Source organism: Phyllopteryx taeniolatus, chromosome 6, assembly GCF_024500385.1.
Source record: "Phyllopteryx taeniolatus isolate TA_2022b chromosome 6, UOR_Ptae_1.2, whole genome shotgun sequence".
Classification (NCBI taxonomy): Eukaryota; Metazoa; Chordata; class Actinopteri; order Syngnathiformes; family Syngnathidae; genus Phyllopteryx; species Phyllopteryx taeniolatus.
Window position 1 is genome coordinate 30,653,801 of NC_084507.1, and position 481,585 is coordinate 31,135,385.

General features: G+C 41.6%; 11 protein-coding genes and 2 long non-coding RNA genes across 42 annotated transcripts; 8 read left to right on the forward strand and 5 right to left on the reverse strand.

Annotated features, from left to right (window-relative positions):
* The first annotated feature begins 14,748 nt into the window (after nt 1-14,748).
* irx1a (iroquois homeobox 1a) lies at nt 14,749-18,852 on the forward strand. The gene is made up of 4 exons (XM_061777649.1): nt 14,749-15,627; nt 16,589-17,627; nt 17,962-18,037; nt 18,714-18,852. The coding sequence occupies exons 1-4, from the start codon at nt 14,851-14,853 to the stop codon at nt 18,787-18,789; spliced, it is 1,968 nt and encodes a 655-aa protein (XP_061633633.1). The 5' UTR covers nt 14,749-14,850; the 3' UTR covers nt 18,790-18,852.
* Nucleotides 18,853-165,601: 146,749 nt separating this feature from the next.
* LOC133480001 (A disintegrin and metalloproteinase with thrombospondin motifs 16) lies at nt 165,602-206,190 on the forward strand. 2 transcript variants are annotated; one of them, XM_061777614.1, is made up of 24 exons: nt 165,602-165,828; nt 165,959-166,046; nt 169,080-169,438; nt 175,055-175,439; nt 176,616-176,818; nt 178,161-178,244; nt 179,239-179,398; nt 180,470-180,575; nt 180,641-180,778; nt 185,989-186,142; nt 189,629-189,724; nt 191,625-191,773; nt 192,729-192,901; nt 193,219-193,349; nt 193,509-193,632; nt 193,776-194,020; nt 194,159-194,294; nt 196,262-196,388; nt 202,945-203,146; nt 203,834-204,028; nt 204,145-204,201; nt 204,306-204,506; nt 204,614-204,761; nt 205,239-206,190. In XM_061777614.1, the coding sequence occupies exons 1-24, from the start codon at nt 165,769-165,771 to the stop codon at nt 205,352-205,354; spliced, it is 3,837 nt and encodes a 1,278-aa protein (XP_061633598.1). In that variant the 5' UTR covers nt 165,602-165,768; the 3' UTR covers nt 205,355-206,190. The 2 variants fall into 2 exon arrangements, with proteins under 2 accessions (XP_061633598.1, XP_061633600.1); XM_061777616.1 differs by lacking the exons at nt 165,602-165,828; nt 165,959-166,046; nt 169,080-169,438 and having other exon boundaries at nt 175,124-175,443.
* Nucleotides 206,191-208,926: 2,736 nt separating this feature from the next.
* On the forward strand, nt 208,927-217,516 carry ice1 (KIAA0947-like (H. sapiens)). The gene is made up of 20 exons (XM_061776588.1): nt 208,927-209,160; nt 209,272-209,330; nt 209,549-209,660; nt 210,338-210,414; nt 210,502-210,539; nt 210,621-210,703; nt 210,795-210,871; nt 210,950-210,987; nt 211,089-211,171; nt 211,266-211,302; nt 211,392-211,448; nt 211,543-211,626; nt 211,728-212,035; nt 212,141-214,450; nt 215,104-215,266; nt 215,478-215,638; nt 215,886-216,076; nt 216,328-216,428; nt 216,527-216,625; nt 216,718-217,516. Exons 1-20 carry the CDS (start codon nt 209,071-209,073, stop codon nt 216,897-216,899), a joined length of 4,350 nt encoding a protein of 1,449 aa, XP_061632572.1. The 5' UTR covers nt 208,927-209,070; the 3' UTR covers nt 216,900-217,516.
* Nucleotides 217,517-218,691: 1,175 nt separating this feature from the next.
* On the forward strand, nt 218,692-232,700 carry LOC133479499 (terminal nucleotidyltransferase 4A-like). Its single transcript, XM_061776589.1, has 12 exons — nt 218,692-219,671; nt 221,795-221,918; nt 225,661-225,707; nt 226,090-226,210; nt 226,319-226,426; nt 226,523-226,651; nt 228,799-229,009; nt 229,170-229,296; nt 229,416-229,519; nt 229,746-229,930; nt 230,110-230,229; nt 230,505-232,700. Exons 1-12 carry the CDS (start codon nt 218,944-218,946, stop codon nt 230,892-230,894), a joined length of 2,394 nt encoding a protein of 797 aa, XP_061632573.1. The 5' UTR covers nt 218,692-218,943; the 3' UTR covers nt 230,895-232,700.
* A 10,343-nt stretch (nt 232,701-243,043) lies between these two features.
* Nucleotides 243,044-274,525, forward strand: adcy2a (adenylate cyclase 2a). Of its 5 annotated transcripts, XM_061775926.1 has the most exons (25): nt 243,048-243,648; nt 249,475-249,672; nt 255,132-255,293; nt 257,597-257,746; nt 258,934-259,082; nt 259,189-259,300; nt 259,717-259,844; nt 260,411-260,569; nt 260,942-261,074; nt 261,141-261,317; nt 261,408-261,451; nt 261,625-261,705; nt 261,822-261,891; nt 262,085-262,182; nt 262,255-262,339; nt 263,319-263,456; nt 264,752-264,862; nt 264,938-265,122; nt 266,672-266,756; nt 268,783-268,941; nt 269,791-269,937; nt 270,184-270,294; nt 270,379-270,493; nt 271,769-271,893; nt 273,510-274,525. In XM_061775926.1, exons 1-25 carry the CDS (start codon nt 243,121-243,123, stop codon nt 273,660-273,662), a joined length of 3,603 nt encoding a protein of 1,200 aa, XP_061631910.1. In that variant the 5' UTR covers nt 243,048-243,120; the 3' UTR covers nt 273,663-274,525. The 5 variants fall into 5 exon arrangements, with proteins under 5 accessions (XP_061631911.1, XP_061631909.1, XP_061631907.1 ...); XM_061775925.1 differs by having other exon boundaries at nt 243,046-243,648; nt 270,184-270,493; XM_061775923.1 differs by having other exon boundaries at nt 243,047-243,648; nt 264,752-264,873; nt 264,952-265,122; nt 270,184-270,493.
* Nucleotides 274,526-274,697: 172 nt separating this feature from the next.
* dnah5 (dynein, axonemal, heavy chain 5) lies at nt 274,698-343,887 on the reverse strand. Its single transcript, XM_061775932.1, has 88 exons — nt 343,234-343,887; nt 337,031-337,165; nt 336,819-336,903; nt 336,503-336,699; nt 335,770-335,988; nt 335,514-335,651; nt 335,026-335,202; nt 334,839-334,952; nt 334,584-334,691; nt 334,099-334,221; nt 333,787-334,002; nt 333,402-333,428; nt 333,136-333,243; nt 332,935-333,020; nt 332,523-332,730; nt 332,338-332,451; nt 332,055-332,261; nt 331,804-331,884; nt 331,362-331,452; nt 330,942-331,087; nt 330,317-330,494; nt 329,937-330,170; nt 329,611-329,807; nt 329,352-329,445; nt 329,077-329,219; nt 327,786-327,862; nt 327,551-327,675; nt 327,238-327,473; nt 326,564-326,782; nt 326,414-326,476; nt 326,078-326,316; nt 324,815-324,962; nt 324,648-324,740; nt 324,276-324,475; nt 323,999-324,152; nt 323,421-323,584; nt 323,162-323,318; nt 322,838-323,050; nt 322,240-322,464; nt 321,426-321,598; nt 319,818-319,888; nt 319,433-319,540; nt 319,115-319,302; nt 317,595-317,789; nt 316,974-317,108; nt 316,775-316,882; nt 315,837-315,990; nt 315,560-315,706; nt 313,825-314,066; nt 313,473-313,649; nt 312,650-312,854; nt 312,318-312,460; nt 311,106-311,240; nt 310,617-310,739; nt 310,318-310,531; nt 309,959-310,182; nt 309,496-309,694; nt 309,248-309,420; nt 308,858-308,988; nt 306,811-306,964; nt 304,661-304,928; nt 304,352-304,475; nt 303,974-304,081; nt 303,315-303,429; nt 302,772-302,948; nt 300,181-300,384; nt 298,404-298,583; nt 295,961-296,098; nt 295,491-295,626; nt 294,994-295,175; nt 294,694-294,828; nt 293,449-293,604; nt 292,989-293,171; nt 292,295-292,400; nt 291,874-292,011; nt 291,316-291,430; nt 289,281-289,471; nt 288,334-288,455; nt 286,340-286,489; nt 284,967-285,212; nt 284,606-284,825; nt 283,256-283,461; nt 281,351-281,554; nt 279,443-279,658; nt 278,440-278,652; nt 276,454-276,606; nt 275,207-275,438; nt 274,698-275,092 (listed from the first exon to the last, which is right to left on the reverse strand). Exons 1-88 carry the CDS (start codon nt 343,321-343,323, stop codon nt 274,941-274,943), a joined length of 13,998 nt encoding a protein of 4,665 aa, XP_061631916.1. The 5' UTR covers nt 343,324-343,887; the 3' UTR covers nt 274,698-274,940.
* Nucleotides 313,530-322,126, forward strand: LOC133479245 (uncharacterized). 2 transcript variants are annotated; one of them, XR_009788888.1, is made up of 5 exons: nt 313,567-313,661; nt 313,762-313,975; nt 314,710-315,047; nt 315,576-315,719; nt 319,203-322,126. It is a non-coding gene; the product is annotated as an uncharacterized LOC133479245 (long non-coding RNA). The 2 variants fall into 2 exon arrangements; XR_009788887.1 differs by lacking the exon at nt 313,762-313,975 and having other exon boundaries at nt 313,530-313,661.
* A 135-nt stretch (nt 343,888-344,022) lies between the features above and the next one.
* Nucleotides 344,023-429,444, forward strand: triob (trio Rho guanine nucleotide exchange factor b). 15 transcript variants are annotated; one of them, XM_061775906.1, is made up of 62 exons: nt 344,039-344,675; nt 353,833-353,886; nt 376,245-376,319; nt 377,338-377,452; nt 378,453-378,645; nt 379,862-379,966; nt 380,050-380,520; nt 381,608-381,730; nt 386,638-386,829; nt 387,550-387,681; nt 387,806-388,036; nt 388,771-388,893; nt 389,071-389,262; nt 391,509-391,678; nt 392,423-392,597; nt 395,306-395,501; nt 396,223-396,389; nt 397,679-397,798; nt 398,633-398,731; nt 398,824-398,916; nt 399,102-399,251; nt 399,383-399,497; nt 399,605-399,720; nt 400,438-400,560; nt 400,844-401,038; nt 401,446-401,561; nt 401,845-401,911; nt 402,776-402,885; nt 403,019-403,088; nt 403,586-403,675; nt 403,762-403,854; nt 403,960-404,071; nt 404,366-404,556; nt 404,645-404,746; nt 405,618-405,757; nt 405,940-406,039; nt 408,592-408,838; nt 415,364-415,650; nt 415,738-415,908; nt 417,090-417,185; nt 417,573-417,721; nt 417,803-417,902; nt 418,016-418,119; nt 418,205-418,274; nt 418,370-418,459; nt 418,522-418,647; nt 418,739-418,789; nt 418,892-418,969; nt 419,162-419,353; nt 419,480-419,657; nt 420,366-421,204; nt 422,571-422,824; nt 422,922-423,039; nt 423,138-423,165; nt 423,297-423,459; nt 423,713-423,834; nt 423,939-424,017; nt 424,193-424,393; nt 424,855-424,993; nt 425,076-425,262; nt 428,555-428,612; nt 429,261-429,444. In XM_061775906.1, exons 1-61 carry the CDS (start codon nt 344,606-344,608, stop codon nt 428,602-428,604), a joined length of 9,105 nt encoding a protein of 3,034 aa, XP_061631890.1. In that variant the 5' UTR covers nt 344,039-344,605; the 3' UTR covers nt 428,605-428,612; nt 429,261-429,444. The 15 variants fall into 15 exon arrangements, 10 of the variants coding, with proteins under 10 accessions (XP_061631894.1, XP_061631893.1, XP_061631892.1 ...); XM_061775901.1 differs by lacking the exons at nt 428,555-428,612; nt 429,261-429,444 and adding an exon at nt 426,101-428,299 and having other exon boundaries at nt 344,041-344,675; XM_061775911.1 differs by lacking the exons at nt 428,555-428,612; nt 429,261-429,444 and adding an exon at nt 426,101-428,299 and having other exon boundaries at nt 344,042-344,675; nt 417,836-417,902; nt 418,555-418,647.
* cobl (cordon-bleu WH2 repeat protein) lies at nt 429,113-481,288 on the forward strand. Of its 10 annotated transcripts, none has more exons than XM_061775913.1 (18): nt 440,991-441,108; nt 441,394-441,516; nt 448,254-448,424; nt 450,695-450,905; nt 452,068-452,296; nt 453,631-453,675; nt 454,397-454,485; nt 454,653-454,721; nt 456,964-457,149; nt 464,476-465,079; nt 470,545-470,694; nt 474,072-474,393; nt 475,205-475,296; nt 475,655-475,807; nt 476,177-477,861; nt 478,050-478,160; nt 478,671-478,946; nt 479,583-481,288. In XM_061775913.1, exons 2-18 carry the CDS (start codon nt 441,488-441,490, stop codon nt 479,661-479,663), a joined length of 4,503 nt encoding a protein of 1,500 aa, XP_061631897.1. In that variant the 5' UTR covers nt 440,991-441,108; nt 441,394-441,487; the 3' UTR covers nt 479,664-481,288. The 10 variants fall into 10 exon arrangements, with proteins under 10 accessions (XP_061631900.1, XP_061631897.1, XP_061631898.1 ...); XM_061775914.1 differs by having other exon boundaries at nt 441,012-441,133; XM_061775916.1 differs by lacking the exons at nt 440,991-441,108; nt 441,394-441,516 and adding an exon at nt 429,113-429,368.
* On the reverse strand, nt 429,825-432,696 carry cabz01093075.1. The gene is made up of 3 exons (XM_061775928.1): nt 432,502-432,696; nt 432,075-432,154; nt 429,825-431,259 (listed from the first exon to the last, which is right to left on the reverse strand). The coding sequence occupies exons 2-3, from the start codon at nt 432,143-432,145 to the stop codon at nt 430,185-430,187; spliced, it is 1,146 nt and encodes a 381-aa protein (XP_061631912.1). The 5' UTR covers nt 432,146-432,154; nt 432,502-432,696; the 3' UTR covers nt 429,825-430,184.
* si:cabz01093077.1 (C-C chemokine receptor type 8) lies at nt 433,094-437,240 on the reverse strand. Its single transcript, XM_061775931.1, has 4 exons — nt 437,088-437,240; nt 435,930-436,096; nt 435,644-435,816; nt 433,094-435,331 (listed from the first exon to the last, which is right to left on the reverse strand). The coding sequence occupies exons 1-4, from the start codon at nt 437,090-437,092 to the stop codon at nt 434,630-434,632; spliced, it is 1,047 nt and encodes a 348-aa protein (XP_061631915.1). The 5' UTR covers nt 437,093-437,240; the 3' UTR covers nt 433,094-434,629.
* LOC133479242 (C-C chemokine receptor type 1) lies at nt 438,224-442,846 on the reverse strand. The gene is made up of 4 exons (XM_061775929.1): nt 442,534-442,846; nt 439,597-440,096; nt 439,274-439,435; nt 438,224-439,209 (listed from the first exon to the last, which is right to left on the reverse strand). Exons 2-4 carry the CDS (start codon nt 439,601-439,603, stop codon nt 438,320-438,322), a joined length of 1,059 nt encoding a protein of 352 aa, XP_061631913.1. The 5' UTR covers nt 439,604-440,096; nt 442,534-442,846; the 3' UTR covers nt 438,224-438,319.
* LOC133479246 (uncharacterized) lies at nt 449,407-457,029 on the reverse strand. The gene is made up of 3 exons (XR_009788889.1): nt 456,895-457,029; nt 454,018-454,070; nt 449,407-450,859 (listed from the first exon to the last, which is right to left on the reverse strand). It is a non-coding gene; the product is annotated as an uncharacterized LOC133479246 (long non-coding RNA).
* Nucleotides 481,289-481,585: the final 297 nt, after the last annotated feature.

A 481,585-nucleotide genomic window follows, 5' to 3' on the forward strand; every position in this document is an offset into this window, starting at 1 on the left:
TTTGCATGTAAATGTGGTCAACTTTCATATCATCAAAATACACAAGTAACACCCAATCAGCAAGCCGGTAAGTCATCATCTTGTGTGTGTGTGTGTGTGTGTGCGTGTGTGTGTGTGAGAGCGAGGGGGAGAGAGAATGAGACAGTTTCTGCAGATCAATGAGTTTTATGTTAAGCAGCTGCAATAAGAATTTAGTAGACTTTCATAGAAAATGTTTCAAATGTTTCAAATGCTCTGTGTTTGGTGGAAAACATTCATTTGTAAGTTGCTTTAAAAATGTTTATGAGGCTTTTTGCACAGCACATCTGTGACATGCTCTCTGCGGTTGTTTGAGTGGATGCTCACAGTGCAAAACTTTTTGTACAGTTTCACACCAAAATCTTGTAAATACGTCACCTTTACCAGTAAGGAATCCAGGTAATTTATTTGTGTTTTAGATTAGTTGTAAAAAAACTGACTGTCTGATTTAAAAAAAGATAAAAGAAAAAATCTGAAACGCTATAATCTGAGGAATCACACGGTTAACAAACAGACTTTGTTAATGGGTGATATTTATCATTTCAGTTGTTATTGTCCAGAAATTTTATGACTTATTTGACCTGTAAAAGTACGGTAGAATGTGTTTGCTTTCGAAGGGCTATTCAATAATTAAAAAAAGGCATTACTGAGAACTCCCTTCACGTATGGTTCTGGGTTATACCAAGTATGTGTAAAAAGGGCTAAATTGGAATTTGTCCACCATTTCAAACTTCACATAGTTTCATGTAAGCCTTTTTATCCGTGCAGGTTTCCATATTACTAAGTGTGACGTTTCTATCCAGAGGGAGGGACTGTATCACACAGCCGAAGCATTGTCTGAGCATGTTGGGATGGGTAGATGTGGTGTGAGAAGGAGTTATGAGGAAAAGCAGAATTAGGGAGGTGGACGTGTGGCAGAAGAGAGGATCAAGGTCTGGTGAAAGGCATCACGAGAGAGGATGAGAGGGAGCGCGAACTGTGATGGTGAGCAAGTGGATGGGAATCAATTGGGGGAAAGGCAGGATTTGGAGGACAGAAGCAGGATACTGTAATTCATCACTATTTCATACGCTATTTAACCTCTGGAAGCCTAATTTACCTCGGGGCATTGCTGCTGTTTGATACAGGAAGTACAGCATTTCAAAGTATGTTTTGCCACTCACTGAACAGTGTTTTCAACCACAAAGAAAAAAAGACAAATTGAAGCCACGTCCTTTCATCAAATTAAAATAACGTCATCCTTGAAGCTAGAATAGTCTCTTAACCAACAGCACATATGGCAGTGTATGGACGGCAGAACAAAAATGATGGGCTTCAAGATAGACACAAAGAGAAAAAGGGTTGGGAATCCTTTCCTAAAGCGGCAAACCCTTTCCCATCATTATCCCATAAAATATCATTTGATTGGCTGCTCGGTGGCAGGCGCCTCAAGCGGCTGCAGCTCTGTCATTGAGCTAAAGGGGAGAAACGCACAGCCTCTCACTTTTTCTGTCAAACCTAGCTTGGCTGAAATGGAATCATTTTAAATACCATGACAGTGGAAGGTGGAAGGGGATGTGATGGGCCTAAGGGTATACATAGACCCCATATGCTAGTGACACTGATACAAGTGTAATTCTAGACTATTAGAGTGACACGGGCGATCCTCCTGAACCCTGGCCACACACACGCACAAACTCACTCAAAACCCTGAACACGAAGCAGCTCGAGAAGAAGGAGGACGTATGTGGAACACACTGTCATGCCATGAAAATGTAAGAAATTCTCGAACCTGGCCTTGCCTGATACCCTCCCCCCTTGAATATTTCATAATGCCAAAATGATTTATTAACTTGAGACAGGTACGGCGCAGTAGGGCAAGGTAAAACCCAACGAAAACAGCAGGGTAAGACCCATTGGGTGTAATATAGATCAAAAGAGAAAAAGGACAAGAACGATTTCTATTTAGTGATTTTTAACAATACAGTAGTCCAAAAAGTCTGAATCTGTTGAGGCACAAGTGGATCTTCCCTTATTTTATCTCAATGATGACTAAGATTGATGCAGCATTGATAAATCGTATAATAAACAACTTTGCCAACATGGATAGCATTCCTAGAAAACTAGAAAATGCCTGGTTGTGGTTGGCCACATTCTATCCCGCGGCCAACTTCCAATGGTTTATACTACAGTCAAGATTATGTACTATAAAAGTTGTTCAACAAAACAATTAGGTTCTACTAATAGGTTCTGCTAAGATTGATCAGTGCAACTGAACTAGTGTATTTCTAGACCCACTAATCACTGGTTTATCGTGGGGGTTAGCTTCTAGACCACTCCTGCAATAGATTAAATCCGCCAAGTAGTGATCACGTTTTTTGTATTTTTTGTACAGATATCCCCAGATTCTTATAAATTTTTCCCATTTTTTTCTATACCCTTAAACGTGTTTTAAACACTTAAACATCCAGTAATGCAAAGTAGTACTGTACACTATGTACCTTTTATTCCTATTTTAATTCAAATGTATTTATTTATTTATTTTTGAAAGTTTTAATGTTTTTGGCTAGGAAGCTTTTCTTTTTCCGCAAAAGAAATTACAGCATACATTCAAAATCCCGCGAAATTGTGAATTATGCACGATATGAATATGAAAAAAAATAAAACTAAATCTGCAATGCACTGGTTCCACAATAGGTGAACTGTGATATAGCGAGGGAACACTGTGCCATTTTTGTAATTTCAAGTACTGTTACAAAAATAATATAGAATCACACTAACACACACTATAGACACATTAAGGATTGTATTGTAATGCATTATCAAAAATACATTTAATGAAGTTCATAAAAATCTGTTGGGTGATAATCAACCCAGAATTGAATTCGTTTTTACGGCCCGTGATTGCCAGCGACACTGTTTGGCCAATAATGTCACAAATGTCATTGAGCAAGGATGGGCCTGGGCGGAAGAGGTGAAACTGGATTAGAGATGGAAATGGATTTATGGTTTCAAGCAAAGAACACAGGGAGAAAGAATAACACCATAAATACAACCACGAGTGAGTTCAAAACCTGTGAACAAATAAATGACACAGAAAGTGAGAATCATTGAAATGGAAGAGAGAAGTGGGGGCAGTGAAGCAGATAGGGCCCATGGGAGCCAGCGAGAGAACAAAAGCGGCCCTTCTGCTAATTGACTGCAGAATTAGCCCCATCGCCCCCAGTGGGACTGCGGCGGGGCTGTGGCAGATGGAGGCAGACTGGACACCAGAGCAGAAAAAAGGCCCACAAAACCTGTCGTGAAGCTGTCTGCAATTGCGGGTCACAACACTGCAGCAACACGTTCCGTGTTTAACAGGACATGGCCAAGCATGAAGAGAGCATGGAGATGGATGGGGATTAGAAGGGTCAAAAGATGAGCTTGGGGAAAACCAAATGAGGAAGGGCGAGAAGAAGTGAGAAGGGATCAGGGAGGCTATTAGAGTAGATGATAGTTATGATAGGTAAAGGTTGGTTGGCCAGATCATTTCATAGCTTTTATTATCCCACAACAAAATGCTCTCCATTTTAATATTTGGCAACAACAATCTATAATTGCGACTTTTCTTTCATGTCAAATGTCAGACGCTCACAAATGCACACTGCGTAACCAAATAGTTACTGTCTCTATGAAGTTCAATTACTTTTCTTTTTTTTAAGTTCCAAAAGGAACCGGGCCCTTTTTAGGGATTACTCTAAAGAATGGATTTACAGTTTCTTTGTTCATTTATAAACATAGTATGGAAATAAGAGCACTACAGACAGCACTCATAGGCTTTTTTTCTTTTTTGGGGAAATTCCAAAAAGGTGGGAAGTTAAAAAAAAAAAAAAAAAGGAAGCAGGAGGATGCTTTCTTTTCTGGGCTGCACCATGACTGTCAACGTAATCTGATATGACAAATTCACATACAGTGGATTAGCTGCTGCTGGTGAAAGCCAGAGCGGTTAATAATTGTTGATGTTGCTTTTATCCAGCAGGTCCCGAGTGTCCCTGACACAATGCTTTCTTACGCTGAGGATACGAGGAAAGGAAAGAAAGGAAAGGAGCGAAGGGGGAAGATTGGAAATGAATAGAAAGGAAAGGCAACAAATAAAAAATGGGCCATCGCTTTGTATGCTGTCATAATCTTTGATGTTCTCCGACTCTTGATGTCGGGGCTATGAAAAATGCTTAGCTCAATTTAAGCCCCTTGCAAAAAAGGCCTAACAACTGTAATTAAATCATTAAATTCTTGTCTACGCTTCACAGAGCATAGAGAAAATTAACTTCCCACCAACCTCATTTTCTACTTGAACATGAAATAATGATTTTTTTTTTTCCTTGAGCTCATATAATTACAAAGCTAACATCTGATAGAGTCAGCATCCAGGGGGGATTATCACATGCATGAGTATTAGACCTCATTACCAGCTTGACTGCAAAATTATTACATCTTGTAATTGGATGGTGAGATTTATACACAGATTGGCTGGGTTTCTGTAAGATTGTAATTACAAGCTTCATTGGTTTGCTACTTATCGGAACTTCACAGAGAAAACAACTGGTAAAATGAAATGAGCATTTCATTAACCTATCGCCTTATCAGGGGAAAAACCTGTGTAACGTTCATGTTTGCATTAACATAAATAGGATCATTCATTCTGCTGCCAGATAGCCTGGACTGGACCCTCTCTTTTCTGCAGGCAATGAGGGTGGCGGGGAGACGAGAGGAGGGGCGAACGGGGGACGAGGTTATGGGCAATATTCATTTATTTTCACAGCGTTTATTTAACCTTCATAATCCTGTGTCGATGTGGAATGAAGGAAAATGGACACAATGGGAGAGGAGGAAGAGGTGGAAAAGGAGGAAGGGGAGGGCGCGCAAAAGGGTGAGAGGAAAACGAGGGGGAAAATAATAAATTAGTTGTCTAACGTTACGAGGGATGAACTCAATATATCTATTACTTAAAGACTAACTGACTGTGAAAGTGCTCATTTCACGAGAGACAGGGCAGTGAGCTGGCGGCGGGTACTCACGGGGTTGTGAGGTGGCTGCTCTTACCCGCCCCTCCCTTTCCCCTTTTTCTCCCCATGCAGCCCACCTCTCTCTGTCTCCGCTTTGATGTTTCCCCTTTCAGTGTGAACAAACTCTGGCCATGTTTCCATCTTGCTCAAACACAACAGCGGGCGCAGATTGGATGCCCACCTAAATAACCTCCACACACAATGACACCGGAAGATCGATCTGGACTTTGATGGCCTCTCCGGCTACTCATACAAAAGGTGTGTGAATCTGTGAGTGTGTGCGTGCCGTGTGAGTCTGAGGACAGGCCGTTCATCGAGTCGAAAACAAATGCGGACAACAGGACGTGGCAGAAGGAACGGACAAAAGGCGTAACAAGAATGATGGAGGTGTGGGGAGGGGAAGCATATAACAGTTCAATTGGAATCCAAACACTATTTTTCTCTCCTTAACGACAGATTTCATGGTGAGGCCAAATGTTTGAGTGAAACAGCTGAGTGCTGCTGATGCAAGAGCATCGCGCTTGCCAGATCAGCTGGCCCCCTTCGGAGGTGAGCGTCGGTTGTTATTGAACGTCATTGTCCGCAGTGGGTTGCTTCTCAGCTGGGGTCACTGGTGCTTCGAAAATGGGCGTGATGGATAGTGTCACGCTGCAACCTGCCACTCACGCCCTCTGGCCAGCCACAACAAACTGTATACGTGGAATAATAAACAGGAGCTTTGTGGGTGCTAAAAGACATTAGTTCTAGATTTTCAGCATTGTCCGTTAAACAAACTCAAAATATATGAAAATGCTGGGATATAACTTGATTTAATAATTGAATAAATGCCAACACTATTTAAGTTCCATCAAGATATCTGTCTATAATCTATTATATTTGTATTATTATCTATTTTCTATACGGCCTATCCTCATTAGGGTCACGGGTGTGCTGGTGCCTGAGAAGCACGCTACACCCCGAACTGATCGGCAGCCAATCACAGGCTACCTTAGTTGATCAAGTTTTATCTTGACAACGTGTCACAAAAATTATTATTTTATCAAGTTTGCTAGCACTGTGAGCTCGTACGGCTGTATCTGGATTGGAGGCACAAACTCGAGTTGGAAGGGACGTGTCATGGCGGTGCCGTTTCAAAGCTGACACAGGTTCGTGTCTTAAGAGTATTTTAGCCATTTACAGTTTTGACACTTTATTGTTACAGGCTTGTACTGTATGTGAGACAGTTTCAATCGTGTGTGTGTGTGTGTGAGGTAATCCTAAATTATGTCTCTGAAGATCCCCCGTGTAATAACAGTCTCGCTCAGGTGATCATAGTGGCAGCAAACCCAAGAGCCCTGATGACATTGATAATGTGAACTCTACTATGTCAAACTGGTCCAACACACATCACAAACTGGAACATCTAACAGATATTGGTGAGATATGCTCAATGAGATGATTGCTTGGACGATTAACCGTCCGTAGTTTTTCTGTACCGCTTGTCCTCACTAGGGTCACGGGCGTGCTGGCACCTATCTCAGCTGACTCTGGGCGAGATGGGGGTTACACCCTGAACTGGTACCCGTCAAGGATTCAAGTTTAAAAAAAATAAATGAATAAACGAAGAGAGTACTTCATCGAAAAGTTTAGTGGGGGGGACAAACAACTCCAGTAAACAGAAACATCCAAGACTTACTTTTTATTTCTTTACATATTTTCAGTGTGTTTACTATTTTTAAGCGCAATCCAGTACTCCCTGAAGAAGCTAAAAGCAAGTCAATCTGATCAGTGATCAAGGTGAATGCAGTGATGTTGGCGTGAGAGGTTGAAGCATCCCACAGAGCGTGTCCAGAAACATGAAAACAGCAGGTTTCGACTACGAATATTTAGCACAAAGGCGCACCAAAGAGCAAAACAGCACAACACGATAACAGATGAAAGAAAGAAAGCTAATTAAAATTCCATTTGTCATGCTGTCTGTTGATCATTTTATCTATAGCCTTTACACCACTATCAAAGGGTGTAATTTCAAACGAATACTTCAGTGTGCAAACACATCTTTTCCCCAGGAAGTACCCTTCCTTAAAATTCAATTAGCACTGTTTAGAAATAAACATGGGAATTCTATCATCTTAATACGGATTTGCGTGCTCTCAGTTTTCTCCATACCGAGGAAGCAAATCTGAAATGGGAAAAGGAATGCTTTCAGTCCAACATTTGAGACCTCGTTCAGATTTAGCATAAAATTAAACACAGACAAAAGGAAGACGCTTATCTTTGTGTTCGATGTCTTTTCTGTACATCTTGCTCATTCACTGTACTTTGCATACATCTGCAGCTGAATTCTTCAAATGAGCACGTGCACTATTGACTGGGAGAATTAGGTTTGCTGCCTTGTGGCTGCTGAGAATTCAGCTGGTTGTTCATAAAAATGTTAAATACCATGTAATAGAATTATCTTTTGAATTGCCAAATTAGTTAATTAGCATCTACAGTCTTCACTGCGGAGAACACGTGCACGCAAAGTGTTTTTGCAACAGGTTTGAAAATAAATGTGCTTATAATTAGTAGAGTTGTGCTTATGTACAGTCGATCGGATTTTAAAAAAAAATAACAATAAGGCTTTTAAAAATGATGCTTTTCATCTTAATGGTCAAAGTTGTAAAATAAGTGTTTCGTACAACAATAGAGGTAAATTTATTTGAAATATTTTCCTGAGTATTTATTTATTTATTTATTTATTTTCATTTAGGAAAAACAAGAATGTTTAAAAGGCCAGAAAAATACTCACTGCAAACAATCACTGCATCGCTCTCTTTCTCTCTCTCTTGCTCTAATTTATATATATATATATATATTTTTTTTTTATTTTTTTTTTTTTTATGTCTCACGCTTTCTCTCTGTCTCCCTCTCTATCTCTCTCATTCCATCTTTCATTCTCTCCTTGGCTAGTCATAGCTATTCATTAGCTTCAGCCCCTATGGCAATGAGTCTTTAACCTCCATTAGATCTAATGTTGATATGTTTCCCCAGCAAAGAGCCAAAACAATTAACACCCCTTCTCACATTTCTCTCCCCTTGGCCCCTAACCACATCAAAACCTGGGCCCACCCGTTGATTACCCACCCCTGAGAATGCCCCTGGGAGAGAAAAAGTCAGATACTTGGCTGTTGTCTTTTGGATGGAAAGGACTAAAGAAGCCAGAATGAGTTAAAGGACACTCGTCCGCAATAATGAAGTGCGGTTGTTTCCGCAAAACTCTGCCCCAGTGTGGTTACAACTGCTATTCATCTCAGATACTTATCCACAATGAAGTAACCTCAAGGTTACCAAGAATTTTGTCATTTTTGTCATCTGCAGTAGCTTCGCACCAATGAATAAATACCCACAATTACCTCAAATTTAACAACTAGGTACACTAAACATCATGTACTGCTAATTACTCCTACAAAATCTATTTAATGAGAAGATTTCTCTTTAGCTCCCACAAAACAATATTTTGACAACACAAAGAAGAAATGAACTTCCTTACAAAAGGCTGTAAACAAATCTTAAGTGACATATTTCATTGATCAAAAGTCAAAGCATAAAAATTGAAGGAGTAGAAACAATTACAGGAGCCTCTGAACTGAAGGAGCCTCTGAACTGAAGTAGGACTTCATAAAGTGAGTTCCACACACTAGTGTTGGAAAACAATTGGAAACTATTGTCGAACATTATTATCGTAACACATAAAAGGACCTTAGTGTTAGCTGTAGACAAATTTAACACATTTAATACAATTTTCAATGCATGGACTTAGTTCTGAGAAATGTTAAGAATCGTGTAGGTGGGTTTTACAGAGAGTTCTTAAACTTAAAAGTCTTGATAATAACCAAGATATAACAATAGTTTAAATCATAGCAACTGTAGAACTGCATACACAACTACATACATGCAATAAAGAATTATTTTTGTTCAATTTTGTATTTTGATTGACTTGGTGTATGTTTTGAGGCAAAAGTTTAGTTTTGCAGCAAGAGTCTGGGGTTTTGTGAATGTAGTTTGAAAATCAAGTTTTGTGTTTTCCGATTAGAGAAAACAATGGAGGATTTCAAGAAATATGTCTTAGCAAACTGGGAAAAACTCTAAACTGTTTTAAAGTTTTCAAGATTTTCCTTGGCGCGGGTAAAACGGCTCACAGTGACACAGATGGGTGTCCAGCGTGAGTCGCCCCTGCCCTCACTGTCTTCTTTCCGTCAGTTGCTATCCGGCCAAAGTGCAAGTTACTTAGTTAGAATCACTTAGCCCATTTCTACCACTACAGCGTGCAGTTAGCTAGTTAGCTATGCCTACACCAAAAAATGAATGCAAAAATTTATGGAACAGCTTTGTGTTGTTATTAAAATTCACAAGTTTTATGTATTTTGTGACATTCAGGCTACCATAATATGTTGAAAGGTAAAGCATTGTGGGTATAGAGCTAGCAAGAACCATGTACTCCAATGTTTGTTAACTTAAACGGAAGTGGACCTACACACCGACATGACACCGACATGACACCAAGCGAGGCGGTGTCATTAGACGAGCCCGCTGCCCGTCTGTGGCATCCAGAGGCCTTTCAGGCCACAAGCTAGCTGCTGGCTAGCACCTCTTGTCCCGCCATGGAAAAGCCCGACTCGGTGGGAAATATTCCAGCCACCGGATATTTTTTGTGTCACAAATATATAGGGATGTGTCGACATATGCTAGATGTAAGAAAGTATTCGCTTATTAGTTGACGTTGGGAGGAGTGTGTTTTCTGCGCATTAAGCGCCCACTTGAAGCCTCAATTTAAATGCTTACCGTTTTTTTTAAAACATTCAAATTTGGCAGGCTTGTGAACACCACTCTTCTCGGACAAATAAGATTTTTTTTTGTTTGTTTCATTTTACAGTGACTTTGAATTTTGAATCAAAACTCAAGTATTCAAAATTCACTATATTTATATCTGTTCGTATTTTACAAATAGTTTATACATTTCACACGCTCTTGATGCTCTTTTGATTTTTTCAAACACTATCAAAAGTCAAAGCATAAAAATTGAAGAAGTAAAAACAATTACAGTAGCAAATCATTCAGGTTGAAGGAGCCTCGGAACTGAAGTAGGACTTCATAAAGTGAGTTCCACACACTTGACTATTGTTCGCCATTTAGTTGTCTGTGCAGTGATCCATTCTTTGGCTGATAACTGACCTTAACAGCCTTATCCACACAATACATTTTTCAGCTCCTTAGATATCCAATAGGATTTAGATCAGAATAGTCCAATGTTTTGTTTTTAGCTCTCCATGGATGTTTTTAGCCGTGCGTTTTGGGACTTCATCCTGCTGGAGGACCCTTGACCTGCAGCCGACACCAAGCTCTCTGACACTGCGCAGCGCATTTCACTTCAGGCTGCCTTGATAGTCTTGAGATTTCATTATATCCTGCATGGATTTTAACATCTAATAACAGATCCAGCGAACAGCACCAAAACATAACTGTGCCCCTCCATGTTGCACAGGTGGTACAGTGTTCTTGTCTTTTATGCTTATTTTTTTTCTGTCTGTAAAGAAAGAGCTGATATGACTTGCCGAAAGAAAAAAATACAGTTCATTTTTTAAATGAAAGGGTATCAACAATTGTACCTACATGTATATAATGTATGCAGATTTTTATCTGTTTAAGGAATTCCGCAAGGACCTCCAGGGACTTTTCCCCTTGATGCCCTAAGTCCCCTTTTGTCAAAATTCTTTTTTTTTATTTTAACGTGTGAGTGAAAGCTTGACTGTGGCCTTCAAGTTATACAATGTAATGTAACCCAGCTGGGAAAAAAACAGGCTAAGATAAAACTAATTAAATAATCAATAAAGTTGTCAGCGTTTCAATAGGCAAGTGGTTGAATGAAAGAAGGGAGGGGCTTTGGTGAGGAGAATGAGCGGAGTCCGCCTGAGTTCTGCCGATAGGAACCGAGGTGCGTCTTCAGCAAAAGCATTTCAGGCAAGTCCGTGTGTTTTTTCTTGTTTTTATTAGATGAGTGCGGCTGCACATTTTGAACATACTGGGAACAGTCAGTGCTCAACCCTGTTGGCATGACGCGCACGCACACACACACACACACACACACACACGCATATTGCTACAGTATGTTGTAAGGAAAATTATGTTCGTCGTCATAATTACAGTTTGGATACTAAGTGTTGACAGTAATTGTATTTTGAAACTGACTATTGTAAGCCAGTTCTACATTTCTCAATGGATTCAAACTCGGAAATAGCAGCCCGAATATGTATAATGTAAAAAATACATGACATTTTATGGGCATAAGCAACCAATCAGATTGCTGTGATGCTACATTACTGCTCACAGCCTGTTTGGGATTTCTCGTGGTATGTAGTGATTGCTATCATATGCGATGTTGCATTAACAAGTCTCCATTTATTTATTGATTTATTTGTTTATTTTTCTCAACATCCAAATGCTTGCAGCTTCTCGGGGAATTACAATTGTAATTAATAAGGAGTTGTTGCAGGGCCGCATAGCACTTCCAAACACTGCAAAGCATTTTGAAAATTGGCAATGATTTGTGCCCAGGGGGCAACAACAGCCATCCAAGTGTTTAGCTGTCAAGTGAAGACTTTCATGACCTTATGAGACCCAGAATAGGCCTCTTTTATGAGCCAGGAAATTCCTAGTTTCCTTACCTGTAGGTGTGGCGCCGTTGTCTGCGTATCGAATATCTGACTGTAACACCACTGCTTCTCCGACTCGCACCCACAGCTAAATCGTTTGGCCGCTGTGACCGCAGGTCGTGGGCTTGTTGGAACTAAGCGTGTAAGTATTTATGTGCAGCGCTAACGAGGGGACTGGCGGCTTGTGTTGTTCAAGTCATTTTCAGCTAATCTCCTCTCCTCAAGGGGGGAAGGACTTTTGGTTTCAACACTTAATTTGATCATCTACGTGAAAGGCACAAAAGGGACATTCTGCGGATTCTTAACCTTTCCTCAACTTTGGCACTCCCAGAGGCAGGAAAGGAGTATCTTTCACCGCAGTTATTAGTTCACAGAGACACCCTTGACCTCTGCGGTGGTAGCTCACCGTCAACATAACTGCTGTTATTGTAATACAGGTTCACTATGACTTGTATTGGAGTCATTCAAGTCTGTGTTTTTGCTCGCAGGTCGTATCTTGCAGCCTGAGTTCGAGCATTATTAGATCGACTGGGGAAAAAAATTAAATGAGCATCGGCAAACTTTGACTTTTTAAGAACATGACAGATGCCGTATACGCACGGTATACACTTTCAATAAATCACCGCTAATATTTTTGGTCTGCATTCTTTGCATGACAAACCACACACAATATAACAATTTATTTTCTTACAAAAGAAAATATGTTTTTTATTTAAATATGTCTAAAAGTTTGGAGGACAACATTTTACACCCTACGAAGATTAGTGATACAAGTCCTATAATATACCGCTGATACCTGTCATTTTTGTTATATTCTATACCGTTCAGTGACATGGTATATAACATGACATCGTCAAGAAGAGGTTTTATGTTGCTTGTCAGAGTGTGAGGGAATTGTCACTCCGCTCATTTGTTGCAAAATGATCAACTTTGGACAGTTTCGCAACAGTATGACAAATCACGTTGTAAGTAAATAGCAGACATGCAGCGTATTATTTATTACATTGTTTAAGTGAGACAAACTAACAGCTGATGCGTAGTATTCCATGCCGAGTACAGTAATAGAACAATTAGGATGACTTCCACAGTCACTGGATGTGGCCATTAAGGCATAACAGCTAATGAAGAGCCTCCTGTAGATTTACATGATAAAAATAGCAGATATGAGAAGCCGCAGGATTTTCTGCATTGTCACAGACTGGGCTGTAATCACATCTTTAACGTGTGCATAAAAAAAAAAGGAGATTTCATGGAGATAGTAGCTGGAGGAGTACTTTGATGAATCGCAATCTTAAAGAAACCGGATTTTCTGTAACCTGAATTTGCTCGTTAATGGGGGTTTTTCCTCAGTATTTTATCTAAGCCCTGTATTCAACGTCAGATGCTAAATGTTGTTGTTGATTATTATTATGATGATATTGTTATTATAATGTTGTTGTTTATATTAATACGTATTATTAAACATTGTAACTACAAATGTATACAAAGTGCATTCCATACTGTAATTTTGGCTGAACTCTAAACTACTTGACATTTCTTTTCTCTTTATCCCTTACGTGCCCCCCCCCCCATCACCCACCCACCTTCATATGTACCCCCCCCCCCCCCCCCCCCCCCCGCCACCACCCGCGAACGTTATCGCAATTGCCATTCCCCCTTCTTTCTGATGTGTTACCCAGATTACCATCAGTGCCCCTCAGATATTTTTTGAACAGATCCTCGGCGCTCTGCAATATCCACTCGGAGCCATCTGGTGCAGATCAGAATCTCCTGACTTCTTGGGCTTCAGTCGTTAACGGTATTAAGTCTTGATCGGGAATACCGCCTCTTTGACTTGGGAGATGGGTGTTATACGAATCAAATGTACTAATAAACAAAATATATATATAACTTTTGAAACGTGAACGCCCCCATCCTCTCCAAAGCTGGATGTGTCAGAAGAGGGCAGAAAAGGAAAGAAGAGGTTAGTATCCTGCACTTTGGATTTTTTTTTCCCCCCCATGTGATAAAAAATGGATAAACAGTTCAAGAGGGGGTGAAATCTACAACATATATATATATATATATATATATATATATATATATATATATATATATATATATTCCGTTTTCGTCAAATAAATGTCTTATGCATATAACATGCTCATATAATTGCAGGTGTAAAACAATATTTGACGGAGAAAACGTCCAAATATGTTGAAAATATACAGACATTTTTTTTTCTTTTCCTAATATAGTCTCGTAAACGTTGTTAAGCACATTGTGGGACTTGCGTGTCGACTTTGCAGCCCGGTGTCTCTGCATGTGTTTCAGTTTGTCCCTGCAGCTTTTCCTCATTCTCTTTTTTTTTTTTTTTTCAAGGCAGCGCGAGAAAAAAAATAAAAAAAGAAAAGAAAAAACGTGAAGTGGCTCTGCTGTTACAAAGGACAACAACAATCTGCTTTAAGTCCACAAAACACACCACACACACACACACACACACACACAGATGGAGAGACAGAGAGAGAGAGAGAGAGAGCAGGAAGAGGAAGAGGAGGTGTGTGGGGGATTTTAATTAAACCATTAAGAAATCAAAGAAGACTACAGCGGTGGTCAATTAAAAAATATAGCAAAAATAATAATAAATTACAAAATCACAGAATATTTTAGGTGAGCATGTGTGCGTTTTCCTTTAATTAAACAAAATTCCGTAGGTAAAAATATTGGGGGGAAAAAGCTGAATTATAGAACGCCTGGAGTTTTAAATGATTGGAAAGGAATAAAAACATATCTTGGGAAAATGAAAGTATTGAGTTAAACGTGGAATTAAAGCAAAAAAAAAAAAAAACAATCCCTAAAGAGGGCTCTGATTACAATTGAAATGTCTTCCAAATAAGTTCCTTCCTTCCTTCCTTCCTGTGACGAGTTTCCTCCCCTTGGTGTCCGACAGCTGTAAAATCGCGTCGACAGGTTGTCATACAACAATCAAAGCCGTCGTTGAATGCACTCTAAAGCTTGAAACATTTAACATACAATAAGTCCAAACGCGGCTGGAGCGACAGCGAGAGAGGGGAGAGGCGAGATAGACAGAGCGAGGAAAGAAAGAGAAAGGGCAGAGAGAGAGAGAAAGAGAGAGAGAGGGCGCGAGGCCTCAGCCAATGTGCGCCGACTCCATTTTCACGTTCCCCGTGCACATTGCTCCAAACGAGGAGGAGCTTGTCGGCTCAAGTCGAGGATGCCAATCAAAGCTTCAACTTCAAATTGTATCTGCGAGATCAGCCTGGAGACCTGAGGGCCACGCGCGTCAGTCTGCATGTGCGCGATCGGTGATCACATCGCATCCACGCGGACGCAGGAGACCGAGCGAGCTGACATTCAACACACTTTTCTTCTTCTCCTCCTTCTCCTTCTTCTCCTTCTTCTTCTTCTTCTTCCTCCTGCACTGCATGTCAGTAGCAGCTCTCACTTTGCCTTCAACACTTTCCCCCCTCCAACTCATCTGCTTTCTTTTTCTTCTTCATTTTTCCCCCCCAATTTTCGTGGCCACTTTCAATTTTTTTTTTTTTTTTTTTTTTTTTGAATTTTATATATATATATATTTTTTGGTTTGTTTGTTTGTTTTTGACGCGCAGTTTTGTGGACGTTCGGTGCAGATCGCGCGTGACCGGCGGCGGCGGACGATGTCTTTCCCCCAGCTAGGCTACCCGCAGTACTTAAGCGCCTCGCAGGCGGTCTACGGGAGCGACCGGGCGGGAGTGCTGACGCCTTCGTCCCGGGGAGGGAGCACCGAAATCGGAGGCAGTCCGTCGGCCACCGCGGCGGCTGCGGTCACGTCGGTGTTGGGCATGTACGCCAACCCGTACGCGGCGGCGGCGCACAACTACAGCGCCTTCTTACCGTACACCAGCGCGGATCTGGCTCTTTTCTCACAAATGGTAAGAAGTCGTGCAGCTTCGCGTGGACTTGGGGCGTGGGGGGGGGGGGTGGAAAAAAACAACAACATCAAAATAATACAATAAAATAACTCAACTTAAATGTTACGCATGAACTCAAGCCCCCCCCAAAAAACCAAATACATGCTCAATTCTTCCACACTGTTAGATTTGCGATTTCAACACTTTTTTTCCTCTTCTACGACGACTCTAGCAGTTTTAATAATCATTTTTGGAAAGGTTAAATAATTGACATGTGGTTACGAAACACATTATTTTTTTTTTAAATAACGTGACTTCGGTGTTTGTTGTTGTACGAATACTATAATAAAAAGGGGCTATTTTCAACTGTATATTTGTGTATATAATCGTGCAGCTGATCGAATTAAAGCAGGACAGTTATTGTAGGTGCGCGTAAAAATAATTGTTGTCAAGTTCTGATGGAAGTCAAGTCGACTTTTGACAAAACGTGATTTCGTGATGATCCACGCACAATGTGTCTTTTCGCTCGCGTGTGTGTTATGTTTTTTTGTTTTGTTTTTTACAGCAAAAATATTCAAACGAAAAGAAAAAAAAAACTCGTTATGTGCGAATTAATAGGTTGCATAACGAATGCGCGAAGGGAAAAACATTTTCGGTGATAAACACTTTTATAAAATGCCCGATTTGACGTATCTATTTGTCAAAGTACGATTTTAAAATAATAAAAATAAAAAATAAAACCTGCAAATATATTTTAATGACGAAGAGTAATTGCTGTATATTTTGTGTTGTGCTGTGACACACTTGAAAGAACTTTTGAAGTACTCGTGGAAGTTTGTTGTGTGCAATTTCAGGCAACATTCTTCCACTGCATTTCGGAAGTCTAATGTGTATTTATCCGCCCACGCAACTTGGATGATAACTGATAAATAATAATCATAATCATAATCATAATAACCGGGCCTGTGGTTGCTCTTTCAAGGGATCCCAGTATGACCTGAAGGACAGTCCCGGCGTCCACCCGGCCAGCTTTGCGGCTCACAGTTCTCCGGCCTTCTACCCGTACGGTCAGTTCCAGTACGGGGACCCGGCCAGGCCGAAGAACGCCACGCGGGAGAGCACCAGCACCCTGAAAGCTTGGCTCAACGAGCACCGGAAGAACCCTTACCCGACCAAAGGCGAGAAGATCATGCTGGCCATCATCACCAAGATGACCCTGACGCAGGTGTCCACCTGGTTCGCCAACGCCAGGAGGAGGCTGAAGAAGGAGAACAAGGTGACGTGGGGCAGGAGCAAAGAGGACGCGGAGGACGGCAATTTATTCGGCAGCGGGGACGAGACGGAGAAAAACGAGGATGAGGAGGAGATCGACTTGGAGAGCATAGATATCGACAAAATCGACGATAACGACGGCGATCGGAGTAATGATGATGACGACGATAAATCCACAGATGGGGGCGCGAGGGACGCGGGGGCAGAACTGGACGCCTTGGACAAAAGACGGGCCTTCGGCCTGCAGGGCCACGAGGCCCTGGACAAATCAAAAGGCTCCGTCTCTGTTCTCGCGGGCTGCAAGGACAACTCGGACGCCACCACGAGAGTTCTGTCTCCGGACCGAGCCGGAGGCTTCCCCTTGCCCTCCGGCAATAAGCCCAAAATATGGTCGTTAGCGGAAACCGCCACGACCCCCGACTCTGCGGCCCAGAAAGCCACGTCCCCTTCTGCTCCGGTGGCCCCCTCTCACCCTCAGATCCAGGCCCACCCCGCCTTCCTCCCCAGCCACGGACTGTACACTTGCCAGATTGGGAAGTTCCACAACTGGACCAACGGGGCTTTTCTGGGTCAGAACTCCCTGCTCAACGTGAGATCCTTTCTGGGGAACCACCACCACCACCACCACCACCAGAACCACCACCTGGCGGCCCCCCAGCAGCCGACGTCGGTGGTGGTGTCCCCGGTTGCAGCTGCGGCGGCCCTCAGTCAAGAGAGCAAGGCCTCGATGGACAGCCCCAAACACATAGGTGAGAGGGCCACAGCTTCAATCTCCCCCCCCCCCCCCCCACCCCCACCCAAAAAAAAAAAAAAAAAAAAATCAAATCCTTTCAATTCAACTCATTTCATCATGTACATCACGTGATTGCAATATGTCCAACTGACCTACACTCACCAGTGTGCAACTGATGATCCATTTAAAGACGTTTTTTTTTTTTTTTTTTTTTTTGTTCCAGCGTGTCTGACGGTAAACTCGTGCGTGGATGTTATTGTGTGAATAATGCCACTGACAATATTCAAGGAAAACAAAGCGAACAACTCTGGTGAGCAATTGATGATAATCGAGTGATTATTTCCTTTTAGAACACGAAAACGCTGTACGGTGTGATTCGCCCCCAACGCCGACCCTGAAGCCTTCTTTTCGGCCCCTTCATGACAGGTGAGACTCGTTTAAAAAAAAAAATATATATATATATATATATATATATATATATTTGCTGTGCAAATAAAAATAAGAATAAGCATGATTTGTATATTTGTTAAATAAAAGCTGTCTGATTAAACGTGCGGGCCAATTATGGATCGTGGCAAATACACAACACGGATAATTAGTGGGCCAATGAAGTGCAGGAATAAAAATAATAAAAAAATCAAAACAACGAAAAAGACGCTATAAAGTCAAGCAAATAAAGCACAATTTGCTTTGCGAGTGACAGGGGTCTTGACTCTCATCCCACAGCCCCTTTAATTCCTCCCCCTGCGGGGATAGTGTGGCTACTTATCAAGTCACCGAGTAAAACGGGCTCTGTCTGGGCTGTGCTTTCGCTAAAGACCCCTGGGAGTCCCGGAGCCCATGGGAGCGCTCTCGCAGAGAGAGGGAAGAAAAAGCTTTACCTCTGTTTCAAGTACAAAATGCAACCCCCCGCCCCCCCCCCCACACACACACGCATTCTCCTCCAGCAGGCTGGACAAATAATATTTGGATTCATTACAGCTGAGTTCGCACTTGGGTTTTCTTTTTTTTTGGGGGGGGGGGGGGGGGGTCATAGGAGAACTGCTTTGCCATAACATTATTATTATTATTATTAATGTAATTTTTTTTGTCTTGCCCCCAGATCATCCTTGCCTTCTAACGCCAGGAGTCCACAAGACGCGACACAACGGATCCTCACTGCTCTCTCTTCGGCTTGACTTTTTCTTTTCTTTTCTTTCTTTTTTTTGTGTGTGCTTGAAAAAAAAAGAACAAAGAAAAGACTTCACGACCCCCCCCCCCTAAAAAAAAGGACAATGAGAAATGATGAAGCAGCGTAGCATTCAGTCTTTGCAGTCGATACGGAGCAAATGGCGTTATTTGGTAATATCCTGTGGATGGGAAAAAAAAGAAATATGGATGAATACTTCCTCTGTTATTGTGCAGCCTATAATCGCGCCTATAATGTTAATCGATCGCTCTCAATTGTACCCAGACACACTGGGCCACTTTTGGTAGACTTTTTACTTTGTTATTATTATTATTATTATTATTATTATTATTATTATTATGTGTTTATGGTGTCCTTTCTTTAATGTAAATATCATGTGATTTAAATTTGTAAATAGGAAACGTTGAAGGAATTTGTCCAGATCGTATATTTTGCCTAATAAACTAAATATTGGAATTATAAGATAACAGAAAATCTTTTAATTATTATTACATATGCCTACTTTTTTTAAATTGTATTTTTATTTTTTATTTTTTTTTGGGGGGGTGCATGGAGAGAAAAAAAAATGTCAGTCTGTGAGCATGCTTAATGGTATTCAAGTTTTGGAGGAAAGCAGCGTGCACGGATGCATTGAGGTGCTAATAAGTGTCCAGATGGTTGCTGGTGACAGAAAATGGACAGGAGCAGCTGGGAAGGTCATTAAGTAATAATATGGGAACGCCCAGCCCAAACAAAATCAAATGGTTAAAATCTAATCTGTCAGAGGGAGAAGTCGATTCCAAGATAAATTATTAATATTTTTTTTTTTTTATCGGTGGGGGGGAGGAGCAGACTGACATTGTTGATGTTAGGAGCAGGGGGAGTGTTTGGGGATGCTGTCTGTCTGATTGTGATCGTTAGACTATAAATCAACTTTTGGGTACTACAAACGCATGCATTGGCTAACAATAATTGTCCAATTGAGTGAAAAGGGATTAATATTTTTCTTTTATTGTTTTCCTACATGAAAATCTTTTCAACGTTTTAGTTACCTGAATTGAGTTGGAGTAGTATTTTATGTGACAATCAGGGATTTATTTTTTTAAATAAAAAAACATCTTATATTTTAAAATTAGCAATTTATATTTATATTTATTTATATAAAAAAATAAGATGCAACGTAAACCGTTCCTGGGGATTAATGATTCTAGTCGGCAAAAACCAGGTCCGTTTTCCAATATCGCAGCGACCTCTGTAGGCAGAACGCGGAAACACTTTTTCAACATGATAAGTGAAAGAAATCCTGTGAAATGTAGGAAGAGCATTAACAACAAATTGTAGTCGTTACAATTGAACTTAAACTGAAAATAGCTTAACGTATTGTGTATAAAAATCCTCAAACAATATAGGTACCTCGGAAAAAAAAAATCACAATGTAAAAAAATCAATATTTGATTTCCAAAGTGTATTCTGAAGCCATTTCATGTGAGCTTCATATTTCAAGTCAGTTCTGGGCTTTCATTTTGATATTTTCCTTCCAACCAATGAAAAACAAAAATTCAGCATGATTTGATGTCAAAAGCACATCACTATCTATGCAGTACAATAACCAGTTGAAATCATGGTTATCTTGTTGATCAAAAGTGGGCAAAGTTATCCAGAACAAATAATGCCAAAATATAGATAATATAGTATGACAATAGGTTAGGTATGTACTAACTAACTAAACTAACTAACTAACTAACTAACTAACTAACTAACTAACTAACTAACTAACATGAATTATGATAATGTTAGTTATGTTTAGTTATAATTAACTAACAAACTAGCATTAGTTATAGATAAGTCATAATAATTTTGGAGGCGCTAAAATATGTAGTTGTTTGAAACATTCATGCAGAAGGATGGAAGCAGCTTTTTTTTGTGACTGTTTGCTAAAGTCAGCGGACTGGCTGAGAGGTGAAAAGGGCGATGGATGTCTGTGTACATAAATCTGCGTCACTTAAATGGCGATTGCTTTTTACACAGCCACGACCGAGTTGAAAAATGGACAAAAGGTCACTGAAGGTTGGGGGGGGAATCGGGGGTCATTCTGCTATTGTAGTTGCCTTAAAACAAATATATGCCCAAAACACTGCGTGCGACACGAATTGGAAATGTGTTTGTGCAAACAGGGAGAACAGAGAAGGTAATAAAATGTCAACGTAAATAGTCATTTTCACTTTACTTTAAAAAAAAAATATATATTATTATTATTTTTTTTTAACTATAAAAAGACAGCTTAGATGCTCCAAAGTATAGGACTCACTTTGTTCGTGTAATTTCAGCCGAGTCCAAATGAGACGAACACTAATGTCATGAGCAAACTCAATTTTGGCAGGTTGAGTTAATATGCATTGACGACAATATTCATTTGGTTCATATTGCGGCACAAAATGTAAATTGTGTAAATTTCACAATTGTGTCCCTCCCTTCTTGCTCCTTTAACACAACAACATCCTCTCATAAACTGGCGTATGAAGCCAAAATTAAATAACCTCTGTGTGTCCCATTTATTTCCTTTGTCGTCAAAGAGCCCTCAGGTTTGAGCAAATATGTTTCCTGCAGGCCATAATATATACAAAATTATTCATTTTGTAAAGGGATGTACGGCGGATTGTGTAATGCGTAATGAGTAGGGTCGGAGCTGATAATTAGGCTGTCACTTTCCGCCATTAGTTGCCTATACGCCCTGGGCCAAAATACATGCACGAATAAAGCAAATAAAGCACAGGAATTAAAAAAGATGAGGATCCAGAGATATGGATTTAAATAAATATTTATTTAAAACACTTTGGGATTATGAGCTGTAGACATGCATATAATTAACTCTCTATAATAGACTGAAAACTACTGCTTGACTGTATATCATTTGAGATGGGCATTGCAATGGCAAATGTGTTGAAAATATTTTAATTAGAGTAAATATCAACAAGGAATTGTATTTGGAATCGAATTGCCAATTATGACAAATATACAAGAGAACAAGCGCAGACGAGCAAACGAAGCCAACGGGCGAGCAGAGCCGCTTCTACTTCCACGTGAGGACTCACTGCTGAAACATGAGGGATGAAAACATGATATTGTTGCTCATCCAAAAACAATCATAACTTGTTGAGCTGAAAACAATTTTGCATTCTTGCACAGCCCCCCCCCACACCCCTCACCCCCTCTCCCATTTTGCCACTGTCCTTTGTTGGCGAACAAGGACCATCTCCCCCTGCAACTGAGACATGTCATAGTGTGGCAATCCATTCATTTTCGGGCTGAATTGTGTTCGTGACAGTGTGTGTGCGTGTAAGCGTGTGCGCATGTGTGTGTGTTTGTGAGAGGCAGGGAGACTGAAGGGGGTGGAAAGTTTATCACTGCCTTGTCTTTTTTGGCACCACCACAAACGTGACCCCTTGTTGTCCAACACAAATGTCTTTCCCTCATCCAAGCCCCCCTTCTCCACTTAAACATCTCGTTTGTCGATCCTCAAGGATGCCCGCCCATATCTTACCCCGCCCCCCCCCCCCCCCTTCTAATCCGTTTATCTGGTTTCACGAGTGCGCTACGAGTTGAAGGCCGACACAAAAGACGTCTCAACAACGAGCAACAAAAAGTTAGCTGCAGCCGCTACGGAACGGCGATCTACATCACGTTCTGGGTCAAGGGTCCTTTTGATGCATTTGTTCAAAATTACGAAAAGTCTTCAAAATGGTACCAAATGTTGATACTTCGTTGAGAACAACTCCTATTACATTTTCAACGTGGAAACTTGTAAATGCAACTAACTACATTCCCAAAGTCCTCTTCCCAACATTGGCAATAAGACGCTAACTGGTGCCGATGGCGGAGGTCGGAGAAAGGCGAGAGAATGTGCGAGGGCCTCTCGGCACGGCTACACTCAAACGCAAATAGAAACACGGAGCTGGTATTTGCCCAACTGCTCGTTCGACAACTCCATGACAACTCAGCAACCCATGTAGACCCCTGCTGACACAAAAGTCTGGCCTGGCATCTAGATACAGTACACCTGAAAACAAACACTGTCTGTAGCTCACGTTGTTGTGTGGTTATCTTTTATACGGCCACTCAAAGTGACGTTGTCATGTTTTGACCCAGCAAGAAAGACGCTACAAACCAAGGCAGAGAGACTAAAGTTTTCTCCGTCTCAGTTGAACATTCTTTCTGACTGCAAATCAAGAACACAACAAAACTTTTTTTTTTTTTTCCACTCTTCAATGATAAGAACAATATGCTTATTTGGTGCTCAGTCAATGCACCGTGCCAAATACTGCGGCATTAATTAGCTGGCCTAATATCCCAAATATTCTTCTCAAATCTGATGTAAAGTCGAAATAATCTATTTCAAGACCTCAGTTAAACATGGAGGTTCATTATAATCTCCTTGTTTGCTACGTTTGTTGATCAAAGCTGTTTGCTCGTGTCTGTTGTTTAAAAGGAGCACTGACAGTCCGACGTTCGCACGAGAACTCCCGTGTTCCGATTCGCACGATTCGGCTTGAGCTCCTGCTCCATTAATGACTCCACCGAGCAATTAAAGCGAGTCTGCTGCGAGTTCTCCTGCACGATCTGGATCGGCACTATATTTAGGGAAGCCAGAACGCATTGTCACACACGAACACAAACACAAACAACACACAAAAGCTGGGTGCAGGCACACAATGTTGTTCCATTGTTTTGGAGGATCAAAATTATTTTTGCCTTAATGCCTTCATTATCCATCAGTATGGATCATGTTCTTCAGGGGGGTTAGTAATGATGCAGATATTTATAGCCATTCATTGTCTCCCTGTAATTATACACTCATCAGAAGTGAAGTTTTTACGTTTGGCGTTTGTTTAAAAACATCAATTAGACAGACGGCATTGTTGTTTTGCGGTCGCTTTGAAGTCAATCCCCTCCCCAAACACATTTGGACAAAGTTTTATTCTCTGTGATTGTACTTCTCTTTATGAGGAGAGGGCTTGTTTCACAACGCTCCTTCAAGCTTGGATGGATTACTGATGCAGTTTGACATCGTTAATATGGCTATAGACATTTAATTCGTACATGTCATAAATAATGCACGCTTGTGACTCCAATCTATATCTTAGCTTTTAATGCTTCGGATTATGTCATCTAATTAGGTTAAATCAAGAGCTAACATTTTCACATTAATAAGTAAGGTGACAATGTGGGTGTTTTTAATCTATGACGAGGAAACCGGGAGCCCTGCGCCCCCTTTTCCACCCTGCGCAAACAGTTCCTCAGTGACAGATAATAAAGGCAGACTTTTTTCCCCTGCCTTCCTTTTCTGATGTTATGCCATTGTGGTTTGGGCTAATTCCTGGGGCTGTACAAAGTGGAGTGAAGCCATCTGAAGTATCATGCCACAGCTGCGGCTAAAGCGCAGGAATTTCCATTTCGTCGAGGATGCAGCTCCTGCTCAGAACATTCGCAGCACATGTGCTGTGCAGAAGGTGACATCGAACGCAGCGTAGCACATTTGTCCATATATAATGAAATGTTTTTTTCCTCAGACTCTCTACTCTGTTACTATCTTGCCTGCCACCCCCAATTTAGGGGTGTGCTGTTGTAATTTGCAATATATTTGTAATATACATACTTTTTCTTTTCACTTCTTCACAATCAGATTACAACTAAGCATCTTTAAATACCTAGATCAAAACTCCTATGTATAATTTTAATATTACCTAATTATTATTTACGTACTTTTGGCTCATTGTTATAATCTCATTAACCATGTACAGTAGCAAGAGAGTGTTTATAGTTGACAGGGGTGCCAAACGAATTTGATGTCCGAAGGGACGGACCACTAAAATCCTACCATAGTTAATATAATAATAAATAACAATAAGTTTTTCACTTTGTTTTAATGGAAAACAAAACAAGTACATTAGGAAAATCATGAGATTTATTGATGTTTTCACTGAAATTGACATCAACCTCCGATTTCTTGATAACATGTTGCTTCAGTTTAGCATAACGGACCACAGTGATGGATTTTAAGGCACAAAACTTTAAGTCACAGGTATTTGGAGCTGAAACATATAGTATTGCACTTTGAAATTAAATCAATTTATGAAAAAGACCTAGGAGTTACTACCATTCCATTTTCAACATGAGCATAATCATAAATTATTACACCACAATGTCTCAAATTAATCCTGCTGGGCGGATCGTTCCCCCTAGCGGACCAATTTTGGCCAGCGCGCCGTATGTTTGATTGGTCTAGTTTAAAACATAAAATGTACTCAAATAAAAAATAAAATTCCCTGACATTCAGAGCTGTTTAAATCAGTCCAACCATGTTATTTTAACCATGAAAGGAACGTTGAAAATCTAAATTACCACCACCTCGCCGAGAGGAAACCAGCGCCACATTCCGATGCCAGTTATGAATTATTTCTACTGCCAGGAAACTTAAGATGTATTACACCAAGCGTGCCCTTGCCCAGAGCAGACAATTACAATGTCAGATGCTGTCACCCGGTGTACCGTAGCTAGTGCATCCAATGCCGGGTCACCTGCCAGTGCTGAAAGAGAAGAAGAGTGGGACAAGAGCACAATGTGTTGGAAATATCACTTCACACGAGCCACAAGTGAACAGCCATGCGGGCTACGTCGCAGTGATACCATTTGCCTCTGCTTGAACCGGAGGCTCTTTCTTCACGCCTGACATTGCCCTGTACAGTACCCCGTGTAATGTTCGCCCTGTCACATGGTGCAGAATGCAGAAAGTTTCAACAGAAGCCAGCAATGTCAAATATTAACTGAGAAGCTATCCACCAGAACAGGTGGTTTGGCACTGGGACTACATGTCATGCAAATTCAGTGGGGCAAGGCCAACATTTATTCTCCCCTAAGGATCCAGTTTGTGATCTTCTGAGTAAATCATTGATGGGAAACTCTGCGTTGGTAGAAGAATGTTACAAGAACAAAGATTTATGATCAGCATGAAAATATACATTCAGAAAATGATCCAAATAGGTGGAGTAATGCCAGGGTTGAAAGAATTCACCACAAACGTTTCACACTTTGCTTTTTGCACTTAGTTGTCTACGCTTTGCACTCATTTATTTATAAGAAGTGGTGCCTTAAGATACAACTTTAATTTGTTACATGACACGCTTGTAACCATGAGCCTATCTCAAATCATCTTTACCCATTGAAATGAATAGAAATGCTGTTAATCTGTTCCACCGAAGGACTCAAATGTTTGCACTTGTGCTTTTTGATTAGGAAAACGAGCACAGTGTAATATTGTACTTTATAAAAACATAGTATCATAAAAAAAATTGCGTAGTTTGTGCATCATGAGGCGGCACGGTGGACGACTGGTTAGAGCGTCAGCCTCACAGTTCTGAGGACCCGGGTTCAATCCCCGGCCCCGCCTGTGTGGAGTTTGCATGTTCTCCCCGTGCCTGCGTGGGTTTTCTCCGGGCACTCCGGTTTCCTCCCACATCCCAAAAACATGCATTAATTGGAGACTCTAAATTGCCCGTAGGCATGACTGTGAGTGCGCATGGTTGTTGGTTTGTATGTGCCCTGCGATTGGCTGGCAACCAGTTCAGGGTGTACCCCGCCTCCTGCCCGATGACAGCTGGGATAGGCTCCAGCACGCCCGCGACCCTAGTGAGGAGAAGCGGCTCAGAAAATGGATGGATGGATGTGCATCATGATTAAATGCTGCAATACAATTCTATGTGCTGCTCCTTCTGGTGTGCCCGACTTGGCCACTCGGAGGCAGTACTGTATAATACAGTCATGCAGACGCAAATTAAGAAGTCTTCTTCTTTTACGACGACTTTAATTGATCCAGTAAAATGTTGTAATAGTACTCACTTTTCGTACAGGATAAATAATATAGGTCTCTATTTCTAAATGTGTTGCTTCAAAAAAATCGGCCGAACGACAGTTCGTATCTCGAAAAACCCTTCAGTCAGGTCTCTTGTATCTCAAGGCACCATTGCACTGATACAATTTGGCAGAGAATCAATCTTTTGGAATGGAAATACTGATGGCTAATGGATATGTCGCAGTTCAGATAAAGTCGGCACATTCATGTGGAAACAGCAAACACATATTGTTGACAAAATGTTTGTTTACAGTCTTTTGAATTTAACGGTGGTTGGATTAAAGTGCGTAAAATCACGCCACGTCCAAACTGCTCAGCCAATATATTCAAATAGGAACCCTCACAAAGGGCCGGTGGCCATACGTGATCTCAGACCTTTTGTTCTCAGTAGATATAAAATATGTATGAAGTGTGTTATTAAGACCATGTGAATGACAGGAACAAAGGCTTTCTTCCAGGGCAAATCATGTTCACATCAAAGTTTCAAAATACATTTCCACATCTTGAGTAAATGCCATCGCTTTCTCTCTGTGATCCGTCCGAGCACATCTGTGGCCAATGCTGTCTAATGTGGTCAGCTCAGCTTCTTCTTGCTTTCTTCAACAAGAACAATGCCAACAGACCCTTGACTGAGCGCGCAATGTAAACTACAGTAGTAGGGACACGCTTCTTTATTAATTAATCAATCAATTGGATGTTGAACTTGACTCTTTTAAATACATTATGGATTATGTTTGTTTCAACAATTCCAGTTCCAGAGTCAATTTATCATATGTCATCATCAAAAGAATACATGTACAGCTAAACATTTGAGCAAGTTTACGACTGTTAATATCAAAAGGCAAAAACAATAAAACACACCAATGAAGAAGGTGCAACGGAAGAAAAAGACAGTGTTTATGTTGATGCTCGAGAACACTATCGTCAATTTGTCACATGTCACATACTTACCTTGAAGTCGACTCACTCACACTCTTATTCTAATTCTAACTCTTACTGAAACCAGTCCTTGTTTTGGAATAAGGGTTAATAAAAAACTGCATAAAGCCTGACTGTCGTCCAAAGTCAGCTCTAGCTCAAGCGGTACAGTGTTTGACATTCATGGTTCCACTTTACTGACAAACATGACTAGCTTGGGCATGAACAGTTCAACATGTGTTTCGGTGAAAACCAGTCCCTGTTCAGGTCATTTTTGAAGATAATATTCAGCTTTGTATGTTGTGTTTGTATGTACAGTATTTGTCACCGCTGCACCAATAAAGATAAAACACACTTTGTTTTTGTTCGTCTAATGAAAACCATTTGACTTGCTGTCGTGATATTTACAGATACAAAGAGCTATTTTACAGAATTTCAAGCAGATGTTTGGTTTCCAACATCGGCCAACAAGAACATCTCTAAAAGTAACTTGATTCATGGAAAGCCAAAAAATTACTTGCAACCTAAAAGTGAGCAAAAATAATTCATCTCTCAGGAAGCTTATTGAAAACAGCGAACTGGCAATTTGCAGAAGGAATTTGTTTCGAGGTAACAAAGGACACATTGGTGTCACTGAGACAGTTTCACTGTATTTTGAATGCAAGGCAGCCTTCAAAATATTCTTCAAAATTCTTTCAATGCCAACTGTCAGTACGTGGCATGGGCACAGACAACTGGACTTATCTCAACATCCAAGTTCTCAGCAGGCCGTCCTCTGCATGCTATTGGCTTGCCCAGTGTTGCTTCTGGGTCAAGGGTGCAGTTGGAGAGGAGAGATTGCTAAATTGTTGGCCAGTGTCTCTGTCCAGCCTTGCTCACCTTGCCTTTCTCTCTCTCTGTCTCACACACACCTCTCACGAATCCTTCGCTTAAGTTGCGAAAGCGCTTGCTGAGAAAACCTTTATGGATTCCCGGGTCTGTCGGCCACACTTGGGCTACTTCAAAACCTGCCAGTGTAACAGCTGTCTTTGGGCTCGGCCCCGGATAAAGCACTTGGAAGTGGCACGGCTTCCACCATAGGGTGGGTCTTTATGAGCGGGCCTCCTGTGTGGCGGCCGCTGCTGGGGCTGTCAATTGGCTCGCTCTAAAGTGCTACATATCTGCCCTTCATCATTCAGACTCAGGCGGAGGCAGTGGGGAAACTCAAATGTTTATCCAAGACTCGCTCGTTTGTCCCCCGATGTCTGCAAAACCTTTTCTTACATAAAACTGGTGGGAGTATTTGGATTTCGTTCGAATTTGCGAAATCACAGCAAAGGAAGTTTGTCATATACAACTAAAAACTTACAGATGTTAGTAAAATGTCAATGATTGTGCTGTCTTGTAGTTTTGACCAAAGCACGAGTGGAGTCGAGAGAACTCACGAAAACAGCAACGCAGTCGAACAACACTTCATATTGAACTCAAGTGTTGACTTGGATGAATTTGCTTTATTGATAAAACTCACATCATTCAGTGACATTTTTGGCATGACTTGAAATAAACTTGCGAAAATGCAGTCATTTTGCTCGGAGATCGATGGAACGAAAACAATCGAGCTGGCTGAATCTCTACAACGGAAGTGCGTGGCAGTGAGTCAATAAAATTTCATTTTTACTTGTGCTTGGGAAAAAAAGGTTCATACATTTTCAGAATATATGCTGTAATACCAACCTCCGATGGTCTACTTAAAACGTAATGTAGTGCTTCACTTTCCATAAATGTATTCGTCAAAAATGTATTGAAATGTTAATATTGAACGTGTTGTTCAGTTTAGAGTGTCTACTTCTTTTTTTGCGTACAATATTAATTCCTTACATACTGTGCAAAATACCCACATTGAAACAAATCTGTGTTTGAGTACCTAAACAACCTAAAACAGACTTTCTGACTGAAGACTGACATCAAAAGCGAAGTGTTAAGGATGTGACAGGCTTTGCATTGGTATTCGTTGAAAGCTGGTTGCGTATCATTCTGGTGCCAGGTGAGTATTATATACGTATAGTCGATACAAAGAGGGCACAGGCAATAATCATTTGACAAGCTGCTAGTGCCACTGAATAGACCTTGAACAAAGAAAATTGCTTGACAAAGTAATGCACATAAACGTAATAAAAAGAAAAGTATTCATCATTTCAGGAGACAGCTTTTCAGTTGTAGTTAAAAAAAATGTTCATGGCACAACCAAATCAGTTATCCATCCATCCATTTCCAACAACGCTTGTCCTGGTTGGGGGCGCAGGGCACTGGAGCCTATCCCAGTCGACATCGGGCGAAAGGTGGACTACACCCCGAACTGGTCGGCAGTCAGTCGCAGGGCACATATAGACAACCGTTCGCATTTACATTCACACCGTCACTGAATGGAAACTGTACCGGCGCTGCCTGCACCAAAGTCAGGCGAGTGTACCACTACACCATCAGTGACTCACCAAATCAGTTATGTTGCAGTGAAAACAGATGTTCAACAAATCAACATGTTCACTTGTGTCCTGTGTTGTTATTCTGTTGTTTTTTATGATTAACTCCATGAAAGAAGTTGAAATGTTTTCATCACCATTTGTTGTTTGTTTGTGGGATGATGCAAAAACTCTTCTGATTCACAGACTTTGTGGACGAGTACCGTTTTTGAGAGAAGAGAGAACCTATTAAATTGTACACTTTACTGAAAACATTTTATTTGCAAAGCGTCCTTTTACTACTAGTAATAATACATGCCTTCTTATCATTGATTGATGTACAGTAGGAAGTGGGTATCAACGAAAGTGCACAGTTTGCTCCAGATCTAAATTCAGATTCAACCTGGAGGAGATCTGAGATTGAACTCGATCAGTATTCAAACTACATATAAAGAATGCTTCAGAATGATTGCTCAAAGTGCACTACCACCTGATAATTGTGTATGTTTTCCACTATCAGAAAGAACTTTTGAGGCACTGTAATGGGGGACAGGACTTGGGCCACAAATGCAGCTCATGAACCTATGCACTCAGCAGATATGGCACGCATATGACAAATTGATTTACACAAGCTACATCAACTTCCAGCCACTGCAACACATGAGGCACACATGAAAGACCTGCTAAAAGTCAGCTATCAGCACATACCAGCGGATGACATATATGGTGGCCGGCGCAATTCTCACAAATGTGTTGAGAGCATTGGAATACCTTGGACACGCAAATATCCAATGAATTATAGAAGTAAGACGAATCAGGAAAATATAAGGGAAGATGATAAAATAACAAGGAGAAAAGGAAGTGAAGGATGAAGGGAGGAGACCAGAGGGGGAAAAAAAAGTGACAGGAGCTTTCCAGCGCATGAGCTGCCCATAAGGTTGCCAGATGAGCTTCAGCTTAACCGCAGTCTTCCAAACTGAGACAAACATACGCCTCTATCTCCTGTATGCCTTCCACAGACGCCCCTAAACGACTGTAAACATTAATTCTGGAGAAAAGGGAGGCTTCCTGGGGGCCACTTCTGGATCACACTACCTCTGCACTGGTGTGAGATAATCACCAGCAGATAATGTTCGGTTTGTAAAGACATTTCCAAGGAGTGACTTCACTGCAGATCACGTAGGTTTTTTTAAATGAGGCTTGGCAAATGGGTACGAATACAAACCTGGAGCTAAATGTCAGATATTTATGCTTGTGGTTTTACTGGAGCTGACGGTGACATTCCTCAGTTTTGTGGGTGACGGAGATAATTAAAAGGTTGGAAAGGATTCATCATATCCCATTGCACTACATGAGCCAAAACAATTTAGTCATTTGGGAGTTGAATAATTTCTGTGGCCACTTTATTACAATTGCTATGACTCTGCTATAAATTAACCATCAGTAAGACTATGATACTGTCAGAAAGGTGACAGTTTAGGTGTACAGTTGAATTGATCAGGTTGGTGGAGATGTCCTGGAGTGCATTATATTGATGCAGCTTTCTAATGTTCCGTCTCTCAAATGCATTTACTATATGGTTAACATATACTATACAAACCACATGACAATAATGAAACTTTGTCATACAAACAGCAATGTCTTAATACATTGGTAAGAATGAGCACTAGTAGGACGAAGATGTGGACTGATTTCGTTCCCACTATTGTAGGTACTGTATTTGCTGAAATGATTTGAATTAACCACAATTTACCCAATCAATATATGTATCGCAGAAGTTATTTAAAGCTCCCGTATTTTGCCAAACCAACGTTTTCTAGTATTTGGGAAGTAATATTGTCTCCATGGTGCCGCAGTAAAAGTGACATATAAATTACAAGCTTCCACATATTCATGAGCTTTTATTTGTATATTTTTGCTAAGAAGCTTGAAATCAGGTCATTCGTATTTGTCGAGCTCATCAACGCCACTAGCGAAGATTTCCACCTATTTCGCCGCCCCCGAGCCTATCAACATAACAGTCACGTGTGCTCTCACAAGTAGTGAGGGATGGGCATTCTACACGGAGCTTTAAACTTTATTCTTAGTCAAATATGGACGAAGCGGATACAAAACTCGGTCCAACAGAAGTAGCTGTCAGAGGGGCCTTTTCTGAACACTAGTATAACTAAACCAAGGTGTTTTATTAAAAATGAAATTGACACTTTTATACTAAGTCCATGTTAGAGTCACTCTGTTGAGTTCTAACTAGCCAAAATATGGAACCTTTAAATCAGGGGTGTCAAACTCATTTTTGTGGCGGGCCACATCATTGTTATGGCTTCCCTCGGAGGGCCATTATGACAGAACCTATATACTTGTAAATGTATTATCACCTCATATATGTATACACAACAAATTGATGGTTTTGAAATCAGAAGCCAATCATTTTTTTTTGTCAACTACAGTATGATTAAATTTCTTTTAAAAGGGGTTTAGTAACACAAAATGCTTGCAATATCTCAACATTATTAAGTGAAGATAATTTGAAACATGAAATCGATGCACAGGATTGGCCCATAAAATGATGTGGTGGGCCGGATCTGGCCCCCGGGCTACGCGTTTGACACCTGTGCTTTAAATCCAAAATATGCGGGAGAACAAAGCGGGACTTGAATCTATCAAAGTCCTCGCAGTATTTTGCATCAACACAAAAGCAGCACATATGGCCGTCACATGACTGCATGTATGTATTTGCAGTTTGGTTGTTCGTCTTGCAAGACAAGATGACGTGTGTGGTTTGATGAGGGAAACATTAACTACGCGTCAAAGAAATGGCGGACTTACTTCCGACTCACAGTATTGTATTGTACGAAAATTCATACAAACATCTCATGTATGAAATATAACAAAATCTTGATCGTCTTTTTTAGAGCACAGTGAAAAATTGGATTCTTGCAATTTGTGAACAAGGACACCGAGATCAATCTGAAAGTCTATTTTATTTGTTCACTTACATTTTGTGCCTTCTCTTTTTTTGAAATGGCCTGAAGTAACGTTTCAGGTGTTTAAATTGTTTTTATGAGGAACTCCACATTGCTCTGTATCAGCTAATTATTTACTGATTTGACACCAACAATTCCAACCTCTCTGGGTTTACGTTAAAGAGGCCATGGCTCTCTGGTGTTTTTTTTTTTTTTTTACAGATGAATCATTGCATATGTCACATTGGGTATGTGTTTCCCTTTGTGCGTTTTTTTTCTGTCCCTTGACAAGCACCTTACTTTGTTTGAAGTCTCATTTATTTTACTTAGGTATCAGCTTCAGAATTGATTAGGCTCTGCTTTCAAACACCCCCACAACACTGTTGGTTTAGACATTTGGAGGCAAGTTCCTCCTTTCTCGAATCTAATTAAAGACATAGCACGTCTTGACATTATTACCATTTCCAAGGGAATACAAGAGGAAACAAAACATAAACACTCTGGACATGTGAAAGGAGGTATCCTATTCAAACTTTCAACTTCTCTCACTCTTTTTTCTAACATTGCTTGGAAATAGAAACCTGGAGTTTGTTTAGGTTTGTGTCCCCAGGGATTGATGACATTGGGCCACTATGTGTTTAATTGCTAAACTAGCCGAGTGTCCCAGCTGTTGAAGGTCTCCAAAGGTCTTTGCAGCAATAGTTTTGAAAATGCAACCCACAGAGCATCATCAGTATATTCTGACAATAGAGTGCAAGCCTTGAAGGATCTCTGTAAGTCAGACACGGAACTGAATGTGATGCGATTAGAGTCCTTACACACTGATTATTGAATTAAACAACCATCTAATTAGATTAAACTCTAGACTGTATGTGTGATACTGACCACATTCTCCTTTGTATTATTGTTGTTCCCAGTTTATATTACTTAGTGCACTGACTTATTGTGAGAGCCAAAACGTTCGTGGAGAATGAGATCAAGTTTAGTGCTGGAATATGTCACGTGTATTTACATGAACGTGAGGCACTTGTTATTAGGTCACGGTAAGTCATCTTGGAGGAGAGAATTAATATCATCAAGTGTTCAAGAATATCAACAACTGAAAAATTCAGATTGGAACAGCGGCCTATGTAAACAACATAATTATTTTGACAAACCTTTTGACACAATTAACTGAGAAACCTTGGACTGAGAAACTGAGAACATTTCCTCACCATTCACCGCTCTTCTACTTCTTCCCACAGCAAACTCCAAAGAAAAAAATCATGGAACATGCTTTGTGCACAGGAACAGAAAAGGGGGCATCTCCAAACTGTTCCCAAAATGTTCCAAGTATATACTGTTTTCTATGTGTCTATAAATATAAGAGGCCATCTATTTGTCTATAGAAAGAAGGCAAATAATAAAAAAGGAAGGCAAGGGAAGAAAAATATCACAGTAAATAAAATGGGGGCCGATAAAACTCCAAATGAAAACCAAGGGAATATAGTATCCAAGTGAAGAAGCCCAGAAATTGGCCTCCTGTTGGCAGTCAAGCTCATGAAGTCCAAAGAGAAACGCTTGAAGGCTCTCATCGGTGGCATTCTGCTGAAGAATCAGAGTAGCATTCATTGGAGCTTGCCACATCCAGCCTCTGTGGACAATCCTCGCTGGAGGCCCAGGGAGTCGGGGTCGTAGAAAGCTTGGGACAACTTAGCATGATGCACACACGCACAGCAAGAGAAAAGTCGGTCTGGTTTCCCACAGGGCAGAGCTGAAAGCTACACCATGTTCAGCTGGTACGACATGATGAAAGTCAACTGGAACACATTGTGCCGGACTGCCACCGAGGGGACATCGCCTTGTGGTGATCTTTTTTTTTTTTTTTTAAAGCCCAAGCCGTGTGTGTGTTTTATTTATTTATTTATTTATTTTTTGTGAGTAAGCTCCACATTGTCAAGCGAGGTTACAGGAAATACTGCAACTGTTACCATTTAGACTTTAATCGATTAAACAACTTAAGCTTGTGGAGCAACTGTTGGGCTGTGAGGCAGTTCTGTAATGCAACTTCTTGTAGTGTAAGGACGACGGGAGTCACGAGAGATTAGACGGGGGCAAGTTGCTGCAGTAATGCATTTATCTACCTACTGGCCCCCCAGAAAAGTAGTTTGATGTATAACATTTTTATTTTCAGTACCAAGATGAAAAATGGATGAGCCAACGATTGTAGCCCGGCTCATATATATATATATACAGACACACACACACACACACACACACACACACACACGCACGTTGGCCATTGGTGAAGTCAGCTCACAACATCCCTCACCCACAGCATGAATACACTTTGTCAACCATGTTTTAAGCAAGGTTTTGTGTGTTCGGGTCAAAGGCGACCTCTTGACTCGGGGAGTTTATACATGCTAATGAGGTTTGCACTCTAACCTCACAGCTAAGTGCATATGGCGTACACACACAGCCCCGCCCCCTTGTGTTTACGTGAGATCAGAATATCGATGATTGGACCAAGTGGGGAAGAGAGACGAACGTGAGAACACAGCACCCGATGGGATTCTGCTGATTATGTTTCACCTTTGCAAATTAAGAACAACAATGATATTTTTCTTTTGGGGTTAATTTTAGATTATAAATCACGGTCATGCTTAATGCAGGCAGAGCTCAACAATGGCAATTGTTTGAGTTAAAGGTCCAGTGTTTAGCAATAATTTGGAATTCATAAAATAAAAGTCATTCGACACGTGTTTTCCAATGTTTGGTATTCAAACACACAGCACAGTATGGGTTAAAGTTGAATCTTTGAAAACTCACTTTTTGCAGTGAAACTTCTCCATTTGCAAGGAAATCAAAGCCTCTTTGTGGGGCTGGCCTTAATCCTTTCTTCGGCATATGAAGGATGTACCTTTAAACTGGCTTTCACTCCTCTGATAACCATGCAAATTGCCGAGAGGTGGGATGCCATTTCATTGACATTGTTTGTTCGAATAACGTGGTGCAGGGGAAAGGTCCGGTCTCAGACATTCCACTTGAGCCCTCCCCTCTGTGAAGTTGCCTGACGAATTGTCACAAGCTTGTTGTTTGCCATTACTTTCTTGCATTTCTTCCTTCTGTTGGCCTAATTCAATCTTTTTGGGAGGTAATCTGGTTGAATCCTGAAAGGAGGTTTGGGGCAACTTGACTGCTTTTATTCTCTTCCTGTTTCTATCCCTCCGCTTTCTCTTTTCAACATAACGCTGTACAACAGACATTTGTATTTGGAACTTCTGTTCCAAAAATATCAACAACAAAAAAGACGCAAATTGTATTTTTTCCCTTTCCTCAAGATTCCATTTTTGTACTAAATACATATTTCAGACAACAAATTTAAAAAAGAACAAAGATACCACCAAAGTATTTAAGTTTTATTTATTCTATCAAAAGTCTGAAACTGTAAGTACCGTTTTGTTGTCTTTTTAAAAATATTAATGACATATCTAACATCAAAAATACTACTACCACCCTCGTCGAAGGGTATGAAGCTGAATGCAAAAAAAATATACAGTTTATTTAAAAGGTGCAATACAACGGTTTACGTGATGATTACAATAACAACTATGAAATAATCAACTAAAAGAATCTCCCCTGCGACAGACTTGTAGCGAGAATCATGCTACGTGACAATCCACCCTAAAGGGCATCAATCACACGTCACATTGTTAAAAAGATCCCGAAGTGTGCTCAGATCAGAGTAGGGCACGGCTAACAGCCATGTCCCTGTGGTAGCAGTGTGACTAAGAGTTTAATTTGGGAGCAGCCATCACTTCAAAGCCAGACGTGAGCATTTTCCTGCTTATTTGCACCCCCAATGGGGCCTTATACATTATAGTATAACCGTGCCTCGGTCCTCTACTTGTACACTAATGCCACCCCGATTGCCTAATTTCTCACCTCTGCAAGTTCTTCTATGGAAAAAGAAGAAGACAAATTAGGGAACAATTGAACATGATAGTTGATAGTTTTCTGTGTGGCGGCCACCATTCTCTGTAAAATGCATTTTTCTCCCTTCAATTTATGTTTTTTTTTTTTTTTTTTGTCAGAGTTCATCCTCAGGACACATCAGGAACCATTTGTGATTTGCAGGCAGTAAGCAGTCACCGTGGAAACCTCATGGCCTCCAGCTAATTAAAAACATTTAGACATTCAGAACAAACAGAAGAATCCGCAGTGGTTTGGATTGTTTGACAGTTCATGTGGCTTTGTGCATGTGGGTGTCACGCTTTACACTGAACTTATTATTGCGGTATATTAAAATAAAGTATGACTACTATATGAAGATACAATCGCTATGCATATCAATATTTTACTTTACAATGAAATTATAGATGCGAAAGATTTGTCAAATGTTTATTGTAGAGTGAAGCAGCAACTTTTTCAAACTGTCAAACCACACAACATACGTTATGTCCTGTTCCAAATTACAAACGTTAAAACTCTCTGTCATCTTTTGAGTAAAACGCTGATCATTTTGCATTTCAAAAGAGGCATTTGCTTATTCTGGAGCCATGTTTTTGTTAATAGAAACTCACTGTTACAACATATTGCCAATTTGTCACAAGCGAGCATGCGCCTTAACTCAAACAAAATGGTCAGTCAAGCAGGTTTGGCAACACGGGTGGCCCCATTCTGGTTTATCTCACTTGTGGACAAAATCTTTAATGATGACTAATAACTGACCTGGAATGTAAGAAGACATTAACACACTCGCAGCTCAGTATGTCTTTAAGCATCATTAATTGGAGCGACGATTCTGTGTACAAATGCCAAGGGCAATGCCCTGCCGTGTGTTTTCTATACATTCATGAAAATAAGAATAATACTGACAGCAAGCAGGATGAGTGATAATATTAAAGTCAACATTTGCAAATAAGAAGCTGAAGTGAGAGTAATTATTATAATACAGTAGATAGCAGTCAATTTTTCAGTTATATATAAATGTAGATGAGCTTAATTATTACCATCAGTTGACTTTGTCAGTTTTTCAATAACAACAATAATAGGTGTAAATATGAAATACAGTAATTAACAAAAGCCAAAGAGCTGCATGAATACTCGACATGACTGATTTTCCTTTTTATTATTATTATTAATTTTTTTTTCCCATATACATTTGACTTCATTTATATGCACACAGACCTATCAGTTGTGAAGTTCCAGATAAATTCACAAAAAGGGCATTATGTCAATAAATAGGTAGGCTAAAAGGTCCATGCCACTCTCTGTTGTGAAGGAAAGAATAGCCAAGTAGCACGGCTGTCCCGCCTGTCTGTCGTGAACAGCGGCAGCCCAAGTGAGACCACTCAGAGTCTCAGCAGGCTGCGGCTGTCAGGCTCTCCAGAGAGTCGACAGCATCCCCGATAAGACCACTTTCAAGGAGAACTGTTCTCCATTCCTCCCCTTTGAGAGGAAATCTGCTTAAAATACCACAACTGTCTTGTACATAGCCTTTGGTATCAGCCTTTGGCTGCTTTATGAAAATAAATAGGCTCAATAGAGTCAGCAGGTCCATTGAAACAGAAAGGTTGTTAGTGATTTCATCCCACTTAACATAACATATCAACTTTAAGGCATTTAACATGGAACATATGCATGATATAATGTGCCGAGATAAAAACAAACAAAGCGTTGTTAGTGAGGATAACATTCTGTATTCAATGGGGTGCCACACATTCTCTCACGGAAGCGTAAAACCAAATGAGATCCTGTACAAAAATTCCCTTTACAAAGATAATAAAGCACGCTTTTGATTGACTCTGCCTGAGGTACACATTTATTGTGTTTGTAATTTTCAGTGGTGAAGAACTGTGTCTGAAAATGAAGTGTCCACAGTGGGGTATGTGGATTGCACTTCTGCCTCAAAGTCAGTGTTTTTGGATTCAAATCTCTCCTGTGGCCTTTTTTGCAAGCTTACATGGCTTTTCTCTCGGTACTCTGGTGTCTTTCGGAATTTCCACGGAACGCTGTCTACTGCTGATGGGATAGGCTCCAGCTAACCTATTGTTGCCCTGAACAGAAAATGTGTTTGAAAATGAACGGAAACATTAGCACTGATCAAGAACAACATATATGTAACTAACTAAACTACTGTATTAGAATTATTCATCCATTTTCCATGTCACTTGTCCTCATTATGTCGCCGGGAGGCGGAAGCAGACTACACACTGGACTGGTTGCCAGTCAATCACTGTGTCACTGAGTGGGAACTGAAGCCAAGCTACCTGCCCAGAAGTCGGGCAAGTGACCAAGTGCCAGGGCTGGCAAACATTTCTTTTAGTGGGCCTCAAAATAGTTTTAGTTTCTCTCAAAGGGCCGTTATGACCGAAACCATATAAATGTTTAAACACACAAAGACACACACACACACACACACACACACAAATGATGCATACATAATTTGGAAATATATACATATACATATATATACAGTATCATATAAAGGGGTTTGGTAAAAAAAAAAAAAAAAAAAATCTTTGAATCTCTTAACGTTATTAAAAGTGAAGATAGTTTGCAATTATTTTTTAACAGATGTTAGCAAGAAACAAAGTAGTGATTTGCTTTCGCGAGCCCCCACATAAAATGATGTGGGGGCTCGCATCTGGCTCCCGGGCCTTGAGTTTGACCTGTGCACGATGTATGTATTTTTGTATTATTTTTCAATCCAGGGAAGGATGCCACTGAGGTAGCGCAAGCTTTATTTGTACCAACATGAGGCCTCTGTCATTCTCTCATCCCCCCGTGACCCAATTCCACAACTGTCTGTCAAAATTTTGCACCATTTCCAAATGGTGAAGAGCCTCCGTGAACTGACTCCTCTACAACGATCCACTGACATATTTTGTTAGTTTGTTTGTTTGTTTGTTTTGCCTGTCATATTTTGTCTGTTTTGCCGGGAGTGGCACAACTAATGCGACATTCCGACGAGGACACGTGGAGGTCAGCACCTCGGCAAAAACAATGACAGATGCAAAAAGCAAGATAAGAATTTTCCACGGCATCCGACTGTCAGCAACACGAGGGAAGCCCTCCGCAGGCACGAGGGGGATTGAGACGAGCAGAAGTAAAAGCCTGCAGAGTCGGTACCAGTGTCTATTTCGCTGCAAAAGAATTTGCCTGGGAGCTTGGCCTGACAGATTAGCCCAGCACGCAGATGGGCAGTGCATCTGTGAAACAAGAGTTACTTTTATGAGGTACGTAACACAAGCCCGGGGTAGCCGCGGCAAGACCAGGTAAGCGATCTCTTGATGAAAGTGAGGGCAGTGCTCCACCTTTCATGTTTTCATAGGTTTTATTTGGAGCTACGCACAGACAGGGCTGCAGACAGAAATGACAGACAATTAAGATTGCACAAAGGCAAGGGAAATTCAGTATCGGGCTACATGACCCCTGCTCGCCGGCAGTATTTCAATGCGTATGGCTTCCTTTTGTGATGAAATTCTTGCAGGAAATCTGGGTGAAAGACAGAGAGAGAAGGAAGTGGGAGAAAAGTGGAGCCCGCAGCTTAAGCAAGGGGTAAAACACGCACTTATATACACCTGGCAGCTTCCACCTAAACCCACCTTCATGCATCAAAGAGCCAAAGTAATGGACGGATGTGGGGATTAATGTGGAAATAAACCTTCGGCTTTCTACATATCAAAGACCAGATAAGCTTATGAAGTTGAATTCATATGTTTTATTCTGCTGAAGAAAAAAATAACTAAATAAATACGGTCATTTGTGATGATGGCCGGGCTGTCCCAGTGGAATGATAGCGCGATGATAACGATCCAGCACCAACACTTCAACTGAATCCATTTCCAAGGGGAAAGGAACAGGTTTGAGAAATATAAATTAACCTCCCTTCGCCGAGAGGGAGAAAAGGTGGAGGTACACCTATGAATGTCCACTGACAGGGATTTCTTCATCCCAATAACTAAGACATCTAGTTTGAGCTATAAAGGAATGATGCTACAGACAGTCAGTCTGTGGCTGAAGACAGAATAGATTTTTTTTTTTTTTGGGTGGGGGGGTTGAGAGGGATGTTTAAATCTGGGAATGGATTTTATATTTCCAGCAGAATATCAAGGGCGAGCAGGTGAGCTTTCGGGATTTTCGTTTTGCAGACACATAATCTTGATCTGCCAGTAAATGTGAATGAGGAAATAAAGTCAGATGGTGGTGTAATTGTGGCCATTTTTGGAGTGACTAAGAAAGAACTTGCCATAATGCTTTATTTTAAATTCACAGATTAACAACCTAAACCAATAACATACATGCTGAGTTTAGCACTTGGGACCACCACTATAATGTTATTGTTAAAATACATGCATACGTAACCTTATGGCTGGTAATGGCATATGTTTGCCCAAGTGCTTATTATTCAAGCATGTATCTTTTATTTGCTTTACACATTTTTCTTGTGAGTGTATGTACGGACAAAAATGGGGATTTAATTTTTTTTCAACATGGTATAAAAAAATATGGCTTTACCTTAACAGCACTAACTTGATCATATGTTTAAAATGGATTAAAATGATGAAATACAAACATAAAAAAATACTGCAATACAGAGTAACAAATAATAGCGATGAATAGCGTTTGCGGAAGATCACATATACGGAATTAAAATGTTATATTCTAGGAATATATTGTCTGTTAGCTCAGAGAACAATATTCCCACTGACTACATAGTTCTTTTTCAACTGATGCGATTCAATGAACTACTATGTACACATGCTTATTATTATGATTATTATTACTATTATTGTTTTCTTCAGGGAGCATTTTCATTGTAGAATTTTACCCGCGAGGTTTCTCAAGATTGTTCTTTTAATGAGGCCCTGAAAAAAAAGATACATTTTCCATCTGTGGCCTTTCTTGTTCTCATTCAGTTAATCAAATTACACGGCATCTTTAATCTTGCCTTATGAGCTACTTTATTACTGTAAATTCTTCAAACCCTACAGCAACGTGTGGGTGCGATTCAAAGGACGTCGTTAGGTAGAAAAAAAGGAAATTGTAGTCAGTATTTTTTAGGTTTTGATGAATTTTCCCCACAAATAGTACTTAAACGATGCTGAATGTTGAAAGCTGAATATAAGAGTAGAGAATAATAAGAAAGAAGAAGTGCAGGTTTAACAATCTGGAGAACATACAGCATTTTGATTTGAGCATTAACAGCATACAGATGGAGATAGCTCCTGCCCTATCGGGTGAAGTTATTAATGGACGCAACTGTTCTGCCAATCCGTTAATCGCAACCGTGCTGAACCGCATCATATATCACTCGTCCTTACACACACACACACAGCCAGCAAGCTAACCAATCAGTCAGGCCGCCGAGCACGGAGGCAAGCGGCCAACCACCAAATCAACCAGCTCATCGGGCTGCAAGGAATCAGCCAGTCACAGAGTCATTCCGCCACTTGCCTGTCCGCTGTCATCAAGGGTGACAAAGTCAACCTACTCGTCAGCAAGTCTGTCTGCCAGGCCAAACTATTCACACTTAATCCTTGGAGAAAAAAATATATATACAGCATGCAATCTGTACACCATAAACACAATGTGACACTCGATTTATCACCGCATTCTTGGCTTTGCAGCTGATATACTCAACTCTACAGTGGCCGAAATTTCACCTCCGCCCATTGCCATTAACATCCCCCTCTTCGGCTTACCAAAATACTTTCTTACAACTGCTGAATCTGTTAGTGATGAGTAGCATAGTGTTGGAGCTCTTGTCAAAGCCAAACTAAATCGCTCTAAAGTACAACCAAGTCTTGATATATGACATGGAACATTGGTATTAACAATGTTTCATTTTGGTAGCTAGATGAATGGTGCATCCAAAACGGGTGTGGGCATAGTCAGTTGCGTGTTCTCATAAAGTCACAAATTATTTTGGGGGATTAAGCAACATAAAAATTTTTGTATCCCTCATTTGTAATTTCAAGAAGTGATGCGACATTTGCCAAATGTAAGAAGACATTAGCTCATCATTTCCCAGGTGTAGTATTTTATTTCAAACACAGGTTGTTTAGGAAAACAGCAGCATTGTTCAAGTTGAAACCCCAGTCAATACATTTTGGATGGAGGTTACAGTTATGTGAGAACCTGGTGTCACCTCCAAACCTCGTCACAAAACAAATTGCGAACACGTGGGAGACATTCGCAGCTCTGGAATCTTTCTTGTGTTAGAAATCAAGCACTACATATTCTCTTGTTTGATAGTTTTTCCAAAATGTGAATGGAATCTTTTCCACTTCTGGATCATTTTATTGTAGTTCATCATTTTTCCACTTAACTCAGCTTCTTGACACTGAAATGCTTTTTATCTTTAACTAGAATTAGATCCGTCTCCTGTGGAGACATTTTCCAGTTACATGTGGAGTTTAAACATTGAGGTCAACGTGAAAATGTAAGCATAATTTAGGTTCTAAATGATGAATAACAATAATTTAAAGGTCCATTCAATTTAATATTGTGTGACTCTAACTCTTGCGTTCATTGCAGGATTTCTGGGTTAAAACATTCCCACGTCAGAGATTTTCCCAAGAGCAAAAGTTCTGTTCTCAATTTCGATCACAAAGGAAAACAACACAAGAGCAAATAAAACCAAGACATTTTAGAAACCACAAGGACAAATAGGGAATTGCGGCAACATATCACAAAACAAGAAAACAAATAACAAGGGGTAACTAATCACAAATTAGACGATCACGAAATGTAAAGAGTCGACTTAAATGGTCTGTAAAGCAGCTGAATCTAAGCAGTGTTTTGTTTTCATCCGAACACGCATAGCATAATCCCCGCAATTGGCACAAAGGCGGGGCTTTGGCGCCATCTCATGACATTTTAGGGTATCTCAGATAGCACAGAAACAACGACCAGGTGATATTTTCAGCAAATAACGGAGGATAGGTCCCCCCCCCAAAAAAAAATTTAAATCAGCGATAGCTGAATACGCAAGTCGCTAATACTGTATGTGATGAACACTGTACACATTTTAAGTTTTTGAAAAAGGTTTATATAAAATTTGAATGAGCCACTACTGAAAGAAATAAGTTTGATTGAAAAATATATATTTTTTCAATTAGATGTGTTGATTTGATATAAAGTTATTTACCATTCTATGGGGACCATACATGTTCATTTTACAATGTTGCCAATGCCACCTCAAGTCCACCCCTGATTAAACACTCGTCAATGTATTTGACCATTTTAATGAAAAAACAAAAAAAACAATCATTGCAGCTTGACCGCAAGTCACTCAGTTTGCCCATCCTGCTTTCTGCAACCGCACGAAAGAGGGGAATGACTGTCTGTTAAAAAGCTGGTCACATCCATCAGTCTGTCAGTAGCAGACAGTGACAGAGAGAGGATTAAGCAGTTTGCTGACCCCAGTGCTTCCAACAAGATCTCCATTGACATGGTGTAAATACACCATCTAGATTTGGTTACTGCCTCTTCTGAAGCTTGAAAAAAAAAAAAAAAAATGACAGAATAGACATTTTATCTAAGCAAGCAATGAGACGACGAGAAACTGAAGAACAAATGTTTTGTTTGTTGCTTAATGTTCTGTACAATAAAAACCGCAGATGAAATCAAAGTGTTGTGTGACTCGCCACACCTGGTCTGTAATGTCCTGCTTACGACACATTTTGCATCTGTGCGTCAGTCTGCAACTTGGTGTCCAAAATATACCTTGTTGACCCAAGATGTGTTTCCCACAATGTCATTCGAGAGCAGTACGGCATGAGTATCACTGTGCTGTTGATGTGACAAATATAGTCGAGCCATGAGAACGTAGCATAAAGGTCAGCCAGCGTAGAGCCGATAAGACGAGATGGACCCCTCGACCATCAAAATGCTTTCTGCATGGTAATGTGTTACCGAAGCAGTTGGCTCGCTAATTCTAAGCGATTCTTTTTGCCTCTGTGAAAACAAACACTTGAGACGTGATACTATATTAGACAATGTATGTTTATTTAACAGTTCCTAAGAGTCGGTAGGTCAGTTATTGTTTAAGTGACCTTTGCTGAGCTCATCCCCATGGCAAGAACAGGATGATGTACAGTGATGTATTATTTCACCTTTGTGTCTTTGTTGCAAATGATTGGGTGGTAGAGTACAGGAGCGAACAAATATTTATTGTCCCGTTAGTGATAAACCCACAAAAATAAATTTAAAGAAATGATTTTCTGGTGCTTTGTTTTATGTGTTTAAAAAAACATGATGGAATTGCTTTAGTTGATTATGCGGGAAAAGAAAGTGAGACATATGGCAACAAATATCAGGATGGAAATTAGTTAAGAATTCTAATATTTGTCACCGTAAACCAAGCAAGAATGTCTGATACAAAACTGGTAAATAAGGAAATTTCATAGCTTTAAAAAAACAACAAAAAAAAAAAAAACAACACCAACAAAAACCAGCTCTATATATCATTTCAGCGGGCTATGCAAAGTCAGGCTCTCATCTCATTTATTTCTCCTGCAGTTTGTTTGTACACATGATTAGATGGTCACCTGGCCCAGAGGATTAGAATGCTCCCCTGTTTACATTCTGCCCACAGCTTTTGAAATGATTCAATTTCCCTAATCTTGTTTAGCTTTAGAGTATGTGGCTTTGAGGCAATATGGCATCCTTTTAAAATTGAAGCTCTTTTGAGGACATTTGCATATCTAAATTTTGTACTGAAATTCATGACTACTTCTGCTTTGCTGCCCTCTGAAAACCCCAAAGTGGAAGAAGCATTGCTGGCTCAACCTGGAGGCGTAATACGTGTTTGATGTGTAGAGATAGTCACCTGCGTTTTCCTCTTACCGCTGTTTCTGAGGAATGCAGAACTCTCTTGATGTTAATGGGATAGTCTGCCATACAATTCACATCATCATAGGAGAGAAAGCTGCTGAATACATTCCTCACAAAATGGATAACATGAATGTTGTTCATGTTTCTATTCACATCCTGTGAAGGTACATTCTTAAAGTTTGAGCCATGTGTCTCCCTTTCTTGCTGTCCTCTACCTTCCTATAGTGGGAAATTATTTTCGTTGGCGAGCGTTTTCATTTCGAAAACGTGTCGCCAAGAATAACTTCTTGAAATTTTTTAATCCAATTAACTCAGTTTTTAATGAGATTGGAAGAAGAAAAACAAACACGCATCCGTTCCCTAGACTGGCTTGCACACACTCTGGCTCACTGCAATTACCTGCAACAGTTAATGTGCACTGATCTGTAAAATATATGTTGAACTGCTGAGAGGTTTTCCCTTCCAAGTGGTCCCCAATGAATTGAGTGTTAAGTCCTTATGGCTCCATGATGCACGAGACATTTGTTCGTCAGACTTAGCCAGCAGGGAAGCAACAACACACTAAATGGAAGCAGATTTCCTCTTCATTTGTGCAACTGTTTGATTTACAAAGAGCGGTTTCAACTAAGCGCTGTTTCTGTTTTGTGTTGTCGAGTAAATATACAGAATTTCACAAATAAGCCCCATAATCCACCGAATAACGTCATTTCTAATAAAAACGTAATACAGCACATACCACAAATCCCACGTTTGTATTTCTGTCAGTCACTTTATCTTTTGAAATCATTTATCGACATAAAAAAAAGCATTTCCTCAATATCTTAGCGATAACAAGCGCCTTAATATTCTAAAATGGTACATGTGCAAAGAGTGTAAACACAGTTTTTATCTGCAAGACTTTAGAGCTTCTATTCACATCACACGATATGATTATTGTTTCAAAAGCTTGAAAATATGTCATGAAAAAAAAAGAATTAATCTCTCCAATCCCCAAAGAGCATCTTGATCCAAGCATGAAGATTCCCAGTGTGACTTGAGTGAAAAAAAAAATATTAAAAAGGAAGAAATCATTTCTCTTTTTGCTGTAAGATAAACGTGATAAAGCGAAATGTCAGCAAAAATACTAAAGCTGTATGTCAGCAGAGCCGCTTGACAGACAGGGGCGAAAAGGTAAAAATGTTCTATCATGTCCGACAAGGTGTTCTTTTTGAGATTTAAAGATCACCGCACAACTTTAAACATGTTTGTCACTTTTTACCCTGACGCAGGTAACTATCATGAGCTTCACAAGAACTTTATCAGCTCAGGCTCAAGGTAGGGGAGGAGGGTGGTTAGTCCGTTCCATTTATCTTAGCCCGGTTCCCTTCAAAGGCAACAAATAAATTACAGTGTACATTTGATACAAATTGATTTCTTAACTCAAATAACAATGTTGTCCCCCCCGGTCAGGGCCATGTGTCACTCAGTCACCAGTCGGAGTGAAAGCCTCAATCTGTCTCTGTGATAGAAATAGGCCCGACACATCTCCACCAAGGAATGCTAATCACGCAGGCCTGGCCTGGTCCTTTGTGGGCAGCCCGTGATAAGGAAAATCAGTTTCCCCTCCTGTCAGACAGTGCGGCCTGCCCCCTGATCGCTGTCTGGGAGGAAACAAGACGGGAAGTTACTATCCCAGGCGTTATGTCGCCTCGTTGCACCTAATGGCGGAAGACTAAAGGGTGGGATGGTGCAAAAAGGTGTGAAAAAGGAGTCAGGAAAAGGATGGCGGAATGGGAGTGATGGATTGTTATTGGAGAGGTAAAGGAAGCCAAAGAAAAAATACATATGTATATTTGGAGCAAACGGGAGGGACGAGATATCCAGAGAAGGAGAAAAAACCTGGATGGACATTGCAGATCTGGGGTTTTCGGCGGGAGATGAGACAGAGCTGGAGCGAAGCCCAGTGAATACGTTGAAGACGATCTTATCAGCGACTGCGAGAAATGAGATATTGGCAGGAGCCGTTGAGTGCTCTCTCAGATGAGCAGGTTAATAGGGTTGGAAGGCAGGCCACAGGCTAATTGGATTTACTGTGGCTTGATAAACACCGGAAAGCCTTTTTTTATTTTTTTCCCCCAGCCAAAAATACAGGTCGACTTCACACTCCTGAAACCTACTTCTGTTCCTGCCTCCCTCAAACTGACCCCGTCCTCGCTCAACCTTGTTCCCAAAAGGCTGCACGAGGAACGTCTGACTGTGTAGTAGCGTGTGCGCATGTGTGTGTATGTCGATAGGTGGCATGTGTGTGAAAGAGAGACACAGTTTGCCATCTACTGATTTTAATCAAATACCTTTTAACCTGTCTGACCTCTAAGAGCAATCACACAAGGCGAGATCAGGCAGCTTCTCTCTTGTTCAGCATTAACTGAATGGAGGAAAGGCAACCTTACGATGAGAAGAATAAATGTTGCTTTCCACACATCACCATCTTAATTTTAGATTAAAACAGGTTTTAAATAGTCACTGTCGGGCGGAATCATCAGAGCTCCAAAACCACGATTTTTAAGGAAAGTCCCGAATGAGTTTCTGTGCCGCCTATATGGTGACGTCACAAATTGTCAATGTACAGCACGCACGCATCTGATGGAAAGCAGGTCTACTGCTTTCAAGCTTGGCCCAACATTTGGCACCTCCACGGCAATGTGCGAGAATTGATTCTCCACTCTGAGAAAAGGCGCACAATGCTCCATAAAATAAGTCCCAGTCGGTTCCGCTTCTGTTTGAGAGAGTCTTAACCCAAAACTGCACGTGTGGAAGGACACCGTTGCATGTTGAAAAGTGTCAACAATCGGCGCCTACAACGCTTCTAAAGCTAAACCATGTGTTTAATTTACTTGACAATACCCGCCATGGCGTACCCGCTTACAATGCTTGATGTTGAATTTTTGTTTATGTGCGCGTGTGCATGTGAGCGTGAGCATGCGAGCACATTTTCTGGCAATGCGAGCACGTTTCGGTACAAGAGATGGATTACTATATTAGTTGTTGACAGAAAATGTACAGTATTCAGAGCCTCTTAAATGTTTCAGTCTGTTATATTGCAGCCATTTGCTAAAATCATGTCTTATTCATTGCAGATTTATTAAAAAAGAAAAACTGAAATATCACACAGCCGTAAGTATTCAGACCCTTTTCTGTGACACTCATGTATTTAACTCGGGTGCTGTCCATTTCTTCTGATCATCCTTAAAATGGTTCAACACCTTCACTGGAGTCCAGCTGTGATTGATTATACTGATTGGACTTGATTAAGTCACCCCTGTCTATATAAGACCTTACAGCTCACAGTGCAGCATGTCAGAGCAAATGAGAATCATGAGGTCAAAGGAACTGCCTGAAGAGCTCAGAGACAGAATTGTGACAAGGCACAGATCTGGCCAAGGGGACAAAAACATTTCTGCTGCACTTAAGGTTCCTAAGAGCACAGTGGCCTCCATATTCCTGAAATGGAAGACGTTTGGGACGACCAGAACCCTTCCTAGAGCTTGCCGTCAGGCCAAACTGAGCAATCGGGGGAAAAGAGCCATGGTGAGAGAGGTAAAGAAGAACCCAAAGATCACTGTGGCTGAGCTCCAGAGATGGAGTCGGGAGATGGGAGAAAGTTCTAGAAAGTCAACCATCACTGCAGCCCTCCACCAGTCGGGGCTTTATGGCAGAGTGGCCCGATGGAAGCCTCTCCTCAGTGCAAGACACATGAAAGCCCGCATGGAGTTTGCTAAAAAACACCTGAAGGTCTCCAAGAGGGTGAGAAATAAGATTATCTGGTCTGATGAGACCAAGATAGAAGTTTTTGGCCTTAATTCTAAGCGGTATTTGTGGAGAAAACCAGGCACTGCTCGTCACCTGTCCAACACAGTCCCAACAGTGAAGCACGGTGGTGGCAGCATCATGCTGTGGGGGTGTTTTTCAGCTGCAGGGACAGGGAGACTGTTTGCGATCGAAGCAAAGATGAATATGGCCAAGTATAGGGATACCCTGGATGAAAACCAGAGTGCTCAGGACCTCAGACTGGGCCAAAGGTTCACCTTCCAACAAGACAATGACCCTAAGCACACCGCTAAAATAATGAAGGAGTGGCTTCAGAACAACTCCGTGACTGTTCTTTAATAGCTCAGCCAGAGCTCTGACTTAAATCCAATTGCGCATCTCTGGAGAGACCTGAAAATGGCTGCCCACCAATGTTCACCATCCACCCTGACAGAACTGGAGAGGATCTACAAGGAGGAATGGCAGAGGATCCCCAAATCCAGGTGTGAAAACCTTTGTTGCGTCATTCCCAAAAAGACTCATGGCTGTATTAGCTCAAAAGGGTGCTTCCACTAAATACTGAGCAAAGGCTCTGAATACTTATGGCTGTGTGATATTTCAGTTTTCTTTTGGAATAAATCTGCAAAAATTTCAACAAGGGGCGGCACGGTGGACGACTGGTTAGAGCGTCAGCCTCACAGTTCTGAGGACCCGGGTTCAATCCCCGGCCCCGCCTGTGTGGAGTTTGCATGTTCTCCCCGTGCCTGCGTGGGTTATCTCCGGGTACTCCGGTTTCCTCCCACATCCCAAAAACATGCATGAATTGGAGACTCTAAATTGCCCATAGGCATGACTGTGAGTGCGAATGGTTGTTTGTTCCTATGTGCCCTGCGATTGGCTGGCAACCAGTTCAGGGTGTACCCCGCCTCCTGCCCGATGACAGCTGGGATAGGCTCCAGCACGCCCGCGACCCTAGTGAGGAGAAGCGGCTCAGAAAATGGATGGATGGATGGATGGAAAATTTCAACAATAAAAATGTTTCTGTCAATATGGGATGCTGTGTGTACATTATTGAGGAGAAAAAATGAACTGAAATAATTTTAGCAAATGGCTGCAATATAACAAAGAGTGAAAAATTTAAGAGGGTCTGAATGCTTTCCATACCCACTGTAATATTATCAAACATGTATTCAGCACCCCTCACACCACGCGCTGACACAATGTGCCCATCCCGGATGTTTTCTGTGATGCCGACACGGTGCAAGAGGCTCGCCAGTCATTCACAGGGCACATAAACAACCGCATTCACATCATGGGCAAATTAGAGTGTTCAATTCACCTACAATCCATTTGATTGATTTTGTGGAACCTGAAGTATGTACACTGGGAAAACCCAAACAAGCACAGGGAGAAGCCTCCAGAAAGACAAGCTCCAGCTGAGATTTAAACCCAGAACCTCAGATTGAAGGGCAATTACTTGCATATATATTTCCATACAACTGAAACACATTTTCACTTTGAGGTGAAATTAAATGGGGTTAAAAAATTATGTTGGTTAGTCTAAGCATACAACAGGATTGATGCGCATGAGCACAAGACCCATGGATTAAATTCTAGTAATGATTATTAGACTTTAGACTACAATAATGTTTTGGCTAACAAGATACTATATTTCTGTGCACTAAAGAAAACTGAATTATTGTTTTAACTTTAGTTATCTATCGACAGTATCTTTTAACTCTGAAAGCGAAATATTAAAATGTATGTTAAAATCTTAATCAGACCGTATTTGACTTTTTCAAAATTGAATGAACACACCCAGATAATACGATTGGAAGGCAAATTTCTCTCACATATATACGCTTCCATCCTGTAAAGTTGGAGCATGGAGACTGACCTAAATAGGAAGCCGGGTGGGGGGCATCTTTGGACCAACAAGAAAATGAATTCATGCTACATCAGTTTAAAGATTTCAATATTATAAAGAATATGGATGAAAGGAAAACATGTTTAAGTGGTGGAAAATCTGTGAAGCTACTGTTCATGTTTTCAAATGTGACATGATGCCCCAGCAAATCCGCTCATCCACTTACCAAAACAGCCATTTTTTTTAAAACCCAAAACTGCATTTAATTGACATTTAAAATCGAATGAAAATATTCTGTCGTTAGTTCATGACAATAAATAATTACCCAGTGAACTCGGACTCCACCGAGGAGCTAAAGAAAACTATCATGTAAGCAGTCAGTCCTGTTCTAAAGTTGGAATTTTAAAAATTGATTTATCCTTTTTCATCCAAATAGGGCAATTGCGAACAGATTTCCATTTGCAATGCCAACCTGGCAGCAAACAGTCACGTAAAACAAAGCAAAAATTAAATAAAATATCTATACATAGGCAACAGAGTACAGCGTCATACAGTTTCATGCTTTCATAATACATTACATTACATCATAGCACATGGTGAATAAAAACAGCAGATAAAAGTCTGTCCCTATGTGAAAGTATATGCTTGTCAACATTATCATACCATGTTCTCATTTAAATGTTCACAAAAATGTGTTTCGCTGGGAAGAAAAAAAAAAGGTTGAGCAATATGTTTGGTTGCAAAGATATATGCATTAGCAAATAAAACAAAATAAGTTTTAGTTCCAAAGAGAATTGTATGCTCCCTGTATGAAATGCTATTGTTGCAGAGGATTGTTATGGTATTTTTGACCAGATAAACAAGCCACCAACATAAAAGTTTACCCGACAAATGATCCGATCGGATTGTTGACATGCAGAAAGCTATGCCCAGCAGGAAGCTCACTTCAAAGAGCACACTTCCCACTCTTGCGGTTAAAGGTTTTCCATAAATCCATCTGTCTTTGTTTGAGTGCAACAGCCAGCAGTGCTGCTGACTAACTCGCATTCTCACACTTCTTTTGTGTTCTATATGTTTGCCAATTGAGACTTATGTGGCGGAAATATTTGTAATATGTATTTACTTTCAATCTGAGAGCGAAGAGGAAAGTGTGCCCATTAAAATGTGTGTACAAGGCAAGCATATTGAGGTTCAAACGACAAACATTGATTTTTTTTTTTTTTTTTTTTTACAGAAATAGCATCCACTTTGAAACACCCTGGGGTGTCACAATGTCCTCATTTACATAAAAAGCCCAAACTGGTGAATAACTCCTCTGCATGCTTGTGGAAAGCCAGATTGGCTTAGTTACTGTGAACCCCGCACAAGACAAACCCAAGAAATATATATTTTTTCGAAATATAGAGGGGCGGGGAGTGGTGGTATGGTGACAGGGCTTCACTCAGCCTCTGGATATCCATTTGCAAAAGAGAAACATCAAGGCCATAGCCAGCTTTGGAAGCAGAAACTAAAACTGTGATTGATGTGCAAACGGATGCCGAACGTCAACAGTTGGACAAAATACATTAGGTAAAAGTTCACAAATTTGCAGATAAGCCTCGATGTAAACTCAGAGCGAACGCATGCTAAATGCCTTCAAGGACAGCCACGCTTCCGTACGTCCATTTTGGAATGGATGACTGTGCATCGTTTGCATTAGATGAACAAGGTCAATAACACAGTCGGCACACTGAAACAGCGTCTCAGAGGCTTATTGGAAAAAAAGCAGTTTTTAGTTTGCTTCAAGGACGCTTCTACATAAATCCAGTATTTACACTGCTAGAGAGAGAGATTGAAAAGAGAACAGTATGGACACAAAGAAGAAAACAGACTGTCCCCCCATGTCTTTATCCGAAGTATACTGGGTGACGACAAGGTTGGAAGGGGGCCTTTGGCACGGGTTATCTCACAGACTGAATTCATCAGCCCTTATAACTTCAGTTTGCCCATAAAGGATTTATGATTCTATGGATAATAATCTGCGGTATCCTCTTCCTGGGGAAAAAAAAAAGAACAACTGATGTCTGTTAAACAGCCTGAAGGCATTGACCTCTCCCATCTGATGGCTACAGAGGAGAAACACACATGCCCCATCAGAATATGTACACACTCCAGAGGTAGAGATGAAAAATACCTCCATGTCGTAGCCTTCCCACACCCTGGACATATTGTATTTGAAATGCTAACTATTGCCAGCATCACTTTTACAGTGGACTAAAAGAAAATGGTGGTCCCTGCCCTGCAAGGGGGGCAATTGGTGCAGGTAGACGTGTCGTCTCAGAACTGTGAGGTTAATTCCTTTCGTTTGGGTTTAGCATCGAAGGATGAATATGAGATTGCCAAGTATTTACATCTGGATCAGATACGCAACATAGACGACAACATTATTCATAAAAGAGCACCAGTTTCTAAGATGAGCAACGACAATGGAAAAGACAATTAAAACTGACAGCGACGGACACATTTCAGTTGTATATAACGTACAGTAATTTATTCCAAAACACTGGATGAGATGTTGATATCCTGTGCGAGCACATACAGAAAACGATGCCTTTGTCGGTCAATAGAGAGCAAACTTGCGGAAACCCTGGGGGCAAAGTTGAATTTCAGGACACATCATCATCACTAGTGCTCCGCTGGCTCACGGAGTGTTTCGGCATTTAACAGTATACACCCTAACCGGCCAGTACCGGTTCTGACAGGGCAACCACACCTTGACGGCCACTCCAAAAGTCTTCATGTCAGACCCGAGTAGTGGAGTCCCACTTTCTCTCACTGCGCTGTGGCGCACACACGCACGTCTGCTGACATTGCCTGATGGCGATCAGATGAATGATTGCACGACATTCACTTTTAATAAGACCCCACATCAGTATTATCATACAACATTATTTGACTGGCATCGTGGCCGGTGTGCCAATTTCGTGCGGAGTCCAAACGTGTCCAAATGGCAGCATATGCCAGCTTGTGTAACCTGTGCTTGTAACTCCGCTTCAAATGTGCAAGGTCACTGAGACAGCCGACCGAACGACACTCCATCCTGCGCCCCGGAAGCCTGACGACACCCACAAGTAATGCAGTCAACAAATGTAATGCATATGTTCCAAATAAAACGGACTTGTGCTCTGAGCGACCTGAACAACTATAAATCCAATGTATCTGGATGGGATAAAATTTCCATTCATCTTGAAAGTAGTGGTTACTCCTCAACAAGATGATAATTAAGAGACAAATATTTTTATTGGGATCAGGTGTTATAGTTTAAATAACAGCCACTAGATATATAGTATGCGGTTAAATAGACTTCTCATATTTTCTTTCCCTCTCTTTTTTGCAGTAGGTAGAACATAATTAGCACAGCAGGTTTTTGGGCCCACTAACTCTTCCGGGTTCGGTATCTGGCTCAGCATAAAATGAACAGAACACAAGTGCCTTATCTGGCACAGCCTGTGTTTTCGCAGCTGACCATGCCTTCTTTTCCCCTGACGATCATCTTACAGGCTGAGCTTGGATTCCTTTCCTTACACATCAGAATGAAGACATTCATCTTAAGGATGACATCTGTAGTGAATTTCTCTATAACCTTATAGCCATTAAGAACAGGAGTGGGCGAGCAAAGGGACAATAATGTCGGTGCATAGTGGATTATGACTTATAAAATGCTAAAACCCTGTAAAGTTCAAATTTGGTATTTCAAGCTAATATGGTTTGTGGTCCTCCAGAGGCGGACCTTAATCCATGGCATGTTATGTTCAAACACAGATGTGTAGTACATTTGAACTGGGCATAGGTTCCATATAACATCACGAATGTGCAGTTAACACTCCAATTTGTAAAGGGAGGCAGTGTCGGTTTACACTCCTCCGGAGAAAGAGAAAGGGGTTAAAGCCAGAAGTAACACAACATTTGATTGTGTTGGAACACATGCCGTGTTGAAATGCTTATTTAGGATTTTCAGTCATGGATACAGTGTGTATTGATTTCCATCTGTATTTTGAAATAAATCACACTTTTAATAGTTTTACATAAGGACATTTTAAACTGCGCAAACAAATTACGAATCTTCAGTTTATAAAGCTCTGTATACTATTTAAGGCTGCTGGATGACAAATTGTCAAACGAATGTTTTAGGAGAACCTGCTCTTGCTCCAAACCTACAGTATATTTGATTTGTACTGGCCTTGATGCATATCATGTGGATGATACACTTTGAAGAGAGCATCAGTCAGTTAATTTGAAAGAAAATTGTTGGGGCAGATACATCCCATTTTTCAGGGGAAAAAAAACAACAACCAAAAAGTAGAGAGGGGAATTCAAACCAGAATCTGCTGTGCTCAGGGATGGAGAGGCTGGTTTAGAAGAGAGATTAAGGCAATCCCTCACTGTGGAGCCAGCCTTTATAAGCAACACTATATAGCTAACTTCACACTTTTACAGATATATCATCACCTGCCGACCATCAACACCTTGCTGTGTATTCTGGCTCTCAAAAATATACTAACACTAACCTACTGTACTTGTATGCGCGCAGTCTTGTAATGTAATGGAGTACACATACTGTGGAATTTTTCACATCTCTACTTTACTTCTTTATTTACATTTCTGGCAAATTTCTCCCTTTTACTCCACTACATTTCCCAAGTAAAATGTATATCTTTACTCCGATACAGTCCCCGTAAACATCATTGTTCCCCTCGACCACAAAACAAAATCTGAAAGAAGTTGCTGTTGTTTGTTGTCATTATGACGGAACTGTGGCGCACAAAATGGAAAAAAAATGTAAAGAGTGAGCTGGATGTATGTGGATGGGGCCTGGGTTGTTCGCTGACTTTCATTTATTTCCCCTGCTGTCAGATAACCTGATGACATTGGGGACAGTGCCTCTGGATTGGCTGACCGGGTGGTGGTCTCCCATTTTTTAAGAAGGACCTAGACAACTTCCTTGTGGAGCTCCACCATCAATTAATTTGATCTCTGACAAAGTACCATGAAAGAGGACGGTCTGTTTTCTGTTTCTCAGGTAGATCTCCAGCATTAGGGTTGAATTCCCAGTAAAACCATCACATCCCAATTTATATAACAACAATTTCTGATCAGCGATGTCAAAGGCTGCACTGAAATCTAGTAGTACCGGTGCTATCGCATGTCTATTGTCCATTTCTCTGAGCCAGTCATCGACCATCAGAATGCTGCTCCCTGTAGGCATGTTGATTGTCTGTGTTCAGGTCATTAAATGAAAAGTAATACTGTAATTGTTTCAAAGCAATCTCTCCGGGATTTTACTCAGAGCAGGTAGCAAGCTTTTTGATGTGCTGTTAGAGCAACAGAATGATACAGTAGGATTCTTAGGTAGTGGAAGATTATTTGCTAATTTACAAGGTTGATGAAAGAAAAAATGTATTCTACACTCAAGTCAAAAACATGGAAAAGTGAAATAGCAATCAAGTTTGCTTGTAATTATCGACACCAGGTAAATCCTTACAATGCTAGAAACAACATAGCTAACTAACTTTAAATGACAACGATTTCACTGCCATAATTTGAACTTTTATTAGTGCATATGATTGTGTTATTTGTTTGGCTAAACTCATCTACTTTGTCTTTAAAATAATGATGACAACTTGTTTGCATAATTTCTTGGCTTGCGATAAACCTGCCAATCAAATTCGTAATGTGAACTATTAGCCATTTTCTTTGCCAGATCTCTTGTTCCATGCAGTCCATTAATTCATTCCAAGAAGATCCAACATTTCTAACTTATCTTTTCCTCACAGGTGCATGCTTATTACTTTTTCAAAACGTTGAATAACATTTTGTAATCATCTGGATCCTTTTCCGGCGGCACGGTGGGCGACTGGTTAGAGCGTCAGCCTCACAGTTCTGAAGACCCGGGTTCAATCCCCGGCGCCTCCTGTGTGGAGTTTGCATGTTCTCCCTGTGCCTGCGTGGGTTTTCTCCGGGCACTCCGGTTTCCTCCCACATCCCAAAAACATGCATGAATTGGAGACTCTAAATTGCCCGTAGGCATGACTGTGAGTGCGAATGGTTGTTTGTTCCTATGTGCCCTGCGATTGGCTGGCAACCAGTTCAGGGTGTACCCCGCCTCCTGCCCGATGACAGCTGGGAAAGGCTCCAGCATGCCCGCGACCCTAGTGAGGAGAAGCGGCTCAGAAAATGGATGGATGGATGGATCCTTTTCCTCTAACACCTTTTCCCAAAAAATATTTTTCCAACATCTTCAATAAAATGGTTTTGATTCAAGTGTTTATATGACCTTTTCCAAATAATTTTGGGTTCTGCTTTAGGAGGTTTTGTTTTCGTCGATATTATAAATTATAATCCCTACCAACCCACTGGCAGAGAAATAACTTTTGTGCAGTGCTTATTTGAATTAGAATGAGCAAATATGTGATCTATGCAGGTTGAAGTTCTAGACCGTTGTGTCGAATGAGTGACCCAATGAAGAAAATACTCTCGTGCCTGATCAAGTGTCGAAACCATGAAGTACAACTACATTTTATACTGTGGCCGGATTATCTCTGCTACCAAACATATGTTTTTTTTCCTCTCTCTCTCTGAAAAGTCATTGAATGTCCTTCAACAAACAAGATATGAGATAGTGGTGAAATCCAGAGTGAGACTGGACCTTCTGCACAGCTATCTTGAGATCTAATGCACACAGAATAATGTACACACAACCTTGATTATGCTTGCATCAGCGTCACATGAATTCCCAAAGACCACTCTGTTTTTCACCATCCATCCATCCATTTTCTGAGCCGCTTATCCTCACAAGGGTCGCGGGAGTGCTGGAGCCTATCCCAGCTATCATCGGGCAGGAGGCGGGGTACACCCTGAACCGGTTGCCAGCCAATCACAGGGCACACAGAAACAAACAACCATCCGCACTCACATTCACACCTACGGGCAATTTAGAGTCTTCAATTAACCTAACATGCATGTTTTTTGGGATGTGGGAGGAAACCGGAGGCACGGGGAGAACATGAAACTCCATACAGGCGGGGCCGGGGATTGAACCCCGGTCCTCAGAACTGTGAGGCAGCGCTCTAACCAGTCGCTCACCGTGCCGCTTGTTTTTCACCATTACAAAAATAAATAAAACAATGAAGACAGTGTGTTAGAATTGTAGCTATATTGTCTTTCATGTCATGTCAGTGTCCAAAAGTTAGATAAGGGATGTTGTGAAGATGTTTGACTCGGCAGTTCATTGCCTGGGGAGAGTCTCCAGGCAAAATCCATACTCGGAATCCAGGGCTGCCTTTAGATGCAAGCTGCTGAAATGATTAGTGCTGCTCAACTAGAAAGGCACAAAAGGCCTGTTGGCCGGACCTGAAAGTTTCAAAGTGAAAGCGTTACACCTTGTGTCTGTGTTAATTGATCACAGGTACATTATCTTGCCTGTTCAAGGCTTAATTTGCCCGCTGAATCAACACCTTATGTCGACGACTGCATTCATTTGTTGGTAGAAGAAAAGGGTCCACTGCAAGTTGAATTATTCCAGGCAATTGCACGTTGGAGACAATTTTCTGCCGCTTGTTATTTTGTTTTCTTGTTATGAGTTGTTTTTCATCCTATGGAATTGGAATGTTCCTTTGCAATATTAGGATTACTAAATTAGTAATTACTAAAATCCCCTGGTAGGTTAACCATGGATAAATCCTGCCTTTGACCAATAAAGCTTGCATGTAACGCCTTTGCATATTGCCTTTGTATCTTTGTAATAATTGGGCTGAACATGAACGTTGAAATTCAGCTCCATACCATTCCATTCTATGATTGTGTTTTTAATTGCCGTATATAACTATAAAAGGTTTTCAAGCAGAACTGCCCGAAAATATATTGTATCACATATGGAGGTATGTGTGTGATTTTTTTCTTCTTTTTTTTTTTAGGTCCGGTCATCCTGTGACAATGTGTTATGTCCTTACAAAGAAGGGATTCATTGGCTGACTGACACGGTTGGATTACTGCAGTCGACAACTCAAGATGCATTCGCTTTGAGATAAGCGTATTATCAACACCCTAGTGTCTCTGCAATGAGGGTGATTAGAAGACATAGTACAAATGCTTCCATTTTGATTTCAGAAACCGTACCTGCACCCATTTGTAGCTGTACAAATCTATCATAGGAGGGGATCAGCTAAGGGAAATGTGTATTTCATTTCACTTGCTGTCCCCATTCTTAATGGGTAGCCATCCAGAGAGAATGGAATGATTGATTTTGTCATCCTGAATGTGGCTAGATGAATGGAGGCTAAAGGAGGAGGTAGAAACAGTGTAGCGGGAGAACGAAGGGTTAAGATCTCTTCAGGCCTCTAGCGCCACAAAAACTAATGCCTGCAAAATAAATAAATAAATAAATAAATAAATAAATAAAGTGCATGTAAGTGCGGGAGCATGTTTGCGAATGAGTTTTACCCAGATTGTCAATATATGCGCATGTGCACATGGATGTTCATTTATATTTTGCTTCTTAGGTTACCCTGATGAAAATTTGATGGGAGGAGTGGGAGGCCGGCTGTAGTGTGGAAACGATAACTCCTGCTTACTGTAGCTGCCACTCTCAATCTCAGCATGACAGCTCTGTCCTAATTGAATGTGACTTTCAACGAGTTTGTATCACAGAAGGTAAAAATAAATAAATAAATAAATAAAATATTGGATGGGAAAAAGAAACACATATTAAGGAGCAAAAAGATGTGGAGACAGAATAAAGACTGTTAGAATATACTGCCAAAACATTTCAATCAATATTTAACACAGCTTGTCAAAAAATGTCTAATATATACTTTTTGCAAATTGACAGAACAATGCAGTTCTCTGAGCAACGCAAGCTTTTCTAAAGGCTGACTGATGTTCCGCTGCAAGCGTGACTCCGCTAATGGAGTGAGATACATCCTGGGATTTTTCTTTTTAATGATTAGATGCCGCTTCGAAGAAGGTGAAGAAAGGAAAGCAAACTGACAGTAAAGAGCTGCTTCACAGAATGGCTGATGCCTAGTTATCTGTCTGACACTATTAACTGTTTCCAACTTCTCACTGAATCTGAGGTAGTAATTTTTCTGTCACATTGTTTGCCTTGTAGCAACGCAATCAAGGGAATGTACTGTATTTCCTTTCTAAGTATCTCTCGGTGTAACTGTGACTGTAAAAGTATATTATGGCTTGATTGGAGATCATCCAAAGACATTTTCTTTTCTTTTTTTCAGCAGTATATGATTTTTCTTTCCAATAGTGTAATTGGGCTTCTTTAGAAATACCACAGAGCTCATAACTCTTCCAAACTAACTTCATTTCACCAGGCGGCTTTCCAAATTTTTGTGTTTTTAGCTGACGTTTTAGCCACGTCCTTGATTCCACTGCGTCTAAATAGCTGGATAAATGAATGCTATGTGCCAATAGTCTGAGCTCCCCAGTAGAGCTGGCCGTAATTGATGCACCTCCCGCGAGTTCACCCAAAGGATACGGAGTTGTGATCTAACCAAAATGTAACATATGCACTACATCATTTCCTCTCTGCAATGAGTTATACTTGACTTGCCAAAAACTGTCCTGAATGACTAAGTGATTATTCCGCAAGTCATGCGCAACTGCAAACCAAATGAGAAACATGCAGTCGAAAAGGCATCTCAATTAACTCATTTAAATTTTGAGCAGCATCCAAATGCCCAAAATGGGAGTTAAAAAAAAAAAGGCAATTCATGTTAAAATAGTCAACATTTACTGATTCAGGAACTAAGTGTTATGGGTAAATCTTACATGGTTTTAAGATAGAATTATAATAATAGGCTATTTTAATTGTCACAGAAAGTTATGTATTAAAAATGTTGCTTATATCATTATGGTCGTAGTCTGCAGTTCAGTGTAGAACTGCACTGCGACATATTGAGAGGTATCTTTATATGATTTATTGACACATCCATATTTCGGTTCCAGCTACATGCGAGGTATTTTTGATGCAGCAATTGGCTTGCGCAGGTGTCTCTAATGCCGTGGCTGCTGGATGACGTTTACAGTATGAAATTAATCTGTATAAACCAGTAGACTAGAAATGTAGAATTCTTAGTTAACATTTATCTGACCTCTTATCTGAGTGAAAATATGAATCCAACAAGAGTAAACGCTATGTTTTTGGCTCGGTATCTCTGCTAACATGATGGAGGCTAGCAGGCGCTAATCTTGTAAAGTCAACCTTTTAAAAGGGGAAAGCAGTCGATGTGGCTGAGAGAAAAAGGGTCCGGATGGACAGCTGTGTACAGGATTGTACGTGAGCAAGGAGCTGCCCCTGTCCATATCCAATGTAAGGTTATAGGAATATCATAATCCTTCCTCTGAGCTCCTTTGCTCGGAAGATGATGACTAAATTTCCAGTGTCTTATCACACACTACCAGACTGGAACTAGTACAAGGGGTTCTGAGGGAGGATCCCAGCATGAAAAGTGCTGGCGATGAGATGATCTGATTAGCGGTGGCTATTGGATTTGTTTGTGGCGGTTGCAATCGGAGCGAAGCAGGCGTTGTTCAAAATGCCCATGGAGATGCAAAGCCTCCACCGATCCTTTTACCCCCTTCCTAAAAAAGAATTCCTTTCTTGGGGGAGTGTAACATGGGGCACGTCTGCAGGGGTAGGTGGTGGGGGGGAACAAATTTAACACTTCAGGGGTTTGGAGCGAAAGGGGGTTTGTGTATTTTATCAGGTGGGTGGATGCTGGACTGCTTCATGCAGAGAGACAAGTGGGATTGACTGGCGGTATTCAGTGGGACGCAGAATGGTTGAGCGTCAAACGCTGCCCGCGAGGAAACGAGTCAGCGGCATCGGGCTCTTAAGAAAGCCTACCTGAGGCACAGCGAGACATAGCGGATTCAGGAGCTTCTCCAATAAAATACATGCCATGTGAGGGGCTGGATTGGGGAGGAGATGCCGAGCGGCTGTGAAGATGCCTCAGAGGAAGCAAGACAAATGGGCAGGCTGAAGGAGTGGGGCCTTCAGGGAAGCGGCACTTGGCCCATGTAAGCATGAGCCACCCAAACCCACGTAACGCAGCCCAAGAAAATGTGCCATTGTTCAATTAGACAGAAACCACATCCAAGTAAAAGATATATTCCATCGAGAAAATGCGCCTTTATGGTCTCAGCGACAGTATCAATCACTGTAATGACTGTGAAATAGATTCTTAATGATGACGAAGTAAATACATTTCAAGCTATTGAAGAATGGATGCCATTTCAGAGTAATTTATTGCAAGATTTGTTGAAAAAAAAAATAGCCTATGGAGGAAATATCATGAAGCACATTTTGAGGGAATACTGTACATACAAAGAAATACATAATACATTAGCTTCAGACATGGTAGTCAGGTCAAACTAGTGCACTTGTACAATTGTCATCGTTCAACTTCAACTCACTTTCGATGTAAAAAAAAAAAAAAGCAAAATCCAACATTCTGTCTCTCTTAACAATTGCATTCTTCCAGGCTACTTTCCCACGTTTAATTTTGTTAAGTGGCACAAACAGATGTCAATACCGGTCTGCACCACTTACCTTGAATACCTCATTTGGACGACGGACAAAGACGTGGCTTGCTTATATGACATAATACCGCAATGCACTTTGTACCCTTAAACTCAGTCATTTCAATGGAGAGAAAGCCACTGAGTCAGCTTGCCCAGACAATGTCGATAAGGTAATGGCACGGATCAATACCAAAGATTTGGGCCAGATCTTAATTAAAGAAACAACTGCTGATACAAATGATGTTTTCAATGTATTGATATTGCACGGGGGCAAAAGGGGGAGTTTGGCTGGAGCGCGGCAGTTGATCAATGTACTTAACATTAGCATTTCTTTTCATCATGTACAAAGATCACTTCATTCTCTCTCTCCTTCTCCCTCTGTCATTCTTTTTCTTCTCTCTTTCTCTCTCTCTCTCTCCAAGCACATTTGCTAAACAGTCTGAAGCAACCCGCTTCCCCTCCCCCACCTTACAAGGTGAACTTGAAGGTCTGTGTAGTTGTGCTTTTATGTGTACCACGTTCCTGTGGTCATTGTGTGTTAAACCGCAGGAAAATCAAAGAAACTGTTAAGAACAACAACAGGACTCAAGTGTATGAAAATCAATTGTCTTCCGCACAGAATAAATCTCCCTTTCAATTACACAATAGTAATCTCTGTATAAAGCTATGTCTCTCCTCAGTGTTTGGGTTAATGATGTCAAGTCATTGAAACAGGGATTTGTGGATTACTCATACAGAATTGTGTCTTTTCTTTGTTATGCCCCATCTGTGGTGTTAGAACAACAGAAGAACAGGTTAATTCAAAGTGTTTGTCATGAATCGGTGGGGTGGGTGGGTGAAATAAAACAATAACCTTATGTTGTAAATTCCATACGCAGAAACTCAAAACAAGACACAGAGACGTCTGTCCTGTCTTGGCTCCAAAAATATGATGCTACGGTCCCGTGTGAATGGTACAATAGTTATTAAAAGGGAAGTTGAATTGATGGATCCCATTAAAGAAAACACAAAGTCTCTGGAGACCTGGTAGCACAAACAGTCTAAAGTCAATAGGATGATTCCCCAGGTATCCCTGACCAGTACCCAGTTTAAAGAGACATCAATCTAGAATGTCAGTTCCCAGCTAATGAAGCTACAGCCGATCAATATTCAGGTTGCTACTACTGACTTAAATGAAGTAGTAATGCTTGGAAAGCTCTTACTATATGATGAGCTTTACACTTTGAAATGTTACATGAAAAACGACACAGTACAATGAAGTAAAAAAAATAAAATTAATTCTTGCCTCAATCTCAATAAAGTTATTAGCATTAGCATTATCTTGTACTCATAGCACAAACAAAGTCAAATTCTATATTTTCCATAGATTTTTCAATCATAATAACAATATGATAATGTATAACAATCTACAGTATATGGGTTAAAAAAAAACAGTAGCTATTATTGCAAACAATCGTCTTTCTATTTGGAAGTGAAACAAATGTTTTAATTACGGAGCCTGTTTGAAACTACTTGGAAACTATCATGAACATTGCAAATTTTGTTGTGTTTTTAAAGTGTTAAGTTTATATAAAACCTACATGATATGTTTGAATCTCGAGTCCAGCCCGACTGTGTTGAGTTTGCTTGTTTTGCGCTAGCTTGTGCGGGTTTTCTCATAGTAATCCAGATTCCTTCATAGGTTCATTGAAAGCATGAAACCGTCCATACATGCGAATGGTCGTTTGTCTTTGTGTACCGTGGGATTCACTGGCGACCACTCGAGGATAACCCGCCTCTCACTCAAAGTCTATAGTATATAAAAAAATATCCATCCATCCATCCATTTTTTTGTACCACTTATCCTCACAAGGGTCGCGGGGGTGCTGGAGCCTATCCCAGCTATCTTGGGGCGGGAGGCGGGGTACACCCTGAACTGGTCGCCAGCCAATCGCAGGGCACATAGACAACAACCATTATGCACACATCCACATTTAAGGGCAATTTAGAGTCACCAATCAACCTACCACACATGTTTTTGGGATGTGCGAGGAAACCGGAGTGCCCGGAGAAAAGCCACGCAGGCACGGGGAGAACATGCAAACTCCACACTGGTGAGGCCGGGATTTGAACCCTCGGCTGATGTGCTAACCAGTCGTCCACCTTGCCGCCGTAAATAAATATATACTATATAAATAAACAAGTGGCACGATGGACAACTGGTTAGAGCGTCTGCCTCAATACCCGGCCCCGCCTGTGTGGAGTTTTCATGTTCCCCCCGTGCCTGCGTGGGTTTTCTCTGGGCACTCCGTTTTCCTCCCACATCCCAAAAACATGCATGATAGGTTAATTGACGACTCTAAATTGCCCGTAGGTGTGAATGTGAGTGCGAATGGTTGTTTGTTTGTATGTGCGGCCTGCGATTGGCTGGCAACCAGTTCAGGGTGTACCCCGCCTCCTGCCCAATGATAGCTGGGATAGGCTCCAGCGCTCCCGTGACCCTTGTGAGGAGAAGCGGCTCAGAATATGGATGGATGGATAAATAAACAAACTGAATAAATATGATCCACTAATGCATTGATTATCCCTTTGTGTGTCCTGTATGTTTTTTATTCGGTCTTCCTTGAACATCTTAACTTCTTCTTTCATTTGATGCATCACATGTTCATGCTCGTGAAAGTTTGATCATTTACTTGTGAAAGTGAAAGGTGGAGTTTCCTTAAATCATGTAATAGGCTAGTGTTTGATGTAAAACATTTGGGAGGATAACAAAGGTACTTTATTTGTCAATGCACTCCATGGATGCTGTTAATTAAAAAAAAACATATTTCAAGCTACTCTACTTACAAAAAAACATTTGTGGCAGCTCTAAACTCTTTGGTTTTATCTATTTTATCAAAATGTAATAACAATCTGCAATACGTGATACTGGCAAGGCATAACTGAATACCGAGCCGTAATTTACAGCAAGAAGAAAATCTTCGGCCGTGAATGTCTATAGCCACAAAACAAGTTGATTTCATTATTTTGGCAAGAAACAATGTGATTAAAGCTTGTCTTATGCATGCATGCAGACAGCAGTGCGGTGGATGGAGTTACTGGGTAATAAAAGGGTGGTGTGTGTGGGGGGGTGGCTGAGGTGTGGTACCGGATTGACTGACACGCTAATACTGAAATAATTTCCACTTTCTCACCACCTCCCTCTCATAGGCAGGGAATTAGTATTATCATATCAAAGGCTTCCTTTAAAATGGGTATAAAAATCATTTAAACAGACAGTGGCAGTGATTATTCAAACTCGGTTATTTGCCAGCGTGTGCATGTAATATGACATCGTCTTCAAGACAACTTCATTTGCCGCTAAATTGCTGTCTGTCACCAGAATAAGTAAATTTGCTGCTGTTTTATCAGCAACATTGTGTCAAGTTATGGGGATACATCAAACGGTCAATCTGATCAACAGGAAATGAACACACAGTGAATAATGCAGTCAGTGAAAGGAGAGCGGATTGGTAGTGATGCGCCACCTTGATGTGCCTAATGTAAATGTCCCCACATTCTTTTTTTTTCTCCACAAAAAAAAAAAAAAAAGAGGAAAGAAGCTTTAATCTAAAATTCTGGCTTATCATCATGGCTTTATGACTGTATTTATTACCTTAGACCCAGGAGACCAGAAAATGTATCATGGTTAAAAACCTGAACGTGGAAAAGGAACATGAGGATGCCATCGGCAACAGTGACATCATTCTTTGTTGGATTCCATGAAAGGTTTGTTATTTAGCAAACGTTTCACTAAAGGGGAATTACGAGAAGGTTTGAACTTTTTGTATACATTACTTGAACAGGAAACAATAAAAAAATAAAAAAATACCTTGGTGTGGCTACTGTTCTTTGTCAAACTATACCTTCTGGAATGTAGCTTATATCTAATTATGAGCTCAGAGGAATCCCTTGACCACAACATTCCCACACAATTAGATTATTACTCACAAGAGTTGTGATACTATGTCCAAGACAAGGACAACGGACAGAAAAGGGGGTAGAGAGGCGCAGGGAAAAAAAAAAAAAGAAGACATAATAGGGTTTTGAGGTCTTTTGTGGAGCTGATATTGTCTCTTAGTTGGATGTTTGCCTTCGGGATAAAAAGAACTCCTCTGGAGTAACAATATACACCAAAATAAAGTATTGAGCTTGAAAGAAAAGGGGACAACAGCAATAACCGAACAATGGCGCACAATAGCAGGTATTTAACTGCCTCGGGAGAAGAAGGATGGGCTTACAGTCACGTCTTGCTGAATGATGCCCCACAAACTAAGGTCACAAAAAGCGTTTCCTGGCTTTTCAAAACATGCCAAGATTCATTATATTTTGAGGGGATCAGGCCAGAGATTCATGAAGAGTGCTTTAACCCCCCAATTAGTCAAAGTCCCTCTGAGGCGTCTTCTATCTTGTGTTGATACATGAGGCTATGGTGACAAACCCGCCCAGGGGTAAAGTGATTCAATTCCAAATAGAGTTCAAAGCACTCCTGTTAAATTTGGAACACAATACTGCAGTGCCGACGGTATTGGAACACCCTGAACACGTAGCGGTGGCCAGACTCTTTCAGAAGGCCTGAAAACCAAAGAAGGACACGGACGAGAAGGCCATCACGTCATCGCAGTTGTCAATGTTTAAGCGGCACCGAGGCTTGTGGGACCAATGATCAGACATGAGCGCTAAATCCTGAGCCAAAGTAACTTACTGTCACCAGCCAACTCGAAATAGGCTTTCTAAACTGACATACCATGTTGAATACTCCATACGCATAGGGAGAGGATAAAGTTCCAACGGTTCATATCCCAAGTTTAATCACACATCTTGTTCCCTTCTCGGTCTGTGGCCCCATAAAATTTACCCACTTTAGCAAAACACTAAGTCAATATGGCAGGATGTCATTATACTGCTCCTCTCACATACAATCAAATCAAACATACATGGTGCTTTAAGCTCTGGAATCAATTGCCCACTTGGATGTTGTAAGCAGATTTATATATAAATGTGAGACAGAAAAAGTAGCACCATACTGCGATTCGCCTACTCCTCTTTGTGTACGGTATCAGTTTAGGAACTTTAATTTCAAATCATTATCAAGTAAGACCTACATTTGTGGTACGTTGCAAGTCACTGTCCATGGCTGTAATCTCGAATCACAGTGATGAGCAATTTCAGGAAATTTGCGAAATAGGGTGTAAAATGTTGGACTTTGCATTGCTGACTAGGATTGCTCTCGAGATGACCTGCTATAACTTAAACCGTGATTACTGTAATTTGGAAAATCCCAACCAAATATCTACTTACTTTTAAACTGACATAAAAGACTGGAGAAGTAAAAAGCAGATAAGGCATGTGGGTGTTTTCAGAACAAAATTACCAACAAGGTTTACTGTCGTTTAGATATTGAGACTCCCATTTGCAACTACAATGAAATACACATACTGTATTTGCAGTATATTGCTACAGTTTCCTTTCTCTTCCGAATAAATACGAACATTAAGAAGAACTGACCAAAGTCTTGTCTTTTTTTTTCTTCTTCACAGTTTTGTAATAGAATTGTCAGGCAACAGACATTTTTTTTCCATTCTAAAGTACTTTGGTTATCTGTATCTCAAATGCTTTCTCCTCATCACCGAGAGACTTTTCTGTTCCAAGATGATAGGTGAGCGAAGAAGAAACATTGCCTGCAGCAAATAAAGAATGTGGTGCAAAGGGGAAATATAAAATATACAGTATATATAAATGTAAGGTGAAGTGGTGAAGAATGCGAGGAAGATAAATAAGACAGATACTTTGCTTCATTGTCCGTGGCACTCCGGGGTTATTTGAAGCACTTATTTATGCACTGTAAGCAGAACAATACCAGTGAGCAGAAATGATTAAATAGAGACTCTTCAAGCAATAGACATCTCAGTGTGCTGGCCATGGCTTGCCACTGGGCCAGCTTGATAAAAGCACTATGAGCTGATAGCTGATACAATTTGCCAGCCGTTTTCAATGGGCAAAGCTGGGAGGAAGGGGCCGAGGCTCCGTTCGTCTCTCACAGACAGCCTGTATAAGCCATAATAAAATCATTAGAATGTAAATGCTTTATTGCAAAATAAGAGCCTCAAGCTAGGGTGACATTATCTGCCGCCACCAGAATGAAAGCACCGATTAGCATTCCCCGATTCAATGATAGCAGCAACTTATCTTTATTAAAATTTCTCAAATCGAGTCTTCAGTTTTTTTTTTTTTTTTTTTTTTTTATGATTAAGTTTTAAGCAAATGTAATATCCAGTTCAGTTTGTGGATGAAATGGGTGATGGGAGGTGCGGAGGGAGCAAGATGCCCCAGAAATAATTAGTGCATGCATTTCTTCCCTACATGTGTTTCATAAGCAACAAATTGGATTTTGTATTTGCCGTGTCACTATCTAGTACATTTGCATTAGAATGTGTGGCTGAGTTTACAGAATAATTACTGAAAGTGTACACCTCTTTAAACATGTGTCTCATAAGAATTAAATTTGATTTGTTTGAATGTGACTATCATGCTGCCGGCAAATAATTGTTGCAGCATGAAGGTTACGATTGTGACAGGGTTTGGACGTTCATATTCATGACACACGCACACAGTTTCAGCAGAGTCTTTAAGCAGATCATTGCTTAGTGGACAGACAGTCAATTGTTATGCAAATAGCCTGAGTGCTGAGTATAGGCAATAATATGCAGAAGACCAAATGTCACACTTGGACTAAGAGAATGTGCGTGATGTAATAATGGCTGACTTAAATTTGGTTCTGTTGTATATATTTCCTTATTCAATGTTATTCCATGTGTTAAATGTCATTCTACAAATAAGTTAGCGCATTATAGGAGGAACTCTCATGAAACTGAATGGAGACAATTGTTTCTAAGACTGCTACAGAGGAAATAAATACTGCAACAAGCAAGTAGCAACCTCATTAGTGGCTGCCATCTTTGTGGAATTTTCTGAAAAAATAAATGGAATGAACACTTCAAACCCCTCTAAAATCCTTCATAACAGATAAATTCAGGGAAAACCAACAACAACTATTGATTACTAAAGTATGTGACCTATTGGATTCCCCACACTTCTCACGACTGTTTCATTTGTGCTATTTAAATGGTGTTGTTAGTGCAAGTGATGCCGTTTGAACCGTAATTTTGATGTGGCGACTTTGTACAAGCTTATTGGTCGATATTTTTCACTGAAACTCGTCAGCCAATTGGAGAAGAGGTTCCGCGAGTTGCAGATGAAAAGAAACGGTCGGGGAAATCTGTTGAGAAATAATCAAGTTACTCTAATTTGAAGGCAGTTTTTGACCAGATTTTTGCCAAAAGGCTTTTTTTCCCCCCCACACAATAAGACTCAATTTCTCTAGAACCCATCATCCGATTTTCAAAAAGTGAGCATTGCAGGCAGACTCAGTATTTTGACAGACTGTCATTTTTGGGAAATCTTGTCTGGTTGATATTTAATGTTCCTTGTTGACCCATTCAGATAAATTTTGTGTACGCATCCATTCATCCATTTTCTGAGCCACTTCTCCTCACAAGGGTCGCGGAAGTACCGGAGCCTATCCCAGCTATCTTCGGGCAGGAGGCGGGGTACACCCTGAACTGGTTGCCAGCCAATCGCAGGGCACATAGAAACAAACAACCATCTGGTGCCATTTTGATTTTTACACAATCCCAGTAAATCGTTTCGGATGTTTGAATACTTGGGGTTCAAAATGAGAGGGAAAAGAAAATGTTGTAAAATACTTTCAACTGCCAGAATAGTCATTTGAAGGCAACTTGAGAGTGACTCTCACATGGTCACGGAAAGTGTACTATATTGTAAGGTTAACTTTATGGTCGCTGGAATCTCTTTTCTTCTTGGAATTATGACGTATCCCAGCGCAGCCCTCAACAAAAACAGCCAACAGGATGCCTTCGACACTGAAAGACAACGTGTTGCTTTCAGTTGGAGTCATTGACAAGGTTCTTGCAGAATCATTGGAGATGTGCGCTTGGCTGCGACATTGTTAAAGCTCTGAGAAGATTTGCAATGTAGTTTATGTGCCCCCTTTAATCGCAATTAGGAGTCATATACTATATTTTGTGGAGAAAATTCAAAATCCTGGACATCTTATCTATTCACTGAGGACAAAAGAGGGGGCACAAATTGGTCAAAAACACAAAAAGAAACACTTACATTGAGCTCAAGGGGCTCAGGAGACCCAGTCTGATCGTTGCGCTTGAAGAATGGTTGTGGAGCTGGAGAGGACATACCAGTGAATAAATCACTGACACAATGCAGATATTCTGTCGAAGTGCAAAAATAAATGTTTGAGAGCGGTAGATGTCAGTTCACACAGTCTACGGATATACTATAATGCTGGGTCAGTAATTGAAATTTGTACTAATTATCTTTGAGTAGATAATATTAGATTATGGTCTGTGACCAAAAAAAATAAAAAATTAAAAAAAATTAAAAAAAAGATGGTCCATAATTAATTTGCTGGATAGGTGCTGGATGGCACTGCACCTGAATGCTCCGCTCTCACTTACCCCTTTGACTGCTTTGTGTTACTGAAATATGACGGCTCCATTTTTATCCTGTCACAATGACAACTGATGGGCTTATTTTCCTGTGGCCCCCAGGGATGATGAAATGGTAAGCAAACATTCTTTCTGAGGAGAAGAAAGGTGCTCCATCATAGCGGCCGGGGCGCTATGATGTGTGGCAATAACACAAGGTTATAGGATACAATACACTTGGCCTCCTCGTCACAGGGTCGACATTGTCGCTTCTTCTGCCTTCTTAACTGATGCCTTGTACGTGCTGACAAGTTTCAGGCTTCAAAATTTACGGTCTGGATTGTGTCTGATTGGGAGTTGTAGTTCAAAAAGATATTTAAAACATTTGCTGCAGTTTAGCAATATTTTGTTTTTGATGCTCTCACTGGCTTGTCCAGGTCTCCTTATCAATGTCTGCACAAAAATGGACCTGTATATAATGTCTTCAAGCGCCACGGTCATGAATAATTATCACATATATTTGACAAATGTCTTTAACCATGCTTCTATTCCATATAGTGCATTCTTAATGCATTTGAGTTTGTTTGTTTGTTTGTTTGTTTGTTTTTACCTCATGAATAAAAACAATCCAAATGTACCCAATCTGGGGACATGTGCTTTTTGTGGGACTCTGATTATGTCAATGCATGGAGAAAGTTGAGCTTATTTAATAAAAAATAAAAGGAAAAATTTAAAATATGACATGAATATTTCATAATGATTATCTCATCCAAATTTTTAACCAATATTTATGGACATTACCTGAAGATCAAACGACGTTGTTTTCTTTTTGTGTTTTGCAGTGGCAGCGCTATTTTCTGCAAATGTGTTTTTGTTTCTTCTTAAACTAAAAAAAACAACTCACCATACAAACTGGATTAAGATAAAGTTCTGACAGCTGCAATCCAACGTTATAACTGCTTCGTGTGTCATTTCTGAAGTTAAAGGCTTTATTATGAATAATAAACAGTGCCTCTGTTCGTAGAATGTTGCTGCCTGTCGGAACACCCACCTTGTCAAGGCACAGCCAGCCGTGGCATTTGTCTCCTTGCTGTAAAAAGAAATGACAGTGTAATGTGATTTACAGGCGATCGCTTCAGCTCAATTCAATTAAGACCCCAATAATCCATGATGAATGCACACCTACGCCAGTCATTAGGATTACAAACAAAATACGGGGCTTATCGTATCACGGCACCATGGAGTGAACACACCCTTTAATAAATGCGCTGATTCATTTAAGTCATTTATGTCACAGTCTGTAATGCATTCAATGTCTGCTGGCTGCTAATGACCAGTGAGTCTCTCAAGACAATCATTTCCCAAATCAGGGGACCACTGACAGGGTGCCTACCGTCGATACTGTGCAATGTTTAGCTTTGTTAATGTATCATATAACACTAATAACTATGGTGGGGGGTGGGGGGGTAGGATTAAAGTTGACTTATGGGTGAATTGTGGACAAGCCGATTTTAAAAATGTCAAAGTAGGAAATAAGGGCAGACACGGAATGTGCGGCCACTACATTTTGATCGGCAGTGTCATATTTGTAAGAGGGTTATGAACCGCAAAACAAGGGTTAAAGGGAAATTGACCCAGCAGTTGACGGGTGACTGATACATTGAGCTGAAGCTCTTTAATCTTGCCGCCGAGGTTACATGAAGCTTATATAACAAATTACAATGCCTACAGGGTAATATATCACCTGATGGATCTCCTTCAGCTTTTTCCCGTCTTCTCCCTTTCACATTTAGTCTGTGAGAGACCCACTGGAATATAAATTACAGGTACAGTGTTGTCTGAATATGATCAAGATGGACGAACTGTCAAGATGGGCTAAATTCTTTAGCACTAGTTAGAGTTTCACTTTGACTTGTTTTAATTGTATTGAACATAAGTTATGCGAGAGTAGACGGACAGTGACAATGAAAAATGTTTAGTGGTTAAAATTTAAACCAAGCTTGCAGTTGCAATCTTGCATGGATGACATATATTTATACATAACAGAAATGAAATGTATCGCTCACAGCAAGCTCTCTTCTTTCAAGCACTGAAGAAACAATATTGTGGTGTAGTACTGTATATTTTGTGAATTTAAATGTGAACTTGATGCTGAAAATATCTCTTCTTCAGTTCAAGTTACTCTGCCTTTACTCTCTCAATCAAATCGCAATCAAAATCCAAGGGCATAGTTCATCCATAGTTTATCAGGAGAAGATTCTAACTCCACAATGATGGCGATCACGTGGTCTGAAGAAAAAGACGGAGATCGCCTGAAACCAAATCCGCAAATGGATGTCGAGGCCATCTCCCTTACCCCCGTCTGTCAACAGCTTTTGAGAAGCCCAACTATAAAATAGTGAGGTGCACTAACAGTATCTGTCCATTTCAGGATACATATTGAGCGTACGTTGGGAGGCTCAGGTAAGAACTTCAGCATCAATCTGTCACTCGCTTCCCTCAAGGCGATAAGGGAATTCCAAAAGAGAGATAACGCTGGACATTCAACTTAATTCCAAAGGCAGAACTTTTCATCAGTGAGTCACATATTAGCTTTTGGAAAAACGTTGGGACCCACCATCAGCCCTCCACCTTTATTTGCGAGTATTCGGCCGTCACAATCTTAGCATGACATCACGAACGCTTGCAAATCGAGAGCAGACATGTCATTCCGAAAATTGATATTCTAATATGTTTTATTCATTTTCTATCATCATGTTGCTGCTCTTGAAATAAGACAGTGACCATTTTTAGTCATAACCCTTATGTGTTTAGCCAAATAGCACAAACTATGGATGACGTTTTGAGGTCAACCACATTCTTCTTCACACCTTGGAATTTTTTTATTACTTCAGTAAAAAGTAAAGTATGTATATGGTACTATAACATGTATTATAACTGTAAATTGTAAGTAGTTGTTATTTTTATATATTTTTTAATATATATATTTTCCATGTATTATATTTAATATACATTGAGGTTTCTATACTGATTTGCTACATTTTTTCTAATTATTCTTTTTTTTTTTTTACACAAAACAGATCATTATTTACTGGCACAATAGTGTGTCTAAATAATTATATATGCAAATAGGACATCCTATCTATGAACAAGATATAAGGTTATAAATATAGTATATAAATATTGCATCTCCTGGAGGGTAAGCCAGTTTTATGTCCATAAAATCTACTGATGCCTCTGTCTCTTATTATGATGTGGTGCAGTGTATGTCACCATATATATATATATATATATATATATATATATATATATATATATATTTATTTATTTATTTTATTTTATTTTTTGCTACGTTTGGTAAAAAACAGTTGGACAAAAAAAAAAGAAAGAAAAAAGCCACATACAATGCTGCATCTAAAAATCCAGCAGCGACCTCTACGTAACCATCCATTTCCATGGAACCTCATGGAAAAGAGGCAAAGAAAAAAAAATGACGTGTAAAAGGAGGCATTCCATAAAGAAAAAAAAAGCAATCGTCCTTACTCAGCTGGGTGAATGTGTAAGTGCTATTCTGGCTGTTTTTTTGGTTTTTTTTTTTGGACGGATCATATGGATCAATACAACATGGCACATTAAGGAGACCCCTACACCACACCTTGGGACGAGGAAAACAAGATTGGAGCCCCTTGCTGCATCATTACCACTATCCCTTTCTTTTGGTGATTAGTGGGCGTGTAGTGACAATAACAGCTAGACCAGTACCTCATCCCCTTGTTCAAGTTCATGACCAACCTAAAGTATTTTTTGATCCCAAATTTATTTGGCCTGTCTTTGTGGCACTTGTCAGCGTTCTTTCCACAGAGGGGATATTTACTGAACTCGTAAACCAGATACAAAATATGACTGTTGACCAGGGGTTTAATAACAGCTTTGTTAGTTTTCTTGCAGGGCTTTTAACAATCAAGATGTCCCCCTGCAAACAAAGACTTATAGGCAGGTGGAAAGGTGGGATAAAAGCAGTTAAAAGTGACAGCAGAAATATAGGGCTATGATTCAAGAGACATCAATCAGTCGGTACTGTCTTTAGAAATAAGGGACTGTTTTGCTCTTTAAAATTAAAAAGAAAAAGTTCATCTTTCGATTTTGTTCCAAGCTGTCTAATATTCTGATATGTATTTATCGTTTCAGTAAAATGGGCTACCCGGTCATCCTTAATCATGACTGTGTGCTTGTTGCGTCCTTTAAATTGTGTCACGTACAAAGGAGAAACAACACGATAACACTAAAATATGCTAAGTCCCGAAATTAGAAGGAGCACAAGGGTAGGGCTCTCTCACCATGAGGGTCACCCCTGTGACGGAGGCCACACTAATATATTTTCATATCTTTTCAACTGTGTTAAAAGCAGTTAGAGGCTGTAGCAGATAATTCAAGTGAAGGTTTTTTTTTTTTTTTTGTTGTCTATGTGGGCCACCAGAGAGACAATAGAGACCCATCGATTGGAAAGGGGCTCGACATCCTGGCTTCTTGTCAGCTGAATAAAAAGACCATTACCCCTTCAGCACTGAAGTGATATATACCACTGAGGAAAGAAAGAATTAGGACTTTTACCTCCCGTTCCATCAAGCAATATTCTCTCCTTTCTTTTCCTTCTTTGTTTTGTTTGCTGCAGTTTGTCCCTTAATCATGGCAATCTTTTCGACATTACACAGCTAAGTTTGGGAAACAATAGAAGGGAGGCTAATAACTTTTCCTGGGGCGGCAGTTTTCGTGCTAAGGGGAAGAAAAGGGAAGGATGGTGATGATAAAAGGACGGTGGCCTCGGTCAGAGGTCAGCTACTGTGATCTCATTGTCGCTTCTTTTGCGCTTTCAAGAAGAGACTTCTATATTTCATTACCCCAGGATGGAATTTAACCCTTTTTCCTACGTAAACATCTTCAAATATATAAAAGACTGATGACGTGTACGTGACAGAAAAGACAGTATTTATTAAACATTTACATTATTCTATATTTAGTGAGGCTACATTAGTAAAAGTTAAAGAAAACCGTGAGAAAAGTGAAGTGACTCTGAAAGGACCAATGTGTATTAGAACTGGTACTTTACATGTATAATAAGTCAGATGACACATATGTAGGTAGATTGTTTGTATGAGCTTCAGGTCACTGGATAATAATAATAATAATAATGTTTTGTTATCAATGCCTCCGGCCTTTTGCTGGTAAATTACTGTCTTAGTGTAAAGTTACAGGAAAGAGGTTAATATGCAGGTTAATATGAGAAGGTATTGTAAATCAATGGTGGTCTTCAAGTTCAAAGAACAAATCCCTGTATGTTGTACTTACACCTGGAGACAGAGTATAAGACCTCTTAAATATTGATCATGGTTTGGATTGAGGTTGATTTGCCTCCACCGTTCACCCTATTTCATCGCCAAATTTGATGAATACATTCCAATTTACTGAGAGATAGTATTCTTACAAAGAAGAGATCTATTTCAACGCCAAGATCGAAAGTTAGAAACCACAGCATAATTGATGGCCTCCCGGGGCAAAAGCTCTCATATTTATCACCAGCTGACCTTTCGTCTGATCTCATCCATCATAAATTAAAGTTGTACAGCAATGGCGTGGCCCTCACTCCTCGCTCAGCACAACCTTTTGTCCAGAGGTCCTCTCCATCGCTTCATTTGGAGCTGTTGGAAGGAGCAGCTTTAAAACCTGCAGTTCAGCACCTCTGCTGTTCAGGGCAGATGGTCATCACTGAAAGCATCCGTCAAACTCAGGCCCGCTCACCAGTAGCCCGCCGGCATGTGCTCGTCTTTCTCAGATCTTTTCCTCTCGTCTCTTCTACAGGGCCGTGAAAAAGTATTGGCCCCATTCCTGATTTCTGATTAGTTTGCACATTTGTCATACTTAAATATCTCACCTCATCAAACTAATATGACTATCTCATAAAGACAACTCAAGTAAATAGAAAAGACAATTTCCAAATGGTATTTTTATTTTATTAAGGGGAAACAAAATCCAAACCTATCTGGAACCCCAACCTAAAAACCGGTTGTGCCATCCTTGGCAGCAAAAACCGAAATCAAGCATTTACGATAACTGGTGGGTGGGTTGAATCAGCAAGAGCTCCCGGCGTCACAACTGACCAAAACAAATCATGCAAGTGACTTACTGTGATGACCTCTGATGGGAGAAGCCAAAATTCGCAATGGATGATGAGTCTTTGCATCGCTCTTCTTCACAGATTTGTTTTAACTTAAGTCATGTTGGAGGCTTTTCAATCATGAACTGCCCGTTTTAGGTCATAACACAGCATATAAATTGGATTAACTCTGAATTTTTAATTGGCCACTCCTAAACCCTTTTAATCTTCTTTTTTTTGTTTGTTTTTTGAGCCATTCAGAGTGGAATTGATGGTATGTTTCAGGTAATTGCCCTCCTGCACAAAGGCCTCTTTATACTCGCGCGGTCGCACAAGTCAACAACGCCCGCATTGCATCACAAGACCGACGAATTGCCCCGCGCAGCACCTCTGCGTAGCTGGCCGCGCACCCGACAAAAATAGTTGCTGCGCGTCGAACGCCGCGGAGATCATCTCTCGTGATTGGACCGTTTCAGTCACATGCTGTGATCACATACCAGCTTGCCCATTGGTTCCACATGCCATCTACGTCGCCACCTTCTTGATCGATTTTGCAGCATAATTAACGTATCATCTGGTCATCTAGGTTCATTTGTTCTGTCGCGGTCGCCATTGTTGTTGCTTTGTTCCTTGTTACTGAGAGGAAAGTAAAAACGGCTACCGGAAATGGCAAAACAAAAAATGCAGACGAAACTCCACCCGATGGTGTCCTAGCCAATACCAGCCGTAGAACTGCAGCACACTTTCAAAACATATAAACGTATAAAGGCAAACTACGCGTGGGACAGCCGCAGTGACGTCAGCGCAGTCGGCGTCCGCGCGACTATAAAGAAGCCTTAACTCAAGAGGACTTGAACTTGAGGACATGAACTGATGGCCCGACATTCACCTGCAAGATTTTCTGGTTGACAGCGGAATTCATTGTTCCATTAATCACAGCAGGTCATCCAGGTCCCAAAGTAACAAGCAGCCCCAGACCGTCACCCCTTCACCACCAAGTTTGACTGTTGGAAAAATGATGTTTGTTTTTTTTAATCAAATGATTAAATGACAATTCTTACCTGGGTAAACCAAGGAAATTATTCTTAATTACCATCCTCAAGTGGGTCTCGGCTATGCCGGAGCTTATCCCAGCTGACTTTGGGCGAGAGACCCTGGACTGGACGCCAGCCAATCGCAGGACACTCATTGACAAGCACCCTTTGACACTCATATTCACATCAAAGGACAATTTAGAGTCTTCAATTAATCATTAATGTTTTGGAATGTGGGAGGAAACTTGAGAAGTCAGAACAGGAAGTCCGCAGCCCGGATTCGAACCCACGAGGTCGAAACTGTAAGGTGATTGTGAAAACCAGTCGGCCGTGGTTTTGCGCCACATGATATACGCGTGGTATTTATCACAATCGTTAATTACAAATCTCTGGCAAGAATAAAAAAACAACATGAATGGGTTTATAGTCGTTCAATTGTCATTTTGTTTCTGCGATGTTCCAGCTCCAGGCAGATTCACATCTCCCACTTGCTCTCCAAGTACGATCCACCACCCCCTTACTGAAGGTGCATATTAATATTAATGACGCAGCGGTCATTAATGTTAAAATTGAGGTTTGGGGCCAAGCCCTTATGACTCTACTGTCGTGATTAACACAGAGCAATGGAATAATGTATCATTCACACAATATTAACAAGGTGAATTGGAAAAAGAAAATCCTCTGAGAAGAGGTCAGCAATTATGGGCTAATGTCTAAGCCAGCTATGGATTTTTAATAAGCAGGTCTAATGATGGGTAAAATCTGTATTGTATTGCGGAAGCAAAACATGCTTTTTAAACAACTTATCTGAGCAACCTGGGTCATAGCAAATCAGTCTTTCAGTGTTTTTCCACTCCTCTGTGCCCATTAGAAAACTCCAGAATAGTAAAAAAGCAAACAGATGGACATTTTATCGCATTTATCACCATTGAAAAAAAATATATTCAAGTCCCAAAAAATGCTTGAAACGTTTCACACAGACAGCCGTGTTTCTTCGGCGGTCACTTCTCTGTGTAGTCCACCAAAAGCTGCTCTTCAGCAGCCCCTGCAAAGCAGCAACTGAAGGAGCATTTCATGTTTATCCATTGTCATTCAGTGCATGACTACCCCACGCTCCCACCAGAGGCAGCCTACAAGTGACCCCTGAAAAGAGGGGGTCAGGAAGTAGGTCGTGCGGAATGGCCCGGCTGTTAGCTCCGGCACTCTTGACAGCTTTAAGTAGATCTCTTTTTAGCCATTTATTTGGAGAGTCTTGGGGTGGGGGGAGGGGGGAGAGAGAGAGAGTGCGGGAGTGGGCAGAACAAGAGCAGAGCTTGACTTCCTCCTGAAAGGGAAACTAAGACGATGATGCAGGGGTGAACTTTCACTGATCTAAGCTTTCAAAGTGGGTTTCTCAGCAATGGTGTGATCACATCTACAATGAACTCGTGCCTTTCAATACGGCACCGGCGAGGATGTCAATATTTTCTCCTTTTTCGTGAATAAGCGGATTTCTGCAGTATGTTTTTTTTTTTTTCTTTCCAGTGTCTCGGTCATTCCCAGCCTTTTGTGGTGGCTCATAACACTGATTATTTGCTGCTGAATTTGTCACAGAGTTACTGACTGAGTGAAGCGTCACGTGATTTCCGCACACACGCGCACACACACACACAGGAAATTAAGAGCTAATGTCTCTGACATTTGCTGCCATCGTGTTAACCATAATTTCTTGCGGGATCGTTTGGTTGCAGTCGTGTTATAGTAGATATTAGATATGTGTTATTTAAGCAAACATTTTCTTGTGTCAATGCATTAATGCTTCCCTTAAATAAAAGTGTGAAATAAAACAGTGATTTTAATATTAGTGTTATTACTGTGCACGTCCATGTTTGATGGTTTGAAACTGCTATGTGTATTACAATATTTTGCAGGTGATTTTCATAAAAATGCTGCTTTATTCCCTTCATTAAGTCTGTTGAAGTGCGTGCAAAAAATGCCGAAATATTAGCATGGAGGGAGAGCTTAAAAATGAAGCAGCAAATACTGCTCAGGTCACCGGACCTCGACAATAAACCTTGATCTGGCTTAAGGCTTTATTTACAGATATTTATTGTTGCAGTTCCCATTTGTTTAAATGATTACGTTTATGGAGCTCCTTCATCACATAGTACTTTATTTAGCCCCGTTGTGCCTGAATTTAGAGTCCATCCAATATTCACTGTCTAGTTGCGTATAACGAATTTTTATCTCTACTGCACCAGCAGACCGTAGATTAGCATTATAGAGTCCAACGTGAAGTGTCGTCGCTGCTTCCCTTGTCTCGAATTCGAACTGCAAAGGCAACCATCTGCTGAAATAATGAGCCTGACAACCCTGGTAAATGTGCTTTTTACTATCGTAATGGCGAACATATTGATCTTAATGGACGTAGCGTTGGCTTATTCTATCAGTCAGAGCGAAACAGTGGGGCACGGTGAACACCACTCCTCACTATCGAACAGATTTGTTGCTCGCAGGCAGCCCTCTTGGCCACTTCATTGATATCATTAGGTTCCCATTTATATTTTGCTGATTTACCACAGTTTCCAGATGTCAAGCATATAATAACACACTCACTGGGAACTTACACCTGACACTGTGAAAAGGCACTTTTTTTTTTTCTTTCCTTTGATTTTATCATATATTTAGTGCGGAGCGATGAATGTGTGGACTGTTGCTGAAATGTTTTTTTTAACATGTTTCTTTTTCCTTTGTTTAGTTGTTGTTGTTTATACTTACTAAATTGTTTGAAATGGATAACGACATTGTCCAACAATGATAAGCAAGCTCTAATTTTGTATTTTAAAATGAATTGAGTATAATATTGTTTTTGTTGGTGTTTTTGTTGATTTTAAATGCGTTTTCAATCAATTTGCTGCATCCATTTGTAAGCTTCAAATTGAAAGCACTCGTTTGAAGTGGTGGGAAAAGATTCATCACAAAGTCTCATTTGTAACATCATTGACATGACAATAATGACCCCTTGGCAGTACAGAGTAATGGGTGGCTCTGCCCTTTAACCCAAACCAATGAACACATTTGGTTTAGGCCAGCGCTCAGTGATTTATTTCTGACAATATGATGGCTTCTGAAGTCGTAGCACTGGACACATTGGGCATTGAATGAGACAATCATTAACTAAGCAGGACATGGTTCACGTTTAGTCTCGTTCCACTCTGTGAGGGTATTTAGAATTCACTCGCTTTCCAGATTGCTACTGGTTTATGGTCCAAATAATGTGTTCACAGAAGCTGAATGTTTAAAGATTATTTGAGTAACAATAAGGTATTGCACATTTTGCCCAAGGATGCGACCATTTTTTATTTACTGTGCACACGTCGATATTTAATGTCGTAGTACCACACTACCTTTGATCACTAAAAAGAGTACAGCTTGAGTTAGAGAATGCATTCATCTTCTAGTTAAAATAAATTCAGTGTATTTCATCAATATGTATTTTTTTCATTTTCTTGATCTATTTGTATGTAGCACACGTTTCACTGACATAGCTGATGAAATTGTGTCTGTGAAAAACAAGCAAATTCCACAAAGGTATTAGCTTAACCGCTAAGGCACCAGAGTACATCACACATCGGGCGACGCACCCGAACGCAACTGAATTGTCACACTGTCTGCACGACTGTTCGTTGTGAGAAATATCCATGGGGGGATGTGATTCAGCTTTAACATTAATATGGTCAGCAGATAGTAAATCTGTAGTCAGTAGCAAACAACAGTGATGGGGACTTGAGTGACTGCGACTCGCACGTGAGTCAACTCCAATTTATTATTATTTATTTTTAACCAAACGTACTTCGTTGTTAAGCACTTGTTTTGTTAGCGTTGCAATTAAAACAGTACTACATGCATGACATTCTCAATACGAGCTGAGATTTGTCCCTGGTGATCGCTGCACAAATTACACCTTTTAGCATATAGTCCCAGATTGGAAAAAAAGATTAGCAATATCATTTGCTCTGTCAAGGAGATGATGAACAATTAATGCATACAATTGTGTAAAAGCATAAAATACAACAAATACAACTGTTAAAGGCTTAAGAAACACATGGGCCACGCTTTGTTTAAAAATTGAAAGTCAAAAGATGGGGGAAAGAGGAAGGAATGGGGCGTCCAAAACAGAAGATATACAGAAGAAGAAAATGAATAGACCAAGGTAGGAAAAGAACAGAGAAAGGGAAGAGAGGGTGGGCTTTGCTATCTGTAAACAACACATCTATCACCCTTGGCCTCCTGTAAGGGCTATTGGGTCACCGGCTTGTTTGCACCGATCCCATCACTCACTCAGAGTCGACAGGCCGACCATTCCCAACCCACCACAGTGTGCTTTTCCAATGCAGTCAACAATGAGCAGGCCCTGGCACTGTCTGTTTAGCTAGGGGGGGATCTGTCGGGAAAAGTAAGACGAATGAGCTGTCCTGATTGACTATTTCCTTAGATACTGAATCAATGGGCTTATTATCACCAGCAATTACAGTACTAATACAAACAGATGCTTGGGGAAAGACATCTGCTTAGAGAGATGAGACAACCAGATATCCAGTCAATAGAGTGTAGAAAGCGCCGTTCATGGCCCTGAGCAGAGATATTTGTATTGTTGCGATACCCTGCAGCCAATATAAAGCAGTACACACAAACTTATGCAGCACGCTCAGAAAGAAAATTGCACATAATTAAACAGAAAACCATTCTTTAGAGACTTAGGCAGCATTTAAAGGAGTGAATGCATCATTATTAATACATTCAAAAACTGTATTTTTGCTAATCCACATTTTAATTTATTTATTTTTTTTTTTTTTCGGGTCACGATATGCGTTAGCCATCAGTCATAGCTTGCCCAATTGAATGTTTCCAACGGTGACAGCTCATGTAAGTACCTTACTATAACAAGGTCACTACAGAGCACATGGAAAAATGATAGCATTATTTGAATGAACATCGTTGTCTCTGCCAATAGGACAAATTAGCTCAACTATAACCAACAGGAGAAGTACTGTAGATTTGTGAGTAACTTTCCTATGAAACCTCAGACCTTAAAGTTAGCATTTAACTGAAATGTACCAAATTATCATGACCCTAACACAGGCATACTGTATCATTCTGCCACTTACTAACCACATTGCACACACACCTTTGAGGACTAATTGACTCCAATTGTGTTAAAGACATCACACCTTCTTCTTAGAATAACACTAAATAGGGTTGGGATGACTAAGCTATTCGTGTTAGTGAGTTAATATACAAAGATTCACTACCCAGTTTGGCTTTGTTGTTTTAGTACATTAGTTTTTAGTTATTAATTGTATTTACCATTTGTCTCATTTCATTATGGTGCAGAATGAATCCAAATAATTATATATTTGTTATTACATCAATGTATTATTGATTTGGGAAGGGTGGATTATTTTTTACATTTTTTTTTTACTGATGGTATTGGTTTCCCATTTTCAGATGACCCCTTTGTTCCCCCGACAATGGCTCGTTCAACCCGGCAGTAGCGACATATTACAGCCGGGGACCAAACATGGCTGCCATGTCATGTTTTGTTGAAAAAGAATGAGAGAGGGATGTGCTTCACTTCACTTCCTTATTATGATGTGATTCAGTCCAAAGATTTTGACACAGAGCCCCAACAGAGACACAATCATTTTTAACACTTGCCCCTCTCTCCTATTATCTGCTTCCAACAATAACCTAAGCTCCACATCTCTCCTCCCATTGCTGCCACACTGAAAACAGTCTATGGACTTTGGGAAGGGAGTGAGGCATATCATTGCAGCTCAGGCCACGCACACAGCAAGAGGGCCCATTCAGAAGGGGTTCTGATGGACGTGATGCCACTCCAAGAGGACATGCCTGACTTGCTAGTCCCTGACAACTGTCTGTGTCTGCCAGGTGGAGCATTGAGGGGCTGCACCGTTCCTTTTTTGTCACGGTCTGCTATGTTACCGTTTCCACACTGCGGGCCATTGCTATAAACCACCAAGACTTGCTCTCTTGCAAGCGCTACGCCTGAGCAAGTAACCTCAGGAAGGTAGCCGTGCAGAAAGGTCCATCCCTTTTCCCTCTAGCCACACCATTTCTCACATTTAATTAATAAATCTGATTTCTTCTGCTTCTGTGGCTGAGAGGAGGAACAAATATTGGCCCTAATGTCTTTTTTTTTTTTTTTTTTTTTTTGCTGTGTAGAACCGTTGATTGTTCTCCTGAAAGCTCACCGTGGACTTCCTTTTTGTTTCACATCACACATGAGACCGCAGCGCCGCACAGGCCCGAATATTTGTGCGCGCTTGGCCAATGTTTGGAGTTAATGAGTAGAGCAATTCAGCTGTGTTAGCACAGAATTTCCAAAAGAAGCGGAAATCTTTCTTTGAGCTGTTTCTCCGGGAACCGGGCCTGACCACCTGTTTCCCCTCCATTACTTACTTGAACAACGGACGTGACAATGAGAGTCCTCCTGCGTAACCACAAATACACAACAAAATAGTCGTCTTTGTTTAGAAGAAAAATAATAGCAATTCATGAATAAGATATGTAGGTAGGTACTCCCTCCATTAATCCTGTTGGGGAAATTCAGGATGAGGATAAGTCATGTTGATAAAAATGCACTTACAACAGTCCTCTCACTGATAGTAATAAATTCACCATTTCATTCTCCATCTGAATGTACACTGTAAGTACTGTGCTCCCTAAAATGACAGCAAGTCAGGAGAATAGACCATCAGGAAAATTAACCTCCTACTTATGTGGTGATACCACTCGAAAATCACCTAATTACAGTACATGATTATGTCATTAGGGACGCGCTGAGGAGGGGCTGCGCGCTTTTCAAAAGCTCCCTGCGAGCTTGTCTGTGAAATAAAAGACGCAAAGGACCTAAAAGGTAACTAATCCATTTAACTCCCATAGCTCCAGCTCAACATGCCTCAGTAGACAACACAGCAGTCCCACAGAACGGGCCGAGCAGCGAAAGAATGCCGGTGGATTGCTTTACAGCGCTCGGCCTTTGAAACATTAAATGACAAACGTACCATTCTTCTGAAGCATCAGGCAGGTTGGGAAAGTTCCATTCCGTGCGTCCCTTTTTCTGATTGTTGTGAGAAGTCGCTTTTGAAAACAGCAATTACGCAATAGGCTTATGTTAAGTTTGGGGACTTCGAGAGAAGGTTAAGCAATAATTGCATATCCATCACATCTGAGCTTATAGATAATGTACAGTATCATAATTAGTCAAATTGATCCAATAATAACATGCTAGTAAACTAACTAATAATGGTAGCTGTTAACTATATCATATTTTGTCTTGCTAAAGGGCAGGGCAGTTCCATATTGAGTCCCACCACGCGAGAGAAAAGCAATCACCACAAATGGAACAAATTTCACTGACATTCGACTTTGAGGTTGATACATTTCAATCACGATGTTAGTCGATATTTAATTCTCTAAATGCAACTAGTGGTTGTTTCGAAGCTTGGCTAATTGAGTAGAGCTAATTTATAACTGGTCAGACACAGCTGGGACCTGTGAGGAAAACAACATTATGGAGTTCATTATACACTACAGCAATACATCACCAGCATTGACTGGCTTTATGATATACAGTGTAATAAAATAGTGGTTGATAAATTTAATGGCGCTTGTTATTAATAGGGCTTTGATAGAGAAGGGGGAAATGTGTGCATTGTCGGTATTACAAGAAAAGCACAATTGTTTGAGGACAAAAGCGCAAAAATTAATGACTTATATGACTAACATTTATTTATTTGGACCAACAAATAATAAGAAGAATATAAATAATGTCATATTAAATCACTGTCCATGTTGATAGTACAGCAGGGCATTATTATGATATAGAGTGAAGTCAAGTCTCCACCCAAGCTCCCGTTTCGTGCACTGCAATAACTCACCATGGCTGTCCTTGTCAAACCACCTAGCCGGAAGATAAATATGTCATTCTTTATAGCTCCCATCAGAGTACTCAACAGATTAATTTGAGAATAAAAACAGGATTCCTGTGCCTAGTAAATCCATCAGGTATGACGAACAGACATTGAAAGTAAATGCACAACTCCTGACGGTTGACTTATCAGTAATTCTATTTGAAAAGGTCCCTCAGTGTACCCTGCATACATTTCGGAGGACAGAGACAATAATACTGTGTATAAAATCTTCATCAAAGGAGATCTGTGTTTAAGAAATGGCCATGACGTACTCATCTGGGAAAAGTTTGAACGCCACTCGTGTGTAGCTCTTAGCTATGATTAACCACAGCAACCTCAGGCCGCGGGGCGTCTGCAGGTGCGCTTCAGAGCCAAGCTCCAACAGACCGGTCGAACAGTGTGGCGTAGGCTATTTGGCATCAACGAGCGTTTGCTTTCTGCTCCATAGGGAGAGACTACATGACCTCATCCCTCACGCTTCATCTAAATCATAATTTTACTGTCCGCTGCCAGGTCGCGATTGCAAATGGGAATCTGTTCTCAATTGCCTTACTTGGCTAATGAAAGGTTAAATACAATAAATAAATGAAAAGAATACAATAAATGCACATTTCAACAAACTCCAAATGTCTAAATGTACTGAATAAATGAAGTCCTCAAGTATGTTTGCTTCAATTCACATAACATTTCTCATTAAGCTTGTTTGAATTAATTGACACATTGATGCAGAACAAAAGTAAAGATAAGAACTGATCCTAATTTGTGTCTTCAGAAATGGTGCTGTCAGAGGATTGGTGGGATTAAACCATTTTGCAAACTGGTTTATCCAAGCACTAAATGTTTCTCCATTGCTTTCCCAACTTTCTCTTTAGCACATTTTGACTTCCTTCGCCCTTGCTGTCATTTCTGGTCCCCTTTCAATCTCCTCACTCACACTCCCAATCTAATACTCTGAAAACTACTCCTTTTGCAGCTCATTCGTTCCACACAACTCTCTCACGCATTTGCCAGGCAACCTTAGTGACTGCCGAGCTGTAAAATGGCCATAGTCGAGAGAATGAGGAAGGGAGGGGTGGGTGCGGGGATGGCGGGTGACGGGAGGGAGAAAGAGTCTGAGGGAGAGGAGTTAGATTCTTGACAGCAGGGACTCCCATTATCTCTGTAATCTGGTGATAATTAGAATTAGTGCACGGGCACCCCCAAGGCGAGACTTTCAATGCCTCACAATGTCTCCATAGGACCTGGAGCTACTACTCTCTCTGCAAACACACACACGCACACACATGCACACACACTTGACCTCCTCCCTGTTTCTACACCTCAAACGCAGGCCTTCAAACCCTCTATTCTCAATTCCAACTATTAAGGCATTTCGAAAACCGCACACACACGCACACACACACTTCACAGAGCCTCAACCCGCAAATACACATGCGCACTTAGCCACAGCCTCAGCCCATACGCATCGGCAAGTCTCAGCATTCCCGGCTTCACTCACTCCCGCTTGCCCCTGGGTGGTGCACAGCTGAAGGTAACAGTGGGTCACTGGTGTTGCTCTTGAGGTGCTGAGCCTTCATTGCCCATTAATCTGCTACTAATTACAATGCTCAATAGACTCCTAAAAGAGATGTTAGCCTAATTATACTATCAGCCGGTGAGCTCTCTATTAAAGGGATTGATATCTGTACAGGGAGCAATGAAAACTTGAGGCAAGGCAGTGCCAGGGATGTAGTTCAGTTTTAGCAGCATCCTTGTCTGCACCGTAGGTTCATTTACTTCTCTCAATTTGGCAGCGCAGCACAGAATAAACCGTTTTTCTCACCCACAGATTTTGTAAAACAAGGGTTACATTCTCATTTCATCATGAAATTAAGATGAAGTGTACCACTACACCATCAGTGTGAACTTATTTGTTAATTAACCATGTTAACATGGATATTGAATTCAACAGCCGTCAATGGCAGTGAATGAGTTAATTACGCAAAATTCTGTCACGCTTATGGATAACATGAGAAAACACCAAGGTAACAAAATGATCCACCCCCCCCCCAAAAAAAAAATTCTTGCTCAAAGTGTGGTATGTGGCTACAGTCTTCAACAAGTGCAAGAAATGTTGTTTTAGTGTCAGTCATAGCCACTGTGACCCTTGTTACCTCGATACAAAAGTTCCCGTACCCCCCAGCCCAGCGTGCAGCTCATTCACTGAGCCTCAGTGCACATTCCAACCATTCACTTCCCCCGGAGACTCTCTATTCGCCCATTCCTCCCCTCACACCCGAGCACTTCCAGCTCTGCCGCTGTGTGTCGCATGTCCGATGGACAGAAAAGGAATAACAGCAAATGATGGAAACAAACTGAAATAGAGATCAGGCACAAATCTGTGTATGTTAACTTGTATAATTTCATTAAATGCTGTCATTTTAATTCAAATATTTTCAGTCTCATTTTTCTAATGAAATCTTAATTATCTTACTTGCTTCATTTGTTTACAAAAATAGCTGGCGGACAAAGAACACCGGCAAAATATATCCATTTTTATTTGGCTAAACCTGAAGAAATCAATAAAAAAAATACACTTTAAAAAATCACTTTTTTTTTTAACTATCAATGGACTTTCAAACAAAGGCATACAATTATAGATGGTCAAGAATACCAGTAATCATCTACCAAAATAAGAAAAAACAAGCTTGTGCTGTGTGCAATACAAAATCTAATGCAATCGATACAAAGGACATTTTTAAAGAGGACCATTAAAGTGGTTTTCAATGTCCGACAGACAATCAATGTACAATGTTTGAAGAATCAAGTGCTGACCTAAACTGAAGTATGTTCAAGGGAAGAGCAGGTTACCATTGATTGACTTCTTGATGAACATGATGGCTTGTATTTTTCCACGTGGCTTGCTTCTAATGGCCAAATTACATTTATTTCATGTATGCTGATGCATTAACCTCAGTGACACATGAATGAGGCGATAACCTCACATGCGCCATCTGCCAAGCAGAATCTCAGAATATTGACCAACCATCTAATGCACAGGTGTCAAACTGGTGGCCCGGGGGCCAGATCCGGCCCGCCACATCATTTTATTTGTTAGGCAAAAGCAAATCAAAATTGCTAATTGTGTTCCAGTGTAATAATGTTGAGATATTGCAATTGTTACCAATTGTTACCAATCCCGCTTTGAAAAAAAAATAATTGTTGTTAAAAACATGTTTTTATAGGCTTCTGATTTTACTAGTTATTCATCAATTTGTTGTGTATATCTCAATATATGGCGTGATAATTCCTTCATATGGGTTCACAATCATAACGGCCCTCCGAGGGAAGTCATAACTACGATGTGGCCCGTGACAAAAATGAGTTTGACAGCCTTGATCTAATGTATTGAAAAGAAAACTAATAAGAAAATCTGTTTAATTACCTTTACATTCTGTCACTCGAATAATTTGCGGTTAGCTTCATTTAGAGTTACAACACAGTGGCAAAATGAACCAATAACAATGTTTGTTTGTTTTTTCAATTTCGCATATAGTCACCAAAGACACTGATGCTGCAAATGTTTATTTATTTATTTATGTATGTATTACTTCAATCTGTGTACTGTCTCAGTAAACACAAAAATCATCATCCACTGATCAGCCATTCCTTTAGAAACACTTATTTCTGCTCTGTTTCAGTTTCTCCAGCGTTGTTGTTTGGAGATCAATAGGGACAGAGTCACCTTGGTTTGTAACCTCTCATTGGTGGGGTTATATATATGTGTGTGTGTGTGTGTGTGCTAGGTGTGAAGAGAGCCATGGGGATCAACTTTAGCTTGAGAGCCCCCTTTGCTCTTTTTTAACTTGATCAAAGGCAAATGTAGTTGAAGCTTATTAAGCACGTCCCTTTCAAATGTGCAGGATGAACACGCTTTTGTACTCAAGAGAGCACACATTTAAAAGCGGAGGCCACACAAACACAAGTGCATATATTTATTTCTAATGTTATTGAATAAAAATAAATACAACCACACACAGATGGACGGGTTCTAAAGAATCCTTTGAAATATTGATTGATCCACTCTAACAGGTTTATCAAAATCAGCAGCGTGACTTGTGCGCCTGTCTGAGCTTAAAAAAATACATTTGTAATTGAGCCAAAATGTTCTTCACTGGTTTTCAATTTCAGTTTAATACATAAGAAGATATATTTTGCTTTATTTGCAGGTTTTTTTTTTTCATATTCCTGGTGTTGTTGAAACTACAAATCAATTTTCTGTGAAATGTACAGTGTATACATCGCACTGCATACACAGACTATTCCGCAATAAACAATAACAATAATTGGATTTCACTACATGTTCTGATCCAATCTAGCGTTGTATCAAAATTCTTAAAGTCTTGCATTCGGTTTCATCAAGAGTGAAAGAGTATGCAGATGAAATCAAGTCTCGTGTATTGACTTAAAAGGTCCATTATGAATGGGAGAGAGGACATTACGTATTTGGGAAGCCAAGCAGTGAGTGACACGGTTAAAAGAGTTCTCCTCATGCCACTTAAAGCTGCCGTGTGTCGACTGTCTAGTGTCTGGTTTTCTCCACGCGTCGCTCAGTCCTCCAGAGGGACGAGTTGGAATAAACATATATAATCAGATAATTGGGCATTCACCACAATTCTCAGCGTGCACACACTTGCGCACGAGTGCGCACACATTCGGCTGCATGCCTGAGGCTGGAAAAGCCAATGAGTGTGTTTTATAGCAGATGTTTAAATAAGAAACTGAGTTTGCGGCCTTGAGTGTACTTTTGTGCATTGATGACAACCAGATTTGATTTAGAATTTTGGCATTCATTCAAAATTGAGTAACAACGTTTAAAAACCTTTTTGTGTGTCAGCTTAAATTAATAAAGAGTTGTATGTTGGGGTACACATTAAGAGAAATACTCAGTGTTGAAGACTAACTAATTACATTAAAAGGGATTAATTACAAAATGTATGTAATTGTAATCCATTACATTACTGCGAGGAAATGTGTAATTAAATTAGAGTTGCTTTTTGGTTACAATTTTAGTTACATTAGAGAAATACCCGCAAAAGCTCATATTTTTTTTTTCATACCACTTTCTCCTTCTCATGTCGACGCTTGTGATTGGCTCTCGCGGGTCATGTGCCATTTTGCAGTAGTATCAAACATGACATGTTTGTCCAAATATGGCCTTGATGCGCCATCCTGTGATGCAATCGAGGTTGTCTGAGATTTTGAAAAGGTTAGACTCATAGTTTTGAACACAAAAGACCAGGTTAATCTTTATAATTATAGACTTTTTTTTTTTTATGGAACATTGGCTCATCTACGTTGTCGTATGAGGCGATATTGTCAAAATTGTGCACATTTGTCATTTGGTCAATGATATGGTGGTTTTCCACATGCTGTACACTTTTTGTACTATGTATTTACATTTCATCATATTTTGTTATTATTTCATTAGTTGTGTAAAGAAGAAATATGTGGTTAATTCCAAAATAATGATTTATAGTTTGAATCCACTTTTTAGAGGGTCCTGCTGATGCATTCATTCAATATTAAGGAAAGTCATCAAAAGGTACTTAAATGTAATTATTTATATCACTATGAGAAAGTGACTGAAATAGTTACACTACTATTCCATTTTCCACAGGGTAGCTTTTAATTGTAACCAACTACATTTCCAAAGTCATCTTCCCAACACTGGAAATATTGAATGCGTGTAACAAGAGGCCTCCGCCTAGCCTGTCAAATCAATTAGCAGTCGTCATTAATGTGGTCCCCAAAGTGCCTGTGACCTGATAATCCAGCTTCATATTTGTATCAAATCAGCAGTGTATACCTGTCAGATACATTTTCATATCGTGTCCCATTTCTTATTCAGGATCTCTGTCAAACTTAGCAGCCTTACTCCTTCTCTTCACAATGAAAACAATCAGCCGGAAGGGATTCGCTTTTGACAGTTATGACAGAGCAAAGGCGGCCTTGCTTCCATTCAAGGTGGAATGACTGCACCCCCTAAAGGTTTGAGCTGGAATTTCACATCTGCCGTCCACCCCGCCTCCACTGCTGAGCTGGCCGACAGTCCCACTGGTAGCAAGTGTGCGGGGGGGGGGCTGAGACACAGGAGTGTTCTTGCCACCAACATCATCCCCTCTCCTCTTCACCAGCCTGCTCTTGTCGGTTGAGGTGCTTATGATCCATTTTCTCGCAGGTATGAGAAAGTTGCTCGCTCGGAGGAAGAAAGTAGTCAATCAATTCGACTGAAATAGCCCTGCTCCATTAGTAGGCTGTAACAGGAGCTGTGCCCTTGCTTGGAGGACTTTGGCTCAGGTGGGCGGACTCAGTCCCACAGTCTCTCTCTCTCTCTTTCTCTCTCGCTCGCTCTCTCTCTCTCGCTCTCTCTCTCTCGCTCTCTCTCTCCCCTCAACCACACAAAATATTGTCTAGTTAAGATATGTTTACATTCATTAAGGCGCCATGACAGATTGTGCCATTCGAAATGCTCATTTTTGTGAAATGTCCACATCGCTGTCTTGAAAAGTTAGCAAAGCAGCCTCGTTTGCTTGCCTGCCCATGTTGCCAGTCTCTAAAGACCTATAATTAACCGCCGTAGACTCTTACACCCCCGGCTTTGTGTCAATGAAAGCTGATACCTCAAAGCTTCTTTTGTTTTATCGGGTAAAATCATTTGGGAGCGGACCCTCGGTTTTCCACCTGGCGTGCACGCCTCTCTCAAGTGGAGATTATTACGAGGAACATCTGCTCAGGAGTATCCGGCGATGTCAGTTGGCATAGAACGATAGGTAGTGTGGATCATCTTCACTTAAGCGCTCCTACCGACTCTCTGCGACGTGGTCAGGACAAGAAGAGACCCCAAAAAGACATGGAAGTCTCACATCGTGAGTAATTTGGATGTGTCTAGGCAAAGAAACCCAGAAACTTTATTTAGAAGAGAATTATAAGCAGTTATTACTCCTACATATATATCCCCCAGATATATATATATATATATATATATATATATGGACAAACGACATCTAGGCAAAGTGCATCAAACATGAAACAACAATGACTATATCACTAGATAAATAGCATTGCTATAAAAATAGCGACGCTGTCGAAAAGTCTTGCTGTGTTCGACATTGTTGATGTTGCTGTCTTATCAAACTTGTTTATGTTGCTGTCTTATCAAAGGAAATGGATGGAGGGTTCATTCATCTCAAGCATGTGCCCGAAGAGCGGAAGCGTCCAAGATGTGTCCATGTGTGGCACACTTAGGCAAAAGTGTTGGCACACCCATTAAAGAAAAGAAAACACAATTTATTTATTTTTTTGGTGTGGTCTAACAAAATAATAAACACAATACATATAAAACACGAATTACACTGACCAGCACAAACATTTAGGTCTCATTGAGTTAAATTGTGTTGACTGCTTCAAAGCGTTGTGCAAAAAAAGTATTTATGCATTTTTGCATATTCCAGTCTCGTCGTTTTCAAGTTATTTCACTGATCATCGTGAGCTACCAACAATTTGCCTGTCCCGTGTGTACAAAAACAGAACAGTGTACCTTTCACCACATGCAGTGAAACATTGACGAGACTCGCTTATGCGCCAGGGGCTACTTTGCTTGTATCCGCCACAGGGAGCCTTGAATCTATGCAGAGTGAGATAAAATCTCAAAATTGTTGCACAAGTCTTATTGAGAGTTGCAGCAATCACTTTGATTGCCTCAAAACGTTTTGAGACGAAGTTTCACTGCTTCAAATAATCATGTTGGACCACAAAAAAAAGCCCTTTATTTTCATTAATTGATTCTCAGTAGGCGACTGTAATTTCCACTGGTTAATCGTTCTTTGACGGAAGGCTCCCAACAATTAAGCCTTTGTGTCTACATGCCGCTAAAGCGCCACAACCTCGTTCCCTTTCTCCACCTCTGCCTCGTCTGTCCTAACCCAAGCTCAGCTGGGCGTCACAGAAATTGTAGCCGTGCGTTACGCCGTGTCAGGTGCTATTAGAGGCAGTTAGGTGGCAGCTTCCATCACTCTCTGCCTCTTCGTGTCCACTCCAGGGGTGAGGTGGTGCAATTGCCTTACATGCACACACGCGCACACACGCCAGCGTGCTGTGACAGCGAGGCCTGATTGGCAGTGACACCACCATGTTGTGGAAGGACGGTACAGGAGGAGGGCGAGCGGGAGAAGGGGGGACCCAGGTGCTCGTGCAGCCGCTCCACGGGGTGTTATTCCCTCAAAAGATGAGCGGGGGAAATATGTGTGTGTCCCAGGTGTTAGCATGGCCCTGTCCTCAGGTGTTGGCTTGGGACATATTACATATGCTGTACAGTGACAGTGGCCCTGGATGGTTGAGCCTTGATTGATTGTGTCAAGGAAAAGGGGCAGCAAAACATAGTGAGAGAGTGAAGGATACACTTGGAAATCCCTCGACATTCTGGAGTTATTTTTTATATGACTGCTTTTTTTTTTTTTATAAGCCTGCTCGTAGCATTTCAACATCATTTGGTTGTAATTTGTATGTAAACAGATTTTAATTGTTCATTCATATTATGCATTGGTGGATGACAGTGTCTTTATTTTTACCATGTGCAAAATATTTGATCGTAAATTATACATATTCAAGGATTTTTACTTAACAGTTCACACTACCACCACAGGATCTACATGTGAATATGCAGCCAACACTGTAATAATAATAATAATAATAATAATAATAGAAAACTTGCTCATCCCTGCCCTGTGATGAAGAGAAGTGAAAGGTTGAAGAGAGGAGTGAGCCGTTTGACCCCCCGTGGAGTTGCCCTTGTCTTGTCTCTTGCAGTGTGTTGGAAAGTCATGGCTAGCTCGTAGTCAAGATGTCTCCCATTTGTTGCAGCTGTTTGGTTTTCTTATTTCCTCCATATGCTCTGTGTCTACACCTTCAACCTCCTACAGAATGCCATAAAAAAATAAAAATAAATTAAAAAAAACCCTGTCATTGGTCAAAAACCAAGATGGCGCCTACCCGTGTGGACGCCTCGGTTACGCGCTCTCTAGCATTGTTTTTGTTTTTGTGTTTTTCGTTCGTCTTTGGAGACATTACACGACTCACTTACACAAGGGGAGACTTGCTAACCATCAAGGAGGCTACTCCGGACTTTCTTTTACCAACTTTCGCAAATCCACTCAGTTTTTTCCCCCGAGTTACTCACCAGAGCAGCGACCGCGGTCTTTGGCGCATGGAGGCGAAGGCGACGCCACAGAGGGAAGCGAGCCGGCATCCAAGTGAAGCTCCGCAAGAGAGGATACAGATTGGCGTTTCTGTCGATCCACCTCGCGAATCTACGCTCCCTACCCAATAAAAGGGACGAGTTTCATCTTCTGATAAAGACTAGTAAAAACTTCGGACGTTCCGCCGCCATGTGCTTTACGGAGACTTGGCTTTGTCATGCTTCCCGGCTTCCATCTTCACCGGGCAGACCGCGACATGGAATCATTGGGGAAAAGAAAAGGCGGCGGGATATGCTTCTATATCAACGAAAAATGGTGTACGGACGTCATTTAGAGTCGCTGTTTTTGAACTGTAAGCCATTCTACTCGCCTCGTGAGTTCACATCATTCATTCTCGCCGGTGTCTACATTCCGCCTCATGTTAACACGAACGCCGCCCTGCTAATGCTCGCCGAACAAGTAAACAAAATTGAAAAAGAAAACCCGGACTCACCCCTCATTATTCTCGGGGACTTTAACAAAGCTAAACTGAACCACCAGTTTGTGTCCTCTCTCCAATGCTCTTCTCTCTCTACACGAACGACTGCACCTCAACGCACCTGGCTGTCAAACTCCTGAAGTTTGCAGATGACACCACTGTCATCAGCGTCATCAAAGACGGTGACGAGTCTGCATATTGACAGGAAGTGGAGGGGCTGGAGCTGTGGTGCGGCCGACAGAACCTGGAGCTGAAAACGCTCAAGACTGTAGAGATGATCGTGGACTTCATGAGGCATCCTTCGCCACAGCTCCCCCTCATGCTGTCCAGCTGCCTTGTGTCAACCGTCAAGACCTTCAAGTTCCTGGGAATTACAGTCTCTCAGGACTTGAAGTGGGCGATCAACATCAACTCCGTCCTCAAAAAGGCCCAGCAGAGAATGTACTTCCTGGGGCTTCTGAGGAAGCGCGGCCTGCCACGGGAGCTGCTGAGGCAGTTCTACACAGCGGTCATCGGATTGGTCCTGTGTTCTTCCATGACAGTCTGGTTTGGTGCTGCTACAAAAAAGAACAAACTCCGACTGCAACGGACAATCAAAACTGCTTAAAAGATTGTCGGTACCCCCCTACCCACCCTTGAGGACTTGCACGCTGCCAGAACTAAGACAAGGGCGTGCAAAATCCTCTCGGACCCTCCACATCCCGGTCACCAGCTCTTCCAGCTACTTCCCTCAGGTAGGCGCTACCAATCAATGCAAACTAGAACTAGCAGACATTCCAACAGCTTCTTCCCTCTTGCAATCAACTTCTTAAACAGCTAACCTCCAATTCCATTGCAACATGCTGGCAATTTTTTTGTCTTGAGTTTGTTGTCACATTTCTGTCGGGCCAATTATATATTACTCGTGCACTCGTCTCGCCACGATGCACTATTTGCATATCTGTTGTTGACCAATACTGGCCACTCATGCCAAAGTAGCATCTGCACCACTTGCACACTGACTGAGGAGTATCTGCAACATTGCACAATCAACATTGTCCCAGCTTATCGCGCTACTTGTCACTTTAAACTGCATACACTCCTTGAAGTCTCGGCGCCCTTTGCACAATGGTCATTGCACCGGAATATTGCTATATTAGTCATTCAAACTGCTCTAAGTGCTCGAGGACTCTGCATCTTTTTGCACAATTGTCAAAAGAAAACAAATTTGTACCGGCATTACCAGATAACGAGCAACCCTTTATTGCTCAGTGACTGTTTTACTCAATGTCTTTGTCTCCAAAGTGTTCTCTGTCAATTGACTGTCTGTTGTCGTACTAGAGCGGCTCCAACTACCGGAGACAAATTCCTTGTGTGTTTTTTTTGGGACATACTTGACAAATAAAGATGATTCTGATTCAATTCTATTTGTGGGGGGAAAAAACTACATCCATTACTTTTCATTTCATTTTCTGATGGGTATTGGACATAAACTGAAATAACTACAGTTTGTACTAGAAGGTTGAAAAACTTTGACTACTTAGTTAAGAGATTATCTCCCTGCTAACTGAACACAATCTTTGTAAAAAATATTTTCCCTGTAAACTGAGGGAAAAAATATTTTGCTGTGAATAGTGCAGTTGGTGCGTGTTTTACAGGTCACCAACAAATCTTTCTCACAGTAATACCGATACAAGTAATTGTCTTTCTACGGGCTATAGGGCCCCGAGGTCCTCTTGTTCAGTGAAAGCTTTGCTCATAAACTCCTGATTCTAAAATTTGATATTGCGGCGGGACCGCTATTGTTGCTGCTCCAAATGGCTGGCTATTATTGTGTTAGCAGCAAGGCTAAATCTCATGTTCTTCGCATTGTGCCTGCACCTAATTATGTTAGTCTTTTAAAAACACAAGATGTTTTGACAACACTCGGAGGGAAAAGATTCATTTTTCACTGATGAAAACTGAATAATGTCAAATTGGGACATGCGCGACTACAGTGACAGCAGTTTAGGATAAGAAGAAAAAAAGTTTTATTCTTAAACAATTGCATTTCTCCCCCGTCCACCTGATCAACCAGCTAGACTTTTCTAATCTTCATCCAAGATGATCAAAAACCAAAGGGGCTTCAGGCTCTCAAGCACTTTTCTGCTCTCCCAAATGGTCTTAACCACACAGGGGAAACGCCAACAAACAATAAGGACAATGTAACGGTAATCCTCACCGTAATTTTTGGAATCAGACAGTGTGGTTTGTCATTTCTTATTTAATTAGGTCCCACTAAAACACATTATGCCCTTTGCTTATGTTTCTTTGTTGCCTTTGGCTATCTGCCAAATGCAGTCAAAAAAAATCAGCGTTTCTTTCTTTGATGTATTTTCTGAGGCAATTGCATCAAAAAGCGGAAGATTACATATTTATCCAGGTATAAGTGAAACACTCCATCAAATATGCAATTATGTTTAGTGTATCTGTCGAGTTCATGATTTTGTTCCTCTCTCCTACGTAGTCTTTTTCCTTCAGTTCAAACCATGTTAATACTTAAGAAGCCATGTTTACTGAGGACAGGCAACAAAATAATTCGGCATATCCTGTCTTAAATTTATTTACAGTTCAGATGGTCCTTTCACCCATTGTGAAATGTGGCTGTGATGTGTGTTTATGATGTTGGTCCTCTTTGAAAGGGACAGACCTTATTAGTGTTTGTTTGTCCCCTGCCTTGAAAATCCCAGCAAATGACAAGGGAGTTCTTTTTTTTTTTTTACATTTGAACTGCACATGAAAGAACTTCTTGGTAATTAGCATCTAGCGATTAATGATCATCAGAATTGTGGCTTTTTCAGCTTTAATCAGATCACATACAGAAATTGCCCTGTACTTCTACATCACATAAGAAGGTGGATTTGTACATTTTTTTTAATTCATATGTGGTGGCAACTTCAAAACACAGTAAGGCTTTGCAAAATTAATGAAAACATGGTGCATTTTTGCCTTTTATCTAAAGCAAGGAAATAATTGTTGTACACATTGTTTTAAATATTGCATTATTACATAACGAATTGCATGATTTGGGATGATGATGCTCTAAAGCACTTTTTGACTTTACCCTCAGAGAGCTGAATGTTAATTAACTGAACTAAATAATAACACATTTCCAAAGACCTTAAATCAAACATAACCAAGTATTAACGATCAAAAAGAAAGAAAAAAAGAAAAAATGCATGCAAAGAAGATCAACACAATATACAAAGCCGCAACATTATGACCGCTTGCTTGTACAATGTAGTCATATTCAATTTAAGAGGTTAATCAAAACATACCGTAGCTTATTACTAGAGTGCTTAATTCAGCTCTTGTATTGGAAACCATTATATTTTGCAAGAAGTCATAATGTTGAGGTGGTCTAAGTAGACAATGCCAATATGCAGTAAATGGTTAACTAATCATTTGTATTGATCTCAGGCAACAAGCCGATCAATATTTCATAACGTAACGTCACTCCACATGTAGCTTCTCGGCAACAATCAAATTCTGGTAACGTTATTGCGGCTTCCATGCCTATTGGCTTTCTATCGGCTGAATGGATATTTCCAATTCTGTTCGGTGAGGAGTTTCTCACAGCGCATCCGATTAGATTGACAAACTATCCAATATGTTTGTTGTTTAAACCAATCTCAGAGGTCGTTCACATTCAAAGATCCAAAATAGACTCACTGTTGAGTGTCATTCAAATGCGGCAGTTCATTTTATTTGAACTCTAAGACAAATCTGTTTCCATGAGATTGTTGAGAGTAAGTAGTGTTTGAACACTGCTTCTGCACATTTATGAACTACAAAGCTTCCCCCCTAGCTTGGATTTATTGGAGGTGAAAGGTTCCAAATCCCTCTTTAGATGGGTTGATCTTCTGAGGCCCGTTATGCCGCTTCACTGTGACAGACTAGATGCTGAGAGGCGGTTGGGGCACAGCAGAGAGGAATTCAAAAAGAAAAATCAAACTCAACTTTAGCATTTCTTTGAATGTTCTATATTGCTCCTGAGTATGAAGGGGATTCAGTGGAATATTCTAAGGCATTGTTTTGCTTTGCTCCCCCCAACCCCTCACCCATCACCAATCAACTGTTTGGTAAAGCACTTCACGAAACCCAGAGATGATCAGTGTGAAACGTTAACATAGAATAGAAAGCTACACTTGTATATTGCAATATAATACAACCAATGTATTAACAATTTAGGAAGTCGGAGTGCAAAGAGACATGCAAACTTCACACCGGAAGAGCAGTGCTGAGATTCAAACCCAGAACCTTAGAACTGTGAGGCAGGTGTGCTAACCGCTCTTACACCCTTCTGCCTCATAGAACGGCAAATTAACGTGAATTAGTGACCTTTACAACCATCTGGTTAACTGTTTTATATATTTCATAAAGGATTATGTCAATACTGCCCGGTCCGCCACTTTGGAAGGACAGCGAGTGCATCTAATTGCAGCAAGGTAAGAGCGCTGAGGGCAACAGCTACTGTATGTCCCCATCGAGAAAGCTGAAATTGACTACTGGGAAACCAGGGACAGGACTCATCACCTCAAGCAGTTGATCAGAACACAAATAACAAATAATTGACTGGATGATGGACGACAAGATTAGATTCATGGGTCTAAACAAGGTCAAACATCACACTCTCACCTGCTAACCACAACAATGCTTCACACTACCCAATCAAAATAATGGTTATGTGCAGGATAATTCTTCCACCACAACCTTGGGGAGGTTGTTAAGGACTTGTGTGATATCCAATAGGTGTTGAGTTTAGAGACGAGCCTACGGGGTCAGAACACAAGGTCAAGAGAAACAATGAGTGTGATGCATCCGCTGGTGCTGGGGTTGCAGGGGGGAAAAAATAAAGTGTTCACATCTAGAGGAGGTTTCGATCATGTCTCGTTCCGCTTTCCACGACATAGTTCAGGTTGCGGGTCGGTTCAGGTGTTCAGTTTTTTTTTTTTTTTTTTGTCTACAAATGATATTTTACAGTCCTAAGTGCAGGTATCAGAGCACCATTTGTCAATTGTCACTTCATCGTGAACCTGACACTTCCATAGTTCATTTTCTATACAGCTTATCCTGTTCCGAGTTTAATATTTAAGTTCTCTGATGAAGTCTTTTACAAGTTTAGCATACGCATGTCGTGTCTTATGAATAATAAACTGGCCATTCTAGATGTTTCAAACATAATACCAGTATGAAGAAATGGAAAGTTTATGGTTCAAAAAATGTTAAGTGGTCTTAATATTCTATGCAAAAATCCCACTCATTTATCAATATTCACAATATATTTTGGAAATATATATAAAATGTGCAGGCAATTGCATCAAAATGTTGCCTTTGTGCACAATTACGTAAATGGGCACGTTGTCCTATTTTACTGTTCTTAACCACAAATTTAGAATTGTATGAGCTGAAACTCTGCAGTCAAGAATTCCATGTTTAATAAAAAATCTCTATTGCTTGAGCAAGCAAAACATATGCATGGGATCGAATAGAGCGAGAACAATCTCTACGGTTACCGATGTTGTGTTTATGAGTGACCAGTGAGGAGTTTACTGCAGACAGGTCATTAGTGAAGTAGCCACAGCACACACTTTGCATTTTGAGAATAATTTATTAATCAATTAATCTTTGAAAGAACATATGTTCCTAGAGTTGGACAAGCTGCAGACCCCAACTCCATTAATAATATGAGAATGTGAGGACTCGTTACCATATGGATTCTAAAACCAGATCCATTGAAATGACCAAAAAAAAAAAAAGAAAATGCAAATGCTCAGGCATCATTAAGCAGAGTGCTTGAAATAGCCACAAGGTAATCACAAAGCCGACCACAAATATTTCCACTTGACTTGAGCGATGCATTCATTCATAATGTCCAATGCCTTAAACTTGAGCATAAATTATGTCGAAGTCGTGATTTAGTTGTTTATCTACAGAGGTAAAGAGTACCAGCTTCTTCTGACAAATTACTTTTTAACTCCTTTGTGAAGATCTGAAATTGCTCGCCTAATTGTGCTTTAAGACTAAAGCACCAGTTATTAATCAAGTGTTGTCAAGGGAGCCATACACTCCCTGTATTTAAAGCAATAAATTACAGTATCCTATTCATATTTAGTCTAAGTAGGTCTTCATTGTAATTGTTATGTTATTAGGCTGAGGGCTTTTAGTCTGAATCTAAATAATTCAATTAAAAAGTGAAATATAGATCTGTCCTTGATAAACAAACAAGCCACAATATCATACGAGCCCAATTCCAATGGAGTTGGGACATTGTGTTAAACATAAATAAAAACAATACAATGATTTGCAAATCATGTTCAACCTATATTTAATTGAATACACTACAAGGACAAGATATTTAATGTTCTAACTGATAAACTTGATTGTTTTTAGCAAATAATCATTAACTTGGAATTTTATGGCTGCAACACGTTCCAAAAAAGCTGGGACAGGTGGCAAAAAAAGAATGAGAAAGTTGAGGAATGCTCATCAAACACGTGTTTGGAACATCCCACAGGTGAACAGGCTCATTGGGAACAGGTGGGTGCCATGATTGGGTAGAAAAGGAGTTTCCCTGAATTGCTCAGTCATTCACAAGCAAAGATGGGGCGAGGTTCACCTCTTTGTGAACAAGTGCGTAAGAAAATAGCCAAACAGTTTAAGGACATTGTTGCTCAGCGTACAATTGCAAGGAATTTAGGGATTTCATCATCTACGGTCCATAATATCATCCAAAGGTTCAGAGAATCTGGAGAAATCACTGCATGTAACCGGCAATGCCGAAAACCAACGTTGAATGCCCTTGACCTTTGATCCCTCAGGCGGCACTGCATCAAAAATCCGACATCATTGTGTAAAGGATATCACCACATAGGCTCAGGAACACTTCAGAAAACCAATGTCAGTAAATACATTTCGGCGCTACATCCGTAAGTGCAACTTGAAACTCTACTATGTAAAGCAAAAGCCATTTATCAACAACACCCTGAAACACCGCCGGCTTCTCTGGGCTCAAGCTCATTGAAGACGGATTGACGCACACTGTGGAAAAGTGTTCTGTGGTCCGACGAGTCCACATTTCAAAATGTTCTTGGAAATTGTGGACGTCATGTCCTGCGGGCCAAAGAGGAAAAGAACCATCCGGACTGTTATGGACCCAAAGTTCAAACGCCAGCATTTGTGATGGTATGGGGCTGTGTTAGTGCATGGGTAACTTACATATCTGTGAAGGCACCATTAATGCTGAAGGGAACATAGAGGTTTTGGACAAACATATGCTGCCATCCAAGCAACGTCTTTTTCATGGACACCCCTGCTTATTTCAGCAAGACGATGCCAAACCACATTTTGCACGTGTTACAACAGCGTGGCTTTGTAGTAAAAGAGTGCTTGTACTACACTGGCCTGCCTGCAGTCCAGACCTGTCTTCCATTGAAAATGCGTGGCGCATTATGAAGCGTAAAATACGACAACGGAGACCCCGGACTGTTGAACAGCTGAAGCTGTACATCAAGCAAGAATAGAAAAGAATTCCACCTACAAAGCTTCAACAATTAGTGTCCTCAGTTCCCAAACGTTTATTGAATGTTGTTCAAAGAAAAGGTGATGTAACACACTGTCCCAGCTTTTTTGGAACATTTTGCAGCCATAAAATTCTAAGTCAATGATTATTTGCTAAAAACAATCAAGTTCATCAGTTTGAACGTTAAATATCTTGTCTGTGTAGTGTATTCAATGAAATATAGGGTGAACATGATTTGCAAATAATTGTATTCTGTTTTTATTTATGTTTAACACGGCGTCCCAACTTTATTGGAATTGGGGTTGTAGAAATTCAGGGGGCGCTCTGGTTAAGAAACTCATTATTTTTGACCTTCTTTAAAAAGAATAGCTACTTCAGGAGAGTACAATTGTACTGGATTGTATTGTAGATGCCAGCATTTATGGAAGCAGCCCATCAATCCACTTATCCTTGTAGTGTTGGCTGGATAATTGTGGCGTCTGACACCAGTGGTGACGTTCCCTCACCATTGAGAAAATATACAATATATCCTTATGTTCTTCATCTTAGATCACTTGCTTTGTATATAATAATGATATAAAGGTGATACCGCTCCATCTCTCTTTTCCAGTGTTGAGTCAGAGGGAGATATTAAACTCCTTTACTTATCTTGGGGAGCATTAGTCATGATAAGAACTTGGTGCTCTCATCAAAAGGGAGCACATCTATCCAAAGTTAACTAAGAAATGAAAACTAACACATTGACCTTTCTGCAGAAAATCTGCTGGAATGGGATTAAAAGATGTTCATTAAGACATTGTTGCTTTTCTTTTATTGCTTAGTCATTGTTTAACATGCTTAGACATTGTTATTGTCAAGTTTCCTATATTATCCAGAAACAACAAAAAAGGTTATGTTCTGTTTCAAGCCCTGCTGCTTGTAAAACCTTCATTCATTTAGTAGTCAGTGGACACTTTGTTTATTTTTCAACTTTGGCTAAATGACCAAACTATCTTATAGAACGCCAGTTTGAGCAATGAGTATACTTGAACATATTACCTCACAGAAACTCACATATGGCATGGGTTCATATGGAGGTTAGGCCCTTTGAGTATGGCGTAAAAAAATACATAAATAAATAAAACACGCTCTTCTATACACCCTGAATCATACGTGAAAGAAAACATTTCTATCATTTTAATGGCTGCAAACCTGCAAAGCAATTTGTTGAAGGTCAGCAGAATATGTGATAAAAGTGTACTCTTGTTAAGCATCCATCAAAGGCTGATTTGGATTTTGAGCAAAGATGTAGTGACAAAAATACACAATGGGTTCAGGGAAATGAGTTTAGGCAGGGATATTGGTTTGGGTAATACAGTTAATAGCCCTCGGAACTGGGGGCTCTTTTAAGCAGATATGAGAAGCATAGCCGGCTGTCATATTCACCGATGAGAGTATGCATTAGAGCAAACTCTATTTAGTAAAAGACAATTCAATTAAGGACTATTCAGAAAGCCTGGATTATTTCCCCACGGGCATCTGCTCAACCCAGGCAATATTCAGATTTCATTGTATTTTCAAAGTGGAGAAATGTCAGCGGCTGGCTCCAGCACCGGTCGAGGGACCTGTATGGACATTTATATTTCAACAGTCAAATAAATGAAGACAGAATTTTCTCAATAGAACCCTAATGTACAGAAACAATATTGTACGGGTAGAGCATCAGCATTTATCTTCTGATACAAAGGCTGTATTTATGCTTGGCTATTTTTCACTGCAATAACGTGAATGAAGAATAAACAACACAGTGACAATGAATGGACAACTTATTCTGTAAAATTTCAAGCAGTTTAAATTTAAAGTTGAGTCAACTCTGATCAATAGCTCTGACAAGAGAAACTGGCCTTTTAGCAGTCCTGAATCCAAAAAATAACCCGAAAACTTACCAACGTTATCCAGACATCTTTTGCGAGACATCTATATACTGACCATGTGTGATAGATCTCCTATTACAAGGAATAATAAAAAAACAAAAAACAGTGTAGCTTTGTCATGAGTTTGTAGTCCACAAACTTGGTCAGTATATCAAGGCGTACTGCACATCAACTACACGTCGGCGTGGTACACATATCATGAGACTACACCTGTCTCTACATGAAACTGGAGACCCATGCCTGCATCCAGAATATCAACAATGTAACTACTATCTGTGAGCCGATAGCTGTAAATCCAGTCTCCTAAGGATATTGCATGAGAATCTGAGATGCCAGCAAATCATTTCACAGTTTGATAGTGATCTCATAAACCATATTTACTAGTGCTTCTAAATCTATTCAGTGTGGCTTGGATTCAGAGACCTGGAAGATTTCATGCAAAGCTATTTTATGAAAATCAGCCACACGTTTTTGTGGTATTTTTTTATTGGATCTAAATTCTGTTATTTTGTTTGTTTGTTTGTTTTGTTTTTCTTGACAGTTATTTGTCTTTTTAACATAAAACTGTCATGGTCTGTGTTTTTGTTTGGATTACACTGAGTTTTGTTTCCTGTCTTGTTTTCCTGTGTCCCATGTTTACGTATTGTCTTGCTTGTTAGGTTTGTGTTTCCACCTGTTCTCGTGAGGCCGGTTCCTTGTGTCTACCAATCGGCTCCCTCCAGGCACTTGTGTCTTTTCCAGGTGTGCCTCATTGTCTTGTCAGCTTGTATTCAGTTCCCTGGTTTCATTCAGTCTGTGTGTTATTGCTGTAGGCAAATGTCCCTTGTCATGTTATGTTGGTGAATTTATTCCTAGTTTTTCTTTGTTCCTTTGATTCCTGATTTTCTGGGACTTTGTTCATTGAATATTTCGATTTTTTCCACGATCCTTGTTTGACTTTTTGTTTTTGTGAATAAATATTTTTTGCATTCCCGCTTTGGCTCCCTGCATTTTGGTCCGCCACCTTTTTGCCTTAACACCACGAGAACCTGCAACTGTGACAACAAACATACCGACACATCTGAACATCAATTGGGAAAAAATCCCAAGAAATGTTTAATTTTTCGCAATCTGTACAAATGATGGCATGCTTCTGGAAAGCACCTCCGTGAATAAAAAGGGGCCAGCACTGCATTGGTAGAAAGAGAACCAGTCGTCCACCATGCCGCCTGTACGAGGTACCGTATGATCAAAATATGCTGGCTCTTCTATTCTTGCGATCTCTGACACCTCAGTGACAACGCATAGACACTGACTACATATCCATATATATATGGGTGGCACGGTGGACGACTGGTTAGCACATCTGCCTCACAGTTCTGAGGACCGGGGTTCAAATCCCGGCCCCACCTGTGTGGAGTTTGCATGTTCTCACCATGCCTGCGTGGGTTTTCTCCGGGTGCTGCGGTTTCCTCCCACATCCCAAAAACATGCGTGGGTAGGTTAATTGAAGACTCTAAATTGCCTGTAGATATGAATGTGAGTGTGAATGGTCTTTTGTTTATATGTGCCCTGCGATTGCCTGGGACCAGTTCAGGGTCTACCCTGCCTCTCGCCCAGCACGCCCGCGACCCTAGTGAGGATAAGCGGAACGGAAGATGAATGACTGAATATATATATTGACAATCAGTTTAGAATCTTCAAATAAGCTAACATGCATGCTGTTAGAATATGCCAGGAGGCCGGAGAAAACCCACACAAGCACAGGGAGAACATACAAGAAGGCCAGAGCCCGGATTCAAACCCCAACCTCAGAACTGTCGGATCCTATCAAGGTTAAGGGCATTCTACTCACAGATTGGTTGGTCACTACGTGCATGGACACTAACTTGTCAGAGGAGAAAAAGTAAGACGGTGCAGTTTTCCTTTTGCTCTCGCTACACTGGCTCTTGCTTCTCCGTGGCAAAGTTTGACTGAACCCTTTGTCTTGTGGAGACATGAACACAAAGTGAGAGAGGGAGAAAGCAGAGAAGTGGGTGTGGAGGGGACACAGCAGCGACCATATGTTCAATGTGACCCTCATTATTCTCAATTAGGGCAGCCATCCATGCAATGGTTTTGCTGATAACAGCCCATAACACTTTCACTGGAAAGAAGCACAGTATGGCATGATGGACAAGTTGGCCGGCAAGTGGAATTGAAGAAAACGTTTGTGTGTTTTTTTGTTTTATTGTTTTATTACAGTAACTACATTATGAATTGGACTGAACTTTGCCTGTTTTTTTTTTTTTAAAAAAGGACAATGTGACTATTTAGGGTCGTGTTGGGAAGGATGTTGTTCGAAACCATCCAATGTAGTTATTACTCATTGCTTGCGTTCCCACAAATGTTCACCAATAGTAATTAATTATTGAGGAAACAACTTGGAATGCGCAATATGGTTGACCGACAAAACAGTCACAACTTTTCAAATGTACTCCGACATACAGTATTAAACCAATAGCTCTAGCAAAAGGAGGATGCTATATTGTTTACCTCAACAATATCAACACATGAAGCAAGCAGATGCGGAATCTAAATTGAATGAGTTTTTCCTGGTGGCTGAGGTGTTCGCACATCAGCCTCACAGTTCTGACCTTGGCGGTTCGCATGTGGACACTGGCTTTCCTTTGTAAAGTTTGCATGTTATCCCTGTGCTTGGGTAGGTTTTCTTCAGAGACTTCGGGATCCTTCCAGGAACATGCATATTGGGTTCAATCAAGACTCTGAATAGTTCCGTGTCTGCCCTGGTGCGACGCTAATGAGGACTGAATAGAAAATGGATGGATGGATGACTTTTTTCCCTTGGTCTGCTTACCAAGCGTTTACTGTAACCTAAGGTAGTAGTGATATCACCCTGATTTCTACTTTTCAACTTCCCCATATGGAGGCATTGAGCAGTCTTATTGATTAAAACCAAACGAGACTCCACAGTACCACTCACTCACAGTAACTGGTGCTGATGCAAAACATTTGTGCGTGATCTCGTCCTCCTTTGACCGTTGTCTCCATCAGCCTACATCTTTGCTGCAGCTGGTGCCCATTCACAGAACTCCTTAGCATCAACGTCAGGAAGCCCAATTATCACTCCTCCACATGAATCTGGTAATCTCATCCAAAGTCAGAGGGTGTCAAGTGTGGTGGGTGCATGAGGGTGAGGGTGTCCCGATTCATCTGGAGCTCAAACACGACATAGCCTGTAGGTCATCTTGTCCTACTTTTGTTACATTATCAATCACAATCAATCACTTACAGATTTTTGACGCTTATGATAACAATTTGCACCATTAGAAGGATTAATGTGAGTGTGCTATCATTTCTGTTTTTGTGCAATCAAAAGTCAAGACTAAGTTACATCATTATTGCAGATGATTACAAAGGCATGTAATGTACTGCGTGTTACATAGAAGAGGATGACTTTGGTTTCTTTGAAATTCTGTATGATAAGCACAATGTCTTAAAAGGCTGGTTAATTATGGTGTTTGGTCGAGAAGACTGCAATTGCAATGTAGCTCTCCTGCATTTAAGCTTCCATTGGTTCTGGTTTTGCTAAATGCTTATTGTAAGGTTAATTTACAATAAACCCTAGCTTATTGTTTCGTTGCCTAACCTCAACCAATGCTACTTTGCCACACCACAGCCATTGCTATAATCAAGACTCCTGCCATACCGACAGTTCAAACCTCAAATGAAGTTGTGTTAAGTACATTTACTTAAACTGACACACTGTTTAGCTACTTTTCAGTGACAAATACCAGTAGCTATATATTAGTATTGCTCAAGTAATAAGTAGTGACTTACCCCTGAGATAGTGTGTTGATATTCCAGAAATCATATTGCATTTAAATAGTGGCTGTGAATGCAAAATGAGAATGCCATATGCACAGCTGCTATCCAGCCACAAGCACATTTCCCCGTGTACACCTGAAACACAACAAGGCCGTACAAGTTAGAAATTCATGAGTGTGCCACAACAAGTTCATGGCTTCGACCTCCAGGGTATTTGATCCATTGACACAAGAGTTTATTTTGTCAAAGCGATAGCTTGATATTCCCGCACTTAATTTAAGAGTGCAGTTAAATCACAGAAGCCATAATATGTCAGACGATCCCACCACTGGGGGTAAAAACAGAGTGAAAACGGAGGGGGGGGATGGAGGAAAAACAGTAAGTAATGAAAAAGCTATGATTGCTTTTCTGTCCCTCCAAATGACAGTTAGCACCTCAATGACCTGCTCGGGGCTGGGCCATCTAGAAATGACACGCTAAGGCACAACGTCATCTAACAGGGTAGTTACAAAAATCAATACAAAACCCATTTCAAAGATGCTGGGTCAGTATGTGTGTGTGTACGTGTATGTGTGTGTCTGCATGTGTGTGTCTGTATGTGTGTGACACGGGAAGAGAGGAAGTTGTGGTTACTGTTATGTTCATTTACTGAGTCGGCTGAACAAACTTTGAAGATATACACATTACCTTCGAAGCAAACGTTGAGAAGGCAAGGCATTAAGCACATTCACAGTCAATCGTTTCAGAAGACCAATCTTCTCCAGACAATGTCTTTCCCTGCATGTCAGATATGGCTTCATTCGAAACTCCCTAACGCTCCCCATTGTCACACCTTTAACCAGAAAAAAGAATGACTCTTTGTCCTGTGGAATCAATATGCAGCCTCTCTGACATTCGCAGAGAACACATGTAAACCAACCGGGCTAACTGTGCGACTATCTTGTCTTGTTGAGACACTGGCAAACATCACCATATATTATACCCTTTGAATTGTTGTCAATACTCAATCAATGTAAAGGGATGCAGGTCTAGCGGAGCACGGAGACACTAAGGAGTGTAAAACAGACAAATGGGCCGGGAGGACATCAATCCGAGGGGCATGTCAGAGCCCCTGATGAAATAGGACGGCATGTCCACGGCTTAAATTTATAGACGGTAACATGTGAGTGCTCAGTTCTCACCCCCCCAGCAGAGGGTCAATAGCCTCACGCCTCTGTCTAAATGGGATTCTTGTTAAGACAATTCATTCAATTACATTTCTCACTCCTTTGTACAAGAATGACTGCAGTATTTGTTGCTTCAAACCAAAACACCTCATCTATGACAAAATATTTGGATCAAGGATAAATTGATGTGTATTTTTTATTGTCCATGCACATCTCTCTTCACAAAGACTGTGTAGGAGCACAATGGGTGTGTATAGTGTTGCACAGTCTATCAAACGCCGTTAGATAATTGGGAGTCAATTTAAATTCATTAGTAACCTTCCTTTGCCTCGTTAGGTGTTGTTACCGGAAGTATGAAACAGTTTTTGACAGCTGTAATAGTTCGTGGCTGCCGTGTGACTGTTCGTTGAAAGTTATTGGAAACTTACTGGAATTTAGTGATCGCAACGAAGGATGTACAAAAAAATAAATGGATCGCATGTTCTACTGGCAAGTTTGTCTCGGACTCTCAATTCATCAATCGTGGTAAAAAACAGCGCATCAGTTATTAAACTCCGGTGCAGCATCTCAGTGGCTTAAATCATTGGCGAAGCCTCTACACACTGTATTTTACTCTTTACTTGAGGGAATAAAACTGTGGAAATAAATCTTATGGGATCACTGTGATGAAACCAGCAAATTATGAAGATGTGGGATTTTGGATGAGCACGGGGTGGAATTTATCCAACAAGAATATTTTATGGAAAAATAATCAAAGACAGCTTTTGCTTTCTGTCTGCTGCATTTGTTGTTCAAAAAAGCCGTAAATTGGAGAGCTGATCAGTGTTAGAGCAGTGTTGGCAGTTCAGTAAATTGTCTGTATTATAAAAAGGTCGACTCGAGCTGATGGAAAATAAGACAATCTAAAAGAAAACAACGGTACATCACCCAGTCACGTAACCCCGCGCACACAGACATGAACTGCATATGCACTCGGAGAATAAATGTAACGTTGTCACTTTCTTCAAATCCATCAATGTCAGAGAGACCGCTAGCAATTCCAAGTAATCGGGAAGCCACAAAGCAAAAATAAATTTTGGGCTTGACACGCTGTAAGAAAAGAATAGCAATCAGCAAATTTAATGCATTTCTGATGTATATTTAAGCCAGTGACACCAGGCCACAGATGTACATGTGTTGGGTTTCTATTTTGCAAAAGATATGGTTTGTGATAACCTATTATGGTATATCGTCAGCTTCTCCACTGCAATAGCAGAGGATAGGAAAAATTCTATCTCTTGCTTTATCTAGGAGAAGTAATATTGAAACAAATTATGGCTGGAATTGAAAAGTCACAAGCTTATTCTGTCTTGATCAAACCACTGCCAAGAATCTAAGTGCAGAAGTAGGGTATCCCTGTTATGCTTTTGATTGCATTACCATTACTGACATCCACTACACTCTCAGCGCCAAGCTTTAGTCCTAAAGCCATATTTACAAAAGTTTCAATACACAATGCACATGTAGTGTTCTACATAACTGAGTACAGCCCTTTGAAAAGTAGGAGTTTAATCCATTTCCCAGTGCACACAAGCAACTTCCAGAATTGTACAATCATTCGACTCACCAGTTGAATTATATATATATATATATATATATATATATATATAGTTTTTTTTCCCCCAAAAAAATATGAACTAAAGCTTTGCTCAACTTGTGTGGAGTTATTTTTTGAACATCTCTGGAACTATTTTGTTGAGGCTATACTGTGGAATGTGAAAGAAAATATTGTTTCCTAAAGGAAATCCAGGGCTCTACTTTCGCAGACAGCGGATCTGTAGCGGGGCACAAATGCCGGCAGATCCTGATTTTCGTCCAAGCGCAAAGCTCACTGTGCATTTGCCAATTTGGAAGACCAGTCTGCGCCAAGCTGGGCGTCCCAGCATAGTAAAGGTGTCTCCTTGAAGATGCGCCTGGCGGAGTGACAGTTTGGCGGCAGAAAGCCGGTCTAAACTTAGGCTCAGTGATTGTTCTTCTCAATGTCTTTATGTCTCCAAAGTGTTCTCTGTTAATTGACTGTCTGTTTTCGTACTAGAGCGGCTCCAACTACCGGAGACAAATTCCTTGTGTGTTTTTTGGACTTACTCAGCAAATAAAGATGATTCTGATTCTGATTTACACATACTTTTCCACACACACTTTTCCACACAAAGATGGTTGTGCCACGTTTAAAGGGAATGAGAGGAGCCCCTTTGATTGGCGGTGAATGAAGTTGGCTGTGAACACGCCCACAGTGACACTGACCACCCACTTTCTGATCGGCCAGGCTGTGCTGCTCCATGAAATTACCGACACCGATCTAACCCTCCCCTGGCGCAGAGTTGCGCCTTCCGCCCTGCCGAATTTAAGCCGGTCACAAAAATGTGGCCCTCAAGGATTTCTAACAAATCTGTTGAGGTGTATGATTTATGTTGAGCACTGTACAAATACCTTTTCAGGAGGTGTATATCAACATAGTTAAGAGGAAACAGTGTGTTCTTACAAGATTCTACACTTACAGTATATATTTTTCCATTTTCCAAGTACGCATATTTCAATACAAATCCTGATCAATTATTGTGAGAAGTTCCTGGATCCAACACTTGTAATGCTAAGCCTCTAGGACACATTACTGTGGAATCTTGAGTGTCACACCCATGCAGTCATACACTCAAGCGTTGGAAATACCATCTTACATGAGTTTAGCACTTCTTACACCTGTTTGTGTTTTTGGCTTTTCGCGACAGTTATTCCAAAAGAATTCCCATCCTGTCAGAGAGAGAATGAAGAAGATCAGGAGAAGACTAAAATACACGTACTGTATATCCTACTGAGGTTACTTGAGGACCCACAGTAATGTTTTACAGTTTAGATATGACACATATACTTCTTATTCTTAATATCGGAGAGTAAAGTTGAGGAATCCTTTCATGATTTTAGATATCTTCCTATTTAAATCGTAGATGGAGTTTTTTTGTTTGTTTTGCATTTGTCAATTAAGAATGTAAAAAAATTGTTGCATTGGTACATCTGTACTCACCTTCTTATTACACCTTTGACAACATGTGTCATCAACGTTAAAAGTGAGTGTTTTGCTTTTATGTTCTACAAGTAACAGTGGTTAAGTTATTGTATATGTATAAATGATGATAATGTTAAAATGATTGAAAAATAACATTGCTTGTACAATAACATTTTATAATGGCGGTAGACCCTGATGTAAGACATTTCTATTCCCATTATTTTCAGCGGGGAATATTGTGTTGCGTGTGATTGCGTACTCAATTTTGTTGCCAGCGGTTAGTTGTAACGTGTCTCAACCTTCAAAATATGGACTCTGCCACTCACACAATTAAAACTTGGTCAGATATGTGTGATCACATTTCCAGTACATAGCGTTTGACTTGATGGCAGTAGTTTCATTCCAGCAGCGGCAGCAGCAGCAGCAGCAATAAAAGAAAGAAGGTGTCTCATCTTGGTTTTATAGTAAAGTGTATTGAACCATCTGAGCACTGCTGTGCTCTATGGTGGCCCGGAGGCACTTATTCCTTTAGAAGTGATCAGTCGTGACACACAGGAGGTCTGCAGGGACCCAGTTAAAGATGTCTATTATCATATCAAATCACACACAAGTACTCTCATTATAATGGACACAACTCAAACAGAGGATAAAGGCTGCTCTACATAATGTATAATTTGAAAGTTTTGTGAATTTTTTTTTTTTGCATATGGTATGTATGATGAGAGCCAGTTAAAAGCTGATGTCAAAGAGAATAGCACTGGTGTGACATTAAAGGATCTCATAGAAGTCAGGAGATTATGGTTGGGTACAGTGACCTCTGACCTGGCTGTATCCCTCAAGGTGGCTGAGCTGCAGCAAAGTGGAGACAGAAGGGGAACAGAAGGGACCAGTCCCCCGTCCTTGCAGAGACCTCGTTAACGACTTCGAAGACCCATCAATATTTAATAACTCTGTGATTGAAATTTCAAATTCATCTCCTCAATGGAAAAATCACAAAAGCAAGAGATTGGGGGGAGGAGACAGCGCTGGGGAGCGATTTAGAGAGCTACTTTAAATAAAGACTAATTTAAGTGAGGCCATACTAAGTCAATGAAGGGCAAAATCGCTGAGCTCTCTTCGGGCAGTTACTACAAGTAAATCATCATACCAGATTGCTGATATGAAAACATGCTATTGCCTCAGTAGGGCCCAAAGAGTGCGAGAGACGTGTGAGTTCCTCCTCGTTCCTCCTTCTCCTCCGTCCATTCCTGAAACCATCCTCGAATGCATTTATCAACCCTTGTGACCTCTCCTGTTCATTTGACAGACTTGCGTCTGGGAACAAGAGATAGCTTTACTATTTCATGAGGGTAAGAGGTTTCTTGCCGGTGCCAGAGATTTCAGTGTCCAACAGTTCACCTGCTCGTCAGGAGATACATTGGGACGAGTGCCACTTGGCTAAAAAGGGAAATACACGTATATCACAAACTAAATCACAAGTATGCAGCTTTAACTAGTGATTGTATAGTGGAGGAACTGACAAAGAGACTTTGTTTCATCTTGGTTCGTTAACGTGTCCATCAGCATCATCACGTTCTTTCATCACAGTTTATCGGTATTAACGTATTGCAATGAAACATAAGGGTATTGCTTCTTGATGGAACACTGTCCTCTACCTCGGTGTATCAAAGCCCAATTTGGCGCGCGCACCCGTTGCTTACGTACAGCCAGTCCCTGCTCAGCTGTGTGTGCTTCACTGGAGGTCAAGATGATCATTCACGCCAAGGCCTAAGGGCACCCATAGACTCCCGCGTTTATGAGCACATAAAGAAAACCAAGTGCCAAGACGTGCCTGATTAGCTGCCCTAATATGCTATTTGTGACTAATTTCACAGGCGCTAAGTCACAGGTGATGGTCCAGGGCCGTAAATCTAACTCAGCCGCCTTTGACAGTGGATGCGTTCGTGTGCATGTGTGAGTGAGTCCTTCGGATGTGTGCGTGTGTGTGTGTCCTCTCCCGGAGAAAGCACTATGAGTCCCATGGTGAATATGCAGCGGCCATTAAGGTGAAAAGCAGGACATAAAAGTAATTGATGAAGATGACAAGTCAACTTGTGCTTATCTAGAGAAAGTGTGTGTGAGTGCGTGTGTTTTGTGTGACATGTTAGAAATAACAATGGCGTTGCGTGGTTTTGTTTTACTACAATCATTACTTTTGCCTCCAGCGCAGATAAACGTTTACTGCTGAAATTTGGCAGTGCTACATTCTTACGTTTTATGTGTTATACTGATTGACTAGTTCACACGGTGCAAATTTAGAAGAGTTAAAAGAAGTTAATGAGTGTCTTTTGCTTGTATTGGAGTGGAACAAACTGGTTTACACAGAGAGAAAGCAATTTTTGATCTTGCCCTACATACACTGATATATGCCCATGAAGTTGGAAAACAAATAGCTTTCAGACACAATCTACTATTGATTCCCATTTAACTGAATCAGTAATCATTTGATCATGTGTAGTAATTAAAAATGGGATAGTGAGGCTAGTGTGTGTGTACAGACAGACAAACCAACATGTCAGCATGACTAAAGTGAGCTGTTGCGCTACCACTGGTGGTGGTAGTGGTATTGCTATGCTAAGCGTGTGCATTGCTTGAGTGTAGGAGTTATGAGGGTTTTGTTGCATGGCGTGCATGTGTGCGCTTTAATGACCTTGATGCAAACTCGGATCCATCCTTCAAACTGACCTCTTCTCCTTCTGCTCCTGTAGTGTTTACCACCCATGATCTGTTCCCGGATGTGCAACCTCAAACACTTTGCGGCACACATACGCCTTTCAGCAGGATGATAGCGCTCACTTTGCAGCTATCACAGCTCCCGCGACAGAGAGCTGAATGATGATATGGTTGGAGGGACAAGTTGAACTATACAGCAACCCCTAGACAATATAACCAACTGTGGTGATAGATGTGGGGTCAGCACCAGTAAAGAATCAGAGTATTCAATGTGTGTGACAATGTAGATTTATGATTTCCACATAGAGGCCCATGAGTATTTCTAGAGATTTGTTGCCCTTTCACTAGAAGTATTTGACTAACAGAGGAATATATACAGTGATAAATTCAGTTTCCTTCTTTTTTTTTTTTTTTTTTTTTTGCATTCACATTTACACATTCTGATACAGTCCAAATCCACCTTGGGAAAGTTTGAAAAGTAAAGTCTTATAAACAACCTTACTCTCACAGAATTGGTTAAACAATAGTCCAAATAATATGCAAAGCTCTACGTCTGGTAAATCAGTGTAAAAACAAACGTCCCTGCAGCCAAAATACCTTAACCCTCCTTCCCTCTTTTGACATCATAAACAGCTAACTGACCCTCAGCAAAGACCTAACGCATCTTCATGCCTCATCATCAGAAACACCTCAGAAATGTTGACGTGTCATGCAGCATGAATATGGAGAGTCGGGACATTAAAAATTACAGGCTGTGCACTTGCAAATTATGACACCCCCTTACAAAAAGACTGACAAGCTAAGCGGTGAGACGCTGACCTCCTCTCAATGTCACTTTATCTGGATAACAAATATCCAAAGGTCAAAGTATGTACCTTAGGGGCTATTGAAAAGCCCTCCAACGCTGAGTGCCAATGTCTTTGATGAACTATTGCCTTTCATGTCCTCTGAGTCTGTGCTGCCACCTGCAGCTCTGGGTATGGACAAAAAAAAAAAAAACAGGGGAAATGAAAATACCAAAAGACAGCTTAAAATGAAAACTGCTGTTAAATGTAAGCGAATCTGAGGCAAAATTACTGCAACGTTGTCTAAAATATGACGATCTATAGTTGACTAACTTATATACATTACTTTCTAATGAAATTAAGTCATTGCATTATATTTTTAAGAAAGCAAAACAAATGAAATTTAGTACATTAGTCTGTCCCAAACCTCCGCTTTCTTTTTCCATTTACTGTTGCATAGGACAGGAAGATGTATGACCGCCAGCAGCAATTAAAATATTAGATATCAAAGTCGTGATGCCAGCTTCTTTGAAAGAAATGTGATCGCGAGCATGAGTAATGACGGTACATGTCTTGACGTAGCAAGACAAAAAAAAAAAAAAAAAAACATATTTCCACATAATGCTCACCCAAACACATGATGAACAGATGAACTTTGGGTTGACACTTGTACAGATGTGGTAAGGCCACAAGCCAAACTGTAATTAAAGCACTCACCCTGGGAAAAAAGGTGGAATCTTCTGTCATATTTTGACAAGGCTGCGGGCACCAGGCGAAGCAATATAGTTACATGCTTGGTGGCAGCAGGAAGAAGAATGACTGCGTGTTTGATTGCCTGATAGACAGATTGTATCTTGAAGCTACTCTCTTTTTAGATGATAGTGATCAAGTTCGTGCACCTATGATATATGAAAGTATATCAGTGTTATGGTAGAGTTCTAAATTATATGTTAGCATGATTCCCAGTGATAAATATTTCAGTTCGTAGACAATAGCCTTTGTTTCTTTTTTTTTTAAAACATGAAAAATATGCTTGTGCTCCACCCTCCATTTAATTAACTGAAAATGCTAGAAGTTTTGCTGGCAAACAATCCAATTGCAAAAAAAAATTTGAAATGCTGATGTCTGTATATCAACACAAGTTGATGATGAACATGTCCTCAAATATAATTTGACTTCACTTCGCTGCCATGGTGAAACCTGAGAAAGACACTGGGTATTCTCTGTCACAATCATTAAGTCAAGGTGCCATCAGCTTCAATCCAGACTCTCCTTCAAAATTTGAGAATGATACAGCCTAACATGTCTTGAACTTTGAGTCTGCCAGGGGGGTTGCGTGTTGGGGGCATTCCGTCTGCTTCGCCATTCGCCCATGGCGTTAAATATTGTAGGCATCTCGGAGCTGTGGAGACGCATTTGTTTGACAGCCTTGATGAAGGGGTTGTCTGTTAGAGATTCACTAATCCCAGCAGATGACAGGCCCAAGAGTGTCATGTAGGCAGTCACGAGTGACGGGGGCAGTTCCCTCCTGCCCTGGTTTGCAGGGTAATTGTGATAATACTGGGATGGAAAATTATAGCGGGATGAGTTAAAGAGATCAGTGTTCAATTTAAATGCATGGGGATGATACAGTTTGGAGAGTGCGGGTGGTCTTTAGTCAGTCTCATAGCTTAGTCCAAAATTTGATCATTGTCATCATTATCATCAATTTTTGTTCACATACTGAGAGCGAAGCGGCGAATGATCCAAACACATCTCCTTTTTTTTTCAGATGTCTGGGGATGGCTTGTGTATGCCGTGTCGTTTTAAAAAGCATTACAAAACCCAGCAAATGTAGTTTCTATTTGATGAACATAGCTGAGCAACCACAGATAGACTCTAAATTGGAAGTGGTAACAATGCTGGCATTTAAGTTTTCCGATATTGTTTCCTAATATTATTCAGTGTATGTTGGGTTACGGTTTCTCAAAAAAATTGGGTCGAACCATGGTAAAAAATGGAAATAATAATAATGGAAATAAATTACAAGCGTTAAATCCCATTACAAGAGTGAAACAACTCCAACTCAGGTAAAGCCATAACAGCCCAAGAAACTAACTTCAGCATGAATGACAGAAATAAAAAAAGAAATAAATAAAAAACCTTTCCTATTACTCCCTCTATGTGCGTCCGACATCGAGGTCAACCTAGCATATAATCGACAAACTTGGCAGTAATCTGTGGACTCTAAGAGAGGTCTGGGAGATTTATCAATCAACTGGCCACATTAAACGGATTTCCTAATGAAGTGAGGTCTTTACAGGGATTAATCCTCTACCACCTGCAAAGAGCCACCTGCTCAAACTGCCATAATTGGCATGGATGACACCGCCACCATCAGCAGAAAGAGGAGCGGCGCACGCAGAGAACGCGCTTGACTGGAATCAACAGAGAGGGAGGGAAAGGGGAAAACAAGTTGGAGAGAGGACAAAGAAGCCAGACATCGGGGTGTCAAAATCATGCAAATGATGACACTCAGTGTGTTGCAACAGCACAGCGATGGAGAAAAAAATAAGTCATATATAAATTATTATTATTTTTTTTTAAAAAGGATACAAGACATTGCCAGTTCTCGTATGACACTCGATGAGCACCCAGCCCATAGTTTGTGCCAGTCTTGCAGCATTCCAAGTCCTTGACAGCAGCTCCTCGCTACATCTTCCAGCAGTGTCAAATCTGCCTATGTGCTAATGAATGTGTCAGTGCCCCAGGTGTGTCATTGCTGCATGTGTTTCAATTCACCTCTGAAATTTAATGCCTGCTGTGCCAGCTTACCCGTCACACTCACCCACTATTATTTCAGCATACATTCACACCCCTCAAGGTAGACTGCAGACTGGCACCCTGATTTCAGAGATTCTGATTGCTTTCTATCTATATCTAGTTATTTAATGTTGGAGGATTTTCTAATTAATTTTTGATGTTGTGCTACCGAAGTGAGGTTCACGGTATTGTTTATGAGACACTTATTGCCAAGTAGTATCGACAAGCACAATTACATTTCTAAGTGATCAACACACTCATCACACAGTAAATAACACACTTTTGAAAACCAACTGCAGCATGAGCAGGCACTAGTACTTCTGTCAACAACAAAAACTTGGAGTGCACAATCTCGTTGGTTCTATGAACTCATAACTTTTTCCGAATGACTTAAATCCACAGAATGGACAAGGTAAATGAGAACTAAGTGGGACAAAACATGACAAGTGGAACATCAAGGTTAAGGTGTGTTATTTGGAGAACATAAACCCACATCAACATACACACAACACTGGGATTTACCGCTTCCATCTGCAAGATGTTTTTCATTTTCTCAAGTTGAGGTTCACTTTACTCAACTTATGTTGTCTGCTCTCTATTGAAAATGTTACTAGGTCCTTTAGAACTGTCAAAACTATCAATCATTGCAAAATATTTGCATTTTACAAAGCAAATTGAAATGTTGGCATGCTGACGTTGATTGGTCAAATTAATATGACGCAACCGACTCCAAACATGTATAGTACATAGCACTTATCCCAGTTAGGAATGGAACTGCAGTCTGCAGCACAATTTAAAGGGACATATTAAGGAAAATATGTTTTGTTTTTTATTTCCTGCATGCAAATTGTTGGGTCTCAGAAAGGCCTGCTGCTTTTGTATTTCTATTGTCCTATCGTGGCCACCATCGATTGGGGCTTGACACCAAACGTTGACATGGCACATAATAGAGTCTATACACGATAGAATGCCTCCCCTTTTCTGTCTTTTTTTTTTGCACCCCTAAAAATGTTACTCATTTCTAAAAGTTATATTGAACAGAGAAATAAACATGTTGCCAAACATGTTGGTGTTAAACCGTTTTGCGATCCTAGTCCACCATCGTCACGTTTGATGAGAGTGTGTCTGTGGTTCTGTCATTCTGGACTAATGATCCACTTTCCTGAGTCACAACTCCTGGGACGTAAAGATGATTTTTTTGGAGTCTGCCAGGCGGCAGAGTTTATTGGCACAGATAGAGTCACTCAGTTCTTATGGAGCCATATACCAACCTTGCCAAAAGAGGTGCTCGGCCGCTTGTACATGTACTATGTACTGTATACTGACCAATGCCCAAGACTTGCGTTAGTGGTCAGCCATATTGTCATTTACAAATATTCTAATAAAGAAGAAACATCATTGGCCAAGCCTTTTAGTTTTGCTTTACAAGGACAGTTAAGCTCAGCTTTGACTGAGCCCGTTAGAAATGTTATAATTCGCAAAATGAAGAAGAAGAAGAATCACCTTTTATTGTTATGAACATGCATGCATGCACATAAAATTTGTTCTCTGCATTTTACCCATCACAGTGAACACATACACATGTTAATGGAACACACTGGAGCAGGGGGCAGCTGAAGCGCCCGGGGAGCATTTCGGGGTATCAGTGTCTTGCTCAAGGACACCACAGCCGTGAGTCCTGGGGATGTTGGCGGATGGTCCGGTCAGGGTCTTGAACCTAGGACCCCCACGGTGGCAGGCGATGAGCTTAACCATTGGTCCACGGAGTAGATCAGGCAAAGTATTTTCAGTATCATGGTAGCTTAATCTCTATTCAATTTTGTTGTTGTTGAAGAAGAATTAAAGAACATATCGGAGTGTATTCTGAAGGACTGCTCTCTGAAACACAAACTCACGCAGGGATTCATCCACCTCAACTATTCAAGCTGTGTTGTGAGTGAAAGAAGAACCGTCTCTAATCCACTTCACGGATCGGTTTCACAGAGAGGGGAAAAAAACCCATTCTCCCTCCAAGCTAAAGCAATTCAGATCCGACACCTTGATGTCTCAAAGAGCACACTGCGAGCTCTTGTTTTCTGTTTTGACTGCTGGGATTCCTTGCCAGGCAGCACCACTGATTCCAGCTCACAGATAAAACTAATGCGGTTTTCATTCAAGTCCGTTTTAAACCAACTACTGAGTCATCGTAAGACAGGGCTGGTTTCACTATCGCCTATGACTATGTCAGCAATTAAGCTAGGATTTTGCTCAGGTTTAGTTCCCCCCCCCCCCAAAAAAAAACAAGAGATTCCTCTTACTAGTAGTTTCAGTTCTTGCATCATTACTTAAACATGAACAACTAGACAAGGTAGTTTCACACATGTACATAAAATGGCAAAAAGCACCAGAAAGTGTTTCAATTGGTGTTTGAATGCCTTGTTTAAACATGATGTACTGATAACCGATACAACATTGATGCGAAAAGTCAATTAGGATCCTATCGAAGTGTAACCAAATGTGCGAGAGACAAAATACTACAAAACAATTTCAATTTATAGGTAAGTCTGAAAACTATTCAGATTATTGTTCCCTACACCAATTACACTAATAGCGGCCTATGCAACGTGACACATTGTATAAATGTCCTAGAGTCATTAGGTGTGTAATTTGTGTTAGATGCTTTAGAGAACCATTGTCACAACACACCCTTATTCTTGTCAAAATGAGGTGTCATTAACATGAACACATTAATTTGCAACTAATAGTGCAATAATAGGAGGGTCATTATATGTATCAGTATAACTGGTACATGGCTTGATACCTGCTTGACATCTGAGAGACTTGTAAACACACCTACTTTAGCCATCTAACACACAAGACCTCGCTTTTGTCTTGCACCTGGTTGAGACACTGGAATTAGCAGCTGATTTAGACATCAAGGACGGAGACTTAATCTTTTAACAATAGCCCTTTATTTCCTAACAAAGGCGATGTTTTTTTTAAAAGACATCTCAGGCTGTACACCTCATTTCTCCTTTGACGAGATAGCTTAAGGTGACATTTGTTAGCCACATTCCTCAGACTGCTCAAACTGATGCTTTCAAATTCCCAACTGGAAACCGCAATTGGACGAGCTGTATGAAGCCATTCATTACTCTCCACAAAGTATTGTGTGTCAGATGGTCTGGTTTACTTTGTTAGGTGTTTGGACATGTTTTAAGTAAAAAGATCATGAAAAAACCGCTTAGGTTTTGCTCTAAGCTGCAGACCCTGTGGCTAAATGCTTCGTCTCCTTCATGACATCATGATAGAGGTCGAAGGTATCCAATAGAAAATAATTTCTTCGAAAAGAAAAACTTTTAGCCATAAAAAGCTGATGGCACCCTTTAGAAAAGAAATGTGTTTTCCTCTTAGCTTGTTTCTATCCAGAGGCCTAATAACTTGTGTGAACTAGAGCCAACCTCTCGGCCATAGGGTCAGCAGTGTACATAAATAACAGTTTGCCGAGAAACTGCCCCCTCCCACCTCGACTGATGTCAGGGCCTTCGATGGGATAGATAAAGTGAACATATGGGCTATAATACGCACCAAAATATAAAAACATAATCGGTAAACACATTTTATAAATAGACAAATGTTGTTTTTACAAGTGCTGTTGACAGCTAGACCCCACCATTTATCACTAATTTATATTCCCCTGGAGATACAGTGAATGTAACTTCTTCACTTAGACTTTGAAACTGTGGTGACAACTTTCACTCAGCACACTTTTCTTTACAGTGCAGAAGATAACACAGAGCACGTTTCCATTGTAAGGCAGATCCCAACTTGTGACTTTATAACAAAATATAATAAAGATACTAGTTTACTGAATTTCACTTACACAATACAGTATCACATAAATAATTCCATTTCCATGCTACAGTACAGTGGCAGTCAAGTTCTCATGCCATGTAATTTGGAGTTTGACCAAAATGTGTTGTAGTAAAGCTCTGTCCACTGTGACCTACACAAGTTCTCTGATGACGCCTCCACCATTGGCCTTGGTGATGATGATGATGATGATGATGATAATGATGATGATGATGATGGAAGGGAGCACAGAGATGTGACTCTGCACTGCACCTCCCCATCAACGGTGGGGAAGACAAAAGGAGCTGTTGGTGGACTTCATTCCAAACTTTATTCTTCACAGTGAGTTTTTTTTTTTTTTTGCGGTAGGCAGGCCCTCGATGTCAAAGAATTCTCCTCACGCTCCGAATCAGAGAGGCTCAGTTAGCGCTGACTTGAATCTTATGTAACTCTGGGCTTTTGACAGACATACACCTCTGTTGACTACAGATAGGTAATTTGTTTTGATCTGCGATTATACCCCTTGTGTTCCGTGGAAGATGTAATACACCCTCTTGTGAAGCTGTTAGGCAAATCCTCACAATGCGCAGAGAGGTGCCCGCAGGGGTCTCAAGTTTTCACCCACCTCCTCTGTCTCTTTCTTTTCATTCCATCTTCCCCTTTTCATCCCCTACGAGAGACAAAGCCTCCTGCCAAATACTGGAGCCCCCCAGGAGCTCATCATACACAAACCTCGAGCTCCTCTGAGAGCGAGGAGCGCTAGCGAAACGCGGGAAGGCAGAGGATATAGAACGACGGAGCAAAGATTAGGGCTTGTATAAAGGCGAAGAAAGTCAGAAGTATATTTTTCTGTGTGTTCTTTCAAAACCACGGGTCATTTTAATCATCCCACAAGCCTCCTTTGACTCTCCCCCTGCAATTTGCCTTAGCACTGCCTTTAGCAATCCCTGCCAGATCTACTAATTGTTGACTAAATGCGTTCATTCACGTCCGTTGATCAGCTCATTTGATTTGAAGCCGTGCACTACCTTCTCTTTACAATTCCCGTCCTCCATGCCCTCCAAGTACAGGAGATGGCGGGTGGGAGGTTGGAAGAGCGGATTATCTCTGAGAGCTGGTTATATTAATGCCAGTAATTATGTGTTTTGCTGACTTTTGATGTGCTCTGTTCCAACAAGTTAATAAGAGTGTGACTGCAAATAAAGAGAACTCTTTGTGTTGTCTTTGGGCTTTGGAAATTCCTGTACATTGGTGGGTGGGTGTGTTCTATCGAGGGGTACAATTAAAGGGGAGGGACATGAATGTCAGTGCACATATAATGGAATATTGTGATCAAGTTCTCCCTTTTATACTGCAGTTGGTCTCGGGTACACACCCTGGTCAAACGAGTCTGTTGGATCCTAAAAAGACGGCGGTAGCCATGGGTAGGGGTTTCACAGAAGGCATCGTTTCAACTCTACTTAATAGAAGTGGAAAGTGAGCTCCCCTCGCCGAGAAGAGCAAAGGTCTCTCTGCTCTCCCTGAGGAAAATACTGGCATGAAAAGGCGTTCTTTAATAGAAAGAAACGTGCTAATGAGGGAAATAAATAACTGGCTCCTGAAACGAGGAGAGGGGCGTTGAACAGGAACTGAAGATGAGGGAAAGAACAAATACCCGATTCAAAATTCAATAATGGTTATATGTGCACACAAACCGAATACATGTACACACACTGAGTGATTTCTAGCTGTCATTGCTAATGAGGAAGAGTGTCTGTGATGTAAAAACATTAGCTTGTGGATGGAAACGCAAGGTGAGAAAATGATATAGTATACCAAGAATTCCTACAATTATGTGTCTATGAGTGTGGAATTCGATTATCATACTTTTTCTTTTGAGATGCGCAAAGCTGAAACTGTCCTTTTGGTCAATCTTGAGCAGCGGTGTATTGTGTATTGACATTCTTTGGGCCAGAGTAAGTAAGCAGTGTTTCATTTTTACTAGCATGATATAAACAATACAGGCTTTTCAGTGGACACATTCAACCACAGTCTTTATATAAAAGTATGAAAAGAGGAGCATGTTGCCAGAGAAATCCATGGCTCTGCTTTTAACACACTGACCATCGCATTGTATTATTATACCATATCATTTGAAATGACTTTTTTTTTTCTTTCTTTGCAACTTTTGCAGTTTTTGGACAATCATTAAAAGCATAGGTACACACACTCACATACTGTACATAAAAAAACATGTAGACATAAAAGCATGTATACTTATATACACAATAAATATACGTATTCATACATACACAATATATGCAATGGATGTTTTCACACCCCTGGTTAAATTTCAGGTTTTGTGGTACAAAAAAAGGAGAAAAACATAAAACATTTTGCACCATTAATGTGACCTATAACCTGTACAACTCAACAGAAAAAAATGCTTTTTGAGAGTAGATGGGAGATTGTTGTCACATGTACTTGGCAGCTCCTTCAATGTTGCTGTTGTCCTCTTGGCAGCTTCGATGACCAGTTTTCTTCTCGTCTCTTCATCGATGACTTGGTAAGGTCACTGTTGTTTGTGCCATTTATTTTCTCGACTTGATGATGACTGTCTTCAGTGCGTTCCATGGTATATTTAATTTCTTGGAAATTCTTTTGAATTTCAATTCTTCTCTTGACTGATACCTTTGAACAATGAGATCCATCCCCCTGCTGCTCCGGAGGTTCCCTGCGGACCAAGGGTTCTGCTGTAAGGTGGGACTACAAAAATGTCAGGAAAAGCCTACTTGAACAGCTGAGATTCATCAGGTGTTTGTTAGAGGCACTTTAAATGGTGGCAGACGTATGCCGATTCCAATTTAACACGAGTTTGAAGGTGACTGGTTAATTCTGAACACAGGCACATCCCCAGTTAGAGGGTGTGCACACTTATGCAACCACATTATCTCAGTTATTTATTCTTACTGCCTCTCATTTTTTTCAGTTGACTTGTAAGCGTTATTGTCACATTAATTAGAGTAGAATAGTTTTGAAAAGATTTATTGCGGTCTAATTTTTTTATATTACAAAAACCTGGCCTTTGAAAAGAAAAACTTTTTATATCTACTGTATATGCTGACAAAGACTTGAGTCTTAGTGATGAGCCATATTGGCATCCACAAATATTATAATGGAACTATAAAGCAGATGCATGACTGGCCAATCTATTAGGTAGTGTTGTAACACTCGAGACCACAATTTGAAGTTCTTGGTTTTGGCGTCGGACTGCACTCCCAAAAGTCTTGGTCTTTTTTCGGTCTCTGAAGTGACTGTACATGAGATTTTCCATCGAGACAGGTCGAGACTAGCCCCGATCTGCTATTCCTCAACTTCATTAATGAGCTAATAAGGAGAAGCACTTGGTAAAAGAACAAATACTAAAACAATTTAACTGTTCAACCTTAGTTCTGGTCTCAGCCAAGTCTTGGTCTCAGATAGTGTGGTCATGAGCGCAACACTATTATTGGGTTCATAGAATTTTGCTTTTACAAAGACAGTAAAGCTCCGTTTTGATTGTGCCCATTGCAAACACTATAATTCACAATATACTTATTGTGGTTTGCAATTGTTTTCAACATCAAGGTTCTACCCATGTGAAAATACACTGCACTAGGGAGCTCTACAGCGGATATTGGTTTTAGAGTTTCTCTCTTTAACATTCCATATCAAAGACCGATCTTTGTGATGGCAGAGCACACCGTACTGAGATGGATTTAACACACATTAAAAATAAATCCCCAGAGTAAGCCGCTGCTTCTCTGGCAAACAAACAGAAGAAAGAGGCAATGTATGCGTGTATCAAGGGGCTGATCATCCCTGTGTATGTCAGAAACACGGGGTGTTTACATATCAAATAGGTTGACGCTTGCGATGACAAGCGTAGTAATTATCACTACACAGAAGCTTTAGAGCGCTCATGGATTATGGTTTGCTATTGCATTTACAGTATGTTTGTTCATCACTTCAAGTAACCTTGAAAAAATGACTGTATATAGTATTAGAAGATTTTAACATCAGTTTTGGAGGTAAGATAATGCAAATGCAGCCCATATAGGTTACAGTACTTGTAAAGTTAGTATAGTTGTATAATTCTTTTGTCCGTAAAGTACATATACAGTATCTTATGAAATATATGATTAGAGGGGGGGGGGGGGGGGGGGGGGGGAAGGAGACAGAGTGGCTAAGAAAAGAAGTATCAGGAACTTAACAAAAGGTTGACTCGTAGTAGCGGAAATATTCTATATAAAAACTGCTTAACACAAGTTCCAAGACTAAGACATTGCATTTCTGTCCTTCTGATTATCATATAATTCAGGATTATTTGACTGTAGACTGATACCCATTGCCCCCTTTGCTGTTCACCTTTTCCCGATACCACAGTGACTTTTAAGAATGCCACGTTCAACAGCAGATAATGATGTACCAGTCTCCTTAAATATGTAAAGTATAAGACTTCATAAAACCCAGCAGTGTGATTATGTCTTAAGTCTCACACTCCACTCCTGGATATGCGCTCCTACACGCTGATTCGTTTTAAATCTCTTCTCTTATCTACTGGAACAAGGGTAGAAAGTTCACGTGGAAATTACACAAATCAGTGCAATGGAAGTTTTGCGGGAGTGGAGCGCTCTCGGTCACACGTTCTCAATTTTTTTATGTAGAGATCTCAAAACATGAGGCGAATGTCACAGGGGTTAAAAGGCAATTAGCTGTTCGCCGCTATCAGAGCGTTAGTCAGAGTGATGAGAATGATGGTATGAAACTCATTAATATATGTCCGCACGTTGATATTGCTTTCATGAAGGATCAGACAAGAATAATGAGAAAACCTGTGACTGCTTTGCAGAGAACCAGTTTGGATGAACAGTGGACCGTTTTGATAAGCTGAACCCAATGATATGCATCTACATTCTGCTCTAAAGTGGTACCTTTTTCTTTTAATTGATGGTTACTGTGTTCCATGTTTTTTTTGGGTTTTTTTTTTTTTGCAAGTCAGTTAAAGCCACATATGAATATGTATATTGCAAGCATAAGGAAATACACATCCAAAAATAATAATTCCCCTTTTTTGGCACTAGCTTAGTCACTCGAGTAGACATACCTCATTATCTCTGGTTGGGAGAACTGCTGAAACTTTATCTTGAACAACAAACAGACAAACTGGGATGAGCCTCTCTTTAAATTTGAGGGTTTAAGAGAAAGCACAAACAAAAAGATGAGATAAGAGGGTGGATAGACAGGCAGCAAGTTGCAACAAAAGGGACGAAGACAGTGAGAAAGTGAGCGGGAAATGGCATAGCTAATGACATTGGTATCAGATTTATTCCAAAGAGATGGCAGCAGAAGGAGGCAGCAAGAAGGGCTGGATGATTTCTTCGCCCTGTCTTCCCCTTTCCCTGATTATGAAAGGAGACATGGCGTGAGGTCGAGGGTCAAGGCAAAAGGAGACAGCATTGTGTAGAAACTGTCACGCACCGCCACCTATTTTGACATGCACAGGCCCGTTTGTTGTCTGTCGAACATGCAAATTGGCGAGCCCGGGCTGTCATATAAAGGCAGTCAGTTATGCGCCGGTCGAGAAAATGAGAGACCACCTGTAACCAAGAGAATGGCGAGTGATAGACAAGCATTCAGTCGGCCCGCTCGTCATTTCCAGTGCCGCCATTCACCCATCATCCTCCCCCTTAGCGCCCCTCCCCCCCCCTTCTGCCACAAGCTATCATCAATCCCATCCCCGGTTGCAAAAATATAAATGTGAAAATCTCGTCTTAATATTCAGAAGCGGGCCGTAAGTAGAAGTAAAAATATTCAATGGAACACGAGTGAAAGGGATTGATTTCGACCCACTGAATAGGATCCAGCGTGTAGACAGCTGAGGGCCAGACCTGGATAATTAGTGGTCCACCGTCGAAACGTCACTCTTCCACATGGAGGGGGCAGGAGGGGCACCCCTTTAACACGGCCCTAATGGTTTGAATCCCAATGGAAGTCCACATTGAACAGAATTACTCGCAATAGAAGCGTTTGTCCAAATTGCCGACAAGGATTTAAACTTCTCGTTCAGTTTAACACGAGACAATTCATCGTGAAACCTTTCATGATCACGTGTTTAGTCAACTTGTTCAGAACATGTCCAATATAACCTTTTTCTTTTCAACTTCACAATAAGAATACATCATTGGGTCTTTCATTTTTAGCCCTTATTATAGTCAGCAAGGGCTACTATTTACAAATAAGAAAACCAAACCCTTTGCCCAGAAACACCACCTCTGAAGCTTAGTAACGCAGGCGCCATATGTTATTAGGTCATGTCTAATTTATTATCGCTATCTTTTGAAGGGAGAAGTTAAAAAGAATCAAGATATTCCCTAGATGCGTCATTTCTGCACGCAGCCACGAGAACAAAAGGATCACACACTGGACTCGCTTCATCCCGGTCAATTTAAGCAATACATCATAACCCATGGAGACATTAGATAATCACGTCTGTCCACTGTTGTCACTTTGCCCTACAAAACATTTTCCCTAAATTATCCATTAAAATTGAGGGATTAGGTCTCTTTCTGTTATTATATGGGGCAGAAATTGTCCTCATTATATGATTTAGTCCAGTCAAATATATTCAAATGCCACCTTTATAACCCCCGAGGTGCTTTGCATAAATTGAATAAATCCAACAGATACTCGGCAAGAATCAAACATATCAAAGGTTTCCTGTCTTTGAAGTGGGAGTCGACTCTAATTCCAAAACGGATTTTCATGATAAATAAATACATAATTTATGAATATGTGGTTGTAGTGGTAGGAGACGACGAAGAACAGGGGGGAAATATGAAAGCAACTCTAAAAATGCATGAAACATTTTAAGATGTGGAAATGTCAAGAGACGCAGAATGACACACAGAGTGCTGCCCGCCGACCAACCGGCTCACTGATAAACAAACTCATTAGCATATGTACATTGGAGCATAAATTGTGCTCGTTTGCCTAAACACAGTCTCAATCAGAATATTACACCACACTTGACTTGACGCATGTCGTGAAAGTCTGGAAACGTGTTGAAGGAAACGATGAAGATGGGAACGTTTCAATTAAACAATTTCCGAAAATGACACTGACAATCTCTGCAACCGACATACACACAAACTGGAATTTATGGAAATGGAAAATGAACAAACCAACGTGTTGATCAACTGTGAAGCACTTATCGCATTTCTGCACTACAACATAGTCACAATATCCCTGGATTTGAATGTATATATATATATATATATATATACAGGAGGAATTCTATTTACGTAGTTGATTTGGGATGAAGTCTGTTGGTTGGAAGGTGTTTTACTGTCAAATTTCACTTGGTTCTGAGGCTGTTTTGAGAGTATGATTTGGACTAAAAGCTATCTGGGGTATACTGTATGTATCAGCCACAGCTTGAAGGGAACTGGTAGCTCGTGCAGCGAACATTACGGTGAGAAAATAACAAATGCTGAATATGACATATCGATAGCAGCGCAATACAAGGCCAGAATTCATTTTTGAAGTCATGCAGGATTGCGAGCAGCGAGCACCGGAAAATATTCTTTGAATAATTACACATGGGCTTATCTTAATCAGAATGTGACTAGAGTCACTTCACAAAAGATGGGACATTATTGGATTTCCAAATATACCTGAGCAAATGTTCTGCAATGATTAATGTCCAACCTGTGCATTTTATTAACAAGATTCCCCCGACACACACACACACACACAGCCACTTCATGGCAGTTAAAATAGTCTGAGTAAATAATTGAAAGAAATGATGACTGTTCCTCCCATATGAAGGCCTGCGGTGCAAACAACAACAACAAATCGTCCAAGACTGCGTGTAGCATTTTGCTTGAAGCTCTTTGATAGCAATGTTGAACAAATGTCTATTTCTTATGAAAAGGAAAACTGTAAACTACATGACATATATTCCAACATTTAGAAATGGAGTTTGGAAAGATTAATCAATTAAGCCTTTGTGTAACAAACTACAAAGGATTGCCAACAGGGGTAAATAATGGAGGTTCTGCACCTACGCAAATGTTCATTTAACCTGTGCACTACAAGGTTACTTCTACTGGTGACGCCGCCAACACGCATTCTACACATAAGTGCACACACACACTGGCCTGAAGGAAGGATGATTTATGTGGGAAGATCCATCTTCATCATCTTGCCGCTCACCTTGGTCTCCATCAGTGTTAATTAAAGGAAGGTCAGTGTCACCCTCGCTGCTCCTCCATCCCCCCACCGCCCCTACCCATCCAACCCTCTTTTACATAATAAATCACTCCAGATACACAAAGGGAGCTGTTGACACAAACAGAATGCTCCCAGCTAACTAGCCAAGTGCAGTTCATTAGACTGAGGAGTCAATTCAAAGCATACCGTAAATAATACTGAATTTCACAGTGTAGCATCTTTGTCTGGCAATGAAAGAATAAAAAGAAAAATGCACGTTGTGCTGTTACAAAAATAATCCGTACTTTATACAATATGTGAAATCATCTCAAGACGTATATCTCATAGTCCACCCAATTAAAAAAGAAGATCATACAATGTCAATTTTCATGTTTCAAAAGTTTCATACCGAGATAAATTTCATTAAAGATTAGCTCGCCATCCATATCTGAAACAGCTAAAAATGGCGAGGAACTAATTTCATGTAATGAGATTGTTGAATTAATTTACAGTTGCTTTTGGAAATTTCCACAATTACAATTTTAGTTATATTTGGAAAATAGCCACAAAAGCTTGGATTTTTATTTTTATTTTTTATTTTTGTTTTATCACTTTCTCCTTCTAAACTCAACCCTTGTGATTGGCTCACTCTGGTCATGTGCCTTTCTGCTGTAGTCTCAAACATGACATATATTTCCAGATATGACCTTGACGCGCCAACTTGTGGATTTTGGAAAAGTTGGACTCATAATGTACAAGACAGTTACACTTTTGAACAGTTTCATTTTTTTAATTTTGGACTTTTTTATGGAACATTCACTATCTGGTTTGTCATATGAAGCGACATTGTCTATATTGTGCACATTTGTCATTAGGTCAACATGGTATAGTATGGTGGTTTTCAACATGTACGCATATAATACAACAAACAGTTTTTATTCAGTGCTTACATTTCATCTTGTTTTGTTCTCAGATTATTATTTGTGGAAAGAACAAGTATGTGTTGAATTCCAAAATGAACTATGGTTTCAATTCACTTTTTTTTTTTAGGAAAATCCAAGGGTCTTGTGGATGAAAATTAGGAAAATGAATCAAAATGTAATCAAATGTAATTAATTGTATGACATGGAGAAAGTGAATGAAATTGTTGCACTACTATTACATTTTCAACAGGGTACAGTATCTTGTAATCGAAACCAAATACATTTCCAAAGTCATCTTCCCAACACTGAAAATAAGTCTATGGAAACCATTATGCTAAGTTATGACAGTATGTCAACAGGTTTGTCTAAAATCATATGGATTGGAAACAATAAAAGCCCAAAGTAGTCATTATTCGGATCACTTGCTGCACATGGTTCCATTTTTATCGTCCCAGGACAGAATTAAACGTTGCGGCTCACACAGGAAGAAAGAAACATCCACTGGCACAACCGCACCGCCCACCCCGCGACAGCGCAGCGGTTTGTGTCACGGGGCTTTGGTCAGCCTCACATTGTGTAAATCATTACCTTCTTGGAATCATTTTTCTTCCCCCAAAGAAACAAGAAACATATGCTTTGTATTGTGCGCCATTTCCCTGGTTTTCTAGGTTACTCTCAGCCTTGCATAATGATGGCGATAGTAGCGCTCTTATCACAAACTAGCATTCATGGCCCTGCTGCTCTCGCCTCAGTCATCAAGCAACTGATGTAATCGAAGCAGGCCTTGTCTGTCGAGTAAGCCGTGCAGCTCAATAGCGTGTGCTCCCAACATTCTGGACCCATAGAGAGTCATGCTGCACAGCAGGAACGCAGCCTCGCTTTGTTGCTCTCAATACATTTCAATTCCACTAATTGTGCAGAATTCATGAGATGAGCTCTTGTGACAACATAGGCCTGTTTCATTATCTATTTGGTCGTGTGATCAAGGCAAAATATTTGTTTAGACTTTTTTTTTTTTTTTTTTTTTTTAAAAGACATTTGACCGAACCAATTACAATTTGTTGCATCCCTGGGGAAATCACTTGCGTGAAAAGTGGATTGTTGTATATTTGAAACTATGCATTCCACGTCAAAATGTAGGAAAGTTACAATAATCTTGTTTGAATCAACTTAATGTTAAAATAAAATCATGTGCTTGGGATCCATTATTCACTTTTTCTTCTACTGCTGTCTCTTTGTTAGTTTGCTATTTGTATGATTTCCTAAAGGACATCTTAAAGTACTGTGAATGAAAAATGTTTCAAATTGGGTGCGGGGGAGAAAAGTGTTTCATCCTCTAATCAGTAGTTGTTAGTCTAAGACAGCAGCCAGCATTTGACTTGTGTTTCGTGTTAATTACTACCCTGATTGAATAAAACTAGGACATGAACAAAGCCATTACCATCTCAAGTAACAAAAACAAACTATTGCTTCTTCCTTCTTTGTTTTTCTCCTCCATCTGATTAGCACTGGCCTTGCCCGAGTCCTTGTTGCCCCCTGACAAAGTCCTCAATGTCCTGCATATCTGCCTAAGTGACCAGCCAGGGGTCGAGGGTTACCAAGAGCTGCCACTTCCCCTGTCAGAGGAAACAAGCAGCGGATCGGTGAAAGGAGAGAGAAGGTGGGAGGAGTGGGGGGGGTGGGGGGGGGGGGGCAGGCGGGAGGGAATATTCAAAACAAATACAATGACACGAAGGAGCCTGGAATCCAGGTAGACACACACAAACACTCTCTTACACTCACACATGCACACATGGTGATGGTCGACGACAAGCGTGTTGGGAAACTGCTCGAAAGGCTTTCACAAAGCAACTTGAACCTTGAACATGTATGCTTTCAGCTAACTGCTAATAATTTCACTGCTGTTGGAAAAGTATTTCATTAGAGTGGCAAAAATGCAATTACACACACGAGACCCGTGCTAGTACGCACACTCATCGTGAGGCCTCAGGGAGAGTTTGTCATGGTCAAGTTAGCACTGCGAGGACTTCAGATCCACTTTGATTTGTTTACTTACTGTTATCATTAAGAGAGAACGGGAAAGAGAGAAAACCTAAAGAAACTCGTCGACCGATGAGTTTCGCAAATACTTGGGCATTGAGTGTCAAATGTGAGCAGAACCGCAGAGCAGTTACTTTGTTTAAAAAAAAAAAAATGACAAAGCCATAGCTGGATGGCTATAGCCACAAAACCACAGATTCTCTTGGTGGTTAGCAAAACACTACTTAGTGAGGCGACACTGTCATCTCTTTATTCAAAAAAGAGCCTGCGTGTGGTTGCATGAACATAAAATAACTATTATCAAGAAGCTCATGCATGTGCAGGCTGCCACAGCAAAAATGGTCTTTTGTGTGGCCGTAGGCCCTGACACATACAAACGAGACGAGAGTTAGAAAGGTTTTATTTTATGAGCATGTTTTTTTTTTTTTCAATCTATTGATCAGCACCTTGTTTTTCAATGGCTGGCCAGTCATTACATTATATTTGGTATTGTTACATATCCTTGTGCCGCCCATCATCCCGGGTCTTTATTTCAACTGAAGTTAAAGTGGGACAAAGCAAGAGCTAAGCCCAGAGTGGTGGGATTTAAAAAAAAAAAAAATTTTTAATTGCATGTTGGGGCAATTTACAAACTAGTAAGTAGGTAAGTAAGTAAAAAAAAAAAAAAAAGTCAAGTAATGTCGTATATGAGATGAACTACATTAGACATGCTGATGGAGTGTTTGTTAAACTATTATTCAAAAATACACAAACCTATCCAATGTCACCGAAGTAACAGAACAGCTTGCACAGTGTCACCGTATGCATTTAAGATTCAGTTTAATGTGCTCTTAGTGTTGTTTCCAATTGTAACATACAATTTTAGCTATTTTTAATTGCTCCTTATGTTTGTGTATGTGTGCCTTCTTTTGGAATGCCACAATGTAAAATAGTTTGACGTTCAGGTGAGTCATTTGCACACAAACAAAGCTACCATCATGTCTACACTCTTTGAAGGAGGCGTAGGCTACAATGTACAATTTTAAAAAGTATAACATTTAAAAGCTAACTCATGCAAATGTATTCCTTCACGGTGTCTTCCACATTATTAAACCAGAGAAAGGAATGCACTGGACTACAGTGTGTCCCAAAATACTGTGACTGCACTGCCCTCAAACGGCACAATGAGGTCAATGCATAAGAAGCTCATCCGAGCTTCCTTCATAGGTCCTCCAGGATATAGAAACATTAATTAAGGAGCCACCATGAGCAGCCAAGGAGCATAATGCACACACAAAACTCACTCACTCGCACGGTCTCACATACACACGCACGCACGCGCACACACTGGAGTGAGTCACAGTAATCCCACCCTTATTCTCCACAGCTTCTGATAACTGTGAAATTCACTCCCAGTGCACAAAGACATAGCCGCGGAGGAAAATAATTTCAGTAATAGAGCTAATGGGCTTAAGTGAGACTGGAGAGCAGCCAAAAGCAGCTGAGGAGAAGACTGGCTGGAAGAAAAAGATGGGAGTGAGTGGAAGAAAGGAGAAAAGCAGAGCATCTTTTGTTTGGTGATGAGATTGTCGAAGAAGAGACGGGAATGCTCCTTTTCTCCTCAACGTCAGGATCCAGTTGCTGATAACAGTCCCTCTGCTTGCACAATGGAAGGATTTGGGATGAGGCCTTATATAATTGATTAAGCAAAAATAATGATACAAAGCATGCAGAGCAATTACATTTCCTTTTGTGTGTAATTGCCATAGAGGGAGCAGATACATGATAAAATACAGACATAAGCACTCGTGTGTCTGCCAACTAAATCAAAATGGCACGAAGATAGATGGGAATACTTTCCCAAATGGGTAATTAAGGAAGGGACAAGAACAAAGGCTTATATTCGTCTGAACTTTCTCGACGAGAGCACTACAAGTATCTTATGTTTACGTTTGTGCAATTGTGTTATATTTAAAAAAAAAAAAAAAAAGGGAAAATGTCGCATTGCCATAATATAAACATGAACAATGTATACCATTTTGCCAGTTTATAAAGCAGATAATACTTTGTGTATCCGCTCTGTTCGTCTAGTCTTTACCTTCATCTATCAGACGTATGTGATGATGATGACGATGATGACGATGTATTATTAATATTGAGGAGTGACTAATTTGAGCAGGTCAGCAGAAAGTGTACTTTCAAAGCCTAAATCGTAACCCCTTACCAGTGCCATCCATCCATCCATTTTCTACCGCTTATCCGAGGTCGGGTCGCGGGGGCCGTAGCTTTTGGCAGGGACGCCCAGACTTCCCTCTCCCCAGCCACTTCGTCCAGCTCTTCATTTAACTGGGATACACGCGTCAAAGTGTCGGCTCCCCGGCCTGCGGGTTCTATTACTGTGTTGTATAACGGACAGCTGCGTATAGAGGAGGAACGACAACAATTTGTTCCAGACCAAGACATCCGGTCACAAAGTGGAGCCGAAAGCCTCAAAACTAAGGAACAGATAGAAAAGAATTATAACAAATGTCAATGAAAAATATCTTAATTGAAATGTATGCTTGTTTTTTTTTTAATCCTTAGATTTGGCTCCTACTGAAAATAAAAAAAAAAACAGAGGCAGCTTATTACTCATGATTCTGGCCCTTACGCCGGTAATCTTATCAAGTAGCCACCACAGTAACACAATATGGAATTGTTCCAACGTACGCCAACGCTGATAGATGTGGTACGCAAACGACTGTGAACATATCACGCAAGTTGCTGACTGAAACTGGTGCTAATTGAATTGCGTTTGCTTTCATTAGGTAGAGAGCCAGTGTCAAAAGGAGTCGGCCAGCAGCTGCTGACTCCTCCATCAGGAATGAAGCATCAACGAGTCCAAACGAGCCGCCTTTCCTTCCTCGTCCTCTCCTCTCCTTTCCACTCTCCCAACCAACCGTCCCGCTATTAAGTGAGGCGAGCGACAGAGATATGAATGTGATATTCCCTCTGGTATTTTTAACCGCCGTATTGAATTCGTATAAAACACTTAAGGGTCCTCAGTTTCTGCCTTTTGGGAGCCTCGGTCAGGGCTATCTGTTCAAGTCTCCAGAGAGAGAAATCACGTTTTCCTCTTACACTGTCATCGTATTTTGAGGCAAATGGGGATTTCTTAAGTAGCTTCCACGCCCACTCGTCACTCAGAAAAAAACGAATGAATTTGAGGGAAAAGTCTACAAAAATCCCTGCTGTATGCGTTCACCTCCTGATATTGGATACAAATCAATCAAACTTAATGACTTCAGTGTGATAAGCAGTGAAAGGTAGTGTGTCTTTGGGAAATTTCAATATTGAAATTGCATGTCGCCAGGAACTTAAAAAAGAAAAAAAGAAAATCCCAATAAAACTCAAAAGAGAAAAGATACGATTAAAGATTTGAGAATATCAGGCTGTAGGATGAATAATGTAGAAGGCTGAGAGACGACCACACCGATCTAACACAGCCTTATGAATTACTCTGTGATTTATTTCTGGGCTCAGGCTTTTTCCTCATGCTTGAGTGAGACTTATCACTTAACAATCAATTATTAACATGTGTCAGCATAAGGAGTGCTATTACAGGGATTGAGATGCATGTTGTACACTGGCCAAAACTGACAACACTTCTTGTACGTCTCGCTCTCCCGTCTGTTTGAAAAGCTCGATTTTGGGTGGAAACTGGAATTTCTGGCTCTCAGTCTGTGAATAATGCATCAGCTGCGATCCGCATTATACTAAAAAGGATGAGTAGGTAGGATGGTACATTAAAACGGTTCTCTACTCTACATGCTTGCTTCATCATTTTTTTTTTCCAGAATGGTTTGCAATGAAAAGAAATGCCAGTTGTTGTTGTTTTTTTGTTTTTTTTTTAACAAAAATGAAGAAAAGTTCCTCAGGATTGAAACAACATGTATATTAGTGTTGTTTCTGTTATCATCAAGAACAAAGTGTCGCGACATGTTACTGCATTTACACTCTACTGCTGCATTAAATCAGCATCCAAATGTATTACGCTACATCTGCTCATTAAGGTTAAACTTATGCCAATATTAATGAAGCAAGCAGATCAGTCAAGGATATCATCGCGGCACCCTCATGTCCATCAACAATGGTACAGATGTAAGCAGTGGTAAACCTGATGACCGTTAAACAAAAACACATTCATTATGCAGACAGATCATCACGGCCATAATGTGCCTATTTGCATAATCACAACCGCCTCTGTTTGTATGACCACATCTGATGAAAAGTCTTTATGTATTGATACGGTGAGCAAAAGAACAAGGGAATAAGTGATGGGGTCTTAATGGCTGTTTTGAATATGCAATGTGTGTCTGACCTCGATCGTCGGGCACGGAAGAGGAGACATGTATGATTTATAAGTCGTCTACAGATTGACTCCTGATTGACGAAAGCACAAGGGATCATTTACAGTATAGAAAGCATCCCTGCTGTTAGCAACTGCTTAGGGTCAAAAAGTAAGAAATTACTTTGCGTTGGCAGTTTTAACCAGGGGTGTCCAAACCTTTTCCGCGTACGGAAAAATTGAAGGATGCAAGGGCCACTTTGAAATTCTTAATTTATTAAACATCTAATCTCCCATTAATCTCCCATGCAATTTTATATTGTTTATAAATTGTATTTATTAAAAACAAAACTACTACATCACAGCTTTCTGTTAAAGGTGATTTTCGGGTGGCCCGCAGCCCTGTAAGCCACTAGAATAGATCTGCCTCTGCATTTTGTTGATGTCCACATTCAGAACCAAAACATTGTGCAATGTGTAGTAAGATTTTTTTTTTTTTTCTGGCTCATTCATTGGACCTTGACAAGGAGGAGCAAACAATTTGTGCATTTTTTTTAATTCACCGTAATGAAGATAAATGTTTTTACTATTTTAGTTGTAAATAGTTTCTTTGCATCTTGCATATCGTTAGCATAGCATAAAAACCTGAGTCGTTTTCAACTTGCTGTCACAATATCAATTAAAAACTACCAATGTGCTTGCTAAAAATGGTCTTTTCTTTAAAAGTATGTGTAGGTTCTCAGTCATCCAGGTCATGGTAATCCGCATAGGTTGAATTGAGGCAATTGAAAGGCTTAATTTTAAACCATTTTTTTAGTAGTAGTTATAATTATATTAGTGTTGAATTGGGGATATGGGTGCTGCAACTCCCCACCCACTTAAAAAAAAAAATCAGGATGTAAAATGTATTTTGAGTAAATGCCACGGGCCACTAAAAGAAATGGAAGGTGGGCCACATATGGCCCTCCCACCGTAGTTTGGACTCCCCTGGTTTAATCTGTTGGAAGTCCAGCTGTACAAGTTACTTTCGCCGCTTCTGTTAGATGCAATAGTTTGTTTCAGCATGTGCAGGATCCGATGTCATATTTGTGTGTGTGACTAGAAATCTAAGAGGAGAGAGGAGAAGGCAGGACCCTCACCTTTTTTCCCAAGAAGAGCAACGGCAATCTGGGTATGGGAGATAACAGAGTGAAAAATGTTGGAAGCAATCCACTCTGCCTTGGAGTAAGACCTTTACGATTTCACCACTTCATTAGGAAGTGGCTAATCTCTCCACTCGAGTGGCCTGATAAGGACTCGGCGCTAATGCAGGGGGAGTCAAAGTTCAAACAGCCTTCGATGTTTTGATGCTTAACTTACTAAAGTTGTTGTATGTTCATTAGACAGCTTTATCAGGAAATTCTCCTCTTACATTCCCCCAATAGCCGTCAAGATTGGCCGAGGTGGTGGTGGACTGGGGAGGGGACAAGGTGGTGAGCGGCACAGTCTGCTGATAACAGATAGCCAGGATAGCGCGCTCTTGTTGAAGGACGGATGGAGGGATGGAGTGGAGAGCAAAAGGAAGCAGAAGACCATCTTCACTCAGATCTCGATTAAGCCTTCAGCCCCGACTGGGGGGGGGGGGAGGGGGGGTAATAAAGGGCGTGTGCGTTCGTGCGTGCGTGCTTGTGTGTGCGGCCGTGTACTTATGCATGCGCATATGGGTGTCTGTGTACGATTTTGTGTGCCGTCCACATTTGCATGCATCTGCAAAGTCTTCTGTGTGTGTGTGTGTGTGTGTGTCTGTGTGTCTGTGTGTGTGTGTAAGGCATTGATGTCCATATGCAGTCACATCTCCATCCACGCGACAAGTGCCTGAGCCCCTCCACTCATCAATTTTGCATTGCCATTTAAAGAAGCCTATCAAAAGTTCCCCATCAGATTCACATCTGCCCTCGGCGCACATAAAAGGCCTGTTTATACTGATCCCATCTCCCTGAAATTGTTTTTCAAAGCGAAGATATTATTTTGTGCCTTCCTAGTATCAAAGGCTCGTCAGCGCTCCAGAGAGTTAACCACATATATCAAAGTAGTACAGGAGCAAGAAGACACAAACTGTGAGCTTCAAAAAAAAATATAGCACATTACGCCTGAACTACTTTGGGATGTTTGGATGCTCTTATTTTTGTTTACCCAGTCTGGATTATGTCACTTTGAGTCAGGCGACACCAGCGCAGCCTTTTAATTGGCTCTGACATGTTTCTCATTTCAGACAAACTTTAGCGATGTACAAACATGCTGTTCGCCCTTCACTGAGGAACATGTGAAAAATATAGATGACAAACTCCAGAGAGTAAGCCAATCAAAGGTTACAAAATGCTTAGACATAGTGAAGTCGAACGATGCGCTCGAGTGGTTGTACAGACCAACAAACGTTCAGTATCTCTGGGCACAGGTGCATTGAGCGTCTGTATAGTCAAGCAACCACGAAAACAACATTGCAATAGAGTCCGTCTCGCTCGTGGCTAATTTAAGTTGGACTTGATGTTCTGAGAATCGTAAATAAGGTTCTACAACTGTGTTCGGGGTGCGGCTTCCTCATGCAAATGCATATGCAATGTTGCTTTGTAGGGCTTGTGGACGTGTCGTCATGTCGCACTCCATCATGGATGTATCATGTCGTTTACTAGACTTGGAGGTTCCCCATCTGGGTGTTTCCTTTGTGTGTACATCTGTTCATTTCATGTTTTGTCCACCGAAGGTAAGTATGGTGAGAAGTTGCTGTGTTAGAGGATGCAGCACTTCGTCACGAGCTGACTGACACGGAGCGTCGCCCACCCAGCTCGAATCTCTTGAAGCATTTGAAGGTTTTTGTGCTTCTTTATTGAGAAAAGAAAGAAAGTTCCAAGTACTGGCCCTTTGATAAAGAAGGCAAGACTCACAATAGAATTCACACGTAGGAATGTATAAAAACGGCACACTCTTTTTCCATAGATACTGTCTTTATATAGAGAGGATTTGTTGCACAGGCATCCACGTATAGTAATAAAAAAAGTGATTGTGACTGTGTTTTACCTAGATATTTCCTACAGATTGAACTTCAGCATAGTAGTGTATAGATAACAAATGAGGGTGCCAGCTAGGTCACAAAATGCCACTGCGATAATCTTTTATCAGTGAGTCTAACTGAGCCAAGGCAAGAGAAATGTATCCCTGAGGGCAACGTGTCAACACCTTAGTTATCGGGACATATACTTAGCAGAGCCGGGCAACACTGATGTCTGCTCGGCCTCACCGCTCCACAATGGTGACATACCTAGGGCGGCCGAGAAGTATAAATAAGATGAAAAAAATGTAAAACACTTTCCCAAATTATCAGCCAGTGCAGGTATCTGCACTAGGAATTGTAGTATGTCTTGACAAATGCAGATTGATTGTAATTTATAAAGACGTTTTCAGCCTCAATATTGTGTTTTCCAACTGATCCCCCCACCCCCCATTTCATTTTAAGAGCAATGCAATCTCCCCCATTATTACTGTAATCTGCCAATTCACAGCTCCGTCTTAATCTGAATGTCAGTACAGTATAGTTATTGTGTTGATGGGTATGTCTTGTTTTGCAAGGTGCACATCCATGATGACAACATGACCAAAATATGTTCACTCGCATCGCCATGTATTGTGATGGTGTGGATGTTATTAGCAGAAAACGTACAGTTAGCAACCAAGAGTTTCTTTATTCAGCTATCTATGTTGTTATTACACTACACCGCAATCGTTGTTTTCCATCCAAAGGAGAACCCCGAGACCAAAGTGGTACGGCCCTCAAATTACCATTGACAGGACAGTCTCAGTTTATCTCCACGTCAGTTGAACCGGCGAAAAACAAACATTTTGTTTTTGTTTTTTTCCCCTCATTATTATTGTTTGTTTTATTTTGGTTCAGACAATCTTCAGATTTGTCCACACATACATGGAACCTTCCTAGTCTTCCTCTCTCTCAACATCACTTGCAGCCAAGTGGCATGATCTTTAAAAGTTCTCCTAATCAACGTGCAGCTGGAAGGCTAATCAAAGGGCCCTAAATAACTCCATCTCCCAACACAGGCCATAGGAGGATTAAAAATCCACTATCCAGAACTGGGTTTCTTCGATCTCGGGGATGCTAACGCATAATGGGAACTCCCCAAAGCCCGAGATCACAGCTGAGCTGTTGGGCACAGCGTGCCGAGGCCCCTCTTTAAATCCTAAAGAGATCCTATCAGCGGCAGATGAAAATAGATATTGCTCTCCCTGCGTCTGGCAGAGGATTACAGAGTCCAGTGTGGGTGTTAGTTCAAGGAGCAAAAAAATAAATAAATAAAATCAAAGTGCTCTCGTATATGGGAGGATGTTTTACATGGCTAAAAGTGATAAGAGTATCTTGAGATTAATGGTGACTGTAAAGGCAGTGCCACATTATGCAACATTTGTGTGCTTGGATGTTAAAGGAGGCGTGGGATTGTCTGGCGCGCAGTCCACGGTGGACCTCGTCTCTCAGCCGACATCAACAGGGAGAGAATTTGGTTGACCTGTGACCCTGAAAAGGAAAAGTGCTAGAAAATGGATGCATGGGTGGATGAATGGATGGATGTCAAAGGGACTACAGAAGAGTTGGGTGCAATTTCTGTGAAAATGTAACTCAATGGCATCGGCACGACTGCTTACAAGACCATCATTAAACGCTAACACTGTCCCTCATTTATGGACAGTGATATGATGAAATATGATATTATGACCTTGAATATTTGATGCTGAATTTAATTTTAAACGATACACAAATACTGCTGTTCAACGTAATGGTTAATATACAGTACATTGATAGGAAATCAAAATCATAATGCCACTGACGAATTAATGAGAGAATCGAGAATGTGTCACTTCATGGTTTCCTGACAATGACATAAACATGTTGTTGATTAAAAACTGAAGGGGAAGGTGACGTGAAACAGTTCAACCACAATCAAAGAAAGGTATAATTTGGAATGATGTATTTATGGTTTCCTTTGATTCAAGCGCAAATATTGTACATTGTAACTTTCGCTTCATGTTTGTGCAAATTGTGAAATGTTTTCCTTTCCTGTTGCCCTGTTTCCTCCCCCTTTGCCATGGTGACAGAACGTGTCTTCTTAGTTTGACATCAACACATCCAGCCAAATTTGAATATCATACAAATCATAAAGTATATAAAATGTGGCTTCAAAATTAAAATTCCCTTTCTTATGCCTTATACCAGGGCTGTGAAACTCATTTTACTGCGCGGGCCACAATATTTGTGGCTTAAAAATCTCTAAATAACAACTATTCTAAATTGTCCACATTATTTTTGTGCAAATAATTATTTTCAGCAAATATTCACATTTATTCACTATGATCTTGTTGTAAATTATGTTGCCAAAGCTATGAGCAACCTGAAACTTTGAACAAAAAATGATTTCAATAGTATTATGATCAGTGAGTGTGGAACATTCAGTTATGCATCCTTTGTAAATCTATGCATAAAAATACAAGTAGTAGCAGTGCATGAAAAAATCTAAATGGTTCCACCAAACCAACCTCTTATGAACTTAAGCTTTTGACTGAAATGTTCTAATATTCATCCGCACGGGCCGGATTGGACCACCTGACGGGCCGGTTCTGGCCCGCAGGCCATGTGTTTGACACCACCGCCCTGTACTAAACCCACATTTTAGCTGCGAAAATATATCTGCTTTTTCTGGTGGCTGGAACATAGCCCAACCGGGTTGCGGGGCTTTTCCACACCGTGACAACGAGGCGCTCGGATGTGGCCACGCCAGCACGAATCCCCTGTCCACACGCTGGCTGTCACGTCAGGAAAACTCAAACAGAATGATGCTAAATCTCCACAACTGAGTACTACGTAGCTCTCAGTCTTTGCACATTTTGCACAATTATCTTTAAACATGTATAATATATTGTGAAACAAATCAATGAATTGATAATGTAACATCTTTAAATTGTAAGCTGAGCATAGCCATCCGCACACGGTATTTTCTATTCTCACTTGACTTTTGTTTTAAAGAGATGTATAAAAAAATACATATATATTTACGTAACTGCACGACATTTAATGCTATTGTCATCAAACAATTTCACTTCCACACTCAGCATAAAACTGAACCATCAGTTCTTGGGCTTGACAGCGAGTACTGAAGCATCAATATTTTATAAGCATGAACCTGAATAGGAAAAAGAAGCAATTAGAAATGCATTTTGCATGACATTTGTGTACCCATATTTGTGTTATTGGCAATTTGACATCCTGGGAGACACAATGTGACAAGCAATCAGCCTGTCGGTCATTTCAGAGGAGACGAACGGTATGTTCTAACTAGACCAACGGCGATCTGACAAGGTTGTGTGCACCTGTCAGGTCCTGCTCTCATACACCTTTAACATGTTCATGCTTGGGCCTGGCAGGTCATTATAATAAATGAGCTGGCCTCAGTGGACAGCTAGGCCTCGTTCTTCATCTCTAATGGGAGAGAAGAAATCTGCAAACTACTATTTTACATTGACTGATGTCAAAGGCTCGAAGGAACTAGTTAAATGTGGACAATTACAACTGTGGGATTGGGGGAGCATCCGTATGCCCAACCACATGAAATGTCCCTGGTTATTTTAATAATTTAGAAAGCGGCTAATTTCTGCACCCTGACTGTGTCAAGACCCCGATGTCCTAAATGTGTCACTGCGAAGTTGGTCACAACAATTTTCAAAGTATTTGGGGGAGGTGAGCGTGAATAGTTGCACATAGGTGCCTTCAAATATTGCAGCTCTCAGAGGTGGTGAATTGCAGTTTAATTACAAAATGTGTGTAGTTGTAATTCATTCCACTACTGGGAGAAAATGTGTCATTAAATTACAGTCGCTTCAGGAAATTTCCATGATTACAACTGTAGTTACATTTGAAAAATCCTCACTGACGTTCAGATTACTTTTCCATATCACTTCCTCCTTCTAAAGCTGACGCTAGTGATTGGCTCTCTTTGGTCATGTGCCATTCGCCATAGTCTCGCACATGACATTTTTTCAAAAGATGTCCTTGAAGCGCCACCTCGTGGTGCAATCTTTTCGTTTGAGGTTTTGAAAAGGTCAGACATAAGAGACCATTGGCTTTTTCAAGAGTTTCATCTTTGCATTTTTTGAGTTTTATAGAACATTCAGTTATCTGGGTTGTCATATGAAGCAGCTGTCTAAATTGTATTCATTTCTTTTGTCATTAGGTCAACGTGGTATGGTATGGTGGTTTTCCACATGCTTTTATACATATTGCAATAAACATTTTTTATTATGTATTCACATCTCATCATGTATTGCTATCAGTTTATTATTTAGGTAATGAACAAATGTGTGGTTAATTCCAAAATAAGGATCTACTGTATGCTTTTAATCCACTTTGTCCAAGGAATGATCAAACAAGAGTCGATGTCGATGCATTCATTCAACAATAAGAAAAGTCAAATATAATTAGTTTGAGCACGTAATTGAAATCGTGACAGACAGTAATATTCCATTTTCACCAGGGTAACTTGTAATTGTTATCTTCCCGAGACTGATCACATACGATACGCCGCAGCAACAATATGCGGCATTGGATATGAATTGTATGCAATTGCCTCACCTCTTCTGGGGCACATTTTGCCCTCAGTGCTTACACAGCTCAACAACAGACCTACACGCGTACCTTGATGCTCACGTCTAAGGTTGTTAGACCCTCCACTCACATCTGATGTGGCTTAGCACAAGTGCAAATCTTTCCAAACCAGACCCCCGAGGACTCTATTTCATACTCACAGTCGCTACGCCGCTTCCTCTGCAATGTGCCTGACCTAGACGTCTGCACTCCTTTCATCCACATTCCCATGGAAACTCATTTAGTCTAGCACGAGGGAGAAGGCAGCCCTGGGTTCAATTGGCCGGATTTACACTTGAGATATTATTCATGACATTAGCTGCCATTCTGATCCCTCGCTCGGCGGTCCTCTCGCTCTCTTTCTCTCTCTCCTGCTCATTGTCTGGTGCCAGGATTCTCCAAATGTGTTAAAATTCATGGACTACTCGCCTCAATACATGCCTTATATTCAGTATTAAAGCTACCCATCCTGTATTATTGACAAGTAGAAATTGCATTCTTGAATGACAGGAGCAATAATTTCCATGACAAATTAAAGTGGTTGAATAAAACTACTGCACAGAAGAAAGTGTACTTGTATTTGTTTATAAATAAATGCGTGTCAGTGATTATAAGTATATGCAAATACTGACATTTCCATATCCCAGAATATGAAATACTTAATTAAGAATAATAGAATTGTATCAGCGTTTTAAGAAAATGGTGCATGTTGTCCTGCAATGTAACAGTGAAAAGCTTTTTTTCTGCGTGTGATAATCAAAACCATGGAACGTTAAAGCTAATTGTCCCTGCTACTGCAGATTTTATGGTCCTTAAGCACATTATATAATTGCTTGCCAGAGCCTCCTTCCTGTGGCGCAATGAAATGTTTATGCAAGAGTATGCATATCCAAAGAAATTTATCACGATTCACTGTTGAAGTCGAAACACATCTTCCACCCGTGATTTGTCATGTAGCACATGCGATTCTTTCTAATTGTCACAAGTCCTCGAACTGTCAGTGTCTGTGTAAGTTGTTTTTTTTCGGGGGGGTGGGGTGGGGTTTGATTGCTTCTTTATTAATTTGTTTTATTCCAGCAAATCAATTAGAATATGCTTCCACAAATAGCCTCAGGACAAATAATATAATAACATTAACAATCAAAAACAGAAATAAAAAAAATCAGAAATAACGTATCCTCTGGCTGACAATACCACTTTTGCTTCTTCTACATGCATGCGTGATGTGCAACACACACACACCTACACACACAGGTGTGTCTGTCTTGTGTCTGTTTGAGAGGAGGGGGTGTATCCATCATTCCCAGTCCATTTTTTGGAGATAATGACAGCAATTTCTTCTCTTCAGTGACTGATGACAGGCAGAACTAACCGCTAATGGCATGCCCACACCGGAGTGCACCACTTATGTTTTTTTCCCCTGACAAGGCTCAGGGGAAAGCTTCATTTTTTTTGACATTTGACCATGCAAATTCACTCCGCGAACATTATTCTGCATTTACATCCATCTCTCACCCCCACCTCCTTCTCTGACTCCACTCAGCCCGCCCCATCCTATCGTGTTCTCGCTCCCATTCCCTCCAAATCTCCTTTCGATCGGAGACAGTACAGACTGTCCTAATAAAAGCTCATGAGCAAAAGAAAAGGGAGAAGCAAGTTGCATTTTCAGACCCCAGCATTTGAATTGATGGGGCTTCTTCTTGGCTTCTTGGAGAAAAAATAAAGGCAGTTAAAGAAGAATTAAGATGCATGAGGTGCAATCCAGGTGAATATGCACTGACATGAGAAGTGAACATTTGGAAATGTCTTTGATGCATATTTACATCATATTTTTGAACAAAACAACACTTTTAGAGCATCTTGAGGAGGTACATGACAACTTCACGTATAAAAATTGAGTACAATTAGCTTTCGCAATGGCACAAAACAAGTTTTCTCACACCTTGGCACTGATCTCTTCTTTATAGGAAAGTCCCTTACCCAAAGTCTAAACTGTCAAATTAATGTTTTTGTTTTGTTTTTTCCCCCAAAAAATGAAAGACCAGTCTGACCTGGGATCCACATTGAATATTTCACTGGACAGAATTAATCTACAGTAACACAGTAGTAAAGTCATAATTACAATAATAAAAATTTGTATGAAAAACACTTGATAAATATGAAAGAATCCAATAAAAATCAGTAAGTACGGCATTAGCTGAGTGTGCCTTCTTGTGCTACGTGAGCACGTCTTCTTACGCCACCGCGCAAACTAATGCTTTGCGCGCCATTTGGAACTCCGAAACATACTTTGGTACCGTCCAGGACCCCCTGTCATTTTTTTTTTTTTTTTTTTTTTACGACCTGTTCGCTACCCACCAGTTGAGAATGGCTGGTTTAAAGCTTTTGTCTCAATGCGTTATTTGTTTTTCTCCGCCTGAGAACAGAGATACATTGTGTGTGTGTGTGCTCAGAGGGAAAGAGAGAGAGGGAGAAGTAGGAGGTTGATGGGTCTTGGTGGGTCAGCTCACCTGCTGAGGCTACAAGCACTCTGGGACAGCGAATGTTCGCTGAGCTGACAGGAGTATCCCCCCCAACTCCCATTCACAACCCTCCTGCCGTCTTCTTCCCCAGCCTTTTAGTTGGAGCCGAGATAGATTGCCCTTGTAACGGGGGCTAATAATGTGCCGTGAAAGGCTTTTTAATGGGGAGGACTTTGATAGCTTTACCAGGTGGGAAAAGGAGCCACCAAAGATGAAGACAACAATTATGCATGGCACGTGCATAAAGAATGGACACACACATCAAGCTCGCAAATAAATGCGCATTGTACCTGTCTGATTGTTTTACCAAATTATTACGGCTGGCAGCAATGATTTTTTTTTTCTCTTTCTTTTGGCCTGCTGCTTTTCTCCAAAAGCAGCCTGTAATGTGTCGAGAGGGAGAAAATGAGGATGGAGGAAAGAGCGAGAGTCAAAGAAAGCGAAAAGGAAGGCGGTCGACGGACTTGCTGACAACAAAGTAAAGCCCATTAGAGAGAAATAAAATAACAGAAAAGGAAGTGACAGCGAGATTGTTTCACACATCTTTACTGTCTTTAACTACTGTCAGCTCTGCTGGGTGACAGCAGCTGCCATCACACACACGCACACACACACGAGGATGAAGAAGAACACAATCTTGCAGATTCAACACAAGCATCGCACTCATGCAAAGAATCGTACTTCTACTACTAATTATGCACTTTCTGGCATGTGTAAATACACATCCAGTCAGTATAGACAGCACATCAAAACAACTCTGACATACAGTACAATATACAGTTCATATATAATGAACTGGTTCTGTCTTCATATATTACTGTATACTGTTTCTTGTTGACAACAAGAAACAAAAGAGGAGTCCTCCTGCTGCCGGCGGTTATAAAAAGGGGAAGACATTTCTTTTCAATAGTATTACAACGTTTGATCCATTTTAGATTTGTCAAATCAAAAGTCAGCATTATTTCCATGTTGGTTGGAGAGGAGAAGAAGAAACTTGGGCGAACCACTTCATCTGCTACTTCAATTGCTTTACAATGTCAGCGCAAGAGCCGCAGAAAGTTGCTAGCGGATGGAGATCGGATGGATCAATCACCCATCGTCTGTCACTCTTCCCACGTTATCATCTCGAGATAGTCAGGATATCAACCGGTGTGTGAAATATGAGATATCTTGCGATTCACGAAAAACGCGCAGGTTAATCAGGCACGTACACGGACATTTTGGGGGGGGGGGGGGGGGGGGCAGGTGCTCAAGCCAAAAAAGGGCACCCGTCCCCAAACTGAATCATAAAATTTAGAAAAAACAGTAGAATATATTTAATTTATGAATTCTGTTAACACAATAACACGGACAATAATACAACAACTACTAATAAATGCCAGGTTTTTGTGATATGCAAAGATGAGACCAAGACAAATCATTTAAAATCTAAATTCCACTATTACAGAGAGTAGAAATTGAGAGGGGAAGTAATAATTAAAAAAAAGACTGAGATAAAATGTTTGCAAAAGTGTGCAGACCCTCTTATAAATTGGGATGTGGCTGTGTTCAGAATTAAGCAATCACATTCAAACTCGTGTTAAATGACGGTCAGCACACACCTTCCACCATTTGAAGAGCTTCTGATTTACTGCAATTAAATTAAGGTGGGAGGATATGTTAAGTTACAAATAACTTAAAGCCCAGTCAAATATAAAAACACTTTGGGTGCAATTGATGGCAGAGATGGAATTTTTTTAATCTTTTGTCTTCATTCAAGGCTGCAGCAAACGGGCACGTGTTCATCCAAGGCAAAAAAAGCAGATGTTTGAGCACCACTTGGGGTCTATGTGTGCATGTGCCAGAGGTTAATTACAGGTTTCTAATTAAAAACTCATGACATACCCAGTAAAAACTGAATTCAATACAGTAACAATTGTAATTTAATAATAGTTAGACATGATTCCTTCGGTGCATGTGAACAACTTTATCCCAAAACAAACACGAAATTCATAGAATTGCACCGAGAAGCCTTGAAAAAAAGTAATTCAATTGCATATTCTGGAATGGTAGAACTGTAATCAAAACATTTGACACAACCAAATATTGAGCAACATTTTCACATTCCAGAGTCCGTGAACTGGGCTGGTTTTTGGATGTAACACCAGTGGCTCGTCAAGTCGAGGTCAGGAAATCGCATTCAAAGAAAGGTTGGCGTGGAAATCAAGCGGATGTCATGTAAAGCCACATTTCACTAATGTTCTTGGTCATTCAAATGCATGTTTTCAACAGAGATGAGGCTGACCTGTCAAGAAAAATGGACTTTAAATGATATAGACAGAATACTTGTAAGGCCAGGTCTCACTAATATATTGAAATATTCATGTGTACCTCCATCAACGCATGAGTGAGGGATATTCTAATAGATAGTTAATTATTCATACCCATAAATAAAACCTGCGTACCTAGATTACGACTAAAACTCCCTACAATGAGGGTTTATGAGGACAGGTCATTAAAATATGTATGGAAAAGGTTTTCTGTGGACCCATCATACCTGCACTCTTAAGTTTTACCCACAATCCCAGAAAAAAAAGAAAAAAAAAATATATATATATATAGCGAGAGAGAGCGGTAAAGAGTATGCTTATGGAATCACACACAATTCTGTATAGACAGTGAATGTATTCGAAATATCATTATCTCAATTTTCAGGAGACGTGGTGTCAGTTATAGTGTTTATGTTACTCAAATGTAATATTTTTAGACATTCTGAAAGTCATTATGTTAGGAAATGAATCTTTCTTGAGATATTTAAGCATGTTATTATGAAATTCATTTCTTAAATTGTATTATTTTCAACAAGAATGTTTATTTACTGAGAAAATATTTCATATATTATTATTATTATTATGTTGGATCTTAAAGCTGCAGTTGCTTTTAAAATTCTCGACAAAATGTTTTTTTCCCCTCCATCGTCACAAATGCAGTGAGAGGAGTAAAGTAATAAATAATGATATGATTTTAATTTTTTTTTTAAAACGTTGTGTTACAGTTTTAGTTTTAGTTACAAGCAAATGTTTAATTTAAAAAAAACTCTCACATCAAGAGAAACAAATGGAAAAATATTTTTTGTTTAGAATTTTTGGCGGCAAGAATTTAATTGTGTCTAACTAATTGAATTATATTATGGTGGCGCTTTAAGAGGTAGATAAAATGTGATTAACACTGAAATCAAAACTAAATTAAAAACAGTTTAGGGGGAAAAAAGAGAAAAACAGAAACAAATTAATATAAAGAACAAACATTTTACCATACTCTCACATTGTGTGGTAAAAATCAATAAATAAATAACATTAAGCGATAAAGAAGGGCAATTTCTGGGGGGAAAAAAATGAAGAGTGACATTTTTGGGTCCAAATGATAATCCTAAACTAACTAATATATCAAATTAGATAATATTTCGGTTCCAGAGGAAGACCTTCAAGAAGAAGAAGAAGAAGAAGAAGAAGAGGAAGAAGAGGGGGCCAGATGAATCTGCTGTGCCCTCCTGTGGCCACAGCTGTGAAAATTGCCCTGTTTATAATTCAACTCATTTGCACAGTTACACACTTTAAATTCAAAGATCATTTCTTTGAAAAGCCCATCGAATTTGGGAAAGACAACTATATGTCGTAATAAAACCTTCTCTGAGCTCAACGGCCACTGATGAGCACTTTGGCTCACAATTTGTGCTTGAGTTCATCTATTTGCAAAGATGTGCGAGGTGAGCGCTCAGCTCAGTGCGGCCTCGTCAAGTTTGACTGTCCAAAAACGTTGATTTGCCCAACAACCCGCCATTTCATTTCCTCCCTAAAAGCAGCAGGAGCCACTTGAAAATCAGTCAGTCAATCTGTCAGCCAGACTGCAAACCAGTTAACCTTTGTCACTGAATCTACCATTCAGTCTCACCAACAGCCCCCCTCACACTTTAGCACAGTTTAGACTCTTTAAGTAGCTCCGAATAGCACACATGACCTTTCTCAACTTCACCAAAGGAAGTGGCAATTTATTATTAACAAAGCGGAATGTATAAAAAGCAAACCATAATAGGAAAGGACTCCTCAGGTAAACAGGTAAATTGACATGTACACCCGTGCACAAACAAACACACACACACACACATCCACGGTACGGTCGACGACACGTGCCCATCTCATCTCTTCTGCCCTTGGAGAATCTAAATGCAAAATGTATGTGCATATTTTTTCATAGCAAGAGACATATTAGAATTTTTCTTGCAAATCCCCCATCTCGTCCCCATTCACCAGCTCCCATACGGAGGACATGAAAGTGTCAGAAGCGCATAATGCGAGAGGAATTAAAGGATTCCTTTGTGGCCCCGAGTACCAGGGGCCACCGTAATGACGACGGGGCTTAAATGTTTCGGGATTCTCCCTTTTACACAGCTCTGTCTCTGCTTGTCCAGCTCTTTTCCTTTTTCGTATTATTGAAGGTGTTTCTGTCGTTAAATATTCATAGGGTGCAGAAAGTAATGATGACGTGTTTGTTATCGAAAGGGGCACTTAGAATAGAGGAAATAGATTTTATGGGTGGGGGGGGGGGGGGGAGCCAGATTGTCAAGAGACAGCAAAGAGGAATATACAGTACCCTTGCATTTCTAAATGTTTGCCTTCATTAGCTGGATAGTTAAAACGCTTAGATATGGGAGAAGAGTGAACTTTTCTCGGTAATTCTCGCTTCTCGAATGAAGGATGTTGAGGTGGGAAAGAGGGCGAGGAGGGAATTGATTGAGAAACTCAAGCATGGGCTAAGAGGAAGGAATCCCATGTGACTTTTTGACTGGTGTTAGTGTCCTCATCGTCGAATTGCATTCTCACTGCAATTGTTACAGTTTTGCATGGAGAAGAATTTCTTTTTGTTTTGGATGAGACACACAAGCAGATGGTGTAGTTTTACACATTTACACATCATCAGGGTGAAAATGATAATGTTGGGGAAAATATATTTCTTTTCATTTTACATTATACATTCAAAATACATGATTAAGCGTGTTTTTATGGTTCATGAATTCTCATGTATACTTCTCTATTTTCACCGCCTGATTTTAAACGACTACGGGACAAGCCTATCCAATGATATGAATGTACTGTATGTTTCAGTATTTTTAATGTTCAAAACAAACAAAAGTTGCGAAAGAAAACATTTACTACAAATTTGCAAGTGAGGTCAAATGCCTAAAATGTTGTCCAAAGTAGTACCGGAAAATTTACACTAGAGGGAGACAAAAACTGCCAAATGTTAAATTAGAGCAGGTTTAGAAACTTGATTAAAAAAAAATATATATATATATATATTTAAAACAAATATTTTATTTGTCTAGAAGTAAAGAAAATGGAAAGGGAGGGACTCATGTAAAAAACGAAAATAATAAACTTCCGAATATGTGTGACCTCATCTTCAAAAGCAAGGTCAGGATTGTCTTTTTGGCTCAAGACTACAATTACCGAAAAACTGTCATTCTAAGCAGGGAACCCGAGCTTACAAAAAACATATACATAAAGCCATAGCATTGACAAATACAAACACAAAAGAACATATTTTTCATTTACAACAAAAACACGAATCATGAAGTGAATATCGAAATGTTTATTATTATTATTATTATTTATTGATTCATTTTGAAATGTATTTCATTTTAAGTTACTTGGGTGGATAGATAGATAGATAGATAGATAGATACATGTGGATACATGAATATTATATATAGTAGTTTATATAAACGGGGGGAATCTGCATGAAAAGATTTCAGTTTTGTGTTACGTGTGCAAAAGAAATGTCAGCATTGTCTATATGAGCGCGTTTCAGTAATAAGTGTGAGAGGTAATGCTGAATTACGTCGCTTAAGGGCCCCTCCAAAAAAACACCTTGGAAGCCTGTCCTCACAGTGTGAATCCACTTTGTTGTTTTTAGTGATAATTGAAAGAATGAGCTTCACAATTTGGTGCCCTGCTGAGTGATTTTTTTCTTTTTTCTTTTTTTTTTTTAAGCCTTGCGCAATCCACAAACGATTCCAGGAAAAAATGGAATCACAACCATTCTCCGAACTTTCATAAAGTGTGCAAGAATTTGAGAAAACGGTTTGACTGGCCTTTGTCACATTTTTCCACGAGCTTGAAGGTCATGTGGAGTTCAATGACAGTTGACACTCATTGTCAGGTGACCCTGAAAGCCACGCAAGGTCTCTGTCAATGTGGTGGTGCTTTCCACCAACATCAAGTTATGTGAGAAAATGGCTGCTCTTTTCACCAGCCTTGACAATGACCACGATACGTCACGATAGGTGACACAAGACTTTGATTTCACAAGAGTCTTTTTAGTCAAATCAGGACTTCTTCCGTTGCAAGACTTTACGGCCAACCAAAACTTTGATATTCAAAATACTTTTGAATAGCAAGACCCACAGCGGCTTCTTTGTGAGCTTAATTGCACGACGGACAGCAATAACCAGTTAACATTTCATGAAATGATCTTGTTTTATTATTTTCATGTTTTATATTTTATTTTATTTTATTTTATTAACTATCTTAACATAACATTGGATAAGCCGATGGATTTCACAACAATCTCGGATTCCAAAATAAGGACTGCAGCAACTCCAGGCCAATATGTGGCACAGCAGCCAACGCAACATTCCACGAAAAAAGGTCAACCAAAATGGGCTTGAGAACAACCTTTCGCAGAAACCTTCAAGCGCAGTAAAACACAGCAGCTCCTCGATGACGCTACATGGAAAGACAGCCAGCAACAATCAGAAGACGTAAAACAATAACAATGTCATCCTTCTTTTTTGTCACACTGACTGACGAAGTGATGGAAGCAGGTAAGAAGTCTTCAAGCGTGGCGGAGCACAGCAGCAACTGGAACGTGCACTTTGACAAGTTAACGCACGCCAAAGTTTATTCAAGTGTTTGTGTAGTAAAGTGAGGATTGGAGAGATAAAAATGTTGCAGCTGGGTGGGCTTCATGTTATTATCTTAAAAATGAAATGCTAAACGGAACTTGTGCTGCATGTCACTTGCCGCATTGGCCAGCAAAAATTACTTTTTATAAAGTAATCATTTTAGGCATCTATTAAAATGTAACAATTCACGAGTGGCCCCTGACACACAGAGTTAACTTAATACATTCCTGTTCACCTTTTCTCCCCCCGCCCCCACAAAAAAAAACAAAAAAAACCAGTGAGTTAAACTTAATTGCAGTGTAATACATGTCATCTCGTTTTATTTTATGTGCATGTTGTCAATAGCTTTTTTCCCACAGGGATGTTTTTTGTTTTGTTTGTTTTTTTCCCCTAGTGTGTCTTTCTGTGTTTGATGCTTCCAGACCAATATTTTCAGGTTGACTGACACAAACGCTGAGGCAACCACTGACACCTTCTGTAAACTTGCACCCTACGACCTTTGAACCTCCGAACCAAAATAGAGCTTTGTCCCCCCCGCAATACACGGCGCTCTAGCTGTCCGTGACGGTGACATAAGCTGACGCAGGTGGTGACCTATAATGCTTGTGTATTTGTTATTGTTGGTTTTCTATGTGTGTTTGTATTTGATAAATGACCCAAAGAAGTTCGAGGGCTGAATCAGCCACTGGAACGTGTCTGGGTGCCACATCGTAGTTATCACTGGGAACACATATACAAATCTACGATTGCCTCATATTATTGCATATACACAAACAAAATTGATGAATAACTATATTTGAAAGCTGTTAGTTTCACTATTATTCAGTTGATTTTGAAATGGGGATTGGTAACAAAAATTGTTTTTTTCCAATGTGTCAACATTATTAAAAGTGAAGACGATTTGCAATTTAGTTCTTTTAGCAAAAAATATGAAGTCGACGCACTTGATTTGCTTTCGCGGGGCGGATCTGGCTCCGTGGGCCTTGAGTTTGACACCCGTGGTCTAGCGTGTAGCCCGCCTCTCACTCGAAGTCAGCCGCGACGGGCTCCAGCACTCCTGTGAACCTCAACAGGCTGAGCAGGAGAAAATGGACGGACGTGATTAGCTCTACAGTCAATGCTGTTTTAAATCGTTTTAAGATTTGAAGGTTCTGGCTGCTTTTATTTATTTATTTTTTTTAAACTTCTGAAATGTAAATAAAATACATGAAAGTCATGATACACTTTTTCAATCCACATGTAGTTTGGTGGAAATACGACGGACGGATGGATGGAGTTTAATCAAAGGGTCGAGCACTTGTACCATTTCTTGCATCGCTCTGATTGCGCACAAAGGCAATGCCTTACATTGAACGTGTTACTTTTCCAAGACTTTGAGGTTCAAATATTAACCAACCTCTCACGGGGAAAGCTCTGCGAGGCCGTTTATCCCTATGAAAATGTTGCTGCTCAGCGTGTCCACAGCTAGACAAACTTGATGTAAAATAGGAAAGTTTTGAGACCGCATAAAGTCATCACTTCACACCATGGCAATAATGTAGCATGCACGTGGTTTTCCAGGAGGATGGATGCAAACCTTTGGTCGGCTTGTGCATGTGGAACAATGTGCGCCTCAGATGTTGCAGTCTTGAGAATTCTAATTTCATCAGGACCGTGTGGAAAAATACAAGCCGCAGTCAGAGGGGCTGTCTGTGCCATGCAGTATTTATGCATAAATGCTTGGGTGGTCTGTCAGGTTTTCATACTTGGACTTTCTTGGGACCTAAGGCAGTTGTTGCTCCTTTTGACTGAGTGAGTTTTGTCATTATTATGCACCAGTGGAGGAAATTCTCAGATGCGATTAAAGTGAAGGTGTCGCAACACTTCCATGCTCCTCTGCGGTTCAAATGTATCCTGCACCAATTGAAAAACAAGTATGCTGTCACATTGGTAATTGTAACCCAGTTTATTGCTGTCTGCCCAATATTAGATGCAGACTTGAATTGACAGATAATATACTTCTAAAAAGAATTAAATAACAGTTTAGGCCAATTCCAGTAAAACCAGAAGTATCGTGAGTCATTCTATAGTGTGGCACTATGCAATTAAAGCAGGAAATCTTGAAACGCTACATCCATCCATCCATTTTCTGTAACGCTTTATTGTCACAATGTCACGGTCTGTGTTTTGGTTTGGGTTGTGTTTAGTTTTGTATTTAGTTCCCTGGTTTCTTTCAGTTCTTGTCGGTTCATTGTCGTTGTCACATGACTTTTGCAGTACGTCTTTGTCTCTGCCGGTGCCATGTCATAGTCGCCAGTTGTCGCTTTCCACTTTCGCTTTGATTTCACCAGTCATGTCTTGTTTCTTGTTTTGGGTTCACTCAAGTGTTTCTTTGTTACTTTGTGTTTAGATTTTGGACTTTGTTAATTTAGCATTTAGACTTTTTCATCATCTTAGTTTTCCTTTGTTTTTGGAATGAAATATATATTTTTTATATACTCCTGCACTACTGCGTTGCCTCCCTGCTTCCCTCCATGTTTTTGCCTTGCCTCCCTCGCCTTCGACCAAACCCCAAACGTGACACGCAAGGGTCGCGGGCGTGCTGGCTATCCCAGCTATCTTCGGGCGAGAGGCGAGGTACACCCCGAACTGGTCGACAGCCAATCGCAGGGCACATATAAACAAACAACCATTCGCCCCTACGGACAATTTAAGAGTCTGTGAGGCGGATGTGCTAACCAGTCGTCCACCGTGCCGCTGAAACACTATAATGAAGTTTTTGTTTTTTTTATTTATGTATTTATTTGACCATTATTTATAGTTGAAAATATGTTTTTTTCCAGATCCAAACAGCTGCGGCGTTCGTTGTGTTTGATGTTCCAATGTATCTTGAAGGTTGCTGTAATTTGCATGGCATATATAAACATTGAAATATTCAGATTATGCATCTTGCATGTAACAGGTTTTGTAAATGTACAAAATGAACTTTTGCACATGGCCTACGAGTAACACGAGACAAGTGACTCTGTCCTTCACCGATTGCTGCGCCAGCACTAGAAGCTCAACGCCGCGTGATGGACTGTGGCTTCGAGAGTTGGCCAGACAAGCAAGCAACATCCTGCCACCGGTTATTCAGACATGTAAATATGTTTGGGTGCAGCCAAAGAAACCCTTTCCTGTTGACGTGTCAAACGGATTTGCTGCCTAAAATGATATCCGTTTGTTCCATCATCTGCATCCAGATGCAGCAACGGCCACCTTTAGTACACGTAACCTAGATTGGTGCAAGATCCCTGAAGAATGTTTACTTTATATCTTCTTCTTCTTCTTCCTCATGTTTCTGAAATTGGAAATGTTCTGCAAATGAAGCCCGCTTTTCTGGCAAAGTTACAAAGTGAGTGATTTGCCCTCAAATTCAAAGATCATTTACCAAGTCCATTGTATTGCCTTGAACACATTTGTTCAAACATTCTATGAAGCATTTCCTTTGTGTTTTAACCTAGCACAATAGTCAACAGAAATTCAGTGACACAGTGGGCAGCTCGATGGGTGCCCTGCTCGAGGGCACCATGGCCCTTCTCGCCCTTCTTGGGAACCAAACCTGGGGGCCTGCAGTCACAGGTCGCATTCTTAACCACTTGTCTAATTAAAATTCATCATTCATCCCTGAGAAACAGTTACTCTATTGAGGCAATGATGAAGGGGGGCATTATAAGTGGACTGCTTACACAATACAGAGGTGATGAACTTTAGCAGGCTCTTACTCCTGCAGAGTGTCATAAGACTGGCCACTTTGGTTTTAGGTTACACCCCTCCAGAGATGCTTTTTCTGCCCCAGTGATCACATAAAGCTGACGACCAATAATTAGCACAATTCTTCAGGCCCTCATTTTAAACTTGGGCTTACAAACCACATGTTGTGCTCCAGTTGGATGAGACAGGCATACTTTTGTTGAACTTTAAAATGTATTGTTTAATAGTTTGCCTAAGGTCAGTGAATCGCGTATACATCAATAGTGGAAGGGTGTGTAGTGTGTATGAAGATTAAAAAATTAGGAATGATTTCAATGTTCCATGTAGCTATCTAAACAGGTGATTTCTGTTACTGCTTGCCGTGTATTGTTTCATGCGACAGAGAATATACTCTTTATTTCTCATTTGAATGAGCCGAATCCAACTCCAAAGAAAAAGACAAAATTAATTGCCGTGTAAATTGCCGTCGAAATAATAACTCATTGAAACGTAATTAAGACCTCCCATATGTTAACGCTCACAGCAACCGCAGTGCGACAATGGCACCATAACATCAATAACCATTGGATATGTTGAATTTGACTCTTCTGCTTTGTCTTTTATTGTATCTTGTTTAGTCGAAGCTTTCAAAACGTGTAAAGCAGTAGCCTCAGGAACAACTGGTGCTTTGCTCAAGGACACTTCAACATTGGTCACGAGGGCTCAGGCTCAAACCCACAAGCATCAATCAGGTTGCTGTTTTCTGGTTAAGCCGCAACATATATTCAGCATAACATTCCATATTTGTGAGCTAGTAATGCAGCAATATGGTGCGTGCACAACCACTGCTGTGCTGTGTTCTTGTTCTGTCATTGGCACGCAAGGGCAGGAAAATATCATTTCATTGACTTTACACTTCTCTTCCTCTCACTCCTGTTTTTTGATATATTACAATTATGAGCCAAATCGAGCACACCTGTGGCCAGCGGCGGCTTCTGGCATGTGCAAGATGTTCGCCTGCATAGGGCAGAATTGAAAAATGTCATCCCCAACTATATATCACTTTATACCTAGTATATAACTATTTATTAAACTCCATCGACAAACCGCATAGATGTCAACCTTAAACCGTGTCATTGACTCACTTTGACCTGTCTTGCATGAAAGAGTAGAAAAAAATGGATTGATGGGACCTTAAAACTGAACCATAAACAGACTGACTGAATGTTGATCGAAATGCAGAAAAGTGACATTCTCTGAAAGTTCCACACCAATCACTTCATTACTTTTGTATGTTTCATTCTGTATGCTATGTTGAAGAAAACCTGAAGTGCAGTATACATTACTTCAATGCATACTGTAAAAATAGTCAACTTGAGCACATTAGCCCGACTTGAGTGCTCGCAGCGTGCGTTCAGTCGAGTCAGTGACGGCGTGAGTGAGCGTGAGAGAGAACTGTTGTCTGTGTCTGTATGCGCCCCGGGACGGACTGTTGACGAGTCCAGGGTGTCGTCTGTTGGGATAGGCTCCAGTACCCCTGCAACCCTAAACGTCATGCATAAGTACAGAAAATTTATCAGAATCAGAATCAGAATCAACATTATTTGCCAAGTATGTCCAAAAAACAAAAAAGGAATTTGTCTCCGGTAGTTGGAGCCGCTCGAGTACGACAACAGACAGTCAATTGACAGAGAACACTTTGGAGACAGAAAGACATTGACAAAAACATGAGCAATAAAGGGTTGCTAGTTATCTGGTAATGCCGGTACATTTTTTTTTTTTGACAATCGTGCAAAAGGATGCAAAGTCCTCTATCACTTTGAGCAGTTCGAATGACTAATATTGCAATAGTCCGGTGCAAAGGACGCCGAGACTTCAAGCGAGTAGTGCGATAATCTGGGACAATGTCGATTGTGCAAATGTTGGCCAGGCAATAACGCTTCCTGTACAGAGAACAATGTTATTTTCATTTGACGTAAATGCTTTTGGAAGATTTGAGGATCAGTTCTTGCCTTTCGGTGTTTCTGCAAAAGTTGCTGTTTGTTCTTGTACTAACACCACACATTTGGGATTCTGTTTTCAGTTTTCCAAACATGCATATAATCAAATTTATTTCCATCCATCCATCCATCTCGTTTTCCTAATCTGCGTTTGTAGAGCTTCTCAAGCTGGATGCTTCTTTTAATTATTAATTGAACAAACACAAACTGGTCCAGGAGTGACTAAAAGCCAGGCTTTTTCCACGTTTGCAAATATTTACATGAAAGATTCGTTCCGAGTAGCTAAATCCACGGCGTACGACGCACGTTTGAGGACGTTAAAGCCTTAAATTTACCGCAAAAGTTTCAATGCTCTGAGACAGCCATCCAGGCTTTGCACATTTGACCAAACTTGCAGTCATCCAACTTATTGGCAACAACCATCTCCCTTGGCTCCACTCTCATCCTCACCCTTCTCTCCCACCGCCCTTCGCTCTCGCTCCCTGTCAGTTCCCATCAACCTCCCTTCTGCGAAGCTCACTGAGGAATTTTACAGCTGCCGTCCGCTTTTGCATACAAAGACCAGCAATATGGCAGCGCGTACTGTACATCAGCAGGCTCCCACTCAAACGCAGCAGGCAAAGCGGGACACGACTGTAATTATATGTCACTTTTGAGAGCCTCGCACAGCAAATAAATCCCAATCGCACACATGCAGCCATTCAAGTCAGCGAGTGGAGGGAAAACCGTTAAAGAATCTAGATCAAATTGAAGTACCCCACTGTCAAGTATAAATTCACTTCCACTTTACAACATTATTGCAACTCAAACCCTTTGAGTCATTGTTACTACGCATGCCTTTCTTATTTTATGAAAGCATGAAATCAATTCGGCCTAATGTCTAATAAGAGGGAGCATCAGCGTGTGATGGAATGAAAGAAATTCCATTTGCGTCGCTAGATGAAAGACAGACAGGCAGGGAAATGGTCCATCTGATCGTCAAACAGGCGGGCAGGCAGACACGGAGGCATATGGCGGCCAAAGGGTCGAGAGGTCAGATGCATCACGGCAGCCATCCCAGCTCGCTATACGAGCTGTTTGTTTATGCTCAGCCTCTTCAAACAACTTGTATTCTTTTGATATATATCGGTGCGCTTTTTGACTTCTGTTGCGCGTTCCGTCTAGAAACGTTTGCAAACGTTCGAGCAACTGTCAAGCTCTGCGTTCAGTGCCCAAAATATTTGACCGCACTTAAGATATGATCGAAATGTTTTCCTGTGAGTACGTGTGTATATGTTCCTTTTGTGTATTCATTTCAGAGGAGAAGGCGTCATACAGCGTTTGGTTTGCAGAAGCTGCCACTCTGAGCCTCCGAACAGATGGTACGCATTAGCGTTTTTATCGTTGGTCTACCCAAGATTGGCCAACCGAAGAATAAATCTGGATCACGTTTATTGGTTGAAAACATATTAAGCTAACGTTGACAGTTACTTCGGTGAGAAGTGAACTCCAAGGACAAAATATGTCTTTGGTAGATTCTGTTCCGCCAGCAATTTCAAATCAGAAACTGATAGTATTGACGTTCTAATGTGAACTCTGCTATGTGTATCTTAAGGGCCGCTTGCTTTTGAGGGAAAATAATCAAAGTATAGATCAAGCAAAACGTTAAAAGGATGGAAAAGGATTTGAAAAGAAATACACAAAACTACAGAACGTGGGCTCACAGACGTTAACATTTGGTAAAATTGTTCAATCGAAGAAGAGCCAAAACGAAAACAAAAAAAAGCTCTACCTCTATAAATATAATATTGCTCAGTTTTGTTGCATACTGTCTGAGAGATGTTCATTTAGCAACGGAATTATTATTGGGAGTCTGATTTGCACTAACAACGGTCGTTTGAAAGGGTTTTTGATAACACGCCGGTGTTGCATGTAAATCGATTCTGTTGTGACCAGGGAGCCCATATTTGGGAGCCGACTTTCCACACCACCGACAATCCTTTGAAAGATCTCAAAAACAGATCCCGAGCAATCCGCCATCACACATCCCCTGCTGTGATTCTGCAGTCTCATGCTTGTCTTTGGGGAGGAATACGAAACAAGCACTCCGAATTCTCTGGCTCGCACGCCCTCCGGCACATCTGTGAGCACCCGTGGTGCGTTCAGGCGTGCTGGCAAGTTGCCAATCGGCATTACACACATCAACACAAATTTACATTTTCAAAGGTAAGATATGAAAATGGATTGTTGACACTGATAGGCAGATGTACATTTAACACCATGTTGTATTTGAAGTGCTGTCTCAGCGAGGGAAAAGCATGTGCATTTCTTTTGGGGGGTGTTTAAGCACCCCCTAAATTCAATTTTAGTACCCCTAAAATTTTTTATATTATTATGATTATTATTATTATTATTATTATTTTACTGCTGTGTTTTTGGTAGTTTTCTCCACAAAACAAAAATGCATACTCTTAACGTGTATGAGGAGGTTCTGCTGTATGAAAATGAGTTGACTCCCCCCAGATATTAAAATTGTTTGTTTTATCAATCAAATGCATTCATCCTTTGCTGTTGCTCAACATTTAAATAACCTTTGTCAGATTTGACGGTTGAGTCGCACTTTCCCCCACAAAGTGTTATGTTTGTCCTTCATAAATGTAGGAATTCATTTGTGTCAAAACAGTGAATGTCACATTGGTCTGGCTCGGAGTTCATCCCTAAAGCGCTGAATCGGCCTTGGGGTCCAATCTATTCCATTTCGGTGCATCTGAAGAGAGGTGTCCACTTTGAATTTAATTCGGCATTTTCTTTCATTTCTTGTCGAATCATATATGCGATTTGATGCTGATCCACGTTTGGAATGTTGGATTGTCCCACTGCAGATCTCTCGATTTGTGTCAGACAAGTTGTCATGAATAGAATATTGCGCAGGTGCACCCGATGCAATGTGCAAATTCCCCCCCCCCCCCCCCCCCCCCAATAAGAAGACACAATTTTTGTTTGCCTCATTAATAACTATACCATTGCTACATATGTGTGGCGTTGCCAATACTAAAGACGACAGATTGAAGGATGTCACGTGACTAAAGTGGGAGTCAAAGGGTCCCCGAGGATAGTGGAGAGAGAGAGAGAGAGAGAGAGAGAGAGAGAGAGAGAGAGAGAGTTCTAGCTCCTGGAAATGAAAGGGGGAACAAAGTGGCCCAAGAAGAGGAGGAGGTCTGCATATGAAGGAGCCGATGGTGGTCCATTCGTCCCTGCAGCTCCTTGTCACTCTTTGGCAACGCTAATTGAGTACAAGAATCGAACCGCATCCCTAATGATCAATTAAGGAGGGCCACGTTTGTTCCAGAGCCGCGCTGAGAGGATGTCTCAGTTCTGGACGCTGTTTGTTTTCCATTCGCTTTGCAGCCTCGCATCGAGTCAAGTAAGTCGCCGGTGTGATGCGCGCACGTGCGTGACAGTTTGGGAAAGTTGCCGTCGCGTCAAATGCAACGCGTCGCGTGCTGCACGCGCGTGCTTACGCGTGGAAAATATGTATTCACGCTTCTTTCCAGGGCGTTCCTTTGACTAATGCTGCAGCAAGTGTTGAATCCAGCGGCTCATCAGCTCTACTTCGTTCTCTTGGCTTACCTCAGCACACAGGTATTTTCCTATCAATCATTTTTGACTGACGTTTCGTTGGCACAGATTGCATGATGTACTGTTATTTCATTTTTTTTTCTTCTCCCTTCTCGCTGTTTGACTCGACTCACACATGTAGTGCCTCTCTTCACCGCTGCGGGGCATCGTACGCGGTTGTTTTGCACCCCCCGCTGTGTTCGCGTCTGCCACAGACTGCTCCCTTCATAGCGTCATCAACAATCAATTAAGGAGTCTAATTCGTTCGTGAGATGATTAGTTACTGCCGTGACGTCCCCCCCCCCCCCCCCCCCCCCCCCCAAGCCAAACGTTTGTGCTGAGGGGATTCACCGATTACAGAGCATTCATCTGTTTTTTTTGTTTTCCCGCAACAAATCAATGCGGTTTGCTGCATCAGCAACTGTTTTGGCCACGCAGCCATGCAGATTATTACATTTTCTTCTTCTTAATACTATTATTATTTTTTCATCACAGTTGGCATGATAAGCGGACACTGTGACAAATAAACCCTCCAAAACTAAACTCATCCCACGTGCATGTGGTCTCGTAACGTTTGGTGGTGGCAGATTATCTTGCCTGACGTTGTTCGAGATGTTTGGCCAGTAAATGATTCCTATGTGTCGAACATTGTTAAAGTAGATTGGAAAAGAGGTCACGTATGTCCAGCGTGTTGTCAAAACTAAGCCGAGGTAGCCACCGGTGAGACCTCATTATCAGCGGGCCGACTAATGGCGCTCAGGAGCTACTAAACCAACAAACTAACCACCGCAGGATCTCGTCACGTTCCGTAAGACAAGATATGTGCGTGCTTGTGTGCTCGGTTCCCGCGGACTTTGTTTGTATACTGTCAGACATGGGTCGCTGCAGATGGTTTTTCAGTCAAGGGTTGCGGGTTGGGGGGGTGGGGGACAAACAGGAGTGGACTTAAGCTTGTGTGTGTGTGTGTGTGTGTGTGTCGGGGGAAGGTGGATCAAGATAGTGTGCGCTTTGCCTAAGTGCCTTCATGTCCGCAAAGTAGACTCCTCAGACTTGGAAGTATTTGAGGGCTCCTTTGGGGGTCTCGGGGGTCAGATCACAGCGCTAAAAGACTTCCTGGCCTGGAGATGGGCTTGACAGCGCTACAAATATGCAGTGGAAGCAGTGCACGCTGCTGGAAATAAATGCAGCCATTAATAAGCGAGGATGTGCTTGATGTCAGCATCAAGATGCGCCACCGGCACGTCATACCGATGACACACTGTCTGCCTCTGAGTATGTTTCGGTCTCTGTGCTATGTTTACTCAATATTTGGCCTTCTTAAAACAGGTCAGAATATGCGGTCAGTAACTGAGACTGGCTTTTGTCGACCACAAGTTCAAGGTCGGTGCGATACTATTAGCTGATAACTCTACTGTGTATGTACGTTTCCTTTGGCATTACAGTTGCACCGTCCTCACATCATTCGCTCAGATATTTGCACGGAAGCGCCTTAAACGAAGAATTAAGCTCCAGGCTGGTTAATTACTCGTCAGCACAACTCTATGACAGTGTGTAGAGGAATAGAACGGTGTCTACATTTGGAAAAGTAGTTGTGTTGTGGCCCAAAAGGTTCACTTCACTTTTGGTTCAATTTTCATGGGCCATTAGAGACCATGTCTGTGACCATCTGCCTTTATGACCTGCAGTTACTTGACCCTAGCAAGGGTTAAAAAAAAAACTAGTCAAACATGATTCACCCTCTGCTTAAGTGGCTGGCTTGCAAATGGGCTCAAAACCTTCCTTTTTCTCGAAACTCTTTCTTGTTTTTGACAGCAAAACTAGGTGAGGCTTGACTGGGAGAATTTGTGGAGCACAGAAAGTATTTTAAGAAAATAAAACATAGACGATTGTATTTAAACAGCTAAATATACCGTGTAAATTGAATGGAGTGTTGTTTGTGGAAAAAAAACGGTTATCATGGCCTTTATGTTTATAATATTGCCTCTTCAGATTATTACATACACACACACAAAAAAAAGGATAACTAGATTTGAAATCAGAAGTTTATTCGATTAGTGTTCAATCCATTTTTAAAACGTTGGCTCCTGATATCGCAATGTTATTAAAATTGGAAACAATTTAGCCAAGGAGAACCGGAGTGGGCTAGCTCCATTTTTTTTGTCATTTTGCAGGAGAGTAATACAAAGTTTTCTGTCTACTGTTCAATAGGTGCCTCGCAAAGTTGAGTGCAACGGTCAGCAAGTCCAAATAGCTAACAAATCTGTAAATAGTTCGTGAACGATGATAAATAACATTTATTTTCAATACTAACATGCAGATGCACTGGCAAAAAAAAAAAAAGAAAAAAGTGCAAAGATTGGACTGCCCCGTAAATGTCAAAATTTGAACTAAACTGTGATTTAGACCAGTATTTACCTGAAAGACAGGCCTCCCGCTATTCCTTTCTGCAGTTCACTTAAAAATGACAAAAATGTAGTTCGCCCACTCTCGTTCCCAGTTACTTGATTTACAACTTTGGTACAGCTTTCACAGAGAAACATGAAATGGGCAAAGTAGATTGACATTAGCAGGCCACATAAAATGATGCGCCTGGCCAGATATGGCCCCCGTGCCGCATGTTTGACACCGGCGTCGAAGGCAAAAACATAAAATGCGAGAGCGAAGCATCAAACAAACAACCACCTGGACCAGGCCGTAGACTAAGCCGCTGACTCACACAACTAAACCAAACTCAGAGGCAAGGCTGTGATCACTGGCTCGTTGCTATCTGAACTCGTCAAGCACCTCGCTCGTAATTGGACGGACGGATGTTTGGACACACACCTGGGCCCAGCGTTAGCATATCGTTATCTGAAAGCAAGTGCTTTTCAAGTCGGTTGACTTTTTGTCATCTATTTCGCGGGGTTTTATATGAATACTGAATTCAAATTGTGTATGTTTTCATGCAGTTTAATTTTGACACATTTTTTTTTCCAGTTTTGTCATCATCACGTATTCTGAGTGGCGTTTTGTCGCATGTATGAGCGTTTCTGACACTCCTTCTCTCATCCCGACCAGAATATGAGATCGTATCCCCATATGAGGTCAGCCAGCGAGGTGTGTACATTTCGCACGAGATCGCCCACCATCAGCGCAGACGACGACGAAGATCGCCGTCTCCCGACGCGTCCGCTTCAAACGCTAACGGCAGCGGTGAAACGACTCACTTCCGGGTGAGCGGCTTGGGGCAGGACTTCCACATGGAGCTGCGCGAGGCCTCCCAGACCCTGATCGCACCTGGCTTCGCCATCCAGGTCCTGGGAAACAACGGCACCAAGAGCCTCAGGGCTTACCGGCGGGACCACCTCTGCTTTTACCAAGGGTCACTGAGGCTAAAGGTCAACTCGTCAGTGGCGCTGTCCACATGCGTGGGGATGGTGAGTCTGAACATGCCTGGAGTCAGATTACGGAATGAGAAGGTGGGAGGCAGGTCTCTGTGTGTGTGTTTTTTCAAAAAGAACATTGGCCATCATTTCAATTGATGTAGCAGGTGATTCATAGCCATATTTCTTCAATTTGTCTCCTGCTGGGACCACTGATAGTATAAACATTGCGTTAGATTTAGCATTAAACCAATGACAAAGGACATAAAAAGAAGGAATTGACCCATTTCAGAGCTTCAACACATTTCTACAAGTGCTGGATTCCTACACAGACAAGAAGTAAGACATACAATAGTTTGGGGGTTTTAAGATTTTTATGGGTTTTAAGGACGCGATTATTCGACGGAAACAAGAAACTGTTTTGCCTTGGTAGCAAAAAAAATACATCCACGGTCTCTCGAGTAAATTAACTCGTATTGAAAATCTGTGCGTTCAGAAATGTGTGTTGACGTTAGACAAGTGTGTGTTTGTGTTCAGATGGTGCATTTGCGGATTTATTGCGACAATGACAAATCCTCGCCTCTATACCCCTGTTTTGTTCTGTGGAAACAGTTGGCAGAATTTCATCTTTTCTTGGTGGTCCTATTTGCTGCATAAAAATAAAGAGGGAATGACAATAATTGATCTTAAGTGGAGCTGCTTCACCATAAAACCACAAGCTGCTATGCTAGTCCTCTTAGCATTCAGGAGAACAAAGGACTACATTAATACACATGTAATCCGCTCAGCATTGAACTGACATTCACAGTAGGCAGATCAATTCCACATTGTGTTTTTTTTTTTTTTTTTTCAAGTTCAAGTACAAAGCACAAGATATGTCATTCCGATTATTTCAAGACTGTGTGAGCAAGTCAGATCAGGATAACTTGTTGCTTGTTATTGATTTTATGTCAGTCAATTTCAATCAATTCCATTCTGGTATTTTGTCTATCGGCTGGTTTGTCTGAGAATGGCTCTCTTAAAAAAGATGCAGTCAAAAGGCAGATGCGGGAAATATGGTTTTCATGCTTGGGATGACTCTGCTGGGTAATCAATAATCCAGAAAGTGATCAACAAAGGACATCGTCGTTTTCCTATCTATTTATTGTATTCATTTCAAAAGCCAAAGATGAAATGATTTCTTTGCATTTTGTTGTGAAATGTTTGCCGTTCCTTCATGCAGTTTTGTTTTAAGACCATTTTGTCCGTGCAGCCAGCTGTGAACGTGTTACCCATAAAATGGCACAAAATGCAGGTCAATGGAATGAAGTGAATTTGAAAATACAAATTTTCACTTTGGTTATTGTCTGTCTGGTTACTGTTTACGCAGGCTCACCGATGGAGAAAGAAGGTGACCTGAGAGAACAGGGAGATTCTGAAATGGGCCCGATTGGTCAATATTACCTCCGGGGGGCATTTTGAAGTGCGGCGACATCTTTTTTAAATGGTGTTACCTTGCAAAGTCAATGCATACATTGTCTTGTGCCCTGCACACCCAAATAGAGTTTAGCTCAGCTGAGACTGAGGTGTTCAACCATAACAATGATCACAGGTAAAAGTGAATATCAGTTGAAATGAAAGAGCCAAGCAGATCCCATGTCTCAAATGGTCACCTGCCAATGGTGGGAAGGTGTGCAGCAACTGACATGTGGAAAGTCATTATTGTAGGTGTCCGCCTGATAATAATGTACGTTCATTTTCTTTTTTGGGAGTGTTGTTTTTTTTCCCCCAAAAAACATTTATTCAAAGAAGAGGGGCAGAGAGAGGGGAAAAAAACCCAAAAAAACATTTATACCACTGTCGTCGGTTGCAATGCACGACCTTCCTGTATTGTCAGTTTTGTCCTGAATATCATGGGAGCAAGTGTTCCACACATGGCAGCCTTCATTTCACACCGAACTGCTGATGTTAGACTTTCTTTGAAAGTTCATGTCTTTCTGCGGTTGTTTTTCATAAATCACTTTAGTCTTTGGGGTTGTTTTAATGATGCGAGTCTAGGATATTGTCTGACAGTTCTGTATTTCAACAGAAAGAAAATCAGGCAACTCCGACTGTGGAACCGAAAATGGAATATGGCACAATGTACGCGTGACCAAAGAACAACTATGCGATAAAAGCTGCACGTGTTGGAGTGCTTGCGATCACGACGGCCAACACATTGGCTTTTATTCTAAGCTCCTCATTTGCAAAATCACTTCCCTGTACTGCCACAATTCTTTTCTCATCTATTAACACGATTGCAGGATGAGGTAAATGGGTTAATAAGCTGTACTAATTGCAAAATGCTTCTTTTTTTTTTAAGAAGGCATCAATTATATTTTCCTCAAAACGTGCATAAAAGTCCCTTATGTTTTATTCCCCTCTGATTTCTATGGCACAACACTACTTTGTGCCAAGAGGAATCACTTGAAGGTGTTTGTGCTTTCCTCTTGTAAAAGGCTTGCTTCTTGCTTTAGGGCTTGCAGTGGTAGTAATGACAGAATGGTACGCATTCATCCAACTTCTGGGATTTCCAAGAATATTTAGAATGAGTGACACTCCATTGATGTGAGGCAGCTTTGAAAAGTGCAGGACCGCTTGCTACAGTAGCGTTTCGAAACGTGTAAGATCAATCCGTTGTTCTTAAACAGCGACTTTTGTAAGTCCTCAATGTGTTCCAATGTGTTTTCTCTTGTGAGCCAGCACATGACTGAGGTATGGCAACAAGAATCCTGTGGCTTCATTCCGCCTCTTGCGTTCACAAAGAACTATTAAAATAAATGTTCTACATAACTTTGTTGGATTAACATTGCTTGGAGGGGCATGTGTGCCAATTCTATTGTGGTGGGGTACCTACATGGTGTTGTTTTTTTGTTTTTTTGTTTTTTTTACTTTATGCCAGGAGGATAGGGGACTCCACACGTGGTCAGGTGCACCTTTTAGTGCACTTCCCCTTCTTAGTTCCGTTTTCAGCAACCCTCCCACCCCTTCCTGTTGCTGCTTGTCTGGATGCGTCTGACTCCATGGAGTCCAGCTGTTTGCGCCCTCCCAAGTAGTGTTTCAGGCATTTTATGACTGCTATTTGCACCTCGTAGAGTACAGAGTGTAATCTGATGACTTTGCTATTCAGGAGACTCAATGGAGTGACCGAATTTCTTAACAAAGGGATGTGGTAGTAGTGGATCCATGTTGTTTTGTGTAAGATCTTGTTTAAACTGAAAAGTCTGATCAGAAGACGAAAGGTTGCAATGGCTTGGTAAATTTGGTGATTACCGGTATCTGAAAATATTTCTCTGTGTTGGAAATTCAAACTTTTATTTAAACTGCATCAAGAGGAATGCATTATATTTCTTCGTTTTGCTGAATATGAGTACACGGATACAAAAAAAAAAAAAAAAACGCAGCTACTGCATCATTTTTTCAAATTAGACGCTTCTCGTCATTGTATGTTAGCTGCTCCTCTGAAGAGTTTTCAGAAGATGTAAATGTTGTAAACATCAACAGAGTATTTACTGCAATATGCCACTGTAATGAAGCATGCGTAGCAAAATTCCAGACTGAATTTCATGGGACGAAAATGTCAGCTTCCATCATTACTATTTCTCAAGTAATGACTGATCAAATGTCAAAGGGAATTATTATTATTATTTGTATATATTAAAATGTCTGCTCAATGCCGGCACGGTGGTCGACTGGTTAGCACATCTGGCTCACAGTTCTGAGGACCGGGGTTCAAATCTCGGCCCCACCTGTGTGGAGTTTGCATGTTCTCCCCGTGGCCGCGTGGCTTTTCTCCAGGTAATCCGGTTTCCTCCCACATCCCAAAAACGTGCATGCTAGGTTAATTGAAGACTCTAAATTGCCCATAGGTGTGAATGTGAGTGCGAATGGTTGTTTGTTTGTTTGTATGTGCCCTGCGACTGGCTGGCGGCCGGTTCGGGTTTTAGCCCGCCTCCCGCCCGAAGATAGCCGGGATCGGCTCCAGCACGCCCGCCACCCGCGTGATGAGAAGCGCTGAAAGAAAATGGATGTCTGATCATTGTAGATTTGATGTATTTTTTTTTCCAACCCAAAAGCATAACTGAGGACAGCTTGAATTAATTTTCATGGCAAATTAAAAGGGCCTGGAGTCAATGATTTTTAGATTTGTTGCTGATCGCTTTTTTGAAAAATAACCACGAGAGCAGTGGGAAAAGTTGCTTAAAATAGCGACAAATTGGCTAAGTTAGAAACACTGATGAAACACCGTTGATGTGTTCTGTCATTTTACAGCACCTAAAAGATAAGTTCTTGGCTGTATAAGAATGGTAATGGTAAATATGCCTGTAAATATCTTTATCTGTCTCTGGTATCATATATAATGTGAGACACTACTTATGATTATTATCTGAGGTGGCTAAACCTGTAAACAGGTCGCTAATCTCTATCGGCTCATGGTAGCAAAAGCGCATTGAAGACGTTCCTTTTCTTGTTCTGTATTGCTATTTGTTTTTCGTGTTGCGGAATGGGCAACGTTCCATGTGGGGCTACTGACATATAGCACATACATTTATATTGATGGTGATAGCATGTATTGCACGCTGTCAGCAGCAGCACCCGACACAACTGTGCTGGCCTGTAATAATAGAAGATTATTTTTATACCGTCACAGCCAGACGCTGAGGGTCAGTAAATGCTCATTTAATGAGAGGAGTCAGTGTCCAAATATACAGTAGCTATGCGCTGGCATAACTGACTGGTGACATCTACAAACACTTGTCGTGTGTATCCACACATAGTAACATGCATACTACGCATGCTAAAGTTTCTGCTGACCTGCAATACATACATACTGTGTAAACTATACATATACGCTGTAGGTCAGCTAACAACGTTCGGAAGGCTGTTCGTGTTTTAAAAAGAAATTCACTCACCCACAGATTGCAGTCATAAAAAGCACTACTTTCATTTCCTCTTCCTCCTACCAATTGCAAGTCATCTCAGTGTACCCCAAAATCAAACATGGCATACAATTTAAAGGATGTTTAATGACTTCATTTTGACTTGAAAGTGTGCATTATCCAGAGGTTATTTGAAGCAGTCGAGTCCCCTGAACTCAAGATACATTGCAGTGATAAGACGCATCCATCCTCACATCATTTTATCTGACAGCCTTATATAGATTTTGAGATATAAGGTCCAACCCTGAACGGCAAAACAGATTTCGAACATGATGAAACACAGCCAGTAATTGAGGTGTGCCAAGTTGAATCTTGACTAATTGCCCACAGAGACAGATAGAAAGCGTAGAGGAGAAGCTTTAAAAAATGAAATATTCTGCCTTCACAAAGCTAATAATGTATAGTTTTGATTGACACTTTCAGAGAAATGCTTTTTTTTTTTTTTTTGGGACAATATTCAGTTTATTATGGTTGTAGTTTGAGTAGGTGTTGAACTTTACTGTCCCTAACATGTGACTGATTGAGGTAACCAAAATATTTAAGACAGCTCTCAATATGATGCAGTACAGCTCTACACCATTAATATAGCAGCCGTAATAATGCGGCTGATGAATTTATGGCTTCATTGGAAAGAAATAAACACGGTCTCTGTTTGTTTCATGGGTGAGCGCCGAACCTTTTCGGATAACTCAACTTTGCATCTTGTCTCCAGTCAGGTTTGATCCGCACCGCCGACGCAGACTACTTCTTGAGGCCGGTGCCCCGCCACTTTGCGCAGAGAGAGAACTTCACAGCACCTTCCCATCACCAGCCACACATCCTCTACAAGAGCGACAGGGAGAGAGGTCAACACCATCGGGTGCTTCACAAGAGGTCACCCGATTCAGTCCCTCACAAATCACACTGGCGCTATGGCGCTGAAAGGCAAACCAGAATACAGACTGATGAAGAGGAGCAGGGACGGCAGCAAAGCGGTCATCCTAGCGACGCACGTGACGACCGGCAGGAGCATCACAGCAGAGGAAATGAGCACGACGGCCTTGACTACGCACACAAGGAGAAGCAGAGGCAGCACTTCTGCGGAAGACGGAAGAAATGTATGTAAGGGAAATTTCACATTCTATTGTGTGACAAAATAATGAAAAAATAAAAAGTACTCTGTTATTGTTACCAGTAACATGCACAAAAAGGCCCGCTTTAGAGTTGAGCCTGCAAAAAATCAAAGTGAGATTCATAAGACGTTCTTCAGCTTCCATCCATTTTCTATACCACTGAACGGTATTTTCTTGGTAACGTGCGCAACATGCGCCAGAGACGACGCTCGGTGCCAAGTACAAGTACTGTATGTCAATTGATTCTTTGGTTGAAATGACCTGTGAAAGGTTATGGGAAACATATGCAGCATATTGAGTTGAATATTCACTTCACAGCACGATCCATGTTTAGTCTCCGCTAATGATTTCAAGATCCTTTTAACGTTAGCTGCGTCGTAGAGGTCTGAACTGGTACCAGCAGCATTAACCTGCAGCAGTCTGTCCCAAGTGAAAACACGATTGCGTTTTCATTCCCTTGGATGACCTCAGTGAACACCTGCGCTGTGTTTGAGTCACAAATCCACATTGCTGGATCACCTGCTTACTGACTTCATAAGCAAACCTTGGGGCCAGAAAGTGGACGTTGATAACTACAATAACTGGAATCAATAAAGAGATTTTAGGGGCTAATGCAAAACATTTTATTGCTTGAAGCTGTAACTTTAACTTAATAGTCGATGCAATTGTGCTCATTTTATGTGATGAGGAACAAAATGAAATGGGTTGTTTGGTCCCAGATTGGGCACTTTGGGCTCTATTTTCGTAGCCGGCGCAATTGCGCTTCCGTGTAAAAACTGGAGCATTTTGATTTTCGCTGTGCGCGTTTGCCAAATTGCCAGACCTGACGAGGGTGTGCCCTTGGAGATACGCTTGGCGGAGTGAGATTTTGGGTTCAAAAAGTCCTGTCTGGGACCACGACTAACATTCGGCGCAGGTGATCTAAGGCAATTTTGGTGAAATTGATTGGGGGACATGCAGACAGACAGACACGCGAGCTCCTCGGACGTGTATGTAGTGGATGACAGACTTATGTCAACAACGGGCATCAAACCTTTTAATCATTGTACAAATCAATTCATTGATAGGATTGTAATTAACATTATCATTATTATCAGTTCCACTTGCTTTGATTTGCTAATGATTATGATGACTGTTTCTCTCAATATTTTATTTTCCCAGACATGCCGAAACCTCCAACGGAGCATCTCTCCCTGCTTCCCGATGAGTACACGTTCGTTCCCAGGAACAAGAGGGCAGTTATGGGAAAGAAGCCAAATAATCCGAAACTCAATGTTGAGACGCTGGTGGTGGTCGACAGGAAGATGATGGACAACCACGGCCGCGAGAACATCACGACTTACGTTCTCACAGTACTCAATATGGTGAGAAGAGACGCTGTTTTACAGTTGTGTCACACATTGATTCAATAGTAAATTTATCCAAATTGCTGTTGTAACCCCCTTAAAAGAACCACAACACAGCGCTCTACCGGTTGCAACTTTCAAGACTTTCAAAATTGTATTTCCCTAATTTTTGCGTATTTCTGCATTCACATGCAATTTCCTAGTGAATTTGACTTATTTTTTGAAAAATGCAATACAAGAAAAGTCTCATGCTAGCTTGTGTTTGTTTTACTGTTCGGTACAAGGTGACACTTGCGAACCCTTACTCCCTCTGTAATTTGCGGTTAAGTGACTGCCATTCTCTCTTATCAGAGAGAACCCATCTGAAAACATGACACTGATCTTGGGGTGAGCTCATGGCTGCGCAGCTCGTCACTCTCAGCTGATCTGAAAGAAAATTCCGTCACGCTCATTTCACTTCTTAATGACTGACTGACAAATCCAAAGATAAGCCATCTATTTTGAAAACATGGGTCCCACGTCCAAATCGGATCGGGTCGATCCCTGTCGCCTAAATGCACTATGGAGAAAAAAGAAAAAAACTGACCCTGACCACATCAGCTCCCCTGGGTATCTAAAACGTTTAATATTTTCTGAAAATTAAAGTATGTACAGTGAGGTGGTCCACCTCCATTTGTTAGACAGTTTTTTTTTTTTACTGTCCTTAATATCATTTTATTTTTATTTTTGGCTGTAGGATGAGACAAACAATGATTCCACGCAAACATAGTTTTGTAAAAAAAGAAAATAATAATAATCCTTTATTAGTCTTATAACACGTCTAAGTTTTATGTGAAAGTGAAAACAAAGTGATTCACTATAGCTATTTTGGAATTCGACAATCTGTCTTGTGTTTCGGGAGATCTCAACTTTAAGTAAGTGGTTTTGATTGTCTCTTTGACCTCTGAGTTTTCGCTTCAATTCGGTAACAAAACACAGCCCTGAGTCAAGACATGTGTCAGTGCAGGAAAAAAAAAAAAAAAAAAACACACACATAAAGACCATAAGGAAGGAATGTGAATTTCAAGATTAGATAAACACGGAGTGACAAGTACCTGTGGTATTTACTCAACCTGATTAAATGACAGAGTGAGCGAGGGCCCAAGATCAAGAGACCATTAAAGCTTTAACATGACAGTCATAACATTAGCAACACCTGCACAAGCTAATGCCTACAAAGTCTCATTTGACATGTAGGGTATTTTCTTTGATTTTTTTTCTACACTTGGACTGGCTTTTGCTTTAGTAACTGTCTGCGCTTGTTTAGTCATGTGGGCCAGTCACTCCCTCCGATATTTTATGTCATTGTGTCTGCCGGTAGGTGTCGAGTCTCTTCAAAGACGGTACCATAGGAGGGAGCATCAATATCGTCATAGTGGGACTTGTGCTTCTTGATGAAGACCAGGTGAGAACATTTATTTTTTTATTTTTTTTTTTTACTTTCAGCTGACATGACACGGCTTTTTTGACTTATATGGAGGGAAACATAACTAAGCCCAGTATATGTAATGTAAAACACGGTGTTTAACAAAGTTGTGTGTTGTTCTCACCTTTCTCGACTGCGCATTAGAACAATTTTAAATCGCCCATTTAAGAGTTTTTTTTTTTTTTTTTAAAGCAACAAAGGAGGTTTCAGTTTGCAATCATGTTCAGTATCATAGGACTTTTGTCTTCTTTCAAGGGCTGACCACGCGCTGGTAAAAAAAAAAAAAATGCAAAACAACATCACAAACAATTTATCCTTACTGTCTACAACAGTACAGATTCTCAAATCAGACTCACTGCCTGATTACAATTCAGTTGTATTTCACTTTCACATTCCATTTAATCTTTAAGAACTGCTTTCAAATATGCATATTTTTTGCACAATATATTTTAATTGACTGATTATTTAAGTATTTTTCGTTTTCTATATTGAAGCGCAGTGCTAATGTTAACTTCAGACTGCATGTTTGTGGCTTACCATAATATGATCTACTGATTAGTATTACAAATACTACGCTACTGTATTTAATGTTGGTCATGATGGACGTGCTAAACATTTTTGAGGTGGTACTTGAGAACCACTGCGCTACAACATTAGGGACACCTGCAGAATGTAATGAGATCCAAGAAAAGAATCTAGCTTTAAAAAGAGAACAATGCTCAGTTGTAGTTGACACTGTCAACAATTTACTTTTTTTTTTTTTTTTTGCATTAGTGTGGATGTACTTTATAGTGTTATAGAACTAAACTACATAATACTAAGAGATGTTTAAAATACAGGAATTTAGTTAGAATATTGAACTATACTCAAACCATTTCAATCAAAACTGGACAGTTTTAATTACTTCTATTCAAAATCTTTCTCTTCATGTACAGTAATTGCCCTCCCTCCCATGATTCCCCTTCTGTCTCAGGATGGTTTGGTGATCAGTCACCATGCAGACCACACACTGAACAGTTTCTGCCAGTGGCAGTCCACTCTCGGAGGTCGAGAGGGTCAGCGCCATGATCACGCCATTCTACTCACAGGATTTGACATCTGCTCGTGGAAGAATGAGCCATGTGACACTCTGGGTACGTCTTTGCCACGCTCATTGTACTCCTTAAACGTATACATTTAACTGCGAGGTACAAATACATCCATACTTTTTTTTTCAGTTCGCAATGAACGTAAAGGGAAGACCAAAAAAAATGAAAAACTGGAAATATGTCAGGAGAACGTCTTTTTATGTCACAACAATGTCATCTGTCCTCATCAATTATTTCATGCTCTTAAGCCACACGCTTTTATCCATTATTTATTTTTTTTTTCCTGTCTGGGAAGATGCCACTGTCCTTTGTCACACGGTGAGATACACAAAAACAGATGCTGGAAATATTTTCTGGTTTCTAAATCAATCAAAAAAGAAACAAGCTTCCACATAAAAAAAACTATAAACAGGACTTCCCTTCTTTAGAAACATAATTAGTGACAGACCTTTGCATAAATAGCACAATACTCAATATACCAAACCAATAATTTCCATCCATTAAGGTTATTGTTGATTTAGACCACACAACAGTGAGTCAAGAGTGAGTGGTGGCTAACAAAAATACCAAAACAACAACAACAGCTTTTTGGTGGTAATGACAAGCCAAACGCAATGTGGTTCTTCGCATTGCGAGAAAAACAGTTTAGTGTCGCCGAAACACTGCACACACACACACACACACACACACACACACACACACCTTTGAACTTTACTTCTCAGGGCCACTTTAGCCTCACTTTGAAGTCAAAACTCAAATCTGTGTGTGCGCACGTGCATGTGTGTGCCCGTCTTCATGACTCTTTATGTTGAAAACATTCATTCCTGATGGTACACGCCAGCATCTACAGTATATCTACACAGTGACTTAATGACCGTTGCATAAAACAAGATAATAAACAAACGCTAAATGGCAGTTCAAGTGTATGTATTTTTGTTACTATTCAAGTTGTTCTAGTTAGCTGGATTAAGTAAAACTATGTCAAAGAACAAAATGTGCAGCTTGTTCAAGGTCTGATCAGGTATTCTTTGCAATAATTCCATGATTTTCTTACTCTTTGGTTAGATGACAGCCAATTTACAGTTGTGGTATGAAAAAGTGTGACACTTTTTTCAGGTTTTGCCCCCATAAGTGGGATGTGCAGCAAGTACCGGAGCTGCACCATTAATGAGGACACAGGTCTCGGATTGGCATTCACCATTGCCCATGAATCTGGACATAAGTAAGGATTTCCAACTCCAACAGTTTTCTTCTACTATACAAATACTTGTTGTTTTGATTGTACAGTTTTGGAATGGTCCATGATGGCGAAGGGAACATTTGTAAGAAGTCAGAAGGGAACATCATGTCTCCCACATTAGCGGGTCACAACGGTATCTTCTCGTGGTCCGCATGCAGCCGCCAGTACCTCAGCCGCTTTCTCAGGTAAGAAAGCACATCTTCGTTCCCGTCGCTGCTCTACATTATTATTGTGTTAAATGCCACTGGCATAATTAATATAACACATAACCTACACCTTATTGTTGACATGTAAAATAGTGCATGGAAAGTCATACCATATTTTATTGTATTTATTTATTTTACCTTAATCTATCCAGGTAGGGCAACTGAGAAGAGATTTTGTTTTGCAATGCTGACTTGGTTGCAGAAAGCAAAGTAAAAACTAGGCAAAATAAAAGCAAATACAAATAAAATACCGCTAGATAAACAACAACCTGTACAGTGTGTACAAAGTTACATATTTACGTCAACATTACATTAAATCATAGCAAATAAAAGGTTCATAACAGGCAAAAAACAGCTGCAGCAATCATGTACAGTATCCCTCACTAACTTTTGAACAATGCTATTTGGATGAATGAGGTGAGTTTTATTATTTGTTGGGGAGCTTTCCAGTCATCTGTGGCAGAAAATTAGCTCGAACAAAAGTAGCGAAGACATTGAGAACGCAGAGGTTAAAAAAAAATAAATAAATAAAAATTCTGTAACGAACGGAGAGTGCGGGTTGTGGTATGCATGGTGAGCAGAGAACGAAGATGTAGGGCAGGGGTCTCGCCAGTGAGTGTTTTATAGCTAAACAAGAACCAGTGAACCGGGGAGTACAGATTACACTGCTGGGTGTTTAACGGAGCACGTGTGACAAAGTGGACGGCAGTTTGATTTAATATATGTTGTCGAGCTTGTGGAGGAGAGTTTTTGAGGCTGATCTATAGAGGAAATCTGCGTAAAATCAATCAATGGGAGGACAGATGTTTTAAAGAGAATTTAGAAGAATGTCTTTGTGAGGATTTTTTTCAGGGGAGAGAGCTTAATCTGCTTTTTTTTTTTTTTTTTTTTTACTTTAGACAGAAGAGTGTTGATGTGACTTTCGAATGTTAGTGAACTGTCAAGCCAGAGTCTGAGATATTTGTAGCAGGTCACGAATTGAACAGCAGAACCATGAAGAGATACAGTAGAATCTTGTCGGGGTCTTCTGTTGAAGATCATACATTGGGTTTTGTTTATGTTCAGGGATAACTGTAGACCGGAAAGAAGATTTTGAAGGTTATAAAATGCGTTTGAAGGGCAGTGTGGAGCGAGGAGCTAGAAGTATATATAATTATATATGTAAAAATATACTTTCAATACTATGCACGTGATGCACAAATGTAGCTAGGAATGCAGCTAAATTCATTCTTAGCATGAGAGTGAATGTCCACAAAGGCTGTAGTTGCGTGTGTGCTGCATGTTTGTGCAGTAACTTTTTCACGCATGCAGCCTGCTCAGCCAAGCAAGCAAGTATGCATCACGTGTGTGCGTGCGTTCGTCTGTCTGTCTGTCTGGCTATGTGAGTTTGAGAGCGAGAATGAATGTGCTTGAAACCAGATAGCTGCAGTACCAGTGTTCCTACTAAATTTACCAGTCTGTTAGCTGAACCGGCAGATCTTCTTACTCACAGTCGTGGAGAGTCAGTGTTTTTCCTCGCTCTGTTATTCAAGCAGAGTTGATGTCACCCTCGTTAGGTCCGTCAGCTTTATATTAAGCGCACGGCCATTACCAACGAAAGCCGCGTGGCTATGTGGATCTGTCCATCACTGATCCAGCCTGCGGTAATCCTCCTGTATGAAATAGCTGAATTTCTGTGTATTTTCTTAAATGTTTTATGAGATAAAAGTGTGTGTGTGTCGGGGGGGGGGGGGGGGGGTGCAATAGTCCAGTGCAATGACCATTGTGTAAAGGGCGCCGAGACTTCAGGCGAGTAGTACGATAATTTGGGACAATGTTGATTGTGCAAATGTTGCAGATACTCCTTAGTCAGTGTGCAAATGGAGCAGATGCTACTCTGGCATGAGTGGCCAGTATTGGTCAACAACACATATGCAAATAGTGCAGCATGGTGAGACTACTACAGTGAGTGCACGAGTAATATATAATTGGCTCGACAGAAATGTGACAAGACAAAAACGACAAAAAATTGCCAGCATGTTGCAATGGAATTGTAGGTTAGGTGTTTAAGAAGTTGATTGCAAGAGGGAAGAAGCTGTTGGAATGTCTGCAAGTTCTAGTTTGCATTGATCGGTTGCGCCTACCTGATGGAAGGAGCTGGAAGAGGTGGTGAAAGGGATGTGGAGGGTCCGAGAGGATTTTGCACACTCTTTTCGTAGTTCTGGCAGCGTGCAAGTCCTCAAGGGTAGCTATGGGGGTACCGACAATCCTTTAAGGAGTTTTGATTGTCCGTTGCAGTCGGAGTTTGTCCTTTTTTGTAGCAGCACCAAAGCAGACTGTGATGGAAGAACACAGGACCGATTCAATGACCGCTGTGTAGAACTGCCTTACCAGCTCCTGTGGCAGGCCGTGCTTCCTCAGAAGCTGCAGGAAGTACATCCTCTTTCTGAGGACGGAGTTGATGTTGATCGGCCATTTCAGGTCCTAAGAGACTGTAATTCCCAGGAACTTGAAGGTCTCGACGGTTGACACAAGGCAGCTGGACAGCGTGAGGGGCAGCTGTGGCGAAGGATGCCATCTGGAGTCCACGATCATCTCTACAGTCTTGAGCGAGTTCAGCTCCAGGTTGCGTAGCCCGCACCACAGCTCCAGCCACTCCACTTCCTGTCGAAATGAAGACTCGTCACAGTCTTTGATGACGCTGATGACAGTCGTGTCATCTGCAAAGCTCAGGGGTTTGAGAGCCAGGTGCGTTGAGGTGCTGTCGTTCGTGTAGAGAGAGAAGAGCAGCGGAGAGAGGACACAACCTTGGGGCGCCCCAGTGCTGACGCTGCGTGTGGATGAGGTGGCCACCCCCAGCCTCACCTGCTGTGTCCTGCCCGTCAGAAAGCTGTAAATCCACTGGCAGATGGCAGGTGAGATGCTGAACTGGAGAAGCTTGGAGGAAAGGAGTTCAGGGATGATGGTGTTGAACGCTGAGCTGAAGTCCACGACCAGGATCCTCGCGTAGGTCCCTGCACTGTTGAGGTGTTCTAGGATGAAGTGCAGTCCCATGTTGACTGCATCATCCGCAGACCTGTTTGCTCGATAGGCAAACTGCAGGTGGTCCAGCAGGGGGCCTGTGACGCTCTTGAGGTGGTCCAGCACGAGACGTTCATGACCACAGATGTCAAGGCAACAGGCCTGTAGTCATTTAGACCCGAGATTGCAGGTTTCTTGGGGACTGGAAGGATACATGCAGATGTTCTGTTACATTTTACATGTCTTCAGTAAAAAAAAAAAACAACAAAAAAAAACTTGGTCACATCTATTTGTTTGGGAGTTATTGAAGAAAACTGTTTGTCAATTTTAGTGACTAACTGTACATGAAGATGAAGACGAAGATTACATTTTACGACTGCAGTAATCCAAGTAATTTCCAAAGGTTTCCTTCAACTGCATCTAAATTGTGTTTCCTAGATATTTTGTATTTGGCAAACAGAGCCTCTTAAGTGGCTCCACCATTGTCAGTTCAAAGAAGCTTTGTGCAAGTCAGCCTCCACTCTGACCCTTCTTATCCTCGGTCACCTATGACCAAAACGTTTGTGCCAATACTTAGTCGTGTGTTAAATTGGCAGACAGCTTACATGGCAGACAGAATCTTCTTAAAGGAAACTTACAAATGTTGTTGTTGGCATGACAAGAGTTTTTTAGCGCATCAAAGGCCTAGTCATTCACAAAAGTTGCATTATCATCACTCAGCTCATCTGATGACATCCAGTATACGCTCACTGGACACTTCATTAGGAACACCAGCACAATCTAATTATATCAAATACAAGACTATAAAAATTGTGCCCTTTACTAATATGATAATGCCTGTGTGTAGTGACATTACCAGAGAGGTAAAAATGTAACAGCTTGTTTATTAATATACTTGCCGTGATCTATAACTGCACGCCATCCCAATGAGAAATCATTCTAATACTCTCATGTAGTTTACACCAAGGTATTAAAGACATCATTATTGTTTGTGATCTGACTAATATTGTAGAAATGCTTTAAGAAAATACGTGCCTGGATCATGTGTCATGCAAAAATGCAGTAATTGCCTTAAAATGCAGAATAAGGATGAACGTCTGCTCTCATCTGACCTGTTTGCCAGCAGGCCTTACTTGCTGCTGCGGTTTCTTTTTCACAAACTTTATTATGTGAGCTATGAAGGATAGCAAAAAACACACTACAAACATGCGTTTGTGCACATCCACGCACATGCAACCCGCTCGCACGCAAACATTAACATACACACGCTCATATTCCGTGCCCAAGCGATATGGCCACTGCATTTTGTCTTTTCATGCTCTTTCAAACTTATTTTTAAACTCAATTCCCCAGACAGCCGTGTTTAAGTTTTCCATATGAGAATCAGTGATATCACTTCATACTGGAAATCCCCAACTTTTCCGGATACAGGTGACATGGCTTTTTCACTCAAAATTGAGTGCTAATACATTTAAACAGAGGTCGAGTTTGGCAGAATGTCCTGTTCCCATGGCAACACAGTTGCGGTACTCGCTAAAGTGGGGAACAAGGGTAATATAAATCTTTTAAAGTATGTTTTTGCTGCACAAATTTGTACTTGTATAGCAGGAAGCGTTGTTGGGGTTTTTTTTTTCCATGTCCCTGCTGCTCATTGCTGTTTTACTCTCACCAACAACATTCCGTGAAGTTGTTATATTAAAAAGAATTGTTCAGACACTAAACTCTAAAGTTAGGTACGTTACATAACAAAAAACTACAATGTATTTTGTCTGCTTTTTTTACTTGAAATTTTTTAAATAATATATTATTGTATTATCTATCTATCCAGCTATAATCTCTAATATATGGTAAAAGTTGTCAACTGAAAGACATCTTAAAGAGCAGAAACATTGAACGATGGAATTCAGATTCTTCACATTGTTTTCCCAGTTGTATCATGGTTGACCATGTTTGTGTGGTCACTTTTTGCTAGCCATAATTCATGACATCATCTTCATCTTTCTCCCAAGGCCCGTAAAATATGCAGTACATCAGTCACATTCACTAAGCTGTTTCCTTGCCTATGACTGTTTATATATACCTATGAATTCTGCAATCACAATGCGTATTCTGTCTTAAATGTAAAATACCAACTTGAAAGAAACGGGAACAAGCGCTGATCTATTGGGCCCTCTTCTACTTTTCCCCAGCTCGGCCCAGGCTTTGTGCCTCTCAGATGAACCCAGTGCCGTGAAGGAGTATCGCTATCCCGAGAAGCTGCCGGGCGAGCTGTATGACGCGGACACACAGTGCAAATGGCAGTTTGGTGAGAAGGCCAAGCTCTGCACTCTTGATTTTAAGAAGGTACTTTTTTTTCTTTTTTTTTTCTTTTATTTGTAAGATTACGCAATCTGGGCATCACCTTGACGTAGCGGTTAGAACATCTTACTCGCGGTCGAGATGTTCTGGGTTCGAATCTCGGCTCGGGCCTTCCCATGCGGACTTTGAATGTTCTCCCTGTGCTTGTGTGGGTTACTCCAGCGACTCTGGCTTACTCGCAAATTCCCAAAACTTGGTTGCTAGGTTATATGACGACTCTAAATGTTCCTTAGTTGTGAATGTAAGTATGGGTTTGTGTAAATATACTCCATGATTGGCTGGTAACCAGTCCAAGGTTTATCCCAACTCTTGCGCAATGCAAGCTGTAACAGGCTTCAACTCACCCGTGTGGAGGAAAATGAAATGAATGGAATGAATACAAAATGGATGGAAGTTTAAAAACTCCTTGTAAAACCCAATTGGATACGAAATTGTCCATATTTGTGAATGTCAGTAGCCTGGTTTACATGGAGTCTAATATTCTGATTAGAATGCGCAGTGACGTGGTCATTTGCCCACTTAGAAATGCGATGGCTTCCAAACAGAGCACACAGAACTGGTCTTCAACGATGAGCTTCTTTTTTTTTTTTTTTTAATACAAACTCTCAAAGAACTAAACATTATCGCACACTTACACAGTAAGAAGAGCGCATCATCTGAAGGTTTTGCTATTCAAGGTTGGAAAACTCCGAAGTCCAACTCGTTCCCTCCATTCTTTGCTGCGGACCTTCCTTCACAGCTTTGTGGTCTTCGTGGGGTCTTGTGCAGAACAGGCAAACATCGCAAAGTACTAAGAAAGAGGCTTTCTTCTGTACGCCTTCAGAATCAAGCTGTTGCTTTAATAAAAGTCTAAAAACAATCCCAACTACTGTGCTCAATAGACGACTGACATCCATCTTGATAAATCACGATGTTTGCATGGAACTGAGCATATCACGATTCTTTAAAACTGCTGTTCTGAATAAAAGTAGTGGCGCGTGACACCAGATCAGAATAGATCACATCAAGTATAAACATCCGACCTAAGATCCTCAGTCGGAATGATTTTAATCATAATGAAAAAAAAAGTCAGTATGCAAACCCGGCTAGTGTGACTGCTTGTTCGGCGACGGCAATTGACTAGTGTCCGGTGACCGGTGACCAGGGTGTACTTGTCAGCCGGGGTAGGCTCCCGCTCACCCCTCACCCTAATGAGGACAAGCAGTATAGAAAATGGATGGATGAATCATGCAATGTGCTTCTGTACTTTAAAGTACGCAAGTATGATTGAGGGAATGAGGTCAAAGAAAAAAAAGAGAGGACGGAGGAAAAGATGGGTGAAACTCAATGGGAATCTCAGGCTTGCTCGCACTTTTCATGCTCGTTTGCACACGTCTCTCTTTTGCACGTACACACACACACACACACACACACACACACACACACAAAACAAAACAAACAGAATTCTAAAATGCTGCCCATGAAATGCTCACACTGGAGCAATGCCAATGGGAATCTCTCTTTGTTACGCTCCCATTGTCTGATTGCTGCTGATCTTGCTGTTTGACATCCATCAGGGTTCAGATTTGTTTATTTCTAAGTCGACTAAATCGGCGTTGTTGATTGTGCAGATGTACCTAATGAGGTGGCCAGTGTGTGAATGGACTGCTCGGGTGTCATTGCGGTTGCAACGACTGGACACAACAATAAATCGAACAACCCTTCCTAAAAAGTATGTCAGTAATGAAGGCACACTTTTGCCTGTGTGCACAGTAAACTCAGAAACAACAACTTTTCTAAAGTTATTAAAAACTGTGTTTTTAGTGAATCAGCAATAAGCAGGAAATGAGTGAGATTGGTAAGATTTGTGTGTGTGTGTGGCGGGGCTTGGGTGGGAGGGGTTGTGTTTTTTTGTTTTTTTTTAACAAGGTAAATGTAATCATTATCCCTCAGAGATGATTCATTTCCAACCTTTTCTCTACGAAGGGTTACATCTCACTGTAACCTCCTAAATGAAGTTGAACATACAGAATTTGTAGAGCATGTCGGAAGGGTTTGAAACAAGGTTTGCGACTTCCTTATTACATAAACAAATGTCATCCCCCTGTACATTTTTGTCTAAACACCTAAACATTACAACACCTCAGCCTTATTTCAGCAATGAACTATTTGTGCTCTCTCATGGTTTTGTTATTGTATCATCAGTTAGGCTTAAATAGATTTTCTCTGCTCATGCACCTGGTAGCATTGAAGTGCTTGAGCCCCGAGTCCCTCAGCAGCACTCGCAGTCTTGGCCTTTCGCAATCGTTGTCCCTCATTAAACAAAACATGACAAGAATCAGCCTCTCAGCTGCAATTTATTGCCCTGTGAGATCATGTGTTACCATTTTTGGAAGGCAATTCAAAATTCTCTATATGCTAAGAGAGTGTGGAGCTGAAAAAATTAAATTAAATAAAAAAAAAGAAACACCGCAGATCAGATATTGCAGAATGTTGTCAATGTGTATTATAATTAACTTGCATTCACTATCTGTTCACTCCCCGTATGTCTCACTTTCTCTCTTTGCTGTTTTTTAGGTTTTCTAGTCTTAAACAAGTAAAACAGCTTGTGAAATAGACCTTATGATAGACTCCAGGGTGATTCTTTTGGGGCAAGGCGCTGACTCCAAGGTGCCTGTCAGCATCTGTGCTGCCTTGTCAAACTCAGAGGGAGTCCTTCAGATAGTAAGAAAATGGAGTTGCTGAAAAGTAGCAGGCTGTGTTTTTCTGGCAACACGATCTGGGAAAGCACACAGTGCTCCCATCCGAATCTTTCAGACCACTGCTGAGAAACACGGCCGCTAGATCATGTGAACTGAGTTTGGCAGTTGTGCCCTATTATTCTTGTGACTGCAGATTATTATTTCTATTTTTTTTTCAGTGTATCTGTACGCATCAGTCCAAATGAAAATACACAAAAAGTGACCCTCTTACTTCAGTTGTTCTATTTCTGCCAACCTGTGTACAGCATTGTGTGCGAAAGAATCCGGCCTTCATCAGATGCCTCAAATGTCACTGATCGGTTGAGCGCAGACATCCGCCAAACTGTGACCAAAATCCGTACCGTATTTTTGCATCCATTTTCTGGTTGGCAGGCTACTTCCTGGTTAGTGGATGATGATAAGCATACGGCCAGAGCCATTATGATTGGGGGAGGGGGTTTTGAGGGTTCCACCGATGTCCCGGGTACGACCCAGGACACGCTGGAGAGTCTTGCGGCTGGTCCGGGAACGCCTCGGGATCCCCCGGAAGAGCTGGACGAAGCGGCTGGGGAGCGGGAAGTCTGACGCTGCTTGTTTTTTTGCATCTTTCTACAGACAAGGATGCGTTACCCTCCCATTGTGCATGGAAAGTACCGTTATTATGTAGGGCTGCTTGTCGTCACACTGCTAGCATTTGGAGAGGGAAGTAAAACACAACAGAAATGGGTCTTGTTTTTTCTTTTTCTTCCAGGATATCTGCAAGGCTCTCTGGTGCCACCGCATTGGGAGGAAGTGTGAGACCAAGTTCATGCCAGCGGCAGAAGGCTCTGCCTGCGGGCCTGATATGGTGACTTGACATTGATTTTTGAGTGTGTGTGAGAGTTTAATGGTTATTGGTGATACCTACAGTACAACATGCTTAGAATATTAAGTCAGCTACAGCGCAGCAGCACATTGTTGGCAGAAGGTCCCGTTTACGTCTGTTTTTAACTTCAATCTTTTGAGCAATCACATGTGCAAATGTTTGGCATGTTTAGCTTCTCTAATCATGTTTTGGAGGGGAAATGTAGTCCAATTGTGGCCAGTCAAGCCAACATGAAGTTATGTGTAGAAAAAAAACAAAGAAAAAGTTCTTTAAGTGTACATATCTGGTTCGGTGCTGCAGGCACGTGGCTCCATGGCAACATCTGAACAAATAAATATACTGTAACGTAGGGGGGGGGGGGGGGGGGGGATAAACAAAACAAAACACAACTGGATATTTCAAATTGGTATGTGTCGGATTTACTTTTTCAGTTTTGAAGGAAATTTTCCCTTCAAGGAACTAGTGGTGCCAAACATACCTTCCGTACTCGAAGGGATTGCATGTCATGCAAGAAAAAGTGTGAACACAAGGAGACGCTACAATGGAATGACATTATATGCTCAAAATAAGTGAGAAATCATGAATTAATTGTGGCTGAGCTCGACCCCATACTTCCCCAAGGACTTCAATTATTCATTTCACTTCCCAAAAAATGTGCGCAATTTTGTTGGATGGTTCAAGCTCCACAGAGGCACATTTAGATGAGTTTGGTGTGGAGGAACTTGAGAGCCCTGACACCACTACCACTTCTGCGCGCCATTGTCACTGAGCGCTGCACATGACGCCAAGCAAAAAAAAAAAAAAAAAAAAAATCATACAGGACTGACACTGCGCTTTTGCAAACTGCTAGCCAGATTGGAGATTTCAGTTCGAAGCAAAGAGAAATATTTCAACCTGCTTTACAATATTCGCAATGTCGATAGAATATGTTTTTATGATAGCGTTCGGGGAGCAGCCGCTTTGTTGCTGATGTATGAAAAATCTGCGAGTGGGATCTGGGCGAGAACGGGAAAACAGCTGCACTTGTGCCCGAGCTGCAGCAACATGGATCATCCCAAAAGGCAGTTTCCTGCAATGTCTGATGTCATCTTCACACAAAGAGAGCCAGTTCATGATAGAAACCGCCTGTGACATGAGGCTGAATTTCCGAATGTGTTCTCACATTATATTCAGGGATTTGGAGCAAGGTCATGCTCCTTTTGAAATATTAATTGGCTCATGAGTTGTTGTTTTTTTTGTTTTTTTAATGTATCAAATTCTACACACATCCATCAGTCATAGACAAACTTTTCACATGACATCTAATCTGCAATCTGTGCTTTGGCTGGCTGAATGGATGCCATGTGACAGCGCAGAGTGGTGGTAATTGTGAACCTCACTGAGGCCTGACCTCATGTCTACTTGATCATTTTAAGCGCAAGACTAAATGCATCTGTGACAAGTGTTGAAATAAAACAGGGTTCTTTCCTTTCAATTTTGGAGACAGAAGACCCCCAAAGTAGCACTCAATCTTGTATGTTTATTCTAGCAGGAAACTGTAAAGTATGCTTTGATTTATTCGTGCATGTTGTGCGGCATAGTTTCTACTTTCACTGCTTTTAAAGTATCAATATCTATTGAAGCAAATACTAATGGGAAATTATATCCGAAGACCATTTCCCATATTTGTATTATGAGTTAATTCCACTGCCGGTAGAGACAGTCAATAAGTCGCACAACATTTTCCTCGAATTAGAAACTGTGCTTCAGAACTTTTTACATCAGTTAAAGCATGTTTTGACCCCCTTTCATATTTCGTGGACGTTTGAAGCACTTATTTTAAAGCTGTGCATGTTTCTGATGGTGTGACGCCTCGTCATAACGCATAAATCATCTTCTCCAGTGGTGTCGAAGGGGTCAGTGTGTGAAACACGGCGATGAGGGCCCGAGGCCGCAGCACGGCCAGTGGTCGGCGTGGTCGGCTTGGTCTGTCTGCTCGCGAACCTGCCAGAGTGGAGTCGCCTCTCGGGATAGGCAGTGCAATAACCCCAGGTAGTGACAACGCAAGACGCAACGCACCTTTGTACGCCTTTACCTTGAATAAATTATCATTTTGGTGCAATTTCAGTGAAATTTGATTGTATTTGCGGCCCACTGATGATCTTTCACAGCAAACAAGGGTACAGTTTAATATTTGTGCTTTTGCAAAATAGCCAGTTTACCAACGAAGTGCAAAGCAACCACTACAAAATGTTCAAATGAGCGTAGTACATAATTGCAATGACCTTGGGCACGTATATTCTGTACATTTACAGTTGTTTTTTTTAGGTTTTGAGAAATTTTACATTCAAGATGATGACATTCGATCGATTGATTGCTGTGACCGCGGATTTAAATATAAACAAATCCGCAACACAGCAAACACATTTGGATCGCCGCCTCTCTGGCTTTTTAAGCGCAGTTGAAGGTTGCATGCTATTTGCTACCGTGTGGGTCACGTGACGTGTCGCATGCTCTTATCTGTTCACTTACTCCCTTGCTCATGAATCACTTTGGAATATTTGCTTAGCTAGTCGGCCACGGAGGCTCCTATCAAAAGCCGAGGCCTCCTCTTTATCGGGTCTTGCCAAGATTCTGACAAATGACGGGTTAGAGTGTAGACAGAGGCGTGCGGAGGAGGGGAAGGTAAGGTTGGAGAGAAGACAGCGATAGGCACAGATAGAGAGGCTTAGCAGGTGAGAAAATGCTGGGAGAAGAATGATTTAAGGAGATGAAAGCAGGACACATAAGAAGGGAGTTTGAGAGTAAAGAAAAGAGATAAGTGACAGTGATCTTACCGTATATACCGGAGGATGTAACTGAAGGATTATTCACCGGGAGGGGATACACACCTGTGAGTCAGAGCGGTCAAGGAGGCAAACGCTGACTTAGACATTGAAACTGCTGATCAGATGCTACTCAAGTATTGTAACAGTGTTCTTGATGTGAGATTGGATTCCTGTTGCAGACCGGCTTACGGAGGAAAGTTTTGCGAAGGCTCGCCCCGGTCGTACAAGCTGTGCAACACTCGAGATTGCCCCCACAACGCCGTCGATTACCGAGCGCAGCAATGTGCCGAGTTCAACAGCAAGCAGTTCCGAGGGTGGCGCTACACCTGGAGGCCCTACACAAGAGTGGACGGTAAGACCCGGTTGGAGTTGCGCACCACAGGGGACGAAAGTCTTGGGACACACCTCTACAGCAATTCATGAATCAGTGTGCCGTCATCTGACATTTGGAGCGATTTCTTTCAAAATCCACGCCATAGTGCATTTACTCCAAGTCAAATAGGCCATTGAGCAAAAGAATGTTGATGAGTCCCAATAATTTTGTCCATATCGTGTATGAAATTCATAAGAAAGAAAGAAAGAAAGAACAATTTTGAGCTCCTGATGGATGGCTTGTTCTATGAAACTGTGGTGGAAAAGCAAAAAGTCCAATTTCTCCCCTCCAACCAGATCAGGACGTATGCAAGCTTTACTGCTTCGCCGAAGGTTATGACTTCTTCTTTGCCCTGGCCAGCAAAGTCAAGGATGGAACACTTTGCTCACAGGACAGCTCTAATGTCTGTATTGACGGCCTGTGCGAGGTAATCCTTTTTTAATTTTGAATTGTACTGGTGATGTGTTGCCGTGTTTTGAATGCCAGCAGACAGTTGTCCTATTTCACAATTCAATTAAATGCATCAAATAAGTAAATGGAGTACATAATGAGGGAGGACTATGACAAAGACGGTTTTGCTCAACAGAGAGTGGGCTGTGACCGTGCGTTGGGGTCTTCGGCTGTGCTTGATGTTTGTGGAGTGTGTAAAGGAGACAACTCCGCCTGTAAGACCTTCAAAGGACAGTACACAAAGCAGCATCATACGAACCGTAGGTCATTTTTGGATCAAATGCTCTGGTTGATTATTATTATTATTATTTTGAATATGTAAACTCTTCATAATCTAGTCAATCTCTATGTTCCCTCTTTGTCGACACCTTCCAGACTTAAATTTTACTCGTCTTTCTGACAGAGTACTACAGCGTGATCACCATTCCAGCCGGGGCTCGGACCATTCGCGTTGTGGAACTGAATGCATCGAGCTCCTACTTGGCCGTCAGGGACACCCAGAGGCGTTACTACCTGAATGGACATTGGACGGTGGACTGGCCAGGCAGACATCCCATCGCGGGAGCCGTTTTTGAATATAAAAGGCCTTTCAACAGACCAGAGAGCCTCATATCAGCTGGACCCACTAATGAGACGCTGGTTATTGAGGTACTGGCTTGGTGCAATTCATTTAAACATGTGTTTATGCTCCACATATGACTTTTTATGCAGCAAATGTCAGCTGTTCTTTTTTTTTTTTTTTTTTTACTTCACTAAAAACTTTTTTTGTGTGTTACATTCTTTCAGATATTGTTGCAAGGTTTGAACCCGGGTGTACATTGGGAATACACTCTGATGAAAACTGATGAAGCAAGCGCTCAACTCAAACACAATTACACGTGGGCCATCATACGCTCCAAGTGCTCAGCGTCATGTGCCGGAGGTACATTTACATTTGCCAATTTTTTTGTCTTGAGTTTGTTGTCACATTTCTGTCGGGCCAATTATACATTATGAAGTAGTCTCGCCATGCTGCACTATTTGCATAGCTGTTGTTGACCAATACTGGCCACACATGCCAGAGTAACGTCTGCCCCACTTGCACACTGAATGAGGAGTATCTGCAACATTTGCACAATCGACATTGTCCCAGATTATCGCGCTACTTGTCACTTTAAACCGCATACACTCCTTGAAGTCTCGGCGCCCTTTGCACAATGCTCATTGCACCGGACTACTGCGAGATTAGTCATTCGAAGTGCTCTAAGTGCTAGAGGACTCTGCATCTTTTTGCACAATTGTCAAAAAAAAATTATTGTACCGGCATTACCAGATAACTAGCAACCCTTTATTGCTCAGTGACTGTTTGTTTTTGTCAATGTCTTTATGTCTCCAAAGTGTTCTCTGTCAATTGGCTGTCTGTTGTCGTACTAGAGCGGCTCCAACTACCGGAGACAAATTCCTTGTGTGTTTTTTCTGGAAATACTTGGCAAATAAAGATGATTCTGATTCTGATTCTGATTTTTGACATTACAAACATCAAAACGGTAATACAATGGACCCTCCCGCATTCTTGCGGCTCGGCACATGCAGATTCAACTATTTGCAGATTGTTTGTCTTTTTTTTTTTTTTTATTTGTTTCCAATTTTTTTTTTCTTTTTTTTTTTTCTTCTTGTGGGAGAACCAACCCCCAAAACACTTGTTTATCCCATCTTATTCAAGAATTTGGGGGATTTTTGCCTATAACCTCCCTCTTCCCCCTTCTGCTTAGTGTAGACACAGAGGCGCTGCCACACATCTTGACCAATCACATGCAATTTTAACAGAAAAAAAAAGACTGTCTACCAATCAGGAGCCGGCTCCCGTCGTTCACTTCAAACGGCTCTGAGACCAAGAGCGTTCGTGACCGACATTCGGAAGAAAACTTGAACGTTCTTCACAAGTATTTTCCTTTTTATGTCCTCTAAAATAAAACAATTCTGCCCATTGCATGAATGAATGCACCACTGCCAGTAATGTGGGCCGAGCCAAAGATGAAGAGGACAGTTTGAAGATGAAGGAAGAAACTCACACCCCTGTGACCTCTAATAAGGTCTTTGCAGGTTAATTGGAGAAGTCACCGTCCCCATCCCTACTTAGGGGACATTAGTTGCGCCTTGATGGGACACTGCGGTTCCTATTGCACACACACACACACACACACACACACACAAGTTTTGGCTTTTATCCCACAGTGGCCCACTAATAGCACACCACACCTACTCACATTTACACGCCTGCTCTAATGACTGAGGTAGGCTGATGATTTGAGGTTGGAGGTCAGCGTGCAACGTTGCGTACGTGTGCCGTGTATTTACTCATTCTAAACGTCTCAATGCAAAAGCTCGCATTTGTGTAGGTGCACTTGCTTGCTTTGATGAATGCGAGCAAGGCCTCCACAGTGGAGAGTTTCTATTGATGGATCCTGCAGGTTCAAGTTCCTCATCCTGGTCTGGTGCAGTCCGCCAGACCCACCTGCACCTCTAGAGCACTGGGTTGGGGTCCTCTGCCTTATTAAAAGTGTAGCTGACCTTTATGGGTTGACCTTGCTTCAGGACAAAAGCAAACGAGGGTACTTCCAAGGAAAATTAAATCAATTAACGCCAAAACTGGCAGATCTGTGGCTGGAGTAGCAGGACATATTCGACAATCTCTTGGTTGGTAACATTTTGTTATGAGCGTTAGTGGCTAATTATATTTGCATATACTTAGTGGGAAATGGGGCTTTAGAGTTGTATCGCATATTTGATGAAATGTTATTAACGTGATAGCGTCCTAGCAGGTCTTTTTGTACTGTCTTTTTGAACTGCATGTTTTCTACTCATTTATGGGACTTTGAATGATAATTATGGCAACATTTCCCCTCGCAGGCCGAATGAACACCCAGCCAGCATGTTACAAAGACTTGCGAGTGCAAGTGAACACATCGTACTGTAATCCCAGATCGAGGCCGGCGACTGGAATGATGCCGTGTAACACCCAACCATGCCCTGCCAGGTGAGTCCTGACACGTTTTGCGGCAGAACGAATGTTCACCGTTCATCCCGAAACTTGCAACAACGACAACTACTGTGTCTTCCTTTAGTCATAAGCTGCTTCTGCACTGTCTTCCCGGTAAATTGGATCATCAGAGGCGTAACAGTAGAACCAGGATTTATTTGTATTGGTACAAAAAAAAAAAAAAAAAAGCCACCTCAGTGAATGTGAGTGCGAACGGTTGTCCGTGTCTATATGTGCCCTGCGACTGACTGGCGACCAGTTCAGCGTGCAGTCCGCCTTTCCCCCGAAGTCAGCTGGGGTTTCTTTTATACATGGCATCGCACTTGGTGTTCGATGTGTAGGATGCAGAACGTTGCGTCCACGTGCGCCACTGGTTCCCAAGCTCCCGAGCTGACAGAAGCCTTTTGCATTTTCTCGCTGGTTTGTATGCGATGAAGTTACAACGGCAAGTCCTGGCTTTGCTTTTAACAACGAGGAAGACATATGATACAAGTGAAATATGTGAAGTTATGCAATATTTTTATTTTAACATGTTCATGTAAACTGTTCATGTTAATAATGCGAAGATCACGTTACCACTACTTTCAAGCAACTTGGTACCTTCACATTTGTGGCGATCTCCGTCCATCGCTGCGTCTTCTTTACCAGGTCGGACCTCAACTTTTGTGCTCGGGATGTTTTCCTCCATTTTCTTCATGTTGTTTTTCAATATTGAACGCACTGCGCCGTTGCGCTTCACATACACAATGAATGGGTTGGGCGATAAATGCATTGTGAAGAAGCCTTAACACATTTATAGATGTATTTTGGACTTTAGTCCACTCACCTTTTGTCCATTTTTTTTTCCTTCTTCTTCCCTCACACCTCTTAAATGCTTTGTGTATTCGGCTTCAACAATTGCCACGCATCTGCTCTATAAGTCGTGCAAAGTTAAAATAGAAAAAAGAAGTTGTTTATTGGTTGAGTAAATTCTTCCAAACCTCTCACACAATCTCCTAATAATAAAGAGAGGATGTCAAGCAGAGACGCTGTCTCCACCCTTTCCCAATCCAGCAAAACACCTGTTGTTTAATGACGCCATCTTTCCTTCCATATAAAGGAAAAATAATTTGTATTTTGGCTCAAACGTGCGTGTGAGGCACAGCGAGGAAGAGGAAGTTACAATTGGATGTTATGTTTATGTCTCAATCCGATTTAGTAGGATCCATCTCAAACTGTCAGAACTGGTTAGCTTCTGTGTTTGTTTGGAACGGAGGGAGGACCAAATCACATGTTGACCCAAGCTGACAACAAAACATTTGTCCTCTCCAGCTCCCAAGAGACATTCCTTTTCAATGTTGCTTCTGATATTTGAGTTTAATCACAATTCACTACTAGCTTTATTAGTTAATTAAAGAGAAAAAAAAAAAGTTGAACACTATCTGTTCTGGTCCACTGGTTGACCTGCACTGTTTTTTGAATGCATACATTACTTTTCCCATAGGAAATAATGGGAATAGTAGTCATGAGTTCCATTCCAGAGTCAACTTATTGCCATTATAAAACCTTTTTAACTGTGCAGGCGGACGTCAACTTTAGTTTGAAGTTCAGTTTTAAGTAAATAGTTTAATATTTTAACAGTCACACAAGTGTAAAAGTACGTCAGCCTCTGTTCATATTCAAATAATTACAACAACATCTTAACTTTAAAGACAAATGAAATGAATGACTTTAGAGGCATTTTTTGACCGGTTTGAGATGTACACAAAAGCACTTTAACAGCAAAATGTTGCAGAATTCTGTGAAATATGTCTGCCTAATATCCACCACGGGAAGTGTTTAGTGTCTTGTGGGGGTTTCGCACATGCACACTGATGCCCACCGTGTTGTAAAAGTGACCCAGATTCAAACATGCTTATTGTTCTGTATAGTTTTCGACTCCATTTGTCTATAAACGCCTATTTTTAATTTATCACGAAACCAGGAAAAAATCCAAAGTGGTTTATTCAAGGGATGTGAGTCAAGTTATGGACAACACACATGCACATAAAAAAACACACCATCACTGGAAAACTTCCGTCGTCTGTCAAGTGCAGTCTGCACAGTGTCCCGAAAACTTAGACGCAGAGGAGAAAGAAAACTCGGGAGAACACTAGCGCTAATGAGCAATTGGATTTTGTTGATGATGAACACGATTCGGGAAAATATTTTTCAATCCAAGACATTAAAAGAGATTCATGCGGTATTGCAAAATATCGAAGTCAACTATTTCAGAATGACTGGTGCAGAAATGGTGCGTGTGTTACTTCCAGGAAATTATTTTTTTTAAAAGGCACGCCAACCCGCTCCAATGAGTGAATTCAATGCAGATATATTAGACGTTCATCTCTAAAGAATAACAACGTAATTGATCTATCTTTGACAGCTGGTCAATTCCTGTGGGGCTCTTCTCGATGTACTTAGCTTAGCTGTGGTCTGCACGTTTAGCCAAATACTGCTGAAAAACTGGGCCTTTATAAGTGAGAGGATTTAACTGGAACACTGACCTGATCTTGCCTGTGGTTCTGTGAATTGTTTTTTGCCATATTGTGGTCAAGACAGTTCATGAAAAAATGTTGATGGAGAACATGAGCAAGACTAAACAATGGGCCTCTGATGTGGCAGGAATAGCTTCTCATGGGAATTTGATGACATTTAAGAACTAAATAATGTTTGATGAGGAATTATGTCCAGCAACATATTCTACATTTCAACCATGAAGTGTAAAGATATCGTAGCACGGGTCGGAAGACGCATCCTTGGAAAGTCCAACTTGATAACCACAGCATCGTAATGGCTGACATAGCGCACGTGATGTCCCTGAGAGCTCTAATGTATTATTGTCAGTCACGGTTGTAATGTTTTTGATACATGAATCATAACGAGCTTTAATATGTTGTTATTCCGACTGTTATAACTGGGATTCTTCTTCAGAAGCAGAGAGGAAATGGTTGCTGGATACTTTTCTGGGGGATCATAATGATCCGTGATAAAGAGAAGAGGGAAATCAGAAGACGTATTTCAAATGGCATGCTCTGGAAACTGGAGATATTGGTTGTTTCCATCCATACGGTTTTTCTTCAGTTGCTTCAGTTACTACTTTTATTCCGAAAAGGTCCTTTGGCACATTTTGGCTGAAAGCATAACATTATTGAGAATGGCAAGACCCTTTGATGGGATGGCATTCATGACCCCACCCAAAATCACAATATGCAACAGCTCACTCGGATCGTGGGGCCACTCTGACTTGAGATTTGCAAAGCTATTTGCTTTGCAATAACGTCCCATGTAATCTTTCATTAGTTTTGAATGATTATTATCGTAGACATTGGCAAAGATTGACTGTCGTAGCTCCTTATTGAAGTGGGATGGGGCATTTTAGACATTGAAATATGTCGCCAGTCTTCACCACAAAAGAACGCTTTTGGAATTAGTCATTCGGTCACCTCATTGCTAGCGTCGGACGAGTGCGCGTCCCGACGACTTTTCACTGCTCTGAAGAACTGAATGTCACGTGTGTATGAACAGTGTCGAAATAAACGAAGTTGACGAGATTAAACATAAATCATCTCCCATGACACTGTCTGAAATGACATGTATGACTTCTTTCATTCTGCGCCAAGTTAATTTTCTTTCTTTCGGGGTCGACAATCGAAAAGCAACGCATATAAACATACTTCATTGTTTGCAACAGATGCTTAAAAATCAACGATCTGTCACAATTTATCAAGGATATCTGAATATTAAGTGTTTTGGCATTCACATTATTGTTGCATTTCCGAGTGAATAAGAATAATACTTATTGACGCTATAATACTGTATATGTGTTTCCATTTTCTGCGCTTTAAATGTCCAGACGGTTCTTCCACTTGCTACTAATTTGTATCAGCGTCAGATGTTGGATTTCTGGCATGGGAACCAAACTGAAACATATCCCGCAGTGTACGCACATATGTTTCTGTGTTTTTTGCCTGAGCGTCTGAGAACTTTTCAAACTAGTCTTCATCAGCTGTCAGCCGAGACCCAAGCGTGCGTCGGATTGAGCAAAATGTGCATGTTCAAAAGGACGAGCTGGCCGATCCAGTCGCTCAAACCTGAAGCCTAAACGTTTAGAATTTAGAATTGGATGAAGTGGGAAGTACGCCAGTGATTCCCAGTGTGCCGTGACACATTATTACTTAATTTGTCTGAAAATGATGATTTATTCATTCAAAATAAATCGTTTATACCAACGATGTATTGTGACTGGCAGAACAAGGAAAGTGTTTGTTTGTTTGTTTGTTTGTTTGTTTGCATTATCTCTTATTTCTTCTTGCCCAGTTGAGGGGTTTTGACCAAGAATGTCGTCGATTTTTGTGAGCTGCGCGCTCGTTTTTTTTTTTTTGTCATGAAGACGTAACATAAATGCGCTTCAATTAGATTGCAGGCGGCCTGTGCATCCACCTGTTGCCATTCATACAACAGAATAATTCAAGGAATCCTGCAATTATATCAGCTTTTTGTTCATTTAAACGGGCCCAGATTTTACACTGAGAAAGGAAATGTGTTTGTAAATTGGGACGAGATCATTATTACTTCAGTTTTCCTACTTTTTGGTGACATTTTTATTTGGAGCTGTGCCGTGAGATTTTTCTCACGTGCCTTGGCTCAGTAAAGGTTGCGATCCAGTTTACTGGTTTACGTCATGGAAAAGGGTTTCTGGTGTCTGCTCGTTTTTGAGACAATGATATCATTCTGTTTTACAGCGTCACATGAACACACTTATTCAGTCTTATAAGCTATTTATAACACACTGTACAGTAAACGAATGGGGATTCACATAGCCACCCACGCATACACAGTAGTCAGAGATTACTTAATGCCCCTCGTGCATAGCTAGACTTTGTAAATCAATCCACAGTCGTGCTATATATTCACTGTGAAGCTGACCTACTCACGTTCCATTTTTTTTCTTCGTACATTCTACCTGCGAGGTGGCTATCAATCATAGTAATAAAGTCATATCTCTCTTGCAAGGTCAGCCAAATTGTGCTGAATTATATTTGTGAAAATTCCCAAAAAGCTCTTGGGTTTGACTTTGTAGGTTCTGCAGGCGCACCTAATGATAACGTGTAGTGATGAGAACATTTTAACAGGGAACGGATAGTGGGAAAGATGACAACGCGTGTGATGAAGGATTAAGATATTTGCTCTTTTGAGGCCACGAGGTGCAGCGCCAGCTGACGTTTAATGAGTCTCTGAACGAAGATTAAGTACTAAAAGGAAGCACGATGGTTTCACAATAAGCAAACATTGCATTTTAAGAGTTGTGACTGTAAAAGTCTAAACTTGTGCAGTGCATTTGTTGAGTAGCTTCAGTGACTGTAAATATCCGAGCCACATGTGGTGATGTTTACTTCTGGCAGAGATGAGACAAATAGAGTTTCAAAAAGCCGTGGCTTTCAGTTCCAGTCCAAATGCTCTGAGCTCGGATTGTTACGTCTTGCTCTGAAGCCAGTCAGCCACGAACAAATGTCTAACACCTTGGTGAGTTAAGCCTGGGGGCCATGTTGCATGCGGTGTGTCAGGTGTCAAAGATATAAGGAGACTTAGACTAGGGGAAGAAAAAAAATAAAATAATAATAATAATGGTTACAGTAGTGGATAATCTTTCGTGTCAGCGCTTGAGCGGTTTCCTTCGAACTTTCACAGGATTATTGTTCATTGTTGTGGTAACAAGGCGCAGGTTGGAATTTTGGCTCAGGCCTTTCTGTGTTATGTTAAGCGGTATACAAAATACATGGATGGATGGATTCGGAACTATTACTGACGCAAGATGGCCAAGGTAGCTGATGTAAAAATTCAAATGAGGAAGTGTGCTTTATTCTTCTGCAAGTCACAGTTTAATGGTGTTACGAATTGCATTGAATTGCGTCATTTTTTTAATGCACATATTTCAATATAAGTTATTTGAGGTAGCATTTTATATGTATATTTTGATAGATAGCTAGAGTATACACACTGTATATATATATATATATATATATATATATATATATATATATATATATATAAGTGACAACGATTCACACAGAGCTACAGAAACTACTGAACTGTCATTTGCGTAAAAGACGAGTACCATGTGCATGCACACCATCTGCTTATCTTTGTGCTCATTTTTTCTGTCATTGTGAAAAATATCCACTGTCAGAAACATTTTCAAAACGTTTAATTTTCAATTTCTAAAACGGCGTTCGTACTGTACAATCAAGCGGTCAAAATAGGTTTTCATTCCTTTGCAGTGAAAGACGCCCCCCCCCCCCCCCCCCCCCCTTGAGTTTTCGATAAGTCTTACCCAAAAATGTTGAACTGATGCTATAAAAGTCAACAAATGTATAAAACATCCCTTTATGAGGTTCTGTTTTCACTCTGCGCTTGAGAAGGGGTACCTTCATCACTGAAGCAAAATTGCGTAGTTATCACACCGTCATTTGATGAATTCCAGCCATGTGAATCAGGCCCTGTTGACTCAGCAGCCCATGTTGTGTTTTCCCAGCTGGTCTGTGGGGGCTTGGGGGGCATGCAGTCAGAGCTGCGGAGGAGGGGAGCAGACGCGGCAGGTCCGGTGCGTCCGGAGAAGTCCGAGCAAAGACGACACCCTCGCTGATTCTCACTGTTCACCGCTGAGCCCGGCCAGGAGCAGGGCCTGCGGCAGCCACGCTTGTCCAGCGGTTTGGACCACCGGCCCGTGGTCACAGGTGAGCACGTGTCATGACACAATGCTGGGCTTAAAGCGTTCAAGCATGCTAGGACGTCACTGCGTTTTATGACTATGAGCTCAATAGCTTTAAACTCAAAATGGGCCCGTTGAGAGCTACTCTATTCCGAACTCTGTCCAACCCCGACACGAAGTTCAGTCATCCCAAATATCTGCACGGCTCACCACAAGCTGTCTTCTTCTGCCGGTTCGCTTGGATATGGCAAAACTCTTTCAAGACATTGATAATGTTTGTGTCACATTACACGTACTTGGTATTATAATGGATATTATGGGGGTTGCAGTACCATCTCAAAGAATATATGGGGGAAATAAAAGTCGGTGAGGTCTTTCCTCGTTATGGTTGCTTTTTTTGTAATGCACCAACGATGCAGACTTTAAACTTAAAAGGCTATCCGACCCCGAATGATCCTTTGAATTTCCATTTTGCTTTGAATGTATCCAGCGCAACATTTGTACAGTTGGGCTTGAACAATAGCAAAACAAATACCGACTTTGAGAGCCAAAGAAACATTTTTAAATGTATTACTATTTAACTACTTTCAATCACTCAAGGGTTGATTCAGTTTAAACCCGTGATGTATATTTTTGTCGGACTCCTTGACCACACACATGCAAGTGGGCTATTTTTAACATGCATGATGGGTAATATTGTTTTCTTTTTCAGTGCTCTCGTAAGTGCGGTAACGGCTCGAGGAAGAGGACGGTTTTGTGTGCAAGACCCGAGACGGGTACTCAGTCGCGGACTCTGCAAGACAGTTTGTGCGCAGGCTTGCTGAAACCTGCTAGTCAAGAATCCTGCTTCATCAAACGCTGTCAGAAGCAACGCAAAGTCCAGTGGTTTGTCTCAACGTGGCAAGAGGTAATTTTTTTGGGAGCAGTTGCTGGACCGAATACTAAAATGCTCAAGAATTGTATTCGTTTTTGATGTATTTATCAACTCAAATTTATTTTCTGCTCCTTATTGTGGATTTTCAGTGCTCGGTAACCTGTGGCCGCGGGTATCAAGCACGTTTCATCAAGTGTGCTGAAAAGGTGTGAATTTGATATGAGTTTGTGACGCAAAATGAACAATAGACTTCACACTTTTTGTTTTAGCTTTTGACTGAATTTCCTACTTTGTGCTTCCCTGACTAAAGGACGCAGCCGGCAAATACCGAGAGCTTGCAGGCAAAAAGTGCCACCACATCCCCAGGCCCAAAGTGGATCTCCAGCGGCCGTGCACCTCGGCGGAGTGTCTCGTCCGGCCGACCCCGTCAGTGCAGCGGTGGAACGCGCATCATCATCATCCGCCGTTACCGCTCCCGAGACCTGAATGGCGCGCATCTCCGTGGTCCCGGGTAAGGAACAAAAATTACACCCCGAGCCTTGTCCCAAACACATTGGCCCAAATTTGGCTGAACCAGGTTTATGTCATTCATAGGACCAATCGTCTTTGTGTTAACAGTGTTCAGTGACGTGCGGAGGTGGGGTGCAGGCGAGGACAGTCCAATGCCTGGCACAGAGGAAACCTTTTTCTGGCTGCACCCTCCATCTAAAACCATCAATGTCCCAGGCTTGCAATACCAACTACTGCCCTCAACCTGACAAAAAGGGTACGCGACCTCGATGTGTATACTCACTGGCAGCAACATTTGGTACACTGGCACACGCCGATGAGATTCAAAATGTCAATGTTCATGATGGATTCGGCATTGAATAATGTTCAGTTTTGATTTACACACTCAGAGAGGTATTACTCGAACAATAACGTAAAATCGCAGAGGTGTCGAACTCTACAAACGGGTTTTTGTGGAGCATTTAGCTAGCCTCATATATACATAAATAAGGTTAACAAAATACTACAGCCACCTCTCAGTAGGATGTAGTGCATTTGTGCACTACTGAAAACAAATATCGCATTGTCAAATGAATTTGTTCTCATGTTGCTTCTCAATAAATTGAGCAAGTGAACTCAATTCAATATTTAATCGTTGCACGTATTTAAAGCATTACTTGGACGAACTCCAACTCATTTCTGACTCTGCTAATACACGGTTTCAGCTGGAGCATTTTCCACTTCTTCTCCACAGATCTGGCATGTCGGGATTCCTTCAACTGGTGTTATCTGGTGCCACAGCATGGCGTGTGCAACCACAAGTTTTATGGCAAGCAGTGCTGTCAGTCCTGTTCTAATTCAAACCTATAATCACCGGAGAGTGATTTGTCTGCGATGCAGGCGGGAAGGTACTGCAGTTAGATGGTCGAAAGACTGTACTTGATGCCCGTGCTTGAAAAGTTGCCTTGTCGCGTGCTCGTGCGAAGCACTGAAACGCTAAAGACATTTCAATGGAAGCTCCGGCGACCTGCCATGACCGAGTCTTTCCTTGCGATGCTGGACATCTGAAAACAAGAACTTCTTGCCGAGAGTGCTACACAGGAATGTGATCAAACAAAACCAAAAAAAAAGAAAAAAAAGAACAACTCAGCTCTTTGGAGGAATAAACTGGTAAACTCCCCACCAATAGAAAAGGAATCCCAGAAAATATCCTCGTCACGACTGACATCAGAAGGACAATACTACAATGCTTGATGAATAAGAGCTTTTGAAAAGGGACATATCGGAATCATATTACTGTAAAACTTGAAGAAAAAGTCCAAAGTGGATTTTGTATTAGCTGGATAAATACAATTATGATGCTCCGTATAGACAAGGTTAAAAACAAAACAAACCAAACAAAAAAAGAAACCTTGAATCAACTAGTTATACTAGTTGTACAGTACAATCAGCGGTGCTACAGTGTTGTTGTTTGTCACCACTGCAATGTGACATCCTCAAGTTTCATGAATGAACAAAATCATCGTTGACCCAGGCACAGTATCTTTGTTATTTATTGGCTTTACGATACAGCATTGCTGGAAGACTGTATTAATAAGCAGTATAACTGTGACCTTTTATTACGCTACCCTTAGCCCACTTATATTTTGTATTCTATGTCATAAGAAGCTGACAAACTGCTCCTTTTATATGAAAATAAAGTTATATTTCAATTGTTGTTTTTTTTTAAATGACTGTGATACCATCATGATTATTAACAACACTTCATGGAATGACAAACGATCAAAAACAGACGGCATATGTGGACATTTTAAGACGGATGGTAATCATTGTAGCTACTTGCTATTTGTACTTCCAATCCCACAGTAAATGAGAAAGTGTGAATGCATTAATACAGGTTCAATACTCTCTTATATTTTGGCTATGGACAAACTGACAGGTACTGACTTGTGCAATGTTACAGCAATGTTGACAATGTCAATAAAAATAACAAATAAATGTGTGTCATATCCTCATTTGTGTTCTTTCTGGAGTCCAGATTTGATTATTTATTGTTCACACTCAGTCTGACTAAAATTCTGAAAAGTCAAAATGCATGTTTGTGGGTTTCCCCCACATCATGACAGACAACTAGTGTTACTGTGGGAGATGCTTCCTTCTAATTAACCATTGCTTAAACATCTGTGGGTGCTGTGAAATAAATTTTATGGTGTTCAGAGACAGAATTAGGCTTTATTAATTCATGCCATCTGCTGAGAAATAAGACACACACACACACACACAGTCAAACTGAAATTTGTGGAATGTTCTGCCTGCACAACAGTCAAGTCAAAACTCGATTTAATTGTTTGTGGCAAGAGACGAGAACACATTTCAAAGTTGTATTTTATAGTAAAAAAAAAATCAAAAAGCAGTTTAAGATTACAAGCGGTAGACAGAGGGCTCAGGATAAAGTGTTTTTGTCGATGCAACGAGGGCTTTCAGGCAGCAACTTGCCGCAAACTGTCCAATGTGATCAAGATAAATCAGGTAAAAGACAAAGCATTACTGGAAGCATGTCTTACTTAGCCCTGTTCAAAACTTTGCTATCTCTGACTGCATCTGTTTAGAAAGATTAGCCCTCAGATGGTCCACTGAAAGACACAGTGATCTTTCCATCCCGATGCACCTACAGCCATCACGGCAACGTTGACTTGGATGGCAGCAACTGAAGACAACGGCCCACACCGGTCAACAGTGCTCATTTCATGCGACGAAACTAGCAAAGACAAATTCAGATTGCTCGTTCTCATGGTTAATCCCTGGTCGTATCAACGGCAACGAATGCGGTCGGATGACGAGTCATTCGAAGACAAATCATGGACTCACGGCACAGATTTAAAGCAAGGCACACAACAGGTTTACGACAACGCGTGATAATCTGATTGTGGCCTAATAGATGATCGAGGTGTGGGGAGAGTATTGACACACAAAGTAATAAGTCAAGGAAATAAGTCAATTATAATATGATTCATTATTTATTATTATTATTAAGTAAGTAAGATCAAGTATTGCTACTATTCACACACACACAAAACATTTTTAAAAAATGTACCAGCGACAAGCATACATTTTTTAGGGTGATTTCACATAATTCTTTGACATTCTCTGGTCTGGATGTGTTGGTTGAACCAATGCTCCTGTGCTCCCTGGTTAGGTTTGCGTTCACATAGTACAGTGGTTCTCAAAGTGTGGTACACGGCCTCCCCCTAGTGGTATGCAAAAAAGAATCACTGAATTTAATGTGCAAACTGTGCATAATCTCACAGCATCTTTTTTTTTTGTTTGTTTGTTCATCAATTACAGTAAATTTGTTAATTACATTTCCGTTGTATTTCATTTTTAAGTTCAACACATTTGCATTGAATATTTTAGTACTGTTTGTTATCAAACATTTATTTTTAGGTACCATTTTAATTCACTTTTTATGTGAAATAAATTTTAATTGAATCATTAATAAAGTCGTTTTTTAAAAATGTTCCTATATTTAAGGGCAGGGTTCACACTGTGCATAATGTTCCAATGACAAACAATAATATTCAATAAAACCTCTGCCTCGTTTTTGATAAACATTTCGGCGTATTACAGTGCTGTATTTTAATGTCGGTCGTGATGGGGGTACTTCGAGTATTTTTGGAGGTGTTACTTGGTGTAAAATGTTTGAGAACCACTGACATGGTCAAAACTGTGACTGCATGGCTGACAGGTTTTGATTGAGAAGCAGAAACTCGCGATTATTGGGAGCCGGACACGTTGAGGATGCAACAGCACCCTCTGCTGGTGATATTACAAAACGCAACGCGAGATAAAAATAAACAGTATCCGCTTTGCTCAAACCCCAACAAACAATCCTGCGTTTAGGATGCTGTGCCGTATCTACAACATGGTGTGTCTGAATGATAATGTAGTTGTTTTGACAGTTTAGGGTTTTATTTTATGAACTTCCTTTGTAAGTTGTTTTTATTTGATTTGGAAATGGGAGGGTCCTGAAGCTTGTTGACGACGCCAAACCATATCCAGTCGGGGGCGCTGTTGACATGTTTTTTTTCTAAACGGTTTATAGATATTAATGTTTCTAATACCTTTTAAGTCAACAGAATTTTACAAATTCAAGACAAATCGTAATATTTTGTTCAGTTATTATCAGTGGCTTTGGATGAGTAACGACTGGGACGCTTGTTCTGTTGTTATAGGTCATAAGAACTGCCTGAACAGAATTATTCCTGGTCTAAAAATAAAATCAAACAATGGATGCAAAAAAAAAACAAAAAAAACACAAATACAAATACAATTTTAATTAATTAAGTCATACGTTTGAATCAAACTTAGTCATGGTTTATACTTGAACGCAAGGTATGATATTATTACGCAGGCATTTCCGAAATTTCCTCAGCCGGGTCCTGACTGGGGTCCTTGGCAACGTGGAAGATGCGAAAATGTGTTTGTTTTGAACCTGTGTGCGTGGATATTCGAGCTCCCAAGACATGATCGCCGATCCGTGTAGAATAAGCTTTAGTTTGTAGCATCATTGTTTGTTTGTTAGTACCATGATGCCAGGGGACAACCAGCCCAAAACTGTGCCAATAGCCTCGGACGCGACGCCTGGGAACTGTCAGAATTGCTCCGTTTTGCACCAGGTCTGACACACATAAAAGACACATTCTTCATAGGCTCACTTTGTAATCAAAGCCAATTAGGATTATTTCAAATAATTATGCCCGTGGCTTAATCTTTGTCACTTTATACAGAGCTTAACGGAATACGTGTCGTCACTTCTGGCACTGAAACAGAAGATTGCAGTTTCTGGGTGAGTATTGATTCATATCCTTTTGACATCGTGACACTTCAAAACATAAAGGTCGTAGCGCTTCACGAAGGGTAGCGCGCGTTTTCAGAAGGCATTTTATCAAAAAGGACACAAAATTGGATCGAAGACAATGTGTAAACACAAATCAAAATGAGAAGCTATTGTATGTCAATTGCACATGTTCCATATTAATTGCATGTTTGGTCTGCCTTTTTCAGTGACGCGATCACTCTGCGACAACAGCACGAAGAGCTTCAGAGCCGATTGTTTACTTTGGAGAAAAAGACGGAGGATTACGAGTCTGTGCAAGCGGAGTTGGAAGACAAAAATGTACATGTCGTGTAGAATGAATATATTTTTTATATTCCTATTGCTGATAATGTGTCGACGTAATCAATGACAAATTGTTACTGGCCACAACATCGGCTGCCTTCATGATCCAACAAGCTGTCTTGTTTCAAACTTTACAAAGACAGAAATGCTCAGTTTTAGCTGACATTATCCAGTACTGTGTATTAGATTTATGTAAATTATGAATTATATTGACACAGTTTTGTTCATAAATAACGCGGCTGCTAAAATTTCTATATGTCAGCATGATTATTCGCTCATCTTAATTTTCTATGCCCGTGGCATATATTGACAGGTACAACATTGAAATGCTCTGCCATTAAACGGCAGAAGGTGTAATAAACCTGCGCTTCTACCTGTTGCCATTCATACAACCTAATACGTCATTGCTGACTGCCTTGTGTTCAACAAAACAGTCAATCGAGACAAGATCGTCATTATTTCAGTAATGTATTTCATGTAAAATAGCGCCTTGGCTCAATAAAGCTTGACTAACTGGCAGTGTAGGGACTAGTGTCAGTAACATCTGGGTGCGTGTCATTAAAATGTTCCTGAACAAATTTACTTTGACATATTTACTAGAATTCATTTTACCTTGGTTGAGAGCTGTCTTGCCTCAAATGTCTTACTGTATTTTCCAACTTGAATGATTGCAGCGGATTCTCCGGGACTACGGTCAGATCGCTGAAGAGGTTGAAAAGTTGAAGCACGAAAACAGTATTACACTGGCTGAGTAAGTTATCATTCGAACAAAAAACCGTGCCATTTATATGATCATGTTTTTAATGATCATTTTATTACTTTGTTTCCTATCCCTTAGGAATAGGAAGCTTGAAAACCAACTAAAGGGCATCAAAGGTGATTTGAAGTTATGCCACTTTATGATGAACAGTTTGTAAATATGTGCCATTTAAAACTGTTTGTCTTTAAAACGTTTAGAACTCTTGGAAACTCAGTCACTTGAGAATGCACAACTGAAACGGGGAACGGCCATGTTAGAAAATGATTTGCTGAACGTGCAAGTAAGTAAAAGTGCACTCTGAAAACCTTTGCTCCCCTCTGCTGTCAAACTGCATGTAGCATGTGAAATTTCAACTTGGCCTGTCTCTGCAGATATCTTTGAAGAAGTCGAAAGAAAATGCAGATAAAGTTGAAAAACTGATGGAGGATCAAGAAAGGATAACAAGCATGTACGAAGTTGGAACTTTTGAAATATATGTTTTTATTTGCCTTTAAGTTGCTTGAGCTAACACATGTTTGTCCAACAGAAAAGAAAAACTGGCAAGTAAAGTTGCACTGCTTGAAGGTATTTAAAATACAAATTACTATCTATTTCTATGTCTAAAAACAAAATTATTAATGTGCCTTGAATTTGGTGCATCAGTACATGTTTCCTCTCACTTTCAGAATCGGTTTCCCAAAGGAATAATCAAATATCACTGCTAAATAAGGAGAAGATGCTCCTGGAGAGAAACATTTTTGACTTCCAGGTGCAGTACAGCAAGTGACATTTATGATTGTTCAAAAAAGAAGGCAGGTGGAATATAACCTAGTTCATTGAAATGTTATGTTATGTATTCACAGGGAAGACTGATAAAACTGGAGAGAGAAAGAAACAAAGGTAAAAAAAAAAAAACTATTTTATATGCACGTGTAAGCAGTGAACAGTGCATACCCGTTGCAAACTAGCCTTGACTTTTTTCTACGCAGAATATAAGAGTATATCGACTCAGGCGAGACCACCTGCAGAACATAAAGTTGACAAAGGTGCGCTGTTGATGTCAATTAGTGTACAAATAATATGAACTCCCATTAACCTGACACAAGTTTTAAAAATTTCTTGTTGGTGCCGTTTTTACAGAAAAGGTTCGAATACTTCTAGAGCACTTGTGGGCTTGCGTGGAACCGCAACCCCAGCAGTCAGCCAACTTGTTGCATTTACATGGTGAGGGCTCATCAGTACACTCACCTCTGCAGCTTACAGCTATTTAATAATTGTCGTGTTTCTGTTTTTCAAGCACATACGCTATTTTCTTGTAATTTCAGAGCCCAACTCTCCGCAAAGGAAATGCATTCCACAGGGCGCTCAATCCCAGACTCCTGTCCATCAGATGAGTGAAATCCAAACATCCCTCACCCAGACAAGCTCACAGTTGAAAACATCTCCACGTGCACAGAAAACCAAGAAACAAGCATCTCAGCTAACAAAGAAAGCGGAAGAACCCTTGCAAACAAACAACAATCACTTGTACAAAGAAGTCAAACGAAAGGAGCTTTCTGACACTCCCAACATAGATGAGATATTGAAACGGTTCAAGCCTCTGCCTCCCTGTCTATCACCACTATTGGAATCTGTAAGACTTTATACATTTATTAAATTACAACACTTGCACACAGACAAAAAAGCACGTTATGCTTTCTTGATCATTGATCGGTAACATGTTTTCTCATTCATTCAGGAGAACAAAACAGAGTCCATGGAGACTGGGGAAAGAGAAACTGTCGCACCTGGTAATCACTGTCATGATGAAAAGCAGTTTCAGCACACGACAGAAAAGTCACCCCTTTCTCCAAAACCTCGGTCGACAACATCTGCGGACAGTATAGGATTGCATAATGTCAAAACACATGAAATGGAACGCACCGCTAATATACATGAATCAAGTGTCACCACAGAGCTAAAGGATGAAAGACCCAGCACGAATGGTGACGAAATGCAGATTGAGGAGAAAACTATGGAGCAGTTAGTATCATTTTCTACATCAGATACATCTGTTTCAGCTGAGGAAGCTCCGGCAACTACTGTTGAAACGGAGCTGTGCTGTACACAACCTCGCTCCAGTTGTGCTGCCAGTAGCATCCAAGAAACGGACCGCTGTAACCTTCCAGAGTCACAGGAACAAGCTCAAGAAGAGCCAATGAAAGATGAGTCTGCTATTACAGAAAATGATGTAAACAAAGTCTCTTCGGGCAAAATTCAGGCCACTCTTTGTGGGAAATCTCCCAAAGCTACGGTCGGTGAGGAAGTATTGGATGTGCAGTCAATTACTTTCTCAACTTGCATCAACTCTGTACAGGGCAAAGACGACTTAAATAAGGAACATGTGTCCGAAAAGAAAAACAACAATCTAGACTCAACTTGTTCGGTGCAGGAAAGTCAAGATTTTGTAGCCCTAAATCCCCCAAATAATGCAGAGGACTTAGAAATGCGAGATGATCACATGTATATATCAAGCTGTGACGTTCATTGTAGCACCACCATTACAGAAAGTGAAGAAAATAAGGGATTCTGTCTTCCAGAAAAACTAGAGCAAGAAGCCAAGGAAACTGCTGAAAGAACACCTCCTCCATCAGACCCGAGTAGCGTTCTACCTCCTGTGTCAACGATTAATATTGCTGATGAAACCGTTGCCGACCAGATTCGTGTTACGACAGCTCCACTGAGCGATCTTCCCAATGACAAGTTGAAGGAAGAAGAAAATGTGCATGTGCTATGCAGTCATTTGAGTCGTTCTTGCTCATTACCCAATGCGAACACAAATGTATCGGAAAACCACATAAAAGCAGGGGAAAAGTATCTCGCAGGGAACAACAAACACCTTTTGACGAACAAAACGCAGAAGATTCTTCAGAACAAAGGGGTTGTTGTCGAAGACTTGCCTCATGACAAGCCTTGTGATGAACCAACAGTCACCACTGTCGAACATACCGTTCTACACGGGAATGGGCAAGGTCAATCAGAGACCTCTGCTGAAGTACCTGACGACCAAAACCCCGATATGATCGAAAGCGGGGCATCCACGGCTGTCCCAGCGACAAGCGAAACTGCAGGATCACGTCGACCGTTGGAGTCCATAAGCGAAGTTCGCACTGAAATGGGTTCGCCGCTGCCGCCGCTCATCACTCCTCTGAAGACGCCTCCAAAAGCTGGCAAAGCGATCAATCCAAGGCACGCCATTGGAAAGCTCTCCTTTCCCTCCCCAATGGATAGACTGGCCTCTCCTTGCACTCAGGTCCAGACCCCTGTGACTCCCAACAGTCAGACAGTGTGTTCGTCTTCAACTCTCAGCAGTCCCCTTCCTCCAAACGGAGTCCCCTCGTCACCTCTTCAGTTTGGCTCTGCGACCCCGAAACATGCAGTGCCTGTCCCAGGTCGCCTGCCCGCTGCAGTGAACTCGTCGCCGGCCGCATCCTCTTGTCCATCTCAGGAAAACTCAATGAGGATTCTGGACCACATGTACCCAGAACTGTCTGCACGTGCCCGCACTTTGAGCATTCTTAGAGGGAACCTTAGCATCAGTTCTTCAGAAAGCGGAGCCTCACCCCCCACAACTGACAGTCAGGTTTCCAGTTTTACGACAGTCACTTCCACCGGAACCGCCTTCACCAAGACCGAGATGAGAGGAGAAAAACGACTCGCCACAGAGTTGCCTCAGCCTGCAAACAACAAATGTCTCAGATTAGATGGCTGCTCTGCAGTGGTCAGCCAAATAGTGCCTGCGTCCTTGACAAAAAGTGACAATGATTCAGCATTGCTTCAGACACCAGAGGTCAAACCGATGGAAAGTAAGGACACGGTTGTCTCAATGGAGATTGAAGAACCTGTTGAGAAAAATGTTCTAGGCCGCCTTTTGAGGAGGATTGAGCACCAGGCCTTTGATGTGTTGCCTGTGATCCAGAGCCACATACATGTTGGTAACCTGCCCACAAAGCCCGTGTTGAGAGATGAGGAGAAAGAAGTCATTTCGGAGATTTTTCAAAGCAGCTTGGTTTGTATATTTAGTCTATTATTGCTGTTTGATTGTATCCATATACAATGTCATCCATTAGACCCTTGAAATGCTATGTATGATTTAACACTTTGATTAATAATGCTTCCTGGTACGTCTCTAGTAGCAATCCTTAAATTGTAATTGATAGAATAAAAAAAATGACTTTTAGTTCTACAACTCATGAGTTACTCAAAAGTGCATACATTTTTCCAGCTATTTTTAACAGGGCTCTCTTTAGAAGAGTCATATAATATTATCCTTTGAAAGTTTCTTATCAAGACATGTTTTTGACATATTCAAAGTACACCATTACATACTATGTGAAGTCAAATTACGACCATTTTCACTGCGAAAATCTTAACTGGTGAATTCATCTTATTTATAGTGACGTCTTACTGTACTTATTTTAAGACAGTTTTGACTTGTTTCAATAGTTTCACCATGACAAAACGATCTTATGTTAAGAATCTTATCAAGTCAATTCATAATAGTTCCATTGGCAGATTTTTTTCCACTTATTTTAGGGACAAATGTCTTGTTTTTATTTATTAATGTTTTTTTTAATTTAAAAAAAATCCCCTTTTTTTTGGTTATTTTTTTCCAGTGTTGAGTGGTTGTGAACCAGTGTTTTGTTTTTTCTTCACCTGAAGGCAGATGAAATGAAGTTGGCCATCTTGAACAAACTCAAAAGCGAAACGAGGGACATGTGTGGAAAATATGCGCAGGCCCTCTGCAGAGTTTACACAGCCATTTGTCGACAGAAAAGAGACTTTGAAAAGGCTCACATCCTGGCTTACAGCTTGCTCGTTGAAGGTTGGTGGTACTCAACATATTATTTTATTATGATTCACTTCATTAAAAACAAAGGTTGTAGGCAATTGTGATGCGTTATGTTACTGTATATACTGCACGTGTACACACTTGTAATTGTAGATTACAACTCGATAATGAGGTGTAAAACATTTTTGGCACCACTGAAACAATTGGATCCATGCATTTTAATATCCTTTCTTTCCCGTTGCAGATTTTCCCAATGCTGCCAAGCTGATTTTGTTTATGGTGACAACATGGCCGAGTGTTTTGTCTCACAGCAGCCCTCTGTGCCAGGCCATACACACAGTCACTAAACTTAAAGCATCACAGGATCTCTCAAAGTGCCTCTCAGCATTCCTTGGATGGGAGAAGGTAGTAGAAGAAATTAAACCAGAGCTCAAAAAACAAAAAAAACTACAAAGACAGTACTGTAATGCTTGCTTTCGATTCTCAAAACATTGTTATATAGTTCTGTCTTGGCCTATTGAGGGAGTTTTATAAATACATTTTGTGTCTACAGGTTTTTTTTTACTTTCACTTTCTTTTAATCGTCTTGCTTGTCATTTTGTTTCATGTCAAATTGATGAGGCCTACTAGAGCCGAATCTCTGTCTTTTCAGGGCCCGCCCTGTGATATTGACCTTCTGCGCTCAAGGACACTGTCAGCGATACGCTCAGGTTCAAGGCTTTCTTTCTTGAAACACAGTCGCTATGGTGACGACCTGGGAACGACGGCCTGGGAACATGTCTTCACGCTGCATCTCCTCTGTGCACAAAAGTCATGGAAGTGGAGCTATGACCATATCTTGAGGTACGGAACACTTAAATTCACCATTTTCTAGTTGTACTCCACCAACTGTATTTCTAGTTAAAGATTTGAAACTATGATATTTGCACTTTGTTTCCGAAGTAAATTATTATTATTATTTCTCCATTGGCATGTGTTTTCCTTTAATACGGTGATTTATTTTGGACCCTGTTTTGATATTTTTGATTATTATTTTTTTTTTAATTCAGAATGGAGCAATGTGTTGTAAATGATGTGTGTGTGCTCTGTAACAGTAAAGAGTTGTGGCCACTGATGAACACCTGGGTTTCTCAGCCCCGAGACCAGCAAGTTCCCATCTCTGATGTGACAGTGGCAGCCGTCCTCCGGCTAATTGGTTAGTTGTTTTCGGGATTCACCATTTTTTCCACCATCAACAAGAGTGCAATTAAGTGTTATATTTTCTTCTTTTTTTTTTTTTCCTAATTTAAACAGGGCTTTTAGGTCAGATGGGAATCAAAGAGAAGAACATTTCTTCAGTGTTAACTGTGGCCAAAGTCATCAATGCCTTTGGTAGGCAGAGCCAGAGTGAAGGTATGAAACATTAGAGAAATTATTACCCAATGTCCCAACAAGCAAATAAAGCATAATGTGGTTGTAATTTCAAAATGTTTTTTCATGGCCAGGTGTACCGTGGGGAGTGCAGTTAGCAGCCGTGTACTGCATATTTGACCTGTCACCATGCAACCCCAAAGAAGCCCTAGAGGCACTTGCAGGATGGCGAGGAGAAGCGTCACAAAGTGTTCCCTCTGCAGTCACGAGCTACATTTTCCAGCTGGCCTCTATCTGCAGACAGGTCAAGAAATGACTTCTGGTTATTTACAACACACGATGGGCTTATTTCAAGATCTCCAGAATTTATTTCAAATTATTAAGGGAGCGGCACTTCTCCAATATACACTTTATAATGAGCCTCATTATATTCATTGACTCATATTAAAGGAGGCGGCCATTTAAGGTACCAACAGACTCTTTAATGCTCTTACTGGAGGAGCTTGAAAAGAGCACTAACTTCAGATAATGTTATGACTAGAGCCTGCTATGCAGGTTTACTAACTTAAAACCTGTAAGAGCTGTTTCAAGACGTTTTACTTCCATCTCCATCCTCCGCATGTTGTATTGATTTACGGTTTGCTATGTGCATTTCTACTCAGACAGGAACAAAGTGAGTGAAATGAAAGAAATATTTTTTATTGTTTTTGATTCAATAATCTTAATTGTTAACACCCTGTGTAACAGACACACAGCCATTAAGTTGTGCTGAGGGAATATTTTAGATGTTAATAATGTGTGTTTGTCTGACTGGCGCTCGGAAATGTATCATGTACATGTAAATTGTGTGTGTATGAAAAAGCCTACCACAGTAAAGTCTGTACAGTTTCAGAGATTATTTATTTTTACTATTAAAGTTCTATACAATCTGTGTTTTGATGTCCCAAGACTCATGTGTATAAGGACATTGTTTAGTCCATCGTGTGCACTGTGTAGTAGTTGTAAACATGAGTCAGTAGGATTGGAATAACTATATGTAACACTAATTGCCCCCCCCCCCCAAAAAAAAAAAAGGCAATAGAGGCTTTTAGCATTTTACTGTACAATCAAGCTATCGTATCTTGCACTGATTGCTGCAGAGAAATTTAACAGCGACCTAATCTGCTCTTTCGAACTAAAATCAACTACCTCGTTGGAAGCTATCATTTGTCAACCAATTACAGAAGGGAGATTTAAAAGTGGCAAAATAAAAAGAAAGTACAGGTTAGAAATGATAGTGCCGAGGCTAAGTTTATTAAATAAAGCCCCCCTAAGATCCATAAAAAGTGGAAGAACAATTTTTGACATCTGAATAAACAACTTCATACTTAATAGGTTACAGTGAGGATGATGTGCAGTGGATAATTCATTTACATGGATATTACATAAAAATTGTAATTGAAGCAAAACTTATAGAATTTGAATATAGGCATGGTCATACAGTATGAATAATGGGAATTAGGATGAATATTTTTCCAGTAGGGATTTTTTGAATTGTATTTTTGAAAAGTGACTATGATTTAATGTTAAGTTTTGGTGTTAGTTCATTCCACAATTGAGTTCCATTTATTGAAATGCTGTCATTTTGTATGAGTAATAATTAATTTCTTTGTGCAAGTTTGTGTGAGATGTGGGTGGCATTAACAACTGTAAAAAAAGGTTTTAAGTGCATCTTTTTGATTAAGGCCGTTTCTGGTGTGATACTTTATACTTTAGTTTTCAAAAGTTTAAAATGTGTCTGATCAAGTACAGTCATCCTAAAAAATTACTCACACCTACTTTTTCTGTGTCAATATTGCAAATGTTTACACCTGCTGACTGATTAACAGTTGATTTGCTTATTATTAAATACGATATAATTAGTTCAAGCGATATATTTCGAAAGTTTAAACCACTGCCATATACTGATTTTATCACGGACGTGTTCCTGTAACCAAGAAAATCACAGAAACGATAATCGCCATTGTAGGCAACTTCGTTGATTTGTTTTTTGAACTTCCGGTGCCGTGCACGGGCTTGACGCGTGCGGCGGCGCCGAGAGGTGTGTTTCAAGATTTAAATCCCCACGCATGCGCAGATGGCCGAGAGTGCTGCTGGGTGCGCCATTTTTGCTGGCTTCCATGGGGGAGCGGAGTTGGGCAGGAAAGCAAGCCGATTTTGAAAAAGCACACCAGTCTGCGGACATGAAGCACTTCGAGGATAACAAGTAACCCCGAGCGGTAGGTAAGAATTTGTTTGCTTGAGTGCCAAGTGTTCCATTTGCCGACTTGCTCGCAATTTTCCCGTTGAGAGGTTGTCGCTCCAAGTCGAGTGAGTCTCTAATGGATCCCAGGACCGCTTGGATCCAGCCGGAGCAGAAGGGACCTGCCAATTCGTTATGGATGCACATTTGGGAAACGTCTCAGGGTTTTGCCACCGACAACCGCGTTCAGTACCAGCGCAACATCGTAACGTTCAACGGCGAATACTGTAAAAGTGTCGCAGCAGCGGCGGCGGCAGCGGCGGCGGCGGCGTCGTCTCCGCCGCCGCAACAGCCGCCGCCGCCGCCGCTCGGTGCCGTGTTCGGGAAAGTGTCGAAGCGAGACGGCGGTGGAGAGAGGGGGAGCGCCCGGAGGAAGGGCTCCTTGTCGCCGTCGTCCTCCTCGCTCGACTCGGAGGCCGAGAGCTCGTCTCCGTCCGGCTCCTCTCTCCAGATAGACAATTTAAACGTCTCGGAGGAGGCGAGCAGGTTTCTACACTACGGCGAACACGAGCTGGACGACAGCGACGTGAGGCGGCGGCAACAGCCGCCGCCTGGTCCTCTGCCTCCCGCTGCCGCTGCCGCTCCTCCGCCTGTGCCTCTCCGCGCTGCTCCCCAACATTGTCGCAGCAGCACGCCACAATCCGCCGGCCACACCCCCGCCAGGATGAAGAACCAACACGGGAGCAAGCAGCACCATTACCCCGCGTCGGCCCGCAGGAGGTACCTGCACCGAGCAAACTCGTTCCACGGCTGCGACTCCTCCTGCAGTCTGTGGAAGACCAGGCGCTACAGCCCCGGGGTCAACGGGTAAGCTCCCTCACTTCATTATGTACTTGCTTTGTTTTGCACACATGTTGTTATTTTTGTTTGTTTGTTTGTTTGTCCCCCCCCCCCCCCCCCCAGCCCAGTACCGACTATCACTAGTCAAGGAGGCCGATAAAAGCTTACCTGTAAAAGCGGAATATAGCCGTCAAAATTTTGACTAGTACGAGCTCAAACACTTTGTTTAAATGCCTTTAAGCATATGTTTATTGAAGAGATTTTCAGATTTGCAACGTTAACAGTTGTATTTAAAAAATAGTAGAAAATACACATCTTTGTTTACAAAAGTGCAGGAGCTCCCGGCAGAATGTGTTAGAAAAGTCGATGAAAATGTCAACAAATAAATGGAAGATTAACATTACAGTTCAATTGAAACTTTGGAAAATTTGATTTACTGTAGAAAACTTAATGGAGCCACTTATCTTTGTTTTGAGGTCAAACACAAATGAAAAGTGTTGTGATTTCCCAAGGTAAGAATCCTCTTTTAAGTTGACTGAATATTTAGATAAATAAAGAGTTCCATGAAGTTTCAAGAGTTTTAAACACAGTAGATCGCATCAGCTGTCAGATTTAAAAATGAGAACGATTTGCCAATGCTGATCAAAATGCCAAATATCAGCTTTACTAATTGGCCTGGCCGATAATCGGTCTGTCCCTCCTTTGTTTATTTTAGTTTTGAGTTTATTTGGCCCAAATCTGAGAGTAGTTGAAGTTTGTTATATTTTACAAATTGAATTATTCTCACCTTTAATCTATACTGTCAAATATATTAATTTAGCATTTATTACAGGGTTGTCCAAACTATGACCCAGGACCATTTGTGGGCCGCTGTCTGTTTTCTTAGCGGCCTGCAGCACATAATCGAAATTGAATTTGACGTGGCCGCAATGCTATTTAAAGAGGGAAAAAAAGGTCACGGTTTCAGTGTGAAAATTGTGGCATGTGACTTCTGAAAAACTGACACCCACATCCCAGTGACCGTGATTACGACTACCACTATTAATACATTGGTTGTGTATGGATGTTTCCTCGATGTGCAAAAATGCAAAGAAACTATGTACCACTAAAATAGTAACAACATTTGTCTACATCGATATAACGCACTGCTGATTAAAGAGACTGCAATTTCAGAAGTTAAAATTGTTTCCTCCACTTTCTGCTCGTGTCAAGGTCTTATTTGTGAACCTGTGACATTGATGATCTTCACATGAACGCCGCTTTAAACATTGTCAGCTTACTACACAATGCTCTTGCTTTGGTTCTCAATATTGAGATCGACTCAGTGCAAGAGTGGATCTCGTCTAGTGTGATAAAGGGCCGCAAGCCTCACAAAAATCCTGAACTATTTGTTTCATCACCTTGAACATAAAGCTCCAGTGTAGCAGTTTTTCAAATGAAATGTAACATTGCTTGATGGATTGGTTCAAGCATTTTTAGTGAATTAAAGGTGCAGACTGTTAAAGTGGCCCTTACTTCTTGGGGGAAAAAAATGCATTTATTGTTTTGTATTGACTGCTGCTTATATTTTGGCTACTTTCTTTGACCAGAGAGGTACGACATTTAGGATTTAAAACTCCTCTCGGTATCGTGTAGTTTTTGCCATAGATACGGCAAGTCGTTAGAACATTTACTCGAGATCCTTAATCTGGCATCAGGTCAATGTACAAGTATATTTTTTTTGAACAAATTAGAGCAATGTTGGTGGCACGGTGGCCGACTGGTTGGCACATCTCCCTCACAGTTCAAATCCCGGCTCCGTCTGTGTGGAGTTTGCATGTTCTCACCGTGCCTGCGTGGGTTTTCTCCAGGTACACCGGTTTCCTCCCACGTCCCAAAAACACGCAGGGTAGGTTAATTGACGACTCTAAATTACCCGTAGGTATGACTGTGAGTGCGAATGGTTGTTTGTTTATATGTGCCCTGCGATTGGCTGGCAACCGGTTCAGGGTGTACCCCGCCTCTCGCCCGGAGATAGCTGGGATAGGCTCCAGCGCACCCACGACCCACGTGAGGATGAGCGGAACTGAAGATGAATGAATGAATGAAAGGAGCAATGCTTATTAGTTACATGGACTGTGTAATGAACCTGTTTCTTTGCTACCTTTTAGTCTCCATGAAGAGATAGTTGACTTTTTCAACTTCATGTCACCGCGTCCAGAGGAGGAGGCCATGAGAAGAAATGTTGTGAACAGGATCGAGAGCGTCATAAAGGAACTGTGGCCCACGGCTCGGGTGAGTGTAGGACAATGTTGCCCGAGCGCACAAATGCAAATTTACGTCTGGATAGGAACTGTAAGTTTGCAGTAAAAGATGATTAATGAACTGTTTTTGTCCATAATACATGATTCTGGGTTAAGCTGATTATTAAGTGGGAACAAGTGCATTGACCATGTTTGATACGTGTTATCAATAGCTAGAGTTTTAAGGACCACTCTTGATCAATGCCCTGAAGTTAAATTGCTTTTTTAAAGTTTAATAATGGGACTTCATAAATGGAGGCCACAAGCCAGTGCAAACTGTAGGCCGGTCCCAAGCCCGTATAAATGCAGAGGGTTGCATCAGGAAGGGCATCCGGCTTAAAACTTTGCCAAACAAATATGAGCGTTCATCCAAAGAATTCCATAACAGATCGGTCGTGGCACGGGTTAACAATGTCCGCCACCGGCGCCGTCAACCTGCAGGGCGCCGGTGGAAATTCAGCTACTGTGGGTCGAAGTCAACGAAGAAGAAGAGGTGGAAAACGGGTTCTTTGGCAGAAAGAGAAGAGGAAAGCACAGAGCCTAGAACTGAATGTGGGGACTTTGAATGTTGGGACTATGACAGGAAAATCTCGGGAGTTGGTTGACATGATGATTAGGAGAAAGGTTGATATATTGTGTGTCCAGGAGACCAGGTGGAAAGGCAGTAATGCTAGACGTTTAGGGGCAGGGTTTCAATTATTTTACCATGGTGTAGATGGGAAGAGAAATGGAGTTGGGTTATTTTAAAAGAAGAGTTGGCTAAGAAGGTCTTGAAGGTGAAAAGAATATCAGATCGAGTGATGAGGCTGAAACTTAAAATTGAGGGTGTTATGTATAATGTGATCAGTGGCTATTTCCCACAGGTAGGCTGTGACCTGGAGGTGAATTCTGGAAGGAGCTAGACGAAGTAGTTCTGAGCATCCCAGACAGAGAGTCGAGATTGGTGCAGATTGTAATGGACATGTTGGTGAAGGAAATAGGGGTGATGGGTAAGTACGGCATCCAGGAAAGGAACTTGGAGGGACAGATGGTGGTCGACTTTGCAAAAAGGATGCAAATGGCTGTAGAGAACACTTTTTTCCAGAAGAGGCAGGAACATAGGGTGACCTACAAGAGCGGAGGTAGAAGCACACAGGTGGATTACATCTTGTGCAGATGATGTAATCTGAAAGAGGTTACCGACTGAAAGGTAGTGGTAGGGGAGAGTGTGGCTAGACAGCATAGGATGGTGTTGTGTAAGATGACTCTGGTGGTGGGGAGGAAGATTAGGAAGACAAAGGCAGAGCAGAGAACCATGTGGTGGAAGCTGAGACAGGACGAGTGTTGTGCAGCTTTTTGGGAAGAGGTGAGACAGGCTCTCTGTGGATGGGAGGAGCTTCCAGAAGACTGGACCACTGCAGCCAAGGTGATCAGAGAGGGAGACAGGGGAGTACTTGGTGTATCTTCTGGCAGGAAAGGAGAGAAGGAGACTTGGTGGTGGAACCTCACAGTACAGGAAATCCTACAAGGAAAAAGATTAGCTAAGAAGAAGTGGGAAACAGAGAACCGAGGAGAGGCGAAAGAAATACATTGAGATGTGACATAGGGCAAAGGTAGAGGTGGCAAAGGCCAAACAAGAGGCATTCGATGACATGTTTGCCAGGTTGGACACTAAAGAAGGAGAAAAGGATCTATACAGGTTGGCCAGACAGAGATGGGATAGAGATGGGAAGAATGTGCAGCAGGTTAGGGTGATTAAGGATAGAGATGGAAATATGTGGACTGGTGCCAGTAGTGTGGTAGATAGATGGAAAGAATACTTCGATGAGTTGGTGAATGAGGAAAATGAGAGAGAAGGGAGAGTAGACACACACACACTGCCCACATCCAGAGGTGAAATAGTGAGTATATTGGTAGAAGGATGATGAGGATGGAGCTGCCAGGAAAGAGAGCTAGAGGAAGACCAAAGAGAAGGTTGATGGATGTCTTGAGGGAAGAAATGAGGGCAGTTGGTGTTCGAGTGGAGGATGCAGGAGATCGACTTACATGGAAAAGGATGACTCGCTGTGGCGACCCCTAAAGGAACAAGCCTAAAGGAAAAGAAGAAGAATAATGTGACTCCGTAACAAAACTGAGATAATGACGCTTCATTTTTTTTTTTTCATTAAACGGAAAATACTACATTAGAATTTGAATTACTGCTTCATTGTTTGGTCCATGCAGGGCTTTTGTGTTGAGACTTGGATGCTCCAGTGTCAAGTCTGTGCAAATTACAAAATCTTTTTTTCAATTACAAATGGTGACTATAGTTTATTATTTGGTGAGTTAGTGTGGCATAAAAATTGATCTTAGTGAAAAGAAATTATCCTGGAACATTTGAATGAACTTTATTTCATCGCCTACTGTTTTAAACGTTTAGTATTAAAGTACAGTATTACTTAAAGACCCTGTAAAGTGAAAATGTCTTGAAAAATTGACAAATTTAACAACACTGCCAAATTTGAATAAAAAAAAAAAAAAAAAAAGCCAAGTAGCTAAAATGAGGCTCAAGCTGTGAAAAATCAAGCCATTCTCTCAGCTCTCAGATGCCGCGGCTGCGTCTGCTGAATATGCTGAAACTACATCCCGCTTACCTGTCAATCAAATACCACGCTCCGACAGATGACATCACACATCCCAGCATTTGTTTTATGTGCTATCGTACAATATCAATGGGATTCAAATGCGCTGTAAATTCGAAAGGCTTGAAGCTGACACGTGCGCCATTCACCTGCTGCTTCTCCTGTCAGCACGGCATTGTAAACAAAACTAGTCAAGTGACGCCCGCAGCTCTATACAAGCTTTATGAAAACGACAGTAGCTTACACGAGTCACGTTCAAAATTATATCGTGACTGTGAATTATAATCACAAGCCGACTTACACTCATTTGTGGGGACATAATGTGACTACCGACCCGCCCGATGATAGCGGGACGGGGGGATGACATCCAGGGAGGCTGGCGCTTGGCTCTAGTAACATCTTATCCACGGATCCCTGTTGTCTCCAGTACAAATTGACAAAGATATCCGTCGTAATATGGTCACTGCGGAGGCATTGTTTGTTGATTTTTCTGCTCTCCGTCGAATTCCATCTACATTTTCGTCATCTCTTCATTTTTGGGAAATTTATATGGTGACACTGAGCTGTTCTGTAAATTGTGGCACGCGAGATGCCACACAGAAAAACTGTAATGCTTTCGTTTCACAATTCAGTACTGTACTACATTGTATATTGTTCTCAGTTTTTGCATGTTTTCAGTAATTGACTTCAAACGTATAATCTATTTTGGAACAAATGTCTGAATTTGCTAAATTTGAGCAGTCTGTACCTCTTCAAGTCTGTTTTCATACTAATATCAACCAGGTAAATCTGTCACTTTCAAGTTATGATAGGGACACAAAATAACTACCGGCTTCAGTGCAACTCAACTGATTTTCTGCTCATGAGCATGGTTAACCGTACCAAATAGGTGCGATGCCCCAGTGTCTTAGTGGGCGTCTTGCCACTCCATTTTAATTAGGCAACCCACACGCCGTCAGTGCTGATAATAGAAATATCTTCTGCTTCTTTGGCTTGCTATTATCAGCAAATGTGTGCTGGTTATGTAATGAGGCTGTGTAGATTAATCTCTTGGGATTTCCCCCCCCCCAAATTAATGTTTTCTGGTTGCGTCATGTTCAACTCAAATTAGGATTGTTTCAATGTGTTCTCTAGGTGGAGATATTTGGAAGCTTCAGCACAGGTCTCTATCTTCCAACCAGGTAGCTTTCCCTTTTGTCATTCATTTTCTGTCTGTGATGCTAGCGTTTTGAAAGTAAGGACAGAATTTGGGTATTGTTGATTGATGGCAAAATATCAACTTGCTGTCTGGCAAGACATTGTTTCAATGGAGAATTTTTGTTAGTTTTTTTTTTGTTTCGACTCAAGCTTAGCGACTGCTTGCCATTCAATCTGTTACCAAAGCATTTGAATAATATGCCTTGGTATTAAAAATGTGTTAAAGCGTAGTTGGGGTACACTTGGCACCCGCTTGTTCATTCTAAAGTCAAAAAATATACAGCAATAAATGAAGGATTTTGGCTTGGCTGTGCAACTTTTTTTTATTGTTAAATGAGGTCAAATGCATCTTGCTTGGGTTTTCAGTGACATTGACCTGGTGGTGTTTGGGAAGTGGGACCACCCCCCACTGCAGGAACTCGAGCAAGCACTGAAGAGACACAACGTGTCGGGCCCATATCCCATTAAAGTCCTCGACAAAGCTTCTGTGCGTCACTCGGATCTCGTTGGCATTTTGTTTGGTCGTTGGTTGCTTCAGTTGTTTAATTGCTGTGCTTGCTTGTACACTGATTCCAGCTGTCTCTTGGTCCCCCAGGTGCCCATCATCAAGCTCACGGACCATGAAACAGAGGTCAAAATTGACATCAGCTTTAATGTGGAGACTGCTGTCAAAGCAGCACAGTTCATTAAGAGCTACCTAAAGGTAAGATTTCATACCGCTGAACAATGTGCATTCCTATTTGTCATTTTTTTTTTTTTTTTTTTTTTTTTTCCCCCCTTGATGCATAATGTCTTGCAGAAATACACTGTTCTGCCGCCTCTGATCTTCGTTCTGAAGCAGTTCCTACTCCAGAGGGATCTGAATGAAGTTTTTACTGGAGGCATCAGCTCGTACAGTCTTATACTGATGGCTATCAGTTTCCTGCAGGTACACTTTTGTACATGATAAGAGCATAGCAATTCTTCAAGTGCGCAAAAAAAAAAAATGCCGAAGGATATTTGGAGTATCAGTCTGGAGTTTTGTTCTTCTTGTGATTGCATTACTTTTCTCTGGCTTGCTCTCGCATTCCAAATGTCAGGCATGTAAGACTAAGGGAATCTCTAAATTATCCATAGTGATGTGGATCTAAATAAGGCAGGCGAAACCCAGTGAAGATCTAAAAGACCAACACCTTTTCCTCCTAGACTTTTCAGCCTGTTTGTTTTGATGTTAAAAATTTTCTTTTTGCATTTAAAAATGATCTACTGTAAATCTTTTCAGCAGAATCTCTAAAGTCAGGAAAAAGTCTAACAAAGACTTTATTCCTTTGCAAAGTCAAAAAGCCTGAGTTCATCTTGCAAGAAGAACTGGGCCGAACATTTTATACTCTTCAGAGCGGGCATGGAGATCCCCAACATTGGCATGGAGATGCCCAGTGAGCGCGTCACCTTTCTTTTTTGGCTAGGGTCATATGTCCTTTTTTCAAGGGGTCCTGTTAAATCCACTTCATTGCCCACTACAGGGCTTCAAACTGCCCCCAAATTGTTGCACTTTGCCTCTAAAATATAAATATGAAATAGTGTGAGTCCATTTTTCATCTACTCATGCCTGTACAACCAGTAAAAATGCATTTTAAAAAAATAGTTATGCACAAATGAGTTGGTTTGCCACACCGTTTACACTGGCGACATGACGGCGAACAGAGAGGAGCTACTTTATTGAAGACGCGCTGTTTCGTCAGTGATTTGTAATTGGTTCGTGATTGCAACGTCAGCAAACAGTCCGCTGCAAAGCATGTTTAAGAAATCATTTCATCATGTGAAACTGAGACAAGGCAAAGAGAACAAATGTTTCTCTGTGTGTGACACACATGGAAAAGCTCCTGGAAACAAACTATGAGAGGAATTATTTTCACTTTTGTATAGTTTAAAAAAAAAAAAAAAAAAAAAAAAAAGAGCCAGCAGAAGGCAGTCGCAGAGTCAATTGCACTAAACATTGTCAAAATCCAATTTCTTGTTCAGACATTGTGAAAAGCTGTCATTTTTATCCACATACTGATCCACTTGATGAACTACGTACGAGCTGTCCTATAACTTATCCATATGAATTTATTCACCGGAGTTCTGTTTATTAGTACAGTACGTGTGTTTTATTTGCCAAGTCACAGTGTATCACTTTTTTTACCCGACCACTTCCGGCGGTGTAACTTCACAGTAGGAGCATCCAGAAGTTTACCAAACATTAGAGCAGCATGGAGTGAAGGCTCGAAATTCCTTTCGATCGCGAAGTGCTCCATCAGAACGGGTTTTCACTGGAGGGGGCATTGGAACGTTTGACCTTGTAAGTATAGGTTGCACGTGTTTTTAAAAGAATATCACTGGACTGAAAAAACATTGGTGACTAGTTGACTCCACTTTTATCACAGTGTCGACTTGAGAAAAATATGAAGTTGTGCATCTCCTATTAGTAATAATTCCCCACATGGTAGTGTATGACGAGGTATTCATACAGCGGCCATATGTTTCCCCACGGCCTGTCTTTGAGGGCATGCTGGAGTCGTGCTCAAGGCCATGCACCTCGCTATGACCTAGTTACATTGTTGCCTCAACTTGAGTAACTAGTCAAACACGTGTTTATGCTGGTGTTCCAAACATGAGTGGCTGTTCAACAAAGCCCAACTTACCCTCCCTAAACAGAGTGTTGACATGCATCTCTCTCTCTTGGGGTCAAAAATGTTCAGATACTTTTTTTTTTTTTTTTTTTTTTAAAGGAGTAATTATGACAGGAGGTGAAGGGCATTTGTAGTGAAAAATATAGGTACATATTTACAGAATGCAAAGAAAAATGAGACCACATTGCCTATGAATGGGTCTTTATCTGTATGTTTTATCTGATGAGAACAAGTGGCATCCATATATTTACGGATGGATGGACATTGCCATTGGGAATAAATTGTGCAGTTATTCTTTGAAAAAGTCATCATAGTCTGAAAATGTGTCTCTCTTCAAGCGACTCTTGTATTACTTTGCCTGCCGTGGGATGTGTTTAGTCATGTAGCTGTGGTCATTGCGTCTGTCTTCTGTATTGCTGATCAGCTGCACCCACGCATTGACACGCGGCGTGCTAACATCAACCTGGGCATTCTGCTGATTGAGTTCTTCGAGCTGTACGGGCGCGACTTCAACTATATGAAGATGGGCATTCGTGTGAATGGGGGGGCCTACCTATCCAAAGAGGAGATGCTCAAAGCGATGGGGAATGGGAACAGGCCATCTATGCTCTGCATAGAGGATCCAATACAGCCAGGTCAGGACTTTTTTTAAAACAAATTTGAATTCCCCCTCACCCCTGTCCGTCTTTTGTACTGTAGATTATACTCATTTTTCACACATTCCAACGTGGTGTTGTTATAACTTAGGTGACTGACTCCCCCCCAAGAGTTAATGTAATTATTTATTGTTGATAGGTAACGATGTAGGCCGAAGCTCATATGGAGTCTTGCAAGTCAAGCAAGTGTTTGACTTTGCCTACATGGTGCTGAGTCACGGTGTGTCTCCGCTCGCTCGGGCATACCCCAACAAAGAGTATGAAAGGTAGGAATCCCTTTGTGTGTGTGTGTGTGTGTGTGTGTGTGTGTGTGTTTGTATTTAGTAAAAAGTCCAATGACGCTGTTTTCCCAATTAATAATATTACCACGGTTCTTGTCTTGCAGTACTTTAGGTCGTATTATCAAAATTTGCCCAGAGGTTCTTGCCTACAGAGACTGGACTATTAAGACGTGGGGAGCTAAGCAGTATGCCAACCAGGAGAATCATGGTGTGTTTTTGTTAATTTAAAGAATTCATTATTAGTCTTGTATGGAAGAAAAAAAGCCTTTGAGTGAAGTTTGCATGGCCTTTGCAATGCAAAGGTTTATTTTTACAATATACTTCTGAGTTGTAAGGGCCCAGTGATGGTCACCGCAAAATAGTTTTTCTCACCAATTTATTTTTGAATTCCGAGTCTAACGTGATCCTAGCAGTGGTGTTTCGTTGGCTTCCAGATGTAGAGACGTGTGAGCAGGACCTCGCCAGACTGATGCTGGTTTCTGTGGAAGACCAGCGAGACACGGCCTCTCCCCTCAGCGCTGATTCGTCCTCGCCCTCCCCGGTCTTCCTCAACAGCCCTCAGCACCATTCTTCATCCTCCTCCCCCAGCTCAAACTCCTCCTCCTCTGGGAGTGACATTGTAAGGCCAAAGGATAGTTTGTCTTAAACATTGACTACATCAGTTAATCATTACTGTGCAGGAGTTTAGAAAATGTCAGAGCACAGCTATCATGTCCAATATTTGGTGCCCAATTTTATTTTTATATTTTTAACTCTCCCAACTCTTGAAAGTGAACATTTCCCTGTGTTTTTTTTTAGGAATCTGATCCTCCTCTAAGCACTAATGGAGTCCATCTCCAGTCCCTGAACCTGGCCTCAGTCCATTCTATAATGCAGATGGCTGCACATCCAGCAGGCTTTATCCACACCGCACCGCAGGTTGGCTTCACCACACCGTGATGATGTTCTAAAATCGCTCAAACTGTGATTATAAACAGATGCAGTGTATACTTTATCAGTCACGTGAAGGAAATCCACTATATGCTAACGAGCATGACTACGGTTTGATGACATGATTGTTTGAAGCCGCACATGCCAAAAAACAATTCTTTGTGGCTGGTGAAATACATGTTACGTATATCATTTATTTGTACAAATATAAATATGTTAACATGAACAAAGCCGAAACGTTGAATATTGTCTCTGTTTGCCAGTTCTACCATGAGAATCTGCCATCAGTCAGCATGGTGCACCGGCATATGGCACAAGCTGCAGTCTCCCCGCACTCCAACTCCACAAGCCCTCAACCCAGCCCCCTCCATCAACTCCAGCAACCCCGGATGGGAGGGCAACACCAGCACACGTACGCCATTCCGCCAGAGTCCCAGGGCTCATTTGAGCCCCGCAAATTTGGCTTCAAGCACAATCAAAGCAGCAGCCTCCGCGGCCAAAGTCACTCCCAAGGTAGTTTCAGTCCCCAACGGCGGTTTGTTCCTCAGGGCCACAATGCGGAACCAGGTTTGAGGAACCAGCAGCAGTACAACTGCAACACCTGGCGACGCAGAAAGAGGGAAAATCTCCCAGCTCTGAATCAGAGCAGATGAAGGATTGAAGCACTGATATGACCTACTGCTTTTAAAGCCCTTCTTTCTCTTGTCACTACAAACTGTCAGTTGCATAGCCAAGACGGTTTTCCGGTAGCTTGCACTGGAAGTCAATTCAGATTGTCTTCAATTGTTTCAAGTGACCAGTACTCAATTTCTGCTTCTGTTCTGCCAGCACGAAGCAAAGACCCGACCCTGGCAGGTGAAGGACCATGGTCTTGGGTCTTAACTGTACTTGAAGAGCCTCAAAACGTTTGGCCTTTGGAAACACTCCCTCCACACTGGAAGCACACCAGCACCAGAGTTGAGTTGACAACCCAGACTTGGTCCTCACCAGTGTCACTTCCATGAAAGCAAAGTCACGTGCCATAGTCGCCAACGGGTTCATCAAGCCTTATCCTCGGTCCCTCTCAGTTTTAACTCCCATTGGGCCTTTTGGATTGTTTTTTTTTCTTTTTTCTTTTTTTTTTTCTCTCTTGACTAATTTCTTACTCTGAATGCATCATTCCTTTTGCAACGCTCTTACAGCTCGGACTTTCAGTCCTGTTCGACTGAAGCGACGCACTACCTTCCTTTCTAGCTATGCAGCACAACGCTGACTCAATGTTTTCGGTGTGATGGCACAAAAACAGACCTTCTCAAGTGCTTAAACTGTGATGACTTGTTTGAATGTACCGAGTGGTGTTTGTGTGTTGGAACTGACGTTCGCTCGTGTTTGTCACTGAGGGATTTTTAATAATTTTTTTTTTCGTTCACATTGGCACTTTAATTTTGTTGCATTCATGTGCAGTAGAAGGTTGCTTTTTATTTAATTTATTTCACATTTTCGTTTTTCTTTTTAGCGTTTTGGTCCCCCTCACATCCACTATTTTTGTTTTATCCTCCTCAAGTCCTCATTGGCCTGTGCAATATCTGGATTTTTAAGGGCCTTGAATGAATGTGTTCCGCTTTCCAGCTGAAGGGGGCGCTGTGGTATAGCGACATGAGAAAAATGTGCCAAAAAAATCTCGACATTTACAGTTTCATCCACATTACAATCACTTTGAATTTTGCCAAGTTTGTTGAAATAAACCCCCCCCCCCCCACACACACACATGTAGTTCTCATTTTAAGTCTGTCACTTTTTGTTTGTTTTATTTTAGTCTATCCTTGAAGAGGATACGTTGGAAAGATGACTTTTTTTTTTTTTTTTTACAATTTGCTTCTTTTTGCCATTTCAAAAATGTCAATATTTGGTGCTACTTATAACCAGCAAAGTGCTTTTTTTTCTGCCTTTATCTGCTTTAATTCTGTAAAAGCAAAAGGTCCACTGCCTTCTTGGAAGACCAAATTCTCCCATACAGAGCCAGAACTTTAGTTCAATGTACTGCTAGATGTGCTTCATATCCATTAACACGGCATCATACATTGTATGAGGCCATCAATTTATTGTCTCCCTCTTCTACATGTTCAAAGTTCAAACCTACATAACCGAAAAGGAATCCTTATAATGGCTCGGGTATGGGATGTGACTTATTCAATGTTGCAAGAATTTGGTGGAGCCTTTGACAAAACAAAATCGAGCCAAGTTGTTTTCAGCATCCTGAGTACCAAACTGATGCGATGTACTGAAAATATTTTTGTGTTTTCAGTGCAGCTTTTCGTTAAGCTATCCAAGATAATCAGCGAGCGGTTACGTCTTTGTACACCAAACCAATCCCCATCTTATATCTGTAATTAAGGATGTGTAAATGACTGACTTATAGATGTATTCTTTTTTTAAGTCTTAAGTTTTTCTATTTTTTTAAATAAACATTTTAAACTCCATGTTTGTGGTTATTGTGTATTAGTATCTCTTGGATGTTGGTGCTTAACGACTAAGCAGTGATTGCGTGCTAATCTACGGTGTATATTGGAAGATAATGTGACTCATGTAACAGCAGTAAGACAATGGAAACTGTCTTCTTGATTCAGATTATAGCAAGTGTGGAGGAAAAAAACAAAAAAAACATCCCATTTTGTTTTCCTCAGCTTCTTCTAGCTCCACTGGGGCAAACCGTGACATTCCCAGGTCAGCTGAGAGACACTAGTCCTGGCAGAACGTTCTAGGTCTACCTCCAGGTTGAACAAGCTTGGAAAACGTCACCAGGGATGGAACCGAAAGGCATCCGCAGTGGATGCACGCGGCTCAGCCGAAGGGTCGGTCTAGCCACCCACTTGAGGAAATTACAGTATGTATCTGCGTCCTTGTCCTTTCGGTTACTGACCAAAACCTGTTAACCCTCGGGTAAAGATAGACTGGTTAATTGAGATGTTTGACTTTGGTGCAATCTCACAATCGCTGATTAGCAAAACCCAACAATACTTACTGGTACATCTCAAATTTGAATATGGTAGACAAGTTCATTTTGGTACTCATACATTATATAGATTTCATTAAATGTGGGAAAATACATTTTGGAGGGCAAATTCCAGCCTAATTTCAAAATGTGTTGATTTATTATTTTTGTTTTCTTTCTTGTTTGTTTGCTTGTTACTTAACCAAGTTTCTAGAGATGGTGATTTAGAGGTTTTTATTTGCTGTAATCAATCCAAATTATGCACATGTAAATATTTACAGAAGAATTATGAAATATTTCAGTGTGAGTGTGTAGTACATCCCTATGATGAGTTTCACTTTTTTTTTGGATTGAACTACCGAACTAAAGTAAGCTTTTGACAGCATTGTAATTGATTGCGATGTACCTGTGCGCTCTACTTGGTGATTTAAGAGACTTAATTCCCTCCGAAGCATGTCCTCATTCTGGCAGCCTCACACTCCGCTCTCGAATGAATTTCAAATACAATCACGATGAGAACAAATGCTTTTTTATTATTATTACATCAACTTCTGACATGTATACATTTTGAGCACGTTCAATTCGGCAGTGTCAATGGTGCCAAATATGCAACCTGCATCTTATCGGATAAAATTGCTATGACATTACAAGATTCAAACAGTGACTACTCAGCAAATTTCAATTTGGAAAGAAATGGCTCAGCAAATTAACGTGTAAATTAATGAAAAGTCTTTACGAACTAATTTTGGAAAATGGTATTTAAAAAAAAAAAAAAAAAAAAAAAAAGCCAGTATGTTGGGCAAAGATATGAACCCATACGAGTCGAGACGTAACATTATCTTTAATGAGAACAAGTCCCAAGTTCGGGAGCGCTTTTATTTATAGTCTGTTGTAATTCCTGTCGCACACAGGAGAGAGCACCGCTACACCATTTTATGTTGCTTTGGCTAACTCAGTTTAAATTGTCACCACTGAACAGGGAAAGGTCAATGTAAAAGTGCACTTCAATCAAATCTAACGTGTGCCGCTCAAATTGAACAGAATGCAAGGCCTCATTTTGTTGGATTTGATCCCAATGAAGAATAGAGTACACATTAGACCCATTTTACTCTCCTGACCCAAATGAGCTGACACATTGCTGCTTAGGGAAAGTTTGACTGGTTTACAGCAATAAACCTCCAGTGGAGTCACAGTGCGAGACTATCGCTTTTCGAAATATTAAATGTTACGAGCCGAGCTGAAGCATGTGGCTAGCACATCTACGTCACAGAGTTTCTGAGTTCAGCTCAGACCTTTCTCTGTAAAGTTTCTGCATTCTGGAAAGTGTTTGCATGTCGTTTTCTGCAGTTTTCTCCCACCTTCAAATGTTTGGTTAAATTTAACTCTGAATTGCCTTTAAGTCTGAATTTTAGTGTGAGTATTTGTCTGTATATGTGTGCCCTGAAATAATTATTGTTATGCATACAACAATACAGTAGAGAGAAAAAGGTTTCACAATGATAGATCAGTATACCGTGGACCAATTAAAGATCGTAAATGTGTTGCAATGTCGCAGACATATCAGCTGTAAGAGACATGCTGTGGCATTAATCATTATGTGGATGTAATTAATGTTGTTCAAATGAGAATGTCAGGACAAGGGAGACTTCAATCATGACTGCTGCTGCTATCAAGAGCGAATGAGTACTTCACTGCAAGTTCATTGGTTCTATGTACTTAAATGGTTGTTTCTGCTTCTACAAGGATACGATACTGTACATTTCAACCACTCCTGCCACTTGGCCACACAAATAATCATTCTAATTGAAACTTCGAAACTGATTTTTCTTTTTTTTAATCACGTCTTAAAGAATGAGGGGCCGACACAGCCTGCTCACTTTGACTCCAAGCTAAATGTTTTGAGGCCACATTAAGATGAGAGGACAGATTGTCAGGTTGTCTCGGGTTCATTTATTTCTTTTCTCATGTAGGCTGTGTTGTTGCATCAATGTCATGAGCGAGCAGCTCTGGCGAAATTCTGTTTGTCAACAAGAAATGGCGACAGGCTTTACGTGTGCTTGTTGTTCTCCCAACAAGTGCTGTGTTCAAAGGCCCCGCAGTGGAAATGATCGACGGGCTGTGTTGGTTGTGCTTTCAAGACACAGTTCTATCATTAAGCTATTTAGGACTTCAAGCCACCCACAATGGGACGTTGTGTGTGCAAGTCACACTTACAGATGTCGAGCTTGTTCTTGTTTTCGTTGCCATATATTTTACTCTACAGTGTATAGAATATCAGTAAATACTGCGATAATGCCAGGTTTTCCAATGCAATGACGGATTCCACAGCTTGCGTCTCCCCAGTAACTCCTGTGGCGGGTGTTTTTGTTGACTCTGTTTCTGCGAGAGATGCAGTGTGATGCATGCAGATATGAACTGCACCCGCTGGAGAAACATAAATAAACAGAATCATTTTTGAAAGTGTTGAGCAAAGCTAAGTAATATCATTTTGTTAAAAAAAAAAAAAAAAAAAAAAAAAAAAAAGAATTAGAAGAGTGGAGTGTATATGACTGCTTGTTTGTGCCCTGCGATTGGCTGGTGACCAGTTCAGGGTCCAGCATGCCCGCGACCCTTGTGAGGCTAAAGCAGTACAGAAAGTGGATGCATATATATTCTCACCTTATTAAAATAACGGCCCAAATGATTTTGTGACAAAAATGTGGTTTTATTTGCCTAAAGGTCTCTTCATAATGCGGGCCACCTTAATAAATAATCAATCATTGCCTCCTTTCTCAGTTAAACAGATTGTGAATTCTATCCCGGAAATGAAAATTAGTACTTGGTAAAAAAAAAAAAAGACAATTCTGAAAGGTGAAAATCTGATGTTTGCATGTTGTCATTTATATATAGTGGTTGGCTGAAATACTGCATATGCACAAAGGCAAAAACCTACATTAATACTCCACAGCGTTCCCATTATAGATCACCTGCCTACTGTTGATGCTTTGTACTGTATATTCCATCTTGGAAAATAGCCATCTCTGCCCGTCTCGTGTAATAACATCGCTAATGACCCATAGGCAGTAGTAGATTCTAATGCTTAATAAAATCTTTTTTTTTTTTTTTTTTTTTTTTTTTTTTTCCCCCTTGAACCATTTTACTTGAAACCATTCAAGTTGAGTGGCGCAAACCATCTCTAATTGCTTCCGTATTTGCTTTTTGCCTCTCGTGGCTTGATAGAGGGAAGCGCTTAAGCGAATCCATCTGCCAATCAGAGATAATGAATGAAATAAGTGTGTTGACAAACAGTGCATGATGAGACACAGCTTTGAGGCGTGGCCTTCAACAAGCAACAAAAATAAATCCGCTTGTTGCTGGGTGATTGCGTCTGACTACTCTACACAGTATGTACTTGTATAATGTTTTTTTGTTTTTGTTTGTTTCCTTAAAATCAGTCATCATTGATTAAACTTTAAGCATTAATGGACACTCTTTTTAATTATTTGCGCAACCCCGCTAGCAGAATCTCATGTTTTATCTGTTGTGTAACCTTTTTAAAATGACTGTTGTGACAAACGTTCTCACGATCTGGGCGGCGGGCAAGGTTGTCATGTGCAATATATACAATATGTATATACTGTGTATATATGCACAACAGTAAGGTCTATAAATATTGGGACATTGACTCAATGGTCATCTTTTTGGGCTGTAAACACGTCCACGATGGATATGAAATGACACGAAAAAGATATGCCTTAACTGCGGACTTTCTGCTGTAATTTGAGGGCATTTACTGTGCATCCAAATCAGCTGAACAGTGGGGGAATGACAGCAGTCTGTAGAAATGCTTCCCACTTTTTAAGGGACCAAAAGTAATGGGACAAATTAACAATCATAAATCAAACTTTCACTTTTTATTACTTGGTTGCAAATCCTTTGCAGTCAATTACAACCTGAAGTCTGGAGCGCATAGTAGTATACCGTTGTACCGCAGTATGTGAAAATGACTTTATTTGGACCCATTTTAGAGCCAGTCGAGCTTTGAGTGAGACAAAGCGGTACCGGGTGAGAGAGCGACAGTGCGGATGTTGCGTGCACGCCAGCATTAATGTTGGCTCCGCAGACGCTCCCTCATCGCTGAAGTGGAGGGACAAAGTTGATTAGCGCTGAGATCAAGCTATCGTTGAATTTTGCCCTCGAATAACCGACAGAGCTCCCTGTTCTGCAGGCGAGGATCTGGAGTGTCGAGCAGAACGAGCTCGGCTTTTAATCCTAAAAAGCAGACAAAGAGCAATACACGTTTGACGATTTTGACCCAAAAATATTCAATATAGCCGTTTTCAATGGCCAGTTACTAGAGAATGCACACATCGCCAGTATTACACGTTCAAGAATGCATTGCAATAACTGCTGCAATGTCATTCATGTACTGTAGTTGCCCGTCACTCCTTTGTTTGTAGTACAGTCACTCGTTAGCATTCTTGTCTCAGTTAGCGCTCACCATTTCCATCGAGCACGCGCACAGACAGACGCCGGGTGGCGCTCCAGCACTTGACCTTTTACACCTTGCATAAAAAAGCGACACACCCGGCCACAGCTGACAACGAACCGAGCAAGTTACATCATCAACATGAGTCTGAAGCCACTCGACGCTGTTTATGACAAAGAGACTCGTCAACTGGGTTCGCCGTCGCTGTCCTTCGTTCGCCGAGTTGATCTGGCTGAGCAGCGGCTTAGTTGCAGTACATTTCTAAATGGATGATGTTAGTTGCACTTTCAAGGGCCAAGATAAGACTCAAATGATTCCACTTGAGTGTAATTAGTTTGAATGAATTTAACTTTTAGTAAAATATTTGGTAAGAGAACACACGAGCGCCTCATGGCCCCCGAACAAGAGCTTTGAGGTACAGTGACCCTAGGGGTCAAAAGGCCAAGAAGAAAGGCATTGTGGGATCTGTTTGAGCTGTCACATTAACATGGTCAGCAAATCCAGTCATAACAATGTCTAATGTTTTACGAGTCTTTCTGTTAGCCTTTGTTGTCAGGCTTTGACTCTGGGCACAACACCTGCGATTGATTTTTTTTAATTCTTGTTTTATTTAACACTTATTAGTTCAGTCAGCATAAACCTGGTCTTTATTTGCTAAACATTAAATAATATATTTTCATTGTGAGTTGTTCTGGTGCAAACGGAACGTATCCCAATTGTAGCAATAGTGTTTTACTTACATTGGCGCAAGAGCTGTCAGGTAAAAAAAAAAAAATGGTTTAGTACTGGTTGACAGTTTAGGTTGAAATAGTTGAGCCGTCGCAGATGCTGGCAACCCCACGCTACGCCACTGCTACCGCAGATTGGCCTCTAACGCACGATGACAGCTGTCGCCATCGCTCACGCCGCTGCCGTAACGATTCTTTAAGCGTTAAAAGACACCTTTTGATGCTGCTTTGTATCTTTTTATCTTCGCATCTGTTTCCTGGTCATGAACGAAGTGCAGTAGGAAAATTATCCAATTAAAAGTTAGTCACTGCTCTCCTGAAAACTTTGCAGTGTTGTTTGATGGGTATGCGAATCTTCGCCCGGGAAAATGAATAATTCTGCGTCAATTTACTTGTCCCTCTCTCCCCCAGTAGCCCATCGGTGCGGGCTGTGTTCAGCTCAGTTGTCAAGGTGAAATACAGTCCCCAAGCCGCCTTTATTTCACACTATCGTGCATTTAATTTCATTCTAGAAGCCAATGACGTTGGATCGTTGTAATAAACAAGAGTGGCTGTCTCACGTATATCGTTTAGTGCTGGGGCCCACAGCTGCTGTACTTCATATTCCACACATATAACGTGGCAAGGTATGACTGTAACTTCTAAATGCAGTATTTCAGTTTGTCTGTCCACATCTGTCATAATAATTGATTTGGGGTGAAAATGTGTTGTTGTCTGGAATTCTAGTGGCCGTAGCCATTTTTGAAGTGAATCTTGCAAAAATGGACTATTGCAGGCTATGCCCTTTGGAGCTTCACAAACATAAAGGTCGGCCATAAAAACATTCTCACTGTATAGGGCCTCTGGTTCAAAACACTGTATTGGCCTGACTCAAGTTTCCTGTCCATGTAGGTGGTTTTATATACAGGATGATTGAAAAGTAACTCCCTATTTTAAAATACTGATCATTTATTCATATGTTGTAATATGTTTGTCCAATTCTTTTGTGCATGTTCCATGATGTAGGGAGCAAGTCTATTCTACCAAACCAACAACTTTGGAAGAACTTGAAGGACAAATATGAGAAGTTATGTCGGTTCATCGGTTCCCAGGCAAGGCGGCTTGAGAAACTGCTGGCTAATGCTGGCGCCCATATCCAATTTGAAATAAAACTCCATGCAATACACTTTTTTTCTCATGTTCAGAAATAAATGACAAGTACTTAAAAATTGGGAGTTACTTTTCAATCACCCGGTATAAGCGATATAAACAGGTTTCCAAGGAAACTAGCATGCTAGACCTTTGAAGTGCCTATCACAGCAGCGTGCTTAATGTCTCCTATATAATGAAGAGGAAGCAGCCATCGATCAATGATCTTTTGAACAATGTGTTTGTGGATGTAACACTAAAGTCATGATTTAAAAAAAAAAAAAAAACATTTATATATGTATGTAAACAGATTTGCAGAAAATTGTAATGGAGATGACGCAAATTACAGCTTCTCCCTCTTTAGGTCCAAGTAGAGGAAGGACGATTCCTCAGGCAGTGGGATGTATTATATTTTCCACCTGTAAAACAAAGTCAGAGGAAAAAGAGCAAAAAAATAAATTAAATAAAACAGAACTAAAGCAAATGACACATTCGCAATTTCTCACAAACTAACTCCAACACACGGCGCTGGAGTGCGGCGACCTGGCTCACCTCAGATGATGAAAATGTGGAACTCTGTACCCATCCCTCGCAGGGGAGAGAGATAAAGAAAGGACTAATAAAAAAAATGCCCACATTTTTTTTTTATTGGACTGAATTAATTTAATTTGATTGAGGTAATGATAATATGCAGATATAGATATAGTCTCGGCCACTATATTTTGGAGATGCAGTTAATAACAAGAGGATGAGACTAGAACCAGTCATGTCACTTTCCTCTCAACATACAGTGTGTTTCTACATCAAACAGCCAACCACTCCCTTTGAAGCCAACGACTACCTTTGACTCTTTCATCACCTGGCCTTCCCTCAAAAAGACACGTACCGAGTGAATGTCTCCTCCTTGTGGGTCACCACAATATCACAGAAATGAAAAAGTTAGACATCATGATCTTCTGGACCTTCAAGAAATGTTCTCAAACTTTACATTTACTGTAGTTGAATACCCCTGCTGCATAGCAATAAATCAATACAAGTGCGTGCCATTGCGAAGGTGAGTGTATGCATATACACTAAATGTGGGGTGTGTGCACTTAAAAGTTGGGAGAAGTCTCGTTTGTTTTCTTCACCTTTAGTTGACCCCATCTTCCATCAACATCTTCCAGCCGCTTCATTGCCGCTTGTCTTCGTGTGTGAATGAAGGCGAGCGCTTTACCTTCCTTGTCGACTTTCTGTCTTCTGTCCTTCCTGTCACCTGAGAACTGAAGGGGAACGAACCCCGCTGTAATTCCCAAATTAATTCAACTCAGCAGTCAACAATCATCCTGTGAGACTTTTCTATTACGAGCAGCTGGCAGCGTTGTAATTTCATATTTGTTTTCAGCACCACCAAAAATTGCCAAAAGATTCCTTGATCCATTGATGATTCATTGTTGCTCATTTGTGTTTCATAAAACAGAGTCGTTGTCCTCTCGCTGATGAACGCAAGGGAAACTATATAATAATTGTTAACACAAAGTCAGAGCTTTAGAAACTTTGTTTAGGCTTAGGTCGGACAAATAATTCCCTATTCGCAGTTCTGAGCGAGCGCGTAGATGACAAAAAACTGAGGGAATCAATATGCTATGTGAAGCTCTTGAATTAAAGTTTTATTAAGTCGTAAACTAGGAGAGCACGCTTCAGTGCACAAACATGGTTAGAGAAATCAATGTCCTTGTCTACAAAACAAGAGTCAAGTTTAGTTCCTTACTAGATTTGATTGGACTTTGGTCAGCTTGCAGCCCGACTTCACTCTGATTGCTGCTCGGCGACGTTCCATGTAGTAATGTTCGATACCGCCGACTTCCTTTCCACTCCGATACTCAGTAAACGAGTTACATTCAAGTTCTTCTATAGTTTCATTGTCATTACCCAACGTGAACAGTGAAGACTCCCAGAAGAATGAGGGAGTCCTCTACTGTAGAGGCAATACAGTTGTGTAGCGGTTAGCATGTCTGTGCTGTGGCCCTGAAGTGCAAAACAACAGCAAAACACTAAACGTAATGACAAATTAAAAACAACAACAACAAATACAATTTAAAAAAAATTAAAAAAGAAAATTAAAAAAACAACAGCAAATAACTAAAAATCAGCAAATAAAAAAAACCTAATCACAACAACAAATAACTAAACACAACAGCAAATGAAAAACGCAACATCAAATAACTAATCACAACAAGTCACTTTTTCTATTTGCTGTTTTTTTTCACTTGCCGTTGTGAGTTTTCATTTTCTGCTGTTTAGTTATTTGTTGTAGTGTTTGTTTTAACTTGCCGTTGTGCCACTTTTAAGCGAGTCGCCAATCAATCACTGTGCAACAATAGCTTAATTGCATGTTAAGTAAATAAATCAATCAATAAATGTGGCTTTTTAATTTCTTGCTGGTTTGTGGCTTGCTCTTCGCTACGCCACCGTTTCCATTTGGTCTGCTGGACAGTTGTTGTATGTTCTTCTTTTTCAGTTGCGTTGTGTGTGTGTGTGTGTGTGTCAATAAATACAGCAGCCGCGTGGCTGCAGTTTCCTCATCTGCAAGCCAACTCCTTTCTCTCTTCTTCTTTCTCCCTTCACTTCCTCATCTTAACCAGTTGAGGCAGACGAGCGGCCCCCGCTCGGGTCTGTTCGGGGTGCTCGCTCATGTGGGGTTGACTTGGTCTCTTCATATTTGAGGAGCGTGCTTCTAAATGCCTTGAAACAATTGTTGGAAATTGCCGCCATATTAATAATAATTACGCAACTTGAACTTCTGCCGGGTCAGAACATTTGCTAATTTGGATCACAATTTTGACATTAGTGCAAAAAAAAAAAAAAAACAAATTACATCTGCAGCTTCATCTTTGATATTTCTAATCCAATTTCTAGTAGTTTTTCACTTGTCCGGTTCACAAACAAACGCAATGGCAAACAACTTTGCGCAGTCCTCCACTTAGACTGAATCTTGTGATGAAGTTTCATGCATTGCTCCCAGAGACATTGATGGAAATGTTGGAATATGTCATATTCTTATCCAAAAAAAGGACAATGAGAATTGAGCAAATTGCATTGCCTCTTCTGTAAGCCCACAAAGTATTTGTCTAAATGTGCTGTAACCTAGTACAGCGAAGACCTCAATCGTTCAGTCGTGAAAAATCCTCAGCAAATTGTTCAACTTCTTCAGTACCCCCCCTTGCATTAAGCTGAGGATTTCCGTATGCATGATGAATTGAGGGGGGAAAGGGAAATGCGTACAATATGAAAACTGGAAGAATTGAAAAGACGGGTATGCATCTATTTGCCGATGATTGCAAAATGCGAACGTGCTTCACCCCTCCGAAAAATGTCATTGCAATCTGCTAAATTAGCAACTTTGACAGAGATACTCATGAAATGTTCTTTTGCTCCCCTTTCTGCTCCTGCACCTTATTCCACTTCCTACCCTCCCCCATATAGCTCCCCTCCCCTCCCCTCCCCTCCCCTCCCTCTTTCTCTCTCTGACTCTAAAGAGCGCTCAGTCTCAGCTCTCCTTTCACTTCCCGCTCCAACATGTTGGCAGGAGGAGGCGGAGGAGGATGCTGCGCTCAAACCTCGGTGCGTTCTTGCCACCTCGCCGGCCGGCGCGCGGTGCCTCTGACTCAGAGCCGCCTTTCACTTGTATCCGCCTGAAGGAATTAAGAAGGGAGGGGGGCCGCCGGGCCCCCCAGGTTCCGCAGGACATCAGGAGCGCTCGCACCAGGATCCCCAGGAGGAGCAGCAGCAGCAGGAGGAGAGTAGAACACAGCAACTGCCCCTCATCTGGAGTGGAAACTATCACCTCAGACATCACCGCCGCCTCCTCTGCTTTCCCTGACACTTCTCCCTTTTCCGCTCCAAGATCCATGTGGCAAGCGGCAATAAGGAGGAAGCGCTACCTCCTGGACCGGGATGGGGAGCCCGGTGAGGGAAAGAAGGGAGGTCAGCATGGGAGGAGCAGATCCCGGGACTGGTTGTACGAGTCGTACTACTGCATGAGCCAGCAGCATCCGCTGATTGTGTTCCTGCTGCTCATAGTGATGGGAGCGTGCTTGGCTCTGCTGACTGTGTTCTTTGCATCGGGACTGGTAAGTTCCACGCCGAGCACGCGTTATGCAAATGTCATAAAAACATACGCAGACTGTAAAGTCATCACATTCCTTTTCCCTTTTCAAGCCAACAGTATCAATGTGCAGTGCGGTTGCTTACTCTGCTGAAAATGTAATAGTAGTTAAACGATTTCAGTTCTTCTCCAACTAATATAACTGATTACATTTGATTACGTTTTGATTATTTTTCAGAATTTTTAATGAATGCACCAACAGGAGCCGTGGATGTTGTTCCTCGAAGAAAAGTGGACAAAAGCCATAGATCATTATTTTGGATGTAACCACATAGTTGCAATTTACACAAAAAAACTCAAAAGTAAAAAATAATTACAAAAAAACTTGTTTGCCGCGTTAAATGTGCACAGCATGTGGAAAACATGATACCATACCACGACGACCTAATGACAAATGTCAACAATTTAGCCAACATCGCTTCATATGACAACCCATAAGTGAATGTTCCATTAAAACAACCTCCATAATTATAATTATAAAGACGAAACAGTTCTTTTATGTGTCCGAAAGCGTACAACCTAATAGAGTGCACCACAAGGTTATAGGTCACATTTGGGAAAAATGTCATGTTTGAGACTACAGCAGCATGGCACATGACCAGGGAGAGCCAATCACAAGTGTCTGCTTTCAAAGGAGGAAGTGATTTGAAAAAAAAATCAAAAAAATCTGAGCTTTTGTGACAATTTTTCTCAATGGAGCTAAAATTGTAATGATGGAAATTTCCAAAATCAACTGTAGTTTAATGGCACATTTTCTCCCAATAATGCAATGGATTACAATTATATACATTTTGTAATTAAATGACATAATCTCATTATGTGTAATTGAGGAAGAAAAAAAACGACTTCAAGACAAAGGTTACCAGTAGGGACACACAAGAAGTATGTGACGCACACGCTTAATCGCAAAAAACCCTCCCAATCGCTCACGTAATGTATAGACACACATGCATGCCAACGGGATTACAACACGTCTACGCACGCACGCATGCACGCACGCACACATCCCTAGCATGTGGTCTACGTGGCAGCACTAATGTGAAGAGAGGGTGAGGTAAAAGTGAGGGGGAATAAGGGGCTTAGTTATTGTTTGAGCTCACGCTTGACCAAACTCCAGAAAGCGGAGGTGATTTCGAGCTCTCAATATTTTGACACGGTTATCTCCGCTCGGAGAGGCTGACAAATTCAATGCAGGGAAGAAGCAAAGACCCTCAGGGAAATAGAAAAGCAAACAGTATCCCGTCGAAAGCTAGGAAGTCTGTTTTCACCGACTGTGAAGTTCAGGGCGTGTTTATTGTCATTGAGACGTTTTCAGACTTTTCACCTCGATTTTGTCTCATTGGAGGATAGTTGCTTAAAAGATAAAACTACTTTTTTTGGGGGGCATTTTTGCACATTCTGTTATTCACTGAAGTGACATGAAATAACTTCAACAAATGACCGATTGGTTTTAGCAAGGCAAAAATGTAAAAAAAAAAACCCAAAAAACGACATTTTGAGGGATTCTATTCAACTGTTGAATAACACGTCTTCTTATTTGCACCAGAGTGCTTTTAACCGAAGTGTAATCTCATCGTTGAACTTATTTTACTAATCGAGGGCCTCTTGTGGTCTCTCCCTGATGAATCTGCTCTGGTGGCAGGATTATTTTAATACACTGTGAAAGAGCCTCACAGTCACTGGATATTGCAGATTTGCATAATATCGAAACATAACAAACACCCAAACACGAAATCAAATACGGGGAAACGATTTGCATCGTTTGGCCAATGCAAACAGATGCTGACATCAGCGACTTCCATTCACGATAATACGCATCCACCTTGAACATCATCACGTGCCGTCTTGTCCGATTAGTCAGCAAATTGCCTCCTGATAAGAAGAGACAACAACATTTGAACTCAAAGAATATTTTGTCCTTTGCTATACTAATGTACATAAGTAGGAAGAAGTTAAAAAAAACGAAATATAATAAATACTAAAAACTAAAACTAAATTTTAGTACAGATTAGACTTAGCTAATACAAACAGGATGCTATTGATACATAATATACTCTAGGTATTTCAGAATAACGGGTCCCTATAAGGAAGTCGCAAAAGTCCAGATAGCATAGCCAACTCTTTCGTCATCAAAGTTTTTGTTAATGCCTGATTTGTATCATTCTTTTTATAACACTCTTGTTTTCCAAATCTTTTGATGCAGAGTAAGGGTGCTACATGCTTTTAGTTCAATATCATAATCATCCCACAAGTGAATGCCTTTAACGGAGACTCCTCACTGTTTAATATTTGTTCCTTTTTTTTTTTTTTTTTTTTTTTTTTTTTTTTTTTTACTACTACGCTATGGCTTTTGTGAAGTGAAGTCGAGGCGGAAGGTTTAATGCTAACAAGGATGTTGCATATTTGCAATTTGTTCAATAAATATAGCCCAAATCAATTGTGCTCACAATGGATTTCTGGGCTGAGGAGTTCCCAAGCATCTGGAGTCTTCCTGCTCGACATCCTGCCTTTTTGCTCTGGCTCGGTGCTGGATTGGCGTGACCTTTTGCTCCAGCCTCGTTTCATTCTCCATCCTCCTCTATTTCTTTCTGTTCTCCATTCTGGGCCGCTGTCATCTTGCGCCTCCTCCTATTTCTGTTTCTCTTTCATTTGTATCCCAACGCCAACCCCCTTCCTGCGGGCTGGCTGACCTAAATCCTGTTCTGTTTGGGAGCTCAGCTCTGGGCGAGACAAACTCTCTCTTCAACCGCACGCATCCTCTCCTGTCCCACTGCATTGGCAGCATACAAGGGGGAAAGGCAGAGGGAAGGTGGGGGCGGGGCGGTGGAAGAAAAAGCAAAATGTCTTGCAACAGATGGAAAGCAGCAAGATGAAAATATATATGTGGCGACAGCATTTCAAATATTAACGATGCAGTGGAACCTCTTAGGTTGGACGCAATCTGTTCCTCCAGGAGAAATAATGTTGCCGTGATTTAATTTTTGCCACCATAAAACCTTAAAGTGCCACATTTCCACATTTTACATGAGCTGTCATGCTCATGTAAAAAAAAAAATAAGTTAGCAATGTTAATATTAACATTTTGAAACAATATAATAGTCAGTTTTTAATGTCTTAGCTGGCATGACGAATGACACACCTTTCATTTAAAATCAAAAGATACAATAAGTCCAAGTTTTGTCCTCTTCTACCATTGTTTTTCTGTTAACGCCCCTTATTGATTTTCTTTTGGCTAAGTGACGCAAAGAAGCCACAAAAAAAAAGAGAGAGTTAAATCCATGTGAGCTGAATTGAGATCTTTGTGAGGCGTAATGATGTACAGTCACCTCGCTAAATCGCGGTTCACGCTTTGCGGTCCCTCTGTTGTGTTTTTAAAAAATTATTCTTATAATATATATATAGATATATATATAAATATATATATATATATATATATATATAATTATAGTTTTTGATTTTAATTTATTTTGTAATTTTTTTTTCCGAACCAGTACCATATAGTACAGCTAGTCTCTCCTGGATGGAAACACGTTATTTTTTGTACTGTATGTGTTATTAATTTTGATATTTTTGTCATTTCTTTTTTATCCATTGTTCTCACACTCTCTCAATATATATATTCTGTGCATAAATGTATGTATTGTTTTAAAAGTGTGTTTGGAGACCCCAAAACAATTTCAAGTAAAAAAAAATAAAAATAAATAAATAATCATTAAAAATGTTCTTTTCATATTTCTGTAGGTATTGCTACATCGTGGATTTTCACTTATCGTGGGGGCGTTTACTGTATTGCAACATAATGGTGGTTTAAACTATAAAGTTTTGTTCATAAGGCAAATATTGTTTTCAAATATGTTGGTCTAATTGTGAACAATATGACCACAGTGGCATTTAACTTTGGAGTTTTTTTGTTTTTTTTTAATCCTAATTTCTGAACCTGCAATATAGCTTTGATTTACTCACGCGGCATTAAATAACGCAGGCCAAAGCTTTGTCATCGTGTGTGGTGTACAGCTCGCTCGGGATCGCCAACGTCCAGCTGTGTCAGCAAAACGAGTGTCTGTCCAAACAGAAAATGGAAAGTGGGCATCGACACGCATAAAAGGATAAAAGGAGCCAAACTTGTTTCTTTGTTTCGTTACCTATAGATGCGGCAAACACGTGGCACATCCGGCTAAATGTCACAATCCTTGAAGAAGAGGCACATATGGGCTGGGTCTCGTTCCACTGTGCCATCCTTTTGCTGCCACCCTGAAATAAAGTTCTGCAATTTTTATAAGAGCTTTCAGATCTAAGTGTATTTGAGGAAAGAAAAGCAAAGAAAAGCAGCTTCAAATCCATAATGGATGTATGTTTAACTTCTGTTCTTACTTGACATCCCTTCAGTTAAAAAAAAAAAAAAAAAGATTCAAAAATCCAAAAAGTCCATATAGACGGCTAATTTACGGCATACATTTATACTGTTCAATTATTTGTAAACTTGTTTTTATTTCTTAAATCTGTCTTTGCTCTTTAAGTCGGATCCTGAATCTTAGATCTGGTAAAGCGTCCCCAGGCCTGTTCTAAAAATAGCACACTGGTGTTGGGACATTGCGATTTCCTTGGAATGTTGTAGAAGTGATCGTTTGAAAATGTAAACACTTTCTTTATTCATAGAAATAAAGTGCAAATTGATATTTTCCCGTCCTACCTTGCTAAATCATTGTTAATAAATCTTTGAGAAATTGTTAACCGATCAGAGTGTTCGTTCATATATCATTCATTTCATTTTTGACACACAAGACCTTAGACCGTAGAAGAAGCTCCCATTTTCTCAAAAGTTGCTGACATCCCAAGCACGTCCACGTCCATCGAGTCGTGTGAAAAGACGAGGTCACTTCATTCGAAATGTGTTAAAAAAAAGCAACGCAAGTCCTTCGTCAAATCACAAATGAAAGTTGGTGACTTCGCTTGGAAAGTGAATTCATTTCATATGGATGACAACAAAATCTCTTTCCAATCTGTTTAGCCTTGGCATTTATATTGGGCAGATTGTGTTCTTTTCTCCCATGTTATGAGGCGACGTAGATTACACGGAGCAAATCAGATGAAAGCAGCGAAACGCTTCTTTTCATCGAAAGGCTATTAGGTGACTCACACATGCCGGCTTGTTGGTTTAGTGGGGAAATTGAAGAAAGAGGCTTCCAGCGGTCTGGCTGTCTGCTGTCCCCTTGAGATGCGTCCATTTTCCACACTTCTAACATGCCGTTTTCGTTACGTCTCCGAAACGTCCTCTTGATTGTTGTAATTGGAGACATTCTCCAAAAGCTTACATCAATGTCCATCCATCTTTACCTTTGTGTTTCCGATGCATCTTTGACCCATCACGGTGTGAATACTGTGTTGTTATAATATCGACTTGTTCCATATGAAGCACAATAGCGTGCATTGCACAGTTCGATATCAGGGGACGCTGTAATGACGGTTTATAGTCCTAAAGCATGGGGAAATGTTGAGTGAAGCTACCTTTGTCTTTACTTTTAAAGATACGAGCGACAACAATGTTCAGTATGATATTGATAGCACTTTTGGCTTGTACAACAGAGCCTCCCTGTAAATGCAAGCACAGCCTTGGAACAATTTCTACTCAAAGTACCACCGATGGGTATATTTAACTTTGAAGTACAATACGTTTGCATTGATTGCCTTAATTTCGATTTCACTTCCGTGAGCAATGCCACTGTTTCTGTGATGCAATCTGCTGGAGCCCTTTGCAGTCTCCTTTTTCTAATTCTTGTCTTTCCTATTCTAGAACGTTGAGGACCACGTGGCCTTTGTAATCACAGTGCCCACAGCGTTGGCCATCTTCCTGGCTGTATTTGTTTTGGTCTGCATCGAATCCATTTTCAAGAAGCTTCTTCGGGTTTTCTCCCTTGTCATCTGGGCCTGCTTGGTCGCTATGGGTTACCTTTTTATGTTTTCCGGCGGGATCGTCTGCCCGTGGGACCAGGTAAGCCCGAGAACAGTATTTTGTGGTCAATTGACTTCAAAGCATGTGAAGCATTCTGTGATTTATTCATAGATGGGATAAATAACTAAACATAGCTTCTGAGTTTGAAAATGAGGCCAACGTGAAAGTGCCTTGAATTCTTTTGAATTCCCTGCGGGGAGAATTGTCGGTTGCCAAAAGCCTTCTTCTGAAGAGGTTTGAGAAAAGTGAGGCTACTTCTCAATTCATCCACACTACCTCAGTATTCCAAGACTAACTTCATAACTTCACAAGTCTCGGTCATATATTCTTAACCCGCTTCTTCTCTATGTATTGTTTGACATAAAAGTACGGCGACCCCCCTCTCGGTTTCTTACATGGCAGACTATCTACTGTTTACCTTCTGTAACTATATCGAGGAAGTGTTCCGGACAAACACGGATGTTTGGATTGGGCATCTGGCCGACTCTCCGCTGATGCACGAAAGCCGCAATCGCCGTCATTTTCTTGACAAATTGTTCGGTCTTGTAATTTCTGATTTGAAAAGGATAAATGAGACTTGTATCCCTCCCACTCGCACTGTTGCAGTCAAACGCCGCACACTATTTTGGCATTTTTGGACGGTGGCTATCACTCGTACGTCTCTATTCAAACACTTTTAATTAGGCCCGGAACAAAAGCGTTGCGTCGACCTCCAACACGTTGAGCAGTACCAACACGTGATAACTATCTATAAATTTGTGACTATTTCAGCATTGGGGGGAAAGGAGGTGGGAGTTGTATATATGATATATATATATATATATATATATATATATTACTTATTTTATTTGACTACCTATGTTGAAAATATTGATAAGGTCTTTCACTGCTAATTTTTGGGTGCATTCTGCTCTGATCACAGATTGGTTTTAATGGCATGTAATTATATTGTTTTTTTGTGTGGCTACGACGCATTTGGATGTGGCAGCTGGATCAAATCCACACCCTGAAAGATGTTGTTTTGATGAAACTGTTGAATGGTTTTGCTTGTACAAGTAACACTCACTGATGGGGACGAATTTGTGACAAAGCAGCATTTTGAGGTGCGCACTGATTCGCACGTCATTCTATTCATCATTTCTTCCACTCACCGACAACATCAGGCCATTATGCCATCAGTGCACTCCGAGTGCAGCGAGCACCTTTATTAACATTTATGTGGCGAGATTACCTTGTTGACTCACGCACCTGACTTCAGCACCATTGCTCGCTAATTACCGTACATGCTTTTTTCCACTTACATTTGGAGCATCTTGAAATAAGCGAACAAATGCATCTTGCTTTCGATGATTTATTTGAGGTTAAGTTTCAGCTTCAAAGTCTATATTTTTTCAAAACACAGGCACACAGCTTTGCTCAAGTTTATGACAGACACGTGGTCTGCTGTCAGAATAAGAATTTTATTGAGGGAGATAACAAACTGCCCTATCAGTACAGTGAGCCGCCAGTTCAGAGAAACAGCACAGAGAAGCTCAAAGTTGCTTTTCCTGTCTTCAGTCTGCCAGGGTGGGTTTGTATACATTTCAGTCTCCATTTCCCAACCTCAAATCAATTGAATGCTTATCCACTGCCGACAAAGGCCGCTCTCTTTGCTAATGCTAGGGAGACGGGCTTATCTGCGCGGTCCAGCTTCTACCCCTTCGCTGAGGAACGCCTGGGCCCTCCCTCATCTCCTTTCCATCCTTCACCTGCCCTGTCCCTCACGCAGGAAATCATGTGTATACATCCAAACTGTTTCATTTTGTCTTCTTCTTCTTAGCATAAACAAAAAAAATACAATAAAAAAAAAAAAAAAAAAAAAAAAAAAATCAAGACAAATGGGCTGATCGAAGTTCTTTTTTCCCCCCGATTATTCCCGACACACGTTGTGGATGGCCACAACTGCTTAAGGCTCTGGGAGCCTTAAGCAGGCAAAAGAAATATTGCAACCCTTGTTTGTATGTCAACAATCAAAGATAATGGAATAGTGTGCGGCTCTCCATCAACATACAAGGACAAGACGTCCTTTGCGACACACCTAACCCCTCCAAAAAGTCCAATATGTCACTAGTGTTGCGTGAGTGTCACTGTGATGTTGGGAAAAAATTGTCCGCCTTCAGACTTGTAATACACCACAACTACGCTCGTGTTACTGGGCTTTGAATTGAATTGAATGAGGAAAAAAATACTTCATTTGTGGGATCAACAAAGATGAGTCAACTCAGTGACTTGGAGAGCTCAAGCCCTCGCAACACTTGGAGACATCTCTCTTTGGAAATGTGTGGAAGCTGGGAATTGAAAAAACAACAACAACAACAACAACAGCAACAGCGAAGGGGCGGTGACGCAAGTAATGGAGATTAGGGAAACAATAACGAGGATGGTGTTTCTTTGCATCTTCTGTGTTGAGCTCGTATGAACGGCGCGCGGTCGTGACTGTGGAAGCGTGCGTGTGAGTGCTTCACTGCCTTGAGCTTTTGTGAAGGTGCAAGTGCTGCATAAATTCACCCCATTAAGCAGTATAGCCCAGATTGATTGGAGAAGGTGCAAGCTAAGCACCTTAATAACGTGTGTTTTTAGTGTAATGCATGCAGTATGCAATTAAAGTGTCTTTTCTGACTGACGCAGCGCGCACATGCTTGCATTGTAAATCAAGCCTTAAAGCGGATCCCGTACAGACTGCGGCCCGAAAGCTCGATGTAATTGGACACTCCGTCTCCGTAATTTGTTTTATGAACCCGCCGTGGTATTATGGAGGATTTGATTCACAGGCTGGATGCAGCGCTGTTGCCTGGATCTTGAAAAAGCCTTAACAACATCATTGACAGCGAGAGGGCCCTCATGTGTTTGGAAGGAAGATTCGCACAATTCCGTGAGCGGGCGGGGATCTTTAACCTGCCATCCCTTCCATTATCTGCCACTTTCGAGAACCAGTTAGTGGCATCGGATTTACATTTTGGATAACAAACAAATTGTGTTGTGAGGCCAGATGTCTTTTTTTATGCATTGCAAAGCGAGTTAATGCATCTGTTTGCTTGAACGTTCTACTTAGCATTTATTTCTTCATTTACGGTAATTGAATGTTAGTTTTTCTTCGACTGTATGTTTTTTTTGCTTCTACATTACAGTGACTTGCACTGCTCTTTTTAATATTTTTCCACTCGAGCGTTTCAAGCTTTTCTGCTATATCGGAGAAGGAAAAAAAGGCTTGATTGAAAACCTGGAATCAGTTCTAGAATTTGCTTTTCTCCAAAAACACACCACAGACAATGCTGACCTGGAATCAAGACGACAGAAAAGAAATACTGTGTCCTCTTCCTACCAATCACGGCTTCTTGATTCTAAATGGATGAGCTGTCACTCGCGTTCTATCAAATGAAGAATATCATGCAAGGAAGCAATGGTAATATTCTTGATGTTTGAAAAGGGAAAGGGTCTACTGAGTGGCTGACTTTTCTGGACGCTTCCATTGGGAGACAGTTTGGTCACTCACTCCAATGTGTGGAAAGCGTTGTCATGTTGTTGTTGTTGTTGTTGTTGTTATCGTTGTTGTTGCTGTTGTTGTGGTCGTCATGGCACTGCGCGCCATGGTCAGATCCTTAAATTGACAAGAGCAGCATCCTGCAGGTTCATCATCTTGCCATCCATTCCTGTTTGTGGTGCTGGAGGCAAATCATTTATAATTCGAAGGTCTTTGTTGCCTTGATTACAGCGTAAAGAATATCGATGGAGGTGGCAAAATATGGTAGATGTCGCATGAATTATGGAATGACAGATTAAAAAAGTGCATTTATTGTCTGTGACTGTCACGTTTGCTGAGGTAGGGGTCACATTTCTTCGTCCTCTGCCTCAAATCTCATCTAAAGCCCTCCTACATGCCGTTTTGTATGCTCTTGCTGCGCTTGTGAGGGTTTTCTTCATGTACGCATTCAAGTAACATACATGCACGGAAGACCAAACAACACATCGTGAATGTTTGACTATATGCGGCTCGCGATTGGCTGGCGAGCAGTCCCGCCTCTCACCCAAAGTCAGCCGAAGTCGGCTCCAGCTCACCCGTGACCCTAATGGCCGTATGGATGGTCACATGTCTAGTTGGGTTAGTTAGAAAGGTTCATCTCCAACGCTTTTCCTCGCTCCATCAAACCGGCAACCGTTAACCGGAGACAAGTTAACTGGCACCTCGCTGCAGCCCGAGAGAACACTGACGTCTTTCTCTCACACACGCACCAGGAGGGAATATTAAAGAGCAGGGCAATGTGTGTTGGGAGCTCCACTAATGTAAAAATGCGACACGCTCCCCAGCTCCATTGGAGGTGCCAGGTTTGAGGGAAAAGCGCTGACTGTCCCCTTTGCTGCAGCCTGCAGTCAGGGGAGGTTAGGTAAGCCTTCAGGGCGACTGGTGTTTATGTGGGTCAACTTGTGCACAACACTGAAACATGCTTACTGGCCCACAGTATATAAATAGCCGTATACCAATGTGTTCATTTTCTTGTTGATGCCACACCACGGAGGATTTCTCCGACCAAATTCTGCCAGTGATCCTGTGAACTAACGTTTGCCTTTCAATTCTCGCCTCGTTTAGCTCGATCCACATTTGGTGTCCAAGCCATTCGAGATTAGCTTGCGCCTTTCCTCGTGAGCGGCGCATATATCCACTAGTGATAAGATCAATACGTCTGGTACATCTGATCTTTATGCTCTAAAATCGGTTCTCAAATCACAATATCGATACTTTCGATACTTCAGACATTGGAGCGGTAACGTCTGGTACGTCTTCGGCAGGAACATAACGTTGGTTGGTGGGAGCTACTTGTGGCAGAGCGTAAGGATGAGCCGCGCGTGGTGCTATTTGGGCTCCAAACGGCCAAGACGCGGTCTGGGATGTTTGTGGAAAACAGGGTTAGGAGTTGTGGTAACACAAGAAACACCTCAGGTTGAACCACAATGCGGGGTAAAGATGCGCTAAACAATGTTCCTGTTAGAGCTGTTCATATTAATGAATATGGTGATGAAAAAGGTAATGCAATAACAACAAACAGCTGCCTGAGTTCATCTTGGAGTAATAATATGCTGTGTATCACTGAGATCATCTCACATTGGGGGGGAGCATGGATTTTTATTCAGATAATATATACACCAGAAACGATGGGCAAAAAATAACATTTTTATCTCATTTGTTTCCTCCCTTGTAAAAAGGTGAATGAGGTTTGAATAGTAAGTTAAAAGCTCAAGTTAACATTGTATTACTCTTTCAACGTGTACTTCTTTGATTTAGCGACACTAAATACCATTGTTGTTTTTGCGGTGAACATTCACTTTTCCCTGTGATTGTCTTGAAATGTCTTCAATGCCTTCAAGCAAATTAAGGTTTTTTTTTTTGTTTGTTTGTTTTTCCTTGATGTTTTAGCAAACAGAATTTGTTTGCGGGTTTGACAAGAACACATCCTTCTCCGCAGGTGTCCTTCTTTTTGTTCATCGTTTTCGTGGTTTACACGATGCTGCCGTTCTCCATGCGGGAGGCCGTCATCGCCAGCGTTGTCACGTCTGCCTCGCACACGGCCGTGTTGAGCGTCTGCCTCGCTACGACGGCTGATCACATGGAACCTGTGGTATGGCAGGTAAGGCTTACAGTCGTGGAGGCGTGACAAAATTAACTAATTGGCAGCAGTCATTCTATCCCATTTAATATTCAACTTTTGCTTACGTAGGCACTGGCTGGAAATATTGTTTTTGTCCCTTTTTTGATAAGGCCACACAGTGTATGTCACATGACTTCATGTACTTTTCTTTTTCCAGATGCAACTTGAAATATGTCATTTAATTTATCTATGTTTAAATTTGCACGCACGCTTTACACTTTAGTTGTAGCAAACAACCAGTGGCGACCTTGAAACTAAAACCGATTTTGATAACAGATGCGTGTTCTAAAGAAACATTCAGAGTGTCATGAAATTTGTATGATTGGATTTTATTTCAACGTCCACCCTGATTTAGTTTCATTTATGTGTTGCAATTCTCATACTATTCGACTATTGTTGAATAGCAATACTTCCAGTCTGGAGTTGCAGTGATTCGTGGTACATTTTCATTTTGCAGGCCCATTGAATTGATACTAAGACGACTGAGATCATCTTAATCTGTAACATCAAATGTTTTCTCATTGGACTTTGTTTGTTTATTTCAGATATACAGTATCTTTTACTTTTTTTAATTGAAGAAAGGAAAACCTCACAATAGGTCCATATTGAAGTCCATTTAGCAAATAGAAAAATACAATTCAGCGTTGTCGTGCGTTGTATGTGTTCATTGGTGATGCAGTCAAATCCTTGATGGGTACAATATGACGAGTGCCAATAAATGCACAGCGCGTGGGCCCATTTTACAACCATGAATGGAAAACCTTCAAAGTTAAGAAAGTTACGGACTAGCATAGCAACATGTTAAATTCAAACTGGATAACAGGAGTGCCTGTGTTAGTTCTGTGCACATGCACAAATCCTCCTCGATGATTTTGCTGGCAAGATAACAGCGCAACAGTTTTGGCAGCCATCTTTAGGCCTGCGGTCGCCGATCCTTTCATCCCCGTAACATCCTCAATCGTCCCGATTACAATCGCTGCTTATCATGTCTTATAATGCGGGATTTATTTTAATCTGGAAAAGTAGCTCAGTGTATTTTCTAAAAATCTTTCTGCTTGTTTCGTAGTTTTGCTCTCGCGCCACAATTGAACTTTGAAACTGCTAAGTTTAGCATTTTGATACAATTCTGAAGATCGAAACAAGACATACGCTATCTTTTATAGCTACAGGCACCGTATATACGATGGTGTTAGTTTGTTATGTAACTGTCTCGATCTCTAACGAACTGACGATCATTTGAACCGAGAAGAGGGAGAAGGCTAAAGTAGATCTTGGACGAGAATACCAAACACATTCATTGGTTTTAGGTTTCTACGGCTGTGTAATACATATAGAAATGAAAAGTCTAACCAATGGATATTTTTAAATTCGATATAAATATAGCTAGACGTGGCGAAATGGAAATCTCAGATGTGTGTACCTTATTAAAAACAAACGCATCACCGCATTTAACAGGTCGTTAAATGTTTATGATTTTTAAGAGGACAGCGACAATATTGATGTTTGACACTGATAATGTTTTATAAGGGTCCAACAATACATAGATGCATAACATCGCATAATCATTATTTAGTCTCACTATTGCATATAATGTGTGGAATTTCTTTGTCGTGTCCAAAAATGCCTGACAAGATGATTGGAAATTCAAGGTTGGACTGCTCTTAAATTCATTTCGCACTTTAGTTTAAAGGACAGTATGGTACGTGTCAGGTTAATAATCAGAAGATGCCCCAAAAGCTTTGTGTCTTGCTCACATTTGGAAGGAATAAAGGTAGCAAAGCAAGCAGACGTTGTCAAGGTGTTTGGGCTTTTGTTCTCGCGTCGACAGAAACCTCAACATAAATTAGACCCGACGAGTCTCGCAACACAAAGGTGTCGAAGAGAGACTATGGCGCTCTTTGTTGCTCAGACACTGCTGACCTATTTGAAAAGTGAAGGTTTCTTCTAAATCAACATTTCTTTGTGTTGTGGATAAACCCGCTCAAGACAGTAAGGGGACAAGCTCGTCGTGAGCTCATTCATAATGTCACAAAGAAAATATTCATGGGACCGCTTGTCTATGGTTACGACCTCATCGCGATGGAGACGCAGTTGCTATGGCTTGATGAATTTATTTAGTTACTTTTATTTGTCTTGAACTTGAATGTGTCCGTTTCTGCTGCTTTTATGAATCAGAGTTCCCAGGAAGCATTCTTGGAACTTTGAATCAACTTGAAACTTTGTGTTGCTAACACACAAGCTACGAACAAATGCTGACATTTGCTTATGTCCTGAATTTTCAGATTTTGGCCAATATCATCATTTTCATGTGTGGCAACATGGCGGGGGCGTACCACAAACACCTGATGGAGTTGGCACTCAAGCAGACTTATCAGGACACCTGCAACTGCATCAAATCTCCCATTAAACTGGAATTTGAAAAGAGACAGCAGGTAACGGCGTCAATAAGTCAAAAGGTAAACGGCCGCTGAGGCGACAAAAAAAAAACTAGGGTCCACACATGAGGAGTCGACATCCCGTACGTCTTGCCAGATCCTGTGTTTTACAGCAGGGCGCCCAGTCTAGTCTAGTCCAGTCCAGTCTCAGTTTCACACCGCCGCTGCTCACAATTATTTGTTTGCTACACCTGTTGTCTTTAGTCAGCTTGCTTCCCTTTATTGTTAATATGGAAAATGCTTGTCTTCGTGATATTTCAGGGAGTAGAGGCGGCCCCTTTCGTACCACGTGTATGCATTTCCCAAAATAGTGTGAGAATTTTCTTGCTGGATATTTGCCCATGCAAATGCGGCCGCCATCTTCTACTGCGCACAGTGTGGCGTGCAAAGAGGTTAAGGTGTGAGAGAGCAAGGTGTTGATTAAAGTTTGGACTGCTGCTGTGTGGAGCCGTAAATGTTTGGTGTTTCATTTTTTTTTTTTTTTTTTTTTTCTTTGGGGCGCTGCTGGGGTCTTGAGTAATTTACAAATATAGAAAGTATTATGAGTGCTGAGTGCACTCATAATGGATGCTGTTTGCTTTGTGCTTTCATCCAAAGTACCAAACAGTGAGCGTGTACGTTGTACATTCGGAATCAGCAGTCCATGTGAGTCAACATCATTTCAAAAGTTCTGTTTGCTGCGCAGCCACCACGGGCCTCTCCTTTATGCCGCAGTTTTTAGCGACTGTAACAATGGCACAATGCAACGTTGGCCTAATCATTTTTTTATTTATTTATTTTTTTTTCCTGCAGCTAACAATGAAATGATGACCTTTGCCGTCATTTCTTTCATGAATCACTTCGTTGATCCGGATGTCAAGCTGAAACACAATATTGTATGACTATTAAATCAGCGCTGCTGTAAGGTGAAAAAAAGACTCTACCCAAATATCACATAAATGAACTTTAACTCGGAGAGCGCAGAAATTGCTCATTTCCCGTCGATATTAATATTTGGTCTGAAAATGTCATCTTGCTTTTATTATGCTATTATTAATTGATGTCGTGAAATTGCTAACAAACCTTGGGCAATAGGTGAGAAAAGTGTAAATAAGTCAAAATGTCAATTATATTGATCCAAATATTTTACCCGGTAAGGATCAGAGTTTGACTTTTGGAATCTTTTTCTTTTGTGCCGTCGTCAGGAGCGTCTGCTGCTGTCGCTGCTGCCGGCGCACATCGCCCGAGTGATGAAAGCAGAAATCATCCAGAGACTCAAAGGGCCAAATTTGGGTCAGATCGAGAACACCAACAATTTTCACAACCTCTATGTTCAGAGACACACTAATGTCAGGCATGTATTCGTTTCATGAGTATAATATTACGCAAACATTTTGCTTTCATGCACATTTGAAATGGACATTTCTAATCTTATATGATATTATATTTCTATCGTGTAGCATACTGTATGCTGATATCGTTGGATTCACACGCCTTGCCAGTGACTGCTCACCTGGCGAGCTGGTGCACATGCTAAATGAATTGTTTGGCAAATTTGACCAAATTGCCAAGGTAAACAATTCATCATTTAACTATCATTGTCACTGAATAACGTAGCCTGATAAAATTTCATATGACTGGAGAATACATTTCTGTCCTTGGAATACAATTTGAAAACAATATGTGCCGGTATATAAAATACAAAATATACAAGGCGCAGTCCAGCAGTAATATTTCAATCAGACTACACGTTCTCACATCGTTATTTTGTTGTGCAAAAATATTAAGGTTTGCACAGAGAAGACTGCAAAGTGCAGTACGTTCCCGTAATGAGATGTGACTATCCAGCCATCCCTCCATTTACAGACATTCTAAAAAGCATAAATCCTTCTACTTGCTGTAATACTAGTTTATTACAGTTGTAGCTGGAGAAATGTTTCGCTCAGTGTGGGGATTTTCTCAACCTGTGCTCCATCTTTTCTCCACAGGAAAATGAATGTATGCGGATAAAAATCCTTGGAGATTGTTACTATTGCGTATCTGGCCTGCCAGAGTCTCTACCGAATCACGCCAAGAACTGCGTCAAAATGGGACTGGACATGTGTGAGGCCATCAAGTAAGCACAACTCCACATTCTATCTCAACAATGGCTAGAACTAGAATCCTTTCGCAAGGATTTAGAAGGAAACAGTGTTTATGAAATAATAATAATAATAATATATGTCCAAAGTGTGGGATCAGGCAATATTTTTTTCGACAGTATAAGGTGCAAAGACTTGAGATACTGGATCATTATTGAAGTCAGTCCCATGTATTAAAGCTCAAATTTAAAAAAAAAAATTCAAAAAGCACTCCCATGATTCATGAGCAGTTAATTCAAGTCGCTTTGTCAAACACTGAGAATTAATAACGGCTTAACACTCACTTCAATAAGTTCCCTTAATTAAAAATCCCTCCCACACTCTGGAGATAATCAGTCACAATTACGATTTTTACAGGGTAGCACAAAGTCATTATTCCCCCCCCCCAAATAGTCAAGAATTTAAACTAATTATACTTTGTTGTCGCTACATGACGTATTTGCTGTATTTAAAAAAAAAATTTTTTTTACAAGCTGGATAGTTTGGATGTTGATTTTGTTCCCTCCTCCACAGTTATAAGTGTGGTTTTGATGCATGACAGGAAAGTGCGTGATGCCACAGGGGTTGACATCAATATGCGTGTTGGCGTGCATTCAGGGAACGTTCTGTGCGGGGTCATCGGACTTCAGAAATGGCAGTATGATGTTTGGTCACATGATGTCACGCTGGCCAACCACATGGAAGCAGGAGGCGTGCCCGGGTGAGTGGACGCAGGAAGAATTTGTCATTGTTTCTGGTTATATAGTGGAACATCGAAGGGGAGAATTGCACGGCCAGTTTTGTCCCCAATAGTATAAATAATGGAAATTGAGCATAAAAAATGTCCATTTCAAATGATAATTGAGTTAAAACAATGAGCACTTCTCACCTGCTAAGACCTGATGTCAACCCTTATGAAACCCTTATGGTATATGTCCGTCGCCAACCGAGGTGTATCAAATTTGGTTTTGATTGAAGTGCAGTTCCTAAAAATGGCATTTTGCTGTTTTGTTTTGTTTTTTGCAGGAAAGCGTAACCAAATACGTACATTATTACTGTATTCCCAAATGATTGTCTGACTTGGTCATTGCAGGCGAGTCCACATCACATCAGTGACACTGGAGCACCTGAATGCAGCCTACAAAGTGGAAGACGGGGACGGGCAGGAGAGAGACCCTTACCTCAAGGAGCACGGAGTCATCACCTATTTGGTGATTAACCCAAAGGTAAGGAAGCGCCTCGAAATGTTGTCGGAACTGCAGAAAAGTGAGCGGACATCTTTCTTCGTCCAGGTGGAGCGTCGCAGCCCGCAGCATCACTACAGGCCCCGACACCCCCTGGACGGAGCCAAGATGAGAGCCTCGGTCCGGATGACCCGCTACCTGGAGTCTTGGGGGGCAGCCAAGCCTTTCGCCAACCTGCACCACAGGGACAGCATGACCAACGAGAACGGAAAGATCAACACGGCCGTGTGTAGCTTTCTCCACCTTCGCTACGTCTTTGCGGCCTTTTGAAGTGTCCGCCGACTCGTAACCTCTCGAATTCCTCTATCCGTCCAGGATGTGCCGACGGGGCAGTACCATTTCCAGAGGAGATCTGAAAGGCAAGCCGCTTGTTTCGCTGTTCCGGGATCGTTTACTCTGACACGATTATCCCGGTCCCTCGGCGGTGCAGTGCCAGACGACAAGATTTTTTTAATGACTCTTGACTTCTGCTGAAGGCTTTGATACGCATGACTAATCTTGTGCCAAATTAAAATATTCGCTCTTGTTACAGGACAAAATCTCAGAAAAAGCGGTTCGAGGAGGAACTGAATGAGAGGATGATCAGGACCTTTGATGGCATAAATTCCCAAAAGTAAGGATAATTGTGTGACTCTATTATTTATTTTGTCATACTCCTGATTTTATAACACTTGCAAATGTGTTATAAAATGATGTTATGTCCCAATTGCCTGGACTATGTGCTTCCAGGCAGTGGCTCAAATCTGAGGACATCCAAAGAATATCGTTATTCTTTCACAATAAATCCCTGGAAAAGGAGGTAAGCAGTTGTAGCGGTTAAACGAGAATGATACCACATACGATGATATTGGTTATCGAACTTTGTCCTTACTTCGTAACGCTAACTTTGGTTGTCAGAATGTATTTCTAATTGTCCCTTTGAGGCAAAAACACAAATTTTCAAGGTCGTTTTGTTCACACTCTCCTCCTTTTTTTTTTTTTTCTCCTTTCAGTACAGAACAACAATCTTGCCAGCCTTCAAATACTACATCACCTGCGCCTGTCTCATCTTTTCCTGCATTTTCATTGTGCAGATACTCGTCTTACCAAAGTACGTGCAAGATGAGTGAACAGCAGACTGGGAAAAAAAAAAATTGTGACGAATGATCCTAATTCTTTTCAGGACAGCAGTCTTGGGGATATCTTTTGGGATGGCTTTCTTTTTCCTTTCCTTGATTGTCTTCATCTGTTTCATCGGACACGTCATGGTGAGTGACATTATTCTGTGGAAATCATCTCTTTCAACCGGGCTCATTCTAGTCTCTGCCTCGTACGTTCTAAAATTGGACTCTTGTACTTCATTGTCTGCTTAAAACCACGTAAAGTATCTTCGTAGGACAAATGCCCTGTGGTACAATTTTTTTTTTGTGTGCGATTTTTGAAGGTACATTTTGACATAATAAATAAAAAGACTTTCAGTTGCTCGAGCTTCAGGGCCTGTGCATCACAAATTCAGCCTTGAAGAACATAATTGACAAAATATGATCCCTATTGTTGTAATTTGGAGTTAATCGTGGTGTCCGAGGCATCCTGGTGGCATAGTGCTTTCCACGTCTGCGCCACAATTCTGAGGTTTTTGGTTCAAAAAGCAGCATTTTTTTTCTGCGTCCTCCCGCATTCCAAAAACTTTTGGAAAATAGCACTCTATATTATTTGACTTTACAAGGACATATAATAATGGGATAATTAAATAGAATGTAAAGAATTAAACCGTTTGTGCATCAGTAATAATTTATTGCTGCTCCCTCTGGTGTTTGTGACATGGCCACCGGGTGGCAGTATAATACAGTCATGAAGACAAAGGAAGAAGAGTTTCACCCAACTACTTCAATCAATTCAATAAACTCCAAAAATATTAGTTGGTTTTCGCAGAGGGTAAAGAATATATGTGAGTATTATATTGTCTGTCTACATGTGTTGCTGCGCTTTTCAGCATCTTCCATTCCTACTTAGCATTTAGCGAGCAGACTGTAAAGCAAAGTATCTGAAGTTTTTGCTCGCAAGTCCGAGCATGCATGCACTTTTCCTCTTTTTGTCTTTTCACATGACCTAAAAAAAAAAAATGCAAAGTAAATAAAGAATACCACAAAGATCAAAAATGTATGTTTGCTAATGATATGCTGATGTCAATTCTTCGATTGGATTGCTCACCAGAACTTGAATGTGTCGTCTTGCGTGTTCCTGCAGCACTGCAGCAAAAGCGCGCCCACTTCGTGGACGTGGCTGCTCAGGTCGTCTGTGATTATCGCCAACAAGCCGTGGCCCCGAATCACACTCACCTTGACGACGACAGCTCTCATACTCACTATGGCGGTATTCAACATGGTAAGGTCTCACGTGCTGCGGCGAAATAATTAAGCTTGGGAACGAGCTTCGTTCCTTTTAACAAGCCTGCACATGACACAACCCAGATTAGCTGCAGTCTAAGTCATAGCTCACAGAGCGCAACGTCCAATTAGTTTTCGGCAACTGGTGACAAAGTGCTCGAGGTATGGATACATCGGTGATATTCTGAATATCCCCACAGCAATAAATCGATCAATTGCACTTTAAGTCAGGGTTCAAGTTTTGACCTGAAGGCACACAAATACAAACCATCACCTTCAATAAATTGTGACAGATGGCACATTGCATAATAAACGAGCAGCAAAAGACATTTAAAAAAGTGAAAGCAGTCATTCTGTTGAACCAAAGTGGTCTGATCTCATCAGGCAACGAGTATGGCTTCCTACTATAACAAATCACATAATCTCAAGTACATTTGGCAGTAGAAGAAGACGTCGTGCAAATTGTTATGGGGCCGTGTTTGTGCCTCCGTTTGTTTGTACTGTATGTGCGTACGTTCCCAACTGAGCTTGTGAGGATGTGTGGCGTTGCTCACGGAAGTTAACACTGGATTCCACATCAAATTCCAGATCCAGGATCAACAATGTAAAAAAAAAAAAAAAACCAACAAAAAAAAAAACAACGGAATCTAGACCACCTCAGCCCTGCGTGAGGGTTTTCAGCTCCACTCCTCCTGCTTCCTTGTTTTCCAGTTGAAGCAAATATTGACCATTCCGGAACGTTATTCTGAAATGCAGTTCTGCTTACTGCAGAAATATCGATTACTAGCTTCAAAATATTTGCAACAATTCTTTCTGAAAGTCTGTTCATCATTTTATCTTACGGTAGGCTTTTATTGATTTTAATGGCACTGCATTTGTGTATGCGTGTGTGTAAATAGACCAAAATAGGACAATTAAGATGGTGGCTGATCAAACCGAAACACGAGCCTGGATTTGCAATAGCGTGATAGAGCACACTGCGAACGAGCCCTTTTCCACAAATTGTTTCCGGAGATTGTCATCCTGTTTTGCGCCTGTCGCTCAGGGCCGCCGAACCAAATTAACTTGGCTTTGTTCGCTCGTCCAGCCACTTCCTAATTTTCTCTCCATCGTCCCAGTCGGCTGGGATCGCTCGCTCACCCTCGGTGACTCTGATCAGATGTTTAGAAAATGGACGGATGGCTCAAAAACCGTTCCGCGTTTCAATGTTTAGACTTTATGACACCGTTACTGTTTGTAGGAAGACTTTCAAGAATGTGATAATCATGTCTTCTGTTTGCTTTTTTGCTGCAGTTCTTTTTGGAGGACAACGCGTTGTCTCCGCTTGCCGTCTACAATTCGACCAATGAAACGCAGCTTTACGCAGACGGACAACCGGCAGGCCCAAACAACTTCTACCTTCCTGTAAGTGAAAGGTTAGATTAGATGCTCGTTATTTTGCTGGCACGTGTATCTTTATATGTTCCAATTCTGGTCTAGTATTTAATTTACAGCTGCATTCTGGGCCTGATCTCCTGCTCGGTGTTCCTGAGGATAAACTATGAGCTGAAAATGATAACCATGTTGACAGCCGTGGTGGTTTACAACGTCATCATTCTCCAAACACACGCTTCGCTCTTGGATGAATATAGCCGATTCCTGTACAAATCTGAAAGCCTGGACAGGTATGTGTGTGATGACGCATACATCTTTTGTTGAGTTTGAGTGAGAGTGCTGAAAAGGTGAACAAAAAGAACATTTGTGAGGGAAGGCAGATCTTTGCATGTGCAAGGTGATGCAAAAGTACGACGTGACGCTGACTTGAGTGTGGCGGCACTCGAAAGTCTCTTTCTAGCCTGTTATGTCGAAATTGCATGAAAAAAAAAAAAGGCAACCTTCATCTTCACGTATTGTCAGAAGCATCTAACCAGTTTTCTTCTCAATGTCAACATTTCCTCAAACGTTTCATTTCTTTCCTACACTAAGACCACGTATGCGAGTTTGCGACTTTATCTGCACAAAACCAGTGTCGGGCAAATTACTGAAAAAAAAAATATATATATATACTGTAGACTGTGTGTATATATATATATATATATATATATGTATATGTATATGTATTTCTGTGTGTCATCTCCGCGCCATCATTTTGATGGTACTTACATCTAGTTTGTCTTAAAAATAGCTCACATAGAGCGCATTACAGGCGGGTTTGAAATTTCCAAACAGGTTAAAATAAGCATCTCTCAAGTGGAAAATGACTCCGGAATGGCCATGCACATTTGAAAGAATCAGAACACACTCAGACTCTCCAGAGTTTGGTTACAGTATGTCACCGCATGCCCAAAACTTGACTTGTGTAGTTTTTTCCTGCTACGTGTGACGTTCACATCACAGGCTTGCATGGCGATATGTACAGTAGATGAAACACAAAACAATTGGCACCTCCAAAGGGGTAAAACCTAATGTCTAAGTCGTGTGTCGATGGGATCGGTGCTCTTAGTCAACCAATTAGGCAGAAATGAAAGTAATTGCTGCTAACCAACGAGCAACCGGTCAAACTTAACAGGCAAACAATATTCCCACAAAACGCAATCATCTCCAGCCTTCTTGCCAAACTTCCTCCACCCACTCTCTCCTTCTGTGCTAAGAACTCACGCGATAATGAACGAGGCATTTGTCTGCAGAACTGTCGTCTGCTCTTGATAAGGCCGAACGCTCGTTAATATACAAGATGGCCTTGCAAAAACAACTTCCATTAAATGATCAGTTGAATTGTAGATTTTAGATGTCTAATGACAGTGCATTTCCTTCCTACTAAATTGCGATTCAAGCACTCTTGATTCATAAACACGAAAAGCAAGTTTTTCCTCTGACACGCTCTGACAGTAATCAGAGCTTGCAGTGAATTACAAGGCCTCGATCTATGCGTCTTTTATTATGTGTCTTGGGGAAAAGTCCAGCTAGAGGAATGCAAATTGTAAACAAGCTCTTGTCAAAGCAGAACAGATGAGACAATTTGAATCGAGTAACAGCTTGGAATCAAACAGTCAGTTCGGCAATCGTGCGACAGACCGACGACGAGCCGCACGGCGAACGACGCGTGGCTGTCATCTACTTGACAGCGGCTCCTCTCCCCTGCCGCACTTACTTCCGTTGATCACCTTCCAATCTATATTTCATCTCATCTCGCGTTCTCAAAACACATTCTTGTCTTTTTCTCTGCGCTTCAAGGCCAGGAGTCCTCAAAGACCTGAAGACGATGGGCTCCATCTCACTCTTCATCTTCTTCATCACGCTACTTGTGCTTGCCCGGCAGGTAAGTAAGTCCGAGCTCAAGACAGTTTGAACGGTGCGACCGGAAGGCCAAATGAAGCCGCGTGCCGCTGATATGGAGCTGTCGCCGTTCACGTAACGACGGTGGATGATAAATGTTTTGGCGGGATACAGATGACCTTATTCCCAGCTCAGTGAAAATTCAGACATTTTAATGGGGAAAGGGAAAAAAAGGGTGCTCATGCTTGCTGTGTATCATCCTCCCCTCCTTCCATGTATTTCAAGTCATTATGATTCTATTGAATTGTGTGCATCCACTCTCCCCCACATGAGATCATCTTACAACTTTCAATTATCCATTTCGTCTTGGTTTATGCGTCCTCTTCATCGAGTCTCGTCTACTTGTGTAGAAATTGGAAGGAGTTCACCTAGTGTTGTATTACAATATAATATAATATTGTCATTATTGCCTTTCGCGTATTGACAAACAGGAAAACGTAATTAATTTTAGTGCTTCAATTCCAAAAGTGAAACTGGTTTATTATAGAGATTCCCTACACAGAGTGAAATAGTTCCAGATTGGATTTCTTATCATTATGATGATTATAGCTCACAGATCATAAACCGTCTTAAACTTACGTAAGACCCAATCTAAATGATTTATATATATATATATATATATATATATATATATATATATAGAAATGTTGGCCTTTGAAAAGTACAGCATGTCCCTTCGTTTGCAGTCAAATAGTTGGCCGGAGCGCCTTTTGCATGAACGACTGTCTGATATATGATCGATCAATAGGATGTGGCGCGGAAGCGAGCAGCAAGCGGTGACACTGCTGGAAGATCAGGTTGCTTTTAGCTCATCTGGAGTTTTTTTTTTTATCTTCCTCTTAGCAAAAAAAACCAAAGATCCGTTTTGGGGTTCAGGTCTGGTGAGTTTGCTGGTCAATCAAGCACAGTAATAGCAATGCCATTGACTTTAGTTGACTTTTTGGTAGTTTTGGCCGATGGGGCCGGTACCGAGCCCTGCTGGTGCATGAAGTCAACATGTCCATAAAGCTTGCCAGCAGAAGGAAGCATTACGTGCTGGAAGATTTCCTGGCAAACAGCTGCGATGAACTCAGAAAACACCTGCAGATGACGTGGCATCACCGATTATGTGCTAACTTTACACGTGAACCGTGTGGCTCGCCGCTCTTCCTCCAGAATGTGGCGCAAAATGTGCTTTAACCTGAAAATGGGACCACTGAGCAATGTTTATGTTTCAGGAGTGGTTTTGCACGAGGAACGTGACACTGAGCCAAAGTTCTAACCACGTCGATTTCACAGTGGCTCTTCGTGCACCAACTCCTGTCTCCGTCCACTCAATATACAGTCTTCACAAATTCTTGAATGGCTTTTGCTACACAATCCTCTCAAGGCTACGCTTATCTATGTTGCTTTTGCATCTATTTCCCGCTTTCTTTCCTTCCGCTCAACTAGCATCCAGGGGGGGGGGGGGGGGAACCCTGAAAATGCTTTTCAGTGGTTTATCTCCCCTTATTCAAGAAATGTTGTGGTTTCCCAAAAAGAAATTTCTCAATGCTGTTATAACGGGCGTTAATTATGTGTGGGTTTTCGCTGCTTGCGATCGGGGCCGGTCCCTATCTCCTTGAACGGCGGGGGTCCACTGTATTCTAACTTACTGAGTTGTTGCAGGTGAAAGTAATATTGTACCTGTAAATGTGATTCAACAAGATGAATGAGGGACATGCCTTGCATATGCAGTGCGACCTCTAAGGTCACAGGTCACAGCCTGCTTTGGGACACTGGTCAACCCCAGATTGGTTCTGAAAGAATTTATGGAGTTAATCCTTTGGGTTTTCAGTGAGCCTTTTTTTTTTTTTTTTTTAATTCTTTCAACTGTGAAATGTTCAACTTTAGAGATTCTGCTATATTTTATTGCTGTTTTTTTTTGTTTTTTTTTTTCTCAAATTGTGTCATTTTTCTCTGTTTCTTGATGGCAACAAACTGTACAATTGTACCTTCAGTCTCTTTACCTCTGTGTCCTCTTGTAACAGAATGAATATTACTGTAGGTTAGACTTTCTGTGGAAGAACAAGTTCAAGAAGGAGTGCGAGGAGATCGAAACTATGGAAAACCTCAACCGTGTCTTGCTGGAGAACGTCCTGCCTGCACATGTCGCGGAGCACTTCCTGGCACGGAATTGGAAGAATGAGGTTAGACCGATTTAGTATTGTTAATTTTTTTTCCTACAACTAAAGTTAGCAAAATGTTTTATGTTTCAGCCATCTGGGTGCCCTGCTAAATATCGCTGCCTCGCACAGGTCAATCTCGTTAGTATATTGGGTCACATTATGTCGTGAAAAACGTCCGATTTCCGGGACCACAATCTGGATTTTGTATGTTAGATGTGGGGTCTTTCCCATTTTATAAATCTGTGTATGCCGTTTCAGATTGAGAAAAATATTTATGTTGACCAGGATCAGAGGTTATATTAATCGGTACTTGTTGCTTCTCAACAACCTTCTTGATGAGATTTTTAAAAAGTATTGGGGCGATGCCTCTGTCATAGAAAGAACCAAGAAGCCAAGATCAAATCAGTATGTTGCTTTTCAATAATAATAATAATAATAATAATAATTATTATTATTATTTCTAAAGCACTTTTTTAAAAGAACATGTCAAAGTGCTCAAGATAAAAGTAGTAAAACCAGAAATCAACAATTCTCTATGTATTACCTTAGTCAGTCTGTCTGAAATGATGAAATATTAAATTTATACAGACACATTTTAACTGCGTAATCTCATCTTCAATCTCCTGCTGTGCGTGCTTCCCACTGCGCAAATGATAAACAATGTTTTACAGGATTTATGTGCATGTGCTTTTTATAGTAATGCCACTTCTGGTGTAATTATGCACATTAGTTTCAATCATTGGATCCATCCTTTTATTCAGAAGATTTCTGATGTGAAAATCTGCACATCACGTCTGAAGTCTTGGCTGCATCAGGTGCATGTTAAGATCTTTTGCAGCCACCTTTTAACTTTTGCTTTTTATCTGGCAGGATCTGTACCACCAGTCTTACGATCTGGTGTGCGTCATGTTTGCCTCCATTCCAGACTTTAAAGAGTTTTACACGGAATCTGATGTCAACAAGGAAGGATTAGAGTGTCTCCGGCTTCTCAATGAGATCATAGCTGATTTTGATGAGGTAAATGAATATCAAAAACCATCTGTGTATGTAGGTTTCGTCTGGTTTTATCTGATAGAGGGAGAATAGTAATAGTTTTTTTTTCATCCATCGATGTACGAAAAGAAAAATGTCTCTTTTGAAAATGCTACACGAACTGTACTTCTCTAGTACTGCTGGGATTCCGTTTCCATCCACGTACATGCATGTGTTGCTTTTCATATTACCAGTAGATGTGTTGTGTGTTCTGTGCATTGATGTGTCCAGCTATTGTCAAAGCCTAAATTCAGCGGTGTGGAAAAGATTAAAACTATTGGAAGCACTTACATGGCTGCGACAGGGCTCAATGCCTCGCCTGGACCAGAGTACCCATCACAGGTGACGATCGGCACACGCTTTAAGAAATCATTTTTGACCCACGATGATATCCTAATTGTCTTTGTTATTCAAAACTCTTCCCAGGAACATGACAGACAGTACTTGCACATCGGGACCATGGTGGAGTTTGCATTTGCTTTAGTGGGGAAGCTGGATCTTATCAACAGACACTCATTCAATGACTTCAAACTCCGAGTTGGTGCGTTCCAGAAAATGTGCATACTGCTTACAGTGAACAGTTTGTTAACACGGAATGTTTTTCCCTGCACTTTTGATTTACCGTCCTTTTCGAGAGAGAGAGAGAAAGCATTCTTATAATGCGAAAGATTCCGTTCAGAAGTGCATGCTGTTGTTGTTTGTTAAAATAAGGGGCTTGACTGAGTCCATGTTTGTACACTATCCCGGAACAACCCCAAAAAACAAAAAACATTAAAAATGTCATGACAGCGTGTGCATTATGGTGGCAACCTGACAACAGAAGAGGAAAGCAGGCAGGGAGGTCCCAGCTCCCTGCATGCGGACAGAGCAAGAGTTCAATACCTGCAACCTGTCTAAAGATCCCAGCATGTGAGGCTCCATTTACTCAGCAGTGTGCGTGTGTGTGACAGTGCATCCCTGCTGTTTCCAGACTTACAGAGACGGTGGTGGAGGTCCCCCACCTACTGCTGCAACAGGATAAACGAATGTCATTGTGTGCCACTGATCAATTTGCACTCTAAAAATGAACTCGGACCGACGTGCGCGCCGCATGCTGTACACTGCTGCGGAAAATGTTTCGGTTCAGACCGGTACAGTGTTGTGGGTAAACAACATGGCTATGTTTAGCCTCCGCTGAAGCTCTGTCCACGCGACAATTATTTTTTGTTGACTTGAAGCTTTAGCTCGCCAAAGATCCCTTTCCACATGAAATCACTTAAAACAAGTCAAAAACGTTCGTGTTCTACGAGGACCGAGTGCACATGTCAAACATGTAATGAGACTTTTTTGCGCCCAAACCGGATGCTCCGTTGTAAAATATATAACAGAGAATAAACTCAACAGTTTTAATCATCATTAACTGTATACTATTTGTCCTTCTCATCTAAAAATATATACTGACATTCTATTAGAATATGTCATTTTCATCACTTAAGTTTTTGTATTATTCGTGACTCAGCTGAGCGTTAGGGCGGCGCCCTTGCGCCCTCTATTGACCGGCCACCACTGATAGCACTGTAGTGCAAACTAATAACAGACGAAGAAAAAAACAAACGACGCAACCAACATACGTATTGAGTTTTAATAGACGCAAGGAAGTTAACAAAAAAACATAACCGCATCACCAAAACGCAGTATGCCACTGACTTTTGGTATTGAATTTATGCTCGTTCAAGTCCTTTCGACTTTAAAAACAGAACAAAACGTGTCGCTTTTGACAAAGCCCAATTCATGACAATTGTTTGAATATATACAATGATTTTGTGTTCAATCGCAGGTATCAACCATGGGCCAGTGATTGCTGGAGTCATAGGAGCACAAAAGCCGCAGTATGATATCTGGGGCAACACAGTGAACGTCGCCAGCCGCATGGACAGCACGGGGATTCTGGGCAAAATACAGGCAAGCAAGGGAGATGTTCTCGTCATACAAAAGAACAACATGGATGGCAATCAACTATTACTTCGATGGCCTTTAACAAGAGTACGACGCCACCACAAATAATGACAAATGACAATAAACACCGAGTTAATGCAGTTCTACTTCCAGAACCAACTTTCAAATGACCTCTTTCAAATCCCATTTTCTTATTATTCATCGTTTGGCCGCTCCAAAAAGTTTGCGACTCACCATGTGCTAGCATGTGTGTTACCTTTTTAGACCCCAGAAGGACATGTACAGGGAAAGGTATTTTAACACTAAATGTTGTGACTTTTTTTTATCATAGCCTACTGTATAAGGTCAGCGATAATGCTCCATCTTGGTAAAAGCGAGGGAAGAAAACTAAATGTATTGAAAAGGGAAAAAAACATCATTAAGTCTTATCTGTGCGGCTCTCAAGGACAAATCAAATTGAGTGCTTCTCTCCTACTGTATTCGCTCAACTCTTTGCTTCTTCCCGAGCACCACCATTTCATTTGTCACTGTTGACATTTTAAATGACAGAACAGATGCGTCAAAGATAAAACTATTATTCCTGCTAGACAATCTATTTATGGCAGCAGCCATGTGATGTTCGCCGCTATTTTTATTTGCGCCGTGCCTAAACACTGATAAACTGAGATGTTTTTTTTTTTGTCAGTCCTCCTTTACAGCCTGCACATTCCTCAAAAACTTGAATGCTGCTCAATGTAACGGCAGAACCTTTGCGCATCAAGAATATACGGTATATATTTGCAACGATACAACAATATTCAGGAGGGTTCAGTCATATTTCATACGCTGTGTAAATGTAATTCACAAACTCACGTTTCTCAGCCATCCAGGTCATGGTTTATTCAGAAAGTCTCTTTTTATAGGAAAAGCCAGATGTGAGCATAAAGTTGTGCACAACTAAAAGTTCTTAACTAGCCAACATATTGTTATGCTAGCATTTACATACAGTATTATTCTGGGTTTTTTTCCCCCTGAGTGAAATTTCTACATTTTTAGGCTGAATTAGTTTGGTTCACCCTTGCAATCTACAGCTACAATAATAATTATACTTCAAATTGAATGATCTGTTTCAGTCCAAACTGACCACTGTTAACATTGTAAAGTCATTTTTTTGATTCAGCTCTTTTATTGGTTCTCAATGTTGAAGTGAATATAAAGCAGTGAACCACTTGTTCTGTAAAGGTGCGCAGGTGAAAACTTGAGACTTGCGTCCCACCAGGATACGACGCATTTGTGCATCTTGTGTCCGACGACCTGTAACACATCTTTTGAATTTTATAACAGATCTCACTACTTGGCGAAATCATATCTCAAGACTTAAATTCACAAAATTTTAGCCAAAAGCTTGATTAACACATTTATTTACACCGCAGTAAGTAAAGATAAAACTCCACTTAATGCCGTCATCCACTCATCTAATGAAAGGCTTGCGATAATCCAGAAAAGCTCTGGTGAGATTCCTTGTCATTGGCTCTAGTTGAAGAAAACATTAAAATAAAGAGCAAGTCTCATTTATTAGCACTCGTGAGATGGTGAGGAGAATCCCAAATTTGAGTTGATTGTCCAATTTGTTTTTTCTACAGGTGACAGAGGAGACAAGCCGCATCCTTTTGACGCTGGGCTACATGTGCTCCTGTCGAGGCATCATCAACGTCAAGGGCAAAGGAGAGCTCAAGACTTACTTTGTTCACACAGAAATGACCCGCTCACTGTCTCAAGGGAACATGATGTCGTGAGATTTGAGTTAAATTATTATTTTGGCTGCAGAGCCAACACTGGTATCAGGTTGGAGACTTTTTAGTGGCGGTGAAAAAAATTGCGGTTTGGAGGGGGGGGGGAAAAAAAAAAAAAAAAAAAAAAAAACGACCAAAAAAAAGTTCTTGTTGCCTTGCCACAGCTGTAGTTTTCATTTGTCACTTTGATGTAAAGTGTAGCATGTACCGTACAGCAAGTAGGAAATAAAACCATGAAATCTATCATAATTTGATTGTTGGATTAGGAAAGCCAAAGGGGCATGAATCGGGCCAGCCAAGCCGTTCTGCGTCAAAAACAATCCCAAAAGTACTCCGACTCAATTCTGGCAGGCTTCAACGAGCTTATTGCTGCAGTAGTTGATCAATCAAAAAAAAAAAAAAAAAAACGGACTGTATTCCATTGGCTTTACACATGACAATTTGGATTAGAGCTGATGTGCAATGCGAGGGTATGTGGAGACCAGCGAGAAAGCCTTTTGTTCTGCATGGAAAATAACTTCAGCTCAGCGTGACCGATGACAATGACAAGATTTGACTTGCGTTTTAATTGAATGATACAGGCCACGATGGTCGTTTATGAAAATCAAGGCTCCAAAACATTACAGAGGAGTAATGCATGACTCCAGATTCAGACACACGCACACACATATGTGACTATAGCGACACCTACCTATTTAGAATCACGTAGCGTTGAATGTCTGAATGAATGAATTTTGTAAAATATCCATGTCGGGCCATCTTTTCGCACTTGAATCATCTTGTCAAATTTGGCTATTTGCACAACACGCGAGGATAGAAGAGCAGCTTAACGTCACGCATTAAAAAAGAAACATGGGTAGAGATGATTGATGTGTGTGGTATCTGCTTGTATCCGTGTACAGGGTAGCTATAGATAAGTGGTGTGCCATGGTGCTTTTTAAGAAAAGAATATATTACTAAAAAAAAAAAAAAAGTGTTTTAATGATTCCATTGTTATTTTTCTTCAAAAAAAAAAAACTAAAAAACTAAAAAGGCCAATATATTTCCATGTATTTCACTCATATTTGAAAGAAAATAAACTGGATGAGGTTTAATATAGCTTCACCATGATGTATGATCATCTCATGTTGCAAAACAAAATCCAAAATCAAATGTGATCTGATCATCAGTTCAATATCTGTTTACACTGATGTCGGTGTGGCGCTAATTCCCCTTCATACTGTTTGAGGCGCTCCATTCTGCTGCATATTGAATGAAGTGTTGACTTTTGTCAATTAGTGATCATTTGACATCACAGAGGAGCGCCACGCCTCGCAGGATCCAGTGTTCTGGACACGCTGAGGTCTTAAGGTCGACCGCTGCAATGTAGTTCACGTCTGTCCTAACTGGCTTTTTGTAGACGGGGCAGGAATAAAGGCGGCTGTCCTTGATTCCTGCAACATTTGAGAAAAAGAAAAGACATAATATACAGTACATCCCTGTGAGGACCCTAAGGAGGAAAACGTTTCCATTAGCCCTGTGCCCTCAGACAATCCTAACACTCTTACCATTATTCTCTGCATACATCCGGATTACGGGCATCATCTCGAAAAGGACTTTGGGTTTGGAGTCGACCAGTTTGCAGTTGCGGCGATCCCAGCCGGCCCCCTCCAGATGGAGGCCGCAGACGTACACTCCCTCGGCAGGGGGCTGCGAGATGTCGTCCTTCATCCACTTGGTCACCTCGTTGCAAAGCACCATGCGATCCAGAGCCCACCCTTTATTGGCCCGGGTGATCTCCTGCGTGAGACCAGGGCGAAATGCGCGGTTAACATACGAGCAGAAGGTCACAGCTTGAACGGCAGAGGTGAAATATGACGCGTTTCACCAAGGCAATCAATGCTGATAACAAGGCTGTAACAGAGGTCCGATGAAAATACTGTAGCCCAAAGAAGTGCACTCCATCAACTAAATTGTTTACGAGCTGTCGTGCCACCAGAACGAAAAATCAATCAAATATGACCTGAAAAGAGCGGAACGTGAGCTAAGAGAGCAAGTGGAATAAAAGGAAATGTGACAGTTGAATCTTTTCAGTCATTATTCTGACATAAACATCTTTATTGAGTTTACTGGAAAGATTTGAACTGATAAATGAAATAAATGGACATGCATTCAGTTAGGATTTCACCCAGAGCCAAAAGCCTCTCTGTGAGTTTGAGGCCACTCGTTCTACAAAACCTCACCTGCAGTGTTTCCCATCAAAGATCGCCATTTATGAAATATAATGGAGTCACTGCTGTATAAAACCAGTTCTAGCAGCAAATTACCTGCATGATATTAATCAATCACTCAAACCTTTATTTATATAGCACCTTTCGTATTTCAAATGCAACACGGAGAATAAAAGCCCACCCCCAGCAGTCTCTGACCGAAAGCGACCAAAACACATGAAAACCAACACCCTTGTGTAACAGTGATGAAAGCAGTTGCAAAAGATGATCGAATACATCACATGAACAAGAAGTGGCGTCATGATGGACCGTCAGCAACAGGAGCCGCGAGCCCCGGGCAGGCAGGCGTCAGGAGCACATGCAGGCAAGAGACTGAGGACGTTACCCTCGCCCGCCAGAGAGCGGCGGCATTATTTGATGCATGCCGTGGACCAACATGGCCTTCAAGCTTACTGGTGTATTGTGCAAAATGTTTGCGTCATCCTCATTTGCGTCATTTGCTTGAGCCACGCCCCTCATCTGTGACCGTTTCTTTCTTTCTCTCACTCTGCAAACCATCTGGTACCCATCCTGCGCGTATGTACCTGTTTCATAGCTGTCAGAAAGCCCTGCGGGTTGAAGAAGCCGGTCATCCAGAAGCAGTTTGGTCGTCCCTCAAAGATCCAAGCCTGAAACTGCCGGTTGCGCTCAAGTAACTCGGTAAACCAGAACCCCAGAGTGCCGGAGGCCCACGATTCCTTCAGAAGATGACGACACAATAATATTAAAACAATGTGACACAAAAGGGAGAAGACAAAGGGGAGATGTGAAAAAAACAGCGCAATGTGAATCATTGTACAGCAGTAGACAAAGTCAAAAAGTTAAGAATTTGGGCTTCAATTAAAAAAAAAATGCAGATTAAATTTATTATTCCTGGGTCCAAAATGTACAAAATGAGGCTAAATGTAAGGATACCATCCATCCATTTTCTACCGCTTATGCGGGTCGGGTCGCGGGGGCAGTAGCTTTAGCAGGGTCGCCCAGACTTCCCCCTCCCCAGCCACTTCATCCAGCTCTTCCGGGGGGATCCCGAGGCGTTCCCAGGCCAGCCGAAGGACCTAGTCTCTCCAGCGTGTCCTGGGTCGTCCCCGGGTTCTCCTCCCGGTGGGACGTGCCCGGAACACCTCACCGGGGAGGCGTCCGGGTGGCATCCGAATCAGATGGCCCAGCCACCTCATCTGGCTCCTCTCGATGTGGAGGAGCAGCGACTCTACTCTGGGATCCTCCCGGATGACCGAGCTTCTCACCCTATCTCTAAGGGAGGAAACTCATTTCGGCCGCTTGTATCCGGGATCTCGTTCTTTCGGTCACGACCCACAGCTCGTGACCATAGGTGAGGGTAGGAACGTAGATCGACCGGTAAATTGAGAGCTTCGCCTTTCGGCTTAGCTCCTTCTTTACCACAACGGACCGATACAAAGTCCGCATCACTGCAGACGCTGCACCGATCCGATGTAAGGATACCTTACATGTTAAAGATTGCAGCTTTTCATTTGGTGAAAATGCTTATGCTTCGTCGCTGAAGCTTATGTGGAGGACAGCTCAGCCAAAAGGCCTGAATCCCAGAATACCCAAACCATCAAACTTCATCTTCAAGAGAGCAACAATTGCAGTTGCTCTTTCACAGTGATCTAGGCTCTAGAAATTAAGGATGAACAAGTAAGGTGACCAAATTGATGGACAAACCGTTAGCAAGGGTTAACACTTTGCCGATTTCAATGTTTTTTGCTTCAACTTTCTGATCAAAAGACTTTTGAAGACAAACTGTTGACTATACACTGACATTGAGATCTAATTGGTCGCTTTTAATTTGTGCTACTTTAATGATTTGCTTTTACGTAATGTCTCGGCCGCGTCCACTCAAAGACTTGTATCACGTTGGAAAAATTACATGTTCACATACCATTTAGTTCTTTCTGGGTCTAGACCCAACCCAGGTTTCAGTCCTTGAAAGTGAAGCTGCTTTTTGTGCTCATAAAACAGTACAGTTCAGGGGTCACCAACCTTTTTGAAACTGAGAGCTACGTCTTGGGTACTGATTAATCTGAAGGGATAGCAGTTTGATACACACTTATTAAATAACACATTTGCTCAAATTACCTTGAATTATGTTGTTAATGATAATGTTACTGCTGGTCATGTGGCCTTTCTGCTTTTGAGTATTTTTTTTTATTAACGGTCCAAGACAAAAATAATCAGTTGTCCCGCCATCCAATTTGTAAACCACTTAGCCTGTTTCAGGGTCACAGGAGAATTGGAGTATATTCAAGCTGACTCGTGAGTTACAGCATGTACTGCTCACTTGTCAATCACAGGGTTGACCCACGGAGACTGAAACAATTTAAGAAAACAGAATCTTACTGTTATCCTTTCCAACAAATCTTCCTACTGAATTGCGCCGCTCGGAATCTGGAATGGTACCATTTTTGTCAATGTTGCGCCTCTACTGTACTATATACGTGTATCTTTATTATCTTTATTAGCAAGCGTCGACATTCCATTCTGCATGCAATGAATTGTGTTGAACAGACCTTCTTCCAGCGTTCGGGAATACGTGCATCATACATGCAGTCCAGGGCATCTCGCAGGTTCTCGTTCATGATGACGGTACCGTCGATTGCCAACTTGAGATCAGTTAGGGTGTTTCGGACCAGGGCGATGATCCTCTGCATGCGGTCTATCTCCTGACGCAGGAAGATGTTCATTGGTTGGAACGGACCCATCTTCCGAAGGCGTTCTCTCACCTGGTGAATTTTATTTAGCCGCAAAAAAAAAATGGACAGTGGCATTTATTCAGCATCGGCCCTATATGTAGATGTTGTGGTGGCTTTTTGGGCCTGGACATTGAAATCTTAAAAACAGCAACTTAAGAGTATATGGCCTAAGTAAGAATAAGACACATACAGTATGTGCAAGTCGCAAGACTGATTGCTAGTGTGTGCTACATAAGCTTGTTGTTCTGATTGGTCTGAAACACACAAGCCTCGGCCAATATGACGCATACGCATTTTAATACCTACTGTAATAGTTCCAGCTCCCCCCCGTTTCAATCCATTTCATTATTCAAATTTGCACTAATGTAAGCATATTTCTGCTTTTCTGCTTCGATGCTATTCTGAACAGGCATTATTTGATTTAATAGGAGCACAGTGTCCTCCTTTTCTACATGTATAATCTCGTCTTATAACAATGTGGTGCATTTGCACTGTTGACGCATCTTGTCTTTCACTGGTTCTCCTGGTAATATAGGACATCGGTACCAAAAGACAAATAGCCTGGTGCTTTCATTCACAATCCCTCTTTCTTTTTGGGGGCCATACTCTCTTCCACACAAACTAATTCACACTCCACCCCTGCGTCTGCCTGTGCCACCCTGCCACTTAGCACGTTACCAGTGAAAGGTGAAGAAAATTACTCATGATGCTTTGCTCTACTGAAACACTCCCCCTCAGGGTTTTACACATGCACCCAACAACACTCATTCAAACGTACGCGCACATTCGCACACGCACGACCACACAAACACAGGCTTACTTCAAAAGGTACATAGTCTGCGGGCAGTTTCTCCAGCATGTCGTCAGCCAGCCTCGACACCACAGCCTCTCTGGTCTCGCCTCCCCCCGATGAGCTATCTTTAGGCTGAATACTGAGAATTGTGTCCAATACGTCCTTTGCCAATTTACTTTGGTGGGTGATGTCTGCATTCGGGTGCAGGCCAAACACCTCGGGAGTGTCGTAGGCTGGAAGACCCTGAAGAACAAAAAATAAATAAAAGACAGAAAATAACAACCTTCCGATTAGCTGCATGTGAATAAATCTGTAGAAAACTCCGGCATCAGTTTATCGCAACAGTGTGACTTGATGATACTGTATCTTGCATTTGAGTTGTCCTCATGGAATATGTTCGAGCCAGTTAACGGAGAAAGAACATTGGCAGTGTCGTGCTTCACAGAGCCGTTGCTGCACCCGGTATGGAATTCATTCTCACTTGAGCTGAGCTGAGCGAGGAGCGTCGACAAAGCGGCCCGGAGGAGTCGTGGAGCGATGTGGCGCTAAATGGGGCTGCAAATGGAGACATTCCTTCTCCATGTGTGTTACTCAAGAATGGACGCTCGTTGCTTGTTTACTTTGAACTTGTGGCGACCCAGAGTGACGTCAGGCACGCTGCGATCGCAACACCTACGATCCACTGGTGAAGGGAGGCTCCAGACTTGCTCTTTCATCTGTTTTTGTGACCGTGGCCTCTTGGACAAGTCATTTCGGCCGTCTGTACGTTCCGCATATTGTATATTGAGGACTGACAATAAAATGCTACTGTGCCCAGCTTTGTTCGTTAGTACATAGAGAAAATGGGGGGAAAAAATGGAAATGACTTTATCGTCAGTGTTTCCGGATAGCCAACTGAAGCAAGCCCCATATTTGTACTTATCACGTTAACCTTTTCTCTGTCCCAGATCCCTTGTGTTCTCTCCTTAATGTGTGCAAAGGTTCTTGCATTCATTTTTAAAATATCGCTATTTCCTGTATTTTAAGTCACTAAACCTCAAAGTGATTTCGGGTCACAATTGTTCAACATTTTCTTCCTGGAAAACATTTATTCCTGGAAAAAGTTGAAAAACTTTCTCTACAAGTTTCAATATTGCATTGGGCAGTTTTCCATCCAATAGTAGTGTTTTTTTGCAATCTCATTTGTTTTGTGCGCTTGAGGCAGGCCAAATATCCTTCTGTAACAGAGTAAAATGAACACGCCAGCACAGGAGACCGAGGATCAAATCCCAAACAAATGAACGTGGATGGTGAGAAACCCTGAGGTCTTTCACACAACAATTATTTCAGCTCTGGGTCATTTCTAATTGTTGCGTAGGGGAAGATTGAGGTCATCTCTGCCAAGCAGAACATTGCATTTCAAAAACATACCACATCACTTAACTTTATCTTGCTGTGCTTTCAAATAAAGTCCCAAATGAGTAGCGGATCTGGCTTATATGGGAGATGCTGACGAGGGAGTTCTTAACAAAATTACATTTTGTCCATTTGTTGGAGTTGCTTTATAGCCGTTGGGGAATTATGACTTTGTTCTTGTCTTGCTGCATTAATTTAAATACACCAATGCTTGTATGAGCACATACACAGACGTTCTTGTGTCCAAGCAAACGGAAATAAACAAACAAATACGTGCTTTTGTGTCTTGATAGAAAATATGTACGTACAGTAGGATACCTGTGAGTGGATTTCTTTCATCCTCTATCGTAGCACAACAAGCTTACAGAGCCTGGCAGCTACAAACGTCCATAATAATAATGAAACAAGCACATGAGCTGCCCACAGCGCTTCAGCACACTGAGATAAATCACAAATATTTGGTGGGAAAAGGAGTATAACACATAACAGTCGAAACCTAGATCTGCAAAACTTATCAAACAAATAATGAAATAAACTTACCTGGATATATGTAAGATACTGGTCCACACTGGAACATTTTGGGATGTTGTAGCCTTTGTAGAAGTTGAATGCAGGTCCAAACATTTCCTCGCTAAACCACACTTTGGCAAAGGTGTTGAGAAGGCGCTTGTCGTAGTCGTCGGTCACGCGGCCTCCGTACTGAATTTCTCCAATCATGTATCGCACTGTAGTCCATGACACACCCTGTGGAACATTGACATGCGACCACACTGGGATTCATTTCAGAAGAACAGTTGGGAAAAAAAAGGGTGGGGGGGGGTCTAAGGGACACTGTCTCAATTTGTTGCCAGGTGTGTTGACCACTTGAACAAATAAATGCGATAGGTATACACTTCCCTTTTCCTAGAAGGAAAAACAAAAGTCACTGGAATCATTTCTATTTACATATATATGTTCACACATTAAATAGTAAACTGCAGAGCCTATTTGAACTTAATTTGCTGTGTTTCCCCTCGCCCCCCCAACAAAACCAAACTCAAGACCAAAAGATCAACATCTTAAAATCTTAAGAGATCTTAAGATCTTTTCAAATGTATTTAAAAACAAATTTGATTTGTGCAGGCCTTACATTATACAAGATATAATTCGGTGGTGGTTGCTTGTTTGTGAGGACTTGGGTTTTGGAACCACAGGGTTATGGTACGAGTCGTGCTGTGGACAAAAAAAATGAAAACTTGCAACTATTTGTGGTTCTGCTTCCTGACAACTCGAGAGGTGCCCTTGAGCAAGCCACCTACTCCCTCACACTTCTTGTATACCTGCATATGTTGAATTTGGTTCTCTGGTGTGCAACAAAAAATATACAGTACAGTGTAAATTGACTTGAGGGATTATAATTATTACAATGATTTCAATTCAATTATGATGATTTATAATAATACAGTATATCATTGTATATGTTGTTGCGCTTGAAAAGGATGGAAAAAAACATGCACATTTTCCCTACCACCCATGTTCCTCTCTGTCCTCCACTTTTACACTGCACCTTAAAATATGGCATGTGAGCACTTTAAATTCTATTCAATTCGATTGTGATTTTTTTGCTTTGTTTGTTTATGAAAAGGTCAGGGTAGGGGGGACCGTGGGTGAACTATTCATTGTAGGGGCAGGGGGCTGTGAGGGTTGAGAGTTGAGGAGCTGAACAGCCGCGGGGGAAAGGTTGCAATTGATGTCTACTGTGTCCATGATGGACTGTATACTGTCTCTTTGCACCATCTACTCTTCTTCCCTCTCAATAAGCAAACTGAAGAGGCTCCATTATTCGTTCAGTTGATGTGATGATGGGCTTTTTGATTATCATCTTCATCATCATAGAGAAAAAAGCCACTGGCCTTAGGTTGTATAGTTCATTTATGGAGCTCTTCTTGGAGATGAGGGCCACAGTAGACTAGTGCTCCCAGGAGCCAACCCAGCTCCCCCAGCCGCTCAGGATAGCGCCACAGGACGCATTATCCTGGCTCGGTGCTGCGCTCTCTGCGAGTCACATCACAACCGCCACCGTGTTGAAGGCGAGTGCTGTATTTTCTGGTGTGGGGGATGAGAAGGTGGATTTAACCTGGGTTCCAATGTCTCTCTCATAAAGTAAAACATGACTTAAGGTCATTGGGGAAGAGATTCTGGGCTGCTGCCTGCCACCTGTTAGTACTCCGAGTGATGTCCACAGCAGCCATCATCTTAATGCCTAGTCTCGCCAAATTGAACGCGCGGTCCGTTGTGTAAATGTTTCCTCCATCTTGTTCTTGTACCACAGCTTATTCAGTTTTATTGCCCAACTGACCTCTTTGTTAACTTTCTTTGTGGTAGGATGACAAACTATTGCAACTTGCAAGTTGAATACATCTCTGCTCGACTAAATATTCTTCCTAACGGTCACAGCTTTCTTACCTTTTTGACGTCCATGTCATCAAGGTGGTTTTGAACAAACTGCACAGTGGCGTTAAAGTCTGCCTGGTTAAACTCGTAAGGAATGTTCCATCCCAGAGGGCCAAACTTTCGTCTTTCCTGCACAGTGCTGTGGAGAAATGCAACGGCATACAACATTGGCTTCCACTGGGCCATGTTGCTGACATCCAAAAGGTCCTGGTTAATGCCTGGTGAGGGAAACATGGATAAATGCATTGAGCTACAGGTGTAAAATTGGACTTATGACACAAAGTCTTTACAGCAGCAGAACGCTTATAAATTACTATTGCGGATTTAGCCAGCAATTTGAAGGGGCTTACAAATCTCAAAGATATCATACACGGTGGATAAAAGTGGGATGGAATGATTTGAAACAGTAGGTCATCATAAAATTCTCTGGAAAATAAAAGTGGTTTATTATTTAGTACTCCAGTTATCGGAAAGTCACAAAACAAGAATTGCTTTGTAGGCATTTGGCAAAATATGTGGTTCAATATATTCTACATGCGCTTTGTTTCCAATCTCATACAGAATTGAAATTAGCCACTGAAGCGAGGGCTCAAGTGCTGAAGGAAAGTGCACGCCACAACTTTCAATTGTCCCTTGGGAAACTCATGTATCCCTTCCAGCTTGAGACAGGCAGACACAGCTGGTTTATACATAATAACTTTTTTTTTTTTTTTCCTCCCTCTCCAGACAATACAGTCACATGCTTATTTAAAATTTCAAGAACCTTGCATGCTGTTGGTGTTAGGGCATGTAATTTAATGACTTTATCTGCACATTTGAGACTTGATTGAAGTCAGGATGTGTCAATCTTTATTCCTGGCACAACCGCATTTCTGCTGCCTTGATTTGTAAATGGTGATTTTCAGTTAACATAAGCAAAGAACTTGTCGCGTCATCTTGGCTAGTTGTAAGCCAAGGTACCACTATACTTGAACAATAGTTTGGTGGCGTTGACAGCCATTTTAAAACGCTCATCTAACTTCCACGGGTACTGTTATAACGGTCATGCTCGAAGAAGCATTTATTGAACATTGAACATTGAACACCTGCTTAATCCGTGTGTGAGTGCCGGTTGTCATTATGACTTTTTGAGTACAGTGCACCTGTTCCTTCTTGCCAGCTCAGTTGAGAGTTTGTGTTGGATCTGAATCAGCAACCTGATTGTAGGATTTTAATATTGTCATATTGTAGAGAGTTCAATTTTTAGTTCCTATTGGTGTCATTTCCATGTGTTCATATAATTCTGTCCACACGGTCAACTCGGGTTTTAACGAGCCATGTTCCTAAAATGTTTCTGACTGGAAACAGACCACACTAGCGTACCTCCATAGGTCCTTTTAAGCCCCGCCTTCAAGCCCTGCGGTGGCTCATTTGTGAACTTGATGGACATTTGGAGAAGGGTGATGGGGAAGTGTCTGTGGACCTCAGTGGTCATCCACAGGCGGAAACTGTCATGGACAAAGTCTGTCTCTGTTATTATGTCCATTAGCTCGTCCATGAAGTCCAGACCCAGGTGGCAGTTCTGAAGTAAGGCCCAGCCACCCTGAAAACAATGAATATTGAATCAGATGTAACCAAGAGTCCAAAAGACAGGCTTTGAAAGAATATCTGTAATGATGATGAGCTTCAAGAGGACTACATTTTCGGGCAAACGGTCTAGTTCCACCTCTTATCACACACTTACATTAGCCATGTTCTGCTGCAGAAGTTTACGGGCATGGACCTCTTGTCCTTGTCCCATGGAGACATATCGTGTCTCAATCTTCAGTCGTTTTCCCAAAGCAATGATGGAGTCTGTTGGGTCAGAACCCATCGACAAGAAACAGATGAGAGGCGTTCGCGCGTCTGATTCCACCCAAGTTTTTTCCAAGTCGAGAACGGCCCCTTCAGTGTACTTCTCCCCCATTGCATCCATTATGTATTTACGGGCCTGCAGGAGAGGATCAGAGTGATGTGAGAGAAATGAAGCAATGATACGTTCAGAAAAAGCGAAACAGCAATCTTTTACTTTCTGCAAGTCTGGTTACTGAATGAAATGTTTAAGGTCTTCCTTTACTTCCTTTTCAGTAAAGAGTCAATCTTGCTTTTTAGCGCTCAGACAAGAGCAGCCATACCACTGTTTGTGACTGCAACAAAGATTTCAGGCTTAAAAGCATCATGCAACAAAACAATATATCAGGAGAAAAGTAAATGTCCATTAGCCACTGCAGCTACTCAGGCTCAGAAAGCCCCTGAAAGACAAATGGTCCATCTGCCCTCATTCGTGTAAATTATGAGATTTTTAGATACATCTAAAAAAACACATTTTGATTTAATGTTCAGCCATGGGCTGTGTTTTCAATTGAGCATCTGCCAATACTTTGTTGTCTCTTTTAAAGAGACCTATCCGTCTCCCAGGGCTGGCCTGACAAGAAAGCGCAACGAAAATTGCCCGATGGACCAGCAGTCCTCTGGGGCCGATAGTGTTGGTCACAGATATGAAGAGAAGGCTAACAAAGTCAGCGTGCTGCAGCAGCCCGGCGAAGCGACGTGCCTACGGCCATGTTGGTGGAGGCGACATTTCCATTAAAGGCAATGCATGTAAGTACATTGGGAAAAAAAATGATAACTAGCTCATTTCTCAACTGGTTTTCATGAGGTTTCCTTTTCTTGTCAATGTCAAAGCGTGTGCTATCAACTCTGAACATTTGAAAAAAGCGCCCACAAAATATTTTTAACTGTGAAAGGTTATTCCTTGTTTTCTTGTTGTGATTATATGCAGAACAGTGTTGTGTGCAACCATTTGCAGCACAACGGTGCAGGCATCCTTATTTTACCTTTCATGATGTCCACAAACATGTAATGCGCCGCCGACATTAGCTTCGCGTCGCTGTCGGCACGCAACTCAAAGGGGCGTGTCGTATCTTCCTATTGTTCGTATCTATGATGTTAGTGGTGTTTATTTATCTTTTTCGAAGCGAACAGCCCAGAATTTTGTCCATCGTTACGTTAAGACAGCGGACTGAACCAATCAGGATATCGTACGAAAGCAACCATCACGATTGTGTAATTTCTAACCTGTGCAATGGTTCGGTCGGGACACCAGCAGCGAATAAGAAGCAGGCGCCTAAAACAGTCGAGTGTCTGATCGTAGGAGTTTGGAATCTTTTCCTCCTCTGGTGCTTCCTTATCAAACCACAACTTCCACTGCTTCTCACTGCGACTTATCTGTGAACAAAGTGTTAAAAGTTAGACACATGAGAAACAGCAAACATTTGATCTCAAATTTTAACCTGAGCATCAGAAAGACATTTCAGCATTGGTTGCTCAAATGATCAGACATTAGCATAAACAAAACAAAGACAAGAGCTATCTTAAGTTTCTATTAAATGATGAAATATATTCCATGTGCACTCCTCAAAACATGACACTAATTGTCCAAATTGTCCTAATGTGTTTTGGGAACATGATGAACATGGGCCTTTCTGCACCATGTTTTGCTACTAGTTAGCTTCTGTTTTCCAAGTATGCAGTGACAAAATCCTCTATAAATATTGCTTACGTGATCTTTGTACTATGGTACCTGATGAGTTTAATTAGTTCTGTGACTAAGCTCAAAACTCAGTTTACTTGTACATCAAATCCATTTTAGGATTCCGACTCAGAAAACTTTGTTTCCACAGTCAAACGAATTGAAATGCCATTAAATCGGTAGCCAGGACGAACAATTGTGACGTATGTCACCTTTTGATGAGCGCGAACTGCGCATGAGATACATATCCCATTTCTATCTCCATACGAAAGAGGCCTGGGTCAGATGAAAAAAATAATAATCTGAATTGTACTGTTCATGTGGACGCGAAAAAAATCGATGCATGTCACATTGGGCGGAATTGACCTGCGATGTGAACATAGCATAGCATTAGCATGCAAGTGTATTTTGTTTTGTATATTTGTGTCTGACTGTTTGTCCCATTTGATAAACAGTTTAAAGTGCATCTACAACTGTTTCTTTTGACTTCAAGCAAATAAAGGCATATCTTAAGCTCTCGAAATGAAGCAAGAAATCGGCCAGGCTGCGGCTTGTAACTCCAAATATTTGTGAATTGGGTCCTTGTAAGTCAAGGTATCATGTTACACAGTAAATATGAAGTTGTGAATTGACAATCAACGACGTCCCAGAAAATTGCTCGTACTAAAAAGTACTAAGTATTGATTCCATGTAAACACCCCTAGTTCCCACGATGTTCCACAAAAGCACAACGTATGCAAATATTCTGCTGTTGACATCAACAAGCCTGGTACAGTAATCTCTTTTTTGCATGCACACGGGAAACGCATTCATAGGGAAAATCAAGCTCAAGCAGAGAACCGGACCTTGGATTTAGTGGACATTTCCTATTTTACTTTAAGTAAAATATCATCAACCATCAATGTATTCATGGATCATGGCTCATCAGTTTATGTTTTCCCAGCTGTGGCGAACTAAATATATATTGCATTTTTGTTGTTGTTGTTGTTTGCCAGTTCTCGGTTGTGAGATAAAATTGTCTTTTCAAGTACGACAGCTGTGGACTTAAAGTGAAGTTTTACAATTGCTACAGTGGGTTTGTAATTGTTGTGTTTGGAGTTTGGAGTCCGACAGTGCCTCGGATTGTTTGCTCTCTCTCTCTCTCTCTCTCTCTCTCTCTCTCTCTCTCTCTCTCTCTCTCTCTCTCTCTCTGTGGAGAGGCGGACAGCGCAATCTAGAAATCTAGTTAATCATCAAGTCAGGAGTACACACGTGCATGTTTGTGTGTTTGTGCGCGTGTGTGTTTTCAGATGGTTTTCAAAAACTAATTGAAGTTTCTTCCACCTAAGCTCATTTTACAGAGCACTGACTTTCTCACTCCATAAGGGAGCTACCTTACCTGGCTGTCAGTCACCCATAAGTGTGTGTGTGTGTGTGACCATTATCCTATGGTGTGTATTTGTGTGAGTGCGAAAGTGACACTTGACATTGACAAGCTTCTAAGGGCAAAATAACATATTTGGCAAATCTCCATAGGGACCCAGGAAAGTGTGTGCTTTACCTGTTCCAGTACATCAGAGAACTCCCAGAGTTTGCTGAGTGCCACAAGATTGAGCCAGGTTATGTCAAGTATCCATTTTGCTGCTTTTGGAGGGCACGCCTTCAGGTCCAGTGATGCACCTCCTGGCCGTGGCACAAAGACACAAAAATGCATCGCGTCGTGATAAGTTTCATTTCAAACCTTTGCTCGCTTACAGTCAAAATGAGCAACCAAAAACCTGTTCGAGAGGGAATTGTGCCTCTATTTCACTAAACATCACACTGCTTGAAAGTGTGTTTTTTTTGTGGCTGACCGTGTAAGCTTTGGCCTTTTAAGTAGTTTTATTTTATTTTTTTTATTTGATTCCTGCACTGAGGAGCAGTTGGCTTCGGTGCCAATATGTTTTCTATGTCTATAGACGGCCACTAAATGTATCCTATACATAAACATAACGTAATTATCATTTCAGTTTAACCTTGTCAAGGAGCCTTGTGGCTCTTTTCACAGTTGCCGTCTTTACCTGTTGCAAACTGGCACCATGGAGACGGGTTCGCAGCAGGGCCAGCATCTATATTTCAGATCTACTCCGAGCAATTATATTACGGGACTAAATATGATTTCAGTCAAATCCATATTGCAGTACAGGTAAATGTGTGTGTTGGTATGACAATTAAAATCCTTGAATCCTTGAAAACAGTACCCGGAGGCGATGTCACTTTGTAAAGAAACGCTTCACATCTTCACATTCGGCTGTGACAGACTCTCCCCTGCTTATGGCTTAACCGTTAATTATGTCATGCGTGCGCGTGTGTTTGGGCATTTTCTGACAATACAATTATGAAATGCAATCTATCCTACATATAGGCAAAAGCACCCAGCTGGCTTTAAAACAGCAATCCAACACTTCCACCTTAAGTGGAAAACATACGTGGGCATTTAAATGATTTGCTCACGTGACTGTCTTTCACCTTTAATAAGCGTGAGAAACTCCTCGTGCTTGACTCTGCTGCATTGCATGTCGATCTTCAGAGTCAAGAGCAGAGTAAAGAGAAACTTGTGCTTCTCGTACAAGCCCCGTGCTGCGTACGTGTACACCTCGAAGGTCATGAACTCTATAATGTTGGCGATACGCTTGCTGGTGATGGGACTTTTGAAGGACCTGTTTCCACACAAATATTAAAATACAAAGAAGGTAACGTCATTATAATAGTCAATATGATCATGCTGACAAATTGCTAAACAAACCCCACGCAGTATTTGCATGGAAATCTATTATGGGCCACATGCTGATCACATGGAATCCTGACAAGATCTTTCACTCTTCTTTTCGCTGATGTTTGGTGTTGGTGAAATTTTAAATATAAATAATTTTAGTAAAATAAGTAACATTTGGCGGTATGAGGAAAAAAAACAAACACACTAAATGATGTTTTTGACACCTGATAAAGACCTGTATACCCAAAGGAGCAAAAACCACAAAGTAAAATAATTTGTCTCTGTGGTGCAGTGTAGTTAGAATTAGAAAGAGCTACCCTTTTGTAGAAATCACAAAGGATGACCCAGGAAAGAAAGCACACGAGCTTCTCGGGGAAATGTTCATTTTCACTTGAAGGCTAAAGGACATGCATGCATTATAACAAGAAGAAAAGGGGCGGAATCTTTCAAACGTTTACAACACAGATATTGAAAAAGCGCAGTGGAGGAGGTCTCTGTCTCATATCAACAACATTCTTTTTTTTATCCCTTTTCCAGAAAAGTCAGAAGACATTCTCAATTGGTATGAGGGAACAGTTCATTGTTGATAACCAGTATTGATGAGCATTCACAAAGCCCCGCGTGTCTTCCATGGCCCTGAATAAGACACCTCATCACTACCGAATAGAACACAAAGAACCCAGAGACATCGTGGCCCGGCCACCGGCCACAGCGGGGGGCTCCATTTCCTCACCATTTGTCAGCGTTGACAGAAGATGAGAGGAGAAATTAAATCTACAAATAAGTCAACAATGTTAGACTCAATCCTTTTTGGATTCCATGACGCACAAGACTGACTCACGCCACTTCTTCACCTGCACCTTAATGCTCAGTACAAATACTTCTATTATTATTATTATTATTACAGTTCACAATAATGGACAGAATGGTAACCGAGTTGTTAGCAGATCTACCTCACAGTTCTGAGGTTCTGGGTTCGAATCTTGGCTCTCGCCTTCCTGTGTGGAGTGTGCATGTTCTCGCTGCCGGTTCTCCAGCTTCTTCCCACATTCCAGAAATAATGCACGGTAGGTCAATTGGAGACTTTTCATTGTCCGCAGGTGTGAATGAATTTGAGTGGGGATGATTGTTGTAATGTGTGCCCTGCGATTGACTGGCAACCAGTCGGGGGTGGGTAATCACCCTAATGAGGACAAGCGCTATAGAAAATGGATGGGTGATTACATACATCTACCTGTCAGGCTTGTCACCATCTTTGTCAGGAATTGTTATTTAAAATTGTCTGAAATTCCTTGGTTATTGTATTTTTCTGTGTTTGGAATTTCTTTGTAGATGTTTTATCTATTATTACTTATATGGTACTCTTGCTTTCAACAGGCATGTTTTATACCAATTGTAATCGCTGGGAAGAAAGTAAGGGAGAATTTGAGGATTTTAGTCTCGTCCCAAATTAGATTTGTCAGTTTAAGAAAAGAAAAGAGAGAATTATAACGAATGAGCTGCCTGTGATCGTTATGCTATTTTTGGAAACCGCATTTTCAAAAGGCTGATACATCATTTCTGTTGCGCCTTCTAAATAGTGCAGAAATGCCAGTGGCAAACTAATCCCTTATTGAGTTTGAGAATCTGGGCTAACAAAAGTTGGATTGGATCCAAACCATAAAAAGAGAATCTCAAAGACTGCTAAACCTCAAAAATGATGAAGACTTTTCAAATTGAAGATGGGAACAGTTATTGCTAAAATCAGTGAACGATAGGTAACGATGGAGAATTGTGGCGGGTTCTCACCTCGCCAGAGAAAGGTCAAAAAGTCCCAGGAACTGCCTAAGGGAAGTCTGATACATGACATTCACCATGCTCATTTCTGTGATTAGGAAATACAAGATGCTGCCCCTGGTGGCCACTGAAAACAGACAGACGTTACGTCATCAGTACAGGATAAATTGCAGCTTCTGTTTAATGAATGCGGGATGTTATCAGTCTTTCTAAAAGACCACTGCATTCCACGCCGAGAGTTAATTCATATATTTTGTCACGTTGCCTCACAGAATTAAAGTTCCAGCTTCATGTAATATCACACGTGTTCACTATCTTAGCTTAAATGAAGATACACAATTGTCTGTCGGTGTGAATGGTTGCACAGGCGGTCTCTTGTGTCAGCCCTGAGATCACTCCAGGATGTACCTCGTCTTATCGCTGGGATAAGCTCTTGCCCCTACATTTGACCCTTCACTTGTATAACAAAATAAGAAGGGTATAGACAATGGATGGGCAAAAACTGTCTGGAACACATTCAGTGACAGGGGAGAAACGTTGCCTCAATTGATGTAAACTGCTGTGACCTACCAGGTCGATACTCCTCCCTGGCAGCATTGATTTGAACCTGGGTGTCAGCTGCAATCTGCAGTTTCTGATTGACCTCTTCAGCTGTGCACTTGGTGGTGGCAAGAACAGCAATCAGACTTTCATCATCCACGAGTGAGCCCTACAAAGAGAAAGACACGATTCATGAAAGCGTAAACATGGAATTGCTATCGTAACAAACCGTAACTGTACAAGGAACACATGCCATTTCCTTCAGCAACCTTGCAAAAATGTCCGCTTAAAAAGGAACAATTCATCTTAATCATTTGTCGTTATGTTTCACACAATATTGATGTGGATCTATTGTAAGCACACAAAAACTGCATGGATTTGGGTTTCTGTTCTAGGATGGCTTTTCAACTGTTGTCTGCTGCTACGGGTTGCCATGGAGTGGATGTCCTTTCCTGTGTGCTGGTCAGTCGGCAGAGGAGGTTGTCTTCAAGCTCCTTCATCTTCCGCTTGTTAGATGTAACATCTTCTAAGAGATCTGTCCTCTCCTTTTCCAGTTCCTGATGGCATGGAACACGGATCTCACATACTGTACATGTATAGTGGATTGAAGAAATCTGCACACCGGTTTTTAAGTTACGTTAAAGCGAACGATCTCAGTTGTCTTAATAAAATGTGACACACGTTAACTCCTTTTGTTTTTTTTTAATAGGTTGTATTGACGGGGTTGGTCTTTTCTCATGCAAATGAGTAACTTTTCAGCCAATCTCCGTAGACGGCGGCCCAATGACCGTGACGGTTTTAGGTGGCGCGAGGCCATGGCGACTCGTTGAGCCACGAGTGTCCAAAGGTAAGTGCGGACTACAATGCGCACCCTCATACAGACAACACTTGTGGAGTCAGCACTTTACCGCCATTTCACTGAATGACACTTGTCAATTAGACTACTGAGCCACCATGTGTATCGCTTATTTGTATACAAGCAAATACAAAGTCAAGTTTCCGCATCACATAAATGTAAACATGGCAGCTGAGTGAAACTACGGTTTTCAAAAGGATCAAATAAATAATCAACCCAATCAAACCGCTCTCCAATAACGAACAATTCGAACTGTCTGTGCAGCGTACAGTTTATAAAGAAATGTCACTTGTTTTTCTTTGAGGATGACTCGGCCTAGGAGCTGGTCCTCCAGTCCTCTCCTTGTTACGGTGAAGTCAATGATGGAGGTGCGGGCACTGATCTCAGGGGTGTACGCCGGGTTTGGCAGCTTGGTGGTCACATACAGCCTGAAGCCCTTCATGACGTCCGCCTCTTTGTCTCCAATTTTTACCTGTGGAAAATAAGACAGCGGTGCGTCTTAAACTTCATTCAATTCATTTTGTCAGGTCAGAGGTCACTGATGTTGGACAAGGGGATTCCCTTTTGTAGTCCGTCCCAAAGGTGTTCGATGGGGCGGATGTGAGGGTTCTATGCAAATTCTTTCACATTGAATCATTCAAGCAGGCCTATGTGGACCTTACTTTGTGCACTCGGCCACAGCTTTGCTGGTACAGACACAAAACCAGGGAGCTAATAAATGTCTGTAAGTGGCTGAACCCAGTCGTTACCTTGTAAGTGGATCCAGTCTTGATGAAGTTTTTCTCAAGAATGTTATCGAGGGCAGGGTCCAACTCCTCCCCTACGTCCTCAATCAAGAGTGGCCGCCCAAGAGACAAACTGTCTTCGAGATGGTTCTTGAAGTATTTATGATTCAATGAGGTGATCTGGGAAAAGGAGAATATATTTTGTAAAAAAAATAAAATAGATCATCTGCATTTGACATGACTGGAACCCTTTGGTACAAAAGGATGACTTGGTCTGCAAAAGAAAATTCAAATTAAAAACAAGTCTCTTTCTGAGATGTGTCACTTTGTGAAAGCATTAGGAAAGGGATCGATGTTGATTTAATGAGTCCCCACTGTGTCCCTGTCAATATTGAGTCTCAGAATTAAATAAATACTGCATAAATTCAGCCCAGCGACAGGGCCAAGGAAGAAGGAACTGCTAATTGTCAGAACGCTGAACTAAAGAAAAACACTTGAACATGCAAGAAGGTAGAAACTGAGAGCACACTGTCATTATCGTGTGAATGAATGCTTCTACACCAAAATGTTCTATTATGGAACTAGAGCAGAACAAGCACTGACAGCACTGGCACTAAGTAAAAATTGTGTTACCATGGCAACGCAATTCCCCCCGCAACACTGACGTACAAAAACCAACAGATGTGTTACATAGGTGTGTTAGTTACTTTGTACCTTTTAATTTGACTTGATGTGAGAGCAAGTTGATCAACTCTTCCACTGACAACAATTGTAATTATTTTGCTCATTTCTCAGCCAGAATCAAAACAGTACATTTTGAATATCCTGCTTTAATTTAGTCCATTTTGAATACTTTTATTTAGCCTCGTCAGGCATTTCAATGAAGTAGTACACTAATAGATCAATTTGCCTCATAACTTTCTTTATTCTGGTTTCCATCTCAGTAGGCTATATGTAAGCATGCCAACTGTTAGCATTTGAGCTAATCTCTTTCAAAAAAGTAACTGACACGGGCCACAGTGTAAAATCTTTATTGTTCCTCCACAGTGCGTTCTCCACTCAGGTTGCTAACGTGCTAAATGTTACCATAACAACTGTTGGCATGTTAGCATTTAGTCTCTTTCACAATACTGCTTGACCACATGCAGGGCACAAAATTCAATCCCAATCGATCTGTCTTTGTGGGTAACAGTGGATAAAGGTTGGGAAACTCTGGGGTAGATTCAGACTATTCAAAATAGATACAAATAAAACATCCCAAAAACCAACCTGCAGCTCATTCCTGGCCTCTTTGTTCTTAATCCAGATTTTCCCTTGCGTTTGAGGGTCAACAAGGAGAGGGAAGCGTGCAGCTTTAGTGACAATGATGCCATTCTGAATAGACAGGTCATCATTAGGGAGCCCCTGTAAGAAGAAGGGATGGGTGACAAGCACATTTTCAGCAATGCATAATCACACGAAGAATTAAATGCCACATTCATTTGTATCATGCAACATATTTTTTAGTCTTGATATACTGTATGTCCCTCAGTTAGACCCAAATGAACAGATCAGAGTTTGATTACTAACCTGTAGATTCCACTCACTGACAGTGGGCGCATCGATAAGTAGCTCAGTCAGATTGAGATTGTTGCCAAAGGGGATTTGCCGCTGCTTCAGTTCATTTTGCCAATCGCTGAGTAGGAGGTTGCGGAACTCCTGGTTGAAGGGACCGGAGTAAGACAAGAACGCCGTGGCAAGGAGGATGTCACCTGGAGCAAAAAGCCGCAGACAGTCAATGCATCCATCAATTTTCCATCATGTTTTTCCTGTTCAGGGTCACAGAGAAGATGGAGTCTCTCTGACTTAAAGGCACCCTGGGATGATCACTTGCCAATCACAGGGCTGACACAATAACACTTTAGACTTGAGAAAATGCAGTATTTTTTCGGACTGTGTGAGGAATAGCCGAATCCAACCCAAATCTTCTTGCTGTGAGGCAATAATGCTAACCAATGTGCTACTGCACCAGTCATAAGTAAATGCTGATTTCCAAAATAAAAAAAGACACTCATAGTGAAACCCACCAACGAGACGTTTGGTCTGAGCAGCAAACTCTTTGCTCTGTTCTGTCCATCTCTCCTTCTCGCCGGCTAAGCCGCTGATCAGACTGGAGGCCGTCTGCATCTTGTACCGGCAGCGCTCAGCATCCTCCAGCAGTGTCTAAAAGGGAGTGAGGACAGATACACAGGTCAGTAGATCTGTTTGGACTTTCAGAAGAACACTTCCATCAAGCAGTCCATGTGGACAATTGACAACATTTTTGAAACTGATGCAGATCCCTTATTGCAGGCCAACAGGATCTGTTTGCTGCCGTCCGTGCGCGCCACGTCCCTCTTGAAGTGAACATCTCTAAGACCAGGACGCTTGGCTGAATGCTACTGACGTGCATCGCGCCAGGTTGCTAAAGATAGTGGAGCTACACCTTGTAAAAGTGATGACAATTGCTGTTTTATTCCTTTGTGCATGCTGTGAGGATGCTAATGAAGCCGCTGACCTGTTTCTCCATCATGGCCTTCTCATACTCGCACTGCACCACATCCAGCTCGGCCTGCTTGGCATCCAGCTCGGCCTGAGCTTTCTTAAAATCAACGCGAGCGATGGACAGACGATTCTTCTGCACTACCAAGTTAGCCTAGAAAGAGAGAGGAGGGAAATTAAAAAAAAAGATTTGTGCTGGCTTTATTCCATACAAAACAGCTAAAAGGGTTACGGCCCCTTTTTGGGGGGGGGGGGGGGGGGGGGCTGAAAAGGGAGACAGAAGACAAATGAGACCTCAGCCGAGGTGGAAAGCTCGTCTGTCTGGTCTGTATATTGACACAAATGATCCCAGGCAAAGAAGAGTTTTCAATTATATATGTAATCTCATTATACTGTAACTTGCACAAAAGTAAAAGTGTATTCATTAAGAAGAAATCTTTTTTTCTCAACAGGGTTCATAAATTATACAAATGCTATTCACAGCAAACTCTAAGGTACCACAAATGGAAGTGGCCAAGAACAGAAGTGTGGTGCTGTCAAGATGAAGTTTTAGCCCACGCGGTGACTAATTTGAAGCCGCGGTTGACTTTAATTTGTACTTGACGTGCAAAGTCTTAAAATGGTGTACAAAATTGTGCTTCGATACAAGCTCCTGTCCAAATTCACATGAAGTCAAGGTTGATGCTGGATGGTGTGAGTGCGACTGAGACTGCACCATTATTTATGATCGGCAGCAGAAAATTCACTCTATTCACATTGTATGCGAGTACGTGTAAACATGCTGCAAAAGTAAATTAAATATCGTGCCAAAAGACAATAGAACGTTTGAGGCTGATTTTTATTATTATTATTTTTTTTATGTACGTCGCAGGTGCAGACAAGTTTAAATCAGGGTTCCGAGGAACGGAGATTCCCAAGAGGAAATGAGGACTGATGAGGGAGATGCCTCAAAATAAAAGGAGATGAAGTGGTGATAGGAGAACATGGTGGGAGGGAAAGGAGTCTGAAGATAGCACGGATGTGGTGGCGAAGCAGTGGGGATATTTTCTGATTAGAGCTGCAGAGCAAGCTTTGGTCTAAACACAGATTTAGAGAACAGTGTCAAGTGCTTTTCGTTGCGCGAATCTGATTGCATTGCAGTTGTACGGGGAAGCCCGAGTGCCGAGAGAGGAGAGGAGGATTCCTGTCCGACTCACTGCCTTTTTTGTTTGGCAGGCAGCTCAGGGAGCGGGGGCGCCGTTGGGCTGGAAATCAGAAAATCAATTTGTCAGTCTGTGTTCCATACTGAGATTTAAAAAAAAAAACAAAAAAAAAGTAGCAGGGAGTTATCATGGGGCCGTTGAGATAGAATGTGTGTGTGTGTGTGTGTGAGAGAGACTGAAGCAGGAGGAGAAACCATCAGGAGATGACAATGGAAGTATAGGATTGGTTGAATAAAACAAATTCAATCAGTTCGACATGTTAGTAGATTGGAAAATGTATCTTTTTTTCCCTAAGTGCTGCATATTGCAGCATATCACTCATATTGCTATACAACAGTTACTTTTGAATGAATTACATTGCCGAAGGGTTTTGAACAATTGTCAAGATACCGAGTTCAGCCTGCTTCTATAAAATGTCAAACGTGTTCTAAATAGTTTACCACATTAGCAATGTGTAAACAGCATAGATCCCTTACAGACCACTTTGTGTGATAGAAAATCAATCTACGGATACTAGTGTGATGCTGTATTAATCCAGTATTACATTCATTTTGATGAAATAAAATACTATGTGTTGTTTTGGTTGTTTTCCATCATCAAAGACGTATATGTGCAGCATTCTACAGTAATTCTCCATGCATCCAGCTATTCATTTTCTGGACGGCTTCTCCCCATGAGAGTCGTGTTCGACCCTTACAATATCCCAGGTGATTATGGGTGAGAGACAGTGTACACTTTGGAGGTTGCCAGGCGGTATTAAATCATTGTTTTGTTGTTGGGTGAAAATTTGAATTGCAGCTACTTAATTGGAGAGCAGTATTGAACTTACAGATTGAATTTTGGGTTTAAAATGTTTCCAGCAGAGCACTAGTGAAACGTGTGTGACTGGACTGGTACTGAGAGTTTCTGGACCAAAGACTTTTTGCCCAGGGAGATCCATTTTCAGGTCTGTGCTAAAGGGATTGAATTCAAAATGGGACATGAAAACTTGCATTGAGAATTGCTTCATTATTGCTTTCTGTTTCCGGGACACATAATCTGCAGCCGGGCAGCCAAAATGTTGGGGGTCTGAATGAATCTTTTCATATCAAAGCGGGGACTGTGTTGTAGCCTGTGGCTCTGCTCTCCACTTAAGTTTCTTGTCCATATTCATCAGTCAGCGGGAGAGGAAGGAGGCAGAGGAATGCACACGTGTGCTCGAATTGTTTCTTGCAATATTTGTCATAAACACCACAGCGATCTTGTCGCCCTCATTACCTTTAAAGGCAAGACTTCCTTGTTGATGGAAAAGAACGAGGCCATGGCTTTGGTCCAGGATGCGAGCCCGGCCACATTGCCGCACACTCTCTTGGCTGTTTCTATGTTGTAGTCGGGCATGTCAAAATAGGGCTGCAGGAGCTCCACCACCTCTTCATTAATGGTGTCTTTGTGGAATTGCTGCAAGGAAGAGAGAGTGGCAGGGTTAGAAGGCGAAAAGGGATGGGGAGGAAAAAATTGTGCAGATAAGAGTAGCTAGCAGATGCTCCGAGGTTGCAGCTAATGAGGAGAGAGAAGGTAAGCACTGTGGAACTGAGACATCTTGGAAACAAGTCAACAATGATGGAGAGAGATCGGCCAAGGAGGAAATAGAATGATGGCAAATGACATCAAACCTCAGTGGACCAAATGGTCCTCATTTTGCGCCTCGAATCACAGGCCGCCTTATCCTTCAAAAGCTTTCTTGTATTTCACGTTTTCTTGCTATGTATTTTTACTTTATATATTTATTTAGTGTTATTCTTATCTTTCAAACACTCCGCTGCGTCCTGTGTGCTGCCATAACACCAGAATTTCCACTCTGGGAATGATTAGAGCATTACCATATTTCATTTGATTTTATCAACATTTTCTGTATTAAAATTCCTACAAATGTGAATACATACGAGGTGGTAATAACACTATGTTTAGAGGAGAAAATATGCCTGAGACTCACACAACAACTTAAAGGTCAAGTGTGACGGAATGTGCAAAAGTCAGCAAATCGCTGTTAACCTTTTGGCTTTCACGATCGTGCTTCCGTATCGTCCGGCGCCTGGATTCTGTCCATCGCTCGAAAATGGCAGATCTATAATACCCAATGCGTAAAGCCACTCAGTGTGGGGGCCATATTACGTGACTGTTACAATCAGCAAACAAAAACATTTAGGAGGGCGTTGAATTTCACACTTAATGGGTGGATATGCACTCTAGAGAGCCAACTATTTTGTATACAAGCAATTCAAAAGTTCATGTTCCACAATACCTCGCCCTCATCTTCAAATGTTGTCGGGTATTCCAGTTTACTCAGACAAATTGCGCGAATGTGTCAACGTGAGTGTGAGTGGTTGTCTATACTGCACATCGCAAAACACTCGAGCTCACCCTTGACCCTGAACAGGATAAGCAGTACAAAATGAATGAAATTATTTTGCAATCCGAAGAGAAATGAGGTGGAACAGTGTCCAACAAGAAACTGGGTTACATTCTATTCATGTTTGTGCACAGCCTTGCCAACTTGCTATAAAATCCTACAATATTCTTGAGGGAACACACTGAACCCTGTAAAGGACATGGATTCACAAGAATATACTGTAGTTATGTGCTATTGTAAATATCACATTTCCCTTGGCTTACAATGATAGGACTTTGACCTTTTTAGGCCATACTCTTGAGGCTTCAGCTTTTGGGAGGAAAAGAATAAAAATTGCAAACTTGTAATACATCGAAGCACCTGCAGAATAATGGGAGTGGAAGAATTTTCTCACTTGCTGAATCGACCGTTTTGGGTTTGGTAAAGTGTAAACTAATTAGTATAAATTAGTTTGAAACTTTAAAGACTGAGCTTTCTAAACATGACACTTGGCACATCCCCAACACGCATCAAACTGTAAACAGTATAGTACAAACTGAGTAGCCCGTAAAAAAAAAGATGTACTACTTCTATGTGGGACAAATATCTGCTTCAATATGGTACTACCAACAACAAAGTATTGCTCCATCTATTTGCCAGTTGTACCTGTAGACTGCCCAGAAAATTTCCTGCTGTCATGAGCTTGAGAGACTCCTGCCACGATGGAATGTTGCAGTTCTTCTCGGGGTCGAACTTGACAGGGTTGAGCCGCCTCTGGAAGAGCAGCAGCACGCAGTCCATAATCCTCATGATGAGGTGCGGGGGGCGGCCGAGTGTGCGCACCGTGGCGATGTCAGATGGCTTGATTGTCTGAGTGGAGAGAAGCCTTGAGAAGAATGTTTTTCAAGTTCCAAATTTTTATTGACCAACCAAAAACGTGAGTACAGACGCCTGAATTGTGCATAAAATGGCGTGTTGAAAGCAGGAGAATGATGCATGATGTTTTGCTCTAATACGCTATATTTAATAATATGCAAATGTCCAACTCGTTCATGTTAATCCCTATATGTTCCCGTTATAGCCCGAGAAAAGTTTCTAACGTCTCAGAATTTCCAACCCGAAGCACAATATTGACAAAAAAATGTGCAATGTGGTTTAGAGCACAGGAGCAGATTTTGGAGTGTGTTGCAACTGTTGTAATTATTTCCAAAGGTGTTTGATGGGGTTGAGGTCCGGGATCTGCACAAAGTTCTTCCACACCAAACTGTGTCTCTATGGGTCTCGCGTGGTACCCTGCTTTTTCATTGCTTTTTTCTATGAGCATGTAAAATGATCACACATTTTTAACATTTCCGTGCAAAAAGCAGAGCGTTCATAACACTTGAGACCCAAGAAGAATACTTAAGGACTAAAAGTGGGGAATAAAAACAGAGCATGTAAGTGAAGACAAGAACTGTGAAGCGATACAGAGAATTACTTTGAGACATAAAACAGAGACACAAGGAGCTAAAATACAAGTAACCCACTGAGAAAGACCTTTAAGAGATCCGACCTTCTCAACTCATCAGCTTTTTCAGATCTCTGCTCTCAGTTTGTGGTTTTATGGTAATCATCGCCAGTGCAAAACATCTTAACCAGTCGGAGGAAAAAGTAGTGCTTACCAAACGCCAACCGTTTAGATAAGATCTCAATAGTCATGATAGTTTGATTTGAGAATAGATGTTATAGCGCAAAGATCTGGTACTAGAGGTATTGTTATTTCTGTATCGATCACTAGCAGACACACCAGCATTTACTGAATTATAAGGAACATTTTGAAAGATTGTTGGTGTTTGCTGTAAGTTACAGATACATCATGTCTTTTAAATGACTGTGTTGTAAAAAGAAAGAAAGCTATGACACTAACGTCAGGCAATTTCTGGCCAGATCTCATGTGCAGGCCAGAAAGCCAAAACGTCCTATGAGGATGTATCTCGTTTCCCGTCCACCACAGAAAGACACCATTTCTAATCATGGAGCTGACATTGTTGATCTGCATGCAACCATCCACCCTGGAGGCACGCTTTAATTACTACACAGCTTCTCGCCCCAAAGCACCGTGCTAACTATAGACATACCCGCTGTCACACCGAAACACTCCAGGGTGGCAAAAACTGCACTGCCATCAAATGGCAAGGTCCTTTATGGACCCTTGTTTTAGGATTAGCTTTAATCGGAGTGCATTTACATGACACGGCACCAATATACTATGATGGAAGCCCAATAAAACATCTAAAATATGCAGTTTCCTGACTTTTTAAACTTTTATCCTAAGGGTAAATTTATTGTGAGAGGAGTCCATAAAAGAGTGGTGCAGAATGTTACAAGTAGTAAATCTAGCAAGCAATGTAAAAACAGGGAAATGTTTTCATATTGCACTTTAGCCAATGAGTTTAGTAGTTTTAGACAAATGTCATCTTGCAGACGATTTATGAAGAGTGAAATGAAAATGATTTTGATTGACCCGAACGCTGTTTAGAATTTGATACCAAGCAAGAAATCTGTTTTGGATCTTTTCCTTACAGGCCCGCTGAGCGACACGACCTCAACTGAACAATCGCAAACCGACTGTCCGCCGCACACCGACCGACGCCTGCAAGGGAAAAAATGCGACCCGTCGTGTTCTTTATGAGGCACCGCATATAGTGCACAGTGTTTTGTTTTGTTTTGTTTTTTATTGAACCGCAAAAAAACATGACTTGGCGAGGTAGATGTGGATTGCCCTGGCCGCAGTAACTGCATTATAATAATACAAAAAGAAGAAACGAGTGAGAAATAAGGAAGAGTGTGTGGATATTTGAGAGGCTGTTGCCAACGAAAGCCCGATTTATCGACTATATCATGTTCATTTCAGCGACAGAGACTCTCCACGCTTCACTTTTTAGCCACAGGTGCATACCATCATGTATCTTAAGGCTATGTATGAATCGGTGGTGACTTGGATTCAAATCACAATGAATCACAGAATAACATACTACTTACTTTCTTTATTTATTTTTTTATCCATGTACGGCTCGGTGGCGGCCAGCTGGCTCTCGCGTCGCACCCGCAAACGTGATTATTGTCGTGAAAGACCATGTGATCCAATATGGCATTTTGGATTTTTGACTTTTTGCCGAAGCGCATACACTGAGCAACACTTCCGTAGGCGTTCGGTGGCATCGCTCAGTGTGCAGCGACCCTAATGAAGATGACATGATGTTTGTCCAAAATTGTACCTGTAGCGCTTCCTCGGCCTCCTGCAATGCAGGCTTGGCAGCTTCCAGTTTCTGCTCAGCGATGGCCTTGTCGGCCGAGATGCGCTCTAAAATGGCCTCGGCCTTGTCCTTGACTTTGTGAACCTCCACCTTGACTCGCTCAGCTGCCTGGGCTTTGACTGTCACCTCTTTCAGCACCTGTGCAAGACAAGTATTATATCGTGCAATCAAAGCGTACAAGCTCCCGTGAAAGTGAGAAAAGCTTACATTGCTGTAAAGGTTTGTTTAAAATGAACATGCCTCTGTGAATACAACTGTATTTTTTTTATTTAGTCATCAATGGAGGAAAAAGGTGACTCAAGCAGCCTGTACATACAAGCTGTACAAAATGTAACATCCTGTAATTTCAACGGAACAGGTGTATTTTGGCGGGCTACTCTATTAATTTCCGTTTTTAGTAATTGTTTATGTACAACTGAATGAAATGCTCTTGGGGTAACATGCAAACATATGAGTAAAATTCACGATTAGCATATCAATGAATAAAAAGCTTCTAAAACTCACCATGTCAGCTTTTTCATTGGCCACCTGTAATTCTTTCTCTTTCCACTCCAGCTCTTTGCTGAGTGCTGCTACTGACTCTGACGCTTCCTTCAGCTTCTGGAGGCCCGTGTTCATCCTAAATAGAAGTACCGCATTATATATCAAACTAACGTAACACTAACTACAAAGCTTTTACATGTCCGTGGCTCTGTATGACCATATGGCTCAGTCGTAATATTCATATTTTTAAAGCGTATTGAGCTTTTGTCTACCACAAATATATAAGAACCGAGATGATAAAAGGAAAAAAAATAGCATATTTGTATAAATAACACATTTGAGAAGGTTCTTGGTGCAGTTACAGTGTAATAGTAATGTAATAATTGACTAAATCTATTCAAACATTTTTGGTCCTGGATAGGCTACTTGGCCAATATAAATTATTTTGTTGGCATCAGAAAGTCAATACCTATTGATCAAGCAAGCCTGTTTTTTGATAGGGTGTATATATATTTCATTGACAATCAATATGTGTCAGAAACTGCTCCATGCAATAATCCTACCCTTTTATTTTCCGAACATGACTTTCTGCTTCAATAAAAAGTTCTTCAGTGGTGAGGCTTAAGAGGAAATAAATAATATATAAATATGAAGGGTTTTTAACAGTGTTATTGGTTTACCTGTTGGCCAGTGTCTTAACTTCACATCTCTTTTCCTCATAGATGTTCTTGTAGCCCTGGATGAAGGATAGGTAAGACTTGGGTGTGACGTGCATGGAGCGTCGGTATCTGCAGTCAAATTACAATACATCACTTGTAACTTCACGATTTATATTTACTCCATTGGTTTCCAAGAAGAGCAATAGAAGGCAGCACATTTCAAGTATGAAAATATTTGCAATTATTTGTGTCTTCAGGACAAATTACAAAATAAAATGCATTTAACGCCAAATATAGTCTTTTGTATTTGCTTGCAAAAAATGTTAATTTTCATCTTCCATCCATAAAGGCTTTAAGGTGACCAATTGTCTGAAATAACAGCTCGTTGTACAAGTGTACCTCTGGAAGTAATCCACGCACTTCTCAGCCACCCCATCCTGGAAAGCGCCCATGCATTGAACCACCTCCCGCTTGACTTGAGGTGAGCACTCAATATCAAACGCAGACACAAAGTGCTCTGAAACTGAGAAAACACACACACACACACACACAAAATACAGCAAGAAAGCAATATTATACAGAGTACAATGACAGAAATCTTACAGACGATTTTGCAGTTTATTGAGCAGTGAGCAATATGATGTACAGTATGTACAGCATATCGAACAAATATTAGCTAGGAAGATATAAGCAAGCGTTTGTATGTACCTGCAACAAGAGCATCTTTAGGCCAACGTCTGAACCAGTCCATTGTGCAACCTGATATCAGTGCAGGGAATTTTAGAGCCCGGTTGCGGAACTTTTCCCCGACGGGCGAAAAGCACAGAATGACGTGAAGGTTGTGTCGAACTCGTGACATGAAGTAATCATACAGGTTTTCGTTGGTGGGTGGGCGTCTTGGAAACTCTCGCTTCATGATCGGGACCAGATCACTGAGGATCTCATCTATTTCATCCCGAGCGAACAGGTTCGACACCTGAGGACAAAAATGTACACGATAACTGCACTTATTTTGTGACACGGATTCACACTTCGATGTCTCTTATTCTATGCGTGCTTTATAACTATACTCAAGATTAAGATTTAAAATGCAACACTTGATTTTGCTACACTTTTCCATTAACTGAAGTGAACAATTTCAAAAGTCACCCAAAAATTTTTTTAACAAACACATTTGCAACATTTTCTGGTCTGTGTACAGTCATTTTGGGGGGCAGGTGCTCAAGTCCCAAAAAAGCGCACACATCATCAACATTATTCATTCAATTATGAAAAAAAACAATAGTATGTACAGTACATATTTACCTTATGGATTTATTTCTGTTAACACAATCAACACGGTCAATAAAAAAAAAAAAACTATTAACAAAAGATGTGAAGGGATAGTGGATATAAAGAGTCGACACACACATTTTCAAATTACAGGTTTTTGTAATATACAAAAATGAGACTCTTTCAACAGTTAACCCACAACCTCCATAATTCAACTGGAGAAATAAGCAACTGAGATCATGTGTTTGCACAAGTGCACACACCCTCAATAAATGGGGATGTGTCTGTGTTCAGAATTAAGCAATCAGATTCAAATTCATGTTAGACATGAATTCATTCATGATGACAGCGAGGGTCATTTCCTTATTTATTTATTTTGAAGCAAAAAGGCCCCTTTTTTCATCCAGGGCAAAGGGGCAAGTGCTTGAGCACTTAGCAGAAGTGGTACTCCTGCTTTTTGCACCTTTTCACTACATGCTCACTAATGAGAGACAGCATGTGTCTGTGTGTGTGTGTGTGTATCTGTGTGTGTGTTGTACATCTCACATACAAGCTGCTGGCAACAACTGCAACAAAGCCAGTGAGCCTATGTAGACCAGCATTGTTCACCTCCCTTTTGCCTCTCACCATCACCTTTGTCATCTCTCTCACACACATCCCATCAAATTCCAGGTTCCACTGGATAGGGAAAGTGTAACAATAGTAAAATCACCCAAATAATAATATTCCTTGAATTATTCCTTGCTCAAAGCAGCTCCACAGTTACTCGGGATTTTGCACCGGAGACTGTGGTCGTGTGTAAATGACAGTACCACAAATAGGGACAGTTAATTCCGATATAAATGTGCATTGAAATTGTCTGGTTTCTCGCTATGTACATGTGACTATGTACCACCTGAAAATCAGTAAAAATTGTATTTATTTATTTAGTTATTTTGCGTAAAACTGCTCACTGTCTAATACACCAGCTAAATGGTGTTTATATAATACATTTGCGCTCGGCTGAGGTAACGGGGATCTAAAGATGTGCGGCAAAGAAGAAAGAAGATCGTGTTGAACTTGTTAGTGGGAATGGAGTGGACAAGCAAGAAAACAAAGAGAGGAGAACCAGATGATGAGAGGTAAATGGAAGGTAAATTAACCATAACAGAGGGGGGGGGGGGGGTATAAGATATGGATGAGAGAGCAGAGAAGTGCTCTGGAAATGCTTTTTTTGTTTGTTTTTAACTTTTCAAATCATGAAAAGAACTGTACGCATTACAGGGAGGAGGGAGGAGTGCTGGGCACAGAATCAGACAAATGTGTTGACGGAGGCACTTGACATTGAAACTGGCTGCTGCTTTTTGCAGCTGAACGGGAAAAAAAAAATAGTTATTTGGCATTTGCAACTGACGTCATTACTGCAGATCTCCCCCCCCCCCCCTTTCTCAAAGCAACATGCTCTCAGTAAGAAATTGTGCAAAATATGTGCTAGCTGTACAATTGTATGCTAAAATGGGTGCCACTGTGCAAGAATGCCCCTTTACTTTTCAAGTATGCCCCATTGCAGAAAGTAAGGTCCATCTTTCAAAAAGCTTGCTCCTCACCTCTCCAGATGACAAAACGTTGTTCATGTATTCAAGGAAGGACTCTTCTTTGATTTCGTTGTCAGTGAAGAGGAAGCTGAGGCCTTTTCCAAGCAGGCCCGCAGTCCTGTACACACCCTTTAGGTCCTCCATCAAGTTGGTTGTGTTGTAGGAGCTGGAAAAAAAACCATCAGCACAGTACTAAAAAGAGAAATACAGGTGCATCTCAATACATTAGATTATTGTGGAAAGTGTCATTTATTTCAAGAGTTCAATTTCAAAAGAGATACTCCTATATTCTATTGATTCATTCAACACATAAGTAAACATGTCAAGTCTTTAATTCTTTTAATCTTAATGATGATGTCTTACAGCTAATAAAAGCCCAAATTCAAGATCTCAAATTAGATGAAGACCGCCACTGGCACCTTCCAGCAGGGTTGCAATCCACCCAAAAATGATTGCTCAAGAAGCCGGCTATTCTCAGAGTTCTGTATCCGATCACATTCGGATACAGGACTCTGAGAACAACTTGTGTGCAATGAAAAAAAGGACTGTGAGGCAAAACCCATTCCAAAATTTAGGGGACCGTTGTAGCAGGTTGGTGCAGCGAGGCAGAAGTCAGTTCATCAAGATCCACTGCGCAAAAGACATATGAAGGAATTTGGTTAAGTGTTGAGCCACTCCTGAACCTCAGACAGCATCAGAACCGTTTCATCTGGGCTGAGGAGAAAAACTGGACTTTTGTTCAGTGGTCCTACTTTCAGATGAAAGTAAATTAGGCATTACATTTGTGAATCAAAGACCCACTGTTTTCTGAAGTCCCAAGTCAAAGCGGGTGTTCACCAGTAAAAGTTAAATAACTGAATGCTTCCTTCTGCTGGCAAGCTTTAGAGAGTTGCTCATTTCATGACCACACTGCCAAAAACAAGCAAAGTCGTGGTAAATCACCACAATACTCCTGTGCTTGATTGGCTAGCAAACTCACCAGACTGGAACGGGTTATTGCCAAGAGAAAGCTAAGAGACACGAGAGCCAATAACGCAGACGAGCTGAAGGCCGCTGAGCTTCTTTCTAGAACACCTCAGCAGTGTCACAGGCTGATCACGTCCATGCTACATCATATTGCTGCATATTGCTGCATATTGTCTGTCCGTTGTCTGTTTTTTTTGTAATTGCTTGTATGAGAAATTTGATGAAGAACAGAGACGATATGAAATGACAACTCAGAGAGGGAGTTGGTGAGAAAAGCAAAAAAAGAACAAAAGCATTTTTAATGACACACAGGAAGAGAACGAGACTGACAGAAATGATGAGAAAGAAGGGAAGATGGGAACTTTTGGAGAAAAGCTATTGACTTTCTGGTTTGCCCCGCAGGGGCCAAAAAGAAGGAGCACAAGAGCCCTTCATTATAATACCAAGTAGCCCAACTTAACTCTACAAGGAGAACTACAAAGGAAATGTGACGGTGACAAATGCACATGGGGGAAAAAGAGAAGACCGATATTCAGGGCAGAAGTAGGCAGTGGTGGCATCGAACAATGAGGCAAGAGGGAGAAAGCAGAGACAAATGACGCAGTTTGAAGAGGGTGGATTTTTACTCAACCTGCGATCTCACAGGACACGATGGAATTGTTCCACAGAGAAAAGCAACAGCAAGGTTTGGAAGACTTTCGACAAATACATCAGTTCTACTCAATTTCTTGAGAGTCTAAATTCGAATCCAATCTTCTATATCAACTCCGCAATGATGTAACTTCAATTCCATTGTCACATTCAACAAAAAGAAGTCGGCGATCTTCACACGACTCGGAATTGCGTGCTAAATTGTCCATATGTCCATCGCTGTTGCGATATAGCAGTGTTTCACAGTTTTTGTATTACTAATGTTGTTACATAATTGGTATATACAGAGAATACATGCTTTTTCAGAACAAAAAGGAAAGCACCTCACGGTATGATTCAAAGCAGTTCTGCTGCGCTCAGAAATAAAAGTGTGCATTTTTATCCTTGTCAAATGCTCGCTACAGTTCTCCATGGACGTGTACGTGTAACAAAGTAATAGTACCGTGTCAGAGTGATCTGGAAAATCTTGTATCCGGCGATGAATGAGGCCAGTCTGGTCAAGCTCTGTTTTCCTGAACCTCCAACACCAACCAACAAGGCATTGCCTCCAGGTGTCCGGATTATCCTTGAGACCTTGCACAAACAAAAACACACGCACAATTATATTTGCCTTTACACGCCTTACAGCGCCAAAAGGAAAAGAGTTGTGCCTCAAAGTGCAAATATCAGCACACTTCATACACTTTGGGATTCAAATCATGGAAGCAGATAAGTGCTTCCATGAAATTAAACGCAACGCGCTCCAACTCTTCAGTCAACGACCGAAGACGACCGGTACGGATCAGACGGGTGCCCATGTGACTAATGTCTGTGTCGTGTAGGCCTTTGTTACCTTGACCAAATGTATCATTGCGTCCTGAAAGAAGACCATGTCCATGCCAGTACCCCTGACACTGTCATTGTAACGACCCAGGAACATGTTCAGTCTGCCCTTTAAGCTCTCAAACGTCTCAACGGCCTCGTACACTTTGGGTAAATCCACATCAGAATCTTCCGGCTGCTCTCCTGTCATGACAATGTTCCTTATTAGGACCACCACAATATAGAAGTCCAAATTGTGTTGCGGTCATGTTATGTTACCTGCTGCTTCAGGTGTGTCTCGCAGAAAGTCAACAAAGTATCGGTCCACGCCCAGGTCCACAATCTTCTTGTGCTTCTCGCCAAGAGTGTCCTCGACCAGGTTCGCCAAAGCCTGGTCAAACCACTCCACTTCTTCAGGCAGGATGAATCTGTCAGCTATCACACGTTTGCATTCGTGCTTCCACAAAGCCAGTAACACCTGAAATACGATTCAGGACTGAAATAAATAAAGCCTCACTCGGGGGATGTCGACAGGCTCTCAGCCGGAAACGAATGTTGCTAATTAAGGCCAATAAATTAGGGAACTCTGCCGCTAAAATGGAATACAAATATTTGATTAGCGCTACTATCTCCAGGACTGTATTGCATATATTAATAGCCAGAGAAAATAGAGACACCTGTTAGTAAAATATGTTTAGTCATGTTTTCTGAGGCCTTCTAGGAGAAAAATAAATCCTCTCACCTGGGTGGAGTTGACCACCTGTGCGCTGGTATTAAGCAAGCCTTGCCAGACCCTGGAGAGATCCCGAAGGTTGAAGATGTAATGGAACTTGGCAGGAGTTGGAAGCATTTTAACCTTTGTCAGCTGCCAAAGCTGGCGAGTCATGGACACCAGAAAGGGCACCGTGCTTCCAACCTCATCAGCAAAACCGCGAAGTGCACAGAAGTAGCCTTGACCAATCACACCTGCACGAACACGTTGATGACATAAAGTGACTAACAAAGTACAAGTCACGCTTTGTGAATGCATCAGAAAATATGTCAATATATTTGTAATGTTTCAATGCATACAAATTCTACTTTGAGTGGTTGTATGATTACCAAAGATCTTGTCGATGGAGGAATTGGAGGGCAGTGTGCAATTAAATATGGAAAACTGTCTCTTGAGTCTTTGTGGGATATCATTGCGGCCTCCTCCCGGATGGATCATGGCTGCGAGGAGCTGGACGTCAATAATAGCGGTGAATTCTCCTGGTTTTTCCAGATTGAAGAACCCATTCTGGTCCATCAGCTGACGGACAATCTCGTTTGTCACCTGTGTGTCCAAAACAAAAATTAGAGTGGTGATTTGGGGGCATTTCATTTGTTTTTAATGCAGTAATGTTACTTTAATACCAAACCTGATCACCCCACTCATTGATGACAGGCATGTTGATATCATCGATGAAGACTGACATTTTTTTCCCAGCCGGGGGTCCATAAGTGCTACCCATCCTTTTATCCACATAACTCTCAATAGTTCTCTTAAAAAGAAAGAAGGGGAAACAATTTAGAGAAGACAACAACAAACAGTGTAGATATTATAAAAAATACAAAAAATAATGCAGGATATAATCCATCACGACAGTCTGATCAATATATGCTAAGTCATGGACAGGGACAAGACTATGGTCTCACCTTCAGCCAGGACACTGTCATTCAGGCACATTAATCAATATTACTTTACATGTGGCAGACGAAATCATCTTAAATCTAACGTGCTCACTTGAACGGAAAACAGATGTTGAGCCTAAAGCATTGAACATGGTTGGATGAAGCTAAAGACACAAAACATGCAGCAGAAGACTAAAAGCATTCAAGTCTAAGGGGCGGGGGTGGTTGGACTTCACCTGGAATATGAGTGGAGTGGTGGCAGAGGAAAAGTTGAGACTCTTTCCCATGTGTGTGTCAGGATGGAGCTTTGACATGTAGCCCTTAATCATGACTGTCTTGGCTGTTCCTTGCTCTCCAATCAGCAAAACAGCCTTTAAAAAATAAATATGTTGCGGTGTTAGGAATTTGGTGGGTTTTACAACACGTTTTATTGTACCCCGTATCCTGAGGATGCTTTCATGCATATGAACCACTGCTGACTCCGCACTTCTGGACTGCGGAGTGTGGCAAAAAAAAAACAGAAATGGCTTCGTGTTGCCATGACGACCAGGGGAAGAGCCGTTTGGACCCCAAATATGAATTTTACTTAAAAAAAAAAAAAGACTTTCTTTTCACCCGTTGAGGTGCCACTTCACCACAGTGAAAACTTCCACTTGTCAGTTCGTTTGTGGATCCATGCAAATGGATTTCCATCTGCTGTTTAAGCAGAGCAGCTACAAGTCATGCAGTGACGGTATCGGTTGAAACGGTGTACGAGATGGGTCTGTTCAACGGTTGTAGGCAAGAAATAAAAGCGCTATACTGAGTATTGCGAAGTGACTTTCAAGGCTTCATGGAGATGTGGAGGTATGACGTATACTGAGCGACGCCGTCACAGTTCCATTAAGGTCCAGTTTCACCTGAGACCTGAGCCCATATTTTGTCAGTTATTAGTCATAATGTACAGAATATGAACAAAAGTATTGATAGTTACCGCTTAATGAATTGAATAATCAATCATGTTGTTAGTTGTCCCTTGGATTAAAACACAACGGTGCGATTGCGCAGGTCACACCGTGGTTCATTCCAAAGTTTAGATTGAAACCAAAATTACAACAGTGGTCCCTGTTTTATTTTGTCAAAGTCGTGTTCACACGTGAGGTTGAAGTGAATTGAACTGCACCAAAGTTGCTAGCACGCAGAATGAGACCAGCTCAAAGCGGTTCAAATGAAATCATTACTCCATAAAGTAGAAATGTAAAGCTCAGCATGTCCATGTGGAAGAACTTTGACTCTGACTTTTAGGGTGAAGGAGAAAGCAATGGAGTTTATGTCACAAACAATCAAAATGGTACAAAAACACTGTTTTGGCTCATACTAATACTAATGTGCCTGCTCTGATTGCGTAAATAGACCCATTGTTGACATAAGGAATAGAAAACATGTCATTTCGTGTTATTAAGCATCACCTTGCCCTGCTTGGCGATGGTCTGTATCAGGAAGTCAGTTCGAACATTGTCCACGTTGGGCACCAAGATGGAGCTGTACTCTGGGGTTAGCTCTGCTGGATAAACATATTCCTCCACTCGGGTGCGCCACTGGACCCACTGACCTAGGACCAAAATGAAGGAACAACACACAGCAGTTACCTACAAAAAAAAAACAAGAACAAATCAAAAGGGGCACAGCACGGTGCCTAGTGGTTAGCATGACTGCCTCACAGTTTCGAGGTCCCCGGTTCGACTGATAAATGTATGTTTTGCTTAGTTTTGTTTTTTTTCTTTACTGCGCTCACACCTACCAACTGTTGTGACATGGTAGTCGAACATGGTGTCGTCACTGTCAGGAGGGATCTCAGGCAAGTTTAGATGGATACTGTCATTTCCTCGTAGCCACGTCTCCATTTTCTTGCGGTTCTCTACTTCAAGGACAGCGCCTGCGCTCCACATCATGGCGAATGCGTACAGGCGCTCCAAGTGCTCTCCAGATAAGTCCGCACACTGTTCCTGTGAGGTAACATCATTACTGAATTATTTTCATCTACAAGAAGGGTGAGCGACGATCATCATTCACGCAACAATGTGTATTCACTGGTCTTTTGTTAAAATAGCAAAATGTTATCGATAGTACGTTGGTTGATCATAGCACAAAGTAGCAGTTTTGATTGCAACAGTGACGCCAAATTGCGTACTAAGCAGTCAAATGTAGCCTACGTGCTTCGGCCTAATAATGATTTTTCAGGTAGTAGACAGTGTGTACTATGCAGATATAAGATATAATGTTACGCGGTAATTTCTGTTTATCTTCATGTGTATTTGTTGGTTTGGCTTTACTTGCTTCTTTGGAGCTAACATATTAATGTTCAACTTCATATCTGGAGAGGCAGCACCTAGCATGAAAACACATTTTGCTTTGAATATACAACCCGGTATTTGCGCATCCTTTGCATTGTTTTACTCTAAAGAGGAAAAAAAGAACATTTACATACACATGGGGAGCTCCTCAGTCGTTCTCTACATTTTTAAATCAACACTTTAAAGACGACTTTTGGAATGTAAAAAGGAATACGTGTATAATGAGGACCTGTCCCCTGATTCCGAAACTTCGAGCAAAATCAAGCCCACCTTTGTTGGTATGAGTCCCTGCAGGATGTTGATGCACTGCATGATGACAAAAGCCTCCAGCAGCTCTATTTTGAACTCAAGTGACTGTACGCAGAAGCGGTAGAGTTTAGTGAAGGAGGAAGCGAAGAGGCCCCTCAGAACCGCTACCTCCTGGGGGCAGCGTTTTTTCAACCAGCCCTGGAAACACAAGTAAGAATGTTAGTTTTCACACAAAACAACATGCTTCTCCTGTATTTTATGAGTAACACAGTATGTGTAAATGTTATTTCGATATGGCATTTCTTTGCAGTTCATACTATGACCAACACCATGGTCATTTTCCGGTTCTGAAATAAACAAAACCTTTATTCACCTCCAATATTGGGCTCCAGCTGAGCACGGAAGAGCTCATGAACACCATGCCGTTGCGTGATACGGTGGCTGGAGAGGCGTTGTCGATGTTATGCGGCTCAAACGCCACCTTACAGTTGGGTGCCATCGGTATGCGGTCTCCATTTGCCAAAGTAAGAGTTCGGTTGTCATCCAAGACCGAGTTAAGATTCTCGATCCAGATGGCATCAACTGGTCCATCTAGGACGATCCAAATGTGTTCTCCTGAAATGTTTTCAAATAATATTTATTTTTGATTGAAATTTGATTGTTTTAGATTTTTTTTTTTTTTAATTAATTGAATTAGGAGATATTTGGTGCATCGAAAGGATGGGAGCACAATTATCATGTAAGTTTACAATTAAAAAAAAATAAATAAATCAGTAGCTGCGTTGACTTTTATAGCATGCGTCCACATGCATCTTCTTGTGCCGTGAGCAGCAAGCGCCACATAAAAGGTGCGCACAATGAAAGCAAACACATACGCTGTAAAAAGTCACACCAGTGTATGCATGCATCTTTAATGAACGCCCGAGGAACATAAAACAATCTCTCTCTAGCGTGGCACGCTTGGAGTGCAAGGATGTCCGTGGGCAATTTCACTAATAATACAACGTTGCTAGGATTTCACACAGATCCCAAAGAAAAAAAGACAAGGACCCCAATGAACTATGTGAGGAATCAGTTCTGAGCTCTCCAGGGACCTTCATGTTACAAAGCAGTTCTGAGCCCATACTCTCTGTGCTCCATTGAAAACAACCACTAACTGCTTATCCTCCTATAGAATACAAGATGCGTCATAACATTTCCAGGACTGGTGTCACAAGAGATTTATTTAAAACGCAAACTACGTGTTTTTCCCCTTCAGTGTGGGCCAGATGATCAGCCTGCAGTGTTTGCAGTGGGCGAGAAGAGGCGAGAAGAGCTGCGGCAGGGCAACCCGTGGCTGCTTCACAGTTTCAACAAGCCTGCTCACAATGCCCTGAGCATCTGACAGTTCGCTGTGCTGGACCAACCTTCCAACTCACCCGACCTGGCTGTGTGGGATTTTTTTCCCCCTTCCCCAAACTCAAGGGGGTCATCAAGGGGATTCGTTCTTAGGACATGGACAACATCAAGCTGGCCGTGACACTGGGGCTTCCAGGAGTACATGAAGGTGTAGCAGAGACGGCTGGAAAAGTAAACTCCGGGGGATTTAGTTCAAAGGTGAAAACTTGTGGTTTGATTTTGAAATACATCTTTTGTGACACACCTCATACATCAACAGTATTACAGGTTACACCTACCACCATGTCTAACAATATTTTAAAGTTCCTATGAGTAAGGAAGTGGGCGTTAAAACAAAAAATAAAAAGTCTCATAATGTGCTTCCGTTGTCGAGTTTTGCAAAATTGCAGTGGCTACAACAGGATTAAATTCTTACTCAGTACGTTGATTTAGATAATTCCGTTTCAGTTTATTTTGAATGTGTAAAACATAGAATAAATAAATAAACATATCATATTTGAGAACAGATTACAATCTATACATAATCAATATTTTCTATACCTGAGTGAAAATCATGTGTTCAAATGTTTAAATGTTGCATTCATTGTCTGCAATTCCACCTCCACATTTTTCATAATGTTATATTGTGCCAGTTAATACAATATAGAATAACCGTTTGTTAAGGATAATATCGTTTTTATGCTGTCCCAAACAATTATACAATTCCTGACCTTTCTTTGCCCTCAGTGTTTTCCTCCAGAGGGTTGAGAAGATGCCATCCGTCCAATCGTTTGTAGCCACATCAAGTCGACCAAACATCTGAGGTGCGGTGATGGCTTTGGGGTTCATGCGCATCTCCCTGTGAGGTTGACCACATTCTAGGAGAGGAAGGTCAGGCTCATATGCATTTGAAGAGCTCGTTCCCCAACATTTGTAGGTCTGGGTCAACGCTTTCTTTCTCAGATTTATCAAACTTGATTTAGATTTATTTGTATGTTGGCTTCCTACCTGTCATCGCTCTCATCAGAGTCTGGATACAAGTTGTCTTTCCTGCCCCGCTGGGCCCGAGGGCCATCATGCCATGCCGGACCCTCTGAGTCTCATATAGCTGAATGACTTTCAGTTTCCAGGGTTGGTGACAGATCAGACCTGCATCTTCAACCTGAAAAGGAAAATTTGTCATTTTGACCTATGTTTCTCTCTCTGAGATCCAAGACCAAAAACTAAAAAATACAAAATATAATATGCAGTTCAAAAGAATATCAATCGAGCTGTGGTCATCAGGATAAATGTAAATGTGAAGCTGAGTATCATCCGCATAACTGTGAAAATGTATTCTGTCTCCTGATGACTTCACCAAGTGGCAGCATGAACAAATTAAAAAGTGGTGGACCTAAAATTGAACCTTGGACAACACCACAAGCCAACCTGCGTCCTCTTTACCCACGGGGACATAAAATTCTCTAATTTGTCAGCTTTGCGCCGTCTAAATGATTTCTCTTCAGAATGGGCCTGACAATGGCTGTCTTGAAAAAGCATTTAAAGGACATCCTTAGCCATAAAACAGGTGGTTAGTAATGAGCTACACTTAACGGCGTTATTAAGATTACTTAAGTACGTTTTGGGATAAATTGTACTTGTTAGAGCAGTTTTAATACAAAATGTTTTTTTTTTGTTCAGAAGAAAAAATACTTGTACTTCATTACATTGAGCTACATTCTGCTCACTACTGGTATGAAAAGCATTCACACAATAATATTGTATGTTTTTTGCCCCGTATCTTACGTTCCCTTTTCTCTTGACGAACACAACTGTTCACCATCATATGTGTTGAAGTGTGACACAAAACAGAAATGTCTTTTTTTTTTTTTCTTCATCCTTGTACTGTCTCACTGTCTTTTCGTGGCATAGCAACCCCTTGTTCAGAGGCAGAAACTCTTTTCTACCTGTTTGTCAATGGCTGCCTCGAGTTCAGGGTAGCCTGCTTTATCAAGATGAATGCCTGGGAAGAGGTCGTCAATCAAGCTCAGGAAGAGTGGCTCATCTTCATCGATCTAACAAATATATTCAAGTGTAGATTGAATGGACTCAAAATTAAACTTCTGAGGGTTATATAATTTAATACATTTAATCAGTCAGACTGACCAGTTTTGAGAGATTCATGTCCCTGAGGACCCTCATGACGATGGTAGACTCAGTGTCGCTGGGGTTGGCCCGTTTGGCTGCTCCCAGAGTTCGCAACACGGAGAGAATGTTCCGCAAGCCAAAGTCGTAGTGAACCTGAATAATTTAGTCAACAATGTAAACTCGGCTATTTCTTATCACTGCAGCAGCAAACGTGTTTCTTACACTTAACAATTTGTTTTCCCTCTAAGATTGTCTTGAAAGCCAATTCTAGAAAATAGTAGAAACCTTGATGCCTCATTTCCATGCATGGATTGTAAAAGTCAAAACACAAATTAACAGTAATTCAATTAGGTTGATCCTCAGGTGTTCAAGCAGCCAATGCGGAATTTAGTGCGTGAGGCACGATGACTGCATTTAAGATGCATTGGAAAGCCACTCCCATGTTCCCACAGAGGTTTCACTGATGCTGTATTGAATCTTCTAATTGTATTGTAAACATATAAAAGCTTGCAATTAATCTCGATTATTCACAGATAACAATGCAATCAATGTGATTAATAGCCCGGACTGGTGTAATTAAAGTCCAGATAACAACAGTTAGTTAGTTGTGTGAAAGTTCAGAGCTCGGCCGTTGTTTACCTGCTTGGAGAGCTGCTCTTCGCAGAGCTTGTAGAGAGTGAAGAATTTCCGAGCCAGCTCCATATTGTCAATGAAGCCGCAGCTGGCTAGCTTCACTCTGATGATAATTTGACGGTCAGGAACCATCATGGCCACAGAGCGAAAGTTGATCTTGAGGTTTTCTGGGAGTTCTTGTCGCCCTGCGTAACCTGGGTTCTGAGTACCAAGGTAAGACAAGTATCATACAGACATGAATGAGTACACGCACTTGGAAAAGTCAGCTCTTTATCCATTTCTCAGCTAATAACAGAACAATTACAGTATACGAATTTTAGTGATGATTAAACTGTGGCCGTGGCTATAAGCTTTTGGTTTGTTACAGTTTCATTGGTGTGGACTCATTTTTAAAACACTGCGTATGCCATAAAACACATTTGATTTCTTAACTTCAATGCTGAGTAACAATTGTTGATTTCGACAACATTTGCAGATCAGAGATGAGTGTACGGCAACAATTGTGCAAATGTGCTTATGAGTGAGAAACAGTACAATATTTTAAAAGAGTAGCGTTGACCCCTGATACAACTGAGTTTGAAAAAATAGGCATATCTATAAGTGCCAGATCTGGTCAAAATGGGCCAAAATCTGCGGACAAATAGATGTGCTCGCCTCACAGCGTTCTTTGCTTCATTTAATAAAGAAAACAATTAATAAATAAAATGTCACGACGCGGCACGGTGGGCGACTGGTTAGCAAATCTGCCTCACAGTTCTGAGGACCGGGGTTCAATCACCAGCCCCGCCTGTGTGGAGTTTGCATGTTCTCCCCGTGCCTGCGTGAGTTTTCTCCGGGCACTCCGGTTTCCTCCAACATCCCAAAAACATGCATGGCAGGTTAATTGAAGACTCTAAATTGCCCGTAGGTGTGAATGCGAGTGCGAATGGTTGTTTGTTTATGTGTGCCCTGCGATTGGCTGGCGACCAGTTCCGGGTGGACCTCGCCTCTCGCCCCAACATAGCGGGGATAGGCTCCAGCGTGCCGGCGACCCACGGGAGGATAAAGCGGTGGAGGAAATAAAAAAAGGTCACGAGTTCAGCCAACCAAATCCTTATGGAAACACAGCAGAATCCTTTTTCCATCGAGCCAGCCTTTAATTAACCCCTTTGTGCATATGAACACACACATAATAACAAGTATATGCGCGCAAGTGCACATGAGTACACACAAGATTAAATAAAATTAGGAAACGATCTCTGACCTATGAGAATAATCCCACTGCTCTCTTTTTAATGACTTCATTTGGGATATTTTAAGTGTGCCAAGAAGAACAATAATCTGTGAATAAAGAGTATGCCAATTCTCGTAATACCGATAAACAGTAAAACTCCTGCATAATATTTAACAACACGTTTCTCAAAAATGAATTCTCCCATATTGGTGTGGAGGTGCCAAATGTGAGGCCAGGTTTGAAAACAGTCATTATTCCCGTGTGTAAGGAAATACAGAAAATGACCTGGGTTCCGTATTTGTATGACACTGACCATTGTTAGAAAGATGCCAAATTCCGAATTCATCTCCACATTTTCTCCATCAGTGAAGACAAAGTTTTTTCGTCTTTCTTTCTTGCAGGTAAGCACAATTGAAATCTGCTGGGCTGCCACCGACAGGACGGGAAGGTCAATGCGGTTGAATTCGTCAAAACATCCCCACGAACCAGACTGAGCAAGACCTGCGAATCATACACAGACCACGAACAGATTAGTTTGCTTTAAATAAAGTGACGGCACAAGCCATTATCTTTTGTAGTCAAAACCGAACACCGAAGCACTGTTAGCATTAGCATACTTGCTCCGACTTACCCTTGAATATTCTTCCCAGACCTCTGAAGTCCATCTGGTCCGAACAGTTGAAGACCACCACGTACTTCCCCAGACAGCGACCCATATCTTTAATGGTCTCTGTTTTACCTAAAACAACAGAACAAGTTTTTCCAACAAAAGAGACATTCGTTGATTTTTAGGCTACACCTACTGAAAATAAGAGTCATCGTCCCGCCAAAAGAAATGTGCAACTGTGTATGTGTATATTCTAGCTGCCTTCAATGTAACTTTTGTGGATGACTCGTTCAACTCCTTTGAGACGAGTTGCTGAATTCTTCAAATGTGAACAGTTTCATCCATCCAACCATTTTCTGAACCGCTTATGTTTGTGAAAATCCCCAAACGTTCAGGGTGTTTCTCTTACCTGTTCCTGCAGGGCCAGCAGGTGCTCCACCCATACTCATACAGAGAGCCTGTGCAAGAGTGATGTAGCACCTACGTCACATATGTGGACATAGAACAGGCTGTTACATTCACACATTAATACGGTAAAATTATTCTATGCGCTGCCTCGAAAAGGTATTCAACCCCTTGGCTTTTTTTTTTAACCTTTTTTGTTATGGATCTGTACAACATTGTCAAAGTTTTGAAGTGAAATGAGAAAAACAAATAGTAAAGATGTTTTTAATGGAAGAAAAAAAAAAGGGAAATTGGCACACAATCTAAATCTTTGATGAATCCCCAAATCCAAATAACATGGCAGTGCCACTAACCTGCCCAGGGAGGGCTGCCCACCAAAACTTTGGGAGCAGGCAAGGGGGGGCATTAATCAAAGAGGCACCCTGGAGAAGCTGCAGAGTTTCCCAGCAGACGCGGGAGTATCTGTCCATAGGACCACAACAAACCCGGGCCGTTTTCTTTGAATTGGGCGGCATTCTCTGAGAAATGTTGGCTTCTTTGGAGCAAGACTGGCCTTATAATTGTATGCAACACTTTTTTTTTTAATGTCCTCTAGAACAAATCCAAAAACTGTTGTTACACGCACAAAAGTGCAAAAAGTTTTTTTTTGTCTGGAATCCTCACTGTCCTTTCTGCTGTCCATTTCCATTGTTTCCCTTTTTCAAACCTGAGGCTGTGGCTGAGGGAGAATGAAGGGCAGACAATGACAATATAGAGTGGAGCAAATGAGTGACAGACAAGAACAGCAGTGGACACTGTCAGTGAAGAAAACAGCGTGGAAAGATGTCAGAGAGAATCAGAGCTCTTTTGGTTTCTGCGTGCAAGTGGCCAGCAGCAGCAAGCTGCTGCTGCCGAAAGATGCCGGCAAGTCACTTCCCGCCGCTGCCGTCGCTTCGCATTGCTTCGCCTTTGCTGCGTGGATGTCAGACAATGCTTGTAGGTTGATTACTGTGTCTGTCTTTCTGTCTGTCTGTCTATGCGCTGCCGTGTTGCGCGCAACAAATGAGGGCCCGCCTGTCAGTCACACTGACTGACTGCTGTGTAAATGAGGCATTGCTCACAGCAAGACATGATGGACTGCTTAGCGGGAGACATACAGTCCAATCGTCTGATGTGCAAGTCTCCCCATACTGAATTCAATCTAAATTGTTTAACGTGACTGGTGTCTTGTTTTTGATCACATTTAAAACCACTTTAAACCGTCACATGCATTATAAGAAGCTTATTATTTTGAAGAAGGAAATGAGAGTATTGTCGCTCTCCTTTCTGATTGACAGCTGGAAATAAGAAAGTGGAAACTCTGGCCTTGCTAAAGTGCCTCCATTCATGGCCCAAATAATTTGATTATCCCCTTCACTCCTTTCATGATGTGGACCTGATCTTCGTACTCCTTTGGCCACATTTGTGCCACTGAAATCTTGATTGGTTTCTGTGAGTGTATCATGATGTGGCAAATGTATATACAGTAGTAGAAGGACAATTTCCACCCTGTTAAGTCAAACAAATATATTTATTTTTGTTTTTCTAAATTCGCCATTTTGTGTTTGTATTTAACCTCGTGCGTGGCACTTACCTGTCAGTCAAGGGCGTAATGACAAGCCTTTCGGTGCAACCCAAAAACTCATTCTGGTAGACAAATCCAACGTCCGTGATGCTGATGATCATTTTGTCGGAGTCCTCATTGAAGTAGAAACGACACTGCTTCAACCACTCAAAGTCTCCGGGACTTTTGACATGCAGTCGGTACTTGATAATGAACGTGGAAAAGGAAGAAGGAGGTTTAATAAGGGCGTCAGGTTAGGATTTATGAAGGGATAGTGGTTGAAATTAATTTACAAAGAGACGGTGGGTGGAAGGTGAGAAGAAAAGGAAAGCGAGGAGGTTAAAAATGGATGGTGGGGAAGATGGAAGGCAAGGAGCACATTAAAATGAGTTTATGTATTAAGGTGGCAGCAGTAGGAAGGATGAATGAGTCACAAAAGCAAAAATAGAGAAGGCTTAACTCGGAGGAAGGGTAACAAGGACGGATACAAATAATAATATTGGAGAACACATGGGTCAAATGAAGGGAAATAATACAAAGTACATCAAACAAATGCACTTCTTGTTCTCCTTGGTGACGAGGAAGCCAATTATTGTGACTAAAATAGAGCCTTTCGTAACATCTAAAAAAAAAAATAATTAATCAAATAAAAGGCTGAATATGTTTTTCTCTGACCATACTCTTTTCAAATAATGTTGTTCTGAAAGCCAGAGCCTTGCCTGTTGCTTAAAAAAGGGTTTTACCAAAATGAACTGTTTCTTATTAGAATAAAAATGATAACGCTCGCTTCAGTAAAACATTGCAGAAACCGCATTTCTTGCTTAAATTTCATACCCGTACTTACAAGGTCATCAAATATGTCCCTCTGGTGAACGTGGATAGTGATGAGCGTCTCGTATTTGGTCCGATCAATTGCACTCAGGTCTCTTGTGGTCATATCGATCAAAGTATTGAGCAGATCCAAAAATGTTTGATTGGTTTTGGCCATAATACGACGATCGTATCGGGCATTCGTGAGAGCGTCCTCAGAATCCCTTGTCCAAATCATCTGGATGCCCAGCAAGCCCACCTGAACAAAACATCAACAGCTCATGGTCAACTTGGGCTTTTTATTTTTCGCTCATTTTCATTGTCCTATTTGTTCTTTCCTTGTGTCATTACACACCTGAATTTGTCGAATCTGTGTCTGACTGAATTTCCCCCTCTTCTCCTATTTACAGTATCGAGTGTATATTAGAAGTGAAACAATGCAGGGTACCTGCGGTTTTTGGGCCGTGGCTCAGCATATTTCCGATTTTGTGCACGAGGAAAATATATATATTTTTTAATCTCTGGAACTTTTGCTCTTTATTTTGCTTTTCAGCAAACATTTTATTTTGTAGTGTGCTGAGTAAGTTAACCATTGATTAATCACATTTAAATGATGGCTTCCCTTGACTCACTTGAGCAGGAAAGGAGTTGAGAAAAGCGATAAGCTGGAAGCCAGATTCCTGGATGGCCAGGACAGCCTGCCGGACGATCATGTGCAAAGACCTCTGGGATTCCTTCAGGAGGGCGCTGAGCCAAACCTCAACATTCCCTTCTGCCGTGACCGGTCGATCCAGCTCCATAGTCTCCCCCTCCCGAGATGATACAGCCAGGATGCGGTCATATACCTGCAGAGAGTGATGCAGTGAGAAAGGGAAATTCTATTAGCCTTCTGCTTCCTTCGTATATATACAGATATCATATTTTGCTTCACTTCAAAAAGATTCCCAAAAGTTCACCTTGTCATGGAATCTGACAGATTTGATGTTGTCGAAGACATTCAGAAGGTGTGCTTGGATGGTATGGGAGTCCGAGGCCTGACCCAGGATCTCAAGCAGGGCCGGGTCAGAGACAAAGAAGAAGCGAGGAAACAGCAGACGCTTCTTCTCCAAATAACTGTTGTAGCGTGAATTGTAACAGCGGAACACATACACACGCTCACATACACTTGCAAATGCCAATACTGTTCGAGGTTGGACTTGCTAATATGGTTCTCACCCTGTGAGAGATTTCTGGCAGATCTCGAGCTGCTCCAGGAGATGAGGAAGCAGCTGTCCCATTGTCTCATCTCCAACGCAGGACTGGATCACGTTGGGCATGTCGTGGGCCCGCGTCATGATCTTCACCCAAGATTTGTCAATGTTGGAGAAACGCTTTGCTTCCTAGTGGGCAATGATTACATGGTTTTTGTTTTGTTTTTCAATTTGGGTCGCACTGGCACTTGACTGCAAATCCAAACTTAGAACACATTCATCTGGTATTTGGAGACTTTGATTGTAATTGTATATATGAATGCCATTAATCATGTTTATGAGTCTACGACAGCTTTAGCTACTGTATAATTTCACTTCTGTAATGTCTAATATACTTGTCAAATATATTCACAAGTAGACGTCTTAGCCTAATGACATAAAAGAGCTAGTTTCGTGTAAGGATTTTAGAGGTCCATATGTATGTTTAATGACATTTCATTTCGTGTAAGGATTTTAGAGGTCCATATGTATGTTTAATGACATTTCATTTCAGCTACTGTCCAGGATTTTTGAGGCACTGGGAATAATTAACTATTGGACTACCTTTGGAAGCTGTTTAGCGATGTCCCCGCCCACAAACACAGCCTCCAGGTAGATCCAAAGGTTCTGGACAGTCATCCAATTTTCTATGATGTCGGTTGTGTTGGACAGATTCAGAACCCATTTCTGTATCTGGGCTTTAAATGGGCTGTTGTACCTGGAAAGCAGAGAACATCATCCTCCTGGATCCACATTTAGCGAATACTATTGTTGTGATAAATACAAAAATAGGACGATCTGGTACTTTGGAATACAGTACTGGCTAATGATAAAACCATACCTGTTGCTAAGAAGAGATCCTAAAATCATTAGGCTGTCCTCCATACTGGCAATAATTTCTGATGTGCTGTCTCCTCTCAGTAAGAGCTCCCCACGGGATTTGAAGTTGGCAAATGTCAAAGTCTTGTTGTCCCACTCTGCAATAACTTGCTTCAGCTTCTGCTCGATGTCGCGTTCTTTCACTGCACTGATGCAAATATCCTGCATCGGGCAACCCGACATGATTAAAAACACACTATTTCACCACCACAGGGGCTGAAACAGCGAGAGTCAATCATTCAAACCTCCACCGTATAATCAATTAACAGTAGAATCTTCAATTAATTTAACCAAAAAATATTTTCACTATCTTGGACCAGACTATGAGTCTTACCTCAATCTCCTCTTTGTACTTGAGTAGAGGAGCCTCCATAATACTACGTAGCTTGAAAGTATCAGTCTCGACCTCAAATGTATGTCCTGTCACCTGCTCACATAACCAGAGGGCTGGTGAACATCAGCGCGTGTCACGTGGTTACTGCTTGATGTTGTCTCACTGACCTCGCTAATTCTCTTCCAGTGCCGCGTCATCATGGCCTTGTTGGCCATTAGCTCCAATAGGGGGCAGCACTCGTTGAATTCATCGATTATTTTCTTCAGTTCCAGGAAGGCTTGCCACTCCTTGAGAGCCCGAGGCAGCTTGCGACATCTGAAGTTATAAAACGTTGCCAAGCTACGTAAGCTACAATGTGTGTGCCTCAGAACGCCATCGTCGATCAGTACCCAATAGTGTGTACAGTGCCATGTTCTTATCCCTATCTAAGCACATCAATTCATTTCTTAAGGTGAAAGGTCACATTAGCATCCAGCCTGAGAAAACAATAACTAGTTAGAATTGTTTGGCAACAGATGTACAGATGTAAGAGATGTAAAGATGAATACTTTAAGATAAAATAGTCTTCGTTTGCACCGATTAAACAGGACAAATTGAAGGGATAAGTGTTGATGGTGAATTGAAATAATACAGCCTTAATGTAGTGAACTATTTAATAAAACAGACTTATATACAGAGGTTATAAAACAGTTAATTGCTTTCCAGTATTTGTTATTTCCCCGAGGCAGTTGTTCTAATTTGACTTTCTTCAGATCGACAGTCAATTCATTTCTGTGGCAAAAGGCTGCAAGATGTCACAATCAATTCAGCCTGGCCCTACAGCTGTGGTGGAATTTTCCACTCGACTCCTGGCCACACCTCAGCTCATCAGCCAACCAGGCACGTTACCCAGCAAGCTTATAAGCGGCCTTACGCCACTTCGGCTTTCCCAGATGGTCTTCGTGTCATGCCCGATATTCCAGCGTTCGCTTCCGTGTTGGCTCCCCGATTCCAACCTTGGTTGTTCCTGAGATTCCCTCGTTACCTTTGCCCTAGTAAAAGTTTGCCTTTACCCTCTCTATCCGTCAGCCTGCTTACTACCTCTCGGCCTTCCTAACTAAGAGGAAGCAATCCCGCCCAGGACAAGGGAAGAGCTGGTTGGAGATCAGTTTGTGTTTGCAAGCTACTCCAAAATTCATTCAAGACTGTTTCCTGCTGTGCAGTTATTACGTTTAGAAAGAATTATCAAGTGGTGCCAAAACTTTGTACTCATGGGTCCTGCCCTTTAATGACTACTACTCAAAGACACTGAGCATTATTACATTTGTAAATGAAGAATTTTGTATACATTGCATCTTATTAGGCTGTGAAAGTGTACCAAATGGTGATGTACGGTAAGTTCGTAAGGTTTAATACTTTTGAATCCTCTCATGGCAAATTACTTTTCTCACCTTGTTTGAAAGTCCAGTAGATCATTATTGATTTTCTCAATGTGCGAGTCAGCCCAAAGGATGTCGTTGTACCCGTTAACGGTTTCCATGACATTGTTGTAGAGGCCATACAACTTCTGCAGTAAGGACAGCTGCTTTCTAATTTCTAAGAGCTGAGGATGCTGGGTAACAGGAAGTCCAAAAAGCTCCTCACCCCCCGTGTAGGTGATGTACTTTCTGAACAAGTTATCAAATCGATTCTGAGGGGAGGAGGAAAGCAGAGTGGTAATTTAATCATCAATGACGGTCATTGACGATTGTAACAGTAATTTATATGGATAACGTCAACTGCCGTGCCTGGTACATGATAAGTCTATCGCTGGCATCCTGAGGAGCTAATCCCACCACCATTGGACCATCCTGGCATAGGGAAAAAGAAAGTCAATATTGAGTACTATTATCTTAAGTGAATCATTTCAAATAGTATTTGCAAGTATATTGGTCTACCTTGTCATAGTCTGCGTAAAACTGTTGACAGTCTTCCACGAAAATCTGCACATTGGTGAATAATTCGCCTCTGAATTTCGGCTGCAAGGCAATCAGTTCGTTCTGCACCTCTGTGCTCCGCAGCAACAACTTCTCCCACATGTAGCGGAGTGTGTCCACTTTGTCCGCTTCTTCTTTGACCACTGAGAGGTCGTATTTGTGAAGTATGCTGTACGACTCCTGCAAGACGCAAGTGGAGGAGTCGGCTTTTCAAGGAAATAAAGAATAATACCTTTTGTTTGTGGAAGTGGAATCCTCTATTCCAGCTGGACCATTCCCCAGTGCATGAAGACCTCTGACATCAGGAATGTTCTTCCATGTGGTTGGATCAAAGTTCACACACACTCTTTGGGAAACGTTTCACAAAGTGTGGAATCTGTAAACGGCTGCACATTTTCTTCAACCGTTTAGTGTATATACTATATATTAATAGCCATATGTTAAACTGAACTAAAGCTGGAAATTGTATTTCTCTCCACTTACTGTACATTAGCCAATTTCTCATCTAAATAAACTGTGAAACAAAAACAAAGAATGTGAAATATTCAAAGACTGAACCACAAGCTCCTTTTCTTCCTGTGTTGATTTGCATATGGATGGACAGTTAACTGCAGTCTAATAATTGTCTGCTTTACCTCAATGGGACCAACTTGAAAGTCAATGGCTATTTGGCTTTCTCTGATCTCCTTGAACGCTGCCATGGCAATGCGAATGTCATCCAGGTCTTTAATCTGCCGATTCAGTTTCTTCCCTGCTTCATCAACGAAATTGAAGATCTGGTCCATCTCGGAACGATATTTCCTGTTACAGTACTGCCCGTAGTCCACCATCCAGTTCTTAGTTTCAGCAGTGAGAGACATCTTCAGATCCACTTAGAACAGAAAACAACACTACTCATTATATTGGTTAATTGGAGTGCAGTCAGCATAAACGTTTAAGTAAGCTCACCCGTAAATAGAGCCAATGCCCCAACAGTGATGCACTCAGGTTCTGAATTTATTTCCAGCTGCAAGTCTCGATAGTAGAGAATCTGGCTCTCAAACTCAGACAATAATGGACTACCCTGAAGGAACCTGGAGAAAAAAAGCAAATCTCTATCATATACTCGTTATAAAGTACTTCACCTGCCAATGAGTAAAGTGGTTGTATCGCCAATAGAAATTGGTCATTCCGATGGTCATACTTTTGCATGGTGACACCACGGTCCTTTCTCCAAATGTGATGGTAACCGCTGAAACGATCTAGCGCTTGCGTCACCTCCTGCACAACCAAACATGGAAATTGAAAGCATTAGGCACAATATAATTATTTGTTATCCTAATTATGAAGAGAGAATCCAAGTTACAGTCTGCTGTATACAGATTTGTATTGTAAACATTCGGCCATATTCTCCCGTTCTGTGTCTTTTTGTAACATGAATGGTTTGAGCACTAGTTACGCACATTCTCCTGTCCAAATTTCTGATACACCCACTGTTCGTAACCTGGAATTGTGTGACTCGTGAAATTTTGAGGCTGGCTGTAAATCATGGAGAGTGGAGAAATCCGTGTAAAAAAAATATAGCACACTTTAAATACATGAAAATACCTTACGTAGCAGATGTGTCGTCATGGGACGTGGACAATGCTCCGTCTAACACATTACATTTCAAGGAGAGCGTTTAATTTGTTTTATTCTGTATGAAATAAAGGTAATTTCATGAGAATACTGTGCTTGTGACTGAACGCATGTTTGGAGTTAAAAAAAAAAAAAAAGGGACAGATCAGTGGTGCCCAAGCTTCCATGCGACACGAACCGGGCGAGTTGCTAACACATTTGTTGAGCAAGATAGAAGCGAATAAAAACAAATGACTGCAATTATTGTAATTGTCGGCGCTTTGTGCTTTAATAGAAAACTCCAAGCTGCCAGCAACATATTAAAAAGCAGAAAAGCTCTTTGCAAGTGAAAAAAAGGAAAGTGACGCAGATATTTGTAGCCAATTAATTTATAATATGCCAACATTCAACAGTTAGCGTAATTTAGGAGGGCCGCATTACGGCCGTTGGGCAGTCAGTGGGCCTAGGTGAGCATTAAAGGCGGTTAACTGAAACAAACTGTGTTGGGGTTGAGTTGGGGGGTGTGGTGGGGTGGGTGGTGCCCTGTACATTGGTGCTTCAACAGTAGTCAGGAAGCAGACGAGCATTCTCCCAACAACTCCAAACTCTAGTTTGTTTGATTTTGTTTGTTTTTTTTTGTCCAAATAAAGGTCTCACAGTTCCTAACAGATAAGTTACCACTGCCCGTGAAAATATAAATATAATGTCCTGAATATATCTAAGCACTATGCAAATTAGATGTATTATTTGTATTATTATTTTTCATAATGATAAAGCAGAAGTCTAACATAAGGAATGGGGAACAAACTTGCAAGCATTTTCTGATTTAGAAAGTATCTTTCAATGATATGTTCCTGTTGATGTGAAACGAGGGATACCTTTCTGTTGGAGACAATGGATGTGCCAAGGACAGAAAGCAGTTTGACAATCTCCTTGTTCTCAGAAACACTCTTGTAGTTGTTTGTGGCTCGCAAAGGAATGGCTTGGCTCGCATTCGGTGATATGTCTGAGGCGCTGCCGTCTAAAAGGTAGGAGTTACAATTGTTCTTAATATTCATTCATTTGTTGAAGACATAAATGAACTTTTAATTAGCGATTATTGTTCTGGGGTCGGCAAATGGAACAACGAACGACAAGATTTCCTGTGCTGTACCAGCAAGACTCCGGTAGGTTGTTGTTCCATCTTCTGATTCACTTTCAGAACTGTCTGGTTTCAATGCTTCTATTCGCCTTTCATTCATTTGTCTCTGCAAATGAACCCCCCAAAAATGATGTTTTTAGCAAGTCTCGCTCAATTTGTGGAGCGCTTGAACATTTGTGTCATCAGAGAAGTTAAGCAAAATTGTCTGTGACTGTATTAGTTCACACTTGCATATAACTTATTGCTACCTGCCTTGTACAAACAAACACACCTTTGAGATTCTTTCTTTGTTCCACTGGCCAACGCCTTTGCTAACACTGACCACGCACTCTACTGCCCTATTCAATGCCTGCTGTACGTCCTCCAGAGTCGGAACGATGGCAATGTTTGGGATGGAGAGGGTCACATTGACTCTGAAGATTGCCTGCTGGCAGTTGCTCCTCCCACGTCTTGGTGAGTCATTCTCGCCTAAAGGACAAGAGAAGGGATCCTCGCTAGTGCAATTTGACGCCGTTGAAAAGTGACATTTTTGCGCTCATGACCTCGTGAATGTAGATTATGTTACAACATGGGAAAATACTAAAAGCAAAAGCCCACCTGTGAAATGTGCAAGCGGGGAGGTCTGGATGCGCTTGCGTAGTATCTCTAAGGTGTTGCGTGTCAGTTTGAGCAAAGCGTCTACGTTGCGCTGGTTGAAATGTGACAGCAGCTCCCGGGCTTCCACCTCCATCGCTTGCATCAGGTCCCTCTTCCTCTTCCTCCTCACCAAGGGGGAAGCCGGCCCGGCACTGGCAGGAGGTAGCAAGGTGTTTCTAGAGAAGTGACGGGCTTCTGAGACCAACACACGTGAGAAGCATTATAATGCTATTGCTATCTTAATGAGCTCATTAGTAATGCTCTTTCATTTTTCATGCGGCTTTTTTTGCTCATCATCATATTGTGCTTTCCTGTTTTTTCACAGAAGGGAGTGCTAATACCTTCCCTGTCGACACTGTCTTCTGTTTTCCTCCGAGGGCCGATTTCTTCTTCCATCTTTTCACCGTCCTCTCCTTGATTGTGCTCAAACTCCAGCAGCATGTTGATCAGTTCATTAGCCGCTTCCTCCACCTGCAGGCTCCTGGTGTGCAGACTCTGGGCTTGCTTTATGCACAAGTCCTATACACACAAACAGTAAACACACGAGAAGGCGCTGACAATGGCGGCCCAGCATTAGCTCCTCAACGCTGAATTCAGTGGGGTTCATTCGCTCATTATTTCATTCAGCGGTGGTTTCTTTTCATTTAATTCACAGGAGGAAAAACTGCAATAAAGGTACATGCTTGCGTGGTATCAAGAGATAGTGTCCTGTGATAGTGAACATTTTAACTACCACACTGATGATGTACAGTATCACATTAAAAACCTCATTATTTATGCCTGTTAATCTTAAAATGTTATTGACTGCATCATTAGTGGAAAATGTTTCCTGACATAATTTTCTCTGAGAAAATGTACTGTTGTTAGTACAGTATGCTTTTCATCAGGTTTGAGCTTATGCAATGAATTTATTAGGTCTTACTTTATGCTGCCGTTTATTTTATTTACCACTGTTTGTGCATTTACCCTGGTGGTCTTAACAAAGTCCTCACAGGTAACTGGTTCATCTTCTGGGAGAATGCACAGCGTGCACGTGCTCATCTCCTGCAACACCGCATCTATCCTGAACTCTGCCAGGTCATTCACTCTATCCATCAACAGCTCCAGATCCTCTGGGCGAGAGAAGGCAGGCAGCAAGGACGGGAAGCGTGTGGCGTGACGGGGGAACGAGCAGCCACCAGATCCAAAGAAAATAATGCTAACTCATTACATAGTAAAGATGGGTCAAGAGGCTGTATAGGAATTATCAATGACCAGTATGCAGTATGAAAATGCACATCGTGGCACGATAACTTGATTTGAGCAACTTTGCTGACTTGTAATCTAACTTGCTCATTAAAAAGTCAGAACTTGATGTTACAGGATGATTGTGTTAGTTGACCTTACCCAAGGATTTGTCGATGGCACTGAGGTAATTGTCGATGTTCATTGATGTCCAGTTGAGGGAGGTCAACCCTGGCTGTATTGCCTCATCCACCTGTCACGTTTATAAGAAATAATTTGACGCACGGTGCTTGTGTCGTGTACTGTACGTTCGTGGCTTCACGCGCATGGTCAGACAAGCTAAATTAGTGTGTTTCAAAAAAATGCCGACATTTAAATCACAGCATAAATGCTTCAAAACTTAAGTGAAGACATAATGGGTTAAATCCAAATAGAGATTGCCATAAATAATCACAACTCTAAATGATAAATAGAACTTTAATAAATACGCCTGTAACATGTTTCTTGTCCCATCATAATGTAATGTAATTTCCCAGGAGGCAGACCAAGGAAGTCTTATTTTTGACATGCGCACGCACGCACACACACACGCACACAACCTTACCTTAGCTACATGTGGCATGGCCAAGTTTTCAAAGGCATTCTGAATTTTCCCACGAACTCTGGCATTCTCACTCAACATGAACTGAAATAGGAAAGGTATGAACATTTTATCCACTCACAGTGAGTGTCATAATCACGCTTGTCAACTTTAAGCACACAATGTCATCTAACAAGATGTCCTTTTTCATTGGACATACTTGGCAAAAAAAAAAAGATGATTCTGATTGTGAAAACGTGTGAGCTGGTTGCAACCTGTAAATTGTTGATGTTCTTTTTAAGGGTCTCCTGCTTTCGCTGCAGCTGAGCAGCAAAAGGTGGGACCTCCAAATTGTTCCTGCTCATGCAGTTTGCCTCTCTGATCTGCGTCATAATCTCGGGGTCAAAGTTCACCAACAGCTCTCCTGTCTCTGTCGATCGGACCAGCAAAGAGGCCTGTAGGCCTTGCCTGGCATCCTCAACCTGGGCGGGCGCGAATGATGGTACAGTTAGTGTGGTGAGGAAAGAAAACTGGATTTGTTTTTCTTCTATTCTTGACCTTTTCCATCCAGTTTTGATGGTAAAGAATCTCATATTTGAGCAGAACTGTTGCTACCCTGTTGTAATTCCGGATGATATTTTTAGCCTCCGGTGTGGAAAGAACCCCAGTGTGCTATCCAGATATAAAAGGACAACAGGTGAAGACAGTCATTTTAAACATGTTAACGATTATGATAAATCAACCTGTTGAAACCGATCCATGGGACGCTGAATTTTGCTGTACAGCTGCCGAACCCACATGATGCGGCCAGAGACCGGGGGCAAGTCTCGGCCAATCGGGGGGTCGAGTTTTTGCTTCATGTAGAGGTTGGACACCATTTCGATGTCCCGGCCGTAGCTCTTCAGAACATGCTGGTACTTCTCATCGATGCCCAGCTTGGGGATACCCAGTCTATTAGATTTACAGAACATAGATTCAATAAGTCAGATAAATGCCTGTAGAATTAGTCATGAGTCATGTGATTTCTCAGTCATTGCATTTCTTCGTTAGCCAAACATCTCTGTAGCCTTTTGGGTATTTTTGTGTTGACTCATAAAGGGCGTGATAACAACAGGGAACGACAAGGGGCAAAATAATTCAGAAACAGCGGACTACCTTTCGAATCTTCGAAGCACATCAAGAGCTTGTTCTGTATTTTGAATTTCGTTGAAAGTGCAATCCATAAAATTTCTCAGCTGCTCCTAAATGAGCACCACCAAAAAACAAAAACAACAAAAACAAAGAGTTACAATTTGAGGTTATACTTTTTCTAAAATCAAAGTACTCCAAATAACTGTGTGGTAATATTTAACATACATGAAGTTCAGTGGCGCTTTTGCAGAATTCCTCGTAGTCCATATCAAAGTCGGTTCTTCTCTGGTCGAGGAAACTGTAATGTTTTGTCTTCATGTTCAGCTTGATTGCCTGTCACGTCAACAATTAAATTAGAAAAATCATCAGGCTCCTCAAAGTCAGTATTATTGTTCGGCTGCAACCAAAATGGGGCTGTAACTAGTCTAATCTTTAATCTCTAATTCGACATTAATTATGGCCAACGTTCAACAACCAAAATTATACATTACCTCCCATTTTGCCTGCATTTCTATCGTCTTGTTCATCCATGACAGCAAAGGCACAAACAAAAAGTTTAGATTATTATCGAGAAAATGTGTAACATATGGACAGAAATAATTCCAGTATATTAGTTTGATCCAATGGTCAACACAGTGTGGTAAAAAGGCAGTATTATAGTAAAATCACAATGTCTTGTGACATGTTACTAAAAAGTGTCTATAGTATATTAAGGAAACGTATGAATTGGCTCTAATCAGCTTTTAGTATTACATTACATTCAGTATTGTATATGTATGATTCTTAAAACCCGTCTACATGCTCGTAAAACCACATAGTGAAATATGCTGTACATAGTTAAGTTTGCTTGGCAGTCATGTAGCAATCTGATCTTACTTGAAACCTGGTGGCCACCATCTCAAGTCCCTCTATTTTGGCAACCTGAAGGGCCGAGTAGGTAGAAATGGTGGCCAACATTTCCAGGATCTTGTTGAGTCGCCGGTGGAATGTATCAAACTTCCCGAAAATGTACATCTCGCTGAAGTCGAACTGTCTTTCTGTGGGAGTGTGTTCGAGCTTTGCCTTGGTCTTATGGAAACAACGCTGGTACTCCTGCAGACATGCAACACATGAGCTACTACGGGCAGCGCCAAACACTTTTCTCAACTCAACCTTTCTTTGATTGGGGGGGGAGGCTGCGCTCACTACCTCATTTAAGTGGATGGCTGCTCTGATTTTCTCCTCTACAATCTGTTGTGGCTGATCCCAGATGGAATTGTCACCATTGTTAGTGATGTAGCCTTTGCAGGCTGTTATCATCTGGTTTGTTACCTATAATAAAAAAAAAAAAAAGTGTGAAAACATCCATAATCAACCTTATTTAAGCTCTGTGTATTTTTCAATGTATATTATTATATATACATGTGCTTTTTGATTAAGTGAGCTATTAAACACACACACTCATTTTACATTTGGATTTATTTTGATGACCATTGGTCTTTTGTCACTCCATTTCCTATACTGCTTACAGACAAACACCCGCTCACACTCACATTGACACCTGACACATCGGTACTGTGAGGGATATGTGCTAACCACTCGTCCACTGTGCCGCACATTGGTCTGATAAAAAGTAAAAACAAAAATAATGGCAACATCCACAGTAAGAAGTGTGTAAAAACCTGCATTGTTACCTTGACAAAGAGCAATGTAATCTTTTCAGACGTATTGTAGTAGCGAGAGATGCTGTGAATCATCCTGATGGCGTTGATAAGACCCGGTATGGCCGCCACCATTGATACCTGGTTCCAAACACAAATGCATCATGTATGTATAATCATGCCAGTACTGTAAATGCAAAACTGAGTAAGACGCAATATGCGTGCTCGAAATGTATTTTAAAAAACAAATACGTCTCATCTTTAAAGTGAATAAACTATTTGCCGTACAGGATCACTGTTGTAAAGAGGATCGCAAAACTTCTCCAAGCTGTAGAGATACTTGACGTTATCTTTGGCCTCATTGGCTGACTCAGTGATCCTGGCGTCCAGTTCCCGCCACAACTAGGCAGAGCAAATCATCATTGAGCTTCCAAAGGTGATGACAATGCTATTTGTACTGCCACTGACTCCTCACCTTGATGATTTTCGATTTTGCCATCAAGAGCACACCCAGTACCGCCTTCACATCAGGGCTCTTGAGCTGATCCAGAAGGTAGTTGAAGCGAGACATTCGTTTCTTCCAGTGGTTCAGCTCGGCCCGGGGGCCGAGGTCTTCGGCTTCTTTTCTCAGCTGGTCACTCTCAGCTAAAACCTAAAGCGCAACATCATCTGTCATGCAGCTTTTCAAAGACAGGTCATCTTTGAAATGTTCACGTTGAAGAAAATGGATGGATGGATGGATGGATGCATGTCCTGAGTATGGTAATACATGATTAGATGTAAAGTTAAGCATTATATCTATTTGCTTTTTCTTTTGACCATATTTGACCATAATTCAAGGTTAGGGCATGTTGTCTTTTTTATATGAAAAAAAACCCCAAAAGAGTCATTGCATTAAATTCAAATTCATACTAAATTCTTGGGACAGTCGCCTCAGAGTATGTGGCATTGGAGGGTTCTCGCCTTTTCGATCTGTTTAATCCAGCCTTTCATGCAGCCTTCTATCTTTTCTACAGTCTCGGTGTTGTTGGCTGCCGCCACGTAGTCCGACGGGCCTTTCAGGACCCGCACGTCAAATGTGTCACACTCTTTCAAAGTAACCTGGACAGAGACCGTGACATGGTCCGTTATGTAAGCGCTGCTGCATTGATGACACCGTAGCTGTACCGAAGTCATACTTGTGAAGTAATGTTGGACTCCACTGCGCATGCAGCCTTACCTTTTCTTGCAGACTCTCCTGCGCCCCCGCCAACACCGACACAAAGTTTTCCAGCGATGATATGAAGTCCTTTTTCACTGCTTGGGCCTGTGGACCGGCCAGCTCTCCCCAGCCATGGTTCATCTTCGTCAGTGTCGGTATGAAGACCTCCCCGAGCAGCTGTCCCACACTTTTTAACAGACCCCCCTCCGAGGTGTCCAACATGTTGAAATTGACATCCTAGAAATAAACGGTTCAGTGCTACTAAATACATACAGTTATTACATATTAAAATTGAAATGATTTGACTGTTGCTAATGCTACTTTGTTACTGTGATTGTGGATATTTTGTTTACATTATATGACACAGCTACATGAACATGAAAAAATTACAATAATATAACACATTCCACGTGTTACGTTGAAATAATCAACAATGATAATCTTTGTGGTCTTACACATACAATATACATCACCAAACATATTGTTATCTCACTAGATATGGGCAAGAAAGTGTCATACTAAAAGGAGCCATTCATCATAAATGATGAATATGCTTCCTAAGGGGGAAAAAAAAAAAAACTCCTTTATCACCACAGAGGGATTGTTTATCATTGTAAGCATTTATCCGTTCTTACGTGGAAGGAATCGAATTGCATCTTGCTCATCTAAAACAGATCATAGAACTCAGGTAGAATCTTAGTCTAAAATGCGCAAAAATGTAAACTAAATGTAGTTGTGCAAATGTCCTCACTCTGTGGATGTTTTCAGAAGTGACGGCCTTGGAAGCGTTGACCCTGGTGAAAAAGACGCACACTCCGGTCAGGGCCACGTCCTTCCCATCGGTCACAAACACGTTATGCTTCTTGTTGTGACCAGGCGGCTGAGGCAGTAGCAGGGATGATGATGACGACGGTGACGACGATGACGATGACGGTGATGATGATGTTCCTGCAATGTACAAACGCACATCTTCTTCAACGACATTATTGCTTTGAGGGAGTACGAATGAAAATGCAGGCCTCGGTTGTCAAGATTAAAAATCAGAAGTCAGAATATATAATATGCACCTCCATCCGCCGATCCGGTTTCTTGATAGTAAAACATGAGGTGCAGAAGCCCGTCAGCCACAAAAAACTGCTCCATGCGGTCAAGCTAACAGATCAAAACAACAGTTTTGATCATCCGTACACCTATCCTGAAACTAGTCGCAGATTATTTAGACAGCGCTGAGCTGAACAGAACACAGAATGCGAGCAATGCTATTTACAAAGAATCCGACCTGCTTGCCCTCCAGTATTGTGTCCTCCACGTCATCCTTCTCCAGTCCCAGGCATGCGGCCACGATGCTGAGCACATACTCGTGTCTTCCGTCAAGCTGCGCTCGCTTGGCTTCTCGCTCCTCTTTTAACTTTTGCTGATCAACAGATGCACACCATATAGTCACATCAGGGTGATGCTTATGCACATGATATGAGACAAGCAGGAGTTTTCTTCTCCTAGATCAGGGTTCCACAATCTTAGGGTCGATACACAAAACGGGTCACAAATTAGGTATAATTGAGTTTTGTAAAAACAATTGGATTTTACGTGAATAAAGCTGTGATAGAAAAACAAATAATGAGTAGTCTCTGGGGGATGAATAGCAGTGAAAAAATATTGGATGAAAATTCAATTGAAGGGCTTGGGGGAACTATACATTTTAAGACGCGCTAGCCAAAACAAATCTAGTATTACTGAACATGTCTCATTTGGAAAACATGCTCACACGTTTTTTTGTCATCGGAATTTGTGTCCTCGTGACAGTGGCGTCATCGTGAGTGGCGTCGCCCCGGCAGCACATCGTGTAGAGACATTTCAAGATCGCAAATTGCCAACCGTATAGTTTGGCAGCGTGGAGTTACAATTCCAGCTGAAGATATATTTCTGTTTGACCTTTGGGCGCCCGCAGACATCCGCGACGGCACAAATTCTGCGAAAACCGAACCGCGCTCACTGCAGGACGCGACTGAACTCGCCGTGTGGCTGGCTTCACACCCGCTCTCTCTCTCGACTTGTGCGAACAGCCCAGTTTGTCCAAAGGCAAACAGCTACCGTGCAGTGAAGGGAAGATCATTCAAACCAACAGCCTGGGCCACCACCGCTCAATGGACACATGACATTGCAGAAGCCAATAATAACAGATTCCGAAAACGGAAAGTGCAAACAAATTGCGCTTCTGTGTGTGTGTGTGTGTGTTCTGTCCATACGAGAGAGAGATAGAAGACCGTGCACACCAACGTAATAACAACTACATCATAAATAGCAGTCACATGCAGGCAAATTCAAACCGTGAGATAAGCCTTGGGAAGACTGACAATCCCAATTATAAACAAACAGCTGGCTTTTGGAATTAAGGAGAAAACGGCACTGAAAATACTGCGGCACGACTGTTTGGCACGATAAAGTTAGATAACTCATCTAATATTTAAAAACGCAATTTGGAATGTTTTCAGTAACCTGCCGTTCGAGCAATCAGTAAAGGATTAAGTCAAATCCACAGGGGCATAGAACATACTGCTAAAGTCCATTTTACTTACAGCCAGTTTTGACCTTAAAATGCAATTTTGGGGATAAAACCTGCAAATGAAAGTACTGTAAAAGCTATCCATTTGTTACGTGGATGACCTTTGCGACTCCGTGTTTCCAGAGCGGTTTCCCAAACACCCGACACGACGGATCACCTCCCCACCTCATCCCCCTCGGCAATACCGCTCGACGCTAATTTGCGTTCGCTTCTTCATTTACAACAAGACAGAGGAGCTGCAATTTTCACATGCGCTCCACTTACCACTTGAGATCTTTTTTTCACTCAGTTGAATAGATGCAACGTTCCGACTTTAACCATAAAAAAATTGTATGTGTGATCGTAGATGACCACGATGCGTCCCATGAGGCACGCTGTAGGTGCTTAACATACTTAAGATACTTAGGTTGTTCAACTAAACTATTTTAAAAAATAAGGTTAGTCAAATAAAGCTGTAAGCTCTCTTTTGAATGACATTTTATTCTTGAGGAAATAAAAAACATCAATTTGCTCATGCTGGTCGTTTCATGTGTTTTGTGAATGTACAGCAAATCCAGTCAACTATGAAGATATGTGTCACTTGGAAAGTACTGCACATCTATAACCCCAATTCCAATGACGTTGGAACGTTGTGTTCAACAAATACAAACAGAATACAATGATTTGAAAATCATGTTCGACCTATATTTAATGGAATAAAGATATTTACCATTCAAACTGATAAACGTTATTGTTTTTAGCAATTAATCATTAACTAAGAATTTTATGGCTGCAACAAAAAGCTGGGACAGGGTCATGTTTACCACTGTGTTACATCACCTTTTCTTTTAACAACATTCAATAAACGTTTGGGAACTGAGGACACTCATTGTTGAAGCTTTGTAGGTGGAATTCTTTCCCATTCTTGCAGCTACAGCTGTTCAACAGTCCGGGGTCTCCCTTGTCGTCTTTTACGCTTCATAATGCAATGGGAGACAGGTCTGGACTGAAGGGAGGCCAGTCTAGTACCCGCACTCTTTTACTACGAAGCCACGCTGTTGTAACGAGTGCAGAATGTGGTTTGGCATTGTCGTGCTGAAATAAGCAGGGGATTCCATGAAAAAGACAGTGCTTGGATGGCAGCATATGTTTGTCCAAAACCTCTATGTTCCATTCAGCATTAATGGTGCTTTCACAGATGTGTAAGTTACCCATGCCATGCCAGTCCGGATGGTTCTTTTACTCTTTGGCCCGGAGGACACAATGTCCACAATTTCCAAAAACAATGTGAAATGTGGACTCGTCGGACCACAGATCACTTTTCCACTTTGTGTCGGTCCATCTTAGATGAGCTCGAGCCCAGAGAAGCCGGCGGCGTTTCTGGGTGTTGTTGATAAATGGCTTTTGCTTTGCATAGTAGGGTTTCAAGTTGCACTTACGAATGTAGCGCCGAACTGCATTTACTGACATTGGTTTTCTGAAGTGTTCCTGAGCCCATGTGGTGATATTCTTTACACATCGATGTCGGTTTTTGATGCAGTGCCGCCTGAGGGATCAAAGGTCACGGGCATTCAATGTTGGTTTTGGGCCTTGCCGCTTACATGCAGTGATTTCTCCAGATTCTCTGAACCTTTGGATGATATTATGGACCGTAGATGATGAAATGCCTAAATTCCTTGCAATTGTACGTTGAGGAACATTGACCTTAAACTGGTGGACTATTTTCTCACGCGCTTGTTCACAAAGAGGTGAACAAGTGTGCCCCAGCTTTGCTTGTGAATGACTGAGCAATCCAGAGAAGCTCCTTTTCTAGCCAATCATGGCACCCACCTGTTCCCAATGAGCCTGTTCACCTGTGGGATGTTCCAAACAGGTGTTTGATGAGCATTCCTCAACTTTCTTAGTCTTTTTTGCCATCTGCCCCAGCTTTTTTGAAACGTGTTGCAGCCATAAAATTCTAAGTTCATGATTATTTGCTCAAAGCAATCAAGTTGATCAGTTTGAACCTTAAATATCTTGTCTTTTTAGTGTATTCAATTCAATATAGGTTGAACATGATTTGCAAATCATTGTATTCTGTTTTTATGTATGTTTAACACAACGTCCCAACTGCATTGGAATTGTGGTGTAAATAAAGCCCAAAAAAGAATTGGGTACTTTCACCTGCAGTGTAAATCCAGCATGAGACTCAAAATAATCAAAATCCGACCAGTTTCATGTTGCCACATACATACAGCTGCTCTAATGAGTTTACTCCATGAATGACAAAATAATTGCATTTGACCTGAGAAGCCAAAAGCCGTCTGAACCTTCCGAGCACTCAGGTCACCTTACCTCGCTTTGATATTCTGACTGCAGCATCGTCGTTGCCCTTTCACACTGACATTTCTTTTCAAGTCGGCCCACCCTCTTAATTGGCTTGGTTTTGCAGGGCAGCAGAGAATTAGGGTCGCCAACAAAGACGAGACAGCGAACGAGCGGCGATGCGAGCAATCAGCTGTCTCATTAGTTGCCATGTGAGAAGGGTTGCTGCCCTGAAATGATCTGAGTTGCTCCTAAACGGTCACTGCGAACAGGATAATGCGGTGTAGGATGGCCGGCTGTGCAGCGGGTAATTATCATGTTCCTGCTCTCACCTTACATGGAACACAACAGAGTGGGAAGGACAGGGGAAAGGATGAGCAGTTGTGGGGGTGGAGATGAAGGCCAATCCACTTCCCCGCCTGAACACACCTTCTGGATTGTATGCGCCACTAGCGCTGTATGCTAACAAAGTGATACTTGTCTTGCAGAGGGCGAGCTGAGGGGTAAACACTACTTGGCCATCATAAACTGTAAGTAAAGTTACAGACATGCACATTATTCTGGATGGTGCCCAAAAATGACACAACAACATGCTTTAATATAAACAAAACAAAACAAAAACAAAAAAACATTCATTTAAGTCATTATGGTAATTGATGGTTACATTTATCGAAGTTAGGATGCTCAGTTTGTTCTGATCCATGTCGACAACTCAAAAGGGACAAGTGACGATCAAAGTGTGAACTGGCCAGGTGCATTTACTTTACGTTGTTTACATCCCCATTTCATTTGTGCGTTTGGACAGGAAAAACACAAATTCAGCAATTTGAGGGATGACATCATAGACATTATTGACTCACAAATAAAAACATTCTAAAGCCCTGACAAGAGAACTCAAATGGAAAATTATTTTGTGCGTATTGTGAATTTTGATATAATTCTATATTTCTATTGGTACACATCGTCACTCTCAGGCAGAAACCTCCTGTGTCCCAATTTGGGACATTTACTATTTTTTCACTAATCTATACTACTATATTGGTCCGTGGCCATGTGTGTCTATTATTTTGACAAATTATTGACCAACCAACCTAAAGTGTTGAAAATCTCTTGCTCTCTTTTTCAATGGAAATGGATCAACAAAAATGCCTTTTTTGCTCGTTTTTTTTTTTTTTTTTTTTTTTTTCTGCTTTGAAAACTGAAGGGTTTGGAGACGCGAGGATCCTGCCCAATGCCTGCGAAAACACCATCAATTTACATCACGATCCATCATACAATTGTTATGACCTGCACTGACTACATACCCTGACCCCTACATTTACGTTAAGTCAATTCTCTCTAAATGCAGCATTGGGAAATTGCTTTTTGTCCTTTAACTGAAAGTAAGTGCTTCAAAAGTAAATTGTGCAAAAAAAAAATAATAAAAATTAAAAAAGGATTATGCCCTCAAAAAAAATAATGCATTAGACACAAATGTATATGAATAATAAATTGCATTTGTTCTCATTGTGACATGGAGCAGATGAGAGGCACGGCATGAATCCAACTGATGGGCTTTACAGTCTATTGAAAACAATAATCATCGCCAAGCTTTGCATTTAAAAGCAGTTATTTCATCAATTATTCAATGATTGATTTTCTATACACAAGTGTCAGCTTGTGAGCTGCCGTGAAACAGGACACTGACTGTGAATTATGCATGTTGTGGGGAGATCCGAGAGAGAGAGAGAGAGAGAGAGAGAGAGAGAGAGAGAGACAGAGAGAGAGAGAGAGCTGCAGAGAAAGAGGGGAGCAAGACGGCCTTCTCTCCTCACCCTGAAACCTGTTTGTATATTTCTAGTACACGATACGATACTGTATACTAACTCGCCGCAATATGAGGCACACCTGCAAAATCTAATGTGCTCCATTACAACAGTGGCATTAGAGATGTGCCTGTATAAAGATAATAACAATTCAGATTTAACAATAAGAGAGAGAGAGGGAGATCTATAATTGTTCTAACTCCGACCCAGATTGGTCATAGTGAACGTCAATATCCAGTCATCATCCTCATCATCATTCATCTGAGCGATTGGGAATTATAGTACAGTGTAATGATGCTGCCCTCTAGTGGTCAAACCGCCGCGGTGCACCCAGCAGCTATTGGTGTGAAAGGTTTGTCGGTGTTTCCCCAAACGAGGATCACATACGCCTCATTTCTGAGGTTGGGGGTTCCGATCCGCAGAGATATAGATTAGATAGATAGATAGACCGAATTTTAAATTTATATCTAATCCAAGCATGAAAAAAAACCACACAGACATTTTAAAGTGTTGCTTGTTGGTCCGTGGCAAGTAATAAGAACAAAATGGTGAAGACTGGTCCATGGGGTTTTACGTGCAGTCTCGATTTGAAGTTTAGTCAAGACAAGTTAATTAGATGGGCTTGGTTTTCGTGTACAAAAAAAATAAATAAATAAATGTAATTAGTGCACACATATTAACGTGAGAGCCAGAAACAATTTACACATCTGAAGGGTCATTTAATAACATTTTTATTCTCTCGACACGAGAGAAAAAAAAAAGGCTACCATCGAGCCAAATTGAATTCCAAGGCCTTAATTAACGAGCTGAAAGTATTAGCAGTGATCATACCTGCAGTTCCTTGAGGGACTCCACAGGGCCAGCTGCCTGGCTGCTTCTGTTCCTGTAACTGACTTTTACGAGTCGTGACGTGGACGACATGCCTCGCGCGTTCCCTCCGTAATCAGATGCAACACAAGATTTGACGGTTGTTTCTTCAAATCTCTGCTGTTCTTTCTACGTGTAGCCAGTCTTGGCCACCGTCTTGTTGTTGGTGGTTACCGTGGTAACGCCAGCAGAGTGGGGGTGACCGCTTTACCCACTTTCAAAATATATATGTTCAAAAAGGATTTTTGCGCGCTGATAAATGAAATGTCAGTCTTTCCGTATAAAGATATATTTAAAAAATTGCTTGAATCTGTATGAGTCATTTTTCATTGAACTGCATGCATCATAAGTTTTTATATATTTGTTTAAATAATACTTTCATGGGATAGAGGATAGAAACAAGGGGGTGGCGGTCACCAGATGTTCACAGGAGAGCGCTACTGATGATTATTTTACTTATTCAGTTATTTGCTACATATATATGTACCAAATACACAACAAATATGTATCAAAGGCACGTGTGACGATATAAACATTCAAATCCGGTCAGAAACTCTTCATCACGTCCGACCATGTCAGTCTAAAATCATTTATTATAGTAAAAGTAACATTTGAAATATTTGCAAATGTATTTTGTAGCAACCTCCGAAAGCAAAAACGGGTGTTTTGTCGATGAATTGTCAAATATAGTTAGTTATTGGCGGAACCGCTGTCGCCTCCGACAAGTACTGAGGTTGGCCGCGAGGTGGCGGCAGTGCACTGTAACGCATCTTCATGGGCCAAGGAAGAGTCGCCAGGAAGCGGAGAAGCGGATTCCAATTTGTGCGCCGAGTGAGCTCATCGCGCAGATAAGCGGCCAGACTCCGACGGGCGCTCGGAATGAGCCACAAGCGACAATGAGTTCACGTCGCGCGAGGCCACGAGAGCCGTGACGCTCCCTCGCGGGCCGCATCAGCACCGCAGTGACGTGGGAGGGGAATCAATTGGAAGCGGCGCACAATGCACCGACCCCACCTCCTCCACAAACGGAATCCCAGGATATCCCACCCCCAGCCCTCCTCCCCGAGTTCCTTCTTTTTTCTTTTTTCTTTTTTCTTTTTTCCCCAACCTTCTGTCTCTCTCTCCAGTGTCGGCCCTCGCTCGCTTCTCTTCCTCCGTTCGGCTGTGGAGCGCCGCCACTCGCTCGTGACGATTTGTCCGTCGTCGGGCAAAATGGAGGAGGAGGTCTTTGGCTTCACGAGGCGAGCTTCCGGCTCGCTCGTGTGACGAGAGCCGACACCGAACCGCCCCGCTTTGTGGATTTCGATTGGTGTTTTGGGTGCGGGGAGCCGCAGCCATGAGCGCGGCGGACGGGCTGGATGAGGCTGCGAAGGACGCTCCAGACGTAGCGGCGTTTTTCAAATCCGGTAAGTCAGGAAGGGGCGAGTCCGGTTCCGGGGGGGGGGGGTGCTGTGTCGGTGTTCATTTGAATTGTCGTGCAGAAGCATTGATGATTCATTGATTGATTGATTTGGAGCTGCAGACCATCAGGCGCGGATGCAGGCTGCACCTTCTACGTCCAATACCAAGTCCTCCATCCTGGCCTGAAGGATTATTTCATCCTACGGCTCAGTATCACGCATGAATGGGCCTTTCTGACATGACGGCATCCTCCTCCTAATCAGCATAGCCAAGCCCTCCGCAACAATGCATCCAAAACGTCAACGCGTTTTGTGGGGCCTGACATCATCGTACACACCAGCCAGTGTGGCTGTGATGCAGCGAGAATCGTCCGATTTGCGCCCCACAATATTAGGTACACTGGCACAATCAAGATGCGACGCCAGAGCCGCATCCAAAACGGGCTCTTTAGACTGAGAACGAGACAGCTACTACCGTCGTTGCTTTTCAAGATGTCGCGCCACGACATTTGTCATGTCAGGGAAACCAAAGTGTCAACACGTCTTCGAATGATGCAGCGCTGTTCTATGCCGCTCTAAGCATATACAGTCGTTTGTACGACGGCTACCTGTATTTTAATGCACTGCAGTATTGAGCAATAGTCCATGAAGTTCAAAGCATTTCTTTTCATGCCCTGTTATACTGTAAAGTCATTAGCACATTCCTAACACTATTCATTTTGTTTTAATCAATGTTATTATACATGTATGTTTTAACTTATGCATTAGTATTTCTATATTTGATCGCATTGCTTTAAGCGAAACACGTTGTATACATGCGAAGTTGGTCGCTTTAATAATGCTGTGGCTCTCCCCCCCCCGCCCCCCGCCCACCCCCAAGTGTAATCCATTGCGACATGCATTCGTTCATCGCATTCTGATGAGAAATACGGTAAATGCAGGTGCGTCATTCTTTCCGCTGTTATCCCCTCATTAATAGTTATCATACCAAAAAAAAAAATACAAAATTATATAACACTGGGCCGCTCTGTGTGTGTTGGTCGGTGGCTTACAATTTACCGTCACATCGGCGCTCATCTCATTAGCATGTCCAACCGGGTCCCTCTGCTGGTCACTTATTAATATTACAGTTGACTTTTATCATGTCAAGACACCCAACATTGCGCAGGAGCCTGCGATGTGACGACTGCGCGCACGCACGCACTTTGCGATCTTAACCTTTAAACTGCACTTGAGCCTGTTGTTAAGAGGACAGGGAATGTTGTTGCACTTTTTTTAAAAGGTAGATTTCCTGGCAAAAGTGCATTGCGGGGCTTAAGATGCTGGACCACCAGCACTTATCCAGCCCCACAAGAAACAGCTGTCTCGCCCTCTCTCGCTCAGCTGTTTCTCTCCGTGACACCTGGTGCCGTTGATTTCTGCTGCTCACACTTGCACAAACGCAAAGTTACATGCGATGCCGTCCATGCAGGAGACTTCTTGATGAGAAAATATGCATATTAAAGTCTCATTTTAGAAAAGGTGCACTATCCATACAGTAATTAACACATTTATTAGACCACCAATATGAATTTTGTGCAACATCTGCCTTATGTGAATTGCATTTGTAATTACCAAAATCTGTTTGAATGCTTCTGTAATGGAGAATTAAAACATCTATTTTAAAGGTAGATTATTTTATTTTTTCAAATTGCTTTTTTATTTTGTGTCTCACTGTTTTACAAATGGCGGCACGGTGAGCGACTGGTTAGAGCGTCTGGCTCACAGTTCTGAGGACCGGGGTTCAATCCCCAATTCATTTTGCCGCTCACACACGCTGGTCAAGCAGTGCCGGCCAAGAGGGAATGCACCAAATTAAACGTGCGTTCATTCCTTCAAAGTCCTTAATACACTTTTAATTCAACTCTTGCTCTGTTCTGTAACCTAATACTCTTCATTCATCCATGCAAGCATATTATGGATCTTCTCAGTCAATATTCTAATCTATCGTTGTGCAACGTGCTCTCGAGCTCTGCTGACTGCAGTGTGTGTCCAGCCGTTGTTGTTGTTGTTGTTTTCATTTGGATAAATGATCAATGTTATCGCTTTGCTTTCATTTACCGTGTGCTTCTATACCGTATGTTGTTTTAACACTGACACCAAGTACACATCTGTTGTAGTTAAATGCATGCCATTAAATCCGTTTATGTATGAATTCAATAAGATGATGCCCTGCGATTGGCTGGCAATCAGTTCGGGGTGTACCCCGCCTCCTGCCCGAAGATATCTGGGATGGGCTCCAGCGCTCCCGCGACCCTTTTGAGGATAAGCGGCTCAGAAAATGGATGGATGGATAAATAAGAGGAACACTAGATAACCATTTAATGACAGGCATCGTTTCTGTCATGACTCAGCAATATTTGCCCATTCTTCCTTGCGAAAGCTGACTCTATCCACAAGGCGATTGTGAAGAGCACGAAGAATGGGACGCCAGCTTTGTGAAAGCCAGCTCTTTATACCACCAAACTTGCATTAGAATCTTTTGAGTGACTTATGGCTATTGTACAGGAGTTTATTGATATATATATATATATTGTCAATCCGACTTGCCATTATTTGTCCAGCGCGCCACCTGATTGTTGCCAGCCTGTTGCATGCAGAAATCTTGGCTCAAAGCTGCTCATCCTAATTGATCCCAAGCAGTATAAACCCAAGGCTCTAATTTGTTGAAGTGTTTTGTGTTTTTCTTGAGAACTGCTGGCACTTTGGTGCTCCCTTTTCGTTAGTGAAGGCAACATTGCAGCTTTTTAGCCTCCTCTAACAAGTAGACCTCAGTGAAAGCTGGCTGCTTGCTTACTGGGCGGTTGAGTAATCGAGATTTTCACCTTCAGGGTAAAGTGAAGACGACGTTGGGTGACAGTTGGCATTTTTCAACACAACAAAGCGAGTTTCAGCATTTGTTTTTGAACTTGAGATGTCTTCTAATTTGCCTCAGCTGAATGGATAATTATTATCAGCCCTTGAAAGCATTGTGACGCTGGTCTCTGTTAGCAAATTTGCATCAGACTGAGCTCCATCTCGGTCCCAGACAGTTGCAGTAACTACTGAATTTCTCTAACCCGCCTTAAAAAGAGCGGGAGAAAAAAAATTCCCAAAACAACCCATCGCACGTTCAAACATCAAACGCGTCCACCCAGGCTCACATTTTTATTGATATAATTAGTCAGCAGTTTGCAGGATTAAGCAAGATCTGAAAGTAGCCCCATTTCAATTTTCAGTTCTCCTGAGATGAGTGGGCGTGAAGCAACCACAAAGCGAGCCGGTGCTTGAACGCTAATTGGCAAAACTACGTCCGAGAATTGCGAGAGAATCTTTGTCTTACGTCCCACCTTCATCAGCTGCCTGTCAACTTAAATCATCCAGTTGAGCTTTAGCTTGACCTCTGTCAGATGTTTTGTAGCAGTGTGGAGTGAGTCCCAAGGTACAGCTAAAAATAACTTCTAAATGATGCACATTTTCGCAATATATTATTAATTTAATGGTCTCTTGAGTAACATATAATGAAGTTAGCGGGCACTCGCAGTGGCATTATTGTGCAAAACTGCATTGTGGAATTGAATTGGCGTAGAAGCTCCTGGATGCACACTGCAATAAGATGTCAGACCATCTTAAGCTTTATGTAGTCCCATTCATGCCGAAATGGACTTGCCATAGGACAGTGGGCATCAACGTCCAAGGAAAGTCCGTTTTGATTGTGTGAGACGTTTTTGTCTATCAGACGCAATATTTTACAGACAACGTTTCCAATGTGTGCCAGCCTTTAGTGTCGAATAATGGATTTTTCCACATCTAGGTAATAATTTCCACATCGAAGTTGAAGGATTTCCTGTGCTTTCGCTCACTGTACTCCGATTTTTCATTTTAATTTCCTTATGTGGTGAACAAAAGGGTGAATGACCAAATGATGCCTCTCATACGGAAGCAGATTTAAGCATAGTGGATATAGGGAAGGACAGATGAAAAAAGGGTTAGAGCAAACTTAAAGGGATAAACAAGCCTTCACCCGTCAAATTACAGAGTTGAAGTTTGGATGGACCACGCCTTGCGAAAGTAGCCTTCTTTGCTCTCCGTGAGGCTGAAATCCTAGGTTCTATCAATGGGCAGTCTAATTAGCAGTTGGTCAGACTTGAAGACCAAAAGCACAGATCGGCATTGGCTATGTTGCAAAAGAGCTGACCCCGATGTACATGCTGGCTTTCGTATAAGCCAAGAAGAAAGATTTGGACGAAGAGAGACTTGCTTTATTTTTATCTTTTTTTTTTCTTTTCTTTTTTTAAATTGTGTGTATTCACCACCATCTCTGAATTACTAACCACAACAGTCTGCTGAGGAAGTTATTTTGGATTTTTATATTTTCAAGTCTGTGAGTTCCTCAGACAGTACTTTTTTTTAAAAATGTGTTCACAAAATTGTCAGTAAACAAAATAAAATAAAAAATGTCAACCCTGCTGTTGCAGATAAGATGAACAATATACAATAGGAGTTGAACGATTGAATATTTTTTTTGTCGTCCATTATAATGTGATGAAAGTGGAGTTGAATTCAATTCATCAATGATGTCATTGATATTTTTTTAGCACAACACAGCGGCCCCCAACCTTTTTTTTGCGCCACGGAACGGTTTCCCGTAAAGACGTATTTCGGAAGAACCGGAATTAAAAACAAGCTACACACTTTTCTGGCTTCGTACATTCTCCCGTCGACTCAAATCTGTCATTTTACACACCCGCAAACCAGATACGCACCCTGGGTGAAGCAACCCGGCGACTGCTCACTCGTGCGGGACGTACCGGGTCCATAACACTGACCGCCGCTCACCGGTTGCCCAACGCCCGTAATGTATCCCTACGTTCGTTATTGTAATGATCCAATGGTGAGTTAGATATTGAATCATTTGTTTTTATTTGCTTTTGCAACAGGCATGCCCCCTTTTTTTACTGTTGGACCGCCTAACATACGTTTTTTACGTTACGTTAAGCACAGTATTCTGCTTAGATTACTTTTATTGGATTTATTTCATACAGAATAAAAAAGCACATGATCTCCTAGTGTATATAGTATATTGGACAGAACGGCGCATGCGTCCCACTGGTGGTGGCACACACATCCGCTACGTAAGGTATTTAAAGCATGTCATTTCTATGACATTCACCAGTTTGTAATGAAAACTCCATGCTTCATGTGTTACAGCAAGCCTCAGACTTCAGTGAGTCTTTTAGAGGTTGCACAACATTTTTTAGATTACGCACGGTGGGTGTGTCAGAAGTCTGGACGGGAGAATGCGTTTCGTTGCAAGTAAGGTGTTTTTTATTTTTTATTTATAAGAACAGCGTCTCTGTCATTGCTATGGCGACCTAGCGTTGCGTCTTTGAATGAAGTGGTCATAGATGGCCAACTGTAGTTGGCAGCATTAAGCTCTAATTATTGACTGGCAAATGTTGCAGATGTTAGGGAGTCGAAGCAGTTGGTCCAGGATGCCTCCAGCAGTTCAGAATCAGATGTTTAGGTGGTTTCTCACGTGTTGTATTTGTTAAAGATCTGTTTCAACTGGTGTTGATCGATCTCAATAAAGACTCAATGTTTTTGAACGGACGGTCACACATTCTGTAAACATGTTACCTCCACCTCATCAAATTATTGATTCGTTGAAAATATGGACGCACATCCATTCGAGAGGTCATTTAGTGGTTCCGATGGTATGGTTTTCAGTGAAAAGAAAATGCTGACATATTTGTGTCAAGGTTTTCATCTAAATTCATCTTTTGGCAGATGTTATACATTTCTGGATAATTTAAGAGTACGTGAATTATGTGAATAAACACACAAGTGGATTATATTAATCAATACATGCAAACATTGCATTTCCCTTTACAAATTGCTTTTGAATGCGGAGACTTGCTCTCAACTGTCTGAAATATCAAATCAATCAAATTCATTTATATGGCTGCCCAATCTGGCTTTGTTTTTGACACCAGTGCAGTACATGATCCTGAAAACACTATTAGAATACAGATGAAGCTGCTCCAGAGATATAGTCGAGAGATGGAGAATGTTCTAGAAAGTCAACCCTCAGTGCAGCCAGTCGGGGCTTTATGGCAGAGTGGCCCGACGGATGCCTCTCCTCAGTGCAAGACACATGAAAGCCCGCATGGAGTTTGCTAAAAAAAACAACAAAAAAAAACACCTGAAGGACTCCAAGATGGTGAGAAATAGGATTCACTGGTCTGATGAGATCATGATAGAAATTGTTGGCCTTAATTCTAAGTGGCATGTGTGGAGAAAACCAGGCACTGCTCGTCACCTGTCCAATACAGTCCCAACAGTGAAGCACGGTGGTGGCAGCGTCATGCTGTGGGGGTGTTTTTCAGCTGCAGGGACAGGGAGACTGGTTGCAATCAACGAAAGATGAAAGCGTACAGGGATATCCTGGACGAAAACCTCCAGAGTGCTCAGAACCTCAGACTGGGCCGAAGGTTCACCTTCAAAAAAGACAATGACCCTAAGCACACCGCTAAAATACCGAAGGAGTGGCTTCACAACAACTCCGTGACTGTTTTTGAATGGCCCAGCCAGAGCCCTGACTTAAACCCAATTGAGCATCTCTGGAAAGACCTGAAAATGGCTGCCCACCAACGTTCACCATCCAACCTGACAGAACTGCAGAGCATCTGCAAGGAGGAATGGCAGATGATCCCCAAATCCAGGTGTGATGCTTGTTGCATCATTCCCAAAAAGACTCATGGCTTTATTAGCTCAAAAGGGTGCTTCCACTAAATACTGAGCAAAGGCTCTGAATACTTCAGGTTTTCTTTTGTAATAAATCTGCAAAAATGTCAACAATTCTTCTTTTTTTTCCAGTCAATATGGGGTGTGTACATTAATGTGGGAAACAATTAACTTAAATGATTTTAGCAAATGGCTGCAAAATAACAAAGAGTGAAAAATGTAATCATTTATACTGCACTTATTGTAGTATCTGTGTGTATATATATATGTGTGTGCCTTTAAGAGGCGGGGCCAGGCAGGGTGGCTTGTGACATCAGCAAGTCTCAGTGTGAGTGTCTGTTCTCTCTCGCTCGCACAGTTCTCCAAATTAGCTTCAAGCGCTTTGTTTTTCCCCATAATCCTGAAGGCACCAGGTATGCTTGTGAGCTCACAGTAAAGGTCATTGATTACTATCCACTGATTTGCTCTCGTCACAACGCACACTGACCATTTAAGAAGCTATGACCAATCCAATGCTTTTTTTTAACACTTTAACCTTGGTAGAGGTCTGTGCTCTCCTAGGTGCGATTCAAAGTTCTTTCAAAACAAAACCATCTTTTGGGGGTGGGGGGGGGTAACACTCAGTTTATCAGTCAATATCAATATCAATCAACAGCCTAGCTGTCAAACCTTTCTAAGTCATTTTTAATTTAACATCACAATATCAATAAAAATACCAATTTGCTTGCTAAAACATATTTATTTTGTTATATCTATGTAGATTATCAGCCATCCAGTTCAAGTGAATCAACAAATTGAATTGATGCAACTGGATGTGTATGTTGAATTTGTTTTTGTTTTTTTGTTTTCCTTCTTGTTTCCAAAATGACTTGGCCAATTATGCTACTGGGCTTATGTTCTGGCGTATTTACATGCTGTATGTGTCCGAGCTTGTGCACTGCTCCAGACTTCTTGTCTTCTGTCAACAGCTGTGCACGGCCTGTCCAACACAAACTGTGCTCGCTCTCCCTCTCAAGCGTGCACACAACATTCCCCTTTGCGTTGAAGACAGCAGCAGTCTTTGATCCGTGTCACGTGAACGCTGCCAGCCCCAACGCTCCTCTACTTTAGAGAGGCTAAACTGCTGCCCGGCCTCCCCGCCATCGGATTGAGGATCAAACTTGGCATCCAACCATTTAGGCTTGCAGAATTAGAGACATAGATTACATGCATGTAGCGATTGGCCACAAAGTAATGCATGTTTGAGCATCATAAATGTCTTTATGGCTTTCGAGCCAAGCAGTATTGTGCTTTATATCATTTCCCCTGCTTTAATTCCCACACACTTTGCAAAGGGGGGGAAAAAAAAAAATAAATAAGGTTCTACAAATCTTCTCACAGGACCGCACCACACTGTATAAAATGAAACATACAGGAAGTGAACAGGTGCTTGCTGTAATCCTGAAGCAAATGCCATGCTGTTCTTTTTGGAGAGACAGCTGGGTGAAGCTGGGGCAGAGGAGACCTAAGCTGACCCGCATCTCTGTCTTTTTCTCCCTGTTATCTTTCGCTACGACGACAGTGTCCTACTGACGTGACCCAGAAACGGCAATGTCAGTCTGTGGATTCAAACACGACACTTTTGTACAAATGAAAGCTATCGTCAGTGTTTGACTTTGTTGAGATTTAATTGAAGGTTAAGTTTATACAGTCCAAGCCATACTGAATTACTATGCATTTTGTGTCCCTTATTTGAGCATTGAAATTGTATTTTAAAACCTGAACATCAGGAAAAAATATGCTTATCTATAAGTTTGTTTGCGGCGGCACCGTGGCCGACTCACAGTTCTGAGGACCGGGTTTCAGATCCCAGTTTGCATGTTCTCCCCGTGCCTGCGTGGGTTTTCTCCGGGCACTCCGGTTTCCTCCCACATCCCAAAAACATGCGTGGTAGGTTGGTTGAAGCCTCTAAATTGCCAACAGGTGTGAATGTGTGCGCGACTGGTTGTTTGTTTCTATGTGCCCTGTGATTGGATGGCGACCGGTTCAGGGTGTACCCCGCCTCTCGCCCGAAGTTAGCTGGGATAGGCTCCAGCACGCCCGTGAGCCGCGTGATGTTGAAGCAGTACAAAAGATGGATGGATGGATGGATAGATTGTGTGAGGATATTCATGATTGAATGAGTGTGTATGTGTACAAGTGAGTCAGAAAGAAAAGTGTATTTGCACCTCTGATTTCATTACCGAACCATGTGAGTCACAATTAAGAATGCGTGATACCAAACAAGGGGCTTTCATCATTATCATTAACTTTAATATTCTGACCGCTCGCTTAAAAATACAAACTAAAGGGTTAGTCAGGTTTTGTCTTCTTCACTTTCCTCAAACCACAAGTCTTAATTTGTCTTCTGTCTTTCTAGATTTCTCACTTCCAAAATGTGAATCTAAACTGGATGGACCTGGTCAGACCTCAGGTAGGATTCACTGGTCGTCCCAGTCTTTGCAAGCCAACTGGCAGTTTACCTACACACAGGGTGTGAGGACTATTTCCACTGAATTTCCATGTCCCTGTGGCAGTTGTATGAGTAATTACAAAAAGGATTACATTGACGCTAATTGGTTTAACATCAAACTGCATCACTTGTTACGAGGTAAACTGGGATTATCATGCTTAGGTAAACTTCACAGCTTGATGAACGGTGTGTTTGTTTGACTGGTAGACAACTGGTATGGTTATCATGCCCATACTCGGTCAGCTCGACCATTTGGCAATATTGGCATACGTATGCCTATAGGTGTCTGTGACACCCATTATAGTTGTATTGGGGGAAATAATAATAATATAATTTTCAAACAAAATTTCCCACAGCAGTCCTGCGCATCTCTCACTGCACACTCGAGTCGGGGTAGGCCTGGCTCTTCTGACGCAGATAGTCCAATCAATTCAATATCTTTTAGACGAGACATGAGTAAGAGCTGGGAAACCTTCCTCATTCGTACATAGGTGATGCTTCAAGAAAATGTGTTATTTGAAGAAACAAGCTTATTATTTTTTCTTGGGCTCAACTTTGTTGACTGTGGCAGAGAGTGGCCACAGTGCAGACTTGGACAGCAGTCTGCCTATCAAACAGACATCAATAGTGTGTGTTGTCTTTAGCCTAGCGAGGGCCATGTGGTTTACATGGTTCTTTTTCCTGATGTTTCCAATTGGGTCATCCTGGGATAAACATTTCACAAGACTTGTTTCAACTGACAGTCTGGCCTATTCTTCCCAGTTGCCAGGATCTGAAAGGGGTGTTAATAGGAAGCGACTGGACGTGCCAGCCAAATCCCGTGCTCACCCTCTGCCCAAAACCTCTCCGATTTCATCCTTGCAGATGCAATGAAAATTTTTTATTTATTTCAGACATCAATTCATCAGCTTTTCACATTGAATTTGAGGTAATTAGATTGCAGAGTACTATAGTGTTTTAAATTGTGAAAAAAATGCTAATGTCTCATTAAAATACCACTGGAAGTTACGTTTGCACTACGTTACTTCTGTTCGTGCTGCACTGATATTCGTGTTCGCGTGACTCTGTTTCTAACATGTTTGACATACTCTACTGCCAAAAGCATATTGCTAACCACGACGTCCTTTAGCCAGAGACTGAGCTGCACCACATTTGGCGGGAGTGTTACTTTTTCTGTGGGAACTCAACTATGCCTCTGTACTGTGCCCTAATTATTACAAGTGGTTTCCTTTTTTCTCACTTTGTTGTGGCACTGCTTGTTTGGAACTTTTGTTGTTTCCTTTTAGAGGATTTGACATAACCTCAACTGGATACTTCCTGTTTTCCAATCCAAGTCAGGCTTGTTTGCCCTTTGTGTTTTTCAAAACACGGGGTGGTTTCATGATTTAAATTTTTTTTTGGAGTGTGCTCTTAGGCATTGACTGAGGGTTTTTTAAACACAGGGCAGCACCTTGCTTATGTGGGTTTGTTATTAAGGACAGCATGTCCTGTTGGACTATTGAAAACAGCAAATAATACATTCAACTTGATTACGAGACTCTTCATTGTTATGCTTTCAGTGTGATCACACACCAGAAGCAAGATATTGTCCTCCATTGTTTGAGCTGTTATTGTTTATTTTATTTAAGAAAAAAAATTCCAGCAACACTAAGGAAAGCCTTGGGTTAAATGTCTGTTTCCTGTTGGGGCTGTGCATCATTAAAAGTGTTACATAAATAATGCAAGCACTGACAACTTAATTAGTTTTTTGGGCCAATAGGGTTGGGAGATTTAAATACACTCACTAGTAGCTACAAAAAAAATGTACCATTTTGCAATTTATGACATTTTGAACCCTCTCCTTGAGCCGTCACCTTATCGTGGTGGAGGGGTTTGTGTGTCCCAATGATCCGAGGAGTTGTCTGGGGTTTCACGCCCCTGGTAGGGTCACCCATGGCAAACAGGTCTTAGGTGCTGGTTGCTGAGGCAAAAACCCGGGTGTGGCTGAGTTCGGTGAGGCCATAGAGAACGACTTCCGGACGGCGTCGAGGAAATTCTGGTCCACCATGTCTCAGGAGGGGGAAGTAGTGCACCATCATCAATGCACTACCTTAGAGATAAGGTGAGAAGCTCGGTCATCCGGGAGGGGCTCAGACTAGAGCCGCTGCTCCTCCGCATTGAGAGGAGCCAGATGAGGTCGCTTGGGCATCTGTTTAGGATGCCTCCTGGACGCCTCCCTGGTGAGGTGTTCCGGGCACGTCCCACCGGAGGAGACCCCAGGGACGACCCAGGATACGCTGGAGAGACTACATCCTTCGGCTGGCCTGGGAATGCCTCGGGATCCCCCCGGAAGAGATGGATGAAGTGGCTGGGGAAAGGGAAGTCTGGGCGTCCCTGCTAAAGCTACTGCCCCCGCGACCCGACCTCGGATAACCGGTAGAGATGGATGGATGGATGGATAATATGTGTGTGTATTTTACTGTTTTCAATTTTATGTAGTGGAGTTTTAAACCACAGAAAAAAATTATTGTTAACGAGTAGTTGGTGAATTAACTTTTGAAATGCATAATTAATGCATATCAACTTGTTTTCGTATGAAGTACTCCATTTGTTCTCCAGATTGTATTTTATTTATTTATTTATTTTAGTTTTCTGGTCAAAGGGTAAATCCAGTGGTTAATGTTTACTTGCTGGGTCTTTTTTAGTAGTGATGCCTGCACACGCACGCGTTCACATGCATGCACTCATATGCACTGTAGAGGCAAGTGTCCCAGAAACACTGTAAGCCCGCATATGGATTTGCAGGCTAAGTGTGCTCAGAGTAAATATTTAGACACTCCCCCAGATATGGTTTGGCTCTCAGGCCCATGTAATCTGCAACAGTAGCCACATGCCTCTTCTGATGTATTTCTGCATTGATGATGCTATCCTATTTAGCGTTGGGGGTCCAGGTGGGATGGCACAAGGATTCTGTGGTCCATTTAATACCCCTCGTCATCTGTGCGTGATTGATGTCGCCAGTCATTCACAGTGTGCGTGTGCGACTGAATATGTATGATGTTTGGTATCAGGTTCAAATTCTTTAACAAGATACAGTATGTTGCCAATCATTCTGCAATGTCTTTGGCACTTAGAACACATTTTATTTTGTATCTATTTGCCGCAGTGGTGTGCTGTTTTAGGGCTTGTATCTGAAGTTTAGTGTCTTCATACTGTAGTTGTTATACATGTGATGCTGTTCAGTTGATTTTCAGTGAGTTCAGTAATGAACTTCAGCTGTGTTTCTCATCTGTACGCACGTCACTCTGTGGTTCCTATTGAATTTGGGCTTTGATTACTAAACATGTGCACTGCAGGCAGACAAACAGGCTGGCATAACCACTCATACTGTGCACCCTTTTTAAGCATTTGAGGAAGTGGTATTCTGTGAAGTTTTTGTTGTTGCATTCTCCCTGCAGAGGCCAGTTTGGGCGAAACTGAACTGCGAATCTGTGTAGTTCCTTGTATGTTGTCATGTATTTTCATCCAACACATCTTAGATTAAAAATAATGCACTATCTTCTAACACATCTTTTCCCAGACGGCACAGTGGACGACTGGTTAGCACATCTGCCTCCCAGTTCTGAGCATCTGGGTTCAAATCCGGCCTGGAGTTTGCATGTTCTGGGTGGGTCTTTTTCCGGGTGCTCCGGTTTCCTCCCACATCCCAAAAACATGCATGGTAGGTTAATTGAAAACTCTAAATTGTCCGTAGGTGTGAATGGTTGTTTGTTTATATGTGCCCTGCAATTGGCTGGCGACCTGTTCAGGGTGTACCCCGCCTCTCACCCAGCGTCAGCTGGGATAGTCTCCAGCATGCCCGTGAACCTAGTGAGGATAAATGGTTGGATGGAGATCTTTTCTCAAATGGAGGACATTTAGGAACACATGACTACTGCAGTATTAAAAATACACTTTGGAATAAGAGAGGGAGGCAAGCAGTTGGTGTGTACTTCCGCGGTTCAGGCACTGTATGCACATCACAATCTCTTATGGTGATATTTTTCCCCCAGCTCTGTGTGAATAGTAATTGTTAATTCAAAACACATTGTTAATTCAAAACACATAGCATGACAAGTTTGTTCATATTTCAGCACATCAGGACAATTTTGAATATGTTGCAATGCTAGCTCCTTCAGTACCATGCTTATTCTTTATGAAATGTAAGAAAGAGAGAAAGCTCCATACAGGTTGGCCAGACACAGGGATAGAGATGGAAAGGATGTGAAGCACGTTAGGGTGATTAAGGATAGAGGTGGAAATGTGTTGACTGGTGCCAGTAGTGTGCTGCATAGATGGAAAGAATACTTTGAGGAGTTTCTGAATGAGGGAAATGAGAGAGAAGGAAGAGGCAAGTGTGGTGGACCAGGAAGTAGCAGTGATTAGTCAGGGGGGAGTTAGAAAGGCACAAAAGAGGATGAAAAATGGAAAGGCAGCTGGTCCTGATGGCCTACCTGTGGAGTTATGGAAGCATTAGGAGAGGTGGGTGTGGTGTTTTTAACCAAGTTGTTCAACAAAATGATAGAGGATGAGAAGATACTGCCGGAATGGAGGAATAGTGTGCTCGTATCCATTTTTAAGAACAAGGGAGGGTGATGTCCAGAGTTGTGGGAACTATAGAGGAATAAAGTTGAGGAGCCACACAATGAAGTCATGGGAAAGAGTAGTGGAGGCTAGACTCAGGACAGAAATATTTGCAAGCAACAGTATGGTTTCATACCTAGAAAGAGTACCACAGATTCATTATTTGCCTTGAAGGTGTTGATGGAGAAGTACAGAGAAGGTCAGAAGGAGCTACATTGTGTCTTTGTAGATCTAGAGAAAGCCTATGACAGAGTACCCAGAGAGGAACTGTGGTACTGCATGTGGAAGTCTGGAGTGGCAGAGAAGTATGTTAGAATAGTACAGGACATGTATGAGAACAGTGGTGAGGTGTGCTGTAGGTGTGAGAGAGAACTTAAAGGTGGAGGTGGGACTGCATCAAGGATCAGCCCTGAGTCCCTTCCTGTTTGCAGTGGTGAGCTTGGACTTCGCAGATGATAGGAGAGGAAAGAAGATTAGCCCAAGTAAGACCGAATATATGAGGAGAAGGAAGAGTGAGGAAGAGATAGCGAGGGTGGATGACTTTAAATAGTCGGGGTCAGGTGAGTGTGGAAAGTAGGTGAAGAAATGGATCCAATAATGTAACGGGTGGAAGAAAGGTGTGTTATGTGACAGAAGTGTCTCTGCGAGGGTGAATAGGCTAGTTCAAGTAATGCAGAGATAATGGCATGCTAAATTCAATATCCTATGTGCAGACTTCACTTGCATAAAGTGAGTAAACTCACTCTACAGAGGGGGCTTCGGTTTACAATGGTCCGACATACAAAGTTTCGAGATTACAAAGGGCGTGCAATGAACTGGTTTGCGCAGTGGCATAAGAAGACCGTCACATGGCACAAGAAGTCATTGTAAGGTCGCAATCAAGGAATATAGGAGAGAACCTATTTGTGGGGCGTGGCCTGACTAGAACACATGTGGGATTCCTAATAACGTGCCATGCCGTAACAAGGCCTGCACGAATGCTTTGTTCTTTGTTCCCTGCGATTGGCTGGCAACCAGTTCAGGGTGTATCCCCCCCCCCCCGTGACGTTAGCTGGGATAGGCTCCAGCACGCCCGCGACCCTAGTGAGGAGAAGCGGCTCAGAAAATGGATGGATGGATGAACTAAACGGCTCTTATGTCGTCAATACACTATTACAGATGTGACATTGTCAAGTCTTATGTAATGTTTGTTTGGGTGTACAAGGGGGGGGGCTTCATAAGCCACAATGACAAAGCTTCAGGCCTGAGGCAGACAACATCATTTACGCAAAAACCACAAACAGATACACACTTCTCCCCACATATACACGTGCACAATAAATACATATACCATGCTGCATGCTAATTTCCCCTGAAGTGAAGTATTCTTCTGCCCCGCCAACACCATCACCGTTGTACTCATCATCATCATCATCATCATTGTGAAGCCAACATTGATCTCATTTGAATTAAAAAGCAATACCAATCAATTATTATTGTAGGAGACATTTTAAGCGTTTGAGTTTCCTATCGGCTTCTTTTCCTCTTCCTCCGCCTCCGCCAGAAACATTTCTGCTTCCACATCGTCATCTTTGTCCTCCGACCTGCTCCTTTCCTGGAAAGCATTGATGCATAGAAGCGCGAGGGGTCTGCCACATCGCACAGCCCAATCAGCAACGGCCTCTCACCTACCCTCCGCCAATTGCATATGAGAGATGACGAATGGGGGACGGGCTAAGCATAAAGGGTGGGGTGGGTGGGGGAAGTTGTGCGCACGCTGTTTGCTCCTTGATGTGAGGGATATTAAATAAGGATGCTTGGATGCGTGGCTGCAGGAACGTTGGAATGTCATTTGATCTGCTTGGATTTATTTACTGTTCACATTTGCTTTGCCTGAGCAGGAGTAATGCTGATTTTGGATATTTTTGCAATTATCGGACAGGGAGAGAGAGTGCATGATGCTGAATTTTGCAGTACTGGTTATGGACACTATTTGGTTGGCCTCTAAAGAGGATTTCACGCCAAGTTTAATGCAGGAGCTTTATGTTGTGAGTGAGGAAAAAAGGAATTTGATTTGCAAAAAGCTATTGTCTGTGTTTGTTTTTGCTTGACTGTGTAGATGTTCTGATGGCAAAGAAATCTGTGGATTGTGGTTGGGATGCATGCAATACATCCTTGAGTAGATTCCCCTTTTACGGATGCAGCCAATCCTGCACTTCTTTGCTGCTGCTTTTATTTTTCGTCTGCGTTCAGAAGTAGAGATGACCAGCAGGTGTCATGTCCATCTACATCATCGCCGCTGCTCCTTGTAAGTATCAAAGCTCTGTTTTGGGGGGAAATTAGCCCCACTCATACTGGGATTTATCATAACAACTTCACTTATACTATAGAGTCTCCTCTGGACAGCGTTGCTACTCTCTATTTTTGGTCCACTTGCTAATTTATGAATGTGCATGAGTCGTGTGGTTTTGAATCTCACATCCAAAGATTTTTATTTTATTATTTTTTATTTATTTTTTTTCCCATGGAGGTGGAGTGCCACAACTACCAGAGGAGCTGAACAGATCTATTATTAGTTTGAAAAGAATCCCTTTGATTTCCTGTTGTTAATTGTAAAGACGAATGCATCTTTCTTGCTGCTAAAGTTTCTTGAGCTGAGGTCGCCTTAACCGCAAATCCTGAAGTTTAGATGTGACCCTTTGATGGTCGGCCTGCAGGGTGGATGTGTTTTATTTGGGTGTATAAAAACCCACTCAAATACACTTCAAATCTCACCTGAATCCCCCCTGCCCATTCAATTCAATGGAGACTTTTGCTGGCATTCTTATTGGAAACGGATTATTTTGGTGACTTTTTTGGCACATATACACAAGCATAAATGTTTGGAGGGATCTCAGTGGGATATAAATAGGTAGGCAATATAAAATCTCTTCTTTTTCACAAAAATCTGCTTTCTGATTTTAAAAAATAATAATAATAATAATGCTTCGCTTATAGAATAAGGAAATGACTGATGTTTTTCAAAGCAAGATTTGCTTTTTGATAAAAAAGCCGAATAAAAATGTAATCTAAATCTTCTTGTTGACTGATTTAAACCATTACTGTTATAATATCTAAAATATCTCCACTCAGTACATATTTTAAAAAGCAAAATCACATATACTGCTCGGCAACATCTTTTAAGTGCTCACCTTTTTTTTGTATTGTAACACCTCCAATGAACATGGAAACAAGAATGACACATTTTAAGTTTATTGAAAATTGTTGAAAATATAACATTAAATATGATGTATTTCAAAAATATCCAATCTTATTAAACAAGATATTTCACTGACCTCTACAGGCTGAGGGATAGAAAACAGTTACTTGTCAGCTGTCATTTACTGCATGTAGAATTCAGATGCAACAGAGCGTCTAGACACAACGGCAGACAAAGCCTCTAAGCGGATGAGGTCAGATTTGGAAGTTCTTGAAAGTTTAAAAAAAAAAAGTGAGTACATTCTCAGAAAATAAAAGTTGCAAACACACTCCCACTGCTAATCTCATTGACCGGTTTTGGTTATGATGTTTTGGAGGCTGGTATATGTCGTCTAGTGCAAATGAATTGTCTTTTCGCGTCATCTATGGATCAAACCTTTTTGCTCCAACGGCCACCACATCATGTTGGCGTGTGTGTACGCATGCATGTGTGTGTATGCATGCAGATATTCCATCAAGCAGGCCTGTTGACTTAAGCCAGTTGTTTTCAGAGCTGTAACGACGCTCCAGAGCCGTTGCATCCACTGACCGCCTCCTGGCTGGAGACGAGCCTGTCGTTGCCTGTCTGCTGGGTGTTTACTCAACGGGACAGCGGCCTTTGTGGAGGACAAGTCTAGTGAGAATCTATTCACAGAGGAATGGAGGAAGCACTGATGCTGCTTTGGTGATGATGGGGCTGAGAGAAAAGAGGAAAAATAAGGGAACAGAAAATTAGCAGAGGAGGGTGAGCTCAGAAAACAGAGGCTAAGACATACACTTACAGTCGGTCTTGTTTAGAATGTACAGAGCTGCAGTGGCTTCAAAACACACACACACACACACACACACACGCAATTGGATTCAGTCAAAATGTTTTTGATCTGTTTCTGTTTGTTGGAACATAGACCACAGGGACTCCCTGTTTATCATCATTGCAGACATTTATTGCAAAATGTCTCTTTGAAGAAGGTAAACAAAAGCAGTTGCGCGGCAGCAGTTTCCACTTGTGACAAATTTTTGCTGACTGCAGTCTTTCGCAACCATTTGCGTTCCACTGACTTAAAGAAGTAAGATACAGTTTGGTGACCTCTTGCTCAATGTTTCTTCGCAGTTACAGACACATTTCTAGTTGCAGACTGTGTAATTTAATAATCACGTTATAACTACTGAGTTGTCTTTCTTGTTTTGAAATTTTGCAGTAAACTGATGTGATGGTAAGAATAGATTTCTGTCTTTTTACATGTACATTTCAAATGACGCATATCCGATATCACTGCAAGGCCTACTTACCATCCTTTAATCAAATACATAATGAGTTGACTGCACTACATCATACTAAGATGTAGTCTAATGTTTTGGTTACCCATTAGAATTTCTTTTAAAAACACAGCCAGTCGTGTAAGAATGATGCTTGTGATGCAAGAGGTCTCTGTTCGGCTCCCACCTCTGCTATCGATCACGTTTGATCACTGCTCATTAGGTTTTTGCAGTTGTAATGTTGTTGTGTGTAGTGTGGCCGTGTCTTTCTCTACAAATCTTCCATTGGTTCCTTTGATTATTCTTGTGTGAGATCTTTGAAGAACCAACAGCATTTGTTAACATCCTGACGCAATGCAGTGACTGGCAAAGTGGTATTCTGCAAAAGAAGCATTCAGACCATCACAACATCCCCGTTTCACGTTCCTCAGCATTTCGTCTCATGTCATCCGTTCAACCTGGCATCTGGCCCGGGTAGACCATTCTTTAAACTTCCTATTTCCTCCTCTGTGCTCTGAGGCAGCTCTTGCGCTGAAGAAGTACACGCACACGAACCAAACACAAAGACGCTTCTCTCCATTGTGCGGCCTTGTCTGTCTGTCGAGTGTTATTTGGTGCACTGTGGCTCATTGGCTGTGTTTTGTTGTGTGGCAGAACAATCGGCGGATTGAGGATGGTTTGGATTGAGGGTGCTGATGAATAGTGTTCCTTGAGCTGTCCAAAGTGCGGCCCCATGCCGCTTTGTCTCCTTCATTGATGTGTTTATGCAACTCAGCTGGCTGCACTGTGACTTTCCACAGTATTCAATCCGGGTGTTCAATGGCGATAGTTGCACATGCATATTCAATGCTGAAAAGGGCCTCGTCTCCTCTTGTATAGTGCTGATGTCTCCCACAAGGGCCGCCCGGTTCTAGGCATGCGTACGTGAGAAATATGAAAGGGGCATCATGCATACACATCAAGCTCCAGCATATTTCTTGTTGTTGTTAAATGTTTACTTTGTGGGATTGGGTTATTAGCGAGAAATTGATTGCCCTTTGTTAGACCTCTTTTTAATTATATTGCCGTGTCCAATGATAACAGTTGATAACTAAATCTCATCAGAGTTGTGTATTGACGATGGAATGCATAGTGAAAGTACGTGTACGTACATGTGCAATGGAGATAGTCATCATAAACACAACGCAATAAAACATTATCATTAGGCTTTCAGCTATACCGTGTCAAAATTAATAGACACGTAGGCATATAGAATAGTAATTGATGAATGTTAAGAGATTCATCAATCAACAGCTATTGTTAGTTATTGTGAAAACAAAACTTATCTGTCAACTAACAAACAAATGAGCACACAGTAATTGTTCCGTTTTATGTAGTGTTCCGTTCTTGAGGTTCTGGTAAGCATCGTAGAAGTCGAGCTGACACCCCCCCCCCCCCCCCCCCCCCTTCCATCCCGCTTTATGTGTGAGAGGTGACAATCCTTCACAGTTATTTATTCCAGTTGGATCAGTATGAAGTGTGACCCACATACATTGGGCCGCAATATACAGGACAAATGTAGACATTTTAAAATACCACATTAAAGAAGCCTGTCATCACTAACTGAGACAAGTGATTGCCACAGTTCCGGAAACACATTTACCTTTTCTTCTGCTGCTTGCGATTCATAGTTATTTGATCTACTGTTGGAAAGATCAAGGATAGATTTGATTACCCGAGCCCATCTGTTTGAAAACTTTCAGGATTTAACCATCAGGATCACTTACTCTGGGGTTTATTTATTTTTTTGTGACTATGAGCATATCCAATGTGACCACGCATCTCCATTTGCACAAAATGGCCTTTCTCAGAAGCCGTCTAACTTTGGATCCATGTCCATTAGTCACCACAGTTGGTAGGTAGGCTATGAATATATTGATAAGACCCTACAGTGGAAATGTCTGTATAGCATTCGTATATATATTTTCATTTATTTTTGTGCACGTATTTTATGTTTTAAACCTTTGATTTAGTGAGATCCTAAATAGCGGGCGCTACAATAAATTGTATGGTCACATTAACAGACTGCGCACACTGTAGGTGGGTGTGTTCCGTGTGATTTACTACGATTGTGATCTTTTACTAAGAATCCAAATAGTGTGCGGTAAATTGTAGTAAAAGTGGTGGACACTGCCATATTTAAGAGGGGGTTTGGTAGCGCTGACGGTTTTCGCCATGAAAATTTCAGGAGCGCACCAAATGAACAAAATGAAGTTTTAAATTGATGGAATTGGAAGTGTTAGTGGAAGACAAACAAACATATTACTGTACGTAAGATACAGAAAATAAATCTATCATTCCGATAATGTTGGGGAAGCCATCAACTGCTTAAACCCCATGTTTTGTTGGATTTCACTCGGCCCCTGTGCCCACCCTGCATAACATTGCTTTTAAAACGTGGGACAGCACACCTGAAAAACTGCTCTGGAGAGCCCATTAGTTACCACATTTGGTTAGTGGCCAGACAATTTTCACAGTGCACTGAAATGACCCAAACACAAGTAAATGCAGATTTGAAAGGAGTTTTGTCAAAGGCGATATGGCATGACTCCTTCTTGTGACTGGCTCTAAGTCAGCCCCTGAGGCAATTCAGAAGCGGTATAGACAATATGTTGCAATAATTCTTGTCTCTGGCATTTAAAAAATGTTTACACGAGTGGAGAAAATCTGTTCTCCTCATTGAAAAGTCAAAAGATGAACACTTAGCATCTCAGGTTTGATGAATCACATTGCGCATGATTAAATATTCTAATTGCATAAGCTCCTCGCAGAACACGCAAAATGAACTGCCAGAAATTTAGGAGATGCAATCCTGGGTGCGCCTATTTAGTCGATCAGATTTTACATCTTCATGTTTGCGTGAGCAATCAAGTTTGCATCAGTTCTTGTACACGCAAACCTATAGAACATCAGGCCCTTACAGTTTACTATTTTCACATGACAGACAACAATTTCAGGCCTCCCTTGAAAAACACAGTGAATAAGCTATTTGTTCAGTCAGCTCAGTCAAATAAGTAAACCCACTGTTTTAAGAACATGGGAATTTATTTCTCGTATTAGGGGGGAAAATGACCATGGATCTAATGCAGGGAATACAAATGTCTCTGTTAATTCACATTTGAGCCTTTTTAGCGTTTTCTTAGTGGTTTAGTGATGTCAAGATGGTATAATGGACAGCTTTGTGTCCACAGTATGCATGCCCCTTGTGATTTGAAAAATAATGTGGAAACAGGCTAATAATAATTTGAGGCTTGTTGCATTCCACATTGTAACTGAAAATCTTGACATGTTTGTTCTAAGATAAGTCCAAACAGATATTTACGTTAAAATGTTGGATGTAAGTAGAGAGTGCATAAGGAGGATTAGAACCAATCATTATTAAAGCCTATTTCACTCATAAATCCAACAGTGACAACTGTATTTGGCTGGCTTAACTTGTCTTTTTTGCGGGGGGGAATGGAACGGTTCCTCGGGCATTCAGGGAGGGGAGACACTGTTTAATGCAAAGCATTCGTTGTTACTAAATCTTGTCTTGGGGAGGGGTTACTGACATGGGGGGGACAAGGCAAAGAAAAGCCAGTTGTGTCAGCAAAAAAAGGAGCTGGCAGTGCCTTTGCGTTTCTGCCGCTCAATGGGCGACGGGCCGTTTGTCGATATATGGCTCTGCTTTTGTCTGGATGCCTTCTTGCCATGCAACGGTGCCAAAGACTGGTTGGCTGCTAGTCATGGTGGAGCTGACCAGGGTGTAGCATTTGCTTAGACTGATCAGGTCGGGTTTAAGGACGGTTTTGTTTCTCGATGGCGGTGCTGGACAACCACAGCTGGCAATATGCCCAAGCAGGGAAAGTCCTGATCAGACTTTCAGGTAATGCATTTCTTATCTTACACTCAGCATGTGTTTATTTGGTGTATACTAACGATATGGTAGTCCGTGTAACATGCAAGACAACCTTTCTAGGAGAAGCATTTCCAAGAGTCCATTTGTGTTTTTGTGGCTACAAACTCACGACAGTGTACTATAATACACTGCAATGTATGGTTTATTTTCATACCAACATTTTCGGGTCTTTTAGACTCCATAATTGCTCCACGTAGGTACACTGTGTTATGAGATTGTTTTTGGGTGGATGGATCAATATGATGAAATAACAGTGAAGCTATAAATACAGTATATGCTTCCATTACACCTCCTATGCTGCATTATTTAAAGGCCTGCATACTATTTGTCAGGCCCTTGAGCATATGCTTTGCATTAGTAGAAAGTACGGACACAGATGGCCTAAATGATGCATCGTTGCAACTTCCATTTGGGAAGTCATTTGGCAAGTGCAGCAAATCAAGCAGCTTACTAGCGTTGTGCCTAACTGCTCGACTCTTCGTGGTTTGTTTTTGTCTTAATAAAGATGTGAAGGTGAATGACAAGAATGACAATGGAATAAAGCACAAGCTCTGCGGTATCCCTTGACTGCAAAATAAGTATGAAAACAATGAACTTTAGGAGACAGGCCTTTCACATTGTCTTTTTTTTAACCTGAGTAGGTGTTGCTTATTCAGCTACTGTTGACCCTGTACTCAAGGTTTCTTGAATAAGAAAGCATTCAGTACTAATACGGTGAGTGATGCAGAGGATTGCCAATAGTGAAGACGAGGGGGAACATAAACCATGGAAGGGAGCGAGCGAGAGCGATACAATGCGTCGTGAACGATGAGAACAAAGCCACTGGGAATAACTTTATTGGTCAATTCTACTCAGAGGAAAGGTTGTGAATCAGGCTCACCAAGGTGTGAACTGAACAGAGAAACAACTGTCGCGGCATCATAAAACCCACACGCGTTGCATCCAGGCAAGTAGAAGACAACGCAGCGAAAAAACTGCTTCAATGATACACTTCGCTCTCCTCACAATTACTGTAGCTCTGGAAAATAGTTTTTCCTACAATGAAGCATTCAGTCTGCTTTTCTCTTGAAGGTGCTTTTAAGTGGCGAACATCAGTAAACAAGAACTACATTTATGCATTTCTTCTTTTGTAGCGTGTGAAGATGTTATACAGGCTCCAATGCGCAATGAAGGGCTTATTGTATTTGAATAGTAATAGTTCATTTTCTCAGTAAAAAAATCGTGATAATATTTCATGAATAAAAATGAATGAACTATTGTTGAAATAATACCTCTCTGACGGTGTCCATTCAGTACGCTTATTATCTTTTAGAGAACGTGTGTTGGACAACATATTGTTAGTCCTTTTTCTTTATACATGTGTAAAGTGAAATGTAGAATTAAACCACAATCATGTGTACAAAGAGCACCTATCAGGAACGTTTGAATCAAAATATTTACAGCAATGTGTGATTCCCTGCATCGCTACAAAATTCCGTAGAGTATCCATTTATTGTGACACACTAATCTAGGCTTGTTTCTGTGTTTTGGGTCATATTCAGGTCAAAGGACTGTGTTAGGAGTGAAGTGTTATTTTTACTGTAAGTCACACTGTAACAACAACTATGAAATTTGAGCTTACCACAGTCTCCAGGCCTCCTGCCAGCTCTGGCCGAAGGTCACACAACTACACGGAGCCTCTTTTAAAGACATAGATCTGATAGAACCGTGACCTGCGTTCGACTGTAAATAAATAGGAGAAAATGTATATACATACTGTATGTATACACAGGGGACAGGGATCGGGCCGGACCACGAATAACGAAAATCTGCATTTGATTGACGGCCATTAGATATGCATTGAAAATACAAATGCCCAGAAACATGTGATAACGTGCCAATAAGTGTTGTTGTTTTTGTTGTTGTTTGTTTTTTGTTTTTTGATTGGATCCCCCTCCACATAATCAAAAAACTCAAAGAAAACCCCCCAAAAATTCCAAATTGGAAAATGTGTTTTTTTGTTTGTTTTTTTTTTGTTTTTTATGCACGAATAGGTGAATCCGCGGGTGCCGAACTGCGAGTATGCGGGGCTCCACTGCACGGTGCATAGCTTGAAAAACAGCAATTTAGCGCACGGTGGGTTGCCTCTCACGCAGCACAGTGACAGCACGTGAGCGGTTGTCACACAGGGGACACGACAAACATGCAGCTCGGAAGTGTCCATGACACACTTGATTTATAAGGTAAACACTTGCGGTGTCGCCCATGGCAGCCCCGACGCACCAGCGGCAGTTGAAATTCCCCAACTAGTTGCTCCGAAGGGTGCGTTGAAAACACCCAATGCGCATGCGCAGTGTCTTTAATGGTGTTTGCTAGCTGTATGTATCTACTCTTAGAATGGGAAACATTGCAATAATGTAATTATGTTCGTAAGAACATACAAAATATCGTCAATATCACCATTTTACATTTTGATATCACACGAAACCAATAATAGCATTAATTGTGGACGCAGGGATGATATGGAACAGCCCTGCATGTGGTATCACAACTTTGTTTTGTGATAAATTATGTCTCTCTGTGGCTTCGTATCATTTTCTATAGTTGATCAAGTGACCCAACTGTGCTTATATTATTCTTATTAATTGTATTTCACAAATTCTGCCAGGGTACATAAACATACGAGCACAACTGTACATATCAGGAGTCATACATGTTTGTTTAGTTCTGTGTTACTTGACAGAAATAAATGTCAAAATGGTCTTGGGTTTGACTGAGGTTATTGATTACAGTGCGAGCGGATGGACAAGACTCGGCAGGCTACTTAAATATAGATCACAATAAGTAGTCACTAGACCTTTGCTTCAAAAATGTTCTCGATCTGGACCTTTCAAAATTTTAGTTGAATACCCCTGACATAGACCATTCATTAATGATTGTTAATTATTAATGGCATGTGTATCCTGAACTTCTTTCTCAGCCACATTCATGATGTTTCCAAGCCAGTGTTCTTGCCCAAGTGAGCACAAGCAAGGCAATGTGACAAATACCTTCAAATTCTTGCATTTCACGAACGCACGACAGTATGGTTCACACACCGGGTTGAAATCCAGTAATTATGTACTCTCTGACCGACGAGCCATCTGAAATTCATCAGTCTCACTGTGTGACAGTTTCCATCAGAGTTTCGTGCAGCTCCGATTAAAAATAAATCACTTGTGTGAGATCAGAATAGCTGTGGATGACTGGAGTCAGAACAAAGTCACTCATGAGTAGCGCTATGGAAAGTGGAAACCATAACAAATGGATTTTTTCACACCAGATACCTGGAAATTGTCTTCAAAATCAGCTGCGTAGTGGTTCAGATATCAGACGATAACTCATTACGTGTCAAAAAAAAAAAAAAAAAAGAAGTTCTTCCCTTGACACTCAAATTTTGGTGGGGGGGAACAGTTGGTTGGGATTGAGAATAGCACCTAGGAGAGTGTTGGATGCGGTCGATGAGGTGGACGACGGCCAAATTGTCTTTCTATCTTTTCTCCTCACTGTGACTCCAATAGTGCTGAGTACAAATGTGAGTGCATATTGTGACAAATGACCACCTTCTTTTTGTCTTACATTCCCACAGAATTATGAGTAATGCGTGGTTGTACTAAACACGCGTGCGGTTTGGCTTGTAATTGCTTTGAGCTTGGGGTCAGATGGTTATGGCACCGATGACGGGCATCATGTGGTATGTTCGCTTGCGATCTAAAGCAGCAGTTCCTGACCACCAGTACTGGTCAATGGGCCATTTGGTCCCGGGCCACACAGAGAGACTGAACAAAAAAAAATAGCTTCTTGATCATCAGGATCTGAAAGAATTTGGAAAATCAGGTGCATCTGCCTGTGCCTCTGTACACATAAAACCCATGTCTCGGTCACGTTGTATAATATATAAAAATATAAACTTCACAAGCTAGAGAATTTTTGTTTAAAACAAAAAAAAAAAACAAAAAAAAGGTCTCATTCAGGGAAAAATGGCAACTGACTTCACGTTGGCATATCAAGTAGCTGAATTAAAAGCCAAACTAGAATTGTGGGAACGGCGAATGAGCAGAAAGTTATTGAACGTTTCAAATATTAAGCAGGACTTTTGGAAGAAAATATGCTTGAGTCATCATTCCCTCAGTTCGTGCACAAACACCAGGCTCTGGCTTTAAAAGGGTTTGAGTTCTACTTTCTAAACTCAAAGGACCCTCAAACTTTGAACAAATGGATCCATGAACCATTTGTAATCAAAAAATTAAAATGAAAAAAAAAAAGGTGAATTAGCCCTTTCATTGCTAGAAGAAGATCAGCTGCTGGAATTTGCTTAAAAATAAGTTTCAGACAACTCCTTAATTTTCTGGATTAAAATCAAGATGGAATATCCAGCGATTGCCAAGAGGGGGAAAAAAAAACAAAAACACAAGAGTTTCTTGCTTCCATTTCGAACGTCTTTCGTATCTTTTCTGCAATGATGGTTACCAAAGCAAAATTGCAGAGTAGGCTAGACATAAACATAAAATTCAGGTGTCATTATCCCAAGATGAGACCAGTTCGTTGAACAGGAACAAATGCACTAATTATAACTACATTCGACATCATGCTGAGTTGTATTTTTTATCATTATGTATTTTTTCTTTCTAACTGGCTGTTACAAAAAGGTGACATTAAGTTGGGTTCCATTCAAATGCCATGAAAAAAGGTTGGGAGGCTTGTAAGTTGAGATATTTTTGTTCCGCCACATATTGCAATTTGTTTATAAAGGTTTCCCACTGCAATCCTAACTGAGTACATTCATTCCGTTTTCATCTCATTGGACGAACTCGTACACAGCATAATTTTGGTTTCAAGGATGTCTTCAATCTGTGGTGTGAAAAAAATGTTAAAAGAAACTGAAACAATAAAAATATGTCTGGTCCAACTTGGAACAAAAATTGATGCATGCACGGATGGTCATAGTGTACGTATCAATGAGAAGCTAAACACTTTGCCTATAATTGTGCACTTCCAAAGACGAGAAGGCTTGAGCACAGTCAAACTGATACAATTCACTCCCATGCTCTCGTTGCATGTGAAGGTTTTCACATTGTATCGTTTTGTTTTATTTGGATATCAGCTCAAGCAAATACTTTTGAGACCTAATTTTAAAGCGAACCATGAACTTGTTCAGTCCCGCGCTCATTCTGTCTTCAACATATAAGCTTCAATTTGAACGTCACATCTAAAAACTAAAAGGGCTGCCTGACCTTTGAAAGATCTGCTTCATGTCATTAACAGCTCGGTGATTTAAATATTACGTACAAAGAATAATTCCAATTTGCTTGAGCGTGTACACAGCAAACCTGTGCTATGAATGAACGTGAGCTGTGGTGGGAAACTCTTCTTGTCTCTTCATCAATTATTTCAATCAGTTATTCATGTTAAGGAACACCTGTAATTTCAACAAACAAAGAAACATTTTCAGTGCAAAAAGAAACTTTAGAAAATAAATGGATTACCAATTTAAGATATACATTATGATCAATAATAACATTTACCCCAAAATTTGAAATTTACCAAGGACTAACTGGATAAATATGCTATTGTATATATCCGAAACAAGTCCCGACCACGGATGTTGATCCCTTTCAAGGAACTAGCTCCTTATTTCCAATTTTGGCTCCACCTTTGAGGTTCCGCGTCAGTGCGCTTGCTTGTTATTTAGGCAGCTAAATAAAGCCCTAACCATGCTTTCGCCCCCTGGTGGTTGGCTGACTGCTAGTTGAGAAAGTGCTTGATTGCATGTGCAGCAGAGACGGACGCCATTAGAAATTAGAAATGTAAATATTGCCAACAATCAGCTTGATTTAATTGTGGCAGCCAAAATCGTGATCCGATTAAAATTCGATTAATTGTGCAGCCTTATGTTCCTGTGCTATTCATAGATTTCATATCACAAAAAAATATGTAGCCAACTGACTTTTGTTTGCCAACCTTTGTTCTGTACTAAGAGGAAGAGGAACAATGTAAAGGTTACCGGGGTTGCAGTATTTTTTGTCATTGTTGTCATGCAGATGCAGATTACGAATTTGCGCGTGCAGGGAAATATGCAATTGTACTTTTTGTAATTTGGTGCATCTGCTTACATGCAAGCATGCGCGTTCCAAGCGAGGGATCAGGATCCAGCGCTCCTGCGTTGCTACGTGATTTAGTACCTGGCATTAGCTCAGCTGGTCAACGAGATGATGGATGTGTCACAGTCTTTTGCTGAGGTACCTTTCGTCTCCTCTGCTTTTCTTGCTATCTATCCATCCATCTCCTACATCAAATTAAAAAGTTGAAAAGAGCCCACAGTGAGCAAGACTATAAATTGCAGATTATATTACAGGGTCTCCGACTGCCTGTAAAATGGATTGCTCTCGTTAGGAGTGTGCTATGCACAAGCAGTCAGTGATTGAAAATGTTTGATTCATGCTTGGCAGCCTTGTGAATGAATTGATTTGACGTGAAGAGAGATGATTGCTGCTGTGATTGTATTCTTATGTTGGTGGTAGTAGCTACGTGCAGTTATGGGTGAGGATGACGATTTCACGAATGACATCACGAGTGTGCGAGCTAGAACCTTCGTCCTGCAGTTTATTGTTGAGGTTTTGGGTTACTTTTGTTGTTGGGCGTATGCTGTTCATCATGAGCAGTTTGTTTGGCAGCAGTTTTATGTCTGTTGACACAAATCAGGGGATTATGTTGGTTGTGCATTAGCCGGAGACACTTTGAGTCCAGGCTAAAATTAGTAACAGGATTCTACAACACATTTGTGATATCTCAAAGAAAACAGCAATGGAGAACTATGTATCGTGTATATTTGACTAATGTTTTCATCTTCGGCCTTTTCTGCACCAAATCCAGATGAATTGCACCAAATTTTAAGAACATAATCATGGGTCTTAAAAGGATTTGGAACAGAGATGACATGGTCTGCTGTTTATTTTAGCGATATTAGAATAATGATAACCAAGATGATTTTATTTCACTATATTCCTGATATGAAGTCATGCTACTGTTTCATTCGCAGCATCTTGTGTGTGCGCCTTACTTTTGTGCTTTTTAGTCAAAGGTTTCAATTAAATGGCATCATGGTAAAAAAAAATAAAAATAATAATAATAATAATAAAATTAAGTATACTCGAAATCGAGCTTGAAAATTTCCAGAAAGTTACCAAGTCTGTAACTGAAATGGAAGCTTGAGAAAGGCACATCGCAACCTGGGTTCTCAACAACAAATGATGTCATCATAACTTCTTGCCTCGTCTCAGTAGTTTATTATACAATTTAATCTTTGCCGTAGAATGAAAAGTGTCAATTAGAATATAGTAACACGAGTAGAAGTTTGAAGGGTCCTTATTATGCAGCCTTAAGTGGCCATTTTTTCCCACTTTTTCAAAGGATTTTTTTGGCCTCTCACAGTACCAAGATTCTTCGTGCTCAACGGTTAAAGGTGGAATTTCCCCAAGGCTTCTTGATTGCGTTTTTGGGAGGTTGGTTAAGTGCATCACCTCTCTGCGTCCAACAGAGGTTGAACCCCCTGAATTGAGACACAGCATTTTTTTTTATATTATTTGCTCCTAGCCTTAACAGTTGGTTAACATGACTAACCAACATGGCTAATCTGTGAATATTCTCGTCCTAAAAGTCTATTTTGGCCACGGTAGAGAATGATGCACACAGTGTATGTAATAATCATTATGAATGAATTCCTCTCTCAAGTTTTCCCCTGCTTTCAAAGACGGGAAATCTGAAGTTGGTTATATTTGAATGCTTCCTTTCAGCGTCTGGAATATCAGATGTTCTAACATCAAGGGAGACTTTCAAAAGCATGAAAATGAGGGTTCACAGTAAATGTGAGACTTACATCTGTGATCTTGAAAAAGTCGAGTAATGCGTGGAGAGTACTGGAACAGGCCAGATACTTGATGCGGTTACCTTATTTTGCCTACTTCTGTTTTTTTACAAAATGTATGCTTGATTTAGAATTCTTTGATTGCTGCCATAGTATTTGCTCCTCACAAAAACAAACTTCTGTTTCTGTATTTGCACTTTTCCATTATAGTTGTACTTACTTTATGGGGGGGGGGGGGGGAATTTGAGCATGCTGCAGCAATGGAACAGAGGTGACTACTGGTTGTGGGTTCATGTCAGTATCAGACAAAGCAAGACAAACCCGAATGGTGCAGGATGAAGCATTTCTGGCAAGCTATTTTAATGTTACCTAAGAGATGCAAAGACACGTTTAAAAAAAAACAAAAACAAAAAAAAACATAACCAGGCCTCCTCCATGCTTTCGCGCCTGTAACATCAAAAAGCTTCAGTTTTGTCTCATCTGTGCAAAGGATATTTTCTTCGAAGCTTTTTGTTTTGTCAATATGTATATACACGCTACTCACAAAAATTAGGGATACTGACATTTCAGAAATGTGACCTAATAATGCACTATTTTCTTTACAGGTGAACTTTAACTTTGCCGTCTCCAGACTTTTGAATTCACGTCCAGCCGCTCAATGTTTAGCTAATAACTTCTCCTTTAACAAGGAGCTGAACGGCGAAATTCAACACAGGTGTTTGATCCATGAATCGACCGGTACGTTTCCTAGTTCAATTCGAATTGGAATTTAAAGAGTCCTCGTCATCATGTTGTTCACACTTTGACATCATGATGACCTAGTAGTGTTCAAGCGCTGATAAAGAGGTGGAAAACTAGTGGTTCTGGTGTCTGCAGTTGGTGGGGGGGGGACAAATTCTGCCAGGGTATGTAAAGCAAAGCTGAGCTCATTATAATCCCTCAAGTGGAAAAGCAGTGCAGTCAAGTTCTACACCACTTCTGTTAGCGTCCATTAAAACTGACCTCGCCTTTATTAGTAAAGGCAGGACATAGAAAAGCTGCAGCTGCTGCTACTGCTATTTCTGAATATATATTCAAGGCATTCATTTGTTGTTATTTCAATGCATTTGACGCTCGTTTTCACTGATATGAGTGTCAAGTATTGCAAAGACGGACTGTTTGGTAGGAAATGGATCGAAAGGGAGAGAGCGAGAATGACTTGAGTCATTTCTTGAGTATCGAGCGACATGACCAGTTCACTACAGCTCCAAAAAGCCCTTTCGTCACTCTCGAGTTGCTGGCCATGCATTGTATTTAGCAGAAAATTCACATTTCATCAAAAAAATATGCACGAACATTTGTTCTAATATTTTCTGAATTTGGTTCGTCATGGTTGGCGCACATCTTTTGTGTGTCTTTTGTGACCGCTTGTGCACTTTGTTGCAGGCTTCCATCGCAATGAAGACATGAAGGCCATTGATGTGCTTCCCATCCTCAAGGAGAAGGTGGCCTTTCTCTCAGGTCGGACACGTGCATCAAAATGATCACATCATACAACAATACAGGTGCATCTCCATGAATTAGAATGGTGTCGAAAAAGCTTCATTGAGATAGGTAGGTCGATTTGAAATAGACTCAGACTGAAATATTTCATTAAAAAAAAATATATATATATATATATATATATATATATGTATGTTTAATTTTGGTAATTATAGCTGGTAGCAAACAAAAACGCAAAATCCACCATCTCGAGAAACTACATTATGTAACAACCAATCCCGATACAATGGAAATGATTTTTAATGAAGAAATAAGGCCGGAATTTGTCCTCTGTAAGCTAATTTCCCAAGTGATGAATGACTCTATACAATGTCTAAGTACTGAAATAAATGATTTTTCTGACCATATTCTAGTTCTTGAGATGTTCCCGAGATGCATAATTTCTGCATAAATAGTTTTGTAACTTTGCTTATACTGTACATGTACTCCAGAAGTGACCTGTTTTATGCAAATGAGCCACTTATTACCCCGCCCCCCTGTCCTGTGTGACCAATACTGATATATATTGATTCATTAATTGTTAACATTTCTCTGAGATTAGTTATTGATTAATCGTGTGTTGAGACGATTGAGGCACTACTTTGCTGCTGGAGAGTGATCTTAAATTTGATTTATTATTATTATTATTATTAAAGAAGGAAAAACACGATGTCACCAGTGGCAACTTGATCTAGATCCACGCAGACGTTGCTTGTGGCACAACTCCTCCAGGCAAAATTATTCCTCTCAGTACAACACTGGGATCAAATCAGAAGTTCAGAACATTTCCCGTTTCATTAACAATAAAGCAATTAACTGATTAATAGATTCTTAATGTTCCCCATAGCCGATCAAGGAAACTTAGTAAAATGTCAGTCCCATCCAGTTTGCACTTCACATCTGCAGATGTAGTTTTGTTAGTGTTGATTGTTTTGTGCTGGCATTTAATCTCACTCTCTCTCTCTCTCTCTCTCTCTCTCTCCTCAATTATGCGCAGGAGGCAGAGACCGACGAGGAGGTCCTGTCCTCACTTTCCCAGCGCGGAGCAACCACGATAGAATACGAGCGGAAGACCTGCGCAGGCTCGTAGCCTACCTGGCCACGATCCCCAGGCAAGAAATACACAAAGCGTGCGTGGCGCACAACCAAACAAACACGTAACCCTCTGGTCCTGGGTTAAGAAATGCTCTCGACCAACATCGTAATGAACGCATTTACATTTTAGGAGACGGACATCAGCATCCATTTTGCGTTTCCGCACAAGAAATGCAAGATAGAAATAGCCACAAAAACGGGATTCTAGCTGTATAGTAGACCCTCGCTAAGCGGGGGATCCATTTTAATTGCAATGAAACCATTAGTTTTTTCCTTTAGACCCCAAGAATTCTTGAATAAAAGCGGGGATAAACTACCAGTAAACATTTTTTGGGGTTGGTTCCCCCTCAAAAAAGAAAAAAAACATCAAGAAAGGGAAAAAAATAAATAATAATCTGCGAATAGTATATAGTATGTCTACTTACTGTTGAATACTTCTTTGGTCTTTATCTTTGCTCACTTTCTTTGAGTTTTTCTCCACATATCCTGTTGTGCTGTAACTCTGTGGAGTTTAGAAAGGGAGGCGTTTTCATATGCACTCAAAGTTAATCTCATATCATTTTGTATTTTCCCCCATTTCACTCATTGTCCTAGTGAGCGGGTTTCGGTTTACGTGTTTTTTTCCCCTTGCTCTCGCTGTCTCACTCTCTCTCTCTCTCTCGTCCGCCGTCAATCCCTCCCCTCTTTTTTCTGTCGAGCCCTTTGGCGGCGGCAGATCTGTTTTCATAGTGAGGTCAGAGCGAGTTAGAGAAGGAGGCCCTGTGTCTGTTTTGCTATCCTAACTGGACAGATTCTGATTTAAACCTTTTAACACCGAGAAATTGCCTTTTATGGACTTCTAGGGCGGTGGGACTCGTGGTAAGCAGCGGTGGAAATTGAATGCTCAACTGTTGCAACTAGATGCGCTTTGGGATCTTGGAACGCCATTTACGTTGCCTTTTATTGGCTTCTTGAGGTACTCAGAAATGGTTTTGTGAAGATGTTCCATTACTTGTTATTGTGTGATGTGTCCTGCAGTGAGGAGGTCGTCAGACATGGCTTCACAGTCATCGTGGACATGCGCGGCTCCAAATGGGACAGCATCAAACCTCTGCTGAAGATCCTTCAGGAGTCTTTCCCTTCCTGCATCCACGTCGCCCTCATCATCAAGCCGGATAACTTCTGGCAGAAGCAGAGGACCAACTTTGGCAGCTCCAAGTTTGAATTTGAGGTAATGACTGTTTGACCGTTCAGAAAAACTACTTTACTTTACTTGACTGGGCTGGATTTACCAATTGTACATATAGATTGTATTAGCAAGCTCTTCAAAGTTTATTTCTCGGAAAGTTAGTTTCGTATAGCTATCGGTCCTATTTTATCAGTGCTAATTGCATTGCTGCTCAGTGACAGTGACAGTGTTCTGTCCCATGTGGTCATGTGATGCTGGTATATTTAGTCTTGACCCAGTTGCTATGGAAACTGGATATATAGGACACCATGATGCATTTCGCCCTAGTGGCAAGTTGGACTAGGACACACTACTTGTTATTTAAATCTATCAGCAAATTTCAAGTTGGTATTAGCCCCCCTTCATCTCTTTATAAACATTAGCTTCTGATGGTTATTGCATAGAAATATCATACTTAGAGTACATCTAATTATAAAAGTGTGTCCCACTTTGTTTGTAGGAGTCTAGAAATGAATGAATGCACACATTTTCTGATTAAAAAAAATCTGAAGATATTGTCTCATTTAGGTTACCGACCGATTAATCGCCCGGCTGATTTAATCGGACAATATTAACCCTTTTCAAATCAGAAAAAAAATCGTCCATTTTTTTTTACCAATTTTTTTTTTCTTCTACACATTACAACATAGGACAAAGATAATGACATTCAAACAAGCATTAAAAAAAAAATCAACAAAGATTGGGAAATAATCGGACGATTTTTGCCAATTTCTTGTAAGTTTAAAAAAATACCCGTGGACCAGGTATTGTAAAAGAGTGAAATGTTTTGCTTGTAATTCATATATTTATTGTAAGAACAAAAACTAAGTTATTTTATTCATTATATATTTTTTAGATTCATCGACAGATGAATCGGATATCGTAATTTCGTTTCTGCCGACTACTGGAATCTGCATCAGATTCTGCACCTAAAGTGTTCTGCTATTTGTAAATTAAAATTGTCAATAATTCTCAGTTTGTAGCTCTGTACCCCCTCCGTTTTAATTAGCGATAACATTGACTGTTGCATGAAGTGACTGGAATGTTTTCACACCTGTCCAAACAGTAAATGTGAAAATCCACACAAAGCTCCACATTCTTTGTGGTATTTAAGTTGGACATATTGGTAGTGGTTTGGTTGCTTGGATTGTGACGTGGCTGATGATCGGCATCCCTTTTGACCTTTGTTCCGTTTCTGTCTGCTTTGTGACACCAACAGACAGTAATGGTCTCCTTAGAGGGGTTATCCAAAATCGTGGACCCGTCGCAGCTGACAGCTGACTTCGATGGCAGCTTAGAGTACGACCATGATGATTGGATTGAGGTTTGGCTGCTTTCTGGAACCCAAAACCAGCATTTAGTTCACACGATTTATTTGCAGTTTGAAAAAGGCCCATTTTTCCGTAGGTGCGGCTCTCATTTGAGACCTTTGCCAGCGACGCAGCACGAGCTTTGGCGCGCCTCGAGGAGCTGCAAGAGACCCTGTCCCAGCGAGATCTCCCGCGGGACCTGGAAGGGGCTCGGCGGCTCATGGAGGAACATGCGGCGCTGAAGAAAAGGGCCACCAAAGCCTCCGTGGAGGAGTTGGACACGCAGGGACGCAGGCTGCTGCAGAGGCTGCAGTCCCAAACGGCAGGAAGCGGGAGTGCCGTCGAAAGCGTGTACGGGAACCGGATTGGCGGTGCCGCTGCAGAGTCCAATGATCACCACCATGGCTTCTACACACATGCGGATGCTCACAACCTCGGCGCCAAAGTGACCAGTTTGTTGGATAAGCTTCACGGAACACGCCAGAACCTGCAGCAGTTGTGGCACATGAGGAAGCTGAAACTGGACCAGTGTTTCCAGCTGCGCCTTTTTGAACAGGATGCAGAAAAGGTAAGAATGCTTTTCTGTGCTTTTGCAGGGGATGATACCTCTTTAATGTTTGTATCAGGTGAAATATAAAAAATAAATAACTAAAGGTTTAAGACCTTTTTTTTTTTTTTAAACATGACCTGACTTCCACACGTTTACGTCAGCAGAATCATTTTGATGCACATGCTGGCTAAATAGCTAAGCTACATTTGTTTATTTGTCTTGTGGAAATCTATCGTTTCTGTGATAGTAGCCCCTGCGGACAGAAGAGAAAATTCAATTTTGTTTTTGATCCGATACTGCCAACATTATGGGTCTGAGTATGTGTGCACAGACAGCGGAAAACGTGTGTGACTGCATGTTTGGCATCAGCGTGTGAGTGGCATGTGCAGAGCTGATAAATGGAGCTCATACGAGCTGTGCAGAGCTGGCGGGGGCCAATGCAGAGAGAGGCCTGCTGTGAAAAGTCTCAGGGCTGTAATTTAACACACGTTTCCATACACCAAACATGTCAGCATGCAGGGAGCCACTGACGCCGCTGCAAAGTTGAAAGCATGGCGGACACGGTGCATATATTACTCTCTATACTTCACAGGATTTGGAAAATATGCATGTATAATATGCTTTACAATACTTGAAATGTTCTAATGACAAAATGGTTTTTTTTTTTGGTGGTTTTTTTTAAACCAGGAATCTATGTAAGTCTAAGTAAATATGGTGTTTCTGGCTTGTTAAATAGAGAAAACGAAAATATAAAAATGCATCAGCACATACTGTACAACTTGTTTTTCTTCTACTCCTGCTATTTCAAAACAAATTTTGGTTTATTTGTCCTGTAGCATTAAGCCATCTCCTAAGTTCTGAAGTAGAATAATATTTGGAGTATGCATATATATGTACAAATAATTATACAAAACTAATGCCTGGCTCTTGTCACGTATGTAATCACTTGAGATTGTGCCGTTTTAGCTAATGTTGTGTCAGATTTAGTAATTTTGCCGTTGGTGTCGTTATCCTTCTCGTGTCAGTGACAGACTTTTTTTTTTTTTACCACATTTTGGTCCATTGTGTGACCTTACTGGTTCTTGTTCCCCTTTTCTACGCGTAGATGTTCGACTGGATCATGCACAACAAGGGGCTTTTCCTCACCAGCTACACAGAAATCGGGGGAAACCACCAGCATGCTGTCGAACTGCAGACCCAGCACAACCACTTTGCAATGAACTGCATGGTAAGACGCTGTCTGTGTTGTGCAAATGGACACACGCGCACACACAGAAGAGCTGCAATCGCCAGCTATCATCATTACTGTCATTCACAGTAACCAGTAACACTCCGCACTCACACTCACACACACACACACACACCCTCTTCTTCTCAGGCTTTTTTCTCCCAAAGCCTTCCCCTCTCGTTGGATGTGACTTGCCACTGTGTCTGTCCTATTATTCAGCTGTTTGCCACTCAGCCTCGCTCTGTCATATCTTATCACAGCTCTGTCCCCATAATTGACCCGTATTGCCGCCCAGCCCCTCCCAAAGCCGCGCGCCGCTCTCTGCTGCCCTCCCGAGCTTCTCTCCTAACTACTCCAGGACATTATACTGTATTGACCCTGCGGTCCAACACCGTTCTGCTCTGCTTGTTCACATCAAAACATTTCAGAGCCTAATGGAATTCCTCAGTGCAAACACACAGTGGAAAATCAATGTTTGACTGTGTATTTTGTAGTCTCATGTATGTATTTTTATGTTCCTAGCATATGGAGCCTGTCTCTGACTGATCTAATGTAAAAAAGCTGTAATCTAATTGACTAATTCATGTCCTGTGTGTTGCATCTATGATATCCAATTCGGTTTAGGAGCAGCATTCTGAAGATTGAAATTATCTACACTTACAATCATCAGCATATACTTAAATTGCTAACTGCTTGGGATTTATAGTATTCAATAGCAAAAACACAGGTCACTTAAATCTACAACTTTTTTTGTTTGGGGGGGAAAAAAAGCTATTTTCACCGAAGCCACTGCTAGAGGAGATAACACAATGCTGATTAAACCATTCACCTCCTCCAACACCTTGCTGAATTTGTCAATGTCTTACGTTTTATATTTAGTGAATGCCCTATTCATTTCCCACGCTGGCAAATGACGGTACAGAAATGACAGCACTGAAATAACGCATGTCCTTCAAAACATGGTCAAAATGTTGCAGAAGCACATATAAGGGGCATAACATGCATTGCCTACGTCATATTGAAGCGACGGTTCTGTTCTTTTGTTGTAATGCAGAATTTAAGCTTGGGGGGGGGGGGGGGGGGGTGCTAAAAGTTACATACTATAGCTTTAAGATGTTAACACTTTTTATTTTCTAAAATTGATATCCCCTTCAATTTGAAAGTACCAAAGCCAGTGAGCAATGTCAGCTTGAGCCCACTTCAGCAAAACTGCCGCAAAGCCAGTCGTGTCAACAGTACAGGTCATCGTCAACTAGTAGCTCTTGGGACAACAGTCGTACATACAAAAAAAGGCAGATGGGACTGCAGTATCAACGTGTTCATACAAAACACACAGACTCGTTCAAAGTGACCACCCATTGTTCCACAGGAAGCCTCGTTTCCCTTTCCTGTTGCCTACATGACTGAATGGAAACACTGGGTGAAAGAACAATGCGTGAGCAAGTGTGATTGGGTTTGTTCATGTTGGAATGAAGGCAAAACAACAAACAACAATAAAAGAACTCCTTTTTCCAGTTAGCACTTAGCATGTGCCTTTTATGGCAAACCAAGGATTTATCATCTGAATCAGCTTCTTAGTGTTATACTGTATGTTAGGTACCCCTAAGTTGAAATAAACAATAAAACAAAAACAGTTTTCTATAGATCGGGGGTACACAAATACATGTCCTAAAGGGCTGCAAAGAAACTTTTCAATGAATCGAAGTTCCATTTATCGAGGCCGGTAAGGCCACATGTGATAATATTCAAAACAAAAAGTCCTTTTTTTTACATAACAACAAAAAACGAACCGAAATAAAATGTCATTTTGATACAAAAATGGTTAAATAGAACAAAACATGACCACTGTCATGCATCCAAAAACCACTACAGTGCTGCCAAACATACGCGTTTTTCAAACTCAGCCATATAACCCAGTGTGTGAAAATGGGGGGGGGGGGGGGGGGGGGGGTGGTGGTGGAATGAGGCAAATTAAGATTATGAAGGCTACCTCGACCGTAAACACCCACGCACGCACACACACACTCCTCTTCACATCCTCATATTTTTGATAGGATTATGATGATGATGAGGATGATAATCTGATGTCAACTGCAAAACGTTTTTTTTTTTTTTTTTTTCATTCCCGTAGCATTCCGGATAACTTTGACAGCTCACTTTTCTCTGTAAATATTATTTAAGATAAATAAGTCCTTCAATGAGTACAGTTCAGTCACCACGTACTCCTCCTTGTCTTCGTCTCGCTTTTGGGAAGCACAAGACGGCCAATTTTCCTGATCATGAAATGATTTCATCGATGCAAGGGGTGAAATTAAACTGTTTCATCTTATTTAACACCTGCATAAATCCATTTACAAACAATATTGTTTGCGGTAAATTCGCCCTCTGTGACGTTTCCTGGTCCATTACTTATTGATGTTTTGTTTCGTTGAGACAATGACGATGAAAGAGTATGCGTTCATGTCACGATGAGAATACACACACAGACATGCAGCAAATATCTTTGGACTTCCGCACATTTCATTTAAACTAAAAACAGTTTCAGACCGTTTCTGGCACATTTTGAGACTCACTGCGGAGAAACAAAACTCTGGCTGCGGCAAAAATTAATGAATTTGAGGAAGACTTTCATTATGTAACTGAATTGCAGTTGATAACTTATTTGCCCGAAGAACATATTCTGAGGAGAATTATAAAGGAAGGACGATATGACTATATTATATGATGAAGGACTATATTACTTTCCAACTGGACAAATATCCAGCAGCGTGACACTGTGCCTGTTCGTGGTTTCCTTGGACACACACAACCAAAAAGTTCTCCTGCAACCAACTCCACCAACCGTGGCAGACTTGATTATGTTAAAAGTTTTGTAGGTGTCAAAATGATCCGTTTTCTAGTCATCATTAATTAATCAAATTCTCATGAGGACACCCTTTTGTGCGATCACTTTATTCTTAATTTCATCAGTGGTTTCCCCCATGATGGTCATAAACTATCTATTGAATCTATTTTGGCCTGTATGTCCACTTCCATAGTTCAATTACAAAGTAAGTCATTTTGCTGCATAGGTTTGTGATTACTTTCTGTGAATGTTTGGTGTCTTTGACTTCCCGCATTTCCCTCCGCTTTGACTTGACCCTTGACCTCATCAGGTTTAAATTAGGAATCGCGGGCTCCCTCTCCCAACCCCACCGTCCTCTCGATCCATCGGTTTCAGATTAAGCCTCTACCGCCGGCTGAGTTGCAGTGGTCCGGCCGGCCTCTGTTATTTCATCTCGTTGGTGATGTTTTACAGATGGTTGAAAAGGCCTTCAGGTGCATTGGTTGCAACTTGGTAACTCTATGACGCCATTCTTTTCTGGGCATGTCTGAATGCATGTGTGCTTCATGCCTGGCTGTCCCCGTTTTCCTGAGTGAAAATGAATGAAAAGTTCCCTGAAGTATAATACCTTCAAACCACCATTCTCCTAGGGATGTTTGATTTGTAAAATTGTATAATAGGATTAAAGTTCCTCTATGCTGTGTTCTTCACCGACTGCTGTGTGTTTGAGGACCTGTCGGACTTCTCAGGTGCTCATGTGAGCTTAAGCTTTAAGCGCACCGCTGCTTCGCAACATCAGGTTGAGGGAAGCACTATTGCAAGGCTTGTCTTGACTGTCGATGTGATGTAACGTTGTGCTTTCTTTCTTTTTTTTTTTTCTTCCTAATATCGGAAAATCTTTTCCAAAGCCTTGCGGTTAAGAATGCAAGCACATCACTGATCCCTAATGGCTTTACAATTTTGATGAAAGCTCATCATTTCGGACACAGTAACGATCCTGTCTTTGTTTTGGGGCTGTTGTTAATATTTAGTTCATCTTTCCTTCCCATTGTGATCGAGACAAGAAAAGTAAGAAGCCTAATAGGCGCCGGGAGCAGTAATTGAATAGAATAACAGGCTGTTACCGCAGTGTGTTAATTAGTGTTCGCTGATCTGTGCCTATCTACACACAACAGCTTGAAGCCCAGTTCTTAAAAAAAAAAAAGAGAAAAAAAAGAAAAGACGTGTGAGGGGGAAATATTTTTATTTTATTTTATTATTATTACTCACATGGGGGTTTTGTCTCCCATGTGATTTACTTCGTAATGTCCACGATAGTTGTGTGTGCGAACATGCATGAAGAAGTATTGACTTTTACTCCCTCTTGTATTGCTCGCACTATGAGATTATAATTATGACCTGCAAAATAAATGCCACATACATTAGGATTTCCACGTCCCGTGGGTGCGTGACATTGTGGAATACGCTCCAATTACCAGCTTGCATCTTCAAATGTTTGATGATAAAAAGCTATTTTGCATTAACATTTGCATTAACCTGTGCATACAACTGGTTTTCCTTCTTGTTTATATCAAAATTCAGGGATGTATATTTTAATGCAAAGAAGTCAAAATAATTTTGAGTATGTATGTAATCAATATAGTCATATATATATGTTGAATTCACAGCTGCACGTTGCTTGATAAGTTCGACATTTCATCTTGAAAGTGCCTAAAGTGCTTGAATTTTACCTTCAAAAACGCAAAACGTTTAGCAGGAGTACAATCGTACTTTAGCTGGTAGGCATAATTAACTGGACCAGATAAACAAACATGACAGGACTCAGTATGTGCTGATACCAGCTGCTGTTTGTATTTTACTTACATGGCCTTGATTGTGCAGAGTTTTAATCAAACAGCAGTATCCACTCTTATGTCGCGCCATCTGTTCTCCATCATGAGAGGTCATTGAGTCAGAAGAAGTATACCATTCAAAACACTACTGCAAAATAGTATTAGGATCAAATAAATGTTGTTTTAAAAATGAATGAATGTCATGTAAATCATTGCCTGGTTGTGTATTTTGTGTCTCTGCCTGTTCACAGAATGTGTACGTGAACATCAATCGGATTATGTCAGTCGGGAACCGGCTCCTGGAATCGGGCCACTACGCCTCCCAGCAGATCCAGCAGATCTCAGGCCAGTTGGAGCAAGAGTGGAAGGCCTTCGCTGCAGCACTGGACGAACGCAGCACACTCCTCGAGATGTCGGCCAGCTTCCACCAGAAAGCCGACCATGTATGTATGCGTCGTACGCATAAACACACGCGCAGCAAACAATAAACAATATGCACGTCACAGGAACTTTGAATTTTTGCCTTTGAAGGCTTACAAATTAACTCAAAAAAATAACCCCAAAATTAAAATTGACAATTTTGTTTAAGAATAAGAAGTTATTTACCAAAATACTATATTCCAAAAGTATTTATTTTAGAGCTGTTATTGGAATACGGCACTATTTTTGCTCAAGGGTATCATACCATCACAATCTGATACCATACCGTCGCGTCCATGGTTATGCAGATGTTCGCGTAATGGATAAAAAAACATTTTCTAATCTTTATATCAAGCTTAACATAGTTTTATAATCAGAAAAAAAATAGTAACAATAGACAGAGAATGACTGTATCTGCTCCACTGTCTATTTTTGTTTAACAGTGCTTGACTTTTACTTGTCTTCTATCTTCTTTCTTTTTTTATGATTGTTTGTTTATTATTATTTTGGGTGACTGCCCAACAGAGTGATCGTTTTTCATTTCATCGGCTCGATCATAGCTAAACTGGGTTTGGGGAGAAGTTATAGGACAGGTTTCTCAGTCCGAGCCAAAACTTGATCATAGCCAAATCTTCCAATCAAGCTAATTTCTTAGGGAATTGGCTATTGTTAAATATTGATGTGGATGAATGTACACGGAAACCATTAAAACGTGCTAAAAGTTGTGTTTGTTCTCTCCTCAGTACATGAGTAAAGTGGAGCCATGGTGCAAAGCTTGTGGTGAAGGAGAGTTGCCCTCAGAACTCCAAGACCTGGAGGACACAATCCATCGGCACCAGGGCCTTTATGAGCACATTACCACCGCATACTCTGAGGTCAGTGCACAATGTTCACATCCACAAAACTCAGTTCGTACCATTGCCAGTTAAGCAAAATCAAAATCAAGTACAGAAAGATTCGATCATAATGAACATTTTCCATTTTGTCCACCTTTATCAGGTGAGCCAAGACGGGAAGTCTCTCTTGGACAAGCTACAGCGACCTTTGACCCCAGGGAGCGCAGATTCCTTGATGGCATCGGCGAACTACTCCAAGGCGGTCCACCACGTCCTGGACATCATCCACGAGGTGCTTCATCATCAGAGGCAGCTGGAGAACATCTGGCAGCATCGCAAAGTTCGCCTTCACCAACGTCTGCAGCTGTGCGTTTTCCAGCAGGACGTGCAGCAAGTAAGCGGCAATTTACTGTACAACTGATGAGTTCACGGTGAGACTTCCGACACTGGCGGCGTGCAGAGTGTAAAATAATCAGCATCAAGCTTCTCCAGAGACTTTTGTGCTTCCTCCTGGATTTTTTCAAGAGAGCTCATCTGTCTACTGAGCGAATCGCAATGAGATAGATGTACGGCACTTTTTTTTTTTTTTTTTTTTTTTTTTTTGTGGCCTTGTCCCCCCTCACCTCTCATCCTCAATCTCTTCAACGCAGCATCTCAATGATTCTGGCGTTCACGTCTTCTATCCTGCCTCTCATCACCCATCTCTCTTGCTAGTGGTTTCCATGGCAATGCAGTTTGCCGCTGCCTCATAGTGTGCGGACGGCATTGGAAACATTGCCGGAGACCTTGAAATAAGCATGACAATTCCCGTAACCGTGTTATGTGGGAATAAGAGAAGCATGCAGAAAATGACATAAATCCTTGTAATTTAAATGGATTACGGTCCCTTTACAGTCAGGTGCGCCTCCTACTGGTTAAAGAATTACTGCATTGCTTTTAGGTTTTTTTTTAATAACCTTTAACCAGATAGAACCCTTTGAGCTCAGGATCACAAGCTCTACAGCGCGTCGTCAAACAGCTACAAGTCAATGAAAACGTAAACAACACAGACAGTGGCAATTAGGAATGAGTCGTTTGAGAATCTGTTTTGTAGATGAAATGCAAAATGTTGACTGTGTGTGTGCCAAGGTACTAGACTGGATAGAAAACCACGGTGAGGCTTTCCTCAGTAAGCACACTGGCGTGGGGAAGTCTTTGCACAGAGCACGAGCACTGCAGAAGAGACATGAGGACTTTGAAGAGGTTGCACAGGTGAGCTTTCAAAGTTCAACTATCCGTCTATTTATTTGATCTATCTATCTATCATTCAAACTTTTTTGGAAGCTTAATTGTTTCTCATTGACTGTGTAATAAATGAGATATTTCTTGCTAAGTTTTTCCAGACGGCGGAGTAAGTACATGTGATTTTTGTCGATGTTGTTGAAACAGAACACGTACACAAATGCTGACAAGCTGCTGGAGGCAGCAGAGCAGTTGGCTCAGACGGGAGAATGTGACCCAGAGGAAATTTACCAGGCTGCCCACCAGCTTGAAGATCGCATCCAGGACTTCGTGCGACGCGTGGAACAGCGCAAGGTTCTGCTGGATATGTCGGTTTCCTTCCACACACACGTCAAAGAGGTGTGTCCTGTTCGCCCTCTGTCTTCCGATCCTTTTCACTTGCGCTCATTTTTATCACGGGTGCGCTGGAGCCCGGTTTACCCTGGACTGGTTGCCAGCCGATCGGACGGCACACATAGACGAACGATCATTCATGTCCACGTTCACTCCGAGGGATAAATTAGAGTCGTCATTTAACCTGCAATGCATGTTTTTGGAATGTCAGAGAAAGCCCAGAGTACCAGAGGTGAGATTCGAACCCAGAACCGTGTGGCAGACATACTCACCACTAGGGCACCGTGCTGCCCCCTCCCCTCCACAGTTTAGTGGTGTGTAATAGCATTGCCATTTCGCAATGGATTCAAGAGCAAAATGTGGGGGCTAATGTCTTATGAACACAATTTGAAAACAATCCAGGGTGAGGTTAAGGACAGGAAAGCAATTATGATGTTTTCAGAAGACCGTAGGACTGTCAGAATTATGCCAGTCAAAGCAGATTGGCAGAATTATACAGTATATTTAGTGTACGGTGTGTTAACCAAGCAAGTTCGTTTTTCAGCAAACAGGGATTGCAAATCGTAGTTTCCTCATTTAAAAAAAAAAAAAAAAAACAGCCATAGTATGTTTGTTTTCCCTACTTAGGCCTAAGAATAATAGGAACTAGTAGACTTACGACTATCATTTACATGTCATCGTATGTACAGCCATGGAAAAAAATTGTCAAACCACTCATGTTTCTTCAATTTCTTGTTTATTTGAATGCCTGGAACCACTTAAGGTTTTTCACCTAAAGAATACAATGAACATGACAAAGCGCAGCTGATTCCATAATACTTTGTCCTATTTAACATGCTTAAGCTTAATTGTATTCCCAGTGAGTTTGGTTATTAACAAGAAAACCATGGAAAATGTCCGGATTTCAGCTCTTCCATTAAACTCTGAGCTATTTTATTTATTTATAAAAAAATTTGTCATTATCATATTTGTCCAAACAAATGTACCTTTAATTGTACCAGGCATTAAAAATGAAGAAGAAACTGAAACCACAAGGAAGGTCTCATGTTTGTCTTTTCCGTTAGTGTACATATGCAATCTGTTTGTGCCGTAAAGCTTTCTGGAGGATGTTTTTTTTTTTTTTTTTTTCTTTCTTTCTGGTCCTGGCTGCCTCCTCCAGTGGTTATTATGATGGGATGTATCACACACGTTTAAATGTCCCAATTAACCTTTTCACACTGACAAAGCACCCCGCTCCGCTTGTGTTAACACTAGACCTTGTTTACATACAATAAACCCATAAAGACAGACACAATCACACTTTATTAATGAAGCTCGTCTTTAATGTCCATATGGGCTAATCGCCTTCATCCCATCTGTCACTTCACACCAGCGCAGGTCTGTGCGTGTGCGTGTGTGTGTGTGCGTGTGCAACTCAAAGTACACATTGTAGTTGTTGCTCTCATGATTGGTTTGGCCCAGTTTTTACGCTGGATGACACAAGCCGACCCTTTTCTCGGAACTGGCAGAGGCCGGGAATCAAAGGGAGAAAATTAGACAGACTCCCAGTTTAGACTCTATAATAGATATACCTACCGTATTGATGTAATCAATAGTTGGAGTCTACGTACTGAGAAGTATTCGTATGTTTTACATTTCGCTTCAAAGTAGGGGCAAAATATTCTTATCCCCTCTCAGTGCGTCGCAGATCGACACCACATATCGATAAAATAAAATAGCAATCTTATCTTTGCAAAGGGAGATTTTTTTTTTTTTTTACGTGATGTATCTCTTTCACTCGGTCCCATTAGATTCTGAAAATGTAATCAATATTGCAGCCAGGGAGTGTATTTACAGTAGTTGCCCACAAGAATGTGTGTCCAGATGCCAAGTAATATGTCCAGAATGTTAGTCGGCGTGTGGCAGCAAAGGTTGACTCGATTTTGAGAAGGCATTGTGGGTGTTAGACGGGCAGCGGGCGCCAGCCGCGATGCTTTTGCCAGAGCTTTAATGTGCCCGGCCGGCCAAGTCGCCCAGATGGCTAATCTGTTACAAAGATGACCACTGAGCAAACAGCAGTGTGGAGCAGAAGTGGTGGGATTTCCTTTCCCCTCTTCCATCTTCTGTGTGTCCATGTCTTCACCCGTCCAGCACTCCCACAAAATCAACTCTGTATACCGTCTGCATATGGTGCGATATGGTTTCTAGTTTTATTCACAATGGCTTGATATTTGCAAAACCATCTATTTGAACTGGCCTGCCTTACTTGTCAGCTGTGGACGTGGTTGGAGGAGCTTCAGAAGGAACTGTTGGACGATGTCTACGCCGAGTCTGTGGAGGCGGTGCAGGATTTGATCAAACGTTTTGGTCAGCAGCAGCAGACCACCTTGCAAGCGACTGTCAATGTCATCAAGGAAGGTGAAGACCTCATTCAACAGCTCAGGTGAGCATCACTCACGGTAATATTAACGCGCACGGGCGATTCAAGCTCATGGCTTGTCTTACAGCAAACAAATTGTTCATTTTATTCTTGAATGACACTGAGCTTCGCAGTCACTGTGACTCGGCGAGATCCAATAGAAAAGTCTTCTCAAATAATATGCCTCTATGTAAAAATGATAATGAACTTTTAATTGGAAGTCGCTGTAGTATAACATTAAATATGTGCATATTTATGCGGTTGTAGTTTTCTGCGGCGTCGATCTGAAATGGATCTTAACGGGAGCTATTTCTAATCGTTTGGTTTCCTTCGCTGCAGCCTTAGCGAGGCAGAATACAAATTGCAACTGATATACTCTCTGTGAAATATAATGAATCGCTGCGTACTGTTGGAGTTTGCATTGGTGTAGAATATACTTTTTCCTGAAAATGACCACGCATCACAACCAATGTTTGCCAATAAGTCCAATGAATGTTAAAGCTTTTTTGGAACGTGTTGCAGCCATCAAATTCGAAGATAATGATTATTTGCTAAAAGCAATCAGCTTTATCAGTATCTCATTAAAATGCGCAACGTGTCGGTTGGGTCTATATTGAATGACCGCGTCCTCTCAAATAGCAGTCGACTAAATATCGTGCTAATTGTCTTTTATTTCTGCTGTTATCGGACAATACTCCAACAGCGACGCGTCAAAACGAACCAAAGTCACATGTGAAGCCGTTGTCTTCGCTGGCCTTGTGTTGACAGAGACTCTGCCATCTCAAGCAACAAGACCCCGCACAACAGCTCCATGGCGCACATCGAGAGCGTGCTACAGCAGCTGGATGAGGCCCAGGGCCAGATGGAGGAGCTTTTCCAGGAGAGGAAGATCAAACTGGAACTCTTTCTCCAGCTCCGCATCTTTGAGAGGGACGCCATAGACGTGAGTAGACTTATGGTGACATTTGATTCATTTTGCTTCACCCTCAGCTGCGCCAATGAACACAAGAATCAAATAAACGGACCAAATGAACAACAACATTCTAATTCTACCCTCCTTAAATAATCCAAATCCCAGTGTTTTATTTCCCTTTCTTATTATATCATAAAGCTAAATATTAACTATTCTGCTGTGAGAGGACATTTTAACTGAACTTCACCACCTACTCGCAAAATGTAACTAGAAAAAAGTTCAACACTTGCATTAGGTACATTAATAGCTGAAATCAGCAGAGTGGCCAAGTCCCGGAAACGTCGTAGCCCTGCGACACACACTGCACAAGTGATGACACGCAATACGGTGTTTTGCCATAAACGTCAGGTTTAGATGATTGGAAAAACATTTAGACGATATAGTTTTCTAATAACTGTCACAGTGGTGGTGAGGCATGAAGGCCTTAGTTGCCAGGTGACAAGGAACATGCTAGACTTTAATGAACGGAATTTAAAAAAAAAAAAAAAGGTAAAAAAGTGGGGAACTATAGGGAGATGCAGGCTAATTGATCAAAGAGAAACATGACTTATGTAGCTGGAAAGAAGATGATTGGCTGACGTACAGTAAGACTTGGAAGACTTTGGGTCTAATAATCAGAAAACAAGCCTGCTGACACAAACAGAGTCTAAGTGGTAGACTCCGAACAAAGTCCAAGAGGAAAATGCAAACCAAAATTGAAAGCGCCGACATCTGTTGTTGTTGCTCTTGAGACTGTTCATCGTCAAGACCAAAAGATGAGCTCAATCTCAGCTCTCAGAATGGCGGCAATGCCGCAAACAAATCACTCCGACTCAATCCAAAGTCACACGAGGGATTAGCGTGGCAAAGATCCAGGGCACGGCGACGGGTGCGGGAGGGATTTATTTCCCTCCCCTCCCCTCCCCACCCCACGTACACACAAGGACACGCCCTCCCGTCTCAAATGGAGGTGAGACATGCGTTGCTTCGTGGAGGTTTTTCTCTTGAGATGATTCCTTCTGTATCCCGGCACACCGCTGTGGGAAAAGGAGCTAAGGAGCTTTGTCTCCTCTCTCCATTGGACTTTGTAGTACTGACAGCAAAGAGATATGATCTTTTTGTCCACTGAGGGTATTTTACTCAACTGTATGCGCAGAGGAAGGGAGATTGCAGATGATTGTTTGGTAAGTTGCTCTTCGGTTGCCAAATTTGTGAAATTATCGAGCGATGTTATGTGCATTGTATTGGTGTGCTCTGACATAAGATTGCTCCGAGTCCACCTCTGGTTCCCCGCAGAGGGGAACTTGATCATCCAGATGTCTGGAGTACAGCACTTGAGAGGATGGAAATGAAATTGATGCTGAGAACCTTCCGGGATTAGCAAAGAAACATCAGTATTGTAATCTACTTTTTGGGTTGGGAAGATGGATTTTCACATTTATATTGATTCATTTTATCAGCACAGTTGTTTTTGCTATGCACATTCAAAAAAAAACTGCTAGCCGACTGGGCTTGTTCAATTCAAGCGTGTGTGTTTTTCCGTTTGTTTGTATGTTTATAGTTTCCGTTTTTGGTATTTGTACTGAGTAACTGTATTTTATTATTCTGTTCAAAATATAACGAGAGCACACAAGGACTGTACAGTCCTCCGCTTGATGCATCACTCGATTGTATTATTTTGATCGCACTGTCCCGCAGTCTAAATCAGCTGTAGTCTGGTGGAGTGCCTGGAATATAGCAGGCATTTAAATTTGCCACAACAACTGTTCAAACACAATTGCTGCAAAATCATAAAGGGGAAAAAAATGAATGCTGCCAAGTTGTCCATTGGTGTCGTGAGTCAGTGCGGGGCTTGTGTCAGGCAAGCACTAGCATAGCATCTCGCTACATCTGCTTTACCAGCCGTAAATCATCTGAATGAGACGCTGTCCCACGTTGCGGCAGACGTGCGACGTTATGGGCTTACGCTGGCTGTCTGGCTTTCGGTTCAAAGTTTTCCTTCAAAGCAGGAGTAATGTTACCATTGGGAAAGCCGAGTGTGTGTGCATGCAATAGACAGACTCCATTTAAAGGGAGTGCTTGTTCAAATAATTTGCATGGGGAGCTTTATGTCTCAGAATGGAACGTGTGCAGACGTGCACTTTAATCCAAACCTTTTGTAGGGAAGCAATGACAAAAGATGCTTACTTTTGTGATTCAAGCACGTATTTCATCATTTAATTGAAATACCGTTGAAGTATAGTAAGTCATGTTGTTGTTGTTTTTTTATTATAAATGTTTCATAATTACTATTTTTGTTTGCTGGAGAATATTTTCATGTCACTATGTTTCATCATAAGGTGCGCAGGCGCCATTTTGGACGCCTAAAGTTGACAATTACGGGACTGATTCACCAATATGGTTTTAAGAATATTTTTTTATTTGTTCTTAACTTCACAAGTGGACTTTAGTAAAGAGTTCTTAAAATTCAAGTCATTATAATTATGAAAATGAAATGGTTTTAAATTCTATAAGATGCTATTTTACAACTTTAGAATCCTAGCAGTTGTATTGCGTGGCGTGTTTCTCAAGAGAACATCCATGGAACAAATTGTTCTGAAGAACAGTTGGCGAATGAGGCCCACGATTCCCAGCCGGAGTAAACGCTCGTGCGCTTTTTCACAGCCTCTGACGTCCTCTCGTCTTCGCGCCTCTCTTAGATCATCTCAGACCTGGAGTCATGGAACGAGGAACTGACCCAGCAGATGAGCGACTTTGACACGGAGGACCTGACGCTGGCTGAGCAGAGGCTTCAGCATCACGCAGACAAAGCCCTCACCATGAACAACCTCACCTTTGACGTCATCCATCAAGGCCAGGAGCTGCTCCAGTGCGTCACAGAGGTTCAGGCGTCAGGTGGGTGGTGCATACAAGAAGAATGCCTGCTCAAGTGCCCTTTAGCAAAGCACCTCAACAGATATCCAGTTTGTCACTAACGCAGTTACGTAGGAGTGGAGTCTTTTATGATTATGCTCAATCCCAGTGATTGTCAACATGTGGTACGAGGACCACTGGTGGTACGTGGGCTCACTCTAGTGGTGCATTTTATTTATTTATTTTAATCGAGTGCAGCACATGGTAAGTACAGCTCTTTTTTTTTTTTCAGCACCTGTGGATTCATCTACTTGCAGATTTCTTTCCATTTTTTTTTCTTCTATTTCTATTATTTTCAAGCCCCAAAAAATATTATTGGCAGGTCATCCCCACTTATTCATGAGTTTTGGGGGTTTACATTTTTTTCATAACTATATATATATATATTTTTTTTTTTATTAAACATTTTTGTGCAATACATTGTCCATTTTAAGTATTGTAAGTTTTTTTTTCCTTTTCTATATTTGAGTAAAAATTTGGTGTATACATAAAACTGACAGCGAAAAGCGATTGCCTACGGATTGTTGTCGTTTACTGAGGTCAGTTATGCAATTTGCACAGTGCGTAAACACAGTGGCAGCATAATGCAGGCGCAAATATCCCTGAAAAAGGTTTCTATGTCCTGATATTCACCAGTCATTTCGAACTACAAATGTGAATTAGTATTGCGAGTTAACGACAATGTTACGCGTGTGTCGTGCAGGTGTGGAGCTTTTATGCGACCGAGACGTAGACATGGCCACACGTGTTCAGGACCTGCTGGAGTTTCTCCACGAGAAGCAGCAGGAGCTGGACCTGGCGGCCGAGCAGCACCGGCGGCATTTGGAGCAGTGTGTCCAGCTGAGACACCTTCAGGCGGAGGTCAAACAGGTTCGTGCGTGGATTTAAGAATAAACAGTTGTACGCCCACACTGTAGGAGGAATCCTAATAGCATTATGCAGCACGTTGTCTCATTAACTGAATTTATCATTTAAAAAAAAAAAAAAAAGATTTTAATAGCGTGTCTCGCCGCAGCTGACGGTGATGTCACAGCAGCATGCTAAAAAGGTTCTGTCTCTACACGACGTCCACTGATGACTCACCTCATGTCAATGCTCGTTTCTCCCTCTCTCTCTCAAATGTAAAGGCAGTAGAGGTGAGTAGTCGAGATCAAATACTGCAAGGCTGGATGTCGAGCACTTAATGATCGAAAAACAGCGGTTCCCAAACCTAAAAAAAAAAAAAAAAATAATAATAATAATACTTTTAGCCCTCCAAGTACCACCATCATGGCCAACATTCAAATACAGGAGCGCAGAAAGCCTAAGTGTTCATCAGAAATGAGACAGGTTTTATTCCTAAAAGTATATTTAATTAAAAAATGGACTTAAATAATGAGTGCGGGTAAAAGAATGTTTTAAAACAGTTTGCAAAGATACTAAACAGTTAAATAGCTCGACTTAAGCAGTGATTCTTTCGCGTACCACGAGAGGGAGCCCGTGGACTACTGGCGACTCGTGGTACCACACTGTGACAATCACTGGTCTAAAATAGGAAACAACAGTCTCAATTTGATTCCTCCCCACCGAATGCTAATGTTTCTTCCTCTTCTTTTTCCACATTCTCATTCAGAGCTGAATGTTTTTTTTTTTGCATTTAGCTTTGGGTTCATTTACTGCGGTATGACCAATGAAATACGACGATTTGCACGAGCCGTTGCAGCACGTGCGAATCAATATTTCAGATGTTCAGCGGTTAACACCTCGAAGCAGCAAAGGAAGCGCCGACTGGATAAACTGTGTTACATCATTGTTTTTTCCAGACAAGCTTGAGTGGCAGTTCTGAGCTCCTTCCACACTGCAGCTGTGCGAGCTGAGTCAGTCAGAGAGAGAGAGTGCGTGCTTAATTGTTTGTTGTTTTGTTTTATACGAGTCTGGTCCAAACAACTGTTAGGATGCAAGGTATTGCGGACAACTTGGTTTTCAAAAGCAGTTGATCGTGGTGCTTCTTTTTCAGGCGTTGTCGCAAAACGTGAGGTGCCACAAACACGCATGACATTTGCTATGTCATGCGCATCGCTGCCATAGTCTGCTTTCTTTCTTGTTACACCTCACACAGTGTGCACACCACACGGAAAAGAAATGAAATGGAGACGTGTGTGGTCATGTGCTTCATTTAGGTGCTGGGTTGGATCCGTAACGGCGAGTCCATGTTGAACGCCGGGCTGATCACGGCCAGCTCGTTACAGGAGGCTGAGCAGTTGCAGAAGGAACACGAACAATTTCAACATGCAATTGAGGTAAAGTCAAAACCCAATAGAGTGGGAAGCGACACGTCCGTGTGCAACAATGTGCAGGAATAATTTATCGCTCGTCATCTTTTACGCGAAGCCCAACACCCGCAGTGCATTTGGAGTCGTATTATATTTCCATTTCTGCTCCTCTCGCTTTCCTCTCACGCTCGAGTCGCACCAGTTGGCGACAAACCCTTTTACAAATCAAGGTTGCACAGAGAAGATACAACTAGAATGTACAAAATAGGCGAAGATCATGAAATGAATTTGTTCTATTGTCACATAACTGCCCACGTCCGCCTCCTCTGGCTCAGAAAAGATTGAATGCAGCATATCCTGCACCAAATAAATGAAATCCAGGCTGTGCTGAACATGTTTCAAGCCAATACATTGAACGATAACCGAGTTGTCACAGTAAAAATACTCCACACCAAACGGATTTAGAAAACAGCAGGCACCTGGGAAAAAAAAGTGGCATTATTCCGTCCATGAGTGGCCAAATAGAAGCAGACGCAGCACGGTGGGCTTGTGATGAGCATGATCAGTTTCAGGCTTTCCTGTGTGGCCTTCGCTCGTTGTCCGTGCTCGTCTGTTCGCTACGGCTTCTCCCTACGTTCCAAAAGCATTCGTGTTCGGTTCATAGACGAATCACTCGCGCGACCCTCATGAGCGCGCGGCAGTGTTGGAAATTAGTGGACGGAGGTTTTCACCAGATTTGAGAGAACCTGTAATGTTATTAAAAGGGGGGAAAGATGTGATTGAACTCAGCTCGTTACCTAACAGGAAGCTGTAGTTTGGTTTTCCGCCTACCAATTTGTGTTTTTCTCCTCCGTCACATAGAAAACCCATCAGAGTGCACTTCAGGTGCAGCAGAAGGCCGAGGGTCTACTTCAGGCCAACCACTACGACATGGACATGATCCGAGACTGCGCAGAGAAGGTTATTTTTTTTGCCCTCTCTCACTTTGAGATAGAGGAACTTTTTCATGTGCTAGCTGACAGCGTGCTGACTTGTGCACATTTCGTGTCAAGGTGGCGGACCACTGGCAGCAGCTGATGCTGAAGATGGAGGACAGACTCAAGCTGGTTAATGCGTCGGTGGCCTTCTATAAGACCTCTGAACAGGTGAGCGTGTGTGTTAGTTTGTGCAAGGGAGGCTGGATGCCATCTTACATACTTACAAACGGATGTCAAACTGCTGGAAATGGAGAGCGGGAATTAAAGAAATTTCTCCGGTGGTGAGATGAAAAGAAAGCAGCGGTGTGCAGAGTCGGATTTATGAGGATTTGTGTGTTGCGTGAACGTCTCAGGTGTGCAGCGTGTTGGAGAGCCTGGAGCAGGAGTACAAGAGAGAAGAGGACTGGTGTGGCGGTGCTGATAAACTGGGTCCCAACAGCGAGTCAGATCACGTCACCCCCATGGTCAGCAAACATCTGGAGCAGAAAGAGGCTTTCCTCAAGGTCAGACGTCTCCGTCGTGAAAAAGCACCACACGGGAATATGATCTTCACGACGAGTACAGTGGAAGTACCGCATTGTTGGTCTGCCAGTCAGTCATTCAGACTATTTCTTGTGTTTGCGGCGGCTAACAGGCCTGCACGCTGGCCAGACGCAATGCTGATGTCTTCCTCAAGTACCTGCACAGGAACAGCGTGAACATGCCTGGAATGTTGTCCCACGTCAAAGCTCCGGAGACTCAGGTTAAAAGTAAGTGGATAAATACTTAAACAAATGTTTTCATGCTATTTTTTAAAACAACAAGACAGAAAATCTGTATATTGCTATTGATGTCGCTTTAACCCCCCCCCAATTAGACATCTTGAATGAGTTGTTGCAGAGAGAGAACAGGGTTCTCCACTTCTGGACCATGAGGAAGCGGCGTCTGGATCAGTGCCAGCAATACGTGGTGTTTGAACGCAGCGCCAAGCAGGTGCGTTTGTGTGCTCATTTTACAAGATAGCTGATGTTGCTTCCTTTGAATATCTAACGTATGACTGAGCAGAACACGACATTGTGTGATGTCGTTCCCTGCTGAATTGATGATGTGATTGCATTTCAGCTTTTTTTTCTGGGCAGTTTTGGGAGAGCGCTTCCACTTCGTCAATGAAAATGTCATTCTTCCCCCATGGGAAGCTGAGGGTCTCTATCCACTCCTTAAAATTAAAATCGTGCCTGCGCCATGCAAATAAACCATAAAATGCCTTTTGAAAACTGGAAATTGCTCCCTTGGCCATAAAATGACATGAGTAAATAATGAGGAATTTGAAAAAGATCGGTGGGCTACATTGAAATTCACAAGCTTTCCTTCTTGTTCAAATCAATTTGTGTGCAAGATAAAAGCTCCCTCTTTTGGTGATGGGCTAACACAGCACGAGTGTCGCAACTTGATCGGAGGAAGCAGTTGGTGTCATTTACTTAACTCGCTAATGAAATGGAATACAGCAGCTGTATCAAAGATACAGATATTGTAATTCTCCGAGATGATGCCGAGCAGTCTTTCGAGTGCTGTACAGTCTGCTCAGAAGTGATCATCTCGTTAATAGGCTGAAGAAAACGTCGTCGTAGATAATGGAGGGTGCGTCAACTTTATGTAAATGGAATCCCCTCTGGCGTGCGTGCACCGAACTGTGATTGGCTGTTTCCGCAGGCCCTGGAGTGGATCCACGACACTGGGGACTTTTACCTGTCCACGCACACGTCCACCGGCTCCAGCATTCACCACACACAGGAGCTTTTGAAAGAGCACGAAGACTTCCAGATCACAGCGAAGGTCTCAAAATGTTTTTCTTCGCTCGAGAACCACTTTTGTTCATCGCTATGAGTTGTAGCTTTGTTTTTTGTTTTGTTTGTTTGTTTCTTATGCTATGAATATGTTTGCACGCTCCTGCACTCAATTGGGAGGCCCGTTCTTTGTGTCACATATTGTTGCGTCTCCATTTTAGGACTGGCTGGTATTGTGTTGGAGAACAAGCGTGTGTGCCAATCACTGATTCCCAACTCTCCCTCCCGCCCGTTATCTACCTTTCTCTCCCTCTATGTGCCACTATTGACAGCAAACCAAAGAGCGTGTAAAGCTGTTGATCCAGCTGGCCGATGGTTTTTGTGACAAGGGCCACGCCCATGCCCTGGAGATAAAGAAATGGGTGTCCTCAGTGGACAAGCGCTACAGGGACTTTTCTCTCCGTATGGACAAATACAGGACCTGCCTGGAATCGGCGCTCGGCATTTCCTCCGACTCCAACAAGGCAGTGAGTGTTCACCAATATTGATATCAACAGAAAAAGATCTCATACATAAAGGTTGAGGTTCGAGGATTTTTTTTTTTAAAATGTTGCCACGAGGGATGTTGGAGGTGTGGTGGAGAGGCAGGATGGAGGCCTTTAGCAATTCCGCAGAACGACAACGTTGTTGTCCTTGTTTTGTGTGTGTCGAGCGCATTTTGTGCTCTCGCAGATTGACAACATGTGGTATTAATTAACCTTGTGTTTTAGACACTCCGTCTTCCTATTCAAACTACATAATGGTGCAGTATGTTTTAATAAGCCGGCGCTAGGAGAAGGCAAATGCACCGCACATAATGTCGGTGTGGTGAGCGGTGAAAGGCAACCGTGGCCATTGTGCACGACATAATAGCCAGCGTCTGATGTGTTTTCAGAGTAAAGAGCTTCAACTGGACATCATTCCAGCTAGCGCTCCGGGTTCAGAGGTCAAGTTGAGAGATGCTGCTCATGAACTCAATGAGGAAAAGAGGAAGTCCGCGAGGAGGAAAGAGTGAGTGACACGTGTCCAAAGCGTAATATCATCTCCCGATAGTGAACAAAACAATATTGTATTTTATTGAACTTGTATTTTGGGATGGAATGTGTTCTCAGTTTGGTGTCACGTGATCCCGGATAGAAAATTATGTAATTTTGTTAAAGGTAACTTGGGTTTCATCCGTTCGCCTCTATCCACACGGTTTGCCAATATTCAGCACAAGTGGCAACGAAACCACATAATCATATCAAATTATTTGTTATTTCAACCAATTTAAAAACTCTCAATGTCTTTGTAGATTTATAATGGCCGAGCTGATCCAGACAGAGAAAGCCTACGTCCGAGACCTGCGTGAGTGCATGGATGTAAGTCACAGACCTTAAGACGTCGTCAGATCTTTTTCACCGTGCACAAGGCGATTCCTTTTATTTGCAATTGAATATTCCCATATACCAATAATGCATGTAATAATTTCCTTTGAAGGTACAAGATTACTAATCATGTCTGGCTGGTGACCCTGAACCATCCACGTTGGTGGTCTGTGTTATTGGCGCTCACCTGTCAAATTGTGGTCAGAGTTGAGTGCAGTTCTTTTGCAAACCTTTTCCAACTTGGACATCAGCAGACAATTTTGGTCGTCCATTGACGAGCTCTTTACCGCCTCAGTATTCAGTTTTTTTTTCCTCCATTTTCATACCCTGCCCCTCGTGAATTGAAAGTTAATTACGATTTCACAACTGTAGGGGGAGACCTGGAGCCACAAAAATACACATTTCCATTAGAAATACTATACTATACTATAGAAATACTATATATATAATACTAAAAGGGACCCGACTTGGAATCAGTGATACATACTGCAATGCACACAGACAGACCTTATACATTATGTAATTGTGTATTATGTGAGTTGTATGTTATGTTAATTATGCCTCACCCCACCTTTTGCACACGTGCCACATTAACATAAAGAGGTAACATTCAGAGCAGCAGTGAATACGTTTCATGTTTTGCTTTTTGTTTTTACCAGAGGTAAGAAATGCAATACAGTCAATGATGGGTTCATATGTGCCAAAAAGAATCACTACCTGTATATACTGTACATATGTCCCTTGGTTTCACAGTTGTAACTCGTAGAAGCTCTTTTAGAATATGCGTTGTTGTTGTTGTTTTTTTTTTATTATTATGACTGCCAGATGTATGTTAACAAGCTAAACTCTGACATGTAGACTTATCTATGGGAGATGACCAGCGGTGTGGAGGAGATTCCTCCAGGGATCGTCAACAAGGAGCACATCATCTTTGGGAACATGCAAGACCTCTACGAGTTTCATCACAAGTCAGTTGAGGAGTGATAGTTGACATTTTGTGTTGTGGACGCAGACGCGTCACATATACGCACGACCGTCGTCTAGTAACTACCGACTCGTAAAATCCAGCGTAACCACGCCAATGCGTCTGTTTCTGCACAGCATTTTCTTGAAGGAGTTGGAGAAATATGAGCAGCTTCCAGAGGATGTGGGCCATTGTTTTGTTACCTGGGTCAGTTGAGATTTTTCTCTGAATTTTCTCATCATGGCTAAAAAAAAACAAAAAAGTTATTTGAGTGTTATTTAGATTGTAGACATTCACTGTTATTCATATGTGGCACACTAAGAGAATGTTCATGTTTTTCTGCCAAGGAGACAACAACAAATGTTTTTTTTTTTTTTTAACAAATGATGCATCGTACCTCACTTTTGAAGGGACTTTAACAAATAGATTCTCATTTGAACATTCACCCTGGTACATTTTATGGGCAGTGCAATGTGCTCTTTAAAAACACTTGACGTTTATTATTAACCAATTTGTTGTTATTGAAGTTAGGAGTGTGCCAACTATACACCTGACCACAATTCCTTTTTAAATCTAAAAGTTCTCAAGCACAGCTGGTTGCAAGTGCGATTACCTTATAAACAACATTTAGACACCCCCCCAAAAAAAGAAGTTTTTCCAAGAGTTCATGGTTCAAATGTTACTTTTTTTCGTCTCCCGCTCAGGCCGACAAGTTTCAGATGTACGTGAACTACTGTAAGAACAAGCCAGACTCCACGCAGCTCATCTTGGAGCATGCTGGCCCATATTTCGACGTAAGGAACTACTTACAGGAAATGCCTTGAATTGTGTGTTGGTTTCTCTCTTTTTTTTGACAAATGTGTGTTGTTTGGTGCTACAGGAAATCCAGCAAAGGCATCGTCTTGCCAATTCGATCTCATCTTACTTGATCAAACCAGTCCAAAGAATTACAAAGTACCAACTGCTTCTTAAGGTGCAGTACAGCAACACATTTCTCTTAGTCCCTAAAGAGTGTACTGATAATAATTTCCATGTATTCATGTATGTTGTGTGTGTGTTGTGTGTGTGTGTGTTTTAGGAGCTATTGACATGCTGTGAGGAAGGAAAAGGAGAGATCAAGGACGGTCTTGAGGTGATGTTAAGTGTCCCCAAAAGAGCCAATGATGCCATGCACCTCTCGATGCTGGACGGTAGGTTTAAGCACACACGCGCGCACAACTGTACAACAATCACTCTGAAATCATTCCGCCAGCACCTCTCGTTTTGGATGCGCCTGTTGACCGTTCACTTGGAACACCTTTCCCCCCAAAAACGACGGTGCACTCCCTTTGCCGAGTGCAGTACGAAAAGGCCGAAAGAGCGTCTCCTTGCCATCCTCGTCCGCCACAAATTGTTCAACTGCGACTGAGCAATCAAGTCGCCACCCACGTCTTTGCCCACACATCCAGTGGAATCAAACTCCGCCTTTTGTTTCGCTACCTCAGGCTTCGATGGCAACATTGACTCCCAAGGTGAGCTGATTCTTCAGGAGTCCTTCCAAGTTTGGGATCCCAAAACGTTGATCCGGAAGGGCCGTGACCGCCACCTTTTCCTCTTTGAGATGTCGCTGGTTTTCAGTAAAGAAGTGAAAGACTCCAACGGACGTAGCAAATACCTTTACAAGAGCAAGATGTTTGTGAGTCATCTACACATTCTCCATGGTTTCGATTTGTCGTGTTTTTGCGAGCTTTTCAATGTATACTAAGTGGCCTTAACGTTCTCAGACGTCGGAGCTCGGAGTGACAGAGCACGTGGAGGGGGATCCTTGTAAGTTCGCCCTGTGGGTGGGCAGAACCCCGACCTCGGACAACAAGATCGTGCTCAAGGTGCTACTAGTAGGAGCAGCAACATGCACATTTGTCACCTTTTTTACTTCAAGCACCCAAAAAAATAAGCATTCAAACAAGTGTGCTTGATCCATAATCAGGACAATTAGTTGCCATATTCATTTTCCATAATCAGGACAATTAGTTGCCATATTCATTCTAAATAAAGTACTAAATAAAAGATGTTTTCCACATTGAAATCTGTTTGAACTTACAATATATACCACCATTTATTTATTTGTTTATTATTGCCCGACTTTAAGTACTTGGGCAAAATATTACGCAATTTTCTTTTTACAATATCACACTAATACTCATAGATTTTTGCGTTTTCATCGGTCCCACCACTCTGATTTTTGAGTTGCTGTTTTTTTTTCCCTTTAAATACCTCCAGCATATATTTGTATTCAACATATTTCATAAACACAAAGTGGAGTTTTCTTCCATTTTCCTGTACGTCACCCTCAGTGGAAATTGTTTAAACGTCCGTAATCTAATATACGTTTTTCGAAATGTGCGACTATGTGGTTTGTGTCTGTCAGTCAGTGTCTCATGATGTCATTTGTGGTGCGCGTCCGTTACGTAAAGGAGGACGCGCTGAAATTAAACAGAAATTCAATGCTGCCAATAAACGTCTCTGTGAAGTGTGCCATGCAGCAGACGAGAACGTCATCATGACATCATTTCACCTTAATCACAGCAACAAAGCACATTTGGTACCAGAAAAATAGCATTTTCTTTCTTCATGCCCCATACGCCACGTTATGTTCCTCATCATGCTTTTCTCGTTTTCGTCCGACAAATTGCTGACTTTTCCGGTTGCGCACGCCACAATTTATGCTCGGGTCAACGTGTTGTCGTTTTGTCGCAGGCTTCAAGCATCGAAAACAAGCAGGACTGGATCAAACACATTCGCGAGGTCATTCAGGAGCGAACGGTCCACCTGCGCGGCGCTCTGAAGGAGCCCATTCACATCCCCAAAGCCACCGCCGCCAAGCAGAAAGGCAGACGGTAGGCCTAACACAGCATCACTTGTTCGGAGTGCTCGCTTTGACAGACAGCACTCACTAAAAGAGCAAGTGTCGGGGCGTGCAAAAACACAGCTGGGATGCGCTCGAATTACACGCCGCGATTCCGTCGAAAAGGAAAACTTTACCGACAATGCTCTGTGCAAACTGTTTGTACACCTGCAGAGATGGAGAAGAGCTCGACAGTCAAGGAGACGCGAGCAGTCAACCTGACACCATCTCCATCGCCTCGAGGACATCCCAGAACACACTGGACAGTGATAAGGTGGAGGAACACACACACACACACAAACAAACACAAATTTCAAATCCATTTTCCCGTAGGGAATAACGGAAGCACCTGCAATGTGTTCCTTTTTTTTCTCACTTGAAAATAATGGAAATAATAATGATGATGATCATCTGTTGTCGGGTAGCACAGTGAGAGAGTGGTCAGCACGTCCGCCTCACTATTAGGAGGTTGTCGGTTCGAATCTCGGCCCCGGCTTTCCTGCGTGGAGTTTGCGTGTTCTTGTGCGTAGTGCGGTAAAATGGCTTGATCGAGTTGACTGAATAAAACGTATGAAATAATTAGGATTCAAAAGCCCAACAGGGCGCCATACTGGCCATCGGGCCACCGTTGATGTCGGACCCTGTCGGAGATTTTACAGTTTTCAGGAATATGAGTAAGCGTAGAAAATTGGAACAACTATTTGACATCGGACGCCCACTTCATTCGCTTGTTGTTGCACGTCACGACTGCAGCCTGCGCACATGCAACCGAATCTCTTCGACACGTTTCCTTTGGACGGATTTAATGCCGAGTGCGTGTGTGTGTGTGTGTGTGTGTGTTTGGGGGGCTCCAAAGAGCGATCGACTGGAAGCAGGCCTTATATCGGGTAATATCAGCGCAGAAGGCCCGTCGTCCTACGCTCCCAAGCACATGCGCCGCACTGCTGCAAAATAATCCTTCTCCACTTTGAAGTCGCACTCGCTGTTCTTGTCAAGCCACGATTGTTTCGTCCTCGTTTTCTCCTGCTGGAAGGAAGGAAGGAAGGAAGGAAGGCGAAACAGTTCAATGCAAATGAACAGATTGGCATTTCAAGACTCAATACATGTTTCAGTCATTTGTAAGACAAGTTATTATTAGTATCAAGTGATCGGTCCATTTGAGGACTCGTGAATGCATCTTTTCAGCAAATAGAATTTCCCGGCTTTGAATGCTTCTTTATCTCTCAGGCTTTCTGTGAAGGTTCTGTGTGAAACGTCTCATTCAGGAGGCGGCGACACTGGTGCGCTTGTGGTTTGTGTTTTTTTTTTTTTTTTTTGCATGCAAGGGCTCGTGTTCCTGTGCGCATCCGCTGCAGTGACTGACTTGTCAGCTGCTTCAGCCTCCCACTCACAGAGGATGCTCGCCTCCATGCCAGACAGGAAAGAAGCCTTTTAAGTCCTCGTCGCTTTCACTCTACCGCTTGGCATCTAAAGAAGAGAGATTGCAGACAACCGCTGAGTTCCTGGTTTATTTTTGTTGCCGAACTGCTATTGGCGAGACTTTCAAGAAGGCATCGATGGATTTAATGTAGTGAGCAGCTCTGTGATGCAGAATGATTCCCACTTCAATAGAGTTCGACTGATTGTTAAAAGGGGGACAGCGGTGACAGCGGATCAAGATTTGACTGACTTGTGGAAGTGAAATAACCGTATTTTTTTTCTCTTAGCTGACTTATTGCGTGAGGCTCTCAGGGCAGCTATAGTGAGTCGCGCGGTGCGATTGCGCAGAGTTTAGAACACTCGGGGGGGGGCTTTTGTCACAATGAGGGAGTGGAAAACAATGGAGAAATTGGAGGAAAGAATCGCGCACCCAGTTTCTCAGCTTCTCAGCTCGCTGGCTTCACCGCACTACCAAAGGGTACGTTGAAAATCAACATAGAAGCTTTTGTTCACTGATCGCGTGAGGAATGCATTTAGTACAGTTGAAAACATTTGACGTGTGAATGAATGAATGAATTTTTTTTTTTATGCTGCTTATCGAATAACTGCAATTTTATTGGTACCCTATGAACTTGCTCTTCCCACAAATATAATGATGATTTATTGAAATGATCAAATGGATATCAATTTAACAATATGTTTGTTGCACTGTTGTAGAAAAGCCATGAATGCATCATACAAAGAGCTGTTTTTAAATGTAGTCAGCAAAACCTTTCATATGATGATGCAATGCAGTTTAATCAGCATTAGAAATGATCGCTGACAAAGTTGGGCATTATTGTTGGAGACTGGATTGTTGTTCAAATTGGATGAATGTGGGCATGTGTAGCCAACATTATGTGAGTTTCTTACTATTTTAGCTACTTTGGAGTTATTACAAAGATCATCTCATGCTTCGGTTCGCATTTTTATTTTACATGAGCATGTCTCTATTTTGTGAGGTAAAACATCTTTTTAAAAAAAAAAAAAAACAACTTTCAGTAAAAAACTGAATGCAATTTAGTCCAGTTTTTCATATTTCATGCATTCATGTGCCAGATTCACATTTACATTATAAGATCATTTTATATAGTATTTCAAATGAAAACACCATATATAACTAACAACAACATTCCTGTCAGCAATGTATAGGTCCTTTGATAACATGCTACCGTGAAGAAAATGAAATCATTCAAGTGAAGCGTCCCACTTTTCCAAAACAATTTGCAGTATAAAAACTTGGTAATCATCTTGCTGCCTCTTTTTAGCAGTTCCCGAAATGGCGGTCCTAAAGAATACTGTTTTGAAATCGAAACCACAACTCTATACTTTGGCTCGGAATAAAACTGTCCTTTCTTTCTCTTTCAGCTGTCGGGTGGTTGCGAGCTGACGGTGGTCATCCACGACTTCGTCGGCAGCAACGGCGGCGGGGAGCTGACGGTGCGACGAGGTCAAACGGTCGAGGTTCTGGAGCGACTCCACGATAAGCCGGACTGGTGCCTGGTCCGGACCACGGACCGCAGTCCGGCCCAGGAGGGCATGGTTCCCTGCTCCATGCTGTGTATCGCACACTCCAGGTCGTCCATGGAGATGGAAGGGCTCTTCAACCACAAAGGTAGGAGAGACGCTTTGTTTATGCTTACGCGGGAAATGGGATTTATCAAACGTGAGACGAATTGCGCTGGCCGATTTTGCCTCTTCAGACGTAAACCGGCGTGCAACGCGAGGGCAAATAAGAGGTGGGGAGATTTTTCCGCTCATTTTGGAAATGGCGACGAAAATGATTGCAACATATTAACTATTCAGCAATGGAATTTCTGTGCGTCTGGGTCACTTCAGCGTCGATTGGTTTCCGGGTGTTGCAATACAAATAAACATGGTGGACACGCCAACTGCTTACGCTACCTGCAGCGCCAGAGGGCAAAGCAGTGACAGTACCAAAAGAAATCCCACACAGTCCACGCTGATGTTGGACTATACAGATATTTCTTTTTCTGTCTCCCTTACAGTCAAAGTCAGCAAATAGGATGTCTCTTAAAAATGTTTGAAATGCAATGCTGCACTTATACGTTGCGAAAGCAGTGTGACATGTTGGACAAGCACCCGAGGTATGCGCCGCAGATGTTTTGGCGAGGTCGCCGTGCCTCACCTGTACAACGCTACAAACAGGAAAAAAAGGAGAGGTCACCTCATTCGGATTCTTTCTCTTACATATGGGCCGTCGTTTGACAAAAGCTACGTTTGTCCAAGAGGAAGCATATATTTTCTTATTTTAAGTGAAGAAAAAATATACATTTTCTATTATTTCTATGGAACTTAAAAAGCTTTTTTGGTGTCAGGAGAACGAGATCAAATCAAAGAAGGGGGAAAAAAACCTGTTTTGAATCATGTCATTGTGAATTGCTTTTTCAACATTTTCAATCATAAAAACATATTTGGGTGGGGAGAAAAAGGATTAGATTTGTGATGCCATATGACCAAGCCACACTTGTATCATTATAATTCTAAATGAGACAGAATCTGAAAATACATAAACTACATTTACAACCAAAATCTTGGTGTTGTGTTGTAAGAAAGTAACGCTAGCAACCAATCGACAATGTGTCAAGCTCTGCCCATACGACTGAAATGACATTACAAGACGTGGTACAGCACTGCTCCGTTATTTGCCGACATTTCCGAAAATGCAATTGCAAAATAAGACATGCACTCCGTAAACATAATGCCTGACGGCTACGTTGCTCCATTGTTTGAAAGGCCGCTGAGCCTAAATATTCTTGGATATCATCTCTTATCTCGTGTTATGTTAAAAGGTAGCATAAATATTCACGATCCAATCGTCTCTGTAGTCTTTAAGAGTGGGTGAGTACGAGACATCTTGTTTCTATGGCAATATGGCACGCATATATTGTGTTTCATGTGTTATTATTGGAAGTCACAGCTTGGGTTTGAGCTGAGCATTTTCCTTACGCGGCACTGAAAGATGAGACTGCTTATCTTCCACTTTTAAGCAGTTCTCGTCTTTATTTTCCCCGCAGAAGTTTTTGTTTTTAGCCTGCGTTTCCTTGGTTTTGGTCTTTGTACAACCCCAGTTCCAATGAAGTTGGGACGTTGTGTTAAACATAAATCAAAACAGAATACAATGATTTGCAAATCATGTTCGACCTAAATTGAATTGAATGCACTACAAAGACAAGATATTTAATGTTCAAATTGATCAACTTGATTGTTTTTAGCAAATAATCATGAACTTGGAATTTTATGGCTGCAACACGTTCCAAAAAAGCTGGGACAGGTGGCAAAAAAGACGGAGAAAGTTGAGGAATGCTCATCAAACACGTGTTTGGAACATCCCACAGGTGAACAGGCTCATTGGGAACAGGTGGGTGCCGTGATTGGCCAGAAAAGAAGCTTCCCTCAATTGCTCAGTCATTCACAAGCAAAGATGGGGCGAGGTTCACCATAATATCATCGAAAGGTTCAGAGAATCTGGAGAAATCGCTGCATGTAAGCGGCAAGGCCGAAAACCAACCTTGAATGCCCGTGACCTTCGATCCCTCAGGCGGCACTGCGTCAAAAACCGACATCAATGTGTAAAGGATATCACTGCATTGGCTCAGGAACAATTGTCCAAACTTGACCAATGTCAGTAAATCCAGTTCGGCGCTACATCCGTAAGTGCAACTTGAAACTCTACTATGCAAAGCAAAAGCCATTTATCAACAACACCCAGAAACGCCGCCGGCTTCTCTGGGCCCGAGCTCATCTAAGATGGACTGTTGCAAAGTGGAAACGTGTTCTGTGGTCCGACAAGTCCACATTTCAAATTGTTTTGGGGAATTGTGGACGTCGTGTCCTCCGGGCCAAAGAGGAAAAGAACCATCCGGTCTGTTATGGACGCAGAGTTCAAAAGCCAGCATCTGTGATGGTGTGGGGCTGTGTTAGTGCCAATGGCATGGGTCACTTACACATCTGTGGAGGCACCATTCATGCTGAAAGGTTTTAGAGAAACATGCTGCCATCCAAGCGACTTATCAGTTTGAACATTAAATATCTTGTCTTTGTAGTGTATTCAATTAAATATAGGTTGAACATGATTTGCAAATCATTGTCTTCTGTTTTTATTTATGTTGAACACAACGTCCCAACTTCATTTGAATTGGGGTTGTATGTTTTATGTGGTCAGACTGAGGGAATGCTGAAAGCTTCTCGCTGCAGGGAAAGACAAGGATGACAAAGCTCTTTTGCTACTTTGTCATTGCTTTGTGTTTGCCGACCACCGAGGAGAGCAATTTGTCCCAAGTTACAAGAGTGTGACCGTTTCGAGGGATTAGAGTGCAAGGAAAACTCGGGAATAATTGACCGTTAGAAGTCACCGGAAGACTGAAAAACGAAGGAACCTCTTGTATCTACACGATGCACTTTGAAGATGGAAGCTGGTCGTCGTCACTCATAAATAAATCTCCGTTTATTAAATGACAGCGCGCCACTTTCATTGAGTCGTGCAACTTCTGTTTTAACCTTAAAATTCCTGTTGAATTAAATGGAATTCTGGAATTTGTTCTTGACTGAAGAAATGAACTGGGGTAGTTCAGAAGGAATTACATTTTTTCATTTCAAACAATAACTATGGCAGGTCCATAGCAATGTGTTTTTGTGGACCTTTAGCAAGGTCCTTTAAGCTCTTCTGTGATGCGCAAGGTTTTAATTGCAACACTTAAAAGAATATTGCGGTAGGGAGCAGTCCGATACGATGCACAAAACATTCCATAAGCGAATCTATATTTGTTTCAAGGCACGGTGTGCATCCTCGTGCCTGCGAAACGTGCGCCCGCCCCCTCCAAGCGAGTGGGTGCGCCTCCAAAGGCTAACACGGCAGATGCACAGCATGCATCCAGACGTCGATCCCGTGGAGGCTCGCCCGCTGTCCTTATAGAAATGCTCACGCTGCATTGGACTTTCTCCTCAGTCTGGACTTGACACTTGCGCGGTCCACATATTCAGGGAAGAAAAGCTTTTATCACTCTTCAGAAAGAATTTGAGTCGTTAGATGTGGAGATGCTTTGAGGGATTGCTTGAAAAAGGAATTCCTGACATGGCCCATGGCGTCCAGTCTCGAGTGTCTCTGCACCCTTTTTGCCCGATGGATTCAGCACAAGGAGGACGCGCTCATAAGTGCAAGTTCTGGTTGCTGGACCTGGGTAAGGTGCTGTCGTCTGCCACGTTCGACACGTTGTTCCTTTCAGTCCACTTCCTCTAATATGCACTACAATACATCAAATTCGTTGCTTCTAAGCTGACATGAATATTTGAGCTAGTTTTGTTTTTTTCCTTGTACATTTGGACATGAAGAAACGTAGTTTCGTATCAGATGCTTCTTGCAGACTTTTTTGTTTCCGAAAGCAATGTTTTTGCGAGTGCCGGGTCCACTCCCTTATCCGGCATGCCAGCTCCACACCCTTCCTAAATGTGGCTTTCGGTGGCCACAACTTCTCAGCATTGTCCTCCTTTCTCGAGGGAGAGCCAGACAAACCCAATGGAACTTTCCCTCTGGCTGCCTCCGCCCTACGCCGGCAAATGTTTGTGTTTCTGCCACATCCCCTGGGGATGATCGGACCGCACCGCAGATGCTCCACGGGTGACATCTGTGGAATCTCAGGCATGTTCCTGCAAAGCCGTGGCCGCTTTTCAGATTAGCCCGACAACCCCTGCCCTCGACTATTCTGAGACACAAACATGAGTGCAATCTGGCTTTTTGGTTTTCACCAGCAGCGTGGATGACAAGTTAGCGAAATTATGACACATCAACTACTGAGTGTGTATAAAGTTTTGCCCAGGTAATTCAGTGATATTTTGAAATGATTCGAATTGGGATGGCTTACTTTTCAATATGAGAAATGAAAGCTAATGAAAATAATTCACAAATGCGGCGAGGGAAAACCAGGCCCGCATCTTAAACGTCTTGTACACTTCGTAGGCCCCGTGCCGCAACATTTTGAGAAAATTCTTCAGGAATTTGTCCTTTATCCTGCTGAATGATCAACATACCAAAATAAACACATTAATAAACAGAGACCAGAATATGTTCATCCTGGTTCACCCCTGGAGTTTTATTTTAATTTTTTGCAGCCGGACCAACTGTTTATTCGGCGTCGTAACATTTAAAGAGCCCGTGCACAGCAAAGGGCAAGGATCTCGACGACGATGCGTGTGTGTGCGCGTGCGCGTGCGCGTGCGCGTGTCTTCAGGGGTTACTTTCCACTTGGCAGGAACGTGTCACGGCTGCTGACCTCCTGTTTCACCCATTTGCACTCTTTGATGTTAGCACCAGATTGAGCAAATTGTCATATTTTGACTTCTCATCCAAAATGATGCAATCACCCAAAGAAGGGTGTTTACTATTCAGTACTTTTGGAAATCAGTATTGTCGTTCTACCTGCTGAATGACGTCCGTCAGCTTCAATTTCATTTAAATATATTCAAATTCCAATATGTCGTAAATAATAATGAATATGTCATTCCGTTGCCATCCCTGATGGGGGAAGCGTGACACGACGATCGCTTGGAAAGCAGTGAGGCCAATTGGTTTGCAGTAATTTTATTTTATTAGACTTTTGTTCTTGCATTGATCAGCTCCAATCAATGCAATAGGACACAATATGACTGGGCAAAAAGCTGAAATGTTGTACAGCAAATATCTGGCACAGGTGGTACGCAAAGGGGTCCGTTTTCGATACCGCTTGTCGTCGGCGGGGTCACGCGGGTAAGATGGAGCCTATCCCAGCTGACTTTGGGGGAAAGGCAGGCCAGACCGTGGACTGGCATCGCAGGGACGGTTCCCCAATAAATCCTCGAATCTTGGGATGTACGACTTTCACGTAAACATCTATTCCGCTATCCTGTATGCTGAATATGCCGATGATCTGTGTTTTTGTTTGGAGGACATTTGTTTTTCTGTTTCCCATATTTGTGTCTCGTCTCGCTCGTTAGGTTTTCATTTCCACCCGTTCCGCTTAGCCCTCGTGTCTACCGATCTGCTCCCTCCAGCGACTCGTGTCTTGTCCATGTGTGCCTCGTTGTCTCGTCAGTTAGTTGCCCGGTTTCTTTCAGTCCTTGTCTGTTCATTGTTGTTGCCGTTAGCCGTGTTCATCTCGTCATGTTATGTTTCCTCGCCTCCCTGCTTTTGGTTCCGCCACCGTTTTCGGAAACCTGCAAACCGTGAGGAGCATCCCGACATACTCCGCTCAGTCCAAATAAAGAGGAGAAGCTTTTGTGCTGAAATGGATGCTCTTCTTTGAACTGTTCATTTGCCCCCGTGCACGTGATATTGATATCGTTTATTCCAGGCTTATACATGCTGAGCTTTGAAAGGCTGTGCTAAAGTCGGGTCCAATTAAGGAAGGCGATAATTCCATTCCCACTCTCTTGCAGCCTCTTTCACATGGCTAAACCCTTGACAGACTCATCAGTTCAGACGCGCAAAAGTACTCCGGGAATTGTTCAATCCCTGCTAAGCATCCATATCTTGAAGTGATCGGCGCCTGCTAAGCATCATATCTTGACTCATACAATGTGATCCTACTCGGTGGCTGTTCAAGATGTTGGGCAGCTTGAAATGCCACATGACGGCAACCATCTAAACAATGATGTAGGCGTCGTCTGTGAGTCAGCGCCAGCCCCCGTATACGCTTGACTTTGGCCTCTTCTCTTGAGATCTTCCGATGCCGAGAGACAAACGTGTGATTAAGTTCAGCTTCAGCTCGGAAATCAGCGTGATGTTGTTCCGCCCGTCCACCCGGGGTTCTTTTCATCGGCCATTTGTCTCCTGAAAATGTATTTTTTGTCAATATGGGCCAATGCTTATTTCACGAATTTTCTTCAAATGATGCTGTTACCTCCTAATGAACTCCCCGGACTTTTTGGTCAGGCGAGGTCATGTCCAGTGAATTGCGTGCCGCATCAAAGCATGATGCCACAAACGCAAAGAATTCCCGCAATATGCTATCCTCACGTATTCTTTCTCAGTGTGTAGCGCATTTTCTCACAAAGTTTCAATGCAGTTGTGTCAAGCGATTGTCTGCTAATTTGCGATGCAGACTTTGCCGTAACGGAGCTCCTGTTTCTCTCCCGTCGTCTTTAGATACCTTGTCTGTATCCAGTAACGACAGCCTGCAGCCGGGCTCCAGCCAAACCTTGGGGCCCCACAGCTCGCCGGGCCCCAAGCGGCCAGGCAACACATTAAGGAAGTGGCTGACCAGCCCCGTTCGGCGACTCAGCTCCGGCAAGGCAGACGGTCACGTCAAAAAGTTGGCCCACAAGCACAAAAAGAACCGCGAAGGCCCGCGGAAGAACCTGGACGTGATGCAAGGCCCCCAGAAGGACTCGGACGACAGTGCGGCCACGCCGCAGGATGAGACGCTGGAGGAGGTACGAAACGTTCGAGAAGACATTTGCCTTGCTCGACTGTCGTTCGGGAGCCGTCCGCTGACGAGCTTTTGTCCGTCCGCTCACCAGCGCATGCGTAACGAAGGACTGAGCAGCGGTACGCTCTCCAAGTCGTCTTCGTCGGGCATGCAGAGCTGCGGAGAGGAGGAAGGTGAGGAAGGGGCCGACGCTGTCCCTCTTCCTCCCCCGATGGCCATCCAGCAACACAGTCTGCTGCAGCCTGACAGCCAGGACGACAAGGTGAGCAGGAAGTCACTGGACATCAAATCGCGTTTGGTTTGTTTTATTAAGTTCTTGTAGCGTGTTGGCCCAATATTCGCAGCGGATGGTGACCGAGCCCTGCCGCAAATAGTAGAAATCCTCAAGCCATTGACGACCGCCTCATAAGCTTTAGAATGGGTTGGCAAGATGCCGACAAAGCACTACTTTTGTCTAAATGCAACTCAACTTCAACATAGTTCCTTGGCTCCAAGATTCCGCAAGATGGCCCCAAAGTCATACTTTTACTCCCTTTGGCCAGAGCCCCAAAACTGCAAATAGGTGAGTTTTTCAGCAAATAGTGGCGGATCGGTTCCCCCCCTGCAAATATTTTTTGCAGGAACCCAAATGAATATTAATAAGAAGAAGTATTTACATTCAGAGGTGCTTATGGTAGCTTGCCTTTTCAAAAAGTAACATTTATTCCGTCCTTGTAGTCAGCCCAATACAAATAAAACCCTGTCTACCTATGTATTGATAAATTTACACCTTTTACTTAGCACTAATAATGTTTCCTTTCTTGTCCTCTCTTTTTTTTGATGGCTGCATGTTTTGTCTGTCAGCATTACGTTGATTTCTGTTCTGCCTCTCTTCTTTCCCAGTGTCCTTATCTCTCCATGTAAAAAAAAAAAACCAAAACCCTTCCCCGCCACACCTTTTGTTTTTCTCCATCTTCTTCTCCAGTTCTCATTTCATAATGGCCGCCTAATATGCGCGATTGATTCCCTTGGCGAGTTGTGACTTTGGACAGTATGTGAAGTCAATACTCCATCGTTCATGCAGTTGAGAGGCGAAATGTTTGCCTGTCACTCCAATGGAGTATCACGCAACGCTGTTATTTCTCATTCATTTGACCTACGGCGTGTCAATGCAACAGTTGAATCCAAGAGCATGCCCTTGACTGCAACCCCCCCCCCCATCTTTCCCCCAAACCAGCCCGTGATTGGCTCCAACCTGGCCCCAATTGAACCTTTTTATTAGGAACCGAGTCCTTTTTTGAACATGTGGACTTTCGGGGGCCAAACTCTCCATTGGTGAGCCTGATCACAAACACAGACAGCAGTAGCCATAGTGTCTGCACGGCTTCTCGTTGTGATATCACACTCAATTGAAAAATATATAAACACATAACGTTTCGTTTCTTTTTTTTCTTTTTGATCCAGTCGGCGTCCCGACTGTCCGCTCGGCCCAGCAGCTCCGAGACTCCCAGCGCCGCCGAACTGGTCAGTGCCATCGAGGAGCTGGTCAAAAGCAAGATGGTGAGTGCGAAACCTCACAAATTGCGCACACAGTAGTTTCCGATTGATGCGCGTACACACTTTGCTCGGGTGTTGTTAACAGAGGCGCTGTGTCCTAGCAGTCATCTCTCAGCATTGTGACTCACTCGTGCCAGCTGTCCTCTTTTGCAACAAAAGGGCATTGCACTCGCTGATTTTCCCTGCATGCACGCATTCAACATGGACAAATACGAAGTAAACGCGTTCCAAAGCGAATGTGTGCGGAATCGCGAAGCGCTGAACGATTCGGGGCGCAAATGTTGTGAACGAATCCTTTGAATGAAGTGATTGTGGTGATTGGATGGTCAAAAGAAGCACCGTTCCCATCACTATCTCGCTGTAAGTTGCACCTTTTCATCCATCTCTCAGTCACTGGAGGATCGTCCCAGCTCCCTGTCAGTGGAGCAAGGTGACAGCAGCTCTCCTTCCCTCAACCCTTCCGACAATTCCCTCCTCTCGTCCTCGTCGCCCATGGAGGAGCTGGAGGAGCGCAAGTCCGGCTTCCTCAAGAGAAGACAGTGAGTTGCGAGCCTTTACGGCGTTTTGCTTGTACGGAATATTGCCGATGGTCCTTCACTCACAGCTGTTATCCGTATCAGTGCATTGTATTTGTATTCGGTATTGTTTTATAGTTACGTCCTACTGGAGTTGGTGGAGACCGAACGAGATTATGTCAGAGACTTGGGGTCAGTTGTGGAGGTAATAAGAAATGAAATAGGAACCTAAATAAGCAACCTCCGTATATATGCACCTACCAGACACCGCGTTCCGTGAAGCAAGTGTACCTAATGTTGCATGTTTAACCTCTCCAGGGTTACATGAGCAGAATGAAGGAGGAAGGTGTTCCAGATGACATGAGAGGAAAAGACAAGATTGTCTTTGGAAACATCCATCAGATCTATGACTGGCACAAAGAGTATGCTCGCAGTCTCATACACGGAAAAAAAACCATTTTGCCAAGGTTGCTAAAATAATGTTTCTCCCTGCTGGTGTGCTCGCAGCGTTTTCTTGGGAGAGATTGAAAAGTGTCTGGAGGATCCTGACAGACTTGCTTCGTTATTTGTCAAGCAGGTAAACTGTTCGCGTTCGCTCCGGTAATTTGTCGATCATTTTGTACCTTTCCACCTGCGAGATCCTCCTACTTTTTTCTCTTCTGCTTACCGCAGGAGCGCAGGTTTCACATGTACATCGTGTACTGCCAAAACAAGCCCAAATCGGAGCACATTGTGTCAGAGTACATTGACACTTACTTTGAAGTAAGCCTTTCAGGTCTTTTTTTTTTCTTTAGTTTATTTATGATATGTATTGTTTCCCCCAGACAGTAGTTTTCATCATTTTGCTCTTGAACCAGGAGCTCAAGCAGCGATTAGGCCACAGGTTGCAGATCACCGATCTGCTCATCAAACCTGTCCAGCGTATAACGAAGTACCAGCTATTGCTGAAGGTAAACAAACGTTCATGTTTGATCCAGGAGCGCGCATCACGCATGCTTTCAACACTGGTGACTCATCTACTGCATGTTTATTATTTATTAGGATCTTCTCAAAGTCTTTAAGAAGGCTGGAGTGGATTCCTCAGAGCTGGAGGTGATTTTGGGTGTTGTGTTGTGTTGTGTTGTGTTGTACACAAAATGATCTTGCCTGCACACTGGCTCTTCAAGTTTGTATTGATTTCCCGTTTTGTTTTAGAAAGCGGTGGAGGTGATGTGCATTGTCCCAAAGCGCTGCAACGACATGATGAATGTTGGCCGCCTTCAAGGCTTCGATGTAAGACTGCTCTCCAAATACTTGGCTTGCCTCTGTGCTTGTTTTCAGTTAGTTGACTGTACATTGCTCAGATTATCAAGCGCCACGAGGTGGCAGCGTTTCCTAAAATGTAAAGAATTGCCCTCAACAAATGTGCGTTTGACTCATTTCCTTGTATCGACTACTTATACTCTCCTCACGTTCGTCTTTTAGGGTAAAATTGTAGCACAGGGCAGATTGCTCCTGCAAGACACTTTCTTGGTTTCAGACCAGGATGGTGGACTTTTGTCAAGAATGAAAGAAAGGAGAGTCTTCCTTTTTGAGCAGATCGTTATATTCAGTGAACCCTTGGACAAGAAAAAGGGCTTCTCTACTCCTGGCTACCTCTTCAAGAACAGCATTAAGGTTCCTATATCGCTATAAAATCTATTTTTATTCATATAATGTGTCCAAACCCGAAATGAAAGTCCTGGATTATTTCCTCTGTCGTCCTCACTGTCTCTGCCCTCCTGTCCCGTCGCGCCGTAACAGGTGAGCTGGCTGGGTCTGGAAGAAAATGCAGAGGACCCCAGCAAATTCACACTAACCTCCAGATCATCGGGCGGCAATGTGGAGAGGTACACCCTCCATTCCACAAGCCCTGGAGTCGGTCAAATCTGGCTCCACCAGGTCAGCCAGATTCTGGAAAACCAGCGCAATTTCCTCAATGGTGAGAGAAGAATGAGCCTATCAGAAGCTGGCTTGAAAAGGTCACTTCACTCAGCGTTCATACAGAATGTTCAATAACCCTTGGGAATGTAGGACATTCCCGCCACCACGTCACACGTTCTTCCGCGTGGCAAAAGCCGAAGCGTTCTCTGGGGACGCCGCTCGGAAACAAACCTTCAGGTGTCGTTAGACAAAGGCAGAGCGATTGACAAAACAGGGCGAATGGCTTGAATGCTGATGTTAGCCTTCAGAAGTGTCAGTCGAAATGAGGGAAAGGGCTTCGAAATGCAAACAATTCATTCAGGAGGTAAATGAATCCATGAAATGCCTTCACCTTATTATCATTGACTTTGCAAATGAGCCAAGACTACCATTGAGTGGTTCTTCTGATGCTGTTTGACTTGCAAACATTTTATGAAGACGGCTCGCTTGAGCTTGACTTTGCCGTTGCTCTTTTAATGCTAAAATGGAGCTAGCAGGCAATGACTCCAAGATATCGCAACCGAACACTTGATACATATCCGCGAGTGTGAGAAAATGCCTTTTGTGGTATATCTGGCGGGGCAAAACACCAAATCCAGGTCAGCATTAGTCGCTCGTGTTCTGCCACCCGAAAGTATCCCCCTGCCCACGTTTGCGTACATCTGAAATCTGTTGTTTTAGTTTGAGCTGGAGCATTGCAAGACTGACCCTTTATTTCCTGCCGCAGCTCTGACGTCCCCCATAGAGTACCAGAGGAACCACGTGGGTGGCAGTGGGCCTGGGAACCCACCCAATAGTAGCAGTACCGGAGGCCTTCCTGGAGGCAGCACCTCCAGCCTAGGAGGCGGCGGCGGAGGCGGCGGCTCCGGAGGATCAGGGGGCAACTCCTCTTCTCTTTGTGGGCCGCGCTCCAGACCCTCAAGAATTCCCCAGCCTTCCTCACGCCTACCCCAGCCCGTCCACCACCACCACCCAGGCCCCGAAGGGCCTGACAGATCAGCAGGTACGTGGTCACCCTGCCAGCCCCGGTCCCACCCATCTAGCCTGTATTCAGACACCACCTCAAACGGCAAGCTGTTCAATTCTGAGGTCCACAAGATGGAGGTGCTGGATTGTAGCGATGGAGGCGACTGTAACAACAGCAGCAGACCGTCAGGCAGCTCGGAAAGAGATGTCAGGCAGGAAACCCAAAAACCTCAACCGGTGGCTATCCCGCAAATGGCTGTCGCTCCTCTGCATTTGGCCCTGAAGAATCCTCGAGTCAGGACAGTCTCACCTCTGGTTTCACCTCAGTCTCCTGGAGGCGTGAAGGAAGCTTTTGTCCCCACCGGCCAGTCCCACAAAGGCAACCCTTTCTGGGCTACGGTCCCGTCGGTGCCTCCTTCTCCCACTAGCCGCCCGAGTTCCTGCGTCAGTGACGGTATTGGTGGAGGGGAATCGTTCGGCAGGGGAAGCCACGGGATTCCCGCTCATCGCCGCCACTCCACCCACAGTAAGGATTTAGACCGCGTGAGCACGTGCTCCTCCGCCAGCGAGCAGTCCGTACACTCCGCCCACAGCAACGGGGTAAGAGGCCCGGCCGAGGTCACGGCTTCACAGAAGCTTCTCGCCTTGACTAACCCCGCCTTCGCTGACCGGCCGCAGTCCGGCAGCACGCCGCCGCGTCCGAGAACAGCTTGCAACGACTACTACACTGGGAACTAACGGCTATCCGAGTGCACTAACTTCACCGAGAATGTATGTGAGACAAACACGTTGTTCTTGTACTAACAGGGAAAATCCAAGTCCTCGCGAAGCCGCTTGATTTCCTCTTTGGGCTTGGCCGATTGGCAACATCTTAAAAACATCTTGTCTCTCTTCACTCATTATTTAATCTCAGGTCAAATCTTATGGGAGGGATCTTTATGTTTGTAAACCTAAAGTGCCAGGTGGCAGAACACAAGTGACCAGTGCTACGTTTGCACCATGTTCCCAGTGGGATTCTGGCAAAATGTTGTCAGTATGCAAGATTTCTCAGGGTGCGTAACCATATCCATGATGGGGCTGCTGAGTCCAGGGGACTCAAAGGCGCACTAGGTTTCGGCGCCTGGTTTACCACGGATGCCAGTAGAGGATGTTGACCCCTGGCCTCTCGTGGTTCTCACTTTCTTGCAAGGCTTTCTACGTATCAAACATGGACTCTGGGCAGCTTTGGGGGACGTTTGTCGTCCTGGCAGAGTCGGATGAAACAGACTCCTCTGCCTCAGAGTCGGCGTCAGCACAGGGGGGCACAGTCGGCGTCAATAAGTGTTGCTAATATTAGTTTCCCTTCAACATCTAAGTCACTAATCCATCTTGTACCAAAACCCATTGTTCACCTACACGCAACACAATTAGCTCGCAAGAGCGTCTTACTTTCTATGCCTGACCAGGTTTCTCATCCGCACTGTGACTGCTGTGGCAAATGTGTTGACAATTTAAACATCTTGCCAGTCATCCACGCCAATGACGGGCTGTCACGTTGGCACGTTCTGTTGTGCCATGGCCGCCAGGAGCAGCGTGGAAACATAGCCTCAGGAGGAATTCAATAATGATGAAAACCTTTACAAACACATGAAGAGGTCTCCATTGTGAAAGTTGTCTTTTCTGACCGATTTAGATTTGCACCATCAGAAAATCATTTGTCTACTCTACCTGCTATTCAACACAGATTCTAAGACACGGGGATCAAGACTTCTGCTTCACATTATCTCAGTCGCTGTAAACTAAACACCACCGTATCGCTACAATAGTCAAAGCGATTTGAACTTCCTTCCATTAATGCATGTGTCTTGTCAATCAAATCAAGCCGTTTGATTGATAGAACGCAGATACTAAAAACGACTCGCTGGGCTACTTTGCCAGTCGCGTGTTCATACTTTGAAACTCTTTGGTTCTTCTTCTCTCCTGGCAGAGTGAAAGCAGTAGCAGCAGCAGCAGCGTGTCCACGATGTTAGTGACCCAAGACTACGTGGCAGTGAAGGAGGATGAGATCAGCGTGGCACAGGGTGAGGTGGTCCAAATACTAGCCAGCAACCAGCAAAATATGTTCCTGGTGTACCGGGCCGCCAATGAGCATTGCCCTGCAGCTGAGGGATGGATCCCTGGCTTTGTATTAGGACACACTTCATCCTCCACTACACCCGACTTCCCAGAGGGAACCGTCAAGTAAGCCGACCGGAGACGTTTCTCCTCTTTGTGAGATGAAACGAAGCAACTACGCAGCGCGAATGTCAAAAATGTTGATCGCTCTTCTCTGGTTTAGAAAATCCCTATCATGGCATACTGCACTTCGTATCCGCCGCAAGTCAGAGAAAAGAGACAAATTGGAGAACGGCTACCGCAAATCTCAGGACAACCTGGCCAACAAAGTCTCTGGCAAGGTGCAGAGTGCAAATGATCCGATCGGCTCTCTTTCGCTCTTTCTCAAGCCTCCCGATTGTACAGGAAATTGATATTTGTCTCGATGTTTACGTTGCAGCTTCTGAATCCCAACTTCATCAGTGATGGTGAGTGCATTACTGGATCTACAGTATGTGTGACCGCGATAAACAGTGCCCCCCCCCCAAATGAATGAAGCTAGACTTGTCTTTGCGTTCTTTCATATGTTGTCATCTTCCATTCTGATTGTGCCATGCAGCTCCTCCAGACTTCCTCATCCCGCTTGGCGATGTCGCGTGCGAGAGTGGCGACAGCGTTACTCTCAGGTGCAAAGTGAGCGGGCGACCGCGAGCCGCTGTCACCTGGCAAGGTCCCGACGACGACACTCTCAGCAACAACGGACAATACAACATCACCTACAGGTAACTTGGGTCGGGATTGTTTTGCCTTTTTTTTTTTTTTTTTTTTTTGTAGGACAGCTTCAGAAAAGCCTTGGCATGATTGACTGGCTTGCGCGAAACAGGATTACAAGCTCCCGCAACAATAAATGAAGCCGCATTGCGTTCGGCGTCATCTGCGTCCCTTTCAAGCGTTTTAAGAACGCGTTGCATCGCACCTTGATACACGTCGCGCAGTTTTAACAAACGAGCTAAAAAGGAGATCAAATCTGTGCAGCGAGACAGGCGAGGCCACCCTGTGTATCCTCGGGGCGACGATGGACGACGACGGCAAGTACACGTGCGTCGCTACGAATGTGGCCGGTTGCGTCGCCTCCTCGGCCAGCCTCAGAGTCTCGGGTGAGACGTCTGCCGCGGTGTGATGTCTTCAGCTCAAAGTGTCGGCTTTGAAATCAAACCCAAAAAGGAACCGAACGCTGTCGTTTTTTTTTGTTTATTTGCAGGAAGCCCGGATGATAGCAACAATGCAATTTGGAAACGTGGTTTTGAGTCCCACTACACTGATATTTCCGAACTTGGAAGGTAGGAATGCATGCTTTTATTCTATTTGATCGCCATATCAAACCCACACGATAGGCAAGAACTTCATGTCGGCGAATTAGGTTCTCGGTCGTTGCGCGTCGAGCCGAGCAACAGCAAAATCGACCGCAGGCAAGAACGGGAATATTTACCCCTCCCTCCGATTTGCGTTGGGCAGAGGCCGCTTCTCGGTGACCAAGCGGTGCGACCAGAGAGGCAGCAAATGGACCGTGGCGGCCAAACATGTCAACAAGAAGCTGCTGCGTCGGGAACAGGTGCTGCAGGAGGTCAAACTCCTCCAGACCGTGGATCATCCCAACCTGGTCCGCTTCCTGGACACGTACGAGACGGCCAGCAGCTACGTTCTTATTTTAGAGATGTAAGTACACCGTGGAAACCTGCAATTTAGTAAGTCAGCCCACTGGGACAAACCGCGGAAAAGCTAGAATTATAGTTGTCCAATTGTTTGTTTGTTTTTCAAGTCACAGTATATATATATATGCGCCATTTACATCTAGTTTGCCCAAGAAATACATGGCCCATCAGTAAATACATAGCCCGCTGAGTTTCATTTGGAAAATCAATCAATTGGACTTGTATGACTGAATGATTAGCATTTTTTTTTTTATTCTTATTATTCAAAAGATTGTTGTTGTTGTTGTTTTTCGAAGAAAACAAATGTTGTAAAGTAGTATTTTTGATGTCAAAACGTCTTTACTGTTATGCATCCCAAATACATTTCATCCATTGCTGCTCGTTCGCGATTGACGGCCGCTTGGCAAAATGTTACCTGCCGCAGAGCAACTTGACTCAAGCTGTGTTATCGGCTACTGCGCTCAGGGCAGACCAAGGGCGTTTCCTGGACTACATCGTGAGCTGGGGCAACCTGACGGAGGAGAAAGTGGCCCTGTACCTCAGAGATATTCTCGAAGCGCTCCAGTACCTGCACGGCTGGAGGATCGTGCACCTTGACCTCAAAGTAAACCTATCGGGGGTCACTCGCACCTCTGCGGAATGCGGTAAAGGAGTCCTAACTGCGCCACGTGTCGCTGTTTTCACAGCCTGAGAACATCTTGGTAGAGCAGGTGTCCTCCCAGCCCGTGGTCAAGCTGACGGACTTTGGTGATGCCGTTCTGCTCAACCCCCCGTCCCCCTACATCCACCCTCTTCTGGGCAGCCCGGAGTTCTCGGCCCCCGAGCTCGTCCTGGGTCGGCCCGCCTCGCTGATGTCCGACATGTGGAGCTTAGGTGAGTTTAGGCAAATGAGAGTTTGGGGTTTTTGTTTTGCTTATCAGCTCAGGAAAGGAACACTCACCTGCCACTTCATCAGTTATACCCGCAAAAGTCGATACAAGACTCATTTCGTCGCAAAAAGAACTATATTGGGGTTAAGCAGAGTATAGGCTGCCTCAGAAGCTAAATAATGCACCGACATCCACCTCCATAGATGTGCGTGCACCTGGTGTTTGCTTTAAAAGTCCAAGTATTATTCACTACAAAATGGAAGAAAAAGAAACAAATTGGCAGAGGTAATATACTGGAACCTCCAAGGATGACGGACACGTTCCGTTTTTGGGTTTTGTTTGCTTATTGGGACAGAATCTTTGAGTGTTTGGCGCTCGTTATACAGTGATTGCTATGAAAGAAAGAAAAAAAAATGCAAATAAGCGGCGGATTGAGTGAAGAAAAATACAACAAATAAGAAGGGAATTTTGCAAATAACGGGGGATAGGTTCCCCCCTCCCCCTCAAAAAAAACTATTGATATGGAGGAAGAGCGTAAACAAAGCTTTTAAAAAAAAAAAGAAAAGAAAAGAAACCTTCAAACACGTGTGGTATTTAAACTACAAACCATGAAAATGTCCCCCAAAATAAACGATTAGTAGGTTAAATCCAGTGGGGCTCCTTACTTTTTGACTGGCCCTCGTAGCACGGCTCGTAAGTCGCCGTAAGCGGGGGCGCCACTCAGATAGTGACTTCAAAACGAAGCCCTTGGCCTCATTCGATTGCGCCGGTGAGTGAATGACGTATTTTCATCCACCTGCCGGTGGGACTTTCTGGGCGTGGTTCACTGGCGTGTCTTGCAGGCGTGCTGACCTACGTGGTGCTCAGCGGCGCGTCGCCTTTCCTGGACGAGAGCCTGGAGGAGACGTGTCTGAACATCTGCCGCCTGGACTTCAGCTTCCCCGAGGACTACTTCGAAGGCGTGAGCGCGGCCGCCCGCGACTTCGTGCGCCTGCTGCTGCGGGGCGAGCCCGAGCGGCGGCCCTCGGCGACGGCCTGCCTGCGCGAGCCCTGGCTCCGCCTTCCGGGCGTGGCCGACGGCGACGCCGGATACGCCGCCTCGAATCGCGCGCGGCTTCCGCCGTGCCAGAACCGCAGTCCGCACCTGGACACGTCCCGGCTCATTTCGTTCATCGAGAGGCGCAAGCACCAGAACGACGTGCGGCCCGTCGGGACGCTGAAGGCGTTCCTTCACAGCCGCCTGCTCAACCACATGTGAGGGGAAGGACGAGGTTTTGCTGTTCTCAACTGACTTTTCCACACCGATGCCATATTCCCTCACCGATCCACGAGTGTCCTCCTCCTCCTCCTGCTGCTGCTGCTGCTCGCTGCTGACTGACTGAATGACGTCTGCCGACGAACCCTTCGACTCCGCCTCTCCCCTCCTGACCTCGGCGTACGCCGTTTATGCCTGCACAACAAACTGACTTCCAAGCCTGACTTAGCAGAGAGACAAGTGAGCCGTATTGTGTTACAAAGAGAAAACGGAGTACTGTGTAGTCAGTGTGTCTCAGGCTGCTTTTAGTTGACCACAGAAGACGCCTTTTTCTTTGTAAAAAGAGATTACTTTTTTCTAAGTGAAACTGTACAGTTAGGCAACAAATCTGCTCGGAACTTTTGAGGGAAACAAAAGTTCTTTAGTGAGTTGAAGGAGAAGACACAAAAAGATGTGAAAGTCCATCAGTTGAGGTCGTCTTGTTGTCACAGCAACATGAAGACCTGAGCGCGTTTTCCATTGTGGCGTCTTTGAGTGCAATAGCGCGTGCTGTCCTCTTGCTGAAGTCTTCTCAGCACAAGCTAAATGAATTGAACTTTCAAGGCAAAGCTTCTTAGATCTCCGCCTTATTTGTAAATAAATTGGTCTCGCTTTTTCATTTGGTCTCTTTTTTTCTCTGTTGCCACTGAACAAAGTCTTATTTCATTTGCAGCACATGAACACATTTGGAAATGCACTCGTTTTACGTCGGTTTTCATGTGCCATGTTGCAGCTTGAACATTTCTGCAACTATTTATGAAGATTTGTGTTGTAGCGGTAGTCTTTAAAATAGATAACGGCATGTACGTAACTGGTACTGCAAGAGACGTCTGTATTGTGTTAACTCTTTTTGTATTAAGTTCATGACTAATATCTGCTAAACCCCAGCGAAATGAGGAGCTTTGGCAACAATGTAAAACGTGCATCTATTTAAAAAATAAAAATTCAAAAACAGGCACTTATGCTTTTTTGTTATTGTTTCTTTCCATAATAATACCAAAGTTTTCTATTCGTTTTCCTGTACTATGATTTGTCGTGTTAACTTATAGAGAGCACAGTGAACCCAGATATTTAAGAGTTTACATGAATGACGTTTTATTTATTGTTTCGTGAGAATGTTTGGTGATTTAATGGCTTAGTCACGGCTGGACTTCACTTTGTGTTTGCATCCTTAAGCATCGGCTTAGCATCGGGTGCCTAATCCATTTAGGAGACGACATTTCTTTTTGTTTCATATTAGCAGTCGAGAATGCTTGCTCAAATTTGGTTGGATCAAACGGAAACAAAACAAAACAAAAACCCTTTCTAATTTCATTGGAAGCATTGTGTCTGATGTTGAGTTGTGCAAAGGTTTTGGTGTCATTTTTATTCGTCTTGGTGCGTCTCTAAAAGAAATCTTCATCTAGTTCTGTAAAAGCTTCTATCGAGCAAAACATGTTGTAAGTATTGAAATGCCTTTGTGAAGCGCTCATGCCCCTCTTGCTTGTCCATGTAAAGATGTACAGAGCGAGGCGGAGGGCATTTTGCCTCCAGCCAGGACGTAAACCTCAAAGAGTGTGACTGTTGCTTCATCTTTGAAATAGGAAAACACTGACTGCGGCAATGTCAATTTGAATGTTGTATGATGACTTCATTTTTACTTTTGCATGTATATTCCTCTGTACAGAAGACTGTGTTTACATGTTTCATGTAAGTGTAAATATTTTAGTTTGTGGTGTTATTTTGCCATTAAACGTTCAAAGAGCAACTGGTGCCTCCTGCGCGAAAACATCTTTGTGTAAAGACACAACGCACACGCGAGAAAATGAAATGCTGCATAAACAAGAAATGTGTAATAGTTCACACTTTTTTTTTTTTTTTTTTTATGAAAATTTGACTGTGAAATCATATTGAAAATGTATGTCTTAGTTTTGAAAAGTCGCATCTTGCAAAATGCTAGAAAAAATGATGCAAACATTGTTTTTGTTTTCACCCATAACCTTGTGGTTTTCTTTGCGGAAAGCTGTAGCTGAAGGTGTGATGACACACTTCTTGCACAAGTCGAGCAGCTGACTGCAGTGGTGAGTTTTGGCGTGACTTGCACGTTGACGTTAGGTCAGTATGCGTTAAGTGTTTCACTGCATCAACTTACCATAGCGGCGGAACAGTGCATGAAGCCACAAATGTTATATTCAGCTACATCAAGCAATTTTAGAAAGAAAAATGTTACATTAGAAAGTTGCCTTTTGCAAGATGCAATCATATGCCTGCCGGCTGGCTGACATTTGCTCCGCTAACATAATCTAATAAAAGCCACTCGTGAGAATCAGAATCCTCTTTATTTGCCAAGTATGTCAAAACACACAAGGAATTTGTCTCCGTTAGTTGGAGCTGCGCTTGTAGGACAATGGACAGCCATTTTGACCCCAAAAATACTTTTGAGACAAATATATACTATAATATATTCTACAAATGTATTTCTTTTGTTTTCTTTGTCTTTTATAATAATTCATACATGATCTTGTCCTTGTATTAGATTTCGTGTTATTGCGCAACTGCTCACAATGGCTGGTTGCGCCATTGTAAACCCCGGGATCTGTAACGCTGCGAACATTGGCACTTATTCCGTAGTTGTGGACTTAAAGATGATGCCTGCAGAAAAAAGTCCTCCCAAAATGAACTCGGTTGTAATTTTAGGCTTGTTTTCTGATGACATATTTGATTTTCAGACAGATTTGGGCCCGCCCACATCTACGTTGAAACCTGCGTGTGCCTGCTGATGTCAGCAACGCAAGACGAGCGCATTTCCACATGCAACGACGAGTGAAAATTGTCAGGTTTGGTACATTTGAGTAGGCTTGTTTTGTTAAACTCCATCTCTGTAATGCTTCGTTTGCAGAAGGAAGGAAGTCGCATGAGACATAAGGGAAATGGGTGCAGATTCATTTCTACCTTTATACACGGCTTTAGTCAGCTGACTGTTTTGATTGCGTCGCTCATGGCTTGTTTGGGAAGATGAGATAATGCAGGCATATGCTTTTGTCAAAGGCTTTTTTTTTTTGTACAGTGGCGGCGTCATGTGACCGCGGTTGGCAACACGGCGAACACTAGCTACCCTGGCGCCTTGTTGGTACCATTTTAATCATCGACACCATAATAAATTAGTAATTTCTTTAGCATATTAAATTAGCAATTGAACAATGTTTGCTGCCGTTGTGTTGATGTGAGTGTGCAATATAAAGTTTAACTCCACACGCAAGATGGTGGAGTTCGTTTTTTTTTTTTTTTTTTCCCTGAAAAGTTGTCATTTTGGAGGTGGAGGGATTCCGCCCAACAGTGACGAAATATAACATAGGAGTAAATACTGCCACTTTAGAATATTGATTTTGACAATGAAAACAGCAATTGTTATTATTAAAAATGACTGCCAGTTTCATTTTCTTGAGCAAAAAAAAATAATAATAATAATAATAATAATACATGGAGAAGTTGTTCGTGAAAAATAGGCCATCTGGGCGCTCCAGGTCCTTGAATAATGTACAGTAGCTCCGTGTCAAATACTATCTGGTGGTTTGTGACGGTTAATGGAATCATTAGGGTAAAAGAAGAGAAATGTCCCCGGACAACAGCGCAAACCGAATGATGCCGCCACTTCACACAGCCGTGCTCCCCTCGTCCACGCTGGTGGTTTGGGAGACGTTGGACCTGCTTATCTGCCGCTGCGGTACGAGGACCTTGACGAGCTGCCGCAGACCACACGGCGTCCTGCGGATCAACCTGAGCAGGTTGTTCCGGAACTTCCGGCCCACGAACACGTACAGCACAGGGTTGAGGCAGCTGTGCAGGTAGGCGACGACCTCTGTGATTTGCAAAGCCAGCCTGATGGCTTTGCTGCTGCCGCAGTCTGTGTAGACTTGCAGCAGCTCCAGCGCTTTGAACAAGCACGCCACGTTGTAAGGCACCCAGCATAAGAAGAAGACGGCCACCACCGTGACGACCAAATGGATGGTCCGTCGTCTGGACGACTGGCTGGAAAGCAGCCGCCTGATGATTTGCGAGTAGCAGAAAGTCATGACGACCATGGGAACGAATAAGCCTATGAAGTTCTTTTTCAAAAGGCCGAAAACCCGCCAGAAGTGAGTGTCGCTGTTGTCCACAGTGGGTGTGGGATACACGGGGAAGCAGAAGGTGGCGTTCGTGCGATCGGGCTGCTTTTTCAGGTAGATGAGTTCGGGAAATGAGGTCAAAAATCCAGCGACCCAAGTGACAACCGCTACAATTACACCAGTGGAGCGTGTGCGTGCCCTCAGCGTGTAAACAGCGTGCACTATCGCTAAGTACCTGTCGATGCTCATCACCGTGATGAAAAAAATGCCAGAGTAAAAAACGATGTTGTGGACACCCACCAACGCTCTGCACATCGGGTCCCCAAATATCCACTGGTCCCGGGCTTGGTAGGCCAGGAAGGGAAGGGAGCCCACCAACAGGAGGTCGGCCACGGCCAAGTTCAGGAGGCACACGTCCGTCATGTTGCGAAGCCGCACCCCGCGGACCAGGACCCACACGACCAGAGAGTTGCCCGCGAGGCCCACCAGGAACAACGCGCAGTAGATGGCCGGGAGGAAAGAAGCTCCGTGTCGCTCGTAAAAGCACCACCCGAAGTCGCCCTCGGGAAAAAAGTACAGGTCGTCCAGTGTCGTGTTCTCGGAAAAGGCTGTTGAAGTAGGCCTAAAGAAAGCAAAATGAAATGCCTACATTCTTGTTGTACACAAAATACTACAATCTTCAACATGTCCGCGTTGGAAGCAAGAACAATTGTTCATCGCTCGTGCTCGCTGTTGTGCGCTAGCTGGACAATCACCACGAAGCATTGAGTTTGCAGGCGATAGCCACGCAACATTTCCCTCTCCTCGCAGTCTGCCAAAAATTGCTCACTCAGAAGTGTTGTCACACTTCTGACCGCTCACGATCTCAAGACCCCATTTTGAAGGTCTCGCGACTCCCCATTATGTCTTGTTCGGGCCACACTCTGGAGTTTCCGTCTAGAACCGGCACTGATCTGCTATTTTTCAACTTCACGAACATGATAATGAGGACAAGCACTTGCTAAAGCAGCAAATACCTTCAATGGACGTGTTGCTAACGTAATGACTGCGACCTTCACGCCGTCGTGACTAAGAAGTCGCTGCTCGAGCCTGACAAATACAAGTTGATGACTTGTGTGTCCATTGATCCGATTGTTATTTTGTTCTAAATGAAATGCACTTGTTGTGATACAGGTTCATTCTGTCTTCTTCAGGCTTAAGGATTTAGTTGCTGTTTGTGTCTTTTGCAAAGCATGTTCAGCCTTTTTTGTTCCGTTAGTGCTTTGCTCGCGCTGAAATGCGTGTATTTGAGTCGATTTGAACACAACGCAACCTCACGAGAAGGCAATATTGACAAGTTGAAAAGCAAAATATTTGGCTGAAGGTTGAGGTTTCCGGCCAACAATTCAACAATTCAACAACTTCAACATCGGCATTTTATTCCAACTCTATTCTTACCTTGTTAATTCCACCGTGAATCGGTTCTCTCTCAAGTCACTCTGAACCGAAGAGGAAAAACTTTTGTCCATCGTGGTTGCCTGTAAAATATCAAAGAAACAGAATCGGCATTTTATGTTAGCATCAAATATCCTCCTTATTGAAATTTGACTTTCCTTTCAAAGGAAAAATGTGTTTTGCATGTAGAGATACAGTGGATATGTTTATTACAGTGACACATACGACTAGATTTAAAGTTTACATAGTGAATTATTTTTTTCAAAGACATTCAGATAACTACTCTTTGCATTGTTTGTATGTGTGAATGTTAAGACACTTAAACACTGACAATACTGTTCCATCTGTTTTCCGATCTGACAGTGGTATTCAAAAAGTTAACCTGCTGATAATTCACATATTATAGAAAGAAAATAAAGAGGAACTTTACCTTCTAGTGATTTTAAGACGTGATGTTGGAGATAATCCTGGATTGCTCACATTGGTTCAATCAATAGTCACTTTCAAACAGCAATTAGCGACGATTGCCAGCTGTATTGTTCTTGAGAAATGTGCAAGCTATATTTTCTTGTCGCGATACTTCCTGAGGATGCTTTCAGATATACACTGTCGAACCACAAGCCAGTGGTTGCGAGCTTTTAAATAATACAAAGTGACTTGCAAGTGTACACTGCTGGAGCGTCGCGCAAGGCTTTTGTGACACTCTCACAAGCGTTGTGGTGGCGCTTGCTTGCCTGCCGACACTAACTGCACCTGTTGTTAAATGTTACAGCATAACATTTGAGGTCAAATGCTTTTGGGTTTTGCCTACGAGTTAGTCTTCACTGGAAAGGGCAGATGTTTTTATGTCCCAATCTGAGCATCTTGGGTCAGATTTTCTTTGAATTTCAACCATCGCTGATACTATACCGTGCCCCCCAGCCTCTTTTGTGGGGGTTAGAATCTTAGCCCGACTGCAAATAGCGAAGTTTCCTAAAAAGGGATTATAGATTAATCGTTTACTGCATAAATATACCGCAAACTATGATCCCAAAACACTTTAATAACATTTCAAACACAGTAACAAGTTATGGTACATTGGCCAACAGCACTGATTCTGTAGGCCCATCGCAGCACAAACAGGCTATTTCAAATGTTGGAGCATTAAGATGAATAATAATGTGTAAGTAGCACAACAAACAACTTAAGGTTAAAAATCTGATATATAAAAGGGTTTAAAAAAAGGGGGGGGGGGATAACATTACGATTAGGAAAAACATTAGCTGGTCATCTGTAAACACAACAAATAATAAAGGCGTAGATTAGCCCAATGCAGACACTGACTCAGTAGGTTAACACATTCACTGCCATTGACGGCTTTAGAAGTCAAATATCCATGTTAAATGGGAAGGCTGGCAGTGAATGAGTTAATCTCTAAGAATGATCCAGAACGCTTTTAGACAATTTCAAGTGTAACACAACAGCAGAACAAAAGGTTAACAATCTGAAAGGGGTAAAAAGGGGATGGCATTTTGAATGACGTTTAGTAGTTGGAAAAACATTAGTTAGCCATCTGTAAATACAACAAATAATAAAGGTGCGCATTAGGCCAATGCAGACACTGACGCAGTAGGTTAATCTCTAAAAATGATCCAGAACACTTAAGCGTTTGCAACAATTAACAAGGTTTAGACAATTTCAAGTGTAACACAACAAAAGAACAAAAGGTTAGTCAAGGGGGTAAAAAGGGTTGGCATTTTGGTTGACAATTAGTAGTTTGGTGCGGCACGTTTGACGACTGGTTAGCACATCTGCATCACAGTTCTGGGGACCGGGGTTCAAATCCCAACACTACCTGTGTGGGGTTTGCATGTTCTCTCCGTGCCTGGGTGGGGTTTCTCCGGGTACTCCGGTTTCCTCCCACGTCCCAAAAACATGCATGGTAGGTTGATTGATGACTCTAAATTGCGCATAGGTGTGAATGTGAGTGTGAATGATTGATGATGTTTCTTTCTATGTGCCCTGCGATTAGCTGGCGACCAGTTCAGGGTCCGAAGATAGCTGGGATAGGCTCCAGCACACCCGCGACCCCGGGGGGGGGGGATAAGCGGTACAGAAAATGGATGGATTTTGGATGAAGGTGAATTTTGCGTTACCCCCCGGAGGCTTAGCATGTTGCCTCTACGTGTTGCCACATGAGCGAGCGAGCTCTGGTGGTTGTAGCTCAACTTCCTATTCATTATGTTGTTTTGCTTTCGATCGATAGAATTCGTTTCTTTCATATGGACATCCCAAAAACATTGGACCAACCAGACGCATTGCCTTAAGTGTCTTCGCAAGAGTGCTAATTCTTACTTGTCCACAGGAGGCTTATTAGAAGGCAGACAAAATATTTATACCACAACGTGTTAAGAGTGACTCAACACGACCTCTGCCGGATTTAGCCGGCCAAGTCGAGCACTCCATTTGGCCTCCACTGCTTCAAGACATAATCAAGAGTCAATTCCACACTTTTGTAAGAATTATTTTCAATCAGATCATCCAAATGATGCATATTCCTAGTTTCTAGTATCCTAATCTCAGATCTGTGATCTCAGAGCTGTGTTGGAAGTTTCTTTCTCTGAGTTGTCTCCGTGACTGACAGAAGCTCTGCGCTTGTAACAGTATCTGGACAACAAATTGCCCAAAGGCTTCCGGAATTTCTCCCCGACTAACGCGTAAATGACAGGATTCACACAGCAGTGCGACAGCGCGACGATCTCGGACCAGGCCGTGGCCGAGTTGATTGCTGTTGAGGCCTTGTAGGTGTTGAACATCTCAAACAGTTGCAGTGTTTGAAGGAAAACGACAACATTGTAAGGCACCCAGCACACAACAAACACACAGACGACGATGAATATCAATTTCACAGCTCGATCCTTCTTGGAGTTCCTCGTCTTGGACAGCACATGCAGGATCTTCACATAGCAAAAGATCTGGATCGGTAGACACAGGAAAAGACTCACTGTGTTCTCGCTGAAGTTTCGGAGCATCTTCCAAAACTGCTGACTTTCTTCCGGATAGACCGGCTTGCAACTCAGCAAGCTGTTGTCGCTCACTACAACGGAGGCGAATATGACCTGCGGGGTTGCCATGACCACAGACACAACCCAGACCACGACGCCGGCTGCCAGGCCGTAGCCGAGCGTCCGGGTTCGCGTGGCGGCCACGGCGTGGACGATGGCCAGGTAGCGGTCCACGCTCAACAAGGTCACGAACAACGTTCCGCTGTAAAATCCCAACTGTTCGGGAAAGCACAGAAAATAATACATTGGAAGTCTCACTGTCAATCATCTGAAAACGCGAGCAAACACACACAATAGTAAAAAGTCGCTTTTAGAGCGTCTGTGTCTTGAGGCGCCGCTGATACAGGCGCGCACGTCACTTTGTCGAGCGTTATTAACGTTACTGGAACGAATAGATTTCAGATAGAATCGAGTTCATGAGGTTTTACAATGAATCGGATTCCTGTGGCTTTAATCTTTCATTCCGGATGAAATGACGAGTGTTCTATTCTACGTTTGTGTATTTCTGTAGCGCAATTCAGGTCCCACCTGATAAACTCCCGTTGTGACTTTGCATACTGCAAGGTCCTGCGAATCGTAGGCCCACAGGAAGAGAGACACAGCCAGACTGAGGTCTGACAGGGCCAGGTTGAGGAGACAAATGTCCGTCAACGTCTTCAGCTTGATGTGGCGCTGGAGAATCCAGAGCACGGTGGCGTTGCCTGGGAAATAACACAGTCTGCATTTGTTTGTTTTTCTTCTTTTGTTTTTAGATTGAAGTGTTGGGAATTTGCATTGGTTTCCAGCAAATGTGCATTGCACTTCGGGAACATACCTAGCAAACCGAGAAAAAACAGGATGCAGAGGACAGTCCGCGTGGCCGTGAATTCTTTGGAAAGCTGGGGACCCTCGTCCCCGCGGTGGCTGGAATTTTCCTCGTAATATTCATATTCATACATGTCCAAATAAATCAACGTCTCGTTCTTTGTTGCGTCCATCAATCTGCGTAAGCACATGGAGAGCAAGAAATGACTTCATTTGGGCACAATAAAAGCGTCTCGATTTGTGAAGATATCTTATATAATAAGAGTGTGAGTCCATTTCAAATGTGCCCACATCATCAAAAATGACAGCAAGTCAATCAGGTAAATTAACAGCTGTAATATTCAACCTATCCTAGGCAACACTCCTTTATTTAAAAAAAAAAAAAATTGTATTTATTATTAGAGATCATTTTATTAAAGCACAGCTCAAAATGAACCTTTTCTACTTCTTCTTATGACACCTTTTCAAATAACCAAAATCTTTTTTCAACAATATAAATTTACATGGGGGGGGGGGGGAAACCATAAAGATGGTAAACATGGCTCTTTTCTTTTAGAGGCAGCTGCTGCATTATTCCATACTCGCGGTCATAGCTCAGGGACGCCCAAAATGATTCATAACCTGGGTCAATAAATATTGAATTAGTACATTTGTATCTGTTAAATTGGCATCTGTGGCCAGGTCACAGTACGAATCCTTTCTCGCTTAAATGTATGAAAAGAAGCTATATATTCGGAGGTACATTCGCAGCTACAACTGTACTTTCCTGCCCTTTAATTGGAACTTTCCAGATGATCATTATCTGAGTCATCACTGACAGACTCGTGCAGCAAAGCAGTCTGTCAAATTTGAAATATCCGGAGTAACATTGTTCCATTCACTGGAGATGTTCTCCTCATCGAGCTGGATGTTCATTTCAACGGGAAACGACTTGTGTAGTTACAAAACTCCGACTACTACTCATGTGGTCTTAGTTTTTGCTCATTGACAGGCTTGGCTGTTAGATGCCGCGGAGCCACAACACTTACACTCGTGCGACCCCCACTTCCTGTAGCAAACACACACACACACAATCACGCGTACACACAACTACAAAGTTTTCTGTAACAATTGCGGGATAGCTGTCACAAATCAAAGCTACGTTTTACCAAAATAAAATGTATATTACCGCATTCTCTGACAAAATCGGTGCTCGTTGTTGTCTGCTTTGTGCCGAATGTTCGATTTGCATGTCCTGTTATTGTGTCTCGCTTCAGCTTTTCTTAAGTCAAATCCTGTGGCAAAGCAGTTTTCTGGTCAAAAGCCAAGTGAAGGTGTTGTTTCCGACATACGGCGAAGAGGTAACGCGCGGTTTCCCAGAAACGGCGCCATGTGTGTGTGTGTGTGTGTGTGTGTGTGCGTAAAACATGACTATAGAAAGTTCATGAGAAGCCTATCACCCTTTTCATTGTTGAGTACGATTTAAAAAAATGGGGCCTTATTTTTCAGAATCAGGAAACACTCACACGCTTGATATGGATTTTTAGTACTTGCTTGTAATAGTGTGTTGTTGTCGTTGTTGATTTTGACATTCACTGTCTATCACAGTGCATTGTTTCTTCTATTTTTCTTCTTATGAAGTGGAAATCATCGTTTCTTCATGTGCAGTTGATAATGTACGACCCCAATTCCAATGAAGTTGGGACGTCGTGTTAAACATAAATAAAAGCAGAATGCAATGATTGCCAAATCATGTTCAACCTATATTTAATTGAATACACTGCAAAGACAAGATATTGAATGACTGAGCGATCGAGGGAAGCTCCTTTTCTAGCCAATCACGGCACCCGCCTGTTCCCAATGAGCCTGTTCACTTGTGGACGTGTTTGATGAGCATTCCTCAACTTTCTCACTTTTTGAATGTCAATACTGATGATAATGGTGCTTCAAAAAATATTACAGACACTTTCTGAGAGGAAGCAAAACTTTTACTATTCTTTATAAACATCTTTGGAAAACTACATTATTTGAACAAATGAGCCGAAAACGAAGAAATAATAATTCATGTATACACATAGAAGCTGATCATATTGAAAACACATTCAGCAACTCAATCAAACCAGAGATACACAACACGTAGGTTAAAAAAACAACAACACCACAATGGTCAACGACAAAAGCAATAATGAATACAAATGTACTGAAAATTAATCAAACAAAATCCATTATTTGCTTTTTTAATTTTCCACAATAATTACTTTTTCAAAATCACTTGGCCTGGACAAAAATGTACCCTTAACTGTAGCCCCCCCCCCCCCCCACCATTTCAGCACAACCTTTTGAGGCGGTCCCCGCAATCAAACAATTTCTGCAACTCTCTGTGAGATCGATCGATCGATCGATCGATCGATAGGATTAAAGCTACATGATAAACGTGCCCTCAGAGGAGCCGACTGAACTCTTCCGGGAGGAGAATTCTGCCAAATGTCTGCGGGCAGTAGAAGTCCCACGAACACATTTACTCAACATCATGACACGCCTCATGAACCTTTGTCCCACAAAAGCATATATGATGGGATTCAAGCAGCAGTGGGCGTTGGCAATTGTCTCGGTGACTGCTAGTGACAGCTTTAAATTTTGGAAAGAGTCGCAGTCATGTAGGAGTTTACCCTTGAAATGCAGATACATAAGACAATTTGAAATGTTACACGGCGTCCATAAGAGGAAGAAGATGACCACTATTGAAATGATCAGCTTGACAACACGTTGTTTCTTTGCACTCCTCATCCTCCTCAAGACGGGTATGATCCTGGAGTAGCACAGCACCATAACCAGCAAAGGGAGCAGCAGACCCAAAATATTCTTGGATGAGATGGTGTACACGCTCCAGGCGTCGTTCGCCGAGACGTAAGTGCAACCCAGCCCGTGAGGCTCTTTCCTCTCTGCGGTGAATATGAAATCAGGAAGGGAGACGCACAAGCTCAGGAACCACACAACCACAGTGAGAGCGACCCCCGCCCTCACAGTGCGGTATTTGACCACCTTGGCATCATGCATGATAACCATGTAGCGGTCCAGTGTCATGACAACCATGAAGAAGACGCTGCAGAAGAAGCCAGTGCTGTGGAAACCACCGATGAAATGGCACAAAAAGTCACCATGGGTCCATTGTTTGACCATCGTGTAGTGTGCGTAGAATGGAAGTATGAAGATGAAGGCGAGGTCAGACAAAGCTAAGTTGAATAGACAGACATCTGTCAAGGTCGTCTGCTTACGGTGTTTCACCAGGACGCACAGCACCAGGACATTACCTTGAAAGATGTGGGGAAACGTCAACAGGACGACATTGATTGAAACGGGATATCTGACACTTACCGGTGAAGCCGAGGATGACGACCAACACGTAGAGAATAAGGATGAACACTCTGCTGAAGTTCACCACGTCGCCACTGTCGCAGGGAGAAAAATCTTCTGTTCCACGCTCAAAGTACTCTGAATAATCATAGTCAGTCGCCGTCATCACAGAGACAGTTGCTTCTGCGGACAGAAGGTTTGAGATGTCTCACGTTAATTTTACAAAACTGTGCCACTCAATAAAACATTCAGAAGCAGAAATATTTATGGAACGTATTCATATAATCACTGGCCAACTAATGTCCCAAAGGATTCATGCTAAAATGTTCAAAGTGTATATTCACCTGACATGATGACAGATGTCTTTGTGTCAGGAAAGCAGCAGACTTTTAGCTCTTTGTTGATGAAAGACGTGTCCTCGTGTCTTCGCTGTTAACTGGTGAGAGGGAAGCTCAATGTTGCTGTTGTTTCCTCAGTGAGACTTAAAGATCCTTATCAGGTGTTCGCGCTTGGTGCTCAGAGATAACAAAGCCACCACGACGTTAAAGGACCCGCTGTAGATTTCCTGCCACTGCCAGCCTTTTTCGGCTTCGGGCCGTTGTCTCATTCGGAGGTGCTGATTCTCTGGTTCCGTAGCCCGAGCTGTGTGTCCTTCGTTAACTTTCCACGTCCCTCAAGCCAGCTTCCGCGAGCTAGGTTTGGACTGCGAAGGTCGCCGCCTTCAGGCGGCCACCCGGGTCAACCGCTGAGGTCACGCTGCACCCGACCCCTCGGGATCCTATGCAAAGGGTGTCCCGAGTTTCCTATTTTTTGGGTTGTGCCCCGCCGGGACCCCTGGCAGCTCCTAGGAAAAAAATGAGTCATTTTGATTGGCTCGAGAAAGGCTACGTACGCGGTCATGTGACTGCCTTGTGTCGTCTGATTGGTGAATTGGAGTTCAATGACTTAAGAGTTCACGTTTGATTGGAGCAACGGGGGCCCCATGCGGAAGTCGAAGATGGCGTCTAAAAATAGACACGCACAGCTTGAATGGATAAATAAAAGTAGCGAGCGCATGTCGATCATTGTAAAAGAGGAAATGTTTCCTTCTTCACATAAATATTCAAGTAAAAGTAAAAAGTATAGTGCATTTAAAGTACTCCGACAAGTACAGTTTATGGAAAATGTTAATTGACTACCCACCCACTTTTTACCCCATCATCTTTTTTTTTTACCCTATGTGTGTGTGGGAAAAAAAGTGCCCTCGGAGCAGCAAAAGTGCCCCTGAAATTTTCTGATCAGCACCCAAACCCGTCAACGATTGGTTTGGTGATGATGATGATGATTTAAAATCGATCATCATCATCATCATCACTTGTCCTGTGACTGAATGAGAAGAGTTGGGTGACGAGCGTTACAGAAGAACAGATGGCTGGATGAATTGGGGCTGTGAACGTCCACCGAATGAGGAGGATCCTCCCATTGCGGAGGATCGAGCTGGGATCTTCTGCTGACGAAGGCAGGATTGGAGACTTTGCATCAAGTTAGATTTGACGAGTCGAGCCAAAACAGACGCCGGCTTCAAAATAAAAGTCACCAGAGGTGGTATTTTATTATACAGTGACAGTGCTGACATGACTAATTTATGTACCATTTTTAGTATTAACTTTATAAGCCGGCGTACTCTTCATAATGTTAAATAATTTGTGGACAACAACAAAAGTAACGTAACGGACGGATTTTACTTTTATTTCGAAATATACCAGAAGTAAACAACAGTTTTAGATTGTGTAGTTCAGGCTTGTCATCGACTGGATGAGCGTTAAGATTAAATCAAGTGGATTTGACAGGGACAACCGAAAAGGGGCAATGAGCGAGTGAGTACGTCTTCAATATAATAAGGTTATTATTATTATTATTATTATTATTATTAAACGTCATGGTTCGACTATTGTGTCGTAGTTGGCCTTCAAGACACTTTGCCGTCTTTGCGCGCGGTGACCGTCGTCATGTTTGCTCACCAACTTGTTGGACCCTATGACGGAACGCGTCACACTCGTTACCTTTCGGGCCGAAATACGTGTTTTGTTTTGTTTTGTTTTTGTTTTTTTTTGGAGTGCGGAAACAAGTGTGTTAAATGTGTCTCCGATTGCTACCCTTAGGTGCAAGCATGGTGGCTGTCCAGCGAGGTTGGGTTAAGTAGCGCAGCTCTCAGTTTTGCGCCGCAATCTTCTCCTCAAGCTGGATTTCACCGCAATGAGCGAACTCTCGGAACCGACGGCCGGGTAAGTCGCTCAAAAGTCTGCAATTAGCTTGACAGGCTAAACACTAGCATTGGGTCGGCTAGTTGACTTATTGGATCGTTCCAGGCTACAGTTTGTGCGTTATTGTTAATATGATTTAATACCGCACAGTCCACAGTAACAGGTGTTGGGTGCCTTCTGATTGAGCTTCCTTTTCCATTGCATTTTCACCAAAAACCAAAATGGTTTTCCCCCGTAGTTAATATTTCATTGGGTAGAAGATATACTGCAGAGTTATTGTGGCTCATATTATACTAATAGGAGTAGTGCTATAGAATGACATGCCAGTACAGTATTGTGTTGGTCGCCTTTTGTAGGCAGTTTCCTGACACCAGAGAGTTCCAGCATGAGCATAAAGAGCCCCCCCCCCCCCCCCCCCCCCATGCTCCCTCTGCCCCCCCCCCCCCCTCTGTCTTTTCTCTATCAGCGAGCCAAACATAGTTTAATTGTGGCTTCTGTTGCTTGTGGAGCGAAAGGGAACCGTGCTTTTTTGTTGTTGTGCATCAATGGACTGGGTGAGTTGTTAACAACCTACTCCACTACTGTGTTTTGATTGTGTTGTTAGATTGATTGAAGTAATGATTGCCTGTGGCAGTTCACACCAACGGCTGTTGATGTTTTGACCTAACTCGGCAAGACGAGCACGCGCTTATGAAATCTGATCGGTTGCTTGATTTTTCCAACCTTGCGATTGCAAATCCTGTCATACAATCACATTTGATAATGATGCCGTTATCCAGCTCACCTACTGCATGACCCAGACCGGGATAACCGGTAGAAAATAGTAGTAAGCGGCCTTCACTGCGACTTGATTTCTGAACTCGGCATTTTAATATCGGGGCAGGTAAGGAGTCGTCACTGTGTCCCTCTGTAATTGTGGCCGCTCACACCTTATTTCGCCCAAAGTCACTGGCATAGCCGTCAGCTCCCCCCCCCCCCCCCCCCCCGACGTTAAGCAGAAAATGAAGATCAAACATCCACGCGCTCACTTTGACATACATTTCTCACTTTGTTGCTGCGCAGGCTTAAAAAGGCGGCTTTTCAGTCTCTTATGGCTCTTCAGCTGTAAGTAAAAAAAAAACAGAGAGACAGGAAGACTGGGTGGACAGATGTTGCAGATAGAAAGTATAAAATTATGAATAACTGTCTCCCAATCCCAGCACACACCCATAATTATTGCCTACCACGTCCTGTTTGTGTAAACTTGCTTACTTCCTGGCTGCTTTTTTAACTGTTGATCAGGTAGAAGATCTACTCACTGAAGTTAAAACGTGAGTCTAGTATTTGGAGAAGTCTTATAAAGCCAAGTAGTCTAGAGTAGTGGGATGCCGTTTATGTCAGTCCAGAATTTGCCCCAAGAAGTGTGACCGTATGATTTCTCTGCATCCTGCTGCATCTCAAATGATGGGAAAATGTGAGACAGATGCAAATAAAACTCTCCTCCCAAGACTGTCATTACAAAATTGTCCTTGGTGGAGCTTCACGTGGTTTGCCACGAGCTCAGCACTGCTGCCAAAGGGAGTTCAGTTTTTTTTTTTTTCCCCTTCTATTACCTTCTATTACATGCATACTCTTAAAAATAACTCTGAAGGCAGAGATGAGGAATGATTGTTGAAGTTATACATTGTTATTCTACAGTATGCTGTAGTCTGTCAGAAGTGTCCACGTTGGTTTTTTTCTGTTTGGGAAGTTGTTCCGTCAAAAGCATTTTGGATGGGGAAACTAATCAGTACTGACCAATGAGACCAATAATGCCTTAAACTGGTCTCGTGTTCGCCGGGCAGGTGGTTTTATCAAGAAACATTATTACAAGTGTCTGATATTTCACTTATCATGCCAACTAACGACAACAGCGTTTTTCACCAGGAACGGGTAATCCAAGAACAGTTCAGAACTGTAGAGTCAGACAATGAGGAAGGGCTCCAAAGCAAGGAACCTGTTCCTGGTGAAACGCAACAGTGGCAGTCACCTCTTAATAATGGGAAAGAACTTCAATTTGCTTCTGTGATCAGCGTCAAGCATCTACTGTGGACTATATTATGCAGCTGTTATGGGCGAGACATTTATTTTCGGAACCCTGCTGTCATATGTTAGTCACCGTGGTATGCGGGTTTGTCAGAGAGGAAGACTGACCGACCGCGTGTTTGCTTTGCGAATGGAAATAATTGGAGCAATGGTATGTGCAAATAGGGCGGAGGAGGGTAAAATACACATTCTCTTGCCTTCACATATTGTCTCTCTTATTACAAATCTTTGCATCAACCTATTTTTGTGGGCGACTTAGCTGTGTTAGGTGTTCTCCCCCCCCCCCCCCCCCCCCCCCCCCCGCCCGCCCTCACACACACACAGCACACAGCTCTATACTGTACATAATGACGTAAGCATTTCATTCCCAAGTGTTCAGAAATTCAACAACTTTTCACCGCCATGCCTGACTGTGAGGATGATGTCATTTGCGTAATACTCGGATTTATTGATTTTTTTTCATCCTCCACAAACACGGGCAGAGTTCAGGTGCAGTGTGTTACCTGCTGTGTTCTTGGTGACTGAGGCCAGAAACTGATCCAGGCCACTATAAAACAGCAACAACAACAAAATTGCATTAGTTATTGATTTATCAATTAATAATGATAAAAGTAGCACTCCATAATATTATACATTCTAAAAGTAATGACAATTAAAAATAATTACTGGTAAACAGTTTTTGTCACACTTTCTCATTCAATTCAATGTACATTGCGCTGCTCTTTCTGGTGTGTGGACCTTGGCCACCTGGGGGCAGTATAAAGGCCAATTCCTACTTCCCACTTAATTTCCCGCCTGGATACAGCAGCCAATCATATTTTGCGGGTGGGCATGTCCTGCCTAGAACGCAAATGGGATTCATATAGTCATTATTGGCAGTGGAAAAATAATCTAGTTTATGACTGAAGTAATTTGGGTGTTGGCACTTTTCTTGCTCTGTTATTACAGTGGGTATGTTGGAGCGTCACAGTCGGATGTATTTTTACCACATGGCATGGTAACATGAGTGTCAAAGGCATATGCTGAATTGCGTGGCTGTATGTCACGCTCAACATGCTTCGTGTTTGTGCTCATTATTGAAATTGTACATTAGGTCCCTCTTTCTCTTTTTCTGTCTGTTGCTCAGTCATTCAGCTTCTTGTGCTGATGTATTCAAAATCCACTGTTAGTGCCAAACTGCGGTCTGTACTTTCCAGCAGTCAAGTGGTGTAAACATCGGTTTCCATGGAGATGCCTGCTCCCATGGCACCCGAAGGGTATGCTGGCTTGGTAGCAGGTCGTGTGTGTGTGTGTGTGTGTGTGTGTGTTTGGTGTGTAAGGCGCAGTTGAATGCAATGTGGGTCACGCGCATTGTGTCCAATGCATGAAAGGAGATTCAAACTCAAGGGCGTGCAGTGTTGCAGAGTATAGTTCCAAAGTGCGCGTGTATTTGTAGGTGTGGTTTCAAAGTTGTCATCGGTGGAAACTTTCATACACATTTTTATTTTTTTTTTCAAAGTATCTATTTGCCCGTATTATAATGTGGCACGCGGAAAATTCAAATGAAGTGTTAGAGAAGTTTACAGTTTTTCTTCGGATTTACACGGCTTGGATCAAGTAACACAATTCTCATTTGCGTCCTGGCTGTGTAAAGAGTGAAATCCCGATACAGGAATTCAGAATTGGGCACTTTGACCCCCAGTAAAAATCCAGCCTGTTTTTCTTTATGATTTGAATTCATTGTAGAGTGTAATTTGGTTCATATTCAAATATTTTTTTCCCCAAAAGGAGAAAGTGTCTCAATGATGAAACTGGAGTATGTATAGTTGTGCTACATTTTGGCCATCTTATTTGCTGTGTTTCCTATTAGTGCTCTTCATTAGGTAGTAATGGGACTTTTTTTTAAATGTAATTGTATTTTTTTTTTTTGTAATCTCAATATCACATGGAACAGACACTAACTTGACAGTTTATTTTATTTATTTGAACTAGGCATGGGCAATTGACTAAAATTCCTTAATATTGATTACTAGTTTCAAAGATAATTATTATAATATGTTTAGTTGGCACGGTTGCCGACTGGTTAGTACGTCCGCCTCACTTTTCCGAGGTTCAAATCCCCACGCTCTGTTCCTCCCACATTCCAAAAATATGTATGCTATCTTAATTGAAGACTGTAAATTGTCCTTTGGTGTGAATGATTGTTTATCTTTGTGCCCTGCGATTGGCTGGCAACGAGTTTCGGTCGCACCTGCCTCTTATCAAAGTCGGCTGTCCCTCGTTGGAAATGTCGTAAAACCCAATTGAATAATAAATACTTACTTTTATAGCACATATGGAAGTAATGACGTGCACGCCCGTCCGTCTAACGTTTATGTCTGAATTGGGCTTCCAAGGTTTTCGCTACTGGCTTTAATTATCTTTTTTCCCATTTTGGTTTATGCTCAATCTGTTCGTCGGTGTGTGCCTGTGTCAGAGAGGAAGAGGGCACAGTCACACATTTTACACGTCCACCTCTGTTTTCACAATCAGGATATTTGGGGCCGATCAGCGAGTTTAAAAAAACGATCACCGATCCAATCACACGATGGAGGAATGTGTCTGTTTAAATGACCTGTTCATTTACTGTATATACTTGTGTACTTCATTGCTCCAAAAAAATATATTTACAATCAATAATGTATCTTTGTTCCTCTATTTATGCCAGTGAGGCATAGTGACAGACTAAAGGAAGTAAATACAGTAATGAATGGATCCACTTTTTGTGACATTAAAATATGTTCCTTGCCTCCATAAAGGTTGGAAATCACTGCTCTAGTCAGATCTTGTTTTCTAATCAGTCAGGTCAAACCAACATTACATGACAGAAATAATGGGTGCTAACTGACTGTAATTAAATTACTTTATTTTTAATTAAATGACTTCACCCAGACCGAAACTTTAGAGCATGTATCGACAGAACGGCAGCATGTTTACGTACAACCGTCAGTGCTAGCAGTAGCTTGCTAAGCTACAGAACGTTTTATTGCCTGCTTGTGAGACGCATCGTATTAAAAGTACGCGAACATACCTCAAGCAAGCCTTCAACGAACGTCCTCTCCTGTCATGAGCACCGGTGACCACCAACACACGTTTTTCCCCATTTTGGCCTTATAATAACGTCGGCTTGCTCCGTTCTTGTTGTCATCGCCACGGTAACGAGTGTATCCGGTTGCATTTCAGTTGACAAGATAAAGCCCAATGATCGTAAAAACGGGATAAGGAATACAAGATTTTATTGCAGTAGTCTGATACTGGCATTATGTGTTACCTGTCTCCGACGTGTTGTCTGTCCCACACCGTTTGTTTTTTTGTTTTTTTTTTTAAAATAACTTCTTTTGGCCGTCAGATATTTACTACGTCAAAAGACACGCGAGAAGGCTAAAAATAAACTAGCTTTTGGATTCAAATATACTGTGCATGTGGCAACGCGGAGAAAATGTCTTTGGCGGAGCATTGATTGGATCGGCGAATTATGACATTAAAGCCGATCAGTAGAAAATGCTAAATATCGGCCAATATCGATCAGCCCGATCAAATCGGTGTGAAGTCTTAATATATATATCATGTATATATATATATATATATATATATATCATGTATATATATATATGTATATAAAACATATCGTCGTTGGTCTCCAGAGCATTTAACAGAGGTCATAATGTCATGCTAGGTGAAGTGTCATCAAATTCCAAAACACCTGATAACTAATATTGTATCTAATTTTGAAATAATTAAAAAGCACTTTTCTCCATTGCGTAATGATTTAGTTGATAGCTTACTTTGCCGTTAATGGTTAACTTAAGGTTAGAGTCCGCTTGCTGTGGCGTGTTTGTACATTCAGGTTCTCTTTTTGCTGAAGAGGAATACCTTGACTGATTCACAATTGAAAGATGCACACACGCACGCACACACACACACATTCTGTCTTGAGCGTGACAAATCCTTGGAAGTTGGAACCGGATTTTATAAACAGTGGGGTAGTCAACAATTGTGGAACATTTACTCCTAGTACTCCTTCTGACGTAAGTGTGATGTTTCCCTATTGTTATCTATTGTGTGTTGAGACTGGGAGTGCGTGAAGCTATACAATAGCAATTAGTGTTTTTGTTTCTGGCAAGTCAGCTGGAAGTACACGGTTATGATTTTCAACAGCACACTAAATTCAAGAGGCACAAATCACATTTTAGCTCATTCCACAATTAGAGATTGTGTTCCAGTTCCAAACTGAACTGCTCAGAGATTGTAAACACAATTTTGGTGGATGGTAAAATAAAGTATCTGACTATATCATTTAATAAGTAGACTATTAATTCCTTTTTTTTTTTTGCTTGAAAGTAGTTTCAAGAAGCATCTGATGTCAGTGTAATAAACAGCTGCCGTTGCTGGACAACTTAAAGGATCATCTCAGATGTTCTTGAGCCTGGCATAAAATAATTGCAGCGATTGTGTCGCAAAAAATGCAGCGAGACAAAAATGTTGTGTATGTTTTAATCTCTGTCATTGTTAGTATTACAGTGAGACTTCTTCTCGAGTTCCCTCAAGAATAAGACTTAGTGGAACCACCGTTTTTATTATTTGTTGTTTATTTTATATGTATTATTTGTTGTTGCATCATGTGTATTGTGAAATGTTAATGACCTCTTGAAATGGTTTTTGTCTTTGGCACTTAGGAGAAGAATGAAGGCTCGGGCCCCTCCTCCACCAGCGGCCCCTCGTCACATCTTTCCAAACACTGTACCCGACGCCAGCGTGGAATCCAAAGAGAACTTGATTAGACCTAGTGTGGATTTTGAGTTGACTCTCCCGCAGGGATACCGGATAGCCATAACTGAGGATGGGAGGTGAGAAGTCCACACACACACACACTCTGACTCACTTAGGTTTATTTATTTATTTTTTTTACTTTTTAAACTAAAAAGTGTGAAATCTTGTATATGTGCCGTTCATGGAGGTGCAGTATTTTGTTCCTGCTTGGGTGCTGTTCTTTATATTTTCTCCATTTGGCAATCACCAGTCAGAGACCTTGATCACCGTTTGTCCCCTTTGGGTTTCCGTGCCAGCGGGGGCATTTTCAAGGGTCCTATTCCCGGTCTCGGCAGAGGCTTTGTCCCTGAGAGTGAACAGATGGAAGCTGAGCTGTTAACGCTCTCTCTCTGCCCCTAATGAGGTGCTCTCCTTTGGGGCAGAAAATCCTGGACTTCTCCCTGGTACAGAATAAGGCTTACATTGACCGTAGATTAATTCCAAGCAAACTGGGCTCTCTGTGAACTATTTCTTTTTATTTATTTTTTTGTGCTGCGATTACAATGGACCACTTATTTACAGTGCAACCTTAAAGTCTGTGTAAAGTGAAATCATAGATTTACTGTATTTCTGAATACATGACATGTTTGCAGATAACTGCTAAAAAAGGTTTGCAAAGACTGAGAACTATGGAGTCATCCCTCCCTGTACTGTATAGCGGTTCACTTTTTGCTGTTTTGTTTTCCCTAACTTTTTTGATCAAACTTATATCATGGCTTGTTCGCTATATTGCTGAATTTTGCATTTTTTTTGTTTTTGTTTGTTCTCTTCTCCACACGAAATGTTACTGCAGAGCAATAAGCCCGAAGCAGGTCGAAAGACTGCGTAAAAGACAGAAAATGTCACACTTAATTCAAAAATTCTTAAGTTACACAACTGCACTTCTACGGTAAAGTAAACATCATTAGCTAATTTGATCTAACCTACCACTGCTAGTTAGAACTAATTGCAATCCCTCCACTCTTGGTCAAGAATAGATGCAGCCGCCGGTGTACCTTCAATCACTTTGACTTTCATACATATTCCTTTTTATCGCAGAAATAACAGCCCTTACTTTGTTGTCTGCTATTGTGCGAATGCAAAATGGCTGCCTCATCCTGGCACTTCAGCTCAGAGATCCCTCTGGTGTATTGCGACAACATAGTAAGGCCCTCTCCAGTGGCGTGAACGGGAAAGACAAAGAAGGACCGTTTGTAAAAGAAGCACAAAAAAAAAACTAAGATGCGTTTGTATTAGTTTTCATGGAATAGGCATATTAAGCAATAGGAGAAAAATCCAATATATACAAAAATGGAATTAGCAGCTTCAAAAAACACGTTGGAGATCCTGAAACTTCATTTCAGACACCTAACAATAAAGACAGTTTGGCAAAAAAAAGTTTGTCTTTACAGTGTTTTGGGTTTTTTTTCTTCATAGAGACAATTCTGACCTTTTGATGGTTAACAACTGGCAATTATTAAAAATATGATGGATAACAACAGCAAATAATTCAAATACTCGTTTCACTAAAATAATTAATTTTCAAAAGGAAATTCAGTGGGTCATGTCTTTTCCATTATTAATCAAATGATATCAATATGACCAATATGGGGCAGGGTGGCTGCACTTTTCAGCAAGACAATAACTAGGGAGAATAAAGTGTTTTATAATTCTTGATCCTCAAATTATTTTTGACGAAAGCATGTTAAGACACCAGGGAAGTGTTTGAACTTGACAAATCACAGTATGTCTCGTATTTTTGAAGCAGAAGGTCTGGCACTCCCGTCACAAGATCTGGCGGTCTCCCACAAAACGCCACACACTGGCTCTTGCTTTCTTTATTTTAGGATTGGCAGTTTTAACAACTGGCATCCTAAAGTCTCAAGGGCCTATCCTCTGTTTCGCACATACACACACAAGAGCTTTTTCTCCATTTGTCTTGTTTTATTACATTTGAACATGCTCCATTTCAATTTCTTGGTTTGAAGTTAATTTGACATTGACTTGTGCAGTGACGCTGTAGATTTGCTTTTATGCAGCAGAAACCAAGAAATTCAAGTTCTTAATACTGAATTAATATGAAGTATAACTGATTATTACTCTTATTTCTTTTAATCAGGTGAAAGTGCGTCTGTTTTGATTGAAGTAATTGGTATTTACTAGTACTCATGCTATATCGTCTTCGTAACCCAATCTTCTCATGTCATCTCTCCTGTGGTTCTTCCAAACTGCCTCCCTCCATTCCTCCTCACCATTCTCTTCTTCCTTCTCTTTCACTTTTAACACTCCCGCCCCCCACCTTCACTCTTGTTTCTTTGCCCTCTCTCAGTAAGCCGCTGATGGACCTGCTGGTGGACCTGTGCGGCCGCTACCATCTCAGTCCAGCGCTGCACACCCTGGATCTGTTGTCGCCTGAAGGCCACCCTTTGGGGTTCAAGCCCAACGTGTTGCTGGGCTCACTCGATGTGGCCTGCGTCCTCATCAAGGAGAAAGCCTGCGAAGAGAAAGCGGTGCGCCGACCGGCACCAAAGGTCCCTGAGGTGAATGAACAATTATTGATATTGTTGTTGTCGGGGATTCCAAAGTTGAGATCATGTCTTTAAAATGATGGCTTTTTATGTCGTAGTAGACGTGATCGTAAGTGATTGTACAACAAAATGTGTGGGCGTTCCTTATTTTTATTGTGTATAGCTCCTTATGCTAAAGGCCTTTATTATATCTACCCCAAGTGCACCTTTTGCCTCTGATCACTGGCAGAAAGCAAGTCCTGTAAGGCTCCATGGTAAGATAGAATTTGGGTGCAGCGTGTGTGTGGTTTTTTTTAACCTTATTTTGTGTTTCCCCTTATTATATCCTGCTCACCTTTTAATGCTCTTTCTCTCTCTCCTTTTTTGCAATGCCTCTTCTACAGTTTGAATATTTGATGAGCGCCTTGCCTTTGGTTACCATGCATTATTTCTCTCCCCCTCTCAGGACTCGCTACCTGCTCTCACGCTACGTGAACCTCTACTAGCATAAGGCCAGAGACTGATGTCACTATTTCAGTCTCCTCTTTTCTCTCATACCAACCAGTAATTCGTGATGTAATTTGGTAATATTTCAATATAAAGTAGTATTGGAAATGTGACTTTGCACTAGACCACGGGTGTCAAAACGTTTTTTACATTTTAAAAAAATATATATATTTATTTATTTTTTTCGTCTCGGGCCGCATTGTAGTTATGATTTCCCTCAGAGGGCCGTTAAGAACAGTGAACCCATATAAATGTTTAATCACCAAAACATTATTACCATGACACAACAAATTGAGGGATAATTAGTTTTGAAATCAGAAGACAAGGATAATAGTTTGTTTAAGTTACTGCAGAAGAAGGGTTTGGTAAGAGAAAAATTCAATCTCTCAGCATTATTGTTTATTATTATGACAATTTTGAATTTGGGTACAGATCTTAGCAATAATCACGGAAGTTGACGAGCAAGATTTGCTTTCACGGGCCACATAAAATGATGGCCTTGAGTTTGAGATCTATGCACTTGACAATTGTTTAAATTAGTTAACCTATATAAAACAGAATAACGTATGGACTGATTATTACAGAAGCCTGTGCTTCGTGAAATGTAGCACCTAACCTCATTTGATTGTTCAATTTCAATGTTCTTTTTTGTGTGTGTGCGTGTGTCCACTCTCCCTCTCTGCGTCAGAAAACAGTGCGTTTGATGGTGAACTATCACAGTAGCCAGAAGGCGGTGGTACGGGTCAACCCGTTGGTACCCCTCCAGGCCCTGATACCGGTCATCTGTGAAAAGTGTGAGTTTGACCCTGCATGTGTCCAGCTCCTGAAGGACGACGTCAGCCGCCAAAAGTTACCGCTGGACAAATCTTTAACGCAGCTGGGAATCAATGAGCTCTATGTTCTCGACAAGAGTCTAGGTAAATATTGACAACCCAAGCCACTTCTTTTTGGTTTTGAACTGCAATGGTGCCTTGATACTTAGTTTTTTGAGATACGAGCTGTCATTTGGCTTTTTTTTTTTTTTTTGCTTTGACTTGCAAGCGCAAACTTGAGATATACCGGTAAGTGCTGTATGGTAGCAGTGAACTCTGTTCAACTCACTTCACAATAAGCAGCGGTTTGGCAAATTTTGGAAATTTCTGTTGAATACCACTCCCAGTTGAAGTTTATTCTAAACCAAAACCAAGAGAATTATGTGCATTTAAAACCACTGCATACCTTTGCCTTTGTCTGCTTAGCTTAATGCTACAGTTAGCATCGGTAGTCGCGGTTTTAGAAGTAACTGATTTTTTTTTTTTTTTTAAACACAAACGGTGGAGCAACAAATACAACTGGAATACTCACAGGCGTATATTCTTTATCCTCTACAAAACAATCAGTTATACAGTGTTACAGCATCTAACCGAGTCACTTACAGTCATTGTAGAAGAGAAAGTACTATTCTTCATTTGTCTGCATGACCGTATTATACTGCCTCCCGGTGGCTAAGGTGCGCACACCAGGAGCAGCACAATTAATTGGATTACGCCATTAAGGCATGATGCACAAACTGTTTCGTTCTTTATGTTCTTTTCAATTATGTTACTTTGTTTTGATAATGTACAATATTATAAAATGCTATTTTCTTTATTAACAGCTATTGTGGTTTTTGGGCAGGGGTGACTGGAACTGATTAATACAATTTCCATTCATTATAATGGGGTAAGATGATTTGAGATGTGCATGTTTTGCGTCACGAGCGTGGTCACGGAACGAATTAAATTCATATCTCAAGGCACCGCTGTATTTCACTTTTTTTTCCTGCCAAAAATGAATATGCAGACACTGTGAATTGGACCGGCATAATAATTATGTATCCAGATCTGGAGCACAATCCTATTTAATTAACAATCAAGTGATCTTTAGGTCTTGCCAAAGTCAACACCAAATTGAAATAATTCTGGAAACAAATGTTCAACGTACAAAAGGCAAAGTGATGAATGTGTCCCCTTAGCGGTTTTTGCTGGTTTTGGTTAAAATGGTGCCAAATATTAAAAGGTTATTTTTTTTGGGCTACTCCACCAAGTTCATCATGTGATGTGCAGTTAGCCTGAAATTTGTGATCTTAGTGATCTGGAAAGTACCCCAAGAGAGCCTAAATAAAGGTAACTGTGTAATGAGACACCGGCAATAACTGGATAGATGCCTGTATTGATTTGTCAACAAAGTTGATCTCAGCTAATGAATGTTTTTATTCATTTGTTTTTCCCAGTTCTGCAGCCTAAAATGGCTTCCACTCCGGCTCTAAACTATTCAGGTATCAGTCAACCGTAACTGTGTGGCTGTAGATATCCTAACAAAATACTGCTTGCTAATCAACCTGGCTTTTTTTTCTTGAGTGTAGAGCAATGTTTCCCAACCATGATTGAGCCAAGTCACCCATTTTGCGTCTCGTGGCACACCACAAAACAAAAGTGACCGATTTTGTTAGATGAATGGCAACAGGTGGATACTCGGTCAATTGTACTTTGAGCATTTATAATTGTTCTACCTGTCACTTATCGCTTAGATAGCTGCACATAGATATTTGTAAAACTAAAACAAACTATGTAACATGGCACCCTGGTTGGGAATCACGAGTGTAGAGAATGTAGTTTACCATTATGACTGGCTTCCACTTAAAAGTACTTGTCGCCATTTATGATCTTGCGCCTGTGAAGTAAAAACAAAGTGATACAAGTTGTAGTTATCCATATTGCCCTTTTGAAGGGTGAGCGTGCTTAAACACAAGTAGAAATCATACACTTGTGGCGCCCTCTGTTGATAAAAAACATGCACTGTAGCTCTGCGTGTCAGTTTCAGTTTGAGTCATTCCAGTTGAAATTGTAAGAATGGACCCTTATTCAACATTTTTGTTCAGACTAATGCCACTTGTCTGAATTTAAAGCTGTCAGTGATATTTTTACCCCTCATCCTCCTTTTAGCGGCTTCAGGGTGACCCTGGTGTCATTGATGTTGTGGTGTTTTTGGTTTCCCAGACTCCTTCCACTCCAGCACTAACAGTTTGGACAGGGGCGCTAGGAAAGGCTTTTTTGGTTTATTCCAGTTTGGCAGGAGGAAGTCCAAGGTGAGGTTGAACATTATAATTCTTAGGTTAACATTGAGTGGTGCATGGTTGTTGTTGTTGTTTTAAAAACAATTATTATTATTATTACGCTGCCTTATAAATCTTGGCCTGGTAATGCATGGCTTAAAAGCAGAATTTTGCACGTTTGCTGTGTCTTCCTTTTCCAGACCGAGACCACGTCTGTGGGCATGGATGAGCCTTATGATAGAATAATCCAAAATGAAGGCCGCAGCTCCGTAAGTGTTGCCAAGACATAATAGAATCTAAATTTCGCTCCGAATCCACACAGTATCTGTTCTGATCTCTAACTGCTATTTTGTATATTTAGGGTCATCAGAACCAATTTGCAGGCATATTTACAGTAGATAATTAAGATCATCGCTGATACACATTGTGGTGTTAATTAGTACTAGAGATACCATGCATATATACTCTGCACATGGCAATAAACATGGGGTCCGTACAATAACAAAATATTGTACTGAAATGAATTTTTTAAAAAGTGGTTTGTAGTTAAAGTGGTAATAAGTTGCATTCATGTAAAATAGTACTGGTTAGGCACCTACCAATAATTAATGATTCTGAAGCTTACAATACACGCTGAATGTGTGAATGTTTTTCAGGGGTGTGTTGACTTTTTATCTTAAACAGTTGCCTTTTAGACAACCATTTGAAAGTTATCTCGGAGGACAAAAAAATATTCGTAGTTCAAAAGTGCTCTTAAGACAAACGATTGGGAATGGGAATTGTTGACGGTGTCAGTGACACTACTATTTGAAAAGGATTCTTCTGCATTTGCATGGCTGCGATAAAACATGACGTTGTGCATGATCTCGGTGTACTGTAGAGGGCAGAAAATAACCACAAAGTCTACATCAGGAGGCACTTGCTTCAGCGTTTTTACACTTTCTTGCAACTATGTATGTCAGTGTCAAACGTCAGGGCATTTCAAACCAATGTGAAATTATTTTAGTCGTGCACACTGTTAAAAATGTGGATGTAGTCCCTTTTTTTTTTTTAGCACACATTTGTGTAGCACAAATGTGTGATTCATTCGTATGCTTAAAGATGCATGAAGTAGCTCTGCAGCTGTTCTTTCCGCAACCTGTCACATTAGTTTGATTATAAAGCCATGGACCTCAGTTGAGCCATAGCCATCTGGGGCTGACCTCAGATCTGTTTACCGTTCGATCATATCAGCTGCCCGCCTCATGCTAAATCACTCTGCTGACCGACCAAGCTCAAAGCTTCTGCTCAACTTTCATTTATTATTATATATATATATATATTTATTTTATTTATTTTTTTTGCTTAGCCATATCTGACTTTCTCGTGGTCTTTAATGCAGATGGGTATCTGTTTCTGACCACACATATTTTTGTGCACACGCATACTCTTATGCGGCTTATCGGCAAGCAGGCATCATATTACTCGAGCTTGGCTACTTCAGCACTAAAAGCCCAACCTCTTATCTGTAATTGTTCATTTAGAGGCCTAACCATGTCACCGTGTGTGGTCTTAAAACGCTCATGCTGACAAACATGGTAGATTATCTCAGATAAAGGTTCGGATCATGATCACGACTAAAACCTTACATAGTAAAATGTTGGAACATTCCAGATGCATGCCACATTGAAATCTGTCTCGTCACTCCAGCTGGCACGTGAGCGGCGTGTACTTGCCCTTCCGAAGGGGCAGTGGCTGGCTCCTACGGCAAAAGTTGTTTGAGGTTATACCGGAGTTGAGTTTAGTTGCACCTCAGCATTTAGAGTTTGGATTCCTCCCAAATGCACGGGCACATTTTCCCAGTTATGTTTTCATCTCTTGCTCCTGACACATTTCCGATTGTTTACCACAGAGTGAGGAAGTAGAGAGGAGGTGAAAAAGTCAGACAGAGTTCATATACCTTTGAACAAACATTTTTTTTTAGGGGTCCAAATGGAAGTTGCATCAAGGCTTCACTTTATTATTTAGTTTTGTTACATCAGACTCCATTTGACACACACCCCACCTCCAAGTTTTCCTTCCCTTACTCTGTCAATCAGACAGCACCGTGAGCAAGATTCATAATTTACATTTTTCCTGGACTTTGTTCTTATTCAAAGAGTTTCAGATATGTCAGTGTGGCTGTCAGCACTGAATTTCACATTCTGATGAAACTTGTCAATGTAAATGAAAAGGTTAACTGTATCATCTGTGAGATAGTTTCTACTGGTAAGTAATTCAAGGCCACATGGTGTTTATCTACTGATACATACTTAAATAAACCTGAACAAATATCGGATGTATTGTACGCTGTTTAAATTGAGAAAAGGAGCGAGAGCTTGTTGCATGAGTCTAAAACTGCCTGGTAGATAATGAATATTTTCCTTCAGACTTTGCCCATTAAACGAATGTATTATGTCTTACCTGTTTGTGTGGTGTATTTTCAGATCGATATTTTGGAAATTTGACTTGACACCCTTTTTACATCCCTAGGCACAGTCCCCAGTCCGAGCTGCTCCCAACAGAGAGGATCGACCGAGTACCTTGGGCCAATCTCATTCAGTCATGAATGTTTTCAGGACGTCACCAAAGTGTGACACCAAGAAGAGGAGAGCTCCAGCACCACCTCCTGGGGCCCTGACCTTCTCGACGCGACAAAGTAATTCGGAGGATTATCAGGTGAGCAAGTAGATAGGAGTGGAGAAGTTTAACAATTACATTTGTCATACAATGATGCGCATTACTCAGGAAAACGTACTGCAAATGGAATGTTCAGTGAGTGATATTACGTTGCACTATTGACTGGAAAGCTCTGCCTTCCTGTTTGGAAATGTTGTTATATATAGTATTCCCAGCCCGTGTATTGTAGTGTGTCAAGGACGGAAGAAAAGAGTGTCTTAAAATTCTACGAAACCAACCAAACCCAACACGTTTGAACTAGTGCCTGAAACACTCATTTGGCAGACATTAAAAAAAAAAAATGTTGTCTCTGGTGCATTCAAGGTGATTGCTAAACCCCTTTTTAAACTTTAGGTTTTTGATATGGTAAAATCTTGGTTCAGACCTTTTATTAGAAGTTAGTCATCGGACTGAGATACTAAATCAGAAGCATTCAAACATTCGTAATTATTTCAAACGCATAAATTGGATGGCACATCTCTTATTTGCATTCTGTACTTGACAGCCTATTATTTGGATGCTTTGAGTCGGGGTGACCAGAGTTATCGTGAAAGCAACGTCTCCCTACTGTCTCATTATTTATGGTTGCATCAGTATACTGGGAAATGTTGTTTAGCAACAGAGGTCCTTGTTGCCTTCCACTGAAAACCATTTTTGTTTACAATGTGCGTGATCTTGGTCTATGCGTTAATTTGTCAGTTTGCTCCCCGAAACAATTGAAAAAGAGATGAAATGTCGAGGTAAAAACAGCCAATTCAGTGAACAAGAAATAATGACCATGTTAGTCATGTGCAACGACCTTAAGACATACTGGGAAAGTATGTCAAACAACCTCATCACCGCCCTGCCATAGATGCAGCTTCTATCTGTGGCCGCTGCAGTTGAACTACATATCTTGGCTTTGCTCGTTTATTCGTCATTGTCACACACTTCGACATCAATTGCACTTTATGTACTCACAGAGAGAAACTGTCATCTGTTCAGCCGTCATATTAAGAGCGATGGAAATACCACAGTTAAAATAGTGAGGCACTACCACAAGTCTGAAGGTCGACCTAAGAGAATGAATTAGGAAAGTCACCTCAGGATTTGTTGACTGGTTTAATAATAGATTTATCTATCTTGCTCTAATACCTTGTCTGAACTGTTAGCCCATCAGTCTCATGGATATTCATAGCTGTCCATGCATAGCAAGGTCGTGCTGAACTGCGCGTGCCTCACGTGTTGACGTTTTGTAGCTGAGCTGAACAAAATGTATGTTACAACAAATAATATAGATAACAAAAGAATAACTGAAGAGAGTGATAAAAGAAGGTACTGTATGGTCTTGCAAGGGTTTTCATGCAGGTACCTTACTTCTACAGTGCAACATGAGCATTTGAAACGCTTTGGAGCCTGTCGTTGTAAAGTAGTCCAGCATGAAATCTCGCGCCACCCTTACCTTATAGAAGGACTTGACAGGATCAAAGTTCACAGTAATGTAAGAGCGTAGAGTCTAATAATTGAAAAAATAAATAATCAAACTAATTCTGCTTTATTTATTAAAATAATAAAAATCAGGTGCATCGTATAACCTTCATTTGCTCTTCTAGCATTTTAGCATTGTTCACTTTCATACAAGCGTAAAAGGTAACCACTTTTTTGATACAATGATACTCGTCTTAAGTTTAATGACATTGCCTTAGCTTTAATACAAAGTGACAAACGGTATGTCGAAGCAGAACAAGGCTGAAAACCACTTACCGTAATTTCTTGTGTATAAAGCGCACCCCCAAAGTTGACCTCAAAATTCTGGAAAACCCTTCAACCTATGTATAATGCATTTTTACAATGCATGATTTTGCTTCTACCCATATCATCAAAACATGAAGTATTATCAGTATTTTGTTACTTTTTTCAAAGTTAAGCACTTTATTTGAATACATAATACTTTGTTTTATTTACTTGCTCTTATTTTGAAATTCACAGCCCTACTTTTATTTAGGGGGACTTTGACTAAGGTCCCAGTTGCAGCTCCAGAAAATCTGGCCCAAAGCAGGGTGCTGCCACCACCATGCGGCACTGTCTGCAAGGTCGGGTGTTTTTGTTGTTGAGGAGCAGTGTCGTGTTTGCGTAATCATAACTTTTGGAATTCTGGCCAAAGAATTGAACCTTGGTTTCTTCCAACGATAACACATATTCATTGGGAGATTTTAAGTATTTTTTTTTTCTGGATAAGATAAGGCCTCTGTCTTGCCAGACATACAACAAGAAAGATGGGAGATTATTGTTAAACATTATTATATTAAACAGCCAGTATTTTCCAGAAATTCCTGCAGCTCCTTCAATATTGCTTTTGGCCTTTTGGCAGCCTCGCTGAACAGTTTTCTACACGTCATTTAATCAATTTTAGAGGGACGTCCGGCCTATTTTTATATTACCAAAACCTTGCATTTAAATGTTCTATGACAAAAAGCTGGTATTTGAGCAGTGGTGTGTAGAGTTATTATATCCACTGAATACTCATGATACTCTCAGGCATGGTAGCTATCTATCATCCCAACTGACTTTTTTCCTGATTTGAAAAATATAATGCTGCCTGCTCATTCTGCAACTAGCCTGATATACAGTCGACATTTCTCTTCTGTCAGCTCAGACTGAGAGTTTTCTAAAATCTCCCACTTTTTCTGAGTTTTAATAATGCAACCATTAATGGCACTGTAACGGCAAAGACGTTTTGAATTCCTTGTTTGCTACGCTTCTGTTTTTCTGCACGGTACTTTCTTTCCTGTGTCTGAATGGCTTCTTGTTTGATGGAGCTGGCTGTCTTCCTTCCTGATATCTCTGTGGAGAAATAAATCTTGAATAGCAGAGGGAGGTTTTTTTTTCATAGTCATCAGTCAGGCCAGTAATTGTCTTGAACAGCATTTATCTTTAATCTCCATTAATGCTTAGCTCTGGCTCAATCCCCAGAAGTATGTTTTTCCTTCTGGTACAATAGTGGTCCTGTTATTGTTTATATAGCTGAACCTTTTTTCTTTGTTTGTTTTTGCTCACCAGAATGAATGTTTGTGTTGTTGTTTTTTTAAATACAAGTATTCCTTATGATACATTTGCTCTGCGTTGTCCCTTGAACAACACTTGTTGACTGGCAATACTCCAAGCAACAGAAAATACCAAGGCTCGTCTACTGTAAACACTTTTTTATAACTTTTTTTTTAAAGCCCTGTTCGAGTTTTGGTAATATCTCTTATTCTCAGTCAGATAACAATTATGGAGAGAAAACAAGTGTGCAAGGGAAAAATAACAAACAGTTCCTGTGAATTTGAGTTTAGGGGGAAACGGGCAAGGAATTTTACCAGATTGCCAAGTAGATCTGCTTTGTTTTGTATTGTTTCCAAACAAAACTCATCTTTTTAATTTCCAGCCACATGGTAAACGAGTGGTTAGCACATCTGCTAACCAATCCCCATGCTCCAACCTTGCTGTGTGGAGTTTCCATGTTCTTCCATGCCTCTTTGGTTAATTTAAGACTTAGACTTAAATTGTCTTTAGGTGTGAATGTGAATATAAATGTATAATTTTTTTTAGTCTGTATGTTGCCTGTGTTTGGCTGGCACCCGGCCCCAGTGTGTACCCCGCCTCTCGGCCCCAGTCAGGTGCAATAGGCTCCAGCTCAACCCGCAACCCCAGTGAGGATAAGCGGTACCGAAAATGGATGGATGGATTTTAATTTCCTTTTATTGTCCACATCCTTCTCCCCTACCTCGACCTTACCAGTTTACCTGCCGTACGGATGACAGCATCTCAACTGCACAACACCCTGCTCTCCTCCGTCTGGACCAGAGCGATGCATACGTGCAACTGTTGTTTGTTGACTTCAGCTCACCGTCATCCCTTTCAATCTGATCAGCAAACTTCCAGACCTTGGCATCGACGTCCGCTCAATCCTATATGCGCCTGGATTCTAAACTTTCTGACAAACGGACTCCATCATGTTAGACTGCAGACTGTTCCCTCTTCAATCACAAGCGCAAACCTCTACAGAGTTGAAGATGAGATGGGAGCCAGATTGAAGTCTCCATTGAGCAGTCTCACGGTGCAGATGGACAATGACCGGAAGCGTACTGCCAAAGACACAGAGTATTATTCAGGCAAAGAAGTGGAATTTATGCAATGGCCAAGTCAATCACCTGACCCAAATCCAATTGAGCATGCATTTCACTTGCTGAAGACTAAAGTACAGTGAAGTGATTATAATAAATGTTGAAGTCAGCCCCAAGTGTCAATGTTTTGAGTTAAAAATTACCGTTTTTCCTCATGCTTATGAATGAGCATTTCATAGCATTTTCTTTTTTTTTTTTTTTCTTGATCTGTACATTCTTCTAGTAATTTCAGTAAGCTTTTATTTTTGTGAACTTTTGTTTTTTAAAATGTCTTTTGTTTTTAAATGCTTTTAATCATGTTTGAGTTACCTTGTGTATGAAATGTGCAATATCAATATATTTGCCTTGCCTGAAATTTTAGATTTTAAATGAAATTTGTTTCATTTTTAAACAACCTAGAAAAGTGTAAAATCGTACAATACTTGGTTGAAATGTAATATTTTAACAACAAAAATACAACTCCTCCCCTCTTGCGTCAAAAATTGTTTGCACCCCTGAATCGGCCCTGCTATCAACGCATTCTCGCTAGATCAGGGATCCAAAAAAATTTAGAATAGTCCAATGTTTTGTTCTTGGCCATTTTGGGGTGTTTTAGCTAATTTGAGTAAGTTAACTCATTTGAGGACCCTTGACCTGTGTGCTGTATTGAAACTGGACAGTACAACTTGCTCCAGAATGCCTTGGTAGTCTTGAGATGTCATTGTACCCTTCACAGATAAAAATAAAAAAACATTCGCAGAGCAGCCTCATCTGTGTTTCCCAGTAGGCGGTGTTCTTTCCTTTGTGTGCTTCATTTTTGCATCTGTGAACACAGAGCTGACGTGACCTATCGAAAAAGCTCCAACTGTCTGTGTGTACATACACATTTATCTGTGCACGTGTACGTTTATGTGACGTTGATGTACACGTGTATAGGTTTACACTGTAAGCCTCTGTCATACGCGCACATGCTCCATATTAGAGCCGTCATGTTTCCCTGGTACAAAGCCCCTCACCCATCAAGAGTACCTCAAAACAAGTGATGAATGGTCACGCCACCAGGTGGAAGCCTCCATGGGTGGTCCTATCTGATCAACATGCTCCAACATGGGGCCCTTTGCCTACCAAACCATAGAGTGGAAAATTTAATAGACACGCCAAACTGTCCTGTCAGGGCACTCTAATGGCTTTTGTATAAAAACCGCATTCCCTTTTATAACCCACCCATGTTCTCACGTGGGTTGTTGCTGAGTTACTGCTCAATGAAGATCACAACATATGACGGGGAATGCAAGTTAAGCATAAACTCTTCCTTGTGAGTTGTTTCTGCAATTTCAATGTTGCGATCTTGAATGTGATCAAACAAAAGTCGCTCGGGTTCAGTCACGAGCTTCAAAATATTACGCCCATAAGCCAAGAAGAGCATCGTTCGCGGAAGCGGGCATTTTGCTGGCTTATGTTACACTCTGCAGGGAACATTCCCAAACATGCTTCCGCATATGCATGTGCACATACTGTACTGGAAAGTGATTCATCCATTTCAGCTTCAACTTTGGCTCACGTCCACTAGTAAAGTATGTGACAGTATTCATGTGTGTACCTTATGAATGTAATTCCGGCGGGGGGGGGGGGGAGACCATGAGGGGTGAAAGGCAAGCAGTTGGGGGGCATTTTCGATTTACATAGCATGCCATGCAGTCAGTTCATTGAGTTCACGGGTGAGCCTAGTCTTGCTGGCAAAAACCCAGTCTCTCTTTGATCTAGCCCATCTTGTCCTGCTGCATGATGAAACACTGCCTGCAGCTCCAGGCATGTTATCAGCGTTCTACACTCAAGAGTTGAATTCAGCAGTAATTGGGTTTTCTTAGAAAGACGTTCTACGCTGTTGAAACCTGCCCGTAATCCTTCATGTTGGTTCACAGATGATTGACTTGATGAAGACAACCAGTCCTTCAACTCGTTGATTCTCCCCCCCTTTCCTCTCCCGTAGCTTAGATGTTTAACAAACAAGTACAAACAGCATGTTGTACCACAGTTGTATGTCACTTGATAAATGATATTAGGTTTTGGTGTATTTACTTGCTGTATTTACTTTGGTCCTTGCTAGTGATTTGTGTTAAAGACAGATATGGCACAATGTTTTAAATGTGTATATTTTGTTGGCACTTTTGCATAATTTTGCTTTTATCCCAGCTACTAGTGGCCTGCCAATTCGACCCTCAGGTGATCAATGGTTCAACATTAATATGTTCATTTAGCAAGAGTGCATTACATATCATCCGTGCTCTCTGTTTCCTTCCATAAATATGATACTTCAGTTATAAAATGACTGATAGTTATGCAAAGAACTACTTCATCAAATGTATTTTATTACTGACAGACAGAAGACTGTTTGTTTTTGCAACATTTAAGAGGAATGTTGGCATTGTGAATTGAACATTCAGAAGCTTGCCAAAACGCCACTTGGATTTAATTGCTTGATAGTTCACTCTTGACGTGTCATTTTACAGGCTGATTTATGGTTACACGCTCACACACAAACGGGTTAAAAAAAGAAAAAAGCACTACAGTGGTGCTTTTGAATTTCGAATGCCCCAAAATGAACTGTTCCCATCCTCATCGTGATCTTCATCATCATCACGTGAGCCATCAGAGCACCTTAGTAGACCTGGACTGTGTATCCCACTGCATATTTTGCTGTTGTCAGTTAAGACACAAAAGCACTTCTGCGAACTTTGTTTCACAACCGGCATTAAAAGGATTGAAGGTGTTTTTGCAAAGAGAAAAACGCTGAGAAAAGAGGACTATCCACTGAAGCAACTGAAGCATATAACTTGTCCGAGGACTTTTGTTCAATTTCAGTGGCATGATAGTTGGGGATGATCTCCAGCAGCAATATAGATGATGTGTCTGTTCTTTTAAGCCATGTTTACCACTGTCGATGTGGTTAACTGGTTAACTTCTGCTAATACTGCTAATGACTCTAAATGATTAAATATAAATATATACAGTATATCACACAAGTGTTAAAGGTTTTATGATCATGGCAGTTTGGATTCTGCAATAAATGATTCCAAATATAACTGATCTCAATCTGATTTTTTTTTCAAATCGAAGTTGGACTATGAATTTGAGGCAGGTTCTTTTTTTTTTTTTTTTTTTTTTTTCTCCTGACTATCTTCCCTTTTTTGTTTTCCATCAGATGGTCTCGAGCTCAGAAAGCCAACAGAGGAAAAGAAAGGCTCCAGCCCCTCCTTCAACCCCAGATTCCATCTGCCTAGACCCTTATTGTGCATCTACCTCCGCTACTCCCACCCCTGATAGCCCAGCAAGTGAAAAACATTCTCCAGCCTTCTGCACAAAGATGGTCCAGACAACCACAATCTCTTCCACCACTGTAAAAACAACAGTGAAGACACAATCCCTGAAGATCAAGGTTCAGCCTCCATCTGGCTTCACTGTCGCACCAGTCAGTGCCTCGCCGACTCCAAGCAGCAGCACTGCTGACAGCCACCTTCTTCAGGACTCGAGCTCTGAACTTAGCCACAGCCTTGACTCCGATCCTGACACAGATGACGCAGCTTCCCGGTATAGTAGCCTCACCAGCAGTACTGCAAGCGGGTCAGTTCACATGAAACTCCCTACGAAACGTTCCAGCACCAAAATGAAGGAATTGGACAAGAATAGCAGTATGATGGGCAAATTGGAAATTCGGCCTTCTTTAACTAGGATCTCCAAGACAGAGAGTGAGTCGCTCCCTAACCTTAAACCGGATGAAGTTGAGAACAACAGACACGGCACAATGGGTAAATATGAAAACAACATGGTACAAATCTACCACTAAACAGGAACAAACGGCTTGGGCATGCAATAATGTACATTTCGTTTGGTCATTATTGAAATTGATTCATCTCATAGTTTCTATTTTACTGCGCTAACGTTCATATTTTGGACCTTTTCAAGCTACAGACAGTAGTGATAAAGTTAAGGACCTTTTTATGATAAAGCTGTGATCATTCCTTTTATGGAAACTATTTGTCTGTGAATAATGTTATCACATTAGGGCTTTTGTGATTTAATTTCCATCAGTTTGCGCCTCACAATTTTCTTTTTCAGTTTGGGAAACATTGATTTTCAAAGGAAATTATTCTGTTTGATTAATGAGATGGTGACATTTAAGGTTAACACACTTGTGTTGCTGCAGTCTGCACTATAGTATTTAAAACACAATCATTCTAACCTGGAGAATGATTGCCTCATGCGTCAAGTAACTAGTAGAGCTATTTTTTTTATCTTATTTTTGAAACACTACATTCCTTTTCTCTTGCCCTCACTTATCAATCCCTTCTTTTTATCCTTTTTTTCCCCCTCTCTTTGCCCTTCTCTCCTTTCTGCATGCAGCCACTCACATAATCCCTCAAAGCTGGCAGATGCTAAGACAAACACATCCATCACAGATTTAAACAGAATCTACTTGAACCTCAGCAAGACCTATTGATCAGGTCTTTTTTCATAGCAGAGTGAGACTGCAGCAGAGGGCTGTCATGTGTGACGGCGGCTCAGACGATAGAGTTGTAGACCTTAAAAAGGTTCTGAGGGAGGTGAGAGAATGATGGAGTTCAAGGAATGGAGCATGGGAAGGTTTAGGAAGCAGGATGAATATGAGTGAGGGAGAATCGGGTCTGGAGCCGTTTCAAAGAGATGATGTTCAACAAGAGGATCAAAATAAGAAGGATAAAGCTTGATGGAGTTAGTTTATTAGTCTGGAAGAGAGCAAACGGCATGAGAGCACCTAGCTTCCCGTGTTTTCTGCTGACAGAAAAACTGGATTTTTCTGGATTTTCAGTCTCTCATGCACAAACCTAAACGTCACATGTCACACACCCTCTTAATTACATGTTACAACCATATGGCATCTAACTAGTTGTCAGCTGGAAGCTAGCAGGAGAAGCTAATGTAGCAGTCAAACTTTCAAACAGTGATATCAACAGACAAAACAAAAAGATCGTAGCTGGGGATAGAAACATGAAGTGCGCAGACATATTTAAGTTGCCAGCAGTTATCAGCAGCTTATTGTGTATTTAATAAGGGTGCCCAGTCACGTTGGCTGTTGCCACATCAGCCAAGAGCAGAGACAATGCTCCAGTAACGCACGGATCGCTCTTCCGCACAGAGATGTCGCCATGCAAGACTCGTTGCGCCGCATTTAAAGGCAATGAGAGGAGCCGCTTTGATTGGTTCACGCCCACAACGGCGCAGACCGGCTTTTATTTTATTTTATTTTGTATTTTTTTATTTTTTTAATACGCCAGCTTGCGCGCGTCTGTGAAATTACGAAAATCCGGTCCAAGCCATCTCCGCTCAGATTTACGTCACCCGCCGCACCAGATTTATGCCGGTCATGAAAATAGAGCCCAAATCTTTGACACAATATTGGTATTGTTGGGGGGTCTTTTGAATTTCAAAGTATGACTGTGTTGACATGAGTCATACTTGCGTCTCAGGTGGGTTATGATAGGATGGTCTGTCATCTCATCCCTGAATGATGTTTCACTCCAGCCTGATCGTCTACAATAGAGTAAAAATATAAAGTAACACTACATGCTGACTAAGACTGCACACTGATGTATTGCAAGCCCTATGAGGGACGTTGGATGGCTGTATATGAATATTGCTTTCTTGAATTGTGGTATTGCCCCTGTCATCTGGATTGATTGCAGTCCTACATATCCATAACAGCATTTTTCATTTTTATGAATTTTTTTTTCTTCCCAAAATTAACCCTTTAAGGAAAGGCAAAAGTGGCATTTATGGCACCATTTAAATCCTGCAAGGATTCACCTTGTACTTAGTTGATAGGACAGAGACGTGGGCCTCTAAAATTCAACTTGTTTTTATTGTGAAATGTACTGGAATAGTTCAGGATTGCACTGAAATATCTTATATAGGCAGATTTCAATACACAAAACATTTTATAGCAGCGTTACTGTCTTCGATGCCAAAATAAGAATGAAGAATCACAGCTGCATCTAAATGCGCTGCCAACAGTAATAGCAACTATATTGCTTAGAGGAAACAATCTCCTTCATTCCTGCAGAGACATGAACTTTATCACCATGAAATAGCATGTAAGTATAAAGGAGCCTATTGTGTCAATAAGGAGCACTCACTTGGAAATGTAGTAAGTAAACACTGCAATCAAGTTGTTGAGAGAAGAACTTAAAACTGTTGAGAAAATCATTTACAGTATGTTGTCTTTATTACTTTCAGTTAGTGTTTCTTTGCACAATCTTTTGTTCAGCATACTCGACAGTAGACTTTACATCGATTTTATCGGCCTGATCGGTATCGGCTGATAATTGGCATTTTATGCTGATCGGCTTTAATGTCATAGTTCGCCGATCATTGATCGGCTCCGCGTCGCCATCGTGCACAGTATATTTGAATCCAAAAGCTAGTTTATTTTTAGCCTTCTCGCGCGTCTTTTGACATAGTACAGTAAATATCTGACGGTCAATAAAGTTACTAAAAAAAAAATATGTCGCCGGTGTGGGACAGACGTCATGCCCATCAGACTACAGGACTTTTGCTCTTTCACTATTGCACTATGTCAGACTACTGCAATAAAATCTTGTATTCCGATACCACAACACACGTTACCGTGTCGATGACAACAAGAGTGGATCGCGCCGACTGTATTACAACCCCAATGCCGATGAAGTTGGGACGTTGTGTTAAACTGCTGTAATGGTACACTCGCCTGACTTTGGTGCAGGCAGCATGGGTTCAGTTCCCACTCAGTGACGGTGTGAATGTGAGTGCGAATGGTTGTCCGTCTCTATATGTGCCATGCGACTGACTGGCGATCAGATCCGCCTTTCGCCCAAAGTCAGCTGGGATAGGCTCCAGTGTCCCGCGACCCTAACCAGGATAAGCGGTGTTGAAAATGGATGGATGGATGATTTGCAAATCACGTTCAAACTATATTTAATTGAATACACTACAAAGACAAGATGTTTAATGTTCAAACTGATAAACTTTATTGTTTTTAGCAAATAATCATTAACTTCGAATTTTATGGCAGCAACACATTCCAAAAAAACTGGGGCAGGTGGCAAAAAAGACTGAGAAAGTTGAGGAATGCTCATCAAACACCTGTTTGGAACATCCCACAGGTGAACAGGCTCATTGGGAACAGGTGGGTGCCGTGATTGGGTCGAAAAGGAGCTTCCCTCAATTGCTCAGTCATTCACAAGCAAAGATGGGGCGAAGTTCACCTCTTTGTGAACAAGTGCGTGGGAAACTAGTCCAACAGTTTAAGGACAATGTTCCTCAACGTACAATTGCAAGAAATTGAGGGATTTCATCATCTATGGTCCATATCATCATCAAAAGGTTCAGAGAATCTGGAGAAATCACTGCATGTAAGCGGCAAGGCCCAAAACTAACCTTGAATGCCCGTGACCTTTGATCCCTCAGGCGGCACTGCATAAAAAAAACGACATCATTGTGTAAAGGATATCACCACATGAGCTCAGGAACACTTCAGAAAACCAATGTCAGTAAATACAGTTTGGCGCTACATTCATTACATTAAGTGCAACTTGAAACTCTACTATGCAAAGCAAAAGCCATTTATCAACAACACCCAGAAATCCCGCCGTCTTCTCTGGGCCCGAGCTCATTGAAGACGGACTGACGCACAGTGGAAAAGTGTCCTGTAGTCCGACGAAGCCACATTTCAAATTGTTTTTGGAAATTGTGGACGTGGTGTCCTCCGGGCCAAAGAGGAAAAGAACCATCTGGACTGTTATGAATGCAAAGTTCAAAAGCCAGCATCTGTGATGGTATGGGGCTGTGTTAGTGTCAATGGCATGGGTAACTTACACATCTGTGAAGGCACCATTAATGCTGAAGGGAACATGGTTTTGGAGAAACATATGCTGCCATCCAAGCATCGTCTTTACATGGACGCCCCTGCTTATTTCAGCCAAGACAATTCCAAACCACATTCTTGCACGTGTTACAGCAGCGTGGCTTCGTAGTAAATGAGTGCGGGTACCAGACTGACCTGCATGTAGTCCAGACCTGTCTCCATTGAAAATGTGTGGCGCATTATGAAGCATAAAATACGAGAACGGCGACCCCGGACTGTTGAACAGCTGAAGCTGAACATCGAGCAAGAATGGGAAAGAATTCCACCTACAAAGCGTCAACAATGAGTGTCCTCAGTTCCCAAACGTTTATTGAATGTTGTTAAAAGAAAAGGTGATGTAACACAGTGGTAAACATGAACCTGTCCCAGCTTTTTTGGAACGTGTTGCAGCCATAAAATTCAAAGTTCATGATTATTTGCTAAAAACAATCAAGTTTATCAGTTAGAACATTAAATATCTTGTCTTTGTAGTGTATTCAATTAAATATAGGTTGATATATTCTGTTTTGATTTGTTTAACACAATGTCCCAACTTCATTGGAATTGGGGTTGTAGAAGGACAAAATGGGGAAAAACGTGTGTTGGTGGTCACCGGTGCTCAGGACAGGAGAGGACGTTCGTTTAAGGCTTGCTTGAGGTATGTTCACGTGCTTTGAATACAATGCGGCTCGCAAGCAGGCAACAAAAACGTTATGTAGCCTAGCAAGCTAGTGCTAGCGCTAACAGTTGTACGTAAGCATGCCGCCATTCTGTCGAGCCATGCGCTAAAGTTTCGGTGTGGCTGAAGTAATTTAATTACAGTCAGTTAGCACCCATTATTTCTGTCTTGTAATGTTGGTTTGACCTGACTGATTAGAGTCCACCATGTGACTAGAGCAGTGATTTCCAACCTTTTATGGAGCCAAGGAACATATTTCACAATTGAAAAATCTCACGGCACACCAATAAACAAAAATGTCACAAAATGTGGATACATGAATTACTGTATTTACTTCCTGCCATCTAATAGAAGACCATTCATTTGTTCTGTCTGTCACTATACCTCACTGGCATAAATAGAGGAACAAAGATACATTATTTATTGTAAATAGAAATTTTTTAAGTCCAAAGTCCTGATCATGTAAAGCCTCCTCTACAGTATAAAACACACACAGACGACATTTTTCGAACAAATTAATTTCATATTTAAATGTTGTGAGTTCTCAATAAACGCTACATTTTAAAAGTAAGAAGTTATTTTATGTTGGGCAGTATAGAGGTTTGTAGCTAAGATATTTGTGTCAGTTGATTTGTACTAGTACAATGATATTGCTTGCGTGCCATTTCCTCTCCCAGGAACAACTGATCTCCCAGCGCCACCCAAGCCCCGTCGTTCACCAGCCTGGGAACGCCCTGACCAGTCTACCCCTCCTCCGTTGTCACTTGAAGCCACCAAAAGCAGAAGCACACGGAGCGCCACGCGAGAGGAGGAAGCTGCTTCCCAGTGTAGGTGCCAGATGGGCTCTTCTTTTTGCTTAGTTCCTACTTTACAGAAGAGCTTGTCCGAGCAGATGAATATCGAACTCTCTTTATACTCGTTCAATCTCTCCATCAGCAACTGCAGTGTTGATAAGTGTCAAGATACTTTATTTATACTATATAGGTTGACTACTGCCCTGACCTTTTGGGTTGATAGATGGATGGAGTGATAGTTTCCCTACTTGAATGTTTAAGATCATCAAACAAATGTAACAGACAAATATAACCCAAGTGTACTTAAAATGCTGTTTTTTTTAAATGGCGAATTCATTTATCAAGGAAAAAAAGTTTAGTTACCTGGTTCTGTGTGAAAAAGTAATTCCTCCTTGTTGACTTAATTTTGGCTAATCGCAATTTTTGGTTAATTTTCACTGATCACACCCAAGCCTGATTACCTCCAGACCTGTTCAATTAAGAAATCACTTAAACAGAACCTGTCCCGACAACATGAAGTCAGACAAAAGATTTTTTTAAAAAGCTGCAACAAAATGACACGATCCAAAGAAATTTCCAGAATAGTTGAGAAATACAGTAATTGATATGTAAGTCTGGAAAGGGTTACAAAAGCCATTTCTAGAGCATTTTAAGTTCACTTGAGTTATATTTCTCACATTTACATTTTTTTGATGATCTTAAACATCAACGTGGGGAAACTGTAAAAAAAAAAAATAATACAAATTTGACTTTTTCACAGCACTGTAAATGGATGGATAGATCATCCATTAAATGTATAATGAAACGGGATTAGGTTAGGAATAGTTGACTCTGCATAAGCCAAATGAAGGTCAGGTCCAATAACAATATTGTGCTCATTTTGGAACCATAGATTGTATTTTACCGTTGCCCGTTAGTCTTTCAAAATTCATTGTCCGGGCTTCATTAACAAGAAATAATTTCAGATAGAGCTGACGGGCGTTGACAGAGCTTTATGATAATGTAGTAAATGTGTCATAAAGCTGTGATATATTTTTCTAAATTACACTCCCAAGACCTTTTGACCTGTTATTTCCTTTTTCAGTGTTTTCATTCCATATTTCTTCGCTGGCTCATTGTTCTATTTCTTTCTGTTTTCTAGATTTTACCCTGAACCCATTTCCATTCCTGTCGTAATCATGGTCTTTTCTTTTCTTGACCCTCTGCCCTACACCCTTTCTCTAGTGTACTGCTGTGGTCCTGTAAGCCTGCGCTCCAAAACCTCTTGAAGTCTTTCTCTGACTCTTTGTCGTCCACTTTTTTTTTTTTGGTTTTTTTTTTCTCTCTCTCTCGTCAGTCCGCCTTGTCTTTGTGTCCACTCTTTCTCCTTGTCAGTATTTAAATAAACTTTCCTCTTGTTTGTGTTCACAATCACATTTCTCGCCATGTCTGATGTGACGTTCATAACTTACTCTCATACAGATCCTGTGGATCTGGTTACTATTGATTATGTGGGGCTTCTCTGCTCCAATCAAAACGGGCAGAAAGCTTGCGGTCAGAAGGTTATGCAATGACAGATGAACTCGACCCGAGTTGTGTCACTTCCAGCGTGATTAATGATTTGATGTGAAGATGGCGCTATGCCAAGGCAATATGATATCTATCAGCCAATAGTTTGATGACACGATATCTAAAGATCAATCGTTTAACGAGCCAATCTGTGGCTGTTTGTTTTGAATTGGTTTTGAGACCTGGGACTTAAATTTTTGGCAAAGTGTATTATTTTTCAACCTGATGATCTGACAAAGATGGGTTGCTTTTAGCTGGTTGAGGCGCAACATGAATTTGTTTTTCTAATGATCAAAATGGATGCCTTTTGTGACGCGAGTTAGTTTTCAGTGAAAGTATATTGTGAAATGTTTGACTTATAATCCGTCAACTTTTTTCCAGTTTTGTTTTTTTCCCCCCCATTATTGCTGTATTCATGTCCTGTTCTGTAAACGCAACGATGTATTAGTAAAAAAAAAAAGATTATTATTGTGAATCTTTTCTCATTTGTTAATAATTGTTTTTCAGTGACCTGTGACATTGACATATTGAATCTGCAGAATTAGTGTTTTATGGTGAAAATAAACGATGGTTTTGTATGTTAACGCACACACGTGGGAAAATATACATGTATAAAGTTTAGTTTTTGCATTACATAATGTAGGAGTAATTTGCGTTGGCGGCGACAAAATAATGCTTGGCTCATGAAGCGAGGCACTGAAGCATGTGTGCGAGGTCGCTACGGGTAAGATTTGACGGCTCTTTGTGTTGACGTCAACGCGTCTTTGCCGACAGGCCAACTCCATATATGACGCTGAATGTGTGCACAACTGCATGTGTGCGTGCAGTGCTCGTGGCTTTAGCTGGCATGACTAAGCTGAGTTGGGAGGATGGCGCACCTTGTGACTCAGCAGCACATCATGAACTAAATATATGTGCGCACACAATCAGTTCCAACAAGTGTCGCATTCTAACCAAGGTGGCTTTCATTTCCGAGAATTGAAAGTGTTGAGCTTGCATTTTTGTGCATGCTGGCCCAAAAAGCCAATAAATGGCAAATTATTTTGTTGGCTGAGAAGTTCAGTTAGTGACAAACTACAACCCCAATTCCAATGAAGTTGGGCTGTTGTGTTAAACATAAATAAAAACCGAATACAATGATTTGCAAATCATGTTCAACCTATATTTAATTGAACACACTACAAAGACAAGCTATTGAATGTCTAAAGTGATAATCATTAACTTAGAATTTTATGGCTGCAACATGTTCCAAAAAAGCTGGGACGGGGTCATAAAGCTCCCAACTTCATTGGAATTGGGGTTGTAAATAGTTTCTCCCACTTCCAGAAATGACCAAACTGTACTGGAGAGATGAGAGGATATGAAGCAGTACTGTACTCCCTGGAGCCAAAAACAGTTCTGTAAACAATTGTAATTAAAAGTATCTGTTGACACTATATCCACCCACACATCATTAACGTTGTTTTGTCAAGCCACAAGTGGTTGTGCTCTGGGCCTATGTATGTCTATATTTGGCTCGTGTTTTCAGATTTGTGCGTTTGAGGTGTCTGAATGAAAGCTAACAAATACTTTCTCTGTTGGCTTGTGCAAGATGGTGAAAGATGCATCCAGTGTTTCTTTTAAAACAGCTGTCTGGTTTTTGCCTACAGCACTGCAAGAAATCCAATAGTACCAACCAAGAACTATCAATTTTACTGATAAAATTACAGTTACTAGTCCCTTCTTAGACTGTTGTGAATAAACTTATTTGGAAGTGGATGTTGGATTTTTATTATTTTTTTTCTGCTGCTGATGTTTACTAATTGCTAATAATGTTAATGAAGAGTGAATCTCGAAAGTAACCGTCTCCCTTTGTCCTTTAGCTTGGTTCCATTCTACAAAGAGAATGGGAGCCAATGTCCAGGCCCCAGAAAGTGAAACCGCTGAGGCTGAGACGTTGTCCTTGGGACACAGCAGCAGTGGCAGCAGTCTACCAGATCAAGGTTACGCCGCCTCTGAGGGAATGGTAGATGGCGACGACTCAGGCCTGGTGAGCTCCCCGTCCGACACCTTTCCCACATCCCCGAACGGGACTTTCTTTTTGGAGAGAAATTGTGGAGCCGCACCAGAGAGACTACCTGGGCCTGTCCGAGACATTTCCAGTGACAGTGATGAGGGATGTGCCACCTGGGGCTCAAATAACAGGTAAATAAAGTCATGAAATGAAGTCTGTCTTGTTTGTATCAGCAACTTTAATGATGTTGATTTGTACTGTGTGCGTCATCTGTCGAAGGCACACTGTCCTCGCTCTTTGGTACTTGGGTCACATGAATGCTATTCAAGGAAATCTTGCTTTGGACTTCTACGCATCATCTGCCAAACAGTTTGGCTGTCTTTTTTTTTTTTTTTTTTTTTTTTTTTTGCTGGAAAAACCCATTTCTCGATGTCAGCGCCAGTATTTTTACTGGAAGAGTTGTCTGTCTCAGCTCATTTGTTCAAGTGTCAGTATTTTGTTCTTTTGAGTTGTCCCAATGTGTTTAGTTTCATAACCAAAAGTGCCACTTGTGGTTTTCTGTCCTTAATCGAAAGCCTTTCTGGAGAAGTAAATTCTCTCCGATGTCACTTTTATGGATGCAATGAAATGTGTGTGGTAATGTGCCTGGATTGGAAATTCAGGAGAAATGGTCTCACTCAAAGACAATTTATGAACCCCTTTTCCTCGAAAGCAAACTTTTTGATCGCAATTATGAGAAGACAACCCTTCCCAAGTATCTTGGAAGACAAACTCAGTTTGAGTTGGCTGTCTTATTGTGGCTGAAATGTCAGTAACTCATGAGAGTGGTCCGTTTGACCCTCAGAGCGAATAAAATCTGAACTGTACATCGGGTTCTGGATATCGGAAAGGTATCAAATAACTCAAAACAGCTGTTACTGGCTATCGTAGCTGTCCCATGCCATCCAATATCTGTGTCTACTGATTTGTATTTTTGTCTACCTTCTTTATTCGCAATCAAAGCAAACTGCAGGCAAAATCAGGAAAAGGAAACAACAACTTTGATGAGAAATGCAAATGGTTCCATCAGGCAAACATGGAAGCAGACCTTCCAGGTGAGGGGACAAGCCACGATGTAATATTCTCTTACCATTTTTAACGATCTCACTTCCTTCAAATATTGTCTTCTTACTCATACGAGACTGTTTTTAGATTGACTTATTTTATTTGATATTTTATCTATAATTATATATTATCTGTCAATTTTAGATGGACTTACTTTATTTGATATTTTATATATATATTATCTGTCAAAAAGTAAGGTTTTCACTACTTTAGTGAGTCACTCTTGCTTCAGAATTGTTAAATTCAATAGATATTCCTGCAATTGTTTCAAAGTAGTTTTTTTGTCCTTCTCTGAACTATTCCCTTTTTCTAAATCACATTTTAAAAACATTTTTTTTTAAAAAAAAGACATTTCAACAGGGATTCCTGGTGTGCCGGTGTCTGTAGTGGACATGAATGTACCCGTCACAGCCATAGATGAGATATTGGAAGACTGCAAACCTCTTGTGGAAGACAATAGGGCAGCAGTTCTCTCTGGGATGAAGTTAGCAGATCGGAAGGGTAAGACAAATGAACAGCACTGCATTGTTTGATCTTGCTGTATATCAGCTTCAGTTTGGGCTTAATATAATTGAATTGGAACCTCGGTTCATGAAATTCATTTGTACCAAAACGTTTGGAGCAAACTGTAGCAATTTCTACCATTGAAGTGAATGCTAATCGAATGACTCCTCCCAGTTATGTGTGCCTTGGTTTTAGAGGTTCACATAAAAAGATTGAAATAAATAAACTCTTAATGCTTTTGTTGTACATAGCCAATGTGTGCGCATGCATGCATGAGCATGTCACATCAAGACACCGAGTGGGAGCTTCTTGACGGATCTGACTAAATAACGATCATAATTCTTCTTGTTCCCTTTTTTTTCACAGGTTCAGAGAGTCCTGCAGAGCGGTGCAACAAGAACAATAATGCTTGCACAGGTGCTTGCACTAAAAAAAGTAGCATTGTGAATGCTAAACCTGATCAGTATGGGATCACACTGGGAAATGGGTCAAGTGATTGTACAAAGGAAAAGAAAAATGACGACGTGAAAGGGGATACACAAGGACGGTTAGCAGTCAAAGCTAACCCTAACCCTAACTCTCGGCAGGAACACTGCAACAACACGACGATAACAAATCCAACAGTCAGATCTGATCTGTTGATGAAGAGTAACACTCATAATTTACATGAGGACAGTGCTGTCCTCCCCCAAGCCAGCCAGCGATCACTGTCCACAGAAAAAGTAGACAATCACAGTCCTTACCAAAATAACTCCAGCTCATATATGGGGCCCAGGAAAGTTACGTGCAATCCCACCTCTCGATTGGGTATGAAAACATTCACCATTGTGCCACCCAAGCCCTCTGTCATGCAGGGTGGTTCGCAAAATGCGTCTGCCGCTTTAACTGCTGGTGCTATTAAAATTGATGAGCAAGGAAATATCATGAAAACGCGCGGCCACCGCAGCAAAGTGGTTGATGCAACAGAATCTGGAATTACCAGAAGCAAGGAGTGTCCTCTTGTCGGAAAAGCCAAAGCCTTTTGGAGCGGTAGTGAAAAACAAGAATGTGCTCTTCCTTGTAGCGCAGGTGTGACTGACAAGGCAAAGGGGAGCTTCGAGAACATGAAAGGTACTCGCACAGCGGTGACCGCATTGACCACTGACAGACAAGAACTCCAGAAAACACAACACACCTTTACGAATACTGCAAAAAGTGCTGCGCCCAAAGAGACTGGTGGAAAAATCAATAAAACAATGAATAATGTCCTCATTGCAAATGAGCCACCAGCAGAAATGGGTAACATTTCAGTACTTGGACGTATTAAACAACCACAAGCGGCACTCCCTTCAGATCTTCCTCCTTTCCTCAAACCAACCAGACGTACATCAAGCCAGTATGTGGCGTCTGCCATCAATAAATACACCCCGATGGCATCCGCAAAACCCAACATTGTGTCCTCGCCCTCCCAGTCCTCTCCTTTATCACAGAACTTTGCTTTCCATACACTAGGTCACGCCGTACAAGTAAATCCACGGCAGTCCTCCAAGATATCGTTGACAGAAAATAACACCAAGAAGGCGGGTCTTTGCCGCCCTGGTCCCGTGAGGTCCATGAGCGACCCCGAATTTGTGTCGGAAAGCCAGAAAGACATCAGAGATGGTAAGGAAGGAAACTGTGGTGAATCCACCAAAGACGGCTCCTGTTCACTTGGACCAGTATCAGACAGAATTAAACACTTTCAGTCAAGTGGTCCCACTCAAATAACTGAACGTGAAAGTAGAGATGTTAAAGCGAATCAGTGTCGAAGTCCCAGCCCTACACACAGAACTCAACCACAAGCTCCTGCCAAACCCCCGGCAGCAACACGTCCAACAGCTGCTGCGAAACCAGAACCTTCCCGTAGTATGTCAGACAGCAGCGTCGTGCCTGGACCGCCACCTGTGAACGTATTCGGACCAGTTAAGAAGTTCAAGCCAGTGGTCTGTAGATCTTTTGAGAAAGATGCCTCTCTGCACAGCAACCTAATGGAGGCCATCCAGGCGGCAGGAGGCAAGGACAGGCTCAAGAAGGTGAGATCACCGTCAGCTCTTGTTGTGCGGAATGATGAATGGGTGAGATTCAAACTAAAAGTAGCCCTAATCTCATACGCTAATACCAGACTTCTTTTCCGTTTTTAGTTTTTTTGTTTGTTTAATAATATCTTGGGCAGGCAGACCTCCATTTAAATAACCTCCATTTTCCTCTTTGACATGACTAGATATCCTCATCTGGTGCCAGGAGCCAGAAGGAGGCCCCCCCTGACGAAAATGAGAGGTCTGCTCTTCTTGCCGCTATTCGAGACCAGAGCAGCACTGGCAGGCTGAGGAAGGTAGACGACGACTTGTTTTGTCTCTGCATAAGGGGTTTTGGAGGAGAAAAGGATTTGTCTTGTCATCGGACACCCTTTCAAATCTACCGCATTCAGCTTGTAATATATGATGGTTCCATGTAGGGCTGCAAAAGAAATAGTTTGAGCATCGTCAGCACAATACTTCATCGCAGGCTCCCACTCGATGTTTGTGCATTGATATGCGGTCAGCCTAGAGTGATATTAATAAGTGACCAGCAAGAAATGACTTTTAACTTCACGTCTGGGCGGACTTGCGCAATACGAAAGTGCATCGAAATACAGTTCGACGTCATACAAATGATTATTGTGTTCTACTGAGCGTAGTTTTTCTCGAGAGGGGAAAAAGAGAAATGCATGCTGGTTTTCACGTTACGTCCAATATTGTGCAGCCCTACTAGACTGAGTTAAGTTCACAGCGTTATACTTTGCGAGCGTCTGACATTCCGCATATTTCCACACGACTTTGCTTGGCTCCCTTGTTTCCTACAGACTAAATCTGGGGCTGCAGATGAGTTGGCAAAGTTCAAATCAGCGTCAGGCGAGCAAAGGGCAGACGCTCCCTCTTCTCCCTCGCCAATTTCTTTGACTTGCACTTTTCCGGCATCATCCACGCTTGCACCTCCTCCTCCTCCGCTCCCCTCGGACCAGTCGAAGCCTTCCGCTGTGGCGCATCCAAATGCCAACGCCGTCTTGAACCCCGCCTTGGCCAGGGAGGCCATGATGGAGGCCATCCGCTCTGGAGCTGCTGCCGAGAAGTTAAAAAAGGTAGACGTTTCGGAGGAAGGATCATGTTTCGTCCTACGCCGGTTAAACTTGTAGCAATTGTTGGAGCTCTGTTCGAGCCTGGAGGCTATTGGCAAAAAGTAGTGCTACTCTCACACATCCCCGTGGATCAAATTACAGCAGGCAACTCTCGCGTTCCCTTTTGTCCACTTTCGGTGTGCAGAGCAAGGAAGACACATTCACTTGTAGAGAAATCAAACATAGAACAAAGATAGCTGGAATGAATTTTAAATTAGCATTAGTCCAGCAAGCAAAGGTATAACGTCACGTAGACTTCTTACTTCTTCTTATCAAAGAAGAAAGTAAAAGATAGCAATGGTATTATACTCCTGCCCGTCACTTTAGCTCGAAATCTTGCCATTTTCAATACTTCCATACCTTTTCAGATTGGAGTTCTTTGCTCTTTTTTTCTAACTTTATTTGAATATTTTTAATTCATTTGAATTTGATTGTAGGTTTTATGTAATGTTTTATTTTAATTTAATTTGTAATCTTTAAACAAAACAATAAGCCTTTGCACATTGTAAGATTTTGACACCACTAAATCATAAAATTGCAGTACCTTTTTATTTTATGAATAATGGGCATCGTGTGTGCGCGCGTGTGTATTTTTTGCAGGTGGCAGTGCCCACAAAGACGGTCCAAGTGAACGGCAGAATGGGAACAATGCACGCAACCTCGTCCTCCAGTCTTCGTTAGGAATGAGCATAGCATCACAAGTAAAAACATTTCCAAGATTCCTCTGTTGGTCGTGTTTGACCCGCCGCGCTTTGGAATGGACGTTTATAAACCGGTCACGTTAAGTCCGTGTTAGAGATCCGAACGCGTGGAACAAAACAGTTTGCCGTCTCATAACGTACTCCCCGGCTCTTTGACTTCTTGTCCGGTGCTTCCTCATTAAAGACGTCTGAAAACTGTTATTTTCACGTCGTTTTGGGACGAATGTTTAGTTGCAAACACTTGTCTCAAAAAAGCTGTCGCAGGTGAAAGGTTTTATGAAATCAACTCAGTCACCGGCCGCCTTCTGCGAGATGCGTCCGTCTCGATAACACAAAAACTTGCTTGACTCTAGTTTTTGAGGTTTTAACTGGAGCGTCGATCTACAGAAAAAAAGTGCCAATGAAAGCAGAATATTTCACATGGTTTGTGCTACTTCCATAGCCTGCTCTTTTGTTCGGTTAGTTTTATTTTTGTCTACCGCAGCTGAGATTTGGATGCCTTATCATGTTGTGTTGCTCAGTGTTATTATGTACAAAAATGTTTTCTGTTAGAATTCCAAACGTGGTGCAATGCGTTCAAGTTAGTATGTCCTCATTTGAAATACTTAACACATTGAAGTACACTTAAGAGTGTATTTTCTGTAGCTGTGGTAAAGAATGCCAAGTTTTACAGTAATGCTGGTGTGGAGGAGAAAAAAAAAATGCTTTGAGCCGCAAGTGCCTGCTAGCTTGTAATGCTATAATGTAATGTTTTGGCTTCCAACTTTTCATTTGTGCTGCTATTTAACGCAAAGAGCTTCATGCACGTGCTTGTTCCGCAGGGATGCTTATATAAAAACATATATAGTACAAGACTAGTAGCTAACATTAGATTTTTACATTTACAAAGAGGATCTGAAGTTGTCTCTCGTTTTTTTTGTTCAAGAAATACACTGCAGGGCAGCGATATGAGTTGATGAAGAAACAACTACATGACTTGCGTGTACTTTGGCTTTGCAATATTCATGTCATGCAGCGGAGCCGTTTTTGGAAACAGGGTGGCTTAGAGTGCGTGCGTCGTTGCACTCAATACCGCTATGAAACGTTTACAGTTCGGAGTAGCTGTATTTGGTTTGGGAAGAATCAATTGCTGCCATTCGTATGCGTTTGGATTTTATGTTTGTTTGGAGTGACGACACTAAAGCGTCCATAAGCATGTGTAAATGCTCGCTGCTGTTGAACAAAATGAGTGAAGCGATTTGAGTTCCACATAGATGAATTTATCTTCCTTTTTCAAACTAAAAACATGAATTTGTTTGTTTTATCCAGGGAACAAAAACCCCTGAGATGGTTTTTTTAATTGTCTTACTAAAATGTGTTATTTTCTTCTATGCTGGACGATTGGATTGACACACAATAGACCACATTTCACAGTAGCATTGTATATTTTGTAAACTAAATGACTATCACTACGGGTTTATTTTTATATTAATAGAAGCTCTTTGAGCGGATGGCTAGAGATTTATATAAGCCACTGCATTTGATGTCGTCGCCCCCCCACCAAGAAGTTTGCACAATGATTTTCTCTACCTACTTTTTGACTGAATAAATAATTTTGTAATTGCACAGTGCTTTTTGTAATGTCTTTATTGGAGTAGAAAAGGCGCAATCCAGTGATTTGTAAAAGCATCCCAGGGGGCTTGTGTCATTTCCAGTAGTTCGGCTGCCCCGGTGAAATATAGTCTTAACATCTCGCTCCCTCGCGCTCGCCACGGTCCAGCTGCTTTTCCCGGCAGCAGCCCGGCGGCCTGACTCATCACTGTGGCTGCACAACATGACTCTCGGCACTCGCTGCTTCCAGATACAGCAACATGTGCAGCACGTTGGACATCTTGAAAAAGAAGAACCCTCTAATAGTTCCCC

What these genes read in the sequence shown, in the direction of transcription:
- LOC133480001 (XM_061777614.1), top strand. Translation starts at nt 165,769, where the DNA reads ATGTCTCAGTTCTGGACGCTGTTTGTTTTCCATTCGCTTTGCAGCCTC. An exon ending in TTCTCACAGTACTCAATATG is followed by an intron (nt 176,819 to 178,160) that starts GTGAGAAGAGAC and finishes GTCTGCCGGTAG; the next exon opens with GTGTCGAGTCTCTTCAAAGA. An exon ending in TTGTCTCAACGTGGCAAGAG is followed by an intron (nt 204,029 to 204,144) that starts GTAATTTTTTTG and finishes GTGGATTTTCAG; the next exon opens with TGCTCGGTAACCTGTGGCCG.
- irx1a (XM_061777649.1), top strand. Translation starts at nt 14,851, where the DNA reads ATGTGCGCCGACTCCATTTTCACGTTCCCCGTGCACATTGCTCCAAAC. An exon ending in TGGCTCTTTTCTCACAAATG is followed by an intron (nt 15,628 to 16,588) that starts GTAAGAAGTCGT and finishes TGCTCTTTCAAG; the next exon opens with GGATCCCAGTATGACCTGAA. An exon ending in GGACAGCCCCAAACACATAG is followed by an intron (nt 17,628 to 17,961) that starts GTGAGAGGGCCA and finishes ATTTCCTTTTAG; the next exon opens with AACACGAAAACGCTGTACGG.
- adcy2a (XM_061775925.1), top strand. Translation starts at nt 243,121, where the DNA reads ATGCTGCGCTCAAACCTCGGTGCGTTCTTGCCACCTCGCCGGCCGGCG. An exon ending in ATAAATCCCTGGAAAAGGAG is followed by an intron (nt 261,892 to 262,084) that starts GTAAGCAGTTGT and finishes TTCTCCTTTCAG; the next exon opens with TACAGAACAACAATCTTGCC. An exon ending in GTTTCATCGGACACGTCATG is followed by an intron (nt 262,340 to 263,318) that starts GTGAGTGACATT and finishes GTGTTCCTGCAG; the next exon opens with CACTGCAGCAAAAGCGCGCC.
- ice1 (XM_061776588.1), top strand. Translation starts at nt 209,071, where the DNA reads ATGATGCCAGGGGACAACCAGCCCAAAACTGTGCCAATAGCCTCGGAC. An exon ending in CCAACTAAAGGGCATCAAAG is followed by an intron (nt 210,540 to 210,620) that starts GTGATTTGAAGT and finishes TAAAACGTTTAG; the next exon opens with AACTCTTGGAAACTCAGTCA. An exon ending in AGCCGTCCTCCGGCTAATTG is followed by an intron (nt 216,429 to 216,526) that starts GTTAGTTGTTTT and finishes TAATTTAAACAG; the next exon opens with GGCTTTTAGGTCAGATGGGA.
- si:cabz01093077.1 (XM_061775931.1), bottom strand. An exon ending in GTTTTTTCTCGGTTTGCTAG is followed by an intron (nt 435,817 to 435,929) that starts GTATGTTCCCGA and finishes GTTATTTCCCAG; the next exon opens with GCAACGCCACCGTGCTCTGG. An exon ending in TCACAACGGGAGTTTATCAG is followed by an intron (nt 435,332 to 435,643) that starts GTGGGACCTGAA and finishes TTTCCCGAACAG; the next exon opens with TTGGGATTTTACAGCGGAAC.
- dnah5 (XM_061775932.1), bottom strand. Translation starts at nt 343,323, where the DNA reads ATGTCGTCCACGTCACGACTCGTAAAAGTCAGTTACAGGAACAGAAGC. An exon ending in TTTACGCAGACTATGACAAG is followed by an intron (nt 326,477 to 326,563) that starts GTAGACCAATAT and finishes TCCCTATGCCAG; the next exon opens with GATGGTCCAATGGTGGTGGG. An exon ending in TTGGCATCTTTCTAACAATG is followed by an intron (nt 317,790 to 319,114) that starts GTCAGTGTCATA and finishes CTTGGTACTCAG; the next exon opens with AACCCAGGTTACGCAGGGCG.
- triob (XM_061775901.1), top strand. Translation starts at nt 344,606, where the DNA reads ATGAGCGCGGCGGACGGGCTGGATGAGGCTGCGAAGGACGCTCCAGAC. An exon ending in ACTTTGCAATGAACTGCATG is followed by an intron (nt 381,731 to 386,637) that starts GTAAGACGCTGT and finishes GCCTGTTCACAG; the next exon opens with AATGTGTACGTGAACATCAA. An exon ending in AATTTCAACATGCAATTGAG is followed by an intron (nt 397,799 to 398,632) that starts GTAAAGTCAAAA and finishes TCCGTCACATAG; the next exon opens with AAAACCCATCAGAGTGCACT.
- cobl (XM_061775912.1), top strand. Translation starts at nt 441,047, where the DNA reads ATGAGCGTTAAGATTAAATCAAGTGGATTTGACAGGGACAACCGAAAA. An exon ending in CGAAAAGGGGCAATGAGCGA is followed by an intron (nt 441,109 to 448,253) that starts GTGAGTACGTCT and finishes TTTGGCACTTAG; the next exon opens with GAGAAGAATGAAGGCTCGGG. An exon ending in GAAGTTAGCAGATCGGAAGG is followed by an intron (nt 475,808 to 476,176) that starts GTAAGACAAATG and finishes TTTTTTTCACAG; the next exon opens with GTTCAGAGAGTCCTGCAGAG.
- LOC133479242 (XM_061775929.1), bottom strand. An exon ending in CGTCATCCTCGGCTTCACCG is followed by an intron (nt 439,210 to 439,273) that starts GTAAGTGTCAGA and finishes ACATCTTTCAAG; the next exon opens with GTAATGTCCTGGTGCTGTGC.
- cabz01093075.1 (XM_061775928.1), bottom strand. Translation starts at nt 432,145, where the DNA reads ATGGACAAAAGTTTTTCCTCTTCGGTTCAGAGTGACTTGAGAGAGAAC. An exon ending in TTCACGGTGGAATTAACAAG is followed by an intron (nt 431,260 to 432,074) that starts GTAAGAATAGAG and finishes TGCTTTCTTTAG; the next exon opens with GCCTACTTCAACAGCCTTTT.
- LOC133479499 (XM_061776589.1), top strand. Translation starts at nt 218,944, where the DNA reads ATGGATCCCAGGACCGCTTGGATCCAGCCGGAGCAGAAGGGACCTGCC. An exon ending in TGGCTATCAGTTTCCTGCAG is followed by an intron (nt 226,652 to 228,798) that starts GTACACTTTTGT and finishes ATTGCTGATCAG; the next exon opens with CTGCACCCACGCATTGACAC. An exon ending in TGCCAACCAGGAGAATCATG is followed by an intron (nt 229,520 to 229,745) that starts GTGTGTTTTTGT and finishes GTTGGCTTCCAG; the next exon opens with ATGTAGAGACGTGTGAGCAG.